General features: G+C 37.3%; 4 protein-coding genes and 1 long non-coding RNA gene across 17 annotated transcripts in view; 3 read left to right on the top strand and 2 right to left on the bottom strand.

Moving 5' to 3' along the window:
- LOC310740683 (homeobox protein PKNOX2-like) overlaps window positions 1-63920 on the top strand; it is a 75239-nt gene extending 11319 nt beyond the window's left edge. For 2 of the 5 annotated variants that reach the window (XM_083567637.1, XM_083567638.1), the window contains exons 2-12: window positions 5805-5885; window positions 38633-38741; window positions 41701-41837; window positions 54582-54753; window positions 55708-55887; window positions 56050-56179; window positions 56797-56894; window positions 60004-60123; window positions 60323-60399; window positions 60582-60760; window positions 62501-63920. In XM_083567637.1, the coding sequence (XP_083423763.1) occupies window positions 38655-38741; window positions 41701-41837; window positions 54582-54753; window positions 55708-55887; window positions 56050-56179; window positions 56797-56894; window positions 60004-60123; window positions 60323-60399; window positions 60582-60760; window positions 62501-62730 (1410 nt within the window). In that variant the 5' untranslated portion in view covers window positions 5805-5885; window positions 38633-38654 and the 3' untranslated portion in view covers window positions 62731-63920. Of the gene's footprint in view, window positions 1-1920; window positions 5238-5804; window positions 5886-38632; window positions 38742-41700; window positions 41838-54581; window positions 54754-55707; window positions 55888-56049; window positions 56180-56796; window positions 56895-60003; window positions 60124-60322; window positions 60400-60581; window positions 60761-62500 lie in introns of those variants that run through there. The other 3 variants (XM_083567639.1, XM_083567640.1, XM_083567641.1) reach the window with 2 other exon arrangements.
- Window positions 63921-68415: 4495 nt separating this feature from the next.
- Window positions 68416-72980, top strand: LOC310741019 (pannexin-3-like). Of its 2 annotated transcripts, XM_083568308.1 has the most exons (6): window positions 68416-68727; window positions 68912-69103; window positions 70754-70896; window positions 71099-71310; window positions 71473-72206; window positions 72525-72980. In XM_083568308.1, the coding sequence occupies exons 2-6, from the start codon at window positions 68920-68922 to the stop codon at window positions 72581-72583; spliced, it is 1332 nt and encodes a 443-aa protein (XP_083424434.1). In that variant the 5' UTR covers window positions 68416-68727; window positions 68912-68919; the 3' UTR covers window positions 72584-72980. The 2 variants fall into 2 exon arrangements, with proteins under 2 accessions (XP_083424434.1, XP_083424433.1); XM_083568307.1 differs by lacking the exon at window positions 72525-72980 and having other exon boundaries at window positions 71473-72338.
- Window positions 72981-129544: 56564 nt separating this feature from the next.
- On the top strand, window positions 129545-372351 carry opcml (opioid binding protein/cell adhesion molecule-like). 2 transcript variants are annotated; one of them, XM_083567659.1, is made up of 8 exons: window positions 129545-129800; window positions 231526-231601; window positions 292537-292772; window positions 327014-327139; window positions 364261-364395; window positions 364502-364622; window positions 368766-368917; window positions 370558-372351. In XM_083567659.1, the coding sequence occupies exons 1-8, from the start codon at window positions 129740-129742 to the stop codon at window positions 370653-370655; spliced, it is 1005 nt and encodes a 334-aa protein (XP_083423785.1). In that variant the 5' UTR covers window positions 129545-129739; the 3' UTR covers window positions 370656-372351. The 2 variants fall into 2 exon arrangements, with proteins under 2 accessions (XP_083423785.1, XP_083423784.1); XM_083567658.1 differs by lacking the exon at window positions 129545-129800 and having other exon boundaries at window positions 230938-231601.
- A 15300-nt stretch (window positions 372352-387651) lies between these two features.
- ntm (neurotrimin) overlaps window positions 387652-525000 on the bottom strand; it is a 409839-nt gene continuing 272490 nt past the window's right edge. For 2 of the 7 annotated variants that reach the window (XM_083567651.1, XM_083567650.1), the window contains 8 exons: window positions 453812-454044; window positions 425013-425138; window positions 402175-402309; window positions 401724-401844; window positions 398359-398510; window positions 395645-395680; window positions 391326-391382; window positions 387652-389214 (listed from right to left, as the gene is read on the bottom strand). In XM_083567651.1, coding sequence (XP_083423777.1) covers window positions 389114-389214; window positions 391326-391382; window positions 395645-395680; window positions 398359-398510; window positions 401724-401844; window positions 402175-402309; window positions 425013-425138; window positions 453812-454044 — 961 coding nt within the window. In that variant the 3' untranslated portion in view covers window positions 387652-389113. The remainder of the gene's footprint in view (window positions 389215-391325; window positions 391383-395644; window positions 395681-398358; window positions 398511-401723; window positions 401845-402174; window positions 402310-425012; window positions 425139-453811; window positions 454045-525000) is intronic. The other 5 variants (XM_083567652.1, XM_083567654.1, XM_083567653.1 and 2 more) reach the window with 5 other exon arrangements.
- Window positions 411995-415981, bottom strand: LOC310740704. The gene is made up of 2 exons (XR_014537709.1): window positions 413127-415981; window positions 411995-412950 (listed from the first exon to the last, which is right to left on the bottom strand). It is a non-coding gene; the product is annotated as an uncharacterized lncRNA (long non-coding RNA).

Below are 525000 nucleotides of genomic sequence, written 5' to 3'. Positions count from 1 at the left end.
GAATAATGGTTAATTAAAAGATTGCCATGCAGATGTTGTGTTTTTCTTATATCCTATGTTGAGAATATATATAGTGAATGTCAGTGGAATGGGGCTGGTGGTTGGAGAGGGTTTAGAAGAACCATCCTGCCTGATGACTGGTTTAAGATGGTCCATTTTTACATTGAGTTGAGATTTCATCATATGTATATGATGTGTGTATATATAGAAAATAATTACAAAACATTAAGGTAAGTATGTAAATGCAAACAAACCTTGAAATACCATTAAATATAGAAATGCATTTAAATTAAAAATCTTAAATAGAGAAGTTTAAAACAGTTAAACTGTAAATTTGAAGGAAAGCAGTCTTTGCACAGTTTTTATGTGTATTTGGCATGAGTTTGTGTGTTTATGTTATGTCACATACTGCCTTTCTGCACATACCTGCGCATACCATAGTTTTCACGATATGTGTATGCATACGTTTCTATGTGTATAATCTGTCAGATTTAGAGTGCGTGGGGGGAATAAGGGTGAACCTATTGAAAGCTCAGGAGGTCATTTCTCTCCTACATGGCTGCTCTCATTCCTTTAGTCCCAGGACAGGAAGCTGGGTAAGCAGCAGGGATTGGGGGGACTGGGCCAGGGCCAGAAAGCTCCTCTGCCTGGGGAAGTAAAAGAGCATATGAGCTCTCTGCTGGGGATTACATACACGAGAGAGATGGGCTTTACTGCTTCCTGTTTTAGTCACATTAGGTTTGGCACAAAGGAAGCGGACACCCCATCTCTTGTTTGTACTGGCCAAGAGATTAGTCTATGCTGTAACCTAGGAAATAGCAGCTAGAGTTTTACACATTTATCAGCTTCTGGCGATGCTGACAATGATAACTATTTCTCCAAATAATTTTGCAGGGCTAAAGCTAAGCACTATTAATAGCTAAGCTATTTAAGTGACATTTCATAGGAAGTCTTAAAAAAAAAATAAAAATTTAATTAATTTTTATTTATAAATGTATGTATTATTAACCAGGAGTGTTTTATATTTCAGATCCTTCAAATTATTCTTGATTACAGTTTTGAGAATAGCCTTTATTTGTCAAATATACATTACAGCACAGTAAAATTATTTCCCTTGCTTTTCCAGCTTGCTCGGAACCTGGGGTTAGCCACGATACAGTGCCCTGGAGCACAGAAGGTTAAGGGCCTTGGTCAAGGGCCCAAGAGTGGCAGCTTGGTGATACGATGGCTTGAACTTGCCGATCAGTAACCCATCGCCTTATCCACTGAGCTACCACTCCCAAGTTTTACAATCTTTGGCTTTGTCTCAACTAGCTTCAGAAATGAGCCATCACTTCTTGGCTAACTTTCAAATGAAAACAGTTAACTAAGTTCTATATAATAACATGCATATACTGCAATATGTTGTTCTTATATATAGGTGCTATACAGTATATAAAACTTTTGACAGTACCTGCTAATAGTTTGGAAACACCTATACTTTTATATTTTTCAAAAGACAGGTGCATGTTCCACTTTGCTTTATGCAACAACTTCTACTTTGACCTAACGAATATATCAATGTACAGATATGCTACAAAAAAATAAAATAATAATAATTTTTGGTGACAAGGTGAGGGAGGCGAGATTGAGATGGTTTGGACATGTGCAGAGGAGGGACATAAATTATATTGGTAGAAGAATGCTGAGGATGGAGCCACCAGGTAGGAGGAAAAGAGGAAGGCCAAGGAGGAGGTTCATGGATGTGGTGAGGGAAGACATGCAGGTAGTTGGTGTGAAAGAGGCAGATGTAGAGGACAGGGTGGTATGGAGACGGATGATCCGCTGTGGCGACCCCTAATGGGAGCAGCCGAAAGAAGAAGAAGAAGAAGTTTAACTTTATTTTCAATAAAACATCTATCTTAGCATGAATAACAGCTTTACACACTCTTTGCATCCAGACAGTTAGTTTCTCTAAACATTCACCTGAAATATTTAGTCATGCTTCTTGTAAACCGTCCTTTACTAGTTGTATATTCTATTCTGGAATTGTGATCCAGTTCATCCCAGGGTAGTTTAATAGGATTTAGGTGTAATGACTAAACAGACCATTTCATGATAACACTCCAACCAACTGTTTTCTTTCTAAATAACACTTGCAAAACTTGGATGTATAAATATATTGGGGTCGGTTTCTTGTTGTATGGCGAAGTTGGTCCGAATTAGCTGCATTCCAGATAAAATTGTATGACATTAATATATGGAATGGTAGCAATGTTGGTTGCTCTAACCAACCCAAACCATTAATCTTTCACTTCCATGTTTGCCTGTAGGTGTGATGCAATCTGCTAACACCTTCTCTACTTTTCTATATTTTAGATAAGTTATTCATTTAGTGAAATATGTCAAATTTGTATGCATCTGTAACTGATCTGTAATCAGAACTTTCTTACAGTCATTCACTGTTCAATTTTTGTTGTTACAATATTTAAGATTTTTAGACAGCAGTTTGAGTTTAAAGCCTTGTTGCTTTGTTTTGAGATAAATTTCAGCTGTAAAATACTTTTCTTAGTTCGGATTTGGGTTTCTAAGGTTGATATCACTGGACAAAACTATCAAGGATTTATGTAGCTATATCGAATAACAGAATAAAGCTTTGTCCGGAGAGAGTATACCGATAAAATACGGTTTGCTTGTACTGCTACAGGCACACTGTGTGTGTGTTTTGGTTTGTGTGCCTTGTGTTGTGTCTACTACAGCTGCATGTGTCAGCTGCCCTCCTGGTTTAATGCAAAGTTTAAGCTCTTCATGACGCCAAATCAGATCCCATTACACTAGTGGGAATACCTGCTATTGTGCTTGAAATCCCTCTCTAAATCCAAGAAATTCTGCCTTCCTTTCCTTAAATTGTCTGGCTTGTGCCTCACTTAACTCATGACCACAAGGGCTATTGGAACGGCGCTTATAGAGCATGTGTTTGATATTATATTCACTGCTAGCATCTAAGTATTGATATTATACATCAATAAATATAGTAATAACACTTTTTAATAGTTAGCATCGCAATAGTTTTAGACCCTATCCCACTTAATTTCCCTGTTAGATAGGGATGTTCTGTAATGCTTTAATTTAAGGTTCAGTAATTAACTATTAATGGGCAAGTCCTACATTGCTTACTAATTAAAGAATGCTTTAAAATTGCTTAATATATTATTCAACAGTAGGCAGTAAATTAATTAGAAAGAATTTTTAACTGCTTTTGATTTTTAACTCCAGTCTAGCTTTAGAAACATTCTTTTAGGACAGAAGAGAAAGCTTTGGTGCAGGCTTTGGATTTTTAGACCTGTGGTTCTAAGGTCAAAAAAGTAATTAATTAATGAGTAAATCATGTTTTTTTTTTGTTTTGTTTTTTTACAAAAATGTACATTGACAGTGTACATGTACATACAATGTTTATGAATCAATAATTATTTACTTTCTAATATTGAATTATTATTTGCTTTTAAACCACATTATTTGTATACATTAGTATTGGTTTAGCAAAGGGTAAATTTAAGCTAAAAATGAATGTGTTGATGAGGTTTAGCAATATTCACCACCTCACACACAAAAAATAAAATACAAATAAAAATATAGAATTGTGGGTGTGGCTTGCAGTGTTGGATTTGTGTAATGCTCTAATATGTATTACATAAATTAATAATGTCTCAGATTGGAAAGGAAAAATTTGTACATTAGCTGTTGTGGCTTTCTTTCCATCTTCACATGACACTAAATGTATTTATTGGCCCAGCAAATGATTTCCACCCTTTCCACCATTTCACTGTTACTGCTATACATAGATTTTCTGCGGAAAACTTTTTCACAAATCTGAAAGTGCAGTGGACATTTGGTTGGAATAACAGAGCAAAACGAGCCAAGCCTGGTTTAGATAACTAGCGTTTGCAGATGATTTAATAAATCATTTAAAACTGAGAAGCATTAAAAATGTTAGACACCTTTTCTAATCGTTGTTTGACAGATCTCCTCTGCTTTTTCCACCATTTTGATTTAGTTGTTGAGAATGGTGAACTTTTTTTAATAAATGGTTAGTAGACAGTTCTAGCACTTGCAGTGGTAAAAAAATTAGTGCAGAATGTGTGATTTCTTCGGAAGATGGTAGTGAAATGCTTATGTGTCTGTATGTTTTAACAATGGAAATCATTCAAGATGTAAGTCAGTGAGCAAAAATGCCTCTTCCAGACAGCCTGATCGGCAGTTCGGCAAAAATAAATCAGGCATTTCGATCTTCCCCTGGAGAATTATAAGGTGCCTTTTTATCGTGTATTTCTAATTACGTTATAACAATGCAACTGACTTTATTAGAACAGAGATGTTATGCACGTTATGAATCATTTCTGCCATTGTCATGGTAACAGGAAGCTGAAAACCTTGGCAACAGCTGTTGTTGTCACAGCCTTTGAACAGCTCGGGGCTATTGTTGGCAAAGCATTGTGGGAAATAACCATGTTCACTAGTCCATGGCTGAACTAGAGATTTTTTGGATTTGGTATCTCAGGCATTGTGTAACAACCAGCAACATGCACTGTGATAGAACGAGTTTGGCACTGAAAGGAAACATCATCCCGTTATTCCTTATATTCTTTTCTCTGATTGGAAACACTAGCAAAACAACAATGTTTCATTTCTGTAGGGAGTGAATCAGTGCAGAAAGACACAAAGGGAGTGGAGAGAGTTTTTGCACTCCTGAACTGCAGTGAAGATAGAGGAAAAATCCTGTGTTCCCTGGCTGTACTGGGAATATAGAAGAACTGAATAGTAGACTGAATAGTAGTCATCAGTGCAGTGAAATGATTAGAAAGGACAACCAGTAATCTTCTCACTCTGTGTCTTGGCCATCGAGTGGGCAAAATCTTGGTTTTCAACGAGCACTGGAGAATAAACATTCTGAGTCAAGCTTTCGCAGAGTCAAGGTTGGCACCTTGACCAGACTGGGCGTTTGCATATGTGTACATGTCTGTGCACATATGTGCATCTGACAACCATTCGGTGTGATACCCTGTATGTTTGCATATGCATATCTACTTAAACGTGTGTGTGTGTGTGTGTGTGTGTGTGTGTGTGTGTGTGTGTGTGTGTGTGTGTGTGAGGATGTATGTAAAGGGCCTGGTTGTTTGTGGAGGGGCCCAGGTCTCTGGCTGCCTGTGTGGGCAGATGTGTGTGACTGCTTCAGCAGGAATGCTAATGTTTCCTCCGAGGTTAGTGATTACCCCTCCTGCCCCCGGGGGGAGCTGCTGCTCACTCCTTACCTTAATTCTTTTTGACGTCAACAGGAAGTCAAGCAAGATCTCAGGGGGGAAATATAAAGGTGGACATAGGGCCGGTAGGCCACGCTGGCCATTTAAAGGCTCAGTGTCTCCAGGAGTCTGCAGGAGGAATTAGGCAGCGCTAAAATGTTTTCTTTGTAGTGCTGGAGGAAACCCGAGGAGGTTCCACTACAAACCTTCTAGAATCTGTGAAATAAGGGGGGATGGTGGTGTGTGGGTGGTGTACATGAAATTCCTCCATTCCAGCACCATCTCCATCTTTGTGATCCCCTTTGCCTCATACACACACATTCCCTATTGAACACTCATGCACACTTTTCCCATTATACATAAAATCTTCAGCTTTACATCATGTACTGTCAGATGCACTTTGAAAATTGAGAACTTTTTGCCCACATGGACCTAAAGATCATTTCACATTATTAAAAATGGTAATCAGTGCTGATGATTAATTCTGTTATTTGCTTCTTCTGCTCTCTGTCTCTCTTTTTTCTGCAGACTATCAGAAATTGGACTTGTGTTTATCAGCCAAAGCTGACTGGAAATTTTCGCTGCTCTAATGCTGAGGACAAAATAACTGTAAGTTTTTTCCTTTCTTTCACACCCTACATCTGGTCTATGAAAGACATTCAGTGCATAAAGATGATCTGTAAAGTGACACTTAGATCCATATTTAGTACAGAGTAGAATCGTTTGCACTGGAAGACTGACATCACAGTCAATAATTACCAGGACAGTTGATTGCCACAGACTTTCCGTTGACATGAGGTCACTGGATCACATCTAAAAAATAAATTTCTGATCCTGTCATCGTAATATCTCTCCTAGAGAATTTCGGTGCTATTCCTTGCTGTTTTAGTGGCAATTGGGCCTTGATAGATGATCAGCAAATTTCAGTTTGAGTGCTTGCTCTTCTTTTCCAATCACTCCAGCTGGGTTGCTTAAGCGTTTATTTCCTCACTTTAATGGCACTTTCGTACGAGGCGTTCTTATAGAATGCAAATTCGTTCAGAAACACAATTTGGTGTCTTTAATGGTTCGGCGGCTCAGGATGCAATTGCGTGTTTTGTGGATGAAAGGGGGCAAGGATGGAGGCGGTTGGAGGTTAGAGGGATAAGTGTGTATGTGCGTGTGTGTGTGTGTGTGTGTGTGTGTGTGTGTGTGTGTGTGTGTGTGTGTGTGTGTGAGACGGCAGAATGCAGCAAGGTTAACTCGCTGCTTTTTAGAGGGGGTAAAAGACAGGCAAGGCTCTTTAATTGAGTGTGAAAGCAGCTGGGTGTTCGGAGCCATTTCCCCCTCAACAGCAGAGAAGCGACTGTCTCAATATCCTCTCGGCTCTAATCGCTCTCGCAGTGCCACCCCTCCCTCCACCTCTCCTCAGTCTCCCCGATTCCTCTCTTTCCCCGAGCCCTGCGCCCTGCTGAGGATTGTTTTACGCTTAATTTTGTTAAACCTAACGAGATTTTGCTAATTAAATCTCCCCTTGCTGGAAATCTCTTGCTCCTGTCGGGAGAAGTGATTGTTTGTAGATCTTTTTAGACAAATAAACATTTTCATCATGAAGGCATGGGGAGAAGGAAACAGAGAGCTAGTTTCCATGTCACTCGCTTTAATAACATGCTGAGGCTTTAAACTGTTGTATTTGTCACTGCTGTTTCTATTCTTTAATACTTTTTGAAGGTTTTCCGTGACTTCTATGAAACGAAGTTTTATTTCTCGTTGTTGTCGTTGGATGTTACAGTATAAAAGAGAATAGTTTTAGAGTGCATAAGGAATGCATAAGGAATGGATGCATAAGGGATGGATGCATAAGGAATTTATGCATAAGGAATGGATGGATGGATGGATGGATGGATGGATGGATGGATGGATGGATGGATGGATGGATGGATGGGACATATAAAGCATGCAGAGAACAATATGTTTGTATGGAAATGTGGAGAGGTACATTGCATTCAAAATCTTTTTTTTTTCAGATTTCACGACTGCAGAAAGGGCAGTACTCATAATCACACACTCCGACTATCATAATATTTCTCACTGTCTGGTGTTTATAATGCTTTAATGCTTTATGATCACACTCTTGGTGTCACCCAAATGAGGATGGGTTCCTCTTTTGAGTGTGGTTCCTCTGAAGGTCTCTTCCTCATAGCATCTAAGGAAGTTTTCCTTGCCACAGTCACACTAGGCTTGCTCACTGGGAATAAATACACTATTATTTAAACTATATAAACTTTTGTTCTATAATTCTTAAATTCTGTGAAGCTGCTTTAAAACAATGTACATTGTGAAAAGCGCAAATAGAAATAAACTTGAATTGCTAGTTTTGCATGATAAACATCAAATTCTATCAGAATAATGCAACCAAGGTTTTGGAAAATTTGGACTGCTTTTATTCAGGTTTGTGGAGAACCGAGATAGCAATCACTTTCTGAAGAGACCATATTGTCATTTATATAGGTGTATATATATGTACGGGTGTAGTCGAGCTCCATGTGTGTCGTGTTGTGTGGGGAAGTGATGCAGGGTGGGTCCGCGCCATTAAGCCTGCCAAATAAGAGGCCTTAAAAAAGTATTGTTGACGGCAGGCACTGGGCTGCTATTATGGATGCCCCTTGAGACTCTCTTATTGTGGGACTCCACCTTCTGTTTTCCATTTGGACTTAGGGTAACTCGTGCCAAGCTGCTTTTCCTGCATCTTTCCTTTTTTTCTCTTTTTCTCAGACATACACATAAATAACCACTACTAATCCCTGCTCCCCAGTATTCACACACACACTCACACATGCACACACACACCTTGGCAGTACCCTGCCTGTTGGGCATTTTGCCGTCTCTTGTGAAAGGTGCCCTCTGATTCTGCCCTCTCTGATCAGGTTTCTGCCACCTGTTGCCTCGCACTGGGAGGGGTGAGGTGTCCAGTGAGATGCCCTGGCATCTGGCACTATTAGAGTATACACACAACACTGAATACCATTCGGGACCAGCTATTCAGCCCCATTGCTTTAAAAAGGTTTCTTTTGCATTGAGTTTTGCCAGTATTTCTTTCACACAGCAGAGAAGACGGCCGCTATATTCTGAGCCTGTGCGCCATATCCATTTCAATACTAATCAACTCTTTTAAAGAGAAATCAATGTATACTTTATGAAACGGTGTACTAATATGTTTTTTTTGGAAAGGTATATAGGTGTGCTCTCTGCACCGTTTTATTCATTGTTTCATTTTAACCTCAGCCAATACTATCCTCACCCTCATCACCATCATCATCATCATTATCATCATTATCATCATCATGCCTACCAGGTCCTCACCTTTATGTCTCTACCTCACCAGGCCCGATTAAAATTATGTTGATTTAGCTTCAGTGTCCCCGCAAGTCCCCCCCCCCACATCTCGATGGAAGCTTATTAGTTTTAATATTTTTTTTGGTATTATTTATTCCCATTTTCCCGGGGTCCCTGTCGGCATTTCCAATTACTCTCACCGTTCGGCTGTAATTGCCTCGGCGCTAATGGCCGCCAGACAATTGTGCTAAATGAGGTGAAGGCACGAGGCAGCGAGCTCGACTTCATTAAGAGCTAATGGGATTTTATTGGGGGGACTGAGGACCCGGCTCATCAGAAAGGAGAGGTGGAGGAAAAACAGAACAGATGGAGGAGAAGAAGCAGGGAGAGCTTGATAGGCTGCCTCTGCTGCTGCCACGGCCACCGCTGCTTTTTTACAGGCTGAAAAGGAAACAAATGTGCAGCCCCTGTTGTTAACACATGGGCAATAATGCACACACACACACACACACACACACACACACACACACACACACACACACACACACACCTAGAGAAGAATCTAATATATAATTATATATATATATATATATATATATATATATATATATATATATATATATATATATATATATAAATTCCATTCATTATTATTATTATTATTATTATTATCAGTTTCAGAATATTGAGATTTACATTTTAATCCATTGTGGATGTTATTAGGTTATTGAATGCTGAATATTGTCATATAAGTACTTCACATATAAAACATCCAACTATGATGCATATGTAGGGAATATTTATAGGACACTTTATGACTGTGTCTGACTAATGGACAATTGTGATCATGAGATCTGGAATCCAACAGATGTAAATTTTTCAACCATAGTTTAGGGCAAAGCAGTCATCAGCAGATTTTTCATAATCAAATAAATGCCCATTGAGAAGCAGTTGCAGGGAAACGTGATGAAATTTACTTGAGATTTAAAAAGGAAAAACCCATTCTTGTCTGGTTAAATGGTTATGGATTATCAGTAGGAAGAGAACAAATATAAAGTACAAGTGAGATAAAACTCAAGAGCTCAAATGAAATAGACCGAATCATCTCCGAGGCATTACAAGGAATTATGTTTGAATTTTATCAGGAAGAAAAATGTTTAACATATTCAGAATAATAAATGAATATAAACACATGGAAGGTATGAAGTGCCAAAGCAATGCTCAAGAAAAGGTTCAGGTTTTATGCAGGACTTGGCAGCCAAGCTAATGTGTACTCTATGTAATCACTAATCATAGCAGTGCAGCAGTGAATGTACTGGTGATTTCAGGACTGAAGTGCACTGGTACATGCAGCGAGTGAGAAATGACCAAATAACCAGAAGCAAAAGGGACTTGGGCTAATTATTTCTACTTCATTTAAATTCCGTTTCATTATGACAATTTAAGAAGGTTCAGTGGTCTTATGCATATGATAAACTATTCTGCACTTTTCACTTTAGCAGATATGCATGTAAAGGAAAAATTATACTGATCGCTCAGTGCACTGTCGGTACTAGAAGAATATTTCAGAGTTTATTCAATTAATCGAATCACATCTCTCTGTGAATCGAGGAGGAAGAAAAAGAGAGAACCACTAGTGAGCTTTACAACAGCTCTACAGACTTGTGAGGCAAATAACCTTACATGGGTGAGGGAGTAGCAGAGTGCCTATTTTAACTGCTGTTATTCTCAGTAAGAGCAGACTGATAATCTTATGAACGCTTCAGGTTTTAAAGGGTGCCATACTATATATTTCCACTGAGACAACCTCTGGATCAAGCATGATTGTGTTTGTATCTACTTGACGCTTTTACAATAAAGTAGATCGAGGGTTACCGCACCATGGCAGGACCTAAAGCTCTTTCCTCCCAACCAGAGCGAATGATCACCCTAGATCCTGGGTCATCAGCTGGAAGACTGTGGCCTGGATGTGGACTTAGCAAAGTATTTCCGCATATTGAACCAAGTGCCTGAGAAATACTGTAGAACAACTGATCAGGGTATGAAGAAAAAAATAGTCTTCAAAACATCAGGGCTTCTGTAGCAGATAATCTGCCAGTCATGGAGACAGGTCATAAAGAAAAATATGAGGTTTTCACAGATTATACCAACATTTATAGATTTCATTTATTTTATTCTCATTTATTGAAATTCAATAAAAAAAGAGTATTGCCCCATAAGCCTTTGCTTATTGTGTAAAAATTTTTTAAAAATAAACAAATTAACTTAATACATTTATTTCAAGTTCTAATTAGGAGAGCAAACCAATAACATGACAGAGAAATAGCACCAAATGATGGAACTATTTAACCCTGACCGCTCCCAGCTACCTCCAATCTAAAGATCAGTAAATGCACAACACGCTCAATGCTACCAGACACATGAAATAAAAGTAAGCCCCACTTACCCCCCCAATGAGTGTATTGAACAGTATAGAGAGCAAGCTGTTAAACTGCTTTCAGTCAGAGTTTCACCATATAATCATGTTACACCAGAGGTGAGGGGAAGGGAAATCTCCAGTAAGATTATATAAGCGACTTGGAGCTTTCATTTCAAACCTCAGTATGTGGCTTTAGTCCTGAGTGTGATTGTAAAAAGATCGCTCACTCTAGTGTCAGTGTACTGCATTTTTTAAAGGGTATTTTTTTGTAAAGATATGAGAAATGGATGAAAATGAGGAAAATATAATATAATATATATTTTGGAGTACCACAGGCTGTTTTTTCAATTTTTATATTGCTTTTCGTTGTAGGCTGCACGCGTGTTTTTTCGAGTATGTCTGTGTTGTCTGTGTATTAGCTCATCATTTAGTGAGTTTAGAGACCAACTAAGCTCAGAAGGGAACTTTAAGAATCTATTGGAAGCCCTAGTGGAGTGCCCTTAGCACTGTACTAGAGTGAATGAGCGAGTAAGTAAATGAGTTAGAGGAGGGGTATATTAGCAAGGGTATGGGAAAGTGAATGATTGCAAGTTAGAGTGTGTTGAAGAGGGATTTGTGATTGGTTTAAAGAGCCTGGCATTTGAGCCCAATTCCAGTCGTCACAGCAGTAATGCAACAAGTGTGAGTGTGTGAGTGTACACGGGGAATAGGGTGATGGCCCTGCCTGTATTTAGTGCTATCATATCTGCCTTAATTCTTTTGTACTGAAAACATATTGTGGGGTTTTTTTGTAGTCTGTTGTGAAATACCATTGATTCTATGGTATATATATATATATTATAGAACAGTAAAGTAGAACATATCTTTAAAAAATAAAATATTTATTGTAAAACACACACACACACACACACACACACACACACACACACACACACACACACACACACACGCACACACACACACTTACATACATTTCTGTATTACCAAAATTTAGTCTACCAAGTGTAAACTATAAAATTACTTATGCCAATTTAATTGATTACTCAATTTAATCAATATAATATGCATACATTTTATTTATTCTATTTTATTTTTATTAGATATTATAAAATATTGTTTTATATATAATTTAATTAAGCGTATATATACATATACCGTATATATTTATTGTTCCTGGTAAGTGGTCAGTATCTATCAAAAGTGGTCCAAGAAAAGAACTGGGGTGAACCAGTGACTGGGTTATTGATGCACGTTGGGAGGGTGGCTCAAGTGGTCTGATCTAATAAGACAGTAAATATATATTTTAATTTATACCCAACCCAAGGAAAATACCTCATTCTGATTGGCTGGTAAATTCAATTAAGGCTAGGTCTAATGTATATTTATCCCTAGACATTTTAGGCAAATTCAAACATAAATAATGCCTGGACTATATGTTTTCCTAAAAAAAAAAGTAAATGTAAATGTATGGTTTACGTACATATTGGTGATAAGGCAATATCTTAAAAGCGTGCAAAGATCTTTTAATATAAGCAAAATAAGACAGTGTTCACCAACTTCAATTCTAGTTGTTTATACTATTAACCAGAGTTTAAATAAAGCCTGTGATGTATCAGTGCATGAGTATGAGGATATACCTGAGTCATTTGATTTTGGTTCATTGAGCTATGAACCACAAGGTTTGCTCAGATTGGACTTTTGGACAGTGTAATCTGTGTGTGTGTGTGTGTGTGTGTGTGTGTGTGTGTGTGTGTGTGTGTGTGTGTGTGTGTGTGTGTGTGTGTGTGTGTGTGTGTGTGTGCATGTGTCTGAGCAGCTGTGCTGCAGCTGCCAGTATCTCCTGCTGAGGAAGAGAGCCATGGTCCTCCAGGGTCAGACCCTTGGTATGGCGGTCTCCGTGGCAACTGGCTTTAGGCCCGCACGGCACAAACAATCTTGCCCCTAAGAGTCAAACACTACAGTCTGATCTCAATAGAGTGGAATGTTACACTCACACACACACACACACACACACACACACACACACACACACACACACACACACACACACACACACACACACACACACACGCATGCATGCCCACACGCACACAGCAAACAGCATGCAAACAGCGTAGTATGGAAAGGGAATGGAGACAGTCCTAAATAAATGAGAGATGGGGATAGATGAGGGCAGAAGGAATATTGGAAATTTCAAGTAAGGCTTAGAAATGGTTGAGAGAGGGTGTATATTAAAATTGAAGTAAGAAGCAGTGCAGAGAAAAAGAAAGAAATAGGCAGACACCTAGAGTAAGAGAGAAACAGAAAGAAAGAAAGAAAGAAAGAAAGAAAGAAAGAAAGAAAGAAAGAAAGAAAGAAAGAAAGAAAGAAAGAAAGAAAGAAAAAAGAAAGAAAGAACGAAAGAAAGAAAGAAAGAAAGAGAAAACTTGTATATGGGCTCACAGACTCTTCAGGCAGTTCTGTCTGTCTGTTTTGCACCTCCTCTCTCTTCTCTCTCTCTCTCTCTCTCTCTCTCTCTCTCTCTCTCTCTCTCTCTCTCTCTCTCTCTCTCTCTCTCTCTCTCTCTCTCTCTCTCTCTCTCTCTCTCTCTCTCTCTTTTTCAGCACTTAGGCCTCTGGAGGCCGTCTTATCTCTCGGCTCCAGCCCAGACCCTCAGTGCTTTTGGCCCAAAGCGCTCAGTATGGGCCTCGGCTCTGCTCAACAGACACATCTGCTCAGTGTAAGCCTCTCTTAGTCCGCTTTCAAACTCATTTCTGCTCATGGGTTTTGACAATGAAACAAAATTTGCTTTTGTTTCACATTATGTTCCTTGTTAATCTTAAGTAGAAACAAATTTAACAATTATAAACTACTAGCCGAAAGTATGTAAGAAAGCATAATTCTTAAATTTTTTTAAGGTTTTAAAGTATTAAATTTTACTGCTGTCTAATATTAACCAAATATGTCCTCCCTAAATATTCCCATGGTTGACACTGCTCATTTTAATTTATTCTTTGTTTTAACAATCCCTTACATTATACCCGATTTGTTTACAGTCTCCTTGTTATATCTTTGTCAGGCAGGCAAGCCATTTGGTAAATCTTAGAATCAGGTGTATATGATGTGGGTAGATGTAAAAATCCAAATGCAAATATAAAGGGAAAATCAGTTGGAAAAACAAAAAGGTAACTTTTTTTTTTTTTTTTTACTTTTTTCCACTCTCCCTGAGTCTGTGCCTCAGGTTCCTGGTCTTGGCTGACAGGAGTGGAACCTGATGTGTTTTCTGCAGTTATAGCCCATCCGACATTTTGTGAATTCTTAGAATCTTCTCTGCACTACACAGTCCAAAAGAATGGTTATTGGAGTTAGCTTTCCTGTCAGCTCAAACCTGTTTAACCATTATCCACTGACCTCTCTCATCAACAAGGCATTTCCACCCACAGACCTGCTGCTCCCAGGATGTTTTTTGTTTTTCACACCATTCTGGTGTAAGTGTAGAGATCGCTCTGAACCGAAACCCCAGGAGATTAGCATTTTCTTAAATACTCAAACCAGCCCATCTGGCACCGACACAGTCACAGAGACCACGTACTTCCCATCTCCGTGTATGATGTGACCTTAATTGGAGCTGTTGGCATGTATCGGCAAAATGCTATGCACTATAGTGTTTGCCTCGTGATTTTATTATATTTATTTATGATTTTTTGCTTAGTTGATCTTCCATGGTGCATATAGTTTACACTACTTTGAACTATAGAGTTTTGTAAGTATGTAAGTCCTGTTTTGTAAGTATAGCTGAGATGGCCATTGTCATGTCGTGAAAGTGTTTATTTTCGTAATCGCACGTTATAGCTGAATTATGGATCTGCCTCCCACACTCCGTCTGGAGGGGCCTTTGCAGCCAGATGCCTCCTGCTTGCCTTGATACATCTTATATATACACTTGAGGTTTAACTTTTAAAAATTACATTACGCGAGGCACGTAGTGCTAACAGAAAAGTAAAAGTGATAACTTGTAAAGAGTTTTGTTTTGTTTACTAAATCACTCAAACAATAAAAAAATACTATGTGTTTTGTTTCATCCAATAAATTATGTACTACAACTATAAATAAAATCTGGAGATAATACAGCGAGAAGATACTACAGAGTAAACAGTCTGCTTTTTAATCTGCTGTGGCTAATATATGGGTTTCAACTTCTGATGTTCCATAAACCAAGTGATCTCCTGAGTTAGTTGTTGGTGTCCTAACTTTATTCGTAAAAAAATCGATTAGCAGAACAAAGTCAAGAACCCACAAACATGCCGTAAGAACAGTAAAGCTAGCCTATAACACCACGCGGGTTACATATATATAATTTTTTGTAGATGCCACTTCTGCTGAACTACTCACTACTGCTGGATAATTCTCTAGTGAGATATAAAGCTTCGCATCCAGGTCTCCAGGTGCTTGAGAAACTACCTGTACCATATTGAGTTGCATAGCATCATATGTTTTCCATTGCATCGTAATGAATGATTATATATATATATATATATATATATATATATATATATATATATATATATATATATATATATATATATAATTTGTTTCGCTGATTTTTTCGGTCTCTCGCAGATAGCACGATAGACCAATTGTTTGAAATAATAACATTTATTCATAAAAATATAATTATTAATTATAAAATTAGGTAAAATATTAATACAGTACAATACTATATACATAAGATAGCATTTTTGGGGTGGCGTCCATTTATCGTGGTTTCTCTGGGCAGTCATCAAATCTTAGTAGACCGGAACTGCCCAATTATATGATTAGGTTATTAAGTTGATAGGAAATTTAGTAAGATCTGCTGCTACATGTTTTTTCTGGAACATAATAGGAAGAATGCCAAAATGGAAAGCTGTTTTGTTTGACATCATTCTCATATTATGCTTTCTTCTTTTAAGGACCAGTCCTTTGGTCTGGAAAAACTCACTATCCTTTATTTATTAGGCACAAGTGCGGCATTGTGAACATTGTGAACTAGCTGTAACTGAGGGTATTGATGAGTTAATAATGGTTTCTAATGGCTTAACATTAAATGGGAGTTTTGTGTAAAATGCTCCTGAATGCTGTTATACTCGCATCACAGGAGCAATATTGACTGATTGCATTAGCTCTGGTTCTCATAGCTGCTGAGCTTGTGCTGGACCTTTTTGATGATGATGATCTGGAGGATGGAGATCTTGTTTCGATCTACTGAAGAGAGTTGGCAGATTGCCAGATGTGCTCCTGTTCCACAGTTAGCTGTTGTTTCATTGTGAGTTGCTCCTTATCTTCAGTCAAAAGAAGAATGCTCTTGGCACGATAATGTGCTGTTCATACAGTAACCGTGTTAGCCTAGCCCACTTATGTGTTGACTTTTTACTATTCTGCCCTCACATGACTGCTCCAGAAGTAAACATTTTGAAATAAAGTCCCAGGGTGTAACTTTTTCATTGGTTATTATTTTTTTTATAAAAAAAAAATAATAATAAAAATAAATGTACAGTACAGACCAAAAGTTTGGACACACCTTCTCATTCAAAGAGTTTTCTTTATTTTCATGACTATGAAAATTGTAGAGTCACACTGAAGGCATCAAGGGCTAATTGAAGGAGAGTGATGGGCTGCTGCGCCAGATGACCTGGCCTCCACAGTCGGACGTGAACCCAATCGAGATGGTTTAGGGGTGAGCTGGACCGCAGAGTGAAGGCAAAAGGGCCAACAAGTGCCAAGCATCTCTCGGGGAACTCCTTCAAGACTGTTGGAAGACCATTTCAGGTGACTACCTCTTGAAGCTCATCAAGAGAATGCCAAGAGTGTGCAAAGCATATATATATATATATAAAACTGAATTGGATGCAAATTGTTCACATATGCAAATATATTCCCTAATATATATATATATATATATATATATATATATATATATATATATATATATATATATATATATATATATATATATATATATATATATATATATATATGGTTAGGAGAAATAGCAAACTATAAATAAAATAAGATCTGTGCATGTTCTCAATGCAACTGCAGCAATCAGAATGGATTGGTAGCGCTTAGAAGAGTGCTATGGAGCACCTGAAGTGATTGGAAATGCACTTCTCAAGAAAATTGAGAATTTTTCAAAACTCTTAAATAATGACAACCACAAATTGAGAGAGTTAGGAGAAATCCTTCTTGAACTTGAACGTGCTAAAGCTGATGTGTGGCCTTGCTTATCTCGACACTCCACTTGGGGTTAACCCAATATTGAAGACATTGACCACAAGCCTCCAGGACAAATCAATAGTTCAGGGTCCAAATACAAGGAGGATTATAAGGTGGTATTCCCACAATTAGCTTTTTTAACCACAGTTCCTAAAAGGTCAAGCGAAAACAAGGAATATGAACACTAGCTTCTCATTCTCCATCTCTGCAAATCAAGCTTTAAGAGCTAAACCTAGCAAATCCAGCAGATAGACATCTGTAACTGTACATCAAACAGAGGTGTCATCTCGAACATTAGACCGGCAGTCCAAACAGTCATAGAAACTAACTGAAAGTCCAGATTGGAATAGTTCTATCCATTGCAAACCTCATCCTCTTAAAAAGTGTGGGACTTTTAGAGGTAGCTCACTAGAGCAGTGCAAATCACTTCAAAATCATATCTTCTTCAGATGCAGAGACTCTACTAAACATATTGCAAGGAATTCAAGGCACTATTCAAATGCTCTGAATATACCAGTCAAAGACATATTGAATACTCCGTATTCCAGATAAGCCTGCCAAGTAGAAAGAGCAAGCTGGGGAGCAGACTGAAATTCACCCACCTTGAGATATGTGGTGAGTTTGGCCATGTAAGATCATGTTCTAAGATTTGTCTGGTGACAGTTTATCCTGCTGGCAAAAGACAGTCAGGCTTATGCCGTTTTAGAAGTAACAGATCTTTAGCCAGGACAGGTTTTTTAAAAACTTTTCGAGAACAAACCCAGTTTGCCCCATAAACTATTAAAACGTGTTAGGGCAAATAAGATTTCTGGACAGAAAGCCATTAATGTTTAATTATATAATGTAAACATGGTGTACCCACACGATCTCTTATATAACGTTTTATGGCTACATGGCTACGCTTAAAATGTTCTAGATGGCTTAAGTAAAACCTTTTTAGACAAAGCAATTTATTCAGAAAATTTGTCTTGGAATATCACCATCTCTTATAAACCGATAGCCTCACATTCTTATTTATATACTCTTAAACGCTTCATATTCCAGTCCAACTCTCCAATGCTTACTCACACTTTCCAGAACAAAAACATTTACAGTAAGCCATGACAATTTCCTTTAAAAATCCGAAAGATAAAGATACAAATTATTTTATATTATATTATATTAAGATTTTATTTATCATGTTATTGCCATGGCATATGTAGAGAATAGACACACAGACCACTAATCCAGGGGGGTATTAGCAGTCCGCTGGATGATCCTGACACCACTACTTTTTGATGGACTTTCTAGTAAAAAAAATTTAAGGCATGTCAGAAGTCTTGCAACAAAATGACTTTAGTACTCTTGTAATCAGTCTTGTAAGATTAAAATAAAAATCACAGCCACTTAAATCACTGTATAGGCCGGATTAGCATCTATCACTGCTCATTCATCAGTGCTAAAATTGTTTATTGTGTCTCCTTAAGAGATGCAATCAACTGCACATTAGCAAAACCTAGGAAAGAGCACTATATTGAGGACCTTTAGATCATCAGGAATTGACAATTTCTCTTTTTTTGAGTGGCACCACACATTAACAACAATGGACATAGCATTAATAGTAGAACTGTTAGCGTTGATAGTTGTTAAAATGTCAGAACCGAAGCAAATCCATTTTATGCTTTTAACATCGACTAATTTGAATATGAACTAGTTTCACCTAGTACAACCTGTGCGGTTATTACTGGAGAGCAGAACAGATGTCCTCCTGCAGGTGATAAAGGACAAATGAAGCCTCATTAAAATACTGGGTAAGGAAAAAAAACCCCTGCATAATAGTAACAGTTATAGTTCTATGGCAGGACAAGTGCGATTATTTTATATGATGAATAGTGTTTTTTTAATGCATACCATAGATTATTGGTTATGAATGATATAAAACCTTGACAATATGAATATATATTAGATGTCATAATAATAATAATAATATTAATAATCATCCTAATCATCATCATCGTAGTAATAGTAGAAGTAGTTATACAACTTTATAACCGCATTAACTATGTAAATCTGCTTTGAAACAATGTTCATTGTTAAGTAAAAAATAATTGAATTGAATACAAAACGAGTTGGACATTTTGTTCTTGTAAATGGCAAGTTAAAGAACAAGATAATGATGTTAGGAGGGGAAAAAAATGTTGCTGTTCAAGGCGACAAATGTGAACTTTTAATATTATGCGCTTAGATATTACTTTATGGGGAGTCTTACTACATGTTGTGTTAAGAATGAAATTAATTAGCCGGTTAGTTACACTAATGACTACTGTGAACTTTTCACTTCAACTTAAGCACGAGTACAAAAGAACAAGTTTGCGTATCTCCAGAGTTTTACCATTTTTCCTTAATTGCCTTATTATTCGCTTAATTAAAAATGAACTTTCTTCCAGATAGACTTTCCTCGAGCACCTAATGCCTGAAAAGCAATTAGTGTTAAGCGAAAGTTGAAGGTCCAAACTACCAACACAAGTTTGTATATATGAAGTATGTTTGTTTTGTTATGCTGAATGCATGCATGTATTTCACTACACAACAATTTGGGGTGTGTGTGTGTGTGTGTGTGTGCACATGTGTGTGTGCACATGTGTGTGTGTGGGGGGGGTTGGTTTCCATGGCAACAGGCTTCCTGCAGAAAAGGTCAACGTTGGAGGCAGACAGGGAAAAGGCACAAGAGGATTATTGGGGATTTAACGTGGAATCAAATCATTTCCATTCTCTATTATAGGTGTTTCTGTCCTATCTGAATGATAACAAAGCGAGAGAAACAATGGCTATAACTTGCACAATTACGCTGCTCATGAAAAATGGCCCCCGTCTCCGCTATTTTATTATAATCGTTATTATTTCTCCGACTGCCTTTGAGGTGGAATTGAAAAGACGAGATTGGTGGACGTTTCGTCTTTGTGTGCAGTCCTGATACGCATGAGTTTGTCCCCTCAATCACTCTCTCTCTCTCTCTCTCTCTCTCTCTCTCTCTCTCTCTCTCTCTCTCTCTCTCTCTCTCTCTCTCTCTCTTTCCATCTCTCTTTTACTCTCCTTATGCCTTCCCCTCCTTTGCTCTCTTCTCTCTCTCTCTCTCTCTCTCTCTCTCTCTCTCTCTCTCTCTCTCTCTCTCTCTCTCTCTCTCTCTCTCTCTCTTTAATTAAGTCAGCCTCACTGGCATGGCTGCCAAAGATAATTGGAGTGGGTTTTGGATGCCATTTACTTGAAATGTCGCCTTTTCTCTCATCCCCCTGTCTCTAAAAGTCTTGTCTTTTCTCTGTCACATTTCCTCATTTCCCACCATCACTTTTCTGCTCATTTAGAAGGAAAGGATTAACCTGAAGCTACAGGTCTCTCGCTTGCTCATCACAGAAGTGCATGCAGGCACACACTTAGACAATGTTTATTAGCAGCTTTGTAAGTTCTCCAGTTGTCTTTCATAACTTAGAATGTTACTAAAATGTTATTTTTATGCATTGTGCAGCCCGTCTGGATAGCTGAGCTGAATCTGGGGCACAGATGGGGAGCTAGGCCCTGATGCATGATGTATCTTCCTGATCGGTTCAGATTGTGATACTGTGCGAGATTGTGATGGACATGCATACATAAGCTTAATATTTTACATTTTTACTGTCGATGCCAAGTTTTTTTATTTGCCAGGAGAATCATTTTACACATTTAAACATTAAACAAAGGCTACTAGTCTAGTCGCTGTCACGTAAGGCAATTAATGCACAATTCCAGAAGCGGATGCAAATCCTCAGGCAAACTCGGAAACGTAAAAGGTTGTGCGATTAGAAAACAATAACAAGGTAAAACTGTGGGGAAAAAAAGGAAACTGAAACAAGATCAGAAAACATCAGAAAAATTCTGGCTTGGAATAGTTACTGGAACTGGATGAGCTACTTTGCAAAAAAACTAAATAGAGACACGGTGCTCTTTAGTTATCACATGTACTGAGGGGTAAGGGCCTTGCTCAGGGGCCCTAAGACTGGCAGCCTGTTGATGCTGTGGCTTAAACCCAAGGCTTGAACCCGGGGCTTGAACTTGGGGCTACCACCTTTCCATACAAAATCTTTGTGCAATTGTAATTGTACAAATATTTATTTTGTCTTTGTCTGTCTGTACATCCTTAATTTATGTCTGGCTGTCTGGAGTTGTAGTTGAGACAGGGTCAGAGACATGATTAAAACAAACACAAGAGGTAGGTGACAAAAACAAAGACACGTGGCTCCATCAACCCTGAAGTGAATGCTAGTGCTGTGAGTGGGGGTTGTGCTACATGCTGCCACAAATAGAGTGGGATTATACTTTTGCTCCATTTCAAGTTACTTCTTAATTTCATCTGAAGACTTTCTTGACACAAAACGCTGATACTGGAGACTCCTTTCTATAAACTTGAAATAAATGTCTTGCTCACAAATGCTTTACTAGATTGATGATTATGTGTTTCACATGGTTGAAAATCGAGAAAAATAAATGAATAACATCTGGCCTATGTGAATGTCAAGAACACAAACATACTTTATATCTAAATTGATATACCCTTTATGGCCAAAAGTATGTGGACTATTGACACAACTCTCATATGTGAGCCTTATCCAAGTTGTTGCACCAGTAGTGTAGGATGGATTTCTATGCTGTACATTACCCTTTCACTTAAACAAAGAAAGCTAAAGGTATCCCAGCATGTTCTAGTGCACATAATGAGTTCCAGGAAGATATGGCCAGCATAGAGCTCTGATCTCAATTCTCCGAACACCTTTGGGATGAATCGGAATGTAGACTGCACCCCAGTGGAGGGCCAAACGTTAGTATTTGACCTCACCATTTCCCACAGCCACATTAAAGAACCAAGAACCAAGAATGATGACTAACTGATGACTAACTAACTAATATGTATTTAGTCAAAGAACTTGGGCTTGCCATTATTTGATGGCTTAAATTTTAAATAATCATAAATATATAACAAAAACTATCTCCATATAAACATATTGTTAGGCAAATAACCAGGTTAATAAACATAGTGATAAAAACACTTGCCATGCCTTAATATCTTGAAAGATCTGACTAGCTAATTACGAATTGCGGTAGATGATATATTATTTTAATGCTTATTGCATGTCTAACATTGTGGGTTTCATTTAATTGTACTTCCCAATGATGTCAGTAAATTATTTTTATGTTTTTGTTTAATGCTAAAGCTTAATTAAACTAGAAATTTCTTAGATATGCCTGTAAGCTAGCAACCAGACAGTCATACCGGTTTGCATAAACAGGTCAGCCTCCTATTGCTTTGTCTCAATTTCCTCCCTGATGAGTCAGTCATGCATTTGGAAGCTGCTGCTGTTCATGTTCTGTTTACAAGTCAAATGTGCTGCTCTTGATAAGTCTACAGAGAATTTCTATCCATTTCTTCTCACAGGGAAAGTCTGGTCAGCGGAGTCCCTGGCTAGATTTAAGCGACGGGTGAAGACCTTCCTCTTCCTGAAACACTTAAAATAACACTTTCCAAGTAAAAAAATAAATAAAAAAATAAACCGACAGAGTTGTAGGCTGATTTATCTTTAGTTGTAATCTAGCATACCAGTGCAGATTTATTCATTAATAGAGACTCACTTTTTGCAGAGAAGCACTTTTTATACATTGCTCTGGACAAGAGGGTCTGCTAAATGCCACACATGCAAATGGTTGTGTCCTAGCTAAAATTACCCCAAACTGCAAGTTCAGTGTGGCCATGTAACAATTCATTTCTAGATTTTGAAAACAAAAATAGATGAGTTTTGATACAGCAAAAACAAAGTGCTAACCAATGTAGTATCTATAAAGTATTAATGTATTTTAAATTTCAAATGTCAATTATATATAAACTATATACATAAAAGTTTTTGGACCCCTGATGATCCGATTTGTAGAATGTGCTACGATGTGCTTTTTGAACATTCCATTCCACATTTGATACCAATTTGCTCTTATAATACCCTCCACTCTTCTGTGAGGAAGTTTTATTAGCTTTTTATTAGTGTGCTTTTGGAGACCTGTGCTCATTCAGCCACAAGGGTGTTGGTAAAGTCAGGTATTGATGTAGGGTGAAGAGACCTGAGGTGCAGTCAGCGTTACAGTTCATACCAAAAGTGTTTAGTAGGGTTGAGGTCAGGGCTCAAAAGCAGGCCATTCAAGATTGTCATACAGGAACCAGTTTGGCTCTAGAAGTGTAAGTAAAGGGAAAATTGTATGCTACCATAAAGCATCCTATATATTTGTGTGCATCCAACTTTGTTATACCAGTTTGGATGAAGCCACATATGGCTTAAAAAGTCAGGTAACCTAATCCTTCTGTCCACATATTGTACAATGTATAGTAAATAGTGTATAGTAATAGGGGTGGAATTATCTAGATTACTAAAATATAATTTTGCCCTAATAATACTTCAGAATGCTATTTATCACTTGAACGGGTTTCGATTAGCATTTAATCATTTTAGATTAGCAAGTTTACTAGTGTACGAAAAATAATATCCATTTGTGCTGTGACCCTTTCAAATATCTGCTGTGACCTTTCCATTCAATACAGTGCAGTGAATGCTACAGCTAGGCATGAACTCTATCTGGTATGATTGAAGTAAGATAGTGTGATTTCTTTGTGAATTCCTGGTTGGACTATCATTCATACCAGTAGCTAGCATAAACTGGCTTGACAGCACATTAAATTGTATCTAACGGGAAATGTTTAATTGAATGATATTTCAATTTTTAATCATTTTTAGCATATTATGTAGCATTAGTTATACACGTGACCAGCAGGTTGATTGGCGATCCTTTCGAATAAAAAACTTTCACTCCAAATGAAAACATGTTGATGATGTTTATTTGCACAATAGAAACATTTTTAGAGTAGCATTAAAAAAAACAGAAGAATACTGCAACATCTTAACGCTTTAATCAACTCGCTATCAGAAATAGAGACTGCAGCTTATGTACTTAGAAGAGGTGTAGGGAAGATGGAAAGATAAGTAAGGAGCTGGCCCAGCCAGACAGTATGTCACCTCTGACGCTGATGTGTTCTGAGATCGTAATAAGCTTGTAATTAAATACAAATATTTTACTCATTAGCCATAATTTTACATACAAATATTTATTTGGTTTTTTTTCTGGGCTTACTGTTTGAAAATCCTGCTAAAAAAAGAATCCTGCTTGCTTTGACAAAAGTTCTCATCTTTGCCAACTTGAAAGTTATTTTCCAACTTCTTTAATGCATAAATTTCTAACTGTTGTGGTATTTTCTTAAAAGAATACTATAGCATTAGTAGCAGCAAAATCAGAAAAGGTTATATCCTGGCAATGAAGGGCTACCATTTTGACTAGCTTGGTCTGTGTTGTGGCAGATGGTAGCTGAGCTGAGTTCTCAGCAGGGAATTAATATGCAGTTGCAGCAATGATTAAGTTTTGGAGTATACTGTGTGTAGTAGTATTTGACTTCAGTCGTCAGGAGTAGTTGAGTGACCATATGTGTGTCTGTATAAAGGTCTGAGCGATACTGAGAGGAAGTAAAGCTTGTGTGTATGTGTGGGTGTGTTTGTGTGTGCGCGTGTATGTTGGTTCTGTTCTGGGAGTTAGCAAACGAGGCCCCTATCAATCACCCCGAGCTGCTGAAAGTTAGTGTGTGCAGCAAGGCCACCCAGCCAGGCCGCTTCAGCATAGGGATCTGATATCCCTTAGGCCTAATTGACTCCAGATGGCCCAGACAGAGCACTGTGCTGGACATGCCCTCGCTATACACACACTGAGAGAGAGAGAAAGAGAGAGAGAGAGAGAGAGAGAGAGAGAGAGAGAGAGAGAGAGAGATACAGAGAAAGAAAGACAGAAAGTGAAAAGGAAAGTCCAAAAAGAATGTCTGACTTTTTTTGTTAGAAGTGTTTGAAACTCCACAACCTTCAAAACAGCATTAGTGAATGTTTTTGTCATGTCTGTAAAACATATTTTATTGATCTGTAAAGGAATTGACACTTGTTTTAGAAAGGAGATGCAACTTTAGGTGGATAATTAGGTATTTGTGTACACATTGGTATGTTTCGTTTGCTTGAAAGTCTTCAGTCAGGTATGTATTACAGCAGTACTCTGAGTTTAAAAGAAGTCAGCTCATCCGTGAAGTTCCACTAGCAAATATTTACAAAGTAAGAAAATCATTTAAAACACATACACACACACACACACACACACACACACACACACACACACACACACACACACACACACACACACACACACACACACACACAACCACACGTAAATTCCGATCGGTGAAATATGAATCACAACTCTGTAGACAGAAAGGATCCCTCATTTTCAGCAAAATAAATATTCAGCAATGGTTTTAATCATTAAATTGGGCCGGGTGTTATTTAAAACATTAAAGATACCCCGAGGAATGTGTCTTTCTGCCCGAGGTCCACATGGAAGCTCTCAGGGTAATTTTAGATGTGAGGGAGCTAGTTGGCCAGACACAGTTGTTGATGCACCTGCAGGTTGGAGACTTGGCCCCGAGCCGAGGATGGACAGCGGGGCTTTCCATTCAAAACAGCCTCTCCAATTCCCAGTCCATATTCACACTTCCTTTCTCTGAGTCTCTCTCTTCCACCACCACACCCCCTCCCCTTCTTCTTCATTTTCTCATTCTCTGGAATCTCTCCTCCGTTTCCTCTTTTTTCTGTCTATCTCCATTGCGCCGTCTTTCCTTTTCCCCAGTGCATGCTTCCTTCTCTCCCTGTGGCATTGCACAGGAAATTTAATATTGGATTGTTTGGAGTTTTCAAGGATTCCTTTCACTGAAGCTTCGGGCTGTGCACAAAGACAAACATCAGCTGCAGGGGCCAAGAGCAGCAAACACAGTCTCATTATCTTGCCATGCTCATTTTTGCCTCTATGTTGGACTCTTTCTCTAATTGTTTGTTCCTCTTTTCCAGGTGATACCATTCTTCCTTAACTTGTTTTTTTTGTAAGCAGTCACACATGTTCAACACTTTTTATAGAATTTTGAGGGAAGCTCAAAAACCTCCATTTTGACATATTTATATATATATATATATATATATATATATATATATATATATATATATATATATATATATATATATATATATATATATATATATATATATATACTAGCTGAAAGTGCCCGTGCTTCGCTACGGAAGGCAGAACGGTAAGCAATATGGCAATAAGCAGTAAGCACTGAGCAGGACTGGATGATCAGAGATCAGAACGTAACGTCAACAAATAACGTACTGCCCCTTTGTAGTACCGATACAGGGCAAACTACTTTGAAAATAATTTTTATCGTGCATCTAACATGTAATAAGAAACAATGTACTAAGTTTCATGAGGATCCGTACTGTTATTTCGAAGAGTTTACAATGCGTGAGAAATCACGTTTTTTGCGAGTTAGCCGTGATCCAGGGCGAATTTTTCAAAACCCTTTCTTAGTGAGCACCTAAGACCCAAGAGGAAGGTATGTTCCAAATTTCATTGCAATCCGTTTAGTGGTTTTTGAGATTTCGTGATGAGTGAGTGAGTCAGTCAGTGGTATTTGAGCTTTATATATATATATATATATATATATATATATATATATATATATATATATATATATATATATATATATATACATACTGTATATAGTCGGAATGTTTACAATGACAGTCAAGTCAATATCAAATATTATAATAGAAAGTTGTGTCTTCCTTGTATAATCATTATACTTAAGCCTCTATATTTTTTACACCTGAATTTTTACCACACAGAAAACTAATTTAAGATTCAATAAATCCAATACTTCTCCATCACACTGGTGATCACCATATATGTTATGTAACCTTTAATTCTGGTCCACAAATCTAATTCGAAAACAAGTACCGATTGTAATATAACAGCACTTGTACATTTCACTGTTTGTACCACTCCACTTGTCTTTGTTTACTACATTATATAATTCTAGCAATAGTATGTTACCTTGTATTTCTGTCAAGTCAGTCTGTCCAGTCATCAATCCCACTATGGCTTGTTGTGGAACTTTTTTTTATATGGAAAGAGATTCTATTAAATATTTGTGTCAAAAACCACTTGATATTCATGTATTTTTCATAGAACTGTTGTCTAAACGGTATATCATGGTTACAATCATGCTGTTGTAATGACTGATGCTGTGCTGATATTCAATACAAAAGCACTCTCGCTTGTAGGATATTACTTAATTATTCTATTTTTTTTTTTCTATTAAAGCACACAGACAGTAGATAATGAACTCCTACATGGCATGAAAATTGTGGGTGGGAAGTGTACCATGGAGTGGGTAAATCTTTCTGCCTTGACTAATTAAGCATTCAAATTCTGCCTACAAGTTCACTTCTTGTATGTAACATAAATGGGACATAAACGCAAAATCTCAGCGTTCTTCGCCCCTTTTCTTGTCTAGTCAAATTATAATAGAGCAGCTAAAATGGAAAATAAGAGGTCATGTCAGTGCTCATTGACTTTTCAGGAAACTGAAAATGATGATGCATGTGGGCATGTAGGACCTAAAGGTTTTCACTGATCTGTAATTACCATGTTTGTTTTGTAATATCGGCAGAATATCTGACAGTTCACTCGGATCAATACATGTTGGTTAAAGTCTATCTGAGAAGGCCATCATATGTGTAAAATGATCCACAATGGATTTGATTATAGCCCCTCTAATGTCCCACATTAGCAAGTTTTACATGCAGCCTAATAAGCTTTTAATGACGGGAAGACATTCATGCATATACACAAGTGTAAACCATCTGATGTAAAATCCATATGTGAAATGCTTTGTCTGATTAAACAAGGTGTCCAATCAAAATAAATCCAAGGATAGCAATGGAAACTGTGTATTCGAAGACTTTTACAACCTTTTATACCGCATATACATTTGCAGATACAATTCAACTAAAAGTGACACTAAAAACAGTTCCTTTTAACCCATGTTGAAAATAATCCTGCTTACATTTCGATTTCACAACCCCAATGATCCCTGTGTCCACAGTCCTCAGATTACTGTCTCTTTGTATTTTTGTATCAGTGTGTTTCCTCTGGGTTCTCCCAGTTTCCTCCCACTTCTTCAAAACATGCCAGGAGGTAAATTTGGCTATGCTAAATTGACCCGGGGAGTGAATGAGTGTATGAATGTGTGTGCGTGTGTGTGCGCGCGTGTGTGTGTGCGTGTGTGTGTGTGTGTGTGTGTGTGTGTGTGTGTGTGTGTGTGTGTGTATGTGTGCTTGTGTCAAAGGTGTATTCCCATTGTTCTGGATCCATTTTAACCCTGACCCTGTCAGTTCAAGATCTAAATGAGATTAGGATACATAACCGATTGGGATAGGAATGCTTATTCTTACTATTTTGTAATAATAATAATAAAATAATATATATTTTGCTGATATTCATTTTAGTTAAATCTTGTTAAAACATAGTGAACAACATTGTGGTTGTAATGCATGTACGTTTGTGTAGTGTTTCGAGCAAAAAGAAAATATTTATTTTGGTAAAGTATAGCAATTGGTCATTGTTTTTACATAAACTGTAATGTTTAAATTTTTCATCTAGATTCCTTTTCCTCTTAGGACTAACCTGGTGCCTTAGAGCTCGTCGCACCAACTATAACACCTTAAACTGTCTCACGGCAATGCTTATTGACACGAGTATTTTTGCCTGTCTTTCTGAACTTGCATCGCTCTCTCTTGAACCCTGTTATACCCATAAGGTTCTATAAGGCATCTATAGTGCTTACCGCTTTCCCACATGTGCTCCATGGTTATTATCTGATCCTCTTTGCTGGTCCATGTGTAAACGCCTGATGTGGCGTTTTCGACATGTTCACTTCTAAAACCGAACACTAAACTCTTTATTATGAGTCTGCTGACAATCAGAGCGCTCAAAGTCTCTGTGTGATAATCTCTCTTCTCATTAGCCCCCTATTGCTTCTCTCTTTTTCTCTCTCGTGCAGTGTCTCTCTCCATCTCCATTCAAACAAACACATATACTTATAGATGCACACAAAGTTTTTAAGGGAGGAATCGGACAGTAATGCTTTGCATGAAGAGCACCCGTTTCGTAATTCTACTGTCACTACTGTGCCCTGCTGCCAAGGCCATGCTGCACGCATCTCATGTATTTTTCTCTCACTCTGTCCCTACCTACCTGTCCCACTTTCTTGTACCAGCCCTGATTGTCTTTCCTCCTCACACCCACAACCCCCACTCCTCTCTTTCTGCGGTTCAGACCCATGGTTTTCCGAAAGCAGACCTTCGGATATGGCCCATTTCCCAGCAAAGGCGCCATATTCCATTAACATCCAAGCAGTGGAAATTGATTGATGGCAAATTAAGTGGGTAGAAAATCTGTCGGAAAAGAGCTTCTGTTTCCATCAGTCAGTGAGTCACTAACCAAAAGCCATCTTCGGTGGCATGATGAGTTGGAGCGGGTTTACATTTTGTCGTTTTCGATATTGTGCTTGGTTTAACACAAACCACTTCTGTTGTCACCATTTAATGGTTGTCAAGCCAAAAATCTGGCTAAGTGACATGGAGCTGGCATGCTGGTGCTAAGATTAGGAGGTATCCATTAAAGAAAAAAAAAAAAAAGACCATGCCGATTAAGGCAGAGATAAAGCGACTGCCGTCCCCATACGGTATCTTGGCTCGACATGAGAGCACTGGGGAATGATTTGACAGCAAAACTCTTGAAGATTACCCTCCCTCTATGCGAGCTCTGGAGCTCCAATTTCAGCGGCATTCCAGCCCTCAATATTCCGATTTTTATCAGCTCAGAGAGGAAATGTGAGCGCTGTGTGTGTCAACCTTGGGACGCGCCACTTTCTAACTCGGAGACCCACACACATACTGCGCCACAGGACTGACATGGCAGGACAGACATAAAAGGCATTGTGTTTTAGGGAACAGCGAGTATTTAATAAGTATGTAACCTTGGCTTATTCGGCATTTTTGTGTTTAAGCAATTAAAATGAGCTCCTGTGAGGAGTAAAGCCATGTATTTGTTTACTTATTTTATTATACAGCCTTGTTTGATGTTGGATACTCCTAACTGTTGTCAGACCTCAAATATCATGTCCTATACCAGCTTTAATACCAAAGTATTAAATCCTCATATCTCATAGTATTAAAGTAGTAATCTTCATGTCTATATATCATCTGTATATTCTAGATTATTCTTTACCACACACACTTACTGTATTTTTGTACAGTTATACATACATTATACATATCACATATTGTAAATGTTATATACCACATTCTCTACACATATTGTTCCTTATGCACATTCTGCACTAATATACCTTTGTTCATATATGTTTATATTTACTTAGCAGCTCATGCATATATTTCATTATATATTACTGTACATATACAGTATCTATCTATCTATCTATCTATCTATCTATCTATCTATCTATCTATCTATCTATCTATCTATCTATCTATCTATCTATCTAATGAATATTGAATACAGTGCAATCATTTTGCTATTCACACAAATACACATTTGTATACTTACATGCAAGCTGCCACACAAATCAAATGTTTAGACTACATCTCATTTGAACTTTATTTGTGTCAGGCATTTTTATCTGCCTAATACACTGTTTATTTCGAAGTATTTCTTTCCAACTGATTCATACAGTATGTCTGAGAATGTTGCAGCTCACAGTGTTCCAGCTATTCCGCTGGATCCCAAAAATTGTTCCAGAAGGAAACTAGTGAATGAGAATAGAATCCGTGAATGAGGAAGAACCCCAACAATGGCAGCCAATGGGTCCTGAATGTTGCTGTGTGCCTCTTTCCTTCTAACAGGGTGCCAGGAAAGCTGTTTAAAAATAAATCAGAGGATATCCTGAATGCTCCCATTGCCTCATCAACAGCATTAAAAAAAAAGCCTGGATGAAACGACTTTATTGAACGCACCTCATTAATTTGCTCTATCCATTTGTACAATACACATTGTATGCTTTAAAGTTTTTACAAGAGAAATCTAATAGTAAACATGCAAATTCGTCTCTCTTTTTTTTTTTTACTTTCATCCTCGCAATGCTTGTGCATTCTATTGAGGAAATGCTAATTATAATAAAAGCTTTTAGCTATGCTAATGAGGTCATTTGCATGCGATCCATCAGGCTGGAGGGAATTACAGAATTTCACTACACGCAAAGTTTCGAAGGCACCCATTTTCGACGAAGACTTTAATCTAATTTTAAAAAGCAGGCCGCAGCACAATCATTTCCAGATCCGCTACATCCAAACAATCATTAGCATAAACACAAAGGAAACAGAAATTGGAGATAGATTGGATGGATCGTGCCACGATCTGCTCCGTGCTGTCTGGGTAGTTTACACCCGTGCATTGAACTTTTTGGAATGTCTTTTGAGTTGCAGATCACTGATGCTAGCAACTGTTTAGAAACAAGAAATATTTCATTTATAACAAATAGCTTGGTTTTTTTATGTTTCCGGCATGGCACGAGCGGCTGCATGCATCCATTATGCACATCTGTTTGGTGTATTTATGCTTTTTATGCTGTGTGCGGATTTTTTTTATGAGTATAGCAAATTTAATCCCTTACCTGCAACTCATACAGGTTAATGAGCAGTGCTGCGATTGTGTGTATGTGTGTGTGTGTGTGTGTGTGTGTGTGTGTGTGTGTGTGTGTGTGTGTGTGTGGCCTGGGGTCTGCGAGGCTTTTCTCTTCCCTCCTTTCTCTTTATTCTCTTTTTCCTCCCAACAATTCTCTCTTTTTTTTCCATTCCTGACTCAGCCCCCCTACGTCGCACCGTGCGTTCTACAAATGGGCCCACACTCTGGCCTCTAATGGAGCAGATACATTCAGACTGGCTGCTTTATTTATGCACTTTAGAGAATCCCTGATTCGAGACATTAAGATTCATGATATTTGGGCGTTTGCGACACACTCACTGTTTTAATATTATTCATTGCGTTCCCCCCCGCAGGATCTGCAGCTGGCCGACTTCTGAGCAGGTTACGCTAAAGGAGAGCCGGAAAAATAGCAATCGGACACACTTCTGGCTTAGCGGGCGCACGCCTTAAAGCTATGATCCTTGTATTTATCAGATTGTGTCTACTGCTCAGCTTCGAGGCAGATGATGAGTGAAGTATTTTTGTTGTTGTTGTAGTTGTCGTTAATAAACGTTGCAAACATTCGGCCGTTGTATAAGCCCGTGAGTATGTTCAGAACACGTTGATCTCTGTTGTTGCTATAATCTGTCCATCTGTGCTCAAGTACACAGATATAAAGCTCTTGACAGATGTGAAATTTGGCGCAGTGACAGAGAGACGGACTGCGCATGATAAACAGGCTCTATAAACACTAAAACCACTTCCTCCTGCACTCCAGGATTCCTGTGTAGCGAACTTCCCAAACTTACTTAAGATAAGTGTTTGCCTTTCATGCCTCAATAAATATGATAATATGAACAAGAGGGAGTGGGACCGAGATTATCATTCTTCCTGATACAGATGGATTCGGGTTTCTGCTGCTCTTCCTTTTTTTGCTAGAGGGAGCCCAAAGGCCCAGAGGAATTGAATATCTCTGCTAATCTAAGACCTAGCATCCTCATATCCACAGATTTATGTTTATTTGGATACAAATCCTTAATTGGCACCACAGGAGTTTGCTTCTTACTCTGAGCAAGGTCCTGATTTTCCTGTATGCATATGATCCTTGCCATCCTTCGAGATAATCAGTCCTCCTTATGCTGTGTTTGTTTCACATTCAGTCGAAAAAATATTTGCCTGTGTTAAGCAGTATATAATCTTTTTTTATATTCAGTATAGATTGAAGAGACAGGACAAGATGTTCAGCTGAGCCCCAGTAGTCATGGTCGTTTTTTTAAATTACGGTTTAATTAAGAAGCTGGGGGAAAAAAAAGCGAGCGGCAGACTGATACACACAGCCAGACATTGGTTCATTACTTTTGTCGATAGCTACTCTCCCCAAGTCGCTCATCTGAATGATCTTCAGTGATCAGACAGGGCTAATGATTGGCGCCGAAGGGTCAGGTGGCGCTACGTTATTGACCGGCAGCCATACAGTTTGGCTGGTCACTCTCCTTAAAGCATCTCATTCGGACACTTTTAGCGAGTCATCCCTATAAATGTCTCACCATGCCTCTTACCATGTAACAATTCCATAAAAATTCCACAATCTTTATCCTAATGAGTATCTCAGTGAAAGATAACTGAATTAGGGTTAATCACATTAAACTTTTAATTTATTTTGGGGTATATCATATAAATGATGGGAAGGTGGTAGCTCAGTGGTTAAGGCATTGAACTTTGGATCTGAAGGTTGTGAGTAAAAATCCCAGGAACCAAATAAGCTGCCATTCCAGGGGCCCTAAGCAAGGCCCTTAACCCCTTAGCTGCTCAGTTGTATGAATGAGAGAAATGTAAATCACTTTGGATAAGGGCATCCACAAAAAAATGGCATAACTGTAAACGTAAATCAAACAGAATCGAATTAAAGCAAAATGATTCAAACTGACAATCTAGAATCTAATCGAATTAAATCGATTGTTCTCAAATTGAATCCGTATCAAATCCTACCGATTATATTTCACCAGAACTAAATAAAAAAAAAAAAAGTAAAATACGAAAACAATAATCAAATCTCATTAAACTAAATTAGAGGGTTGTTCTCGATTGTGACTTTACAGGACCGTTGAACCGTGTAGCGTGAACAAATCATCCGAACATAGTTTCATACACAAGAAACTACGTTCAATGAGCTGTTACAGAACAGGGGGGAGTCATAAACATGAAGCAAGTGAGTCAGCCAGTTTTCCAGCGCTTTTAATGCCATTCACAACACTCTGATTAGGCACCCAATTTCCTCCCTTTGCTCCACATTCATGAGCTTTTGATGTTCCTCCATGCATAATTCTGCATTCCTTTTTCTTTATTTCCTCTTTTTTCACACACTGTTCTCTGGCAAAATGAACAGCGAGTGGATTTATGTAGCATGCATAAAGTGATCTAGAGGTTGTCCTGCAGCAATATTTCGTGCTTCCCTGCAGTATTGTGTTCTCACAATGTACTCGTGTGTTTGATATAGTGGCTTGCGGTGCCTCTGTGTGTGTATAGTGGTTTACAGGGAAGAGTCTCATGTGTACAGGGTTCTCACTGGACACATGTCTGTTTAGTCATGTCCCATGTCATAAGGGTAATAGCAGGGGTGAGTGATAGCTGCAGTGTGTCAGAGGAGAGGGTTGAGATGCTCTTATCGGTCAGTAAACTGAGATCAATAATGTGTGTGTCATGTCCAGGAGAGCTGTGACACATTTCGAAAAGGGCAAACTGCACAGCTTAATCAGGGCACACCCTTTACTCCGAGGGGGCATATTTTGGACCCAGGAGATCTCCTAACTCATTATTAAGTGCATGTGTATTTGTGTGTGTGTGTGTGTGTGTGTGTGTGTGTGTGTGTGTGTGTGTGTGTGTGTGTGTGTGTGTGTGTGTGAAAACACTGGTGGCTGTGTATTATTACAGAGCTGCGGTGTTAGGTAGTGCGTTACCTCAAGGGAGTGAGACTTGAGAGGCCTCCTAAAGTACGGCGCAATAATTGGAATAGCTTTATCTTTAGTCTCATCAATTAATGTGCAATTTTCCATTTAATTACCAACTCGCTCCCAAAATTTGCAATTAAAATGAGGAGAGATAACAGTGAAGATGCCTTTTGGCTGATAACACTTGGAATGAGAACACAGGCTTAGTGTGTAATCAGTATACAAATCACACATACACACAACATCCTCAATTTGTATGATTTGGATGAGGTTCATAAAATATGCAACGCTGAGCCAGAATCTAATTTGGGCTGGAAGATTCCACAAAGTCCTACATAAAACAGTTTGAGTACATACAGAGGTGCGGATAGTGATTGTCCCAACTGTGTGTGTGTGTGTGTGTGTGTGTGTGTGTGTGTGTGAGAGAGAGAGAGAGAGAGAGAGAGAGAGAGAGAGAGAGAGAGAGAGAGAGAGAGAGAGAAAGTATGAGAAAGACATCCATAAATAGCTAAAAGTTTGCATTGGATCGCTCTGTGCTTTTCCATGCATGGCGACCAGGATGAGAACAAACTGAAAGGCAGAAGGGAAGTAAGACTGCAAGAGAGAGAGAGAGAAAGGGATGGTCTTAATGCTGTTTCACTGTTGTTTAAGGAGAGACAGATTTGTCTGACAGATTTGCTGTGACTCACAGGTCTGCTTTCTTCAACATTTCCACTCCCTAGTGCACAACTTTTTTTTTTTTAAGATATGAATTATCTGGATCATGTACTTGCTCTGTTCTTTGACAGTAATTGAAGAGACAGACAGCCAAAGGCAGTTCCTGAGCTACAGAGTGCCAGTAAACCTGTCTCATGGGAGGGCCTTGCAAAAGCAAAACTGTATATAGGTCATAATTTATAGCTAACTGTATTGTCTTTTAAAGTAATTACAGATACCACGCACGGTAAAGAAGGTTGTGCTTTTCTATTTCATCTCATTTGTCAACTTTCCCACCGTCATCTTTCTGACAACAAGGTAAATAAACTCCAAATAATAATCCCCACTGCAACCATTCGGAAACACAAGAACATAGAGGAATATAAAGCTTTCAGTCTTTTATATATATCCTTGACTCTTCCAAGCCGCCTGTATAGGTGATCCTGTGAGTCTTGGGTCTTATTTAGCATAAACCACAAACCAACATGGCATTGCTTTTTTTAGATGTGGAAATCGCGCGCTCTAATTTATCTTGCGCACACAATTAGTCTCACAGTCCCACAAGGCCGTGTTTAGGCGCTGCATCACAAACTAGATGTGGATCCAAGTAGACTTTAAAACTAGGGGAACTCATTTTCTACGAGTAGGAAGTTATTGGTTTTGTAAATATACAAGGCCCGTGCATGGAAGGTGCAAACGTTTAAAGCTTTGGATGTGGTTATAGACCGTGTGTTTATTTGTACAACCCTAAACTCTATTTGATGACTGAACATTGACAGTTCCTGTTATACGGAAAAATCAATATGGCACATATATAGAGGTCTTTAAACGGAGTGGTCCATGTAATGTTTACATGACAAATTAACATAAATATATACAATTACACATCTATAAAAGAGATGTTTGTGGGATTTCTGATGTACGGACATGTAGAATTGGGTTAAGTAGTATGCAGGTAAAAACTTTATTTCATTTAAAGAAATATGAGCGTATTTACTAATTGCAGGTTGTTCAGAAGACAAAAAAGACCACATACAAAGCCAGAAGACTGCATTTATACCTACCTTATTTAATAAAACAATGTGATACATATTGATTTTGAATGGTACAAGTCTTTCATACAAGTTCATTTTAGCTCATGATTTCATTTCAATTCAGAGCCACTTTCATTACGTATTGCATCATTCATGACACGCATAATAAAATTGACAGCTTTATGCTAATATCAATACTAATTTAACATCAGGGAACTTGTTCTCCTGCTCACATGAGTGTGCATGTATAGATAGAGATTGAGGGCATACAGTATGAAGTGCTGCGGAAGTCTCTGAATGGGTGTATCATGTAGGGGGCAGGGGGTTCATATGGGGCACCGTGGGCCCAATTATCTACAACAGGGATGTTGCAGCAATGCACCATCCCCTGAGCCTGTCCTGCCACACCCTGCAGCAAATACTCTAACGACAACACAGCTAATGAGCTCCTGATTGTTTTTTTTGCTGCTATGTTTACCTGCAGAAAACACGCACTTTATTTAAGCTTTAAAATAGACCGCCTATTTTTCTTTCTGGATTAGCATGGTCACAGAAGAAATAGACGAGGCTCTGATGGTTTTTAAAGAGCTTAAATACTTTGCATTGTGTGTATTTTAGTAGCTACAATGCAAGCTATATTAATCAAAACCTTTTGCAGTAAAAACCCTATACCTGTAAACGTCATTCTAAACACTCACTCAATACGCTCATTTCATTATTATTTCTAGATATTTATTGGACTCATATAGCTTTCTATGAGTAAACCTTCCGTGAAAATTCTATTCGCAAGCCAATAGCTATAAGGATATAATAATAAACACGACTTACAGTGTAGTTGTGTGTATATTTGTGTGCGTTGTGATTTTCACAATGATTTCACCACCCACAGACCCACCCCCCAAGCTATGATCAACAGACTCATGGTGATCCCCAGACCCCACTTTGAGAGCCACTGATCTAAAGAGAATAACTTAATGCCAGCCAGTTGGCTTGTAATTAAACTCTGAAAAACAAAATATATGAACTCCAGGGCAGTGAGCCTTTCTCCTTTTTTGCAGCTGGAATAAAAATCAGTGCCTCAGTCAATGCAGATAATATCCAAGATTAGGCTCATTATTTAGTGTGCAATAATATTATGGGTATTTATTGAACTCACAGAGCCGTTTATTCTGGAATATTCCAATCATTCCAATATTTTGTGTGTAGGAATATAAAGAAAGGGTAGATAGATAGATAGATAGATAGATAGATAGATAGATAGATAGATAGATAGATAGATAGATAGATAGATAGATAGATAGATAGATAGATAGATAGATAGATAGATAGGCAGGCAGGCAGGCAGACAGACAGGCAGACAGGCAGGCAGGCAGGCAGGCAGGCAGAAGGGTGGATAGATAGATAGATAGATAGATAGATAGATAGATAGATAGATAGATAGATAGATAGATAGATAGATAGATAGATAGATAGATAGATAGATAGATAGATAGACAGACAGACAGACAGACAGACAGACAGACAGGCAGGCAGACAGACAGACAGACAGACAGACAGACAGACAGACAGACAGGCAGGCAGAAGGGTGGATGGATAGATAGATAGATAGATAGATAGATAGATAGATAGATAGATAGATAGATAGATAGATAGATAGATAGATAGATAGATAGATAGATAGATAGATAGATAGATAGATAGATAGATAGGCAGACAGACAGACAGACAGACAGGCAGACAGACAGACAGACAGATAGGTGGATTAAGAGAGAGAGAGTAAAGAGAGTAGGAGAGAGAGAGCTTTAAAAACACAGCTCTTTTATAAGTACAGCAGCACCTGGTGGTGACTCCTGAATACTTGGTTCATTGGACATGCTTAAGATAACTGACTTTATGCTTCACTGACTTTGAAATCCAGTTTCAGGTCCAGTAGTTTGCTAGCAGTTATTTGACCTTTTGTTGGAATGAAAACACTCACTTATTATTGTTTGTTGAGGTGATACTGATCTGATCTTGATTTGTCTCTTGCAGGGTCTCCATGTGAAGCTTTCCCATGATGCAACATGTGCCTCCAGCACCAGCACTGACAATGATGGCCACACAGAGCGTCGCTCCACCATCCTATCAAGAGAGTCAACAGGTCAGTCATTAAAAAATAAAAATTATAAAAAAATGTAATAATAATAATGTGAACATGAAAACAGCACTTGGGTTCTGGTGAAAGGGGGGCTAATATGTATGCATTATAAATTCTAATGTATCCGGTGTTGCTGTTTTGTTCAGTTATCAATCGCAAACAATAAGTACCACCGGCAGGTTTCACTGTTAGCAAATAATTAATATTTTCCTGTTCACAATTTTCTCGCTATGTTCAAAATAATTTTGAGCACAAAAATATACAATATAGACCTGCTGACATCCAACACTGCAGCCAAAGAACCAGAATGTAATGCAGCAGATATACGAGATGATGAGCACAGTGGTATGGATTGAGGATGGCAGTATAAAAATAAGCATAAAATGTCCAGAAGCTGATATGAGCAGCGTGTATAGATGATGAGGTGAGAGAGCTAAGCAGACTAAAGGACTTCTGTGCCACTGGTCACTTTAGCTGCAGAATTAGGTTTCCCCATAGTGCCATTAAACAATGTGCACTTTTTCTATAAAAAAAAGATTAAACCAAGAATTTACAAATTATTATATAAATCTTTAGCACAAATGAAGTACATATGTAGAATATAAATACTGATACAAAAGTAATTTGTTTTTAATTTTTCCCATTATGTTGATAATCCGCTTATATACATGTTACTTGAAAATGTTTGTTGCAACAAACACACATGACATGATCGATTTTTTTTTATTTTTATATTATCATAAATATATAATGTATATTATTTTTAAATCATTTTTATCATTTTTATTACTTTATGTTTATTTTTATTTATAATAATAAAAAAAGAAATGTGCAACTGGAAGCATCTGTCACCAAAACAAATTCCTTGTAAGCGCAAACCTACTTGGCAATAAATTCTGATATGATACTAATTTTACTTAAATTGGCAATATTAAGCTGCAATGTCAATTCTTAATACATATATCACAACATAACTGTGATAACACACCAACAACAGCCTGAAAGTTGACATAGGAGTTATACTGTAGGACTTTAAGATCAAAAGGGTCTTTATGAATTAGTTTCATTAAAACTTTTGTAGGCACATTTTAGAAAGGAATTAAGGAATTATAATAATTTCTTTTAATTAAAGGAATAAAATCATGCAGGTCTGAGAGCATTGACCTTATTTAAAGTGTTACCAAAAAAAATGTTTTTAATTTGGGAATACAATTTGAGAGTTAGTCATGCTTTCCTGGTTGGAGAGATGGCATACGTTACTCATTGTCAGGGTGACATTAGCCGAACATCTTCATCATGTGCCAGTCAAACAGTATATGCAGAAAAAGGCAGTTGGTGCTTTGCTTTAAGTATGTTCAAAGTAAAATATGAGCAGCAGTTTGAAAAGACACAGTGGCTCTCTTGGAAGGAGCACATGCCAATCCTGGTTGTGTGCTGTTGTGTGATTGGTCAGGGTCTAGTTTGTGTGTGGAAACTGGCAAATGACCCAATTGGGAGAAACGTCAGCATTAAAATACACCAGGGAAACTGATCTACTCCCAGTTGACTCAGGTCATTCTCACGTAGGCTATTAACCAGGCCAAGCTCATTTCAAATCTATAACGCTTTTTGTTAGACACAAATGAGAAGAAATTTAATCCTCCGTTTCGCTACATCACGTGTGTGTCAATCCCAAGTCCGGGAGGGCCACAGCCCTGCACAAATGAGTGCTTCTCTATTCAAACACACCGAATGCGGGCCCTGGGTAATTAGCTGATGAGCTAAATTGAGTGTGTTATATGAGGTAGAATGCTAGACTCTGTACAGCTGTGGCCCTCCAGGACGAAGAACTCGCATCATCTCCAGGTAAAGAGCCCGTCGCAGGGATGACCTTTCCTATATCAGGTCATCACCTACATCGATTCTAGCATGTGTAAAGAAAGAAAACTTCCTCGCCGCATAACAAAAACCCGACCCCCCCCCGTGCTCCTCTACCCTGTCTAACTAGTGCATCCCTACACCCCGAGGATTAGTGCTGGGGGAGATTGAAATGCAGCACTCTGATGGAGACATGCAAATGAGAGCTAGTTAAGTGTGAAGAAGCTAATTTATTTCCCATTTGAGGCTAGGATTAAGACTTCCAGCACCCAGGAAACCCCTCCCGTTCCGTTTCCATCAATCCACCCACCCACCAAAAGCCCATAAAAAAAAACCAGGAAGCACGCAAGAGGGGGAGCAGGAGGGGGGGGGTTGCATTCAGAACCTCATCAGGAGAGAGAGCAAGAGAAAGAGGGCAGGAAGGAAGTGAATGGAGTGAGTGGAGGACAAGAGCATCGTAAACAAGCAAAGTTACTCCCGATAAACAGATGTCTTTCTACAGTCGACAAAAGGTTTGACAACAGCCAAGTTCGGTACTGCAGATTTATGTGATGACTAAGACAAGGAAAAGTCTTTTTTAATGCAAAGTTTGACCTACATTAAAATTTAGGGGTCGAGTGGTGAAAATTACCTGCTATGATTTAATTAGACCATATGCCGCTGTCAACGATGTTATATTGTCCATACGGGACACAGCGGCAGAAACATTAGCGCTCTGAATAAGTGTGCACATTGAGAAACGTTTTATTCCAGTTTATGCCTTGAGCTTCTCAGAGACAGAGAGAGAGAGAGAGAAAGAAAGAAAAAGACAGAACATCTGTTTTCTTCCTTTCTTCTTAGAAATAATGACAAACCATATTACTATGCCCATATTCCCTTTTGTACTGGATAAAATGTCTTAATCCATTTGAAATAATCCACATTGATGCAAAAACTAATCTAATAAAAAGACAGCAACTGGCAGTGATCTAGTAAGAGCATGTGCAGTATTTATGCAATATTTAGAGCAAAGAGGGGTAATAAGCACATAGTTTGTTTTGTTATGAGTGTGGAAATGTAGCACTAGTTGCTGCCATGTTTAGAGTTGTTGTGTCTTTGACCTTAGATGACCGGCACTGCACAACAGAACTCCAAGGCCCAGCAGGTCCACATCTCGGCGTCGTCAGGCGCAGGGGCCGCCCCGCTCAGCGTGACCCTTGACCCCCAAGCACAGCTGGAATCAGACAAACGGGCTGTTTACAGGTAAGTTCAAACTCTTGGTGGTAATAGAAAGCTAAAATGCAATGTGCGATGAAAGCAGTTCTGCAGAACGTATATTTATATTCATTTTTCAATATTTATTTACTTTTCTTTTATTCAAAGTTGCTTAGTAAAGTTTAAAGCAGCAGTGAGCGTTTTTGCAGAACAATATGTTTTGCAAGTATGGAGGCATTCAAGTCAAACCGGGAATTTTACAGGTATGAAAATGTATGCTAGAGTAGCGGTACTACACGCAGTAGTAGCAAGTAAGTGGCTAGTGTGTCCTATTATTGATAGGCGGCGTACATGTCACGGGCCAGTTCAGAGACCATTATTCAGGATGGCAGATCTTTCTATGACGAATCTTTCCAGGCATTAGTTAAACTATAATACTATAATGGAATAAGTGTATAAATATAGCATGTTTGCATTTTGTTAGCAACAAAATGCTATGGGTAAGTGGTAGCTCAGTGGTTATGGTGTTGCACTTCTGAGCAGACGAGCCTGAGTTTCAATCCCACCATCACTTAGATTCCACAGCTGGATCCTTGAGGAAGGCTTTTAAAACTCAAATTTTCAGTTCTATAAATGAGATAATTGTAAGTTGCTCTGGATAAGGGTGTTGGCGAAAAACATGTAAATGAGATACAGTCTGTTAATTAACTTTATGCAATGTAGGTCTACCTCTTGAAAACCACATTAAATTAAACACTATGTATATACGTTGACTGATTTAAAGCAAATGCTCATATATGAAGCTTAGTGATTTATTTTCACTGCCCATTCTGTGTTGATCGGACACTTGCTGAACTCAAGTGTAATCAGACCCTCTCGACTTTCTGACTAGTCCCATGTTTTGCAATGTATTACATGTCACATGTTCCTATGTAGACACATAGTTCTTTTTCTTAATTTAAATAAAATGTAAACAGAAGACTCAAATGAAGAAACCAGCACCTTTGAAACAACTGCAGCTTTTACACTTCTAAATATGTTTGATTTTAAAAAAGTTGTGAAAAATGTCAAATGCAGTTAAAAACTGAGTTCATATTTTAATCATAAACCCATATTTTTTTTCAAAGTAGAACATAGAAATCATATCAAATGTAAATGTATTATTTAAAAACAGAAACTAATTTTAAATTTGATGCCTGCAACGTGTCTATTTTTTTTCTTAAAATTTTCTCAGTTTACACATTCTTTTGTGACTATAATATAGATTTATGAAATTCACAAATCATTGCATTCTGTTTTACATTTAATTTTACACAGCATCCCAAATTTTTTGAACTTGGGTTTGTATAATAGGAATGAAAATATACCACTAAACAACGAACACCTTTTTAAAATCTTCCTTTATTTCCTTAAATTGAGGACATTGTTTTTTTAATTATAGATTTTTTTTAAAGCCAATGATGGAATATTTATGCAAATGAATTAAGTATGGATTCCAATAAAAGAACATACAGTAAAAGATAAATCTTATTCATAAAAATTAGAAACCCATTAAGCATTTAGTTCTTAGCTTTATGAAATCTTCAGTTTTTTGTAGCTGTTTTCTTTCTTTATTTCAAATGAAAGGACTTCTTGTATTATAACAAATAACTGTAAGCACCTTTAAATCATAGTGTAAAAAAGTTGCAATTCTTGAAATTCTCATGCAAGCAATTAACGCAAAACAGCTTCCTGCAACTTAAAGCAATTGTATAGCAATGCAGATTCCTTGTGCCGACACAGTGTAAAGAAAAGCATGCTTGCATTAAACATGCTTTCTTACCTTATTCAAAGTCTAAATAATACAGGGCTCTGACTGTTTTAATAGTTAACGCTTCATTCGTAGCTCCACCCGGGTTCATTATAACACAGTGGTGTCTGGACGCAGGCATAACATCGTATCCCGCATGCACTATCCTCTGAATGTGTGTGTGTGAGGGCTGCAGAGTTGGCTGTGATTAGCAGTTTGTGGTAGCGCTGTAGGAGAGCCGCTAGGCCCTCAGGCAAGTGTGTGAAGGCCTGGGCAGGCCTGAGGCAGGATCTCTCAGCTTCTCTAGAGAAAGAGGGCTGCCTTTGATGTGAGCAGCCTGCCTGAGGCAGCCCTGAAGCATAAACTCGGCCTAGACACACACACACACACACACACACACACACACACACACACACACACACACACACACGCACAGACAACATGCACATACATGCACACACACACACACACACACACACACACACACACACACACACACACACACACACACACACTCTGTTCTTTGGTTCCTGTCTCTCCCGAAACTCACAGTCATGCAGACATATACACTTGTACATGTGTAGTCTTCTACTCTCTCCTGTCTATCATCAGTTTAGATGACGTCATTGTCATAAATGCTTTGAATGTCTTTGGCCAAAACAACAGCAACAAAACAACATTCATTTTCTACTTATTTTGATCCTACAGTTGTCGCGCCAAATATTAACACTCGCGTAAAAGGCCAGCCAGTTCCCCTCAAGCTATCTAGAGCAGTTTTGTTCTTTTTTTTTTTTTTTTTTTTTTTTTTTTTTACATCTAAAGCAAAGCATGTGCAACAAATAAATATTAACATTTATGACATTTGACAGATGCCCTTATCTAGAGCGACTGACAATTATCTCATATATACAACTTGAGTAGTTGAGGGTGGTGCTGGAAATTAAACGACTTTCCGTTTTGGACTTTCTGTCCAACACTTTAATCAAGAGCTAAAATAGAGCACAAAGTTCTCTTTTGCAATGTCTATATAAGTGTACATCTCTGTCTATAGCTATGGCCATAATTTGTTGGTAGTGACTACAAGGTCAATGTAAATACAGGCAGGAGAGTTTAAATTTCTCTACCGGGTTGCTAAGGTTGATCTGCATGACAGTGTGAGGCGCTCGAATATCCAAAAGAGCCTCAGATTAGAACCACTGTTTTGCTGATTTCAGAGGAACCAGTTTAGGGTAACCCCATAGCCAACCCCCCTTAGAGCTGTACTACTGATCAGAGCTCTCAGTGGAGGGAATATATTGTATTCCACAGTTGAACTGGGGACTAGACTGACCTTCTCTATGATCTATGATGAATAGGTCTGTTTCAGAATCTATGTTACTTAATAAAAATCGTAGAAGTCCACTACCAGGAATAAATAATCATCTTCATGCCTAAAATTGTTTGGTGATGCATCAAGAAGTAGTACATTACACAACTGGTTTGATACTGAGCTCTGGTTATTGAATGTATGGATTTTTAGGGGGACTTCCAGAACCCTCTATCAGTGCAATTTGGTTTTCTCTCCAAGCCCCCCTCAAAACCCCGAACCCCTCTACAAATAAAACTGAATTGAATTGAATTTAGGTCAAGAGCTAGCCACAGCAAGCATGGTAGCATATGTGGGTTCCCATGTGATTGTTTTGAATGCATAAGGAAATTATATTGTAATTCTAGTCATTAATCTCAAGTTTTGCAGTATTTGAGGAATAAAAGGAGAGAAATACTGAAATGAAATGAATGAAAGGATGAAATACTGTACGTAAAGCCATGTGGACCCAGACTTTTAGATTACTTTCAGAAGGATGCATGTGAAAAAAGGCAGATTGGTGCAAGGTTCAAACCTGTCTATAAACCTGTCTATATATTTGCTAAGACTTTGATTGTTACCCTAATATGTCAGGAATCTGGTGGCAGTGTAATTTATCTTGTCAGGTTGTTTACACTTCAGTGTAAACCCTCTAATTTTTCATAGGTCTAATTGCCAGCTTTGTGAGTATATGGCGCTGTTTACTGTTTGTGGGTGTGTAGTGGTGTTTCGACTCTTCTCCGAATAAAATCGCTTAATTATTAACAGTGGAATGGAAGTGTGATTCAGTAATTATCTTAACGAGTTTCCACGATCTTATTAAAACGTTGTGTTCAGATTTAAGACTTTGTCTCTGATTCGGGAAACAAAAGTGAAATATATAATAACAGCTCAGGCTAAGATTTGCTGAAATCAAGCCAAAAAAAAATAAAAATGAAGAAGAAGAATAGCATTGCGGTTTATTCAGAATACTACAGATATGCTGTAATATTCTGCTGGGTGTTATTTACAGTCCATCATCTTAATTTCTTTCTGTGCTGTTTTGCGCTCTGTGTTTTGGCAGCATGTTATGGATGTGTATATATAGCCACCTGCAGATGGCCCAGTGTTATTCTCTGCATGAAGTTTATATTCACTAATATTCACCACCTCTGGTACTGTTTCTCTCTCTCTCTCTCTCTCTCTCTCTCTCTCTCTCTCTCTCTCTCTCTCTCTCTCTCTCTCTCTCTCTCTCTCTCTTTCTCTCTCTCTCTCTCTCTCTCTCTCTCTCTCTCTCTCTCTCTGTCCTATTCTATTTCGGTACAGAGTGTATTTGCATTGAGAGATGATTCTGGGTCTCAGGGCCGTGCTGGTTCTCATCAAACCCCAGTGAATGTAAGGATTCATGAGGGAGAAAACCAAGTAGGGGACAGAGTAATAGAATAAGTAGAACAAGTAGGGGAGAGAGTGTGTGCATGTGAGAGAGAGAGAGAGAGAGAGAGAGAGAGAGAGAGAGAGAGAGAGAGAGAGAGAGAGAGAGAGAGAAAGAAAGAGAGACATTTGTAAAGCAAAGTCTAGAGTCCCAGCACTGGCAGGCATAGCAGCGTAGCGCTTTTAATTTGATAGCACAAGGGGAAGCGATGAAGCAGAAGCTCCCAGCTGTGGTAATGCACCATAAAGTCTGTTTACATTCACTGCTGGGAAGCTCCCGCCGCCATTCATCGAACCCAGCATCGAACGGTTTGTAGAACTGCAATGGTTTGCAGTTTGAGATGTGTGCATCATCGAAATGCCCAAATCACCCATTCCAGGTGGTTATGCCCATGTTGTAACGACCTCTGGACTTCACAATAGTGTCAGTCCGGCCTGATATACACTATATGGACAAAAGTATTGGGACACCTGAATTTCTCAACAAGTTGTGGTTCTTTCCCAAAGCTGAAGGCACACAACTGCATAGGGTGTCTTTGGATTGACATTTTTCCTTTACTTGAGCTAGGAGACCCAAACCTGTTCTAGCATGACAATGCACCTATGCACAAAGAAAACTCCATGAAGATATGCTTTGCATTGGTTGAAGTGGAAGATCTTCTGTTATAGAGCTCTGACCTCAACCCTATTGACACCTATGGGATGTTTAATAGAGTGACTTTACTAACACCCTTATGACTGAGGAACACAAATGTCTACAAGCACACTCTAAAATCTAGTGGAACATCTTCCCAGAAGAGTGGAGGAAATAATAAGAGCAAATTGGGAATAAATGTGGAATGCAATGTTTAAAAAGCAAATACCATACTTATGACCAGGTGTCTGCAAACCTTTAGCAATATAGTGTATCATTGTAACCTTTTTTGAAAGATTTAAATCATACATTAAGCTCAGGTGATTATATTAAAATTAATATTGCGGTCATATGGAATAGGGAGCGAGGAGACAAAACATGTCAAATGACTAGAGTTTTTTTAAACAGCTTTAACATAAGACAGTGTGGTATGTAACTGTTTTATTAATATGTTAAGTTGGTAAATAGCGTTTGGTTTGGTGCTCTAGGCGTAGGATTAAATGCTCTGCGATATGTGCAGCCTTTATAATTAACATTTTGCCGAGACCAGGAGAGATGCTCTAAGCGAGGCTGGTTGTCTTCTCCATGTGGGTGGCAACACTTTTCCGTGAATATGCGCTAGTTAAATTTTTCTTGTTCCAGGTTTATTTTGGGATTAGCCATATGTGATAAAAGCCTTAATTCAACCTTAACGCAACTTGGACAGTGCAGATCTTTATTACAAAGCCATGTTTGAAAGAGAAATGACATTGTTGATTTTTTTCGCACCGTATCTTCGATTTTCACACCTCTCCTTTTGCACATAATGACAAAAGTGTTGCACACTTTCCTTCGGTGGCACAGCCAGACATTAATATCAGAGCGAGTTGAGAAAATACACTAAATACAATCAATGTGTGATCCGTATAATTATATGGATAAGTGTGACATGCTTATGCATTTTGTGTGCCAGACAGTAGTAGGAGCTGCGATGGCATGCATTTGTTATTTTAATCTTGAAGGCACGACCAATTATAATCAAACAATTTCTTCGCATTAATAATGTCCCCATAAAGCACATGTAATCCAGGAAAATGCTAATAAAAGGGGCCAAATTAGATTTTATCATATAGAACTGGATCAACTCTTGACTTTCGTCCTGCTCCTGAGTGAATTATTCTCGTTATCTTCATTGTAACCAATACAACTGTGTTCCAACAAGCTAAGGGATGCATTCGTTTGACATTTTGGGAGGTTCAATATGTAATCGTAATGATTATTTCTTGACCTTTTCTGAACATCATTACAGCCCAATTACAGATCAGGACAATGCTGACATGTATATAATCAGCTTCCCTGATGTGTATTATGTTAACAGCTCGCTAATAAGCATTTGGAATTGTCATAAAATATTAGAGGGAGTTTAAACCTGAGAGCTTAGTCTCTTGCTTTCATTGCAGAATATGATATAAGAACCCAACAAGAACCTATTCAATTTGCATCAAGAAGAATTATTTTTACGCTGAGAGCAAAGTTACTTCATCAGCCTTTACAAAGTAAAAGGGAAATAAAGTATAATAAAGGCCCAGGTGTACAGTGGGGACTCCTCCATCACCCCCATCCCCACCACTCTTCTATCACCTCAAACCTACTCCTTTATTCTTGTGTTAAAACGTTTCTCTCCGGACCATCTATATACATCTCACTCACACACTCTCTCTCTCTCTCTCTCTCTCTCTCTCTCTCTCTCTCTCTCTCTCTCTCTCTCTCTCTCTCTCTCTCTCTCTCTCTCTCTCTCTCTCACTCATGCACTCCTTCTTACATGCTTGCTATATTTAATTCTTTATGTGTGTAAAGCAGCAATGAGACTTGACCAGGTATCAATATGGGCCATTACCCCCACCCCTAGAAAGCAAGTGAGAGGTAGAGAGGAAAGATAGAGAGTAAAGAAAAACAGAAGCCGAAAAGAAAACATGGCAGAAAGAAAAGTGTAGAACTCATTGAAATATAGCAGCAGGGGTCCTCATAAAACGTGAGGTGAACACTGTATGTGTGCCTCTAGTGCAAGCCTAGCTCCAGACATGTAGCCTGGGGGATGGAGTTTGCCTATGAAAATGTGTGTGTGTTTGTGCGTGAGTGAGGCGCAGTCTCAGCGTGGGAGCATCTCAGACCTGGTTTAATAAAGGCAGCAGCCAGTGGCTCGCCCTGATTAGGATGGCAAACACACCGGGTGTGCACACCCCCATTGCCCCACAGTCTGTGGGTGGCCCACCGTAGTAGCCAAACAAACATTTGCGAAAACACCAGCTTCTTTTTTAAGTTAAATTGTCTTCATGGTTTTCTTGTTCTTCTAAAGTTTTTTTTATTTCACTTAATTCCAAAGAAAGATCATTTAATAAAAACATAAAAAACTGAGCCTGCTAATATTATGTGTAGTGGTTATATTTACAAAACATACACTGTACATCAGGACATATTTGTAATATAACGACATCCAACCCCAGTTTTTAGGTTTGGACTGTGTGACGTCTTGTCTCCTTTTCTGTGTCCGAGTTTGAGTGATTCTGCTGACTCCTGCCACTGTAAATGGCACTTTTTATAGACATGGTAATGGTTCCCAAGGGGCAAGTACATCTCTAGCCCCCTGCACTGCAGATATGGCCCGTTTGGTGCTTTTTACCAGGAGCTTGAACACCTCATACACCGTTGCTCAACTTGAACTGCGGGGTTCTGGTTAGAGTATCTGCTTTTATTTGAACGTCTCTGTAATATGAAAGAATTGGACTATGAAATATGTTTCTGTAAGATTGGAAGCAAAGTTGGAAAGCTCAGTAACTCCATAGATGAGACTGTTTTGAGAATTGAGAATGGATTGTTTCACGGATTAAACCCTTTTATTTTAAAAATGTGTTTAAAAAAAAAGAAACGGTTGCCTAAATCTTACCCTGAAGTCATTTTAACATTAAGACAGTGTATATTAAATATTGAGTCAAATATTTAGGAAATTCTTTTAATTTGTTGTTACACTGGAGATCACTTAGAATTCTAGTTGCACTTATTAGGTTGTTATATTATTTAATGAGAATGCTTATTTTTTATTTATTTTTTAAATTTTATAAATGTTCTGAAAATGTGTTAAATAAATAGCATTAAATGGTTTTACGTCGTTGTTACATTTTTAACACTGGAGATCTGCTTAGCACTCAGAACTGTAGTTGCAGTTATTAAGATTTTATCCCATTTAATGAGAATGCTATTTTTATGTGTTCTGATTATTCCCGGCACTATTTAGGGCTCCCCATCTCCGATACCGTGATCCTTATTAATTCCTGAAAGTACAGGAAAAAATTTAGAGAAAGGTGAGAGAATAAACAAATTGAGAAAAAAAACAGCGACTCTAATCTGGGATCTACCAAAGCCATTCAAACCCTTTATACCTGATTCTTCTCAAAATGTCAGCTCTTAATTACACCATAATGAACAAAAATAAAAAAAGCATGTACTTGAAAAAAACAAAAAACAAATAAAACAAACAAAAAAAAATTCAGGTAAGAACTGGTTGTGCTATAAAAGAAGAAAGGCTCTCCAGGGGTTAAATTGAGTACGCCCTTTGGCTGTAGGCTGTGCCAGGGTTATGATCCAGAGCTGAGAGGGGATGAAGGGGGAGAGATAAACGCAGCCATGGCCTCCAGGGTGCACTGTGGCTGGGAAGAGGCGGGAGGAAGAGTGGATGGTGCGGTCGAGTAGAGCCATACAAGCCCAGGGGGAGCGCAGAATGTCTGTGTGCTCTGCGCGAGCCTGTTTAGTATTCACCTCACGCCGGCTGGAGGGAGCCGCATTAAATTGGGATCAGGCAGATTAGAGTCTAATATAGCGGGCTATTAAAGGCTGCAAATGAGAGCGGTGGGTTACAGCCGGAGCAGGATCTCCTCACCCAGCTGCAATGCCTCTGTAGACCAAGACTCATTGCACAAACACAACGTAGCTATGCACAAACATATATACACTTTTAAGCATGCACACACAGGCTTTGAAAGTGTTGTGTAAGCCTGGTTTTGCTAAAATCTGCTAAAAGTTTGTAACATGTGAGAATGGAACAAGATCTGAATCCCTTCCAATTGACAAACTTAGGCTTAAGATGTTGACAAGATCAAATTTTAATGAAACGATTCACAAAATGAGAATCACAAAATGATGGATCTTAACAAAACATACAACTCATGCATTGTTCACATTCTAGTGAGCTTTAACTGGACTAGTGTATGATACTACAAGTACTCAATATATTTTTGGAGTAAAATGATGGGAAATACCAATGTTGGACTAAAGTGAACTGAAATGCCAAGCAGGTTCGAGCTATTAAGCAAGCAAGTGTGTGTGAGGGGAAAGAGTTAAGAACTGGTTAATTAAATAATCATTTGGAGAAACAAGCTGCTAATTAGAAATGCACTTGCAGTAAATTTCATTACAATGGCACATTTGAGCAGGAAGACTAAAAAACCTAAAGCAGAAAGTCATTTGGTTTTGAAACGATAACATTTAAAACCTGACTTAATGCATAAAGCATGTTACTATTTTCATAAATTGTCAGGCTATCATTTAATTAACTGATTTCATGACACATTTCCTAGTGCACCTTCAAATAACTTAGAAAGATAAAAATGTTCTAACATTAATTCTAGTATGCTTGAGAGGAGTCTAAAAAAAAGAAAATGAATCTAAAAAAAATTGAGCCGTTATGACACATTGACATTTTACACTAGTGCCATTATTTGCAATGCGGCTTTTCAAACATTTAGGGGACGAAGATGAGACCGAGCCGCTCTAAAAAATAAGGGATCAGGAACGATCAATGCAAAACAGGTTACGTTGACAACAGTGCTGTAAACAGACCTGCACTTACAGTGATGTAATAGTGTTGCAATTTTGTTTAGAAAAACATAACCTCATAATTATCATTCGAAACTGGCTATTAAAATTATATACAAAGCAAAGTATCCCATTAAATATGGACGATACTTTATCGTTATCTAATGCTTTTCTTTTTTTTTTATAATTAATGACCATTTCTTTACTTTGTACAGTGAAATCTGGACAATAAAATATATACAGCTAATGTTACTCCCTCATTGTTTTTGTACATGTTCTATTTGTGTCCATATGCATTTTCTCTCCCTTGTTTGGTTTCCTTTCACTCACTGAACAGGTCAATAGGTGGATTGGCTATGCTAAATTTACCCAAGGTGTGAGTGAGTGTGTGAACGTGCATGTATATAGCATGCAATCTAGGGTGCCATACGCTAACTGAAGTAAACTAGAGCAAAAAAATTAAGGTAAGAAAAAAATAAGTAAGCATATGCTATAATCTGTTATGGGATCAAATATTATCACATCGATCATGACAGTTACTGATAATGGAGACATAACACTGATTTATTACTGGACATCAAGTATTGTTATGGAAATTTTATGAAAAATTATGAGCTCACATGACACCATTCGTGACAACTTTGTTAGCATTGTTTGGCAGAAAATATTCTTCTTCTTCTTCTTTCGGCTGCTCCCATTAGGTGTCGCCACAGCGGATCATCCGTTTCCATAACCCCCTGTCCTCTACATCTGCCTCTTTCACACCAACTACCTGCATGTCTTCCCTCACCACATCCATAAACCTCCTCCTTGGTCTTCCTCTTTTCCTCCTACCTGGTGGCTCCATCCACAGCATTCTTCTACCAATATAATTTATGTCCCTCCTCTGCACATGTCCAAACCATCTCAATTTTGCCTCCACTCAATATTGTTTCTTTATACAATATAAGTTTAATAAACCTAAACTTCTATTTAATACATTATATAGCCAAGCATAAAGTGCGGTCCAAAATATGAGACCATGGTAAAGATTAATCCGTATTTGAAACTAGTTATAAAGCAGTGGAAAGTGGTTGCTCAATGGATAAGGATTGGACTTCCATGCAGAAGGTCATGAGCTCAAATCCCAGCACCACCATGTTATCATTGTTAGACCCTTGAGCAAGAGCCATAACTTTCATTAGTTCAGTTGTATAAATTTGATAAAATAAAAGATCAAATAAAAAATGTTAACTTCTTTGTCAGACTTTTATCAGGTAATTAACTTATTTTTCCCTTAAATATAAACTAAGCTGTTTAAACCCTAGTGACAAATATAAAGCCATTACTGAAAAATGAGTGCTTGAACATGTCCAATACGCTCCCATGCGAATCAACATGACCTATGATTACTTCTCCTATGACTTTTTTTCTTGGGTAATGCAGGATCCTGCATCAATTTCACTGTACTTTAGTAAAACTATTTTGATACTTGCCAATTTTATCTAAAGTAATTAGTCTATCTGGGACTTGGGCCAAGTAAAAGCCTAGAGCTATAAAGGCAACTGTTACCAAAATGCACATATCAGTAAAACACACTAGCTGATTGTAGGTCATTGATCATGTTGGGCTGGTAAAATGAGTGAATACTGTATGTGAATTATATGTGCATGTCCATCATTAATTACGAAACAAAATGTTAGAGCAGCATGATGTGATGTGACATTACATTTCATCAATGTTTAATACACTAATGAATTAATTATTATCGCATGAATTTTTAACCTGACAATACATACACAAAGACATGTATATGTACTGCACTATTGAAGGAGGTTCTAGCCATTAAATCATTTAGAGTGCCTGTAAAAGGTTTAGAAGAAAGTTCTGTGAAGAGATGAATTTAAATTTGATGTTTTTGTCTGTAAGAGAAGAATTTATGTAAGATGGAGAGATGTTGACTCACACCAATAGTCAAACATGGTTTGGGGTTGTTTTGGAGCAGGGACGGTTGTAGACTTATTTTTGGGAGAAAGGAATACTGAACCAACATGGATACCATTCCATAACTATAATGCTATTATATATTTTTGGACTGCGTCTAATTGTAACCGATTTCACCATACAACAAGACAATTTAGAGATCAAACAGACAGCTGGAGTCTTATCTAACGTTGAATAGTCTGCCCAGTCCCTGCACCTGAATCCTATTGGACTACTCAGGGATAAACTGGATCACAGGGAATGAAATATCCAAGCTTTGGCAAGTTTTACAAGAGGCATGGCAAACTGCCAAATGCCAAAAGTGTGTAAAGCTGTAATTCATGCTAATTTTCAATGTAAAAAAAAAAAAAGTTTGTATGTTTGTTTGATAAGAGTACATCTTCATACAGTTACCTAGTTTGTTGCATAGAAATAAAAGGAACATGCATGTTTCTTTTCAAAATTCTAAGACTTAGTGTTTCCAAACATATGACAGGATATGCCAGCAACCACAACCACAACTACAACGCGCTTGTCAGTGCTTGTATATCTTGTTCCTGGCAAATATGCATAGTTGACACTTGCTAACATTTTAAATTGACATTTAAACTTGCTGGGTACAAGGAATGTTTTGACTCTGACCTGCCCTCTTGTGGATATATCAAATCGTGTGTACGTGTACAAAAGATCAGCCTTAGATTTTTGTTGTTTTTTAAAATCACCTCTTTGAAAAGTTACAGTTGGGCAGAATTTTTATTAACATATAATGCCATACCCTATTCTCTATCTTTTTGTTCCCCACAGACACCCATTATTCCCATTGCTGGCTTTGCTGTTTGAGAAGTGTGAGCAGGCTACACAGGGCTCAGAGTGCATCACCTCAGCCAGCTTCGATGTCGACATTGAGAACTTTGTGCACCAGCAGGAGCAGGAGCGCAAACCTTTCTTCAGCGAGGATCCTGAACTCGACAACCTGGTATCTATCTCAGTCCATACTTATCATCGGGCTTTCAGTTTCTATATACAACTGGAAACCACTGTGTATCTTTATCACAAGCTGTACAATCTGCTTCTTGTCATGCTTACAAGATTTTTATTGCAGCTTCAGCACCTCCTGCTGGTCGAGGCAATCAGGGTTATGACAGAAGTTTAAGCAATTTTAATTCAATATTCCTTTAAAGCCCTAAATCTCATTTTGTCTCTCCACCACCTCCTCTCTCCCATGCCTGACAGCTAGCAGTAATTAGAAATTAGGCAAATGAGAAAGTGGAGGAAAGGTCAATGTTCGTCATTACCAGGGCTCTCGGCCGACTAGTGAAGCTCAGTCAATTAACTCTGCATCTGTGTGCTTTACGACGGGCCGGTGGCACTGGGCCCCGTCCTCGCCACGCTTACACTGGGCAGAAGATGGCACGGAGCCCTGACAGAACGAGCTGCAGTAATTGACAGATTTATCTCTTCCTGGGCAAAGCGCTTTTTAGCCCATTTGGTTGTCCTTGAGTGCTGACTTTGAAGCCACACGATCTGTGGGAACAGGAAATTAGGCATGCACAATTTTTTTTTCCCCCCACATCCAAGTGGAAGAAAAGGAATGAGAAACAACTGTTAATCGAAACAGTTTTCTTTTCCCACAGAAGACTGCACATACTAGAGCAAAGTAGCCAAAGCCTTCTCGTGATTTCATTGTGTAATCAGATTTTCACGTGCCTTAGGCTCATTTGTTTGAACGCAATCATGAAACTATATTTTTTTTGCCAGAAAGAGAGCATTTAATGTTGGAATAACAGAGTGGCATCCACACTTGCAGCCATCAAACTTCTACATAAATTTGCAATTTTTTACTTTCCTGCATAGTGCTAAGTACCTTAACAGTGAATTATTATTAGACTTAATCTTGTTGTTACTCGAATCGAAATGAATTGCTTTTCAGATGGTTAAGGCGATCCAGGTGTTACGGATCCACCTGCTGGAGTTGGAGAAGGTGAACGAGCTCTGTAAAGACTTCTGCAACCGTTACATCACTTGCCTCAAGACTAAGATGCACAGCGACAATCTGCTACGCAATGACCTGGGTGGCCCATATTCACCATCACACACCAGCCTACAGCAGGTAACACACACAAACATGAGGTTTTACAAAACACAGAACGGTGCGTTCATTTCGTGTGTAGTGGATTCATTAACAACGATGTCCCTTAACACTGTCGCCTCAACCTTCTATCGGTTCACACTCCCTCTCTCTGTGCTTTGTTTGCCTTTTGTTCTTTTGTAGGATATGATGCAGACTTCCTCTTCCTCACTCTCATCTGTGTCGAGCTCAGTGAACTCTTCAGGCATCGCAGCCTGTTCTTTGCCTCAGAGCAATGTCAATATGACCAGCATCAACTCACAGGTGGTGTCAGGTGAGAGGGCACATGGAAAGACTGTCCATCTGTAAACAGGAGAATGGCAGACATGGCTAGAAAAGGAGAATCACACACACACACACTCACACACACACATATGCAAATATTCCATTGTAACTAAAGGAATCTGACTAATTGAGTCTTTCTCAGAGAGGAGTACACAATAATCCATGTAACATGCCCAATATGAATTCCAACTTAGGCATAAAGCTAGTTAGACATGTCTGCTGAATTCCATAAAGGACTCTTTTTAAACTCATATCATAGGTTTGCTGAGGTGATGATGATGATGATGATGATGATCAATAAACTGTCCCCTAAATCACCCTGTTTCTTCCTCCTGTGAAACACATTCCAGCCAAAGAAATATTTTTCCGGTGGTTTTTTATAGTTTTGTTCAGTTTCATTTATTTGTAAACAGATTGAGAATATACATTTTTGTACAGTATAAAAAAAATTCTATCTTCTGTATCACCTTAATTTTATTCATAATAAGCAAGGAGGAGACAACAGTGGCAAAGAATAAGAAGTGTGTTTGTGTGTGTGTGTGTGTGTGTGTGTGTGTGTGTGTGTGTGTGTGTGTGTGTGTGTGTGTGTGTGTATGCTTTCTGCAGGTGGCGCCCTGTATCAGCCGGTTGCCATGGTGACTTCTCAAGGGCAGGTGTTAACCCAGACTCTACAGCAGGGGACCATCCAGCTCCAGAACACACAGGTGAGAGGAGCACACACACACACACACACACACACACACACACACACACACACACACACACACACACATACACACACACACACACACACACACACACACACACACACACACACACACACACACACACACAGTTTACACATATGCACACACACTCACACACAGACACACACATGTATATACACGTCTTACACAGTCACTTCCATTGAGATGACTACAGATGTGAAAAATCAGAACTAGGTTGCACCAAAATTCCATGTTTCCAGACCGTAGTCTAATTCAGATGCTACTTCCACACACAGTTGTTTTCCCAAGAAGCTCTTATGTAAATGACAGTCTTGGGGTATTCGTGACCAGGTGAATTAATGTGTCATGCTTCTTGACATGATCTTGTTATAGTTTGTGGCCACTGCTACTTGATACAGTTAGTTACATGATAATAAAGCTACTTTGTCACGAGGAAGGTAGAGGCGCAAAAAAACAGATGTAATATAAATGCAATTTCGATATTCAGGCTAATCTCATTCAGTAAATAAACAAAGTTAACTAGGTAAAAGCAAAACTAGTAAGATACTCAAAATGCAGTGGCTCGCTATAGTATGGAATGTAAACATAGAGCATACCCTTTGCAGTGAAAGTGTTTTATGAGAGACCTTAAATGCAATTAAAGTGTGATTAAGCCTATGAGTAGGTGATCTGTAATGAGGGGAACGTGAATGCAGGTCTTGACTAGCTGTTGTAGTTCTCAGCCGCCACTGACATGACATAATACATGCCATTACCAAGTCTGTTCTTTTCTATTTATTAGAACAGCTATGAGCAATGCTATTTTGTTTTGTATCTACTTTAACTTAAACATATTTTGTCTGTACTGAAGACACCTAGCTTGCTTTGTTTTAAGCCCCTAGCTTGACATCCTTGTTTCCTACAGTAGCTTTCATGAATGTTGCCACTTGAACAAGTATCAAGACAAATGCTAGTTTGCAGTGGCAAGCCATCAGGGCCAGCAAATTCTTCTCAGACTTGCGATTTTCAAAATAGTTTTGTCCATGAATATGTATTCAGTTACTTACAATAGACTGTTCTCTTCATTTCATAGTGTTTCTTGGGCAGTTACATGTTGCACTTTATGTGGTGAGGACACATTTTCTGTGATTCTTGTTTGATGTAGCACCAGGGTTCAGGAGAAATGTTGTTTCATTTCACGGTGTACTGCGTCAGCTATATATAGTTAAAATGACAATAAAAGCTTCTTGACTTGACTTGAAAGAAATCTGCCTTAAGCAATTAGATTTTAGATTTCGAGTTGACAGCACTGTCTAGCTATCTAGCTATCTGGGCTGGGCTGGGTCTGGGCTACCGAATAATGTTGACATTTTCACATCCAACACTTAACATACAGGTAATTCCCGAGTTACGATGCAGATAGGTTACAGTGACACCATTGTAACTTAAAAGGTAAGATGGCATGCGAAAATATAAATATATATAAAAAACCATTTGTATCACTATCCTCATCGTTTTAACGAAAAATCCAACCATCGTCACTTGGGAACTCCCTGTATTTTTAAGAAACTGGGTGTTCCAATAGTGTTTGCTTGTATTTTCAAAAAGAAAAACGTGCTTTCATATTTTCATGAAAAAAAAAGTGTTGGAGAAAAGTTTCTAAAGATTTATTTTTTTTATGAAACAGCTAGCTATGCTCCAAGCTGCTGAGAAAAACTCAAACCTGCTGCTCAAACATTCTTAGCTAGATTAGCTAGTTGCATCACCGTTTGCAGCTAGCTACTCACATCAGCTGTGTGTTGCTGAAGTTCCAATGCACAAGATTTCATCAGTAATAGATCTCATTCTAAAACAGTTGGTTCTAGAGCCAGAGTGCTGTTGTGTGTTTGAGAGAGAGTGCTTAGAGCAAGTGAGACAAGTGAGAAAGATGTTCTCAGACAGTTGGAGTAAGTAGGCCACACAGTTTTCTCTACACATAGGCTGGGAAAAATGCTCAACCACTAACTACATTGCCAACAAGCTCTCAGTAATGATAGCCCTGCATGGAGCCTCCAATTAATTCACCCTGCTTCCTGGAGCACACACTCCCAGTGCTGAGGTGCGTGTGCATGCCTGTATGTGTGTGTATCTATATGTGGGGGAGGGAATGAAGTCACATGACACCCAGCTGCAAATATAATGTGGAGATTTTTTGTTTGGCTTGATTATTATTTATTTATTTTGGAAACAGCAGGAGGCTTTAGCTTTTTATAACTTTCTGTTGCAACGGTGGCAAAAAAATGAATTGTTCTTTACAAGTTTTTTTTTTTCTTCTCTCTTCTATTCATTTTTATTTGCTTGTTTATTAAAATGCAAGGCTGTGCTGGATTATGCATCCAAAACTGCTCTGAAATGATAATATTTCACCCTGGCTGAGGACAATATGTGGGGCATAATAATAATTTAATTCATTGCAAACCTTTGGCCTGGGTGAGTCTTTTGAACACACACACACACACACACACACACACACACACACACACACACACACACACACACACACACACACACACACACACACACACACACGTGCCATTCCTTCCTGTGCAGCCTGTACCTGATGCAGTCATGTTTTTTTGAGGTTCGATTTAAAGGAGAATTGTCAAGCCACTCTTTGTGATGAAAGGCCTCCATAAACGTTCACTCCTTCTACGCCTTTAATTTTAGGTATCATTACTCCGATTGCGTTGCTATGGTGACTAAGGGCATTTCTGCCCCTGCCAAAGGAACTGCAAGTGGCGACTCTTTGTTTCCGTGGCAACAACTATCCCTCCCTCCTTCTCTCTCCTGCTCCATCTCTTTTTCTTCCCTTTTTAAATTCTCTCTCTCGCTCTCTTTCTCTCTTTGTCTTTCTTTTACTGTATATCTCTTTCTCCCTCTTCCTTGCTCTCTGGTGCCCTTACCACCCCCCCCCCCACACCCCCTATTTCACTTGTTTCTCTTTTACTCATTTCTAACCCTGTCTCTCTCCTTCTCTCTCTCTCTCTCTCTCTCTCTCTCTCTCTCTCTCTCTCTCTCTCTCTCTCTCTCTCTCTCTCTCTCTCTCTCTCTGTGTCTTAAACCTCAGGTGAATCTGGACCTCGCTTCACTCTTGGACAGCGATGATAAGAAGTCAAAGAACAAGAGGGGTGTCCTTCCCAAACATGCCACGAACATCATGCGCTCCTGGCTCTTCCAGCATCTCATGGTGCGACGAGCAAATATTTCGCACTGTCTTCTCCTTTCACATGCAAATGATTTTATTTAGGAAGAATTGCAGCTTTAATAGAGTCATGAATTAAATGAGAAAACCTGAAGATCAGACAATGTAAAAAGTCGACTCTTCTGTTAAATAAACACATAATTGAGTGATAAAAACATTCATATTTGTTTTTTTGTTTTTTTAGCACCCGTATCCTACAGAAGACGAGAAAAGACAGATCGCCGCACAGACCAACCTCACCTTATTACAAGTAAACAACTGGTAAGATTCAAAGTAAAGGCAACTCAGCTCCGTTACCAACATCTGCTTCTATATAGCATTGTGTTTCGCTATGTTTTAGGATTGTGGATTCTTTGACAGTAATATGCAGCAATGTGGCACCATCTAGTGTCCATGTCAATGCAGTAATCCAAAATTCCCATCTCATATCTTTTCTGCTTAAGGTTTATCAACGCGCGCCGGCGTATCCTACAGCCCATGCTGGATGCCAGTAACCCTGATCCTGCTCCTAAAGCCAAGAAGATGAAGTCACAGCACAGACCTACGCAGCGTTTCTGGCCTGACTCCATCGTGGCTGGTGTGCTGCAGACACATGGCCCTCATTCTGCTAACAATTCAGACAGTTAGTGCTTCTGACACTGTACATGCAGCAGGCATAAAGCACAGATCCCATTAAAATGCTTTTAATTGATTTCTTTTGTTTATTTTTTGGTAACGAACAGATGGTTCTGTTCCTTATCATGAGGAAATCAATTGCTTGTTTGTTTAGTGGATCCAGCTCAGAAGCCCCAATGTGCACAATCATAAAATGGCTGCTTTTGTTTTCTTTAAGAACATTGGAAACGATAACGGATTTAGCATTAGTGTTCGAACATACTGTACATTCAACACAAATGGGTGAATTCATTTAACTGCGTTATAAGAAATGTTTTGTATGCCAGGTCTCTGCATAAACCTTACTCTAACCATTGAAATATATCAAATTGAGTTTTACAAATTGGCATTAGGGGAAGTTCAGGGGTAAAGTGAGGAACATTGTTCTGGTTTGTCAAGTTTGGGTTAGCCTGTGAAGAGTTTCACTGTCATAATTTTCGTATACATATACATATATACATATATATACCAATCAGGCAGAACTTTATAGCCACTGATCAGGCATAACATCATGACCACCTGCCTAATATTGTGTTGGTCCACTTTTGCTGCCAAACCATCAAACCACCAATCCATCAAACATTAACAGCATTAACTTCATCAGCAATTTCAGCTACACACGCTCATCTGTTGGATCAGACCCCATGGGCCAGCCTTTGCTTCCCACATGCATCTATGAGACTTAGCCACCCATGACCCTGTCGCTGGTTCACCACTGTTCCTTCCACTGTTCCTTCCACTGTTCCTTCTTTTGAACACTTTCAAAAGATAATTATGCCTGCAGACCAGGAACCCCACAAGAGCTGCAGTTTTAGAGATGCTCTCACCCAGTCATTGAGCCATCACAATTTGGCTCTTGTGAAACTCGCTCCAATCCTTTCACGTGCCCATTTTTCCTGCTTCTAACACACTACTTTAGTCTACTTTGAAGACAAAATGTTCACTTACTGCCTAATATTTCCCACCCTCTAACAGGTGTGATGATGAATAGATAATCAATGTTATTTACATCACCAGTTATAACGTTATAATGTCATAATGTAATGCCTGATCTATGAATGTTTTTTTGGGGTTTCCTTAGACCTTCAAAAAACGTGCTTGTACGTGGATTGGCAATGCTGTATTGTCCATAGCTGTGAATGCAGCTATCCAGGGTGTATTCTTGCCTATGCAGCTATCCAGGGTGTATTCCTGCCTATGCAGCTATCCAGGGTGTATTCCTGCCTCACACCCAATATTTGTGAATAGAAAATAGAAAGTAGATCCACCTTAACTTTGACCAGGAAAAGTAGTCACTGCATTTACATTCATAGCATTTGGCAGACTCCTTTATCTAAAGCAACTTACTCTCAACTAAGCAGGGGAAAGGTAAGGGCCTTTGCTCAAGGGCCCAGTAGTGGTAGCGTGGTGATGCTCAGATTGGAACTTGTGACCTACCGTACCAAAGTCCAATGCCTTAACCACTCCCATCTTCCAGGAGATTTACTGGACTTACTGTCCAGATGGACAGACTTACTGGAAAACGAATGAAAAGTTGTTGGAATAAAATGCAAATTTATATTCTACATCTTTATTCTTTATCTGTGTAGTATCTCATGCAAGCTCAGAGTAGGGTATATAGAGTAGCAATTTTTATTCCTGTGTGTCTCGAGGCTAGTATTGTAGGCATGCACTGATCCATCTGTTTGTGTATGTGTGTTTTTGTCAGGTTCCCTGGGCATGGACAGCCTGCAGCCTCTCTCCTCCGACTCGGCCACTCTGGCCATGCAGCAGGCCATGTTGGCAGGAGCTGAGGACTCTATGGACGGCACAGACGACGAAGAAGAGGAAGAAGAGGACGAAGAAGGGATGGAGGACGAGGAGGACGATGAAGAAGAAGAAAGGCACTTGTCTGTCAGGAGAGATTTGCGCCTTGATCACAGCGAGGGACTGGAGTAAAAAACAGATAATGGCATCAGGAAATGACATCACTGACCTGATTTTTAAAACATGCCCCAGAGGTTTCCATTGGACACTTCAAGGCTTTGGAGCATTGAATTAGACAAGAAGAAAAAAAAGAAAAAGAAAAAAAAAAGAGCTGTGAATTTTAATATTTACTGAATTTATTTGTACAATTTAGGAAAATGAATGAATGCACACACATTGACCATGCATTTAAATGTTATATACTGGGAGAGTAAATAGAAGTTTTAGTTATATTAACAAAATCCTCGGCATAATGTTAGTTTCATATGTCCATATACCTTATTTTTTCCCCACGCATCTCTTTTGTTTTCAGGTGAAACTCAGAGCATGTCTTTTTTACTCTTCATCGACAGGAAGCAATCATCCATATTTTGCAGGTGGTTTTATGGGCATGAGTTTTCAAATGATTATACTTTGCTAGCATCAATACTCAATACTGAGTTTAAAAAGAATTTTAAAAAAACTGAGAAAAAAGGAAAAAAAAATTGCAAAAGATTTGACAGCACAAAACACACACCTTAGACGTTGACGCATTTGCGCAGTTGCTCGATATTTATGTTTTAGGTTTTCGATCAACAACGTTGCACTTGGGAGAATTCTCATTTGCCTGGATGATGCAATTCTGAATGGCACTGAAGGCCAACTGCCTGGAACTTGCAGCCTATAAACTTTCCTACTCTCGACAAAGGCAAATACGGAGAGAGAGAAAACATGGCACATTAAGCATTCATTTATGGAGGAAAATAACCCAATGGGTCCTTCCAGCCCTCAAACTTCCTTGTGATGTTTACTGAAGAAATACTGCAGGAGGATGACAGTTTTAATGACAGCATTTCATCCACTGGAAACCCTTCTGCGTATGTTACTGCGAAGGACAAGGAGCTGTGAAGATATTCAGTTGGGGGTAAATCAGTCTCCAGAATAAAGCAGCTTTTTCAGATGTGATGTCTAGAGATGAGAGAATGCTGTTATTGAATGTTATTGAAGTTGGTCTTGTGAAGTATGTTTCTCATTATCTTTTTCCTTTTTTTTTGGTTGTTTATAAATGGTTCTTCCAGAGCAAGTAATGATAGGGGGAAATTTTTATTTTGTTTGTACACATTGTTGTCATGATCTATTGTGCTTCAATAGACCATTTTTGATAATTAAAAGAGATAATTTTAGTGGATGTGGTGTAGCATTGCCTTCTTGTGTATCTTGTGCATTCTTCTAACGGTTCATTAAGTAATGGGCTAGGAAAGCAAGCTATTTACGACGTACTGTACAGAGTGAATAGTGAAGAAGAATAACACAATTATTATTGCTAATTATGTTCCATGTCTTACCTTCACAAAAGGAAATACAATGAATCTGATTTTATGCTAAGATTTTCAAGGCATACACCTCATGAATGGTTTGCAGGATATTACGGGTCGTCACAACCATACTATTAAATACGTTTTAAATATTGAACATTTGCAGTTCAAGGTGCAAACTTAAGAGCAAAAAAAGGACAGTTTTGATTGATGCAGAATAATTGCAGGTGACATGATTTTAAGCTGAAAATGACTGCATTTGGAAATTTGTATATTGGTCTTAAATTCGGCAATTGGATCTTAGATCACTATATTACACCATTTACATTTATGTCATTTATTAGATGCCCTACGGTCCCAAGTCTGGCTGTGAAAGGAGGAGACCGGGCGTTGGGCTAGCAACCCAACCCCATAACAATAAACTGCTATGCAAATGGCAAGTAAGCCATCAGGCCTTTGCCACCCAATGCACCTCATGGCGCAGGAGACTTTTTTTCAGTGCAATTTACATTAATCTCATTTATAAAACTAAGCACTTAAGGGCTACAGGCTTTGCTCAAGAGTCCAGCAGTGGCAACATGGCAGACCTGTGATTTGAACAGCCGTCTGACCTAAAATCCAGCATCTTAACCACTCAGCTACCACTTTCCCACTTACAAGTGATTACAAGCTTACAAAAATATTTCCTCAATTAAGTCACTTTCTATTTTTCATTTTTCTAAGCAATTAAAATATACATATTGGACCATAGCAAATGCTTACATATAATGACACAAAATGTTATGAAAAGGCAATTTGACCACTGAAATTTAACCATAAATTAAGAAAAAGCTAAAGCAGGACACATTCTGTACTCAGGTAAGATCTATTCTCTGTTTTGTTGTCATTCAAAGGATTTTAAACAGCCTTTTGGGTTCACATGTGTGCTCACACTCACCTGCTCATCCTCTTTGATTTCTCTATAACGCTATAAAAAAATAAAAGAACCTCTTGAGAAGTCACTGATGAATCACATGTGTTTTTGCCTGAACAGGTAATAAGCAGAAATTATATATAAAAATGTTCTACAATAGTGTATAGAATGATATAGTCTAAATCGTATACAGTATAACAGTATATATATGTCATATTTAATGTATTATCATGTTTATAAAATATTATCATTATATAAAAATCTGCTCTAAAGTTTGTGGAAAGGTTCTTTTTTATTTCAATAATTCATTTAAGACAAATTTAGACCTGCGTCTAAGGAGGCAATGCTATTGGCACGATTCAGTTTTATTTGTATAGTTCTTTTAACAATGGACAGAGGTTAAAAACAACTTGACTCCCAATATAATTTAGAAGACTGAACTTTTTAACGTAATCTATAAGGTATACTTTATAAAGTATTATTTAGCTGTTCCTGGAATTGTAAATCATTTTTTTAACACACTCAAAATAATTATCAGCATAGTGCATTTCTTTATTTTAAAATGATGTTAGTAATCAGGTTAATTTCTTCTATAATTTGCTCTTAAACCTCAGGGATTACAGGCTATACTTTGCAAATCTGTTTTTAATTTCAGAACATATGGTGGCTCTAGTTGAGGGTGTTTAGGGTGGTTCATCACTTCCTGTTTGTAAGTGACATTTGATCTCTCACTGTTTTGGTTCCGAGTTGGATTTATTCAAGGTCAGAGCCTTTTACTTGGACAATAGGGATAAAACACTATACTTCCTGGAAGACAAAATTGGAAGCATGTTCTTCGTGTCCTGGTGTGGCTGAATGAAGGGAAAAAAACAGTACCAGGAAGAGACCACAATGGCACTACTATAACAATCTGGACAAAAAAAGCTTCTATTTCATATATTTAAAGTAAATATATTTATGTTGTGGACAATTTTAGTCAAAGTGCCTTTAGCATCCATTCATTACACAATTTGGGGACTTGACTATAATAAAGAAGGTGATGCAATGAGTACAGAAGGGTTATGATTCAGCATTGTAAAGAAAGAACTGATTTAACAATAACATGGGAAAAAAAAAAAAAAAATAAATAAAATATATATAGGGTTTTATATATATATATATATATATATATATATATATATATATATATATATATATATATATATATATATATATATATATATATATATATATATATATATATATATAGTGAGGAAAATAAGTATTTGAACACCCTGCTATTTTGCAAGTTCTCCCACTTAGAAATCATGGAGGGGTCTGAAATTGTCATCGTAGGTGCATGTCCACTGTGAGAGACATAATCTAAAAAAAAAATCCAGAAATCACAATATATGATTTTTAAACTATTTATTTGAATGATACAGCTGCAAATAAGTATTTGAACACCTGTCTATCAGCTAGAATTTTGACCCTTAAAGACCTGTTAGTCTGCCTTTAAAATGTCCACCTCCACTACATTTATTATCCTAAATTAGATGCACCTGTTTGAGGTCGTTAGCTGCATAAAGACACCTGTCCACCCCATACAATCAGTAAGAATCCAACTACTAACATGGCCAAGACCAAAGAGCTGTCCAAAGACACTAGAGACAAAATTGTACACCTCCACAAGGCTGGAAAGGGCTACGGGGAAATTGCCAAGCAGCTTGGTGAAAAAAGGTCCACTGTTGGAGCAATCATTAGAAAATGGAAGAAGCTAAACATGACTGTCAATCTCCCTCGGACTGGGGCTCCATGCAAGATCTCACCTCGTGGGGTCTCAATGATCTTAAGGAAGGTGAGAAATCAGCCCAGAACTACACGGGAGGAGCTGGTCAATGACCTGAAAAGAGCTGGGACCACCGTTTCCAAGGTTATTGTTGGTAATACACTAAGACGTCATAGTTTAAAATCATGCATGGCACGGAAGGTTCCCCTGCTTAAACCAGCACATGTCCAGGCACGTCTTAAGTTTGCCAATGACCATTTGGATGATCCAGAGGAGTCATGGGAGAAAGTCATGTGGTCAGATGAGACCAAAATAGAACTTTTGGTTCATAATTCCACTAAACGTGTTTGGAGCAAGAAGAATGATGAGTACCATCCCAAGAACACCATCCCTACTGTGAAGCATGGGGGTGGTAGCATCATGCTTTGGGGGTGTTTTAAACTCAGACCTAAACTCAATCGAGAATCTTTGGAGGGAGCTTAAACTCTGTGTTTCTCAGCGACAGGCCAGAAACCTGACTGATCTAGAGAAGATCTGTGTGGAGGAGTGGGCCAAAATCCCTCCTGCAGTGTGTGCAAACCTGGTGAAAAACTACAGGAAACGTTTGACCTCTGTAATTGCAAACAAAGGCTACTGTACCAAATATTAATATATATTAATATATATTAATATATGTTAATATATATATTGCCTGTCAAAATTAACGCATTAACGCAAATTATTTTTAATGCCACTAATTGTATTATATTATAAATGCAGCAAACATTTCTGTTTGACCATATTTATAAATAAATATAAAAAAATAAGTCTAAAATAATGAATGAATGAATGAATGAATGAAGTCTAAAATAGGTGAAAGGAAAACCTGCAACACAACACACATTTATTCATAATTCATATATATATATATATATATATATATATATATATATATATATATATATATATATATATATATATATATACATATATATATATATATATATATATATATATATATATATATATATATATATATATATATATATATATATATATATATATATATATATACAGTATATATACACACACATGCACACATTATATAGAATAATTATATGTAAAAGTGTTTGTTATTAAAATCACAGTTTACTTTATTAATATTTTTTAATGTGCTCTTTCTAATATCTTACTGTTACTGCTATAGTTATAACTGATTCCCTGGGATTTGGGGATGCTCATACAATCTAAGGCTATTAATGAACAATTTAAAGAAATGTCATCGTTTAACAAATGTCTAATCAGTGTGTAATGACTCAGTATGAAGCCCACATTGTTGCTTTTTGTCCTACAAGAGCTCAGTGTTATAGTACTTACTAACTAACAGGAATAACTGTGAGGTTCATTATTTTTTTATTATATAAAAAATAAATAAATAAATAAAACAAAAAAGAAAATACATGGCACACATTCAGTAGGAAAAAACAGACTGGCTGATGTTTTTACACGAATGTTCATGTGCTCTTGGATAACCAGCGCTTTTAAACTTTTATTCAAAGTCCATGGTGCAGCACTGAAATAACTCTCTTTGTGGCAGTTCTCCAGGTTTCTCATGCTAGTGCAGTGAAGCGGTAGGTCTACTTTGGAGGGGCACTGCATAAATAGTCAGGGCAATGACAGAGGCAGGAAAAGCCACAGGACTGGCCAAGTTTGAAGTGGAAGGGAGCCACCTGCTTGATGAGCACGTTAGGGATCTGCAGCCTGCGGGCACCACCCTTCCTTATTCTCTCCGTAATTGCTCTCCTGTTCTGTATCTCACTGCCATTCCATCAGGCTCCAGAGAGTTCTATAACCCCTTTAATTACCCCTTAACCCTTATCCTATACAGCCTCCCATTTTGCTCAGCCCTCTTCCACTATTTAAAGTCTTCGCCAGCATCTTGATCCTCCCCAGCCTCAGGACCACGTCAGCACTGCATGACATACCTAACATTCGTTGCAGGAGGAGAACTGAAGGTACTGTATTTTAAATCACTTTCATTTCTAATGCAGTATGGGTTAGAGAACTCAGTTAATGGAATAAAATGGAAGGCTGGGGTTCTAGGGTGGGCAAAAAAAACAACAAAATGTCAATTTGTTAAGTTGATTGAACCATACCCTGAAAGCTGACAAAGACTACATTGGGTCTTCTGCTCAACAGTTGCAGACATGTCAATTGCTAAGACGGCCGCGCATGCAATACTGTCTGATGCCCTGCTTCAGAACAGTAATATAGATGACCGCATTCGACACCTGAACCTGGAGCTGCCCTTAGACAAAGTCATCAAATTTGTATCTGTGGGACTTCCTTTAATGCTGGTGTCTGTGGCATTTGCTCGAGAGATTTCAGTCGGTGAGTAAAGGTTTTTTCTTTACTTTTTTTCTTATACTGTGCTCACAATCAGCAACAGCTATACTTTAGGTATAGCAAGAGTACAGTATAAAATGTCTGCAATAGATGGGGTCTTGTTTGATTCCCAGTTGGAATGAGATCTGGATCCACCACAACCCTGAACAGGATAAACTGTTTACTAAAAATACAAATAAAGGAACAACTGAACTAATGGTTAGAATTGAAGAATAGGAATTTGATTCCTCTTAACAACAATGTTGTCTAATGTGATCAATGTGTTTCCTGTGCTGACATCCACCTAAAGATGAATCTTGAGCTCCAAATAGTACAAATTCCATACCTATTTGACTAATATGGCTTAAGCTGCCTTGAAAGCCCACAGACCCATAAAACGAAGCTGATGCAAAAGTTAATTAAATGTCAACTTTGATTTCACGCACAGTATTGAAATTATTTTGACAAGGTGTGGACGGTAAATCGAGATATTCTAATAACTTTTTGCCCGTCGGCAATATTTTGTAGGAATGCTAGCCTGACAGGCATGTGGTTGTTTAAGGAGAAACATCGCTATATTGCCTGAGCTCCCTAGAAAGTCAATTGCTAAACGAAGCTGTCAGTTTCAGTGGAGGCAGCTGACGTTGCAATCAGTTCCTCTGGAGTTGGTCTGCAATCAGTTCACACAGATGTTAATTGGCACGAGGATGATTAAGAGAGACGTGAAGAGATGACAAGAGTCTGTAATTACAGTCAGCCTGCTCTTTCCCAGGTCTCTATTTCAGTCTAACTAGAGGATACGCTAATTAAAGAGACAGACGTGAGGCGCAAGTTAAGTTCTTTACAGTCGAATAAAATTCCGTCCCTCGTCGCATACGATATTTAAGCGTGTTTATATAGTACATCTATTCGAGTGTATTTTTTCCCTATGCTAAATGTTGACATTATAATCCAATTAATTTAATGTTCATGCACATCATTTACATCATTGATTTAAAAAAAATCTCTTCTGCTGCTTTTGCTCTTTTGCTGCAAATGCAGCGACATTTCTTGTAATTAAAAAAGTACCACCTTTCCCCCCAAAAAAAATTTGCTGTAAAAATGCATTAAACAGTGAATATATATCAATAATAAGGATAGCTGTGGTGAATGTTTGCACACTGGACATTGATTGTAATGTTCAGAGGGACAGGCTAGTGTTTAAATGTTCTATAAAAAGCATGTGTTTGGCTCTTCTCGGTGGTAGGGACCCACCCTTGTTGTCTGTTGGCCTGCTCCACCTCAGCTGAAATATTACAGTGTGTTTCTCTTGCTGCTGTGGTTTACACCAGATGTGCTCTGGGGAAGGAAAAAAAAGTAGTTATAGACCAGGCATGCCAGTCTGCTTCTGACGCCCAGTCTTTTTCTCATTTCAGCTGATGAAAGCATGAGCATAACACTGTGATTATAACTTGAACTAAAATGACTATAAAATAAGTTTTGGTTTGTTACATATCCACATAAAGTATAGTAAAATCCTTTTACTTGCGTATCCCAGCTTTAAGGATGTTAGGGACAGAGCAAAAGGTCAGTCAGTCAACCAGGGCTACACTTCAGTGTTGTTTAATCTTATACTTAGGTCTGGGTTTGTTGTAATGCTTTCTGATGCTTTTTAAGGTCCACAGGTTAGCTGTTTTCCTCCAAACAACTTCACGGTGAAGCAGGCTGCATACGTAGACATGTACTGCTGGGATTCATTGATGCACCATGAGTTTGACGCGGATGGAAACTCTGAAGAACGTTCCCTGTGGGTTCATAAGGTGTGGTTGTGTTCTACATACTGTACTGTAATGAAAACAGTGCCATAAATGCATTCATGATAAATAGCTTTCAGATGAAAACATGCTAAACTTCCTTTCTAAATACAATACAGTTAATACACTTTATGACGCAATAAATAAATGCTAATAAAGTGATGACCTTTTTGATTACCTTTGCTGATTGTGTCTCGGTGTGTCTCAGATGTTCCCCTACTCCCTGCTTATCATGGCGATGGCGATGTACCTTCCAGCTCTGATCTGGAAGTTTCTAGCTATGCCAACTCTGGGTTCTGACCTGCTCTTTATAATTGATGAGCTGGACAAGTCTTACAACCGCTCAGTGCGCTTGGCTCAGAGCATTGTAGAGCTTAAAGAGAATACTAACCCATATGAATTTCAAGCAGAGTTGCAGAGGTGAGAAAAAGAAAACTAATCAAGATCAGAGGTACTTTTGTGTCAATGTGTACTGTCCCTAGAGATAATCATATGCACAGTAATTGTAGTTTGATTAACTCTTTGATTTGATTATGAAATAAAAACATGAACAGACTGACTTTCTTGCCTTTCTGTTGTCAGAGCCAAGAGGAAGCGTTACTTTGAGTACCCCCTGCTGGAGAGATACATGCAATACAAGCATGGCTCCTACTTTCTGGTCAGCATGCTGTTCCTGCGTGGGTTCCTCTTACTTACCTTCATGTCAGCAGCCTGTCTCTACCTGGTCTACTTTCACCTCTCAGCTTTCCTGCAGGATGAGTTTAGCTGCTTGATGCGTACAGGAATCCTCCAAGATCAAGTCTGGGTTCCAACTCTGGTGCAGTGCAAGATCAGTGGCCTGATGGTCTTCCAGATCATCAGCATAGCTAACGGGGCTATCTATGTACTGCTGGGTCCTATTGTCCTTTTCAGCTTGCTGCGCCTCTTTTGTTGGGACACCAGCTTTCTCTCACTCTATGAGGTGCTTCCTGCTCTGGGGCTGATCAGTGGTCAGAAGCTTGGCTGCCCTTTGAACGACTTGAACGTGCTTCTTCTCTTCCTGCGTGTTAATGTAGCCCATCTGCGCTCGTACGGTCGACTTAAGGCCTTGTGTTCACTAGCGCCACCTCATTTACACAGGGGTAAGGGCATGCTGACAGAGGAGCAGATAGAGGAAGCTGCTGAAGAGGCTGAGGAGCTGGCGGAGGCAATACAGGAGGCCAGAGAGGAAAAAAAACACAATCTAGTGGACATCATGACTATGCTTGGAGCAGCCAGGGGGAATGTAGTAAATTGCCCTGAACAGCGCCCTCTGGTGGAGGAGAACATGACAATCGGTACAGTTAGTCTCATCTGTGTACTAAAGGGCATCCTGATAGTGGGCATAATCGTATATATTATATGGGATGTTCAGAAAATAATTAAGTGATCTCTCCTTCATTGCATTATTAATAAAAGGTCTAGAGATAATTGTGACAGGTTTGAAAGTGAACACTTACCATATAACATATGCAAAATTGGAGTTATCATTTATAGTTAGATAGATTTTTGTTGCTTTAAAATCTTATTACATATAAACATTCTAAAGGAGGCTTGAGAAGAAAACAGTTCATGGTAGGTTTGATCCCCCTAACAGCCCTCTCTGTCTTTTTCAGAACATAACCACCAGGGCTACCATGAACTGGAGGAATCTGTATCATGTTGTTTTGGGTAAGCCGTCCTCTGAACCATCGCTGTTAGCGAGGCAAACTGACCGTGGACTAACCAGACATCATCTAGACTAGAAATAGGACTAAACCAAATTGATTAAAAGAGCTTGTCCATTGGCAGTTCTTTTATCTGGATCAAGTGGGTTGGTTGTCCCTGTACAACAAAATGCTTCACGCATGTCCAGAAAGTCTTCAAAAAGCCTCCATTAGAATGAAATTCGTTTTTTTTTTTTTTTGTTTTATACTTTTATGTTTCTGTATATGGTATAAATCATTTTGTTGTGTTTGTATGTGTGTGTGTGATTGTGTGTGTGAGACATTTTGCAGTATTTTGTATGTGACTAAAACTATTACTCAAAAAAAATGAAAAAGTTCTACTGGTGGTTTGTAAATAAATTTTACCATTTTTTTTCCACTTTTTTTTAAACATCTAATCTATAAATAAACATGTTCAGTCTGGAATGGAAAGCATCAGCCTTCCTCAGTAACTGACAAATAATTTTGTTGAGCTCATTCATTACTCATAATTACAATCAATTTCAGGCATCTGCCAAGATGTCAAATTGACACAATTAGTCATGTTATTGAGACACAGACAGCCAGAAAAAGCCAGAGGGTGGGATTTTCAAACAAAACACATAATCTGATTTGCTCTTGTTTGAGGAAAACAACACATGTTTTAGTATCACATTGAAAAACATCAGATCTGATCATCAGCTGCAGATTTTTACATGGAGCATTTTGTTATTTTTGTTAAGTTAACCATGTGTATGAATATTTTTCCATGTATACACACACACACACACACACACACACACACACACACACACACACACACACACATATATATATATATATATATATATATATATATATATATATATATATATAAATACACATTTACACACACACACATGGAGATGGGAGATGGAAACTTATAAGACTGAACTAGAAGCATACATTCACTACCTACTTTATTAGGAACACCTGCACATTCATACAGTTATCTAATTAGCCAATCATGTGGCAGCAATGCAATGCATATACTACAGGAAGACTGGTTTATGCTACCAAGAAGTATATAGTAACTCAAATAATCTCTCTATTATCATTCAACTGGGTTAAAACCACTACAACATTAGTATACACAAAACATTAAATATTTGAGTTAATATATAGACATCATGTGAGTTCAGACCATTCATTCATTTTCTCCCGCTTATCCGTAATTCGGGGGCAGCAGTCTAAGCAGGCCCCCGCCTTCGACTGCTGCCCAATCCTCACAGCACCGTCCCTTACAGTCCCTCCTGCAGGTGGTGAGCCCAGGGGAAGGTGGCCCCACGTCACGGACCTTGATATTTCCCTCGTAAGGGACCCCCGGAGCATAGAGGGTTAAGGGCCTTGCTCAAGGGCCCAATAGTGGCAGCTTGGCGATACCGGGGCTTGAACCCCAGACCTTCCGATTGGCAACCCAGTGCCTTAACCGCTGGAGCCACCACTCCCCTGGTTCAGCCCAGTTTGATCATTTTCCTACATACCTCATCTACAAGGTGTTTTACCCTACAGACCCTCTACACACTGTTAGTGTTTCACACTATTCTGTATAAACTATATAGATTGTGGTGACTCAAAAATAAGTCAATGATCCCTGGCACAGTTATTGTCACACTTCCACTGATTCTACAGATAATGTGAACATTTACTAAAGACCAGCATGATACTGGGCATTGTGCTGCTGCCACATGATTAACTGCATGAATGTGTAGGTGTGCAAATGTTCCTAATAAAGTAGAAGGTGAGTGTGTATAGTATTTTAGATTTATTGAAACATGCACAAAGAATTCATAGCGCTAGCATTAGCCGCTAACCAGAAAGTGACTAGTGGTTAAAGCTAGCGCTATTGATTCTTCATCGTTTTATGTCCAACTTCAAGAATTTCTCTTAAAAGGAGAAAATTCGGATAATTCCACATATCAAGGTAGTTAATAAATGAGGGATGGAAGGAATGAGGATATTTGTTAAAGCATGCTGAAAATAAAGTATGCTAACCTAGAACAGTTAAGTAGATCAGTAAACAGATGTCAAACACACATTCTTACATACACATCTGTATTTTTCAAATAGGGTCTAACGAATGTAAAGTAAAAAAATAGATTTTTTTCTATTGATTTAATTTATTTTATTTAAGTTTAATTAGGGCCAATAATTTAATAATAATTTAATCAGTATAATAAAAAGTGCATTGCATTCATTTGATTTATTGTATTTTATTTTTTATAAAATATAATTTTATATATTATTGAACTAAGCTGGCATTTTATTCACAATTGTTTTAAAAATGTAAACAGTTTAAATGATAATTACATAATGTTTTATATTTAATTACAAATGTTACAAAAAATTACAATATATTTAAATTCAGATAATTACATATGTTATACAATTATATATATATATATATATACACACACACACACACACACACACACACACACACACACACACACACAGTATATATATTTATATATATATATATATATATATATATATATATATATATATATATATATATATATATATATTTATGTGTGTGTGTGTGTGTGTGTGTGTGTGTGTGTGTGTGTGTGTGTGTGTGTGTGTGTGTGTGTAATTCATTAACGTTTTCATGCAGCCTGGTAAGATTTTTTTAGCACACGGTTCACAATAGACATCCTGTTGAGAAACTGCAGTGTGACATTTTTAGAAAAGATCTGTTTCTTATGCAAGCAATTATATAACACATTTTTAACACATGACAGTTTCAAGACGTGGTGAAGACATAAGTGATGAAAGCATTTCAGAAGGTGGACAGGATATTTTCTCACAGAATTCTGAGTAAGTTCCACCTACTCTCCAAAACATCCTACTGTATATCATTTACACACAAAGTGTGACCTAACTGTCCTCTTTAAACACATATATTATACAGACAAAAGTATTGTTAAACTTATCTTTTTCAGCTCTATGCGGTTGTTCCCCAAACTGTTACCATTAAGCTGGAAGCACACAATTGTATAGGTTTTCTTTGGATCCAGTTGCATTACACTCTCACTTTATTTGAACTAGGACACCAAACTCTAGTAGGAGACATCAGTACATGACTTCACTAACACCCTTGTGAATCAGTAAGCACCACTCTTACAACCACACCTGGTGGAACATCTTCCCGGAAGAGAGAAATTTTACAGCAAATGGAGAATAAATGTGGATTTGGATGTTTAAAAAGCAGATACAAATCATAGTCAGGAGCTCACAATTTTTTTACAATATGGTGTATTTAAATAAACAGCCTGATTTGTGTGAATACACAATGTGATTTAAAATGATTCTATTTACATAGCTGGTCTTTTAGATGTCAGCTGCTATGGGTGGATAGAATTCTATATATAGCCACATTCTCTATATAGACAGAAGTAATAACTGCGAGACATGTTTTTTAGTAGTTACAGCAATGATAAGGAGGAAAAACCTCTTTAAAAAGTCCTCTTAATGCAGCCTTGTCCCATGTTTGGAGTCATACAGTTAATTTCCCACTTATTCTGCTATATTGCTGCCATTTCCATGTTCTGACTTCTGCCTCTTGTATTCCTCAAAGTACTTAGACCTCATCATTGTTCCATTTGCTGACTGATCATTTGGTTGATTTGGAAAATAAACACTTATTTTAAAGTAATAACATTTCAGTTGATTTCATTTAAAAGGTTAATATTTGCTATACCACAGCTCCTGGGTTTCCTCCTGGTTTTACACTTTCCTCCTACTTTCTAGGAACATGCAAAAAGGCACTTTGTCTATGCTAAGTTGCTCAACACTCTAAATGTGTCTGACTAGTACCCAGGGATAGACTGACAGTCAGGATTCCCATGATCTACAGCAACCCCGAATAGGATAAAGTGATTACTGGAGATGAAAAAATGAATTATGAAGTTACTTCAGGCCAAATTCTAGTCCCTCTTTCTCTCATGTACTCAACTCTACTACGTGTTAGTCTCTTCTCTTGAGGCATGAGAGAGTCTGTTCTCTCTACAAGCTCAGGCTTTCAGCACCTCAAGCAGTTTCTTGGTGTGTGTGTGTGTGTGTGTGTGTGTGTGTGTGTGTGTGTGTGTGTGTGTGTGTGTGTGTGTGTATGTGTGTGTGTGTGTGTGTGTGTGTGTGTGTGTGTGTGTGTGTGTGTGTGTGTGTGTGAGAGAGAGAGAGAGAGAGAGAGAGAGAGAGAGAGAGAGAGAGAGAGAGAGAGAGTGAGAGATGGCTGTTTGGATATCTGCTTCTTGCTTTCATTTCTTCCCCAGCTAATATTGTATTATAGGTTGTAAAGTGAATTTTGCTAATTCAACCAATGTTTAATATCTGAACTGCAAAGAAATAAAATAAAATAAAAACAATTCAAGTGCAATTTATTAAACACAGATAAATGAATCACATGACGTATACAAAAATAACAATATTGTATATTGTTTTACATTTTATTACTATAAATAATTGATTGGAAATTATAATTTATTGCTATTTTTTGTCAATATTACAGGACTAAAAGCAAAAAAATTTGTAAAACACAAATGTCTATGAAAAAAAAAAAAAAAATAAAAAAATAAAATATATATATATATATATATATATATATATATATATATATATATATATATATATATATATATATATATATATTCTTTTTTTATTTTTTATTTTCCCTGTAATCTTATAATGCAAGATATTGTAATTTTACTATTTATTTAATTTATTTTCCGGCTAAGATGCTACATTTTGTAGATCCACATGGGGTCAGTGTTGAGTTAAATTTAGGTTGATGGGTCCCACCAAAACACACTGTTAGGTTTCTGCACCTTGATAGAAAATGAATTCCCCCTATTTAGTTACATAAAATAATTATGCTCACACATGTTTGTCTGAATAAATATATGAATTTTAATTAGAGTGGACATAGGCCAGTGGAAGAGGGTTAATTCTGTGCTGGACAGGATGTATGGAAATACGCTGTGTAGATGAGCTCATTGCACTGAAAATAAAAGTAAATGATTGTCAAGAGTTAACTTGTGATTAATCGCAACTTACCACATATTTTTTACTGTTATAAATATACCTTAACTTAATACTTTTCAAGTTTTTAATACTCAAATCAACATGGGCATGGACAAACATGGATGCTTTATGAAAGTGGTGTCCATTCGTTTCCACAAAGTGTCAGTGTGGGTGCAGGTTTACATTCCAACCAATCAAAGGAACACCTGATAGTCATTGAACATGAAAATCATTAGATTTAAACAGGTAGAAATTGGTGTTGATTTTGCTTGGTTGGAATGAAAACATAGAAATACCAGGTTCTCTTTGTTTGCACGGAGCTATTTACTCTCACTAACCTGTTTACATTTTCACACGACAGAGCAGTTCACTTCTTCTAAACATGCAAAATGACATTCATTACATTTATTATTATTGAAACCACCCTTAACTTAGAGCATAAAGAACATGTTTCATAGACTGACATGTTTTTCAAAGAACTTCTTCATGTCTATAAAACACACACATAGATAAACTGAAGACTCCGATTACTTCTATTTATTTGAACTGAGCCAGTTGCTCAAACAGACAAGCTTGTTCACAATTTTAGATGGCAAGGCAGCTCAAAGAAATACTCTTGTAAATGTTTTAAAGTAATTAGTGTGTTTAAAATGACGTTAATCATGTTATGCTATGCTATGCTATGCTATGCTATGCTATGTTGTTCTATGTTTGCACACGGACGGTTTCAATTTCCGGATGTGTGCGTCATGGTTCTCGATTGGAGACTCTGTGCATCAGTAAAACAAATGTTTGCTGATAAAAAAATTATTTATCAGTGGATTTTTATATATATATCTGTGGATCTGTGGATCCGTAAAAAAAATAAATGTGTGTGGCATTGACTGTCTTAATTATTTATGTATTTATTAAAATAAATGAAGCAGAAATGTGCACTGCATTAATTGTGTGGTAATGAAAATAGTGGCATTAAAATGAAATTGCATTAATGTGCTAACTTTGACAGTCCTAAAATATAAACAAACACACACACACACACACACACACACACACACACACACACACACACACACACACACACACACACACACACACACACACATGTATATGTTAGGAATAGTAATATTCACTGAAACACAATGATGCATAGGCATAAAAGTTAACGATGTGATGCATCGTTTTATTTAAATTTTAAAAAATATTACTTGTGACCAATATTTTATGGGTAGACTGATTTCACCTCACTAAACTGTTTCTCAAAAGCGTTCTCTAAACAATGTGAATATGAAATATTACAACACGATGGAGACCAAGGCGTGTCCTGAAAGTCATGTAGAATATAGATTAACATGGCAGAGGTAGAGCTGCAGTTTTTTGCACTACAAAGGTTTGTGAAAGGGCCATGTGTTAGAAGTCAGAAGGCACTTAAGTAAATTTAGAATTTGCTTTCTGTCTGAACCAAAGACATAGAAGCGAATTATCTGTACCATATTGAACTTCTTGGCATCATATTTCTCTTCCACTGAATCACATTGTGTTGATTCAAATCGAAATCGGATCGCACTGCATCATAATGAGGTGAATCGTATCGCATCGGTAGCCCCTTCATATGTATGTTTAATGTATCGTATTGTTGGCTATGCTTTGAGATGCGAATCGCATCGGCCTCAGTTATGGAGATGCACATTCCTAATATATATAATAAATCTCTATTACCACTACGTGCTCCAGATGCACTGCAGCATGACTGACATATGTTCAGCTGTCAGTTCAATATGTACAAAATTTAATGTTTGATTATTTTTAAAAGTATATTGAAGAAAAAGTATATGAATGTTGATAGCCCATGTGATTCTATTTGTCACTGTTTCCCATTTTCATTCCAGCATGAGACAGTCCACTGCTCTCAAACCTCTCAAATATCTAATTGCAAACAACAGCACTTATGAAATGCTGGCTTCAACCAAGACTTGAAAGCTTCTTTAAGCTATTCAGCCCATTATCCAATTATTGGACTAACACATAATGCTTGCATTTAGAGAGTGTGCATGTGTGCGTTTGTGTGTGTCTGTGTGTGTGTGTGTGTGTGTGTGTTTGGCATGGCTGATTTTAGGCGCTCTTGCTTTTCTGTTTTCTCTAAGGCCACAGCAGGAGCTTGGGTCTGAGCAGAGTTGGAATGGGAAATGACTAACAGTTATGTTCTCTCATCCCTAATTTGTTTCTCTTTGTATCCAGTCTAGTCAAGTGTAAAGCTGAGGTCGAACATAGTAAGGGGTCTCTTAGTACTGTCCAATTTAGATTGATGCACGCTTGGAGTGCAAGAATGCAGAACAATGGGCTGGTGTGAAGATGGATGCGGTGCTTGTGAGGTGAATCTTGGATCCTGTTTGCTTTGGTTCAACATGGCTGTGGTAATGGGTCCCTAATCCTAGTGAGAGTGAGAGAGAGTGGGAGAGGGAAAGAGAGAGAGTGGGAGAGGGAAAGAGAAAAAGAGAGAGAGTGTGAGGGAGGAGAGAGAGAGATAGCTAGCAGTGGTCCTCGTCATGCTCCACCGCTTGGAGACTTTGATTACTGCTGCTAAATATTACAGCCCCAAACCAAAATGAAAGGTGAAAACTCCCTGCACTGTAGAGAGACCCAAATTACTGTGCTCTCGCTGGGTTTATGACAAGATCGATACTGCTGGCCTTGTGTTTTAGAGACCTCTATATGAAGACAGATGGGCAAATTAAAAAGCTGTGCCTTCCCCAAATCTATTCACCTGGAGCAGAACTTTAAGATTTAAGTAACACACAAAGGGTGCCCTCACTTCTACTAAAAAAAAAAAGTGTCCTCGCAATGTTAAGTGAAAGTAAAATGCTGGTTTGGGTCACTGCTAACACAAACAGGCTTTCTGAGTCTAAATGCATTAACTGGGTATAGTAGCTCCACAACTGTGTGTGTGTGTATGTGTGTGTGTGTGTGTGTCTGTGTTATCTAAAAGGTGTGATGTCGGCAGACGCTGACCTTGCAGTCCATCAACAAGAGCTAAAGTGAAAGGGAATGACAGCCTGTTTACAGCCACTCACAGGTTGAAGACACTCTGTGCTCATCCTCTGCTCTGCTCTGTCATGGCCACGTGCTTGTGTATGTTTCGATATGATAATATGCAGCCACCATGCATTCACTATGCTGTAATGTGACAAGTATAAAGCACCTTCACCTTTTTAGATTTCATGCATTATATCAGAATTTCAAGTAAATGACATTAGAAATTGTCTACAAAGGTCAAAGTGTAAAATTCTAGAAATATCATTCCTGCAACATTCTGAAGGTTTTTGCTGAAGTTACTGTCATTATGTGATTGTTACTGCCTATTATTAGAATTAATAATTCTATTATTATTGTTAATTATTTAGATTTGTATGGGAAGTGGTAGCTCAGTGGTTACTGACTGGAAGGGTGAGGTTCAAGCCCCAATATTTACATTTATTGCATTTTGGCAGACGCCCTTATCCAGAGCTACTCACATTTTTATCTCATTTATACAACTGAGTAGCAATGGGGTTAAGGTCCTTGCTCATGGGCCCAGGAGTGGCAGCTTGTTGTGGCTGGGACTTGAACTCATGACCTTCAGATCCAAAGTCCAATGCCTCAACCACTAAGCTACCACCCCCCAATATAAGGCTGCCACTCTTGGACCCTAGGGCAAGGCCCTTAACCCTCTGTGTTTCAGGTGCGCTGTAACATGACAGACATCTAAAAATGTTGCAGTAAGAGCCTTTATGAGCATTATGAAATTAAAAGGTTGAGAGAACTGAAAGGTGAAGCTAATCCATGTGGACATGAAAAGAACATGCACAAAAACAGCAATTTGAGTTCAGGGACTCTGACACTGTTACCTGCTTTACTGTCAATATGGAAAATGATTAAATGAAACTTCTATTAACATAGTTCTTAACATGGTGAGATTGAAAAAAAAGTTCTTCTACTATTATATTGGTATACAGAAGACCTAAGAGGCCATGGAAAATTTTTCCCTTTCTTGTTTTCTGGTGATCATGACTTAATTTTCTCGACATAACAGAAGTTTTTTTCTCAATATCACAACTTAATTTTTTTGTGATCTCGAGATAACAAATGTTGACTTAGTTTTCTTGTGATCTCAATGTAAACACCTTTTTTTTCACACAGTGATTTTAGACTTTTGTAATTCCAAGCTTACGAGAAACAACTTTTGTAATCGTGAGACGGTTGTCGTGATCATGGGAAAACAATTCTTATGTTGAGATCGCAAGAAAATTAGGTTGTGATAATGAGAAAACAAGAAATAAAATAGTATAATGAGTGGCCTCTTAGGACTTCTGTATTGTTCACTGTGAAAACTAATAATGATATAAATAAATAGGAAAAAAACTTTTGTTGCATCAATAAGGCATCAATAGAAGCAAGACATATTTTTTCCATAGTTCAATGGCCTTATTCTGTCCTCTTTCATATTTACAGTTCAATCTTCCTTTTCTGAAGAAGCAATGCATTAAGCAGAACATCTGTTGCTTTTTAATGACTGTGCTGCCCAGATGCACTATGCAATATGCATGCTGAGAGACTGAAAGTCAGCTTCATATGTCACAGTGGTTCCTGAACTGTGTGAGGGTGTGTGAGGGTGTCTTCTGCATACATTTGAGTTTGAGTGTCTTGGGGGGATCACAAGGATTAGAATTCGGGTTTGACATAACATTAATTAGCTTCATTAATAATGATGTCAGTGGAAGATCCTCACAACAAGACAAATGTGTGTGTTTTGTATTTTCTTCAGAAACATGCCACAGGCAGCCTCTGCCTCTACAGGCACAATGGCATTTAAAAGGGTACGTGTTGCAGAACCCCAGAGGCTTGCTGCGGTACAGCTGAGGACAGACTAGGAATAAAAACAGTCTGTGTTGGAGCACTGCAACACTCAGCAGCTTGCTCAACCCACTGTGGCTCCTTATGTCAACAGAACAAAACTAGACTTACTATACAGGCTCACGTCACTGTGTCATTTGCCATTGTGCTCGGGGCACGTTTCAGAACCACCGTGCTTAGTCAAGTCATGTCAACCTTTATTTATCGAGCACATTTAAAACAACTGAAGTTGACCCAAAGTGCTTTACCAATCAATCAAAACCCAAGTAGACTTTAAATACGGTATATAACAGTAAAAAATAATGACAGAGCTAAAGTATAAAAACGTCTGCAAGGAAGATTTAAAATGGTAATTGTAGTATTGATCTTACATATAAAGGAAGAGTGGTCCAGAGTTTAGGACCTACCACAGAAAACCACAATTGTGTCTTGGAGTTGTAGAGCAGGATTTTTAAATCAATCTTGATTTTCACAAAAAGCCATTATAGAGACACTAATATTGGAGTCAAGTGATCTTTTATTCTTGATCATGTTAAAAACCGGGCAGGCCCATTTTGTACCAAATGTAGGGGCAATAAGACAGTTTTAGCGGGAAAAAATATGATAATGAGTTAGTAAGTTAGTTAGTTTATAATGAGTTAGATTAATGAGGGAATCACATAAGCAGTTGATGATTTTTGGGAGGTGTTGGTAATCCTCTGAAGGGCTTTTCCAGCATTCTATACATTGATACAATACGTCAGAAGCGATTTAATTGGACCAGCGATAGTAAGGCAACAACAGATCCTCTTGTACGTTTTTTTCTTGAGAATCCTAAAGAAGTACTGTTGTGCCTTCTTTACCAACGCTGTAGTGTTTGTAGTCTAGGCGAGATCATGAGCAATATGTGTATCCTGATATTGTCATACCACCTGCTGAAACTCATCAAACCAACAATGATTGAATATCTCAGCTATACCTCTAAAAAATATAGCTCTAAAAATGTCTTGTGGGTAGAAAGCAAACCACTGAAGAGCAATGCACTCGAAATGGTTTAGTTATGTTTAGTACATAAAATTACACAAGCAAAAGAATAACAGTTTCAATTTCAGATACCGTACTTAGAATGCATCTGTGATGCTGATACATTTTCCTGGCCACAAGCTTTAGGATCATAACACTACAATCTGGCTCTTTGTATAATTTTGTATACATGTACCAGCTTCTAACAATAACCCTTTAAAGACCATAAAACAGTGTGTTTTAGATCTTTCGGCTTCTCCCGTTAGGGGTCGCCACAGCAGATCCTCCGCACGTTTGATTTGGCACGTTTTACGCTGGATGCCCTTCCTAACCCAACCCTCCTCAATTTATCCGGGCTTGGGACCGGCACTGAGAGTGGCTGGGGATGGTTCCCTGACCGGGGATCGAACCCGGCTCGCAGCGGTGAGAGCGCTGCATCTTAACCACTAGACCACCAGGGGACCTAAAACAGTGTGTTTTAAATAAATTGGATCAAAATTGTTTGCAGTAAGTAAAAAAAAAAAACATAAAAAATGTTGTTCTTGGTCATCCGCCAGATCTGTGCTGCTTTTCAGAAGATCATCAGTTCTACTTAGCACCACCAAGCTCCAACTTTTGCCGCAACTTGTGCTCCAACTTAAGCAAATGCCTTTAACCCTCCACATTTTTAATTGGGTATCAACTGCAAAGTAGTTAAGCAAAAATTATCAGTCAATGAATAAAGTGCAAACCTTCCCATCCTTTGATTGATTTTGTATTTCGTCAAGACTTTCTCCTACAGCAGTGATGCTAACCCAGCTAATCAAAGTATCATGAGTCAACACACGGTAATACAATTTGCTGAACAAACAATATGGGTTTTAAATTATCAGTGGCAGGCTACCATGGCCAGCAAGACCTGCTCTGACCTAAACTCTATCAGAATTATTGGCTTTTTAAATACATATATTTTTTTGTCAATGAATTTGTATTTTATTATTTCCATCAGTCTATTCTATACATTTCATAGCATTTATCCATGTTGCTTTAAGCTGTTGTTTTAACCAATTGGATTTTGAATTGGCCAAAGGTCAGCCAAAACAGTTCATTTAACAGTTATTAAGCTTTTTTATTTTTATTAATACTTTTTGTGTTTTCTTTTCTGTAGAATAGAAAAGTGCAATGCATGGAAAACCTGGGGTAATATTATGAGGTTAATATTGATGCTTCTAATAGAAATGATGTAACTGAGTGGTGCACCTGTGGCTGCAGTGAAAGGAGACTTGTTGACTTGCGTAATTAGGTTTCTTGCTTTAGTAATGGCATTCATTCTTACTGCCTGAGTGACCTGTCTGTGATGTGTCATATTTATGCTTTTTTTATAACCCTTACCTCATAATGATGGTGTTAAGAGGTGGAATGATTCAAGAAGGACACCATTGAAAGCCTAGGTGTAAAATATACCATCAGTGTAATATATACACATTATCAGGACAAACTGGGAAAAATATTTATTATGTCCCAGAACATTAGCAGTAATTTTGCTTACATCCTAAAGTTGGTGTCTGAAATCATTGTTTATATCTTGGCAAGGAAGTTGGTTTCCTATGATTTTCTTCTAAAACCCTACTTATGTTATCCACAACAAGCATGTGGCATAATCTGTTTACTTCCACTTTAAAAGTGCATAATGAGGACAGGGTTTTCTCAGTGCCTAAATAGGGCAGTTTCACATCATGTAGATTTTCATTTTGATGCTTGAACCTTTTCCGCAGTCAGAAAAGTCATATGATCTTAGATCTTATGTATATTATATAAACATTTGACTATATGCTAGTCAAATGCTAACCATTAAAGTTAATACATATATATAAAACAAATGCTTTCATCCAGAAAATTATTTTTCTTTATTTAATTGTCATGTGAAATACAGACAAAAATCCGACAAACTGTTTGTATGTTTAAGCTTTCTATTGGAACTGTCCTAAACTGTTGACTCACTTTCAATCTGGTTCTTCAAAAATATAATTTTGGGATGTGTGAGGAGCTGTAATCCTTGACTGCTCAAGCATAACAGAGTGGGTCAAGCGCCTGACACTTGTGTTAGATAAGGTCACCTTACAGCAACAGTCTCTGTGTGTTAACGAATGTTCAGCATGTTTAGATGTCTATGTCTTCTTGATTTGAATTGTTTTAAAATAAATGTCTGATGTAATTTAAGATATGTAAAAATACACCCATGGGCCACTTTAATAAGAATACAATCACTCCTTTTAATTAATGCACGTATCCAGTTAAAGCTAATCATAAGACATTAGTAAAATCTATAAATATCCCATATGTCTGTCTCCTCAGTTAATGCCAGAGGTGGTAGCTAAGAGGTTAAGGCTCTGGGTTACTGCCACTCTTGGGGCTCTTAACCCTCTGTGCTCTACGGGAGCTGTAACATGGCTGACCTTGTGCTCTGACCCAAGCTTCCTACTGTACTTCGCTGGGAGATACAAACAAATATAGGCTCAATAAAGTGTACAGTGGGAGCGAAAAAAAGTGTTCTAAAAAAATGTGTGGAAAATAAGGTGCCAAATAGACTGTTTTGGATATTTAAGAAACTTCTGACCATCTGAGATTTTCTCCCACAGCAGTCTCAAGAATTTAGTGAAACTATCGTGAAATGATGGTTTAAGCTGATAGAGATCTACAATAACTCAGATAATCACTCTTTGCCACTTTGGTTGAATGGAAAAGCAATTTAGAATACACAGCATGTCTGGCCTTTAGGCTAAATAGCAGAGGAACACAAAAGCGAATTGAAGCTCAACAAATCTAAACAGTGCAATAGTGGAAAAAGTCCAAGCAATCATTAAACATAGCATGGTGAAAAAGCTCTGATGTTTAACATGAACATTAAATGAAGCCAGCCATTAAAGTTGCACAAACCAGTGCACTCTTAATGGCAGTCCTAAGCCCGGATAAATGGGGAGGGCTGTGTTAGGAAGAGCATTTAGCGTAAAACATGTGCCAAATCAAACATGCGGATCACAAACCTGAATTTCATACCGGATCGGTCGAGGCCCGGGTTACCACAGCCACAAGTATTGTTAGCCAACAGGGTACGGGTGGAAATTGGGCTACTGTTGGCCAAACAGTTAGCAGGGAAAGGAGAATCGTAGAAGAGTGGAGATTAGGGTTGGTATTCTAATTGTTGGTACTACAGCAATTCTAATGGTATTCTAATTGTTGGTAAAGGAAGAGAGTTAGCTGAAATGATGGAGTGGAGAAATATGTTCTGTGTTCAGGGATTCTTACTTTCTTGGGCACATCAGTGTGTACAATTTGTGGTGTAGTTGTCTCTAAATAATGTCAAATAAGTTTGGGATAAATGATGGAATAATTTAACCAAAATAAAACAGAATAGGAGTTCAGTAACCTTGGAAACAGCCAAAGGCTTGTTGGAGGAAATATCAAGGTCCCATGCTGAAATCTGGAGTGATCACATAAAGAATGATAAAGCCAAAGAGTATATTCACAGAATGTGAGACCAGAGTTCTACTGATCGTGTGCGGTTTCAGGATCCGATCTATATTCTATTACACAGTTATTTAAATCCATAAAGGAACTAGGACTTTTGTTTCCAGATCAGTTTTGTATATTACCGAATGTAAACTAAACTACACCAGGTGTGTAAATGTATTTATTTGTAGTGATTTCATGAGCTTAAGAGAAGCACTAGGTGCTTTTTATTATTTTTTTTACAACATATGTGCAACCGATTTGAAAATGATGAAAATTCAAGAATGCAGTTAAGAAGTAACAGCTGATGTGAAAATTAGCTGTGTGTGAGTCAGGCATGAGCGAACAGCATTGATATACACTAAATAGATCTTTAAAAAAAAGCAATCAGAGCCTATTATGGCTGTCTTTAGAAATGACATTTACTTAGATGGATGAGCCTATTTGTTTGTACACACCAAACAAGGTTTGAAGAATGCTCAAGAATTTATATGCAAACATTCATGCATTAATCTACCTCAAATAATCAAAGGACATGTTGCCTCAAAAGATTTCCAGCCTGTCTTGGGAGGATTTATTGACGTAGCAAGAATAACCTAGGACAAGCTCCCGGATCAATTAATGTACTTTCCCATAGGTCAACATCACATTTAATACTTTTGGTTCGATTCAATTCTGCCTGTTCAACCAATCCAGATTGATTTTTTCAGTCGAGAAAACAGGTGCCAAAATAAGCAATAAAAAACTTCAACACCTTTTCTGCATTGTCCGTACACAGTGCTGCCTACTAGACATGACTCAGTATTCACATATCATCACATCACATCTTGATTACAATACACTTTCTTTAAAATCACATTTTGTTTGCCATTATATGATCTCTTTAGTTTTTCAAAATGTTCTTTTATATGAAATAAACCAATTAAATACACGGACAAGTCCATAGCGCATTATTGTAATATAATATTAATCTATTATATACTAATATTATGCATTTATAATAATACATTTAGTCTCCAACTTCATTTTTTGGAAGACTTTGTACTTGCATGTCAGTTAATAAATTCTGTTTCAGAGAGTCCTGATAAATATTACAAAGTCATTTGCTTTGACCAAGGGATAGAAATATAATAAATTTTTCATACGAGCAATTACCTCACGTAATAGGTTATTGTTTTATGGCTCCTTCCCAAAAGCATAGGCATTAATCTCAATCAATAGTTCATCAGCCCAACTAACACATATTATCTCTGGCTTTTGTAAGCGAATATGCTAATTTCTTTTCTATAACCCGAATAATTTCTGTGAGACCAATGTTGAATTGTGCCATTTGCAAATATTCATTAATATTCAAGCGTTGCTATGCTGACCATTTCTCACATTGCCCCCGATTAAACTAAATTAAATACATTTTCCACAAGCAAATTCTCTATAATGCAAGCTACCTGTGCTTATTATCCACATCCTTCACACTACCTGCTCCTCACTGACTGCAAATAATAATGAAAGTCACAAATACTAGTAAAAATAACTTGAATTTTCTCCTAGTCACCAGTGGGTTATTATGATCATTATTTAAAAGTAAGTCCTGTGCACAATTCTAAAACAAACTGCTCCAGATAAGCTGCAAGTTTTTCAAGAAACTTACCAGCTGATTTTCAAGCCTTTCACTTTTTCACATTACGTGTCGATTTACAACAAACCAATTAGATGTTTATTTTTTGTTTTTTGTTAAAGAATTTTACTTACGATTTGATTGTCTAAATATAAATCAGTCAAACTCTTACATACATTAAGTTGGCAGGCTTTTTAAATATTTTGGAATAGTCTATAATTCATGTAATTGACTTTTGGAATCTTTAGTTAAGCCACATGTCATATTTAGGGGTTGATTAGGAATGACTCTTTGGCTTATTTTTAGATACAGTGCCTCCACAAGCCTAGTTCATACTTAGGAGCAAAGTATTGAAGTTAGAACAAGCATCCTTGCAAACAATTGTATCTACTGTAATTATCTTGGTATTGCTTGAATTTGAACTCATAACCTTTCAGTCAGAATCCAATGTTTAATGACACCATCCAATCATGGTGTTGGTATTGTGATGAAGAAAGATTATCTAAAAACACCAAAGTATCAAAGCATCAACCATTTTTTGTCTTTTAAACAGGATAATAATTGGCATCTTTTCCACTAAAAGTGTAACAAAAACATAGTGAAACTATGTATTATTGTTTCTGACCATCACAGCATGCTGACCAAAGAACCCAAAGAAAAATCGACACAAATACAAGTATATTCATCAAAAAAGGGATTCTCTATGTTTGTATGTGGATATGAACATTCAGATACAAAATTATGGATTCTGGGTTGCATGATGAAGATGAAATCATCTTTGATATCTAAAATTATATATATATATATATAAGCAGGACAGGATTAGAGCAGATCGGATCCACACACCAATAACAGTTTCAGTAGCACTTTCTTGGAAGGAAACTGAACTAGCTTTGGCTTTTAACAACTAATTTATACGCATTGCTCAAAACTTTAATCTGAAATCAACGGTAGAAGGTTCATGACAGTAAAGAAAGTAGATGTTTTTGCAGTAAGACTTTGCAAAGATTTAATTTGTTATGATGATTTTAGTAGTCAGAAACCATTGGATCTCTACATCTTTGTTTTCTGTATCTTGCAAGTTGTTAGTTCCTCTGATTTGCATATTCATGAAGATATTTACTAATGTATATATCTGTCATCTTACTTGTTTGTCATCTTAAGTGTAATTTTTTTTCTCTACACAATACAGGAGATGAACTATTAAACCAGTGAATTAAATTTTTTTTTTATTTGTACAGCACTTTTAAAAATAGACTTTGTCCCAAAGCAGCTTTGCAGAGCTCCAGAAGATCAAATCCCCTATGAGCAAGCCGGAGGCGACAGTTGGAAGGAAAAATAACTGCCTGAGATGACACAAGAAGGAATCCATAAAAGGAAGCAGAAGAAGAGGTGGGATCTGACTTATCATCTTCTAAGTTAATACAGATTTGGATCTTCACTTTATTCAGAAAACTAGAGAAAGACATAGAATTAATACTTTATTAAACACGTCTCCAAGCTTTATCAGGGTGCTTCAATAAAGACAAACAACATGTGAGGAGGCTTAGTAACTTAGTGATTAAGGCTTTGGACTTTGGATCTAAAAGTAATGGGATCAAATCCTAACCACACCAAGCTGCAACTCCTGGGCCCTTGAGCAAGGCCCTTACCCCCATAACTGCTCAGTTGTGATTTAAGTAAATGTAATTTGCTCCGGATAAGGGTATCTGCCAAATGGCATAAATGTAATGAAATATGTAGAACGGAATCTTGAACAACAGCAATGAGTTATTCTTGCTTGTCTTCTTTGTATAGAGAAGATACTTCTACCTAGATAAAACTAAAACCTCTATTGTTTTAAAGTAAATCTTACAGCAAAGCTTCATAAAAAAAACTTTTTACTGCCAAATATTATTGTTTTTATTATTAGTGTAGAATTTAGAATTCCACACTGTGATATTGTAATAGTTTAGATATCAACAGTGTTTCACTGTAGCAGTTTAGAATCCAGAACTCTACATTGTTAAGTTGTAAATATTTGATTAAATGAAAACCTCTACACTGTTATAATTGTTATAATTATCTTATGCTATAATAGTTTAGAATTTAGAAACTTTACCTGCTACACTATAAAAGTTAAATTTATACACTCCATGGACAAAAGTTCGTGGACACCTGATGATGAGTTTCGCATTTGCTTGCTGAGCATCCCATTTCAAATTTAGACTCCATTTGCTGTTACACCACTAGATCTACTTAGATCAAAAGGTGCAGGCTATCTGTTGGTTCCTCCAATAATGAAGATTACAGCAGGGGGCAGATCTTTCTCTTATAAAGCCCCGCAGTTATGGAACAGCCTTCCTATCAGTGTTCGGGACTCAGACACAGTCTCAGTGTTCAAGTCGAGGTTGAAAACATATTTATTCAGTCAAGCCTTTAATCAGTAGATTTTTTCTCAGGTAAAGGCTCAGATCTGGAGGGAACATTGATATAGAGTGTTTGGTGAACTGGGATATTTGTACGCTGTCGTCCCCTCACATTCACGTGTTCACTCAGGTTTGTTGATGGTGGTGTGGTGGGCCGTCTCTTATCCCAGAGATCCCTCATGTCTGTGTTGCCTTCTGGTTCTCCCTTTTAGTTATGCTGCTATAGCGAGTCTTGCCGGAGTCCAAACTGCACAGTGACTTTAACTCTCATGCAACAATAGGTACACTTAATAATCCATATCCTTCTCTTCCTGTCACCCTCTTCTCTCTCTCTCTCTCTCTCTCTCTCTCTCTCTCTCTCTCTCTCTCTCTCTCTCTCTCTCTCTCTCGGTCGAGTTAAACATGCTCCTGAGGCTCCAGTGACCACTGTTCCTGCCCCTCTCCCCCCCGTGGATCTTCCCACTTCATCCAGGCCTGCCTGGATTGGACTGTAGTTGATGTCAACAGTCTCCTACACTGACTCAGAAATACACTTCGCTTTTGATCATCATCACTGCACCCCGCAACATTGTATACCCGCCACAAATGGACATTCGGTGTAACCCAGATGAGGATGGGTTCCCTCTTGAGTCTGGTTCCTCTCAAGGTTTCTTCCTTATGCCATCTCGGGGAGTTTTTCCTTGCCACAGTCGCCAGTCGCCACCGGCTTGCTCATCAGGGACAAACTTACTCATAAAGAACATATTCATTTTTAATCACTGCATTATCTGTGTAAAGCTGCTTTGAGACAATGTTCATTGTTAAAAGCGCTATACAAATAAAAATGAATTGAATTGAATTAAATAGATTTTGGAGTGTGCTTTTGGAGATTTGTTATTTAGCTGCAAGATCTTTAGTAAAGTCAGGGACTGATGTAGCGAGGTCTGGGGTGCAGTCAGCATTCCAAATGTGTTCAGTAAGATTTACATTTCAAATTCAAATTCAAATTGTATTTGTCATATACTCATTCATACAGATTTCAACATATAATGAAATGCTTTTTTGACTGTCCGACTGTGATGCTGTGCTAGTCCAGTCCAGAGATAGAGTGGCTAGGTCCAGAATTATTTTCACTAGTGTAGCATTTAGCAGATGCCCTCATCCAGAGCTACAAACAAAAGTGCTTTAAATCTCTATCAATGAATAAATCAACACTGATTCGCTAGATTGGAAACAGAGAAGAGTTTAGATGTTGAGATCAGAACTCTCTAGCAGTCCATATACATCCATATGAACTCAGTGAGGCTGATGATTGAACCCTCGTGGAGAATTTTGCTCTTACGAAATCCTCGCAACAGGTGACTGGCATTGTTGAGATTTAATCTCACAATCTCCGCATGGTGTAATGAACTTTAATGCACAATCACGTCTGTGGAACTGCGGCAGAATGTCAACAAAACATTTGATCTATTAATAGAGGTGACAAGCACAACACTAAAACTTCTCTTACTAATTATAAAGACAAAAAGCTGCAAGATTATTGTAGGCAGCAGCAGAAAGAGTCACAATTAAATTTGATTAAAATAATTGCTAGTTACAAAGAAATGATGCAAGCTGTAGAAATTGTGAGGGACTAACATACATTAATAATACACACTGAACACACTGAACACACCACAATAAATATGCTCCTTTTATCTTTTTATGATCCATGTGTGTGTGTGTGTGTGTGTGTGTGTGTGTGTGTGTGTGTGTATATATATATGTGTGTGTGTGTGTGTGTGTGTGTGTGTGTGTGTGTGTGAAACACTAACCTAGTATTATCCATGAACAATACACCAAGCTGATTGCAGAGAGAGTTTTCCAAGGCACGTTATCTACTGTGGGATATCACTGCACCGGAAAAAAAATAAATAAAATCTCAGCTTTGATTAGCTGTGCTTTTTTTTTCACTGTGAGTCTTCAGTGTTCACAACCACTTATATTTCTTTCCCTTTCACCATTATACACATAACACGTGGTTATTTAGGCCTGCTTTATTCAAAGTGACATTCAGTATAATCAGAGAGCACTTTAAGCTTCTTTTATTGTATACGTAATTAGTAGCTTAGGCACCGTTCTGTTAATAGATCTGCCAGACCTGAAAGGGTAAAAACCGCCCTAACTTTTTGTATCAGAATATTTAAATTGTGCAGCAAACTTTGTTTTAGTGTGCATGTACAAAGAAATTACCAGCAAGTAACTCATCCATATTTTCAGACATATAACATTTTGTAGAATTGGCTGTCACAGTCTTCCACAACATTCCAAAAGCGGAAAAAAAATCCTTCATATTCAATTATATTTTGTAAAAGAGCTGACTGATAAGCATGGCTGAAAAATTGATCCAAGTGTTTGGTTTTGAACAGGCTTTATTCAACTTGACTTAATTTATTCATGGTAGAATGCGTAAGGGGCGCCATAGACAGTGGCGCTATTATGATAGCTCCGCCGTGAAAGTGTGTAGCAATTCAGCGAGCTCATCTGCAGAAAATAAGAAGATAATGACGTTGACAATGCTCCAAAATTCGAGAGACTTATCGCCGCTTTCGGCGGAGAGGCACAACGCAAAGCCAAGTGCTAAACCGCCAGCTGTGTGCCACATCATGGCCAGGGTTGTTTAAGCGCAGTAGACTGCTTCACCAATTTCCGTTTAAAAATTTCCATTTTCCATACTGATTGTTTTCTGAGTGCACATTGTAAATACAGCAATATGTGGAAAACCTGTCCGTCTCTTTAATCCGTCTATTCCTTTGTAATCAAACACACTGATTCAATAAAGTCATACACAAATTTCTAGAGGAAATGAAGTTGCAAAGCAATTGGCTGTGCAAGAAGTATGTCAAGTTCGATCACATGTTCATAAAAGGGAACTATTCAAGACATTACTTTTGCATTCTGTCCGAAAGTATTAGCCTTCTCTCTATTATATTAGGTGTATTTATATTAGTACCAAATCTTCCTACATCCAGTTTGGCCAAGTGGTGTGGAAGTTGTTTTAAAGGCTTTATGCTACTGTATATTGATGTTTAAAATCTTTTAAAATGTTTAAAATTTTGATTAGTCAGAAGGTTTTAATAATTATCTATAAAATGACTTCTGACAGTAGAACTGACTGTAATTCACATTACAAGCTTTTATTACTGCGATAGTTCCAAAATGTTTATTGTTCTGTAGTCAACTCATTCACAGGAACTAGTTCCACGGAAAAATACATAATCAAAGATTATTGATTAGAACATAAAGAAAAAAAATCATGTTATCTAACAGGGGAAAACACGTAATCTCTAATATAGTAAAGTTTTCTGCAAGGAGACATTTATTTAATATTTATGAAAGATGTCTCAAGTGTCAGCACTTTCTAACTGTTCCATTCCAGGAACATCTTGAGGGCAAAAGACCTTTTCTGTAAACTGTCAAGAATTTTCTCCCAAGAGAAAGGCTAGTAAATAAACCCCTCGGTCAGAACGCAGGGTCAGCCAGGATACAGCACCACTGGAGCAGATAGGGTTAAAGGCCTTGCCCAAGAGCCTAACTGTGAACCCCCAACCTCAGTAATTCAGAGGAATTGTTTAGTAACTATTTAGTCACCATTGCCCCTTCTGCATATTCCAGACTGTCACAAAGCTGGGGTCAGAGCACAGGGTCAGCGATGGTATGGTATGATATAGTTCTTGATATTCTTTTTTTATGTAAGCATTGTGTAAGTAAGTTTTTATGTTTCTTAAGTTCCCCCTATGTCATTACAAAATGTAATATTGTAGAATTAAGTGCACTGCACTGTGCAACTATGCACTGATACACTGAACATGCTTTGAACTTTTACCTATTTGGTTTTATACTATGATACTCTAGAATTAAGAACTATGCACTTTGATGCTGTAATTGTTAAGAATACCAGCACCTTAATTGTTAAAAGTTTAAAATTTAGATCTCTATATTGGTAGATTTACTCATCAGAGTATTTTATACCAGAGTCTTCAGTACTCCACACCATTACACTGTAATAGTTTAAAACTTAGAAATCTGCACCATCACACTAATAGTTTAGAATAAAAAAAATCTGCACCATCACACTTTACTAGTTTAGAATTTTGAAATCTGTACCATCACATTGTAATAGTTCAGAAGTTGGAAATCTGCACAGTTTCATTTTAATAACAGACACCAAGATAAACACACTGAAAGAAAATGCTATCTACTCTCTTGCATATGCATGAACTTACATATGCTCATCATATGCTAGTGTTGGTGTTTGCTAGGGCAGCACAATATGCCAATTAAAAATGTAAGAATGTTCCGTGGCAAATATAAGACGTGACGTGCAATTAAGGCAAATAAGAAGTGTTATTCAAACTAATGGGAATGAGAAAAGAAGTTTCATTCTTCCCGCTCAAAAGCAGGTCCATTCAGTGCTCTATTTGGATTCATGGTCATTTAGGGCTAAAACATTATCAAGGTTAAAAAATGCAAACTCAAAACAATAAAGGGAACATTTGTCACCCAGTCTTTACAGATACAAAAAACAATCAGTAAACATATTTTACATCAATTTTATGTCACAGCTACAAAGCCAGGGATTTGAGGTGTCAAGTCGTGAGGTATCAAGGCTTGTGCAGCAGTGCACACTTTTTACGCATATTGCATCATCCAGAGTTATGGACCAAAGTTCCTTTTGAGTAATAGGCTTTGTAGTCACAAACTCAGGGCAATGTAAAGCAAAGCAATTTTTTCTGACTGACTGATTGCCTGACTGAATCTCGTTGTTCAGCCACGTGGAGTCGCAAAATGAACTACATATACCTCTGTTATAGATATTTGTTCACTGTAGTGATATTTATTAAGATAATTAAACCCTAGAACTTAACTTTAATACATTATTAAAACTAAAACTTTCTTTGGGCTTCTCCCATTAGGGGTCACCACAGCAGTTCATCAGTATTCGTGATGGTTAATTTGGCTTGTGCAACCCTAATGGGAATCGAATCCGGGCCGCGGCGGTGAGAGCACTGAATCCTAAACTAATCCTTTTTCGATTGACATTAAGGCAAATTTTTCTGTGTACACTGTAACTATTTACTTTCAAAGTAGTTCATTGCAATATTGGAATCAAATCAATTAATACACAAACACAGTACTTGATTAAATCTATACCACTGACCACACTAATTGCTGTGGTGATAAGGTAATTATTAATGTTAAAGTTATAGCTCATATAACTAACATACTGTAAGTGGACTTGATTGTTGTTAATGTTATTTGCTTTCTCCACTGTTGTTCCAAAATCTTCCTGCAACTGTTACCACAAATTTGCTTTAGGTGACATTAAACCTTTTGTTCACTCGGACTATGAGACCCAAACTTGTTCCAGAATGACAAGCCTCTGTGCACAAAGACAACTCCATGAAGATATGCTTTTCATGGTTTGGAGTGGAAGATCTCCTGCTATAGAGATCTGTCCCTATTGAACACCTTTGACACCCTTGTGTCTGGATGAGCACAAATCTCCACAAGCACACAACGGAATCTAGTGAAACATGTTCCCCAGAAGAGTGGAGGGAATTATAAGAGCAAATTTGGACTAAATGTGAAATGTGATGTTCATAAACCACATGCCATGTTTATGACCAGATTATGTTCCAAACGTTTGCCAATATAGAGTACTAACGTTCAACTTTTTTCGTGCACATAAAGAATAACTTTATATAAATAAATAAAAGGTGACAAAAATCCAAAATCCATTATGAATCTCCAAAAACAGACGTGATTGCTTAATTGAATGAAAATGTGGTAGACATTGAACTTGTGATTGAACGTTTGCGAGTTCAAATCCCAGAGACCCACCTTCTGGACCTGGTCCTTGAGCAAGCCCCTTAAGCCTCACCTGCTTACTTGTATAAAATAAGATAATTGTAAGTCACTATGCATAAAGTTGTCTGCCAAATGCTATAAATGTAAATAAAATGTTTTTGCCATAGGCTGCCCAAATGTGTTGCGAATTTCAAAAACACAGACTTGAATTTTTCGCCCTCAGTTAGCCATTTCTTGAAATACTTATTCATTGAAGGCTCCCAAATTATATACTAGAATATTCAAATTTAACCATAATTATGCAACATAGATTGGCCAAAAGTTTTGTCAATATGCACATATTCAGAGAAGGGTTACAGGGTCTGAGTGCAGCATTTAGATCATCTTCATGTATCTCACTACTTTAAGGTTGCTAGATTGTTTGTTGAATAGAAATAGCATATTTTCATATACTATAGATTTTAAAACAAATAGATTTTAAGCAAAAGAATTCCTGCAGGTATCAAAAAAACAGACTGAAAAATGCAATATTCTGTAGCATAGAACGTAAGCAAAAGTATTCAAATGAAAATAAATAAATACATAAATAATACTGATATAAATATCTGAGAAGTATGAGAAGTGGCAGGAATTAGAGTCTCACTGTGCTTCTGCATGAAAAGACAGAGTCGTAATGAGCAAAATTTGCAAATTTGGTTTAACGAAATGGGTTACGCCCTCAGTATTCATTAGCTTAGAAAATGACATCTGATTATTTTGCTTTGCATTCATACAGTTTAAGGTTGCCATGACACATCGTGGAATTCTAATGTGTGTGCAGGATGTAGGCGTTTTATTCAAACTTTGCCGATGGATAATCTGACTGAGCCTTTGCGCATCTGCTACACTGAAAGCTCACTTCCAAGTAATCAGTGTTTTTGAATTCATCTATAAACTTTGCTCCAATAAATAACTAATGTCTCCAATTAAGATGCTCACTCCTCTGAAGCCCCTTATGCTTAACTCATCTTTACATTTACATTTATGACAATTGGTAGACGCCTTTATTAAGGGGCTTTCTCAGGGTCTCAGGCGTGGCAACTTGGTGTGGCTGGGAATTAAACGCACATCCTTGATCTCTAGCAATTTAGCAGTGGCCGTGTTTTGAACATTATGATCTTATATTAAGTCAATCAATAGGGTTTTCTACTGCAATTATTTTATGTCACTTGTATACATTGGAATGAAATATCCTTTATAATGCCCTTTGTGCAACACAATGCACAAAAAATGCATACTATGCAAATACACAACATTGTGAGACCAGTTCAGTATGTGTAATTGCAAGAACTGTATCTGTAGCAACAACAATTATAGGATCCATAAAGTGTCTTATGCAGCTTTTTGGAAAATGCAGTGGTATTGAGTTCTACTGGTCCAGGTGAATGCTGACAGGGTGTTGATTAATCTGACCACCTCAGGGAAGAAACATTTCCAGAGTCTGCCAGATGTCAGGAGGGCAAAGAGTCCACAAGATCAGTGACGGGGTTGAGGGGTTAGAGGAGTCTTCCGCAGTGCTTGTGACTCAGCTATTGCAGCGGTTGCTATTCGATGGTCAGAAGAGAGACTCTGATGATCTTTTCAGCTGTTCTCACAATCTGCTATAGTGCCTTGTGGTAGAGAGGCTGTGCAGTTATTGTGCCACATGGTGAGACAGCTGGGCAGGATGCTCTCTATAGAAGATGCAGAAAGTGGTGAGAATCCATTCTCACCACTTTCTGCAAGGGTAAGGGTTTTTTGCCTCCCATCAGGCTCCACAGGACATTGAGGTGCGACTTGACCTTTCTGGCTAGGCATGGTCCTCCTAAAGTACACAATCATCTCTTTAGTTTTAACAATGTTAAGAAATAAATTGCTGTCTTTATGCTATTTTGAGATAGATAGTACACATAAAAGATATATTTATAATGTATTATATATATTATATATCACTGGTGGGCCATCAGGGCTAGCAAGGTCTAAACTCTAAAATCAGAATCACTGACTTACTTTTTAATATATTTTTGTCAATGAATATGTTTTAAATAATTATTTAATTATTATTACTATCATTATTATCCCCTGGTGGTCTAGTGGTTAAGATGCAGCGCTCTCACCGCTGCGACCCGGGTTCGATCCCCGGTCAGGGAACCATCCCCAGCCACTCTCAGTGCCGGTCCCAAGCCCGGATAAATTGGGGAGGGTTGCGTTAGGCAGGGCATCCAGCGTAAAAACATGTGCCAAATCAAACGTGCGGAGGATCCGCTGTGGCGACCCCTAACGGGAGAAGCCGAAAGAAAGTTTATTATTATTATAATTTAGTCTCTTTATTTCATTTCATTTCTCTCTTGTGTGCTGCTGCAAGAAGTGTCTGTGTACATTAGAGTTTCTATCCCATCAGGTTTCAGCCGTCAAATCACGTGTTGCCGGGGTCAAAGGTATCCCTGCTGTGAGCCCTTCCGAAATCAGCATTGCGGATTCCCTGGTAGCATAAAATTCATGAGAATTAAACTGTTGCTTTAACCAATCAGATTTCCAGTTGGTGCTATTGGGGCCATCTAGCAGGTATCCAATAACATCAGCAATTTCACATCCTTTGATTGGATGGTCAGAAAGCGCACTAGTCAGAGCTCACAAACCGCATCTGTAGCAAACTTCACAAGCTCAAATATATTGGTGTGGATTTAATAGCTGTTTTTGATTCCAGCAGCTGACAGAGGAGAAGAAATTTATTTGGTCGCAGATATACATTTAGGAAATTTTACAAGACAGATTTCTCTAGAAATGTTGGACATTTTGAGAGAAAGATCAGTCAAAACAGTTTAAAACAGTTGTAAAGCTTTTTTATAAACCATTTATACATTTGCATTTTCTTTCCTTTCGTCTTTGTACAAAAACACACAATTTGTCTTGATTTCAAAACCCCAGAAAAACTGTAATGCATGGAAAAAGTGCACAAAAATACACAGAAAACTTGGAGTCATTTATGTGGTTAATATTCTGCTTCTGCTAGAGATTATGTATGCAGGTGGTATAGCTGTGGCTGCAGTGAAAGGAGACTTGTTGAATTTTGTTAATTGCATTTCTTTCTTTAGTAATGGCATTCGTTCTCGCTGCATGAGAAATCTGTCTGTGATGCAGTGCTCTGTTATAGTGCATTTATCTATAATGTTGATGGTTTCTATAACCATGGCTTCATAATGATGGTATTAACAGGTGGATTGATTCAGGCAGGACCCCACTTAAGGCCTAGGTGTGAAATGTACAGGCCGACACTGATATTAATAATATATAATTTAAAACGCACATATGGAGAAAAGGTTTAACAAAACAGTCTTGTCACAGCTTAGTCTGTGCAGTGTACATTACTCACACTTCTCCATTATTCTGTTCGTAATGTGTGGCTTTTCATGCTGTCTTGTTCTTTTTTCAGTTTGATGAGAGCTGTTGGGAAATGTCCATTTGATCCATTTGTGCTGCTGAGAATAAGTGTTAAGCCAATTGTTTTGACAATGCACGTACATTGTCACAGAACTGATTTTTTTTGCTTTGCACTTCCAAATCAAATTGTGCTTTTGTGAATGTTTGGTTGAAACCATGTTAGTCTTAACCCATTATACTCTATCATGCAATTCCCACATGTTTAAATCAAACAATTACAGCATAACTGATGTTGTTCTTAATTAGATGAGCACTGTCCCACTGGGTTGATGTGATGAGAGCTTGCCAATAGAGTGCAAACTGAGTAAGCAGAAAATATAATTACGACAGTGTTACTGTGTTAGATAACTTCATCTGTCTCTGTGTCAGCGGACTGCTCTGTCCTGAGCCTGCAACTTATAAATACACAGCTGTAATCATTTTTAAAAGTACAAATGAAACTCTGAATTATGTTTGGAACAGGATTACAAACTCCCAGTTATGCTAATTATACCACCGATAGTCCGTTCCTTAGATTATTTTTTTTATAAATTTTTTGAAATTCAAAAGTTTGCAAAAATGATGTCATTAAATGGCACTCAAATATTACTTCAGATACTGGTAAAAAAAAACATCTTTTCCAGCCACAGCCTTGCAGATATCCTGCAGAGAAACTGAGGACCAGAGGACTCCAAAGAGGAGGAGATGGCCTCCACAATCTACATGCTAAGAGTCTGCTTGTCTGCAGAAAGACCCCTCTGATATGGTCCATAGCTGACTTTATCAGATAGAGAAAGAGAGAGAGCAACACTGAACTCCTACATTGCAAATACAATTGGTAACAAAGAACAAATACTTTGTACGTTTTAAGATGGAATATGAACTTAGGTGGAATACATGGACTGATTATGTGAGTAAGGAGCGTCAACAAAGAATGTCTTAAAGAAATTAGAATGCTTTTTATGTTTTACAGGGATTTTTTTGAAAGCATTATGACATGAATTGCTGATATGGAAAGGCTTCCTAGGTGGTAACAATAGCAAGTAAACAGGTTGAAATAAATTTTATACCCCAAGCAAATAAATTCTTAAATTCTTCTTCCTCTGGGTGGTATCAGACTGGTTATTTAAATTTTTATTTATCTGTGTTAAATTAAATATTTATTTATTTATTTATTTATTTTTAAACATGGCAGTTGTGAATTGTTAAATGTCTGTGTGAGTATGCTACAAACACATTTCGCCTGTGGGTATAATTTAATAAACTGAACTAAACTGAACTGCCTTTTTGCTCATCTCTTTTTTCTGATTCCTGTACTCCTTCTTAAGTATCATAAATGTGTTTATGATTTTCTCAATCATCCATTTATGAGCATCTCTTGCAGTATCTCCTTTGTCTTTCTTTTTTGAAATCTCTACTTTGGCTTGGATCATCATTGAAGAACATATCAACAGTTGAATAAATGCTTCCTCTGTAAACTATTGACAAAGAACTATTCCAGACAAATACATTTTTGTTAGTACCGTAGCCAGCAACCGTTATTATTGTTGTTCAGGAAACTGTTGTTGCACTATTTCCACCATGCTTGCATCACATCTACTTATGGAGTTCTTATGGCGTTTCTCTGTAATGCAAACACATAGAACAGATTAAGAATTTACATTTATATCAAATAAGAGTAAAAACGTATACTGAAATAATCACGTCAGTGGAAATGTGGTACTATATGCAGCTACAGGCAGAAACAACACAAAAACTAGGAGAACATGCACATATAATACACAGAGGCAGTAACTTGTACAGGTGATAAGTTTGTACCAATTAAGTCTATGCAGTCAATTTAAGCTGTGGGAACATTATTTTTACATCCAGCATTTACATCCTGTAACCAAATTAAGATAAACAACTCAAGCCAAATGACTTAAAGCAATTAAGAACTCTGACTAATCATAAATTACAGTTTTCACTGCCTGGGTTTTAAATGCATTAGAAAAATGCTAATTTTGCAACTTGTTACATTATAAATGCAAAACCTATGACAGATATAAGTACACTGAAATTAAGGCAATTTGTTTCACCAGAATGTCAGGTTTCTGCTGCTTTTTTTTTCTTCTTTTGGGTGACAGGAAGGGGGTGTCAGAAATCAGCATCTATGCTCAGCTTTATACTAAAAACCAGGTGATATTAGCATGAAAGACATTTAGGGGGTGAGACATTTGATATACTTTGAGCAGACAACAAGGAAGTACTGTACATTTAAAATTCAAATCTGTTCTTTGCTCTGTTCTAAAATACTGGTCATTTTAGGTTGATCAGTTAATAAGGTCAAATCCCCAAAGAACCATGAGAAAGATTGTATGTACTGCAGTTTGTATTGTTTCATAAACACTGTGTTACAGTCTCTATGATTATACCATTTCCCTTGTCTCGATGGTAACAATCAGCAATTATTATAATCATTACAACACTGAAGCAGCACTGGAGCAACAACTGCATGTTAATATATGCTTTATAAGGAACATACTGTAACATGGGAAAAAGACTGCTGTTATAAGAGAATAATCAATAATCATAATACATTTTATTAATAGTAATACATTGTGAGTTCAAATCCCAGCACAGCTATGATGCTATTGCTGGGACTTTGAGCAAGGCCTTTATTCAACTGCTTAGTGTATAAATTTGATGGCTGTTAGTCATATTGAATAAGGGCATCTGGCAAATGTTGCATAGAACATAATGTTATATAACATCTGCAAGACATCTTAGGTCCACTTAGTAACAGCTGCAGTATAGTCGTTGCCCCTAAGCCACTTTCCCCCCAAGCCAGAGGTGTAAAGATTACCTTAAAATAACCTTACCTCAAAACTTACTCTATTACATGTTCCATTGAAAAAAGGCAATCTAACATCGATGCTTAAGGCTTATACTGTACCTTTAGAATGACATATAGTTTGTCACGATTACACTTGTCCCTTTTAATTTAATCTATTTGCAAACATTTAACACCTGCACCAGAGAGCCATTGTGGATGCCAGCATCCCGGCGAGGATTAATTCAGCCAGTTTCAATGCGATTTGAGTAAAAGTCTTAAGAGTATCTGATCTTGACAATACTTGAGTATTTTACACATATTTATGGTACTCTCAAAGATGCACTAGTCCTCAACAAGACACACGTTAATGAAAGCTTTTATTTCCTAAAATACAAATCAAATTGTACACCTAACACTACAATACCCAAGATCAACACCACAGCTTCTTCAACATGCCAGAATGAAACAAAGATCAAACAAGTTTATAAAAAATATTTGTCGTATACAGCCATCCTTCAAAAAGGTATTTTCAATTAACAAATAAAATTACAGTATCATGTCACAAAGTAGAAAAACCATTAGTATTCAAAGGACAAATTAAATTAAAGTAAATATTGCCTCATCTGCAGAATAAAGAAGCCACGGCAGATAAAGCTGCATGCAAAATGTAATTAATATTGATCATTGTCAATTAAAATATAGTGAGCAAAAAGTAAAAGATATTGAATCATAAATGTAGTAGAGAGTAAAAGTTGCTTATACACTATATTGTCGGAAGTTTATAGACACATGGTCATAAATATGGTATGTGGATTTTTTGGAATCGCATTGCACATTTAGTCCCAATTTGCTCTTATAATTCTCTCCACATTATCGGGGACATTTGTGTTCATCAGCCACAAGGGTGTTAGTAAAGTCAGGTACTGATGTAGGTGAGGTGAGGAGGCCTGGGGTTCAGTCAGTGTTTCAATTCATCCCAAAGGTGTTCAACTGGGTTGAGGTCAGGTCTCTGTAGCACAGACCTGGGCAAACTACAGCCCGCGGGCCACATCCGGCCCGTTGTACGTCCCTGTCCGGCCCGCGTGAGGCCAATCATAAATTACAGGGATGCACCGAAAATTTTCGAAATTTGCCGAAATACCTAAATCACCGAAACAACACGGCAGAAACACAATTGTAATGACGCAATAGAAAAGCGCAGCCAGCACACGGTTATCTGGATAAGAGCAACATGTCTGCGGTGTGAGAAGAGCGATTTGCAAAACATGCAATGCCGAAATTTGAATAGGGGTGTATCTGCAAAGAGTTTCTCCAAGTCGGGATTAATTTATCACCTGAAATCCAAACATCCCGATTGCCATTCTAAATATGAGAAGAATGCGGCGCAGAAAAGTAAAGTCAATCCGAGCATGCGCATGAGTCTGTAGAGGATGTTTTTGAAAAGGCAGGAAAGTTTTCCAGTGATGGTGCCAAGGCAAAAGGCATAACACAAAAAATTATGGATTTCATTGCCTTTTGAATTCAATTTTCATTTCGGTGCATCCCTAAAATATTATCGTTGGTGTGGCCCTCTGACACAATTCAGGTTTCTCATGTGGCCCCTTGTAAAAATTAATTGCCCACCCCTGCTGTAGCAGGAGATCTTCCATATATGCAAATCATATCTTCATTGAGTTTTGTGTGAAGAAGACAATGTTATGCTGAAACACATTTGGGTCTCCTGGTTCAAGTGAAAGGAAAATTACATGCTACTGCATCCAAAGACTTTGCTATAATAGCTTTGCTATAAAAGATAGGAAAAGAATTATGGCTGGGAAAGTCAGGTGTCCTAGTACTTTTGTTCATATAGTGTATCTTTGATACACTATATGTGTTTCAAACATATAGTGTATCAAAGATACACTGTTTGAGAAAGCCACTGTTGGAGAAAAATAATTAACCCCTTATCTGCTTCGCTTTATAAAATGAGTTACATGACAGTTGCTCTGTATAAGATTTGAAATTTTTGTAATTCCCGAAATGTAATGATTCTTTTGTGTCTACATATTTAAAAATTGGTTATTAACATGATTCAAATATTCGGTTATCAGCATGTTACATTCATGTTACAGCATGTTACATTCATTTCTTTATTTATTTATCACATTATGTTAAGAGCACCATAAAATGCTCAGTGATTTAGTTGTTACTATATGAATGAGAACATCTTAGAACATATAACATTACATAAAACACTGCTCTCAAGTTGTCCTGTTCTTAATAAATAACCTTTTGACCAATCGGATTGCAGAACATACAGCAGCAGCGATATCCTGTAGTACTAAAAATATTTAAACATTAACAAATACTGTGAATATCTTGAGATTATATCTATTTAAGGCACTGTTGATGTCCCAAGTGACAGCCCAAGTGTAATTTGCTTACTCCACCCTAGAAACTTAAAAATTTTTTCTATTTATTTATTTATTTATTTATTTATTTATTTATTTATTTATTTATTTATTTATTTATTTATTTATTTATTTTTAATTTTTTTTGAGGATTAAATTAAAACCAATGCATTTATGCATCACTGTTCCTGTAGCTTTAGTTGCTAGGTCTTTACCAGCACAAATTTTCCTTTGGCATTACAGAATGTAGATTTGTGTTATATAGTAATGTATTTTTTTTAATTCATGCGCATTAATATTGCCTTGGAGTTACATATCTCTCGGCATTTCAGGTGATTATTATGGGCCTTCTATCAACATAGTACCTGTTTTAAGATTAAAAAAATGTATATTCAGTTTTTGATTTTCATCATTACTGAAAATGAGGCAGGTATGTTTTTGCTGGCAGTAAGGCATGTGTGTGTGTGTGTGTGTGTGTGTGTGTGTGTGTGTGTGTGTGTGTGTGTGTGTGTGTGTGTGTAAGAGAGTTAGAGAGAGAGAGAGAGAGAGAGAGAGAGAGAGAGAGAGAGAGAGAGAGAGAGAGAGAGAGAGAGAGAGAGAGAGAAAGAGAGAGAGAGAGAGAAAGAGAGAGCAAGAAAACATATGTGTATAAAAATGGTGCTTGAGTGGTGGGGCCGGAGAAATCTCAATGCTAGGGGAGCCACTACACAGCTATAATCAAGCACAATGAGAGAGATTGAGGGAAGAACAGAGATGGGGGGGGTTGATGACAGGGATTTTGTGTGTCTAAGTGTGTGCATGAGGGAGGTCGATGTCTAAAAGAAAGAGAGAAAAAAGATCGAGGTGGAGGAATGATTATGGGTTTTGGTGTGCGTGGGGGATGGAGGCTTCGAAGAGAAACATTTTGACCCCCCCACCCCCACTCTCCCTGATGGGAGGGACTCAAAGCTAAGGAGCTCTTCCTTTCCAAACTAGTGTCTGAAATGTAGTCTTTTTATTAGAATTCTTAATTTATTATTAATCATTGATGCTATTTTTATTACTGGCATGATATTGAACATGGTTCTTATTGCTTTATTTAAAATGAATGTGATATATTTAATTAGACTAATTGGTGTGATTTTGAATAAACAGTATTATCATGTGCGAGTCATCGTGCACACTGTTTGTTGACTTTTGGACTCTACTCACGTTTTTCTTTTCCAGAGATCTGAACTCACTGAAGCGCTTTGTCGTTCCTCATGCTGAGTAATTATGGTCTTTGTCCGAGAGCATAGTGATGTGGTCTGACAGCGAGGCTTCATGGGGGTCCCCAGGCTGACCCAAAACAACCTTCCACAGCTGGGCTTGACACTGTGATTTAATGAATTCTCATCCAACTGTGAACATATCCTCCCTAGTTCATCTCACACACTTCCTATTTTTAAAACCTGTATACATTCTCAAGCAATCTACACTAGGTATGATCATTCAATACAGCAAAGCATGTTAGGGTTTTTTTGTTATTTTCCTGATCTTTATTTCTCTCTCACTCTCACACCGGTCGCTGCTGGCTAAAATAAATGGGCCCAATCCCCATTGCTTGCTTCATTTTAGTTTGATGAGGTAAAATTGTTGTCTAGGGGATTAGCGGATCATTTTACTGAGTATCTTTTATCTTGACAAGAACCTAAAGGATTAGTGAAATGTGGCTATTTTCTCTTCTAAAATCATACTTATTTCGCACATTGAACCATCCTGAATTCCAAAAACATTAAATATGTAGACAAAGAGAACAAATGTTTTTGGAATTCATACCAAGATAAAGTGCATGCTGACAACCTTTACACATTTTCCATTTTGAGGAACTGCACATGTTATCGTCTGAGTACACTGCTATGAGTCATCACTCAAAATACTTAAAAAAAAAAAAAAAAAAAATAGTCTTCTTATTTTCCACCAGGATAAATACCACACGAGAATCTGACAAAGATGTCTGGATTGACTGACAGTTGTGCACAAGTGTTTTAAAATCTCTAATTTTAAATAAACCCTGCCTCCTTTTCTCATTTCACATTCTCAATCTTCCATTCTCAATACCACGTCTGGATTTCTAGCCTGAAATATGTGCCTTCCTTTATTTTCTTCAAGATTAATTAAGAGGATTGAGTTCATGACTGTATAACCTACACTAGCTAACACAGCTTTGATTAGACAACAGATAGCATTAGATTGAATATAGCTAACAGTTAACTATGTATATTTATTAGGGATGTTGAAACCATCATGCTGCACTTTTTGGAGAAAAAACAATGTTTCATTAAGATATTGTTTCTAAAGTAAGAATTAATTTAATGATATAATGGTGACATTTTACATAAACAATGGCTAATAATAGATTATTAAATAAATCTTCTTTTTTAATATGTGGTGGTTCAAGTGAGAAATTATTGTATAATTGTATATTTTTTGTTTTTTGGAAGATACTTTTAAAAGATAGTTATGTTATAATTGTCAGCAACAGCAAGGTTCCCAACATAGGTGAGACAGAGGAGTTTGTCCATTTTGGATTCTTGGTACCATGAAAACCACCTTTACAATTATTTTTACTAATAGACATTCAATAACAAAACTACAGAGAAATTACAGTTTAAAGTATTTTTTTATGTATATTTTGTTAAATAGTAGTGCTAAAATATGTACTTTTGGAAGTGGTACAGCAGATCTCTAAACACTATTAGAAAACTGCTGTTTGGACTTAAATGGAAGGTTATTCCACCACCAAGGTGCCAGATCAGACAAGAATCTTCAGCTGACTTGTACGCTAAGAGATGGTGGGATTGTTTGAGCAGTGGTAGAGGAGCCATCAGAGTATGGTGCAGTGCTTTTAAGATAAACATCGGCATTTTGTATCATTTTGTACCTGCAGGCACCTACAGGGAGCCATTGGAGGAACTGTAGCCATTTGGGAGAACTTACGAAGGTTAAAAATAAGATGTGAGGCTGCATTTTGAATCAGGTGCAGAAGTCAAATATCTATCAGAGATATGCAATGGTCTAGTCTAGAAATGAGACTGGGAAAGAACCTGAGTGGCTTGTTGTTTGGTAATTATATTAAGATGCTTCCTTGGCACATTGCTGTGGTATAAGTAGAGTAACACTTTTGAATAGCACTATTGAGGAAAAATATAATCCATGCCTTGGGGAGTGGTGGCTCCAGCGGTTAAGGCGCTGGGTTGCCGATCGGAAGGTCTGGGGTTCAAGCCCCGGTATCGCCAAGCTGCCACTCTTGGACCCTTGAGCAAGGCCCTTAACCCTCTATGCTCCGGGGGTCCCTTACGAGGGAAATATCAAGGTCCGTGACGTGGGGCCGCCTTCACGTGGGCTCACCACCTTCAGGAGGGACCGAAAGGGACGGTGCTGTGAGGATTAGGCAGCAGTCGAAGGCAGGGGCCTGCTTAGACTGCTGCCCCCGCGACCCGAATTACAGATAAGCGGGAGAAAATGAATGAATGATAATTCATGCCCATAATCCATGTGACCAAGCTTCATACAGTGAGGAAAATAAGTATTTGAACACCCTGCTATTTTGCAAGTTCTCCCACTTAGAAATCATGGAGGGGTCTGAAATTGTCATCGTATGTGCATGTCCACTGTGAGAGACATAATCTAAAAAGAAAAATCCAAAAATCACAATATATGATTTTTAAACTATTTATTTGTATGATACAGCTGCAAATAAGTATTTGAACACCTGTCTATCAGCTAGAATTCTGACCCTCAAAGACCTGTTAGTGCCTTTAAAATGTCCACCTCCACTACATTTATTATCCTAAATTAGATGCACCTGTTTAAGATCGTTAGCTGCATAAAGACACCTGTCCACCCCATACAATCAGTAAGAATCCAACTACTAACATGGCCAAGACCAAAGAGCTGTCCAAAGACACTAGAGACAAAATTGTACACCTCCACAAGGCTGGAAAGGGCTACGGGGAAATTGCCAAGCAGCTTGGTGAAAAAAGGTCCACTGTTGGAGCAATCATTAGAAAATGGAAGAAGCTAAACATGACTGTCAATCTCCCTCGGACTGGGGCTCCATGCAAGATCTCACCTGGTGGGGTCTCAATGATCCTAAGGAAGGTGAGAAATCAGCCCAGAACTACACGGGAGGAGCTGGTCAATGACCTGAAAAGAGCTGGGGCCACCGTTTCCAAGGTTACTGTTGGTAATACACTAAGACGTCATGGTTTAAAATCATGCATGGCACGGAAGGTTCCCCTGCTTATACCAGCACATGTCCAGGCACGTCTTAAGTTTGCCAATGACCATTTGGATGATCCAGAGGAGTCATGGGAGAAAGTCATGTGGTCAGATGAGACCAAAATAGAACTTTTGGGTCATAATTCCACTAAACGTGTTTGGAGGAAGAAGAATGATGAGTACCATCCCAAGAACACCATCCCTACTGTGAAGCATGGGGGTGGTAGCATCATGCTTTGGGGGTGTTTTTCTGCACATGGGACAGGGCGACTGCACTGTATTAAGGAGAGAATGACCGGGGCCATGTATTGCGAGATTTTGGGGAACAACCTCTTCCCTCAGTTAGAGCATTGAAGATGGGTCGAGGCTGGGTCTTCCAACATGACAATGACCCGAAGCACACAGCCAGGATAACCAAGGAGTGGCTCTGTAAGAAGCATATCAAGGTTCTGGCATGGCCTAGCCAGTCTCCAGACCTAAACCCAATAGAGAATCTTTGGAGGGAGCTCAAACTCCGTGTTTCTCAGCGACAGGCCAGAAACCTGACTGATCTAGAGAAGATCTGTGTGGAGGAGTGGGCCAAAATCCCTCCTGCAGTGTGTGCAAACCTGGTGAAAAACTACAGGAAACGTTTGACCTCTGTAATTGCAAACAAAGGCTACTGTACCAAATATTAACATTGACTTTCTCAGGTGTCCAAATACTTATTTGCAGCTGTATCATACAAATAAATAGTTAAAAAATCATACATTGTGATTTCTGGATTTTTTTTAGATTATGTCTCTCACAGTGGACATGCACCTATGATGACAATTTCAGACCCCTCAATGATTTCTAAGTGGGAGAACTTGCAAAATAGCAGTGTGTTCAAATACTTATTTTCCTCACTGTATATATACAACACATCACCTTAACACACATATCCAGGATAGGTGAGCAATTCCGATACTAAAGCATCTTTCCGGTTTGTTTAGTTTTTGTTATATTCATTTTACTTCAGTTTTTAAACACATTTTTACAAACATTTTGTGTATCACATTGTCTTTCATTGTTAAAAATATGAAATATTTATTTAGATATTTAGATATTCATCTAGATGCCCTACCTCTGGATGGAGTTTTCTTCAATTCGAGTAATCTCTTTTTTTTTGATGATTTCTTCATCATACTATCTCAAGGAGTTTTTCCCTGCCACTGGTTTGCTCGTTAGTATAAACCTATAGGTAGTTATGACCTTTTTATCTCTGTAAATCTTTTTCTGAATTCTTAAATTCCTTCTGACAGTTTTAAAATTTATAAAAAAACATTTGTTCTACTCAAATGCTTAATATTATGTACAGAACATTAAGTCCTCAATTAGTAAACAATGACTAAATGTATGAGCTGAATAAATGGAGTGAGTCAGTCATGGCTGCATGCTTCATCTCGCTCAATACTTTCCAGTGACGCATAAGGCATTGAACGTGTTTAATCAAAACCAATTTTCAACCATAAGTGGCTTATGAGTTGCTATCTGCAAAAGAAAAGAAACATGACTAATTATTTACCCAGCTGCTTATTTTTTGCTGAATTCCGTTAACTTTTGAGAGGACACACTGTGCACTTGGCAGCCTAATGGGGATAATATTTTTTGCACTTAATCACAGATGTAGTAGATGAAAATGCAGCTGAGGTGACAAATTTAGCTACTGAATTTAACACATGTAGTCAATGATGTGAGAATCATGTACTCATTGATGATTTAGCTCATCAAAATCATGCATCCTAAAAAATTAACTCAAGCTGATAAAACCAAATGCATATGCAGATGATTAAAAATAAGGTAACAATAGATATGGACACACCATGTCCAACCACAGTTTGTTCAATAAATTCAGCTGTTTGTTGATGTAAACAGGATTTAAATGTCCAGTAAAGCTTCGATTTTTTTCCCCTTTATTGTCTTTATCGAAAATATTCAAAATATTTTGGGTCAAGAAGTTGGAGGAGGAAACACGCTGAATTTCAACATCCTTTTTTGTTGTTTCTACACTTCATTTAAAATCTACATTACCCACTTAAGCCCACCTGGTCATAGGTGGGTAGCCAAAAACATATATTAGCTGTATAAGATTGTCTTGGATCAATAAAATCGTACTAACATTTGTACTAATAAATGACATAAAAAAATTGATTATGGTATTATTCATTTAAAGTAGTAAATAAAACATTTATGACAAGTAATTCACAACTTATGTTGCGTTTACAGTACATGTACAATTCCCCTTCATCCATCAAAACCATCAAAAGGAAAGAGTCAACCTAGCAATTTTTTGCTACTCGCGAGGGGGTCACAGGACATAACCCCCAAGTATTGAGGTTGCACTGTATGTATATATATATATATATATATACATACAGTACATATATAAAGGGGAGTTCAATTGACTGACAAGGTATCATCTCTTCCTTTGAACATTGTGTTAAAAACTCAAGGGCAGTATTGTGTTTCTGTCTGTATACAGCCTAAATATACATGCAGATAAAGGACGCATACACACACCAGTATTCCTTCAACGTGTACTTTTATTCATAGCCTGAATTTATTTTTTATTATTCTGAGGATGAGTCATGTTAGGAAATGTTGCACTGAAAATAATTACTTCTGCTTCACTCGCTGTGTAGCTCTTAGGGAAAGATTTCTGTCATGGCATCTGTAAATGTTCAGACATGATTGCGGTTTTCTAGTTAAGTGCTTTGGAATTTCTAGATATTAATATAGCTGTATATGTTCTCATTGTTGAGAGTCATGCTATAAAACTGACACTATATGAAGTTTACTGTACACGTGGCCATAATCAATAAGCTATGATCTGGCAAGAGCAGCTAAATAAACCTTTCAAATTAACTGGAAAAACCATTGTAGCAGGAGGATTCCTCTTTTACTGCCATCAACCCAGATGTTGTGGCAAACATTTTAACCAATACTTTTTTGCATGCAGCTATATCAGATATAACTTTATACCTACTTTAAATTAATATATCAGATCAATGACATTTATTCAGTTTCAATGGGAAATGAAAGGGTAAAATTTGAGCTTTAATCAGTCAGGTTTTTTTTTTAATGAAGAATGAAATCTTTTTTAGTCAATGTTTTTACAATAATCTTTAGCTAACTGTACATTACATGTTCCTTGGTGAAAGAAGCATTAATGTAGTGTGCAGTTTTTTTCTATTGTTCAGTGTCATGTCAAATAGCGCAAATTGCGAACATGGATGCCATTGAATACAACACCCAAACCCACTTACTGTATGTTCTCACCACTCACCAAATAACTGATTACACACATCTGGACTTCATTTAATGTCGTCCCAACACACCCCTAGATTAAAAAGACTCTCAGTTCTTATAATTATTGTGCATCTGCCAATTCCTCACCATTTGCCTTTCTGGTTTTAACCTAGTTCATGTTTGCTAATTTTGTGATTCTGCCTAGACAAGGTCATGTTGTTTGCTGATTTTCCTGACATTTGCCCGATTCATGTCATTGCTTTTAGATTACAATTCTGTCCTGAGTAAAACCATCAGGTGTCTACTCTTGCATTCTCATCTAATTCCCAACAGTATACAGTATATGTTTTGTACGTTTAAGTGTTTAGCTTTTTTACTTTACTTGATCAGAGCATGTAAAGTTTTGTGTATTTTTTATTTAATTTCATTTATTCAGGTGCTTAATTGTATTTTTATCGACTAAAGAGTTTCCCCACATTTTCCATCTCTGCAGTTAAGTAGCAATAATTAGCAACACCTGCTGACCTTGTTCACAGTAATAATTATGGTTACAATAGATTTTAAACATGCAAAATTTCTTCTGAGACCTGCAGCAAATGTCGTTGGTAACCAGACATCTGTTCCTTCATGCAGTGACACTGCAAACCAGGCAGTTTCTCTTTTGTCAGTGGGACACAACGTGTAGTGTGGCTGCACCTTAAATCTCAGCAAAGATTTGCATCCCTGGCAACCTTAAGGCTAATTCTAGAGCATAAGATTTTGGCATGTCCAACAGCACTGATGCTTTAAATCACAACATCAGAAGTATGTATGTAGTAAATATGCTCCATCTCACACTACTACCTGAAATAGCTTTTATATTTGCTTGTTTTTTTACTCTGTGTGATCTGTATACTACAGTGTACTACACCAATCATATCACCATGAATTGTGAAAGAAAAAGCTTAGGAGTTGTGTCAGCAATGTTGTTATTCTGGCTTTTAATATGTCTTTAGCTTGGGGAAGATGATGCACATGAGACTATTACCGCCAGTCAAAAAAGCACCGCCACAAACCAATGAACAGCTTTTAGAGAAGTCTGCTCTCCTCTTCTCTTCATTTTTTTGTTTCTGGTGGAACAAATCTTCTTTAAAAGAGCAAGTAGCAACTGTTTCCCTACCTGTAGTGGAGGAAAAGAGTGGCTGTGTTGTCCCCATAGAGAAATATCAAAGGGAATTGCTGCTCTACTGAATTATTAAACTCATCCTTTCTTCTGGTGGCCACTGCCTCATTATAAGTAAAAGTTTGAAAAGCTTGGTCAAATCGCCCTCTGTCTAGACTCCTGAGGGGGTGGGAAACTTCAAGGCAAGTATGTCAGAACTTTTAGAAGGCTTTGTAAGCGAGGATGTCCTCTTGTTCATTCTGAGATACCAGCACTGTAATGTCCAGTGATTTTATTGTCACTTAATGTGGAGTGTGCTACGTTGCAAAATGTTTCAAGACTAGCTGTTTTACTTCATTTATCTACATTTATAGACCTTCAAAAATCACCTTCGAAATAATTCCCCTGCATAGCAATAAAGCGCACCCAGTGTTCCTGACACTTCTGGAATGTGTCCTGGAAGTCTTTGAGCTGAATCTTCATTTTCAGGAAGAGGGCAAAGTCCCCAGGAGCTACATCCGCCAAGTAAGGTGGGTGCAAAAGTGAGATTGTGTGAATTGTTTTACGATGATCATCATGTACAAGTTTCTGAATGGTTTCGACATTTTCGGGGGTTTAGCTTGTTATAGGTCTTCCTGATTCCTCTTGTCGTCTTCCAGCGATGTTCTTCGGTTCTTGAAGTGCACATGCCATTCAAAACACCTCAAACGACTCATGGCAGCAGCGTCTCTGTGCCAGATTTGCCCTGTTTAATGCAGTATTTCACATTTGCTCTTTGTTCTAACTTGCTTGTACATGATGGAATTGCAGACATGGTAATGTCCATGTCCAGAATAGCACAAGTTAGCACCATTAGTTTTGAAACCTTTTAATCCACCTCATACATTTAGTTTTTATCTATCATCATCTATTTTAACAGTTGAGATCTTACCAAACTAGATGAAAGGAAAATTTGAGGAAGGCAGCATTAACTATTCCTGAAGGCTACTAGTATCATATGGTGTTTCACTATTTTATATTATAATCCTTATACATATTTTTGGGATAGAGTGCATTCTGGATGTATCCTCAGCTTGTTAAATTAGGAATTGTCTTTAAATAACTGTTTTCCTTTAAAGGAGAATAAATTCTGAATTTTTAATATGGCACTTTAAATGTAGCCCAGGGGCATCTTGTCTTTATCAATCTTGCTTAAGATAAATTAAAGATAACCTGTGTTAAATTCAGTTGCTAGACATACAGAAGACATTACAGCACAGTAAAATCCTTATTTCACTTATCCTAGCTTGTTAGGAAGCTAGCTTAGAGTACAGGGTCAGCCATGATAGGGCACCCCTGGAGCAATTAGAGGTAAGAACCTTGTTTAAGGGTCCAATAGTGGCAGCAGTGCTGAGCCTTGAACCCCAATCATAACCCAGAGCTTTAACTGTTGAGACACCAGTGCTTCTCGACAAATCGGCTGCTGAGTCAGGGAAAAAACCTAACTGCTGACAGTTGTGGGCCTTGAGGTAAAAAAAATTGCCAGTAGGCCGCTGAGGCAGAATTGTTGGGGCAGTTCTGGCACTTTTCTAAAGAACAGTCATGCTTATATTATTGTTAAGAATACATATATATATATATATATATATATATATATATATATATATATATATATATATATATATATATATATATATATATATATATACATTTATTTATTAGTAAAACCGTACTCAACCAAACATATTTTTAGTAATTGAAAATAATTTATCGGTGGAGTTTATTATTTTTTTTATATATGAGTTAAGAAAGGACATCATGTTGCGTTGAAGGTTTTAAAGCGATGCTGGCAGCACTCATGCATCTGTTTTTTGAAGCCAGCTTCTGCACCCGACGCACAACACGGGGACTCAACTTTTTTGATCGACCTTTGCGAGGCACAAATTTGTATGTTCCTGTCAAGCAGACAAAATCAAGAACATGATGAATAGGACATGTGGCTTTGCATGGTTAAGCGACATACAGCTGTTATTACTTAAGGTGTCCTCACTTTTGTAGCCAGCAATTTTGACAATAATGGTTGTACGTTATCTTCAGAGGACAGTAAATCTATACTTCTACACAATCTGCATATTTACTGCTTTAAAATATATCCAAGTTTCATTTCTATAGTATTCTCCCTTGTACTCACTTTTGTGAGACACTGTGTATATATACATACATTTAATTCATGCATACACTCATGCAGATAAAAGTCAAGGGCTTTACTTAATAGCACCTCAGACATCGGAATAGGCATATGGCATAAAGTGGTGCCATAAAAGGCTGTTCTGTTGATAAAAGAGGTCAGAGGAAAATGGCTAGATTGCTGTCACGTGATAGGAAGGTCACACAGTCACTCACTCAAATAACCACTATTTAGAACCTAGGCGAGCAGTAAAGCGTCTCAGAACACACACAACATATAGACCCTAGAGGCTACAACAGCAGAAGATCACATCTGTTCCCACATCTGGCCACCAAGAACAGGAATCTAAACCCACAGGGGCCATACAATTAGGACAGTTGAAGATTATACGAACACAATCTAGTCTTTTTTTCCAATGTACCAGTGCATTTAAAGAAAATGTAAAGAATCTGTCATGCATGGTCAAAAATATGTGGACATAATTTTAGATGCCTAATGTACAGTATCTTCAGAATACTATTGTAACAGGCTAAACTAATTGAAACATAAAAGAGATAACACTTAGCTGCATTCCAATGGCACACATCTGCAGCGCCCACGTTTTCCACAGCACATACCACCCCATTTATTTGCAGACCATAATATATGATGCAAATATTATTATGCACAACGCAAATACACTGCAAACACTATTTAACTAAAGAGAAACATTCTTACAAGAAAGGAAAATCCATTATTAATGTGTAATTTACAAGCATCCCAGCAGTGCCAAGAACCTGAGACACTGTTGCATGTTCATGAGCCACTTTCCGGCTCAGAAGTCACGTAATGAGAAATCTGACTTAATGCTGCATCTGCTTTAGCTGGAGGTGAACCAGTAGAGATAAAAAAAAACGGTCTTTTCTGGATAAAGTTCAACCAGAAATATACAAACTTAGGTTATTAGTACTCTATGTATGAATACACTGAGTTTGCATACTTGTAGAATACTCTATTAAAATCAGTATCCATAGCATGGTCGTAATACATATACACTTAACTTAAAATGAGTGGCACACACCATTATTTGTATTATATACCCAGTGGGCATCAAGTGAAACTGACAGAGCAACTGATCAGAGTGCATGTGCACTTTGAATGTCTTTTCTTTCTTCTGCATAATACATGTTCATGTTTGGTGTTAGATTCCCAGTGTGAAATCTGTAATAAAATATTTGCCTGCCTTGTTTTAATGAAATTCTCATATCTGGATGTGTGTGAATTAACACAAGTTTCTAGCAGGGCGGCAGGAAAACACCAATAACAAAATCACCGTGTAGCATCTGTGAGGGATGAAATGATTTGGCACAATGAAATCTAATCTTTGTACCAAATTATATTTCTCACAATTGCATTTGAGTGTAAGGAGAAATATTTAACTTTAATATATAAAGTCTAGTACATTCAACAAGTACTTACAAAATGGAGTCAGATTGTTAGTTGCTCTTAATAGATTGTACGTATTGAGACAATACACATATATTTCAAAGTTCTGTACTAGGTAGATAGATAAATCTGTGCAGTGAATGTGATATTTGACCTGGATTTATTTTGTGTCTGGCACAAACTAATGCACATGACAGGCAGGTGTATACAATAAGACAAGCAAACAACATGCTCGAATTTGTTTCACATAAACATTAAGGCTGGCACTGGCTCGAAAATCTATACACTTATCGCTCATCCAGAAACCACCCCCCAGACAGTGCTTACCTGACAAGACTTATGTGCCAAGTACAATACACCCCCAGATACTAAAGCGGATATACACATCCATGAGTAACCTATGGGGCAGCCAGCCATCTAGCATGCAGCCAAGCTGGTGAGTAATAAATTCTGATAGCCCACATTTCTTACAGTATATGCAGTCTGAATTTATTCTGCAGGTGACACAATGATAAAATGCAGAGCCTATGCCAGCGATGTCACTTCTTCCTCCTCTCAATGTTAATCAGAAATGTTATTGATGTTTTAGCTCACTATTTGCTCAAGCTTTTTTAGTGTACCTTAACCTTGATGTATATCGAGCAAATTGCAAAAGTGCTTTCAGGTCTCTTTCAATAAATACATTCATTAGGATCACAGACTAACGATACCATCAGTCTTAAACTCTGTTGACAGTGTATATCAACGTTATACAATGTACACTGATCAGACATAAATATGGTCCCTGGACACCTGCCTAATATTATGTTGTTCGCCCATTCTGATGCCAAAACAGTCCTGATCCGTCGAGCATTAACAGCATTACGTTCTTCAGCTACAATAGCTTGTCTGTTGGATCGTGCATCAATGAGCCTCGGCCGCTTATGACCCTGCTGCTGGTTCACCATTGTGCCTTTCTTTGACCACTTTTGATAGATACTGACAACTGCAGACCGGGAACCCTACAAGAGCTGAAGGTTTGGAGATGCTCTGACCCAGTCGTCCAGCTATCACAATTTGGCCCATGTCACACTCACTCTAATCCTTAGGCTTGCTCATTTTTCCTGCTTCTAACACATTGACTTTGAGGACAAAATGTTCACTTGCAAAATGTTCTGTATTGATTTATAATCACACTCTTGATATCACCCAAATGTGGATGGGTTCCCCTTTTGAGTCTGGTTCCCTTGAAGGTTTCTTCCTCATAACATCTAAGGAAGTTTTTCCTTGCCACAGTCACCATAGCTGCTCATCAGGGATAAATACACATCATTTACCTTAACTGTTAAATTCTGTAAAGCTGCTTTGAGACAATGTCTGTTGTGAAAAGCGCTAGAAATAAACTTGACTTGACTTGCTGCCTATATCCCACCCACTAACATGTGCCATGATAATCAAAGACAATAATTCACTTCAGCTGTAATAATGTCATAATGTTATGCCAGATCAGTGTATACAAACTTAATTCTTTTAGTGTTATTGAAGAATTAATTAATCTTTTAAATTCAAGTGATCAGTAAAATATGCGAATAACAATAATTATGCACTCTCACTGGATTAATCACATTCCACACTTTTCCTCTGATCAAGGGAACCCCCAACTCACATAAAAAATAGTCAGACCTTCAAAATGCTAAATGCCATTACATTACTTCTGATGTTCTGCATCAACATCCAGACTTTATACCTCCCTTTAATTAATTTCTAGTTGGTGCTTTCTTGATTAATGTGCACTTTTTTTGTATTCTACAACATGAAAACCCTCATGGCCTCCAAGCACTCAGTGAGATAGATGTTCTTCCTGGTTTTTGAGAAGGCCATAAATTACAGCAGTGGTCATATAAACCATCAAAGGATAATCTTGGATTCTTTGTACAAGATTACCATCATTGCACCAGGAGAAAGATAAGCTTCTGTTTTGGAAGAGAAGCAATTCCACTGTTCACCACCAGAGATCAGTAATGACAGAATTCTGATTTGTTACCAAGGTTACCCCTGATCACTCACACCTGTTTGCAATTAAGCCCATTATAATCCCTGCATGGGTTTTTTCAGCGGTGTTTTGCTCTTTAATAAACCTGTCACTTGGATCCACCTCTGTAATATCCCTCTAATTGTCCCATTGGGAAATGCAGAAAAAGAACAAAAAGAAAAGAATTTAGTACGAGAATTTAGTTTAGGGTTAAGAAGATGTGTGACGATTCCATGATTTTGGTAGCATCTGCAATCCACTGCTATTAAAGTTAGTATGCATGCAAACTAAAAAAAATACAGAAAAGACAAACTAAAAAGAAAAGAAAAAAACGTGTCATTTTTAACCGACTATATGTGCATGTGTCAGCTAAATAACTAAAAACATTAAAACAACCTCCAGTACTTATTATTGCTGAATTAATGTGTAAATCCATGCTTCAAACACCCCTTTCCATGATTTGCCTAGTATCAGTTATGAAAGTGTGCATTTTAATGTCTCATTTACCGAATACAATCACCAATATTATGTATGGTAAGATTCGCCGATTTGCTGCTCATTCGATGCATCAGCATAAAAATTAACAATGTGATGCATTGTTTAAAAAAAGTGTGCATCAGATACAAGTTAGCATTTGTATCGCAATGTATCATTTTTGATCAGATTTGCATCAGTAAAAAATGATGTATAATTATTAGTAGATGTACAAATTTTATTATTTAGAAAATGACCAATAATTTGTGATCGATAATTTATATGTAGATTAATTTCGCCCTCCCTAAACTGTTTTTGAAGAGTGTTCTTTCAGCACCACTGCAGCTTCGTGAAAATGATGTATCACAACACTACAGAGACCAAGGTGTGTCCTGAGAGTCACATAGAATTTACCGTAGATTAACATGGCAGAGGTAAAGTTTTCTGGAGACAGAACCGGAAAAGAACATCTGGTTTTATTGAATATTTATCTTTTTTTTTCACTACAAGGGCCTGGTGTTAGAAGTCACTTAAATTAATTGATGCTTTGCTGTCTGTCTGAATCAAAGAAACTATCTGTACCATAAGGAATTGCATGTTTTTCCATTGCATTGTATTTCATTGAATTGCATGATATTCAATAAAATGAAATTCAAAACGCATTGCATTGTAATAGGGGCATTGAGATGCAAATCACATTCCTAAAAATATCTCACAAAAGTGAGTACACCCCTCACATTTCCGCAACCCTTATAGTTAAAGACTGGAGGTATTATAACACCTGACTCCAGTAAGCTTTTTTAATTTCAATACCAAACTTTTTTCACTAACACTATTAGGTTTTTCTGAAACCAGAGGGTCATACAGAGGGAACAGGCCTCGTAATGGTCAATTAAAAGTTGAGTCATCGTCCTGTGTGTCAGGTGCAGAAGCTGGATTCTAAAAACAGATGCAAAAGTGCTGACAGCATTGCTTTAGAGGTTGCAGACGCAAAAGGTCTGCTTGTCAGTGCTCAGACCATATGCCACACACTGCAACAAGTCAGTTTGCAGGCCATCGTCCCAGAAGAAAGCCTCTTCTGAATCTGGCTCACAAGAAAACCCGCAAACAGTAACTACCATTCTAAGAGCATTAATTACTGGAACCATGTCCTGTGGCCCAATGAGACTAGGATATAATTGTTTGGCTTAGATGGTGTTGGTAGCATGGTGGTGGTGGCATCATGGTTTGGGGCTGCATAAGTGCTGGTACCACCTTCCCTCAGGGTAACCAAGATTAGACTTTCCAAGTTTGCTTTTTTATGAAATAAAATAAATCATCAGGGTTTTTTTTTGTTGTTGTTTGTTTTATTTGTTTTAAAGTTGTAATCTAGCGTACCAGTGAAGATTTATTTATTGATAGAGACTCAAAGCACTTTTTTGTACGTCGCTCTGGACAAGGGAACAAATGTAAATGTCAATGTAAATGCTGCTGGTATTGGGAAGCTGCAGATCAATGAGGGAAATATGGATTCCAACCTGTACTGTGACATGCTGAAGCAGAACATGATGCCCTCCCTTCAGAAACTCATGGCAGTTTTCCAGCATAATAATGACCCAAATACACCACCCATGATAAAAACTGCCTTGATGAGGAAGCTGAGGATGAAGGTAATGGAATAGGCAAGTTTTTTTCAGACCTGAACCTTATTGAGTACCTGTGGGGCATCCTCATGCAGAAGGTGGAGAAGCACCATGTGTCTAACATCCAGCAGCTCCGTGATGTCATTTTAGAGAAATGGAAGAGGATCCCAGCAACAATCTGTGCAGCTCTGGTGAATTCCGTGGAGAATTAAGGCAGAGCAAGATAACAATGGTGCTTACACAAAATATTGACACTTTGGACACAGTTTTGACTTTTTAGAGGACAATAAATCTGTACTGCCATACAAGCTGCACATTGATTACTCTAAAGTATATCCAATTTTCATTTCTATAGTTTTTTTCCCTTATACACATAATGAACATGTAATAAAATGGTTGCTGAAATGTGAGGGGTGTACTCAGTGTTGAGATACTGTATTGTACTATAGATGTACTACCCTGGAGCACAAGGTCATGGACAAGGAGAGTCTAAACATTGACATCATATGTGCACCAGTCTGCTGAGTAAGTTACATTATTCAGTCTTTCGTATATCATGTACAGCAGTATATACAAAAATCTGCTCATCTATTTTATTATGATGATTATCTGCTGTCAAGGTGGGCTCATGGTCTAGTGTAGATTTGCACTGGGTGGGAGGTGTATGGGGATTAGCTAGAGGTTTCAAGGCTAATGTGGCAAACCTGAGTCATGTTGTCTCATATATATATATATAGATGTACCATTTTTTCATAGAAGATCACAATATGCTCTCACATATGATCCACTTTGAACCACAAAATAAAAAAATAAAATAAAAAAACTTCGAACCACATAATAAAAACAGTAAAATAATTTGAAGACGCTGAGAAAAAAAAGCTACACTAACCTGCTTTAGCCAGTTTCTCAGAGGGAAAGACAAAATTAGCTGTGAAAACAACAAATCACATTACATCATAGGAGGGAAGTTTTGAAAGCAAAAAAAACAAGATTTATTATCCCTGGGAAAACAATAATTCCTTTAACATGCCTCCTTATTCTGCCAAGTCATTGCCTTCATAATTACATGCTCCATCTGCTTCTCTCTCTTCTTTCTCTCTCACTCTGTCCAAATTAATTTAGGCCACTTTCAGTAATGTCTAGACAGTTGTAATCTAGCTCCCCTAACAAGTGGGGTGATTCTTGGGAAAGAATGTTAAAGACGCATTTTCAGTTCATTTTGTGATCTGATTTTGACTTTGCTCTGTTCTTCTAAGTTTAAGTTTTCAAATAACTTTATTATACGTTGCCCTTGTGTCTTCTATGAGGAATAGCAGGGAAATAAGAGGGGATTGGTTTTGAATTTGCTCACGTAAAGGCATAAAAAAATTTTTATTCCATGCAACCCTGTAAAAATGTTCCTGATCGAACCCTAAAATTGCCCACTGCAGCTCTCTCTTTCTCTCTCTCTCTCTCTCTCTCTCTCTCTCTCTCTCTCTCTCTCTCTCTGTACCTCTCTCATATTGTGTACGTGTGTTGCGAACAGGTTTTCAAATGTTCCTGTAGAATCTAACTTTTGACTGAACAAGTCTATAGAACCCTTCAATCTATGTTTGTGTCTGTAATTCATATTCAACGACCTTGTATGCACTTTAAGCTACTGAAGAATCTGTAGCGCAATGCAGTGATGTGAATGGGGTTTTGTCAGAGCACACTTGAAGGTGGCATGTCTCTTTAGAATAGTTCAGACATTCAGTGGCTCACTACCTCTCTCTGTGTCTCTTTCTCCCTCTTTCTCCTTGCTGTCCTTCATTTTTTTCTTAATAAAGCCAAATCAGGTTAGTTTGGTGCCATTTGGACTACTGCTAGTGCACAGAACTAATAACTAAACCAAGAAGAACTTGCCCAACACCCAATAGTGTTCACACAAAAACGACACCCAGCGTTACCGATTGAGTGCTTGTGGTTGTGTAACATCATGCATCTTTGTTCCAGTTCCTAAAACCACAGAGAATATATGAGGTGTTTTAACACTAGTTTTAACACACCACAAAACAGTAGCACAAGGCTGCATGCACAGTCACAGGGTGCACTGACCATTATAAGTTTATTCCATAAACATCGGGAGTTGTGCAACTGTGCTACTCTGACCACGTGTGTACTCTGCCACTAGCTCTCCTCAAACATGAGTTTCTCACCAGAAACAACATGATCTCACTTCCACACCCATGTTACTTGCCAGATTTGGCTCCTGCAGACTTTGCGATCTTCCCAAAGATGAAGATCTAGCTTAAAGTTTTCTGTTTTGACACTATTGCGAAGATCCAGCACGAATAGCAGAAGGTGCTTTATACACTTCGAAAAAACTTACAGGACACATTCTAGAAGTGGCAGGAACACTAGGAGCACTGTTTTCCTGAGCAAGGGAACTATTTTGAAGGTGTCATCTTCTTCATCTTCTTTCGACTTCACCCATTAGGGGTTGCCAAAGTGAATGATCCGTCTCCATACCCCCCTGTCCTCTACATTTCGAACAAACTACCTGCATGTCTTCCCTCACCACACTTTTTCTTTTGCTTCTTCCTGGCTGCTCAATCCTCAGCATTCTTCCCCATGATATAACCCGTGCCCCTCCTCTGCACATGTCCAAACCATCTCAATCGCGCCTCCCTCACCTTGTCTCCAAAATATCCTACATGCGTAGTAATCTAATAAACTATATTCTAACCATCCTCTGTCCATCCTCGTCACTCCCAATGAAAATCTTAACATCTTTAACTCTGCTACCTCCAGCTCCACCTCCTGTCTTTTACTTAATGCCACTGTCTCTTAACCATACAACATAGCAGGTCTCACCTCCATCCTATAAACTTTCCCTTTCACTCTTGCAGATACTCTTCTATCACAAATCACTCCTGCTATCACTGTTCTCCACCCACTCCATTCTGCCTGCACTCTTTTCTTTACTTCTCTAACACACTCTCCATTACTTTGCACTGTTGACCCCAGGTACCTAAACTCCTCCACCTTCTCCACCTCTTCTCGCTGCAACCGCACCACTCCACTGTCACACACATGTACTCTGTCTAACTCCTACTGACTTTCATTCCCCTTCTCTCCAGCGTGTACCTCCACCTCTCCAGGCTCTTCTCAACCTGCTCCCTACTCTCACCACAAATCACAGAAGGTGATAGTGTGTAAACATAGACAAATAAAGTACGTTCATGTAAACAGAGCTAGTCTTAAATCTTTTTGATACCACCTTGAACCTACAAACAATCAACTATCTTTAGTAGTAGTTCTCCTTGGTCAGCCTACCAACACTAAACCCAGGTCCAAGGTCAGAATCGATTGACCCTGAATGGCCATGTGATAAATGTCATAGAAATAAGCCATAAGACCTACTTTGCTAGTCATGTAGACAGTGTACATCAACCTTAAAACTGTAGTTAAACATGCTAAAGTAAAACACACATTTATTTAGAATCATGGCATCGGTCATGATGTTACACATATGTCTTCCTCCATGACAGGTTTATGATGTGGTAAGCCCACAAGGTCCAAATGAAGTGGTGCCTTGTATGAATTTACTACTTCACATATACTAGTGAATCATTTGCCTTTCTAAGCATTTCATGATTTTCAGTCCTTGTGTATGTTTTTTTATATTTTTCAGGACAAAACTCTTTTGAAAAATAGGAACAATAATTTGATCACAAAGACTATTGCAGCAACTCATTGCACCACCAATGAGAACAGCTGCAGCCTTGCAGTCCCAAGCCCTATTTGTCCCTGATTTCACAGGTGTAATTTGTCCCAGGGTCATTGCAGTGCTGCTAGAGTGTGTGAAAAGAAAAAAGAACACACACACACACACACACACAAAAAAAACAAAAAAACAAGTGCACCATTGCTCATGAAAATTTTGTTTTCGACAGGAGCACACTGCGGATTAGATTGCTGTCCCAGTACAATCATTTTAAGTTCTGAAATTCTTCTAATAGCTTCAACATTGCTTGTTACTAAAAGCAACTGATTATGACTAAGTGATCAATTAATGACTAATTCACTAATCAAATACTCTATGGATTATTTAATGATTTGATACAGTTTACTCCAAGACAGTAAAAGCTGCAGTGTCTGTGTAATTGTTTTGAATAGATCATTTGGAGAATAGATGGCAAATGATTTAAAAACCAAAGCTCGTCCCAAAGAGTAAGCATTTCCCTCAGCCTACAGCTTAATTTCTTGGAGCTTCCAGTTCTTTGAAAGGCAAGTCAGCCCACGATTTCATTATGATATGGCAAAGATAAATTAATCACAGGCTTAATTATGTGCCATCAATATTCCAATCCTATTGAGCAGTTTTGTACATTAGTATTAATCATGCAGCAGCTTCTCTAAAGTCCTAAGAATATGTCCTTGCCGTATATTAGTTTCATGAATATCAATCATGTTTCTGAGCTAGACTACAGATGCTGTGTCCCAAAAGTACTGATTATGACATTACCAGTTTCCTAAGCCCATTTCTTTGAACTTTGAAGACTCATTTACGTTTTTGCTAAATCCACAACTTGATAGATGGATAGATGGATAGATAGATGGATGGATAGATGGATAGATAGATTGACTTTTTGACTTTTAGTCCCTGCTTGCTGTTATAATAACCTCCACTCTTCTGGGAAGATCTTTCACTAGATTATGGAAGGTGCTTGTGAAGATTTGTGCTCATTCAGTCACAGGGCATTAGTAAAGGCAGGTGCTGATATAAGGTGAGGCGTAAGGAGGCCTAGGGTGCAACCAGCATTCCAATTCATACCAAAGGTGTTTAAGAGCTCTACTGCAGTCCACTTAAGATCTTTCACTCCTACTCGTGTAAATCAGATCTTCATGAAGCTTGCTGTGTGGACAGGGGCATTTTCATGCTGGAACAGGTTTGGGTTTTCCTAGATCAAGTTAAAAGTATATTTTATGCTACCACATCCAAAGACATTTAACTTCCACCTGTAAGTTTATGGAACAGTTTGGGAAAAAAAAAAAAACATACTTTTTGTATATATAGCGTAGATCAAAAAATGTTTAGCTGCATATAGTAGTCCATGGCACCTAATCTAAACCACACATTTGCAGTTTCTGTAGTGGTCTGAAAATAAATTTCCAGATGAACCAAATAAGGTGTTATAGAAAGAGCAGAAAATCCACAATGCATGGGGTTTACACCACAAGACATAGATGTATTATTGTGGGTTAGGATCTCTGGTGAAAATTTCATAGAATCATTTATTTCTAATCCCAAAGTTCTATTTAGTTGCAAAGCATATTTAAGTTCTCCTTTTTTGGAATGAAATTATATTGCTGGCCATTAAAGGCCCTTAGCACTGAGTAATCCAGCAATTTAAACAATCCCTGACTCAAGTATTACCCCTGAGAGAACAGACCATTTTTTCAGGAAAGTATCTATTTCCTACCTGGCAAAAAAAAGAAAAAGAAAAAGAAAAAGAGGAGCATGTTAAAAATGGAATAAATCAAGTCCAAGGTTGTTCAAAAAGTCACCTGTTAAGTGAGGATTTGGACATTAGCTGGTAACCTGAATGTTGAAAAGTCCAGACTCCTACAAATCATCTAATTTAACAAAATGAATATATGTTTAAATATTTTTTTTTTTTTTTACTGATGTATTCAGTACTGAGGCATGACTCCTTCTTCATGAACAATTTACAGACTCAATCATCAAGCAGTAAGCATCCTCCTTTTTGGTTAATATAGCTTTATCATGTTTCCTATGTATCAACAAAATCTTCACAAATAAAGTAATTCTCTTCCTAAGTTCCTAAGATAACAATTTTCCTAACACACAAATAGTTTCGTGTGTGAAATCAAATGTCTTCTGACATTTTCAGTATCATAATATTTTCATATTACATTCTGGGATAAAATGGTTTTATGTTAAGAACTCTTTTGTTCCCCAGGAAAAGGTTCAAAACATCTCCTATAACAACAATTCCTATAACAGAGGGATCTTTCCAAAAAAGTTAAACCACTACATAAAGCTAAACACTTTTTTTTTCTTCCATTTTTTTTAACCACCAATAGAAGCTTAAAGAACCTCTTCACAAAGGCATCATGACATGTTCTTGTGCCATAATTTATAATTACATTACTGGGGTCAGCAAAAATAATAATGCCACACCTGTGTTGAATTTATACTTTCCTTTATTTTTATACTTTCTTTATTACCACGGATGTCTCAAAAAAGTGATATACAATATCAATATCATGATCGATTATAAGTATTGCACCTGGCCTGTAAGCATAAGCCTCAAAAATGCCAGTGTAAAATACTTGGCTACAACATTTACATTCAATGTTATCATGTTTCCTAGTTCATAGCTTATTTGTCTTCAAATACTTGATTGTTTTAATTTAGGTAAGCATTCCTAACCGTTTAAGCAAACAAACAAACAAGCAGACAAATAAATAATTAGATGAATAAATTTAGATTCCATCATGCCCAAACTAAATTTACTTCTTCCAGAGGTCTCCGATGCGATCTACAACGCCCATGGTGTCCGGCTGTTATCAGGGGAAAAAAACACACAAGAACACCATGTGGCATAAAACGTTTTTTTTTCAGTTTAATGCAGGAAACAAAAAAATTTTTTATTTATATTATTATTATTATTTATACATCGAACAAAACCTTAGTTAAACTTACTCCTTCTTTGGTAATTAAGACACTGAAAACTAGAGATGTGTTAGCCCAGACAGGATGTCACGTATACTTCTAACTCACATCATATCAATCCTAGAGTCTTTTCACAAACACCATGGGAATGTGTGTTAGAGAAACAGGTGTAAGGTCCTCGTAAAATTGACAAACAAACAAATTAATCAATAATAATAACCACATTCCTCAACATATAGTAAACGAGACATGTACTGGGGGAAAACGACGAATGTTCACGTTTCCTTAGCCTGAAAGACGTGCTTGAGAAATTCTGCGTCACATTCTGAGTCACAAGGTCACCTTGCAGCTTTGTGGCTCACAATGATGCCCGTCACAACAATGTGACAGCAATGTCCTGGCAAGCATCCAGTCTATTTACCAACACCTGAATGGACCTAGGCTTGTGTGTGGAGGTTTACACACACACACACACACACACACACACACACACACACACACACACACACACACACACACACACACACACACACACAACATTATGGGGACATATTTCATTTCCTGTGTGTGTGTGTGTGTGTGTGTGTGTGTGTGTGTGTGTGTGTGTGTGTGTGTGTGTGTGTGTGTGTAAACCTCCACACACAAGCCCAGTTCCATTCAGGTGTTGTGTGTGGAGGTATACACACACACACACACACACACACACACACACACACACACACACACACACACACACACTACATTACTGGGACATATTTCTTGTGTGTGTGTATGTGTGTGTGTGTGTGTGTGTGTGTGTGTGTGTGTGTGTGTGTGTGTGTGTGTGTGTGTACATACAAATAGCATGCTTTATTGAGCTTGTGGTCAGTTGTTTTATTGCCCTGGCTGCTATAGATTCATCTCCTGGCATGGTACCTGTAAATGACAGCCATTTCAGCCAATGAGAACTAACAGAGGGCGGGGCTTGGGCTCGCTCCTCTCCCGTGGAAATAATCAATGGGCACTCAGTCACCGCGCTGCCGCAAGTTGCGCTGGATTTCAAATCGGGCTCCACTCTTTCCCCAATGCGCTCCTCACAAACACGCGCCAGTTGTGTAGTGATCGCACTGTAAGAGCGTCGGGAGCAATCGGAGCTTCTGAGTGCAAGAAGAAAAGCAAGAAGATCAGAAGCATCACCGTCAGGGACAGTTTAGAGAATGTTCACCCCGGTGGGCTGCGTGCTTGCGGCGTGGCTGCTCGCGCTCGTCGTGTATCCAGGTAACGGGCAACGCCGTGAACGCGTGTGACTGCGTCCTCTTTATAGAGTTCATGTAACAGCTGCATGATGCTCAACTTGCTGACTGCTGAACTGCAACTTCTAAAAGATCAATGCAAAGATACAGACACTAAGATAACTACCACTTTTACTAATACTTCTACTAGTACAAGTACTGCTACTATTACAACTTATACAATAATTATTACTGCTGCTACTATTACTATTACTACTATTACTGCTATTATTACTAATACTGCTGCTACTACTACAAGTACTGATACTGCTAGTACTATTTCTTTTACAATTACTATCACTGCTTCTATTACTACTTTTACCATTACTGCTATAATGACTACATTTGCTGTTACTGCTACAAATATAACTACTATTGCTACTATTACTTCTACAATTACCATAATTTTAACCACTACAATTACTACTATTACTATCACTGCTGCTGCTACTACTATCACTGTACATCTAGTCCTGCTATTGTTACTAATGCTACTTATTGCTAGTGCGTACTGCTATAAATACTGCCACTACTGTAACTACTACTACCATTGCTAGTATAATTTCTATTATTAATACTACAACAACTACCAGAATCAGTTTTACTGCTGCAACTACTGTTATTTTTACTGCTGTTATTACTATTACTAGTCCTGCTGCTATTACTACTATTACCTCTACAATAACTATTACTGTTACTATTACAGTGGCTACTACTGCTACTGACAACTACTATCTATTACTATTACTACTGCTGCTACTATTGCTGCATTTAACCAATACTTCTGCTTCTCCTTTTGCTGCTACTACTATTACTACTGTACTACTAGTGATGCTATTACTTCTACGAGTACATTTACTGCTAATATTGCTGTGGCAACATTTAGAACTGATGACCACTTTTACTTTTTAATGCTGCTGCTACTATTGCTGTTACTGTCACTACTATTACTGCTGCTATTACTACTACAAATTCTACTATTACACTGCTGCTGCTGCTGCTATAAATGCTATATTAACATTAGTAATACTACTATTATTATTATTGCTGTTACTCTACTATTACTGCTATGAAACTTATACTGCTACTGTTACTACTATTGCAATCACTAACTATTACTATCACTGCTGCTACTAAAATTGCAATTACTACAACTACTATTCCTTCAACTATTATATACAGCTAATTATAATGATTACTGCTGATTCTACTACTATTAATACTGTTATTGTTACTACAAGTACCATTGCTGCTGCTATTACTGTGGCTACATTTACTACTGATAACTACTATTACTTTCACTGCTGCTATTACCATTGCTATTAATGCCACTACTATTGGGGCTTCTATTACTTCTACACCTACTACTTCTATTACTACAACAGCTGATGCTACAACTGCTAACTAATATTCATTCATTCATTCATTTTCTCCCGCTTATCCGTAATTTGGGTCGCTTACGGTCCCTCCTGCAGGTGGTGAGCCCACGGGAAGTGCTAACTAATAATGCTACTATTACTAGGCCTACTATTTCTGTAACACTATTATTACTACTTTTAAAACTAATACTGCTACTGTTCTACTAATATTATAACTATCACTTCTACAACTAATACTATTACTTTCACTGCTTCTGCTGCTATTATTAATACTGCCACTACTATTACAACTAATACTGCTGCTATTATTAATGCTACTATTGCAGTTACTTTACTATTACTGCACCTAAAACTAATACTCTTACTACTAGTATTGCAACTACTAACTATTCCTTTTAGTACTGCTACTAGGATTGCTATTACAACTACAATTATTCCTGCTACTATTATTCTACTTTTACTACAACTACTACTATTACAACTAATACTGCTGCTATTATTAGTGCTACTAATACTGCTACTCTTTTATCACTGCTTTTATAACTAATACTGCTGGTTCTACTCTTAGTTCTTCTATTACTTCTACAGTTACTAATATTGCTATTACTATGGCTATGACTACTGGCGACTAAGATCTGTTACTTTTACTGCTACTACTGTGTTTACTTGTACTACTACAACTATTATTTTTTATTTGTACATTACTGTACTTAAGTAAATTTTTTTGGTACTGTATATGTACTTCACTATTTATTTTTTAGTGAACTCATTACATTTTTTACACAGATGTCTGTACTGTCTGCGTCTTACATTTCCAGACCAGGATGGTTACTTTAGTTTTATTATCTTTGGTGACATGATCAATATTTTTTTCTTCTCAATGCTTGCAATTTTCAGGCCAATTTATTGCTTGTCATTGCATAGGGATTTCAACCTGCCACTGGTGTATCATTTCCTGGCTCACACCTAGGCTAGCCAATGACGCTAACAACAAGCAAGGCGGAAGGCAACAAGTAGTATGGCTTATGTTTTTGAGACCGAAGGATTTGGACATTCCTGATCACCATCATCTTTTCTCTGCTTGTGTTCTTATGGTGGTTGTTAAGCCTGGGAATGTTTATTAGGTAACAGCATTTGAAACTATTTTGTATTAATGTACTAATATGATGTAAGGTCCAGGTTCCAGTGTGACCAAATGTACAGCATCTATAGGTACTTGTCAGAGCCCATACTTCTTAACTTGTGTGAAATAGTGTTGTCAATACTTCAACTTTAAAACTTTTAGTCTTGTTGAACAAGTATTTATACTTCTACTTGAGGAAAGGAGGTGTGTCCTTTTGCTATCTCTGGCTATTATACCGAATACTGTTGCTTCTACTGGTACTACTATTACTACTACTAGTCCTACTATTACTGCTGCTGTTGACTACTAACTATTACTTTCACTTCTGCTACTACCATTGCATTTACTGCTACTACTATTGCTGCTAATACTGTATTACATCTACTATTGGCTGCTGCTGATATTATTACTGCTGCTATTAGTATTACAATCAGTATCGCTACTTTTACTAGTGCTACTATTACTGCTGTTCTACTATTACTGCAATTATAACTAATACTGCTGCTACTACAAGTAGTGCTACCGTTACTTCTTCTATTGCTACAATAGCTATTACTGCTGCTAGTACTATGGCTACTACTACAGACTACTACTAACTACTATTGCTATTTGCTAGTACTAGTGGTGCACCTACTATTACTTTTACTATTACCACTACAACTACTATTTCTGTGACTGTCGCTGCTGCTCCTACTAACGTTATTACTGCTGCTACAACTATTACAACTATTACTTCAACTCTATTATTACTTCTATTATAACTAATACTGCTGATACAACTATTGCTTCTACTATTACCACTACAACTACTACTTCTGTGACTGTCGCTCCTGCTGCTACTACTGTTATTACTGATGCTAGAACTAGTGCTGCTATTACTGCTAATCGATTATTATAGGACTATTACAAGTACCTCTACTGTTAATAGCACTGCTATTACTATGACTGTTGCTAATTCTGCTTGTATTACAGCTGACTCTACTATTACAACTGTTACCTCTTTTAATATTGCTACTATTACTGCTACTCTACTATTACTGTTATTATGTAATGAATACTTCCGTTAGAAATACTGTTAATATGGCTCCTACAAGTACTTTTACTAATTTTTAAGACTATTGCTGCTACTTCTACAGCTGCTACTACAATTGCTCTATATGTTACTACTAGTTATTAGTTGCTATTAGTATTATTAGTACCACCACTGCTACTACTACTACTACTACTACTACTTGACTTGAACTCTAGTAGTAGAAGTGCTAGAGTTCAAGTGAAGTCAAGAAGCTTTTATTGTCATTTTAACCTTATATTTTATAGCTGTTGCAGTACACAGTAAAATTAGACAACATTTCCCAATTTACATTTGTGGCATTTAGGAGACGCCCTTATCCAGAGCGACGTATCAAAGTGCCTTGAATCTCTAGCAATAAATAAATCTACACTGGTACGCATGATTACAAACTTAATATAAATATACCTCTTGAATTCTACAAAGCCAGAACCCTGGTGCTACAGAAAACAACATCGAGCTACATAACAGAACACAGAGCTAAGGATTCAAATAAGTTGTCCTATCCACATAAAGTGCATTGAGCAACCTACAGTAGTGCAAACAGTTAAAGACAAAATACAGTGCAAACAGACAATACAATACAGTGCAGGACAGACTTCAGACTTCTATTAGTAGTAAACCTTTTGCTAATACTGTTACAATTTCTACTTCTTTTACTATTACTGCTACCACTATTACGATTGCTACAATTACTAAAATCGCCCCTGGTGATGTAAATCTTTTTGTTGAGAAACTACTGATCTCTGTATTTACTCTTCATGGTCTGGGTTGTAGCCTTTACAATTACTTCAGGCACTTTTTATATACATTCTTAAGAAAAGCGTACTACTCTGCACTCATCTTTTCTTGTGATATGTGGTATCCTTCATTCACCATTAGTGTGCATAGTGAGTACCTTTTAAAGCTTTACTCCAAAAAGTAATTATGGAAGATTATATAGCTTACAAAATACATAAGACAAGGGTGCCACCCTAGTGGCAACGGAAAGGTACAGTTTCGAGTGTACTGAGGAATGTGAAATTTGCTGATGTGTGTAGACAAGAGCAGCTGCTGAGAATGCAGCAGAGGAGGTGAGGGGACGGCTGATCACTTATTCATGTCTGGGTTAATCTGGAGTGTCAGGAAATTAACCCAGAAAAGACGCAAAAGCTGGGGCTTTAACCAAATGAGAGATGTACACTGTAGCAAAAAAATGCCATTTGTATCTTGTGCATTTGCAGAATGTCGTTTTTTAATTATTTTTTTTTTGAGTGCTCTTAATTAATAAACAATTAAACTTAATTTGTGTTCTAGGAATAACTAATAGGTTTAATATTATCTCTTGTTAGCCTCTTCATGGTTTCTGCTCAGTTCTGCTTAGATTTGTACCCTTGTTCCACAATTTAGGTTTTGTTTTTTGCAACTTTGTGTATTTTGTCTTTTGTTTGTTTTGTTTGCACACTTGTGTCCACATCACTCTTAATTACATGACAGATAATATGGATGCAGTGAAAAATCTGTTTAGACTCCATACATGAGCAAGAGTAGCAGCTCAGTGAGAGCCAAAAGCAGCTTAACATGCTTGATGGACTCTTGAACCGGCTCCTGCCATGGCAGGACATCGAGCAGCACCTCAAGGAGGTATATGGGAAAGAGGCTCAGATCCTGGCTGGCATATGAACCCACTTACTTTGCAAATCATGCTGTCCCTCTGCTTTGTGCATTTCTAATCCTGCTGAGGATGTTGCCCTGCTGCCCATCTCTAAGAACGTCACTCAGCTTCCCTGTCCTTCTAAGGACGTCACCATGCCAAATTGCTCTGAGAACACTGCTTAGCATTTCTATCCTGTTTAGGATTTCACCATGCCACCCTGCTCCAAAGAGAATGTTGCTTAGCCTTCCTGTTCTGCTGAGGAGGCCACCATGCCACCATTCCTTCCTGCTCTGAGGATGTGGCTCAGCATTCCTTTCCTGCTGAGGATGTCACTATTTCTCCTAACAAAGCTGAGGGCACCTTGTCATGATCAACTCTTTGTATGCTATCTATGTTTTAGATGTCACTATACTTCCTGGCTTCACCTCACACCTTTCAATGTCTCATGCTCGCCTGAGGACATCAGTCCGACATCTTGCTCAGCTATGAACGATGCTGTGCCATTTTGCTCTACTTAGGACACTCTACCTCCTTGTTTTGCTGTGACATCCCTCTCCTCTTTTGCCTTGTTGAAAACATCAATCTATGCTCTCGACTCATAGAGAGTCTTGCTCTTCATCTGGCTTCACAAATGTTGTTCCCCCATGGCCTTCCGGAAAGTGTGGCTCCCCCTTATAGTTTTCATTCCCTCCTGAGCTTAATGGCAGCCTACAGAGCAGGAGATAGCGGTGCTGGCTGCCCAGGAGATGCACCAACCCCTCCTGCCCACTGCCCAACTTCCAACTCCTAGAAGGAACTTTTGCGCTTTGGGAGCCGTGCATCAGAGGGGGAGGGTCTGTCAGAAATATATGCACAAACTAAATTTCCCATAAGCCAATGCACCTTATGAAACCATGTCAAATGTGCACCTCAGACACATTCATGATGTGTAGTTTAGCAATTCATTTGTATATACGCTCACAGTTTGCTGCAAACCTTGTCTCTTGTTTGTCTCTCCATGGTTTTATTATTGGTCAGTTTTATAACCTTTTTCCAAATTTCAGGCCTTGCTCATGGTTTCTGTACATTTTGTCTTTATTTCCATTGTATTTGTTCCCATTCATTCACTTGACACAACTAATAATAAAAAATATTAAAGTGCAGCATTTATGCAGATTCACTAATAGCGTGCATTTTATACAAATTATTCCAATTGAGACCAGTCTTGTTAAACCCATAAATAAATAAATAAATATTTATTTTCTAACACACACACTTGGTTAAATATGAATCCAGTAAAGGTAAAAATTCCCTCTTTAAACTTTCACTTGAGAAAAAAGTACAAATGGATTTGCCTTAAATATCCAGAGTACTATGATTTAATATGGTCATAATGACCTATTATCATTTTTGTCACAAGATTCTTGCTTAATCCATTCAGTTTATGTGAAAAGACTCTAATGTTACATTTAGCACAATCTATTAATAGAATTATTTATTCAAACACTGATTGATATCTATTAAAATTGTCATAACCCCAAAACCTTCTTTTCAGGTCAGGAGTTTCTTCCTTCATTTACAGTATTATTCTCAAAATGTTCTGCTTGCTGTTGAACTGCAGCTGAACTGTTTGTTTGTGCTAAATAGATGCCACTAAACGGCACTTAAAACAAGTGGCTTGCTGCGTGCTTGACCAGTTACGTTTTTATCCACTCGGAAATAAAAAGGAACGACTGATTTCGCAAAATGTAGTTAAGTAAAAAGTCTAATATTTGACTTTGAAATGTAGTGCGGTTAAAGTAAAAATCTCCCCGAATGGAATAACAGTGGAATCACGATACTCGCGACCTTGACACTCACGACCTCGACAGTTCACGACTTTCTATTTGTAACCGAATTAGAACCCGCGAACTCGCGAAAAATAGTTCACGAGAAGCCGCGAGTGGCTTGAAAGTGCAGATTCTCGAAAAATGCTACTAAAGTAGAGAAACTAATTACATTTAATTCATTACTGTCCACAACTGCAATTTTATAGGATGTTGTTGGAAATGGTAGCATAAAATTTCCCTCGAAGAGCCCTTCTACATTTCTATTCTACATTTCCAGCCCGTCTACATTTCTATTTAGTTTTAAAAGAACAGGACAGTCCATCAATAGATCTGTCTGTCAAATGTTTGCTCAAGCCTGAAAATGTCCTGCTAATAAAATGTTAAGGTTTCCTCTTGGATGTGTTGGGTTAATTGAAAACAATTACGTAAATTACGTAATTCTGTGGTAAACATGTGGCACTATTTAACAAGTGTGATCTTAATAATTGCTGTAATAATTTACTTTGTTGGAAGTATAATCTGTCTAAGATCGTACATTACTTTGAGCATTTTGGACAGGATGATTCTTTTTTAAGGAATGAATGAATCAATACATCACTTCCTCATATACCTTGTATTCATCATTTCATGTTATTGATTGCTGTTACAGGTTTTAGGGGTGATGCTGCTGAGTGTGCAGTGCCATCAGATTCACACATCTGTGCCATTAACTGTAAATGTACTTTGTGATTTATTGTGGTTGATGGATTTAAGCTTCCAGATCAGTGCTTTGCTCCTTCAGCTTTTCTTGACATAAGGAGTCTGGTACAGATAAAGCATTGCATAATTGAGTCATTGGGAAGTGTGTAAATGTGAAGCATCAAATGCAGTCAGCAGTTAGCATAATAAGACACATAAACAGCTTTTTCTAGAGTACATATTGGATTCAATGGTATGTTAAGGCCAGGATTAAAAGGTTAAATGGATCGAACTTGTTATTTCTTTAGGAGTTGAAAGATTGTGTAATATTTCTTCACAGCATCTAAAACTGTCCAACTTTTCTTATTCCCCCGTTAACTGATTCATTAATCAAACTGATGGCTAAAAGACCTGTTAGCCCAATTGCAGGTTTCTGTTCAGTGATTTGAACAGTTTACACTATGGTGAACAGCCTCCTTTTTAATTCATTATGGTAAAATGTATCTCGCATTTAGAAAATGCATTTAATGGGGCTAATTTTCTCTCTCTCTCTCTCTCTCTCTCTCTCTCTCTCTCTCTCTCTCTCTCTCTCTCTCTCTATATATATATATATATATATATATATATATATATATATATATATATATATATATATATATATATATATACACACTGTATATAAGTTGGCATTTGTATCTTGATGCATCGTTTTTTAACATATTTACATCTGTAGATAGAAAGATAGATAGATAGATAGATAGATAGATAGATAGATAGATAGATAGATAGATAGACAGACAGACAGACAGACAGACAGACAGACAGACAGACAGACAGACAGACCATGGAACCCGGTTATGACGCCGGCCTGGGGGACGCAAAAAGCGGCAAGATAACCGATGATCGAGATAAACGAAAACCAATATGGCGGCAATATATTAACGAAATGCTTGAAATTTCACATGATGTACATGATGTACATGATGTGCGTTAATAAATGAGAGTGTGCATGCACATGTTTTTGGAGGTTTTTTACACAACAGCGTTGCCGCGATTTGTTTGATTGGTCATGCGGATCGAGATAACCTGTAATGCGGATAAGGAGGTGGAAGCCGAAGAAAACGCAAACAAAGTTTATTGAGAATACTCAGGAGATAATCCACCAATACTTGTAGTAAAGCAGTAATATCCAGTGGTGCGCTCCGGGAGCGCGGTCCACGAAGTTCTGTGAAAGCAGAGACAGTTTGTGTAGAGAATCCACGGATCCGCGCTATGGAAAGCGCAGCGCTGGGCAGCAACGGATAAACGGGGTGCAGACAGCGTGAACATGGAAAACAGCAGGATCGGGGTAATCCGGGGTGCCGTTGAGAGAATGCAGAGTTCGAGAAGAAGGGTACGTAGCGGGATACGTATACTCGATTACACAGACCGACATGAACCAACACATACGATCATGCACAAACAACAACGGACCGCGAGTGTGTGGAGGTGAGGGGCTTAAATAGAAGATGGGATGAGTGAGTGAATGAGAGTCAGGTGTGTGTGATCAGCATGAATGGCACGAGCTCCGTGTGGATGGGGCACGCACGGGAGAAGAAATGAGAATGCATGCCGAAGGGGCGTGGCAGGGGGATTCCTGACATAACCGACGTTAAGTGGCAAATTTGCCCCCCCTTGTGCTCGAGATATTAGGGTTCGGCGACATAACCGATATTATGATTGATTTCTTCTGTTTCTCAAGTTTGTTCCCTTAGCACAACTGCTGCTACGAGAATATGACTTAGCACAACACTACAGAGACAGAGGAATGTCCTGTGATACCTGTGATATATATATATATATATATATATATATATATATATATATATATATATATATATATATATATATATATACATACATACATACATACATACAGGTAGTCTTCTACTTACGATGGAGATACGGTACGATGACCCCATCGTAAGTCAGAAATATCAAACGTCGAAGATGGTGCTATAACTGTGACAGCCTGATTTATAATTTTCATTTTCTGCTCCAAACTAATGGCTTTCCTCTTCTTTTTTTCACTACCAGCAGGAGACTGGTGCCAAGTATGAAAGTGAAAAACATTTTAGTAAAAAACATGCTTTTATCACTAAAATTGCAGTTTGAAACCGCTTGAAACCGGAAAAAAGACAACTTTACTGCCTCGACCGCTAGCGAGAGTGGGGCATCTCACAGAGGAGAGATACGCTCATCTCAGCTGCACGTCCGATGTATCAAACATCGTACGCTGCTGCCTGTGCCTGTTTCATGAAATTTTGTCTATTTTTACAATTTTGTTGTACCGCTCTTTTCATTGTAAGATCAAACAAAACGTAAGTCGAACCATCGTAACTCGGGGACCATCTATGTATATATACCTATTCAGCAATTTCTGCTAAAAATAGCTGTTCTGTGATGTTGGACAAGATGGGCCAGCCTTTGTTCCCCACATGGATCATTAAGCCTTGTGCAGCCATGACCCTGTCACTGGTAAGTACTAACAAATGCATACCTGGGACACTCCCACATTTTATACATTTTCTGACCCAGTCGTCTAGTCTAGTTTTAATCTTGTTTTTTCAGCATCTGATACATTAACTTCAAAAACTGACTGTTTACTTGCTGCCTAAAATATACCACCTTTTGGCAGGTGCCACTGTAAGGAATGAGTCAGTGCTTTTCACATCTGTCAATGGTTTTTCTGTTGTGGCTGATCAGTATAGTACAGTATATGTTCAGAAATAAAATTGCAATCGTATTTTCTGTTGAATCAGTACTATGATTCCCAAAAGTACAGCAGCACAAAAATCATCTGTAACTGATAGAGTGGATTTTATGTGAAAAAACTAATGCAGCATCAACTTTTCCTGCCATGTTGATTTAACAAGAATGGAGTGAAATATTTGGGCTTACATTCTCCTTGGATGTTTGCATGCTTTATGTGCCTTTACTCCCCAATGACTTTGTGCCACTAGCCTGTCCAATAAAATAATCATATTATTTTGACCTTGCCAGAGGTGCTGAGTGTGCCCTGACATACTCATCGCCAGTTCTCTCGCCCGTTCCCGCTTTCAATTTGACATGTGCGTGTATGTTTTAAGGAGCAGATCCGGGTTTGCGGCAAACCAGTCAGCTCAGCAAAAATGCTGCTCCGCTGCTCTGAGAAGTGACAGAAAAATGAAAGCAAATAGCAATGTACTGTCTCCATATTTACTATAGTTAGATAAGCATTTGCTCATTCACCCTGGCCAGGCTGAAGGCCAAAGGGGAGGAGGAGGGGTGCCAGAAAGACTGAGATGCAGATGCCAGGTCCATATGCCGTCATGATGGTTTGTGCCCTTGAAGAGCTGCATGTTTTGTTGAGCAGGGTCATTTGGTACCAAGGCTGTAGACCAGTGAGCCGAAGGTCTCGTCATCAGGCAGAAATTTCCTATGAATTATGGGGTCATTAGCATAGCCTTTGAATTATTTGCGCATAGTCAGTTTGTTTCAAATGGTGCAGGATCATCTGTGAAGCTGAATTTTTGGGTAAAAAATGACTGCTCACAAAAAAACCTAATAATATTAAATAGTAGATACAAATAAAAAGTCAAGATAATTAATAGTACTTAGTTGTATAAACATTTTAATTTAAAGAAAAGGTTAGTCCTTTATAATGATGTTCACTAATTATTAGAAATGTATCCAAAGGCAAACCTGTTCTTCTGATTGAACAGATGTGCACTGTCTTCTAAATGGAGATATGAACAGGAGGTGAATATTTTTTAGCAAGCTTAGAAAAGTTCATGGGAGATCTTGTTAAGACTAGGGGTGTAATTCATGACTGGGATCCTACAGGGTGCAACAAAAAAGTCACACAAGTGAGCAATCAGAGCCGGCAAGTGGGCAAAATGTATTGACTGCATCCTGTTCAGAGTCATGGTGGTTTCAAATAAGCTACAAGCTGGGTTATGTTTTTGTAGAAATAAAACCAGGTTAATTAGTTAGCAAATATTGTAGGTAGGTACAACCAAAAACTAAAAAAAAAGAACACCTGCAGTTATGTAAATATAACTGTTAGAGCGAATTTACACACTGAAAATGATTCCATTCTTTCAGGTTTGTATTTTTAGTTGACAAAATGCAATACATATTCAGCTGATGTTACTGCATTACGATGTGCTTGTATTTATTAACCATATGTAAGGGTACTGGTAATATTGATAGTGTTTCCTGGTGATCTCATTAACTTTTTAATTAGTACTGTGATTTGCAGCATTAATTTATATACAGTATATAAAAGCACAAAGCTTAGCACAAACATTTTACTATTTGAGTAACTTGGTAGAGTTTCAAATAAAAGGCCAGCAAGACATCCTATACAATTGTGTAACTCCAACAAATATTTTGTAATAATTTGACTGGAAAAGTCAGGTGCCCCAATGATTTTGTCCATATAGTGAATATAATAGATATTTTAAATAAAAATACAATGTACATTGCTAATGATTTTTATTAACAATCAAGTTATGGTTTTGATTAATAATGAGTTGATCACACAACAACTTAATAATCTCTTACACTCATAAATTGGTAACAACACAGAAAAATCTAATATTTAACCTGAGGAAATGTTCAATCTTAAAGATAAATATATGGTCATTTTGAATTTGATGGTCACAACATGTCTTGAAAAAACAGGCCAACAAAAAACTAAAAAGAAACAGCTGGAGGAAAAAAAATTCAGCTAATTAGGTTAAATGGCAATAGATCAGTAATATAATTAGTTATAAAAAGAATATTTTAGAAAGGCAGATTCTCTCAGAAGTAAAGATTAGCAAAAGTTCACCAATCTGTGAAAAAAACTACTACACAATTGTGGAACAATTTCAGATTAATGTTGTTAAAGATGATGCCTAATCATCTACGGTACATCATTAAGAGTTTTCATCTCACTTCTTTCTACACCCTGTATTTCTACAGGACCCATTTTTTCCAATAAAGCAAATATGTTTAAAGTAATATAATAAATAAAGAATCAAAGCAAAATCTTAAACATATAGTGAAGCATACTATACTCTTCATATACATTTTTTACATACTAGTTCTTTTAAGCTATTAATAAATAAACTTTAAAGTCAGTATTTGTTATAATCTAATTAATATAATCTGCATAAGCAGTGTACACACAGGGGAGTTCATGAGGCAATTATGTTCACATTGTCATATGTCCCATTAATGCCTTATAGAAATGCAGGAAATGGGATTATATTTCTCATTTATTTTCTTGCCGAAATAACCAGATGTTGGATATCCATGAGGTATGTTTATCTCATTTTAGTTCCTTGAAAGCATTTTCTAATTTACAAAATACTGTATGTCACTTGGATGACAAGTCAATTCAACAATCCTTTAAAAATCCAGTTAATGACTGTCTCCCTCCACCCATAATGCAATCATGTCTCCAAACAATAAAGGGTCTTAAAAGAATATAAGAACTCCTATTTTCCTCCTATTTTCTGTGCTTTGGAGACAAAACATAACACGATCTGTTATGAGAAGGAGAAAGAGAGGTCAGATCAAGCACAGTCAGCGAGCCCAGCTGAGCCTTTATTTTTTCAGCTGTCATTTTGCATTTATGCTCTGTGACTCCCAGGCCTTCAGTCACAGCTTTGGCACAGAAGATCACTGTGATTTTATTTATTTTTTAAGGACGGGGCATTCTATACAATGCATGCAGTGTCCTTTTAATAGAGGTTCCAGTGGGCAGTTTCATGAGAAATGAGGTGCCACTTTGTTAGGCTTGGTTTAGTTTTTAACAATCAGTGAATAACAGTGGATGCCACAGACTGCAGTATTATTATGAAAATCCAACGAATCCTGTGATATCTCTGGCATTTCAGTTACATTTAAGGCATTTGGCAAACACACTTATTCAGACTTATCTCATTTATACAACTGAGCAGTTCAGGGCTAAGGGCCTTGCCCAAAGGGCCTGGCAATGGCAGCTTGGTGGTGCTGGGATTTGAACCCACGACCTTCCAATCAGACGTCCAACACTTTAACCACTGAGCTACCACTTACTTGCAGGATTAAAAATAAAATAGGCAGCATTTGTCCATTCTGTGAAAACCTGGCACTCATAGTACAGATAAGAAAGAAATAAAAAGGAGGCATGCTGTTATAGGGCAATAATCAATGATGAGATTATAATGATCATGTTGTCAACTTGTAATTAATTGTTTTCCCAGCATGTTCTGAAGTGTTTCTTTTCTTTTATACCAAATTTGTTATTGTTATTAATGTATCATGTTTTTAAACATTATAACTGCTACATATGTGGTACAACTTAGTTCCTGTTATCATTAAGCTTAACCCTATTAACAATATCTTTATATAAATGTATATATATATATATGCTGACCACTGAAGACCGGGAGCCCCACACAAGACCTGCAGTTTTAGAGATGATCTGACGCAGTCGTCTAGCAAACACAATTTGTCAAATCCTTCCTTTTTTTCAACTTTTAGGACAAAAAGTTAGTTCACTGCCAAATATATCCCACCCACTAACAGGTGCCGTTATTAAGAGAAAATTAGATTCATTAAATTGCTATAACATTATGGCTGTATATATATTATTGTTGTTATGTATATACAGAGTACAAGCTTTCAGCAATAATTTCAGTATATCTTCAATACTGTAGAAATTAAATTTGGATATATATTTTAGAGTAGTCAATGTGCAGCTTGTATAGCAGTACAAATTTACTGTACTCGAAAATAACAACATACGGCTATTATTGTCAAAATAAACAACAAAAATGACAAAAAGTCATAACGGCTGAACGTCGTTTAACAATGCAAAGCCACATGTCCAATTCATCATGTTAATGTTTTTGTCTGCTGTCAGCACCAAAATCTGTTGCTTTGAGAACAGTTCTCTTATATTGACCACTGGATGTTCAACATGGCACCTCATGGCAAAGACTTTCTGAGGATTTGAGAATTAGATTTGTTGCTCACAAAGATGACCTGGCTTTAAAAAGTTCGGTAACCCTCTAAAACTGAGTTACAGTACAGTGGCCAGGGTCATACAGAGGTTTTCCAGGACTGGTTCCACTCAAAACAGGCCTTGCAAGGGTCGATCAAAGAAGTTGAGTCCTCATGCTGTTCATCAGGTGCAAAAGCAGAAGGTCCGCTTGTCAGTGCTCAGACCATATGCAGCACACTGCAACAAGGGAGCCTCTTCTGAAGCTGGGTCACAAAAAGCTTGCAAACGGTTTGCTGAATACAATCATTTTCTGATAAAACTAAGATAAACTTGTTCGGCTCAGATGGTGTCCAGCATGTGTGGCGACACCCTGGTGAGGAGTACCAAGAAAATTGTGTCTTGTCTCTGTGGTGGTAGCATCATGGTCTGGGCCTGCATGAGTGCTGCTGGTAGAACATGATGAACCCTTCCTTTAGAAAATTGGCTAAATGGCAGTTTTACAAAACGAAAACGACCCAAAACACACCGCCAAGATAAAAACTGACTTGCTGAGGGTAAAGGTGATGGAGATTGAGTGGCCAAGTATGTCTGCAGACCTGAACCCTATTGAGCACCTGTGGGGCATCCTTAAGTGGAAGGTAGAGAAGCGCCACGTGTTTAAAATCCAGCAGAAGAGGATCCCACCAACAACCTGTGCAGCTAATGGGAATTTCACGCCCAGGAGGATTAAGGCAGTGCTGGATAACACTGGTGCTCACACTAAATATTAATCCTTGACTATCCTACTTTGGACAAATTTTTTACATTCACTTAGGGTGTACTCACTTTTTCGCCAGTTATTTAGACAATAATGGCTGTATGTTGAATAATTTTCAGAGGACAGTAAATCTATACTGCTATACAAGCTGCACGTTGACTAATATATATCAAAGTTATTATGTATTGAGTAGGCTTCATTTTTTAGATGTACTAACATATACAGTACCTTCCACAGTGATCCACAAATCACTGAAAACCATGGCACGCTGGCAACAGCATGCATACAGTTTTAAAAAGAGTTTTATATTATCTTCTAGTACTAAGCAAAGTAGCCAGCAGCACATTGATTTGTGCTTACACTCCTTTAGTGTTTTGAATGATAGCAGACAGCCCGGTGTTGGTGATGAGATAATCAAAGAGTGGGCTGTGCTTGTCAGGGTGTTCAGCATGCTGTGTCGAAGCCGTGGAAGCCTCTCCATCTCAGACGGATGCTATTTCAGCTCCAAATTGGAGCATGAATGGCGGTGATTTTCTTCACAAACTACTCAATCTGCACATCCATCTTACTTTCTAAATGTCCACTCAGAAAAGAATGTGTTTCCCATCTGCTAGATTAGGGCTGTCCAGACACTCACAGCTCTCCGAGTGGTTTTGACATGCAGCATGAGTTCACAGAGAAAACAAATGCATGTCTGCCTCGTGCTTCTTATGGCACATTTTAAATCGTGTGCTGCTGAATTAATCAGACTTTGAGTTACTGTATCTGAAATATTGCAAATTCATTTTAATATTCATTCTATTTGGTAAATATGAAGACAGCATGTGAAGGGGGAAAGTGTTTAACTTCTTCCTCAAAACATTTATTGATTTATTAATAAGAGCACAGGCAGTGTGAGGAGGTGGGACTGTGTTTTTTTTTACTTTGTTCCCTATGTATACATATTTACATTTACATTTATGGTATTTGGCAGACGCCCTTATCCAGATCCTAATTAGGCCAAGTGCTTCAAGTACAGGTAGTCAGTGCGTTATGATGGTTCGACAATCTTACAATGATGATAGTGATACGACAAAATTGTAAAAATATTGACTTTTTCATGTTGCATTTTAATTTATGTTGCCTTAATTGTCTTACTCTTGCCAGCAGTTGTCAGAGTTCAGTTGTCTTGGTGTTAAAGCACAGATGTTTCTGTGTTTTTGGCGTGTCAAAGCCCAATTTTATCTATTGTCTCTCTTATCGGTTTAATACAGAGCGTGTCCGCCTCCATTTGCGAACCAGCGCTCGTGCATGCGCCAGTTGCCACATACTGTACATATATACTGTCTAGTTTATACAGTATAGCACTGTAAATTGTAAATTAAATTATTAACAAAATACAGTATATGTATATTTTTCCTGTTCTTGGTTGACGTAGTCTGCTTCAAGGTACAGAATGTTGGCATATGATTGACTCTTTTCTGTTCACCTCAGGTGTAAAAAAAGGTGATTATTTGACTTACTGATCATTTCCTAAAATGCTCAGACTAGTCTGTCAGGCACTAACAAGAAAGCCACAATCAAAGTCACTGAGATCCATTTTTCCCCCCATTTTGATGTATAATGTGAACATTTCCAGAAACTCTTGACTGATAAATTTCGGCATTGCACTGCTGCAACATGACTGGCTGGTTGATTAAAAGTACACATTCTCCTGAGCAATGTGAATAGATTTTAACAAATATCCCTAACCAGCTGAACAATCCAAGTGTAAATGCAGTAGCAGGTGAAACCAGGAGATAAAACGCAGTTTTTTATTTCTTGTCATTGCGTGGCTTTTTCAACCACTGCTTTATCATTTCCTGGCTTTTACGCACCACAGACGTAGATTAGCCTACAAAGCTAACAACAAGTAAGGCAGGAGGCAACAAGACGAATGGCTAACGTGGATGAGACAGAGAGAGTCAGTGAACTAAACATGACTGAGAGAGAGTTCAATTGTATGGATGTTCAGTCTGGATACATTTATTAGGTAACACAGTTTGAATATGATGTGAGGTCCAGTTACCAGCGTGACACTAAAACAGGTAGTAGTAATGGTTACTTTTTACTTAAGTACATGTCAGAGCTTAAACCTCTTTACTTTAACTTAATTAAAAAAGTGTAGTCAGTACTAAAATATTAGTAAAGATAGGGCTATTGAGTGAAAAAGTGTTTACAGCTGCTAGAAATGATGATACGAACAAACCATTTTGTGAACATTGCATGGCAGCAAATTTATCTCTTAAACAGTTAAAAATCAGGATGTTTTGTGCAAGAATAACAAATAACTTTGCAATTGTTTATTGCCACAGCCTTATATTGCCTTTAACAACTCCTTATTGTGTGTTATGCCTTACATAAGTGTTAAAATATCAATATTTCTAATCTGATTTTGTAGTTGATTTAGGATTTAATTTTGTTTATGAACTTATTTGATCAAAAAAAAAAAGATTTAGAGTGTTTAAAGTTGAAATACAGCAATGTTTTAGTTATCACAGTTTAGTTTTTGTTTGAATTCGATTTTTTCAAATTTTGTCAATGTTAGTTTAGGGGAGACCTGGATTAGCTGGGGCCACTACCACTGTTGGGCCAACTATTATTTGTACCAGTCCACCCTAATATACTGGCCCTGATTTGTATAGTTGATGCATCGCTGCTTATGTCCTATGTCATAACCATGACTGTTTCCTTGACGACCTGCTGTGTAGGAGACATTACCTGCACCACAACTGTCGGCACTGTCAGGACATGAATGATTGATTATGTTGGGCAATGTTGTCCTGGAGAGAGGGACCATCTTTAATCCAGGTGCTCAGAAGAAGCAGGCTAAACCTCTGGAGGAAAGTAGGGGGTGAAAGGGCTCGTGAAGACCCACGCATTTGCGTACGCTGTCTTTCGCATTTCGTTTAAAAGGAAAAGACGGATGGCATGAAGGTTTTATGAGTGTAGGCTATTTCAAAGACATAGCACAGTATGATGGTGCTTAAATCCCAGGGCCTTATCAGGTTCAAATAGAAACGGTGGAAAATCAGTGTATTAACCACTTCAGTTTCATTGAGCCGTAGGCAAGTCCAGACCCCGTGTGTTTCACTCCTACAACAACATACATATATATCAGTTTCACTATAGCTATTGGATATTACACTTAAACCACTTTCTGAGGAAACCATTCTTTTTAGAGCATCACTGCATCTCCGCTTTTTGTTTTGTCTTCCATAAAACTACAGATGTTATACAAGATAAAATATGTCACTTTCTCAGGGTGTGCTGGGCTTTTTTTTCTGTCAACAGAGCTGCCAGTTTAATTTATAGAGAAAAAAGGATTCTCTTCTTGCCTGGTGCTTGAGCTGCACGTTGGTGTATAAATCCGTTTTTGTCTACTATTTATTTTAAGAAGATTTCGCTTGAAAGATGTTACTAGGCTTTTGGTTTTGATAGAATGCACAATAGTCAGTCAGAAGGTGTTATTTGGAAGCGTGACAACTGCAGCCCTTTCATATCGGCTCTGTTGGAGCAAGACAGTGAGCAGGAGTGGCAGGAGAAATTTAGGCTGGTTTATTTAGTGATGCAGAGGTCTGTCTGCAAATGAAATACAGGGATCAAATCACACATATGAACTTCTCTGTACGCCAGGAAATACACCTTTATAATCACTGGCTTATGCAGCAAAGGTGAATGGCTGACTAATAAGCTCACATTAAGGAAATAACTTCATTGAAATACAAAGGGGATTGACTGTCGTGACATCCATATATACAGTAAAGCAAAATGCATTGCCTCTTTTTTCAGTACATCATATAAAATGAGAGTTAACTACTATCCTGCAGTGTATGCAAATGGACAAGAACTAGTGCAACATAGTGCACAGGATATTATGGGCGAACTAGACAGCACACATTAAATACAATAAACAGCCTGACCAACTCTGGAAAAAAGAAATCTATAGACGTTAAAGACTTTACAGCAGTGAATATTTATAGCATCTGTCAAATTCAAGGAATTGAGAATAGATCAGTTGCACAGGGCAATTTCATTCAGGCTCAGCATTAGTTTTGGCTTCTAGTTGCTTGTAATGCATCATTTCCTGCACTATTCACTCGAAATTGCACCTTGTACTCAAACTTTACCTGCATCCGTATGAATACAGTTATAATACAATTGAAAGATTATTATTGAAGTGACAGTTTGGAAACACTTTTTTTTTAATGAAAAGTAATAAAATTATAACCTATTATGAAATAAGGACAAAAGACTAGTTTGAGTATTTCAGATACAAGAGGATGAGAGCGAGTTATTATCCATCACAAGAGCCATTAAGTGCTAGTGCAGATATGAATATTGATGGTGACATCCAGAGATACTTTGTAAAAAAAAAGAAAAAAGTATTAATGCTGATAATGAAAAGACATAATAGTTAATGTGATAAAGTTGGCATTGAAAATGTAATGCTAATTTATTTAACATTATTTTTAGAAGTACAATATGATGTAAATAAGTGGTGTTGAACATTATCTAGAATTTGACTTGCTCAAGCTCAAATTTGCAAAATGTAAGTTTTTCTTTAAGAGCCTCCTATAAAAAATAAGTCTTGTTTTAGGTTTGCATAGTGAAACATTTTTCTGAGGTAAAGTCCTCAAAATCCACATTGTAGTTCAGTGACATGTATACTGAAACGAACAGATAGGCATAACACTAATTACATTGTGCTACATAAGAAAGAGAAAGGAATTGGCTTGATTACTTTGGATGCAGTAATCATGTAGCATGGTGGCAATGGTAGCAAAGTGGTTAAGAAGTCGGACTTCTGACCTTAAGGTTGTTGATTCAAATACCAATACTGCCAGACTGTTCCTGGGATGTTCTTCCATGAGCAAGGCTGAGTAAAGGCATCTGCCAAATTTTGGCAATTTAAATGCTAAACTGAAATTACTGATTGGTCTATAGTGTACATTCAATTGGCTGGATGAAACACTGTATGTGTAATAGTTTGTAATACTTTAAAGGTTCATGTAAACTTTAAGAGAAAAAGTAAGGTTTATTTTGTTGGTGGTGTCTTGGTGGTAAATATTTCACAGTATTTTGCACATTTCTTCAAAAAGAAAGCATTCATCAAAAATCCAGGGCTAATTTATGTTTCGATGCAAACAAGCTTCATTTTATTTGCGCATAAATTCATTTTACATGCAAATAAATACCATTTATCCTGCTGTTGGCAAACACACAAACAACAAACACAGATTTTTTTTTTTTTTACATTGACGCAAAGTGGAGTAAACGGTGTGTAAGGCAACCACAGACAGCTTTATTCTGTGTATTATTTAACTTTGTGTGACACAGACATGACATATTTACAAGATATTGGAGCTGCAACACAAAGCCTGTGTAGTGCAGATGTATTTAGAAAGGGGAAAATGAGACAGCAAGGCGACAGGCAAAGATTCGGCGGCACTCCAGTGATGACGTTCACAGATTCAAGTGCAGAATAATCTGTTGTGTATCGCACCCTTTTAGTGCTTCAACACAAATCCTCTACTACATTTTTATAGCACAGCAGTGAGTTATATAGCGTTAGGTGTTTCTGTGCTGTCGGTGTGGCGGACTACAACTGGTTAGATAAGAAAGCTTCAAGCAGGTCAGGTCTTTAAATCTCACTGACGATATATAGTCCAAAATGAAAGGCTTTAATCAGTGTCAGTGCATTGTAATGGTCTTAGGGGCAGAGGACTGTGCTTTCAGATTCCTTGGTAGGAATTTCCAGGATATTAAAATGTAATTATAAATGTTTAAAAAAATACAATGTGTCGTGCCTAAGGAAAAAAATTTTTCATAAATTAAAGTATGAAAGAAACAAGCATTTCGGAACATGCAAAATTATAATTCTAATGTTTTATTCTAATATCAGTAATAGTCTCTGGATGAATGCTTTTTTAACTTAAAAGTGCACTGGGTAATATTAGAACCTTTTCTTAAAATTAAGTCTCTACATGTTAAGTAGTTTACTATTAAAACCAGATTCCACATCCAAACCCACCCCTACTCGATTATAACCCGTGTTTATGATGCTTTCCCTTTATGAAGCATTTCAGCTATTTACTGTAACATGCTTGTGCACAGACCTATGGGTTAAACCATTATTCTTGTAACATTATTTTATAACTACATTATTATTTTGTAACTACTAAAGTTTTAACATAAACAAATGGCAATTTACTAATTTATAAGAGGAATCTTAAGAGTATATTGTGCCTGTGAAAGTTTTGGAAACACCTTTTATGGTTTTTGAAGACAGACATTTTCCATTTGTTTCTATACAATAATTTAGATCATTTAATAGTATAAAGATTTACTCTGATTAAACAAATGTACAGATTTTACACTTTATTTATCATCGATGATCGCCTTTGCTTTTACTTTGATCAGAAATGTACTCAAACTAAAATAGCTCTGTGTTTGTCAGTGATTGGCAACTTACACATACGTGTCCAACACTTGAGAAGGAGGCTGTCAGGTCTGCTATACACACAAGATGCAAGAATTTCTCGCTATACAGTTACATTACGTTACGTTAAAAAGTGTTTGTTTTTTTTGCAATGTGATCACAAGAAAAAGTCATGATAATGAGAAAACAACATATGTTATGTTGAGATCATGAGAAAATTTAAAACCTTTGTTATGGTGAGAAAATAATGTCGAGATCAAGACAAAACAACTTGTTATTTCAAGATCACAAGAAAATAAAGTTGTGATCACCATAAAACAAGAAAGAAAAAAATATTTTAATGCATGGCTTCTTAAGGCTTCTGAAGCTATCTGCAAAAATCCATACCGATAGTTTTTCCGGGTTGCATTATACAGTACGAAAACAGCCTCTGGAGGTGAATCACTGATGCCACAGGCTGTTTATTTACTGTCAGTTTTTTTATTTATTTTGAAGGTAACTGTTTTTATTTTCATCAATATTTATTAATATTATTTCATTTTGCACATTTTCATGATTTAGTGCTGATTTCTTTATATATATATATATATATATATATATATATATATATATATATATATATATATATATATATATATATATATATTTATTTTTGTAATGATGATCGGTAATATTTTACATGGTGTTTTTTTATTTTATTTTTATTTTTTATTTGGGGTTGATTAATCAGTTATTGGCAAGCAGGATTCAACCTAGCTATCGGTAATGGTAAAATTTAGTCGACCTCTGTCTTTTTTATTACTATATTGATGCATGTATTATGATGCAACATAAACATTGTTATTGGGATTTCAGTTTTTCTTAACAGCGTTTCAAATAAATGCAAATACATAATTTTTTTTGTACAGAGAAAGATTTGTCTGGAAGTCATAGCAGTTTTTTGCATTGTTATGATGAACCCCATGTGTATCAGTGCATTGTGTATTCTGCATTTGTGACCCAGCTTGAGTGTGACAGCTGTTGGCTGATTTTAAACTTGGCACAATTAAGGAAAATATTATTCATATTCAATTCTCACTGAGAAGCTTAGTCCAGTAAACGAGATACAAAGGTCATACAGGAGCTCACAGTTTGTTTTGATTGACCTTGTTTGCATTCAGGTGGAGAAAGAAAGTGACAGAACTATAGAGAGATATATGGTATATAGAAAAATACAATGTCAGGTAGAGAGGCATAAGAGCTTTAGGTCAAGTCATTTTAATCTTGAAATGATGAGTTATCTTCAGCTAAATAACCAAGACCATGATTTCAGAGACACATTACATTGTCTATAAACATTATAGCAAGACAAGCTAGAATAGCTAATGTGTAAAGAAGAGAACTGAGGGAAAAAAACAGGATTTAGTTTTAAGTTAGTGACTAATATAAAGAAACAAATCCAAATAATAACTAACAATAAAAATGACAATAATTGTAGCAATAAGTACAAATAATGATAATGAGAGCTATTGTTGTTTTTGCTGGTGGTGTTATACTTTATATAGTATTCTCCCTAAAAACAGTACATAAAGCCATATATAACGACACACATACTAAAAAAGGAAGTGCTGTAGGCACAGGATGGAGCTCAGCACCGTGTCTAGAGTCCTCAATGCCAACATCAATTACATCTTCAAATTAAACAGCGAGACAGAGAGCATGCAAATACATCCGCCTGCCAAACCACCCACCGCATGACTGAATTCAAAAATATGGACCCACACACACACAGACAGACGCACACATTTTCGAACACACACATGGAACCAGATGGAGCAGAGGGTCAGTTAATTCATCCTGTGTGGGATGAGTGTAGAGCATGTGCCCCCCTGATTTATCGCGTGTAGGTTGATCTTGAGTCCATCTTGAATTTCTTTTACACACTTCGCTGTCTGTAGGCATGGCCATGTTTGAGTGGGACAAAAGGCAACAAGTTGTCATTGTAGGAGGAAAAATATTAAAATTTTTCTGTAGACAATCTTGTTATTTTGCCATAAATAATACAAGGATAAGTCACTTCAATGAAAATTGAATATAGTATCAAAAGTAAATGTAACTATATAAAAAAGGAATATGGATCAAAAGGTTCACATGTACTTTTTGACCACCTCCACATTTAGTTCCCATTTGCTGTTATATTTACCTCCACTCTTCTTTTAAGATATTTCACAAGATTTTGGAGTGTATTTGTGGAGATTTCTGCTCATTCGGTCACGAGGGTGTTAGTAAAGTCGGGTACTGATGTGGGGTGAGGAGGCCTAGTGTGCCTTCATTCCAGTTCATCCCAGAAGTGTTCAATAGGCCTGAAGTCAAAGCTCTATAGCAGGCCACTCAAGATTTCCCACGCCAAACACAGGTAAACTATCTTTTCATGATGCTGGCTTTTTGTCTAACTGGAACAGGTTTAGCTGTCCTGGTTCAAGTGAAGAAAAAATTAAATTCTACTGCATCCATAGACATCCTATACAATTGTGAGCCTCCAACTTTGTTGTAACAGTTTGGGAAAGAACGTTAGAGGATAAAACTGTTTATATTTGAGTTCTGTTGACCATTTACAGCAATAATGTAAAAAGTGGTCAGATTTAACTGTGGAACATACATTTTTATTATTGCATGTTTAATAGTATCATTGAGCTGTTATAAATATCAAAATGGCAAAATTAACAATTGTTTTTGAGTAGCTTGTTAGATATTAAAGGTGGTTTATACTTGTCACATGCACAGTGTCGGCCATGATACAATGATCCTGGAGCACAGATGGTTAAGGGCTTTGCTCAAGGGTCCAAGTGTGGCAGCTTGACAATACAGGCGCTAGAACCTTCGACCTTCTGATTATTAACCCATTGCCTTAATCATATTACTTTAAAATCAAATACATGTAACATATAACAAATATGATTTTTTTCCCATATGTTGGTTATTAGAAACTAAAATAATACTAAAACTGAATACAACACAAGCTTTCTTCTCACAAGATAAAAATGAAATTGAAATGAATAACCATATGCACCATTACTGAATTAAAAAATAAAACTGTAACAGCCTTGATCCACTTATTGAACCCGTTAATTTGTCGAAACACAGAAGATACACTGCATGTATGGCATTATCTTTCCTTGTAAATTTTGCTATTTCCAAAGAATTTCACTATTCTTGCTATAATGTTTACTTGGCAAACATCACATGGGCTTCTTAAATTACAGTGATCTCCAATGGGCAAACATATTGTTTTATAAAAAAGCCCCATAACAAGCATGAAGGTGTATCTTTATGCTGGTGAATGTTAGGAAAGAGCAGATGGGTATTATTAGGTAATAGGAAACAGAGCAAAGGTGCTGTTTCTCTCAACAGCCTGCTGACAGCAGGTGGTCTCTAACTGCAAAAGCACACAAGCTCTTTCTATTCTGAGATTTGCAACTCTAAATCTTTCTATTTTCCAAAGCACAGAACTCTAAGACATACCACAGCATACAATGCAGGAGTACAAAGCACATGTCTTATTGGTTTAAGTTATTAATTTCTTATCACTTTAATGACTGTCTTTTAATCTTTAATGTGCCAAACATGACTAGGCAAATAGTTATACTATTACAAATTATTAATATTTCCTGTTATTGTCACCTCTGACCTGTTTGTTTTACATTTGACTCCCAATTAAGCTTTACTTAGATGGGTGTGTTCATTTTTCTGCAGTGATTACTGTTTAGCAGGGGCTCTGCTATTTGCCGTACTGCAAAAAGTCACTAATGAAATTAGGAACCCACGATTTTCATCATAGTGCAAGCATAAATAAATAAATAAGGTGTAAATAAGGATTACTGTGGTGTGTATGTCAGGTATTTTCATGCCCATTGGTGCAGAAAGTGTTGCAGCACAGATGTAAAAAGTAGTGAGGGTAGATTGAGTACATCAGCAAGAGGTGTGGTCAGCACAGCAATATGGTTATAAAAATATAATTCATTTTCTTTATTCTAGCACACGTTATTCAGCCTCTAGTTTTTATATTCAAACTGCACATACGAAGAAAACAATGTTTAAGTCTAGGTTAGATTCTTTATCTCTCTGAGCATCTGCACAGGTGTACCACCTTGGTAGATTGTGGCACAAACGTGTATGCAATGTCACATTTTTTTAATGACATACAATTATGATGTAATGGCCTGAGTTTACTGTATTGCGGTAAAAATATCCACCTGGTATCAAAAAAGATCAAGTCGCAAGTCAGAGTTGAATTCTAGACCAAAGAAATGCTCACAAGCACCATTTTGACAGAGAATGTATTGTGAGAAAGATGTTCCATATAAGCAGTTGCAGAGAAATGATGAAATAGAAGAGAGCATAGCAGTCCTTCCTTTTTGAAAATGAATGGAGTTATATAATTCGAATCAAAGTACAATCATTGGCTTGCGATCTACACCAAGGTACATTATATGGACCAAATTTTGTGGACGCCTGAACGTGATTTTTATTAACATCTCATTCCACATTTGGTCAATTTTTGCTGTTATAATCTTTCGATTTTGAAGTGTGGCCTGGGGTGTAGTCAGCATTCCAATTCATCCCAGAGGTGTTCAATAAGGATACAGTAAGAGCTTTGTAGCAGGCAACTTAAAACTTCCACCTCAACAGATGTAAAGAGCTTTATGCATAGGGACATTCTCATGCTGGAACAGGTTTGGGTCACTTAGTTCAATGAATGTTAGTGAATGTAACATTTTATGCTACAGCATCCAAATACATACTTTGAATATTCACAGGCATAAGCATAGCATCATGACCACCTGTTTATTATTGTGTTAATCCTCTATGTATGTTATGCCTGGTCAGTGTATAATTATGTAACTATAACATTGGGGTAACAGTTTGGGGAAAAACCACATAGTGTATGACTGAAAATGTCAGGTGTCTCAATACTCTTGTCCATATAGTGTACATTATACATTAGAGATTGGTCCTGCTAATAACATATTCATATAGCATATGAATATTCATTAAAGTGGTAGAGGGTGTGTGGCATTTGAAATTTGACAGAACACTAAAACCACCACTGAAACAATAGTTATTCAAACACCATTAGCACCAGTTAATGGCTGCTCTTATTTTACCATATTTACCATTTCTTTTTCAGCAGCTTTCTTGTTTAATCTGAAAATTAAATCATATTGAAACTTGACTTGAACTAAAATATACAAAGAATGCAATTTTATACCCAGGTATTATGAGCTACAATTTAACATAGAAGCTATGATTTACTGAGATCCCTAATTTGTGTGTGCTATTAAATAATAAACCCCCCAGACAGCTGCAACAGGGCAAACACATTTCTGAGTAGCGTTTGTGTTCATGTCGAGTTTTCCTTGCTTTCGTTTCTTTTGCTTAGATTTGTCCAGTTAGTTATTTAAGATTTTGCTTCCTTTCCTGATTTTTGTTTGCTTTAAATTGTTTTTATCATTAATAGTTTCTGCACTTCCTGAATTCAACTAGCTGGACTTTTAACAAAATGCTTGGCCTTGATAAAGATGCATTGGAATTGGGGGTGGTAAGGCAGGAGTTGGCACAGGTCCTTCTCCTCAGGCAGCACCAGCAGCTTAAAAACTTGGCTGGCAATTGCAATAACATCATTGCACTGCTGTGCCTGAAAAAAAAAATATTGTGAGGAAGGGGCATGAACCCAAGTGCCTCCCTTCCTCCCTTACCTAACGATAAAGACGCTCTGTCTCTCAACTTGGTGAGGAAGTCACTTTGACTCCCAGTTTAGCTGAAGACGTCACTCTGCCTGCTTGGTCACTGTGGACTTCTCACTGCTTTCTCTCTGGCAACAGTTTTCGACAGAGGACACTCTTCATTCCATTAACATTTCTGCCTTTGTTGTCTACCTTAGTTACACTTTTGTGCACATGATTTTTGTGGTGCCTTAATTACTTACCCAATTTAAGTTCTTCCTTTACACTACATAACTGCCAAGCAGTACATATGTTGTGAGGTTTTTGTAATGTAGTTGCCTTGTTCTAGTTTTTCCTTCTCCTGTGTTTTATTTATTTATTTATTTTTATTTTATTTTTTTATCAGTTTTACCATAAAAGCACCTGCATTTTTGGTTTTATAAGTTGTACTGGGATCTGTTTGCCTGGATACCACTCTGTAATTTAATAAAAATGTTTATGAGGTGGTATCAAAAAGGTTTGAGACTAATGGTGCTAACCGGTGCTACAGCACGTTAAAACAAAGAGCAAGAGTTGTAGAACATCACTAAAAGATAACGAGAGATCATAAAGACCTTCAACGAGCTCAACCTCCAAAAGTGTCGAAACCATTTGGCAACTTGTGCATGATGATCATTGGACAACAATCCACATGATCTCACCTTTGCATCCACCCTATTCACCAGTTTTGGCTCCTGCGGACTTTTACACTTTTACCTGAAGATGAGGATCTAGTCCAAAAGTCGCTGTTTTGACACCATTGTGGAGATCCAGCGCAATTTGCAGAAGGTGCTTGACTTCTTCATCTTTTGGCTGCTCACATTAGGGGTCACCACAGTGGACCAACTGTCTCCATACCCCCCTGTCCTCTACATCTGCCTCTTTTAAACTACCTGCATGTCTTCCCTCACCACATCCATAAACCTCCTCCTTGGCCTTTCCCTTTTCCTCCTGCCTGACAGCATTCTTCTTTCTATATACCCTATTTCCCTCCTCTGCACATGTCCAAACCATCTCAATTGCTTCTTCCTCACCTTTCCCCAAGTCCTACATGCTCTATTCCTCTAAGAAACTCATTTCTAATCCTGTCCATCCTTGTCACTCCCAATGACAATCTCACCATCTTTAGCTCTGCTTCATCCAGCTTCACCTCCTGTCTTTTAGTCAATGCCACGTCTCTAAACTATACAGCATAGCAGGTCTCACCACAGTCCTATAAACTTCTTGCAGATACCCTTCTATCACAAATCACTCTAATCCTCCTACTCCACCCTGCCTGCACTCTTTTCTTAACTTCTTTAACACACTCTTCATTACTGTGCACTGTTGACCCCAGGTACCTGAACTCATCCACCTTCACCACATCTTCTCCCTGCAACCGCACCACTCCACTGCCCTCCCTCTCATTCACACACATGTACTCTGACTTTCATTTCCCCTCTTTTCAGCATGTAATTCCAGCTCTCTAGGCTCTTCTCAACCTGATCACTACTCTCACCACAAAACACAATATCATCCACAAACATCATATTCCATGAAGACTCCTGTCTGACCTCGTCCGTCAACCTGTCCATCACCACTGCAAACAGGAAAGGGCTCAGAGCCGATCCTTAATGCAGTCCATCCTCCACCTTGAACCAGTCTTTCATTCCTACTGCACACTTCACTGCTGTCACACTGTCCTCATACATATCCTGCACCACCCTCACATACTTCTCTGCCACAATTGACTTCCTCACACAATAGCACAATTCCTCGCTCGGCACCCTGTTTTACGCTTTCTCTAGATCCACAAACACACAATGCAACTTCTTCTGACCTTCTCTATACTTCTCTATCATCATTCTCAAAGCAAATAATGTGTCTGTATTGCTCTTCTCTCAGCCTAGCTTACACTACTCTTTCCCATAACGTCATGGTGTGACTGATCAACTTTATTCCCCAGTAGTTACTGCAGATCTGCACATCTCTCTTGTTCTTAAAAATTGGTACCAGCACATTCCATCTCTATTTCTCAGGCATCCTCTCACCTTCCAGAATCTTGTTAAAAAAATTCTACTGCTATCATTGCTAAACATCTGCATGCTTCTACTGGTATGTCTGCTCTCACTTTCTTCTTACTGATCCTATCCACTTCCTGCTTCACCAACTCCACATCATCCAACCTTCTCTCTTTCTCTCATTGTCTTTATTCATAAGCTGCTGAAAATACTCCCTCCACCTTCTCAACACACTCTCCTCACTAGTCAATACATTTGTATCTGCATCTGTTTATTGCTCTAACTTGCAGCAAATCCCTCCCAGCTTGGTCTCTCTCTGCCTGGCCAATCAGTACAAATACTTTTCTCCTTCTATAGTGCCCAATTTAACACACAGCTCCTCATATGCCTTTTCCTTTGTTTTTGCCACATCTCTCTTCACTTGCTGCTGCATCTCCTTGTACTCCTGACTACTTTTCTCATCATACTTTTCTCTTCCTGTACTTCCTCATTCCACTACCACGTCTCATTATCTTCCTTTCTCTTTTCAGATGTCACACCAAGTATCTTTCTATTTGTCTCCCTTATCACTTCTGCAGTAGTTGCCCAATCATCCAGCACCTCTTCACCACCACAAACCCCTGTCTGACCTCTTCCCTGAATCTCACACACTGAATCTCTTTTTCCTTAAGTTACCATCATCTTATCCTTTTTTCAGTCCACACTCTCCTCATATTCTTCACCTCCAAAGCCATCCTACAGACCACCATCTGATGCTGTCTAGCTACACTGTCCCCTGCCAACACCTTACAGTCTCCAATCTCCTTCAGGTTGCATCTACTACATAGAATTCAGTCCACCTGTGTGCATCTTCCTCCATTTTTACAAGTATGTTACAAGTATGTTAACAAAAACTTATCACCATCTGCCCTTCCACATTCCTCTCCTTAAGGCCATTTCTACCCATCACCTCTCATCACCTCTGTTCCCTTCACCTACATGGCCACTGAAATCTGCCCCAATAACCAATCCAAAAAAAATGCCCACTCTAACCTCCACTCTCCTACAGAGACAGCATGGAAAGGAGCAGTGTAAATGTCTTTCTCCTCTCCTTCTCCACCTTTGGCCAAACAGTAGCCCAATTTCCACCTGCACTCTGTTGGCTAACAATATCTGTGTTGGTCGTTGGTAACCCGGACCTTGACTGATCCAGTATGGAATTCTTGTTTGTGATCCGCATTTTTTGATTTGGCACGTGTTACGCTGGATGCCCTTCCTAACACAACTCTTCCTATTTATCCGGGCTTGGGACCAGCACCAAGAGTGCACTGGCTTGTGCAACCATTATGGCTGGGTTTATGTGCTTGAGACACTTTAAAAAGAAAAATTCCAAGACACATTTCAAAAGTGGCAGGAACGCTGGTAGTGCTGTATTGTGATAATTTACTTTCTTGGAAACAGAGCTAGTCTCGAAACTTGATACCACCTCGTTCACAGATATGCCGTAAATTGTATATTTATTAGTGCTAGAAAATATATATTTTTAATCCATCAAAAAAATTTACTGATACTTTATCTGTTGATGGTTTGGCATAGCATGGGTAAAGATTGATGTTAGATCCTCAACAACTGTTTATCTGGTCTTACCAATTCTTAGAACAAGGAAGACATGCTTCAAGACTCCTGGCACCTTTGTGGTGGAAAGAACTTTCACTTGATGCTCAAACAGACATACCTCTTCTGGCAGTTCTTATATTAGTGATTCTCCTTAGAGAAACTTTAACTATTTCCTCTCCCAACTGAGTTTTAAGAATTTTTGACTAATGTGTCCCAATTAACCAGTTTTAGAATTTAGTTATTGAAGGAGACTTCCGATAATTTTTGTGAATTGCTCTGGATAAGGGCATCTGACAATTGCCAGATGTTGTAAATGTGTGAATTTTTATCCTCATATGCAAATACTTAAAAAAAAAAAAGAATTCCACCTATTTGCAATTCACAAATTACTGTTTAGGAACGTTTTCTGAATATATTCCTTCAAGGATGCTTCATTAACCTTACATCTGTATGAATCTATCACTTATGATTTTCTTTTATTACTTTCTACTTTACCAGTTGATTGCTCAACATGGTCCATGTCTGGTGAAACAATTTGTAGAAATATCAGTTTGTTTCAGGTCCTGTTTTTGTGACCTCAAGCACAAATAGAATAGTTTTATGTATATTTATGGGCAAATAGTTTATGCCAATGTATGATAATGTATCATTGTTTGGAGTTTGTAAAGTTTAGAAGTAAAGTTAGCTGAATAATAATGAAAGGAAGTAAGGGGTTTAGTTTGTTTTTCTATATTTCTGTAGGCATGATTGCTGTGAATGGTTATAATTTACAAGATCGACTAAATCGAGTACTTTTCTTGCCTAAACTGTTTTTAGTCTCTGGTGTATGTTTTTATCTAAAATACTAACACTATCCTGCCAACTTTTTTGCCAGAAACTTTGTGAGAATAAAATGCACAGGTCACAGTTTTGGGTAAAATATAATATGAAGCAAAAAAAAAAGCAGGTGTTTTCTTTTTTTCCTCTGCACTATATTTTATTCATCTAGCCCCCAGGCTAAGCACAGGACCATGGTCCAGTACACACAGCATGCAGAAAATTGACAGCATAACCCATTTCCCTTCAAACTAAGCAGTCATGAGTTACACAATACATGGGTCTCAATATAACCTGCATACTACTGTGCTAAATATTTGCTAAATAAAGCATTTGCTTTATATATATTCTGGAAGTTAACACAAAATTGACAGAAAAGGCTGTATTTTCCCCCTTTTTTTTTTTTTGTGAATGTGCAAATTAGACACCCATAGACCAACAGTTTGCCTTCCCCTTTTGGCCTCACAGTAGGCTCTAATTTAGCTCCAAATCACATTTCTGTCATGAGTTAAACACTTACCTAATCTTTCCTGTTAGATTTGAGCTTCTTTTTATGTCTTGAAGCAAATTTTTTACCTGATCTTCCACATCTATATTTATCTATGCTTCCATATATCTATTTTTTCCATAATATAATTAATGCCTATATTTATATTATACTCTGTTTGTTGAATGTCAATACACTTTGTGGAGAGAAAAACTATTGGGACACCTGACTTTTCCAGCCACATGTGGTTCATCCCCAGATTATTACAGCAATGTTCAAGGCACTTGATTGTAAATAATGTGTTTGGATGTGGTAGCATTACATTTTCCCTCCACTTAAATTAGCAGACCCAAACCTATGACAATGTCTCTGTGTACAAAACATCATAAACAGTATAGATTATATTGGTTGCCTCCTATACAGTTCTGACCTCAACACTACTGAACACCTTTGGGATAAATTGAAATGCTGCATACTCGCTGTCTCGATGCGTCATTTATTCTATTTAACTAACATTTCCCAACAGACCAACAGGTAACACAGAAGACGCTACAAAATGAAACATGAAGGAATGGAGAAAAAACAGCGGGGGCAGAGGAGAAGATTCAGACCAAAAGTTTCCAAAGTTTGGGTTCCTGTCAAACAAAAACATAAAGAAAACACTGTACAGTGCGTTTATCTTTTTTTAAAAGTACTTTCAAATTGAATTGTGTATATCTTTTTGAATTTTTCATTTATATATTTGCATATTCATTTTGATGTAATTTGGCAATTAAATGCAGTAAATGGGTTTAGTTTTCACAGATTGCAATTTCAGCAATTTAATATACATTTTTCTAAAAAGGAAACAAAATACTTGCTCATTTTGAGAGACCTGTCTTATTTGCTCATGTATATTTAGTATTGCTCTTTGTTGAAGAAAAAGTACTTATTTGATTACTCGATTAATTAATGGACCAATCGGTAGAATACACGATTACTAAAATAATAGATAGCTGCAGCTCTATTCCATGCCCTACATCAGTACCTGACTTCACTAATGCCCTTATGGCTAAATGAGCAAAAATCTTAACAAGCACCCTCAAAATATCTACTGGAACATCTTTCCAGAAAAGTGGAGGTTATTCTAACAGCACACGGGGACTAAAGATGGAAAAGATGATAAAAAAGCACATACAAATCGTATGGTTGGGCGTCCAAATACTGTATGTAAGATCAAAAATAACATCCAAGCAACTTCAAATGTTTGAAAAAAACTTTTTTAGTTCATCTTTTTATATTTAACAAGCTCAGTAATTTAAGGTTATGAATATTTACTCTGACCAAGCAAATATATAAATGTACAGGTTTTAAATGTTATTTTAATTGAAAAGATATTCTCCCTGTGCATGAATAGCAGCTTTATACACTCTTGGCATCCGGACAATTTAGTTGAAATATTTTGCCACGCCTCTTGTAAATAATACCCGTGCTCTGGATGTTTTGATAAGAAATCAAAATTTGTTTTTAGTCCTTGTAGAATAAGTGTGATCAGAAGGTTTCATTTACACTGTTAGCTAGCAAGCTCCGTAACTAGCTAGGTTGTTTATGTGTCTTTGGATTACAAATTTAAGCATTACAGTGCATCACAGTGCTTTATGGTTAGAAAATTTGCCTCACATTTTTAGGGTTGGTGGTTAGAATCCTGCCATATGCCTTTTGTCTATGTAGTTTGCATACCCTTCCCATACATTGAGGGTTTACTACCCAATTCCAGAGATATGCACTGTAGGCTGATTAGCATTGTGTCCAGTAATAGGTTGGCCACTTTAGGGTGATTTCTGCCTTGTTTTTTCCTTATGTGTGGGATAAGCTGTGTTAAAGGTAGTTAGATAGATGGATTATAATATCTAATGATACAATTAACCCATGATTTGATTCTTCAAAACATTGGCAAGACACATTTTTGACAAAAAAATTTTTTAACAGTGAGGTAGCTGTGCTATATCAGAAATAGCCAGTTAATTAATTGCATTGTTTGAATTTTTTGGCTATTGATCTGTTCTTGGAGGTACTAGATTTAAGAACAGAATCTATTTTTCTCTTTTTTCCCCTGACAATTTCACACCAAATAGTAGCCTTTAGCATAAATCGAATGTGTGATAGCCTCCTGAACTATGATTGAAATCTTATCATTTTTTTATGACATCTTGTCCCACCAAACTCTATTGTCATGAGGAGCTCCTATGGATGATTAATGTAGATTACGATTTTATGAGACAACTGTAGATCATTTTAAAATGAATATCAATGAAAATGGGTTTAATATGAGTTATATAAAGTTTTGTTCGTGGACATTTTGAAAGAAAGATCTTGTTTATGTCAGAAAAACAATTTTTTCTAAGCAGATTATTATTAGCGGTATTGTATTACTTTATGATGTTTCTACTATTGTAATGGTAGGTGAGTCGAGACAAAGGCAAATGTAGTGAGTTTTTTTTTTTTTTTTTTCACAACAAACCGGCAGACAGTGCTGAGTCAACATCCAAAATCTCAAACCAAAGTTGTGCAGTTCAGATGAGGTGCAAAAAACACAGACAAGGCAAATCCAACGATTAAAAACCAGGAACAAACAGAGATCAGAACAAGAAACTGCAAACAGTAAAGTCAGTAGTGTAAAACTTCTCAGAGGACAGGTACAACTGAGGCTTCTACAGTATATATACTGCAAGTAATAATTAGTAAGCGGGCGTAGACAACTAAATATAGTGAATGTAAATATGGCAGAGTCTGTTACTGCTAAGTGTCATCTCTGGCAACCATGTTTGCATGCTGCAGTGAGGTCTGGGAAAGAGAGTTTTTGGAAGCTGTCTGGTCTGACAAGTACTGTATACATAAAATACAGGGTTGCTAACACCTGCAAAACGTTTGTATATCTACTGAGAAAACAGTGAAACATGGGAAAAAATTTGACACTGTCAAAATTTAAAACAAGTTCAAGTTTATTTCTATAGCGCTTTACACAATGGACATGGTCTCAAAGCAGCTATACAGAACTTAAGAATTAAAGTAAATGATGTGTATTTATTATCTGATGAGCAGCCCTTTTCTTGACTGTGGCAAGGAAAAACTCTCTAGATGAATGAGGATTAAACCTTGAGAGGAACCAGACTCAAAAGGGGAACCCGTCCTCATTTAAGTGATATCAAGAGTGTGATTATAAATTTTAAAACAATACAAAACACTGGAGAGTGAGAACTACCATAAATACCATGTGTGTGTTTATGAGCAATGTCCTTTCTACAGTCTTATACAGTCAGATTTAATACAGTCAGATGTAGATCTTTTTTAATGTACATCTTGTTTTAATGATATACACAATATCACAATATATTGTAAAATATAATGATGTTTTACATGTGTATCGTGACAAAAATGATCTGTATTGTATCTGATTTGTACTTTGATATTGCTTTGCCCAAGCAATGCCTGAAAAACACATTTTTCCATCATGTCACAAACACATAAGAACTCAAGACTTTTTAAAACAGATTTATTTTTTGCAAGCTTTTTTATTTTATTTCATTTTGTCCGAGTAGATCGAGCATTTAGAAAGCAGTTAATTGGGCTATTCTTGGAAGCCATGGTTTCCTTGGTGAGTAAAGGCTGAATAAAAGAAGGCTGTAATTTAGTTAAACTCATAAGTCCCTCAATTCTTTGAATTATGTATGGCTTGATTGCACTTTTAGGTGTTACTAATGACCTCCAACAATCTGCATTTCCTTGTGTTGGAGCCAGCATACTTAAAATAATGATGCTTTTCTTGACCTTATTAAAGGAGGTCTCAATTCCATTTATTCAGACAGAGTATGAGTACATGGTCTTAAAGTATTTGTTAGCAGTATACAGTACTTATTTTATTTTTTATTTTTTATTTTAAAAGTTTGTTGCAGCTGTATGCTGATGACAGTGATGCTCTCGTGCTGAGTTTTATGTATAAGACAAGCCACATATAGATTGACTATATAGATTTATAGCTAAACACACTAGCTTTGAGTGTCAAATCACGTACTTAGGCACAATTTTTCACTTGCGTAACACTGACACTGACACTGATTCTTCTTAGATAGTTAGATAGGTTAGATAATTCTTCTCATATACAGTAGCCTTTAAACCAGGGGTATTCTTCCTTTGGTACACCATGAATCAGTTTTTTTTTTTTATATTCTTATGGACTGGTGTGTGTGTGTGTGTGTGTGTGTGTGTGTGTGTGTGTGTGTGTGTGTGTGTGTGTGTGTGTGGTGGGATGTTAAAGGGCAAAACACATAATAAATAATACAGTGTCAAGAAACTCCTTGCGATCCCAGTAGCAACCTCTCCCTATACTGGGTCATGACTCGGTGGTTAGGGACCTCTGTTTTAAAATGACTGTTAGGCCTATTTTGTGTACTTCCTTTTGAGTTTTCAAGATTATAAATATAAATATACACTTTTAAATATAAGCTCTAAACAATATCACAACTGCGGTGGAAAGTTTTAAAGAGAAACAGTATCTGTAATCTCTGGTGCTGAGGGTTTACTCTAAAACCAGTTTCAGATTATTCAGAGACCAAAGAGGTTAAACATTTAAACATATGATTTTTGCAAACAATCAAACAAGTCAAACTGCAGCTATAATCTAACGAACACAAGCCACAATAATGACGTTTGAAATACATTCCTTCATGATTAGCATTAGCAATTATGGGTACATTGTATAATTTCAGGCTCATATAGGAACTTGGTGATTTGTCACTAAATCAAATCCAAGCTCTTTTCTATTGTGTTTCCCAATCACTTGAACAGCCAAACATTGCATAATCTGGCCTCCTAAAGTGCATAGACATACAAATGGGTGGTTTTGCAGCTGCCCATACAGTTAGCAATCAGCCGCAGAATATGGAGGCTCGTAGCAATCAGCGGTAATTGGTGCATCTTTCAAGGAACAGACATTTTCTAAACATATAATCCCGATTTTACATTTCATTTACATTCCTCAGATGGATAAGTTGTAACCTTTGATAATTCCGGACAGGATCCGAACTGATCAGTTTGGAAGCAAAGAATGGGCAGCTGTGTTTGTATGGGTGTGTGCTCTGCGTTATTAAATACTTTCTTCTTCTTTTTTTTTTTTTATTGCATTGATGAAGATTGACTTCTTTGTTAATTGGGACACAGAAAAAGTGTTGAGTGTGGAATGTATTAAAACAAATTCTGTACAGTCATCCTCTTAATTACTTGGTCAGTGAACCAGTGAAAAGGAAATCCCAAAAACATTTTGAGTAAACCAGCACACTTTGGCAACTGCAGTAATTACTCTGTTTTGGTAACTGTCACAGTTCTGAATAGATTTTGGCTTGTGTTTGAATTGCACTGTTTAATACCCTTTGTGTAGGAGTGTGCCAGGAAGCCAGACTGCTCAAGCTCAGGCTCTATTGATTTTCTGCCATCTCCTATATTCACACTGATTAATAAGCAACTCATCAAACTTGCCATCATGGTGCTGATGGGCTCAATGGTAATGGCATGCGCCGAATAAACCGATACGTATTTAAATTACAATTGGACAGTTATTACATTAACTAGCCGTACTTTCCTGATGGATTTATATGCCATGGCTGAACAGCAGTGGAAAAAAAAAGACTTAAGATTATCAATCAGAACAAAGCATAGCTTTATACAGGACACAGGGAAGGTCAGTATGGGCTGCAGAAACTCAAGATACCATTACTTTGATTAATCCTAAACCCAGATGTTTGCCGATGATAACATCGAGGTGCTTCTTTTTGTTGGGAGATATTGTCAAGAAAGAGACACAGTGAAATGATCACGATCGAGACTTTTAGCTTTAATGCAAGTAAATTGGAATGCAACTTCGATACTCGGATTAAGCACCAGACCTCATCAATTTGGCCACATGAATATTGCTACATCTGATCATTAATTTGCTTATCAGTTGAGTGTCTGATTACTTTTAAGCCTGCACTTTTGCAGGTATTTTGGTAATAAAAATGGATTTAATGCAAAAAAAATTTTTTAAACCACTTGTATTCAAACGGTAAATCTACACGTCTATCACGATCCTGATTGCTTCAATTTAAATCCAATTTGGCAGTGTGCAGACAAAAAAGACAAAACTGAGAGACTGACTGAATATTTAAATATTGGTCTTATTATGTAAATATGTTCTCAAATATTTTGATTATTTATTAATTTTATAGATAAAGCTTACTTTAGGTTCCCTGGTGGTCTAGTTGTTAGGATGCGGCGCTCTCACCGCTGCGGCCAGGGTTCGATCCCCGGTGAGGGCACCAACCCCAGCCATTACGGTTGCACAAGCCTTAGTGCCGGTCTCTAGCCCGAATAAATGGGGAGGGTTGCGTTAGGACGGACATCAAACATGCAGATGGTCCGCTGTGGCGACCCCTAATGGGAGAAGCTGAAAGAAAGTATAGATAGAGCTTACTTAAAATTTCTGAATGTATCAATTATTTATAGGACAATTTGAAAAGTTATTGAGGTTTGGAATAAAACAATTCAAGTTACCTTTTAAATAATATAATAACCATAATATAATGACTTTATATTATTTAACAGCCGGCACTTTAATTGCAATTTCAGAAAGAAAACTTAGAAAATAACACAATGAAGTGAGAGAAAGGGGCTTGACATTGAACTCAAGATAGAATAAAGATAAAATAAAAAAGATTTAACGAAATAAAGTAAAATGTCACAAAGTCTCTTGTATCCTGTAGCTGTAAATATATTTCTCAACCGTGAATGGTGTAAAGGGTTTTTTTTTTTTTCTTTTGTAAATTTTTCTTTTTCTACCCGGGTAGTGTGTACAGAGTGTGTGAGATCGTAGCTTAGCTGTTGTATCCCGTAAATCCACAGGGGGGTGTAAGTTCACTCCACATGTGTAGGTCAATAGGCTCTGGCTCGCCAATCAAAAGTAGATCACGATGCAGAATCAGACTCCAAATATAAAACCCAATCAGACTTCTCATGAAGAAACACGGTAATCAACCGGAAAAATCAGATCTTTTCAGCAAAACTGGAATGCATTTCCAACCTCATGGTGCATATCCAGCTAGCTTCTTCAGCTGAACTAAAAGCAACCAGTTCACTCATTACACTAAAGTCAACAGCCCTCTAATGGTGCGGAAACAGTACTGCACCAATTACATGAGTCTCTTTGGTAACGTACAGATCAAAGGGGTCTCACAAAGTTAATTTACACAAGAAGGTAATGTTCAATTTAAAGGGGTTACATAATGACCACTTTATACCACACCATACTGCACACGGACACTTTAAGGACAATCACGTTAGTCACTTTAATTTTTACTGTCATACGCATCTATGTATATACACATATTTTCACATATATCTTTGTGTTTTATATAGTTTATACTTTTTATTTATCTACCTTCTTTTTTATCTTGGTTTTTATTTTTCCTCATTCCATTCCCATTATATTCCATTCCCTTTTATACTTGAAATGCCGGACAGATGTAACAAGCACTGCATGTCGTACTCTGTATGAATGTGTATGTGACAAATAAACTTTGATTTGATTATAATATGACAACTTTTAAAATGCTGGCCTACATTTACAGCTGACACCCTTATCCAGAGCGATTCACAGTTATCTCATTTATACAACTGAGCAATTAAGGGTTAATGACCTTAATCAAGGGCCCAGCAATGGAAACTTGGTGGTGCTGGAACTCAAAAACATGACATCCCGATCCAACCTTCCAACACTTGAGCTACTAATGCCAATAAGACTGTGTGTACATAAATGAATAAATAAATAAATAAATACATACATACATACATACATACATACATACATACATACATACATACATACATACATACATACATACATACATACATACATACATACATACATACATACATACATACATACATATGTAAATAATCACACCCTGGCTATGATTTAAAGACCTCTCTGGATCCTTGGACTCCACTTTGAGAACTCTTAGAAAAGTTACCTTTACTAATTACATGTAATAATGTATTCATTTGACTGAAAATGTGCACGAAAAACAATCTTCTTTTGAGCAATACGAGCGCTTTGATGTTCAATGCCAAGTTGTCTTATCAGAGTTGTAGTACTCTGTGAAGTTTATTATTTATAATCTGTTTATTTCTTTTATCTAGCATGTTTTTTTGTTTAGTTCTGTTTTTTGGGACCATCACATCCTATCCCATCCCATCCCATCCCATCCCATCCCATCCCATCAGAAGTCATGTTTGAGCTATTAAAGCTATAGTGTAATAAAACTCAATATATGCTCATATTTTATTTACAAATGTTTACTAAAACTGTCTTTGTTGTAAAGCCCAGGCTTCAGTTCACAGGTTCCTCCCTTATCAGCAGGATGGCTTATATTCATTTTAGTTTTAATTAGGGCAAGATTTTGCTATTTATTATTGCCTAGTTTAATAAGATGGGGAACAGACATAGTCTCAGTCGCAACAGGGTATGTGGCGTCTGAAGGCATCTAGCAGATGGCAGAATTAATGCGTCATTCTTTATTAATTCGATCTACAATTGCTCTTTTGATTCCTGATTCCGTTGCCGGATCTATCCAGATAGGAGGACACTCATTAAACTGCTCCAGGGATCATTTGTTCCATTTTACGTGTTTGTTTGCTAATTTGTTTGTTTGTTAATGTGTTCATTTGTTAATTCACCGTTCTTTCATTCATTCATGCGTTTGTTCAGAGCTACAAATGAATCGTTATTAAGAACATCTTACAGAATCTTCTGAGCATGTATGCACTTATAACTCTATATTATAAAACTACATCAAGAATTAAACATTGCTTTGTAACAAAAGAAGAAAACAAGCCTTCCAGATGCACACATACAAAATAGTACACTACAGTCACGGAACAAAACAAGCTAATCACGCTTATACAGGTGATTGTGTCCTTGAGAAACCAGATGTTCTGACTATTCATGAGCTATCCTGGTAAGATGTGGTGCATAAACCAAATGCTGGAAATACCGTATACACTAGGTGCTTAAACTACTACTTGGAAAAGGGGTGTGGCTTTCGAGAGTTTTTCACTTCAGAGTGTTCCAAGGGAGAAACAAAAGTTGTCTGTTCTTGATCCTAGAAAAATAAAAAATCCACCACTGATCATTGTCGGGGTTTTCAGTCACTTGTCACGCAGTGCCTTGTCTTCTGTAATACGTGATTAAAGGCAGGACAAGTGTGTACACTCAGTGTGTAGCAAACCAATAATTCTTTCCATAATCTCCAGCATAGGTCAAACCAGAAGCAAGTAAGGATAATCCGTGACATGAGTCACAAGCAGGAAATACTGAAGCAGAAATCATGACTGCAGGAATACAATTCGACAATACCTGAGTGAGGCTCGAACACAACAGGTTATATTAAGATAAAAATAAAACCTAAACCAAATTTGAAAAAAAGGAGACAAAACTAATTTGGGTAGAAGCAAAACAAAAGGTTTTGGGATTTTAGAAAGCTGGGCAAAAGGCATAAATACACTTTGGATAGGATTTCAGTCCATTGCAGGGGATTGTTGCAGAGGACATTTACGTGCTAGGGGCAAATTAGTGTAGTCAGTCCACCTACCAGCTTGTCTTTGTGAAATGCGAGATCACAACACTACCCACTGCACCACTTCATTTCATTACCTCCACATTATTGTTAATGTTTTATGCTCCTGATATGCATAAATGGCACAACTTAATTGTGCTTATAAGTGAATAAAAACTCATGTAGCAGTGTGATCGCTTCCAGGACATAGTTTTGGCAACTCTCAAGACAGGTCCAAACCACATTTACCTTTCTGTGTTGTACTTAAGTCGCCATTCATCACTGAAAACTCACTCAAGTCATTATTGCAGGGGATATTGCACTGTTAATCATATCTACATTTATTAAAATGAGACAGATAGTCAATTATGAGCTGCACACCGAAGATCCTGTTATCTAATTTGTGTTCTCAAAAGAAAGCGAGAAAGTGAGGGAAGCTGTTTTAAGGGCTTGGTCCATAAGGATCGTCACGCTCCAAGATGAGGATCACCTTTTAATTTGGGATTTGCATTCACAGAGATATTGTCTTTCTGTCCCTGTGCTACACTGACATCTTCTGGCTTTAACTTGCTGTCAGCACATGGATTATTATCGTGTGGGTTGATAAGAAACTTGTATGTTTTACATTTTTCTTTAAATGATAGATTGGGTTCATGAAATTGTAATTACTTGTTAATCTGTAGTAGCTAAGTGAATGTTTGCTTGGCCTAATTAGATCATGTGTAGCCAGCATGCCTCAACTGGTATTAAAACAGTAATTAAGCATGTATAATACAATTGTCCTTGACCTTAACTGTTGCTGCTGTTGCTGTAAAAAAAAGTGATTACAGGTATGTGTGTGTGTTTGAGAGCAAAAGAGAGACTCCTTATCAGATTTCCTTCAAAGTCCATTGCATTTGTTCTCTTTCAAGGTGACTATACACATACGGTATTTAAGGCTTTTCCCCTTAAAGTCCTGATTTTCCCATTAGGATATCACCACTAGGTTATAAAAAGATTGCAATTAAATGTGTAACGATATTTTTTAGACACGCTCTGATAGGAAATTACCTGCATTCTTCGTCCTTAAATGAATCTTTCAGGGAATAGACTTGTTTTGCCTTCAAGGTCCAGACAAAACTTGCAAGATCAACCAGGACAGAGTGTTCTTTTTTTATCATTTACTCGTTGGACGTGAACAGCCCGTGAAATAGGTGTGATATATAAATATAATATTGACCATTTAAAAAAAAAATTGCAAAGGACATTTTATAATTATGCGAACGGATGCTCTAGATTAGGATTGAAAACGTGATATGTCAGTTCCCAGTAAAGAATAAAATGAAAATATTATTTAGGTGCTGGTCTACACAGAGCAAGGGAAGATCTATAATATTCATTTAACTGCATGAACTGCCGTCTTCACTCTACTAGATGATCTCTCTCTCACTCTCAAACACACACACACACACACACACACACACACACAGTTTATTGTATTTATGGGAAGAATAACCCCAGCCCACATCGTATTCCTTTAGGAACTGCCTCCATGTGTTCCCTCCCTATGCCTCTCTGTGCTCACCAAGCTCAAGGCTAAACTTCTACCACCTCTGCAATTATGTTCCAAGGACTTTGATGCTTAGGATCTTTTTCTGTTCTCGGTGTTGGTCTGATGTTGCTGGTTTTATTCCCAGCAGCTCTCACCTCAGGCCTGTACTTTCACTGACTGTCTTGTGCCAGCCGCTGAAAGACGGGCTCAATTGTTCGAAACAGCCTCCCACAAGCCCTGTTTCAGTTCTTTACTGCACAATTTCGAAAAGAAAGAAAGACATATCTGTATGGTTTGTTCAAATCTTTCCCAGGTATCCGTTTGGTTGTCTATTTTTGTACAACGATGTAGGATTTTGTACTTTCACCTTGTGGAGTTGTAGTGTTTGTGTGAAGCAGAAAAATACACAGTTTGATTAGGTTTCATGTTCCTCAATAGGATTTTCGTAGCACCAGCGTTTTTATGATTGCACTTGATCCGTAAAACGACACCCCGTGTGTCACTGATGCAGCTTAAACGCTTTTTTAACGTTCTTTTTTTTTATATATATATATATTTGTTGTTGTTTGCTTCTTTCATTTTTTTTTCACAGATGTGAGTTTTAACGGCTGTCTTTTCCTGAGTTAAAACTCTAGTGCTTCCTGTATTGGCCCGAGATCCACTTTATTTACCGCCTCCTGAACAGAGCAATTCATTCTCCCTGCTGAGCGCAGTGCAGCAGCTGCAGTGGCCTGTCTGGTCCACCGTTTTGATTTCTGTTTCCCATTTCCAGTTTATCACAGATTGATAAGGTCACCCCACGCTGTCACCTGCTCTAACAAACTCCATTTACCTTCTGCTGCAATGTTATTAACAATATGAGATGTTGTCCAGCAGACAGTGCACCCACCGAGGGAGAGACATCATTTTACGGCGGCTTCCTGTGTGCGTGTCACTATCTTATCCTCTTTTCTTTCGGGAAATTGTCGATTTTGGATCCCCCCCAGGAAACTTGTAATGTGTCTTATTTCTCACCGAGGTTAGGTTCATAACAGGCATTTGTTTCTAGCTGAAGTGTAATAACCTGGTAAAATAAATAAATAAAAGCAGGAGGGCTTTTTTTTTCAATCAGAAAACACCTCATGTAGACATTGTCATTAGAATGCAATCCAGTTGATTTTAAGTATTGTTTCTTCTTATTACATTCATTAAAATAGGTATTGTTTGTATTTAAAATACGTTCAAAATGACCATGCATGACAGTTTATACAAAAATGTAATTTTATTTATATTGTATATACTGAGGCACAATTTTAGATCTGGGTGTACAAAAAAATAATTAGGGGGCCAATTCCCTGACTTACACAGCTTTAGACAAGCCGCTGAAATTAATGAATGCTGGCAACAGTTCAATTAAAAATCATTAGCAATTATTCTATGGCTATAAATAAAACATCTTGAAGTGGTTGCTCGTTTTCATGGAGGCTAGTTGTGCTTTTGTATCTTATTTATAATTTATATTTCAGGAATCATATGCTCTGATCAGATAAGACAAGTTTTGAATCTGTGCAGATCTGATGCACATGGTTCCGTGGGTAGTCATCTTTAAATACTCTGTACTTCATGATGAACTTTCTTTCTTCCTTCAATTCACGCCGTCGGTTAAAAAAGCTAGCTAATAAGCAGTGAATACCGGCTAACCAGCTAATACCCATTAGCTAATTAAAGACAGGAGCTTAAATAAATTGAAAAAATTAAAAGATGTTTCTTAAAATTAAAAGATGTTTCTTGTAACTTTTTTCTGGCTCAGCATAAACACTTTTGATTAATTAAGCTGAGACAAAGGTTCTGCTACAGAGGCAGAACTAGTTCATGTTTACAAAATAGATAGCATGTCAAAGTAACATGTTTGATACACTAAAATAGGGTTTAGTTTGTGGGATTGATTAATGTATCCTGCTAAATATTTAAATGTGTTCTGAATTGTAGTCTACGAACATTAATGTTTACAGTATCTGGCAGACGCATTATCCATTTCAGTCAAAAACCTGAGCAGCTGATCTCTGAGCTCTGCGGCGCTTCGATACGAACTTATAAAATCTATCACCTTATCCACTGAACTACCCTCAATACATTCTCTCTCTCTCTCTCTCTCTCTCTCTCTCTCTCTCTCTCTCTCTCTCTCTCTCTCTCTCTCTCTGAAGGAGAGTGTATTTAAGGTTGATTAGAGATGGTAACTTTAATGGAGGTAGACTTTTGACATTGAACTTTGAAACTGAATATTGTAAATATAAAAATCCAAGCCACACCATGCTGACACTCCTGGGCCCTTGAGCAAGGCTCCTAACCCCATAGCGGCTCAGTTGTTAAATGAGATAAAAAGTCGCTCTGGGTAAATGGCAAAAACGTAAATGTAAATGAGTAAACCAGTGTTACAGCAGTAGTGGTACAGTGGAAAATGCTTTGGGCTACTGGTTGAAAGGTTAAATGTTTAAATCCCATCACTCTCACTGCTCTGTCTGTGCATGGTCCAGTTAATGTTTGAAAAGTAGATAGCATGTACTGTAAAATGTGTTATTTTTGCATGCCATCTACTTTTCTAACATGAACTATCATGAACTACTGCAGTTGCATGAACTGAAATAGGTTCTAGGGTATGGGATTGATTTCTGTATCCTGCTAAATATTTCAATGTGTTCTGAATTGTAGTCCATCAACATTTTCATTTACAGTATCTGGCAGACGCCCTTCGAATTACAATAATCTTATTTAGAATGAGGGTTAAGGGCCTTGCTCAAGGGGCCCAAATAGCTTGGTGGAGCATGGAAATGAAAAATATAAAATTCAACATCTTATCCACTGAGCTCCACTGAGGGCAGTCTCTCTCTGATGGATGGCTACTGGTTAAAAGGTTAGGCGTTCACATCCCACCACCAAGCCGGGTCCTAAATCAAGGTCCTTGACTCCCTATAATGTAGCTCTGTCTTTGTCATAAGTTTCTTTGAATAAAGAGATATTATCCAGATGAATATCTCATCATTTAGGTTTTAATTTAATCTATGGCTGTATAGTATGAACATTTACACACTGTGCTTGTGAAGCCTCGCAGTATAGCAGTATATTTACACTATGCATTTATTTTTTTTTCCAGCTTTGAAGTGACCTTTAATTCGGCTTTGTTTTCTTATGGCTCACTTCAACACCTTTACACAGAAAGTGGTACATTTTATCCATGAAACTTCTTCTACTTCTTCTTTCGACTGCTAGCGTTAGGGGTCGCCACAGCGGCGCCACAGTCGCTTCTTTTAAAACAACTACCTGCATGTCTTCCCTCACCACATCCATAAACCTCCTTCTTGGCTTTCCTCTTTTTCTTCTTCCTGGGGGCTCCATCTTCAGCATACCCCATGTCCCTCCTCTGCACAAAATGTCCTACATGCGCATTCCCTCTAATAATCTCGTTTGTAATCCTGTCCATCCTCGTCACTCCCAGTGAAATATTTTATCTGTGAAACTGATCAGAATTATTCTGATATCATGAGCAATTTGTATAGATTCAGGAGAACAAGATGGTTAGAAGTTACCTGGTTATTTGTGATCATATTTGTAACCCTTTTTCCACACTTTGTATAATTTTAAATTAGGTGTTAATTTATATATATCATTATATTATAGTGTTGTTTGAATTGTTATAGATTTTCAAGAGGAAAAATTGTACTGAATCCCGATTAACCACAAGAAAATAAAATAAAAGGTTTATTTGCAAACTGTATAATCACTATTCAAAAATGCTAATTTTGCTAAAACTATTAGCAGACCATCTATTATGAATAGCAAGGTCAATCAAAGCCTTACCTTTTGTCAAATCAATGTATTTTAAGTTGCCTTTTGGCTGTTTGTACACAAGGCCACATTGTGAATCGAGCCGTGGATAGACAAACAGCGCCCTGCTCTATTTAAAGGCACAGAGCTATATCATTAAACCGCAATGTAATTACACAGATCGCTTATTAAAGATCTCACCGCAGCACCCTCACTATGCACAATTTGAGTCGAACTTATCCGAGCGCAAATATTGTTTAACAGGGTGTTAAAACATTGCAGTCCACAGGGAACCATTATAGCCCGAAGTCTCGGACCCGGCTCGACCAGCTGTGGGCTAATTCTATGTAAATCACAAACTGTGAGATTGCCATCATGCTCCACTAACTGAGCGAGTGAGGCCATTTGAATTTCATACCCGTCATTTGCAGCCTTTCATCTGACCATGATAGCGATGTGAATTGGCTAACTGTCAGAAGTGGAGCCAAGGATGCTCTTGCTACCTAATTTAGTGTGCATAATGCATTTCATAACTGACATTATTGGTGTTGCAGGGCTACACCTGTGGCAGCTCCGGCGAATTATGAGACCGTGGACTTGATCTTTGCGCGCAGGTGCAAAGGTGGAGTGAACATTTTGGTTTGCTGCTGGGGAAAACCCATCTGTGATAAGTTCTTCCTCACAATCTGCACTAATAATAAATTCCTCACCAGGTTTAGGTTTTTGGCCTTTTGGAACCTGGTGTGAAAGGGACAAGGACAAGCAGCAGGCTTAATCAGGTTAATAATGAAGACACCTTTCATTGGTGCAGAAGCTGGGCTGGGGTTCCATAAAAGAAACTAGACTAAACATTACAATGATTATTAAATGACTTGTTCATTGGATGATTAAAATTAAGTACCATCTAGAATCGAGTGCAGGCTGATAATAGGGCGACACGGTTGGCATGACAAATGTCACTTCTGCTATTTAACCCTAAGTGGTGCTGTGAGAAACTTCTCAATTTTTAGTCATGGAAAAATTTTCCTCTGTTTCAGAAGGGTCAAAATGCAAAAGTAAAGAGAGGCAGGTCAAGAGATGCACCCATCATGTCTAGTTCCTACTGTACAAGCCTGTGGGGGCAGTGTTCTCATCAGGGGTTTGCTTTGGTTGGTCAGGTCTAGGTTCAGCAACGTTATGTGTTAAAAAAAAAAAGAGGTCGGCTGACTCTCTGAATATACTGACTGACCCGTTTTTTTCCATCAGTGGTCTTTTCTATTGCAATGCCAGGATTTATCGGGCCCATTTTGTAAAAAAAAAAAAAAAAAGTGGTTCAGGGAGCATGAGACATCTTTTTACACACATGAATTTGCCACCACAGAGTCCAGACCTTAACCCTATTGAGAATCTTTGGGATGTGCTGGAGAAGCAGCAGGCTGACTCTCCCATTATCAGTACAAAACCATGGCGAGTTATTAATGCAACTCTGGACGGAAATAACTGTCGTGACTTTGCATAAGCTTAGCAAAATAATGACATTGAGAATGTGTGCTGTAATCAAAGAAAAAGGTGGTAAAGCAAAGTGTTTTTTTTTTTTTTGGTCAGGCAGTGAATATGAAGAACACAAATATATATTTTTTTGAATACAAAATAATTCTTTGCATTTTTTTTCCCATTCTTTTTTTTTTTCTTTTTTTTTTTAGTTTAATTAACATTGTAAGCGTGCCTTTCCATCTGTCTGCAAGCTAGTTTAACAACTGTGAGGTAGGCGTACTTATATATTGAATTGGTTGTTGATTAAAATCTGTATGGCCATGCCAAGATGGAAAGAACTAGAGCAGGCAAGATATTGATGTATAATATCGATAAATTACATTTGAGTGGTTTAAATAATTGGAAATTATTTAAAAATTGTGCATATATAAAAAAGAGACACTTTTTTTTGTCTTTACAGGGATGAATGTTTTTACTATTGTTTTTTGCAGTTTTTTATCTGAGTAATATCTCTTAATATGCATTGCGTATCGTTGTAATTTTATGCTGTAATAAAAAAAAAGAACAGAAAAAAAAGTATTTTTCCCTTAAAATTAGCATAAAAGAGATCAGTCGAGCGAAGTGACGGCAATGAGGCTAGTGTTTAAATGCTATGGGTGACCTTTACCTCGGCTGATAGGTCAGAGACTGATGTGAATAAAGCAGATAATCAAATTGAGAATCAATTTCTCTTGCACATGTATATTTCTTTTAAATTGATTAATGAGGTTGTCTGTGTGTACAAAGATTTGGGTATAAATAAGATATACTGTATTTGTATTTTTGTACTTTAAGAAGTAGCCAGTAGTCCGATAATAAAAATGGTTGACCTTTATCTTGTGGCTGAGTTACATGGTAGAGAAGTAAACATAGTTCTATTCAGGAAGACTTTTTCAGAATTATATAGCAGAAAATGTCACATATAAAAAGTGTTACTCTTATGTAACACATTGCAGCCAGTGCAGTTTTGCACACGAGCCACTGGGGGGCAAAACAGCACCATCAAGCCATTTTCCAAGTCATATCAAATGACCTATTTTTCCCTGTGCAAAGACACTGACTGGTGCTTCTTTAAAATACATTGTCTATTTGTACTGCTTTACCATTTGCAGACATTGCTATGTGTCTACAGGTCAAAACATACTTTCAAATCCTGCTTCGCTGTGAGTGCTCCAAGCTGAAGGAAGAAGCCGGCTTTTCATTTATACCATAAGAAAATGAAGCTTCTTATAGCATCATGCGCTATTTCTGACCTCGAAATCAGTCGCAGGTAGAGCGGCTATTAAAAACGAAGAACGTCACTTGATCTATTGTAATACCCTCTGGGTTATTCTTAGAAACAGTTTGCGTATGCTTAAGTGGATTTAAACTGCAGCTCGAAGGGGGCGTTATAAATAACCATCACAAGTGCCTCATCATCTACACTAAAGAAGCAAAGAAGTAATTAGCATTTGCGTTCACCAGGACAAAAACTGTGAATAGGAACTGTGATGAAGGCCAGTTGTATTTATTTATGTTGGAGCGAGGATATTTATTTATTAGTTTATTAGAGATGCATTAATTCCCAAAGGCGTGACCGATGTCCCTGCAGACTTAGCAGGTCTGTGGCCTCGGAGCTAATTGTTTGTGTCCTAAATCAGATCTTGGTGGAATGTAGAGCACCTTGGAAAGGGGAAACGTTGAAATGGATTTAACGAAGACAGGGGAGCTGGGGTAAATCTTCAGAGACAGCTGGCCCAAAGAGAGAGAGAGAGAGAGAGAGAGAGAGAGAGGGGGAGAGAGAATTGTGAGGATGTGAGCATTAACTGGGGCGAGCTCATACCACCTCGCTGTAGAAGGATTAGGCTGAGGAAATGGAGGCAGCTGCGAAAAACGGGGGAAATTAGCTGAAGGTCTGGAAAGGAGATAGAGCTAAGGTCAGATGGTGACGGGACTGCTTCGGGTGTGCCCGAGGGGAGTGCAGGTCGAGCACGACACATCTGATTGAAGGTTACTCGATATGCCGTGATCTCTTTTCATAATTTGGAAAAAAGAAAAAAAAAATTTTTTTTTTTTTTTTGACATTGTCCTTCCGGATGCAGAGAGGTCTCTTTTGAATTATCAATCTCGGAGCATCTTACAAAATATATAAACTTTATTGCCAAAAGTTTGCAAACACCTTGGCATAAGTATAGAATGTGTTTTTTGAGCATCGCATTCCACATTAAGTCCCAATTTGCCCTTATAATTCCCTCCACTCTTCTGGAAGGATGTTCCACTAGATTTTGGAGTGTGCTTATGGATATTTGTTTCATCAGCCACAAGGGTGTTAGTAAAGTCAGGTACAGATGTAGGTGAGGCACGGAAGCCTGGGGTGCGTTTAATGTCCCAATCCATCCCTAAGGTGTTCAATGGGGATGAGATCAGAGCTCTATAGCAGACCACTCAAGATCTTAATCCCTGAACCATGTAAACCATATCTTCAAGGAGCTTAACATTGTGCCCAGGGGCATTGCCATGCTGGAACAGGTGTCCCAATACTTTTGTCTAATAGTGTAGACACCCATAGTAGAAAAAATATTAAGTGCAATAAAGAACTGAAAATTAACTCTTTCTTATAGAAAGAGATATTGTAGATAGATTTATTTATTTTTAAGCTACAGTATATTATTAAGATTATATTCTATGGATCGTCCACCATACAAGTAATTGTGCATGGAGTGTTACTGCTAGAATGAGCACATTAAAATGAATCTGTGATACGATTTACAGCAGGAATGACGGATCAATTCTGAAGTTCAAGAAAACCCTGCTATAGCTGATACAATCTGCACTCAGACATTTGGTAGGGGTTAAAGGACATGTTTATTCTGGCAGAGTTTTAAAGGAAGATGCCAGAATTGAATGCAATGTACAGTATATTTACCAGTTAATCCAGATGGATGCTACATGCCCTTCTCGTCGTATAAGTTTACAGCGAGCACCCAAAGTTCCAGCTAACATAATTCGGAAAGAGCCCTTGAGAGTAAGACATTCTCGATCACCAGCCTTTCTGCTGAAGCACACTGAGCTTAGGGGACTTTTCAAGGCCTCAGCCTACTTCTCCTGTGCAAAGAGAGAGGGAAAAAGAGGGGAGAAAATAGATAAATTAGACATCGCATGGTGCATTGCTACAGCTTTTGAAATTTTTTTGCTGTGATTCTGGCTTTGATTTGATAAAAAGGATTTTTTTTTTCTATTCAAAAGGGTGATTTATGCTTCATTGCACTGAACTGTGGGTCGTTTTGATTCTATTAAGGCTTTTGATAGTTTGATATTTCACAGTAAAGTATTTATCATATTTAAGTCCAACATTCAAAAGAAATGCACTCACACTCGTACGATTGCAGTGTCTGAACTCAACAATAGTGGCTTTAAAAGAATTTTACAACAAAATGAGACAAATGAAAAAAATAAAATAAAAGAGAAAAAAAAAAGTTATGATTATTTACACATTACTGTTTATCAAAAATGTCTGGAGAAAAAAAAAAAAAAAAAGGCTTCACAATTGGTACAAATGTCCAATCAATCCACAAAGATACATTTTTTTGAATGTTAGAAATGCAGTCGAATTTCTTTTGTTTCTTTCATTAGTCTCTTTAAAGCCAGTCCTTATTAAACCCCATTATTACTGCAATAATGCAATAATTATAATCAAATCCTTCGTAGATAGATGCTCATTAGGTCTAATTTATTCAGTAAGACTAAAGCTTTAAAACACATGAACAGCAGTCATTTTTTGTTGTTTTTTGCAATAATACTTGTAGCTTTTCCAGTCCAACTTGCACTACACAGGATTCCTGTGAGGAACTGGAAACAGACGTGTGAACCTTTTCTATTTATGTGAATTGCCAGAATAACAAATGTACTGTATCAAGTAATTGTCAATGATATGATAATATTCTTGATTCTTTACTAGACAAGATGCATTCTATTAAATATCCGTTTAAACTCCTTAAACTTTCCAAAAAACAGTGGCAAATTAACATGCATTTTCTATTCATCACAAAAATGCCATAACATTTATTAGGGCAAAAAACAATTCTTTTTGATTTATTGATGAATCTCATGTTACACATTTTATCTAGTTATAGATTAGGTGACATCTATTATGTAAGCCCTTTTGAATGAACTATTATTATAGAAACAATACCATTAGAACATGTGCATTAATAGCACTTACTAGGCTTGTATTGTCATGTGCTTTTGGCCATGTCCACACTAATACATTTTTATTTAAAATCTCTTTTTTTTTCGGACTTCCATCCGAACTGAGACGCCATTTTCAGATTTTTGGAAATGTGAAAACTGCAAAAATGCAGGCTTTTGAAAACGATGACCCATTTTTACTCATTGCCGCAACGTTTCGAAGAGACGGAAAGTAAATAAACAGCACGCGGAAATAACGCAGTTTGAAGCGTTTTGCTCATGCGCAGTACAGGGACATGAGCGTTATCAGACATTTCTGTGTAATTGAGCAACTTTTTGGAAATGATTGCAAAGAAAAGTGTGTACTCAGAGCGTTTTTCAATCTTCTCCCGATTACTATAGACGTAACCTTTGTTTTTGATTCATGTCCTGTCTCCACCTTGTCCCATTACTGGTTCTTGGGCACATGTAAATGCCTTAATTCATAATGTCTTCATTTGTCAGAGATTATCTTCTTGTGGGCCCCTGACTTGATCATGCGTTGATGTGGCCCCCAAAGTCAATTCCCCTACCAAACCTGCCCAGACAGGGCAGCCTTTTCATCCATGATCCAGTGAGGGGCCTATGAGAAAATATGATCTCTGACAGTCAGAGTTTTGAGAAGTCAACAGCACTGTGGTATAATCGACTACAATTGCTTTGTTGCCTGTTATCTACGGTGAACTGTCTAAAATATAGGTTAGTCTGCAATCTAATCTTGAGATGATGACACAGTTTAAAGAGGAACTTGGACAGAGAAGGTTAACAGGAAGGCTTTAAGAAAATGTATATCTATAACAGGTTGTAGTTTGCGCTGAGAAGATTAGCATCCAGGGCATCCTAAAAGCAGTGTGACAGCACTGGAATAATAAACAGTGAGCACAGAAACTGTGACTATGAGCGCTTCCACTTGGGGGTGTTTCACTATGAAGTAGACGTATTCTTTTTGTATTTCAGCCAATTGTCTTTAGGAAAACGTGTCTAATATGCGGTCTGCTATAAATACTGAGGATCTGGAAGAAGTTTGAAAGTGGAATATGTCCGATGTGTGAGAGCAGTGCAAGAATGGAATCGAGAAGAAGTAATTTGCATGAGGCTTGTAAGAAAAACTACAAATTAATAACTTTAATATATAAGTGTGAAGTAACAGTAGCAGCAATAAGAACAAAAAGAAGAAGAAAAAGAGCTCTACCCAGTTCAATATTACTTTTTCAAATAAACATGACCTGGAACTCAGTCAGAGTTACACAAAAAACATGACTCCAATTTGCATGTTTCTGTCACAGTGGCGGTGCAGTGTTGTGTTTTTATGTAGAAATATTCCAATGCTCACCAAGTAAGAAAAGATGTCACAGCTGTCTGAATCAATATAGACTGTTGTATTAAAATAATTTAAGTACATTTACCAAATGCCCTTTTGTACATCTCTGCAGCATTGTTGTTGAGTGTTTTATGTATCAAAAGTCTCTCTACATTCACTACATGCCAGAAAAGTTTTTGGGCACCTGACTATCACATTTATATGTGCTTTCTGAAAATCTGACTTTTAATTCGATCCCCTTGTGCGGTTATTATGACCTTCAGTCTTTGAGAAAAACTTTCCACTAGATTTTGGGACATGGCTGTGGGGATTTATGTTTATTCAGCCCATATGAGCATTAACAAGGTCGGATGTTAGACAAGGAGCCCTGGGGTGAAGTGAGTGTTCCAGTTTGTCCCAAAGTGCTCAGTGGTGTGGAGGTCAGGAATCAGTGCAGGCCACATTTTTTCTCAAATTCCAACCTTGTCTTTATCGCTCTTGGTTTGTGCACAGGGGCGCTGTCTTCCTGAACATACCCCGTACTTCTAGTTATGTGAAATGTTATGCTAAAACAACATGAAGACTACAGACAATTTCATACAATTGTGTGCACAAAATTGTGGAAAGGAGCCACATATGGGTGTGATGGCCAGGTGCCCACAAACTGCACATAAGAAAGAAAGGAAGGATGGATGGATGGATGGATGGATGGATGGATGGATGGATGGATGAATGGATGGAGCATCGATATCTCTTCTTCTTGTTTCGGCTGCTCCCATTAGGTGTCGCCACAGTGGATCATCCGTCTCCATACTACTCTGTCCTCTACATCTGCCTCTTTCAAACCAACTACCTGCATGTCTTCCCTCACCACATCCATAAACCTCCTCTTTGGTCTTCCTCTTTTCCTCCTTCCTGGTGGCTCCATCCTCAGCATTCTCCTATCGATATACCCCATGTCCCTCCTTTGCACATGTCCAAACAATCTCAATCGCGCCTCCCTCACCTTGTCTCCAAAATGTCCTACATGCGCTCTAATAAACTCGTTTGTAATCCTGTCCATCTTCGTCACTCCCAATGCGAATCTCAACACCTTCAGCTCTGCTACCTCCAGCTCCACCCCCTGTCTTTTAGTCAACGCCACTGTCTCGATGGAACGTCGGTGTCTACTAAATAAAATTCATAGAAATTTTCCAGGGAGGTTCTTTCATGACATTTTATTTTCAGCTAGAGCTAATTTTTACATTTGTATTTGTATGAGATTATTGAGAAGCCCCTGGAATGAATTATATAGCCACAATATATGTCACTACTCATATTCATTACTCATTACAATGTATACACTCTGTGTTTACATAGAAGTCTGTACCAAGCTATTTGCTTTAGTGATTGTCTCTCTGTTTTTTATATTGGTTCTGGTTCTATCATCTTGACCTCTCCTGCACTAGGCTATGATGCGTCTGGTTTATTGACACTGGCTTTTCATTATGTATTAATTTTGTCACTTCAAGAAAAGCTTAAAATACCTAATTATATGATTATATACTGTATATTATATTATAATTATTTGTAATATTATATTCGCATATACTGTAGGTGCAATTTTATCTTTTAATATAATGGTCAAAATTAGCTAAATAAATATGCTATTTGAAGGAAGTGCTTGGTTGTTTTTTCATTTAACTTACCTCATCCTTATTTTGCAGAGATGGCAAAAATATACATCCTTCACTCATGTAGAAGGTTTTAATTAGTTTTAAAAGAAGTATAGACTCTGACATGTGCTGTCTCTGTTCTCAGTCATGTTTACAATGCTACTTGTTGCTTTATGCCTTGCTTGTTGTTAGCTTTATTTGCTAGCCTAAACAGCCCTGTGGTGTGTGATAGAAAGGAAATCCACCACTGGTAGGCTAAAAAAGCTGCACAACGAAAGAAATAGGTTGATGGGCTTTAAAAAATAGCAAGCATTGAGAACTAAAAATATTGATCTTATCACCAAATACTTTGAAACTAAAGTAACGAGCCTGGTTTGAAAAAGTAATAAAGTACAGATATTTGTGTAAAAAAAATTTAATGAGTGAAAGTAAAAAGTTGTCCAAATATCAAATAGTAAAGTAAAGTACTGATACCAGAAAAATCTACTTAAGTACAGTAACAAAGTATTTTTACTTCGTACTATGTAGTCTACTTATTAGACTCTTACAAAACTAAATCGGAAAAGTTATCCTGATAGTATAATGCAAATCATGATTATAAAATCACTTGATGTACGTATTTTCCGGACTATAAGCCGCTACTTTTTTTTCCCCACACTTCAAACCCCGTAGCTTAAACAACGAAGCGGCTAATTTATGGATTTTTCCTGGGTTTTTCCCAGTTTCACAAACTTCAAGCAAAAAAACTGAGCGCCAAAACATTAGACCAATGAAATTGCAAACGGGTTCAGGTGAACCAATGAAACTCTTTATATTAAATCAGATGCGCTTCCACTGAATCGGGCCGCACCACATCATAAATATGGATGAGGTTCCTCTGACGTTTGACCTGCCGCTCACTCTGACTGTCTACAGAAAAGGAGAATCATTAATTACGCTGAAAACATTTTTCTTGGCAACAGCGTTACAGGTTAGTCAAAAAAACGTAGAAATGAGCATCAGAAAATAATTAGGACATATTCCTCGGTCTTGCATACATGCAGTAAAACCGGAAAATGCGGCGGCAGGCTATTCCCAAAATGCTGCTCTGCTCTTGAAGGAGCCACAACATATTTCACCCGTTACAACGTGTAGCAGGCACTGTCTTTTATTGAAGCCTGTGTAAAGTTCATTAGTTTCAGTGTAGGCATTACACTGCGGCTTATAGACAGGTGCGGCTAATTTATGTTCAAAATAAAAATCTTTGTCAAATTCAGTGGGTGGGGCTTATATTTGGGTGCGCTTAATAGTCCAGAAATAACGGTAATTGTTTTTGTCCAATTGACAAAAGTAAGAAAAAACTAAATAAAAAAAAACACGGACAAACCTTGTTTGCTTCTCTTATATTTATTGTACTGTGACCACACATTAGTAAATACTTCTTGGGTTGCACAGGCATAGGCATAGACTGTGTCTTTCATCGAGCTGAAAGCAGTACAGGCCTGTAGCTTGTGATACTGTCAGTAATACCAGAAGCAATCTTTACAGATCTGCATTTGCTAGTTGTCCAATTACCCGCAGCTTGAGCTGCATCGACTTTAGTTTTTTTTTTTTTTTTTATGCAATTATGCAGCCAAAGCGTCGCACTGCTCCTTGTTTCGCCTGGATGGATGGCATTGTCTCCTCCCACTATGAGTGATTTGTTTATTTATTCTTAGCAACAGATGTAAATAATAACAACCTCCTGTGCTGTTCAGGTGCACCACATTGAGCTCGACATGACAGAGCATACCAAATTAAGATATGCACTACAACTTGTGTACAGACAGATAAGAGGTAAATAATCACAGCTCCACAAACCCCTGCATCCCAAGAAAAAAATAAAAATTCTCTGGCATCAGCACAGAAATAACGCTATTGTAAGATGGTATTGTGTATCGTTCTGGAAGCAGAGCCGGAGCTTGTGCTGACTCGAGAAAATGATTTGGAACCGTTGAACTATTATTATGGGGCAGGTCCCCGGAGACTCGCTGACATTTACAGGGTTCGGGACGTTCACTTGCCTTTGCGGTTAACTGTAGCAGAAATTAGGATGTTTTCATAAAAACCGTCATCATTTAACGTTGCTGACTGTGACTCATTTCTGCCAAACTGCCCAGTTAACCCTGATAATCACCAACATTTCGGTGATATTAATGCTTTTTTTTCAAGCTGGGTTTTTGGTTAAAGGTCAGCATTTTTTTAATGACTCTCGTTATTTGTTAAGCAATCAGCAAACGCTAAATTACAGCCGGTTTTCCAGTCATGGTCGCGTAGCACTGCACTGTGTGTTTTAGCGGTTTCTTTGCTTGGAGCTGTTCGAACTCAAACCAGACTGATGCATTGAGTCTCTGGACTGGCTACAATGAGAAAACATTCATTTCCAGTTCCAGGAATTTCAATTATATAAGCTTTACTTGATTTTTATTTTTGAACAAACTTTATGGCCAATACAATATCCTGGCATATTTGAAGGTATATACCAATCCTGTTTAATTGAAAGTTTACGAGTAGGTTTTCTAGGTTCTATGAACCCAGACAAAACTCACAAATAGACAAGACAATTCATTACTTTTTTTATTTGAAACATTTATACTTGGGGTTTAAAACTTGTCATGACAATTGGACTCAATGAGAAGAAACAAGTTTTACATACATTACCTGGACAAAAAAATTTGTGGACACCTGGGCACAAGATTTGTACGTCTATTTTTAGCATCCAATTTACTTTTCTCCAATCTTCTGGGAAGATATTCCACTAGATTGTACAGTGTGCTTGTGGAGATGTGTGCCCATTTAGCCACAAGGGTGTTAGTAAAATCAGATAAAGATGTTAGGTAAAGATGCTTGGAGTGCAATCACCGTTCCAATTCATCTCAGAGATATTCAGTAGGGTTGAAGTCAGAGCTCTACAGCAGGCCTCTCAAGATCCCTCACTCTAAACCATGTAAACCATATATTCATGGAACTTGCTTGTGCACACGCATTGTCATGGTTTGGGTCAGATTTGGGTAATCAAGTTCAAATAAAGGGAAAATTAATGCTTTGGCATCCAAAGACATCCTACGTCCGTTGGGTAACAGTTTGAGATCAACCACATACAGTATAACTGGAAAAGTCAAGTGTCTAATTAGTCTATATAGTGTAATTTAATAGGGCTATAATTTTAGACTTTCACAAAAACAATATGACCAAACTAGTATCGACCAGTTCCACAGAAAAAAAGCACACATGCTATTTATTTGGAGCAAATGACGGCAGTGTTTTTGCACCAGCCTACGATGCATCACAACGTTTCAGCTTTCGCTTGAATGCCCTGTATGCCACTGTAGTTAAACCACGCTTAAATTTCCATTTTACGCATGAACTGGGCTTCGGTCAATATGCTTAGAAAATGTGTAAAATTATTTATTACATATTGATTTTATTTAGATCGTGTAGTAGTGAAGGGAGCGAGGTTAAATGAGTTTGCGGATCGCAGCATAAAAGCGTTTGGGTAAAAGTTGGACATGTTGATATATTGTATACTTCGATTTGTTGCATTAAAGTTGCTGCAAATAAACTGAATGTAGAATTTGTTCTGTGGGGTGCATTCTCACCTCATCTAGTATTCGCAGGATAGAAATGATACTGATTAGTGAATAATAAACGAACAGAGTGTAAAAAATCGTCAAAGTATTATTTAGTAACAGTTGATTGTCAGCAATAAGACACAACAGGGTTCACATTTTTATTAAAGTTATAATAAATAATACGATGGGGTGATGTTGTTAGCAGCCCAAATTCAATTATTGTCATTTAACCACATCTGGAGGGGTCTGAAGTGTTTATTATATATCACAGAAATTTGCCAACAATGGCAGTGCTTAATTTACTTTATGAACTACCCATCTTGGACCATTTTTTGGTTCCATAGAGACCCTTTGGTTTGATGATTCACAATATTTTATCTTTTGTTGCCACAATAGACTTTCCACTCCAAAGATGCCTCATCCACATAATGGATATTTATTATTGCAATAATTATAAGTACATTTGACTGATCACTGTAGTTTGTTTTTTAAGTGTCCGTGTTCAAAAATAGCTTTCATATAGAGAAAATAGCAGTGTTGCCTCGGGACTTGTTTATAGCCAGCTGGAGAGCCTGGCATAACATGATCCAGTATTTGGGACATTACAGTGATTAAAAGGAAATATAGGGTCGGTCAGATTTGAGAGAATATATTATGCATAGTTACATTAAAATATTCTCATTAATTCGTGATTTTTGCTTAAGCTAAACATACTTTGATTTGAATAAAATTGTAATTACTATAGTGTGTCGAGAGCATGATCAATTCATATAGTATTAACATAAACCAATTACATCGTGAAAACCCATGAGGATGGTGGCATTAATACAAACTATAACTATAGTATTACATTATAATAATATTATTTGTTGCAGAAATCCAGTGATCCTGGTTTTGATCCTCAGCTCAGCTGAGAGTGCAGAGTTACACCAATAATAATATCTTCTTTTTCTTTCGGCTTCTTCAATTCGGGGTAGTCACAGCGGATCATCCGTCTCCATACCCCCCTGTCCTCTACATCTGCCTCTTTCAAACCAACTACCTGCATGTCTTCCCTTATCACATCTATAAACCTCCTCCTTGGCCTTCCTCTTTTCCTCTTTCCTGCCGGCTTTATCCTCAGCATTTTCCTACCGATATACTCCATGTCTCCAAAACTCATTTCTAATCCTGTCCATCCTGGTCACTCCAACAAAACCTCAACATCTTCAGCTCTGCCACCTCCAACTCCACCTCCTGTCTTTTACTCAATGCCACTGTCCCCAATCCATACATCACAGGTTTTACCACAGTCCTCTAAACTTTCCCTTTCACTCTTGCAGATGCCCTTCTATCACAAATCACTCCTATCACTCTTCTCTACCCACTCCACCCTGCCTGCACTCTTTTCTTCACTACTCTAACACCCTCTCTATTACTTTGCACTGTTGATCCCAGGTACTTAAACTCCTCCACCTTCTCCACCTCTTCTCCCTGCAACCACACCACTCCACTGCCCTCCCTCTGATTCACACACATGAACTCTGTTTTACGCCTACTGACTTTCATTCCTCTTCTCTCCAGCGCATACCTTCACCTCTCCAGGCTCTTCTCAACCTGCTCACTACTCCCACCACAAATACTCCTCCAAATACAGACTCCTGTCTGACCTCGTCTGTCAACCTGTCCATCACCACTGCAAACAGGAAAGGGCTCAGAGCCGAGCCTTGATGCAATCCAACCTCCACCTTAAACCAGTCTGACGTTCCTACTGCACACTTCACTGCTGTCACACTGTCCTCATACATGTCCTGCACCACCCTCACATACTTCTCTGACACACCTGACTTCCTCATACAATTCCACAACTCCTCTCTCGGCACCCTGTCGTACGCTTTCTCTAAATCCACAAACACACAATGCAACTCCTTCTGACGTTCTCTATACTTCTCTATCAACATTCTTAAAGCAAATAATGCATCTGTGGTGCTCTTCCTCGGCATGAAACCATACTGTTGCTCAGAGATGGTCACCTCTTCTCTCATCCTGGCTTCCATTTCTCTTTTCCATAACTTCATGGTGTGACTGATCAACTTTATTCCCCTGTAGTTACTGCAGGTCTTCACATCTTCCTTATTCTTAAAGATCGGTACCAGCACATTCCTTCTCCATTCCTCAGGCATCCTCTCACCTTCCACCAATAATAATATAATGCATAACATGAAATATATAAGTCTAATATTTGAATTGCTGTTTTTTTGTCCAAAAATGCATCTCTTTTAAGCCATTAAAGGAGTCTCTGGCTGCAAAACCTGTGAGAACCCCTTATCCAGCACCACTCTAAAAAACTATTTCAAGCCACTTTGTTTTTAATAATGCAGCAAGCATAGATTTTGGCAAGGGTAAGGAGAGAAGGCTTTCAAAACATCATTTTGGCTGAAAGGGAGACTAATTAGTGAAAACATTAATGAAAGGGTGCTTTAAAATTAGGGACAGATATTCTCAGTAAACGACTTTTCTTTTATAAAATCATGCGATTTTAACATGAAGCTAATTAGCATTAAGGAATGGTATAGTCCAGCTTTAGGTTGCAACCACCACCAGCAGACCTAATCTTATAAATGCGCTTCTTATCTTGTACTGGCATCGTGTTATATGTTTCTCTGGTTTTACCTGTGTCTCTCTCTCTCTCTCTCTCTCTCTCTCTCTCTCTCTCTCTCTCTCTCTCTTTCTCTCTCTCTCTTACCTTATCTTAACTTCCTCTTTCAAAATCCACTTCCCTCTACATCTCACATCACTCTGACTTTATTCTCCTGAACTGATAAATTCAAGGTTTATTTGAGTGTAGTGACTTTTTCATTTCAACATTACTATATAATAGGATTAATATAATACAACATAAATAATATTTGTATGCAGTATTTTTATGAAATATTTCTTGGATATGTGATTGTATATATATATAAAAAGCTGGAATTCCTATTTTAAATGACTCATCTTAATAAGCCGGATGTTCATTAAATGGATAGATCATTTAAAAAAGATCACTTATGTATGAAAGTGATATACAGTCATCACCCTTTGAAACGACAAGGCCAGTGTTTTTGCAAAACATTGAAGACAGATAAAAAATGCACAACAGATCAGAATTTCAACTTCCATTTCCAATGATCAAAATGTGTTAAAGCGCTTAGAACATTCCTATAAAACAGACTACCCGATTTTCGCTAGGTAAGCCAACACGATGCGGTTGTTACGAGCTAAGGATATGTCGCTGACAGAAGTAGCTGTGTGATATGGCGGATGGCATTTCTCTGTCATCCCTACTTGGCTGGAAAGAGAGATGCTGTCTAGCGAATCAGTCCTGCTGAGACACCCGGCTCCAAGATGTTTTCTACATGGTTAAACCTCCCATAGGAGATGCTAACTTGGCTTAACTCTTGGAACAACTTTTCATTTTTTCCGCACTGCTGAAGAAAATAGGATGTTGAAAGGCTCATGCTGTAGTTTCTAATTTCTTGTGTGAATAACAAGAGTAACTTGAGGAATGGGAATTTTGGCACTAATGAGGAAGCGAACTCCCAAAAGAATGTAATGAAGTCAAAGTCTCGTTAACAGCTTTGACACTTTGCTTGGCGTCCATATTTAGTCTTGTTCCACATTGACAGTTAATCCGGATGTGCAAAGGCTTGCATGTGCTTGCATGTGCTAATATAATATAAATATAATAATTATATAAATGAATGAATGAATTAATGATGGAAAAAAAAACGACAATTTTTTCTTAGAATATCGTCAAGGATCAAATGTATGTAAATAAAATTGTCGCTTTAAATTGTCAGGATGCTGATTCATTACAGTCAGCCTCAAATGCTGAAAAACCTTTCATCACTCTGTCTCTCGGTCTCTTACGTCTTCCTCTATTTCTCTGCTTCTCTTTCATTTATATGTCAGCACACATCTGACACTCTCTTCAGTAAAATATGACACACTCTCGAGTAAAATATAGGCGAAGGTTTAGAGTCTAGTATACAGTATGCAATAAAACTGACATTCACTTCATTCATGCAGAGCCAGAAGAGTGTTTTGGGGTTGCAGACATTTAAAATAGCCGTGCCTCCAAAGCATTTTGGAACTCAGCAGACTAAAATCAATTTAAATGTTGTAAAAGGAGAAACATTTTTTTCCCAAACTCTCCATTTTGTAAACGTACAGCTAGACCTTTTGTCGGTGGCTGTGGTCCCTTTTTATTCATGTGGTTCTGACCTTGTTTCCTAGTGTTTAATTATTAGAGTACCACTGGCTTCATTTAAAACTCAGCTGGACAGGATGAGTAAAGTCTCAGTGGGGGCATGGAGCAAGGCCACAGGCATACAAAGCCAATCATCTTCTCTTGACACAACATTTGCCATCTGAATATGCAGCATGTAAAATTTATTAACAAGTGATTCGATAAGATAGCATGTAAACACTATTATATTTTTAAATAACCTGAGAATAAAGGTAACGTGCCGGTATTGGTGGTGGTGGTGGATAATTAATGTCATATGCTAGACGTTAATTATTCGATAAAGATTCATAATTAACTATAACAGCTTTTTAGTGCTTTATTTAATGCTCTCCTGTTCCTATAGGTTTTATTTAACAATGCTTCTTATAACATGCAATCTACTTGATTATTACATTTAACAGTTGGCGTATGAAACATGTCACGAGATAACACTCAGAAATGAATGAGGTCTGTATTACAGTGCACACACTTATTTACTTCAGGGAAATAGAGGCGGATAAGACAGTTGAGCTCAGTTACAATAGCAAGACTGTCTGATAGATTCCGAATACTACATTGGAATAAGGTTAAAAAATTTTCTCCCGCTTATCCGTAATTCGGGTCGCGGGGGCAGCAGTCTAAGCCGACATACCCCGCCTCCGACTGCTGCCCAACCCTCAAAGCACCGTCCCTTACGGTCCCTCCTGCAGGTGGTGAGCCCACGGGAAAGCGGCCCCACGTCACTCCCACGTCACGGACCTTGATATTTCCCTCGTAAGGGACCCCGTTAAAAAAAAAAAAAAATAAATAAATAAATATATATATATATATATATATATATATATATATATATATATATATATATATATATATATATATATATATATATATATATATATTCGAAAAAATCAACATTCTTTATACAAGCTATTAAAAAATATTAGTAACATTAAGACTAAACAATATTGAAGGTAACAGCTAGGGTATGAATATCAGAACATTATATACAGCACTAATAGGATCCTAGATGCAAAATATCTGATCAATGGGCAACTTCTATCTACATCTGATGCTGTTCAATTCATGATTCTGATTAGTTTTAGTGTGCTTTTGCCCACTGTCGCTGCGGATCCCTTTTCTTGCCTGGCAGGAGTGCCACCTGATAAGCTCCATTGCTTTTATGACCCCAGTGTGCTACAGCATGTTGTGTATTCCGAGATGCTTTTCATCAAAGTCTTAAAATGTTGATTATTTGAGTCACTGTAGCCTTCCTGTCAGCTCAAAGCAGTTTTATTTACAAATTAAATCACAATCATCAAAGCTTTTGATGCGAATGTTCATAAAATACAGTCAAGGATCAAATAAATGTAAATAAAATTGTCTCTTTAAATTTTCTGATTTATTACAGTCAACCTCAAATTCTGGAAAACCTTTCATCATTTTGCCCTTTTTATTCTCTCTGTATTTCTTTTCTACTCTTTCATTTCGTTTTACCTTTTTAATAAAACTGGTGTGAGCTGCCAGGTTATAGCAACTTAAATATCTATTCTTTACTACAACTGATAAAAATCATCTCAGAGCACACAACCTGTCATACACGTTCGATTAGGGAGAATTTATGGAAGGTTTCTATAACTATCCATCCGCATGTTTGATTTAGCATGTTTTTTTTTTACGCTGGATGCCCTTCCTAATGCAACCCTCCCCATTTATCCGGGCTTGGGACCGGCACTGAGGCTTGTGCAACCCTAATGGCTGGGGTTGGTTCCCTGACCGTGGATTGAACCCGGCCCGCAGCGGTGAGAGCGCCGCATCCTAACCACTAGACCACCAGGGAACCTCGCCATCTTAATCTATATTTTATGTAAATCTTAGGACATGCCTCGGTCTCCGTAATTCTTGGTGTTAAATAAACACCAATGTAAATATATATATATATATATATATATATATATATATATATATATATATATATATATATATATATATATATATATATATATAAGTTGTGGTGAATGTGGTTATGCATGTGCAAGTGAGAGCCATGGCCACCTAATAAAGCATAGCAAGTAAGGAACCCTTTATATTGGTGAATAATGAGCTCTGGTTATTTAATGCTCTCCACTGAATAAATATTGGGTACATGGCTGTTTGAGTTGGCTGAACTCTGGCTGTCCTGAAGATCCCACAGTGGAGACAGATTGTGATTTAGAGCTCCCTACACTAGCTTCCAGTTTGAAGTCCTTTCCTTACATCACTGTAATGAATGTGGTGTGCTGTTTTACACAGTGCCACTGCTATCCTTTCTGACATCTGTTAAAGCATACTATCAGTGGAAGTATGTCTCTAATGGAGAAAGGAGAAAAGGACACCTCCTGCGTCCTTTTAGCTTAATGGACTGCCCAAACAAATGAGCTGTTTCAGCAGTTTGGATGAGGGCGTCTGGTGTTAATGTCTTCAAGTGCAACATCAATTTAATCTCTTTTAAATGTTGGTTTAAAGCGTGCGTTTTAAAAGGCGATGAGATGAGGAAACACACGTTCCTTCCTGAGCGTTTATTAAGGGATACAGTGTTTCTGCCACACGGTATGAGTGTTGTCTCAGCGATGCCGCCTCAGCTGTCCACGTTGCCCTTTGTTATTGTCAAGCAATTAGAGTCTGTAAAAAGCACAGCTGTAAAAAATAAAATAAAAAATAAATAAATACAATGCTCAGCTCGGCTCTCGGGAGAGGAAGAGAGGAGGCAGATGATCTCAGCGAGACACTGTCTGTGACATAATAAGTGAGGAGCGTGACTTATCTGGAATGGCTGCCTGTGTTACTGATGAGAAGGCCGCTGTGATGTGCCAGTTTCACCGCCATAAAAAAGTCTTAACGCACAGTCAGAGGCATGTACAGCTTGGCCTCAACAAACAACAAACTATTATAGAGGAAGGGAAATGCAGTGAGAAGAGGGGGGATGGAGGAGAAGTAGAAAGAGAAAGACTGGAAGAACCTCTGTGTCTGGTGAACATTGAGTCACCGCTTGGCTCAAAATTTGCTGTCGCTAAATAAGCTGCACATTTAGTGTAAATAAGAAAACATGCGCAACCGCTAGCTGTGTACCGTACGTTTCATATTAGACTTGACATGATTCCTATGATATTTTCATACTGATACCAAAGAATGTTCATGCACGCCGAGTAAATTCTGTTTGAGTGACGATAAAAAAGAAAGAAAGAAAAAAAATATAACTACTGCTGTCATTCTAGGCATGTTAGTCACCGCGAGATTAAAGCCGCCTGATTTTTTTGAAAGCCTTTTTCTTCTTCGCCTGTCGAAACAACAGAGTGAATCCCGACGACCTTGAGCTGTTTTTATCAGACTGCAGCGTATCGCCATCTTGAGAGCAAGGCTTCCAGAGAGAGAGACAGGGACGTCTGATCTGAGGTCAGAACGGAATACGTAGTAAACATATTGAGTGACAGATCACATCAATAGACGGGCCACTCCCACAGCTCATAGGGAACCTTCAGTTCTGCAAATAGCAGGAGCTGTCAGGGTAAAGACATGGAATGGGTTTAGAGAAGAGGGAGGAAGGGGGAACAAAATAAAAGCAAGAAAGCCTGACTCATTCTTTTTAGCATTGCATAATATCTTTGTTTGCTGTTGAACTCCCAACAGTGTGTCTCTCAGTAATTAATCTAGAGCACCAAAGAACTGACCAAGTCGCAATGTGATATAACAGAAGTCGATAAGGACAGACTTGACAAAATGTGTTTTATTTCACAATAGATCTAACAGTAACAGTTATTTTCAGGGACCGAACTTAAAAAAAAACCATCATTTACCATAAGCATTCCCTGTATTAAAGAAATCTCGCATGGCCATGGTTAATCCTCTGCTAGATCACCTCAGCCTCCTTTGATATGGCTGCAGAGAATGAAGATTAATCATAGCTGCCATTTGAAATTGGACACAGGTGGCATAGACGTGTGTGTGTGTGTGTGTGTGTGTGTGTGGTGTGGGTGTGTGTTTGAGAGAGAGAGAGAGAGAGAGAGAGGAAGTAAGGGAAGGTGGGAGAAGAGAGGGAAAGATAATTAGCTTCATTCTAATTTACCTTCCATATGGACTATGTTATTTACATTATTTCTTCCCAAGTCATCTGCACATGAAAAATCGATTTTGATGAAAGCATATAGGAGATTTTTTTTCTTTCAGTTTTGAATTAACGTACCCTTTATATCTAAATCAATCTTTATATAATATACATTTCTTTAATCCACACTAGTGGATTAAATCATATTAATACACTATTAATTACTAATTTTGTGAACACCTGACCATGTGCTTTTTGAACATCATATTTCACATTTAGTCCCAATTTGCTGTTATGAGAACCTCCACGCTTCTGGGAAGATATTCCACAACATTTTGGAGTGTGCTTCTGGAGATGTGTCCTAGTTCACCATAAGGGCTTTAGTAATGTCTCCTAACTCACATTTAATGCACACATCCATAGACATCCCTATACAATTGTGTTTCTCCAGCTTTCTGATAACATTTTAGGCAGTGGTGGATGAAGCACTGGGTAAAATATTACTCCAGTTAATCATCAGAATCAAAATCAGAATACTTTATAGATCCCATAGAGAAATTATTTAAAAGTTCTCCCTTTAAACTTTCACTGTAGTAAAAGTACAAAAGTATTTGCTTTTAAATGTACCTAAGTAGCCAATGATTTATCATGCCTATAATGTCCTATAATCGTTTATTTGTCAACAGACTCTTGCTTAAAGGAAGACATGCAGGTAGTTGGTGGTTTGAAAGAGCAGATGTAGAGGACAGAGTAGTATGGAGACAGTTGATCTGCTGTGGCGACCCCTAATGGCCAAAAGAAGAAGAACAAGATTTTTGCTTAATTAACTCAGTTTATGTGAAAAGATTAATGTTACTTTTAGCATACCCATCTATTATTAGAATTATATTAATGAGTCAAACACTGATTGGTATCTATTACAATTATCATGAGCCCCAAACCTTCTTTTCAACTACGCAAAATAAGAGGTGTTGTGGCAAGTTAAAGACAGGGGTTTCGTCCATCATTTATTACTCTTCGAATGTACCGCTTGCTGTTCAACTGATGCTGAACTAATTGTGCTAAGTAGATACCACCAAGCTGCATTTAAGCAAGTTAAAAACAGAGCGCACGCTATACCCTGATTGGTGGTTTGCTGCGTGTTTCACCGGTATATCTTTTTTCCACTCGTAAATAAAAAGGAACGACTGATTTCGCAAAATGTAGCTGAGTAAAAAGGACGATATTTGAAATGAAAGTGAAATGTAGTAAAGTTAAAGAAAAATTCTCCCCCAAATGAAAATACTTCAATAAAATACAGATACGCAAAAAAAACCAAAAACTTAAGTACAGTAATAAAATACATTTACTGAATTACTCTCCACCTACTGACGCTGGGGAAGTACCACATATACAGTAGATGGAAGTATCAGTTGTCTTTTGTACATATATTGTATTTCTCACTATTATGATATAGAGCACATTATTACATCAGATACCAAATGAATATTTCAATGCATTCGGGTGGCTAAAAGCAGCACTGATAATGTAATGCTCAATCATTCTGTACCATGTTGTTGTATAAGTTTACACTTTCTTAAAATGTTCTCAAACAATGTGAGAATATCCAGAGGCAAAGTCCATTGCACAACAACGTCAAGCCTTGCCAGCTAAACTTATTCATAATTCACACATGCATAATAGCACCAGTCAGGCACTCTATGTGCATGAGCCCCAGAATGTGGACAGGAAAAATACATGGAATTGGGACACTAGGCAATATAGCAAGCACTGAAACATCATTAGTACAATACACCAAGAATGTACCCGACCAGCAAAAACAAAATAACGCTAATGATGTCACTAGTTTCAGTCTTGGATATACCACACATTTCTTATATGTTGTTTAAACGCTGAATTTTAAAAGCTAAGGCTATGCACGTAGCCAAAGCCATTCCATCAGAGCTACAATGTGGCATAATGAGCTTTTTCAGGGCAAGTTGTTGCAAAGTGAATTACGTCCTTATAAAAGAATAATACTAGATATTTTTTTGTAATATTTGGTATAATTTGTGTTTTATATAAAGCTGAAAGTGGTGAATAAACATGGTAGGTTATTTGCAAAATCAGCAAGAAGCTTATAAAACAAGCAAGTAATAATTTTACTAAATAGTACAAATTATAATCAGAATGAATAAAACATTTATAAAAAAAACAACACGTGGATTCAATTAAGCCGTAGGCGACATAACTGAAGTACTAGGCATTTCTTTGCCTGCCTGCATCAATAAAAGATTTGATCTGCTAAAAAGAAGTCAGGTTGGTAGGCTTTATATTTGAGTAAAGTTATGTTTTTAAGAGTTTACATGTTTTATTAATGATTTATGAAATACAAATGAGTATATAATAAATAATTTATATTGAATACCTTAAAAATTGAAGAACTTTCATCAGATATTAAACTGAATTCAAGAAGTTTTGTTCTAACCAGGTATCATTAATTTTATACTCATGTGAGGGGTCTCCAGTGCCAGCAGGTTCATTATATTATGGTCATGGACCTGGTGAGGGAAAAGTTGCTTATATTTATTTAAAAAAATTCCTATTTTTATTCGGTAGGTACCTCGGTTTTTAAGTCGGTTTTATTTAGTTTCGGTGGGAAGAAATGCTAAATATTTTTTTATTAACGCAATTTATTATTTATAACATTTGTGATCAACATTTGAACATTTTACATTTTTTATTATAATTTTAAATAAAATGCTTACTTGGTTAAATAATATATGAAATAATATTTTATTAAATAGAATAAATCAAATTAATGCAATGCACTTTTTGTTATATTGATTAAATTGAGTTATTCAAATTGGCACAAATGACATTGATTACATACATTTTAATCAATGGAAATCTTTTTTTTAATTGTTTACATTTGTTAGACCCCATTTGGGTAAATCAGATGTGTGTGTATGTGTGTGTGTGTGTGTGTGTTCAGCCCTTCCATCCTTCATTTATTCACTTCTTCGGTTGATTTATTCTGGATTATCTCCTTTTTAGTGAAAGTCTTAAAGCTGGACATAAACCACTTCCTGGTTAGCGGCTAACGCTAGTGCTATGGATTTCTTTAGCGTTTTCCTTTTCAAGTTTCCTTTTTTATACCCCTGGCATTGTTGTGTATCTTTTTAAATTTAATAACCATTTGAAAAAGCACTGAAAGTGTGAGGCGGAGACTAAACAAAATGGCAGTTAATACATTCCTGAGGGAATTCAGATTTTAACTTTGTTCCGCACGTAAAAAGGATTCCATTAAACAATGCCCTGTACCAAAACATTTTATTAGGAAAACGTATACTTTTACAACCCCTAAAATCTAGTCCAGATTTGCCGTTATAATAACCTCCACTCTTTCAGGAACAGTTTTTGGGAACGAGAAGTGGTTGTGTGAGATTTGGGCTCATGCAGCAACCAGGGTCATGTAGGGTGAGGAGGCCTGGGGTGCAGTCAGCATTCCAATTCATCCCAAAAGTGTTAAATACTGTAGGGTTGAGGGCTGAGCTCTATAGCAGGCAACTCAAGATCTTCAACTCCAAAATCTTATGTCAAACATATCCTCATGGAGCTATCTTTGTGCACACTTGCATGCTTTAACAGGTTTTGGTTTCCCAGTACAAGTGAATTGAGAATCTAATGCTGCCACTTCGAAAAAACATCCTATACAATTGTGTGCCCCCAAAAAATGGGGAGATCCACATATGACTAAAATAATAAGGTGTCCTGATAATTTTGTCCATGTAGTATATACAGTATGTCCCAAAGCTTATAATATCAATAGAATTGGTTCTGAGTCTTAATGATTCTTGAAGCGTTGTAAATCTATTGCATCTATAGTAATTTTTCTTATTATACATTTTTCTTATTATATTATAAATCTTGTTTTGAGAAATATTTTTTTGCAGAACAAATGTTCCATTATTGATGAATTGCATGCAGTACTTGTTTGTGGTTTTAATGCACTTTTGGACCCTATTTAAATGGTAGAATGTCACAGATATAGCTTGTCTAAATGTGAAATGTTGTGTCTCTACATATCTGTACACAGGCTGATTTTACACTTCATACACTATTTCTGAAATATCTGAAAACACTAAATATCTCTATCACATTTAGTTTTATATAATCATAATAATAATTTAGATATGTCTGTTTCCTTGACTGTTTTTTTTTTTTTTTTTCGTTTGTTTGTTTGGCTTTTTTTTTTTTTTTTTTTCTCAGTGTAGCCGAGGGCCTCCTCTCTTCCAGCTCAATGAGTAGACATGTCACTTTGACGGGTGTTATTTATGGAGATGGCACTGCTGGACTTGCTTGTGGTCTCCAGCGATCCAGCCAGCTGTGAGCCACACTGGTGCAATTCCAAAGGTCTCTAGTGAATTTATTCAGAGATTATTCAGGCATGTTAATTATTACACACTTTTTGGATCAAAAAAGGCTCATTTTACACTCGCTCATAGCGGAATGATAATACAAATTCTGTTTTTTTTGTCAAGCAATTTGTTAAAGGAATATGAGAACCATGTGATAGAAAATTTGAAAGGTGAAAAAAACAACAACAACGGTGACATCAGTTCCTGCCACATCACCTTCATCATATGCCTGGATAAACATTTGTACACATCAGTACTGTAGCTTTCTTCAGAATTACTGTTCATATTATTTCTAATTAGGTATTTCCAGCTCCATAGCAGTAGATTCAACACATAGCCTGGCTCAACCTATTGCTATGTACAGTAGTGAACTGTCCCTGGGGAGGCTGGGTTGGGGTTAAATGCTGGTGTCAGGTTTGTCCAGCCAAGCCAATCAGTCTGGGGGCTATGAATCCCTGAAGCAGTGTCTAGCCCTGAGGAAGGCATTGCTTTGAAGGACAGGGTATTAAAAAATTGCCTTCATACACTGAAGGGTGCTTAGCAATCACTATCACGTTCTGGTACTCCAACATTTTGTTGCTATGATGTTAATGGCTATCTGGCAAGTCTTCAAATAAATCTGTGTACTCTTTAAACAATGCAGTGAATAGATACACTGTGCGCTATTTAACTTGCAAAATAATCTGACCGCAGTTCTCTGGTTGTGAATGAGAATAGCGATGACGAATACACTTTAAAAATGATCGGTTAGGGACAGCACTAAGGGACTACTAACATGTCAATTAAGCCTTTCATTTATTCATGCACTGTACATCTTGACAATGATTTGAGAAACATTATAAAGCATATTGTAAACATTTAAAATCATCATTGAGTACTTAAAGTAAAAAAAAAGTTTGCAATAATTTGGCTTTCATAATTTAAATGATTCCTCACTATTCAGTAAGTAGTTCCTACCCACTGATTTGATGGGCCAAGCAGCTTTCCAAGAGTTCCTGTTTATTCTATTAGCAGACTGGAACATTTCCCTGTGCATTGCTCTATTTCTTTAGGTTCACCAAAGGTGAAATTCTGCATCCTAGTTTCTTTTTACTACAGAAGTGTTCGATACATCATCAGCAGAAATAGTAAACAATTAGTTTCTTGCTTTTTTTTTGTTTTATTTATGAGAGGACAGAAAGGACAAAAGTAACAAAAGGCAATAAAAGGAATATCACAATTATTTGATTAATACAGAATATTATATTTGTATAGAAATGAGTGATAATATTTAGTATCAAGACTTGCTTGTGCAGTATTAACTTTTAACGTACTATTAATCAATTATTAACAGTCTTTAATTTATTCGGGTTTAATTACACAAACACACACAGACACATTATTGCAGTTTGAACGTGTCACAATGTGAAAAAAATGAGTGAAAATATCAAAAAGTATATTATGATAATCTATTTAAAAATAGTTTTAAAATCCAAAAATGACAAGAACACACACTGTAGCACTGATAATATTATATTACCCTTTTCTATATGATAGATAGATAGATAGATAGATAGATAGATAGATAGATAGATAGATAGATAGATAGATAGATAGATAGATAGATAGATAGATAGATAGATGTGTGTGTGTGTGTGTGTGTGTGTGTGTGTGTGTGTTTGTGTGTGTGTGTGTGTGTGTGTATGTATGTATGTATGTATGTATGTATGTATGTATGTATGTATATCTAAAATTATAGTGTTATAATGATTTATGACTATAGGCTTTGACCATAAATTTCAAGGAATACATTTGGCCAGGTCATTAATGCCACTGTGGTGACAGAGCTGTGTTTATTCTGTTATCTAATCTTAAATGAAAGTGAATACGGTTTGTCATTTCACATATTACATCATCACCATATTCCATCAAATAGATGACTCAGAAGTCCGCTGAGATATTAAGTCAAGTGTAATGATGTTCTAGCTCAGGACGTGTCATTATAACATCCTAATAGCAACTAAAATTTCTTGATGTCAAAATATTGACATTTTATTATAATTTTGTGTGGTTTTACTCAATTAATAATGAGCCTGGTTCTTCTACTAATGCCAAGATTTACTAGCATTGATTCCAGTAGCTAATTTAGTTCCTAAAGAGAATTTAAGTGAAGTTATTTAAAACTTATTTTGCTTCTGATAGATCAAACGACATTATGTGTCTAAAGGTTTGTGGGCACCTATTTGTCCTTTCTGAGCATCTAATTTGAGATATTGTGCCCCTTTACTCTTATAAAACTTCTACTCTTCTGGGAAGGCTTTCCACTAGATTTTGGAGCATTGTTATAGGAATTTTTTGGCAATTCAGCCATAATTCAGCATTAATGAGGTCAGGCACTAATGTCGAATAAGGAGGCCGGGAGCTCAGTGTTTGAATTCATCCCAAAAGTGTTCACTGGGGTTAAGGTCAGGGTTCTGTGAGTTGAGTTCTTCCACTCCGACTTTGGCAAAGCATGTCTTTATAGACCATGACTTTTTTCAGTAATGAGAAATGCATATACATTTAACATTTTAATATTTACTAGTAACACATTACCTGAACTTGCAAATGTCATTACTGTCATCTCAAGAACATGTTTTAATTGCAGTCCCGTATGCACCTTGCATCTACACCTGGAATCAACATATCATCCATTCACAAGATTGGACTTGCTGCTCAGTAAAAATTTGTCCAATATAAATGAAAATGGGGAAAAGGGCGCATCTGTATATGCAAATACCTGCTAGTAATTGTGTCTCTAATTATTGGCACACTTTAATTAAATAATTCTAATTACATCGCCCACAGTGTTGGTTATATAAGGAGCATAATTGTACCATAGGGTAGATTTAAAATTACAATTTTGAACATGTCTTGAAGATACAGTATTAATGAGTATTTATGGAGTTTTCTTTTCTAAATGTGCGGTTTATATACTGTATTATATTGATCTGGAACTGGCAGTGTTTAGTAGAAGCACCTAAATCTTTCCCACTTGGGAAGAATGATTAATGGATACAGATGCACATATTGTACTCAAATGGCTTTCTCGACTGAGGGATGGTAGTGGACTGAGTTGCGTGAGTATGATCTATTGCTGTTAGTTATAACGCTGTCTTTGTAAAGGCTACAGTTAAGCGACTTTGGAAGTAAGAGTGATTTGTGTCCGGTATGTTAGGGAAGAGAAATGATGGTAAAAGCAACTCAAGCTGTCTGATCAATAATGTATTTTTGCTCAACTCTAAAAACAACATCACTCATTCCGCATCACAGCGCTAACCTATATATCCAATACTGTATGAAAGGTTAAGGCAGGTGTGAAGAAACGGAAGAATGCTTTCAAAAATATCAAAATAGAAAAAGATTCAATCGATTATTTTTAGCTATTTAAAAAATGCAAAGTAAGTGAACAAAGGAAACATTTTATTCAGATCAGTATTTGGTGTGACCACAATTTGACTTTAAATTTTTACACTTGCACACTTTGTACATGTGCATAAAGTCAGGGATTTTGTAGGATCATAAATAAATGAACACTAACTTTTAAAATTTTTTTTTACCTTACAGCATTTTTTTCACACATGCCTAAAATTCATGTACAGTACACAGTGTGTGTGTGTGTGTGTGTGTGTGTGTGTGTGTGTGTGTGTGTGTGTGTGTGTGTGTGTGTGTGTGTAATCTTCAGGAGACCAAACTGAACTTATGCTATGTTTTTACACAGACGGTTTTACTTGCTGGATGTGTGCATCATGGCTGTATTTGGTCCTTGATTTGAGACTTTGCACATCAGTAAAATAAATGTTTAGTGATTAAAAATGATTCTTCGCTGGAGTCGAAAAAATTGTTTGCTTAATATCTGAGTAAAGAAACTCGTGAATAAATGTGTGTTAATTTTGCCTCTTTTAAATTTTTGTATGTATATTTTTTCGAAAAAGGTCTAACAGAAAAGCATTATGCATTAATAGTGCGTTAATAAAATGTGTGCCATTAAATTGATTTTGCATGCATTCTTGTGGACAGCTCTAATATATATATTAGAGCTGGGGGGAGAAAACTTCTCTAAATATTGGACTTTCATTTTCTCAGAGCAGACGCCGAATAGGTGACCTACTTTTAAATACCAGCATCAATACACAAGCTTAGAACAAAAGTTAGAAATCCTTTCTTTCTAAGATCAGTGATTATTCTCCGTCAGTTTTTTTTGTGTGTAAGGGATCTTCTTCCTCTTTGTATGCATGCATGAGGTGCATGAGTGTATAACATTGCATGTTTCTTATAAAACACAAAGCTTGTGTGTTCTGTATTGTTAAAGGAATAATTCTTAGGATGAGGATTCAGCTAAAATCAGGGAAGGAATCTTAGCCATGACTAATTTAAGACCAAAGCCAGCAAACACTCAGAAGTAATCCTCCAATCTTCTCCTGCAGTCCACAACTGTTGATGAAAGTCAATGAAGATCAAGGGAGTCTGTCAAGTGCTTTCCAATTTGTTAGACCTCATATAAATGAAAGTCACCCTTCAAAGCAATATTGCATTGTTGAACTCAAAGTTCCTTCTCAACAGGTCAGTCACCATGCTACTAATTTCCACTGAACAACAGCACTGTGTAATTTTTTTCTTTTCACTTATTTCCAATAGGTGGAAATTACTATGATTAAAGAAGACATTTTTCATGCTTTCTGCCTTTAACATGGTCTTTTATCCTGCATTTTCTTCCTTTCATTCTTCCTTCCTTGATTTTTTGACATTAAATTAGCTATGCAATTATTCACACATTTTATAAAATGAGAAAAATCTAATATAGTAAACAGATTTAGACCTTCAACATACAGTATATTAGTGTTTTATTGTTTTATCTCATTGTTGAGTTCAGTTTTATAATTTAATCCATTGAATTCTTTGAGTTCAACAATGCAATATTGCTTTGAAGGGTGACTTTCATTTATATTAGGTCTGACAAATTGGATGGTTTATCATGTTGGACTTCTAAAGGTTTTACATAAAAAATCCCAGCACCAGCAATCTGACACTCCTGGGCCCTTAAGCAAGGCCCTCAACTTGTAAATGCTTAGTTGTTTAAATGAGATAAGTATAAGTCACTCTGGATAAAGGGGTCTGCAAAAAGCAATGAATGTAAATGTAAGGTTCTGCATTTTTTACTTCTTTGGTATAAAAACATGACGGGAGGCATTGGGCCTCTGAAAGCTAAAAGAAACTAAGTGTTGCTTGAGATTATAATGCAGAGCAATCAAATATAGACAGTATTGAAAAGAATGTGTGACCTTCTACTGAATAACACATGACCTCCTAATCAATATCCTCTTCAGCAAATGCTTAAAAAAAGGATTTTTTTTCTTGTGACTCTCCAGGAAAGAATATCATATTTAAACCACTTCCTGTCGAACAAAGTTTGCCAATATCAGCACTATTGCCATTATTTTTTAATAAAGAAAAAGAGGTTTGCATTATTTGGATAAATTCAAAAGTATTAGATTTTAAACACAACATTCACACTGTTGGTTATTAAAATTTAGGCTGTTAGAGTAGAAGACCTCTTTCGATTAATTTCCACATTGAGCTACTAGCTGTCAGTGGAAAAAATATGATGTTGTGGTACTGTGCCATCAGCTGCACATTATCAAATGTGGTACTTTTATAGTTTGCTTTATTAGCACATTTTAATTGTCCCTGTTTGCTAGCATTTGACACGGACCTTATTATTGTGGGTTGTGACACGGAACTACAAAGACCAACTCGTGATAGCCTGTCACGTTAGCGGTGTGGGATGAGGGCCTCTTGTGTTTGGTCATGTGATTGCATATATAAGTCGCATTTTTATAGCACTTTTTGTCTAGTGTCTTGTGTTATTGTTAAAAGGGACATAACACACACTCATTTTAATCCTGAGTACCTATAGAGTAGTATTGCATCCTTATATATATCTGAAGAGTCTTTAGTTTTATCAAATTTATAAAAGAAATATACAGCTTTATGCTTCTCTCTGAAAACAGCCGAGTTCCTGGAGGCGTGCTGTGGGTGGAGCTAATGTGCAGATAGCGATCAACTGCAAGTGGTGAGATCGCTTTAAAAAATAGGACTAATAAACCTTTATAGTCTTAAATGAACTTTGGCTAACAATCAGATCAAAACGCACAAATTCTTGGATCCTGAGTCTGAAATTGAACATCAAGAACTACAGTAACAATGATGACTACTGCAGAATGTGTCTATATGGGTATATGGTGAGAACTGAACAAGGTTCTTATTCCCTTACATCCAAAAACACACTTCTTTGCAGATGTTCTTCTTGAGCAAGTCCTGTGCATCGCTGCCACCATGGACAATTCAGTCTGGTTGCTCATTTTTGTTACGTACTATGTTCACTTAATGTCTTTTACACACCGCAGTGTGCAATATATAGCAGGTTTACTGGCGGCACTATTTTGTGTTTTGTGTATTTGTCTTACACTGTCTTGTGTTGTCTTGTACTGTCCTGTATTGTCTTGCACTGTCTTGTGTTGTCTTTGCACTGTTTGCACCAGGTTGCACACGATGCACTTTATGTGGCGAGGACACTTACTAGCTCTTAGCCCTGTGTTTTCTGTGATTGTTGTTGTATGTAGCACCAAAGTTCAGGAGGAACGTTGTTTAATTTCACTGTGTAATGCGCCAGCTATATATGGTGGAAAATGACAATTAAAGTTTCTTGACTTGACTTGTGTGTGCACGCTCTTTTGGGAAAAGTGCCCATACAACAAATTCCGCCCTTCATTATGTCATGTCACCCATATAGAGTTTATTTGGGACAGTTATACTTCGCCATACATCCAAATAAATTTTTTTAAAACTTTGCCCATGTTTAGCATGAGCAACTCTTTCTTTCTTTCGGCTTCTCCCATTAGAGGTCGCCACAGCGGATCATTTGGTTTTTACGCTGGATGCCCTTCCTAACACAGTCCTTCCTATTTATTCGGGCTTGGGACCGGTACTAAGAGTGGCTGGGGCCGCAGCAGTGAGAGCACCTCATCCTAACCACTAGACCACCAGGGACCCTCTAGCATGAGCAACTCTAACAGTGTAAATTACTCAGAATGCATAAAATATCCTTAGAACTCCCATTTAATTGTCGTCCCCAAACTATGTTCATGTGTATTTCGTGCTGGTCTCCTCTGCATTAATCTCCAACCAACATTCCTTGACAGTCATCTATGGCAAAAAAAAAAGAAAAAAAAGGAGAAAATGTGAACGATTATAAAAAAAAATTCAGATTGTTCAGATTTTTTTGCTTCTGGTTGTCCCTTTAAATCACTTATTATTCTCTTTACACTCTTGAATTCTCTCGTTGCATTCTTTATTGAATCTACTTTAAAAATTACTGAATTGCGACGTAATTACAGGCATGAAAAGTAAATACTGTCTGGTTCAGAAGCATTTTAACATTAGTACAATTTGGAGGAATTTGATAATAAATCTGTATACTATATCAGACCACAATGCATTTTGACAAAAGCAACAACTTTTGGCATTAATTGAAAGACTTTAACAAAAATATTGCTTTAAAAATATCTTTTTAATAATATTTTTAGAGATTTTACCAGTTACGTAGTCCATAAAATTATAATTATAAGGGTTATTTGTAATATTTGGATAGGCATTGGTCAATGATAACAGCCTAAAGTCTGAAGCCCATGGGTACAGGCTAAAAGACAAAAATTGTCACTGTTTACTACAAGACAAAAATGGAGTTATAACTTATTTAAAACTTTTTTTTTTTTTTTTTACTTTTTTAAATTTTTTTCATGTTTAAAAATAAATGCATTTATTTGTCATCACAAAAACTACTAAATGATAACAGATTATCATCTGATTTATTTTTGTTGTGAGATTTTGAGCTGAAAGAACCCATGACAGCTGACTAGTGAATAACGGGGATTTTCGCTGTATTTTTATCTTAAAAATCATCTAGCTTTAAAAAATCTTTTGAACATAAAACATTTTTTTATCCAGAAAAAATGATCAACACCTTCATAAATGATATATGGTGATGAATAACATTTTGCCGTAATGCCTAACAATAACAAATTGTTATTAAATTGTTATAAATTGTCAGCAATTTGGAATGTGGAACATTTGATTGCGTATTGTTTTGGCCTTAATACACAATCAATAATCGTTCAAAATTAATTTTGATATCCACAAGAATTAACTAAACTTTAGTACTATAAATATTTTAGGTTTTTTTTCGAACTCCTCACTGCCAAAAATGCCACTGCATTTGTCTATGCTTTCAAGTTCAGAAACTATTAAAATATTAAGTTGCCTTTTTTGGTATTTCTATGGACTTAATATTAACTTGTGCATATTAACAGTTGTCTCTTGCATTGAATGCTTATTGGTTAAAAGGAATTTTTGCATTATTCTATTTATATGACAAGAAAACTTCATTCATAGCAATCATCTAGTAAGAAGTAGGCATTATTTTAAGTAACAAAATTCTTGGATTTGTTCAGAATTTCTGAAATGTAGTATGTTTTGAAAGAAAATCAAACTTCTTTAAAGTTTTTACAAATGTTTATGTATATATATTTTTTAGGAACCCAGAAGCCTTGTTAGAAAGACAAGAGTCTTCACCCTCAATCTGATTACCTGTGTCCTTCATCGTTCCTGATTTAGATGCTCCTGCCAAAGCCATATACAACCTATTCACGTATTGGCCACAGCATTTAATGCATAGCTTAAAGCTTTTCCATTAGTCTTAATTCCTTTGCACATATAACACTCCAGTCTGTAATCTAGAAAGATAAAAAAAAAATGGCACAATCGATGGGAAGCATTGTTCATGGGGACACTGCTGTATAATGACAGGAGAGACTTTGTTGTAAGAAATGTATTTATTTATTTATTTATTTATTTTTACTAGAACTAAAGCAGTTGTGTAATTGTACTTTTTTTGTGCATTTAAAGACTTTTTAAGACATTTTAAGTTGTAATAATAAGAATGGTTGTTTTAGGGGTTCTCAGAAACTATAAAGATCTTTTTCCTGAAGCAAAAAATAACAATTTACAAAGTTTAAATGTTTATTAGACCAAATAATACTGGCCTAAAAAAAAATCAATCAGCCATAACATTAAACCCACTGACAAGTGAAGTGAATAACATTATCTTGTTAAAATGTCACCTGTCACTGTGTCGGATATATTAGGCAGCAATCAAATAGTCAGGCAGGAAAAATGGGCAAGCATACAGATCTGAGTGACTTTGACCAGGGCCATCTTTGGCTGGGTGACAGGTGATGCATTCGGCTAAATGACAGGGCCATCGGTGTCGACAGGCTCATCAGAACTCGTCCATGGAGAAATGAAAAAAGGACGCCTGGTGTGAAGAATTATACTTAACACAATGTAAATAACTGGGTGTGTGTGAGTCTCTTACCTGGGTAAGAAATTGCACTAGGATGCACTATGCAAAGAAAGCAAGCCAGGGGGAGAGGTAGTTTGAGAAAACATTGGGCCATGCATTTCAGGTACATGTTACTTTGACACATGCAACCTACCCGAACATGGTTGCAGACCAAGTACACACCTTTGTTACAATGGTATTCTCTAATGGAGCAGGATAATGACCCCTGCCATTGTTTGTGGAACAATGAAGGAGTTAAGCAGTTTTCTTCATGGGCTACATGTGACTACCACAATTTCAATTTACAAATCATGTGCTAGTAACAGTTTAGGATAACGTATTGCTTTACACCGCACACTAGCAATATGTTTACTAATAGAATTGAAACAATCTGCACATATCCCTCTAATCGACCCAATCGATCTCTCATTTCAGGCAGTGGGACAGTGGGACAGCAAAGCCAGGACATGGGGCAGCTCTCTGCTTGGTGCACAATGCCAAGTGTGGTTAGTAAATTCTGCCTTACTGGGAATTTGTAAATCAATTTTGTGAAATCTGTCCTGTGAGCCAGGGATACTGTTAGACCTGCTGTTTAAAGGCTCAGATAAGAAGACTGCACATTTAAGTTTCACAAAACAGCAGTAAATAAATAGACTTTAGGTTCCTGTAAACGGTATAAGTAAGTAGGATGACCTCAGGTACCTTGCAGGCACCTGAACACTTTCCATTCACTCAATGAAGTCACTCCTGTTGATCTCTATTTCATAAAAGACCCACAACATGCAGCAATGGAGGGCAGGAGTTGGCAGTAGGATGATATACAGTTTAAAACATCACTCATTGGGCACTGGCTACATCATATGACAGCATTACAAGCTCATGTTCTGATATCAGCCCTCAGTGTTGTCAGGGTTCAGAGGCTTATTAAATTTGGACCACAACCAGGCACTCTGAACCAAGATGTTAATTCCCTGTTACATGTAAGAAGAAGTCAAACCCCACACAAAGGAACAAAGGTTTCAAATAAATATACTTTCACACTCTTAGAAAGGATTGTCTGATTTTAGATTTGATTATGTTTAAACACAAGACCTAATATACAGAGTCCTATTGGAAGCAGTGCCCCAAGACAGAAAGAGGTACCACCTTACTGGTGGGATGGCAGTGTACTGTACTGGCACAGGAGCACAGGTAGTGTCTTAATTTTACCTCAGAACATATCAACCAGGTAGAGCTGTGAGCTATCTATCTAAAAAATAGTTTTTTTTTCTGGTTCTGAGACATGCGCTAGTTCCCTCAAACATCATGACAGCCAAAGAGTCCAACAATAGGTGATGTGATACCCTTTTTGACTTGCACAGAAACTCAGGTGGGCTCATCTGGGGTTGGCCTTGTCCGGAGCAACTCACTTACCCGGGAGAGTGGCATCTGCACACTAATGTTGTATCCCAGATTTAAGAGAACCACACAAAGATGCTAAATCAGCTTACAATTTCTACTAGTAGAGACAAACCAGAATTGTGGAATAGGATGCACTTGGCCAGGACTGACCTAGCCCTGACACCTACTCTGTACCTTTCTGCCTACAACGCACATGTTTCTATAGTCCACAGAATAAAGTAACTAAGCCAGTGTTCTGTGTTGGGTTCTGAGTTGGTCAGCAAGACATTGCTGCAAGTGTGTGGAACATATTGTTCCTCATCCAAACTGATCTGCTATCAAAAAATTAATAGATCTCGGAGGTACCTGTGAGCTTTCCTCCTTGGAATGACGGACATACTATGCACATACTGAACATTACACCCTAACAATTTGGGCAAAACATCTGAACGCAAGAGCCATTTGTAAGTTTGAAATGTAGATATATAAATTTGCTCTTTACAATTTTCAGTGGCATTTAACACTGGTTATTACTGGAGTTGTAATACTATATAATTTGTTGAGGAAAGCTGCCGCTTAATTGCCCAAATGAATTAAAAGTTACAGGCAGGGAAATAACTGGGTTTAAAAAGAACATTTACATTTCAATTTTCTTTCACATTTACTGTCTAGAACACTTTTTTTTATCTTGTGCAACTTACTTAGTTCTACAAAGATAAGTTAACAGGTCATCAGCATATACCATTTTGGATTAAATAACTCCTCTTCTTGCACTGTCTGGCTGCTGGAATGAAAAATTGCCAAAGGCTTAATAGCAGTAGTGAAGTAGAGGGCTCAAAGAACAACCCTGTCAAGTGTCACAGTTCGGATAAAATTATGTTAAGAAAAGATCCAACAAATATTCATTTTATAAAAGAAAAGTGATAAATGCAAACCTTTGTCTGGAAAATATGGCTTTAGTACTTATGGGGAATGACTGAAAATAACCATATCATTGTAATTCATTTAATTCAATCTTGACAATTTTGTCAATGAAATCTATCAAACTTTAAAGAGAAAAAATTGTTCTTGAGTGTCTAAGGTGCACATGCTCCAAAATATGGAAATGATGGGGATTCTTGTGGTGCAAAACACTCAATAATTCGAATTTTGCTTTTGGATGACATTTCTTAATTAAATCCGATGCTCAGATCAGTTGACAAAAGTTGTATTCATTGGGTCATCTGGAATTTTGTGCTTCTTCAGCATTTGCAAATCTAATCTGTTCATTCAGTCCCTCACAAACAATACTATAACAAATTGTCCACAGTACATAGGGCTAAAAGGTAAAATATAGTGCCAAATATCAATTGTATAATAAAACTATTCTTAAGAAAAGTAGTTGTAATATTGAAAACAAACATCAACCATATTTCATGAATTTTGTAAACAGGCTGGTTATTCATATACTCCTAAAATGTGGCTAAATGCTTACTGTCCCAGATCACCATCCCAATCTGTCTAAGTGACTGGATTACAATGTACATTTGTCATTCAGACCAAGTGTTAAACACTTGTGTGCCAGTTACCTATGTTTAATTTTAATACTTACTTTAAACTCAGCTAGCTACATCAGTGTAGGCCTACTTAACAACATCAAACAACCAGTAGAAGATACTATGTTTTACATCCAAGCATTTAAAGCAATAATCTCATGATGTCCAATTTACATAAATACTCATACTATACTACAGTACTGCATACTTTACTACAATACTACACCAAGACTCATAAAGTCCATGTATTCAATTCAATCGATTGGCCTAAAACTCAACATTCTAATTACCTTTTGTAAATAAAAATGAAAATGCATTGAGTAGTCTCTTCCACAGCTTATGCCTAGCTTTGATTCAAATGAGCGCAAAAGTCGACTTGGTCCCTGCTGAGACCATTGAATGGTATTCATAAAGGGAGGTAAAGTAGGCAGTCCTCATGCTAGACAGTATTTCTTCATTTTGGAGCATCTTTGATCCTTCGAAGATTTTGTACATCAATAAAGATAGTCTTTAAATGAGAACACATGCTTTGAGGCACCCAAGTGTAGTTGGGGTTTTTCAAATAAAAGTAAAAAATTAAGTAAGGCTGTGGTCAGTATGACTTCCCCATTCCATTCTGAGCCAGAAATGAGGAAATCCATTTATTAATTTCACTTTATACGAAGTATAATTGCATTAAGTAGTAAAAAAGATTGAAATCTGTTGAAGCTACTGTAAAGCTGGGATTTCACTATGAGATTCCAGCTGTTGTTTACAGTTTTTACTTGTTTCACTGTACAATATAACTCCAATAAATATTCTGTAAAACACTGAATGGTAACGTGATTTGCCAGATAAATTAAACAATAAAGATAGCTATTATATTCTGGCATACTAGGTGAACACAAACAAGTTTGGAGCTGTTCAAATGGAAAGCATAAAAATAGTTTCACATTGCCATAACAGATTATAAACTTTATGAGCAGACTGTCTTTATGGCAATTAACTATCTACACACCTGGAAGCTATAATTAATACTCTTTTTCTTTCCTTGTTGCATTCTGTTTTGATATAAATGTGGTGAGATTTTATAGAGACATTCTGTCTCCTGCAACAGTTCAACAAACTGCTATTCTTCAAAATCTTTTGCTTAAGTTTTATCATCGTCATACAGTTTGTAGCTGTTCTCAAGTTGTGTGTAATCATATGCCATATTTCTACTTTAGAAGAGTGTCATAGCAGCTGATTTTTTTAACACTGAAATTGCTATTACCTAGGTCGCACCTGCACTTAATCAGGCATCAGTGAACATACAGGGTCATATAAATCTCAAAACCACCAATCTGAACTCACAAGTGCATTATTTATGATGTACAATCGTGCCTGCAACAGCGAAGTCAGGCCGAATATTGTACAACGTAAACCAGGCTTAACTGAGATGCCTGCTTATTAAGTCGTTTTTAATTGAAATTTCCTTTGGGCAACATTTAAAGTCAACACACTATCTTGTAAATACAAGTGCTTCAAATTAGCTATAAAGAAAAAAGAAAAAAAGGAAGAATTGTGTTCATAATTATGCGGTGGACTGTATCCAATTAGTGTCTATAGCAACATGGTCTGAGGCTTTTTTTTTCTTGCTCATTTACCTATAAATATAAGAACTAGATTAACCATGTTTCTAATTTGTCTGTCAATGGTGCACATTTAATTAAGCCATAAAGTTGTCAATGAAACAATTAATAGTCCCATGCATTAGACTAAAGTCATAGTCTAATTACAGAATGTGCACTGGTATATGTTAGATCCCTAGAAATATTATTTTGCCATCATCATTTATGTTTTAGGTGAATTATGTGCTAAAGTACAGTGGGTAAAGTACAGATCAAATAATTATTAGATTCCCTGCTGATTTTGTTAGTTTACCCCCTTAAAAGAAATGAGCAGTGTAGGATTTTTATGTGACAGAATACTTGTTTCAAATACTTGTTTCACTCAATCAAATAAAATGAATTTATAACCTTTCTTTAAAGCTTTTAAATTCATTTGTATTTGATTGAGTGAAACAAGTATTTGATCCCCTACCAACCAGCAAGAATTCTGACTCCCACACACCCAAATTAGTCCTCAAGAGCTCCATATATTAACTCGTGATGTATATAAAAAACACCTGTCACAGAATCAAACTCTTCCATTTAAACCTCACCACCACCATAGGCAAGACCAAAGAGCTGTCAAAGAATGTCAGAGACAAGATTGTAGACCTACACAAGGCTGGAATGGGCAACAAGACTATCAGATTGATGCCTTGGCCATATGTTTTTGGTCATTGTCATACTGAAAGATCCATCCACAACCCATCTTCAATGTTTTGTCTAAGGCCAGAAGGTTCTCATTCAAGATTCTACAGTGCATGGCCATGTTCATGTGGTGAAGTCTTCCTATACCCTTAGCAGAGAAACAGCCCCAAAGCAGAATGTGTGTTCTCAGGGTTATATTCTGCATTTCTCTGCCTCCAAACATGGCGGGTCGAATTAATGCCAAAGAGCAAATCACATTCTCCCAAGCGTTCTCTGAATCATTTAGGTGTCCACTGGCAAACTTCAGATGGGCCTGTTCACATGCATCCTTGAGCAGAAGGACCTCAGTGAGTTACCAATGTTTTTTCTTGGTGACTGTGGTCCCAGCTCCCTTGAGATCATTAATTAACAAGCTCCTCCTGTGTAATTCTGGACTGATCCCTTACCCTTCTCAGAATTGTCCTTACCCCATGAGGTGAGATTATGCATGGAGCTCCAGAGCGAGGGCGATTGACTTATCTTATATTTCTTCCATTTTCCAATTATCGCGGCAGCAGTTGTCTCTTTCTCACCAAGCTTTTTGCTGATGGTCTTGTAGCCCATTCAAGCCTTGTGCAGGTCTACAATCTTGTCTCTGACATCCTTTGACAGCTCTTTGGTCTTGCCCATGGTGGTGGAGAGGTTTGAATGGAAGAGAATAATTCTGGGATGGGTGTCTTTTATACAAATCATTGTGAGTTGATATTAAAAGTTCTATTTTAAAAGTACAGGACTAATTTGGGTGTGTGGGAGTCAAAATTCTTGCGGGTTGGTAGGGGATCAAATAATTATTTCACTCGATCAAATACAAATTAATTTATAATCTTTTTTTTAATCTTTTTTTTTCTTTTTTTTTTTTTATTCTTTTTATATTGTTTCTTTCTCTGTTAAAACAAACCTACTATAAAAATCCTAGACTGTTAATTTCTTTGTGAGGGGATCAAATAATTATTTCCCTCACTGCATGTATTTTTACTGCATTTTTCACACTTTCGCAACTCATAAAAGCACCTTTTGTAAGTAGCGGAACTAGCCAGTTGAATATAAGATGAAAGAAAAGAATGCATACATCCCTCTGGTATAAGGAGAAAGAGTCCTGTATGCCAAGCTGACTCAGTGGCGGTAATGAATGAGCAGGCCCTGAATGGCTCACTGTATTATATTTATCGCCGTATGCAGTTCATTTGCTTCAGGGTCAAGACTCAAATTAATTCCTGACTGAACTCAGGAGATGGGAGCATGGTGCAGGAGGATGGTATTTATGAACAATAGTAGCATGTGCTTTGACTGGATGGATGGAGAATGTTGTGACTCCAGGTCACCAGATTACTCTCTAATTTTCTGCCTTTTGTTCACTTAATGATAATGAACTACACCAGCGAAAGTTCTCCACCGCCGCGAGTGTGTGAAAAAGTATTGAACAGAGTTGTTATTGCACACTTTATTACATTTTATGACCTCAGTATTATAAGGTCCTGGCTGGCATTTTGCTGGCAATAATACACGTTTAATGTGGTGTGCAACGTCTGTTGTGTTGTGGTTTTTAAAATGTATTGCTGTAATATCTGAGAATAAATGTTTTATCTCCAAACTCACAGACTTAGTATTTTATCTTTTCATACTAAGTATTCTATCTGCTAGTCAGTCATCCAAGATTAATATGGAACATGCATGGCCATGGTGAAATAATATCCAAATTCTATTTGCATGGTGAAAGAAGAGATTCATGAGCCAAGGTTATTTTTTGCATTGTAAGCTGGAAGCAAGGTAACTTCCAGCTATAAATCGGTGCTTAAAACAGGATTGCTTTACAGTATTAATTTATCCTATGCTGTGCAAACTTTCTGAAGTTAAGAAGTTTTCAATGCAGCAGAAAGCTAATACTGTGTCCAACACAAGAACACATTGCATGTACAGGCTTTTACTGTAACTGTGAGTGAAGTTCTGCTAAGAGACATGATTTTTTTAATATTATTATCTAGAGCATTTTTCCTTAATATGACATTATGGTAAATGTTTTATGTTGTTTAGCAACAGCTTTTCATGGTGAACACAGGATGTTTTGCATTTTACACTGGGAAAATTACATTTAAAGCATATGTATTTTCAATGTGATTTTGGCAAATTAATATTTATTGAACAATGGGATTTTGTTTATTAGTCATACAATGTGATATTAAAGAAAAGGAAGAGATACAAATAGTAATAATAATAATAATAATAATAATAATAATAATAATAATAATAATAATAATAATAATAAGAGAGGAAGAAGAAGTGGAAGAAAAAGATGAAAGAGCAGTAGTAGAAGAAAAATGTGGTCATTCTTTAAAATTCACTTTCTACATTTTTTTTTTTATTTTTTTTTTTAATCATTTTTGTTAAGTAAACTTGGATAAGTTTAGGTCAACTTTATAGAGATAGAAATTGAGATTTCAGAAATAAGTTTGTCCATATTCAACTTAAAACAAACAAAAAAGTCCTATGTCCTATACTATAATTGGGATCTTTACACTTATAGCAATAAGATACACACTTCAAAATATAGATATTTGTAAATACTAGAATGTCTTTTTTTCCGGCACAGGATTATTTAAGAATTAAGCATCAAACTAAATTTTTACGTAAAAAAACAAAACAAAAAAAAAACAGGACTGCGAAAGACATTTCAGAGAAATGTCCTTCACTACCTTTGTACTCAACATCCCCTGTGTACACAAAAATTATTATTTGCATATGTAGGATATCATTGCTTTTTTAATAAGTGGAGCAGATAATTATGGAGTTGTCTATTTCTTTAGTCATATTGAACATGTTTTTTAATAGGTATTTGCAATGGATATTAAGGTATAGGACCCCAGTGAGTACACTTCATTTTAATTCTCTATATGGAATCTTATGCAAATATCCTCATGGCCATGAAGATATACAATATTATTCCTATTATTATTTCTTGTTGTTATAATATTCTAGGAAACTAAGCAAAGTGTATTTCCAAGGACTCAGGACTCAACATTTGTTTAGTTGCAGCTGTTATATAAAGAGGATTTTTGCAGTTCACTGCGAGGTTAGGTGGTCTCCATGGGAAGACTAGTGTTTGTACATTAAAGTAGTTGTGTTCTGTATGCCTTAAAGATTACCCTGAATAGGGGCTTTGGAGTAAAAAAAAAAAATACAAAATAAAAAAACGATTTCTAAAACATTTCTAATAAACTGTAACCTATAGATTTATAGTTTCAAAAAAGCCTGAGGCTATTACTTAAAGCTCATGCCCACCTTCTAATAGGTGCAACATCTGCTGGAAACAAAGGTACTGCATATGATGCTGTCTACCAGCTTGCTGTGCGAAAAGAAAAAAAATATTAATGCTTTTTGATTTATTAATGTAGGCATTCTGAAATACACTGCAGTGCATACAGTAGAAACAGTAGGGACCATAAGATAGTACAAATGAGCTATTTCATATCAATCTATCATCCTGTACAGAGAGCTATTGCAAGGTCAAAAGATTTTTCATAAAAAGAAAAACAATGACTATTATTTTGCTCAGTATTCCAAGGATAGCTTCTGGACTACAGAAGTGGCTAAAGAAAATAAACAATTGAATGAATGAATGAATGAATGAATGAATGAATGAATGAATGAATGAATAAATGAATGAATGAATGAATGAATGAATGAATGAATGAATGAATGAATGAATGAAGGACTTTCTTACATAGTTTATTTAGATATATGAAGACAGTTCAATAAAATGCTGTTAAATGTGCTGAATGATAGCCGAAGCAAAACAGAACAAACCAGCGTAAATGCAATATTTGAATATTTGTTTAAATTACTGATTGGCTGGAGATGGTGAACCATAGCACTTTGTCTGACAAAGTGTGATTTATGATCATAACCTTTACACACTACTGGTTATTATGCATTTTAAGAGTTTAGAGTGTAACAGAAATTCTACATGTTTTGAACTGACATTTTCACTGAATGGTTTAGAAAATACTTCATGCGCTGGCATCCCAACTAGCTGCTAAGCAACTAATATTACCAATAAGAGATGTTACTGTATGTAACACAGAGATGTCAAAAGTACACACATCCTTCACCCAAGTAGAAATACAAACACTCATTCAATATAAAGTAAAGAATTATGGGCTCTGACATGTACTTAAGTAAAAAGTAGTCATTACTACTACCTGTTTTAGTGCCACGCTGATAACTGGACCGCACATCATATTAATATCTTGAAACAAAATAATTGAACAATTTTGTTACCTAATGAATGTATTCAGGCTGAACAACCACCATATAAAACACAAGCAGAGCAAAGATGATGATGATCAGGAATGTCTCTGTTCTCAATCATGTTTACATCACTGAATTCCTCTGTCTCATCCATGTTAGCCATATCTCTTGTTGCCTTCTGCCTTGCTTGCTGTTAGCTTCGTGAACTAGCCTACATCTGTTTTCACACCAGTGGAAGATTGAAAAAGACGAGCAGTGACAATAGGTTGATAGACTACTGAAAATGTCGCTCAATAATAAGAAAAAATATTGATCATGTCACCAAATGGATTAAAACTCAAGTAACAAGCCTGGTTGGAAAATGTAAAAAGTAGAAAGTACAGAAATTTTTTTTAAAAATTTAATGAGTAAAAGTTAAAAGTTAAAAGTACTGATACCACGAAAATCTACAGTAACTAAGTATTAATACTTTCCATAATATTAGAACTCTCCCTTAACACTTATTGCCTGTTAGCTCACTATATTAATCACAAGGTCATGAGCACATAATGTGAAGCCTTGTTGATTTGTTCTGTTTATGGGCCAAGGTGTTATAGTTTGCTTTGTCTGCTTGTCTATGTTTATTATGCCTTGACCTTTGCCTGGCATCTGACTAAATGAGCTTTTGGTAATGTTCACTCTGATTTATATGCAAGCTCATAGTGCTCTATTTTTGTGGTATGATTGTGGTTTATTTATTAGCTTATCTTAAAATGACCCCTGAGACTTCCATGCTACATTAATCAGAATATTAGTGTCAATTATTTCACAAATCAGTTTTGGTTCTAAATGTCCAAAATCGGTATAAAACATAGACTCATCAATGGTGTCTTGTTCAACCTGGGTTTTTAAAAAAGTTATTATACTGTAAAGGTCAGTGTACATGGTAGAGAGCATGTGAGGCATTCTTTTCTATTTCAAAAAGAGAGTTCAGCAATCGGATACTAAATAAATAAAAATTAGATTAGTGCATAGCAATTCTGATCCTAATTTGTTGAGCTATGTTGTATTTTTGTTATTCCTGTAAGAAATTAGAGTCTTCCATGGCAACATCTCAAGAGGAAATTGCTAGGATAATTCAAACTGTTTTTAATACAAGGAAAAATTCACTGATTTCTAATGTATGTGATAGTAGTCAGGTTTTGCAGTTGGTAAACAATAAAAAAAAAAATATTTCCTAGCTCGACATTTTTAGTACTAAGAATCCATAGTAGAGGTGAAAGCAAATACTGGACTTGAATATCGAGTCCTAGGCAAGAATTTCAAATAATTACTTTTCAAGCAGGAAATGACAGAGCTGGATAGTTTACAGGACTACAGGATAGTCTACAGGAACAATTCATGCTAATTATAAGGATTAAGATATAATTTGTTCAGTGTAGATTTTTTTGTAGTGATGACAGTCTTTGTGTTGTAATCATTTTGATTAACTCTGCTTTCTTTAATTCTTTGATAAAGACTAGGTCTGGTGAGCATGTTTCTCTGGTTTAGGAGTCATTGCATTGGCTCTCTGTTAGGTTTCTGATTTATTTTTTTATTTTTATGCCGACCTATAAGGTCCCACAAATTTTAACATTTGTCTACACTCCGAGGCGTGATCTTGGCTTCTCTGATTCTTGTCTTTTAGTTGTTCGTGCAACCTGTGGTCCTGAGCCATTATATATATTGTTGATAATTACAGTCGGAATCAATCCTCAAAGTTCTTGAATTGCTCAGCAGCTTCATGGATGTTTAGGCTGCAGATGTGAAACCATCCCCAGCTGAACAGAGTGGTCTCCAGTTGAGAAGAGGGGTGACAGGAAGAGAGAAAATAAAGATAAAGATAAAGATTAAGATTGTTAAGCATTTAAATTGCTTAAATGTTTAAGGACACTATACAGTGTGATCAGGGTGTAGGTTTCATAGAAAAAAAAGATCTAAGACCTAAGGAAGACTTAATGACAAAATTCTTGACCTAATTATTGTGTTTTCAGTCTAGTCCTAGTCTAGTCCTGAACACTAATTGGAAGGATGATCCAAAACCGTAAGTTTTGTAAGAAAAAGCTCTGCCCCCTGCTGTAGTCTTCATTAATTTAGGCATTAACAAATAGCCTACACATTTTGATCTAAATTGGTGTGGGGGATCATAATTTATCAAAGGTTAGCTAAAATATTGTGGTGTAAGACCATTAGGTGCTTTATACCTCAGTAGTAGTATTTTATAAGCAATGCGAAATTCAGTGGGGAGCCAGTGTAGACTGATTAAAACAGGGATGATGTGGCCATATTTCCTGCATTTTGGCTTATTTATGCACTTACTAGAACATCCAGACTGTAAAGCATTACAATAGTCTAATCTTCAATGTAGCAAAAGCATGAACTAGTTTTTCTGAATTGTTTAATGACATCATATTTCCTACAATTTGTGCACAACTTTATGCACTAGCCTTGTCTTTATATCTAATTCTTATATTTAGTTTTTTGTTTTGTCTGGGTACAGGGCTCCCAGACTCACTGTTCTGACACCTACATGGTGGAACAATCTTCCACTTGATGTCCGAACAGCTGACTCTCTAGCAATCTTTAAACAAAGACGGACCTCTTGAACAGACCTCTTCGAGAGGCTCTTACATTAGCACTCCTAAAAAAAAAATTATATTAAAATAAAATAAATAAATTATAAAATTTTCTCTCGCAACAGATTTTTAGACTGATAATATTTTTAGAGTGTTTTTTTTTTAACCTGCATTAGAATGTATTCATTGATGGAGACTTCAAAGCACTTTGTAAGTCGTTCTGGATGAGGCCATCTCCCAAATGGTGTAAATGTATTGTATTGGGTTTGATTGTTTCTTTACGTTTGCAGTGCACACTTGTTGTTCTAACTAGCCAATTTTCGGAAGTGCTTAATCCATGACGCTTAATAAATATTATTTACTTTATGCTAGTGTGCCTGTCACATATGGATCGTTAAACCATTCTTATTGGTTGAAAAGAAGACATGAAGGTTGTCTTTAGGGCAACACACCTGGGACAGCAGTAACAGCAGGAGAGCAGAATAACAGTCTTGTGTTGCACATTTTTCTCAGGTTCAAAAATGTATTCTGGTAAAAAAAAAAAAAAAAAGAGAGACTGCATAGTCAGTTGCTATGAAAGGTATTTAAAAATCCCTTCATTTTCTTCCATCTTATTGGAAATGTGCATGCGAACATGACAGGTTCAAAGCTATAGGTAGTTGAAGTTAGAGCAAGTGGTAGAATTAGCAGTCCTAGCTTTTTAGCCATCTCAATGGCAACTAATGAATTCATTCTGGTTAATTAGAATCCATTTTATGATTTGAATGAATCAGTTGTTCAAAGACTAATGGTACCATGTGTCCCTACCCTGCAGTGTTACTGGTTTAAAAAGGTCATGAGGAAATTTGTTTTATGCATATTTTTAGAGACATGGTGCACATCGACAAAACTGTTATACCTTCCATAAGTCTAGCTTGCACCAGAGCTTATCCTACATGAAGTATTTAGATAAAATCCTTTCTAAAGAGTCATAAAAATTGCATAAATCTCTCATTATTAATTCACTATGAATAATCTTAATAGATTTTATTAAGCTTGACATGTTGCAGATGAATTCTGCACTTGTGGCCATCAATTTCTCTAAATTTCCCAAAAGCCTCATACTGAGGTTGAGCTGGCAGCTACTTTATCAACATGGTCACTTTCAGATTGCTGTGCATAACCACACTGAATGATAATTGACATTTCCTACAGTACATCGCATATATCTCCCACTACCTCACAACCCTTCCAAAATATCCATAATTTCAGCTCGGAAACTGGTCAAAATGAATCATATTTTTGGGCAATGACAGTCCATAAGCATAGTCTGAAATGTATTTGTGTTCAAGTGAGGGCCCTGTCAAAATAACACACTCTAGCGGGAAAGCTAAGACTCAATTACTGCCGATTTGGACAGTGAAAATTCCAAATGATGGCCTAGTTTTCTTTTTTCAAATCGCATCCGACCCTAAGGTTAAATATGGATTAGGGTTTGTGTATATATCAAGTATCATACAATTACATATTAAATGAATATATAACAAGTGCAGATCACATTTAGACCACAGCTGTCACAGATGGCTAAATTGCTCCACTTCTTTCATTTAAATATTTAGGGCAGTCCCTAATATGTCTGCATTCCACTGGCAAATTTAATGCAATCCCAGAGACTAGATTTTTGAGTTTGTGGGAAACCATGCAAATCTGTCTAATTAATGGATAAATGCTAGTCATTTAGGTGTGTGTGTAATTAAGGTGTGACATGCATGAAAGCACTAAATAAGCAATGAAAAAAAAAAGAAATGAAAGAAGGAATATATTGGAACACTATATGGAACACTATATATATTGAATCTATATGGAACACTATATTGGAACCAAATTCCTTGTGTGTGCAATCACACTTGGCCAATAAACCTGATTCTGATTGTGAATTGATAAATATGAGAAATTGGTCAATGTCATATTTCTATTAATAAAGGCTACAACACTGCACATTCTATTGTTTTCTTTTGGCTAATAGGTCTGACTGAATCAATAATTAACCAATGTGTTTAAGCAGGGAAACTGCTAGATTATTCATAGTTATGTTCATTCAGAAGTGGAGCTCAGGAATCCTGGTATAGATGGCTACGTCAGTGCTCCTGCATAATTGTCTCCCCTGCAATTACAAAAATAGCCTGCAGCATCATATCCAAGCAGAAATTTTGCATTCAGCTTGTGGAGCCTGGTGGGTGATGAGTGAAAGCCTCTGTTTTCTTCACTTAGCTCAATTTGAGTGTTTTTTTTTTCTTTGCACACAGCAATTTCTTTGTCTCACAATGGTCATATCAAGCTCAGTAGCTGTGTGTACACAAATTATTTTTTCCCTGTGGCATTAAAAATCTGTTCTGTGTTGATTTTCACCTGAGCCAGTCTGCAACCTGCATTCTCTCTCTCTTACACACACACACACACACACACACACACACACACACACACACACACACACACACACATCATGAGGATGAGACCAAATGATTGAACTGTAACATATCTATAAGGAAGACTTGAATCAAGATGGTAAAATAGGGTTTTGTGCTACACATGTCCGTTCCTGACCTTGGGAAAAACTGAAAAAGCAAAGTAATCTCAAAGGATATTAGAAAGCTTGCTGAATGATAAATAGATTCTGTACCTACTTGCTTTTTTTGTTGCTGGTGTAATTATGAAGGCTTTTTTTTTCTGCATTTAATTTTGCTTAGTGTGTCCCCAACAAGGGAATTTACAACATTAATTAACCGAATGCAACTCCGGCTTGCTTAGGTCAGCCAAAGTATAAGGAGAAGTCACAGAATTAGTCCCAGCATCATTGGACCATTTGGAAGATCTGTATATATTTTAATTAAGTCTTATCACACACAATTTCCTCTCTAGGCCCGTTCGTTGTTGTAAAAAGAGGGATGACCTGTGGAAAATTAAGAGATAACCTGGTTAATCCAACTGAAGGCATTTTATTCTAATATCATTCACAGTCATGCTTTTAATGCAAGTCTGCTTTGTAACTTTAATGAACACATTATATGAATATGCAGTAAGAAATAAGCTAATGACATGCTGATATTCACTATTACAGTCAAGCTGCAGAGAAGCAGATTACGTTATTGTTTCAGTTTTAATAGTTTTAAAAGGATAAAGTCTTCCAAATTTTAAAGAATATAAAAACTTAAGCAATGGATTTACTAGAAGAAATAAATGATAGCTTACAGGCAAACTGTTAGATTGATAGAAATGTATTAATACTATTTACAAACATCGGGTAAAGATCAGGGAGCAGATGCAAGTGCCGATAACATATAATGGAGTACAAAAGTAAAAAAACAAGAAAGATTAAACATACAATAACCATGAAAGACAAATGTGAGATAGTGGGTTCTGTGAAGGCTGAAGCAATATACACAATCAGATGTAGCTCAGGCATAAAGAATGGCATACACTAGCATATTTGCAATATTTAACACTATACTCTGTTGAATTTACTCATTAATCTTAAACTCGCATGCATAGAAACTGGCACATGTACAATGTGCTTCATTTGTCATCTGGATGTGAACAAATGTATCTGTAATTCATTCACTCCAGCATTTACACAAGAAATTTAAAGGGGATGCAGTAAAAATCTTCATTTTTCTATAAGTTTTAGGAAAATGTAAAGATAATTAGACTCACTTATACAGTTTGTAGCCTATTAGTCCAAATTTACCTAAGTGGTAATAAGATACTGAAAATGTCTATATAGATTATGCTGTCACATTTAAATAGCATATTCGTTTCAGTTACACATTCAAATTTAATACAAATATGGAACTCAATTTGTCATTTTACAATTTTACACGTTTAAAAGAAAGATCAAACCGAGAAACTAAAACAAAAAATAGACGTCAGGCCTCGTATGTATATAGACATATATATATATATATATACACACACAGTACACCACTCACATTTCGGCAACCAATTTAGTACTGTAGATCTTCTCAAGGGACAACACTAAAGAAATAAAACTTGAATATAGTTTAGATTAGTCAATGTGCATCTTGTATAGCAGTACAGATTTACTGTCCTCTGAAAATAACTCAACATACAGCCATTATTGTCCAAATAACTGGCAACAAAAGTGAGTACACCCTACACCCTACACCCTAGTGAACATGTCAAAACTGTGTCCAAAGTGTCAGTATTTTGTGTGAGCACCATTGTTATCTTGCACTGCCTTAATCCTTCTGGCCATTGAATTCACCAGAGCTGCACAGTTTAATGCTGGGATCCTTGTCCACGCCTCCATAACGACATCTTAGAGCTGCTGTATGTATGACACATAATGCTTTTCCTCCTTCTACTTGAGGATGCCCCACAGGTGCTCAATAGGGTTCAGGTCTGGAGACAATCACCGTCATCGTCAACTTCCTCAGTGTTCCTCGGTGTGTTTGCCGTTGTTATTATAATGGAAAACTGCCGTTTGGCCCAGTTTCTGGTTAGAGGGCATCATGTTTTGCTTCAGAATGTAACAGTACATTTTGAAATGCATTTTTCCCTTAATGAACCGCAGCTCCCCAGTACCAGCAGCACTCATGCAGCCCCAGACCATAATGCTACCACCACCATGCTTGACTGTAGGCAAAACACAATCTTTTCACAAGGGTGCCCCCAAACATGCTGGACACCATCTGAGCCAAACAAGTTAATTTTAGCAGACCACAGGACATAGTTCCAGTAATTCATGCTCTTGGACAGGCTGTCTTCAGCAAAATGTTTTTCTTGTGAGCCGGGTTCAGAAGAGACTTCCTTTCTGGTACAACGGCCATACAAACCGACTTGTGGAAGTGTGCTGCATTTGGTCTGAGTACTGACAAGGGGGCCTTCCACTTCTGCAACCTCTAGCAATACATTTCTAGCAATGTTTTTCGAAGCCAGCTTCTGCACTTGATGCACAGCACGAGGACTCAGCTTCTTTAATTGACCATTACAAGGCTTGTTCCGAATTGGAACCAGTCTGGGAAAACCTCTGTATGACCCTGGCCACTGTACTGTAACTGAGTTTGAGGGTGTTACCGATCTTCTTATAGCCGACGCCATGTTTGTGGATAGCAACAATTTTAATTCTCAAATCTTCACTGTTCTTTGCCATGAGGTGCCATGTTGAACATCCAGTGGTCAGCATGAGAGAATTGTACTCAAAGCATCAAATCAAACAGCTCTAATACAAGATACACAAATTTGAGAAAAGGATGAATATGATGAATAGGACATGTGGCTTTTCATGGTTATATGACGTTCAGCTGTTATCAATTAGGGTTTACTCACTTTTGTTGCCAGCACATTTAACAAAAATAGCTGTATATAAAGTTATTTTAAGAGGACATAAATCTATACTGCTATACAAGCTGCACATTGACTACTCTAAAATATATCCAAGTTTCATTTCTTTAGTATTGTCCCTTGAGAAGATATACTAAAATGGTTGCTAAACTGTGAGGGGTGTACTCACTTTTGTGAGAATTTATACACACACAGTATTCAGCTTTTCTACAGAATTGTCCAGAGTGTTTTTTTAATTGAAAAAAGAAAAAATTAAAGGCTCTAGAAGAAGCATAAAGAGTTTAGCTAAGTTTTTATGGAACATAGGACATGTTTAATTCACACCATATATCAGTCATAACATTAAAACAGCCTGATTAATATGTTCTAAATGCCACTACAACAGCCTGAAGCATGGATCCTACAAGATCTCAGAAGTGGTTTTGTGGTATTTGGCAGCAGTCCTGTAAGTTGCAAACTTCTTTGTCTAGCACATACACCAAATGCTTGATCCCATTAAGATCTGGAGCATTTGGGGGCCAAGTTAACATCTGGAACTATTTATCATGATTCTTAGACCAATTTAGAACTATTTAAAGTGTTACAGGATGTATTATCCTGTTGAAAGAAACCACTGCCATTTACTTGCTCAGCAACAATGCTTTAGTAGGTGGTGTATGCCAAAGTAACGTTTAGATTGATGCAAAAAACCCTGTGTTTCCCAGTCCATCATACTGCCTCCACCAGTTTGCCCTGTTCCCAGAGTACATACTGGTGCCATTTAATCTCCAGATAAATGACCTTCACATGATGTAAAAGAAAACGTCAATAATCAGATCAGGCCATCTTTTTCTTTTGTTCCATGGTCCAGTTCTGATGCTTATATGCCCAGTGTTGGCACCTATAGTAGTGTAATGGGTGGGCACTCTGATTGGTCTGCAGCGACACAGTCACTTACACAGCAAGCCAGAAGTTATCGTAGGTGGCATACAGATTTTGGGCACTATACAGGAATTCTTCTCTGACAGGCTAGCATTTGCTCAATAAATAGACAGATAGACACACAGATCAATACGACTTGGTTGACCATGAGCCTGTCACTAGTTCATTGGCTGCCATTCATCTTTTAGGCAATAACCATTACATACTGGAAAAAACTCCTAGACCTGCTGTTTTTTGCTTTGACCCAATTGTCTAGTCATCACATTTCAGCCCTTGTGCAAGTCACTCAGATCCTTTATTTCTCCCGCTTCCCACACATCAACTTCTAGAACAGAGTGTTGCCTCAATGTTTCCCACCTATTGACAGATGCCATTATTTTGCTATTAACTTAATCTCTTGGTTTGAATGTCACAGTGGACACCATATATGCTCATTTCTTTTATAAACCAATATTACACCTGTCCTCGAGCCCCTCAACCGAATTTAACTAGAGGACCATGATGTGTGACAGATTTATCCCTGTGAGTCCTAGGAGAACACTTTTGAGCTGCGGTTACATAAGACTTTATGAATGATCTATTATCTATTAACTGTGGTCTGCTGGGCTCATAAAAAGAGCCATAAACCATTCAAAGACATGAGCAGAATACATTCACCATAGGCAACATAACCCTGGAAGATGCTTTATGGTCCCTTTTTTCCCTCTTGCTTATGGCTAGGAATGTAAAAAAAAAGCGCATTTAGTGTTGTGGTGGCGTGCTTTTAGCGTGGGTTTCGATCGCAGCAGATTTCCTTCTCTGCACGATAGAGAGGGGAAAAAAGAAAGAAAAAAAAAGGGAAAAGGGAGGGAAAAAAAATTGCGCGCACTCTCTCGTTTCCCAGCGTGCGCTCACTCGGAGCTCCAGTTCCACTCCAGTCCAGATCTACGAGCTGCAGCTGATGTTGTAGCTATCATTCTCTATCTCTATCCTTCCCCCCCCCCTCTATCTCTCTCTGTCTTTCTGACCTAACCACTGGAAGAACATCTGCGCGCTTTCTCTGTTCTTCTCAGGAGAATCAGGCTGCGTTGTAGCTTTAGACTCTTAAAGATGCGCTTTGCAGTTTGATCCACGGGGGGATTTGTCGGTGCCCCGCTCGCATCAGGCGCGCTTGCTGAAGCTCTGCGTCATTTCTTCATCTCCTTCATATCGTAGAGGAAAAACGCGTCGGAAGTTTTCCAGGAATATCCAAGAGGACATTTTGTTCGGTTTTGGGAATAAAAAAAAAAACGCTGGAAATTTGAAGCAGATCTCATTGGACACATCTGATTATTTTTTTTACCGTTTAGTGTTTGGGGAAGTTTTGTACTTGGGGGGAAGAAAAAAAGCACAAACACAAAAAAAAGCATGGGCTTGTGTGCTTATGTAGTTGTGCCCTGGAGATGCCTGGCAGTGCTGGCTCTGAGACTGCTCTTCCTTGTGCCTGCAGGAGTGCCAGCGCGCAGTGGAGATTCTTATTTAAAGGACAACATCACGGTGAGACAGGGGGACAGCGCCGTCTTAAAGTAAGTGCTCCCTTCTCTTCCTTTCTTCCTTCCTTCTTTTTGCGTGTCTGCCGCGGACACCGCGCGCGGACCAACCGGAGACGTGAGGTGGGCGCGCGCGCGCTTTCGCTTTCATCCCTCTGTTGAAAAGGCGAGTCGGTGTTTTGCAAAAAATCAATCGACTCATTATTTATTCAGTGTGTTCGCAACTGTTATTTATAATGCATTTTTTTTAAAGCTATAAATGTGTGCTGTTTGTTATTTGTTTGTTTGTTTGTTTTGGGGTTTATTTGGTGTTGGAATGTGTTTATGCTGTTGAGACGCGTGTGATTGCATAAGAAGTCTATATGCAATGCACTAGTGTCTACACACACACACACACACACACACACACACACACACACACACACACACACACACACACACACACATCCTTAGGTTTTATCTCTATCCCACTCCCCCACCCTTTCTTTCTCCTTTTGTCCACCCACCTTTCTATATATATATATATATATATATATATATATATATATATATATATATATAGATATAGATATAGATATAGATACACACACACACACACACACACACACACACACACACACACACACACACAATCTCACTTTCTCCCTCTTACTCTCCCCATCACTTGCATTCTTACACAAACAGACTCTCTCATCACCCCTCCCACCCACCCACACTGTCACTTGCACTCTTCCTCTTTCATTCACACTTACACATGCACTCGCACATACGCACATACACACACACACTTTTTCAGAGCTTCCATTGATCTAATTTTTTTTTTTTATTATTATTGCTATTTAATCTCAGTATCCACTGAAAAGTGATTTTATTATAACTTTAAAGAACAGTTAAAAAAATTAGGCCCGACTAAGGCACACACACACACTTACACATACACACATACACACACACACACACACACACACACACACACACACACACACACACACACACACACGCACACACATACACACACTGACATTCCCACTCGGTCACTCTGTATCAGCTGACTTTGAGTTAAATGCTCTCAGTCCTTTGTTGATGGAGAGGATCCTCCTTGCTGTCTTTGTTCATCTGAACTTTCCTATGTCTTTTATATCATCTTGAAGTGTGGTATTGCCCAGAGCATGGTGCCAGCCACAGCGGTGCTCTGTCTCAGCTGAAACAGAGCGTGGCCTGTGGTCCTTTCTAACCACAGCAACACACACACACACACACACACACACACACACACACACACACACACACACACACTGCATTGAGTTAATTTAGTTTAGAGCGAAGCACTCGAATTCAAAAGGGCAACGGTTTTAGAATTTGTAAATAAATCAATAAATGACTTCAATTCTACTACCACTACTTTTTAAATGTGGATTTTAGATCACTTTGCAGTTCTTAGTTGTGCTTCTTTGAATGTAGAATTTCATTTTCCAATTTCTGGCCATAATCTAGCAGACATTTTTCTTCCTTGAGTGATAGAGAATGAATGACCTTTATAGGCCCACTGCAGTGAATTCTCGAATCAGAAGCTGCTGATTAATTTTCTATAACAGTGCGACTTTCAAGGCACTTCCAGCTGTAACACAAATGATTTACTGCTTATATCACTGTGCTTGTTTGAACAAGTTGTTGTTTCTATAGTAACGGCTCATTCATAAGGACTTGGCAGACACTTGGATGAAGGCAGACACTCCCCAAGGCTAATTATAAGTAAACAACCAGAAAAAAAAAATCCATAATCTATAATAATATCATATAATCCTTTTGTAAGATGAAGTTTCCTGTAAAGGGTTCCAGCACAAAAGGGTCTTGGAGAGAGGACTTCATGATTTCCAGTTTCTCGTGAACGTGACAAGCTGCGGTTATTTATTTTCTTAACATCTCGAGAGAGATAAACCGAGAAACCGGAGAGGGAATGATTGTTTACACTGCTGTAATGTAGGTGAGAACAGGAACTAATTTGTTTTACAGATGTTCCATAGTATTTATGGTTTTCGTATATGGAATGATGTAATGCTGTGGTATAAGAGGAAAAAAAATCGACTTGTTTGTTGATTAAATAAATTATCAGCTTGGGTGATGTAACCACATCATTAGTGGTTCTTGCATAGTTATTTATATGAGAAACAAAAAGGCCTTTATTAATACAATGTACCATTTTGTGCAAGTGGTTGTCACCTCTGATACAGCACCAAAGACAGACAGTAGCGTATTCTTCCTCTCTTTTTTTTTTAGCATTAATGATTAATGAATTGAGCTATGTGTGAGGGTCTTAACAGAGCTTGCAGTGTTTACACTAAACATTTGTACAACTGTAATAACTCTCATTTTATGTACCATTAAAAGGGACTCATAAGTAGGAAGAAAATGTTGTGTAACATTGAAGTCCAGATTTAATCAATTGCCCTTTTATTCCATCATCTATTAATGTATATTATTTATGTACAATACTGTCAGCTGTTTGTTTTTAGAAGAGGATCTTATTAAAAAAAGTATATGTGCAGGATTTGTTTGTGGACATCCTTACTCACTATTAAGAGTGCGCATTTAAGACCGATGACACTGATCAGAAAGAGGTTAGCTGTGTAACGGATGCAGGAAGTGGAGGTACCGAGGAAGATACGTCACTTACTCTATTTACAGTCATATATTGTTTGTGTTTCTCAGCATGTAGCTGGTTGTGGGTAGACTTGGTTTTTTTTCTTTAAGGCACATGGATTTTTTTTTATAGTGCTGTTATGTAACTGTTGCTTTTTGCACTTTCTGCATCAGTAGTTTCCGTATAGCTGAAAGTGTGTTCTCACCATTAAAATTGCAGGTGAAATATTTAAATTTTCATAAAGATTTTGCATATTTATAGCTAGATCTTTTGATATTGGTTTTGGTATCTGATTTGGTAACCAAATGGGTGCTATTTCTGTCCCCAGGACTTTGTATGTATTAATATGCACAAAACTTAACTCTAAAATAAATGTTATTATTAAACAAAGTTATTTAACAAATATTTAAAAAAATTATAAAATCTACATAAAACACTGAAACAAAACAGCATTTGTTACTTGTGCCCTGTCTTTAACACTGCACTATACCATAAAATATGATTTAATAATATGATGAAAAATGAAAAATATGATTTGTTGTGTAAATCCATATTTAATCTATACTTTAAATACAATTATTTCATAATAATTCTATAATCGTTTAAATAAAATACACATTTTAGTCATGTCTCCAGGTTTCCACTCAGTCCTGTTACCGCAACACATCCCCCTTTTTTAAAAGCTGGGAAATTTCCATAACACACTTTTTCAACAGGAAGTTGCATCATTCAGGTCTTGTAAAGGCCATGGGAAAACCGAAAGTAAGTGCTCTCATTTTCTTTTCTGTATATTTGATGATATTGTAACTATGACTGAGAAGGTGAATCCAAACATACTCTCCTGTTATCTAAAATATTTCTTAGATGCATTTGTTCATTTAAAAAAATACAAATTTTTGCTAATTTCATGCAAAAAATTCTATGCTGTTACTTTCAGTCCTGTTACTCTTTATGTGGCATAACAGTAACAGGAGTGAGTAACATCCAGTGGTGTACTGATTTACTAGCATGAATATGAGTTAAAATAAAATTATTCACTTGTTTTTTTAACAATTAAAGAAGTAAAGTTGTGAGACATTTTAAGGCATAGTATACCCAAAAATCTGCCATTTTTCTCTTCACCTCCACCAGGTTGGTAAAAACGGTATTACTTTTTTTCTTCGTGGAATACGGAATATTTCGAGTAATGTTGGTAACCTGTCAGGATCTCCTGGGCACAAGGCATACACTTCCGGGTTCGAAGCGCGTGCTTCCGGATTGGCAGCCATCTTGCAGTTTTTCCAGTGCCACCCTGTATTTAAGGACACCTGAGACTTTTACTCTTGGCCAGATTATCTCACTAGCTCCCTAAGTCCCTGAGTGTACTCTTGTCAGCCTGCCTGTTCTAGATCCGGATCCTCTTCCTGACCCTGACCCCTGCTCTGCCTCTGTTTCTGGTTTGTATTCTGGATTTGGTTTTGGTTTTTGCTGGATTTGGTTTTAGCTTTTGCTCTGCCGTATATCGCTCTGTTTGCCGGCCCTTGGCTTTGGACCATTTTGGATGGACCAGTTTTGTCTCAGCCAGAATTGCCTAGTTTGCCTGTGTTCTGACCCTGAACTGTTTATTGGACTGTGTTTTTGCCTTTGTCTCATCGTTCTGTCTGTCGACTATTTTGGAACTGTGTTTTCTTTGCTAGACTTTAATAAAAAAACGTTATTATACACCTGCTCGCATCCTGCATTTGGGTCCAGTCTCCTCCTGGTCACTCACCATTGAAAGAAAAGAAAAGAAAAGAAAAGCAAATAATTTTTAAAATAATATCAGGGGGAAAAAAAAAAAAGTACAAGTTGCATCGCTTTGCTCTAAATTTACTTGGATTTCCAAAGAAAAGATGGAAAAATAAGAATATGAAGATGAACTACAACTACCAACGGAAGGGGAAGTGCAGGGTTGCAGATTTTGTGATAAGCAGAGTGAAAGCTTATTACTCAAGGGATGATGTGAGTCGCATCACAACTCGGAACAGGCAAACCCTCACTCAGAAGAAGATCAAAAAGCAAAAACGATTCCTTTGGGATACCATGAAAAACATTTCGCCTGAAATTTCTCTCTCTTACTCTCTCTTCTGTATGCTAATATCTTTTTGGTTTGTTTAAGCACTTTCAATCTGGAAGACCTTATAAAAGAGATTACATGTGACACAGAAAATATAAAGTGCATGTATGGAGTATGTTTTAAATATAAAGACTTTTCTTGCCCAAAGTCTAGAATGTACATTGCAGAGAGTAAAGTGTCATATATCCAGTGGATACTTGTGGATAAGGAGCACAAGAATGCTTTTAAAACAGATTTAAAAGACAATTTTTTTATATTAAGTATCAGTACACCCACAGAGCACTAAGACTAAACTTAAAGCACATAAACGCTTAATTGTTGACTTTTCAGAAAATTACATTTGCAACTACAGACATTCAGACAGTTCACTTTGGGACATCACACTGTACACAGGTGTGCTTTATAAACATTTAAGCCCCTGCCCAATGCCTTTCTGCACAGTGTCACCATCAAGAAAGAAAAACCCACCAGCACTCTGGCAGCACTTGTCACCAGTGCTTGATTATGTGAAGAGAACACATGCAGAGGTCTCCACGATCCATTTTTACAGTGATTGCTCTTGCACTCAGTATACACAGCGATGGAATCTTTTCTTATTTTGCAATGAGCTGTGAAGACGAGGATTCTATGTTGGGATATGGAACTTCTTTGAGGCAAGCCATGGGAAGGGTGCCCCAGATGCAGTGGGAAGGGCCTTGAAGAGGAGGGCTGAAAGTCTATTCAGCTAAGGGACAGACATTCCTTAAGCTGCATCACAGTTTACTGTGTTGCATAAGACAGATACAGCAGTCAAGTTGTTTTTTTGTTAGCGAGGAAGCAGTTGAGAGAACCGATATGGAGATGCCAGATGATGTGCCACCAGTTTTATTCTTTATGAGGGTCCATCAGGCAGTGACCCTAACCCCTGGAGAATTGACCCACAGGGATACAAGTGAAACACATGTTGAGGTCTGTTGTATGCAAAAGATTGGAGTCAACAGGTTTTTCTGGCCAGCCCTTTGGTACTTGTTTGAGGACATGGTGTGTTTCATCCCACCCCCAAGGCCAGTGACAGGGTGGCACATGGAAATAGAAAAAAACAATCTGGGCCAAAGTAGAGGAGCCTTTTTAGGAATGGACAGGAAAGGTTCTGTTCATGAATTTAGTCTAGTATTTCTAATTAATCTGAAATTGATCTTAGATGTGTCAGATCTGAAAAGCAGAGATCTGAAAACTTCATATCTTAAAGTTCTTCTATGTTGAAAAAAAAAAACTCATTCTATGCTTCAGAGGAAGGATCAAGACACCCACCCTCTCTCTCTCTCTCTCTCTCTCTCTCTCTCTCTCCACCTCCCTCCGAATGTGTCTATTTTATATATATATATATATTATTGCTCTACCCATTGCCTGTTCTCAATTTTAAAATGTTTTTATCCGCCACTACATCACATTGATAATAGTGTGTACTAATACATTAATTCACATATAATATTTTAATTATAAAGTGAGTATACCTGTCACATTTGAGTGTGACATTGTACTGTCACATTGAGAACCATTTGAGTATGTCTTCTTAACGGACAATACTATAGAAATGAAACTTGGACCAACATCAGCTGCATGGACACAAGTACAGTACAGACCAAAAGTTTGGACACACCTTCTCATTTATAGAGTTTTCTTTATTTTCATGACTATGAAAATTGTAGATTCACACTGAAGGCATCAAAACTATGAATTAACACGTGAAATTATATATGGAATTATATACATAACAAAAAAGTGTGAACCAACTGAAAAATGTCATATTCTAGGTTCTTCAAAGTAGCCACCTTTTGATTTGATTACTGCTTTGCACACTCTTGGCATTCTCTTGATGAGCTTCAAGAGGTAGTCACCTGAAATGGTCTTCCAACAGTCTTGAAGGAGTTCCCCGAGAGATGCTTGGCACTTGTTGGCCCTTTTGCCTTCACTCTGTGGTCCAGCTCACCCCTAAACCATCTCGATTGGGTTCAGGTCCGGTGACTGTGGAGGCCAGGTCATCTGGCGCAGCACCCAATCACTCTCCTTCTTGGTCAAATAGCCCTTGATGCCTTCAGTGTGACTCTACAATTTTCATGGTCATGAAAATAAAGAAAACTCTTTTAATGAGAAGGTGTGTCCAAACTTTTGGTCAGTATTGTACATGTAATGCATATGAAACACACTCTGGTTTATGCATACGTTGACAGTGAGAAAATAAAATAAAATTTAGCAAGTTAACTAAGAGAAAAAAGTACAATCTGGCAAAAAAAAAAATAAATGGAACATGAAAACATATACAATTTACTTGCTTTTTTTTTCTGAAAATAAAAATCCGGTTATGGAAGTGTGCTTTTTGAAGCTGCTTTAAGGCTGCCTTAAGGCTATAAACTAAACCATTTTCCAGCTTTCTAGGCATTTATACAAAGTCTATATTTCTCACTTCTTTCTCTACATTATTATTTATTAAAGAGTTAAGAAATCAGATTGAATTAATACTTAATTTACTTAATGCATCATGACCTCCAATAAACAAACAAACAAACATGCAATGACATCCAGGCATTTTCTAATAACCTGTTTGCTCCATATCCAACTCGGAGCTTCCTGGATCTTCTTGCACACAGACGCACCTAATATTAAATGAATAGAAAGAATGTTGAGTCTAATAAAGAGACATATCTGCACATTTTGATTCAGAGTTACAGGATACCTACACTATAGTGTTAGATTTCCACAAAGTTATTACTCTGCTTACTATACGTGCTACAAGTACTAAAAGATATTTATTATTCAAGCCTTTAAGCAAAGCATTTTGACATTTTGATGCATTCTGTCTCTGTGTATTCGTATTGCGTTTTCTTTCATTGATTCCTTTTTTCTTACAACACTGGTCCCAATAAATTTCACTGTGCCAAGCAGCTTATTTAGATTTATTCAGCTTCAAAGGGCAACAAAAATAATTGCAAGAGGAATTCCTTCACACCTCTTCAACTGCAATGTGATATTATAGTATTAATTGACTAAAGCAAAAGAAAGTGTAGACGTTTGTAGATGAATCTAACATACACCGTGTTGGTTCTCGAAGAAATGTTGATACCCAAAGTGGGAAGCGCAAATCTGTATAAAATGTCATTGAATGCTGTGATGTTACATTTTTCTTTCGCTGGAACTTAAAGGCTCAAACTTTAGGCATGATAATACCCCTGTGCACAAAGTATGCTCTGTTAAGAAATGCCCCTCATTGACATCAACCCTGCTGAACACCTTTGGGATGAACTGGAACACTAAGCGCATGCCAGGTTACCCCACCTGAATTCTCTAATGCTCTTGTGGCAGAATGATCACAAATCCTCAAAGCCACATTACAAAATATTATGGAAAGCCTTTCCAGAATAGTAAAGGTTATTATAACAGCCAAGTTGAGCAGAGTGGAGTGAATCGGAAATAGGATGTTCACCAAGCACATATGGGTGTGATGGCAAGTCTACAGACGTTAGGTAGAAACATTGAGTAACAAGATTTTGAAATATTTTCTGACTAACAAAGTAAATTTAACGATATTTAGACATAATTGTAATATTCAATTATATGTTACATTATTTTGGTTATTTGCGCCTAAATTGTCATTTAGATGGCATTCCAACCTACAGAACTTTATCATGCTTACTACAATTATAATAACACTTAACCCTGGATTTAATAACACTTAACCCTGGAATAGAGCCTGCTTTCTTTACTGCCTTTCTCAAAATTAGTCAACACACAACGACGAACTGTAAATGTATTAGTCAGCATGCAATAATCTTTCTTTCTTTCGGCTTCTCCCAGCCACATCGGATCATCCGTATGTTTGATTTGGCACATGTTTTTATGCTGGATGCCCTTCTTAATGCAACCCTCCCTATTTATCCAGGCTTGGGACCGGCACTAAGAGTGGCTGGGGTCATGTCCATGCAATAATAATAATGATAATAATAATAATAATAATAATAATAATAATAATAATAATAATAATAATAATAATAATAATATCGATAATGATAATAATAATAATAATAATAATAATAATAATACCAATGGAAATAATAATAATAATGATAATAATAATCATCATCATCATCATCATCATCATGATATATTTGCTTTCTATGGAGAATTTTTCTTCAAACCAAATGGCAAAAGTTCATAAAGAAAACAACGTTGGCAAATTCTGTTCTCTGCCTATTCGATTACGCCGCCGAACACGGCCTGCTAGCTTGCTCAGAAGGCTGCGGCCGCTGCTAGTGTCATGCAGTTGAACAAATTCCAGTAGATCAGCCCTTGACGACAGCAATAAATGCAATGGCTTTATCCCACAACATGCCAAAACAATGTTGTTGTTTAAAATGATTCGGAATACAATATTTATAATCATGTCTGACAGTGCCAGTATGAAATTAACATTTAAATGCATTTAAATATTTAAAATAATTAAAATACAGTTAATGAAATACATTCGACAGCTGTATAGTGATGTATTGCTTTCAGTTGATTACTGCAGTACTTTAATTTACATCTCACTTTCTTGTTGTTATTAAATGAACATCTTTTGGTCTGGTCTAAACAGACTGGAACAGGGCGGAAGTAACTTCCCGAATGTTCACCTGAATGAAAATCGTTTCTTGAAACCAACTGAAAAACTATATTTATTCTTAATTCTTAATAATATTCATTACTGTAGTTCAAAACATATCCAGTAGACGGCATTGATGTATTAACAGTGTATTACGAAGGAAAATACAAAAATGAGCTATAGTCACCTGAGCATGTTCAATAACACTTCTTATTTTTTCAAAGAATATTTTGTATTATTATTATTGCACAAACAGAAAGATATTTCCTATTATTGCTCAAACAGAAAAAGTTAATAACATTTTGATCATGATGGTGTGTTCTGTTTCGGGAAACTTTCAGATAACCTACAATGCCAGAGACATAACCGTTCCAGTAGCAGTGCAACGAAGAGAGAAGTTTTAATAATGCAATACTACAAATATTTGATGTTAAAATATTGCTTTGTATTAGACTGATTGATAGGAATAGGTTTTGAAAAACTTATATTTGAATTTGCTTATGATCAGTAGAAAAATAAATTTGATTCAGGGCATATGAGTCAAAATGGAAACACAGAATGCCCTATACTGTATACTGTAGGATGGAGGACACATTATTTTATCGCCTGTGTGGTGCACTTATATATGAACTGAGAAAGGAACTATGAGTCTTTTGAATATGAAAAAAAAGCAAACTGAACACCAACAAATGCTCTAGTATCAAAATTACTCAGGCCAGACCTAATTACACAGAGTCAGGAGCAGAAAAAGCTTCTGGTTGTAGCAAAATTGTAATATTAAGCAGTTTCTGCATGCTCATTTTTTATTGTGCTATGCTTCCCACGATGGCAGAAGAATATAAATAAACTAGATTCAAAGGGAAACCAGAGGAGGTGGATGCAGTTGATTTTATTGCCATCCAGTGTGACTGGTGCTTAAGTAAAAAGGCACTCAGTTCAAATTTTCATTATGCTGTTTTCAACATCGTGACACAGCGGGTAGCATTATGGCGGTAGCATTGCCTACTTCATAGTTGCAGTAAAAGCTTGAGCATGCGCATTACTGTCAGTGTAGGTTTTCTTTGGATGTTCATGCTCGTGTTCATGTGAGATTTGTCTGGGTTCGATCTTCATAGGTGTAAATGAATGTGTGATTGTGTATTTGTGCTTGGTGAATTGTGATAGACCGCCTTTCTATCTTGTTCTAATCTAGCATTTCCTGTGCTCCGGAAACACTGTGTACCTGATAATTGTACAAAAAAATATGATAAAGATGAATGAATGAATGGGAATTTTCAGTTCTTTCTTTAGGCTTAATGTATACATTTATTGGAAATATAAACTGAAGTTAAGCTCATATGGCAGCTTGCCATATGTCCTTGTTTTAGATTTTTTTTAAACAGGAAAGCTTTTTTTAGTTGTGTGACCTTTAAGGAACATTATTTAAGTATTTGTTTGAACCTTGCAGTCATATTATAGCCTTACATTAAATTTTCTTTAGGCTTCTCCCGTTAGGGGTCGCCACAGCGGATCCTCCGCATGTTTGATTTGGCTTGTTTTTACGCAACCCCCCCTATTTATCCGGGCTTGGGACCGGCACTGAGAGTGGCTGGGATTGGTTCCCTGACCGGGGATCAACCCCGGGCCGCAGCGGTGAGAGTGCCGCGTCCTAACTACTAGACCACCATATTATAGCCTTACATTAATAAAGCAAAATATCATGGACAACCAAGGCACTGGCTTGCTTTTTTACACAATGATATATCAGACAACATTGATATATCAGAAAACATGATATTTCCCTACTAATTGATTCAGTATATAAATTCCTGACATTCCTGACCAGCTTTTCTTCTTACAAATATTTTTCTGGCCAATGTGAAAGGCTCGTACTTCTACGGCAGTTGATACACTCTTGGTCTTAGCCGAAAGGCAGAGAAGCGATCGTCACTTGTTATGAGACGAGGTAATGACTTTAATATAAGTGTACATTATTCAGAGCACTTTGTTATAATCACTAGTGGAAGAGACATCCTAGCTGTATTTACATTGTCTTCACTGTCTCTTAACAGTAATGAAGTGAAAGAAGATTAAAAAGGAGAATCAAATTCCACACACACACACACACACACACACACACACACACACACACACACACACACACACACACACACACACACACCCAGCACTGTACAGTATGTGCTTCACCAAAACCAGGCCACCTTGCAATAACAGTCACTTCAGCGCCACTCAATCTTAGACACTGTAATGAAATCAGCACAATTGCAATTCTTGACATTTGACTTTGAAATTTTAAATCGCCGCACTGCTTTAGGTTTAGTACGGGCACAGGCACTTAAGTGACTCTTGGAATCTCATTTCTTTTTCCGTTTTTCCACTCGAAGTCCTCCCTCGTGTGAATTAGATGTGTCATACCATCTGTCAGCCCAGAGTGTTGCTCTTTGCACCTCTCGAGTGGACCTTAATTCTCTCTGTGACAGGGTCCATATGACAGTGTGCTTCCTTTTTTTTTTTTTCCCCTCAAAGTGCTACCTGACTCGAGCAGATGTATTTTTTTTATATTTATCCAAAACTGCAGAGCCACCTGTCTCTATGCCGGATGCCAGGGTCCATCTGCTGGGTTTTTGAATTCTTTAAAAACTACCTGTCACCTTGAATATTTGAAGTGCAGCCCATGTTAATAGATATATTCCCATAACAAAGGACAGGTCCTTCTATGTCAAAACACTGGCGCTCAAGACTGTCACAGATCATTTATATATATATATATTTTCCAAATAAATATTTTCAAAGAATATACGCGAGCAGATTCGGGTTAAATTGAAGGATGAGGTAAGAGATGCAGAGACAACTTGGACTCCTGGGATTTCTCATTTCTCAAATTATCAGTCACTAGCAATTGCGGATGTACTCCTGCCCTGCGTAATGTCACATGAGTGAACGGAAGGATATGACTTATATCTATAAATACTCATTAGATACCAACATTTCTATCAGCTAATGCAAGCATCCATCAGCCTTCATTAATTTCATAACCATGGCTCAGATTTGGAGTGTTTCAGTAGTGCCTGAGGAAAAGGTCAGAGAAATAAAAACCCTAGAAGTTGATGAAACCCTAATTTTAGCATTTAAAATGGAAGAGATTGAGAGGCCTCTTAGCTGGTGAATGGAAGTTATTACCATAGGGGTTGTCTGTTTGTTCTGTGGGTGATTGTGTCACAAATTTGACAAGAAGATTTTTGGGCAGCTTTAGAAAAGGTTTAGAGCTAAAAAGCAGTGCTACAGTGTTAAATTTAGTTCAGTGATCCATGTAATGCTTCAGAATTCACATAAAAATTTCATGCTGCAGAATCTATAACCTCTGTAACTTCCAATAATTTTGATGACTTTTTTTTTTCTGTTTGTATTTTTTTTCTACCCAACTATTTATATTTGATCCCACTTCTTTTACAGAGGATAACAACACTGGATCTATTCCAAGGCCAAAAAAAGCTCATAGAGCCAGGGCTGCATGCACAACATTTTGATCTACATTGTGTTCCCTGTGATTTTTACTCTGACCTCTAAGCTTGCACAGTTTGGATCTTTCTTTTCGCAAAAGATTTATTTGGTAATTTGCATTTTCCATCTACTGTATATTTGGTAGAGAAATACTGGTTTTGGGCTACAATATCAAGGTACTAGTTGAATAATGTTCTCACTAGACACTTGACCACCTGCTGCAAAACATCTTGCAAAGCATTATTAATCTTTTGTCATATTTCACAGTAGGTATGAATGCAGTCTCTATCAGAAATATTCTTATTTTTACAAATAAAAAATTTAAGTTGAGGTTTGTTAGATGAAATCAGTGGATGTTCAGCTTGCCACAGTACAATATTAGAATATTTTAAACAAGGATTGGCTAATTTGATCTTTTTTTCTTTTCCTGCTTACAAATTTAGATTTTTAAAGATCGCCAAAATAAAAATTTCCACCATCTCAGGTTTACAGAGAGTAGGGAAGGACAGAATCATGTCAGCTGTGCAGCCAGAAACGTTTCCTGCAGCAACTAAAATGCAAGCTGGATTTTTGGGTGATTCTGCATTAATGGTCAGTTAATACTAAAAACAAAAAGATAATAAAATAAAAAAATACACAAAAAAAAAAAATAAAAAATTATATATATATATATATATATATATATATATATATATATATATATATATATATATATATATATATATATATATATATAATTATTATTATTATAATATTATTATCTTTTTTTTCTCTTATAAAAAAAGCTGTGCAATATCAATCCAAAGAATGTTTCTGCACACTGACTGGCTCAGGACAGACTAAAACTTCATTATTTACTCTCTAATTGCCATTGTAATTAGCCTTATTCATTTAAAGCAGAATATTTGACAATTGATTGTAGGTCTGAATAATCTATTTAGGCTAACTGGTGGTAATTATATTCTGTCTAATGTTGATCAAACATGCTTTAAAGGATTATAATTCAAATTAATGACCTTCGAACATTTTCCATTTACCATGACAGGTAACGAGGACACCCTGTGCATGTGGACAGTTATATGAAAAACTCAGCTGCCTTTTTGCATATTTATGAGTGATAAATCAAATTGTTGGAGCACAACATACGTAAAGTTCAGCATACCTGTCTGGTATTTTAATTCATTCTCATATAATCAGGGTACATGTCTATAAGTATTGTGAAATTGCAATATTATTTACAGCTGATGTTACATTTCACAGGCCTGTACACTGTCAGTCTGATTGAAATAATAGAGTATTACATGTAATGGGCCAGTGTAATTTGTGTAAGTAACTCTAAATCATAGTGGTCAGGTGATGAAATGATATCTGAACATATAGGATTTGAACATGAGCCAACACTTAGAGCAGTAAGTGGAATTGCAGCGCCATTAGCTTTCTCACAAAAAAGGAATCGAATATAAACTAAATATCCTTCTTGCATTAATATTATAGGCCACTTTTTACTGCATTACTTATTAAGCAACCTATGAATTTGACCCACTTAACTCTTAATGCTTGCCTGTGCTGTTGCAGCCCTAATTTTCTGCTCATGACTAAACCCTCATAGGTCATATCTGCATAAAACTGTTATTTACCAATTGTATGAAGTTTCAGCATTTCAGTTAAAAACCTATTTAATGCTATGGTGAGACTTTAAAATTATATTACAACAAGAGATTTCTTTGATAAAAGTATGGAAACGTTAAAATGTCTCATTAGCAGTTTTAAACCTCAACGATTAATGAGACATGAGATGAATGTTAAAGGTCTATGTTAAAACTATGTTAATATTACAGTTATGACATTATTTGAGAGTAAAGATGTTAAATAAAAATTTTATATATATATATATATATATATATATATATATATATATATATATATATATATATATATATATATATAATGCACACAATGGCAGTAGGATGTAGAATGGTAGGATGGGTTGTGTAGAAGCAAGTGGCATTAGACTTTAGAGGGGGTACTGCCTGGTCGCGGCTTTTAGAGGTCAGGCTAGCCTGCCGATGTGCCTAGCAGGAGAGTTTCTGTCATGGTGCAAGGGGAGTGCTTTGAGAGCAGTGTTATCCCCATTATTGCTGTTGTTTGTAATAAGAGCAAAACATCACTGTGTTAGTTGTGGGACAGCAGCTTCTTGCCATGCTACTACCACAGTGTTCCTTTATGCGCTGTCCTTTTTCTCTGAGAGTGTGAGGAGCTTTTGCAATCATTATTAACCACCAGTCAGGTATCATTTGTTCACTTAAGACCTTTTCCCTGTGCTTGCTAGCTTTCCATACCAGGAGTGCTGAACTGCACCCTGTCAAATCAGCACTGAACTGGCAGTTGTGCTAGCTGTCCTCCCAGCTCCTAGCCTACTGTCGCTATTGTTTGGTCCCATAAACCTTTGTAAGTCTCCAGCTGCATTGTTGTGGTTGACCCCTGAATGGTGCTGAACCTGGAACAAGAAGTTCTGTAACTAGAGAAACTAACAGGATATATAAGCATTTGTTTCTCTGACTTGAGCCATCCACTGAAACTGGCTGTGATCTGTGACCAGAGTAAAGTCTTTGCCTGCAAGGTAGTACTAGAGTCCCTTAACAGCACTTTTGATGGCCAGGGCTTCTCGTTTCACAGTGGCATACCTCCATTCAGCAGATGTCAGTTTCTGACTGGCATCCAGCATGAGGTGATTCACTCACTCATAGGTTTGGAAAAATACTGCACCAAGCTCTGTTTTGCATTTCTTATTGTAGATGAAGAAAGAAAGATGTTAAGGTTTTCGTTGGGAGTGACGAGGATTGACAAGATTAGAAATGAGTTTATTAGAAGGACAGCCCATGTAGAATGTTTTAGTGACAAGGTGAGGTGATGGTTTGGACATGTGCAGAGGAGGGACATGTGCAGAGGAGGGACAAGAGTTATATTGGTAGGAGAATGCTGAGGATGGAGCCACCAGGAAAGAGAAAAAGAGGAAGGCCAAGGAGGAGGTTCATGGATGTGGTGAGGGAAGTCATGCAGTTAGTTGTTGTGATAGAGGCACATGTAGAGGACAGGGTGGTATGGAGACGGATGATCTGCTGTGGCTACCACTAATGGGAGCAGCCGAAAGAAGAAGAAGAAGATTGTAGATGAAGAAAGGTTTATAAACACTGGTGCATTGGAGGGCACTTGTTTCAAGGTCAGCTCATGCTTTGCTGCCTTGGTCTAGCGTATCTAAGTCTGGTTTACCATTGTTTGTGAGGTCTGAGACATGAAAAGTTAGAGAGTAGAAGTTAAGGATGAATCAGCAATAATACCCAGCTAACCCTAATAGACATGTAGGGTTCTCTTTGAGTGATCTTCTTCTCCTGTGATTTTAACAGGCCTCAGCTGTGCTTCAGTCAGCCCCAGGTGACATTTTTGGAGGTAACCAAAGGTCTTCTAAATATGCGGCCCATGTGTTTGAGTGTATCAACCTACCATCCATTCAGGCATCTAGAAAACTGCCCATGTGGGTTGAGGTCAATATGAGTGAGCCACTGGAACAATGCTGGCATTGTGTGAATGCCAGAAGAACCCGGTCCTGCCAGTGGCCACTGGAGGTGCTGATGCAGTCTTGGGCCCAGCCTCTGGTGATAGAGCCACCTGGAATATCTGCTGGGATGCCACAAAAGACTAAAAGAGAATAAACCAGCTCAATCCACTTCTTCTACTAGGTGGAACTCACAGGGTTGCACTGGTCGATTTTACATCTGTTGTTGCTTTGCCCATTCGTCATCCATGTGCTGTTTCACAAGGGGTGCCACCTGGTCAATTCTCCCCTGCCTCCCTGGATATTTTCAGTGACTGACTGGAAGGGATATGGTTATTTGTTCCTTGCTTCCAGGGCACACTTCAGTGCATCATCTATTTCTTTGAGATTTCTGGGGGACTGCATGCCGACTGTTGCTTGTAATAAGAAAAGTAAAAACAGCCAGTGTTAGTTGGGAGACAGAGCCTGCTTGCCTGCTTGCTGCCACTGTGCCCTTTTATCCTCTCTCCTCTTCTTTGAGAGGGTGAGGAGCTGATGCAGTCATTATTAGCCACCTCTTTCATGTGCTTGCTGGCTTACCACAACAGGAGTGCTGAACTGGTGCTGTTCGTTCAGCACCATGCCAGCAAAGGCTGGGAGCAAGAATATACACTTGAATAAGAAACGTTTACATTGTGAAATAAGTTCAACCAAATTTAAAATGACATTACTGAGATGTAGAGTTTTAACACTACAGCAACAAGCTATGGGTTTGAAAGTTTAATATCGTTTAGATTGTTGAAAATCTCCCAAAGGTGTTGTTAAAATGGCGAAGATGCCAGCCTACATTACAGATAGCACTAGTCTTGTCTTTGTTAAACAGTCGTTAAGCAGATTTCTGCAGTTAGAGCTCTCCTTCACATGTGTTGAGCTTATACTCCATGAGAAGTAGCTGCAGCAGATGGCTTGATGTGTTTTGGGGAAAAATAGCTTTGCCTAGTGTGTTCTCTAATGGCATAAGAGTTTCAAACTTTACCAGGAATAATGCACTAGTACAAGTTTATCACTCAAAATGACACCAAAAGGACAGCATTGGAATGTCTGTGGCTGTCTGGAACAGTCAAATCGAATGAAATTAGAATGAAATTACAAAAATTAGAATGAACGCCAGGCTAATAAACAAATGATTAGTAAGTGACACAAGGCTTAACAGGGCAGCACTGAAGTGAGAATTTGAAAAGAAACAGTAGCCACATTTACATGAATCCGATCATGTATCTAATCCGATATGGTGTTTACATGGAGCATTTTTTTATTCGCATTGGACTTTTAAACCGATTACAATGCTCCATAAAAACGCACCTAACGTAAGAATGTTGTTATCAGCATGAAGGTGGTTGCAAAAAAAATTAAATAAAATGGTGTTCCACTAGAAATCGGGTGATTTGGAATAGAGATAGGTGCTTGACTGGTGATCTGATGTAATCATGTGATACTGGGGATTATGGAAGCTTTAAGAGTTATGGGGATACTCATCATGGTATTGGTATAAACAAGAAAAGAAATGTGCTGAAATGGGATTTCTACTTTGTTTGGATTTACAAAAACATTTTGGATTAAATGAGACTTTGAATTTCGTAGACAGGAAAAAGTCAGACGTAAAAGCAGACGCCATGCTATAGTGAAAACTGGGCTGTTGTGCTGTATAAATCTGGGATTTTCTTTTTTTGTGACCTAGTATTATTAGTATTTTCCTTGATTCTAATAGGCAATGCTGTTTGTGTCCACTCTTCTGTGTACATGCCTGCAGATGTGCTGCTGTGATTTATCTATTCCCTGAAGAAAAGCCATTTCAGTCCTGCCAAAGCAAATGAAGGGTGGCAGACTTTAGCCAAGCCAAAAGCCATGAGTTCTGCCCGAAAGAGCAAGGCATTTTAAAGAGAGCGCATTTTCTCTGTGTTCTTTTTTCCCTTTACCCCTCACTCTGTGCTGAAAACACAACATTATCATTGTGTCATTTTTCTCCCACCGTGTGTGAAAAGCTGTCATGTTTTTAGGATTTGACTACGAGGCCATAAAGGACATCAATGTGGCATTGTGAAGCCCTCAGCTGTGGTGACAGCTACACACACACACACACACACACACACACACACACACACACACACACACACACACACCCTCTCTCTCTATTTCTCTCTCTCTCTCAAACAGAATTTCACAGCTGAAAAATTATGATTTTATTGGTTCCCCATTAGGTCTTTGAACTCCATAATGGATACTGAGTTTCAGATTATGAATCTGTCAGTGCTTCAACTTTTAATTGAGACAGATGATCCACTAAATCGGCATATGAGTTTGAAACAAAGTTCTGGTCCTCAGTTGGCAGTTCACATTAATGCAGCCATGAGTCAACAATTCTAGAATCTTGTGCAAGAAAAATTGTGATGGCAAGCATGGACAAGCAATTCATTCACTCTTAATCAAGCTGCTCTTGACATGAATATTAATAATTAATAATAATAATGTAATCTCAATTTTAGACAAAGCATTAGTATGTATTAAAGAAATGAATTACTCATAATGTGACTCACTTGACCTCTATGTTTTTGTTCTTCATGTGTGCAGTTGTAAGTGTTAATGTGTTGCTTTGTCCTTATGTGTTGATTGAATACGTATTGTTGTGGGATTTAATATTATGTAATGTAGAGTTATGTACCATTTTCCTCTGCAGTTGTTAAGTCACTTTGCTGAAGATTAATAATTGCTTTGTTAACAATTATTTAACTAACTTGTGCTACAAACTTGTATAATGCATAAATCATTTGCACTTTGGCTGAGCGAATGTCTGCTCATTAATGCGAGTTATCTTTCATCCCTTGGTATACAGCTTGGAGTTATGTGTTTATCCTGTATGCATTTTATGCTTCGGAAAGGTCACTAATTGCAGAACACTATGACTAAATTTCAGCATACTGAAAATGATCTTTTAAACACAAAAATGATTAAACTTGATGAAATTATAAAAGTTGGAGATTTTTCTTCTCAATTTAGTCATTGCCAATTACTGCACACTGTTCTCATATATTGCAGAAGTAGGACAAGTGAGGGCTAACACATGCTTCCAAACATACTTTGAGGAGACATTAACCGCCATCTGCTGTGCTCTTACGGAAGCCTATGATTCGTTTCTGTTGCTATAATGAACAAGGGAGAGAGTAAAGTCTTCATCCACAGAGCAGGCTCAATCAATTTCTGAATGGCTAGGGGCAGGGCTGGCCAACCAGTCAAGAGACCAAGAGCCACATTTTTTACTTTGTTACCGCAAAGAGCCAAATCATACACATGGGCACACCCGAACATCCCCCATCCCTTCCTCTCACACTAGATTTCAACAACTTCACTGAGGCATTTTTTTTTTAATGAACTCCCTTCATTGATTGGCTTTTTAGCTTGTTTAATGTTCCAAACCAGTTAAAACTGTATCTGCTTTTCTGCCTGACTTTTCAAAGTGACCAACTTGTGTTTGTAAAGTTCAGTCCCTTTTGGAAATTCCTGGTCGATGTTAGCATGGAGTGAGCTGAAGTGGCGCTGAAGATTTGAAGCTTTGAAATGCGCTATTGACGTCTGGCATAAGGCAGAATGACTTGTCATTACGTTCAACAAAAAAATATAAACTCTCCCACTCTGTTAAAAACGTCCTGTGTTCATCTTCATATTTTCGTTTTGCTGTGCATTTTTTCCTGCCATTTTGAGAACGAACTTGACACAAATTGTTTACTTAAAATTTAAGTAAACAATTTGCATATCGCAATTTGTGTTTGTGTTTTTTTTTTACGTGCGTGTTCGCTTCGCTTGAGTTCATTACTGTATTTTCGTCAAATGCGAATGTGCGTGAGATGAAAATACCACAAAGTTTTCTAGTAGGGGCAAAATCATTTAAGTTCTAAAAATACCATATTGAACTCAAGCAAAGCGAACACGCACATTTAAAAAAAAAAAACACAAACACAAACTTCGATATGAACGTAAGAGCCGCATGAAACCAGGCAAAGAGCCGCATGTGGCTCGAGAGCCGCTAGGGCATCATCCAACTTTGAACATTTGATCTTTACACAATAGCGCAAACTTTTTTTTTTTATTGCACCACGTGGGAGTTCCTGAGAAGAGCTGAAAGTTGACCACTGAAGAACATTATTGATTAGTCTGAAGGTCTTACTCAGAGCACTGGTTTACCTCCTGACCCGATCCAGACTGCTGGGTTTTTAACGAACTCACACCATCAGGGAGCATGAAATGGGAAATTCTGGTCCCATTTTTGAGCTTCACTGAAGTCTTTGCCTTTTCAACCTAATCTTACACTAGCAGACAAAATGGAAGGAATTTTAACATGGCTTTTTTTTTTTTTTTTTTTTTTTTTTTTTGCATTTCGTGTGAATAAAAATATTCTGATGAAATAAAAACAGAACTGACCCGAACTGACATCTAACCTTGAATGTCCGGACCTTTTCATATTTTTTGTGGCACATCTGCACATCAGTTTGCAATAAAGAGAGATTATTAAATTAGTTTGTGTTATTTTCTATTCAGTTTGCAATCTGGTCAGGATGGAGAGTGCATTTGTCTGTGAATATAACACTGATGATGATGATCATGATGATGATAATGACGGAAACTCATAAAACTCCATAAAATATTGATCACATTTATTAGAATAATATACTCGTTACACAAGTAGTCTTTGTATTCAGTTATATATTACATTCAGGCAACAGCAGCTTTAAGATAAAAAAAATTAAATAAAAAAAAAAAAACAAATACATCTTTAAATCTTGTTCATTTCAGCAACATCAAATTTGATCCAGGAACAACCATGAAAAATAAATAATTCAGCAAATTCAGCCAATAGTATCCATTTCAAGTTTTTTTTTAACTAATGAAGATGTGACTGAAGATGTCTTAATGTTGGTAGAGATCTACAAGTGTGAATCAAAAAAAAAAAAAAGTGTTTTTGTTGTAGTTTATTTACTTTTTTTCACGGTTTATAAAAAGTAGCTGTAACAAATTTGTAGCTTTTACCCCTAGACGTCATTGAGCGAAAAATGAAATCATTAGCCGGACTCAAATACTGCACTCTTGGCGAAAAACGTGCCAAATGTTCTCTGTGTTATTGTGGAGGGCACAATATGATACACTTAATCACCAGAGACATTATCAGGAGAGGCTAATGACTATGACTACATAAAGTCGCCCTCTCAGGAATTCTGACCTGCCCAGAACCTCTCAAGTATTTTCTTGTTTTCCATATTGTGTATATAAACATAATTGTCTCATCTTTTTTTTAGTTAATTGCACCTTTGGGCAACATGCAACACAAGCATTTTGGAAACTATCACTTGCCTGGTGGGCTAGCTAATGAATTTATGATTTGTTTACCCCTGTAGTAGACTTAATATACTTAATACCTAAATTTACAACAAAGTGGGACTTGTTGACCCATTAGTGGAAAAGCAAACATTCCCAAATCACATTCTTGAATATGTTTTCGAATGCAAATTCTAACACGAATGTTATTCTATTATCTGAATTGGAATTTAGAGTCTTGTAACTTTACAACATACCAAGCATGATGTAGTCATATGTATTGACTATTTCTCACCAATGATTCATTCTAAGATGCACATCTAGCTATAAATCACATTTATATCTATTCACAAGCAGTAAAGTCTACTTTTAAGGTCTATGCAAGAATTTAAGGAATCGTACAGACCTTTGGATCAAAAGTCTGGATTTAAAAGCTTCATTTATAAATTAAGTGTTGTAACAAAAATGTTCAATTGTGTGATGACCGCTGACATCTCAGCAGTCAGCCTCACATTTTCCTACTTGGTTTGCTTAAAAAAGCACCTTAAACTTGCACAGTTGCCACAATTTACTATGCAGCTCCACGGCACGAATTGTTCAGATTATAATTTTTTTCATTATAAAGTATAAAATGACATTTCATAGCCACCTGGTTACCTTTGTCATTGGATATGTGCAAAAAATACAAGAGCCTTTTTTAATTAGCGTATCATTATGCAATGATAATGCTAGGCACTCAGTGTTAGATAAGTTTCTAGAGTTGGAAACCAGCGCCTTTATTATAAGTAGAAAATTAGCCAATGAATTAATCTCTAAATGAGATGGCATGCCATGGGAAGGTGCCCTCGGTGGAGCCACAGCTTTGGTTGCCACCGATAGCAGGGATAATTGATAGTCTAAAGGGCTCTGATCATGCCCTCGGAATAAAATTATTTATTTTACAGAAAGCCGTGAAAGAGAATCTATCGTGCTGAGGTCAGGAGGGTCAATGTTGTTGTTCTCCTCAGAGTGCATTGCTCTCATTTGTCTGCCTGAGGGGGGGACACATTTGTCCTGCAAATAATGGAATGCTTCTGGACCGTGTCGGAACATCTGATAAAATTAGCTCTGGAGCAAGGGCACACGAGACCACCTTCATAAAGCTCCGGCAGGCGTTCTTCTGAAGATCTACTTTCAAACACAAACTCAATGTTCAGCTGTGTGTGTCAGGGATATAAGGATGGTTAAATGCCACAGCTTGTAATCAAGTAGTTAAAGCGATCATGGCAGTGCAGTTGTGTGTAAGATGGACTTTGAATAGAATGACCTTTAGCATTAGTTGTTCATTCAGGCCAAAGAGCAGAGAAGGAACCGAGGACACTGAAAAGCTTGTACATTGCTTATAAAATATAAAGATAAGGTTTTGATAACGATTTGAACTTTCAGGCAGCCCTCAAAGGCCCTGCGTAATAAGTGACTTTTTCAGATAAAAACCCTAATACCAATAGGAACCAGTGGGAATATGGAGGAAGCTTTGTTTTTAAGCTCTACTGCAAATATGAAAAAAAAACATTTTAGTATATTTTCTCAAGAAACATTACTTAAGAAATTAAACGGATATAATTTAGAGTTTATTTCCATTTCCATTTATTGAGTGGACGCCGTTATCCAGAGCGACATACAAAAGTGCGTTGAGTCTCTATTGATTAATAAATCACTACAAAACACTAAACACAAGTTCGCTAGATTACAAACTTAAGATACCATCAGCCTACAATTCAGAGGATTTTTTTTTTAATGACAAAGCAAACTGGGAAAAGTGTTAGTTTAAGATATTCACTCGTTGCTTAAAGATAGTCAGTGACGTCTAGGGGAAGTTTATTACACCACCTCGGTGCCAAAACAGAGCCTTAAAGTATACTTACCTCTCACCCTTAGAGAAGGTGGGACCAGTCGAGTAGTGCTAGAAGATCTCAGGCAGCACAGTGCAGTGCGAGGAGTGATGAGGTTTCTGTGGTAAGAAGGTGCTGGTCCATTTTTGGCTTTGTAGGCAAGCATACATGTTTTGAATCTGATGTGTGCACTGACCAGAAGCCAGTGAAGGGAGCCCAGCAGTAGGTTGGTGTGGTTAGAACTTGGGCAGGTTGAACATAAGTCACTTAGCTGCGTTTTGGGTCATTTGCAGTAGACTAATAGCATTCAGAGGCCGACCCGCCAGCAGAAAGTTGCAGTAGTCCAGTCTCGAGATGACAAAAGACTAAACAAGCACCTGAGCAGCCTGTGTGGAAAGGTATGGTCAAATCATTGTGGTGTTGTAGAGAAGGAAACGACAAGAACGAGTCACACTAGCAACATGAGAGGAAAAGGACAGTTGATTGTCCATGGTTACCTCAAGGTTGCGAGCAGTGACTGAGAGGGAGATCAGAGAATTTATCTTGAAAAGTTATCCTGAGATCCTGACCTGGAGATATAGTATTGAATGTGCGGCTTGTATAGCAATTCAGATTTACTGTCCTTTAAAAATTACTCAACATACAGCCATTATTGTCAAAATAACTGCCAACAAAAGGAGGACACCCTAAGTGATAACAGCTGTACGTGGTGTTAACATGCAAAGACACATGTCCTATTCATCATGTTCATGTTTTTGTCTGATTGACAGGCCCATACAAATGTGTTTATCCTTTATTAGAGCAGTTAAAATGTGGTGCCTTGAGTACAATTCTCTTATACTGACCACAGGATGTTCAACATGGTACCCTTATGGCAAAGAACTCTCTGAGGATTTGAGAATTAGATTTGTTGCTATCCCCTGTCTGACCCTTTTCCCTGAATCTTACACTGCAGTCAGTCTCCCTTCTTTTTTCATTCCTCTCCTCCTCTTCTTCTTCACCTCAAAAGCCATCCTACAGACCACCATCCGATGCTGTTTACCTACTCTATCCCCTGCCAACACCTTACAGTCTCCAATCTCTGTCAGGTTGGACCTCCCGCATAGAAAATAGTCCACCTGTGTGCACATTCCTCCACTCATATACATCATCCTATGCTCCTCCTTCTTCTTAAAATATGTATTTACCTCTGCCATTTCCATCTTTTTAGCAAAATCTACCACCACCTGCCCTTTCACATTCCTCTCCTTAAAACAATACCTACCATCACCTCCTCATCACCTCTGTTCCCTTCACCTACATGCCCACTAAAATCTGCCCCAATCAGCAATCTTTCATTCCAACGTACACCATCTACAACTTCATCCAACTCACTCCAGAATTTTTCCTTCTCCTCCATCTCACAACCCACTTGTGGAGCATGAGCACTGATGACATTTATCATCACCCCTTCAAACTCCAGCTTCACGTTCATCACCATATCAGAAACTCTCTTCACCTCCACTACACTCTTACTGTACTCTACCTTCAGAATCACCCCTACACCATTTCTCTTTCCATCCACACCATTATAGAACAGTTTAAACCCCCTCCAATGTTCCTGGCCTTACTTCCTTTCCACTTGGTCTGCTGAACACACATCATATATACCTTTCTCCTCTCCATTATATCAGCTATCTCTCTTCCTTTACCCGTCATAGTACCAACATTTAAAGTACCAACCTTAACCTCTACTCTCCTACACTTCTCCTCTTCCTGCTGTCTCTGGAGACGTCTTCCGCCTCTCCTTCTCCTCCTTCGGCCAACAGTAGTCCAAAAGTAGTCCAATCTGTTGCCTTACAGTACCTGTGGTGGTCGGTGGTAACCCAGGCCTCGACCGATCCAGTATGAATTTCTGATTTGTGATCCACATATTTGATTCGGCACATGTTTTAGACTGGATGCCCTTCACAACGCAACCCTGCTCATTTATCCGAGCTTGGGACCGGCACTAAGAGTGCACTGGCTTGTGCAACCCTAATGGCTGGGATAGATGTACCAATGCATATTAAATAGCTTTTTTATGGCCAAAAGCAAGGATGGGTGGGTTATTGGAAGGATGGATGGAAATATAAGTTAATGCATGAATTTGTACAAATTATGTATGAAATTTAGTGGATAAAAGATGGTATGACAGGAAATTGAATGGTAGATTTATGTATGGATGGATTTATGTATGTATGTATAGTTGGATAGAGAGGTGGGAAAAACTTTCAGTGGTCTTTTCCATTAGGCTGTAATGCAGGGAGCCATTTTATTTATTTACTGGATTGTTGCATTCAAGTGATTTCAAGCTCTGCCCAACATAAATAAGTCTTTGGTGCATGCTCATGGAGACTTTTTTATCAAGATGTTGACAGGATGCAAGCTCTTTCTCATCTCCTGCTGAAATTGCTGTTCCAGAAGAAGCTGATTCCAAAAGGCTTGGGGCTACTGCAGTGCTCCATCCACAGATCTACAGATAGCTGCTTACAGATTTGTAAAATTGCTCTTTCTTTCTATTCAAGCAGCACCACAGCACACGTGTAGAATCGTATGAAGGAATTGTGCATTGCTGAAATCTTGTATTGCCAGAAATAGTAATACTAACTGAACAGACGTTTCTGGTTATTTTCTATTATTCCTATTGGTTGGAAAGTTTATATCTAAGAGGTCACTGATCATAGTGGGCATTACTTGAAAGTGCAATATATCAAAACCCGTGAGTGACAGGTAAATTATCTACCGCCTTTTTCTTTTGGTTTCATGACTTTTTTGAAACATTTCAAAGCAGAATTCTTATATTATCAGCCTTTATGGATGTAACAGTGTTAAAAAGTCAACATTATTCTCAAGCTGAAGAATGTGCAAAAGCTCTAATAGATATTAATGCATTTTTATTGAAATGGATTGTCTTACAGTTTTTTGTCTTAAAGTAATTTGTCATTTATTTCTTCTGAGTGACCACTTTATGCTGGTTAGGGTTCAATTTAATCTGCATATGTAATTTAAAAACCTGTCATTCTTAACTATGATGAATCAATTATATAATGCTTTCTATTAATGTGAAGTCAGTTTTGATTAAAAAAAAAGGTGTTAGGAATCAGATCAGGAAAATACAGGAAAAAGTGTGCATACTCGACGTGTAGATTTTCAGCTGTAATTTAATGTATTTTACAAGAATTGCATTCATAATTGTTTGGGAATTACACAGCGAATCTCTTTTCACAGGCTTTGCTATCTGGCAACAAGACTTAAGCAGCAGATCCTTTAAGTCCTGTAAGTTGTGAGGTCAGGCCTCCATGAATCAGACTTGTCCAGCACATCCCACAGATGCTTGATTGGATTGAGATCTGGGGAATTTGAAGGCAGAGTCAACATCTTGAACTCTTTGCCATGTTCCTCAAACCATTTCTGAACAATTTTTGCAGTGTGGCAGGACACATTATCCTGCTGAAAGAGGCCACAGCCACTAGGGAATACCACTGTTATGAATGGGTGTACTTTGTCTGCAACAATGTGTAGGTAGGTGATACTTGTCAATGCAAAATCCACATGAATGACAGGAGAAAAGATGACTGTTATATACTGGAGATAAAAATGTAATAGTAAAACAAAATCTAACTTTTTCTAACCGTTATAATACACACTGGTATAGTTATTATTATTATTATTATTATTATTATTATTATTATTATTATTATTATTAATGATAATATCAAATAAACAAACAAATTGACTTGAATTTACACTCAATCAAATTTATCAGTGCAGAAAAATATAAAGAATCATTCTAATTTATCATTTGCTTTAACTGTTATAATCTTTAAAGTGTAGTTGGTGCTCTTCATTATAATAATAACTAATAATAAAGCAATATATTTTCTTATTATATTTGCTGCATCCATTTCAAGTTCTTATTAATTATTGCTAAACAACAGTTAAATGTTAGGGACGTATGCCACAATACCCCTATAAGCTTGTATAAAAAGTGTATTGTGACATAAATCTTTATATTAAAATAAAATTGAAAATAGAAAATCATTTAGTTAATATTTTGCTTATATAATTGCCCCTTTTGTAAGAAAATGTACTTAACCGTATTTTTCGGACTACTTTTTTCCCACGTTTTAAACCCCGCGTCTTAAACAATGAAGCGGCTAATTTGTGGATTTCACTTGGGTTTTTCCCGGCTTCACAAACTTCAAGCCAAAAAACTGAGACACAACATTAGACCAATGAAAATTTTTCTTGGCAACAGCGTTACGGGTTAGTCAAAGAAACTTAGAACTAAACATCAGAAAATAATAAGGACATATTCCTCGGTCTTGCACACATGCAGTAATACCGGAAAAATGCGGCGGCAGCCTATTCCCAAAATGCCGCTTTGCTCTTAAAGGAGCCACAACATATTTCACCCGTTACACCGTGTAACAGACACTGTCTTTCGTTGAAGCCTGTGTAAAGTTCATTAGTTTCAGTGTAGACACTGCGGCTTATAGACAGGTGCGGCTTATTTATGTTCAAAATAAAAATCTTTGTCAAATTCAGTGGGTGCGGCTTATATATGGGTGCGCTTAATAGTCAGGAAATTACGGTACGAGAATGAATATGTCCTGTATAATATAATTGTGTAATGGTTTATTGTTACTTACAGACATGGACATTTCGTTAAATTGATGGAGACCAAGCTTATTTTTCCATTAAAAAAAAATGTATTCAAATTTTTTAAAAAGTTTGCAGAATGTTTTTATGCTTGTTTTTTGATGTGAAGTGACTCTCTTGCTGGTGCAATTTCAGGTCTGTCAGTATGTTTATATTTGATTTTACTCTCAGATTTGGGTTGGTTCTTGCATCGCAGCATGAGGGGCATCGCTGTTCCACCAAATCCATCATTACTGTGCACTGAAGCTTGGCCTTGACAGATATTGACAGTATAAGAAAATAAGTATGTAGCAGAAGTCAGCCCTGGTGCACCTTTGGGGTATGTAAAAAACACTGACATCATGCTGTTAGAACTATTCATATATATTTATAATGCAGTCTCCAGAAAGCATTTAGCTCTAAATCGAGTTGGTATTGATTAATTTATTTGTGCCTGCCTGGAGAATCTCCTTTTTATTCCTTTTTTTCATGTGTTATGCAGCCTGCAATGTATTAACAATTGGAAAGGCATAAATGCAGAGAACGCAAAGCCGTAAGCGTGTACAGTGCCATTCAGTTTCGTTTTTTTTTTATGTTTTGCGGATGATGCTGTAGGGCTGCATGGTAAATTGCATCGCCTTTGAGCAGGTTTAAGCTGCTTTCTTCAGGTGAATCGAAGGGGAAGCGGTGGTACCTGTAGGTAACGATTGGAACTCCTATCACAGTTATGCTAGTAGAAATACTGTCTGACTGCCTTTTTAAAAATTTTTATCATCAACTGCATTTTACGTCATCATGTTTGACTAATTTTTATTTTTGAACATATAGTTTTATGCTTTTAGCTGTTAGCAATGTATGATTACCATTCAAAAAACAAGGCAAAACAGAAAAAACAAACATGCATGCACAAGATTAAAAAATAGATATTTTTATAAAACACTTTCATGAATTGCTCGTTCAAAATAAGCTACTTTTTCAGCATTTGTAGATCTTTTGGTGCATTTGACCATTTGTGGTGCATTTGACCATGCACCGATTCTGCTAAATTTTAGGACGCCAAACTATCCTGATTTAATTGTTTCTTTGGTGATTGGAATATTTAAAAAAAAAAACATTGTACGTACATAATAACATCTTAAGATTGTCTGATACTTGAGTAAAGACCATCTTGCATGTTCATTCATTCATTTATTTTCTCCCGCTTATCCGTAATTTGGGTCGCGGGGGCAGCAGTCCAAGCAGACCCCCGCCTTCGACTGCTGCCCAATCCTCACAGCACCGTCCCTTACGGTCCCTCCTGGAGGTGGTGAGCCCACGGGAAGGCGGCCCCATGTCACTCCGACGTCACGGACCTTGATATTTCCCTCGTAAGAGACCCCCGGAGCATAGAGGGTTAAGGGCCTTGCTCAAGGGCCCAAGAGTGGCAGCTTGGCGATACCGGGGCTTGAACCAAAGACCTTCCGATCGGCAACCCAGCGCCTTAAACGCTGGAGCCACCACTCCCCCCATCTTGCATGTAATGATAATAATTTGTGAATTTTCCCCACAACCTGGCATTTCTCTATAACATGGCAGCTACCTGCAGTGAAGCAAGCATCACATTTTTTTCTAGCTGGTGCTCATAATGCATCACAAGGCAGTTGAACATGCTGAAAATACAGCACTGTTTGTCCCCTCATGCATACAGAAAAAAAAATGTGTACTCTCTTTTACATTTATGTCAGTAAATATGTTTTTTTTTATGGCTTTTAATTTGTTATTTTAGGTGCCAGTAATGAAACATTTTATTGTATGCCAGCACAGGTTGTACTTTCTTTCGGCTTCTCCTGTTAGGGGTCGCCACAGTGGATCCTCCGCATGTTTGATTTGGCACATGTTTTTACGCTGGATGCCCTTCCTAACACAACCCTCCCCGATTTATCCGGGCTTGGGACCGGCACTGAAAGTGGCTGGGGTTGGTTCCATGACCGGAGATCGAACCCGGGCCGTAGCGGTGAGAGCGCTGCATCCTAACCACTAGACCACCAGGGAACTAGCACAGGCTGTACTAATATACAATAAACAATCTGAAGGTCAAATTCAAAACATGTAGTCAGAACACATGCGAACATTGAATGCAGGGCAGAGATTGGATGTAACGAAGTACAAATACTTTTCTTTACTTTCATTCATTACTTTGTTTTACACAAATATCTGTACTTTCTACTTCTTACATTTTCAAACCAGGCTTGTTACTTCGGTTTTAATCTATTTGGTAACATTTTTTCCTTTTCACTTTGCACCGTTTTCAGCCCATCAACCTATTTCTTGTCATTGAGTGGCTTTTTCAATCTACCACTGGTGTATCATTTCCTGACTCTCACACACAACAGACGTAGGCTAGCCTATGAAGCTAACAATTAGCAAGGCAGAAGGCAACAGGAAGTATGTGGTAAACGTGGATGAGACAGAGGGAGTCTGTCTCATGTGAACATGACAGGATGTAGACATTCCTGATCATCATCACCATTTTCTCTGCTTGTGTTCAATATGGTGGTTGTTCAGCCTGGATCTTTTCATTAGAAAATAAAATTGTAATTCTTTCATATCATTATATTAATATGATTTGAGGTGCAGTTACCAGCATAAAACGGGTAGTAGTAATTTCTACTTTTTATTTTAAATACATATCAGTCTTAGTCTCATAAGTATCTCTACTTCTACTTGAATGAAGGTTTTTCACCTCTGATGCATTAAACTGCAATCAGACTAAACAGTGAAGAAGCAAATGTGCTCGGAAACAGAAACAGTTAAAACAAGAAAGGCAATCAGAAAAAAAGCTTTGACTTATTGCTAGTGTAGTGTTAGGAGATAGATTTCACACTGAATGAATAAATAAAAACCTATTTAAAGTCAGCATGTGATTAGAAACAGACGTTGTGACTTATACTGCATTTGAAGTGAGTGTTTGGAATGATGTTAGAATGATGATTTTTTCAGCATAATGCAAAGTTTGGAAAACACTCAAATGCCTTAAAGATCATTTTCTTCAAGTTAAAAAGACCTTACAGGAAGTTAGGAATTAGAATAATTCCTGGTTTCATGTGAATTTAATACAAATTTAAAGACATAAAAATATTAAAACATAACTTAGTGATTCTGATTGGTGTAGGCCAGCAGAGAATGCCTTGCTGGCCCTGACGGCCCACCACTCCATGAAGCACATGATTGTGAAATTTACTTTTAACCAGAATTACTCATCAGCTACCATTATGTGAAGATTTAGATGAAAAACATGATCCACAGATATGGCACAGAACAATTTCTAGCATGTGGCTGATTTGTTAATGGAGGGTGGAGCCAAAAAAGCATTAAGGATCACAAACCTATGCATAATTCATCTATTGAATATTGTCTGTTGAGTTGAGTGAAAAAGAGGATGACAGAAGCGAGCCGAGAGAGAGAGAAAGAGAGAGAGAGAGAGAGACCCATGGAGCTATGTCTGTGTGCATTAAATCGCTGAAATGCAAAATGAAAGTCAATGACAAAATGAAGACGATTTTCTTGGTTGTGAAACTTGCCTCAAACAATTTCCAACAGCTCTCCACAGAAACATACCTCAAACAAATTATATTGAATTATTTTGCAAATAAGTTTGAAGTTGAAAGGGCCCACAGATCTTAATGTGCATTTGGCTTGACTAATCGAAAAGAAATAAATGATCAGTTGAAACAATGGAAAGGGTTATTACTCAAAAAGGAGCCTGGCAAAAGATGTTGGTAGTCAATTATGTGAAGAATGTGGTGCAAGTATAAAGAAAAAAAATGTGAAGGTTAAAAAAATAAAACCTACCGGTAGACAAAGGATGGAAAGAAAACACAAAACAATATTCCTCGGAAGTAAAAAATGCACAACCATTCAAATCAAAGACGAATGGGCTGAAACAGAAGACGATGTTTATGACAGAAGTGAAAGGAATCGGCTGAATGAAATGGGATTTATATATAGCAAAATGAAATCCAGCATTAACACCTACAGCAAGCTAAAGAGCAGCAATCATGTGGCGTGTGGATGATTAGATGAAAGTGATATTCTGTGATGAATCACGAATCTGCATCAGTCAAGCCAAGATGATTCACGAACTTTTGTCTGGTGCCATTCTAATGAAACATATAAAGATGACTGCCTGATGAAAACAATCAAGGGGGTGATTGACCCCCCCCCCCCACCCCCCCACCCCCCGAGCCCCTTCACACTCATTTATGATACTGGGTTGAATGTGAAATAAGGGGAGATGTTAATCATGACCTCAACAGTCAATGCACAGGTGTACATTAAACTTTTTGGTCACTTTTTCCATTCCAAGGAATAGAAAACAGGTTTGATGATGATGAACTTTTCAAGATCATAATGCTGCATTGTGCCACAGAGCACAGTGTTAATGGTTTTCTTCAGGAAAGGCATATCAACTCAATCACACAGCCAGGAAATAATCCAGATCTCAACCCCAGTGAAAATGTATGGTGCAAATAAAATTTTAAAAATTGGTCCTTGATAAGGTTCCATCCTGCAAAGTTTTAATCTTTTAACCGCTATTCGAGAACATTGAACCAGTTTGATGAAGAAAATTGTTTTTCAGTAGTGAACAATAATGATCTCCATACAGTAACTTAAAGAATTCAGGCCTTCGTAACAGTGCAGCAAAATACTATTTGAGTGTTTTTGTTGCTCAATTCATAATTTGTTGCTTCTACCTGGTCTGGAAATAATACACCATTAAATAAATGAGTTATACTTTTATTTGTTTGAGGTATGTCTCACAGTAACAGAATGCTATTCAGCTATTAAACACAAAGTATTTTGTTTTCATATCTTTGATTTGTCTATTTTTCTTTAAGAGAAATGCTTTCAAATTGGTGTCTGTGGTAATCACATGAATGCAATAAACGTGAATAGAGATGTAAAGATTCATCACATCAACATGGCTTCTCACTTTATCAGAAATAATCATATTAACATTTCTTGTTTTATCAGTTTTCTCTTGAAGAATGAATGTACAGGCAGTTATTTAACCTAAAACACTGACAAATTGTACTTCGAAGAAAAAAATACACTAAGACATGGTCCATTTTTACCACTTTGTTGAACCTGCTGTGGTCAAACATGGTGTAAATATTTTACAGGCACCTGTTCATCTGATTTTGCAAACCAGTTTCATATTTCGTAATTGGTATTCTGCAGCGTTTGTCAGCATTGCAGGTTGTAGGATGTGTTCATCAAGTTAAGAATGCTGTGTTTTTGCTTTCCAAGTTTATATGGGAAAATCTTTGTGGTTTTAGTCATTTCAATTAGAATATTTTGAAAATCAATTTAAAATATGAATTCAAATGAATGGCTAAAATCTCTCCTTACTAAAATGTTATTTATACGATGCAGTCTGTCTGCTATGCAGAGAATAAAATTACATCAGAAATCAATTCCGTTACTTATTTACAACTGTTGTAGCCTTGGAAGTGATTATATGTGAATATTTTAGTTTTATTTTGTGATGAAAATATACGATTGCAAGACGCTTTAAAATGGAGGCAAGAGACAGAGCAGAAACTCAAATCGGGCACTTGTTTGACACATAGAAAATGGTTTATATTTTATTTAAAGTGGTGTTTCATCTCTGATGTGGGTGAAATAGAGCTATTTCTCTCTGAAATTTATAGTCAACTCCTGAATTATTGATGCATTCCATAACGATCAAATATTCCATTTTAAAATCTATTTTATATTAAAACATCTTTAAACAGCACTAATCTATTTCTCAGAAAGCTAAAGATTTTCTTAATCTTAAAATAAGCTCTTTTACTGCATGGTTTTTCTTCTTGCATAAACAGATATATAGACCACAATTTCGGTCCTGTGTTCTGGGTGAATTACTGATATTTTTCTCCACACCATCAATTATAGCAAATGCAGCACAATTCTGCTTTATTATATATTTTCAAGAAAATTGAAAAGACAGTCTGCTGTATATGAATGAATTAGACTGCCATTAAGAGAAATTGAGAGGCAAAATTCAATTAGATTTTTTCCCATTGTAATCATTTTTAGTATTGCAGAATCCAGTTTTTCAATGTGGACTGTCCAGAAAAAACAGATGAATCGTTTGGTTTTTATTTGTGCCAACTTTCTCACATCTGTCTTGGGATACTTTTGGCCTTTTCCGCATTTATGAACACTCAATCTGTACAACTAAATATTATTCTACCAAAATTCATCCAAATAAACCCATTAATGGATTTATAATTAAGAAGAACACAATTACAATGTTACACATCAAAATAATTAGGAGACTAAGCACTCATAGCACTATAGTAAACATATTGTTTCAACATTTGGACTTTTTAGCTGTAACACATGGAAGCTGTTACGATTAAATGTGCCTTTGTTTGCACAATTTCAAAAAGTATAAGCACGGACAACAATAAATTTGACAGCGTGTATGGCTGTTTGTGTTCATTGTAAAAAGTATTGATTACTTCTTTTAGCACAAGATGCATGTTTTCTAAAAGATTCATATTAAATATGCAGGCTATTTTGCTAAAAATATATTTTAATCTTAATAAATTAATAAAAAAAGAAAGCAAGTAAAATATATTGAATATAGCCAAATTAATCTTGTATTTCCCAATATAAATTTACTATAATCCAAATACAGTAATCCCAGAAAATTTTACTGCAAAAATTATAAAATTAACTCTTAACAATACTATCTATATACCACAAAATCCAACGATACCAGGAATAATCCGTAAAAACCTTCTTTCTGGAGTCGCTGTTTGCCCGTCCTAACGCAACCCTCCCCGTTTATCCGGGCTTGGGACCTGCACTAAGAGTGGCTGGGGTTGATTCCCTGACCGGGGATCGAATCCGGGCCGCAGCGGTGAGAGTGCCGCATCCTAACCACTAGACCACCAGGAGACCTACGAAAAATCTGCAAAACAAAATTTAAAATGTTCCATGTAAAAACCCGCATTATAGTAAAACTGCGAAAGTTTATCACGATGTTTAAGGGATTACTGTGCAGTATATGATTATTGAACCTATTTCTAGAAATACTAGATGAATGTATAAACTATATATATATAGCATTTGGCGTGCTTTAAAATCTCCGACAAGAACATTCTAATGCTTGCTCATTAGGACTAACTCACTCTATTACAACTCTGTTGGAAGTGAAATTAGTTAGACATATCATGTCTTTCTTCTTACCTGGGAGATGGTGGGCCCAGTCAAGCAGTTGTTGAGGATCAGAGGATGCATGCTGGTGTGCGGGGTGGGATAATTGCTGAGCGATAGGGGGTTGTTGGTCTGTTTTTGGCTTAGGAGGTGTGCATCAGTGTTTTTTATCTGATGTGGGCAGCTACAGGGCACCAGTAGAGGAAGTGCAGCAGTGGGGTCATGTGAGAGAACCCAGGGAGGATGAAAACAAGTCGTGCGGCTGCATTCTAAATGTTTTGCAGTGTGTCCTCCTGAAGGGCTTGGAGAAAAATCTAAAATTGATACTTGACCCTAATTTATGTCTATTTGCTATTATGAATTACCCTTACAAAAGCTTTATAGGTAAAGTAGAATTAGACCTTACTATCCGGTATATATTTTCGAATAGTTGTTAATACTTATACTGAAATCAGTGGCATCATGGCTCTGTTTATATTGACAGTGTGTGTATGCAAAAAGTGGTCATTGACATGCATTGAGGTTGCAAAGCTCGTTCTAATGCTAGCTATCTGATTTCAAATATGCATTAGCTAATTATCTTGGTATTAAGCAGTGGTGGGGGGTCAGGGTCAGCAAAGCCTTCTCTGCTGGCCTAAACACTATTAGAAGCACTGACCTACATTTACAACCTAAATTCTAATATTTGTTGCATGAAATTGTATTAATTTATTCCCAACAGTTTATTCTCTTCATTTCGTAGTGTTTCTCTTGGCTGCACCAAATGCACGACCCGCCGCTGGTATTAAGTACTTTTGCAGTGGAGAGTGGGCTTTGTTTTTCATTCAAGCAACAAAAAAGTGCATTTGTACAACTGTAAATAAAGTCTTTCACTGACTTCATTGTGTCAGAGTGCCTTTGTGTCAATGACAGATTGCTGATTGTCAAGAACAACATGCTGAATAAGTGCTGATAGTTTCACTCACTAAAAATGAGCTCATCTCTTTTTATTATCCCTTTGCGATATGTGTGTTGCTGTATGTCTATTATACTGTATGATCTATTCATCTGTTCATTAGCTTGACAGTACACACTAGGTTTCTATCACACAGTATCATTTGTTGGCATCTGAGCATTGTTATTAAATTGAGTAATAAGAATGGTATTAACAACAGTCTCAGTATCAATGCATCCCTTATAGCATTCTGAATATATTGAGTAGAAATATGATTGCATTACCTGCGTTCGGTGAACTCAGGAAACATTGCAATGTAAAATTAGTTAAATAAAATTAAAAAAAAACAGCAACGAATAGAACAAATCCAACTCTTCGACAGACAATCAAACAAGGTGTGAAAATAGGCTTAGTATATTACACAGATGATTCACATGTCAGGTTAATATGATTAACCTTTAATAAGAAATAGTGTTTTTTTGGATAGTGTTTGTCGAACATTGAAGGAGTTTTGGAAGCAGTCAAACTCTTAACACCTCTAGTGGAACTAGAAGAAAACAATAGCAATGCAGCTGTATACCCCTGAATTTTAATCACGTTCACACTGCTCTTCGCTGCAGTAATCGCACTCAAACTTAGGTGCAGCTTGTGCCCTGAACATTGCCCTGTTCAGGTCTTTGTTTCTGATTGCAAAGCGAGAAACTGAATAGCAGTTGGCCAGAAAGCACAGAAAAAAGCCACCCCGGTTGCAAAACTGCTCTTACATTTAAAGCTCAACTGGCTCTCTAATTGAGCACATGACAGTCTACCAGAAATAATACACTAACATGTGAGACTGCGGGAGAGTGCGTGTGTTGAGAGAGAGAGAGAGAGAGAGAGAGAGAGAGAGAGAGAAAGAGAGAGAGAGAGAAGAGAGAGAGAGAGAGAGAGAGAGAGAGAGAGAGAGAGAGAGAGAGAGAGAGAGAATGAGAGAAAACATGGAGAATGGAGTGTTCAGGAAGAAAAAACAAAAAGAAAAACCACTCAGGTTGGAAATTACATAGCTGTCAGTATAGAAATTGTTGGTTGTAGCGTTTTTGCTTTTGACACCGTAACCCTTTCACTCAGGAATTTTAAAGGACAGAAATCCTGCAACTTTACAAACAGGAAATGTTTGCATTTGACATTCTATATGCTGCGACTAATTTCAAGGTGAGGAAGATATAGACGACGGTGAAGTTTGCACTGTCGGTTTCCCCTCCACCTACAGCAACGGCACGTTAGAAAGCCAGAGAATGCTGGGTTAGCACGCTAATTTGTTCAAAGGTGAAAACAATTTTCCTTTCACTGAGCCTTGACAAGTCCTGAACCTTGATTAATTGGCATGCATGTAAAAGGAAAATGTAACAGTCTTAAGGTATTTCATAAAAACTGTGACCTTGGGGTACACCGGGCGATCAAGCTTTCTTTGTTCTTACAGAGGAGTAATTAGGAACGCTTCTGAAAGCAAAGGGGAGGTGATTTTTATCAGGTTTTCCCCAGTGGCGTTAACAACAAAGCCTAAAGTAATGCAAAGTCATGGAGTGTAACTAATATGAAATTTTGCGTACAGTACTAAGGGAGACTTGCAATGAGGGTTCCTGTGATGGATTTTACTGACACAGAAATAGGCTTGTGTGATAAAACACAGCACCGTCCCCCCTAGCACTTACCAATTGCCAATTCTGTTTCGAATTGCTAATTCTTCATATGTGATACCTTAAGTTTTTTAATTCCTCCGGTTTTAAATTTAAGTTTTAGCTTTCATCCCCAGGTCACATTGTCTGTAATGTACTGTGATATACCATATTTTGCTGTTTAGCATAATTGGTTAAGGAACCAGGTAACGGATTTAAGTCAATATTTTCTTCTTTCAACTGCATTCAATTTGTCTTGTCTTGCATCACTTTTTGTAGCCCAGGGGTTTCATTTTCATTTAGAGAACTAATTAAGACATGCTGAATCATCCCCCCTTCCTTGGTTTTGTCTTAGGTAGATAAAAATAGGATTTGCTCAAACTATTAGCTGAACTTGATCTTATCACGGTTAGACTACCTGAACTTTCACTTTCCTTTTGCTATCCTTTTTTTTTTCTTTTTTCTTTTTATATTCTTGTTTTTTATAAATAAGTCTAAAAATGAACTCTATACTTGCACAGAATATCTATAATACTAATAAATACATATAATGCTTTGTTTATGTAGTAATCCACTAGACCAGGGGTACTCAGCTGAAATCTGAGAAAGGAATAAACAAGATTAGCATATGACTGAATGGCATCAGCAGACACCTTTTAAAGCTTTACCATTATAGATTAGTCATGGTTATAAATAAGACACATGCATGTGCAAGTTAATTAATTTTATATACTGGCACACCTCGTTGCTACTTGTTGCTAGTGCTGTAGACTCGGGAAGAGATGAGGCTTGAAAAGAAGAATAAATGCATACTTCTCTATTAGCTTGTCATTAAATATTATTTCAATTCATTTTAGATGAGTCACGTTCCTGAGTAGACCAGAAAGGGTAAATCTGTAATTTCTGTGAAAACTCTGCCTTTTCAGTAAGATGCCTTTGGCTAAATCATTTGCATAAATGTGTGTGATTGAATTACAGCCAAAAACTTTGGATAGGTTTTGCGGCAGTTTTTTTGAGTACATGGCTCGATTTGCTGAAAAATACTTTGCTGGGTTCTCATCTAGATTGCAGTTTGCTGGTTAACAGTCCTATTGCCAGCTTTAAATGCTTCTTTGTAGGTTTTCTTTTCGATTAGAGCTATAACATTGTCATTTATGGTTTCTGGCTTTTATCCAGAGCAACTTACAACAGAGCAGTTAAAGGGTTAAGGGCCTTACTTTTTCTTCTTCTTTTGGCTGCTCCCATTAGGGGTCGCCACAGCGGATCATCCGTACCCATTATACTCCGTCCTCTACATCTGCCTCTTTTACACCAACTACCTGCATGTTTTCCCTCACCACATCCATAAACCTCCTCCTTCCTGGCAGCTTCATCTTCAGCATTCTCCCATGTCCCTTCTCTGCACATGTCCCAACCATCTCAATCTCGCCTCCCTCACCTTGTCTCCAAAACTTCCTACATGCGCTGTCCCTCTAATAAACTCATTTTTAATCCTGCCTATCCTCGTCACTCCCAACAAAAACCTCAACATCTTCAGCTCTGCTACCTCCAGCTCCACCTCCTGTCTTTTACTCAATGCCACTGTTTCTAATCCATACAACATCGCAGGTCTCACCACAGTCCTATAAACTTTCCCTTTCACTCTTGCAGATACCCTTCTATCACAAATCACTCCTGCTATCACTCTTCTCCACCCACTCCACCCTGCCTGCACTCTTTTCTTCACTTCTCTAACACACTCTCCATTACTTTGCACTGTTGACCCCAGGTCCCTGAACTCCTCCACCTTCTCCACCTCTTCTCCCAGCAACCGCACCACTCCACTGCCCTCTCTCACATTCAAACACTCTGTCTACCGACATTTGTTCTTTTTCTTTATTGAGGTTGCAAATTGCACTCCCAGCAGTGGAAGCTTGATGGTTCTAAGATTTGAACTCAAGACCTTCAGAAGTTCATCATCTTAACCACTGAGCTACCACTTTCCGTAAAATAAATATTAGGATCGCTTTTCCTGACTTGAACCTTTTGTGACTACGGGCAGTCTGTGTAAAATCTAATGAATTCAAAGTCATAAGACCGGCATTTGATTTCTCCTGGCTTTATCTAGCTCATGTATATTATTCTGCCCATAGCACTTTGATTACATTAGCCTATAAGGAGTTTGTTCTATCTTTCTTACATTGCCAACTTATGCATGCACCCAGGGGGTGGGACAGACCCTGCATAAATGATTGATGACCATACGTTTACTGTATATCAGGGTGTACATTAAACGTTGCTGAATGGGTAGAAATGTGACATTTCTTCCTGCTAATGATATATAATATGACTGAAGTACCATGCCGAGAAAAGGCTGTACTCAGCCAGTGGCTGTACTCTGCAATTTTGTACTTTACTTCAATCAAACAAATATTCCACATACTTTTAAAATGATGTAGCATTTATTATCAATCACACTCTTGGGCAATAATTGCACATGATCGGGGTTGGAGGGAGTTCGGAATCAAACCAATTCACTTATTACTGAATTTTACTTTATAGCACTTTCCAGATTGATCTGTATCTAATGGTGATTTGTATGACCATATATTGTTGATATTAACTTGTTATTAAATTTTTGAATATGTACTTATATTGCGGTACTTTGTGGAAATGTGAATTTGGTAAGGCCCTTAACCCTTTAACAGCTCTGTTGTAAATAATTTTATAGACAACAACTCAAGTGTTATATTTTTATATTGAACATGTTCTTGTGTCCTGTTTTTGCTTTAATGGCAGATTTACACTCGAGCTGGCTTGGATTTCACAAGTTTGTGCAAAAATGAAGATAATTTCTTTTGATAAAATCCATCTGAGCTTCATCTCAACATATGCTTCCACAGAAGAAATGAGACATGAGGGAAATCTGCCCTTTTGTACGAACCAGTTAACATGGTCAAAAGCACACATGTGCTTGCATTTAAATAGGGGCTTAGAAAGAGTGGAAAATATTGGATATTATATACCGAATATTGAAAATAAAGATATAGAACATTTATTTATTTTTTTGTATTAAAATGATAAAAGAAAATATTCAAAAAGTCATTTTGAAAAACCTAGATTTACAATGTAGCTTTTGGAGCCAACTATATTTCTAATATATATCTAACTATATAACTTTTATACCTTTGGCACTTAATGCACAAGAGCCTAGATTAATAAATACAAATAATTAAATATTTATTAAACCATCTTTTTTATTTAAAATGGTTATAGGATTAAACTTTGCAGGAAGGAGTTATTTAGCTCGATATATTAACTTGACATCACTCTAATACAATCAACTTTAGTGTTATCTATAATCTGTTATTGCACTTGGAGCACTATTATAAAAAATAATAAATTATACATGTTTGCTCTTTGAAAACTGGGGCCTGGACTGCATACCAGCAAAATAAAGTAACTTCGGAAGAGAGTGTTATCTTCCTCTACAATTCTCACTTGAAATTGAACAGTGCAAGTTGTGGATTGAAACATGTGCAGGACAAATTTAATACCTTCTACAGTTCGAACTATTTAATAGACTTTGCTCTTATAGGATACCATAAATGAGCTTTGCCACTAGTAGCTAAGCACAAGGTGGAATGGCTGTGCAGTTAAAGGTAGAGTGTCTCACTGGATCTGAGATGTATAATTAAAAAAAAAAATTACCATTGACTCCTGTTTGTCCAAATTGCTTTCGGTTGTAATTGGTATGAGATTCTATTGCAGAGAAGAGCCTGAGGTAACCGAGCTAAGATAGAACAAGAACGTTTGGGCAGTTTCCTCTTAGCATTGGCATTTTCTTCATTTTGAAATTACTTTTTCAGGCAAGACTTGGAGCAAGAAATCTTTGAAGAGTTTAAAAGTTGCTTCTTTCAGTCTGCTTTGTTTATGATCCATAAATAGAAGAGTTTATCTTTGATATATTTAACAGACGGTTATGTTTGATGCTTTGTTTTACATTTGAAATGAAGAAAAGCTTCCACAAGAGTTACTTCAGTTCATTCCAGTTCTAGCAAATAAAGCTCTTTCATCTATAATGCATTTCTGCTTGCAGAACTGCTGCCCACTTTATGCAGAGATCACATTTTCTTTCTCCAATCGGTTCGATGATAACAGTGAACATGAATTGACCTGTATTTGAATGGTTTTTGCATTGCTCTAATAACACATGACTGGTTGATTGGAAAATGGAATGAGTGAGCAGGTGTGCAGGACGCTCCCAATAAAATACACAGCGACTCGCAAACATGACCACGATAGACAGAGTCGATCTTTCCCACATAGCAGATTAATAAGGTTAAAAAAAAAAAGTAAAGATTACAATTTTTTTCCCTCCTGGGCATATCAGAGGAAGTTGTAAACAGCCTGTTGGTATAATAATTTACATTTTCAACATTTGGCAGACCCTCATTTAGCAGCGACCTACATTTATTTAATTCATACAAATGAGCAGCGATGGGTTTAAGGGCCTTGCTCAGGGGCCCAGAAGTCATGCCATTTAGATAAATCTTCTCTAAACTTGATTTGTTTATTAGAATAGTAGTATATTTACAGTCATGCTCAACCTCAGTCTCTAAATATCCAAGTGCTTTATTATAATTTGAATCATCACTGAAATGTGTTCAGTATTCTTTTTCGCAGTTTAGTTTTTCCTTTTTTTTTTTTTTTAAGTAATCGTTAAATCAACAGCTTCAATTCAAGTGTCCTTCTGTTTTTAACTTTATAATTGGGTCAGTCCTGCTGCGACTGCTCTTGGAAGACTACTTGATTTTGATTTTACAAAAAAAAAAAAAAACCACTGAAGCACTCACGCTAAGAGAAGCAGCCTCAATGAATCAATGCGCACTCTACTAACCTGACCCTTCAATGGTAAACATCTTGACTAATGACTTGCTCTCTAAATACACAGTGACTCTTCAGTGGCTCTGAAGTAACAGCAATATATAATTTTGTTCCTTCACTACAATTTCCCCTCACCGTTTAGAATCACTTGTTTCTCTTGCTAATATCTTTAGCGGATTTGGACCGTTAATTTGACCGTTGTGCTTCATTCATGCGTCTACATAAGATCTGACCCTGCATCATGGTCATATTTCTAAAGAGCTGAAACCTATACTGCCTCACAAAATATTTGTGTTGTGTTGATTAAAAAATTAGCTGTTTGGGGTTTATTCCGAGGGATACATAAAGTAGCTAATGTGCTGCTTGTTATTTACTTCCTTGCCTTTCACACCATTGTCTGCATGCGCAATAAAAACCAAAACAAAAACATGCCTAGGTATAAACTTGTATGTTTTATACAGAAAGCATTTAGTCTTTACGTAGATTAAAGCACATGACTTATACTGCTGTCAGCATGTGTGTGTGTCTATAATGAAATTCTTTACTGTTGTCCTCATTTACATATCCTGTTTAATTCTTTACGCTAGTCGTTCACAATGCGCAAAGTTACACTGACGTGTTTCAGCTCAGTGAGTCTTCTTCTGCTGCAGCTGTTTGTTGGATGAGAGTTAGAAATGACAGAATGAAGGAATGAAGATTAATCAGGCCTTGTGACAGCCCACATACAGAGGAGAAGACACACACACACACACACACACACACACACACACACACACACACACACACACACACACACACAGAGCTCAGAAAATAGTCCGTGAGCCCATACTCCCACAGCCTATTGCAACATTTATGACACTGTTCACATACTGCATAGCGTTCTTTTGCTACACAATTCCTGTGAAAGACAAGTTTCGAGGCTAGGTCATAAGGCATCAATAAAAAAAAATGTGTTGTCCTGTTTTTCTCCAGGTTGGTTGCCTACAATGTGCCGAAACTGACTTAAAAATTTAAGGAATAAAACACGATGAGGCATGAGGAAAAAATTAATGAGGAAAAGAACAATGCAAACCTATCAATAAGCTAGTTTGGTGTAAAGCTGAGAGCCATATCACAAGGAACTTACTCATTTTTTCAATAGAAGCGAATGTATACTAGAATAGAATGTATACTACAGCAATTTGACACAAATATAAGTTGAAAAAATTAGTTCCCTCACCAGCATCTGTTTTTTTTTTTATTTATAAGACAAAAAGAAGCATCTTGTCACCTTAGTAAAAAGCTGCAAAGTCAAAATTCTTTGTTCAAAAACACACGCCAGACTCCTTTCATTAATAATGAATAAACTTCTCCTTACAGAAAGCTTCATCACATCAACAATTCTGGGGTTTTTCTCTGTTTAATAACAACACATTGTTTAATTAATTTGCTGCGTCGGACCCATGCTGTTACAGGAACAACACCTTCTACCCAATCTGGTGTGAGAATTCAGTGCCACTGGTACAAATATGTCAGAAATAATTATCTCTAATGTAATATATAATAAATCTGAGCTCTCAGATAAATCTGAGCTCAAACCTAATGTTATCTCAAGGGAAAACCTTATACATTTTCTTTTTTTTTTTACCTCCGACCCTGTTTTCTCATCTCCTCCTCACATCTCTTACCAGAAAAGTAGATTCTGCTGCTATCTGTGCATGATTTACAACACTGCAGGTAGATAAACAAAAAGTAATTGTATGATTATAGGCTTAAAGTGTGTGCAAGAGATTTCTGTAACTGTTATATCATCTTTTATCCTTTTATCATTGAAGGGATTTGCAGCTATTCATTTGGCGATGAAGCACATCGTTTTCTGTCCTGACCATTTTTTACAGATGAAACACTCTTTTTACATGTTTACATTTTACACAAAAATGGCAGCCTTAGAGAAGAATGACTTGCTGTTTACTTCAATCGGAAGACATGTACAACTGCTTATTCATTTGTCCACCTGACCCCCCCACCACCATGCTTCATGCTTTGTCAAAACCAATTCAATAAATGCTCACTCTATCACAGTTTCTCTCAAAATATGAAGTATTTAAAAAAAAAAAGAAAAAAAAAAAGGATTGGGACACCTCACTTTTTTAGCTACATGAGGATCCTCCCCAATTTGCTACCACAAAGTTAGGGGGCATACAATTGTACAGGATGTGTTTAAAAATCATAGAATTTTTCCTTCACTCGATCAAGAAGACTCAATCCTGCATTATTCAGCATTACAATGTGCCTGTGCACAAAGTAATAGTTTATCATCTTGCGTGGCCTGCTATAGAGCTCCGCCCTCAACCCTACCCTTCAGATGAATTAAAACACATACTGCACCCCAGGCATCTTAATACTATATCAGTACCTGACTTTACTAATGCCCTTGTGGCAGAATAAGCACAAAATCTCCACAAGCACACTCCTAATTCTAGTAAAACATCAGAAAAGTGGATGTTTCAATAACAGCGAATTGGGACTAAATGGGGACTCACTATAGCAGCAAATGGGGAAATACTAGAGTGGCTCTGTGGTGCTGATCGGAAGGTCATGGGTTAGAAACCCCGTTATAGACATGCTGCCACTCTTGGGGCAATGAGCAAGGCCCTTAAACCTCTATGCTCCAGGGGTGTTGTATCATGACTGACCCTGCAATCTGACCCCAGCTTTTCAGCATTACTGAGTTTTGCGAATAAATTTATAAATGTATTTGAAAGTACATGTGACAAGTATAAAGCACCACCTAAATGTAGTTGTGTTCAAAAAGCACATGAGAATCATATGGTCAGGTGTCCACAAAAAAATTATTAAATTTTTGTCTCAAAAACAAAATAATTATTCAATTTTTTTATACCTCTTTGTTTTAAAACATCTTGGAATGAACCCAGGTGTATAGCTATTCATAGTTTATTTTTGGACTTCCTGGGCTCATAAAGCAAACCCAACTTCTTCTCTGATGTTAAATGCGAATATGAATTGACCTGCATGAATGATTTGATGCATTGCTCTGCCGACGCACGATTGTCTGATTGCATAATTACACGAATGAGCAAGAGTAAAGTTTATGGAAACTGTATGTAATTATACCACTTACATAATGTCAGAACTGCAGTAAATGATATAGACTGGAACCCTAGCTGTCTAAAATAAATGTATTGTATTGATCTGTATAAAAGATAATTCTTATATAGATAAGAAAGCTCAGTAACTAACATACATAATATTAGATACTTGACAGCGCAGTTGCAAGGTAACTTTATTATTCTAGTCACAGCAGCAGCTTAATACAGTGTGCAATCATCATCCATGACTTGGCTTTGTTTGCTAGCTTGGGGATGTGAGACAAAATATGTAGCAAGTGTCCTAGATTATGCAGCTAAACTATACTCATATTAAACTTTTCATCACTGTAATTGCTGAACATTTATTTAGGTTTAGTTTGCTTATCAAAACTTTATGACAATAATATTTTTTTTACAGAGTCACACATGTGCGGATTTATTTCCCTACACTCATGATGCCGTCTTCAATTAAGTAACCTTAGAGAACCGGCTGCCATTTATTGCATATTAAATAGGGCATTTGTTTTTATTCTAAGAGCTCAGCCACTGTCCAAAAATATCACCTTCCTAGACAGCTTGCTGCTGTATGATGGGTTTTGGGAACTTTTGTATAAGCTAATATCCTGACATGCTTTTTAAGGTGTAGTAACATCTGGCTAGTACATGATTACGATTGTCATGCTGGCAAAATTTGGATCTCAATATCTCGATTAGTTAAGGCATTGTGGTGCCAACATGTTCGTTAAATTAAGCTTGAATGTGCTTTGTGGTGAACAGCAACAAAGCTACTTGCTAAATTCTTGTACACTGAATGCACCATGACTAACAAACACACATAAGCTTCCTTAATTTAAATCTCTATTTATGTATATGAGAGCAAAGCCATTTATGGTTTTAGTTTTTTTCCTGCATGGACAAGGGAAGCTAAAATGCATCGGAGAAAGATGGTACGCTGCTGTGCCTAAAATACAAAATAGGCTAAAAGACTAAAATATGTTACAGGACAAGACGCACTTTATTTGGGGGGATTTTAATGTCTCAGGCACAGTGTTTTCCAGACACTGAAATGATCCAACTGGAAAGCCGTCATGATTGTTGGACTACATGAGTGATTTCACTGTGATACTCTCATCCGTCGCCCCAAGCTTACTTGCTGCTCCAGCCACTTTGCACTTTTTTATTCATCTGAATCAAATTAGCATGTGGACAATGATTATAATGTCAGATAAAATTATTCAGATAAAATTGATCCGCATTCTATTACATTCTACTTCTGCTTTAATGTAACAGCTTGATCCTTTGAAAGCATTTTTTGTCACAAAATCCTTCAAAACGCTGCTCCTGTTTTGTGAAAGACTGATTTTGCCATTTTATTCATCTGTTTTTAATTTGGCCTTTGATTGTTGTACCTGTTTATACGCTCCTTTCTTGTTGTTTCCTTGCAACATCTTGTTCACTGTTTTTTTTCTGTTTCTTATCTGCATGTTTTTAAATTTTCTCCTTTTTCATTCATTCATTCATTTTCTTCCGCTTATCTGTAATTCGGGTCGCGGGGGCAGCAGTCTAAGCAGGCCCCCGCCTTCGACTGCTGCCCAATCCTCACAGCACCGTCCCTTATGGTCCCTCCTGCAGGTGGTGAGCCCACGGGAAGGCGGCCCCACGTCACTCCGACGTCACGGACCTTGATATTTCCCCTTGTAAGGGACCCCCGGAGCATAGAGGGTTAAGGGCCTTGCTCCTTTTTCATGATTATGGATTATCCTTTTGTAACATTGGTTCCTGGTGCTCTGACCGCTGCTACTGGATCTACTTTGATTACTATTTCAATAGTAATCAAAATGGGTATTTCAGTAGCATCTAAACCAAGTAGCGAACAATAGTAGAGCCCTTAAAAAACCCTTCTCAAATTAACATGTTAATGTTTCATATTTGTTTGTTTGTTATTTGCTTATTAATTATTTGTCATATTCGTCTTAATTTAATTAAATATAAATCAAATTCTTAGCAGGCTTTCCTTGACTGAGGAATGTTGTACACTATATAGTTAATATTGAATATGTAACTATTACACTTGTGTTTAAATGATTTGGAGATGGTGGATTATAAACCAATAGTAACAAATGAAACACTGCTCTGAATAGTGTTTATAATAATATTATAAACACTCATTATAGCCTTATTATTGCCAGACACAGTAACAGTTTCTTTTCTCAGGCCATCACACTCATTAACAACTGACCTTAATTATATGCAATGCTTCATAACTATAAGTACTGCATTATCAGTCAGTCATCACATCATACCCATATGTTAAACACATTATTGCTGCTGTATATTGTACAAAGGTTTTAAAGTAGCCTCTTTATCTTACTGCTATTTGCACTACCATGCCCTCTCACACTTGTACATTACTGATCTGTCATTTACTCTGTATATTGTGTTCTATTCAATACTTGTATTGTCTGTATTGTGTCGTATTGTCTGTATTGTATTGTATTGTCTTGTATTGTCCGAGATAAATGTATAGTGTTATTTATGTCTGTACTTTTGAGAGTCACCAACAGCTGGAACCAAATTCCTTGTGTGGAATTTTCCACACTCAGTCAATAAACCTGATTTTGATTCTCTTTACCATTATGCAAGAGAAATATTGAGCTTGTGTGTGTGCATATATATATATATATATATATATATATATATATATATATATATATATATATATATATATATATATATATATATTAGTAGAGGGCTTTAACCTCTTAGCCTTCAGCACAGATTTTGGGACACACAGCTGAAATGCCCTACCTAACTTTAAATGGTAACAGTTCCTGATAAAAGTGGGCGCATACACAATTTAAATATCTTTAAAAAGAAGACACTTTGATCTTTACTGTCTATGGCTCAAAAAGATAATAAGTTATAGATGATGAACTACTGTAAAAAAAAAAAAGTCCTGAATAAAATTTTTTTTTCTTCATATATAAATACATGAAATCAGTCCTGGAGCAATCCAGAAAAGTAATAAGAGATATGATATATCTTTATTCGTCCCACAGTGGGGACATTTCTTCAACCCTTAATGAGTTAAAAGCCACATGTCTCATGAGTTTATATTTTAAATTGAATGAAGATATGATTAAAAATTAGACTTCTTATGTTCATGTAGACCGGAATCATCATATCGAGCATAAAAAAAACCCACCATCAACTGTTGATAGCATTTAAAGGAAAAAAAAAGTTAATTTTGAATATGATGGCTTCAGTATACTGTTTATTGTAAAGCAGTGTATGTATATATAGTTGATGTTGAAATGCATTTGAATAATAGACCTCTGCAGTAATTAAAATTAAGTGCAAGTGTTGATTAAGTCTGACAGCTCCAGTTTATAATGTTTATTTTTCATTAGAGATATGCCAGTGGTAATGTAGTTTAGAAGAAAATCATTGAAAACAAATTGATTATGCTTTTCCACCCCAGATTTTCAGCCAAAACAAATAAATAAATACAATTTTATTTATAAGGTACTGTAACTTATCTCTGAAATCAATATCTTTATGTGTAAAAATATTGATTTCAGAGATAAGTTACAGTTACAGTACAAAGCAGTGTTATTCCTCTTACTCATTCTATTACCTATGTTTTAAGATCATTGTTATGTTCAAAATCTCTTTTTGATAGTCACTTCACATGGACAATCTCTAGCCAGATGGAGTGCAGCAACCCTTTCATCTGCATTAGAAATCCCACACCATTTAGCTTTCTCTTTTTTGATAAGAAAGAATGTTCCGAACCATCCTTTCCTTAAGTGCACTTCACCGATGCTGTGTGACAGTAAGAAAATAAAAAAAAAACCATGCATGCTTTTTGATCATGTCTAGTGTGAAAGGGTTACAATTTCCATCAAGTTGTTTGTGAAATAAGTATGTGGTACAATACGTGTAGGAAAAAGCATGTAGTGTAAATAAGGCGCCTAGCATGTGCCGCCCTCGTACTCATTCCCAAAAACATCAGAAGGACTTTTTTAGCTTGTAAGAAAATAATTGTTGTACTGTGATTCCCACTCTAACATTTAATAATATTGCACTGCATTTGGGAAGCTCAGCTGTCCTGAACCGGCTATCATTTGCTTCTTGAATAAAGGACAGTGGAGTTTTTCTTTCTATCAGTACGCTATTAATGCACCAGCAAGTTAATGAGACCGTGTTGCAGAGGTGAGAGGCTAATATGCTACTCCACTTTAAGGCTCTTAGCAGCTGCATGGCTGATAGTTTAAAATGATGTGACAAGCTTCACACGCTGGAGAGTGTGTAGGGGTTCAAGCAGTGTCATTTAACAGCTGCCTTCTTATGGTTTGGAAAAAAAAGAGGCAAAAACCACCATTTCCAAGAAAGAAAGTCAAATTCTTTTTTTGCCTGTTTAATACCACTTAATGTTAATTGAAATTGCTCGCTAGCATTCAAATCAAATTTTGCAATTTCAATTAGCTGCAAGGAGTAGACACAATTGGATTTTGTCATTATTAGGATTTGGACTAGACTGTACTGCATACAACAACTTGCCAAGAAAAGTATCTTTACGTGATAGCTACAGTACCAGCAGCGACAAGGGGTCCAATCACCGAGGTTTGTAGTGGTACGAATGATTTGGCCTTTTAATTTTCTACAATGATTCACATACTAATAAAGATTTGACACAATTACGATTTAACTTTAACTTTGTCTATTGGACAATTTATTGAACCTGTCAAAATTTGATGTCCTATCAGGACTTGGATTTTTTTTTTCTTTTATCCTGCTGTCCCTATATTTTCCCCATGTTGTTTTTTACCCCAGTGCTTCTTAGGTCATCACTATCCCCTGTGTGGCAGTTTGTTGCTTGGTGTTTAACATCATGTGGTTTTGTGATTTGTAACCAACCCTGTCCTGAGTTACCCCTGTGTAGGTTTTTGCATTTTTTATTGTGTAGCTGTTTATTTTTTCTAGCAAAGTCGTTTGATTCACTGAACATTGAACAATAATAAAGGACATCAGGAAGTGTTCTTTAGTTATAGAGAGCATGGAGAACACATTGCACATTGACACCATCAGTGGTACTATAGCTATCGGCAATCAGAACATTTGTTTATTCACACCAAATTTTGTTTATATTGCAGTCATGCTAAAACTACCTGAGATGGTATTTATGTTTTGTCAGGTTTGAGACTCACACAGGGTCATTTTGCTGAAACTTGCATACAAGGTAGCTTTAGAATATACATTATACAGAATACAGTATACAATATACAGTATACTATCCATTTAATTACAAATCAGGTAATTTTTTCACTGTAAATGGTAGAAAATGCTAGTCTGCCTCATTGTGCATGCATTAGCATTGTTAATGCTATTCAGGAGTTGAGGGTAGAAGTTTGTGTAACCAAAAACATGGGTAAAGGGCAAAAGAGAAAACAAACAACCATTACTCAGACCTAATTCGAAACTGGCAAACTTCTCATTTGTGTTGATTTAACTTCACTCATGTTTGTCAGGTGACCCCGCCCACTTTTCAGCGATAATGGAAATGTTTTGTGTTAATGTTGCATAGTTTTGTAAGCATGTCGTTCTTATTTTCCATTTTTATTTTTTTCAATTAACTACCAAATTGCCTTTGCTGGATAATAATTGCATGCTGAATATTGGAGGGATACAACAGCATAAGAAACCTGCTGTTCCTACCTGCTGATTGGAAGTAAACTTGCTACTGGCACATAATTTTAGGAAGATAGGAGGGCACCAATTCTGCCAACTTGAGAGTCAGTGCCAAGATCTTTTCTCCAGGCATTTATGTCCTGTGGTTAGGTACGATTCAGTCATGATTGCCTCCCCAGAAAAAGAATGATAGCAATGTTACTGCCAAACATATGTCAATGTTGCTATATTTTTTGTAATACGTGTATGATATTGACATAAATCCCTCTTGCCTTATACATTCATCACTTACATTACACTCTGCCCACAAAACATGTATTTTCTAAACAACCATTCAGTAAGCATAATTGGATGTGTATTTAAACAGCACTGTCGCATGATTTATTATTTCCTAGTCCTTCAGGGTCTTTTTCATTGAAACTATAGGCTCCATTTATGGCTTTATGCTCCCTCAGCTGGCCTTTAGCAGCCGCTTTGCCTTGGTTGTACTGTGTTTAAGTGCTGCTGTGTTCTCTTGCACGCTTTCATTGGCTGACCCTGCCTCAAGGCATGTTTGTCTTCTTTCGGTTATTACTCAATACTGTAATAGTGATCCTCTCCCGAACTTCATACAGAGTCTTTTAAAATAATCTTTATCCAACACACAAGAGATTTTGTAAAGTCTAGTGCATGTCCTTCAGGGCTTTTTTTTTTCTTTTAATACCCCTTCAAAACAGAGCACTTGGAGAACATTTAGTGCATCAGGACGTTGAAAGCAAAGTTTGCAGCAGCACTATTTCTAACTTTTTCCCGGAGTGTTTATCTGATGAAATTAAGTTAGACTTTGAAATGTGTTAGTCGTTGGACTACAGTAACACAATGTCAGCATTATTTTATGTTTATTTCTGCTGCTTCTGGCAAGAATATTTTCATGGTACATCACAACCTGAAAATCCTTTGAGCATTTGTATGTAGAAATATTGTTGAGTGAATGGATGCATTTCGATGCTTTGACAGACCATCTCCCCTCTGTGTTATTGACTGACAGGCAGAAAAGATGTCTCTCATTCTGGTGAAGACCAATCATCCACATGACTAGTTAGGCATCGGTGTGGGCTGCGGCCCTCAGACACATTCTTTGAGGGCTGACACAAATAGAATGTTAGAGCATTCAGCTTGAACGCTGTGACAAAAAGTGACAATCACAAGCAGGGCTTCAAAACCCCTTTGTTATTTCAAAGCAAAAATGCCTTCCATCCATTTTTTTCTTTTTTTCAATTTATTAAATTAGTAGCATATACTGTATATATTAGAATGAATTCATGCTAAATGCTAGTTTGTAAAAGTTCCTAATCTTCATCACATTTTCATATTTTTATTAAGCAGCCAAACCCGAAAGATATGCAAATCAATATGTCTCCAATTGGTTTTTAATTAAAGCAGAAATTAGAAGTGGCAACTCAAATTCCCGCTGACGTGATCTGTTGCCTCAGATGTAATGGTCTTTAACAATCTGCTTGTTGTTAATCTCCCCTTCCAGACCACACGGGCATCTGCTGAGAATGATCTGCAATCATTAAAAGCCCAGACGGAGTATATACAAATTAGGCGCTCAATAGGAATATAGTGGCAGGTGTTGTGGAAGAAAGTTCAGCTCGATATGGATCATTCATCAGGTTGTCTTTATTGTTTTGTAAGCTAAAAAAAACTTGGAATAAAATCTCTGGTGGCATTACTGAGGATTCTCTAGGATAGTGAACAATGTAATATCATTCATTCATTCATTCATTTTCTCCTGCTTATCCGTAATTCGGGTCGCGGGGGCAGCAGTCTAAGCAGGCCCCCGCCTTCGACTGCTGCCCAATCCTCACAGCACCGTCCCTTACGGTCCCTCCTGCAGGTGGTGAGCCCACGGGAAGGCGGCCCCACGTCACTCCGACGTCACGGACCTTGACATTTCCCTCGTAAGGGACCCCCGGAGCATAGAGGGTTAAGGGCCTTGCTCAAGGGCCCAAGAGTGGCAGCTTGGCGATACCGGGGCTTGAACCCCAGACCTTCTGATCGGCAACCCAGCGCCTTAAACGCTGGAGCCACCACTCCCCACAATGTAATATATAAAATTAAAATAAAATAAAATATATGACATACACTATATATATGGACACAAGGCCATAAGATTCATATATGCTTTTTGAACATAACATTTCCACATTTAGTTCTCATCTGCAGTTATAATAACCTCCTTGTGTTTGTAGGGGTTTGTTTTCAGCTATTCCAATTCACCCCAAAGATTTTCAGCACAGTTGAGATCAGAGCTCTATAGAAGGACACTCAAGATCTTCCACTCCAAACCATGCATATCTTCATGAAGCTGGATTTGTCCTGCTGGAACAGGTTTGGGTCTCCTAGAAGTAGATGCCGAGTGTTTAAAGGCCCTGGCATGGAGAAGCTGATGCTGGATCTATGATGATCACAAATTGTTCTGTATTGTTGAAAGATTTATGACCAAACTTTTGATGTCACCCATATGAGGATGGGTTCCCCTTTGAGTCTGGTTCCTCTCAAGGTTTCTTCCTCATATCATCTAAGGGAGTTTTTCCTTGCCACTGTCGCCACGGCTGCTCATCAGGGACAAACGCACACCATTCACCTTCACTGTTGTTTTCTGTAAAGCTGCTTTGAGACAATGTCTGTTGTGAAAAGCGCTATACAAATAAACTTGACTTGACTTGACTTGACTAGTTTAAGTAAAGGGGAAATTAAATGCTACCGCATTAAACTACATCCTATACAAGTGTGTGCTGCCAACTTGTGTGGTAATAGTTTGGGGAAGAACCATATTGTATATGGCTGGGAAAGTCAGATGTTTCAATACTTTTGTCCATATTATGTATGTTGGGAGAGAAAGGAAATGGAGAGGATTTTCAGTAAACCTTGAATACATTTTATGTAATGGCCATAAGGCTACAGTATGTGAGACATCTTGAAATGTCAGTTAGTCCAAAAATAAAACCTCTGTTCAGACATCAGTCGTAAGTTACTAGGCTGAGCACTGACGCAGGACCATTTGACGATTTTAAAGTAAATACATTTCTTTGAACAAGACACCTATTCACTGCTTTTATCATAAAAACAACCACCTGAAGTTTAAGTACAACAATGCAAGGAGAAATATTATGATTTACTTTAATCACAGCTGACAGACATGTCCCCATTGTGAGCTTTTCATTGTAGAAGACTCCGTCCCTCTATAATAAACTGCATTTTAAAGTGCAGAAATGTTACTTGAAACAGATTGCTTTATGTCTTTGGGACAATTGTGAGCAAAAATATCTATACTGTTTATAGGACAGAAGAAAAATTAATATCTTTAGGCAATGACAGTATGGGGAGAGGATGGGGTCAGAGATGAGATGTGCAGAGAAAATGTTAGTGATGGTGACAGTCAGGAAAGCAGCTGCCAATTCTAAACATCAACAACACTGACAGCAAATTCATCAGGCTGGTATTTAGATGGAGGAGTATGTCTACCATTTTGTTTATCTGGTCTGATAACCATCCAGAGATCCTATCTTCTTGTACTCACAGAATAATAGTTGGGCCTTATTTATATTGTATTATGCAAACAGTATTAGCAATTTTCTTGACAGAATTGTGAGAAATAGGTCAATAGGTTTGTACGTAATTATTTAAATCAGTATGTTTGAAATATAAAGTCTGTCAGTCATCCAGCTAGCAAACAAATTAATTAATAAACATATCCACCTTTGGACCACTTTTGATAGATACCAACCACTGTACACTGAGAAAACCCTTAAGACTTGTCATTTTGTAAATGTTCTTCGACAGACATCTAGCATCACACGGTGGCCCTTCAAAGTCAAAGTCACACGGATCCTAATGCTTGCCCATTTTTCCTGTTTCTAACACGTCAACTTCGAGAACAGATTGTTCCCTAATATATTTCACCTATTAAAGGTGCACATTTAATGAGATAATCAATGTTATTCATTTCACAAGTCAGTGGTTTTATTGTTATGGCTGATCTGTGTGTGTGTGTGTGTGTGTGTGTGTGTGTGTGTGTGTGTGTGTGTGTGTGTGTGTGTGTGTGTGTGTGTGTTTGTAAGTGTCGCATTCCATATCTCTTACTGACCTCTGCATGATGTGGCTCTCAAGGCAAGCCACAGATCCCAGCACTATGGCACCCACATTGCCATGTGCATTTTGTTGTAGTTCATGTCTTGTTTCTCTCCATATCGTGTCATTGGTTGTCTCCCAAATGTGTCATGGAGTTATTTGTTAGCATGTTGTGCGGTTATAAATTAGCTAGCACACTAGATGTGAGAACTCTTATGTTCAGTCCATATAGCTGCGTATGATATAATGCTTGTGAACTAATAAATGAATAATGCTAATACAAAGGCAAATAAATGTTGTATTTGAATATTATTTCGTAAAAAAGTTTATAATGCAGCACATTGTGACAGTTTGAACCATCAACACTAAGGTAGGGGCGAGGGGGTAAAATGGTAGTGCAGTATTTAGGTTTTAAAAGTATTATGGGTAAAATGGTTTGTATTTGGCCAATATACGGTTTTTGGCATATATTAAAAATCAAATTTACATTAATTTGCACTACTCTGTTTCTCATTACCTGCTTCATCTTGACTGTAATGGAGTCTGCGTCCTCACCTGCTAGGAATCTCTAACTCGCCTGCCAATCGCCTTGTCAGTTAGACTCCTGAAACTGTTACTTAATCTGCAGAACGAAGAATTGCCTTTCTAAAATCATACAGCGCTTGGCAGCCATGAAGAAATCTAGGGAAAAACATTTTATATACTATGTTTCGCAGCATGTAATCATCACTCAAGAGCGAGAGTGAAAAAGCTGGAAGTAAGAGTACTAATTTATTGGTCATTTTTGGTGTTTTGAGAAGGATGATTTGTGTATGCCATCATATAACATTGAACAAGATTATTAGAAATATGAGTTTCTTGAAACTTGTGTTTGATACACAACTTCAGTTAGGTAATACATGATCGTATATTCCAGTGCACTGTACTCATTATTGGTATGGGTTGATCATTGTCATGTGCTCCATTAGAGACACAAAACGGGTAAAAAACAATGTGAAGGCATGAAAAATAAGAGCTTCTATGACTGTACCACAAAATTCAGATAACCTGACACCTCAAAACACAGTTTGCCAGCTTTTTTCCAAGTTTAATTTACCAAACTTACCCTAAAAGCAGTATTTGGAATGGGGAATGTTATACTACTGTAGGCCTGTCACCTCTTCTACCTCCCTTCTTTCTTTTTCTCTTCTCCTTCACCTAAAACCAACCCAAAAATGGATTCCTAAGTAAAACTCTATATTCTACTTTTTAATATCTTCTTCAGCCGAATATCGTACAGTCGGTTGTCTTATTGTGTACAGAAGTGAGCCAGTGAGTGAGACTTTGGGCCAACTTGAATTGACTTTTTCTTTGTGTCAGAAATGATATTTGGGCACACCAATATACCTAAATGCCACACCCAGATATCACATCACACTTTCCCTTCTATGTGACTCCACATGTAATATAACACCTACCAACTAGGGAGGGTAAAAACTCATTCTTCTAGACATGTAAACCCACACTTAGAGGAAAGAAGTGTCCGTCCTATTCCACATACATGAGCTCTGTGCTTGTGTAACTGTGATTGACAGGTGCGAGAATGAATGCTGCCACTTCTTTCCAGAGAGCACAATCAATTTTGTCCTGAAACTCTGAAGCCCCCTAACCCATGCATCACATATATGTGGGAAACACTGTTACGTACAGTATATGATGATGTCAGGGTGACATATGTACTGTATTTCCAACAATATGGAGAAATTTTATAATATACAGTATTAAATGCTTTGTAAATATTGTCAAAATTAATCTGGTTCATATAGTCACTCTATGAAAATGGTCTTATTGACATAATGTATAGTTATTTATAATATGCTAGCTATATTTTTTAATAAATGTACTGTTTTAGGAGATCATGATCAGCATTAGTACAGCGTAGAACAAGCTTTTTTTTTTCTTGTGCAGATTTTTTTTCACTTTTGTGGTTATGTTAAAGAAACTGACTTTTTTTAAGAACTGTCTGCACATAAAGACAGTTTAGAGTGTACTGGTAATCCATCTACATTTTTATGGGATGTACTTGAGCAGTGGGGATTTTTCTTTATATTAACGATCCTACACTAGGGTGCCTGACAATCCATTAGCGTAGACTGCATAGTAGCAGTGTGACAGAGCCATTAGTCTAGTGAATGAGTCTTGATCTCATCTTGTCAGTGCTCGATAATGGAGACACTGCCTTCAAGGAAACTGCTGTTACTTTTCGATATCATTGGCTTAGATTGACCCCCCCCACCACCACCACTTTTTCTGCTTTAAATACTTTTGTAGAAGAGCCACATTTGAAGAACACTAGGATGGTGAGATAGAACTTATCTTGATGAAATTTCTTCTATTACAGTATGACCTTGATTAATTTTTTTTCAGGATCATGAAAATAAAAAAAAGGCAATCCTTCTTCCTGGCTATAGAAGCTAAGCTAGACTGGTGCAGGTGGGTTAAAGCCTGTTAGAAGAAGCACTAGAATTACAGGCAGCAGGTGGTAGAATTACGTATCATCATGGGACACATTAAGACATGCCTGGATGAACAGCCTTGATTTGATGAAGGAGGACTCTGCATACTAAATTAATGACCTAATAAATCTGGGGAATGTCCTTTCTAGTTAGCATGATTTAGTGCGCTTAGAAGAAAAACAGATTTCGAAGGTCTCTTTCATTCGCACAGATTAGCACTCTCTGGATGAGCTCATCCCTTTGAAGAATATCCTGAAAAAGCATCTATTTCACATGATATATTGTTGCCCTGGAAATTCACAGACCATCTTTCCAAAGAGCTTTCGAGATTTTTTTTTTTTTCAGGAGTGGAGGATGTTGGTAATAAACGCTATTAGATAATCCGCTTAATGCTTTTGACCTTGTTGTGGATTTGTCCTTGAGAGGGAAAATAAAGCATGCCTGAGGGGTATTATAGGCATGCTCGTGTAAATGACCTGGCAGCGTTTGGATGGAAATCTTTGCAGCATATTGTAAGCATCATTGAGGTTTGCAGCACATTGCAAGTGTCACCAGCTACCTGGCCAAGTCGCACTGGCCTGCTACCTTGTGCATCTTCTGCTTTTTCCTGATAAGCAAGGACAGTGCTGAGCTCGGAGGAGGCTTCTCTCCTATGAGCTTAGCAGAGACAGGACTATTTCAGGGTTTCCCTAAGGTGGAGGGGGTGGCGTGGACAGCTTCCGTGCTAAAGTTGCAGCATTATGGAGGCTGGTTTCTGGGTCTGTTCTATTGCTTCACGCTAAACTATTGATAGTGCAGTTTCCCTTACGTTCATGCTTCGAAATCTGCTGGCATCTGGATGATTCCTGGCAAAAAAAAAAATACGTTTTAGGAGATGTGCTATCGTTTAACAGGATTATTTTGTATCAGATTATTTTTTTTTTTTTTTTTTTTGTGAAACTAATCAATTTAGTTGCCTCTTCCTGTCATTGTGAACAGTGAATAAGGGAAAATGTATCTCTGGATGTCAGCAGATTCTGCAATGTTATTTTTTGCTCTTCTCCATCCACATAATAGACTTACACAGCATACCAAACATTTCTGACATAACAAACCTGTTTTTTTTAATAGCTATTTATAGCTATAGTGCAGATGGTTGTAATGTGTAATGCTGCTCCAAATTTGCCATGTAATATACATCCTCTGCAATGTCTTTTTGTTGTTGTTTGTTTTTGTCATTAATAATAATAATAATAATAATAATAATAATAATGTTTGCATAGTGTGTTTTTCATATTAACAAATACATAACCCCAAAATAAATAAAAGACATTTAACATGGAAAACATTATTATTATTATTATTATTATTATTATTATTATTATTATTATTATTATTATTATATTGATTATAATTATTATTATTAATAATATTGTTATTATTATTATTATTATTATTATTATTATTATTAGTATTAATATATTTAAATGGAAATGCATCACAATCAAATTTTTTTTACAAAAAAATGCAAAATATTAGGCTTTAAATGGTCTCAACAACAAATAATTGCTCAGAAATATAGCAATAATTACACAAATGACACTCCTGAGGCATACCATTTACTCACGCAGTGAACTGTTTGGGAGGAGAAGCAAAAAAAAAACCAAACAAACAAGGAAATTCACTTGTCTTCTTCTTATACAAAAATAAACAAATAGAAAATCTTAATACTGAATGACATGTTTGATGTGAATTTCAGCACATTCCTGGGTTCGTAAAATTCATTTTCTCATTAAAAGTTTAAAGATGATTGAAATGGAATGAAACAAAATACACTTTGTTGTTAAAAACTCTTTGTTAAAAAGTTCACCCATAAGGCAGAAACATTAAAAATCAAAAGAAAAACATTATCCCATACAAAATACCTTGATTAGTTTAATTTCCTGGCTAATAAATTGCTGTTAAGACACTTACTGACTAATGGCAGTTATAGGGAGCTTAAAATGTCTTTAAAATCTGCAACTCAACATACACCAGCTAGTCATCATGCTATAAAGTGAGTGTATTTGAATCATATTTGGTATGTATCTATTTCTGCGAGCAAAACAAATATAAACAGAACACTTGGCCATATTGTGTCTAAAATGCCAGTTACTTCATATTCATTTCTTACTTATAAGGTCAAAAAGCATTAGTGCACTCACAAACATAAGGTTATACTGAATATCAGTATGACTGTGACTACCAGCCTCCAGCTTCCAGTCTATTCCAGATTGTGCTGTGCCCTATTGCTTTATCATACACTAATGCATATTCTAAACAAGCTCTTTATATTTGCTCATAAATAGGCAAAAGTTTTTTGTTTATACTGCACTGCATGTCACTTATTCTTTAGAGATTAATTCTCTCAGTTGAAATCCAATTGCAGTATTTCACTACTGATTTTACTCTTTTCAACTCTTTTGATGATCCTAGAATACGCAAGAATGCTGCCTTTGTTTAATGCTGGGAGAAAAGAAGTATTTTATAAATAATAAAACAAGATTTTTTTTTTTTTTGCTTTACCAAATGCTGGGGAAATGTTACTAAAATTCCAAAAAAGGCAACTTTTCCAATGTTTAATAAAACAATCCAACTTTTTTTTGTGTTTCAACAGATGCAGTGTGGACAGCAAGGTATCAAGGGTAGCCTGGCTGAACCGCACAACCATTCTCTTCACGGGGAGTGAGAAATGGTCTCTGGACCCGCGTGTGGTCCTGCTGAATAACACAGCAGTGACCGAGTACAGTATAAAGATCCTGGACGTGAACTTGCATGATGAAGGGCCGTATGTATGCTCCATCCTCACAAACAAGAAACCCGAGTCCACCAAAGTCCATCTCATTGTCCAAGGTAAACTGCTTTTCGAATTACTGATAATATGGGTGGATTTGGAGATTTGTAAAGTGGTGCAGTTGTGTTTTATATATATATATATATATATAAAACCCCACAGCAGAAAAATCATCTTTGACAGCCTCTGTTTTCATCATTCACTGTTGGGATTACAAAAATGGTATCAAAACTAGCAGGAGATTGTTTTTGGTTCGCTTGACATTTCAGCAAGCTGGTTAAAGGTGAAGAACAACTTCGATTCTCCTTCCGCAGACTGATATAATTAAACGAATCTCTCCAGACGTGACTCCCCGTGATGAAATTGGAATTTAATCTGGGTTTAATTTCAAATCGTTGATAGATATTGATTTAGGACACACAGCAGAGGGAGGGAGCGACGGAGAGCAAAGCAAGTGAGAAAGCGCCCGAGCACTGGCCATCACTCAGACTCGACACTCTCTAAAATCAGCTGTCAAAATGCAGACTTTTGTCATCATTTACACTGCAATTTCCCTCACGTTTGCTTTTCAAAATCAATTAACATCGCATGAATCTGGATTTTTCTTGGAACAGGAAGTGATCATTTTCAGTAAAAAATAGCACCCTTTTTAAATCTTTTTTTTTTTTTTTTTTTTTTTAGCAGTTAGAGATTAAGTGGAAAAGCAGGATTTTTAATGTTTTTTTTTTTGTTTGTTTTTTTTGTATTAAACACCTTATCTACTGTTCATTAACTTTTGGCGCTTAGTCCTGACACTAATTACTCCTCATGCAAAACAACAAAACAAATAAATAGGATAAGGCAATTTATTTTAAGAGATTAGATATACCAAGTGTTAATTAGTATTTAAGCGCCTAATAAAATGTCCTGTAGTTTTGCAAAAAAAAAAAAAAAAGCTTAGTTTACAACGTAATCACTTGTGATTTCCTCTTATCACATTATTAAATTGCATAAATGCAGCGGAGCCGTTTAATGAAAGGCTTATAGCATTGCTCCTATAAGTACTGTATATAGCAGTGTTCTTACAAAATCAGCTACAAACCAGAAATAAAACAAAAACGATAAATAAAAGGAATGAAAATGAATGTGATGTATATAAGAATTTAAATGAATAATAAATAACCAGAAAAAGAGATAAATAAAAGACACATTGTCCTGAATGTTTTGTGTAATACATATTTGATTTGTTTTGTGGATATTAAATATATTTAGCTAATGAGTTTTTTTTATAATTGAGTGCCTATCCTGCTGCTAGTGCATTACATTTTAACTTTTCTTTGCTTGAAATGTAAATGTATCCATACATGCTCTCACAAAGAACATCGCTATGCAGCACATCTCTTTCCTCCATGAGATATATATTTCCGTGCTATGTTCTGGATTGTGTTTTGAACAGCTGTGGTCATGTATTCGCTCTTCACTAATTATACAATCCCAAAGCCCCAACCCCCAGACATAACACATTTCTGCTGAAAACATTCCCAGTTGACACACACCCAGCCCACCTACTGTTAGCACACGGTATTGACTGAAGGGTATCATGGCATTGCATTACAAATAGGAAAATTATACTCCATATTAGAACAAAGCCATACACTGGAAAAATACACGATATAAATCTACCAACAAGAGCCTCTCCTATAAAACATGTTAGAAATGATAGAAACTCGAATATTTGGTCTTGCTTCATAAGACCACATTATGTTATACCATCTGATCTTTTTTGAGCTATTAGTGAGGCAATTTGAGCAAAATAAAAATAAAAAAACTTAGCAAATTAGGATAAGAAAAGAGGAGAGAAACTCTACTTGCACTGGGACTGGGGATTAGTACATCACATGATCTTTAGCATTGAGCTTCTCTTTCTGCCTTTCGATCCTGTTTTTAGCTGTCCCATTTACATCCTAGTGTCAACTACATGAGGGTGTGGATTTTTTTTTAAGCTATAAAAGTTTTAGCCTTAAGCAGTTAATGCAGAAATGTTGCCAATTTGTATAATATTACCTCGTGCACAGAGCCAGATCAGTTTACTAATGCTGTTAGTTGGCATGATAACTACCTAGCATGGTAATTAGCAAGCTTGTGAATAAGCTTACAGCTGTACAATATATTATCCATTTCCTTAGAGCAAACCATATGCTAATTTTCATAGATTATATTGCACATATTGCAATATTGCAATATTATCTATACTACCTAACTTGCTTCCATTTATAAACAGATCTTTAATGGTTACAAACGGTTAAAAATACAAAAATTAAGAAATAATGGTATTGCACGTTTTATACTTATCAAGATATGTAGGTAATAGATGAGCTTTTTGTTCATATTTATTTTAAGTCTGCTGTTATTTTAAAACTTGCAGAGGTCTTTTAACAACCATAGCTTGTGCAGATAAATTTGGAATGGCCCTTAAGATAAGAAAATGGCAAGTTAAAGAAAGAAGAACTTTTACTGGAATGCAGCCAGCATGGCTTACGGTGCATGGAGAAGCTACAGGCTAAATCCCGTTTTGTAACGTTCTAAAGGCATTTTAAAATCCAGAAGGGGCTTAATGCAGACATTTTTAGGTTTAAGGACAGTCTACATTTGCAAATATTATATGATCAAATAATATTTTAGAGCTCTAATTATATAGTATTTGTCAGATCACAGCCTGTTGTGAATTCTAGATCCCTACAATTATTACAAAGACAGTGTGGTAGCCGCAAACTGCAACTCCCAAACTACACACACACACACACACACACACACACACACACACACACACACACACACACTCACTCACTCACTCACTCACTCACTCACTCACTCACTCACTCACTCACTCACTTATGTAGCAAAGGTATGCTCAGTCTTAAACACACAAACAAACACACACACACACACACACACACACACACACACACACACACACACACACACACATACACACACACAAAGAAGAGACAAACTGTCTGTGAAGTTACCTTCTCTGTGACCCGCTTCATTGACTTACTGAGCCTTATAGAGTAGTTTATGATTGATATCATGTTGCTGGCTTGTTTTTTTTTTTTTTTTTTTGTTTGGTTCTGTTTTTGGTCTTCTTTTGACTTTTGGATTATGTTTGCACATCGCATAACTTCTGTCTGGTCTGGCTATGTTTTTGGTTGTACATCTCCTCGTGTGAGTTTCATGACAGTATTGATTAATCTCAGAAAGAGCTATTATTTTTTTTAAATCAGTGACCTGCTTGAACTGAAATGTAAAATCTGCTTGAAATTAAATATTTAGATTCAAGAAAAATGTCTAAATCCTGTGTCTTTATACGGGCAAAAATAGTTAGATATCAGTAGTAGATATCAGTAGTAGATATCAGTAGAAACTTGCCTGTCCATTTCTTCCATTTGGCAGAGGAAAAACCTGTTGTCCCCTGCCAAATAATATAATAATTAACATATTTACTTCAGGAGCATTCTTTAACTGTGTAACCTTGCCTTATACATCTTTAAAAAAGACCATGTTGTATTGAGCAAGTGGAATAAACATAGCAATAAATGCAGTAAGTCTGTCTAAAGATGTCTAAAACATTATTTAGTGTTTCTGTTACAACTTTATCAAGCTTTTGGAAAGGTTCTTTTTCCAAATGATTCAGTTTGTGATCAGTTGAGGTTGTCACAATTTCTGTGTTCAGTATCCTGTACAATTACACAATCACCAAAACAGAGGAAAGTGTTCACACACTCTAATGAGGAAAAATGTTTTCAAATGAAATTTTAAGGATCAGATTTTACTTAGTGATTATTTTCCTCAAAGAAGTTTGAGCGATGAGGCTTGTGTTTAAATAACATGAGTACTTTTTTTTACCTTAGGTTGATGGGATTTAGGCTGTTTTTTGGATGAAGCTGATGGGCAGTGAGAGAACCAACTTCCTATTTTAAACGTGTAATTCTTGTAGAAGTAGGAGTGATGTTATTTAATTGAATTGGGCTTAAATTTTGATTCATTTTTATATTTAATATTTAGATAGAGAGTGGAGGGTTTTTTTCCTGACTAGCGTAACTTAGGGATTGGGCAGTAATGCAGTAAGAGATGGCAAAAAACAAACAAACAAAAAAATAAACGAAAGAATTACGTTACAAATGGAGTGTGTAATCTATTTGTTTTTCGCAAGCATCCAAATATACCAAAAAAGCAAAGTTCTGTCATAGCAGTGGCTGCTGTAGTTGTCATTAGCTGCCAACATTTGGTGCGTATGGTTATTGGAAGTAAAATATTGCAGACAGCCAAGAGGCTGAAAAGATGGGAGGGAAGGCCAAGGTTACAGATTGGAAATCTTGAATATTGAAAATATTGGAAGAGCTGTATTGGCTAAGCCCTGTGTTTTAAGAGCTATAAATAGAAAAAAAAAGCAAGAAAAAAGGGAGGAGTTGGCATTTATTGGTGTGCACATTAGCTTGCATGTTAGGATGTGGAATAAAGCAGGCTTTATTTGGAAGTTTCTCCTGGGATCATTCTCTGGAGAGAGATTGGTTTTGCCCAGCGTTCTGCACAGAAGCCAGCATTGTCCAGGTGGTGAGTGGAACTGGACAAAATTTTTTATATATTTATTTATTGCCAGCTGTGTGGAGCAGGTTTAAAGATTAAAGCAGACAGAAGCTGGTGATGAATAGAGTGAGCACTGAGCACCAAAAGACATTGTAATGAGAACATATGCATGTTTCTCCCTCAAGGTATTTCACATGAATGAACAGAAACGCAGATGAGATAAGGGAGCCACATCGTAACTTGAGTGATGTTTAAGCTAAGTGTGGAACAGAAGTAACGCCATGGAGTCTGTGTAACTCTATATATGCAAGTTTTGGCATATTCTGGCATCTGATTAATGACTGTAAAGTCCATGTCATTTTATTAAGTGAAGTGCTTGGTTATTTAAAAATTATATTGATAAGGATATTATGCATGCACTGCATACATATTGGAAACTAATTCATAATCATATACAAAGATACAGCTACTTAATTTTTTTGCACAGACCTAATTTGAGCAATTGGCTCGGGTGTTTTGTAGATTTCTCTCCAAGCTATTTGCTTTTCTTGGCCCCTTATCATTGTGTCCTGTGGGTAGGATCGTGTTTTCTTATTCCACCCCCCCACCCCCCCACCCCCCGCTCCCTAAACCAAACACTTCTAGATCATGTCTTGGATTAGCACTACATCTATTTTTGTGGTGGATGATGGTGGTTGGATAGGCTTGTAAAAGGGTAAAAAGTACTCATCGTCTTCCATGCTATTGATCTGCTCCATTGATCAGCAGTAATACAAGGAGAGATGTACAATGTGTTAGAGAAGGGCGCAATCTAAAACCTACCGTTTTTTGACCCGGGTTTTCTCAAAAGCACACGAATATTCAAACGAAAAGCTGTCATCTAGAGAAGACAAATAAAGGTTATTGCGGATTTGAATCAAGAAAACTTTTTTTTTGAGCTTCTTAGACCTTTCAAAGATGATAGATTGTGAGCATAATGATTGCTGTCAATTTTATGAGCTTTTAAAGTTTATATTTAATTATTAGCTCACTACTTCCTTTCAACACCTACACACAACATATAAATATAACAGTTTCATATATTTTTTGGGGAAAAACCAAACACAAAAGAAGGACAGACTAGTGATTCATCAGAAGCAATGGCTATTGGCAGCTAATTATGCTTTTATTTCAGAGTTCCAGTGCTTGAAAAACTACATACCACATACACATGATGTAAACCCCAAATGCAGCCTATTTTTATTAGTAAAAATTGCAATATTACCTGAGAGATTTTTCACTAAAAGCTCTGCCTGTTTTCAATAATAGCGTTTCCTCTGCCCATTTCACCTGGTATTCATTGCACTTTTACATGGAATATTCAAAAGAAAAATCCTCCTTTAAAAGCCATTAATATGTTTATATTGTTCTTTTTTTGATGTGCTTAGCAGTTATGTTGAAAAGTGATTGCAGAGCCTTCACTTGACTAGTTCATGATCTATTATTATGAGTGCAGAAAAGATTATAGTGGATCTGCATAAAAGTTGAAGATTTGAAAGCTGATCTGTTTGCATCTGTTTTTCCTTAATCACGGTTGCTTAAATGTCAAATATGAGCTATGTGTAATGAGGTATTGATGTATTTAACTTCATTTATATTTGCTTGCTAATGCTTGATTTAACAGAGGCATCATTCAAGGCTCATCCCTCGAATTCCCCTGAAGAGTGAAATGATGCATTGAACATCATCTGGATAACGCATTTCTTGTTTTTATTTTCTCTTTTAGGGCATATAGACTTGAGGATATATGTTCCGTGGGCAGTTTATTAGATATTTATACCTTGTTTCTATATCAATTAGCCATTTGATTAGGACAGATCTACCATATGTCACAGCCCATCTGTTACAGCAAACTTTTCACCTCCTTTTTTGTTGTCCAGCTGCATAAAGAGAGAGCTATAGGACCACCACTGTACATGTTATTTTGAAAAGGGTTTATTTTTAGCATAGCAATGGGTAACATACAGTATACTACACTGACAAATGTTTGTGGAAACCTGACTATAAGATTAGTATGTGCTTTTTTTGAGCAGCTCATTCCACATTTAGTCCCTATTTGCAGTTATAATAAACTCCATTCTTCTGGGAAGATGTTCCACAACATTTTAGAGTGTGTTTAAAGGAGATTTGTGTTCAGTCAGGTGCTGATGTAGGGTGAAGAACACTAAAGTGCAGAGGTCCAATTTATTCCAAAAGCTTTAAATAGGGTCAAACTCTATGGCCAGCCTCTCAAGATCTTCCACTCCAAGCCATGTAAACCATATGTTCACTGAGCTCACTTTGCATGTCGGGGTATTGTCCTAGCGGATCAGGTTTGAGTCTCTTAGTTCAAGGGAAGAGAATCATTAAAATGTAATGATACCAAACACATTCTATACCACTGCCTGCCTCCAGCTTTTTGCTTTTTCCAGCATTTGTGGTAACAGAAGAATCATATGGTTGGATGTCCCAAAACTTTTGTCCAAAAAGTGTAGGGATTGTTCGGCTAGTTGTTGACAAGTAAAGCAACAAAGTAAAGACTTTTCCTAAATGAAATCCAAAACTTATTGAGGGCATTGTTATTTTCTGACTGAATTATTAGTGCAGCATAAAGGCATCATATTACCCACTCAATTCATCATCAGTGCTTTCATAGGGTTCAAGGTTAAGATGAAAAAGTAAAGACGTGTGCAACGTATTCAATATTAATATCATATTCCATTATTTATGTACATTCGCCGTATTTAAATGCAATCGTCTAGACAAGCTGACTGCTCGGTTTAAAGCGCTGATTCTGAAACAGAGTGCACACAGCTTTGTGTCATCTCCTAATAGCATAATGTTACAGGCATTATCTACAGCAGTGTCCGGATAATTTTACCACCGTGTGCATCCAAAAATAAGTCTGGATCAGCCTCTTTGAGCTGCCATGCACCACTGATCTGATTCTAAAGTATCTGAGGGGGATTGGATAGTAACCTGCAACCCATGGCTCTAAAAGTGCTCTTTTACAAACCACTGGTCACAGCAGGGTGTAAGAATGTTATTACACTTTTGTTAAGAATTGAAGAAAAATAATATTAACTGCAAGAATATTCCAAAATGAGAAGGTATGGTCATGTCACTGGGGACCACAAATTCCTAATCCCAGCAAACACCACAGTTTGCAAACATAGCTGCAAAAAAAGACTATCCTCCCAAGACTTCACCCTGAGTCATATGTTCATAGCCACCCAGTCACTAATTGAACACACCTGGACTCAGTTATATGTGTGTGTGCAGAGGTGCAAAAATGGGGTATGCAGGATATGCAGTGAATAGAGGCGCCACATAGTGTTGGGTCGTTCACGAATAGGCTGCTGCTATCGAATATTGTAGTAATAGAGTATTCTAATGATTATTCCATCGATTATTCAAATAATCGGATATGTACTTTTTATTTATTTAAGAGCAATAGTAAATAAGAGAGAGAAAATAAAACAGGTCTTTTAAAATGAACAATGATTTGTTTTTCTTTTCAGACAAATTTACATTTCTATTGCTGAAATTTCTGACAACTGAAAACGAAACCCATTTAATAGCCATATTACATCAAAATGCAAATATAGTTGCGTCCAAAAAGTCAATCTGCAGTGGCCACCTAGAGTAATTTATGGGAAACCATTTTTTTTAATGAAACGCAATTATTCTCACTCATGCATTTAATTATGAAATCTCGCACAGTATCGCGATGTGGTTTTCTTGTCTACGGAAAGCAGCTTGAAATTTCCCACGTACTAAATCCGTGTATTCATCGCCAGACTACCCTCTCTACGCGACCGCTGCAAAGGGAATTTTTAAACACACTGTATATAAATAAAAATATTAAAATCAATTTTAAATGACTTTACAAATAGTAGCCGCACTGTACGGTGTTTTTGTTATGTTTTAGTTTGAAATGATCCCAAACTTTGGAAACTTTCTGGTGTTTTTTTTGGCATGAATCTTCCTCAGTGTTTTCTCCCCATTCCTACATTTTTTCACCATGTATTTACCTTTCCAGAGTTTAGGTGGTGGGGCGTCGGTAATAACGGTCCGTAGGAAACACAATGCTCCGTGTTTAGTTAAATGGGCTAAACTAAGCATTTTGGTAATCAAATTACTCAAGGAATCATTACAGCCCCAGTTCATTTTGAACGAGTCTTTAATGTGTCTCAGGAGAATGAGTAGTCTTAAAGAGTGTTTTTTTTCTACTAGAAAAAAGTAGTAGATTTTCTACTAGACGTGCGTGAGCAAAGCATCGCAAAATCTCTGTACAGTTGGTTATATAGAGGAAACAGAATTGAGCAGTTTACTTCTTGACTGTATTAGTCCGAGTCGTTCACTCTTTTATCGCTTCACTCCCATATACGCTATGCAGTGCATTATACAGGAAACAGAATTGAGTGATTTATCTCATGAGTCATAGTTATACACATGCTATGAAGGTTTAAAGGAACGAAATTAAGTAAATGGTTTAAAAATAGATTTGTTTATTTTGATGAATGAACCAAGTCATTAAAACGATACGATTTTCCCATTATGCAAATTGCAAATTGCAAATATGCAATTGTATGTGTGTGTGTGTGTGTGTGTGTGTGTGTGTGTGTGTGTGTGTGTGTGTGTGTGTGTGTGTGTGTATATCGCTCATTTCCATCAATCAATCTTTGAACTCCTGTTGTAGAGCCTTTATATCCTGTCGATACTGACCTACTTCAGATCTCCTTTTAGATCTTGCCTAGCCCTGATTGTTCATCCTCTGACCCTTTCCTGATCTGATCTTGCTCACATTTTGGATTGGTCTGCCAGGTTATCATTAGGTTATCCAACACTTTATAAAAAAGTGGATTCAAAACTGGCTATTGAAGCTAAATAAACAAATATTTTCCCATTGTAGTCTGCAGCTGACTGTGCAATTGGCTTAATCGACTCTAAATGTTGTCGCAAAACCATTTAACCTGCTTTTTTTTTTTTTTACCATCTGCCGTTTTATTTTCCCACTGCCCCAGATAGTCAACAGCTCCACAAAGCTATGATTGGTATATCCGGTGCAGCTCTGTTTCTGGAATCTTCACACACAATAAAACTGATTGGTTGAAAAGCTACAGCTTATAACTATAGGCCTATCAGGTGGATCTCAAGCACTCTGATGTACATGTTAGTGTCAATAGGAAGGAATCACCAAACAAATCTGGTCAGTGTTTTCTCTGTAGTGATCAGTTTTCACATACAGTATATTGCCAAAAGTTTGTGGACACCTAGTCATAAGTATGTTTTTTGCTTTTTGAGCATCGCATTACACATTTAATCCTAATTTGCACTTATAATTCCTTCCACTCTTCTGGGAAGATGTTCCACTAGATTTTGGAGTGTGCTTGTGGACATTTGTGTTGTGTTCTAATTCATCCTGAAGGTTTTCAGTAGGGTTGAGATCAGAGCTTAATCTATTATTAAGATCCTCCTCTTCAAACCTCATGCTGGAACAGGTTTGGGTTTCAAAGTTCATGTGATCGCAAACTTTTATCATGCCTCATCCAAAGACGACCTATAGAATTGTGAGCCTCCAGGTTTGTGGTAACAGTTTGGAGAATATGGCAGGAGTCTCATGCTTTAGGTATCTCGATACTTTGGCAATATAGTGTATAAAAGAGTTGTATACATCTGACAAACTTCATAGCATCACTACCTACAGTAAAATGTACATTGGTGTGGTATCTTCATGATACTAAGAAGATGTGTCCACTGGAACCTATATGACAGACTGATTTCCTCCCTGTTTAGACACATTTAAGACATTTTAGACAAATGCACAACATTGCGACATATTTCAGCACTGAACACTGCCTTGCAAAGCTAGCGGGCTTCTACTGTAGGCCCAGAGACATTTTTCTCAGCTGTGAGATAAAAATGATCAGTCAACGTCTAATATCCCATCAGATATCTTGTAACACTGACATTTGCATGATGAATGCTGCACCGTCAGTGGGGTGGGTGGTGGTGGGGCTAAAATAGTTTTGCCTAGTCTTAGTTATCCGACATCAAACTTCCTGTGCATGGCTCAACTTCTCTCTCATGAATCCTTTCAGTTTCTCGTTTGCTTTTATTTTGTTTGTTTTGCTTTTCACCTCTTTTCGAGTTTCTCCAGCATCTATCTTGGCTTACCCCAATTCACAAACACATTTGCAGATAAAAAAAAAAAAAAAAAAAGATTCTTCTGTTCTAGCTTCTACTTGGGACCTTTTGTGAAAGGTACACCACACTTTGTACTTTTTCCTTAGAATAATATTACATTCATGCCTCTTGGATATTGCATTCGTTTGCAAATTCTTGCAAATTTTTTTCTAAGCTACTGTATATTTATTGCATCTTGTTCCATTGCCTGGCTTTTTTATGAAAAAAAAAATGTCTTCTCTTATTCAACTATATATACACACCTGATATATGGGTGATCCCAGAGCATTAAACATACTGTTCAGGGTTATGACTCAAATTTCTTTCTTTCTTTTAGCTTCTCCCATTAGGGTTCGCCACAGCGGATCATCCGTATTCATGATCCGCAAGTTTGATTTGGCACATGTTTTTACGCTGGATGCCCTTCCTAACGCAACCCTCCCCATTTATCCGGGCTTGGGATCGGCACTAAGAGTGCACTGGCTTGTGCAACCCTAATGGCTGGGGTTGGTTCATATTTATATACATTTTTTTTGTTTTTTTTGTTTTTGTTTTTGGAAATAGATGAACTCTAACTGGCCTCAGCTGCACTATAACACCCAGGTGAAGCATACACACATATGCACACACATGCACACACAGGCCAACGTTCTCTGCACTGCCATCCACTGTTCTGTCAGCTTTTTGGTCTAACAAGCTTTCACCAATCACCATCCTGCTGTGACAATGCCCTCTCAAAAACAAACCTTCTCTCCAAGCACCTGCTACGCATGTCAGTGATTTAGAGGGAAGCAAATGCCAGTTGTCAGAAGGCAGCAGTAAGAATTGTTTTGCCTGGATACTGCAAGGACGTAAATACGTTCCATTGGGAACACGAGCGTCTGGATGTTATTCAGCATCGGGAAACCAGAGTATTATAATTGATGCAAAGTTAAAGTGCCTGTACTTTAAAACTAGGACAGATTGCATGGTGTTTTGTGTGTTATACGCTTTGGGTGGCCCCTTAATAGTATAGACAGGTGACAGGAAGAAACTTTGCATTAACTCTCGAGAGAACAGTGGCTGTGGCGAGACAAGCTGTTTTTTTGTTGTAGCTGTTTGTTGTATAGAAAAAAAAAGCAATGAAAAAGATATAGAAGAGTCCCCGATTGTCTTTCAAACGAAGTTTAGATTTGATGCTGATTTTACTGTCACGGGAAGATAAAAATAACAGCCGAAGCTTGACTAGTGTGACACATTTTCTGTCAGATTCAACTTGAAATGCTGATTTGTCACTGCAATTTATGGGAAAAGCCTATGACGTGCTTTTTGAGAATCACATTCCACATTTAGTCCCAACTTGCTCTTATACTGTAATTCCCTCCACTCTTAGGTGGTTAGCCAATGGTGTTAGTAAAGTCAGGTACTGATGTAGGTGAGGTCAGGAGGCCTGGAGTGCAGTCAGCGTTCCAATTCATCCCAGTTGATTTCATGTTAACCATATCTTCATGGAGTTTGCTTTGTGCACAGGGGACTTGTCATGCTAGAACAGGTTGGGTCTTCTAGTTCAAGTGAAGGGAAAACTTCATGCTACTGCATTCAAAGACACCCTTTGCAAGTGTGTGCCTTCAGCTTTTCGATAGAAAAAAAAAACAACACATGTCTGGGAAAGGTTTTTTTTTATATATTTATAGCATACATGTCTACTGTTTTTTTTTTCATTCTTTCCCCTAAAGATGAACAATGGTAAAAGAAAGTAATATTGCCATGCTATCAGGAGGACTCATAAGAAGATATTTCATTGGAGGATCTTTAAAAAGTTTGGGGTAGAGTTTAAGTTTGGGTTTCAGCCAGTTAAATGTCTCCTCAGTCCATATACAGTGAATGTGCTGGGTTTTAAAGTGAGGCAGGTGAGAGCAAAGCGAAGCAGAAAGAAGAGACATCATCGCAGGCTGAAAGAAGTTGATCAGAGCTAAGTGACGTAGGAGATCAGTGCAGGTGTCGGTCCCTGTGCATGTAGGGTGTTGGAGGTGATGATAACACACCATATGTTTCACTGATTCCACCTCTCAGTGCGCACAGTCAGGGTACAAATGATTGGGTAAATCTAGCTTAGTAAAAGCAGAGCAAAGAAAAATTGCATGCATGGTTTCCAGCTATATCTATTTCGCTAATTAAAGTTTTATTCCTTAGTGATGCCCAAGGACATTGACTCATTTGTAAATGACTAGACATTAAAAGTAATTATTTATTAATATTTTTTCTTTTATATTTTATACATGTATATTGAATCATCCAGTTCACAACATGTTTTACTAATATAATAATAATAATAAAAAAAAATATATATATTATATAATATATATATATATATATATATATTTTTTTTTTTAAGGAACTAATTTTGGTTTGAGTGTAAAAGTTTTTGTTATTAATTTAAGCTGGCAGTGATTTCAGAGTTCTGATTTTGAGTAGATCTTCACTAAAACAATGTATTGAAGCTAAACTACTGCTACTTATATGACGATCATTTTAGTCAAATAATGCATTCTTGTTAGAGTCCCCTGGTGGTCTAGCGATTAGGATGGGGCGCTCTCACCACTGTTGACCGGGCATCGAACCCGGGCCACAGTGGTGAGAGCGCCGCATCCTAATCCGGTCCCAAGCCCGGATAAATGGGGAGGGTTGCGTTAGGAAGGGCATCCAGCGTAAAAACATGTGCCAAATCAAACATGCGGCTGATCCGCTGTGGCGACCCCTGATGGGAGAAGCCGAAAGAAAGTTTAATGCATTCTTGTTAGTACTGATGTAAAACAAAGAAAAGCCATCCTGTGTAGTGTAAAACCAGGGCTCTCAAATTTTTTGGGGTCAGAAACTCACAATAATGTATTATTTGTTTATTACAGCACAACAATGGACCTTTTTATTCCTGAACATTTCACATTTCACTCATTTTCATTTTGGCCTATCATTTCAGTTTTGCTATACATAGAAGACATTTGGGTTTCAAAACCCGTAATGAACATGTCGATTTTTTTAATGCAATTGAGTTAAACAGCTTTTCATCATGCAATAACAAACCTTGCATTGTTTGCAATAATATTATATAAAAATCACAACAGGTGTAGGTCAGGGGTGTTCCGTTAGTCTGATTGGTTTTGCTTGTGAACACTGCATTTTTTTAAGGGATGAACCAACTTGAAGGCCGGAGAGATTGAGCAAAAGGAAGTAATTTTAAAAAGAAAGAAAATCGGTCAGCGCCATTGCACAATTGTTAGGTGTAACCAATTCACCAATTTGGGATGTCCTGAAAAAAAAAAAAGAATCATCAGATATACTAACAACCAGACATGGAAAGTCAACCAAGGAAAACAACAGCAGTTGACATTCTCATTCTCACAGTCAGTGATCTCAAGGCAATTTCCACAGGGAATGGTAGAAAGTATCACAATCCACCAAGATGCAAGATGCAAACCACTCAGAAACAGACCACAAAAGTTCTGGAACCAAGATTAACTTCTTCCAAAGTGATTCAAAATATGGAGGAAAAAAAAGGATCCGGAAATAATCCCAAACATACACGTTCATCAGTCATGCAGGTGGAAGTAGTGTCAAGGCTTAGGATTGCATGGCTGCTTCTGGAGAGGGCTCACTGATCTCACTAATCTTTATTGATGTATATGATGTATCTTCTGACAGTAGCAGCAGAATGAATTCAGAAGTCAGAACACTGTCTGCCAATTTACAGAGAAATGCATGCAATAATTTTTGGAAGGAACTCGATGCAAATGAACCTAAAACACAATGCACGTGCATTTCATTTCCTAAACAAACAACAGCTGACAGAAGCTATGGTGCAATGCTGGAAATGCATCACAGAAGAAGAATGCAAGAGTTTGGTGATATCAGTGGCTTACCAGCTTGATGCAGTTACAGGGTATGCAACCAATTACTTGTTGTTGTGTAATTTACTTATTTAAGACAAAGAAAACAACATGCAGGAATCATGCCATGTTTTAAGCATGTTCTAAGACCGGTGAGTAAGTGAATAACATCATGGCACTTGTGGGTGGGATACATTAGGCAGCAAGTGAACATTTTGTCCTCAAAGTTGATATGTTAGAAGCAGGAAAAATGGGCAAGTGTAAAGATTTCTGCAAATTTGACAAGGGACTGGGTCAGAGCATCTGCAAAACTGCAGCTCTTATGGGCTGTTCCCCTGTCTGCAGTGGTCAGTATCTATCTAAAGTTATCTAAGGAAGGAAGTGGTGAACCGGCGACAGGGTCATGGGTGGCAAAGGTTAATTGATGCACGTGGGGAGCAAAGGCTGGTCCGTGTGGTCTGATCCAACAGATGAGATCCTGTAGCTCAAATTGCTGAAGAAGTTACTGCTCTTAATGCTCAACAGGTCAGGACTGTTTTGGCAGCAAAAGGGGGACCAACACAATATTAGGCAGGTGGTCATATGTTATGCCTGATTGGTGTATTTAGCAACTGTAAGTTGAAGTTCTGATCTGATCTGCTGATATACAACTGAGCACAACTGTGAACATAAATTCATCTATTCATGAACTTCAGAGGATCCGTGTATAATGAAATAATGAGATTTTGTGTATCTAATTCTAAAATTGTTTATGACCAGAATGTCCTTTGGGTTATCCGCCATGATGTGTCAAAGTGCAAGAGCCGTTCAATTCAATTAGACCCCACTACAGACAGCCAGGTTTATTCTCTCCCCTCTGCTCAAGTGAAATGATGTGTCTTTGTTTTAGATTAGTGCTGAAACCCTCTCCTCCTTAGGGGAATATATCCGACGGCCTCTCAACTAGCTGCACATTTGTGTAATAAGCTTCAATTCTCGTTTATTGGATTGAGAAGCTGCCTTTTTCCTCATTTTAAACAGCAGTAATGAGCCGTTGGAAGGATTCAGCTGTGTTATGAGAATGTAAATGGGAAAAGAGTCCTCAGCAATTTGCCCGTGCAACACATTAGTGGCAGCTAGTTCAGCACAGGCAGTGTGGAGTCCATTTTTCACTGACAGAGTTCTTTGGGTATCCTGCCGGCTTTGCCAATTCCTTTAACCCCCCACCACTGCTTCCACCCCCCTTGCATTTCAGCATAATAGATCTAAGATTGGAGGCTAAAAGAAAAAAAAAGTCAGCATATGCGAGGATAGAAATGTGCGGAACATTTGATTTCAGTCAAACACATCCAAGAGGTCAAGAATGTTTTGACACCAAGATTTTGTCAGTGTGGTCATGTGTAAATTTAAGCCCTTGTTTCAGATTAATGTTTATTATTGAAGTATCCATAAGTTTAGTCTTCTTGACATGACACTTGCTTTAAAGCAGAAATCAGGTAGCTATTCTGAAACCATCATAGCCTATTTATAGATAGTAATAATCATTAACTTTGCCAGATAGAGTAGATAACATGAGCTAATTGTGAAAATATGTTAGCTTTATTTACAGTGGGTCAAATATGTATTTGATACCCTGCCGAAGTTTTCCCACTTACAAAAAACAGAAATATCTGTAATTCTCAACTGTGAGAGACAGAATCTATAAAAACTTCCAGAAAATCCCATTGTATGATTTTTTTAATTAATCAATTTCCATTTTAGTGCATGAAGTATTTGATCACCTACCAACCAGCAAGAATTCTGTTTCTTACAGTTTAGGTGTACCTAAGATGAAAATTATAGATTTCTTTGTTCCTTGTAAGTGGGAAAACTTGAAAAATCGGCAGTGTATCAAATACTTATTTGTCCCACTTTATAAGCATTAATGATCTTAAATGCTAATCCTAGCCATCTTACATATGCTATCATGACAGGACTTTTGAGATGATTGAAGATTTGTTAGCCTCATGTATCAATGCTCAAAAATTCATGCATCTTGAATTAAAAACTATTTGAAGGACATTGAGTCTGCTTTTTTAAATGGGATTAAATGAGTACTAGAGAGTTGTATGGGAATTGGGACGTTGTAATTTGGGTTTATTTAAATAAAGGTAACAGGGGTGAGCTTCATATTATTCTAGCAAGAATGTTAATAAATGAACTTTAGCACTACAGTAAGTTGAAACAATAAGAATGTTAACAGTAAAACAGCTTATTTTACACCAGAAATTGTAAATGCTCCCATTTTAATCAGTGTGATCTTTTAAAAATTTATTTAAATGATTGTTAAATAATTTATTTAATGGGAAAAGTCTGCATGTAAATGGGCAGTGCTGGAGCACACTGATAAATATGGGAAGAGTGTAAAGGTATTTTGAAATGGGACAGTAAGCGATTGGGTACTATGTGATATGCCTGGAAATGGTGCTGGGGCACTGGGGATAAAGTTTGGATTGTGTTGAAGTACTAAATTGGGACTGGAATGGTTTAGATGGGGTTTGTGCCACTCTGGGTTGGGATACTAGAAAATACAGGTGAGAATGATGTTGAGGTTATTAGAGGGATGAATTTTAGACTGTGTTTGGGCACCAAAGTGGGATTAAAATGGTTTTGGAATGCTGTGTGGTTGAGAATGTTGTTGGAGCACTAGGAGATTTGGGTAGGAATCGTGTAGGAGCATTAGGGGTGGAGTGAAGAGGCAGGTGAATGACTTTGCAGCACTAGTGGAGGGAGAACTAATGCATGGGTTATGGATAGTGACAGGGGTTTGAAAAGCATTGGAGCACTAGTGGATGGCGTGGGGATGGTGATGGAAGAGTGAAAAGCATTGGAGCACTAGTCTATGGCGTGGGGAGGGTGATGGAGGAGTGAAAAGCATTGGATCAATAGAGGATAGTGTGAGAAGCATTGGAGCACTAGTGGATGGTGTGACGATCATGATGAAGATGTGAAAAGCATTGGAGCACTAGCGGATAGTGTGGGGATGCTGATGGAGGTGTGAGAAGCATTGGAGCACTAGTGGATGGCGTGGAGATGATGATGCAGATGTGAAAAGCATTGGAGCACTAGCGGATAGTGTGAGAAGCTTTGGAGCACTAGTGGATGGCATGAAGATGGTGATGGAGGGTAAATAATTGTGAAGCACTAAAGTACAAGATGGGGATATTGTTATGGCACATTATGATGGAGAATGGATGGAGACAGGCTAGGAATCGGGGCTGATTCTCAACCGTTGGGCAGTTTTGTAATCTATACTACATATATTTCATTAATAGACTTTTTAGAATTTAGTTTATGTCAGTCATCTTTAGCATACAACTAGATAAACAAGTAGTTTGTGAAAGAGAGCAGGGAAAAAGCAAGCTGTGTGAAAACAAATTGCCATGAAACACAAATAAGTAATATGAGGTTGTACTGTCTTAATTATTCCACCACACCATATATCTTGTCTTGACTCAGTTAGCAGCATTATGCCAGCCGAGACTCGGCAACATCCCGTTATGTTCTACACTGTTCTTCAGCTTAAACACATTTTCAATTGGTTAAATCCTTTCCTCTTTTAGACAGTCTGTTCATATGTTCTGTTCAACTAAATTTAATTTGATTAAATTTACAATATCAGAATCAGAAAGAGCTTTATTGCCAAGTATGTTGGCACTCACAAGGAATTTGTTTTGGTGACAGAAGCTTCCAGTTGCACATTTTCTAATAAATAAAAAAAATGTAAAAATAAAAAAAGTTATTGCACATTTCTTGTAATGAAAATCAATAAAGTATTATTTAATAAAATAAGTACAGATTTAGATTAGTAAAAGTGGTATTGCACGTATGTTTTATTTTATTGCACACTGGGGAGTGAAATATATACAGGTGCATCTCAATAAATTTAAATGTCATGGTAAAGTTAAATCGATTTTAGCAATTTTAATCAAATTGTGAAACTCGTGTATTAAATAAATTCAATGCACACCTTCAGTCTCTGTGCATTGAATTTATTTAATACACGAGTTTCACAATTTGATTAAAATCCATGACAAAAACCATGACATTTTAAGTTTAAGTCTTTGGTTCTTTTAATTATGATGATTTTGGCTAACATTTAACAAAAACCCACAAATTCACTCTCTCAACAAATTAGAATACTTCAAAATCAAAAAAAAAAATAATTTTGTGAATTGTTGGCCTTCTGGAAAGTATGTTCATTTACTGTACGTCTATTTAATACTTGGTAGGGGTTCCTTTTGCTTTAATTACTGCACCAATTCGACGTGGCATGGAGGTGATCTGTGGCACTGCTGAGGTGGTATGGAAGCCTATTTGACAGTGGCCTTCAGCTCATCAGCATTTTTTGGTCTCTCGTTTCTTATTTTCCTTTTGACAATACTCCATAGATTTTCAGGTCTGGTAAGTTTGCTGGCCAGTCAAGCACACCTTCACCATAGTCACTTAACCAACCTTTGGTGCTTTTGGGGGCCATGTGGACAGGTGCCAAATCCTGCTGGCAAATAAAATCAGCATCTTTACAAAGCTGGTCAGCAGAAGGAAGCATGAAGTGCTCTAAAACTCTTGGTAAACGAGTGCAGTTTTGGTTTTTAAAAAACACAGTGGACCAACACCAGCAGATGACATTGCACCCCAAATCATCACAGACCTTGGAAGCTTAACACTACACTTCAAGCAACTTGGGCTATGAGCTTCTCCACCCTTTTTTCAGACTCTAGGACCTTGGTTTCCAAATTAAATATCTGAAAGGAGGACTTTGGACCACTGGGCAACAGTCAAGTTCTTCTTCTCCTAAGCCCAGGTAAGACGCCTCTGACATTGTCTGTGGTTCGGGAGTGGCTTAACAAGAGGAATGCAACAACTGTAGCCGAATTCCTTGACACATTTGTGTGTGGTGGCTCTTGATACCTTGACCCCAGCCTCAGTCAATTTCTTGTGAAGTTTACCCAAATACTTGAATCGATTTTGCTTGACAGGCCTCTAAAGGCTGTGGTTTTTTTTGGTTGGTTGTGCATCTTTTTCTTTCACATTTTTTACTTCCACTCAACTTTCTGTTAACATGCTTGGATACAGCACACTGTGAACAGCGAGCTTTTTGGCAATGAAAGTTTGTGGCTTACCCTACTTGTGAAGAGTGTCAATGATTTTTTTCTGGACAAACGTCAGTTCAGCAGTCTATCCATGATTGTGTAGCCTAGTGAACCAAACCAAGAGACTATTTTGAAGGCTCAGGAAACCTTTGCAGGTGTTTTGAGTTGATTAGCTGATTGGCATGTCACCATTTTCTAATTTGTTGAGAAAGTGAATTGGTGGGTTTTTGTTAAACATGAGCCAAAATTATCACAATTACAAGAACCAAAGACTTAAACTACTTCAGTCTGTGTGCACTGAATTTATTTAATAGAGTTTTACAATTTGAGTTAAATTACTGAAATAAATAAACTTTTCCATGACATTCTAATTTATTGAGATGCACCTGTATATATATATATATATATATATATATATATATATATATATATATATATATATATATATATATATATATAAAATATATTTATATATGTGTATATGTATGTATGTATATATACACTATATTGCCAAAAGTATTGGGTCACCAGGTCATATGTATGGTATATGATTTTTTAGCATTGCATTGCACATTTAGTTCTAATTTGCTCTTTACTCTTCTGGGAATCTGTTTCACTACATTTTGGAGTGTGCTGATGGATATTTGTGTTGTGTTTATCAGCCACAAGGGTATTATGAAAGGCAGGTACTGATGTAGGTGAGGAGATCTGGAGTGCAGTCAGCGTTCCAATTCATCCCAAAGGTGTTCAGTTGGGATGAGATCAGAGCTCTATAGCAGGCCACTCAAGATCTTCCTTTCCAAAGCATGTAAACCAGATCTTCAAGAAGCTCACTTTGTGCACAGTGGCATTGCCATGCTGAAACAGGTTTGGGTTTCCAAGTTCAAGTGAATGCAAAATTTTATTACAGAGCATCTAAAGACGTCCTGTAGAAATGAGTGTCTCCAGCTTTGTGGTACCAGTTTGGAAAAGAACCACATAAAGGTCAGGTGACCCAATTCTTTTGGCGATATAGTCTATATATACTACTACTAATAAATATAATATGTATATATTCTATAAAACATATACTACTGCAATCTAGAATTTGGTCCTCATGTGAAGAAGGTGACAAAGACAAGTTGATCATAATTAAGGAGAGATAATAAAGGTGTCATGGAGACAGATCACAGATAATGATATTTCCACACAAAACTTTAATCAGGGTAAAGTAGCCAGAGTAGCTCCTTCCACTGGTTCAATTACAGGTTTGTAGTAACATTACAAAGAGTGAACTGGCAATTAAAGCCCAAAATGTTTAATCTGTTTAACATGTTTAATTTATGTCCATTGGGCTGTTAGGAAAGCAGTTTAATTCAATCAAACAAGCAAAGACACTTTGTCACATAGTATAATAATATTAGATTGAACTCAAATCCGATATTTGGTCAGCCATCGTCCAGTACGGCTTTCACACAAAGAGACTGTGCTGTTTCAGAGAATCACAAGATTCTCTTATGTCTGACACTTGTTCTGTTCTAAAGAATCAATTACCAGTTATCTTTATGCCGTCAAATGAAACATGAAAACCTTTTTTTTTTTTTTTTTTGCGAATGTACAGCAATATTCACATTAATCCCATCCTTATACATTCTTATCATTCCTACAGGCATTGTGAATATTGCATAGAGATCATTTATGGCCTAGAAAAAGTCAGGTCATGCAACATGAAATTGTTATTGTCATTGTGATGCCCTAACTGAATGACAGCTTTTCTTTGCTGACAGGCGTAAGAATTGCCGTCATCTCAGTCTCCATATTCTAATTCAATAACTGACAGATTTCTTTTTTTTTTTTTTTTTTTTTTTTTTGAGCCATGGATTCTCCAGAGTGATAATATTTTTTTTATATGATAGATATGAGAAGAATGCCCTGTGTAATAGTTTATAAATCAGTGAAGAAACTGTATGCCCAAATAATTCATATATATATATATATATATATATATATATATATATATATATATATATATATACACACACACACACACACACACACACACACACACACACACACACACACACACACACACACACACACTATTTTTATATGTAAACTAGATATATAAATATATATATATATATATATATATATATATATATATATATATATATATATACTATTTTATAAATGTTCCGCAATATCCTTTAAGAATGCCTTTTGACAAAATAAGAATAAATCAAAATATTTGTTATAGCTGGATTGAGAAATGGGGATAAATTTGAACAGAAAACATGGGAGGCACATCAGATTCAACGGCATATTATTAACGGATTCAAAATGACTTGTCAAAAAAGTCTTGTTGACCAACTGAGAAGTCGAGATCCACAAACAGCCACTGATAAAGAGACACTCAATGTGGTGATTGGCATACAGTGCAGTGTGTAAGAAGAATTTTTGGGACCCCCTATAGTGCAGTGATGTTTGTCTCCCTCATACGGATTCTGTTGTGCATAAGACACATTGAGTTTTTAATCTTCCGCTGATGGTTGCACCACGTGCAAAAATAGAAAGACTGCTGAGTGCAAAATTTGTCAGACAACAATAAAGATCAATAAATTCTTGCATTACAGAAGTAAGGCAACATTCATGGCTACCCGCTACGGCAATGCCGATGAACACTTTCTCATCTGAAAGAGAACCGAAGAAAAGTGGAATATCCACTAGAGCTGTCAGAATGATTCTTGTGTGTTTGAATACAATGAAATAAAAGCCTTAAAAATGTGTTAAATTCTTTTTATACTCCTGTCTCCATATACACTCTGAATTAGTGTAAAATGGATACCTTTTATATAGCAATTTAATGTATTTTATATCAATAATATGAAAAAATACTGAAGGGTATATGAGACCAAAATTGCAATCTGTCACCTTCAAATTATAGAACTATAAAGACATATTCCTAATTTTCACTTCTAGATAATTATATACATGTATATTTCTACTGTACTTGCACATTCTTTTCTGCAGTTTACACTGTCTATAGCCTTTATTTTTATTTGCTGCACATATATTTACATATTTATCTGCATTTGTAAAGTTGCACAGTGATTCTATTTGCACTTTTTTTGGTAGATGCTGAACTGCTTCTCTTTACAGGAAGCAATAAAGCAATACTTATATAGAGTATCTCACAAAAGTGAGTCTACCTTCCATTTGAGCAACCATGGTAGAAGATCCTCTCAAGGGACAAAACTATAGCAATCAAACTTGAATACCGCAATTTCCGGACTATAAAGCTCACCCATATATAAGCCGCACCCACTGAATTTTACAAATATTTTTATTTTTAACATAAATAAGCCGCACCTGTCTATAAGCCGAACTTTACACGAAAGACAGGTTACACACGGTGTAACGGGTGAAATATGTTGTGCTTCCTTTAGTAGCATAGCGGTATTTTGGGAGTAGCATGCCAGATCACTTCACACTGACTCGACGCGTTACAACGGCTTGTATCTAAACAGTAGCCGACCAAGAAAGTCATTGTTCACTGTCTTCCTCCTTCCTTTCACAACTATTTCTCAGGGGAGTTTATCTTTTGGCATCGGCGTTCGTTTAAAAATCACCCATTGGAAATTTTTTCTCCCGAAGCCGTGCAGCTCAGAACACAGGTGAGGTGCGTTTTTTCGTTTCTGTTCGGACATTTTATTGTTTTTACAGTTTTTTGGCTTGAAGTTTGTGAAACCGGGAAAAATTCATAAATTAGCCGCTTCGTTGTTTAAATACGGTTTAAATACGGTATATTCTAGTCAATGTGAAGCTAATTTAGCAGTGTAGATTATAGATATTGTTTCTTCAGAAAATAACTCATACATCCATTATTGTCTAAATACCTGCCAAACAAAATTGAGTACATCCTAAATGAACATGTCAAAACTGTGTCTAAAGTGTCAATATTTTTGTGAGCACCATTGTTATCCAGCACTGCCTTGGAATTGGAATGGAATTCACCAGAGCTGCACAGGTTGTTGCTGGGATCCTCTTCCACTCCATAATGACATAACAGAGCTGCTGAATGTTAGACTTTTGTAATTTTTTTAGAATTGTGCCTTGATAACATTTAATAAAATGTTTGCTGAAATGTGAGGAGTGTACTCACTTTTGTGAGATACTGTACATATCAGTTCAAGGGTGACAAGGAGTGAGTGATTAGTGATATTTTTCACAGTCATGTGGCTAAAGGGAAACGTAGGCCTGGTCCACAATTCTGACAAAATCAAATCGGGTGCACTTTAAATGAATAGGAATTTACTACCCCTGTCCAGATGTCCATTAGGAAGAGGATCATTCTCAGCATAGCAGCGACACAGAGTTGGTAATGTGTGGTTCTGTTACGAATGCATCAGCTGCAGCATATAATTATTATCAGGCAGTGTTACCTTTATTTATATTATTGCATCCACTAAATGATTCAAATTATTATCAATAATTTTTTATATTTAAAAAGTTATATTTAAATACAGTAACACAAATCAATACAATCAACAATCAAAAAAGTGCACAAATCTAAATATATACACAGACACACACAAACACACATACATCAGTAAGACACACGTAGTGTCTTACTGATGGTAGCCTGCTCTCTGTTGGTCCCAGCTCTCTGCAGATCATTCACTAGGTCCCCCCGTGTGATTCTGGGATTTTTTTGTAGGTGACACAATACTTGTAGAGTCACACTGAAGGCATCAAAACTATGAATTAACACATGTGGAATTATATACATAACAAAAAAGTGAACTGAAAATATGACATATTGTAGGTTCTTCAAAGTAGGCATCAAGAGAATGCCAAGAGTGTGCAAAGCAGTAATCTAAGCAAAAGGTGGCTACTTTGAAGAACCTACAATATGACATATTTTCAGTTGTTTCACACTTTTTTGTTATGTATATAATTCCACATGTGTTAATTCATAGTTTTGATGCCTTCAGTGTGACTCTACAATTTTCATAGTCATGAAAATAAAGAAAACTCTTTGAATGAGTAATATATATATAATATATAATATACCCCTTACTCTTACCAAATGTACACACACACAAGGTCTGTATACATTGGGTTCATTTGTTTGTTTTGTTCTTTTGCAATAAAAAAAATGTGAATTGCGATGCATTTATTTTTCTTTTTCTGATTATACATATTGAATGCAGAAGAAGGAGGAAACAGCTTTTTATTATTTTGAGCACGTAAATGACTTTTGTTTTGTTTGTTTAATCCCACAAAGAGTAGTAATCAGAATATCATAACACCCACATTGATTAATGCTATAAAATGCACAATAGAGAAATGTCCAGACTGGAGCCATTTGCACAAATGATATATAATATGATACAAACCAGAGCAACATACTAAGAAATTGCAGACAATGTACTAGAACATGGTTTGGGGTGGGGTTAAGCAGGATGGACTATATTGGGTGGGGTTGTTCTGCAATAAACATCCAAATATTCAGTGTGATAAATAATATAGTAGGAATAAGACTTGGTCAGACTCACATTTCCATTCACTATCTTGTTGCTTTTGAAAAAATGTAGTGATCTATAATGAATTGGATTATGGCCTGATGATTGATCAGTTATTTTAATTTTACATTCTTAGAAGAAAAAATATGTTGTTTGCTTAAAATAATTTTTAACTTTCAAAACAACAAAATTAAAAGAGACACAACTTACATGGACCAGACACACACACACACACACACACACACACACACACACACACACACACAATAGGGGCAGGGGAAAAAACAGACAAGGAAATAGTGCATGGCATTTTTCTATTATTATTATTATTATTATTATTATTATTATTATTATTATTATTATTATTGCTTCACACTGTAAAAGGTTAATATGGAGCCAATTATAGGATTGCTATTCTGATTTCTTTCTTTCTTTTTTTTTTTTTTTTTAAAGAATAACACTTTTAGGGAAAAAGAAAATTTTAACAGCATTTTGCACACGGACATGTCAATGTGGCTCCATTCAGATTTAATGGCCTCCCACAGATAATAGATCTGCTGTTAAAAAGCTGCCTTAGGCATATTAACATGAAGTGAGTATTTGAACGTTTCAACACTTTTGTGCTACAAAGTACCTTGACCCATGTCTTTGACAAGATTTTGTGTGCTCTAAGTTTTTTTTTTTTTTTTTTTAACCAGTGAAAAGTAATTTCTTGTTCCCTTTCTTTGAGGTGTCAGTGATTCTTACTTCCGAATGCTGCACAGTGTGCTGACACTTTCACAAAAATCTCAGTGAACACTTTGAACCCAATAGAAAATTTGCCCCTCCAAGAGATGTGTTAATCTTAGCCCAAAGGCATGTAGGTTTCCTCTACCTGTGACTTAGCCAGCTGTTTAAAATCACAGACATAATCTATTTACAGGTATACATCAATTGTTACGCTTAACGTATAGTAGAACAACTGAAGTGATACTAGACACATTTTCCTATAAAGTAATGCTTGCTAGTGAGCTCAGCGCTTTGCAAAAATCCTTGAGGTGCCATTTCAAGGTGTACCATTGTGGAGAAATCCCTTCATTTGTCCACCAGGGAGAAAGCTCTCAATTACAAATTGTCAAAGTCTGCTTTTAAGCTATCCTCCAACTGCCAGTTCCTAATACGTGTGATGACATGCAGTTGATTTGGCTTGCAGCTTTCACAACAATGAATCAGCAAATTACTTTCTTAGGGTTGGAACAGCAACAAGATACATAACATTTATGTATGTTAAATTTACCCTGGCAATTACAGTGCATTCGTGTCCTTCAAATGACCAGTGGTGCATGAATTGCAAAAAAATTTTGCTTGCTTTTGAATGTACTTAATTCTTCTTCTTTCGACTGCTCCCATTAGGGGTCGCCAGAGCGGATCATCTGTCTCCATACCCCCCTGTGCTCTTCATCTGCCTCTTTCAACCAAACTACCCGCATATCTTCCCTCACCACATCCATAAAACTTTTCCTTGGTCTTCCTCTTTTCCTCCTTCCTGGTGGCTCCATCCTCAGCATTCTTCTACCGATGTACCCCATGTCCCTCCTCTGCACATGTCCAAACCATCTCACTTGCACCTCCCTCACCTTGTCTCCAAAACTTCCTACATGCCATGTTCCTCTAATAAATGTATTTCTAATCCTGTCCATTCTCGTCACTTCCAAAGAAAATCTCAGCATCTTCAGCTCTGCTACCTCCAGCTCCGCCTCCTGTCTTTTACTCAATGCCACTGTCTCTAAACCATACAACATCGCAGGTCTCTCTTGCAGATACCCTTCTATCACAAATCACTCCTGCTATCACTCTTCTCCACCCACTCCACCCTGCCTGCACTCTTTTCTTCACTTCTCTAACATTTTGCACCTAATTATTATCTTCTTGTTTTCCTTTTCTTCTCTTCTTTATATTCTCCATCTGACTGATGTTCGTGTTTAGAGACCTAGAGTTAATAAAAAATACAAATATATATATATATATATATATATATATATATATATATATATATATATATATATATATATATATATATATATATATGTTAACAGCTCTCCAACTTATGAATATTAATTAGTGGGTGGGTCTCATAAAAAATGAGTGGGTGGGTCTTTTAAAAATTTTCACTTTTTTGTAATCTAAAATCAATACTAACGTCAAATATTTTACCTCCTTCTTTTTTCTTCTTCTTCTTCTTCTTCTTCTTCTTCTTCTTCTTCTTCTTCTTCTTCTTCTTCTTCTTCTATTCCTTGAATTAAAAGGCGGTGGGAATAGCATTAACTTTTTAGGTAGTGAAACAAAAATGAAAACGATAACAAGAAGAAACGGGAACAGCCGTTTTCTGGATTTGGGTGATGCACTAAGCTGTTTGTGCCTATTTTCAGGCATAATCAGGCCAAATTCTGTGTAAAAAAAAAAACCTTGTGTGTTATGTATGAATACAGACATAAATGCTTAAACAATCTATTTAAGCACCGTGCCTGATACGCACAGAAATTGCCTTATCCTATATATAAATATGCAAATGAGGGAGGGGGCAAAAAGGGTGAATTTGTATAGGAAAAAAACTTTTTTTTTTACACTGTAGACACTGGGTTTACTGTGTAGAAACAAAACAGGGATACTTTTAAATTGCTTTAAATAAACTGTTTGTTCATTATTATTATTATTATTATTATTATTATTATTATTACTCCAATTTGATGCTACAATATAATACAAAAAAAGAAATACTACTACTACTACTAATGATAATAATAATAATAATTTTATTCATACAAAACATGTATTAATGTAAGACCAATTTAGACCTACAGTAAATGAATGACTTAAAAAAAAAGGGGGAAACTAGGCTATGTCTGTATATATTTTATTTTAAATGAGATGTTTAGATTACACAGATCTGGCAATCTTTGTCTTATTCCGAGGACACCAAAATTTTTTTTTTTTTTAATCAAACAAAGCACGCCAAGACATGACCATTTGACTTTTCCAGCAAAAAAAGGTCCACAGTTTTAATTGTAAAATAATTGATTCAGCATGTTTTATATTCCCAGGAGATATTTAATATTACATAAAAAGGGCAGCCTTCCCAAAAATGTCATTAAAATGTCACAATTAAATGTTTACCTATAAATGTGTCTGTATTGTTCTTTACTCTTAACTTAAATATTTGAGTTGACCAGAATATAAAATATCTGCCTACAGTATTGTGCTGTTCATTCAGTTAATGTGGACTATTTTCTATGGACAGTTCAGCCTGTGTAAAATTGTTCAAAGATGCCTGTAGATGCTGCATTCATGCTGTTATAAAAAAATGTGAAGAATCGGGAGAGGTGGAGAACAAAGAAAGGACTGGAAGGCCAAAAAAATGTACAGAATCGATAAGAAGTTGCACAAAGTTTCTTCTTTTAAAGGCCGGAAGAAGTCGAACAAGGACCTGGCTCAGCATCTGGCAGCTTCTTTGAGATGCCAAGTTTACACTCAAAAAAGTTTAATCAGGAACGGTCTTTGTAGATGGGTAGCAGCCAAGAAACCACGGTTTCTAAAAGGAAACTCTCAAAAAGATTGGAATAAAGATAAGTGGAAAAAAATATTATAGAGTGATGAATCTAAGTTTGAAATATTTGGGTCGACTCATCACCAATATGTGAGCAGGAGAGCTGGAGAGAAATGGGAGTGCTTGAGGCCTTCAGTGAAACATGGTGGAGGGTCTGTCCTGGTTTGGGGCTGCATTTCTGCCAGTGTTGTTAGCGATATTGTCTGAATTGATTTGTTCATGAATGTGGGAATGTACAGACAGGTTTTAAATCATCATGCTATTTCTTCTGGAAAGCAGGATAGCAGCATGGTAACGATTCTAAGCACACTGCTAACGCAGTGAAATCATATTTGGAAAGAAAAACAGCTAATAAAACACGGACAGTCTGGGACTAGCCTCCAGGTCTAAATATTATAGTGGCAGTATATAATATAACAATAAACAAAACAACTTAAATCTAACAAAGAAATTTAGGAAGTGCTAAAAGATAATATCCCTGATATAATATTCTTGAAGTTTACTTCAGAAAACTACAGGACTTTTTTTTATTATTTGTATACATATTTCCGGTCTTTTCTGTTTGTATCTTAAAAAAGAGAAAGACAACATGAATATGACTTTTAACAATAAGGCTGGTGATGGCCCTTTGCACACTACTGCATGGTATATTACTTTATTTTATTTTGAGCAAATATTGTAGCTTTATTGAACTGTTACATTTAGAAGTAGAGTGGTCCCCTGGAACGGGGGAACCCCCACGCGAGTTCAGAAAATCCGCAAATTTTGGACGCACCCCCACAGCCCCTATGGTCCTTCAATTGATTTTTCTAATTAATCACTTTATAAACATAATAGTGTACAGTATTTGACCAAATGCATAGTTTAAAATGTTATTCCTAATAGTCCTGAACATTCGAGGACTAAGAGACAACCAAGATCAATACTATTCTGATCAATACTGTCAACAGCTCTCTAGGTACACAAAAAAAAAATTAAGGTTTTCTTTTAATTTGTTTCATTTTTTTCCTTGGTTTCATCTAGGTCATGGGTTACAATTGTGGCGAATAAATCATGGAATCATTTTGTATGAAAAAAAGTACATCAGTGTTATATACTTTTTCTAAAACCCCCAGCAGCCATCACTGAATCTGTCAGCAGATCAGATGTACAAATATTTTCCACACTGTTTACTTTTTACAAAGTAAATACAAAACTGTATTTGAAGGTTATTACGCATTACAAATGGAAGTGCATTATTTTTTTTCCATGTCCTATCATGCATACACCTGGCCCAGAGCTTTCTAACTGCGACTGTTTGTGTGTGTGTGTGTGTGTGTTTGTGTGACACAGATTTAGCAGTTTTACTCTGAAATATTTACTTTTGCAACAAACCTAGATAGCAGACCCCAGCGTGATAGTGTGCCAGCTAAATGATATCTTTCCAGGTTCCTAGCTGCCCGGTTGGCTCACACTGAAAAGGAGAAGATGGGGGCGACAGGCAAGCTGTCATCATTGCGTTTGCAGTCTAAGTTATGTAAACAGTATTCCCGGTACAGCTATTGCATCACGTCAATCATGCGGTTGAAAAAGAAAGAAAAAGTAGGCTCATTTCTCTGCTGGACTCAGGAGCATGAAGATGATATATTTCTGTGATACATATTTTTACACTTGTGTTGAAATGTTTTACATTCACAAAAAGTGCAAATTGTAGTTGTTATTATGATTAATATTATTATTAATATTATGTGTATTAATTAACCCAGCCATTAGGGGGGCACAAGCCAGTGTACTCTTAGTGCCGGTCCCAAGCCCGGGTAAATGGGGAGGGTTGCGTTAGGAAGGGCATCCAGCGTAAAACATGTGCCAAATCAAATATGCGGATCACAAATGAGAATTTCATACCGGATCGGTCGAGGCCCGGGTTAACAACGACCGCCACAGGTATCGTTAGCCGACAGGGTACCGGTGGAAATTGGGCTACTGTTGGCCGAAGGAGGAGAAGGAGAGGAGGAAGGCATCTACAGAGACGGCAGGAAAAGGAGCAGTGTAGGAGAGTAGAGGTTCGGGTTGGTACTTTAAATGTTGGTACTATGACGGGTAAAGGGAGAGAGATAGCTGATATGATGGAGAGGAGAAAGGTAGATGTGTTGTGTGTTCAGGAGACCAAGTGGAACGGGAGTAAGGCCAGGAACATTGGAGGTGGGTTTAAACTGTTTTATCATGGTGTGGATGGGAAGAGAAATGGTGTAGGGGTGATTCTGAAGGAAGCGTACAGTAAGAGTGTAGTGGAGGTGAAGAGAGTTTCTGATAAGGTGATGATCGTGAAGGTGGAAGTTGAAGGGATGATGATAAATGTCATCAGTGCCTATGCTCCACAAGTTGGCTGTGAGATGGAGGAGAAAGAAAGATTCTGGAGTGAATTAGATGAAGTGGTAGATGGTGTACCTAGGAAAGAACGATTGGTGATTGGGGCAGACTTTAATGGGCATGTAGGTGAAGGGAACAGAGGTGATGAGGAGGTGATGGGTAGGTATGGTTTTAAGGAGAGGAATGTGGAAGGGCAGATGGTGGTAGATTTTGCTAAAAGGATGGAAATGGCAGTGGTGAACACGTATTTTAAGAAGAAGGAGGATCATAGGGTGACGTATAAGAGTGGAGGAAGGTGCACACAGGTGGATTATCTTCTGTGTAGGAGATGCAACCTGAAGGAGATTGGAGACTGTAAGGTGTTGGCGGGGGACAGTGTAGCTAGACAGCATCGGATGGTGGTCTGTAGGATGGTTTTGGAGGCGAAGAAGAAGAGGAGGAAAATAAGGTTTGAAAGAAGAATAAGATGGTGGAAACTGAAGGAGGAAGAGTGTAGTGTGAGGTTCAGGGAAGAGGTCAGACAGGGGCTCGGTGGTGGTGAAGAGGTGCCGGATGATTGGGCAACTACTGCAGGAGTGATGAGGGAGGCAGCTAGAAAAGTACTTGGTGTAACATCTGGAAATAGAAAGCAAGACAAGGAGACGTGGTGGTGGAATGAGGAAGTGCAGGAGAGCATTAGGGGAAAGAGAGTGGCAAAACAGAAGTGGGATCGACAGAGTGATGAGAAAAGTAGGCAGGAGTACAAGGAGATGCGGCAGCAGGTTAAAAGGGATGTGGCGAAAGCCAAGGAAAAGGCATATGAGGAACTGTATAAGAGGTTGGACACTAAGGAAGGAGAAAAGGATTTATACCGATTGGCCAAGCAGAGGGACCGAGCTGGGAAGGATGTACTGCAAGTTAGAGCAATAAAGGATGGAGAGGGAAATGTGTTGACTAGTGAGGAGAGTGTGTTGAGAAGATGGAGGGAGTATTTTGAGCAGCTGATGAATGAGGAAAATCAGAGAGAGAGAAGGTTGGAGGATGTGGAGTTGGTGAAGCAGGATGTAGATAGGATTAGTAAGGAGGAAGTGAGAGCAGCGATTAAGAGGATGAAGAATGGAAAGTCGGTTGGACCAGATGACATACCGGTAGAAGCGTGGAGATGTTTAGGAGAGATGGCAGTGGAGTTTTTAACCAGATTGTTTAACAGGATTCTGGAAGGGGAGAGGATGCCTGAGGAATGGAGAAGGAGTGTGCTGGTACCGATCTTTAAGCATAAGGGAGATGTGCAGACCTGCAGTAACTACAGGGGGATTAAGTTGATCAGTCACACCATGAAGTTATGGGAAAGAGTAGTGGAAGCCAGGTTGAGAGAAGAGGTGACCATCTGTGAGCAACAGTATGGTTTCATGCCGAGGAAGAGCACCACAGATGCCTTATTTGCTTTAAGGATGTTGATGGAGAAGTATAGAGAAGAACAGAAGTAGCTGCATTGTGTATTTGTGGATTTAGAGAAAGCGTACGACAGGGTGCCGAGAGAGGAGTTGTGGTATTGTATGAGGAAGTCAGGTGTGTCAGAGAAGTATGTGAGGGTGGTGCAGGACATGTATGAGGACAGTGTGACGGCAGTAAAGTGTGCAGTAGGTATGACAGACTGGTTCAGGGTGAAGGTTGGACTGCATCAAGGATCGGCCCTGAGCCCTTTCCTGTTTGCAGTGGTAATGGACAGGTTGACGGACGATGTCAGACAGGAGTCTCCCTGGACTATGATGTTTGCAGATGATATTGTGATTTGTGGTGAGAGTAGAGAGCAGGTTGAGAAGAGCCTGGAGAGGTGGAGATATGCGCTGGAGAGAAGGGGAATGAAAGTCAGTAGGAGTAAGACAGAGTACATGTGTGTGAATGAGAGGGAGGGCAGTGGAGTGATGCGGTTGCAGGGAGAAGAGGTGGAGAAGGTGGAGGAGTTCAGGTACCTGGGGTCAACAGTGCAAAGTAATGGAGAGTGTGTTAGGGAAGTAAAGAAAAGAGTGCAGGCAGGGTGGAGTGGGTGGAGAAGAGTGACAGGAGTGATTTGTGATAGAAGAGTATCTGCAAGAATGAAAGGAAAAGTTTATAGGACTGTGGTGAGACCTGCGATGTTGTATGGATTAGAGACAGTGGCATTGAGTAAAAGACAGGAGGTGGAGCTGGAGGTAGCAGAGCTGAAGATGTTGAGGTTTTCGTTGGGAGTGACGAGGATGGACAAGATTAGAAATGAGTTTATTAGAGGGACAGCACATGTAGGATGTTTTGGTGACAAGGCGAGGGAGGCGAGATTGAGATGGTTTGGACATGTGCAGAGAAGGGACATGAATTATATTGGTAGAAAAATGCTGAAGATGGAGCCACCAGGTAGGAGGAAAAGAGGAAGGCCAAGGAGGAGGTTCATGGATGTGGTGGGGGAAGACATGCAGGTAGTTGGTGTAAAAGAGGCAGATATAGAGGACAGGGTGGTATGGAGACGGATGATCCGCTGTGGCGACCCCTAATGGGAGCAGCCGAAAGAAGAAGAAGAAGAAGATTATGTGTATTAATTATTATTATTCATCCCAAATTAAACAGTACGATGATGTAATTCTGCTTCTAACTTTCAGTGCCATCTTGTGATATCAGTAGTAAATCAGACAAGCAGCACCACTGATGCAGTAGAAATCCTCGCTTGTTAAATGGGAGACGTCTGTCCCTGGGGTTAGTCCTAGAATTCACTACCTCCAGAGCGGTAGAACTTTTTGGACGGTAGTTTATGTGTTCCATCACTCTGGCTTTTAAGTACACTGGGTTCTGCCTCTGTGCAGAACGGATTTTAAGAACGCATCCCACAGGACTTGCTCAGTGTGCATATTGCTCATGTGGACTCAAACTGTCTTTGCTCCCTGTATTACCAGAAAAGAATGAAGCTAATTGTGAGATTTTGCACGCATGAAATGATGAAACACCGAATTATTTTTGTGGGCCAACATTGCAGGATTCCAAAGTGGTTAGGTTTCTATAAAATAGAAATCACTGAATTTTGAATCGAAGGGCTTTTAATTAATGTATTACTTGATAAAAGCATTCGTTTTCATTAAAACTTTCTTTACTTTCTTTTATGTGTTTCAGTTCCGGCAAGGATTGTGAACATCTCGACAGACATAACGGTAAACGAGGGCAGTAACGTCAGTCTCATGTGTCTGGCGATTGGACGGCCTGAACCCAGCATTATATGGAAATATCGTTCTGCTCGAGGTAAGAATTCCCCTTTCATTTTTACCAGATAACTGTTTATTTTCTCACTTTGCTCTTTTTCTGTACTCAGTCTGATTGTTTCAAAAATCACGAACTGCAGCAAAACGTAGACGTTGACTTGCAAACAGCAGTTATTGAACGTGCACTTCATGCTGAATTATTAATGAGACATTGACTCTTTGGCATAGCCATTAAGGCATGCGCCAGGTTTGGTAGAAATGAGACTTCATGCTACTCTGAAATATATAGGATTTTAAAAATCTAGGGTTTTGTTTGCTTTGCTGCAGGCACGTGCTAATTTAATTTGCAAGAAATGTCTTCTGTGACTATGGGACATCTATTGAAAGCCCAAAGTGCAGTCATGTTCTTGCCAACTTTATTTTATGAAACAGATCCAGCTTCACTATTTAGGGCAATTGAAAATAGATGATTTACTGACTTTAATTGAAATGGACACAAATCAGCTAAAATGGTCTACAGAAAAAAAATATAAAAAAACCCTAGAAAACCCCTGAAAAGCCAATATTCTACACTTTTATGTTTTTTTTTTCTTTCTCTTTTTCCCTCCAGGACCAGTCAATATCAGCATTCTGACACTCTAGCAAACTATTCACTTTCCTACTCCCTGATCCAATAATAAACCTTTTTACGCTAATTTCACATTGGCCACTTGCCCTAGGAGCCAATTATTGTTCTTATCAATACTTTTCCATTTCCATTTCCCATAAAAGCCTAAGCAGCTTTTAAGCTGGCCTGAGCATATTCAGTCCGGTTTTTTGTTGCCATTAAGACAAGAAGTCATTTAAAGTCTTTGCATCACTACAGAGATAATGTGTTGATGTCTTAAATATGGGGGTGGAGTAAAAAGCATTGTTGTAATGAAAGAGAATGAGAGAGAATAAGAGAGAGCGGGAGCGCTCTTTTAATCACTAATTTCATTATCATAATCCTGCAGAGTAATTACAGAGAACTTAATAGAGGTGCATGAAATATAAGAAACCAAAGAACATATTCAGGCTGCTTTCCTGCATCAGTTATACGGTAGATAATAAATCAACTAGTTACGCAAGCATCCCCGAATGTTAAATATAAATAAAGTTATGAAAAGTATTTGAATGTTGCACCTTGGTGTCTTGTCCTCTCCAGCAAACCCACCATTATCACAGCTTATCATTTTCATATCGACTTTATTAAACTCCCGGGCAAACCCGTGCCACTTTTAATTTACCCATTATTACCAAAAGGACATGCGCCAGCAACACAAGCAGCCAAGGCTGAGCTTTTTTGAATCACTCCTGTGCAAAAAAGCAATATACACACTGCGCACGTGTCTGCACACTCGCTGTCCTTTAATGTCAGGGGCTGAGCGGAGACGACCGTTATCTGGCCTGACATTTCTCTCAGCGTCTTAATGTAAGAAATGAGATGTGAGGGATGTGTTTGTGCCCGGTGAAGACTCGGCTGCCGTATGAACTTGAAGGCTCTTCTCGAATGACATTTATCAGGTGTTGCCTACCCTTACAGCCCCTATCTTTCTTTGTTTCACTTCTTACCATTTACTTCTTCGAATCAAGGAAGACCTTGTCGATAAATTGCGGCGGAATTCTGTAGTCTGAAGCGGAAAAGAGTTGTTCATCTGTCACAATGAATGACAAATGAAAGTGCAGAGAAGTAGCAGTGTTGGTGGTTGAGAGTCTGGGAAACGTCACGACCAAACTCAAGGGGTCCACACTGTGACCAGGGGTCAGGACAGTGATGTATGGGTGTGATATTAGATGGCGGAAACGGATATGTATCAAAATCAAAATCTATCTAAAAATGACAAATTGAATCAAACGATAAAGAATGACTTTTTTTTTTTGCTTTGATGAATGCACTACGGTGTATCAAAGCCATAATTACGTAGAATAAGGTGGAGCATTAACTAATACACACACACACACACACACACACACACACACACACACACACACACACACACACACACACACAAACACACATTAAGACAAGATTAATTTTTTTATTTTTATTTTCCATGTGTTACCTCTGAATACCAAAACACAAAAGGTGTAACTTTTGAGAAAACACTACATGCGCAGTTCTCTCCTATTGTGTAAATCGTCCTTTCACTAGACAACGTGTACTTAACCTATTTATTTGTCCTCCAAACTATACTCCACGTAGGCTTTTTCGGTCATGGCTCGTGGTGTGTTATGTGATGCATCAGTGTGAAAAATATCATCACCAAAAAGAGATCACATCTTGTAATCTGCTGTTGTAACAGTCTCTAATTGGCTCTGTGACTCTACTGTCTGGACTAGAAAGTAATCAGCCTCATCTTCATACAGTATTGTGTTGATGTTACTGTTGTGCCATCAAGTAAAAAGCAGAAAAATGTTCAATTTAATCATCATATCATATGCTTTTGATGGAAGACTTTCAGTATGGCGATTTATTGGCATCATATCCAGGGTTGGATTCACAACCCCAATTTCCAATGATTACACCGTGACCTTGAGCAGAAGAAAGTATCTGCTTAATGTATATAAGTGAGAGAGTATTTGATAAATATCTGTCCCACCCGGGAATTATCTGGAATCATCAGGTTGGAATGCACCCTCTGCTATTCAAAATGGTTCGGCCTTCACTGTAGGTTATTTCACTACAGTCTCAGTAAAATGTCACGCTCTGAGGAACCTGGGGGCTAAAAAAGAACAAAAAAAGCATTGCAATTCACTCAATCCAAATGCCCTTTGCAGCCTTCTGATGTTGTACACATTTTTAAGATTGTGTGCTCGGTCTTGTTATTGTAGGAGGTTCAGGTCCACTAAATTGCTTGTTGCAGCAATTGATAGACAGTCAAATGGCACTGTAGTGGGACGCAGCAGTCAGGTAGCAGCTCTGTCAGGCTATTTTTCACCCAGAAAGCTTTGTGTGTCATTTGCAGAGGCAGAGCTGTCAATGAGGACAATGCTACCTGCTACTGGCTTCTGAAAGATGATAAACTGTGTATGTGTGTGTGAGAGTGCATGTGTCTGCATGTCTTCTCACAAACACTACCACACTGTATAGTGCATGCGTACTGATAATCGAATTAGACAGGTCTGTAGTCTTTGAGAAACGCGACGAAAATCTCTGTTTTCAATTGACCAGCTGTCGCCGTTTGCGCGTCTCTTCTTTATGCCGAGCATATGGCACGAGGCTGGATCCGTCCCCTGCAGTTGACATTGCACCATTTGGCACTTTAGAAAACTGGAGCATTTTTCCTCATGCTCAATTTATGAAGCAGCTACTGGCTGCTTCCACCTGTTTAAAAGGCTTTAGATCTGAAGACCTGCATAAACCCGCACTCAATCTCCCACCCGGAACACTCAACACTTTTTGAGAACTCTTAATACTCTAATGCTGAGTGCAGATCCGAGCCGGAAATAATCAGCAGTGTCCCAGTTTTTCAGCCTTTCTCCAAGGAAAAAAGATTCGTGGAAAAGTCCACTCTGAAACACTATATATATATATATATACACACACACACACACACACACACACACACACACACACACACACACACACACACACTGTATATATACATATATATTTTTATTTGAATAGACTGAAGGAAAGAACCATTTCATAATTCTTTTTACATCGAGATTAGGAGTAATTCCAGTTGACATAAGTTTAACTGCATGATGGCCAAAAAAAAAAAAAAAAAGACCCAGAATGCTGCTGAAATATGTTGTAAGAAAAAAGAGGTAAAAAAAGAATTCAAATCTTGGACACCACTGAAGAGTATTAATTATAAAGATCGATCTGCAAGTCATTCAAGGTGGATTTCCTTTGCTTCACTTTCTTTTGTTCCTTTATTTCATTCAGGTGAGATAAAACTGTCCTTTGAATGACATTTATTTTTTTTATCCTAGCAAAATATCTTAAAAATATCTTATACACCCCCCCCCCCCCCTCCCCACCCCGAGCCATTTAAACGAAACAATTTCATGGTATTTAATATTGCAATGACCTCGCAATAATGCTTCTTTATTTCTTTGTTTTAGAAACACATTAGAGCGAGCTGATTTAGTGCAATACCTTAACAGCCTGGGAGGCTACAAGAGCCGGAAAGTTTTAATAGGATTAAGATATATCAATTTCAAAGCACAGTGAATGAAACGCTCTTTGAAAGAGCCATTTATGATATTGCACACTGCTGGAAGCGTATGATATGTGTGTTTGTTTTTTGGGATGAGATCTATGTGTTTATTGCTTTAGGACCTTGCAGAAATCACAGCAGTGCTTGTTAGGGGATCTAATCCTAATAAATGTTTGTTTGTTTTGATTTTATGATTTTTTTTCAAGAAAGTGCTTGACTAATACCACCATTTTGTTTTTTGAGTTATACCTCGTAGGTATGATTTGTGTAGCAGTATAAATGAGGAATGGGTAGATATTTGTTAATGTTTTCAAATAGTCTTTCTAAATGATCATTAATTGCTCGTGTTGACCCTTAGCACTTGTTGGATGTGACCGGTTTGATTTAGTTTTTTTTTCCCCGCAATAAATAAATAAATAAAATAATGCAGACATGTCTCAGGAACAGATTATTTTTTAGCCTGTAGTTAACTAGCCTGTCTGGAATGTTCAGGCTGAAACAGCACAGTTCAGAGTTTTTAATGAGAGCAATGCAAACAAATCCAAATCGTACGTTCAGGGTCAAAATCAGGCTAAGGTCAGGCAATCAACAAACAGGGCAAACAGGGTGTAACAGGGCCAATGGGAAACATTCAAATAGACAAATAATACAGGCCAACAAACACAGAATAACAAGGTTGGGTAAAGTCAGATGTGCAGAACTAACCGTTTATTTTACAACATACTTGGAATCATTTTTTGGATGTGGTATAATAAAAATATAAAATTTTGCATTCACTTGAACTTGGAAACCCAAATCTGTTTTATCATGGCAATGCCCCTGTGCACAAAGTGAGCTCCTTGAAGATCTGGTTTACATGCTTTGGAAAGAAGGATCATGAGTGGCCTGCTATAGAGCTCTGATCTCATCCCTACTGAACACCTTTGGGATGAATTGCAACACTGACTGCACCCCAGGTCTCCTCACCTCACCTACATCAGTACCTGCCTTTACTAACACACTCTAAAATGTAGTGGAACATCTTCCCAGATGAGTGGAGGGAAAAATATAAGCAATATAAAACTAATTGTGGAAGGCAATGCTTAAAACGCACATACCATACATAAGACCTGGTGTCCACAAACATTTGGAAATATAGTCTATTTCTGTATATGTATATATATACACACACACATACACTATATTGCCAAAAGTATTGGGTCACCTATTCATAAGTATGGTATGTGATTTTTGAGCATTGCATACCACATTTACTCTTAATTTGCTCTTATTATTTCCTCCACTCTTCTGGGAAGATGTTCCACTAGATTTTGGAATGTGCTTATGAATACTTTTGTTCATCAGCCATAAGGGTATTATGAAAGGCAGGTACTGATGTAGGTGAGGAGACCTGGGGTGCAGTCAGCGTTTCAATTCAACCCAAAGGTGTTCAGTAGAAATGAGATCAGAGCTCTAAAGCAGGCCACTCAAGATCTCCTATATGAAGCATGTAAACCAGATCTTCAAGGAGATAACATTGTGCACAGGGGTAGTGCCCGTGCTGGAACAGGTTTGGATTTCCAAGTTCAAGTGAATGCAAAATTTTATTACAGAGCATCTAAAGCCGTTCTATAGAAATGAGTGCCTCCAGTTTTGTGGTAACAGTTTGGAAAAGAACCACATACAGCAGGGAAGGTCAGGTGACCCAATACTTTTGGAAATATAATATATATTGCAATCTAGAAACTTCAATCTACCCCATAATATACTGTTAATTTCAAGTCGAATGTACCATTTCTTTGTTAACAGGTATCAATCATGTATAAAAATAAGAAAAAAAAAGCAGTGCCTCAGTGACCATGTCAGATAATCCATTAAGAAAAAAGGATGGGTTTGTGCAGGGGTTAGACTGTGGTCTCAGCCATGCTTCCTGATATCCACACAATGATAGCGAGAAAAATAAGAAGGGCGGCAGCGAAGAAATAGAGGTCAAAGGGAGAGATTAACTTACACGCTATGCCAGTGTTCTTCAGTGCGGTGTCAGGCTTGAGTCCTTCTCCTCCGAGGGGCCGACATGTACTCGAGCGTCCTGCCTGATGCAGTTTTGTTCTCAGACATCATAAATCACTGGCAAAACGCTTGCAAATCAGGCGCAACTCCGATATCATTAGCAACAGAATAGCAGAGAGGCTGCAGCAGAGGGTTTGTAGTAGAGTTGTGGCGCTGCGGTTAAACCTCATTTTGCCTGACATGATTAGCTCTCGGAGGGCTTTTCTCTTTGGCAGCCCCCCATGATGCTGGTAGAAAAGGCTTCAGCCTGGAGCTGCTTGACACACCACTTCAAGAGACTTCATTACAACTTAATAATGTGTCATCGAGAGCTACTCCTCCACGTCCGGCTCTGACTAATCCTTAAACGGACCTAATTCATCATCCTCTTGTAATATGAATTTAAAATTAATCACCGCAGCTTTTCACTTTATTCTTTACACAGATCTCGCTGACGATAATAACAAAAGTAACATGCGCTGGATTTCCTCCTGCAGTATGTACAATGTGTTTGGGCATCTTACCTTTCATTCCTAAATGTGCAATTCGCTTTATTGTAACAAGACGAAAGCTCTTTTTCGAACCACTTCATGCATTTCAGACCTCTTCTAATGTCATTTGTACATTTTCCCCTCAGTTGTCTGGCATCATTATAAGAGGAAATAAAACGCAGCTCCTTAGTACAGAGTACAACTGAATGGATGCTTATGATTCAGCCTCTGCAGTTCTCTGAGGGCTCTGTTACCAGCATTTACATGGCGAAGAAATGCTGCCATATTCTTTGTCCTTTTTCATATTCATATTTTTTTATGCTCCTTGACTTTATACTTCTTGTTGTAATAGTGGTGTGTTGTGAGAGCTGCTTTGTTGTACCTGAACTATGGTTTTGTTCATAACAAAAATATATCTTGTCCTCTATATTTGTTGCACTCTTTAAAAAAAAAAATCAGATATCACAGTAATATTAATCATGAATAATTTATCGGGCTTTTGGGACGAGTGTGTAAAAATCCATGGTTTGCGGATTTGTGAAAGGTGATTCAACTGAAGACGCCGCTTTCGACTAGGGCTGAAATACAGCACAGACGTGGAAACATCTGTGGTTATCACTGGCCTCGTTAATAATGCAGATGCTCTCTGCGGAGCTGCGGCCTGCAGCGAGCTTCTGACTGTTGATTCTCCAAGTTTACGTCTGTATACATGAAGAAATTTGATGTAAGAGGCTACTGCGACTTTATAAAACTGGAATTCCCTTTTCTGTCTATGATAAATATTCTATCTTCGTCCATATTGCAGCCTGCCATAAGTACAGCCTGTCACTTTTATGAAAGTCAGCCTTGAACGACGCCTGGAGTTAAAGAAGTGTATTATAGATTCAAATATTGTGGGATTGCCATGATATTATATCTTAATATTTGACTACATTTTATCATTTAATATACAAATATCTGTAAGAGTTCATAAACAGATCGCGGGTTAGCTTGTGGGTTAGGAACATCTTTACACTTTTGTCGATCGAGTATACTTTTTTCTTTTCACTGCAATTAAAAGTTTTCTATCGTTTGACCGACATAGAAATAGAATATGTTGATGTGAATATGTTTATTAATCTCTCTCAGTAAGCTTCATTCAATATTTGACCACTTGCTCCAGCCCTCAAGAGAGTTAAAACCACCCACTCTTAAGACTTTTTTAGTTTCAATGCACATCCCACAGCTCCCCCATGCATTAAAAATTATTTTAAACATTTTCTGATTTCAGTATTAATCCCGTTAGCTTGCTATTTCAATACAAACCTACTCTTCTTCTTCTTCTCTTGGCTGCTCCCGTTTGGGGTCGCCACAGCCGATCATCCGTCTCTATATCACTCTGTCCTCTCCATCTGCCTTTTTTAAATTACCATCTGCATGTCTTTCCTCATCACATCCATTATCCTCCTCCTTGGCCTTCCTCTTTTCCTGCTGCCTGGTGGCTCCATTATCAGCATTCTCCTACCGATATACCCCATGTCCCTCCTCTGCACATGTCCAAACCATCTCAATCGTTCCTCTCTCACCTCTCCAACATAATCTCATTTCTAATCCTGTCCATCCTCGTCACTCCTAATGAAAATCGCAGCATCTCCACCTTCTGTCTTTTCGTCAAGAATACATTCCTATTCGAGATGCATATTAACAACACCATATGTATTTTTAGAACATGTACAATAGCACTCCATAAGTGGTGTGGCATACTATCAGCCATTTAGTAGTATGGAACTGGGTGATGAAATGTGTAACCAACCATTCAATTCCTCTCATTTTATTGTCCTCCAGGTTTTATGGTGCTGTTTATGTAGCTTATTAGGTAGAGCAGGAATCTGCACACTATGATTCTGTTTTTTTTTTTTTTTTTACTTTAACCACTGATAAAATATTGCATGCACAAAGTTGAACAAGAAATGTATTGAATCATGGTGTGGGGTGTATTTTATTTGCAAGAAAAAATATTTAAAGAATAAAATAAAGCATACCCATTTTAGTTTTATGAGCTTGAAATATCTCTTGCTTGTTATTCGTTTTTTTTATAAATTTTTTATTCATATTAATATTCGTAGGCATACACTATGTAGTCAAACGTTTGTCGACACCTGACCATAAAAATGGTGTGTCCATTTTGAAAATCCCATTTCACATTTAGTCTGCTTTTTCTGTTATAATACCCTCCACTCCTTTGGGAAGATGTTCCACTAGATTTTGGAGATTTCGTGCTTGTGGAGATTTGTGCTCATTCAGCCGCAAGGGTGTTAGTAAAGTCAGGTACTGATGTAGAGTGAGGAAGCCTGGGGTGCAGTCAGCCTTCCAAGTCATCCCAAAGCTGTTCAGTAAAGTTGAGATCAGAGCTCTATAGCAGGCTATCTAAGATCTTTCTCTCCAACCCATGGAAATGATATATATTCATATTTGGTATTTTTTGGGTCTCCTAGTTTAGGTGTGAAGAAAAAATTTTATGCCACCACATCTAAAGACACCTGTGTTCCTCCAGCTTGGTTGTACCAGTTTAAGAATAGACCACATATGGCTGGAAACATCAGGTGTCCTGAAAGTTTTATCCGTATAATGTGTTTGCTTATTAATTTGTAGCTACATATTTGGTATCCAATGGAGAGACTGGTTTTCTCATTATTTCAACTTTATAACAGTCTTGTTTGTTTAACAGCTTGAAAATGGATTGTGCAATATTGAGCATGATGCATCCACCTCAAACTTCAGTAGATGCTAAAAAATCAAGCTACGTTCAATAAACAATGAACACATCATAAACAATAAATCCAACACACAGGAAAAAACAGGAAGAAAGAGAGAAAGAAAGACATCCTTCATAAAAGAAACGTAGAAAAAACAACAAAACAACAACTCCGTGACGTCGGAGTGACGTGGGGCCGCCTTTCCGTGGGCTCACCACCTGCAGGAGGGACCGTAAGGGACGGTGCTTTGAGGATTGGGCAGCAGTCGAAGGCGGGGGCCTGCTTAGACTTCTGCCCCCGCGACCCGAATTACGGATAAGCGGGAGAAAATGAATGAATGAATGAACATGCAGTAGGTGATATTTTTGAGCTTAAGCGCATGGGAATGCTTTACTGCATGCTAATTTCCCATAATCTGGTGCGAAAACTTAATGAGCAGATGTGCAGTGTCGAAGGTTACTTATAGAAGAATACACTAGAGAATAAATCCAGGAAATCAGTGTATTACATGATAATAGCCTTAAAAGTAAGCCTTGTCCTAATAATACCTACTAGTCGTTTTCTAGAATTCCTCTCTTGGCCTTGCTTCTCTGAATAAGGCTTTATAATGTTTCTGCTTAAGACCTAAATTCATGATTGAAACCATTCACTGTAGGAAATGAAATGCATATACTTGGTGAGTTTATGTGGGTGAACATGGGTTTGCAGTGGTTTTCATAAATATATAGTATTCAGAATATTAAAAAAAAGCACAGAATTGGATGGAAAAGTTCTTAAACCTTGCAAATCAAATCTTTTGGGCCATGATTAAAGTAGCATCAATATTTACAGGTACACAAGGTTTTTCTGAAGTGGCCATCACTGAACATAACACCTTAACAATGATGGAACTATAATGAATGTGTCACACAGATGAGGACAGGTTCCCTTTTGGGTCTTCTATTTACATTTACAGCATTTGGCAAACACCCCTTATACAGAGCAACCTACATTTATGTTGTTCATATAACTGAGCAGCTGTGTGGTTAAGGGCCTTGCACAGGGGCCCAGGGGTGGCAGAACCACAACAGTGCCTGAACCACTAAGCTACCAGCTCCCCGGTTACTCGCATGGTTTCTTATGACAAACGTATAGGCATTAAATGTAAACATTTACACTCTTAACCTTTAATCGGTCCTTGGGGTCTATATGACCCCAATCGACTTTTCCTTGATTAAAAAAAAGGGTTCCCTTCATCTGAGTGGAATAATATTTTGTGACTTTTCCTACATAATCTATCTATACACACACAAAAAAACTGGGCTTGATTCGGTTGTTCTGAAGGTATGTAAAAACATTTTTTATACTTCTGGTCTTCGGGGTCAATATGACCCCACATTGAAATGAATGGGAAATGTGAAAAAAACTCAATATTTTTTCTTCATTTGTCAAAAAAAAAATCTATAAATCCAGCATAAATGAGATATTTAGATCATCATTTAAGTGATTTTTTCATAAAAAATTAATATTTCATATGCAAGCTTATGGTGTAGTTGAGGAATTGTGTGGTAAATAGGTACAAAAGTACTTCATATCTCCCAAAACACAGCATTAATGAATAGATGAGAAGTAAACAAAAAAATATATATATTATTTGTATAATTAAAAATGTATATTTTTTGTATAATTTCTCTATCAATTGTTGGGGTCATATAGACCCCAAAGACCAGATTTGTAAACAGGAAACGAAGACCTTATGAGGGTTAATCTCTGTAAAGCTGCTTTGGGACAATGTTGAATTGAACATTGATATGAATTAAACTGAACTGAACTGAATTGAACTGGAATTTAAGTTTCACTTATTCACTGATGGGCTACACACATATCTAAGTCTATTCATAGACATGTATCTATTCGGATTATGCATATTAACCAGTTGGAGTTTTAAAAGCCATAAGATAGTAAATTGTGGTACTTAATCTTGAATACTCATAAATAAATAGTGCCATATTTCTGTATTTAGTGCCATATTATTTGTGTATTTCATATTAGCCCCAAATTCATTCATTTCACACGTTTTAGGTTGATTTATCACAGAAAACATACATTTCAGTGTCACTTACTGGTTTTTACATCAAACAGTCCTTCACTCAAGCCGATATCGTGCAAGGAACATGCGCTTTAAACCACATAAGTGAGACATGCAGTTTCAGTACAAGTGTCTCACTATGCATAAGTAACTCAACTCTGATTGCATATGCAGTCCTTTTTTCATCACGTAAATGATTTATAGGAAATGACATGCATTTCATGCATTTTTTGGCACATCCCTTGCAAAGGAAACTGCATGCAACATTCACGGTCCGGTTTGTTCGAAGCTGCTCTGAGCAATCTAGAAGGTCCTGTGCATCAGTGCTGCCCTTTGAGCCACACTCTGCTTGTTTTAATTAGACACAGAGGCAGTAAAGCTGATTATTGATTGCTTTTTTTTTTTCCTGAAAGGTCACAGATCTAAGCGAGAGTACGTGAGGAACAGGTTGGTGGATCGCAGATTAAATGATGACGTTAAATGGAGTGTGTGTGGACGAGGGGAGGGTTCTGGCTGATCAATGTGCTGCTACTGGACCCTTCATTAAAGGGCCAAGAAGGTGGAAATAAATTACTGAGCAGCGCAAAGCAGCGGTGACACAAGACTCTGAAAGGATGCAGTCAGTTTGGGCTCAGACATCATTTATCACTAGGAGTCTCATGGACACAAACACATACACACACACACACAAAACCAGCTCCAGAGTCCACCTCTCTACCTGAATCTCTCTTCCTTTCTTTCTCTCTCTTCCCTCCCATGTTTCCGCCCTCATTTGTTTGGGTGTCTGCTAAATATCCACTCAGACACATTGCCCCAAGAGGGATAAGCAGTTTGATTACAATAGTACCAGAAGTTTTTTATTGTCTCAGAGTTCAGCTGTTTCACCTATTTCACCGTGACCTCTACTGAACACCTCCACTATAATTGCATGCTTATTTTTGTCATTTTTACTTTATTTGTTTTTTTGTTTTTTACTTTTGTTACATCTTTTGGGATAATTAGGACGTTGTATAAGAACGCATGTTCACATTTTTTTCCCTGTAACTTTTTTTTTTTCTCTGCTGAGGATGCAGGTTTTTTATCACCCATACATCAAATTAAAGTGTCCCCATTCTGTCAGCAACTCAGCCAGGAGAGAGAAAAGGAGTTTCTTAGCTGCAAAAAAAGTGTATTTCTCCCTTTTCTCCCTATCTCTCTAGTTCTTTTTCTACAAATGGAATGCAGGTCAAATACAAGTGTGTAACCAAGCAGATTAATTCTTTAAGGTAAAGGAACATGAAAGAACAGAGTAGACATATTTGACTTAGTTTTTTCTTTCTTTGGTGTGTGTGTGTGTGTGTGTGTGTGTGTGTGTGTGTGTGTGTGTGTGTGTGTGCGTGTGTGTGTGTGTGTGTGTGCGTGTGTGTGCACGCACAATGTTTTGCCTGTGTTAAACTCGGATAACGTTTAATACCAGATTCTTTTAATGTGCTCTCTCTCTCTCTCTCTCTCTCTCTCTCTCTCTCTCTCTCTCTCTCTCTCTCTCTCTCTCTCTCTCTCTCTCTCTCTCTCTCTCTGTCTATCTGTCTCTCTCTCTTTCCTTGTGACCGTCTTTATGGGTAATTAGCGTATCCACACCCTTCGGCTTGGAATACTCTTAGTTTCCTTTAAGCAGTTTAGCACCACATTTCTACCCACCAGGTAAAACTGGTGTAGCAAATTGGCTTAAAGCGAAATCATTTCGATTACATTTGTCTCCGCCGAATGCCTATGCTGCTTTTTCCCAGCCTTTTGTTCTCGCCAAGAAGATAATGCAGTGTCGTTTTACGCACCGCAGTGCTCAAATGAGAAGTGTCTCCGCAAAAGGCAAACAATGTTCCTGTAAGAAAATACGATTTAAGCATTAGCGGCCGCTTAGTTTTCTGTAACTCAATAAAAGTCCTTTTTTTTTTTCCCCTCTCTTTCATTACCAACACATTCAGCGCTAATGCGCAGGCTTGGCAGTTTCACTTAGAGATGAAACAGCATTTTTTTTCCCCCTCAATCTGCTTATGTGAGCTGTTCATTTATAAGCTGAATCGTGAAGTGTTTGTGTTTTTTGGGGGGTATTTTCTTTTTGTCAGGGCACAATGTTAGTGAGTTGCCAGGTTCTAATCTTTTATGAGGGCTTCCAGTGACCCCATCAGTGTAGCGCACTGACCTGTGTTGTACTGGAGAGCCGCTTCTTGCCGATCTGTCACACTAACACCGGGGATCAATGGTGGCGTGTCAGGACAGAGTAGCTAATCCTCATAGTTTTACTCACAAGTCTGCACCTCTGTCACTGCTTCAAATGCCAAATACTACACGTTTTATCTTGATTAATCACCACATGCGTGAGAGATATGACAATCAGTGGTGGACAGTAACAAATGTAATTTGTTATTATTCTTAAGTAACTTTTTCACGTCTCTCTACTTTACTGAAGTATTTCCATTTGGGGAGATGTTTACTTTAATTTTCCATTTTAAAGTCAAATATCGTACTTTATAGTGGATTATCTGGAAAAGTCAGCAGCAAGCCACCAATCACTGTACTTGTTTTGATTGTCGCTTGGTGGTATCTACTTGGCATGAACATTCAGTTAAGTGTTATTTTAACAGCAACCAGTACATTTTGAGAGGAATAAACCTGTGGCCTTATTTACATGGTGTTTTGAAGAAGGTTTTAGGCTCATGATAATTTAATTAGATATCAGTGTTTGACTTATTAATATCATTCTATTATTCGATTGTTGTGCTCAGATTAACATTAGAGTCTTTTCAAATGAACAGTTAGTAAGCTAAGGTTTTGTGACAAAAATGATAATAGGAACATTATAGCCATAATAAATCATAGTTCTCAGGATACTTACAGTTAGTACATTTGAAGGCAAATACTTTCTCAATTGACAGTTTAAAAGAAGCACTTTTACTATTGTTGGAGTAATATTTTACAGGGTGTAGCTCTACTATTTAACTCAAGTACCTGGGTTGTGTTCTTTGTCCACCACTGATGACAATTAATACTTATATTAAGAAGAAGAAGAAACAAAATGAAGAAACTGGTCACAGCAGTGCATTTGACAGCAGGAATCTTCTTCTTCTTCTTCTTTCGGCTGCTCCCATTAGGGGTCGCCACAGCGGATCATCCGTCTCCATACCACCCTGTCCTCTACATCTGCCTCTTTTACACCAACTACCTGCATGTCTTCCCTCACCACATCCATGAACCTCCTCCTTGGCCTTCCTCTTTTCCTCCTACCTGGTGGCTCCATCTTCAGCATTTTTTTACCAATATAATTCATGTCCCTTCTCTGCACATGTCCAAACCATCTCAATCTCGCCTCCCTCACCTTGTCACCAAAACATCCTACATGTGCTGTCCCTCTAATAAATAAGAACAATAATTTCTAAAATGAAATTTTATGTATTAAAAAAAAAAAAGTTACATAAAAAATTACTTTACTTTCACTACTAACAACATTACTGCATACAAAATGTATAAAAAAAAACAACAATTGCAACGTGAGTCAGTATTTGCACATGTTGAAATACTGAATATTTGTTATTTATTTATTTGTTTGTACTTGAAATGGTGTGCTGTTTTTTGCTGTCTGGATTTCAGCCACTTTCAAGCAAATTCATCACATTTCCTTGAGGTGCCAATCTTGCCTTTGCGTGTATTTTTCAAGGAACTGTTTTTGCAAATCCAGCAGTTCCATATCATGAGGTCATTGTAGGTTGAGCTACATTAGCTAAGGCAGCATTGTAAGGGTTGTGAATCAATAGGCCAATCAGCTGCATGAAAACCAGGTTACAATATAACACTGGAAACAGTCAGAGCCTCGCTGATATATGAGCATTAAAATGGGCAAGAGTAGCTTCATTTAAAAAAGCGAAAAAACAAACAAACAACGTTTTAACTAATGTTGCTTAAAGCAGTCGATCCCAACAGATCAACACATTATACACTTTGTACTACAGAAGTCCAGACAAACGATTGTTAATTAGATGTCCTGCATCATCCTATATTTCATCATGGAAAAACACTGATGGTAGTCGCACTTTTTTTGCTCACAGTAGAATTATATGGCTGCACTAAGTGCTTATTTCAGCTATGTATTTTTTTTATTTCCAAACATAAATGTGGAGCGAAGGAGAGTTGGTGAAAAGTCTAAAAAATGATGGACAGAAGGCACACAAAAACACAAATAAACATACTTTTTTTTTTTTTTCGCCATATAATATACTTGGTCAGAATATCTTTTAACCAATTATTGTTTATCATGTGATACGCATTTTCAGATCATTTACAAACAGCACTTTTTTACATACTGTAGGAGGCAATTTGGCATAACTAATTCTTCGTAGCTGCATGTTCTTTACTCCATTCATACAATACCCTGGGCTCAAGATCAAACCTGAGACCTGAAACACTACCCGCTGCACCACCTTGTATGAGGTATATTGATATTAATATTGATATGTAGTTATGCAGATGATTTCATATCATTATTGATATCAATGTAAGGATCCCTCCAACATGGGCAATGCATTACAATGATTGGCTAAATTAATTTCGAGGACCCCGGGTCAAGGATGATAAATACGCTCGTAGGCTGTGCATAATGATCCAAAGCTCACCATTCTTATGGCAAGGACTTGCCTATTCATCTCAGAAAATTGGAGCCGGTTCCTCTCTCCGCTGAGGAGGCTTGGTTGTTTGTTTTCAGACTCTTTTTAAATGACAAACCATTACATACTCATTTTCACTTGTGTGCTCTTGTAGGTCCCTTCTGAATTCAAGTAGCTGGTATTGAATGCGATTTAGCTCTTGAAGCCCAGAGGTTGCAACACATTGCTAGTGTTTATTCCATTATATCATTACGGCCGGTGCCACCGAAGGACCACGGGTTCCGGGTTCACGTCTATGTGTTTGATTTCCTAAGGGTTTTGATGCTGTTTATGATTTTATTATGAAGTGATGTTGGCATCGAGAAAAGAGACTATGGCAGCGTAATAAAGTCTCAGCTACCTAAAGCCTGTGACAGATGATTGGGCTTCCTGTCTCTTTTTGATGCTCGCTATGTCAGTTGTTCTCTCTATATATATCCTTTTATGTGTCTTTTGAAGCTCTCTCCTCTCTCCTTGTTTTTTCTCTTTCTTTATGGTTTTTATGACCAACTAAACACCTACAGAGTGAAAAGAATCTTTTTTTAATAAATGACTTTTATATATCCCATCATTCTAGCAGAACGCCTGTCAGAAAGAAAAGAGACAATGTAAACTTGAACTTGCTCTTCTTCTTTGCCAATAACCTCTAATTATTTATCCATTAGCTCTATCACCAAACATTACCTCACATGTCAGGTAGAAACGGAAAACACTTAAAAGCATTAATTTGCTCTTTAATTTCCTGTTGTCTACCAGCTGCGTTATATTCTTTCTGCCCCAACAACAAGAATTAAACCCAGAGCCAAAAGCTTCACTCCGGCTTTATTCATACTGTATTTTCTCTAGTCTCATACCATGCAGTTAAAAAAAAATAAACAGCAGTCATTCTACATTGCTGTCTTCTTAAGTGGAGGCCATGGAGATAATGACACACCTCCACTGCTCTGCCTTGCAAGAGATATAGAAAATGAGAGATCTTTTTCTTTTCATACAGTATGTTATTCCTGTAAATTCCTATCAAGGCTTGGCTTGAAATCTATTAAGAATTACTGAAGCTAGTTTGAATCTCACCTAGAATTTTTATGTGCAAGAGTGTGTCAGGAATAGAGACAGATGTAATTGAAGAAAAACATGTTTTTGCAGTTAAAACAAAGTGAAATATAAAGACTGGGAAACATGCACATGAAGCAACTGGGATAAAAACAACAATCACATGGCACCATAGAGACACATCGACTAAAGACCGCCAGGGCTATGACAAGGCTACAATACCTGAAATAAATACTTGGTGAGCATATGATACACACATGGGTGCTGTAAACAGTGGCATATTACTGTGTGTTATTTCATTGTGGTAAAAAAGGTAAAAAATAAATAAATAAATGGCCATTAAACTCTTTCTTTAATTGAAGTTAAATCATGACCTTAGTGTCTGATTTGCTGTTGCCAATAGTAGAAACTATATAGGAGGAAGTTCACTTTAGAGAGAACCAGACAATAAAAGTTAGTGTTTGTCAACGATTTAGTAAACTGGAAGACACCCTGTTTGTGTTGCTACTTTTCTTTTTAATGACTTGTGGGAAAACTGTTGTTTCAGTTCTTAAGGAAATGTAGCCTGTGCTATATATTGTGTCCATTAGGACCATTAGAATGAACACTCCAAAGAGAAATTGCACACAAGTGGGATTATTTAAGATTTTATCAAATGATGCCAAGAGTAGCACAAAACAACATAGGCTTTTGAATAATTCCTAGTGATAACGATTTACAGAGATATAAAGTCAGTATTAGACATTACAGCATTAAGGGAATTGACTGATTTTTTTTTTTTAACTCATTACGGTTATTATTTTTAAAAAGTTTTTATTTCTATTGTGCGTTCAACAATAGGTAAAGCATCGTTACAGAAATTTGGCTGTAGATTTAGCTCTTTAATGAGCTACCCATGGGAGACTAAGATGAGATGAATAAATCACCTTAAGATGAACCAGAATCTAAATGGGGCCCTGTGCATTAATAGAGAGAAAAAGGCAAACAGTCATAAAGCATTTCCTGGGAGCACAGGTTTAATTGTTCTTTGGTAGAAAAAAACATATAAAAGGTCAGATATAAACTGTTGGGTTTTTTTTATTTTTATTTTTACAACTACAAGTATGCAGGGTACACATGTGACATTATCTATAAGACACAATTCACAATGCAGAAAGCTCCAGAAAAAAGAATAGAAAGAAAAGGCCATTTTTAATGGGTTTAGTGTGTAGAAGTGTTTTAGGACTTGGCACCATTATTACATTAGACAGCATGAGTGCACATAAAGCTCAAGAGAGAGGGAAAAGATTATCAAGCATGCTAATGCTTAAAAAGTGACTTAAAAGAGTGCATATTGTGATTCAACAATCAGCGGTGGGAAGTAACGAAGTACAAATACTTTATTAGTGTACTTAAGTAGGTTTTTAACTACTTAAACTTTTTACTTTTACTCATTAAATTTTTACACAAGTATCTGTACTTTCTACTTCTTACATTTCCAAACCAGACACTTTAGTTTTCATCTATTTGATGACATCAACATTTTTCTTCTCATTGCCTGCGGTTTTTAGCCCATCAACCTATTTCCTGGCATTGTGAGGCTTTTTCAACCACTGGTGTATCATTTCCTGGCTCTCACACACCACAGGGGTAGGCTAGTTTCCGAAGCTAACAATTAGCAAGGCAGAAGGCAACAAGAAGTATGGGGGTACTGTGGATGAGACAGACGGAGTCACTGAAGTAAACATCACTGAGAACAGAGACATTCTTGATCACCTGATTATCATCTTTTCTCTGCTTGTGTTCTATATGGTGGATGTTCAGCCTGAATACATTCATTGAGTAAAAAAAATGTTTATTTTGATTCATTTTGTATCAATATATTATTAGGGCTGTGAAAACGAACGCGTTAACTCATTAACGCAAATTAATATTAAACGACACTAATTTTATTAACGCATTTGTTTAACACAATGATTAATGCAGCGCACATTTCTGTTTGACCATATTAAAAAAGAATATATAAACTCCACCGAAAAGTAATTTTTAATCAGTAAACATTTGTTTTACTGATGCACCAAGTCTCGAATCAGCACCAAAATACGCCATGATGCACACTTTTTTCTTTTTTTATCATTACAAAACAAACTTAATCGTACAGTTAAGCACAATGCATCATTTAAATATGTAAAGGGTCTACTTTTATTTATATACACTCATATTAACCACAAATGCTATTTCAAAATACTTTTAAATAAACCAAATCACATCACATATTCTCTGATTATGTAATCTGTATGAACGTTAGAAAACTCGAAGTTTCTCCGGTATCACCACTTAAACCATCTATGTGAAAACATAGCAAAAGTTCCATTTGGTGTCCTGATAATTTACATAATTTAAAACACCATAATAAAATAAAATATTTACAAGAATATTTTGTCTTCATGCTCTATGCTGAGTCTGGTTTCACATACTTTCGCATAAAGCATCCATATTTGTTCATGGCAATGTTGATTAGAGTATCAAAAATCTGAAACATATTAATTTGAGGTACATTTAAAACAGATAAAAAGGTGTGATTAAGTTGCGATTAATATTTTAATAATATTAATTATTAATGTGAGGTCCAGTTACCAGCGTGACACTATAATAAGTAAGAGTAATGGCTACCTTTTAATTAAGTACATGTCAGAGTTTAAACTTCTTTATTTTAACTTGAGCATTTTAAAACATGAGTATCTGTACTTCTACTTATGTGTACTTTTGCCACCTCTTAACAATAAGTGCAGATTCCAATAGGTCTAACTATGGCTGTGCCACTAGTCAATACTTTACTTTATAACACTATTGTAGTGTTATCATTTATGCAAGCATTGGTAATATGTTCAAACTCACTGGTCCTAGTCAGTGAGGTTGTTAATGTGTCTAATGTTCTTTACAAGAGCAATAAATTGCAATCATCCAAACAAAAGGTTATACAAGCACTTATCCTATACCAGCATATTTCTTAGTTTAGCAATGTTTCTAAGGTTGGAAAAATAGCTGCTCTAATAATATAATTTACAAGAGCTTAAGATGACAAACTAGCATCAATGGAAATGCCTGCAAGTGGTACTACATGATGGGAAAACTTTCTTCTAACTGCATGTGGCCTTAGAAGAAGTACTTCTGTAAGAAATAAGTATGTGAAAGTGACTCAGCATTCAGTGTCTAATGTCATTTGCATCTTCCTTAGCTTTATTAAGCTGTCATCTGCCATCTGGTTTGGCTGAAACATGCAGCCCTTTTTCACCAAAATAGCACTGGAAGCTATGAATAAGTGTACACAGGGGATCATTATATAAAAAGAAAACAAAAAACAATGGCCCTAGAACACATACTTGGGGAACCCCACACTTTACTTTTGTAATTGAGAAGTCGTCATTAAAGTTGTTACAGTGGAAACCAATGACTTGGGCTTTTACATTGTCTAATGTTACATTTATCCTCATTCATTGTATTATTACATTGATGTATTTTGTCACGCTCAAAATAAATAATTGCAATCAGTATTAATAATATAAATCAAAATTAATCAATGTTGGTTTACATAAATCGACCACCTTATAAGTACCTACACATTGGCTCAGATACATATACAGCATGTTTTGTTGACACTGGTTTGACAATTTCCTGAATTATGTGTGTATTTACAATATCTGAGTGGAAGTCCACTGAGCTTTTAATATACAGCATCCCATTAAGGAACATTTTATTAATTTTGTTAATGAGACAGGTCAGAAGTATGGCTATACTGGCATCTCATTCATACAACTTTGCATGCATGGGGTTAAGGGCCTTGCTAAGGGGCCCATGAGTGGCAGATTGGTGTGGCTGTGATTTGAACACACGACCTTCTGATCCAAATTTCAATGCCTTAGCCACTAATCTCCCACCTTGCCAAAAATTTCATAAAACACCATACTAGGTCTTACTCCTGTCATCCAATTGAAGGAATCTAAGACTAAAAAGCTCACTAATACAAGGCAGCTTAAGATTTGAAGATAAGCTGATTTTGTGGTAATAAGAGTTTTTTCTGAGGTAAAAGGGCCCTCTTTTCACACAGTCTAATTGATTACTATTTCAGTCTGATGCAGTCTGGTTTCTAACATTCCACTTGCTGGCAGGTGCTAGCTGTTACTCCGTTATTAGTATGCAATGTTATGTAGTGCAGTGAAAAACCAGTGACTGCAAGCACACATTTATTTGTTCTAGTTCTGAGGGGTCAGAACAAATCAAAAGCAATAAATACGGAAGCTGTTCTGGGTACAGAAGCCGACTTGAGGCAATGTGCACAAATAATGACTAAGAAACATTTTTAAATCAATTGAGGAAGTGATGGTATACTAGACCTGTTTTCTTTTTCTGTAGTGTCAGTAATAAATAAAATGCTGTGTCCTCTTTAGTTTGGGACTTTTTTATATAATCCGAATGATGTCCACTAAACCTAATAAACACTGCTTTCAGAAGATTAAATAAAAATTATATATATTATGAAAGAGAGAGAGAGAGAGAGAGAGAGAGAGAGAGAGAGAGAGAGAGAGAGAGAGAAAGAGAGAGATTTTAAAAGAGTATTAAAATATGTAAATATCACTTAGGCAATTATAAATGTGTGATTTATTCTCCTTACCTGTTTAGATGTGTGCATGTACAACAAATTCATGTGGTATGTCCATAAAACAGCACAGAATGTCGTTCACATGACTGATTTCTACATCTGAGCAACATTTATATTTAATCTGCCCTTTCTAGTAAAAGTGTTTTACTTAAAAGGGTAAAACAGTAACTAACCTTGCCTAAGGGGTTCATATACACTGGCTGATTTAATTCTATTCAGGTGTTTCTCAGTCTTTTGGTCTCTTTTTCTCGTTCTCCATTGTACATAGTGCTGTAATGCCAATTCCTTCTTAACACCCAACAGAAGAGTAATCAGCTAATCAGCACTTCCTCCCCCTGCCTGAGGCATTGCTGGGCCCTAATTGAAAGACAGTAAAAAAATGAAATCTCTGTTTTAATTAGAATGTGGATTGACTACATCTCAGTTAATGAAGGGGTTCATATACACTGGCTGATGTTATTAATCATAGTGTGATTTGAGAAGTAAAATGAATCTATACGAAAAAAAAAGACACAATGTTGCAGAGACGTAACACTTTATTGTTATTAAGTTATTCCTTGAAACATTATTTCCAACCTGCAACATGCCTCATTCCAGCATTTTATTTTTTCTTAGCAATACTTTACAATGGACCAGATGTCTAAGTTACTTTCCTTATGTATTCCTAATATAAAAAAAATGTAATCATGACTTAACAAGACAGAGCTGACAATAAAAATCCAATTTGTAGAATACCATGGTTGTATAAATGCTATATTTGGAAACTAATTCAGTGCTCTTGGATTAAAGTTCAAGTACAGCCATTTTAATGATCTGACTGTTGCTATATATCCTTTCATCATCTTAAAAAAAGGCTATTATTAACAGATTTTTTACTCAGTTATAAATAGGCATGCTAAGAAAAATACTGAGAATAATAATGGAAATTCAGAACCACAAATAAACAGCAAAACCATAAAGAAAACACAGACAATGAGTCAGGGGATGAAAATTTGTTTTTGTTTTTTGTGAAGTTCTCACAAAATGCAGTTGGCACACACAATTTACTAGCAATTTACTCGCTACTCAGTTTCTTAGCTTTGTAGTCAATTTTTTTTTAAATTTTTATTTCATTCTAACATTTTCAAATCAGTTTTCAACGTATTTTAAAAGCAGAAGGGTCCCTCAGCATAAACTGAATGTTTTGTTGTAGTTTAGACATATAGTTATGTTGATATTCAATTCAAATAATTTTTATTTGTAAAGCGCTTTTAACAATGCACATTGTCTTATGTGGTGATAAACAGTAAATAATATGGTTTTTATAAGTGTAAGTTTGTCCATGATGAGCAAGCCTGTGGCGATTGTGTCTAGGAAAAACTCCCATAAGAAAGAAACCTTGAGAGGAGCCAGACACAAGAGGGAACATCACTAAAACACCATCCAGAGGCAGACAGACAGACAGACAGACAGACAGACAGACAGACAGACAGAGAGAGAGAGAGAGAGAGAGAGAGAGAGAGAGAGAGAGAGAGAGAGAGAGAGAGAGAGAGAAGGATTTGGATTATTATGTATCTTTTTGCGGTATGAAAGTTAAGGACAGTGTCCAATTGGGGACTCTGGCAAGACTTATTATGGCAGTTTAACTAAAAGGGAGAACCAGAAAGTAACAGAGACATGAGGGATCTCTGGGATAAGAGACGACCCACCACACCACTGTCAACAAATGAGTGAAAGTGTGAGAGTAAGGGGACGACAGCATACAAATATCCAAGTTCACCGAACACTCTATATCCATGATCCCTTCAGATCTGCTCCTTTACCTAGGAAAAATCTACTGAAAAAAGACTTGACTAAATAAATATGTTTTCAGCCTTGACTTGAGACTGTTTCTGAGTCCTGAACACTAGTTGGAAGGCTGTTCTATAACTGTGGGGCTTTTTAAAAGAACGATTTGCCCTCTGCTGTAGTCATTATTTGAGGTATCAACAAATAGCCTGCACCTTTTGATCTCAATAGGCATGGATGATTATATTGGTACAGTCATTACTCCATACTCTATAAGGGAAAGTTTGGTGTTCCACAAGGATCGGTCTTAAGCCCACAGCTTTTCTCTATATATATGCTGCCTCTGGGTAAAATTGTACATAAACATGGTATTTGCTTCCATTGCTATGTTGATGATACACAGTTGTATATTTCAGTAAAGCCAGATGAAAGAGATCAGCTTAAAGATTTTGAGAAGTGTGTAAAGGACATTAGACAGTGGATGAGTGATAACATTCTTCTGCTCAACTCAGATAAGACAGAAGTACTTTTAACTAGGACCACATGCAGCTGAAAGTAAACTTCGTAGCATCTCTGAATGGTGTTTCTGTCTCAGTGTGTACAGCAGTCGGACCTTGGACCTTGATGTGATTATTGACCCTAGTCTTTCCTTTGAGGCTCATGTGAATAATATTACCAAGCTCGCCTTCTTTCACTTTATAAATATGATGTCATTACAGGATGCAGAAACACTAGTTAATGCTTTTGTTACATCTAGATTAGACTACTGTAATGGTTTACTGTCTGGCTGTTCAAGTAAGTGCATAAATTAAATTCAGTTAGTTCCTAATTAAATCTTACATTGATTATTAAATACTGACGTTTAAAGCACTTAACGGTCTCGCGCTGCAGAATCCCACCATTTACATTAACAAACTGACACTCCTTCTCCACTTGATCACCGCTGGCACATACCCCCAATGCCCGACTTAGGTGAGGAAACTGCCCTGCCTAAGCTGACTCCCCAACGTGAGAGGCAGGAGCTGGTGGAAAGTGCTTCCAGACTCCGAATAGCGGGTCGGTTGGGAAGGTCGGTGGAGAAGGAGAAGAGGAATGAGAGAGAGAGAGAGAGAGAGAGAGAAGCTGCATATCCCCGGGTACACTGACATCGAGGCTTTCCTGGAGAGGTGTGGCAGATGATGGAGTGCCTATTTTCACCGCCGGTCCCATCTTGCCACACAGGATGCAGGTGACGTCTGCGGCGGCTGCAGCACTCCTCCTTGACCTGCTCTCTTCCAGCACAGGGTTTCGGCACCACTGTAACACACTCACTGGTTCCACGTTGGAAAAGAGAGATCCAGACAAAAATTCACCAAGCAGAGCTTGCTTTTATTCACTTTTATTTCCCCCCCAGCGCTTTCCTTTCCAGACTCACACTGGGGCTCACCCATACACTTAACGTCCACCAGCGCCTACTCGCGGATCGGCTCGCATTTCTTTGGCATCCTCCCATCTCACTCACGGATTGGCATGCTTTCTCTTTTTAGCTCCCGCCAGAGTTTTTCACGGACCGGCACGCCTTTTCATAGCGACCGTCCAGCATGTCTTTCTCCGGTGCCCACCCGCGCTCAGTCGCCGTTCGACGAATCTTCCGCCCCATCTCTGCTTGGTGGCTTTCTCTTCCAGGCTGGTGTCTATCTCCTCTTTATTGTCATTGCAGGACTGAAACAGAAAACACTGATTAGTCTCATCAGCTTTAGGTGTTTCTTACCCTTCGTTCAGGCTCCGCCTACGCACCGCTGAAACAATATGTTTTCTGTTGTCTTGTTGCGTTACATGAGTGTCTACTAGCCTCAGAATGCTGCAGAACATTTTAGACAAAATCACATTGCAGCAATTTCCTGCAATTTTTTGCTTTTATAATGCGCACTGACAATTCTGCTGTTTGAGTTGGACCTTGACATTGACATGTTTATAATGGCTTGTTTTGCTTTGTTTTGACATGTACAGAACATAGTCCTCAAGGACTTTTTTACTTGTTGCTTAACATTTCAAGGCTGATTAACGAAGCAAAACTGCATGCTTCCACATAGATTTCAGGCTTTCATGTAGCTTATTGATATCTTTTTTTTTTTTTTATATATATATTCACTGTTTTTCTGTAATTCCTTTGATCTGCTTTTTAAATGAAAGTTCCAGTCTATGAAATCTGCAAGTCCATTTCAAAAGTGGTTTCTATTTACTCCTGGAATGATCAGATCCTTTGGGGGTTTTACGAAAATTACAGGTTCCTAAATTATAAAGGAAACCCTGTGGATCTTTGATGCCAAATAGAATCTTAAACAATTTGTCCAGGGGGACTGATTTAACATCTTTAAAAAAAAATTTTCCTGCAAGGATCAGTCAACTGAGCTATAACGAAAAATCAACTTGATTATAATTTTTAAAATTCAGTGTAGGTCTGATCTCGAAAAAAATTGTTTTTTAATGAAGTAATATGGGAATGTATTTGACATTTACAAACATGGGAGGTAACTATATAACCAGAGGGAACACTGATTTTCCATTTGAGTAACAGTAGAGTGACAGCAAGGAGTGAAGGAAAGAGTGTGAAAAGAAGAAATAGCAAGTGTGGAAAAGAGAGAGAAAGAAAAAGAGAGTGATTTTCTCGATAAGTCTTCATGATCTGGGTAACCATGGTGACCCGTTGCTTAGTGAAGTATGGTTGGGTGATTCAGGCTCACAGCTTGAGAGATGACAGCAAGACACAAACCATAATTCTGCTCAAACAGGGTCCAATAATTCCCTCTTAGAGTGGACTTGATGGGAAAAATAAAGGATCGCTTGTTTGATTTCAGTCTTGTGTTCATTCATTATTCATTCACATAATTTATTCATACATTAATCCGAGCCCACGGCCAAGACATGAGGCTCGTGTTCAGTATTTGACCCGGAGCACCAGAATCACTAGCCCTAAATGCGCTATGAAGAAGCTCTTTCCAACCTTCAGCAAACCTGAGGGTCATTCTCACTTTCTTCTGCTCATGTTAAAATGTCAGCCCTTCTAACCTTTGTGTAGTGCAATTCAGATTGGCATCAAGGCCACATAAAACACATAGTGACTTTTCCACTCTGGCTCACAACAAAACAGCTCTGAAAGGAAAGAAATGTCAGTTGCTTGGGTTTGTTTCTTCATGTTGCTTATTTTATCTCTATGTTGAAAGAGTTTTGGTGTGGTCATGAACTTTAACAGCATGCTTCAATTATGAAAGAACCTCACATACTTTCCAATAGACTCCGGCCAAGATTTCGTTGACAAGATTTCACAGTTTTACTTCGATTTCGAGAAGAATTTTAACAAAATATATACAAAAAAAGATTCAGACATAATCAGTAAAAGTAGAGCTCCAAATTGAACTAAAATGCCTACTGTCAATGGCCACTGCTGTTTTTAAAATCTGCTTTCAAAAGAGCTCCTTTTTTAATGTGGCCATGTAACAATGTACATAACGATGTCTGTTGTGTTCTTTATGCTCTCGATTTAAGATCTATGGGTTTTGTTGATTTGGACCGCTGGTGTTCAAAACTTACCACCTCATTACATGCATAATTAATGGAATGAATGTTTATGATGCATTGCATGACAATGTATCATTAATCCCCTCATATATACAACCGATTTTAGTCCTCATTTTCTCCCCAGTTTGGGCTTACCAGTTACCACCCACTAGCAAACTAACACAACAAAACTTCTAACCAGGGATCTTTACATATTTAAATTAAACAACATGACAATTCACCTGTTTTTGATCTGCTTCTCATGCTGCATTTCAAGAAAACATTTAAAGGAAAAACACTATATGTCCTGTTCTGCGTATACTGTATGAGCTCATCGAAGCCAATGATTGGCTAGTGTCATAGTGATTGACAGGAGAGAGTAAGTAATTCCATTCCTTCTGTCCTAAGAGCAGAGCCAGTTTTGTTCTCTTGACTCCCAGGCATACAGGTAGCATTTCTACAGCATTTCTTGGATTCAAAATTCCAATCTTTTTATTATAAGGTGAATACTTTCCTGGTGCACATTTCCTACACACATTCTAAAAACTCAAATGTTTCAAACATATATTTGCATACCTGCCACCCCCCGAAACATGTTGTCTAGCTATGTCTCCAGACCCATTATTAGAAAGATCATTTGTGCCTGTAATTGTTTCAGCCAGTGATTTACTATCTGAAGCTATCACTATTTGAGTGCCTATTATGAGGGTAGCCCATGCAAAGATGATTGCACATCGCAATTAGATGTGTTGACAAACATTAATAATGGTCAGTGCCTGATTATCAACTCATTAGCTGAGCTCAATCTCATTATACATGTAATATCATCTCTTGGTGTGTTTATTGGTTTACTGGGGAGCCCTGAACCCCACTGGGGACATATAAAGGCCTAAATGAAGGCTGGTGTTTATGAATTTATTAGAGTGGGCAAAATCCAGAGCAATGCTTCCTACCTCTCTTTGCCTGGCCTAGCTTCCCTTTTCAACAACCCATTTCAATGCTTATAAAAATTGACCCACTTTATCATATTTTCTGGGCATATTCTGAGGAAAATTATTTGAACCCATTTTCCATTGCTTGTAACTATCTGTTTAGTAGACTTTGAAGACTCTGTGATTCTTTTGGCTGTAGGGAAATCTCTTGAGTATTTGTTTGAGGTGGCCTTCTCCTTTTTTTTTTTTTTTTTCTCTGTCTCTGTCAGTGGAAAATGCATCCAGCTATATGCTTTCCAAAGCAATGGTTAGTCAAACATGCTTATATACAGCTCTAAATAATCAGGAAAAGGGAGAATACTATTGATGACGATAACTACACCACAATTGCAGATATCCCAGTTACAATATCACACACGCATATTATTTGTGTCATTTTAAACCAACACTTTCAGTCAAGAAATGTACTGGATCAAGGGTTAAAGGATTTCTGCTGCATATGCGTGGCAGAGGCAACAGGAATTCTCGGTACTTAATTGATTCACATTACACTTGTGGTACTACATGCATTTCCAGTTAGCATGACTGTAGCTACATAATAAATCATATTATTTCAAAAGCTTCCTGAAGTTTCTCTGCAGTAGTTACAAGAGACTTACATTAATACCTTGTTCTAATACATTACTGTTTCTATAGCAACTGGGCATTCTCAAGGACTTGCATGGCAGTCCATACAATCTAAGCTTTAATAGTAAACAGATAAAAAAAATGTTCCATTGTTTGTGAGGAAATCTTCTTATAGTGGAAGAGTTATTTTTTGCCTGTTTACTTAGAAAGGATTGGTGAAAAAAAACATAGGCTGGAGAAGGAGCAACTGTCTAAAAGCCTGTTCTCTTGTTTGTTTTTTTTGTTTTTTCTGGATAATGTGCTTTTAGATGAACATCTGAGCCACAAGAGGAAGGGTCAAGAAATTAGTAGCCAATGCACATAAACAAGCAGAATTCTTATTCGGGTTATTTGTTTTTATCCAAATTTTCTTTAAACAAAAAAAAAACAAAAACAAAAAAAAGTCGAAAAACCAAAAATATTTTATTGTCAAATGTGCAAAATCTCTGAATTTCCCATTTAAAAAAAAAATTGATTTAATATTTAAAATAATTTAATATGTTTACCTTAAATGCACCTAATGGTGATTACTTTCGTTTCTTTCCTGCCAGCACTGGAATGAATCGTCTCCGAACACATCCCAGCTTAAAAACATGCCCACCACGGACCACATATTTAGCACAGCAGTCCACCATCAAGTTCTAATTACACTCAAGCAATTCAGATACAGTATTTTAACAAAGATATGCAAAATTACTGTGAGTCTACATAAAATATTAAGCCCTGTATGTTGGTCCTTAACTGTTTTTTGGTCCTTGGCTTGTTTTTTGGCTTCTTGCCTATGTTATAGTGTGCTGAACAAATGACATTCAGCAGACATATTGCAGAAAATGACTCAGTTATAACCTCAGTAATAGGCATTTATTTTGTCATCTAAATTTACTTTAATGGGGAGTGTGTGAAGATGAGGAGAAATATAATCTTTCTCTAAAAAAGTGTTGTCATCTTGAGGAGTATATGTGGGTGTGTGTGTCGGCGTAGGTGTGATTATTATTTTCGGTCGCTCAAGATCATTTATGTCATAGCAGAATATGCTTCCATGCCAATCTTATATTTGACAATATGTTTAAAATTAGGAGCTGAAAAGGGTGGAAGTGGTGTACAGTGTGTTTAATTGAAAAAATCTACTACACTGGTTCAATCGGTATGTATCCTATTTTTAACAGTGGACTGTTATCTGTCTCTCTATTTGTATTTTTGGTTGTCTTTCTCTATTTTATTCAGTTATTTGTTTATGCTGTGGTCTGTCAGTATACTTACTGTATGTTCTCATGATCTGCTCCCCTGTTCCTGCCTCATAATGATTGTGGCATTATTAACTGCGGATGAACATAACTGCCGTAAGCCTTATGTTTTCGTTTTCTATCTGCCTATCATCAAAATGAAAACACAAGGCTATGGGATAATCCTGGCTAACATGACCATCGGTGTTGTGATTGAGATTGAATTGATAATGCCTTTCAAATGGGTCGATATAAAAAGCCTGGTAATGCGCAAGAGAATTGATGCAAATGACTGAAACACCTCGTCATAGCATCTGTTTCCAATGACAAATGGTGCTCATTGTCCACTTGGGGTTATTTAACTTAACGTTTCTTATTGCATTTTCTCTGAAGTGAGTGATAAACAGCCAAATCAAGTCTCCAAGACATTTTTTATGCCAGTTGTTGAAGTGATTCAAAGGTTGTCCTGGCAACTGAGTCTTTTACTTTCAGCCACAGCTACAAAGCACAATAGTGCTTGTCAAAGCATCAAATAGAAATCTTTACTTAAATGTTTACTGTCATCATATCAAAGCACTGTGTGAGACATGATTCAACAAAGGACTTGTCACTGAGTAGTTTTAAGTAAAAAAAAAAAAAAATAATAATAATCAAAATGCATCAGCTATTCCGCTTCCTGGAAAAAAAAAAAAATCAAGATTTGTATGTTGTGGATGCAACTCTAAAAGAATTGAACATCTTTCCCTCCATGACGTGACCTGCACCTCACTGAGGATGAGTTTTATTTAGCGAAGACAACATATACAAACGTGATATAGAAAGTGAAAATCTACATTAGAGTCCTAGTTGAACATCAGCCAGAACGATACTCACCACAGGGTGATGTTTTTAGGTCACAGTCTTCAGGCAATGATTTGCAATCCAGTGCACTTACTTATGATGCATTTTAATTTAGTACCAGATGGCTCACTTAATATAGATGTAAACACACTTTGGAATTTAAGCTGACATTCACATTGCACTTGAATCCCATAGCCATTGTCTTAATTCCAGTCCACTGTGTTAGAGAACAAATATTGGCACTGTTTAGTTACTTAAGTTCTGCACCTTATAGGAGTGTAAACAGTTCAGTGGTCTCTGTATAGTGCTTTTAGCAAACAGACATTTTTCCAACACTAAAATCAGGTTATTAGCTTTTGCTCTCATCGCATCGCACATAGTCGGACATAGTTATTTTCCAAGCATTTTGCAGTCGAAATGTAACATCGTTAATGGTGTGCTTTATTTTGGTCATAACCATGTTGTAAACACATCATTTGAAGAAAAAAACTGATAAAAAGGAAGTAAATAAAATATACGAGCAAGTCAGTACAACAACCCAGTCAAAATAAATGTGCACATTTAATTAGGTTAGCCAGAGCAGTTTGAGATTATGGATTTTGTTAGGCCATAATGACATTAACAACCATATAAACTCAAACAAAAGTCAAGAAGCGACCGCACTTGAATAATGCTGTAATAACACTATCTATAGTTTTTTTCTAAGCAGTACTGAAATCCTGTTGAGAATCGGCAACTTACAATCAATCAGCATCTACAGGATTCTAGCAGATAGCAGTGGTTTTAGACTTATTTCAACTGTGTTCAGTGTTTCCTGTCAAAGTGTGTCAGCTGCACACTGAAGGGACAACATTATTTACCAGGGTTGCCAGGTTTCAGCAAAGTTTCTTTTCCAATTACATCTCAAAATCCACACAAATGATTTCTTGTTTGTTTTTTATACTGTATATGCAACTAGTACACAATGCTTTACATTCATGTCTGATGAACAGACATGATCATCCTTCTCACCAAATGTTTCTACTATATATCTCGCAATAGAGATGGTTCTGTGTATTATAGGCATTATCTGCATTTAGACACTAGCTTTATATGCTGAAATTCACAAGTTTTTTTGACACTCCTGTCATTTACTGTCCTGTTTGATTTATCGGGGGTTGACTGTATGAGTTTGTGTGAATGATAGAATTTATTTATCAGGAACTACCTATAAGAGAAAAGGTTAGAGTTTGAATCCCAGCACCACCAAGCTGCATTTGCTGGGCCCCTATCCTACTGCACAAATGCATAAAAATTTGATAATTGTAATTTTTGTTCTGGAAAAGGGTCTCTGCCAAATGCTATAAATGTTAATGTAAATGTATTATTTCTAGAGCCACAGGACATTGTCTTCCAAAAGCCAATGCTCTTAAACATGTTATGTAATCATTGTGTACCTGGTTGACGCTTACTAGTAATTCGCACTTATAAAACCTCACCTTTCTTATCACTTTTTACCTCAAGTTTGATCAAGTTTGAGTTACTGGATGTTACATTAATAAGGGTTTGTTATCCATGGACTTTCCTGGATGTGGCCAGTTTCTCTCTATCAGCTAAATGTTTAGTTTGTTTATGTTTCATATTATTTTGTATTAGCTTTTTACTAAGCATATTTTTTGCACTGTATTTAAATTACATGACACTATCCATTCCAGAATGGCTTCAAGTAGACCCAGTAGAGAAAGCTAAAACCATTTACTTTCCAAAGAGCCCTTAATGAACCCTGTAAGAGTGAGTGTCTATGGTAATTAATATACAGTAAGTGTGTTTGCTTAGAATGATGTTAGTCCAGTTCGTTTACTGGCAATAAAGGTAAATGTCCATGTATAATATGCTGCACGCTGCATAAAACTGGGCCTGTGAAATCTTCGGTTAATCACACAGTCGTATTCCTCTCCCCTCTATTTCACGTCAGGCCGAAATTACAGAAATGAGTAATTTGGTCAGATAAGCATAATTACCCTGCTATATCACACCATCCCCAAAGCCATGGTATTATGAGAGAAGAAATAACAACTTTAAAATGAGTGTGAGAGAGAGAATTTATTGGTGATTTAATGAGAGATTTTTAATGTAAAAAGGTTGCTGTCTGTTGATATTTGCTCTGCCTGGGGAGAGGTTATAGAGTTGCAAGAGATTTAAAAGTTCTGTCTCTTCTAAGTACTATACCATTAAGAAACAGCTTGATTATATTATTGTATTGTCCATTCAGTAGGTTTGATGGCGTGTTTATACTGAATAGCACTAATCTCACATTGCATTGTGTCTATAAGAGAATAAAATTACATGTGCTAATTGGATTCAGATGAGCGAGACACGTCGCCTCAAGCTGCAAGAACACGAATAAATAAAAGGTTTTATACCCTGAGCATGTGGACAGGACAGGCTCAAAGGGTGAAAGTCAGTCAATTTTCTTTTGGTAGTCCTATTTTTTCTTAATTTTTCTTGTTAAAAACTAAAGTAGAGCATATATCATGGACATACATTTCTAATGGAAGTCCTTCAAAATCAGTCGAATCTTTGTCCATGTCCTTACTATAGCTGGCTTGGCATCAAAACAGTGTTTTTTATATATTTTTTTTTGCTTAGGCATATTTTTTACCTGAGTTAAACCATTTCTGTAATATTTTCTTTTCTTGCAGTCATAATGCCACTAAAAACTATTCCCTTCTGAGTCTGTATAAAGGTAAAAGAGCTGTCATTTCATAATAAACATAGACAAGGATTTCTTCCCAAAGGGTGTTTTTTATCAGATCTGACAAGCCCAAGAATGCACGTATCCAAAATTGGTTGCTTGACTGAATCCCAAAACAAGTTCCAGTTGCATTAGCATTAGTATATCACATTAGGAAAAGAAAATCATCTTAATTTATGTGGTAAATATGGTGTATGCTCTATGTATTTAAATGCATTTAAAATGAGTTCATATGAGTTAAAGAATGTTCAAATATAATGAGGTTTCCTTGAAAGTCTATTCTGATTTTGCTCATTAGACGGTTGAAGTCTATTATTGTTAGCAATTAATGATAACGATATAAAGCTGTGTTACCCTAAATAAGTTAATTAGTTGCAGATGGGGATTGAGGAAGGTAGTAATATTGATCTGGCGAGTGCACGTTTTATTTTAGTCTCATAAACAAAGATTGACAAAAAGACAGGAGGCGGAGCTTAAGGTTGAGTCGAAGATGCTATGATTTTCATTAGGAGTGATGAGGATAGACAAGATTAAAAATGAATTTATTAGATGGACCATGCAGGTAGGGTGTTTTGGAGACGAGGTGAGACAGACTCGATTGAGATGGTTTGGTCATGTGCAGAGGAGGGCTTGATCCGATCTATCTATCTATCTATCTATCTATCTATCTATCTATCTATCTATCTGTCTGTCTGTCTGTCTGTCTGTCTGTCTGTCTGTCTGTCTGTCTGTCTGTCTGTCTGTCTGTCTAGTCTAGTCTAGTCTAGTCTAGTCTGTTTGTTTGCCCTAACCCTAGACCGACAGACAGACAGACAGACAGACAGACAGACAGACAGACAGACAGACAGACAGACAGACAGACAGATAGACAGATAGACGGATAAATAGATAAATAGACAGACAGATAGATAGATAGATAGATAGATAGATAGATAGATAGATAGATAGATAGATAGATAGATAGATAGATAGATAGATAGATAGATAGATAGATAGATAGATAGACTTTACTAACAGTAAAGTATGGTGGTGGGAGCATCTTGCTATAGGGCTGCTTCACACAAGCTGGGACTTGGACTCTAGTCAATATAGAGGGAAACAATAATGCACACTTTCAAAAAACACTTCACCATGATATATATCGAGAGAAGAATGCTGAGGATGGAGCCACCAAGCAGGAGGAAAAGAGGAAGTCCAAGGAGGAGGTTTATGGATATGGTGAGGGAAGAAATGCAGGTGATTGATTTGGAAGAGGCAGATCGAGAGGACAGGATGGTATGGAGACAGATGTTCTGTTGTGGTGAACCCTAACAGGAGCAGCCAGAAGAAGAAGAAGATCTCATAACCCGAGATATAAATCTATCAAATAGTTGAAGAGCATATTTAATATAGGAGTTGACATGGGATAGGTAGAGTAGAACATTATTTGTAAGTAATGAGATGTGATGCTTGTTGCCATGCACAATTAAAATCTTAAGGCCCTCATGTTAGTGTTGACCATAAATAAATCCATTCATCTTGTCAGAGGCTTGATTAGCATCTAGTGAAGGAATTTGGCAGTCAAATATTGAAATAATCTGCAGCTTTTTCAACATATACAAGCTTCTGAAACATGCAAGTTATCAGCGTCTGTACGGAACATTTCATAAAACCAGACTGGTTGTAACAAAAAAACTCACTTTGTAATTATTAAATACTGGGAGAAAAAACTTCAGCCATATAGTTTTAGACAATTATATAGACTAGAAATCAGACCAAAATCACTGTACTGCAATAGGAAGTTCTTTTTTTAGCTTGATGATGAAGACGTGTTTCTAGAGTTCCTAGAATTGAGCCTGGCCTAGTAACATGGCTGCTAAAAGCTACAACACTTCAGAAATTCAGGCACTTTCATATTCACCTTCACTTGATTGCACATGCCTAGACATTATCAAACTCACAGACACTAAGGACTCCGAGTTCACATGCACTTTGTGGCTTATATGCTCTGTATTGATTTCACCAAGCCTTTGTTTATTGATTGCTATCCTGGATTTGATCTTGTTTCTGGTTTCCTCATCTTGTTCTTGTCTGTCCTTGTCTGCAGTGCTTGTTAATCACCTGACCTTTGCCTGCACCTTGACCTTGCCTTTTAAATTTAGTTATTTTCTTATTGCCTGGATTATTTAAAAAAATCAGTCAACCTGCACTTGTGTACTCATCCGTGTTTGACTCATAATATGCAAAAAAACAACAAACAGACACAAAGAATAGTGTATAAATTATTAATTCATTCACTGTAAAACAGCCACTATGAGCAACTTGGTCACAACCTTAACATAATTTCAGTCAGTTAGGTGCTTTATTAATATTTATTCATTTCCTCAGCAGTGTCAGTAGCTACTTTTCCTATTTTGTCACTCATGATATTGAATTTTTGCAATCAGAGAAAACTTTTAAATGCAAATGGCCTGTTTTACTGCAGTAGGAAATTCTTATTCAGTCTTCAGTGCAGATTTTTTTCGTTTATTTATGTAGTGTTCAGTATTATTTTTTGTGTCAGTTGTTATAGAGCGACAAAGTACAGATGGTCCCTGAGTTACGATGGTTCGACTTATGATTTTTTTATCGTTACAATGACGATTGCGATATGACGAAATTGTAAAACGTTTTTGCCTATGTTGCCTTGCGTGGCAGGCAAACGTAGCAGCAGAAACGTAGCAGCAAATGCTCCGCCCTCCAGTGGTCATCCACGCGTCCACCGGCCCGTGCACAAACACTGTATAGTTTATTTCAAGGGTTTTCCCACGTTTTTCAGGGCAAGATGGTAAAGACATCGCGCAGGGACCTTCTGAAACAAAATATGTATACACATAGACAGATATTAATAGAAACCATGAAATAAATAGAATCATATTATGCTAGTTATATTATGTTAAGACAATTAGAACTATGTTTTTGTTGAACATGTACATTGTCTGTATATTTTCATATATTTTTAAATCTTTCAAAAAGATTTATGAATCATACAAATATTTACAATTTACACACAATTGTCAATGTCTTTTAGTTTAACAGATTTGCAGTACTGGCACTTTTCCCTTTACTATCAGGTGGACTATTATATATTTACATAAATTTCAGCTTTAATTTTAATAAACCTTAACATTTAATGTTCCTGTAAGGTGGACAATTATACATTTACATGAACATCAGCTTTAAGTTTAAGTTTTTTAATCAAATATTTTATTATATATGATGTTTTTATCCATGTTTTCTTTTTCTTTTTTTTTTAACAAAATATTATTTGTGATTCAGCATTAGTTAGTGGACTGCCTGCAGTACCACCATGGGGGTCGAGGTCCCCTGGTTGACCCATGGTTTATAAATTACAGTGCTGTGAATTGCTTTGTTTTTTGTTTTTTAACAAATTACATTATCCCACCCCATACTGATCACCATTCTATAAGACTCCTGGGTAGTCTAGACCATGTATCGACTCGATGATATATTCAAGTTACGATGGGATCATCAGAACGCATCTCCATCGTAAGTTGGGGACTACCTGTACTGCATATAATAATGACTAGATTGTTTGGATTTGTATCCCAGGTCGTAGATTCGTCAGCGAGGGCGAGTATGTTGAGATGACTGCGATCACCAAAGAACAGTCCGGATCATACGAGTGCATCTCTTCGAATGACATCTCACCTGCGGATGTCAGGACGGTACAAGTCACAGTAAACTGTAAGACTGCTGTCAGTCCCAATCGAACAAAATAAATGCCTGTATTTTCAATAACACTGACACAGTCGTTTATGATCATCATTAGTCTAGTGCATTCGTCCCACAGATCCCCCGGTCATCTCACAAGCCCGCAGCACAGGGACTGCTGTTGGCCAGAGAGGAGTGCTGCAGTGTGAAGCGTCAGCTGTTCCTCTTGCTGACTTTCAGTGGTACAAAGAAGAACGGCGGTACGTTTTTTCTTCACTTTTTTCATGACAGTTCTGCAACACAGTGTTCCTTACACTCCACAATTAACAGCGAACAAGAACACACCGAATCATAGGTTCAAGCAGCACCTTTGGGGATTTGTTGGTGTTCCAGAACAAGGCCATAGAGATTTGATTTTAAGCTTTAGGGAATTGACTTGAGCACTTGTTTTATTCTGGTTGTATCAGTACTGTAACAGACTTACTTTCAGTTGCACTAAATGAATGCAAACATGAATGTAAAGAGAAAGTAGGCTTTGTAATGTGACACTAAGGAAGATTGGTGAGATAATAGCTGGCCTGGAACATAGAAGGCCTGAAAATGATGTTCGAAATGCTGTGAAACATGAGCACTTATTAAAATCCTATTCAAAGTTTAGGCATGGCTCATTCATGCAATTATTAAATCAGCCAATCATCTGGCAGAGAGGATAGAGGAGAATGAACATGAAAACATTGACCATAAAAATGAAATCCAGACTGGTTTTAGATGACAGAAAGTTTATGGTAACTAAATTACCACTTTTCACAAACATTGTGAGCAGAAAAGCTTCTCAGAATGCACCACATTCGAAATCTTGAAGCCTTCAATAGCAGACAAAAGACAAAGCATGCCAGCCAGAAACAGAAATCTAAAGCTACACTGGGCAAAGACTCGTGGAAAACCTGATCTACAAAAATTGCAAAAAGAATAGGTGACATTTTTACAATATTAATGTAACCATGAACTTGATCTGTATCTGCATAAGTTTCTGCATTGCCCTGCTGCCACATGATTGGCACATGATTAATTGCATGGACGATATATACATGTACAATGTCTGTGTGTGCACAGCACATAAGGATAGTTTTTCTTTGGCTGTGTTTTAAAATGAAGAAGAATAGGAATGTAAGTGTGGAGCAATCGAAATAAAAGAGTGACGCATTTCGCTCGTGTTAAACAAGATCCATCTCAGTATCTAGTTGTGTAAAATGTTTCAAAAAGCAATGTTTTTTTTTTTTAGAGGAATAAATGCATATAAAACTAGTTTTAATGGAGGGTTGGAGTCCAATCTTACTCAATTAAATGCAGGTAGATGTTTATTCCGCTACAGTGGGCAATTATGTATTATTTGATACCTGAGGCAGGTCAAAAAATTGAAATCTAATGGAATCACCTTGTAACTGCTGTTATTCATTTGAAATTGAAATTTAGAGATGTGTGGGTGAATTGTATGGGGGGCTAATTCACAATGAAGCTATTTCAAGACATCCAAATGCAATATGTAGGATGGCAATGCCTTGTAAATGAAAGCAGGGAACTAGCAAGGGAAAATATATTACACAATATGCACTGATTAAAATATAGTGCCTGTAAGAAATTTGGAAACACAACGTTTTATGGTTTTTGAGAGATACATGCATGTTTCCTTTGTTTACAGTGAACGAGTATATAAGTGTACAGATGTTGAACTTTCTTTTCATTGAGAAATCCTTCCTTAGCATGAGTAACAGCTTCGCACACTTTTGAAATCCAGCCAGTTAGTTTCTTCAAACGTTCAGCTGAAATGTTTTGTTATGCCTCTGGTAACGCATTCCAAGCATTAGGTGCTTGTATACTTCCTTCAGACCTTGCGATTCAATTCATCCCAGAGCATTTCAATTGGATTTAAATTCAGTGACTAGGCAGGCCATTCCATGATAAATAACATCAATTTGACTCTGTTAGCTCTCTGAATAATGCTTACAGAGCCTGGGCGTAGGCTCTGGGTCATTGTCTCGTTCTACGTCTTGTAGTAACTGCAGTCCAGATGGAATTGTATGACATTGAAGCATGAAATGTAGCCATAGTGGTTCAGTATTCCTTTTATCATTTAACCTACAGTTAACCTACATGTATGTAATGAGTTAGCGCGTTCTCCAAATGTGACTTCTGACAGTCACTTTATAATAATAATCTATTAGACTGTGCATTTTTTATACTCAAACATATACAAGTATAAAATATTCTACAGAATGTAAATTATTTATTACAGGTATATTACATACCATAATTTCCGGACTATTAAGCGCACCCAAAAGAAGCCACACCCTCTGAATTTCACAAAGATTTTTATTTTGAACATAAATAAGCCGCACCTGTCTATAAGCCGCAGACAGCCGTCTACACTAAAACTAATGAACTTTACACAAGCTTTAACGAAAGACAGTGTCTGTTACACGGCTTGTATCTAAACAGTAGCCTACCAAGAAAGTCATTGTTTACTGTCTTCCTCCTTCCTTTCACAACTATTTCTCGCGGGAGTTTTTATTTTGGCATCGTCTCGCGTTTAAAAATCACTATCGGTGAAGCTTTTCTCCCGACGCCGTGCAGCTCAGAACACAGGTGAAGTGCGTTTTTTCATGCCCGGTTGTTTTCAGCGTGACGAATGATCAACCTTTTCTGTTGACAGTCCGAGTGAGCGGCAGGTTAAACATCAGAGGAACCTCATCCATATTTATGATGTGGTGCGGCCCGATTCAGTGGGAGCGCACCCGATTTAATATAAAGAGTTTCATTGGTTCATCTGAACCCGTTCGGCAATTTAATTGGTCTAATGTTATGGCGCACAGTTTTATGGCCTGAAGCTTGTGAAACCGGGAAAAACTCGTCGCTTCATTGTTTAAGCCGCGGTGTTAAAAGCGTGGGGGAAAAAGTAGCGGCTTATAGTCCGGAAAATACGGTAAATTCACTAGCGGTTATTGCAGCTTTAAAAAAATTGTGGTTTGATGTAATTGGAAAAGGCAGATATGAGTATAGTGTTTGAAGATAAGTACTGGGACACCTGACTTATGCAATATGTGGTTCTTCCCCCTAAATATTACAGCAAAGCTAGAGGCTTTGTATTTGGATGTGGTAGCCTTCAATTTTTTCTTCACTTAAACTAAGAGACTCAAACCTATTCCAGCGTGACAATGCACAAAGAGAGTTTCCTGAAGATACAAGGTGGTATCAAAAGGTTTCGAGACTAATGGTGATAATTTGAGCATGTGCATTACCACGTCAGCGATTTTATCATGGACAGCAAATTAAAACAAAGAGCAAACGTGAAATTCTGTATAAAATGGCAAATCTGGCACAGAGACGTTTGACATGGCATACGTTTGACAAACGGGTATGCGGCAAAGAGTCGTTCGAGGTGTTTTGAGCGGAAGAACATCACTGCAAGATGATGAGAAATCGGAAAGATTAAAATGTGAAACCATTCAGCAACTTGTGCATGATGATCGTCGGAGAACAGTCCATATGATCTCGTTTCCGCACCCACCCTACTTCCACACTCTACACCCTACCCACCTCATGTGGTGTTTTTCCCCTTTACTCGAAGAAAGAAGATCCAGTTCGAAGGTTGCCCTAACCGTGACACCGTTGCAGAGATCCAGCACAAATCTCTGAAGGTGCTTTAAAACATTTTGAAAAGAAGGCTTCCAGGACGAATTCCAGAAGTGGCGAGAACGATGGGAGCGCTGTATTGCTGTGCAAGGGGACTATTTTGAAGGTGATAGTGTGTAAACATTGAGAAATAAAGTACTTTCTTGTAAACAGAGCTAGTCGCAAAACTTTTTGATACCACCTCATATGGTTTACATGGATTGGAGTGAAGATCTTGAGTTGCCTGCTTTATAGGGATGAATTTAAATGCTACCTATACCCCAGGCATCCTCACATTTTATCAGTACCTGACTTAACTAACACCATCGTGGCTGAATGTGCACAAATTTCCACAAGCACACTCCAAAATCCAGTGGAACATCTTCCCAGGAGAGTGGAGATTATTGTAATAGCAAATGGGGACTTAATGTGGAATGCGATGTGTTCGAGATGAATCTTATGCACAGGTGTCCACAGATTTTTGTCCATATAGTGCATTTGTATTATAGTTTGTACCTAACCATTCAAAAGTCCAAAACTTTGACCTGTGAGACCTGGTCCAAGTGAGAGCTCATTATGAACAGTGTACTGACTGACCTGACAAAAAAAAAATTAATCTAAAAATGTAATCACCAGTTAGCTCGAAATGCTGTACCAGTTTCAAACCCAAGGTAATACTTGTTTTTCGGTTCATTAGAGAATTTGCACTCTCAACCTGACCTTGTATATTGCAGCCTTTTCAACGGACTCAACGGGGTCAAAATCGAAAACAAAGGTAAACAGTCCATGTTGATATTTTTCAACGTCTCTGAAGAGGACTATGGAAACTACACGTGTGTGGCCATGAACACGTTGGGAATCACAAATGCAAGCATAATCCTGTACGGTAAGAAAACCAGTTTAGTGATACAGATTTATGTAGCTCTAGTCATTGCTTGGTTTCACTAAGGCAAAGTGTACTAGCATGTAAACCACATGTTTGTACTGACTTCATTCAATCTAATCTCATCTCATGTTTCAAATGTGTAAGAAAGAAATTTCTACTTCTAAGCATCTAATTTGTGCCTCCTCATTAATTTGTAATTAATTAATTCAATATTCAGGATACCCTTTAGCTGACATTTATTTAGTCATTTTCGTGATGTTAAAGCAAATAATCTGGCCTTATCATGTTTGATACTTTTAAGCGTTTTATATGTTGGTGTGAAACTCTACATATTCCTTAGAAAGTAATTAACAGGTTGCCAAATAAGGCTGATAAAATCCTCTATAAGTGTCATTAAAACTTTTTTTTAACTTGAAAACAGTTGTTTGTTTACATAAAAATAGTTGTGATGTGTTTCTTGATTATTGTGCTAGTTTGTTGGGTAATTATGTGTTTTCCTCATTCCTGTGAGAGGATGTATACAGTTGTTTGTTATTGCTTGTGTGCTTATAATGGTGTTTAATCAGATAAAAAAAAAAAAAGAAAGATTTTAAATATGTATATAGGATTTGAGTCAAGAATTCTGAAGTTGCTTTCATTTACATCAGAGACTCTGCTTGTGTTATTAGCCTAGGAGAAGACAAGCACAAATGGTGCTGCCACAGTGTTAGCATGAAAGTTAAGCTTTGAAAGCTAAGCTGTTTCGAGTGCACAAATTCAGAGCGCTAGAGAGACTAACAGACTAAACCTCTGCTGGTGAAGCCAGGACTAAAATCCTACTCACTTTATTTTTAGGAAGTGGTCAAACAGCATTGTGGGTAATGTAGTAATAGCAGTGAAGACCTTTAAAAAATAGAGCAACAGATACATATGAAAATCTATATTGTAACACAGGTTGAAACTGGATTGGTAAATTATTTTAAGTCGATTTCTTTAGTTCTAATGTTACATTTGGTTTATTATATGTAGACTCAATATGACGTTTTTATTATGTTTCCTTCATGAACTATTATATTGTTTTAATGGGAACTTCCACATGTGAAGTTCCAATGTTAATAAAAATTTATATTAAAGCCAAAGAAAACAATATTGCGTATCATTTGAAAGGAAAGAGTGTCAGAGTAAATGGTAGAGGTGGAAGTTATTTGGTTAAGGCATTGGCTTGAGTCTGAAGGTCATCAGCTACACCAAGCTCCCACTCTTGGGCCCCTGAGCAAGGCCCTTAACCCCATAGCTGCTCAGTTGTATAAATTAGATAATTGTTCTGTAAGTCTCTCTGGATAAGGGCAACTGCCAAATGCCATAAATGTAAATCTTGATGTAAGCTCAGAAAAAAATGCTGTTGTGACATCTTAGGTTCGAACTAACAAGTCAAGGCAGGAAATATATATATTTTTCGATTAAATAATGGATGTTTTTAAGTTGATTTATAGGTCATTCATTACTGTTTCAGACACACACACACACACACACACACACACACACACACACACACACACACACACGCACACACAGACACACAAACACACCTGAGTGAGAGCACTTGAGTCATATAGGAATGGTGTAAGTGCTCAATATGTGCTCTTTTTCTCTCTCCACAGGGCCAGGAGCAATACATGATGTGAACAGTGCTGCACTTTCTCCATCCAGCTCCGTCTGCCCATTGCTCACACTCATTCTCTTTTATCTCAAGTTTTGATGCTAGAGACTGCATCAAACAACAACTGCATCAGCTCCTCTCGGCATAACACAAAGACAGACTCAAAGTCCCTAAATCGTTAGCAACAAACCATTATTATTATTATTATTATTATTATTATTATTATTATTATTATTATTATTATTATTTGGTTTGACCTTTTATGTTGTTGTTGTTTTTCCCTCCAGGGGTCGGGCTAGAAAATAGATTTGGACTATGAGTCTGTCCCATGAGAGCATGAGACTGCAAAGGATAGGGTTCTGTGAGTAGCTGGTGAATATAGTGGGCTATTCATTATTATAATAATAATTTTTTTTTTTTCGTCAAAGAAAAGCAAAAAAGTCACTTGATTGTTTAAAAAAAAAAAATACATGGATGGTTTTGCTCGGTATTGAAATGTGTGAGTCGAGATGTCTGTGCCATGTCAGCTTTCCTTGTAAAAGAATTATGGAGTTCTTGCAATGAATTCTTCTTTTTAAAATAATTGACAAAAGTGCAAAAAATCATGTGATATTTGATTTACCTGTACCTGTACAGATGTATACAGTGGAATACTTACAGTTTATTTGAATATGAGTGAGGTCAGTCTGTGCGTAAAATATAGCTCATTTTTTTCTGGAGAAAAAAAACAAAACAAAAAAAAAATACAAATACAGTCTGGTGTGTATAATAATGTTCACCCGTCACTGAAATGATGTTCTGATTTTGTAAAGAAGGACTGCTGCATTACCACACACACAGACAGTAGGTCAGTAGGTTAGTCTCCTTACCTGGTCTTTTTAGAACCTTATTTTAGACACTCTTTACAGTATTATGTACACATGTAGGTTTAGGCAGTAGGCAGCACACTGGATTTGCAACGTTCGATGCAAGATTCGTGCACATTTAGAGTAACACACTTACAAATGGTATCTACATGTGGATACGAGGCCCTGAAAACCGCATGTGTGATCAGACGAAAACGTAGAATTATTCATGTACTTTTCCTGAAGTTCCTGTATAATTTCAGAGTCTCCTGTTAAATGGTGACCATAAGGTTATAAATAGGGATGCACCGATACCATCTTTTTTTCCATCACAGACATTTGTGTTTTGGTGCTCGTCAACCCTGATACACTGATAATGAAACCAAAATGTGTATCATGCATATTCTTAAGCAATTACGGACCTTACGGAAGATTTTATTTCGCTCATGTTGCGTGCTGCCATCTGCTGCTAGCTATGAACGCCTATAGATATACAGTAGGTTTTAAAGATTTTTTATATAGTTCTAAGGATGCTGTAGTTCCGCCTCGAAGTCTGCTACGCTTTGATTTTGCCATTAATCGTGAAACACGTCCTGTCATTTAGTGTCGTCTGTATACGCTCGGCTTCGTGCCTTGCGTAGTGGTATCGAATTGCATCGAATGTTGGTATCAAGACAACGAGCTCCAAGCACACTACTGGACTGAGAAAAAGTACCGGTATTGGTATGGATGCACCCCTAGTTATAACATGAACGACTCAGAGGTGAGGCAAACTCTTCATTAATTAAAAAAAAACTGATGTTTTATTTCATTGTTTGTTTACAATCTGTTGAGGTATCTTACCAGTGTTCTCTCTCAGGTTTTAAGGGATGACTTTAATTTTTGTGTGCCTGTGAATGTCTATGCTTAAATCCTTATGGCAAAGGATATTAAAAATAAGGCCAACACCATTATTCGTTATGGTTATTATGCATGATCTATTTGTGTCTCTTCTTTCTTTTTATTTTATTTTAAGTGCATCAAATACATTTTATTTCCAAGCACACACAGACATCAATGCAAAATATGCACACTGAATTTGAATATAGTCATTATGTACAGGAGAGATACAGTACAGTACAACCCGATGTCCAAAACCCAAAGCCCACCCATCCGCAACCCATAATCCCCCTGTGTGTCTCTCTCAGTGCTTATATGTAACCTTGATAAGCTTGCCACTTTCTCTGTCACACCTCTGCACCTGTTACTCTCTCTCTAAAAGCAGAGCTGGAATACAGTCAACACCTTAATGAGGAGATTTGGATGCTTCCCAAGGAGAAACAGTTATCAGCCCATAACATTACACAAGCTAGCCGCACGCTCACAAACACGCACACATACACACACACACATGCCTTGCACCCCATTTTGGTAGAAGCTACGGAATGCAATCATGTACGGGAAGGTTTTGCAAGAACAAAAAAACACCATCAACTACTCCACAATGCAACACACACACACACACACACACACACACACCTACATAATCTTCAAACATGATTCCCCCCCCTTTTTTTTAACATTTTGTTATTATAGACCTAAGATTAGGCACATGTAATGTATTGGATGTGCTGGGGGAAAAAAAAATAAAGAAAAAAGAATCAGCTGGACGCTTCTCGAAAATTCTTTGGATTTCTTCAAATGAAACAGTAAGAAATGCTACAACAACTAACTTCACCTTTAGCACACAATAAGGTCATACAATTTCTTGCGTGCAACATTTTTTTCCCACTCCACTCTTGTGACCTGCATTCTGTTGGAATTATGCTGTGGAGCTCACGATTGGAAGGGTACATACAGTACATTGGGACACATTCCTTCAACATCGCTTAAATATTTAATAAAGCAGGAGTCTAGAATTTGTGAAAGGTTACTGTCAAACTGCATAAGGTTGCAGAACAGTAGTATTATTAGTAGACTGTGCAAACCTGTAAATAGACTAATGGAATAAATCTTTGTAATTTATTACTTAAGCAGAACAACAGCAATGCATTGCTAATCAGATGGTTTAGTATATAAGACCTCACTTGTAATGTGTATGTATATATATATATATATATATATATATATATATATATATATATATATATATATATATATATATATATACACACACACACACACACACACACACACACACACACACACACACACACACACACACACACACACTACCTGCCTAATATTGTGTTGGTCCCCCTTTTGCTTCCAAAACAGTCCTGACCCATTGAGCATTAACAGCATTAACACCAATTTAATGCTCTGACCCAATTATATAGCCACCACACTTTGGCCCTTGTCAAATTTGATCAAATCCTTACGCTTGTCCATTTTTCCTGCTTCTAACACATCAAATTTGAGGACAAAATGTTCACTTGCTGCCTAATAAATCCCACCCACTAGCAGGTGCCATGATGAAGAGATAATCAGCGTTATTTATTTACCAGTCAAATGTAATGTGTGTGTGTGTATAGATAGATAGATAGATAGATAGATAGATAGATAGATAGATAGATAGATAGATAGATAGATAGATAGATAGATAGATAGATAGATAGATAGATAGATAGAGTGTCCACATTGAGTCCTTGTTTACTGTTATAATAGACAGATGTTCCACTGGATTTTGAAGTGAGCTTGTGAAGATTGTGCGTGTTCAGCCACAAGGGCTTTAGAAAAGTCATGTACTGATGTAGGGTGAGGTGAGGAGGCCTGGGGCGCAGTCAGCATTCTAATTTATCCCAGGGTGTTTAGTAGGTGTTGAGGTCAGAGCTCTAAAGTCCACTAAAGATCTTCCACTCCAACCAATGTAAACCATATCTTCATGGAGCCGGCTTTTTTCTTCTAGTTCAAGTGAAAGGAGAATTTCAATTAAATTATGTGCCTCCAATTTTGGCCAGATTCAGGTGTTCCAATACTTACAGTTAATCATCTATCTATCTATCTATCTATCTATCTATCTATCTATCTATCTATCTATCTATCTATCTATCTATCTATCTATCTATCTATCTATCTATCTGTCTGTCTGTCTGTCTGTCTGTCTGTCTGTCTGTCTGTCTGTCTGTCTGTCTGTCTGTCTGTCTGTCTGTCTGTACTTATAACATCTGACCAAACTGTATTAAAACTAGGGATTCCAGTTGTTCAAAAACATTTGGCTGACAGTGTACAGTGCTGTAAGATGTTTTTATCAAAGAATTCACCTGTCATCTTACCTTCTGAAATGTGCATTTTTCTTTATTATAGACGAACAATAAATGTGATATTTTTCAGCTAGATGAGTGCTGGTCCATCTGCACTGAAATAGTTATGAACTACAATAACCTATAACATTTTAGTGCATGTATTTTATCCTAATGATGTTACAATTTTTGCTTTGACCAATCAGAAGTGTTCAGGTTTCTTGAACAGCAGCACAGATAGTGGCGGGGGGCCACAAGACAAATTTGCAGGTTTGTAATAATGCACTCGTTCTAATGCATTACTGTTACTTTAGTAACAGATCATTTCCCAAGTGTATTACAGACACTCACATAATTGGATCGTAACTGTGAAAAAGGGGAGTTGCATTTAAAAGCGTTATATTCAGAAAAGGGGCTCCATAAATTTTGTTGGTTAAGGGTCTAAAAACACCTTTTCTGAGAAATGGACACTCTGTTGTAGCATTCCACAGCCAGTAAAACCATTAAAGTTTCCCCCAGATGAAGAAATAAATAGCCATGAAATTTTGCAGATTTTATTTGATTTCTCCTTAATATTGTATAACTTATACTGTATGTCAGCTAAAGGGATGATTTCTCACATCACTTATTTCTCAATTTGGATTTTTTTATTCCATACATAAAAGTCTTTCATAAATTCACCAGCATTGACCTATAATTATATTGTACAACGTATATGTGTTATAAAATCCCATTATAGTTAATTAGTGTATATTGTACTGGAAAATTTTTAGGCAACCCATTTATTTTTATATACAAATTTAGTCTTAGATGTTTTATTTATGACTTCTGCATTACTAAGCAAATATAAACAGTTCAATCATTACTTTTAATTCATTACATTAAATGTTTGATGTTACTGGAAAATAACAATAACAACTTACAGCAATATCACTCAGTTGTTGGTTATTGTGAGGGTCATACTGATTTTATACAATAAGTACAAGTATATACGTAAAAATAAAAAAAATAAAAATAAATTAACATTTCTGACACAATGCCGTCTAGATATTTGGCTCTGACAAAATAAAATTGTTCCCAAAAATACCACAGCTGGATTGTGGTGGATGTTGCCGTGATAGAGAATTTGCTTGATAGTTTTTGATAGTATCAGTTTCTGATATGAAATATAGCAGTGGTTTTATGTTATATTAAATATCAGCACTTTTGGAAATTTTAGGACACTTTTGGCACCTGTCCAATCAAGTTACTGGAACAGAATGTGTATGTATATATATATATATATATATATATATATATATATATATATATATATATATATATATACAGTTCTTTTTCAACATATATGCACAGTTAATAGTTCGGTTTGACAAGAATTCAAAAAAAGCTTATATACTGTTTGTAGTCTTTAAAAGCCAGATTTCACCTTATGCTCATCATTTCACTGAATGACTCACTCAAGCATTTCTGTTCACAGTGTACACCTTTGAAAAGATCCTACTTGCAAGTCAGTGTGTTTGTAGTGCTATAGGATCTTTCAGAGAGTGAGTGCAAATATGGCAACAAATGTCAAGATAAATGTTTAGATTGTGTTTTCCCAGCGTGCAGTGCTGTCGTTAATGAAGTGTACAAATGCTGCTAATGCTGTCTGATGTCATCTATCAAATGGAATTACTGTTACTTGGTTTCAGATCTTGCACAAAGCATAATGACTGTACATTATACAGTCAGTGTGTGCCAGATTGCAGTAAAGCTGCCAAAGAGGATGAACTATTCAGCTATGTGTTTAGATTGACTTGTGCTCGGTTCTGAGTGCTGCCAAAGGAATAAATCGCATGTAAATGTAACTTGTTCATAAATATCATTTCAAGGGGCTCAAACATCCTAAATCTCTGCAACTGGCGAGTTTTCTGTTGTTGTTTTTTTTTTGTGGGTTTCACAAAGGATCTCTTTAGGAATTCAGCATCACTTATCCAGAGCTTAATTCTGAAATGAGATATGTTTCTAAGGACTTTCTAGAAGGCAGGCTCTATGGTCACATTTATATAATGATAAAGAGTACTTATTTTATCTGATAAAACACAATGTGAAATGCTGATTAAATAGGAAGGTTGTTGATAGTGACCCTAAAATGTTTTAATTCTCTTATTGAATAACAGTTTGCCATTACCGTTTTTTTTTCCAAATCATTATACAATAAAATTATAGAAATATTATGATAAAATGTAAAGCTGTGAAAAGTCCACAAAACAAAAAAAAAGTTTTGAGACTAATAGTGCTAACTGGTGCTATTCTGACCACTTCTGTGATTTCATCATGGACAGCAAGTTAAAACTGCATGAAACTGGGTAAATATACAACAGAGATGTGCGTCACTGGAAGACGACGAGAAATCAGGAAACCATTCGGCAACTTGCGTATGATGATCCTCAGAGAACAAGCCACATTATCTCACTTCCGCACCCACCCTACTAGCCAGAATCGGCTCCTGCAGACTTCGCCTTCCTTCCGAAGATGAAGATCCAGCTCCAAGGTCGCGGTTTTGACACCATTGCGGAGATCCAGAGTGGATCGCAGAAGGTGCTTGAGACGCTTTGAAAAGAAGACATCGTATATTCCTGTGCTAGGGGACTATTTTGAAGTTGATAGTGTGTAATCGTAGATAAATAAAGTAGTTTCTTGTAAACAGAGCTTGTCTCTAAGTGTTTTGTTACCACCTTGTATAAACAGTCATTCCTTCACCAGATTCTTCTTTCTCTTTAAGTTTGGCATTTTACTGAGAAATGCAAGCGGAAAAATTGTGTTACAGCTTTACCTTGGACTGTTTAGAAGCACTGACACAGAAGACGTATTCCAAATGCTAAGTGTCTGAAGTTACATATATATCAATCTAGTGGTAGCTCATCGATAAAGCTAGTGGGATCTTTACCAATCAAAGTAGCTCAGTGGTTAAGGCGATGGGGCTACTGATCGGGTCATGGGTACAATCCCCATTGTTGCCAAGCTGCCAATCTTGTGTCCTTGAACAACAACCACTGTGCTCCAGGGGGCGGGACCTTGAACTCTAACCCCAGCTTCCTAACATTGCTGAGAATATGGGAAGAAAGAAATTTCACTGTGCTGTAATGTACATATGACAAGTAAAAAAGCCCACCTCCTTAATATACAAATCCTTCTGTAGTCACTGTAAAAAAAGATCCAGCATGTTCAATGAAACCTGTGATGCACCTTCCATGCAGCTAAACTAGTCGGAGCCTTACTAACAAAAATGAACCAGCACCTTCTAAACAATACGAAACAATTCAACAAATAAATTAAATAATTATGAATAAAAGATGTTGGCTCTTTTTCACTAATACATGATTCCAACCGATATCAAGCTACTGCGATGTACTCGACCTCCAGTCCCTCTGTGTCTTTTAAAAATGTATTTTCGATTTCTTTTCCCGGCTTCTCTCTGACCTGCGGAAACTGTAGAGCATCGAGGGGAAACTGAACGATTCTCACACAGCTTCGGTGCATTTTTTTATTGGAGAATACATTTTGTATTTGTTTTGTGTAATCAAGTTTGATTTTTATTACATAAAAAGATTTGTTTTATAAATAGAACTTTTGAGAAATTAGTGACGTTTTGGAAATTATTTTATTAGTTGTAATGTTTCTTTACAGTTGGCAGACACAGAAAACATTTTCTTTTATATGTTCTTTAGATTGGCAGTCTGGCCAGAACTGCAAAGGTGCCACAGCCAAGAAATGTCAAGTCAGGTTAATTTGCTCTGTCAATATGCTTATTTATTCATGTTGTTTTGCTGTGTGAAGGAGTGACAGCTCAGCGGGAGTTCCAGAGGGGAGATCCTGTGAACTCCGATAAAGAACTCCACCAGGAGCATGGAAATGAGCAGAAATCACCACCAGTTGTTCAATTTGTTTGTTGTTCTTTTTGCAAATTTCTAAGACAAAAGGCTGAGCACTCCCTCGTTTCTCCTTTTTGTGTTAGCAATAAACACTAGGGGTGGAGGCTGAAGACACATAGCTGTCACATCATTTATTATTATATGATTTATTAGATTTATATCCCCCCCTGGGTCTCTTTTTGCATGTGAATATTTACCAGCAGCTTTTCAGTGATTATCCTTCTCCTACTTCTCCCTAGCAGATTTTAAAGTTACAAACATTTATTCTTTTGCTTTTGGTTTCACTTGGCAATGATGGTGTACTGAGTGTAGATTAGTAATAATACAAATACAGAATGCAACATAAAAAATGTCAACTTTAAAAAATATATTTTGAATACCTTTTGAATTATTTAAATATCTAAAAAAAAAAAAAAAAAAAATATATATATATAAACATAGATGTATGCAGTACACAAACTTTAAATGTTATATATATATATATATACAGTACAGACCAAAAGTTTGGACACACCTGCTCATTCAAAGAGTTTTCTTTATTTTCATGACTATGAAAATTGTAGAGTCACACTGAAGGCATCAAAACTGTGAATTAACACATGTGGAATTATATACATAACAAAAAAGTGAACTGAAAATATGTCATATTGTAGGTTCTTCAAAGTAGGCATCAAGAGAATGTCAAGAGTGTGCACAGCAGTAATCTAAGCAAAAGGTGGCTACTTTGAAGAACCTACAATATGACATATTTTCAGTTGTTTCACACTTTTTTGTTATGTATATAATTCCACATGTGTTAATTCATAGTTTTGATGCCTTCAGTGTGACTCTACAATTTTCATAGTCATGAAAATAAAGAAAATCTTTGTTTGAAGTTTGAAGGTGTGTCCAAACTTTTGGTCTGTACTGTGTATATATATATATATATATATAATTTTTCCATTTTAATATTTATAAATTTTTGTGTACTGCATACAATTTTTTTCCCCAGAAAATATTCAAAGAATAGTTTTTTAAGTTTTTATGTTGCATTATATATTGTACATGCAGTACACCATAATTGGCAAGTGTGTGTGTGTGTGTGTGTGTGTGTGTGTGTGTGTGTGTGTGTGTGTGTGTGTGTGTGTGTGTGATTATGTGCATGTTCGGTGTGCTCACTGGAACACTTTTATTCTCTAATATGCAAAGGAGTAAGTAAAAATACACCTATACCAACTTTTCTCTTTTCAGAGAACTCCCGTTCTTCCACCCTCACTGAACTCAAAACTCTGCAATATTTTGATGTGTGCCTTTTAACTGAACAAGAGAACGCACAGTGATTGTAATTCGAATGTCTCCTCTAAAACAGCTCCAGACGTTTGTCTGTGTCAAACAATCAGCCAAACCGGAAAGAAGGCTGTGTTTAAAGCCACTTTATCTGAGAGAAACTGAGGTCTTTAATTAGTAAGACAGCCACCTCCTTCCTTTTCTCAGATGGCTTTGTGTTTGTTTCTGAAAGGAAATCACAGCTTGGTGGAGCCTCACTACTTAACTCGTGTACTATTTATTCCCACAAGCCCTGTCTGTTAATGCTGTTCATGTGTGTTCTGTAGTGAAGAGCTCTGTGGTTCTGTGATATTGACACTCCATTGAACGTTTTGTTTTTAGTTAATTGTAGGTGATGTCGTTTTCTGCAACCTAAAAAAATCTTCAGAATATACCTGCAGTGAATTTATCATCTATTTCTTAAATGTTTTTATTTATTTAATGAAAGCATAGTCACCCTATTGATATTCTACCTTCCACTTCTTCTACTTCTTCTTTTTTCCTCCTTCTTTTTCTTTTTCTTCTTCTTCTTCTTCTTCTTCTTCTTCTTCTTCTTCTTCTTCTTCTTCTTCTTCTTCAGGCATTCATGGCAGCCTACAGATCTGTCTGGTAAAACTGATTGGAAAACTGATTGGGAAATTTAAGGCAAGTCTTGCCAATGCTCCAGTACCACCACTGGGTCAAAAGTGGTCCAAATAGGGAGCTATATTTATGGTCATAACCTTTACATTTTCTTCTAAATCCTTTGCTAAAAGCATGAAAATGGCAGTGGTGAAAATTTATTTTTAAAAGAAACAGAAGCATAGGGTGACGTACATTATAAGAGTGGAGGAAGGTGCACACAGGGGGACTATGTTCTATGTGGGAAATGCAACCTGAAGGAGATTGAAGACTGTAACTTGTAGTAACCTTGTAGTACAAGGGATTGCACAGCAGGTGAAGAGGGATGTGGCAAAAGCCAAGGAAAAGGCATATGAGGAGAGGTTGGACACTAAGGAAGGAGAAAAGGATTTATACTGATTGGCCAGGCAGAGGGACCGAGCTGGGAAGGATGTGCTGCAAGTTAGAGCAATAAAGGATGCAGATGGAAATGTGTTGATTAGTGAGGAGAGTGTGTTGAGAAGATGGAGGAAGTATTTTTAACAGCTGATGAATAAGGAAAATGAGAGAGAGAAGGGAGTGACGAGGATGGACAGGATTAGAAATGAGTATATTAGGGGGACAGCGCATGTAGGACATTTTGGGGACAAAGTGAGAGAGGCGAGATTGAGATGGTTTGGACATGTGAAGAGGAGGGACATGGGGTATATTGGTAGAAGGATGCTGAGAATGGAGCCACCAGGAAGAAGGAAAAGAGGAAGACCAAAAAGGGGTTTATGGATGTGGTGAGAGAAGACATGCAGGTAGTTGGGTTGAAAGAGGCAGATGTAGAGGACAGGGGGTATGGAGACGGATGATCTGCTGTAGCGACCCCTAATGGGAGCAGCCGAAAGAAAAAGAAGAAGAACCTTTGATGCATATGTCCAAAAAAGTACAAAAGCCAGGTTCCTTGGGTCAAGTTGAGATAAATGGATATAAAAAATAATGTCTATGATTATATACGATTTCTGACCATTTTTGATTTTGGTTTTAAATAAATAAATAAATAAATAAAATTCTCGTGTTGTTCCTCAGTATTTCTGCTTTTCTGCGATGCATATTATGATGTTATAATGTACTGTTAACGTGCAGCTCATTGAGTCTGGTTGCTTGGCTCTGGTTGATTGTCTCTCAAAAGTGATGCTTATATACATCTATGAGCTTCTTTGAAACATTTGTATCAAGTGTATCATCAGTATATAATACATGGACTCAAACCACTAATCAAACAAACTAGCAAAAAAAAGTTTTATATATGAAATATCAAAAATGACATTAGGAAAACAAGTATTATAACATGTTCGAAGAGGAAATCCATTCCCCTTACAGAATCAGCACTAACCACGCACAGACATCTATTTTTTATTAAGATGGATCTTCATAATACCAATGTAACATTACGCTAGATTTACATTCACATATTCCCATATCCAGAGTCCTAAAATGGTTTTATTTTATGAAACTGAGGTTCAAGGACTTTGCTTTAGGGCCCAACTGTAGCAGATTGGTTTTGCTAATTTGCACGCCGGACCTCCTGATCATAAGAGTAAGACTTTTCCCACCAAGTTACCACGTCCAGAAATTTACCAGATTTACCATAAGATTCCAATGATTATCGAATAAAATAAAGCGTTACCTAAATTGTCTGCCATATATATCTGTTTATCATCCATGCACAATAAGCTATTATATTACCTGAATATTGGGCTGGAAAAAAAACAGTAAGTAGCTGATTGGCTCAATAAGAAATATACAGTAGTATATATTATTATATAGTAAAAAACGTTCTTTCGGCTTCTCCTATTAGTAGTCGCCACAGTGGATCATCCACATGTTTGATTTGGCACATGTTTTTACTCTGGATGCCCTTCCTAACTCAACCCTCCCCATTTATCCGGGCTTGGGACCGGCACTAAGAGTGGCTGGGGTTGGTTCCCTGACCGGGGATCGAACCTGGGCCGCATCGGTGAGAGCGCCGCATCCTAACCACTAGACCACAATGGCCCCCTGAATATTATTATATAGTTTATATACTATATATCGTTTATGCCTCAAGAGCTCTCTACTCACTCAGCACCCTCTTAGTAAATTGGTAATAAAAAAAAAACTATCAATGTATGAATATTTGACACATTAGTAGACATGTTTACTATCAGTTGTTTATACTATATGTAGTAGGGATTCCACTGAAAATGTATGATATACAAAAAGACAGACAGACAAGGGGGATAATTTTACAGAAATAAAAAAATTGACTAAAAGGCTCTATTTGGTGTCATTTTTACCAACTCCGTTCAATTCTATTTTATTTGTATAACACTTTAAACAATTCTCTATAGGTTTAACACAAATGAGCAAACCAGTGGCGACACTGGCGAGGAAAAACTCGCCATGGTGTGAGGAAGAAACCTTAAGAAAAAACAGAACTGAATTATTTGGGTGACACCAAATGTCCATTCGTTATAATTCCATCATAATTGTAGTAATTAAATGTATTTCAGACGTCAAAAATGTTCATGGCAACTGTAGCCTTAAGCCTTCGCAACAAACTGTTTGTATGAAGGACAGTTCAAATCCATCTCTCCAGCTCACTCTTGCTCTCCTGTGTCCTGTGAGGATCGTCAACCGTAAAATAACCCCCAATAAAACATCATCCAACTAAGATTTCACTATAGCCACATTTCTTAACTACATCACGCCCCCACCAACCACCCGCCTCACACACTGCTACAACCCGAATTAGTGGAAAAGCTCATTTCATGTCATTTTTTGGGGGGGTGCCATTGTTTCTGGATGATTACATACATTTTACAATAATGTCAGACAATGACAAGAGTTTAAATTTTTTTTTAAAGTTACATAATTGAACATTTAACCCTTCGTCTTGAAATGAGGAAGGCCTTAAAGTTTGGTCAGCGAATATATTTGAATTTACCAAAAATAAGAAACGTTTTAAAATGAAAAAAGTGAAACACTGACTTTCATTGTGTCAAGTGTCAAGTGTCAGTGTGTGATTTGCCTCAAATAAGCAAGATTATTACATACGTTAGAACAGCATGTTGGTTAATGATTAAAATGATTCAAATAAAAATGGTTTAAAATATAAATAAAAGCTCAATCTTCCTCTTATACTTTTTTTTTATATGGAATTTTGTAGTTGTTCAGTAATATTCCAAATCGATTATTCATTTATTCCACCAGGAGAAATGTACCTAGTTTGTGTAACTTATTATTATCTTTCTTCACAGAATGAAATCGTTATGATAGATGCTTATGCAGTGGTGGACAGTAATGAAAAAAATGTACAGGTAGTCTTCTACTTACGATGGAGATACGTTACAACTACCCCACTGTAAGTCAAAAATATCGTAAGTCGAAAATGGTACTATGACTGTGACAGTCTTTTCAGCTTCATCCTGATTTATAATTTTACTTTTCCGCTCTAAACTGATGGCTTTCCTCTTCTTTAGTTCACTACCAGCAAGAGACATACTTGGGCACTTTCAAGACATGCTTTTATCACTAAAATTGCTGTTTGAAACCGTTTGAAACAGAAAAGAAATACTCACTAACCCTGAGACAACTTTACTGTGTCAACCGTTAGCAAGAGTTGGACATCCCACAGGGGAGAGATACGCTCATCCCAACTGCACGTCCAATGTATCATACATCATACACTGCTGCCTGTGCCTGGTGCGTGAAATGTAAAATATTTGTACAATTTTGTCGTATCGCTCTCATCATCGTAAGAGCCACCGTAACTCGGGGACCATCTGTAATTCGTTGAAGTACTTAAGTAGCTTTATTGTGTATCAGTACTTTACTGAAGTATTTCCATTTGGGAAGATTTTTGTTTTAACTTCACTACATTTTAAAGTCAAATATTGTGCTTTTTACTCAACTTCATTTTACCAAATCAGTCGTTCCTTTTTTTTTTATGTTTCGAACTTGTTTCGATTGCAGCTTAGTGTTATTTAACACGTCAGTTCAACAGCAAGCAGAACTTTTTGAAAGTTAGAAAGCAATAAGTGAATGTTTAAATAGAACACTTACTTTAACTGGGGTAATATTTTACCTAGTTTATCTCTACTTTAACATAAGTACATAGTTTGGGTACGCCATCCACCACTGTGCTTACATTTACCAAGAACAGTATGGCCTTCCACAATGTTTTTGTTCATCATGTACTGTAGATGTCAGGATCTCCCAGACACACTGACACACTGTGCGCACTTCCGGTTTCGCGGCACGCACTTCCGGTTCGGCGGCCATCTTGCCGTATTTCCCGCGCCTCCCGGTATTTAAGGACAACCAAGACATTAGCTCTGGGCCAGATTATTTTACCGGCTTCCTTGCTCCTGAGATTACTCTTGCCACCCTGCCTGCCCTGGTTTCTGATCCTGTTCTCCTCTGCCTAGTTACCTGGTTTAGATTCTGGACTGTTTCTTGTTTTATGTTTTGCTCTGCCCTGTATCTGTTAGCTGGTTTATGGATTTTGCACTATTTTAGTTTTTGGTTTTGTCTTCCCTGTATTGTCCTTTTTGCCTGTGCCTTGACCCTGGACAGTTTTTTGTTTTTGCCTTTGCCCCTTTGCACCACTTTTGACCTGTTTTCACCTTACTCCTGTGGCATCCTGCATTTGGGTCCAACTACCCGCACTCTGACACTAGAAGCCACAAATAGATTAGATTAGATTAGATTAGATTCAACTTTGTCATTACACATGTACAAGTACAAGGCAACAAAATGCAGATTGTTGTTTATAAATTGATTTTATATCTTATCTTCGTTTGGAATCGTATAATGTGTTTTTTTTCTCTTTTTTTTTTCTCTTTTTTTTTTTTTTTTTTTAAAAGTGTGTGCCCTCTATAGATCATTGGGGCAAGTTCTAAAGGTGTGGCAAGGTGAGGCTGAGGCAGGGCTGTGGTACTTGCAAATACCATCGTTGATTGTAACACAAGACTGTTATACACAAGACTCTGTAATACTAACAGGCCAAGTTTAATTATTGAAACAATTAGTTTATTTTCTTTTCATTTATTTAGTTCAAAATAAACATCATGAGTTTACGTTCTTCTCTTCTCATGTTTCTTTTATGCTTCAATGATGCAATATCGCCGGTATACTCAACCTGTGCTTGTTAATATTATGAACAGCAGCTACGCTAATTCCTCCCCACTGCTTTTCTTTCTCTACCCATCCTGAAGCATCCCGAGGTTGTGCAAGCTCCGCATGAAGATTATGGACCTTCAAAGAATTCTGACCCTGCAAACACCCCAAACCATCTAAATACGTACCAGCGCCATTTGAATTCCACTTTATGTAGAGTTTGGCATTGGACCTCTTTGAATATTTAAAGGCTCTGGTATGGAGGAGTTGGTGTTGGATCTATGATGAGCTCAGCCTTTGAGCTATTTTATGAGTTTCTCAGTAGCTCCTGGTTCCACAACATCAACTGACTGTATAAGACTGTAGTAAGGACATTGCTCATAATCACACACACTCATGTTAGTTCTCACTCTCCAGTGTTTTGTATTATTTTAAGATTTATAATCACACTCTTGATGTCACCCAAATGAGGATGGTCTGATTTCTTCCTCATAACATCTAAGATAGTTTTTCCTTGCCACAGTTGCCCCAGGCTCCTAATCATGGATAAATACACATCATTCACTTTTATTCTTAAGTTCTGTAAAGCCGCTATGAGACAATGTCTATTGTGAAAAGCGCTAAAGAAATAAACTTAAACTGAAACTCAATAGTGGTGATTGAAGTACAGTTAGAAATATACGAGTTTCACCACTACATGTATTAATATGTAACTTCATGGTTTCAAATTCGTCATGGAGGTCTAGATATGCATTCTGTAAATATCTGAGTACTGTGACTTATTCTGTGACTTATATTCCCAGGCCAGTATTGGAGAGACTGAACAAGAACGAGTGAGATGAGGAGGAGTCGTGTGTTCGGTATGTTTCCTAAAAGTGGACTTAAATGCTCATTTTGGTGCATTTTTTAATCTACTCTGAAAGAAAGGGAAATAAATACTAATAAAAACAATCCATGTAGACCATAAAAAAGCATGTTCTGTTTAGATACAACATTTTATTGTTGTAAGTCTTAAATATGAACACACAATATCCATAAAGAAAAACATGAAGCAACAATTACTTTACATTACAGGGAGTTTAATTCGATTTGGTCCTCTCCAAGGAATCATGTAGGAGAGAAGCGATACATTTTTTGGGGGGGTTGGTGCCATTTTTAAAACAAATTTGCACCAATTCACTCATCCATGGTAAGGTTTTGGACTCTGGCCATGCACAGACGAGCATATCTCCCGTTTAGAAGAAAATGTGTTTTAGTAACAGGTTCGTTTCTTCCAAATGCCGCAGTTCAGATCACCCAGATTACAAAGTTCAGACCCAGATTACAAAGTTCACTTTCTAAACACACATCACAAACAGTCCAAAACAATGGGTGCAATTTTAAGTGGGGAAAAAAATGGTTTCTGTGCTTTCATGATGCAATTGACTTAATAGAAAACTCTGTTGCACCTACTCTTTATTTAGGCCAAAATCTGATAAAAAAAAAAAAATAATAAGAATAATCTGGTAACCACATCCAAAATTCTGCCATTAGGCAGTGCACAAATGTCCCACACCTTTACATTTTTTTATAATTTGTGCTTAAAATCCACTATTATAATAATAAAATGATTTTTTCTTACATTTCTGGTTTAACCCACGTGTCCAGTCTTATTTGCTGGCCATATTTTAAAACATGTGATTTATGTATATTTATTATCACCAGCTCCAGTTACTTATTGAAGTCTTCCTGTAATTTAAATCCGGACATGCACATTGACTCGTAGTGCTTCGAAATAAATCAATCAAATGACAATGTGAGTTTCACTTTGACTTTGAGGTACTTTGACTGGGGATATACAGCAAATATTCAGGCGAAAAATACAACAAAAAAAAAAAAGACAGTGCGATGAAACCAATTAAAACTGTATAAATGCTTAAGCAGAACACACACCTGCTCCACAATGATACCATTTTGAAGCTCAGTTATTGAAGGTAAGATGATGATAAACAGGTTTACTTTATCCTGCCCAGTACAACATGAAAAGCACACTACTTATTATCAGATCTTACAATTCTTACAGTTTTCTTTTTTAACTATTCTTTTTTTTTTTTTTTTTTTTTAGAAGTTATTCTAATGCAAAAAATTTAAAATAAAATGCAATGCATATTTCAGAAATAAATTATATGACTAAAACCAGAGCAGCAACATAAAATAGAAAAAGTCTGTTGCATTGTATTAAACTGGTTCACAACTTTAGTAAAAACAGGTGCATATTTTCCCTTTGTACAAATAATATGCATATAGAGAACTTAGTGATGATGAGTTATGTAGGGATGGGATATATATATATATATATATATATATATATATATATATATATATATATATATATATATAATTATTGAAAAATAGAACGTGCATTATTGCACAACATACTGCAAGGACACACACACACACACACACACACACACACACACACACACACACACACACACTAAAAAAAAAAAAAAAAATCAATATTTGTTCCAGATGCTGCGTTATAGTAATACTAATGCTTTTGTTTCAACTTAACTTCAAACCAAGTGAAAAATGATAAGAACTGATATGCAGACATGTTAGCTGATAGCTCTTTGGGCTTTCACGGTCGGTGGAATGGAAATGTCTGCTATATGGAATGGTTTTATCCCGACCCCTTGGATGCAACCCGGCTCATTCAAAAAAGCAATGAGGGATTGAAGTTTAAATCTATTGCTGCTTGGCTATATTAGGAAAGCAAAAAAAAAAATTTAGAATTTGTGTACAGCATATTATATTAATTGACATGAAATTATTCCAAGCATTAATTTCTCTTCCTTTAGACTAAATAAAGCATTAGTAATGAATTTCTTAATAGTTCTGCAGAATTCCCACTTTGCCTTTCCATTTTAAAATCAAAGTTACACCAAATGCCAAATTTATTTTCTTTATGTATATTCATTTGTAAAATAAACCTTATAAATATTACCACAAAAAAACAATAGGGAGTAGCTGATGTGCCCTGTCACCTCCAAATCTCTGAAAAACTATATTACAAAAAAAGTTAAAAATAATTGTACAGTGATTTTCTTCTTTTTGAGGCTGATGACAAAAAGAAAAAAAGAAAATATATATATGCCTTTTGCATGGACTAATATTATTTTTCTATTAAGTGTGATGTTAACTATTTAGAAGAGGAAATCATTGGTTAAATAGAATTACAGTTACAGAAAAAAAATGTATATGCAAAATACATTAGACAAGCCTCACCTCAACAGGCCTGTTTATATATATTTGTATAAATTATGATATTTTCAGTTGGGCAAAAAAAAAAAAAAAAAAAAATTAAGTAAAAAATATAGATAGGATTTATTAAATGCTAATATAAAGTAAAATGGAATGATTATTTTATTAAAAAGAAGTATTGGGATATAGCATGCCCGGTCTCTGCTCTCATCGGTGGCTGCAGGGGTTGATATGAGTGACAAGAGAGATGGGACCAATTCCAGCCGAAATCCTCTTCACCATCAAAACTTGAGCAGCAGCTGCAGGGCGGCGATGAGGAAGAGGCAGATGGGTTTGTACGCCTCTGCTGTGCCACTGTTACCGTCTTGAACTGCACCGGGACCTAAAGAGTATCAGAGCGTATGAATTATGATTAAACATACAAAGATATGCACATAATGAACAAAAAGAATTTCGGGCACAAAGTGGTCAAAGTATAAAATGAATGTCATGTCCATAGTGAAATTGAATTGGCTATCATGGGTCCTAAGCTGATCCAGCTGGCAGCTGAAAGGCTATGAGGTTGTCTCAAATCTGAGCATTTATGCTAATGTGTCATGGCTCCCTTTTTCTTTATATTGGACAATAGTTTGCTGTTAATACAGAACTGTCAAATCTGTATGCATTTTAGGCATGCCTTCAGGATTGGTGAATTTAGTCCAAAACTTCATGTCAAGTTCAATGTCATTATTGTTTAAGGGAAAGTTACATGTATTCAGAAATGAATAGAGAATCAGTAGTTCATACCTCTCAGGTTACCAGAATTTCGAGTTACGAGTTACGAGTTAAAGCATTTATATTGGGTTAAAAAAATGTCAGCTAAATAGGGTAATAGTGTTGTTGTTTTGGTTGGTTGTTTGCTGCCAAATGTAGTATAATATAATATTCAAAGCAAACAACAAAGACTTAAATGATGTGTATATGTATACAAGATGATAAACATCTAATTTAAAACTCTTTAGAAAGACCAAATCACTGATGCTTGAATTGAGAAATTGTAAACTCAGCAACTTAGAAAATAGCACTGGATCAAGCACATCGTTTTATTTAGCGTTTTTATTTTACAGAAAGTAGTTAACATGCTGAAAACCTTCCAATCCAAAGTCCAACATCTTATTCACTGAGCTACCATTTCTATTTCTTATGATTGAAACTTCTTTGATTTATGATGCCAACAATTTTTCTTTTGAAGGTGAAAACATATGCAATCAACTTGTTCTTAAATATATATTTATACAAATATATATATATATATATATATATATATATATATATATATATATATATATATATATATATATATATATATATATATATTTACTAATATACATATATAAATTATATATTTATATTTATATAAATATATAATTTTATATACATACAGTACAGACCAAAAGTTTGGACACACCTTCTCATTCAAAGAGTTTTCTTTATTTTCATGACTATGAAAATTGTAGAGTCACACTGAAGGCATCAAGGGCTATTTGACCAAGAAGGAGAGTGATGGGGTGCTGCGCCAGATGACCTGGCCTCCACAGTCACCGGACCTGAACCCAATCGAGATGGTTTAGGGGTGAGCTGGACCGCAGATTGAAGGCAAAAGGGCCAACAAGTGCCAAGCATCTCTCGGGGAACTCCTTCAAGACTGTTGGAAGACCATTTCAGGTGACTACCTCTTGAAGCTCATCAAGAGAATGCCAAGAGTGTGCAAAGCAGTAATCAAAGCAAAAGGTGGCTACTTTGAAGAACCTACAATATGACATTTTTCAGTTGTTTCCCACTTTTTTGTTATGTATATAATTCCCTATATAATTCCACATGTGTTAATTCATAGTTTTGATGCCTTCAGTGTGAATCTACAATTTTCAAAGAAAACTCTTTGAATGAGAAGGTGTGTCCAAACTTTTGGTCTGTACTGTATATATTTGTATATATACCCACAGTGCGTTAATAGGTTATATACTCTGAAACTGAAATTTTCCACAAACTAAATTTGTGTATTTATCGCCGTCTTTAAAAAACATGCTCCACTACCTACTCGGTTTATATTATAAACTGAATAATCACGAATAATCATGCATCCTTTTCTTTTTACAGCATACATTAGATTTGGTATAGATTTTGGCTGTAAATGTTAATTTTCCATGTGGGAGTCTCTTATATCTCTAATTTATGGGTAGTTCTCCATGTCTGAAGTTGGTTCGGACATGCCAGTGTACACAACATCTTAAATAAAACAATTCACAAAAAAGCACTGGCTTTAGAACACAGCTTTTTTTTTTTTCATTCTCTCTTTCAGCATGAGTGAATTTCACCTTTATTTCATTCGCTACTTTACATTGTATTGAATTATTTTCTACAATTAGTAAACTGTTAATGATCGATGTCAGTAAATCAATTTCTAATGGTTAATAGATTAGGGAATTAGGTCTGGTAGTTCTGTCCATTACAAACCTTCCCGCAACTGATTGCGTTCAGTGGATGTTTGCTCTAAAACAGATGTAGTCATTTCTAAAAAGAGAGATCATATGAAACAAGGCACTTGTTTCCAAAAAAAAAAACAAAAAAAAAACATGTGGGCAGCAGCATTTAAAAAGCAAGAAAGCCAAAGGCAGCTCAATAAGCATAGGCAACACGTAGGGAAATAAAAAAAAAGCAAACTATATATATTCCCCTCAGTGCTATTAGCAATGCTGTTATTATTGTCGCCTTTATTGACTTTGTTTTCCTGAGTCTACCCCTTGTTATTGCGTCAATAAGCAAAATCAGCACTTTTATTCACCTTTGTAAAGCACATTCATGCTAGGTTATAGGAATATAATTGTGCACGTTAAATATATTGTAAGAGTGTAATAAGGAGTGGTTACTGTATGTATCATTGGGCATTGTGCTGCAATGAGTCTCTTTTTAAATCTGACTGAAATTAAAAACTGAATGTCCATGCACAGTGTGCACTTCTGTCTATATACTATAAAAGATTCCCTGGTAATTGGGACAGATATAGTACATTTCTAAAAACAGATATGAAAATGCATATATAAAATACTATATCCATTGTGTATAATCAAAAGTGGCAGCTTATCCAAGAAACTCCGTATAGTTATTCTTCTTGTTCCCAAACATGGGGCTGTAATAGGCACTCAATTGCTCATTGAGACAGGTATCACTCTGCCCCAAATTTATTTATCCAATTTGTGAAATGTGAAAACCAAGATCTTGTTTTATCAACAGAATAAATATAAAAAATGTAAGTGCAGTGCAGACAGTGTTTCTCTAATGTAAGAGATACTGAAAAAGAAGGGAAATGGGATTGTGGATGATGTAGTAGGTATTGCTGCTCATCATAAGAAATGCATATGCCCTTGTTTCTCATGCTGAGGCAAAAGGGAAAAAAAAAAAAAAAACGTGTCTTGCTGTTCCAACAGCTGACTCTTTGGTGAAGTTTGAGGTCTGTATGTTTTTGCGAATATAGTTGGTCTGGATAAACCTGGTTACTTTGTTTGATGATATGAGCTCTATTGTGTGTGATGTGAGACAAAAATGCTGTATCAAACTCAGTTAAATAAAAGTATGCCTCAAATTGGGCAAAATCCCCTACCGGATTGTAAACTAGTAGCATTACAAGCTTACTGAAAAAAATCATTAAATAGTAGCCAATATCATTGCTTTCATGGTTGTCATTTACTGTGATGTTATTTGTATATTAATTTGTTCCATCCATCCATCCATCCATCCATCCATCCATCCATCCATCCATCCATCCATCCATCCATCTATATATATATATACATGCTCTGAATATACACTGGAATATTGTGAATATAATATAATATAATGGGAAAAAAAATATATATATATATATAAATATATAAAAAGTTTGTTTATATATAATTATAATTTTTTTTCCCTTTATATTATATTCACAATATTCCAGTGTATATTCAGAGCATTTTTCTAATGGCATAAATCAGCATGAACAAATATCCCAATACAAATAAATAAACCAAAAATAAGAGTTAAATACAATTTCCCAGAATAGAACTAAACTTAATCCCCCCCCCCCTTTTTTTTTTTATACAGCAACTTCAGTTTTAATCCACTTAGAAAAGATCCTGAAAATGGGGAGTAAACGGGGACAAATAAATGTTATTGCAAAGTGAAACATCGCTTAAAGCACCCAGCTCAGACTAGATTAGTTGTTGCTCTTGCCGCTCTATTTGCCTAGAAAGACCACTTAGAGGTCAGAGTATTTCTGGAATGGTTGCAGTGCTGATGTGGAGCTGAGCCCTAATTCTGATCTTTCGAAAAGAAAAACGGGGCTCAGGACTAATGAAGAACCTTGCTGTTTGGAGCTCACATAGCAATCATTAGTGCATCTGCTTTCCTCTGGCCAGAGCTGCTTGGCTGCTCCTGTCCTCGTGGCTTGCACTTTCATTAACATGCTGTACAGCCCATACCCTTTACCCGTGCACAGTGTGGGTCAGCTGTAATTGCAGTTCGCGGTAAACACGCTAATCAAGGAGCGTGATGCTGACGAGGCTGACGATGGGGGCTTTCCTGTATTTGCTGTTTTGGGTTTATAATTACAGAAGGGCTTAACGAGACAGTGCTGCTGGCTGAAGAAAAGAGAGATGGTCTGTGTCTAGCCTCGCAAATGGCAGGGAAAAGCAAGACGGCTATTAATCTGTTCGCGTTTCAATCAGCCTTCTGTGAACCAGCGTTCAGAGCTGATTATTGGAAAGTAACGACTGTTAAAACAAGGAAACGTCTGAGTGAGAAATAAAAGAGAAGCTTCTGTCTGTATGCCATTAAACACAAGAGCTGCGTTTGAAGTGTACTTTTGATTGGACAAGGAGAAACAAAAAACAAACCAAGCAATTAGAATTTTGTTAGTAGCAAATCAGAAAATTGTGGCAGATGGCAAACGCTATCGTCTGACTCACACTATACGATGAACACATGAACCACATTTGTGATGTCACTTCAATTTTATCTATGCAAAGTGTACCGATTTCACTTAAAAATTTTCATCATGTTATTATTAATTCAGTATGTTGGGGCATTATTAATATTATTATTATTATTATTATTATTATTATTATTATTGATTAATATAATCATAAATTCATCTATTTAGACATGTTTAGTTGAAAATTTTTTCTTTCTTTCATTCCAGATGGACATGTGTTTCAGTTTTTTTTTTTTATTATTATTATTATTATTATTATTATTTATTTTTTTAATTATTATTATTATTATTATTGACCTTTTTTTTCCTGCTTTCTTTTTATTCACTTGTTCCAAGGACTAAACAATTCTGAAAATTCTGAAACGATGGAAGCATTTTAAGAGTCTTTAAAATGTGTATACGTAGATGGCATCAGTTTGTTTATGTATTATCTTCACTGCAGGCATGTTTGAAAAAAACCTAAAAAAAATAAAAAACACGACTGAAATCCTGCTGGCTGACTAAAATGGCTAATACTATAAAAGCTATGGTCAGTATAAAGCCTCACTTTCATATGCCACATGATTGATAGTGATTGTAGTGTTCAATAAATCATTTCATTTAAAATAGCAAAAAATAAATAAATGTGGTGAGAAACGGCAGCAACACGTCACCTTGCGTCGTGTTACATGGGGGAAAAATAACTGAAATTTGCTTCACCCTCACAAATGGTTTGTGCAACAAGACTTTATTACAGATGTCATCCTGAGACCCGAAATGAATCCCGCCCAAACCCCAGGAGAGGGGGGGAAGGGGAAAGAGAGTTCAGACAAGTGTCTCATTTCTGTCTGAACAAATGTTATACTGTAGTATCATATGGACTGCCAATGAAACTTTGCGCTTTGATGGTTTTCTGAGAATGCCTTCTAATTTCCTGTGAATTTGCTGTAGCTCTCGAGTTTCTTATTTAAAAAAAAAAAAAAAAAAACAGCGATCCAATTATAGTGCCACGGCAGATTATACTCAATCTTGCAGTTGGATAATTAGAATAATACCAGTTTCCCGAAATCAAATTCAAAGTAATTAATGACTCTCTTGAGAAGACAATGCCATCATTCCCACTCAAAAGTGTTTTCAATTTAGGTCAGATGTTCTGCATATTGTCTTGACACCACAGATTACGGCTGGAAAGCACAATGAGCATTTCAGAAAAAAATAATTTCGTAGCAGGGGAATAAGACAGAACAAAATGTTTTATACTTTGCAGATGAGTACTTACACACACAGCAGACGGAGGCATGCATAGCCACAATGAAGCCATAGCATGGTGCATGAAGGTTAGACAGGAGAACAGAAAGACAGAAAGAAGAAAGAAAACACATTAAAGCAACAAAGAATGGAGAAAGCATCCAAACATCTCACTGTGGTTTACTGAAGACGGACTGAGGCATGAGGAAACCCCCCGCCCCCACCCGCCCCCACCCGCCAGGCAGCAATTCCGCCTGTCACTCGGAATGTCGCATTTATTATTGACATTGCGAATTGGATTTTTAAGCTAATATACCTCTTTAATGGGAATGGCTAATCACTACTTCATGACCTGACAATCACATTCTGTCGAAAATTATATTAGCTTTTTCATGTTTGGAACATTTGTTGCAGCAATCTGGCAGATTAACTTGAGCGTCACCTCAGCTACATCACCGTTTCATCACCATGTGGCAGACCGAAGCATTCATTATTTGCTTATTTGTTTAGAAAGCATGCAGGAACAGGCCCGGCAGAGGCATTGAGGTGAAAGGACATGCTTATGCGGAGTACTAACCTTGCAAGAGCGTCGAGCTAGTGGGCTCAATTACTTCTACATCAGCAAAAACAAACAAACGGAAAATAGCAATATAAGAGGCAAAGGCTATAGATCAAGCCATAATAAACATCAGTATTTCCCAGAACCTATGCAATAATTGGTAACACATTTTATTCCACTTGACATTGGCTCACATTGAGCTCGATTTTGTCCATTCTAATGTTGACATAACCCCTGATTCATTTTTTGTTTTGCCTGTTTTTGTAATATTTTTCTGGCTGATTATGTTATTATATATTGGTAAATCATTTGATGGTGCCAGTGTGAAACTGTGGAACATCAAAACTAATTAAGGAAACAGAGTAAATCTAAACAGCCCTATCATCACATGATTCTCCTGAGACGTAAATAATACATATGCAACAAATCTACGTTCTCCATGGGGGAACATCTAAACTTGAAAATGATACGCCATTTTACACAATTCGCACAAATTGTGTGACATTTTGACTGTTAAGAATCCCTTTAATTGGAACACCTGTACCCCTGTTCATTCATGCAATTATCCAATCAGTCAATCCAATGTGGCAGCAATGGAGTGCATAAGATCATGCAGCTACAGATGAAGAAATTTTAGTTAATCTAGTCATCAATTGAGTGAACAGGGGAAAAAATGTGATTTCACTGACATTGACTTTGGCATGGATCCCGATGCCAGATGGGCTGGTTTGAGAATTTTAGAAACTGCTGCTCTCTTAGGATGTAGTATAACAGCCTTTCTGTGTAACAGATTTTACACAAAATGGTACAAAAACCATTAAAAAACATCCAGTGAGCATCAGTTCAGCAGGTGGAAATGTCTTGTTGAAGCAGAATGGCTAATCTGGTTTAAAATGGCAAGAAGGATATGGTAACTCAGATAACTACTATTTACAACCACAATTAGCATCTCAGAATGCTCAACCCATTAAACCTTGATGCTCATAGACTAGGCTCGGCAAAAATAGATACACAAAATTACAGTGGGCATATAACTATCCAAACAAGACAGCTACTAATTGGAAAGAACAAGATTGTTTTTTGTTTTTCATCTGGATTACAATCTTGTAGTTTTGCTTTTGAGGTGCTGAGATCGGCAGATTCCATCCTGTCTGATGTCAAAAACCCTGCCATCTTCCAATGTAACTGGGTTTTCCCCAGTTAATGTATAGATTAACTAAAGGCCTTGACCTACATTTATATATATATATATATATATATATATATATATATATATATATATATATATATATATATATATATATATATATATATATATATATATATATATATATATATATCTGCTGCCACAAGTAGGATTGGGGTACAAGTGTTCCTAATAAAATGAGTGCATTTTTAAAAATATATATATTTTACATTGATATTACTTTATATCTTCTCTCAAAACTTTTATTATTGCTTTTATTTTTACTTCTACTATGTCTAATACTATCACCATTAATAATAAAAAAACAAATAAAATAAAAAACAATAATAAGCACTGAGGTCCAGAGATATGTTTATCACCAAATCTACCATTTCAGTTTAATTAATGATTTTAATTTGACTTAAAATGGTAATAACAAGCCATTATGGCAAATGGCATACACTGACACCGTTCCTTTAAATGAAACTAGGTATCAGAAATCCTATTTCAGCCCAGTGTTCCTGTGCGCAAAAAACAAACTTGTTAATGTTGGTGAGGATGAATATTGCCTGCACAGGGCCCAGAACATTAAGCCCCAATGAACACAACAATGAACCTTCTCACCCTACATTAGTGCTTGGCTTTGCTGTTGTTGGTCAATGTTTAATTATACTGTGTTTCCCCCGAAAAAATAAGCCCTACTATGATTTTTCAAGGTGCTCCTAATTTTAGCGCCATATGTCTGTTGCAACACATGATGATGTATTGAATTATAAAATATTTATATTAATATAATAATAATAATAATAATAATAATAATAATAATAATAATAATTAGAGTAATGTTATATTAATATAATACCGGTAATATAAATTATAATTACCATAAGTATTTGTAAATACCCAAGCGGGAGCCTTTGTATGAGAGGACCGATCAGGGTACAGGTAAAGTGTATATAAGAAAGTTATCAAATAATAAAGTGTATGATATACAGATTTTTGTACCATACATAAAGAAATGTACCGGCAGATTGTTGTGCATAAAAATATAAGACCTTCCCTCAAAATAAGCCCTTTTTTCAGTCTTTTGAAGCAAAATTTTTATATAATCTATTATTATATATTATTTTCGGGGAAACACGGTAACAGGAAAGGGGGACTAATTGTAAAATGGGATGTTGAAAAGGACACATAGGTGTCCTTTTCTCAATTGAACTACAATAATAAAACTGTAAGTCAACGGAATGGTGTCACCTGACTCAAGTGTTATGTCAACTTGATATCAAAATTGAAGTCTTTATGTCAGCATTAGGAATAAACCTGTATACATGGTTATATACAGTGGGTCTGTTCTCATAAAGGGTTCATATACTGTATCCTTATGACCCCCTAAGTGTTACCAAATGATTTGAGCTAATTGTTGCATGTCTACATTCATCAAACCTTGCTATAACATCATAAAAGAAGGAAAACAATAGTATCAGTTAATGCTATTAATATACTTTTTGTCAATAAAACATACACCCACAAGTAGAACTCGACTCACCGTATAAAACGATGCTTGTGTTTGCGCTCCCGAGTTTGTTGATGGCGACGCACGTGTAGTTTCCATAATCTGCCTCGGACACGTTGTGAAAAGTCAGCTTCGACATGGATCCCATATTCTCAATCTCGATGCCGTCAAAGCCATTGAAGATCCTGAAAGACAAGGCAGCGAACTGAGAGAGCTGGATCAGCCCTGCATGATTTACACCACATCAGAGCTGCTTTTGAAGAGCAGGGTGACATTTGTGACAGCGTCCACATTCCGTGGACACAGATGGCAGCTGGCCCGTTACACATTTAAAAAAATAATAAAAAATGTAATGTGCAGAAGCCAGAAGACATTAACATCAGCAGCATCCGCTAATCACACGCAGCTCTTCGGTTTTCTCTTTTGCTCACTACAAAGGTGGGTTCGAGCGAGCAGGAGATGCGTCGCACTTGAATGTGCTTCAGAGGGAATACAAAGCCTTTTATACTATTTGAATAAATATAAAATAAAGAAGACGAATCAGGGAAAATACAAAGCTTTTAACCTGTAATATCTGAAACAATCAAAATGGCAACATAAAATTTGGAGTCTGTAGAGAAAGCTGTCAAATCTACTGAGGTGGAAACCTCCATGTACTTCGTACCACCTCGGTCAGAGCTAAAAGGGCTGCCTTTGAAAGAGCATGCGCTCATTTCCTTTTTAAAGCACACATTTTTTGCTTTCTTTATCCTCCACATTGAAGAACGTGGACTATGTTGCGGTATGTAATATATCCTGCCTATACTGCAATTGGTGTATAATAACCCAATTCATTACAAGTGTAATTAGAGCTTCTTCTATATATATTTTTTAAGATAAATACAAATCTTGCTGTAGCTACATCTCTGAGATGGTCTCCAGCCCTAACTAGGGTATAGCACTTACTGAAGCTGAAGAAACGGGCAAACTAATGTGAAGAAAAGCATGCGTTTCCTCCAGTGTTCCATATCTGTGTCTCACAAATTAAGATTATTTCAAGCCCTTTACTATGAAAACAAATAACCTTATGCTAATTGATATCATTTATTTTAATATCTGGCCACAGTTTGACAGGGTTTGTACTTAATTAGGAAGATTCTAAACCAAATTGAAAACAGTTAATCCAATTTAGCAACCCGGTTTCTACATAAATACCTCCTCTAAAGATGTGCAATGCTTTTTACCGATCTTAACCTGCTGCTTTTACAGCAATAAAACACATTAGCAGGGGAAAACCCTCTAGATTTTGATTCCGAGCTCAAAAAGTTTTTGTGTTTGTGTTTTTTCTTACTTATAATCTTATACTCCAATACTCATGTTAGTTCTCACTCTCCAGTGTTCTGTATTGTGAAAGATTTATAATCACACTCTTGATGTCACCCAAATGAGGATGGGTTCCCCTTTTGAGTCTGCTTCCTCTCAAGGTTTCTTCCTCATAACATCTAAGGGAGTTTTTCCTTGCCACAGTCGCCACGGCTGCTCATCAGGAATAAATGCACACCATTTACCTTGACTGTTGATTTCTGTAAAGCTGCTTTGAGACAATGTCTGTTGTGAAAAGTGCTATAGAAATAAACTTGACTTGACTTGACTTATTTCATATAATCGACTGGCATTCAGAGCCTATTCTATAAATGACCCTGGCCAGGATAAGCTGCTAATGAAGATGAACGAATAAACAAACTAACAAATAAAGGAAGAAAGGAAGGTGATTCTAGATTAATTCATGTAAAAAACTGAGCTGCTAGTATACCTGCTGTTTGGGTATACATAGTGGTGGGTGGTCAGGGCCAGCAAAGCCTTCTCTGCTGGCCTAAACACTATCAGAAGCTGCATGAATGACATACATTTACAACCTGAATTCTAATATTTGTTCCATGAAATTGTTTTAATGTATTCCAACAGTCTATTTTCTTTATCTCGTAGCATTTTCCTTTGGCTGCACTGCTTCCAGTACGTGTATGTGGATGTTAGACTTTTTGTCCAATCAGATTTCAGCCTCTATGTGCTGCCATGTCAATCTAATCAGCCCAGGGCCTTCAAAGTCAGTACTGCTGGCCTTTTAACCATTGTCTCCTTAGGAAATAGCTCTGTTTCTTTAACCAAGCAGATGTCATATTCGCCTCACAGGGTCAGCTATCTGGCCCAGAATAGCGTCAGCATTTTTCCGTCCTCTGATTGGTTGGTCAGAGGGAAACTGTTCGACTGGCAAAACATGTCTGTAGCGCTCTGCACGCATTAATACATCTGAGTTAGACTTTTTTTATGCCTACGGAGGAAGACAAAAAAAGTGATTTGATCTCGGACATACCTAAAAATCAATTTTCCAGAAAAGCTAAACATCGTGAGGAGGTCGGCCAACCCTGAAGCTAGCTAGCTTGTCTCAGCCAAGGAAAGGGTTTGTTTACCACTTTCAGACCAGTGAATATGAGCTGTACCACTGGCTAACAGCCTCTAAGGAGCGCTGCAAATTATGAGTATGCATCTCTGGTGAGTAGGTTGTATTTTATTTAAATGTTTTTGTCATGTTATTAGACAAATATTGAACTGAATTTGAATTCTGAACTGCTACAGATGATGTAGGTGCACATTTGCAGTTGTAGTGTAGCGGTTTGGAGCTTGCTTTAGTAAAATGGTATTCCCCCTCCATACACAAAATGCCTCTTTCTCTGTAATGCGTTTTTGTATTGTACTGATGGTTTTTATAATTGTGACGTAATAGTGGTGGTATTAAGAGGTGGATTAAGTAGGGTAAGTCCCCACTGAAGGCGTGAAGGTACCAAATGCCATATACATTATGTCAATGACAAAAAAAGGTTTCTATAGACAGAGCAACACTCTCATGGTGTGCAATGATTTTATTTCTTTCTTCATTAACCCAAACATCTAACACACAAATATCAACTGATTATAACTTTTTATACGCTAAATTCCAATGCACAGGACGACTAAAATAGTAAGCTGATATTCAATAATGCTGCCATACAGTATAGCTTTTCTGTTTATATATTTCTCTGTACATAAACAGGAGCAGGACATGAGGAATAATTAATACAGTGGTAAACAGTACTTGATTATATCCTGTTTAATATGCTTTACACATTTCTCCAAACAATTGACTGAATACCCCTGCATTACTTCTTCTTCTTTCATTATATGCTGTTATAGGTGTATCCCTAATTCCTATATGTTCTTCACAATAGAATACTAGTACAAATAAGGGCTCTACTATATTTACTGTGTCCATATATAAGACCATAACTGCTTATTGAGGGCTTTCACAATGATTGCACACTATAAGAAACTTGTAATGATCTTAACAGCACTGGAAAGATGAAGCAAAGCATTTTGTCATTTACCTTCTGTCATCTTGAAACCACTCGAAATCTGCCTCTGGGACAGCATCTGCCTCGCATCTCAAGACCCCACTGTGACCCAGAGTCACGCCCACATCTCTGCCTTCAAACACAGTGGGAGGAACTACACACACACACACACACACACACACACACACACACACACACACACACAGAAAGCTGCATGTGAAGAAATCATTAGATATATCAGATTTTTCTATGATTTTTTTCGTGGAATCTTTGATAAATAATTTATTAGTGGATGTCTCATGAAGTCAGACCCTTTATTTAAGTGCCTACTGTATGTCAATTATTCTAAATATAGACAAGATTTATGAAGACACGGCTCATACATCTTCATCTTCATACTCGTGGGTCCTTCTAATGAAAAATATGTGTTGAAGTGCGTGTGTGTGTGTGTGTAACAATGAGGTGAACGTCATGTAGCACTCACAGTTGACCACCACATTCACTGTCTTTCTGTCTATGGCGATGTCGTTGGCTGCTGTGCACTCGTACAATCCTGCCTTGTTTCTGCTGATGGAGGGGATCTCAAAATACTCGTCTACTGAATCGAAGTCATCGTTTGCTTTACAAGACATGGGAAAAAGAAAACATAGATGGATCAGTCAGTCTCACAGGATCTGTAGCCTCTTGCCAAAGCCTTGAAAATGCATAATGATGATAATAATAATAATAATAATAATAATAATAATAATAATAATAATAATAATAATAATAATAATAATAATAATAATCAATCAAACAATCATTCAAACAATACATTAAAGCACAGGACTGGATTTCAGACATAGTATTTAATACTTCATGCATTAAATCTCATTATACTCCCATGCATGCTGCATTAGATCTAACAATAGGTGACTAATACATAGACTGTTTAAGGTCAGCCGGAACTCAAATTTCTTCACGATTGCATGGATTTGCACAGTAGAGCGAGAATATCTTAAATTCACGTTTGTGATGGCTCATCTATTTTTAAACATTGTGCATTTAAACACAACATGCAGATATGGACTCAAAGCAGCACGCGTTTCTATCTTTGTCAGACGGCTAGAAGCAGCACAACGCTGACTTATACACAAAACATTATGAAATCCCCGGTGCTATGTCTGACAACAGCCTGCTAGATTCAATGTGCTACAATGTGAAAGACAGCGTCTCGCACCCGGGAGAGACTCAGCTGATGACAAGTGTCAGAAAAGCAGCATCTCAAACAGAACAGTCGCAGCACCTACAGAACAAGCACTGTTTGTACGCAACCATCATTTCACCGCTATAATATATCGAGAGGGCACCTGCAAAAGAGCAATTTATTTAGAAATGCTGCGCGCCTGCCCATTCAGCAGTTATCCAATTAGACAAGCATGCAAGAGCAGTGTATGAACTAACTTACAGGTCATAAACTTTAGGTAATTGAACAAAACACTGAACGAAAATGCGACCTCAGTGACACTGACCGCTGCATGGTTATTGTTGACAGATGAGTTACTTTGGGAATTTCAGATACTGTTCAGATATTGTTCTGCTGTGACTTATGGTCTCCTGGGATTTTTATGCACAACAGCCTCTACATTCTACCCAGAGTGCCGAGAACACGAATAACCAAAAGAAAACAATATGCAGTGAGTGTCTATTCTGTATGCTGAAATGCTTGTTGGGGACGATGTCTGCATTGCTACAATACTTCAAGTAACCACTCTTTACATCCACATGAGCAGAAAAACATTTTAGAAACATTTGTCAATTACTGATCAGAAAACATGTCTATTTTTGATAGCAGCAGGACACACACACACACACACACACACACAAACACACACACACACACACACACACACACACACACGCACACACACACATCGGCTTCCACTACTGTCAACCAAGAACAGGAATCTGTGTCTTCATTGGGCACGAGATCAATAAGACTGTAGGGTTGAATATTGGAAAAATGTCCCTTGGTCTTTTTCCAGTCTTTAGCAGTTCAGTTTTTAGTGAGCTCAGTGTAACCTCAGATCCCAAAGTCGATGAGATCAAATAAATGAGCAGGTGTACACGTGTTCCTAATAAATTATTGTTTAGTATGTTTTCTGCACCTTTGGTCTAGCGCAACTTGTTTTGCATTGCCCTTTCTCCTTGGCATGCACAAAAGTCCACCATCCAATGCCTGCCTTATCACCTGAAGTATTGGATTGCTTTTAATATGCTGTCTGCGTTGTTTGTGCCTCAATGAACCTCTGCACATGGATCCTAACTCCCCAGACTTCATCAAATATCATTGTGGGATGTGCAATTGCAATGTGCAATTGTGCAATGTGTCATTTCGCTCAGACATCTGCTTAGAAAACATCGTCAGCAATTTCAACAAATCTTCATGACCATAGAGTAGCACCACTGCACTTATAACCATATAGTACTAGTGAAGGCACCCACGAAGAAAGTATAAATAAAGCCTGTATAATCCTGACAGGGATGTCCAGCAGCTCTCTATGTATAGTGTGAAGGTTTCAATGAACAGTGCTTCCTTCTTTAAACTAACCATTCCCAAGATGTCCACAAAATACCCCTAATTATACTCTGCTTACCAAAAGAGCACTTGCTTGCACTGAGATCATTTTGGTCTAGGCATTCTGAGAAGTATTCGATCATCCGGTCTCGGAACCCGACTATGCACTCAGTTTCTGCACCCTCAACTTATATCCAAGATGAGGAATTTTATTGAGAGCTGAATGATCCTCTTCAATTTGAGCTCACCTACAAGAATAACTCAAATTGTCTGTTCTGCTGAGTGCCAGGTATCTCCTGCCCAGCCTCAAACCATGACTACCCAAGTTGAATGAAAATCAGAGTGTGATAAAATGTAAGGCAATGCTAAGTTGTCCATCTGGGAAAAGCAGTACTAAAGGAAAGAGGGAATCTGCATGCACTATTAATAGTGCAATATCCCCTACTCAAATAATGTCTCTTCCATTACACACTTTTAAAAAAAACAAAAGGTGTGATCTATTAAAACACTTAAATAATTTCTTGTTGAATCCTGTTCTGCTGGTAAATTTCTTGAATAAAGAAACAACACAACAGTTAAGCATCTTCTTTTATTGTAATAAAAAAAGGGAAAAAAAAGCCTCACGCATGGAGAGAAAGTCCGTTGAGAAAATAAATCAGATCACCATACTCTTCTATCCTGCATACACGAATCGTATTTCTTATCTCTAGATGCACTCATGTCAACATTGTGCTGGTTATACCCTGGACAGCTTATAATAATCCATCCATATCCTAGATGTATGGAAAACAAACACACTCCATGGGACTTGGGCTGTTAAATCTCTTGCAGCTCCATAGCACATCTTGCCATTCAAACTGAAACTCCTGAAACAGAAAACAGTGTACAGATCCTTGCTTTTTACCTTGATCCCAATGGTAAAGCCAAAGTATCTGAACTACACCCACCACGCTACTGACCTACCACTGATCCCAGAAACATGTGCCATGGAGGAATACATAAAGGAGGCATTGGATTGTATTTGTTCTGGTACATTCCCAGAAGCAACATGCTTCTTTTTTATGAAGTCATAGAATGGGGTCATTGTGAAATTGCTAAACTCAGAGATTGGTCTTTTTTCCAGGCTTACAGTGTACAATATGTGTTAGGTTAACAGCGCCTTACTATTCCCCACACTAAGAGTTAACAGGAAGGGCCACATATGTCTGTCTGCAACATACAGTGCAGACTCTATAAACAGCTATAGCTAATTCAAATCTGGTTATTAGCAAGATATCTGGTTCTAAATTCATTAGACCTTTGAAAATCTTTATAAACCCAGTATCTTATCACGTCAAATTGCCACCAATGTACAAAATACCCCCCCAGTAAGGTCATATTTGTCGATGCCAGACTCTATCATAAAAGATATGCAAATGAAACAAAAACAACCTAATAAACAAGGAAGAAATGTCAGTCTTTTCCTTTTAAAAAATCATTGATTAGACTTTTAAAATAGAATTAGCAGAAAACAGGAGGCGATCCAGTTTGCTCTGATTCATTGTAAATATGGATCAATATCTCAAAATATTGCCTCCAAAGTGTTCTTGTTGCTTTGTTCACATTTCCTTAAATTAATGTTTTTTTTTTAAGTACATAAAAAAAAAAAAACCTAACCTAACCCAAAAATTTTACTAAACCAAATACATATTTATTTTCCAATGTATTCTCTGAGATGCACAGATCACATGATAAGATGGTTTGGTTATTGTTCACAACACACATCTGCTTACAAACGTCTTTGTGAATTGCAAAGAGAAATACATATAATAACCTTTCTCAGTGTTTGGGTGATAAAAACAGATGTCCTGAACCCCCCCCCCCCCCCTTTTCCTTTTGCCACTGTGTCTCCTTATCGTTCTGATGAGGCACAGTTGGCGATATCTTCTTCGGCAAGAATTTCAAGTTATCTTGCCACGTAAGCCGTCAGTGACCCAACCAAATCTTCACATTGCAAAAGTCTAAATCAACAGCCTGAAGTGCAGGATTTAGTTTCTGCATTTGCTAAACAACACGATTCAACAAGTTACACAGAAATTGTTTGGTTGAACAGCTTGACTTCACAAGTAGGTATATATTATGTTTAAGATTTTTCAATGTGGTTGCAGAATCCTAGTGTAATTTTACATCGACATGTACATTAGCCTGTTATTATTAGTTTTCATTTAGCTATATTGACCCTCCCCAGTCAAAACTAAGGGTGTCTGCAGTGCACAGTATCACCATAATCAAAAGGTTAATGCATGCTTGCAAGCCATTATAACTGTGAGACATATTCAATTACCCACTGTGAGGTCCTGGAGCTCAGGCTTGAGTTACTCATGGGGAGAAGTGACTTGTGTAATACCACCTGCAGTACCTATTTTGATGTCCATTCTATCTCTGAAATGCTGCAATATTCACATCTTTGTTCCTACACAACCCCAAGCACATTTTAGCCCAGCATGCCCACATCTGTTCATCAATTTTAGACCAGCATGCTGGTTCTGAGGTATAGGAAAAGGCCTGTGTTGATGGCTCTTATCCTCTCCCTATTTCGGGTAGCAGAGTGGATGCAGGGCTAAGTCAGACAGTTTTTGAGGATCTGGCAAATCATAGCATAGTTTTGAGTGAATCTGCACCTATCCGTTTGCTGCCATGTGCTGCTATCCAGTCAAACTTTACCACTTTCATCATTTGCACGATCTGAATGTGAAACACACAAACTCACAACTATTTGTATCCCACCAGCATGTGACTGTTACCCTAATTTAATGACACATAGATTAAAGATGCACTAAAAAACAACAAACAACAAACACCCTATTATTATTTACAGTATATTAAAACTTTTTTGGAAAGGTATAGAAGATAATAAGTCCAGAAGATTATCATTATTACTATTTTAAAAATAGGTACTTTTTAATAACGGAATGTACCAGGATGTCCTACATTTATATCCATTTGAGGTCACATGGAATATTGCTGAGTGTTAGTTTCTTTGATCAGCAATTTTAAATAAGTAAGGAAATATTTATTCGCTCCTTTTCTTTAAAATGTAATGTGGCGAAACAAAAACTTTCCAATGGAGGGAAAAATTCAAATGACAAAGTTCTGGCATTGGAGACTTCACAACTCCTTACAGAACATATGACAACATATGAGTTATCCCAAATTCTTAACAATAATAACATATTATTAGCAGCAAATGATCCGACTATGATTCTATATAGAGTCCACTAAAGGAGTATGTGAATGACCTGATTATATATAAATGATAATGTATTATATAATGTTATGAAAACATATACAGTACAGACCAAAAGTTTGGACACACCTTCTCATTCAAAGAGTTTTCTTTATTTTCATGACTATGAAAATTGTAGATTCACACTGAAGGCATCAAAACTATGAATTAACACATGTGGAATTATATATGGAATTATATACATAACAAAAAAGTGGGAAACAACTGAAAAATGTCATATTCTAGGTTCTACAAAGTAGCCACCTTTTGCTTTGATTACTGCTTTGCACACTCTTGGCATTCTCTTGATGAGCTTCAAGAGGTAGTCACCTGAAATGGTCTTCCAACAGTCTTGAAGGAGTTCCCTGATAGATGCTTGGCACTTGTTGGCCCTTTTGCCTTCACTCTGCGGTCCAGCTCACCCCTAAACCATCTCGATTGGGTTCAGGTCGGTGACTGTGAAGGCCAGGTCATCTGGCGCAGCACCCAATCACTCTCCTTCTTGGTCAAATAGCCCTTCGATGCCTTCAGTGTGACTCTACAATTTTCATAGTCATGAAAATAAAGAAAACTTTATGAATGAGAAGGCGTGTCCAAACTTTTGGTCTGTACTGTATATATATATATATATATATATATATATATATATATATATATATATATATATATATATATATATATATATATATATATATATATATATTGCCACCATAAATAAATGATGGAACTTATCATGATAAACAGAATGTAAAATCAATCAGCCATAAAAATGCATAAATGCTCTAGATTTATCTAATGCAAGGTAAAATACTATCTGAGGCAAGTAACTTTAAAGAGTCCTTGTCCTTTAATCAGGTTTCCTACATTCATTGTATAACTTAGATCACACTGTTTAATAATCCAAATGAAACTAGAACATGTCCAACATTCTTTTCACCAACCAATGGCAGTGTGTAAAATTTAATAAAAAAAATAGAAAACATCAAAACTTGTAAGCAATAAAAAGATTTGAGAGATTGCAAATATGATCTCTCATACTCATGTCAGGAGTCTGGCAGTAGCATTTTGACCAGATAAGAGAGCGATATAGTAATCCTTTCTGGGTGCAACAAAAAAGCATATAAAAGTTCCTTACTGTCAGCAGAGGAAAAATGTCAAGAGCCTCAAAAATATTACAGAGGTGACACTATGTTATGTTGCAGGCTTTTCAGGCTTGGGTCTTAAAACTTGGATCATTGTCACAGTTGACTTCTTGTATTCCTAAACCGAAATCTGGTCTTCAGAGACAAGATGCCTAAATATTAAGAAACCTTTTTTTACTTTGTGAAAAATGGCAAGAAAATGTCTGTAATAGAAAAAGAGATCTTTCAAAACATACAGTACAAGTATGTCAAGACTTTGGACAGCTATGTTCTATTCAGTGCCACATCACAACTCTGTCAAAGGTACCATGTATGGCTAATTGAAGCAAAATAAAGAGTTTAAAATCAGGGGTGTTAATAGAATTTGATTTGTGGATGCCTTAATTAATGAATCACAACCTACTGCATTATGGGTGAGCCTGGCTAACTTCCTGTATGCATTTTTTAATTACTATTCATATGACCTGTTATATGTCTAGTTTTTCTCAATTTTCTTATTTTATTCATGCACACCATTTAAGGTTGGCACTGATTCAAAAGTTTGTTTGCAGATTAATAATGTTAGTTCTCACTCTCCAGTGTTCTGTATTGTTTAAAGATTTATAATCACACTCTTGATGTCACCCAAATGAGGATGGGTTCCACTTTTGAGTCTGGTTCCTCTCAAGTTTTCTTCCTCATAAGATCTAAGGGAGTTTTTTCTTACCACAGTCGCCATGGCTGCTCATCAGGGATAAATACACATCGTTCACCTTAACTGTTAAATTCTGTAAAGCTGATTTGAGACAATGTTGTGAAAAGCGAAATAGAAATAAACTTGACTTGCCTGACTTAATAATCTATCTATCTATCTATCTATCTATCTATCTATCTATCTATCTATCTATCTATCTATCTATCTATCTATCTATCTATCTATCTATCTATCTATCTATCTATCTATCTATCTATCTATCTATCTATCTAAAGCACATATCACTGTTTGTGCGTACAGCGTTGCAATAAATTAAGGGATCTTTCATTGAGAATGTATCACAGACATCCAATATGCTGTCAAACACAAGATAAATATGGGGCATTGGCAGCAGGTGCATCAGAGAGTCTCTTCAATCACACAGGAGTGATTGTTGAAACGAGACTATTTATTTCCATTTTAAGTACTTCATGGTTGCCATCCAGGATCATATCAAAGAGCGAGACTTACAGGTGTGACAATTCATGATTCGGATTGAGCGAAGCACTACAATGCAGCATTAAAATGCTTTATATTCTATCTTTTTGCCAGGCCAGGGTTTTTTTTAGTTTTTTTTATATTGTCTGAAAATTTCAGATTGAGTGTCCTGGGATACATCACAGCAGTGCATACCAAAAAAACAAAACAAAACAAAACAAACAAATAGGCAAAAGCTGAAAAGGAAAAACCAGGTTAGATTCTGAGTGCACACAGCCAAACATCAGCGTTTACAAAAGCAAGCTCACACTGATGTGATGTCTACAGTCAGCGGATGATTGGATCAAGTTCAAATCAATACTGATTCCATGCTCCTTCAGGCAAAGAAAAGACTGTAAAACCCAAAGTCAAGAAGAATGAAACACAGTGTGGTGTTTATTATTACAGCCATATTAGGCATTATGAGCACTGTTAAACATAGAATGAAGAAGATGTTAAAGCGATCTGGCTCTTCTATCCTAGTTGAGGCAAACGCTGACATCTTTATTTCTTGGCAGTAACATTGCAGTCAGTGACAGCAATGAAAATGATAAACGTTTTTCCATTTCTCAGAGGACTACACTGTACAATAGGGATGTAACAAAATGCCACTATCTCTATTTGCATCTGAATTTCTTTCTCGACTTGAACATTCAAAGCTGCATCTTTATTTTAATTTGTACCTAAAGTGGGCGTGGTCAATCCAGAAAGATCAGACAGTTTGAATGATTGTGAATTATACCACCGTATAGTTAAAAATCACTGGAAAATAATGCAACACAAAAAAAGTCATTTTTTTTAATTTTCCAAATAACCACAAAAATAAAATTGCTAAAAGCAGATGTCAAGTCGGACAATCGTTCTATTGTTTATGTAACGTGAGTACATAAGTAAGTAATTAAGTTTTTAGGATAAATTCATGCAGCTGCCAGTCATAATAGAGTTGTATAAGCTGCATGTCATAATACCAGCAATATTGGTATTTATAATATTGGTTTGGACTGCTATTTTTCCTTCAAAAACTGCAGTTCGTATTGACTCTAGAGACAGTGGCATTGAGTAAAAGACAAGAGGTGGAGCTGGAGGTAGCAGAGCTGAAGATGTTGAGGTTTGTGTTAAGAGTGACGAGGATAGACAGGATTAAAAATGAGTTGATTAGAGGGACAGCGCATAGAGGACGTTTTGGAGAATGCTGAGGATGGAGCCACCAAGAAGGAGGAAAAGAGGAAAACCAAGGAGGAGGTTTATGGATGTGGTGAGGGAAGACATGCAGGTGGTTGGGTTGAAAGAGGCAGATGTAGAGGACTGGGGGTTATGGAGATGGAGGATCCGCTGGTGGGACCCCTAATGGAAGAAGCCGAAAGAAGATTTTGTATTGACTCTGATTATCTTTGTGTAATATTTAACATTTCTAAGTAATTTCAATGTTTTAAATATGCAAACAAAAACAAAAAAAACATTTTCTGCATCTAACACATCAACTTTGCTACCTAACATATCCCGCCCACTAACAGGTGCCATGATGAGATGCCACATGCTCTGCATTACTAGTGACTTGATTGTTACTTAACTTGGGAAAAATCATCCCTTGTCTTATGCTAAACCTTTTGGGCTAGTACGACTTTTGTGCATTTTTTATTTCCATTTTTTTGAAATGTAAAACAAGTGAGAATCTTGCTAAAACCCGGGAAATCTGGCCGTGAGCTTCATACTCAGCACCTTTCAAGCTCAGCATGAAAGTGAAAACCTTGCACTTGTGCAACAACTTTTTCAGTCCCTGTGCACCTGGTTTCAAGTTTTTTGCCAAATCTTGCAAAAGTTACCGCTCAAATATGCTTTCTGAAAATATCAATCAATAGCCCTATTCATGCTCTCAATAATTAAGGGTGTTTTGCTGTTACGCCTCCTCTGTGATAAAAACTCTTGCATCCCGGCAGCTATAAAGTACCAGCATGAATGAATTTCTACCGCTTTCTCAATTTCCTTTTTTTGAATCCCACATGGCAATACGATAACACAATGATACTATTACTATTTACAATTATGATATTGAAGCACTCACACATATCAAAAGGGTAGCTGTCGCTATTATTGCCAGTGTATACAATCTGCAAGATCATCCAATTTATGTTTTGTTTTTTTATTTAACCTGGAGTCAGATTCCAAAGCTTGTTGTTATTGAGATTTCTCTTTTCACTTTCCTTGTAAATGTATATTTGGTTTGTGCCACAAAACCTCATAGTATACAAGTCGACATGACAGCATAGCAGTCTAGCAAAATATTCACAGACATATAAAGCATGCCAAATTCAGAACTTGTGATTTTATGTTTTATTTTCTTTGCATATTTCCTTTATTCCCCCTAGAATCGGCCCAGTGGGATTCCAAAGCTGTGAATCAAACTGAAACCAGCTTGTAGATATGCGTACAAATTTCTGCATTGTAGGTAATTTTTGTATTTTTTTTTATCATTCATGTATTTGTCTATCCATTTCATTATTCTTAGTATTTTTTCATTATCATTATAATTATTATTATTTACTCATTCATTCATTTAAATATCATTCATCTCTGCAGGGTGGTCATGAAAAATCTTAATTTGAACCTTCTACCTTTTTTTTTTTCTTTCTCCCAAACAAGCAAAACAGTCTAAAATATTAATTGAAGGTACAGCTTTTGATCTGAGGCTTCCCTGCTGTATTTAGAATGTAACCTTCCAGCAGATCCCTTAACATCTCTGACACATACACACCCACACATATACACACTAACTAACACATCCAAAGATGGTCCAAAGTGATGCATGAGAGATGAGATGGATGCTGAATAACTGCAGTCGAGGAGTGTCATGTTACAGAGGACTGACCAACCACTCAGGATAGATAGAGGGAAAAAAGAGACATGTATGGGTTTCCTGAACTCATTGGGCCTCATTAATCAAGCGGGATACAAATGGTTTTGTTAGCAAATTGTTTCTGTGAGCATTTATACAATAATTTAGATTTTGTTAAAAATGTTCATACAGTATATATGATTAATGCTTTTGAGTGCATATAAATTTACATATAAGCACAAGGGACAAATAACTAATGAAACATCAAAAACATGATTTCAATGAAATGATTAGCAGGAGTTACTTCACTTTCATATATGGATCATACCTTGAATCTTAAATGAGTTTTTAATTAATATTTACTGCATGTAACAGATACCTATTCCAGGGAAACTCTAAGAAGTGTTTCGCATTCTCTATCAGTAGAACCTATTCATGCTTTTTCACTAGCCCCCCTGCTTTTTCCTTTATATACGTTACCTCTGGTCAAAATGTTTAATGGTATTAGCTTCTTTTGTTATGTACAGTTGTACAATAATAATAATAAAAAAAGTGCACAACTGTCACAGTGTCACGTTAATATCAGCATATGGACACACAATGCAGAACAACTAGTTCATGCTAGTTCATGTTAGTTTTGTTAAAAACAGGTCGGACTATTACAATGCCTTGCTCTCTTGATGTTCATGTGCATGCAATTAAGCTCCAAATACAATGCAGCAGCAAGAATCTTCACTAGAACCAGAAGATGACAAATCCACCCTTTCCTATTTACTGTCCACTGGCTCACAATCAAATCTAGTATTAATTATAAAATACTACTACTGATGGATAACGCACTGAATGGTCTCCTTTAGCAGTACCATAGGAAACTTTGGGTCTGTTATGATCCACCACAACTACTTTAATTAAGAGGTGCAGGCTGTTTGTTGGTACCTCAAAAAGTGAATATAGCACTGGCAGAGGTTTTCCTACAGTTATGAAAGAACTTTCCCATTAGTTTTTGAGACTCATTTAGGAGCAGCTACACATGCTCATATCCCTTTCCTATTTCTAGACCTGCCTCATTCGTCCTGACATAATTCTCTAGATGGAGTTCTCTACAACTGGAGACCACTCGCTGGTGCTGAGAATGACGATCAATAGGGTCAGTGTGGAGGGTTAAACTCAAGAACCATGAAGATGGATTTGGGCCGTAGTTTATATAAAGGGTTTGCTACAAAGGCTTAGGGCTGCAATTGCATGAACATTTTATAACTATAACGATAACTATAATGAATTGTCACCCAGATGAGAATGGGTTTTCTTTGGGGTCTGGATCCTCTCAGGTTTTTGTTTTTCTCATACCACCTCAGTGAATTTTTTATTGCCACTGTCACCACTGCCTTGCTCATTTAATTTTATAAAGCTGCTGTGGAGCTAAAAAAAAAAAGCTAAAAGAGCTATACAATTAAAATGAAATTAAATTGAACCAATAAAAGTAATTGTTTAAATATAACAAAAGCAATGCCACCATATGCCAGTGTAATGTGCCTGGTGTGCATAAAAACCCATTAACATCAATAGACATTAGAACAAAATTAATAGTGGTTAATAAGTGAGAAATTAGAATACCTACTGCTTTCAATTTTGTTTCATCGCCTCATATTATTCATTAATAATAAATGACCTTAAACCAAGCAACCTTATTGTTTTTAATGATTTGCAAATGTGTGGATGTTTTATAATATATAGAGAACTGCACTACATTTTAACTGAACATTTCTGCATATTCGCATGCATATTTCGATGAAATGGATTACCAAGCATGATTACAGTACAGCTGATTTATATCTACAGATTTATTTTAAAATTTTAATGTTTAAAACCTCTCAAATCTTGCAAAAAAAACACCACAATGATGACTAAGCAGGTGTAAAGTGCACCATGCACTAAATCTTTCAGTAATGCAGCTCAACTACCATAGTGCTTTCGACTACAACAGACACACTCTTACTCTTTTTTCCCCTCTTTAGGATTCCATTACTGTTTTTCAATTGCCTTTTTTCGTCATTAATACTAAAAGACGGATTCAATTTTGCGTGCAATTAAAATAAATTCGTGACTTGATCTTGACAATATAATCTATGTATGAAATTGCTGTAACTCATCAGCAATTGTATGATTTGAAGCTGATCGATAGGGGTTCACATTAGAGAGCCTTGTCATGCATAGATTTGCACAAGCTCAGCAGCTCTCATAGGATATGCATACCACATTTCTAGTGTAAATGTTCCTGCAATTTATTTACATATGAATAAGTTCATCTGGAACCAGCGTGATAATTGATGTGACAATGTGACAACGAGGTATTAAAAAGCCTTAACATAGAGTATGTGGATATTCACGAACTGGATCACTTCTAATCTGACGTGTGCACTTTGATTCGAAAGCATACAAAAAAAAAATAGACAAATTCTCAGTTATACGGAAAAAAAAAGTCAGACTTTAACATTAGCGCTATTGCTTATTTTAAAATCAAAGCAGTAAAGATGCGACTGTGTGCTTGCGTTGCTGTTTATGATGCATATGCATATATAGGAATCATGCAAATGAGTTAATTTTGGACTGTGCTTCAGTAAATGGTTCACTTAACGCACTGATTTGCAAACACAGAAGATTCAACCATATGCGCAAATAAATTGGACATATGTCATGTGACAAATCAAGCAGACCAATGTTTGCATTTAATGTTTAATTAACTAAAGAATTTGAAAACAAAAATGTGTATTAAGTGCCAGGCATACCGATTATAGCGTTCAGCAAATAGATGAGGACGTTTTCAAGGTTTTCCATTTAGTATGCAAAATGAAAGAAATTGACCACTGATCCTACAATAGAGGGATTCTATAGAGGAAAAAAATACCGCAGATGAAATCAATAGAGATCAGAGTTTGTTCATTATCTGATAAAAAAAAAAAAAAGCAAAAAATGTGTAAAACTGCATGTAAAGATTGTATTTGGCAACGCTAGAGCATTAAACATTAAAGGTGGAAATGAAATAATAACATTAAAAACCAGTGGTCTTTCTCCTTTCTCGAATTCATTGCTATATTTTAGCCTTACTGAATAGACATGGAGACATTTCCAACATAATATTAAATCCCAGCTGAAAAAAATAGACTTACAGCAATAGAAACCTATTTAATCATTAAATTTGCAATTATTTTAAAGGTTATAATGGTTATAATGGTAATTGCATTGCGTTTAATGAAAGTTGTACTGGTAATGGTTTGTCATCTTTTGATGACTGTTTTGTCTACGGAATACCACTATGGACCAATAAAACATCTGCAACTTGTAGATCACATGATTGTATCTTCTGGACAACAACAGGGACCATTAGAACATCATTAGCCATACAGATTCATACAGTTTCTTTGTTTTGATGATAATTATTATGTAAAATTACTGTACACCTCAACAATGATGGACCTGTAATGAATAGACATTCGGCCCCAACCAGATGAGGATGGGTTAGGGTTAGAATTTGGGTTTAGGGTTTGAGTTTGGTTCCTCTCAGCATTTCTTTCTCACACCATCAGCTTGCTCATTAGGGATAAACTCTTTTATACAACTTAATAACGTCTTCATCTCTGTAAGCTACTTTAAGACAATGTAAATTGTTAAAAGTGCTATACAAAAAAAAATCTTAATTTAATTGAATAATATTTTATTAAAATGTAATTGTATTGTATTTAACTGTATTTAATTTCATTAAATTTTATTTTATTGAATTTTATCAAATTTAATCTTATTTAATTTATAGAAACCATTGGTATTAGCATCTGATCATGTGAAGACAAATTCGGTCATCCATTGGGTTTAAAAAACGTGCTTGGTTTAGTGACCTGTACAGCCTCTGGATCTCAAAACCAATCAGGTATCTCTAGGATGAGGTGAAAAGAGCTGTTTGAGTTACAATTTCCGTTTGGTACAACATGCAGCCATCATGTGGTGGAATCCAAACAGCTGACAAAGCCAAGCTCAAAGCCATTGTATTCGCAACATACCACTACAATAGTGCACCTAATGAACTAGCTAGAAATGCCTATTTTGATACTCATTAAATTAAGGCTAGAGTCATACGCTTCCACCTCATTAGCCATGATTGCTTATCAACGCCAATGTGCTGGGCTTTAACAACTGTCCAAATCCTTACAGAATGCACTTTGTATACTTTCTGAGATAAGCTTGTTTCTTTAGACACAGCTTTCTCACATTTTGTTGCGCACAATCTGTCTTTTTATTGCTTGACATTTCAACTAACAACTACATTCGTTTCTATCACAACACTTTAGAAATCTTGTGTCTGAAGCTACATAGAAATTGTTGATTGATTTGAACAGCAGCTCTGACATCAGTGTCAACAATAAGCAAAATCGCTCATTCTAAAATAATACTACTTTTACAGTAACTAATCTACAGGGATTTAAAAAAAGAAGATGGTCTAATAATTTAAGATGAATAATAATAGACATATTAATAGTTGCTATGGTAAAACTTTCTTTAAGAAAAAAAAAAACTTTGCAGCGTGTACATTTTATGCAACAGTCAGAGTACAATGCTGCATATTCTTACTTCTTTTAAGTGGGAGAAATGCAACAGACACTAGCTAGTTTTTAAGACTTAGGTATCCTCATCCTTATAGGATTTCCTCACCTCTTATTTGATTTTATACATGCTCTAAATCGAGACCCTGTTTTTGTGCATTTATTAAATTTTTTTTCATTTTAACATTGGAGAATGCTTTCGAAAAATCACAAAAATGAGACCTATTCCAATAAACATATTTATCTGGAATGATTTGTGAATGGACACCTGCTGGAAGCTTAGTCCTCTTACTTCCATCACACTGGGCACCTTCTGAGTTCAGTCATGCCCAAATAAAAGCTAGAAACTTGTGCTTATATTGCCAATATTTAATACACAATTTATGGATAAACGTTTGTGGACACCTGAGGATAAGATCCATATGTGCCTTCTGAACACTCCATTTCACATTTAATCCACATTTATTGTTATAATAAACTTAATTCTTCTGGGAAGATGATTGGTGAGTGTGGCAATTTGTGCTCATTCAGCAACAAGGGTGTTAGTAAGGTCAGGTATTGATGGAGGTGAGGTGAGGGAGGCTGTGGTGCAGTAAAGTTCCAATTCATCCCAAAGGTTTTCAGTAGGTTTGAGGTCAGAGCTCTATAGCAAGCTACTAAAGCTTTTTATTCCAACCCATGTAAAGCATAATGTCATGATGCTGGCTCTGTGCACAGGTACATTGTCATGCTGGAACAGGTTTGGGTCTCCTAGTTCAAGTGTAGGGAAACTTCTTCCAAATCCAAAGGCATTTTATACAATTTTGTTACTTCAACTTGTGGTAACAGTTTGGGGAAGAAGCACACAAGGCTGGAAAAGTCAGATGTCCTAATGCTTTTATCTATATAGTGTGCAATACTGAAACCTATTTGTGATAAATACATAGATACATCACTTTAAGGTTTCTTCTGTCCTGTTCAGTTTAAATATCAGGCGCCTTTTCCCACCAAGCAACAGCAGGTCAAGATTCAAAATGTGTAGAAAAAAGATTTTAAAAAGGATTCGATCGAAAATGTTCTGTAATTACAGCACTGTTTACTGCACGTTACAGCAGATTCACCTAAAAGTCCACAGCTGAGTTTTAACGATTGGTGCTGCCGGCAAACATGTTCTTAGTTCACATCTGATAATATTATTATGCCTTCCCATATTATCCTTAAACCTTCCGTGCTTCCTTTTCCTGTCTTTTTAACAACTCCGTTTGTTTTTCTAGGTTCTGGACGATTAAATCTTTAATCTCATTTTCTGTTTATTTGGATTTTTTTTTTTTACGGCGAAATCGAAAGCAGGGCAAAATCAATATCTCACAAGCCTGCAATCAAGTGCATTCAATGTAACTATAAACAGATAAATAAAAGTTCAACGTGTCATTTTTTAAATAGATATTAACTGTACAGCGATTGACAAATATGCTCTGGTATAAGAGGAATAACACACTTCAGGATTTCCACGTGTTTTTCATTAACAGCACCTTCCTGTCTTGGTTTGTTCCTTATGTATATAATCGCATATATACGTGTGCGATCTTCTGCTCCCTTAAGCTGTGGATCTATCATAAGGCAGGGTGTTGTTGCAATGAGTCACGACTGTCCAACACGCAGCCAAGGCCGCTGTGTCATCAATCGCCTCCACCCTGTGGATATATATGTATTTCACACATTATTATTTTTGTCACCCCCACCCCAAAAAATATTAACGTGAGGAAGAAAAGACATATAACACAAGTGGAAGTCGGTACAGCAAGCCCTGGGCATCAGAGAAGAGAAACGAGAGAGAGAGAGAGAGAGAGAGAGAGAGAGAGAGAGAGAGAGAGAGAGAGAGAGAGAGAGTTCAATAGACCAGAAGACCAGAGCTGTACTAGTAGATTACAGCATTCCTGCTACAGGGATCATTTGGCCTCTGAAATTAGCTGCTAAACTTGCAAACACGGCGACTGCGCCGAAGTCATTACACCCATACAGCCATAGACTAGATTAACACAATCAGGACTTCATATAAAAGAAAAAAAAAGAAAACTACAGTGCTTTGCCTTCATCTAAATGAACCCAAACTCTTATGCTAACTAATGTAAAAGTCTTATGCAAACCAATTAAACACAGCTAATAACAAATGGCTAACACTTTCTAATTTAGCATTATTGGTATTGACCTTGTTCTATTTCCGTCAGCAATGCAATATTATAAAATGATAAAACAACATGTATAACCCTCCTGTCTTCATGCGCCATTTGTCGGTTTGTATTAACAGAAAAATAGGAAGCTGTAAACAGTTATGATTATTTGTTTTGATCAGATGATGCACAGCAAGCACCCAAAAAATAAAAATCCTTGGCTCTAAATGCTTCACATGTTGCATAAGAACTGGCACTGTACAGAATACTTCATATGTTGTTATTGAAAAGCGAATGAACAATTCAATGCCATGGCGGTTTGCAGCACAGACAAAAAAAAAAAAAAAAGACTCTTTTATTACGAATATTATTGTTAAAATCAGGTATAAAGTCCTTACAACCTGTATGTGTCAAATGAAGCTTCAAATGAAAAACCCATGCACAATTGAACACAATGACAAATGCTGACTACACTGAAGGAAAATGTGCAGAAGAATAAATCAAATGGCTTGACTTGGTTGTACACTTAAAAAAAATTAATAAATAAAAAAAGATTACGAAAAATAGCAGTTTTGGGTTATTCGCTAGAAAGTAAGTAAACCGGATCAGATAAATGAACACCCTTACCCAGAGCACGAAAAGACCGATCCTGCTTATCGTGCAAAGTCTTATTTCAACCGTGCTCTTTATCCGAATGCTTATTGCATTGCACTATGTGAAAGAAACCCGCTTTCTGGAACATAGAGGAATATTGTCTTTCGTATCTCTTGAGCTACAACATAAATCACTGCCTGTGAAAAGCACACGAGGTTCCTCCAAAGATCATAGGCTTTATTCTTTGCTGTAATATTACACCCCCCCCAAAAAAATAAATAAAGGGATGCTATTACACTAAGCTTTTGTTGTTCTGATTTCCTTCCAAATTAAACAATTTGTTTTGCCATTAACTGTCTGAGCAGTCTGACACTGTGGCACCCAATTATACCTGGCGTTCCTGTAGGGCATCATCGTAATATGGTGATATGCAAAAGATGTAGGCTATTGAATCACTGGTAATCAGAAACAAAAATCTCATCCTCCAGCAACGGGAATGTTCTTGGGTTCACTTTGCTCCCGAGATTCAGCTTTCGATAAGCTTCTAGCGCTCAACAAGGACCTCGCTTGGAAATCAGGAGCGTGTCAGTAGGAATGCCGAGCTGCAGATGCAGTGTGGGAGTTAGTGCTAGACGTCTTATTGCGAGGGATTGTTAAGAGAAGTGTCTGTCACTGAGGCCATGGTGCTTGTATGTGTGATGATTCAGAGCTTTAAGCCCGAGTCTTCCTACAGGGCTACGTGTGACTGGCAGCAATATTACACATCAATAATGACCCAGTCCCTCTCATAACTAGCTAGCCCCCCAGCCCCCACCCCCTTTGGACCACGAATTTCTCCTGCTGCTCAAAGGTCACACATGACCTAGTTGTTTCTCTGACTAATGATGTCTTCACCTGAGACTTCAGGTAGACAATTTCCTCGAGGCAAAGTCAGGATTGTGCCGTATTCTTTTCCTTTTTAAAATAATGGATTTGAGGCAGTTGACGCTGCATGGTACATTATAGGTGTTTATCACTAAACACTTATATTTTAATACAATTATCCATAACTCGGCCCTGGACTTACTTTTCTAGCTCCATGGATTTAATAGCGTCATGGTATTATATCTTATTTTGCAATGTTTTAATGATTTGTAATCCCACTCTTGGTTTCACCCAAATAAGAATGGGTTCCCCTTTTAAATTTGGTTCCTCCCAAGGTTTCTTCCTCTTACCATCTAAGGGTTTTTTCCTTGCCACAGTTGCCCCAGGCTTGATCATCTGGGATAATAACATATAAATATAAGTAAATTCTATAATTCTTACATTCTATAAAGCTGCTTTGAGGCTATTTCCTTTGAGAAAAGAGCTATAGAAATAAACTTGAATTGAAATGAATTTTGAATATTGATATTAGCATCTTTCACAGCAATGGGGTGAATATTTTTTCGAATTTAACCATTTTTATTTGTAAATACAATCTATATATACAGTGGGTACGGAAAGTATTCAGACCCCCTTAAATTTTTCACTCTTTGTTATATTGCAGCCATTTGCTAAAATAATTTAGGTTCATTCTTCTTCCTCATGAATGTACACACAGCACCCCATATTGACGGAAAAACACAGAATTGTTGACATTGTTGCAGATTTATTAAAAAAGAAATACTGAAATATCACATGGTCCTTCAGTATTCTGAATACTTTCCGTACCCACTGTACATTTATATAATTTACTATGAGGTATTTTAGATTGGTTCAGGTTATAACACGTCAAGGTTAAAGAGGGTTGGAAACTTATGCACTAAATAATATCAACAACAGCAGAGAAAGTTTTTCAAATGCTTCAATTTAAAAATAAGTATTTTAGTGTAAAAATAAGGTTTTAGTGAAAATAAATGGAGTTTAAGTCTTGAGAATGATTCGTATTGAAATTGGCATGCTTGACACCCAGATCTGAGACTGCAGTGTATCACACTTTATTTCATGTGCACTCACCTGTACTTGCTTCTGGTCTCATCATGATTTTTACATTTCAATATACTGATCTGCTATCACAGTAAAACCACCTGTTTATTTTTGTGTCGTTCCACCAAAACAGCTCAAACCCATCAGGGCACGGACTCCACAAGGTCTCTGAAGGTTTGTTGTAGTATAGGGAACTATATTAGCAGCAGATTCTTTACATTTACATTTATAGCGTTTAGCAGAGGCCCTTATCCAGAGCAAGTCACACCAGTGGCAGTTTGGTAGAGCTGGGATTTGTACTTGAGACCTTCTTATAACTTTAGAGGCCGAATCAACACCTTAAACTCCACGTCTTGATTCAAGTTTTCCCAGCAGAACATTTCCCATAGAATCATGCTGCTTCCACTGTCAATGCCTTCTTCCATTATACATCCTTGTGCCATCTCTTAGCAGCACATGCACCCGGCTGTCCACATAATGTAAAAATTTCATTGCTCAATTGTCCAGATCTGATGCTCACCTGTCAATTTTAGGTGCTTTCAGCGGTGGACAGGGTCAGCACAGGCGCTCTGACCAGACTACTGCAGCACAACCCCATAAGCCGAAAGTGGTTTTGTGTTTTCTGACACCTTTCTCTCATAGCCAGCATTAACTTTGTGAGCAATTCTGTGCAGCTGTACAGTAGTTCTTCTGTAGGATCCGAGTATTCTGGCTAACCATTGCTCCCCATGCACATCAGTGACCCTTGTACTACTTTTGGTAGACCTGCTGTTATGGAGATGCTCTCATCCTGTCATCTAGCAATCACTCTTTGTAGGCCCTTATTAAAGTCACTCGGATATTTACACATTTCCTTTTTTCCTGTTTCCAACTACAGCTTTGTATCGACAAGAATCCGGTGAGACAATACGTATCACGATGCACAAGTTCAGCCAACTCTAACTTTAGGTTTGTGTATATACAGTAGCACTTTTCATTAAACCACAAAATAATCTGCATTTGATTATAAGTGCAACCACAAACAGGGCATGTTTGTTCCTGATGTTTTTAATGGCATTTGAACATATTCCCGCCTAAAAAACAAACCGCACCCAAACAAAACATATTGCCGTCGACGCAAGGTTTTTAAGCAGTGCCCCTTGGAAACAGGTGAAAAGAAATGCTAACATTAGTGGTGTGCCCTTATGCTAGTTCATGGATAAGAAGACTGCTAGACTTTATTGCCAAATGTTTGCGGACACCTGGTTAGGTTCCCTGGTGGTCTAGTGGTTAGGATGCAGCGCTCTCACCGCTGCGGCCCGGGTTCGATCCCCGGTCAGGGAGCCGACCCCAGCCATTAGGGTTGCACAAGCCTTAGTGCCGGTCCCAAGCCCGGATAAATGGGGAGGGTTGCATTAGGAAGGGCATCCAGCGTAAAAACAAGTGCCAAATCAAACATGCGGATGATCCTCTGTGGCGACCCCTAATGGGAGAAGCCAAAAGAAAGGTTTTTTTTGCAGACACCTGGTCATAAATATGGCATGTGCTTTATGAGCATCACATTTCACAATTTGCTATTATTATTCCTACGACTTTTCTGGGATTTTGGAGTGTGCTTGTGGAGATTTGTGCTCATTCAGACACAAAGGTGTTAGCAAAGTCAGGTACTGATGTAGGTGAGGTGAGGAGGCCTGAGTTGCAGTCAGTGTCCCAATTAATCACAAATGTGTTCAATAGGGTTGAAGTCAGAGATTTATTTATATTTTTACTCCAACCCATGTAAATCATATTTCGAAGAAGTTTGCTTTGTGCACAGGGACATTGTCATGCTGGAACAGGGTTGGGTCTACTAGTTCTAATGAAGGGAAAATGTCATGCTACTGCATCGAAAAACACCCTATACAATTGTGTGCCTTCAGCTTTTGTGGAGAAAGAAAAACACCGGGCCGGGAAAGTCGGGTGTCCCAATAATTTTGACATATAGTGTATTTAGAGGTCGGGATATAAACTCAAAACGAAACGACTGCGATTAACTTGTGTGGGTTTTTTCTTAATATCAATTTTGAGTTTTTGAGAATCGTTACAGTATCGGCGAACAAAATATCGTGATACTCGCGTGTATCGATATTTTCTTACTCCCAACACAGCTTCACATTGAGAATTAGCTTATTTGCTGCCTAATCTATCCTTGATAAGTTCCACTCCAACAAGATAATTGATGGTTTCAATGCTACGTCTGCTACATTATCCAGCTGTATGTTTGTTTGCAGATAAACCGAATGCTTTCATTTGGGTATTCTTCACCTTTAACCATGTACGTCATAGACATGATGTTTCCTTTCTCTGCTTTAACTGTGACAGTTGATCTTTATTAATTAATGCTGTAAAAAGTGGTGCCAGACACCTGTACTGTATTATAATAGAGCCATCAAAGCTCTTAAAAAACATAGCAGTCACATCGATGTCATATTAACATTTCAATTACCGGATTCTTGTACTGACACAAAGGCAGAGAGACGTGGGCTATTACACAATAGAAGCGCATGAATCATTAAACATTCAAATGTATCCCCCCCCCCCCCTTGATAATGTGAAGCCATGCAGGGTGCAGCAGAGGAACAGACAGGCTCGAACGATGTTGATTTCTCTACGGCCCACACCGATAGGCAAACGTACCACCCAGTTTGAATTGAGATGTCTACACACGCCCATGCGTGCATCTTATCTCGTGGAAACGGTACACTTTGAGCGTGACGTGTAATTTGGAATATTTGTAAGACCCTAATAAGGGATGCAATATCACAGATATTTGAGGAGACGTGAGAAGAAGGTACAAAGCTTGTTCCTGATAAGCGATGAATTGAAACGTTAGATTATGGAAATGCAAAAAAGATGGCAGGAACACCTGTTCTCGCACAGCACACATTCAATTTGCTCACACAGCCAGTTTGACCTATTGTGCACCGGAACCTCAGCTGGAACCGAGTTGCAATTTTCAGCGAATATAAATATCTAGTGCATGACATGAAAAAAACAAAAGCGGACTCTCTTACCTTTATGGGACAACATTTTCCAGTTGATTGCAGGCTCTGGCTTGCCGTTCGCCAGACACATCAGCGTAACGTTGAAGCCTTCGTTCACTACCATAGTTTTTGAGAAGTTGAAAATCTTCGGAGGGACTGAAAAGGAAAGAGAAAATGCAGATATTTATTTTTTCAATCAGAAACCAGGAGGAAACTCAAGAGCAACACACAATAAAAAAAAACAAAAAAAAACACCAACTTTTTCATACATGAATGTTTTCCGAGCAAGAAAACATTCTCCAATTTTCCAATGTAGTCTCCTCTTCTCTAAGTGGATACTACATGACTTTTAAATCACACAATCGCTGTACTGCATATACTACACAGCTTTCATCAATTGTAATGTGTTGTTTTGTGGACAAATATAGCAGTGTACACATTACACAGAACTGTTCACCTTGAACAATTACAGATTAAATCCCAAATCTTAAATCCCACTTTGTCGTGAAAATACTGTAATAATGAGAACTGCCTATCATGTGACTCTCTCTAGCAACTCACTTTGGTGATAAATGATAAAAAAATAAATAAAAAATAGAGTTGATGACATTATAACATTATGACTGGTGAAGTGAATAACACTGATTAACTCTTCATCATGGCACTTGGTAGTGGCTGTAATTTATTATAAAGCAAGTAAACATTATTATTATTAATATTGCGCTCACAGCTGATGTGTTTGAAGCAGGAAAAATGGGCAAGAGTATGAATTTGAGAAAGTTCGACAAGGGCTAAATTGTGATGGCTAGACGACTGGGTCAGAACATCTCCAAAACTGCAGCTCTTGTGGAGTGTTCTTGTGGAGTGTTCTCTGCAGGGGTCAGTATCTATCAAACAGGGTCATGAAAGGCCAAGGTTCATCAATGCATGTTCAATCCAACAAACGAGCTGCTGTACTGTAGCTCAAATTGCAGGGTCAGGACTGTTTTACCAGCAAAAGGGGGACCAACACAATATTAGGCAGGTGGTCATAATGTAATGCCTGGGCGGTGTATATTTGTTGTTTCTATGACATGCCAGATATTTGTTATAAAAGCAGTCTTCTCATGCTCCCATTGTTCCCATACACAAACAGGTGAATGATAACACTGGATTAAGGATTTCATCTGTGAGTTTCTTTTTTGTGTTCTTTGTTATAAACATGCCAAATTAATCACGAATATCAGGCATGCTTGAAAATACAGTACCACCTGAACCAACACATAATCTTAAACTGTGTTGTTAAATCGTTTAACCCCCAAAAAAAAACATTCACATGGTAGGTGGACATGCAATATGCCTTAAAACTGTTTGTGGTGGAGGATAGGTTGAGGGCCTTGGGGTCTTGCAGATTTAACAAATTAACCTGAAACAGAGATGGGAATGTAATTTGGAAACAAACCTTGATAAAAAAATTGCATTTCTCACTCTTCATGTATACAATTCCACACCTGAGTGAAACCAAGACCCTTGTTTCAACTCATCTCCTGTTTTGCTTGCCAAAGCATAGCTGAGAAACGGCTGGCTGAATAACCCAAATACGCTGGAAACTAAAACAGAGATATAGCACACAGAAACTGCCCCTTTACACAACCCTTTTAAGTTCTTGGCTTAAAGACAAGCAAAAAAAAAAAAAAAGCACAGGCAGGACTGGGAGCACCGTGCTGCAATATTCTTCAAGCCTGCCCCAAGGTGCCAAATATGAATTAAATATTTGTTTGAGATAAATGTTTAAGGTTCTTGTTTTCCTCAAAAAAAAATATAAAAAATAAAATAAAATGAAAATATTGCTAACTTATTTGTATTCCCCCTGCACCCCAGAGACATTAGGTAGAGTACATTCCATGACAAAGTGCACCATTGCTGTGTTTTAACCATGAGGAAATAGTGCTATAGTGAGTGGCAAATAAAGGTGCAGTGTTGAAATTAAAATAAAGCTGTTCCAGGCTCTCATGCATACTTACAAGCACTCAGAGGCATGTGTGGGTGTAAATATTTAAAAAGACCAGAGATCACGGTAGTCTTTTCAGGCTAGTAGGAGTGTCAATGAGAATTATGGAAAACTTCACCTCTCGGGGTGGTTTCGAAGGACCTTTTGTTTTTGAAAGCTCAACAAGCATAGGGTCATTTTTATACAGTGTATATACAGTATATCTATCTATCTATCTATCTATCTATCTATCTATCTATCTATCTATCTATCTATCTATCTATCTATCTATCTATCTATCTATCTATCTATCTATCTATAAACCCAAATTCTTTTTACACCCAAATTTTAACAATTGAATTTTACATATAAAGCAGGCACCAATGCAGTACAGTACCGATGCAATACGATACGATTCCCCCCTTTTACATTACATTGTGATCCGATTTTGATTTGATTCATCACAATGCAATTCAAAGCAATATGATGCAATGGAAAAAACATGATACTATGCAATACTATGGTACAGATAGTTAACTTTTATTTCAACAGGCCTTTGTAGAGCAAAAAAAACCCAAAGATTAAATAAAACCAGATGTTCTTTTCCTGTTTGGTTTCCAGGAAGATGCAGCTCTACCTCTGCCATGTTAATCTATATTGTATGTGACTCTCAGGATACGCCTCGGTCTCCGCGTTGTTAAACGTCAGATTCACGTAGCAGCAGTGGTGCTGAGAGAAGGCGCTAGAGAATCTGTTTAACGAGGAGAAATCAATCTACATATAAAATATTGGTCACTTTTTAAATAATAAATATTAGGGCTGTCAATCGATAAAAACATTTTATCGCGATTAATTGCATGATTGTCATTAGTTAACTCTTAATTAATCGCAACTTAATCACACATACGTTTTGGGTTTTTAAAACTCTAATAAACATGGGCATGGACAAGTATAGATGCATTATGCAAATGTATGTTTTATTATTAGCGAAACCGTATTCAACATAGAGCATGAAAACAAAATATTGTTGTAAATGTTTTAAAGTAATTATGGTGTTTCAAATTCTATAAATCATCAGGACACCAAATGAAACTTTTGCTACATTTCCACACGGACTGTTTTAATTGCCGGATGTGTACGTCATGGCGGATTTTGGTGCTTGATTTGAGACTTGGAGCATCAGTAAAACAAATGTTTAGTGATTAAAATGTAATTTTTCAGTGGGAATAATTCCCACTGAATTGAGTAAAGAAAGGACGTCGTGAATAAATGTGTTGTGCGTTTAGGGTTTTCGCCCCTTTTATATTTCTTTTTTTACTTTTTTTTTTTTTTATAAAAAATGTAGAACAAATAATAAAATTCGTGTTTTTTATATTATTATATTTATTATTATTATTATTACAATTTTTTTTAATAACTGATTTAGTATGAAACAGCTGTATATACATATGTAGCTCTTTTATTCTGTATCAGTTAATTCCGAGCAAACAGTATTTCAGCTGGTCGATTCATCGAACGCCTTTGCACCTCAGAAATGATGTAAAAACCACTGCTGTGGCATTCACGGACGATGCTTGAGTGCAATGAAAGGTACATTTAGACCACCACTTGAGAGCAATAACGTGAAGCATGTGCTCTCTATTCGCTGTATAGCACGGTTCCTGTACATGCAGGGGGGAACCAAGTGATGTGGTGACTTTATCTGTTTTAAACGCTTGCCTGGGGCACTTATGGTTTAAGTGGGACAACAATTAATATATCATCACGTGACAGTACTACATAATAAATTTCAGTAGGACGAATAATGTATGCATTTCCAGCTAGCCACTATGTATAAACTAACGACTAAAGAACAGTTGATTTTTTTTGTTGAATGCCAGTTAAAGTGCATTTCAATCTCTAACTGTTTTATTTTATTGTTTATTCCTTTACACCTTTTTTAGTGGCTTTCAAAAAAGCATGTAATGATTGAAATGATTGCCTCTCATAATGTCAAGCATTGGTATGAGAGCTGGATGAGAGTGCAATATGTGTTTATTTAAAAAAATAAAAAATAAAAAAAATAAAAAAACACAAGCAGTTGAGAAGACAAGGACAAATCCAAAATGATCCTCAAATCCAAGTGATCTCCAAACACAACTTGAACAGGCTTTGCGTCAAACAGCATGAATAACTTTAACACAAAGCAAAAGCTTTGGCTCACTGTATTTATATGTTTCTATGTAAAATTTGGGTCCTCTGAGTTTGCGCATTAAAAACACTTATGTGCGAATAGGAAAGATATACTGTAAGGGTCATGTGACTGGTCAGGTGGCATAGTTTGTAGGGGAAACTATGTGTCACGTCTCTAATAGAAAATACCATCTATCTACTGTAAAAGAGTGACAGGTTTCAACCAGATTTGATTGTCTAGGCTTAATATCAGACTCATACATGGTTATTCATTAGCAATACATTGAGACCATATAAAGAAATGAAAAAAAAAATTAAGAAAATTATTACTTCACTTCTTCTTCAAAAATGTCATTCCAGTCACCTTCAGTAACCACTCCTACAGCGCTTCTCTTTTTCCACATTTTATATTACCGCCTTATTCCAAAATGGATTAAATAAATTTTTTTTCTCAAAATTCTACCAACAGTACCCCATAATGACAATGTGAAAGAAGTTTGTTTAAAACCTTTGTAAATTTATTAAAAATAAAAAACTAAATAAAAATCGCCTACATGAGTATTCACGGTCTTTGCCATGACACTGAAAATTGAGCTCAGGTGCATCCTGTTTCCACTGATCATCCTTGAGATGTTTCTACAACTTGATAGGAGTCCACCTGTGGTAAATTCAGTTGATTAGACATGATTTGGAATGGCACACACCTGTCTATATAAGTTCCCACAATTAACAGTACATGTCAGAGTACCAGACAGGCCAGAGAGGAAGTCTAAGGAATTGTCTGCAGACCTCCGAGACAGGATTGTATCGAGGCAGAGATCTGAGGAAGGGTATAGACACATTTCTGCAGCATTGAAGGGCACAGTGGCCTCCATCATAAGTAAATAGAAGAATGTTCACAACCACCAGGACTCTTCCTAGAGTGGGCTACCTGGTCAAACCTGATCACCCTGAAAGAGCGACAGTGTTTCTCTTTGGAGAGAGGAGAACCTTCCAGAAGAACAAGAATCTCAACAGCACTTCACCAATCAGGCCTGTATAGTAGTGTAGTCAGACGGAAACCACTCCTCAGTCAAAGGCACATGACAGCCCACCTGGAGTTAAGGCACCTGAAGGGCTCTCAGACCATGAGAAACAATACTCTCTTATCTGATAAGCAATGATTGAACTCATTGGCCTGAATGCCAAGTGTCATGTCTGGAGGAAACCAGGCTCATCACCTGGCCAATACCATTCTTACAGTAAAGCATGGTGGTGGAAGCATCATGCTGTGGGGATGATTTTCAGCGAGAGGAACTGGGAGACTGTGCCAGGATCAAGGAAAAGATGAGTGCAGCAATGTACAGAGACATCCTTTATGAAAAACCTCTCCAGAGCTCCCTGTACCCAAGAATGGGGCAACAATGGGGCAACACTGTGATTGTCCTTGAGTGGCCCAACCAGAGTCAAGACTTGGAAATTGGAAAATGGCTGTGCACGGACGAGCTTAAGAAGTTCTGCAAAGAAGAACTGCCAAAAAATAGCTTGTAGCTATTGAAGCTTGTAGCATCTTACTCAAAAAGACTTAAGGCTGTAATTGGTTCCAAAGGACCTTTAACTTGAGCAAAGGCTGTGAATACTTATGTACATGTGATTTTTTGTTATTTTTTTAAATTTGCAAAGATTCCAAACAAACTTTTTTCCCGCTGTCATTCTGGGTGTAGAATGTCGAGGAAAATAATACATTTAATGCATTTTGGAATAAGTCTGTAACACAACAAAATATGGAAAAAGTGAGGTGCTGTGACTACGGTGGTGGAGGAATAGATCTGAAGCCTAATCATGATGACACTAGGCAAAAATATTCACCCCGTTCAGACGTTCATGTCTATGTTTCGACCTGCATGCAAACAAGCACAGTGTTTTATAACACTTTTCAAAAACGCTCTTCCAAATGGATCAAAATTCTTTTTTTTGCATTGTAATATAGACTGAAAAAAATAGATATATTTATAAACTGCTTTTTTCCCCCCAAAAGAAACAGTCACCTATTCAACCCAAAACAAACAGGATGACGAACATTTCAAGTGACAGAATGTTATAAATGATAAGCCAAAGCTGCTCGTGTTTTACTGCATCCGCAATAAAGAAATGTATGCATTTTCAACAGGTTTGGTGTGGACAAGCAATTTTTGATACACATTTCCTGTGTAAAACACAAATGCAGTTTTCAGATTGATTTGGAATAACATAGACGTAGCCTAGAAGTGATTTTTGGAGTCAAAACAATTGCATTACCAGTTTGTTCAGTTCCCTATTAAACGTGTGTAGAAAACTGTTAACGGACAATCCCATTGTGAATGTGCTCGTAAAGGACTGAAGCTCCAACTGTATACTGAAGAAACCATCAACCAACTCCCACAGTAGAAAATAAGATATGAAATGTGGAAAGTTGAGTCAGATTCTCTTATGTTGAATATTAATTGTGGGAGTGCTTTAGGCTGTAAATATTTATCGCCGATGTAAAAAAAGGGGAAAAACACGTTCTTTGATAATTATGTCAACATGGAACAGCATCTGGTTTGCTTATGAGGATGAAACTTGCAATTCAGAGTAGCTCAGCTGGTAAATGTGACAGGAAGAAGACCTTATTTTGGATGCAATAAAAATAAAGAGTAATGGAAATGTCACAAACACTACTCGCTGCTATTGAGTGCAGATGTTATTATGACATATGTATTATGTTGAGGGGGCTGATTTGCATTTCAAAGCTGGAATCTTAACAAAGGTTGCCATCGCTGTCTGGGTGTGTATTCACACGGAGTAATACAACGTTTTTTTTTAGACGCTCTGAGGCTTTATAGGGACTATAACTATTAATAATGCATCTAACGGCGATTTAATTCCACTTAACCACCGGAAATGACAAAGTACTTGTGAAGAGTGTGTGTGACAGTGGCGCTTTGCTACTGTTCAAAATGTTGTTGTAGTGTGCATACTTATCGATTCCGTTCTAGGACAGCAAACAACAAAATTCCTCATTTTGGCTCAAGTTCGCACAAATTAGACAATAAGTCTGCTTTGAAACAAAATGTCGGTCCTAGGATGGCTGTCCATGACAATAAATAGCACCTAATACCACCAAAAATATAGCCATAAATCTTTCGATGCTCGCTGTCCTCAAACACAGCCTGAAGCCCCACCTCTTTACTTACATTTATCCAAAGCAACGATTATTTAATTTGAGCATTATACGCTTAAGGGCCCAGGAGCAGCAGTATGGTGCTACTAAGATCTAAACTCATGACCTACAGTATAGATCAGAAGTCCAATGTCTTAACCACAGTTTGCTTCTTGTTCTATTTCTTTCGGCTGCTCCCATTAGGGGTCGCCACAGCGAATCATCCATCTCCATAGTACTCTGTCCTCTACATCTGCCTCTTTTAAACCAACTACCTGCATGTCTTCCCTCACCACATCCATGAACCTCCTCCTTGGTCTTCCTCTTTTCCTCCTTCCTGGTGGCTCCATTCTCAGCATTCTCCTGCCGATATACCCCATGTCCCTCCTATGCACATGTCCAAACCATCTCAATCTCGCCTCCCTCACCTTTTCTCCAAAAACGTCCTACATGTGCTGTCCCTCTAATAAACTCGTTTCTATCCTGTCCATCGTCGTCACTCCCAACGAAAACCTCAACATCTTCAGCTCTGCTACCTCCAGCTCCACCTCCTGTCTTTAACTCAATGCCACTGTCTTTAAAACATCGCAGGTCTCACTACAGTCTTATAAACTTTCCCTTTCACTCTTGCAGATACTCTTCTATCACAAATCACTCCTGCTATCACTCTTCTCCACCCACTCCACCCTGCCTGCACTCTTTTCTTCACTTCTCTAACACACTTCACATTGCTTTGCACTGTTGATCCCAGGTACTTAAACTCCTTCACCTTCACCACCCCTTCTCCCTGCAACCACACCACTCCACTGCCCTCCCTCTCATTCACACACATGTACTCTGTCTTACTCCTACTGACTTTCATTTCCCTTCTCTACAGCGTGTACCTCCACCTCTCCAGTCTCTTCTCAACCTGCTCCCTACTCTCACCGCAAATCACAATATCCCACAAATCACCAGTTTACTTATGTACCGAAATAAGTTGGAAAAAAAAGCATGATGACAAAATAAAATTAGCTGTTGACCTTTTTCTATTCTTAAAAGAGAAAGATTTTAGCGCTCTATTAGAGACAATACTACCTTTCTAAAATTCATAGATTTGTGTACACATTAGAGTACATACAGTGCTGTTCGACAAAATGTATACTCCTCCTAACTAACTTGAGTAATGACAAAAAAATAATAAAATGCTATTTGTCATATAAAAGCCAATTTGTATTATGGCACCTAGTGGTCAAAAATGGGAAAATGCAACAATTGCTAGTAGAGGCCCATTAAGGTAAGAATCACCCTGCCCAATTCTCAGCAGTGAATACAGGTAACTGTTTGGTTTAGTAACTTTACAAATACTCTTTACAAATACTCTTTGCTTTGTGGCAAATAATCAGATAATGATACATTAGAGTCACAATAAAATAAAGCAAAATTAAACCTGACTCTCAACATTGTATTCACTAGATAGTAGCCTACAGCACAAGCCAAGCACCTTACCCTCTCAAATGAATTAATTTGAAGGCTGTGTCCCGAAATCTATGGTCACAAGCCTCTGCTGAGTACCATTTATCTAATAGTTATGCAAAACTCAAGTTTTTTTATTCTAAGGTTTAAGAGCAGCTACTTAATCTTTCTGAAACATTCTTCAATGCCCACTTACCCTAAAGCACAGCACTATTAAGATTTCGTCTAATGCAGGCAGTGGAAGTGATATCTCCTCTACCATATGGTGGGCAAAATGCCTTTGGGATTATGAAATACAAACTCACCTTGTAAATCACATTGACTTTCTCACAACAAGACATTTCCAAAAATATATTTTCTGCAGCACAAAAACAGGACCCGGTGTGTAAACAAATGCATAAACTAGCAGCTATAGAATGCTCCAAGAAAACAGCTGATGAGGAGTAAAACTGTACTGCTGAGGTGTATGGCAGCTTTACGGGAATACCAAGTGTTTGGACCTCAGTCTTTATTGGTTCTGTGGCAAAGAAGTCTTGATGTATCAGGGTGAGGTGTTGTTTCAAATAGCAACCCAAAACTACAGCCAATAAAGTGCTTATTGTGAGCAACTCTCTCTTTTATTGCACAGTCAGTCACAGAGTCAACAAAAAGACGTGTGTGTGTGTGTGTGTGTGTGTGTGTGTGTGTGTGTGTGTGTGTGTGTGTGTGTGCGTGTGTGTGTGCGTGTGTTTGCGTGTGTTTGCGTGTGTGCGTTTAAGTACGGTAAACCGTGCTAAATTGGAATTTGAACACGGCAGTTTCATCCTTTCACTTCTGATGATGTTTTTTATCTCTTCAAACTAAGCATAAGCCAATGGGGGGACTCCTGCTGAATTTAAATCATTTCCCACAGCTGTTACTGGGAAATGAAAATAAATCACTTTTCACAGATTTACTTAAATCTAAAAAAGAAAAAAAGGCACTGCCTTATGACAGCCCATGGTGTTTCCATGTTATTAAGTTGGGACCTGAGATGCAGCATAGTGATGTTCAGAAAAACCTTGTTATGGGAATAGAGGGCAGGTTGACAAATTTGGGCAGTTTTATCTCCATATGCAAAAGATTAAAGCCACATTTTAATTTTTAATAATGATTACAAAAAAAGTTGTTATTTAAACACTTCAGTCATATGTGCAAAAATAAATGTAGTTATCTAATTTATCCTTGGGGAAAAAAAATATACATTCAATGCAGATTGATAAACAATGCATTGCTACAAAGCCTACTTGAGTGCATATTAACTAGAGACAATTTGGCCAGCTTGATATTTATCCATTTATAGAGTATAACTAGCACGCTCGCTTGTCAAATCTTTATTAGAACAATACTTCTTTGCACTTTATTTGTTTGTCTGTTTAGGTTTTTCACATAAAACCACTTAATTCTTGACCCTCATGGATGCCTCCATTTCTAAACCCCTTTGACTTCAGCTTTCTGCACATTATAACCATGCATAAATATCCAGGCTTTCTCTCCAATTTTATATGGACACCTGCCAATTTCTCCCCAGCAACCTGTCTGACGGCAAACATGCGCGTCCTCTAAAAGCCAGCAAACTGCATCTTTTCGAACTACTGCTCCTGTTGCATCACAGGTCAGTGTACAGCACTCAGAGGAAAGCTCCCCTGGCTCTCAGTCATTGACAGACTATCAATCTTTAAAAAAAAAGTTCAGAGCAATTGCACAGTAATATTCTGCTTTTCTACCAGTCTACTGCTTTCAAGACAAAAATCAAAACACATGAACATATTAAAATGATTATCAAATGATAATGTTTTTTATAATAAAATTATTAAAAATATTGTACATCTATTTTTTACTTATTTCGTATTTTCTTTTAAATGGTATAAATACTGTATATATTGTGTAGGTCCCCCTTTGCTGCCAAAACAGTAGCTACAGTAGTTTTGGAGATCAATTACATATATTTATGGCATTTGGCAGACGCCCTCATCCAGAGCGACTTACAAGTGAGACGGGGAGGGTGAAGGGCTTTGCTCAAAAGCCCAGCAGTGGAAGCTCAGTAGTGGTGGGATTTGAACATGCGACTTTCAATTCAAAGTCCAAAGCCTTACCACTGAGCTACCACCTCCCCACCAGATGCTCTGACCCAGTCGTCTAGCCATCACTATTTGGCCCTTGTCAAACTCGCTCAAATCCTTCCGCTTGCCCATTTTTCCTGCTTCTAACATGTCAACTTTGAGGAGAAAATGTTTCACTAACAGGTGCCATTAAAAAGAGTTAATCAATGTTATTATTCACTTCACCTGTCATAATGTTATGATGTCATAAAAGTGTATAATGGGTATGTGTAACACTGTGTGCCAATACCCGATCTTGCAAGTCATACATTTCCTGTTTAGCTATTTTGATTAAAGATCTTGTTTTGCTACCTTGTTTTTTATTTTTAAAGTTTTGAATATGCCTAATTTGCTGATCACCTGACAATTACCCAGTTCTACTGCCTAACAATTTGTATATTTCTATCAGTCTTTCAAAAAGAAAAACCTTACTCCACTTCCATCCATCTCAGCCTACTGTCCCTGACACTGTCATTATCGTTACAGTCCACAAACTGTAATAACAGTGCACATTTTTTTATATTATTAATTTGCCGCTAATTTCAACTTTAACATTCACCTGAATTGATTAAGTTGTTTGACTGGAATAAAATGCAATAGAATAGGAATGGAATTAATGGACTGTACATTTTTTTTTTTTTTTTTTTTACCAAAGTCCTTATATGGATTGGACTAGTTTTATATGGGGAGGTGCTAATGTATTTCTGGGATTTTTGCTCTGCACTGCACTTTTTTTATAGAACGCGCACACACACACACACACACACACACACACACACACACACACACACAGAATTCCATTATATTCTGTCAGTAAAAGAGTTTGTGATTTGTCATCCTTACAATGGCATTTTAAGCTGTGTTTCATTCTATTGACACCATACAAAATCCAAGTATTGCCCAATATAAAAAAAGACCAAAAAAATATATAGACAATGAATAAAAGGACTTGTCAGAGAAGTGATATTTCCATAGTTGTTCAAGTTGATTTCCCAACACAAATACAATACAGCCTACACTGTTTTGGGACAGCTGAGATATTCAGCCATATGTGATTTTCTCTGAACTGTTACCACAAAGTTGGAGACACACAATTATATAGGAGGTCTTTGGATGTGGTAGCCTTCTATTTTCCCTTCACTTGAACTTGGAGACCCAAACCTGTCCCAGCTCAACAATGGTCCTGTCTTGATCTTGAATGGCCTGTTTTGGAGCTCTGACCTCAACCCTATTGAACACCTTTAAGATGAATTGGAATGATCACCGCAATCAAAGCCTCCTCACGTCACATCGTTACCCGACTTTATTAACACCCTTGTGGCTGCAAATCTCCACTTCAAAATGCACATCTACCCAAAAGAGTCGAGGATATTCTAGCATCAAATAGGGACTACATTTGGAATGGGATGTTCAAAAAGCACATCGAAATTTTATGGTCAGGTGTCCAGAAACATTTGTCCAGTTGTGCAGTCACAAGCCTCATACCAAGCAATTATAATTAGGGTCAAACTAATTAGTTTAGTCAGTATTAATTATATGCAGTATGCACGTGCACATAATGAAGACCCTCCGATCTGCAGAAAGTTACTTAACAGACGTGTACAGAAATATTATCTTTTTCATTTAATATTCGAGGTATTTGATTATTATTGGACATTTTCCAAATTGTAGGTTATTACAAAAGCAGATTATTGCCAAATAGTTTCTTTGCGGTTATTAGACTACTTCAATAACACGAACACTGATATTACACTTCGAAACTTGAGATGAAATGATATTTACTTCAATAAAATAATAGTATATGTTTATTCTTAATAAAAGTATAAACTGGCCCAACCCACTCCCACCACACAGTTAATCTCAGCAGTTCGTTGCTATACCCAGCTAACAACACTTTTTCCTTCATTCCTGCACACACAAACACACGCACACGCATCCACTTCCTTACATATATATATCTCCATGCAATCCCTTTGCTACTATGCATACTTTTAAAGTAAAGGACTGAGGAGCTCTGAGCTCTCTTCAGTGGAGTGAGCGATTTCTGTTTGAGCTGTGAAAGGCAGCAGACTTCAAAATCTACACCTGTGCGCTCAATCTCTCAAACAGGACTCTCCAGTGAACAGTCCCGCCTAGGCTTTGGTAAATGAGTGGAAAAATAAATTGAGAGAATGGAAATAGAAAAGTCAGAAAGACAGAGACAAAGCTGGATTGATAGCATTCATAGTCATACAACGGTGTCATTTCTCAATTGGGCTACGGTGGAAGTGTTTGGTTTACAGAGACTAGCATGAAAACAATTAGCACAAGGCAAATTTACTATAAATGCTTAATTTGGCTACATTTGGCTCTCTTGGCTCTGATAAGGTGTCAGAGCTGTTTTGTGTACATTCTGCTTCCTCAAGTCCGATTTCACTTGTCAGATTCTTTTCAGATTTTCTATCTAACTGATTGGGAGTGTAAGAGCAGCAAAATCAGTACACCGAGATGTAGACCACGTTCTTTGCAAAACAAAGATTCTGGGTGGTTGTATGAATCACTATTACTGAACAGACAGAGTAAAGTGTAACCCTGTTGCACAAAGCTGCACCTTTTTCTAATTAGGCAACAAGGACCCAGTCACTCTCTTCTCAGCAGACTATTAGTTTCAAATTTGAGGTGATACCATGGGATGATACCTGGATTCGATGTGCTATTATACTGGTGACAGCACGGAAAGAGTGCAAGCGTTCCAACAACAAGTGTGTTTTCACATTTTCTAACTGTGTCACATTGTGAAATACAGCCGTCAATCAAGTAGCTGCTTCCATCTGAGCCCCGACATGGAATTAAATAAAAGCCAGGGGGGTGAAACATAGTTTTTGATAAGTAAATCTGAAAGAATTATATGATTGTCATTATGGAAATATAACAATAGAATGTGTGGACTATTTATACAGTCCTTTCAGATTGGAACAGCTCCCACCTACAGTAAAAATCAGCTGTATAGCTACCATTTTGTCTTTAAAGAGACAACCCTTGAAATAAAAATAGTGTCTAATAATCCCATCCAATCCTGTGGTATAACATGAATGAGTTTGCAAGAAAAATGACATGGTTCTTATGGGTACTCAACAGGAGAATGCTACGCTGCTAGAGTGATTGATGAAAGGCTTTTCAAGATTAGACATTAATCAATAATTCATTGATTACAATAGCTTTCTGAGTAATTACACTTAATAATTAGCGTCACTTAAAAGCAGGAAACGAAAGCGAACCGGCGTCGCATCCATTTCCCAGCACTACAAAAGTCGCTTTGCGGCTTTGACCCTAATTCTGTCTGTGTGTTGCTGTGATCTGTAACCCAATTAAAACAAACACAAACACAAGTCTATAATATCTGATGCAGCTGCAGCAATATAGTTTTCATGCAGGAAATGTCAGATGATTTTACATGCAAATGATGACCTCTTTCATGAGTTAATTATCATACACAAGCTTTAATCAGGGCACGAGTATTTATTTCATCTACATTCTGACTCGCTCACTCTTTTCTGCCTTCTTCAAAGAAGGGAAAAAAGGAAGGGGGGGGGGGGGGGGAGAGCAAGAAAAGAATTCGACAAAGACGTTATAGAAAGCATCCTGAAGCAGCTGCACGAGGAAGAGGGGGCTGAAGGTTTTATGGCAGATATCCCATAATCTGTGGTAAGGGAGGATAAAAACTCTCCCTGCCACGGTTTGGACAGTAATCCTGCCCCGTAGGTGACATATTCAAAAGTTAAAGACAAAAATAGCCCCTAACAGCCTCCAAAGGGCCGGTTCAGAATAACTGATCTGAAGCTTTTTGGCAGTGATCTTTATAAAGAAATAAAACAAAGCATGCAGAATTGTAGGTAGTATAAAGACATTTCAGGACTTTCATTCGCTTTTTTGACAGTAATAAAGCGGTGTATAAAAATGCAATTTTACTAGGAACTAAACGTCTCCAAATCCAACATGCTTTACTATGAAAATATTCTTCTTTTAATACCAGTACATTTTTCTCCTTTGCTTCAGTAAAACTTCAAGCACTTCCCTGCTGCAAAATGCGTCTAGAGTGTTTCTAATCACGAGTTTCAATAAATCAGAGCTTTTACCATGATCTGAAGGAACATGCAGGCTTTACTACGGCAACAAAAGTGAAAAGGTCAAATATGAAATAAATCTACAAGATGGTTACAGCCTCCATGGTTACTGCCTCTCTAAGTGAAGCATAGCCAGGGGGTCCACTTTTTTTTATTGGTGGAAAAAATAATAACATTATCAGGGTTAGTATATTATTGAGCTCCAATAATTATAAAGCTGGTCATTTAAAGTGGAAAAAAAAAATTTCTCGGTGATTGAGATGTTGGACTTCTGATGCAAAGGTCATGAGTTCAGCGCAACTAAGTTGCCACTGCTGGGCACTCGATCAAGTCCCTTAACCGCACAACTGTATAAATAATACTTGTCATGAAATGATAAAGATTGCAGAATAAAGTTGTAGACTACAAAGTTTTTGAGTATTAATAAGCAAACAAATTCAAATCAAACTATCGTAAACATGAAACATGCCTAAAGCAGTCGATTAGCATTAACTGGCTGAAACAGGAATGAGAACATGAAACAAAAAACAGATCAAATTCCTGAAAAAAACTAAACACAGACCAAAGGCTGAACAAAGTAAACTGGATGTATTACTTCACTGAGTGAAGTAATGAATGAAAGTCCTTTTAAACAGCTCTAATATGTGTGATGGGAGTTTGAATAGCATTATGATACCGACAGATGAAGTGAATAACACTGATTATCTCTTCATCATGGCACCTGTTAGTAAAACATTTTGTCCTCGAAGTTGACGTATTAGAAGGAGGAAAAATTGGCAAGCGTAAGGAGTATGATAAGGGCCGAATTGTGATGGCTAGACGACTGGGTCAGAGGATCTTTAAAACTTCTTGTGGAGTGTTTCTGGTCTGGTCAGTATCTATCAATAGTGGTCCAAGGTGAAATGGCAGCAGGGTCATGGGTGGCCGTGGCTCACTGTTGCACGTCGGGAGCAAGGTTGGTCTGTGTGGTCCGATCCAACAGACGAGCTCCAGTAGCTCAAACTGCTGAAGAAGTCAATGGTTAATGGTTAAAGCTTCCGATGTTTCAATTAAATTAACAACAGTATGTAAAGACTTTACTAACATTGTTTTGTTCCCCACATAAGCCCCATCTTGTATGTTCAGGTATTGATCCATGTGCATAGATATTTTTACATTATGCTTGCTGATTTATTGTTTTCCTATAGTGTGGCACTGATGGCTCAACACTGATCAGAAGGTCAAGGGTTCAAGCCCCAACACTGGCAAACTGCCACAGTTGGGTCCTTGAGCAAGACCTTTATCCCTCTCCGCTCCAGGGGCACTACATCTTGCCTGACCCTGTGCCCTGACTCTAACTTCCTAACAAGCTGGGATATGTGAAGAATTGAATCTGAATGGGCTGTAATGTATATGTGGTAAACAAAAGCTTCTCCTATTCTAGAATAGGAATTGCTTTTCCACCCACATGGGTGAGCCTGAAACAGCAGGTGATCTTTTATCTACACGTAGCCAAGAATTAAAAGTTCAACACTTCGAACGAACTCAAAAAGCAACTTTATACCAAAACTGTTTTAACAATCTTATTGAAATCTAAACGGGTTTAAAAACCTGATTATTAAGAATGACAAGTCTTTACATCTGTGTGTCTCAAAAGTGTTGATCCTTCTGCACCAAAGAGATGTGTCTGTGGTGCAGACTGCAATTCTAAGGTAGTTGCTATGGTTACAATATATTTCATTACAATCTAGGTAACATTAGAGTTTTAGAGCACTGCGCATGTATGCAGGCACTAACCACACAGCCCATGGAGCAGCAGGCAGGCTCTGTAGGCAGTGATTATACTGACGCTCATTAACCTCAGATTCAAAATAATTTTAATCCAAATCACATTTTTGTCGCATTTGCGCCATGCTCCTGATCAACCCGCGGTCTGCGCAATTAAGCACAATGGCTCGGCTCCTCATGAGGTCATGATGGAAGTTAATGAAGTTTCTACACATACATGAGACCTTAAAATCGCTATTTGAAACTATTGCAAAGTGTATGTGTGTGTGTGTGTGTGTATATATATATATATATATATATATATATATATATATATATATATATATATATATACAGTATATGGGCGATGAAGAAACAAGGTAGTTGTAAAAATGATTTCTCAAAATATTTTTAAGTCACAATGTACAGACCACCACACAAACATATAGAAGAGGAACATTTCAGATGAATCGACCTAAAAAAATAACAAAATAACTGCAAAAAGGCCAGACTGCCAACAATATTTGCATTTCACACGTACACAAATCAAATGAAATCGGCTAAATTGCCTGCATGTGCACGCTCTAATTACAGCGCAACATTGTTGCACCAAATAACAATTTTTTTTTTTTCGATTAATTACATATAATTATTTCATTAATGAATTAAATTAGAACAGAATATGCCGTTACCGACTCTCCCAGACATTCTATGAGAAATCAGACACTGAAAATGCCATGGTCCTCGTTTCATAACACAACTGCATTAAATTTTCGACTATTCGGGGTAGCTCCTATGCATGTGCATGTCTTCTTCTACTTCTTCTTTCGGCTGCTCCCATTAGGGGTCACCACACCGTCTCCATACCTCCAGTCCTCTACATCTGCCTCTTTCAAACTAACCACCTGCACATCTTCCATCACCACATCCATAAACCTCCTTCTTGGCCTTCCTCTTTTCCTCCTGCTTGGCGGCTCCATCCTCAGCATTCTCCTACTGATATACCGCATGTCCCTCCTCTGTACAACCATCTCAATCGCTCCTCTCTCACAGTGTCTCCAAAATGTCTTACCTGCTTGGTCTGTCTCTAAACCATACAACATTGCAGGGTCTCAACACTGTCTTATAAACTTTCCCTTTCACTCTTTTATCACAAATCACTCCTGCTATCACTCTTCTCCACCCACTCCACCCTGCCTGCATTCTTTTCTTCACTTCTCTAACACACTTTGCACTGTTGATCCCAGGTACCTGAACTCCTCCACCTTCTCCACCTCTTCTCCCTGCAACCGCACCACTCCACTGCCCTCCCTCTCATTCACACACATGTACTCTGTCTTACTCCTACTGACTTTGATGCATGTGTGTATTTAAAAAAAAAAAAAACAGAGCCTGAGGATGCCATAGAAGTCAGGAGGCTTGAGGCAATTCCAGCTTTTCACTCATACATGCAGATAACCAAATGTGGGGGAAAAGAAAAAACCTGGATGAAGATTATGACACTCTGGATATGTTCAGCTATGACCTTGTTCTGCATCACCGAGTGCCGAGTGCAGTATATGGCCCAAGTTATCAGGTATATAGATTTAAGACTTGAAACTTTCCATGGGAAATAATGGGAATTAGTGGGAATTAATGTGAATAAACTAGGAATTAACAAAATTGCAGGTAAGCCTATAACAGGTAACTGAAATGTACATGAAAAAAATATTGCAGAATAATTACTCCGATATTACATAAATGTATGTTTAAAACTTCCTTGTGCTTTGTGTGAGCTGATGTGCAACAAAATTATACAATTAAATTAAAGTCAAAATAAAAAAATTTTCATTCTGTATTAGTTTGCATGATTATGCAGAGAAGGGGAATGAAAGTCAGTAGGAGTAAGACAGAGTACATGTGTGTGAATGAGAGGGAGGGCAGTGGAGTGATGTGTTTGCAGGGAGAAGAGGTGGAGAAGGTGGAGGAGTTCAGGTACCTGGGGTCAACAGTGCAAAGTAATGGAGAGTGTGTTAGAGAAGTGTAGAAAAGAGTGCAGGAAGGGTGGAGTGGGTGGAGAAGAGTGATAGCAGGAGTGATTTGTGATAGAAGATTATCTGCGAGAGTGAAAGGGAAAGTTTATAGCACTGTGGTGAGACCTGCAATGTTGTATGGGTTAGAGACAATGGCATTGAGTTAAAGACAGGAGGTGGAGCTGGAGGTAGCAGAGCTGAAGATGTTGAGATTTTCGTTGGGAGTGACGACGATGGACAGGGTTAGAAATAAGTTTATTAGAGGGACAGAGGATGTTTTGGAGACAAGGTGAGAGAGGTGAGATTGAGATGGTTTGGACATGTGCAGAGGAGGGACATAAAGTACATCGGTAGGAGAATGTTGAGGATGGAGCCACTAGGAAGGAAAAAAGTAGGTAGTTGGTTTGAAAGAGGCAGATGTAGAGGACAGGGGGGTATGGAGACGAATGATCTGCTGTGGCGACCCCTAATGGGAGCAGCTGAAAGAAGAAGGAGACGTTTGCATGATTATCATCTTATGACAAAACAAAATGTTTATATTTATGTTTGCACATAATACAGTTTATATACATATATACTTAATACTTATATACTATACCTTTTTTTTTTGACAAATTTCAAATTAATTCCCATACATTTACATAAATTCCCCAAAAATCCCAATAAATCCTGGTAAATTTTCAAGGATTGGAATATTTCCAGGTTGCCATTTCCATAGAAAAGTTTTTAGAAATGTTTTGACCCTAAACAATTTCAACACTATTGCAAACCCTAACCACTTATAAACACGCAGGTTTGTCACCTAAAAAACACCACTCTCAGCCCTTATACCCATATACTAATATTCTATGTAAAAAAAAAAAAAAAAAAAGATTAAATAAAGCCTTAATATGGACTCTGAAAACACTAGAAAGGAGCTGGATGAGTAATGGGTCCTCATAAAAATCTTAGTCATTTGTGTACTTAAGCTCTTGTAGAGAATATTAGATATTCAAAATACTATTACAGACTTACACGCTTCTAAACATCCAATACAGGTGCTATGCTTTCAATGGCATATTTCACATACTGCTTAAATACACCTCGGGTTCATGCTGGGAATCGCGGAATACACAGGGTAATGTGCAAAACCAGGAACAAGAATTGTGAAATATTGGAGCATGTTAGCACTTAGTGGTTCCCAGCGAATGCTACTGGGGGTTCAATTTTGCTAAAAAAAAAAAAAAAGGGGGGGGGGGTGGAGGACACAGGTGGTGCAGGGCCCAGTGTTTAATCCTGAGTTTGGTGTTACTGAAGTAGTTTGCATGTTTATTTCTAGTTTTAAATTTATTTTGCATAACTCCTAAAAGCAGGCGTATGGGTGTAATGGTTATAAAATATTGCCCTTGGTGTGATTGAGTGCATGATAATCAAAGGAAAGGATTTATCCTGATCATTAAAAAAAAAAGATCAAGATAAAGCTAAAGATGAATGAATAAACATTTTCACATACTGATCAAGGATACTGCTACACCCTAGATAGAAGCTCATTTCCATCACATTTACGGCATTTAGAATTCACCGTAATTCAAAACAGCGTACAAAAGCGCTCTTGGCCTGTATTAGTGGTCATCAGTGATGGACAGTATCAAAGTGAATGGAATTCATTACTGTACTTAAGCAGCTTTATTATGTATCTGTACTTTACTGAAGTATTTCCATTCGGGGAGACTTTTATTTTAAGTTCACTAAGTTTAGAATATCGTACTTTTTATTGAAATACATTTTGCGAAATTAGTCATTGATTTTTATTTATGAGTTGATAAAAACCTCCAATCAGAGTAAAGCGCACGCTCTGTTTTTACCTCGTTTTGCTTGCCGCTTGCCGCATCCCCCATTTATTGCGGTGGTTCCAAAACACTGGGATAAACGGATGCCACCCCAAAAAAGCTATTTTTAAATACAGTACTGTATTGTATTAACATTTACTTCATTTTATAGTTAATAATTCTATTTTTTATGAATACATTTCATTATTTCAACATAAAACTCCATAAAAACAATTCCCTATAAGTTTTTTGGTCTATCGTGCTATCCGCTAGAGACCAGGAAATTCAGCCAAACTAATTAGTTCTTCTTCTTCTTCTTCTTCTTCTTTTGGCTGCTCCCATTAGGGGTCGCCACAGCGGATCATCCGTCTCCATACCACCCTGTCCTCTATATCTGCCTCTTTTACACCAACTACCTGCATGTCTTCCCTCACCACATCCATGAACCTCCTCCTTGGCCTTCCTCTTTTCCTCCTACCTGGTGGCTCCATCTTCAGCATTTTTCTACCAATATAATTCATGTCCCTTCTCTGCACATGTCCAAACCATCTCAATCTCGCCTCCCTCACCTTGTCACCAAAACATCCTACATGTGCTGTCCCTCTAATAAACTCATTTCTAATCTTGTCCATCCTCGTCACTCCCAACGAAAACCTTAACATCTTCAGCTCTGCTACCTCCAGCTCCACCTCCTGTCTTTTACTCAATGCCACTGTCTCTAATCCATACAACATCGCAGGTCTCACCACAGTCCTATAAACTTTCCCTTTCATTCTTGCAGATACTCTTCTATCACAAATCACTCCTGTCACTCTTCTCCACCCACTCCACCCTGCCTGCACTCTTTTCTTTACTTCCCTAACACACTCTCCATTACTTTGCACTGTTGACCCCAGGTACCTGAACTCCTCCACCTTCTCCACCTCTTCTCCCTGCAACTGCATCACTCCACTGCCCTCCCTCTCATTCACACACATGTACTCTGTCTTACTCCTACTGACTTTCATTCCCCTTCTCTCCAGCGCATATCTCCACCTCTCCAGGCTCTTCTCAACCTGCTCTCTACTCTCACCACAAATCACAATATCATCTGCAAACATCATAGTCCAGGGAGACTCCTGTCTGACCTCGTCCGTCAACCTGTCCATCACCACTGCAAACAGGAAAGGGCTCAGGGCCGATCCTTGATGCAGTCCAACCTTCACCCTGAACCAGTCTGTCGTACCTACTGCACACTTTACTGCCGTCACACTGTCCTCATACATGTCCTGCACCACCCTCACATACTTCTCTGACACACCTGACTTACTCATACAATACCACAACTCCTCTCTCGGCACCCTATCGTACGCTTTCTCTAAATCCACAAATACACAATGCAGCTCCTTCTGTCCTTCTCTATACTTCTCCATCAACATCCTCAAAGCAAATAAGGCATCTGTGGTGCTCTTCCTCGGCATGAAACCATACTGTTGCTCACAGATGGTCACCTCTTCTCTCAGCCTGGCTTCCACTACTCTTTCCCATAACTTCATGGTGTGACTGATCAACTTAATTCCCCTGTAGTTACTGCAGGTCTGCACATCTCCCTTATGCTTAAAGATCGGAACCAGCACACTCCTTCTCCATTCCTCAGGCATCCTCTCCCCTTCCAGAATCCTGTTAAACAATCTGGTTAAAAACTCCACTGCCATCTCTCCTAAACATCTCCAGGCTTCTACCGGTATGTCATCTGGTCCAACCGACTTTCCATTCTTCATCCTCTTAATCGCTGCTCTCACTTCCTCCTTACTAATCCTATCTACATCCTGCTTCACCAACTCCACCTCCTCCAACCTTCTCTCTCTCTGATTTTCCTCATTCATCAGCTGCTCAAAATACTCCCTCCATCTTCTCAACACACTCTCCTCACTAGTCAACACATTTCCCTCTCCATCCTTTATTGCTCTAACTTGCAGTACATCCTTCCCAGCTCGGTCCCTCTGCTTGGCCAATCGGTATAAATCCTTTTCTCCTTCCTTAGTGTCCAACCTCTTATACAGTTCCTCATATGCCTTTTCCTTGGCTTTCGCCACATCCCTTTTAACCTGCTGCCGCATCTCCTTGTACTCCTGCCTACTTTTCTCATCACTCTGTCGATCCCACTTCTGTTTTGCCAATCTCTTTCCCCTAATGCTCTCCTGCACTTCCTCATTCCACCACCACGTCTCCTTGTCTTGCTTTCTATTTCCAGATGTCACACCAAGTACTTTTCTAGCTGCCTCCCTCATCACTCCTGCAGTAGTTGCACAATCATCCGGCACCTCTTCACCACCACCAAGCCCCTGTCTGACCTCTTCCCTGAACCTCACACTACACTCTTCCTCCTTCAGTTTCCACCATCTTATTCTTCTTTCAAACCTTACTTTCCTCCTCTTCTTCTTCGCCTCCAAAACCATCCTACAGACCACCATCCGATGCTGTCTAGCTACACTGTCCCCCGCCAACACCTTACAGTCTCCAATCTCCTTCAGGTTGCATCTCCTACACAGAAGATAATCCACCTGTGTACACCTTCCTCCACTCTTATACGTCACCCTATGATCCTCCTTCTTCTTAAAATACGTGTTCACCACTGCCATTTCCATTCTTTTAGCAAAATCTACCACCATCTGCCCTTCCACATTCCTCTCCTTAAAACCATACCTACCCATCACCTCCTCATCACCTCTGTTCCCTTCACCTACATGCCCATTAAAGTCTGCCCCAATCACCAATCGTTCTTTTCTAGGTACACCATCTACCACTTCATCTAATTCACTCCAGAATCTTTCTTTCTCCTCCATCTCACAGCCAACTTGTGGAGCATAGGCACTGATGACATTTATCATCATCCCTTCAACTTCCACCTTCACGATCATCACCCTATCAGAAACTCTCTTCACCTCCACTACACTCTTACTGTACTCTTCCTTCAGAATCACCCCTACACCATTTCTCTTCCCATCCACACCATGATAAAACAGTTTAAACCCACCTCCAATGTTCCTGGCCTTACTCCCTTTCCACTTGGTCTCCTGAACAAACAACACATCTACCTTTCTCCTCTCCATCATATCAGCTATCTCTCTCCCTTTACCCGTCATAGTTCCAACATTTAAAGTACCAACCCGAATCTCTACTCTCCTACACTGCTCCTTTTCCTGCCGTCTCTGTAGACACCTTCCTCCTCTCCTTCTCCTCCTTCGGCCAACAGTAGCCCAATTTCCACCGGTACCCTGTCGGCTAACGATATGCAATTCCGCAATAAACCGGGGGCGCAAACATACAGTTCAGCGTCAGTTCAACAGCAAGCAGAATATTTTGAAAGCAATAAATGATGGAGGAAATTTCTGACTCGAACTCGCCACAACCTCCGTGGCCTTAATTCTGCTATATTTTTAAAGAAGGTTTTATGACAATTGTAATAAATATCAATCAGTGTTTGACTCATTAATATCATTTTATTTATAGATCATTGTGCAAAGAGTAACAGGGTCTTTTCACAAAAACTAAGTTGATTAAGCAGAGTCTTGTGACCAAAATGATAATAGGAACATTATAGCCATAATAAATCATAGAACTTTGGATAGTTATGTACATTTGAAGGCAAATACTTTTGTACTTTTACTCAAGTGAATGTTTAAAGGGAACACTTTTACTTTTAGTGGAATAATATTTGATTTTTATAGTGTATCTCCACTGTCACGGCGTTCACGTTTGATTGTAGGCCGTGCCGCCTTTCAACCATCAACTATTGCATTCTCAGTTGCGTAGTGTACAGTCTACACTCGACAATTTCTGCCAAAATCATCACAAATACCTTCACACAAATCTGAGTATGTTACACAAATGCCCGTATTTGAAGTATTAATCCGCATCCTGTGATCTTAAAAAATAATCTGATGTAAGCCAACCCTATTATTGCAATCTTTAACAACCAAGTGATGATCTGATGCAACAGAAAGCATATTTATCAGCTTAAAAAAAAAGGCATTCTGAGCCCAGAGGCGGTGAAGGCACACAGCCGCCCGGAGTGTAATCACCCCAGGGCGATGAAGATGTTGAGGATGAGGAAGAGGAATAGAAGAACTGACAGCTTCACTCTCATGCTGTCTAAATCCTTAATAAACTTCATCGGCCCATCTGTATCGACCAGGCATGCGGTCTAAACGCTTACTGGATTTATTTGCCACAAGCCATATGCATGGAAAAAAAAAATCTACATAAATAATATCAAATTGCTTTCCGAAGTCACAGTGTTGGCTGAAGCTTGGATGCACGGTCTTCAGCGTAAACTGTCATTCACAAAGACGTCTCGGTGTTTGCATAATCTGTCCTCATATGGGCCATTACTAACTAGTTTCTCACTCTAAATGAGAAGTAAACATTTGGGGCTCTTTACATATGGAGAGCAAATTGGATTTCTATTGAAATGTGTTGTTTACTTTGCAAATGATGGAAAGTCTCTCTCCCTTTCTTATGCTCTCTCTCTCTCTCTCTCTCTCTCTCTCTCTCTCTCTCTCTCTCTCTCTCTCTCTTTCTCTCTCTCCCTCTCTCTCTTTTTCATCTAGCACACTCTCTCACCAGCTGCTCATGTCCCAATCTGTCAAATGACAGCTAAAGCGCTTCCATAGCAGTGTGAGTAGTCTTTCAGAGAATGCGTGCCGTGTGTGTTTGCGTTCTGGAGTTGTGCATCAGCTGACCTTAACACTTATACGTCCCTCAACTCTCTCGATCACACCACAATCCTGGCACCACGTTGCCAAGGTAACAGGGCAGATCGTTTTTTTAGATCTGGATTGTTCAAGAGCAGCAGTCATTGCAAAGTAAACCTCTTCGGATTCTTTCCTCTTGATGGCTTATTAACCCTAATAATTTCAGTGTTAAACGTAAATTGGCCAGAATAGCACAAATACAACTTACAGAAACACAACGGAACACAAAATACAAGTGAAGAGAAAAGAAGAAGCATCAAAAATTGCATCGGTGAGTCTCCTGAGTGTCGCCGTAATGTTTTCAATCCAAGTCATGCACAGCAAAATTTCAAGACGAGAATGGAGTAAAGAAGGTCAGGAAGGGAGAAATGGTGAACTTTTGCTTTAAGACTCGCTACAAAGAGCTTACATCTGCTCACATGTGCCGCTCGTTGGTCTTTGATCTGGTTCTGGTCTAATTGCTGTGGTCTAAAGCGCTCTGTTCCACTCGTGTGTGAGAGAGAGACAGAGCTAATCGAGTCCTCAGAGCGCAGCCAATCCGGTTCCCACCCCTGCCCAGGATCATTCGCAGTTATAAAGCGTATTTCGAGAACCTATCGGTTGGAGTGCAGATTTGTATGCAAAGAAATGTTCCTAGCAAAGAACGCGTCCTGGGAGAGGAGGAGGAGTCTGTCAGGTGGTGACCGGTGATAGACATAATAATTAAAATACCTCTCAAAATGTAAATACATTTTTTTTGAAGTAAAACCGGTTGCATTGCGACCCTCTGGGTTTTAGGAAGATGAGCACGAGACGTGGCGAGTTTGCTTTAATGCCAGCTGTGGGACCTAGACAAGGGTGCCAATACATTTGCAAGGTTTGCATGTTCAAATACATGAACATTACATTCAAAAGCTACAGTAAACACGCAGTGTTTTGGGATCTCATTCTCGAGAAAAGTTAAATCAATTATCAGGAGCATGAAAAGTGCAGGTGAATAAATAAATAGGATTTAATAGGAACTAACAAAGGGTACTAGTAAAAAAACTTTAAGTACTTGCCTTTAAAGGCATAAAGGCAAGTCTGTGACTGTTGTGTCTGACCAATCAATGCTCTGTATTTTTGGGTGTATCTACTGTGCCACCAGGTAGAAAAATAAAATCATTATGGGATACTTTCCAACCTGCCAAGCAGACGCCTGTAGTAAACACAATATACTGTACATACACTATATAGACAAAATGTGGACACCTGACAATACAATTCTTATGTGTTTCTTGAGCATCTTATTCCACATTTACTCCCCATTTGCTGTTATAATAAACTTCACTGTGCTGGAAAGATGTTCAACTAGATTTTGGAGTGTGCTTCTGGAGATTTGTGCTCATTGAGCTCTAACAGGGGTAATCAAGTCAGATACTGATGTAGGTGAGGTAAGGAAGCCTGAGATGTATTCAACTTTCCAATTCAAGTAAGAGCTGTACAGCAGACCACTCAAGATCCTTTACAACAACCTCACTTTAGATGGATCTCAAATGTTAAGCTATTTTATGAGTTGCTCAGTGGTTCCACAACCTCAAACGACTGTATAAGACTGTAGAAAGAACATTTTATTTATAATCTTACATTCCGGTGCTCATGTTAGATTTCACTCTCCAGTGTTCTGTATTGCTTTAAATATTTATAATCACACTCTTGATATCATACACATGAGAATGGGTTCCTATTTTGAGTCTGGTTCCTCTCAAGGTTTCTTCCCCATAACATTTTTTCTTGCCACAGTCGCCATGCTGCTCATCAGGGATAAATAACCATTGCTCACCTTAACTCTTAATTCTGTTTAACTCTCAAATTCTGTAAAGCTGCTTTAAAACAACGTCCGTTGTGAAAAGCGCTTTAGAAATAAACTTGACTTGACTTGACTTGCCTTGACTTGACTTGACTTTGGACATGCTGGAACAAGTTTAAGTTTTCTAGTACGAGTGAGTGGAAAATTGAATGCAACAGCGTCCAAAGACATCCCGTACAATTGTGTATCTTCAATGTTGTGGTAATAGTTTGGGAAAGAATCACATACGGCTGTTAAACATACAGGTTTTACAATATATTTATCCAGATAGTGGACTTTATTAAGCAAAAGAAAGGCTACTAAAGTAACATAAGTACTGTGATTCTGTAAGTGTTTATCTAAAAATTGTGACTGAAAGCTTGGTATAATGTACAATGTGAATATGCTGTGCAAAGGAATGATTAACATCCCGAGTAGAATCTTACAAGAGTCCATCACATTACTCACAGCATGCAATTAAAATTATACATTTGTTTTAAAAAAAAAACCTTTTTGGTATTTTCTATTCATTTTTTTTTCAGACTACTTTCACCCTACACATTACATTTACAGCATTTGGCAGTTGCCTTTATCCAGAGTGATTACAATTTAACACATTTGTACAACATGGGGTTAGGGGCCTTGCTCAGGGGCCCAGGAGCGGCAGCTTGGTGTGGCTGGGATTTGAGCTTACGACTTTCAGGTCCAATGTCCAATGCCTTATCTACTAAGCTAAAATTGTATGATGTACAACCAGAGTTAAGCGAAACCGTGGTAACTGAAATGGATGTAATTCAAATTTAAAGATTAGAAAACATCATAGCTTATATAGCTGCATCATATATAAGGTGTATTTATGACTAAGAAGTAATAAAACGATGATGAACGAAAATGTTATTCAACAAATAAAAAAATATAATTCTTGATATTCTGAAGCTTTCTGTAAGTAGACATTTAGCATTTATAGAAGGAGACTGCAATGTCAGTGCTTTGTAAAGATTGAGATGTTTTGCTTATGTTCTTGCCAAAGTTGATGTAGATGGATGTACATTGTGCAGAAAGGATAATATAATTATGTCATATTCAGAAACACTGTATCGCTAAAGATGGTTAAAAAGTATGCTATGTCTTTCTAAATAAAAGTAAAAAATATTCACTGAAAAATTGCTGAGATTTGGGAGATATAAAACACTTCTCCGACCTCATCAGAATAACTACTGTCTTACTTTCACAATGCATTTTTCTTATAAAGCATGCCCTATTGTAGTTTCCTCTTACCAATGACATAGGAGCAATATCTAGAACACACACCAGAAAATGAATAATCTCAATAATCGGTTCAACTCAAAGACTGAATATAAGCGGCATATGGTGAAGTGCTCTGGGATGCTGTGCTTCTGATTCTGAAATTTCCACTGTACCTGAATGCTGTGCTGTCACGTCTCAGTGCACCAGCCTACTGCAATGACACTGTCATCAATCACATTAACATAAGAGCCACTGAGTAGAGAAAAAAATGGAATCTCCAAGGTTTTGTGCCTATCAGCAGTAATTGCATAATTATCCACTTCATTAAAAACGTAATATCATACCTAGAGTTCAAGGTGTTTGTAACAGATACTGAAGAATGCTCGTAACAAAGGGCCTTTGGTGTAAAAACACTGCATAACTCTGAACAAACCTCAGGCATAGAAGCTCTACAGTGAACAAGCATACATATTCTAGTGGAACATGTGCTCACCCTGTACAATGATATGGACAGACGTGGTTCTGGGCTTGCTGCTGGTCTGAACAGCGCACACGTAAAGTCCTTCGTCGCTCACGTCTATGTTGTCGATCTTGATGGAGAACTCGTCGCGGTTAAGGGTGACCAGGCTGACCCGGGGATCCACGGACCATTTATCCTCACCAGCATATAGTATACTGGACCTGTTCAGCCAGGCCGTGTGTGTCACAACATCGCCTTGAGAACAACTGTAAGAGAGATACAGGTAATCACAATGTTAGATAGTTTCGGTATAAATAAAATGCATGAATATAAAAGATTAAACTCATTAAACAAGCAGTGCACATGTAATGGCACTCTGTTTAACCTCAGTATTGCAACCTGCTATTAAAAGGGAACAGTCTACACAAAACAGTATAACATTATATGGAAAAAACATAGTCTAGTAACAGTATTGGGATGTCTAACATTTTAAATCACATACTGGACTTAGAGGCACACAATTGTATATGATGTCTTTGGAGGCTTAAGCATTAATATTTGAATTAGAAGACTTAAACCTGTTCCAGCCTAACAATGCTTCTGTGCACAAAGTGAGCTCCATTAAGATATTGGTTTCTATGAGTGGGAGTGAAAGATCTTGAGTGGCTCACTATAGAGCTCTGACCTCAACCCTGCTGAAAACTTTCCTGATGAATTGGAACACTGACTGCACCCCAGGCAACGTAACACCCTTGTGTCTAAATGAGCACAAATGTCCACAGTGGAACATCTTCCTAGAAGGGTTAAGGTTATTACAACAGCAATCATATATATATATATATATATATATATATATATATATATATATATATATATATATATATATATATATATATATATACAGTGGAACCCACTTATCTCGACCTCGGTTAACTCGACAACCCTATTAAGTCGACGTTTTTGAAGTGAAACCAAATTCTGAAGTGAAGCCAAATTCTTGCTATGTCTAAGCATTTTTTAATCGGTTATGTCGACTTTTTTATGTCGCCGAACCCTAATATCTCGAGCACAAGGGGGGGGGAATTTGCCATTTAACGTCAGTTATCTCGATCGACGCTGTGCAGCCGCAGAAGAACTCGCGAAAGTGGCGGAAAAATCAAACAGGTGTTGTATTGTATACTGGTGAATCTCTGCTGTTAGTTAATGCACATATGACTTTTGTTGTTAAATGTTGTGCGATAAATGGGAGGCGAAAGCTGCGCTTGGTAGGAGCGCGGCGCGGAACGTGGGATGAGCAGCAAAAGCATAGAATGAACAACGCAGCCGTTGAGAGAGTGCCAGTGGGAAGGCACGTTTCGGGATACGCACGAGCGATAACAACGACCGCCGTGAACCAACATATACCAACAATAACAGACAGTGAGAGTGTGGAAGTTTAAATAGGAGCTGGTGATGATGCTAAACGAGCACCATATGTGCGCGATTGAAGCCGGGAGCTTCAGAGAAAGCAGCGGAGGAAGCACCTGCCACGACGAAGGGGGCGCCGTAGGGGGCGCCGAAGGGGGCGCGGCAGGTGGATTTCTGACAGTTAACAAACATGTATGTACATTTTTATAGCATGCCTTCATCAAACAAATCGCAGCAACGCTGTTGTGTAAAAAAACCTCCAAAAACACGTGCATGCACATTCTCATTTATTAACGCACATCATGTACATAAAGAAATTTCAAGCACGTTAATATATTGCCACCATATTGATTTTCGTTTATCTCGATCATCGGTTATCTCGATGCTTTTTGGCAACCCCCTAGGACATCGACATAACCGGGTTCCACTGTATATACAGTGAGGAAAATAAGTATTTGAACACCCTGCTATTTTGCAAGTTCTCCCACTTAGAAATCATGGAGGGGTCTGAAATTGTAGGTGCATGTCCACTGTGAGAGACATAATCTTTAAAAAAAATCCAGAAATCACAATGTATGATTTTTTAACTATTTATTTGTATGATACAGCTGCAAATAAGTATTTGAACACCTGAGAAAGTCAATGTTAATATTTGGTACAGGTGCCTTTGTTTGCAATTACAGAGGTCAAACGTTTCCTGTAGTTTTTCACCAGGTTTGCACACACTGCAGGAGGGATTTTGGCCCACTCCTCCACACAGATCTTCTCTAGATCAGTCAGGTTTCTAGCCTGTCGCTGAGAAACACGAAGTTTGAGCTCCCTCCAAAGATTCTCTATTGGGTTTAGGTCTGGAGACTGGCTAGGCCACGAGAGAACCTTGATATGCTTCTTACAGAGCCACTCCTTGGTTATCCTGGCTGTGTGCTTTGGGTCATTGTCATGTTGGAAGACCCAGCCTCGACCCATCTTCAATGCTCTAACTGAGGGAAGGAGGTTGTTCCCCAAAATCCCGCAATACATGGCCCCGGTCATCCTCTCCTTAATACAGTGCAGTCACCCTGTCCCATGTGCAGAAAAACACCCCCAAAGCATGATGCTACCACCCCCATGCTTCACAGTAGGGATGGTGTTCTTGGGATGGTACTCATCATTCTTCTTCCTCCAAACACGTTTAGTGGAATTATGACCCAAAAGTTCTATTTTGGTCTCATCTGACCACATGACTTTCTCCCATGACTCCTCTGGATCATCCAAATGGTCATTGGCAAACTTAAGACGTGCCTGGACATGTGCTGGTTTAAGCAGGGGAACCTTCCGTGCCATGCATGATTTCAAACCATGACGTCTTAGTGTATTACCAACAGTAACCTTGGAAACGGTGGTCCCAGCTCTTTTCAGGTCATTGACCAGCTCCTCCCGTGTAGTTCTGGGCTGATTTCTCACCTTCCTTAGGATCATTGAGACCCCACGAGGTGAGATCTTGCATGGAGCCCCAGTCCGAGTTGACAGTCATGTTTAGCTTCTTCCATTTTCTAATGATTGCTTCAACAGTGGACCTTTTTTCAACAAGCTGCTTGGCAATTTCCCCGTAGCCCTTTCCAGCCTTGTGGAGGTGTACAATTTTGTCTCTAGTGTCTTTGGACAGCTCTTTGGTCTTGGCCATGTTAGTAGTTAGATTCTTACTGATTGTATGGGGTGGACAGGTGTCTTTATGCAGCTAACGACCTCAAACAGGTGCATCTAATTTAGGATAATAAATGTAGTGGAGGTGGACATTTTAAAGGCAGACTAACAGGTCTTTAAGGGTCAAAATTCTAGCTGATAGACAGGTGTTCAAATACTTATTTGCAGCTGTATCATACAAATAAATAGTTTAAAAATCATATATTGTGATTTCTGGATTTTTTTTTTAGATTATGTCTCTCACAGTGGACATGCACCTATGATGACAATTTCCATGATTTCTAAGTGGAAGAACTTGCAAAATAGCAGGGTGTTTAAATACTTATTTTCCTCACTGTATATATGACCTATGAGAAGGTTACAAATGTAGAAAAGAAATGTACCAGTCAATTACAATTACAAATACCTTGCTTAAATAGTAAAAGTAAAATCTTTTCATATTTCAACTTGAGTAAAAGTAAAAATGAAAAGTATTAAAAGCAATAATTAAAAGAATTATGGAATTCAGTGCTCCACCTTCCCTGTGCACATCCCAAATCTTTGACGAGAGATTTTTCTAGAATTATAGGCATACAGTGAGACCCTTACTGCAGGCACACTCTCAAAAGAAGTGTCGGGCTATGGGTGTGGTCTCCCGACCGGTTATTATTTAACGCAATACATATTTACATATACTCTTCAAAGTACGGAGGAACGACATGTTTTGCTGAAATTTAGTGGAGTAAAAAGTAAAATATGATGCATTAATCCAAGAGGAAGTAAACGTAGTAGTCAGGAAGCAGAAGAAATTAAATAATAAAACCACAAATAAAACTCAAAACTGTCCTCCAATTCACACATGAAAAGTGTGCATAAAAATGAACACGTTTTAATTGTAAATCCTTTTATTATGTTGTTTTTGACTATATTGTGAATACACTTTCTACATAGTCTAAATTTAAGTAATCAGGGCTTAAACTATACGTTTACAGCCAGACTGTGTAACAATGTCTTCTCACAAGCTATCAGACTCCACTATAAGAAACTGGACTGATACACACACACACACACACACACACACACACACACACACACACACACACACACACACACACACACACACACACACACACACACACACACACACACACTCAAACACCTTCATGGTAATTTTTTTTTTGTCAAATGACTGCTGCTAAATTCATGAGCTGGATCTTCATCTTCAGGAAGAGCCGAAGTCCGCAGCAGCCAAATCTGGTAAGAAGGGTGGGTGCGGAAGTGAGATCATGCTCTAACTTGCTGTCCAATGATGAAACGGCAGAGGTGCTACGGTTAGGGTTTGGGTTTAACCCTGGTCAGAATAGCACCAGTTAGCACCATTAGTTTTGAAACTTTTTTAATACCACCTCATATACAGTATGGTTGAAATGACAATAAAAGCCACTTGACTCAGCTTGACATGAATACTGTCACGAACCGCTGTACTTGAGGAAATACAATCGCCCAGAGAACAGATGTACCAGAGAATCGAGAACGGCATGATTTATCTGCTTGAAGAGTTTGTGAGTCACCTCATTATGCAGAAACTACACCTGTGTACCCTGGGCTGGATATGCGCACTCCTGGGAAGTCCCTTAAGTCTGTCTAGTATTCAACAGACAAATTCTAATATGGCTGCTAAGTAAAGCGTATGTTCATTGTAACGCTACTTCAAACAGAACAAGTTAGCTCATTAAGTCATGAATCCAACCCTGTAGTCCCTGGGTCTCTCTTAGGTTTATCAGAGCTATTATTTTTATGGAGAAAGCACTGATATCAATAAAGACAAAATTGGGCATTTAATAAAAGCTCTTTCATAGCCATTCCCCATTGGGTCTCATTCAGCCAGATTTAGCTCGTACTTCCTTTTCCAGCATACTGTTGAGACGAGATTCGATTGGATTGCTGTAATACAAGACGGAACCATTTAACAACGTGGACAGCCGAGCATACAGTACAAAGATCGGCGTCTGAGCCACTCTGTCTTATTATTAAATGCGACGACGTCAACAGAGCGGTTGCGGAGAAACCCCGGAATGATATTCACCCTTCTCCTGCAGCTATATTTTTTATTACAGACAATGCACTCACTGCATATTATGGATACAGCAGTTAGGTGATATCTCTGAGAATGAGATGCTAATTACTTACAGGCTCATGCTAAATGAGAATAGGCTGTGTCTAATTACAGCTATTCCTAACAGTTAACAGCACAGCCCAAAGCAGATCCTCCTGCTAAATGATAGAGCTATTAAAATCAAAAGCAATCATGCATTTAATTGATTACTTGCCTGATTAGCCATTCAATAGAAGGCAGGGACCACTTTCCATTGTGTTTGTGTGCGTTATGTGAGAGAGAGAGAGAGAGTGTGTGTGTGTGTGTGTGTGTGTGTGTGTGTGTGTGTGTGTGTGTGTGTGTGTGTGTGTGTGTGTGTGTGTGTTTATCTTACCAAGGATCGCAGCCTTGTATTTGAAAATGCCGTCCGTTTATATATATATTTTTTTATAACACACACTTTATTCTCATTAAGGTGCATTATCTCTAGGACAAACCATAAATCATCATACTACATGGTGGTTCAGTGATAAGTGGAGCGCCGAAATGCTTCAGTTTCCGCAGGGACACAGATGAGAGAAGTGTGTCTCATTGTGGCTGTGCTTGGCAGGCAGAGGCGCCCGGTGATAGTCAAGGGCGTCTGTTATCACAGGAGACGAGATTGCAGCAGCACTCACACAAGAGATGAGGGGGGGGGGGGGGGGATAGAAGAGAAGAAAGAAAGAAGAATTGAGATCATCTGAAAGATCAGATGTTTCCCCACCATACTTTCTTTCTAATACACTGCAGTTCATGCTCCCTGGAAATATTAAACGTAATCTCCACTGTTTGGACATCAAGCAATTTCCACCCCTGCTTAGAAATGCATTGGCAAATCGAGCATTCATCGTGTCTCCTCGGCCGATATAACAAACGCCTCCCTTGGTAGATGTAAGCAGAGAGACGTTGTCAGCACAAGGATTTGCTCCTTGTAATAACTAAACAAAAGCAGACGAGCTGCGGCAAGGTTGTGGCGAGGGACGAGGAGCACTCCGAGGCAATGAGAGTCGACTAAAACGATAAAAAATTCAAAGGGGAGAACAACTGTTGCGTCTGCTGTTTGACAAAAACGCAGGATGAAATGCGCTTGCAGGAATCAAAGGGCAATTCATGAGCTCATTTTTCATGTAGACACAGATAATATGTAAATAATAGATCAGCCCGTTTTGCTCGTTGCGCTTTGTTTAATGTGCAACAAAACATGGCTAATATAGGTACATCACTTTGTGGGTGAAGTGTGTGTGTGTGTGTGTGTGTGTGTGTGTGTGTGTGTGTGTGTGTGTGTGTGTGTGTGTGTGTGTGTGTGTGTATGTGTGTGTGTGTGTGGGAATGTGCAAGGAGAAGAATTATGCTCAATGCCATCAAGCCTTTAGAAATAATACACTGCTGAGTATACATTGAGCTTTTATGAAATTATGTTCTGATCATTGTACAGTATTAGTGTCTCATCGGCTCAACAATCATATGTGTCTTCTCGGAATTCATTTATTAGAGGTATTTTAAACCTCCAAAAGACACTAAATTTCAGCTGCAGGCTTTAGAATGGTGCACAAAACAAAACACACCCTTAGGATACATCTACACTGATCCGGAAAATCTGTGTTTCCGTCTAAAAAATGACCTGTGTCCACACTACTGTTTCCAGTCATTTCCCAAAAATGTATCATACACATTGAAACGTCTGATAACGCTATGTATCGTTACTGCGCGATGCGAAAACAACGTTAGACTGTTTCGAGCTGACAGGAAGGCAGTGGTAACTCAAATAATCACATGTTACAACAGTGGTGATCAGAAAATCTCAAAATGCGCAGCACTTGAAACAGATGCGCTACAGTAGCAGAAGACCGCATAAGGGTCCAACCACTCTGGTCAGGATCATAGTGGATTCGTCCCAGAAAAACAGAAGAAAGATGGACAAACAAAACTTTGGATAGTAACGGTGGTCGAAGTACACAATCCATAAAGTTGAGTTAAAGTAGAGCTACACTCTGTAAAATATGACTCCAGTAATAGTAAAAGTGTTTCTTTAAACTTTCACTTGATTATAAGTACAAAAGTATTTGCTCACAAATGTACTTAAGTATCCAGAGTACTATGATTTATTATGGCTATTATGTTTCTATTATCATTTTTCTCACAAGACTCTTGTTTAATCAACTCAGTATATGTGAAAAGACTCTAATGTTACTCTCAGAACACTGATAATAGAATGATATTAATTATACAAACACTGATTGATATCTACTAAAATTATCATAAGCCGAAAACCTTCTTTTCAACTACTTACTGTAATAAGGACAAATAAGGCCACGGATGTTGTGGCAAGTTAAAGTCAGGAGTTTCCTCCATAATTTATTTCTCTCAAAATGTTCTGCTTGCTGTTGATTTTATGCTAAACTGTACATTCCTGTTAAGTAGATACCAGCAAAGTGGCAATCAAAACAAGTTCAAAAGAGAGCATTCGCTCTAACCTGATTAGTGGCTTTCTGTGTGCTTGACCAGTTATATTTCTTATTAACTACTTCCACTTCTTCTTCTTCTTTCAGCTGCTCCCTTTAGGGGGCGCTACAGCAGATCATCCGTCTCCATACCCCCCTGTCATCTACATCTGCCTCTTTTAAACCAACTACCTACATGTATTCCCTCACCACATCCATAAACCTCCTCCTTGGCCTTCCTCTTTTCCTCTTTCCTGGTGCCTCCATCCTCAGCATTCTCCTATCGACATACCCCATGTCCCTTCTCTGCACATGTCCAAACTATTAAGTTTTTATCCAATGATAAATAAAAAAAGAACAACTGATTTTGCAACATGTAGGGAAAAAAAGTAAGATATGTGAATTAGAAATGTAGTGAATTTAAAGTTCCAAATAGAAACGCAAATAAGCCACATTAACAAAGTGCTGGTTAATGGCTGTAGAAGAAAACTGAAGAACCTTGATGAAACCAACAGGAACCCAAAAGAAGGATCAAATTCAATGGAAGATTCTGCAGCTATGAGTCAGCAAAAAACGCACAAATGGTTCTATGGTGTTAAATATACATGAAGATCCCTTGAACATCCCCCACTCCCACCCTTTTGAGAGTAGCAGACAAAATGGAGTGATTAGCACCGATTTTCTCTGTTAATATGTTTAGTATCTGTGCTGTTTCTAATGATGTGGCTCTAAACTACATTCTGATGAGATCATTAAACACAACTATCTTATCGCAGACTTCCAAATCAGATATCGAATGCCCTCATCAATACAGGGCGTTAAAGCTTTTATAAAATAAAAAAGATGAACGCAGTAGTTATGGCAGACATTACACGTTTTTCTTCCTGCATTTCTCTTTTTTCCATTTTCTAATTTTCCTTTAATGGTGCTAATGTTAGAATCATAGCTTATAGCCTCTCATAGGAAATGACTGGTCTCATATCATCTGCTAATGTGGACAATATTGTCATATGACGGAAATAAAAATTGGCCCGTATGATATTTTAAGATTGAGGATCTTTTTTGTTTATTATTCCCGAAGTGGGCTTTGAATGTGTGCGCATTGCTTTACATGATAATCAAAATAATATGAAGTCATTGTCTGCTCTAAGCACTTATACGAACCAAAAGCATTACCTGACGTGGCGCGGAAAGAATTCCAGCACTTTACATTTGGACAAACGTGGCAAATCAGCATAACCCAATAAATACATATATAATGAAATAATTCTGTCTTATAGTCCCTTATCAGAGCCAACCAGACAGCAAGCCAATTTAATTCAAATGAAGTGTCTCCCCTTTCATCGTGTTGGGAAGCATCTGAAATGCACAGAGCTGAAAAACTAAGCATCCTGTATAAACAGCCTCAGCCCATTTTCTGCCATGACAGTGTAATGTTCATGCATTATGAAAATATATTGCGGCGTTTCGCATCACGGGGACGCGCGACTACTGGCTTGGGCTAGAGGAGTTAATTTTTAATGCAGTGTCATCAGTGGCTGGTTCAAAGAAGGTTTAACAATTTCTTTTTCGAAAGGAGGGAGGGTCGTTTCTGTGACAGATTGAGATTAAATTTGCATGCGCATGAATGATGAAGAAAGCGCTCACTTCAAACACAATGCATGGCGTTCGGGAAAAACGGCGCCTATTTTTAAACGGGTTTTATAATACGATAAACATGTAATATTTTTCAAGGCGGCAGACTGCTGGCTTCTTTTAAAGCGCCGGGGAAACATCTGTGATGCTTTTATGAACGTCTTACTGTCACACAGGCCTGGCGTTCAAAAAAGATTTAAGCCATTACAATGAGTCAGTAGACCCAAAAATGTCTGGCAAAATCCGGTGGAAATGTAGAAATGCATCAAAGTATGCTTTAAGAAATAAATATCTGTGAACACAATCCTTGCCTTGGTTGTGACATGACCAAGAGACACCGTTCACGATTAATCCGTCCTGGATCGGAGAATTGATTCGGCATCAAAGAGCCGCAGAGAAATAAATAGATGTAATATATAACTCCCAGCAGAACCTCCACACAGCATGAGTGACAAAGCAAATGTAGCCATGAGAGCACAACTTACAGTCTACTGTGGAACAAAAAACAAGCAAGTAAAGCAAGAATGATAAACAAACAAACAAACGGTCGAAAGAAAGAAAGAAAGAAAGAAAGAAAGAAAGAAAGAAAGAAAGAAAGAAAGAAAGAAAGAAAGAAAGAAAGAAAGAACGAACCAGGAGTATGGAAGGAAGGAAACAGGGAGGGATGGTGAAAGGAAGGAAGGAAGGAAGGAAGGAAGGAAGGAAGGAAGGAAGGAAGGAAGGAAGGAAGGAAACAGGGAGGGAGGTTAAAAATAATGCAGAAAGGAAGGAGGACTAAAGCAAGAAAGAAAGAAAACAGGGAGGGGGCTAAAAAGATGGAACAAAGAAAGGAAGAACCGAAGGAAGGAAGTGCGAGAGGAAGGAAGGATTAAAGCAAGAATAAAGTAAGAAAGAACAAAGGAAGGAAGGAAGGAAGAAAGGAAGGAAGGAAGGAAGGAAGGAAGGAAGGAAGGAAGGAAGGAAGGAAGGAAGGAAGGAAGGAAGGAAGGAAGAACTAAAAAAAAAAAGAAAAATGGAAGAGTGTAATGAAGAAGAGAAGGAAGCATCTAAAGCATGCAAAAAAAGAAAGAAAGAAAGAAAGAAAGAAAGAAAGAAAGAAAGAAAGAAAGAAAGAAAGAAAGAAAGAAAGAAAGAAAGAAAGAAAGAAAGAAAGAAAGAAAGAAAGAAAGAAAGAAAGAAAGAAAGAGAACTGCTGAATTTTAGACCCCTGTTGGTTCTAATGCATTTATACACCAATTATTAAATAGTAATTTATGAACGTGATGTTTCAGGTTGGAGAGAAAAATCAGGACAGAGTTAAAATGTTGCAGAAACCAGGGTAGAATGAACCCATTTGCACAATACAAACAAAATCACATTGAATTCGTCCAGAGTAAAAAGTGTTTATTGTATAATTGATCTGTTCCAGTCTGATTTTCTCACCGAAACCTAACCATTTTCCCAACAGGCCTTAACTCTGCCAGAGAACACAAACAGTTATGACCTTCGATGTCCGCTATAGCCGGGGGTTTTTGAACAGAGATAGACAGCAGGAAAATAATATATATTTTTTTTTTCTGCTGGATCACTGGCAAAAAAAACCTTTCCAACTGCAAATCATAACTGAGACCAAAAGTTTACCTTCATAGAATTGAACGATATTTAATCACAACTCCATACATTTTACTTTACCAGACATTTCCTTAGGCAAGTGTTTATAGGACGGTGGTGAGACCTGCGATGTTGTGTGGTTTAGAGACAGTGGCAAGACAGGAGGTAAAACTGGAGGTAGAAGAGATGAAGATGCTGAGGTTTTCATTTGGAGTGACGACGATGGACAGGATTAGAACCGAGATTATTAGAGGGACAGCACATGTAGGACATTTTTGGAGACAAGGTGAGGGAGGCGAGATTGAGATGGTTCGGACATCTGCAGAGGAGGGACGCTGGGTATATCGGTAGGAGAATGCTGAGTATGGAGCCACCAGGAGGGAGGAAAAGAGGAAGACCAAGGAGGAGGTTTATGGATGTGGTGAAGGAAGACATGCAGGTAGTTGGTGTGAAAGAGGCAGATGTAAAGGACAGAGGGGTATGGAGATGGATGATCCGCTGTGGCGACCCCTAATGGGAGCAGCCAAAGGAAAGAGAAGAAGATTTTCTTTGGCAGGTCAATAATATGCCTGTGGCTTTAAAAGATCTACTTTTTCGAGCAACTTCTAAGAACTTTGGTTTGAAAACCAACAAAGAAACCAATAAAGAATCTGGACGCATTACCAAGAACTTACCAAGCAGACATTACCAAGAAGAACCAAGAACAAAGAACTTAAAAAAATCCAATGGATCAAAACCTTCTCCTTAACCAGTGTAGAACTTTTAGAAATTGATGTAATGATTTTTAATACATTCTAAATAATAGAAATGTATCTGTAGCTCTACAAAAAAAGGAACTAGTAAAGAATCTGAAGGCATCAGGGACTAAATGTTTACATCCTACATTAATAGAATCCGAAATCACCATTATGTGAAATCCTGATGTGCAATGCAGAAGTCCTCGTTCTAGAATTGCCATTAAAGTCCAGACTGAAATCCAAAGTTGATCGATATGGCCGAAGAATATGTGTGGCAGCATCATGCAATCTTTTGTTGGAAAAGGAACCAGTGCACTTGGCATCATCAGGAAGAAGGATGAAGCAACAGCAGACAGAAATAACTGCAGCAAAAAAAAAATTTGAATTGTGTAGAACATCTGTGGACTGGACAGAAGTGCATATCTGAGAAAAGTGTCCTACAATCGTGACTGAGATACAGCAGTCCTGTCATGAGGTACTGTATGAGTAAAAAGCTGCCCCTGAATGTGTCATTCAAGTTCAAGCAATTGTACTGCAATGCCACCAGAAGAAAAACAAAGCTTTTGACCGAATAAAAATCATATAAAAAAATACCCAGGAAATGCATGTTAACATGAATAATGAGTCTGAACATGTACACAATATTTTGATTAAATTCAGTGTTTTTTTTTATTTTTACCATAAGCTTCCTATAAGCAACATAAGTGATTATGTGTAAAAAACATAATTAACCATTATTTTATTTTTCATTCTAACATGGGGACCACCAAAGAAGTGACGGACCAATGATTAAGGAGGATTATATGGATCAAAATATTGGGTCACCAAACTTTTCCAAACATATGTTGTTCGTTGCCAAACTGTAACTACAAAGTTGCACCGGAGACCCAAACCTGTTCCAGCATGACAGTGCCCCTGTGCACAAAGCCAGCTCTATTAACATTTGTTTTCCATGGGCTGAGTGGCCTCCGATAGAGCTCTGACCTCAGCTCTATTGAACACCTGTGGGATGAATTGGAACATAGTCTGCATTGGAACATAGTGGAACATAGAGACCCCAGGTCTCCTCACCTCCCCCTCAATACATCAGTTCCTGACTTTACTAATGTCCTTATAGCACATGCCACAAGCACACTCCAAATTCTAGTGGAACATCTTCCCAGAAGATTGCAAGTTATTATAACAGCAAATAGTGATAGATAAAGAATAGGATGCTTAAAAAACACATAGGAATCTGATCAGGAAGTCACAAACTTTTGTCTGTAGTGTATTTTCTTTCGGCTTCTCCCATTAGGGGGCGTTTGATTTGGCGCATGTTTTTACGCTGGATGCCCTTCCTAATGCAACCCTCCCCATTTATCCGGGCTTGGGACCGGCACTAAGAGTGGCTGGGGTTGGTTCCCTGACCGGGGATAGGACCTGGGCCGCAGCGGTGAGAGCGCCGCATCCTAACCACTAGTGGACCTTCTGTAGTGTACATATATATTTGTTATAATTTAGTGTATATATATTTATATAACTTATATATAGTTTATACTTTTATATTTTTATTTTTTCTTTATTTATATTTACATGTCTTCAGTATTGGACAGTCGTAAAAAGCATTTCACTACATGACATGAAAGTGTATGTGACAAATAAAATTTGAATTTGAATTAAAAGTATTGTAAATGCTTTTATACTTGAAAGGTGCTTTTATACTTGTCACATGTACTTTACAATAGAGTGAAAGTCTTTCTTTGCATAGCCCAGCCATGTAACAGCACCTCTGGGGAACAGAGGGTTAAGGGCCTCGCTCAAGGGCCCGAAAAGTAGCAGCTTAGCAATATTCTGGCTTGAACCCCGACCTTTCGATCAGTACCCCAGAGCCTTCTTTAAAGAATTATGCAGTCAAAGAACGACTACCGTAATTTCCGGACTATAAAGCGCACCCATATATAAGCCGCACCCACTGAATTTTACAAATATTTTTATATGTTGCGCTTCCTTTAGGAGCAGAGCGCTAGTTTAGGAAAAGCCCGGCACAGCATTTTTCCGGTATTACTGCGTGTGTTCAATACGAGGATTATGTGTTTATTATTTTCTGATGCTGATTTCTAAGTTTCTTTGACTAACCCGTAACGCTGTTGCCAAGAAAAATAAAAAAGCACGAGTTTTGGAAACCTGTCTGTGCTTATATGATTTCTGTTGCAACTGGAGTTAGCGAGCTTTCCCATGACCCAGACTTAACACGTTACAACGGCTTGTATCTAAACAGTAGCCGACCAAGTAAGTCATTGTTCACTGTCTTTCTCCTTCCTTTCACAACTATTTCTCTCAGGGGTTTATCTTTTGGCATCGTCATGCGTTTACAAAAAAAGTTTTTTCTCACGATGCCGTGCAGCTCAGAACACAGGTGAGATGCGTTTTTTCGTTTCCGTTCAGGAATTTCATTGGTCTAATGGTATGTCACTCAGTTTTTTGGCTTGAAGTTTGTAAAACCGGGAAAAATTCAGGAAAAATCCATAAATAAGCCGCTTCGTTGTTTACGCTGCGGGGTTCTAAACGTGGGGGAAAAGCAGCGGCTTATAGTCCGAAAAATACGGTATATAATATAGTTTACGAATTACTATAAAGTGCAATGACTAATTATTTACATTTAAATGCTACTTAAAATTTCTTTATGGCTTTTTGATTATAATTCTGCAGCTAATTCTTAGCAGGACGCCTTATTTCATCATCAGAAGCAATGCTTTTACTGCCTAAAGCACTTAATGACATTTTATTAGCATGCATTTATTTATAGCATTCATCACTGCTGTGTGGGTGTGAACATGAAGTTATTACTTCTAAAAAAATAAATAAAAAAAACATATCCATGGCACAGGAGGTGCCCTGTCTGCTACTTCAATTTTGAGACGCACTACCAATGCAACCCTGTTGTTAAACGAATACTCATGCTAACATTAAGCCGAACAGTATACCAGCCAGTGCACAGCTTTCACGTCAATCGGAATGGCGGAAATAAGAACAATAGATCGAGTGGCTGCTGTTGTTAAACATCTAAATGAGACTTTCATGCTGAGCGTTTTTAATATCCAGCTGTACCCTGAAACATGACAGATCAAATTTCATACTTTTAATAAAATAAAAAGAGATTCTGATGATTCTTTATATCAAATGCATCAAATGCAACCTTCAAGAAAAAAAAAAAAACATGACAAGATGTCCTACAGTTGCTTTAGTAAAAAAATAGAAAGCAGTAGAATCAGTGTTGTGGGCTGACACATACACTACATGGACAAAAGAATATGGACACCTGACTTTTTCCACCCATATGTGGTTCTTCCCCAAACTGTTACCACAAAGTTGGAGGTACAAATTGTGTAGGATGAATTTTGTATTTAAAATGGGGATCTACAAAAAATGTACAATCGGGTGTCCACAAACTTTTGTCTACAAAGTGTATTTGAAAAATACTTGTCTTTATTCATTTTTCAGAGAGAAGCAAGTGAGCAAAAGGCGGGAATTGTTTTCCAGTAACACATCCTTCCTGTTTTATTCTGCCAACAAGTACCATTCTTATAAACTATCATCATTGAGCAACATTGCATACCTTTAAACCATGTACAGTTACATTAAATAGCTAGTCCATGTTACACAGACAACTTTTCAAAACCAGAACATATATAGACAACAGTGTTAGTCTGCGCATGGAACAGCATGTGGTGAAGACGTTTCTTGTAATTGAAAGGCGTACAACCAGCGGTGTAACCAGCACACTACAGCCAAGAAATACTCAGCTGCAGTAAGACATTTGAATGGTGTATTCGTTTCAAAGATGGTCGTACGTCCATCACTAACCCTCTCGGTCGTGATGTTTCCAAGTCCACAGCAGTCATTCTTGTGAACATTCAGAGCATGAAACACCTGATACTGGATAATCTACACGTAACCTGTCATGAAATTGCAAAACAAACGGTGAACACAATCATTCACCATGCTGTCCTAGGATGGTTTAGGTGTACTGACAAATCTTTCTATGCGGAATCTCGCGAGGCATTAGTTAAACGCTGGGAGAAGTGTACAAAAGTAGCAGGGGAGAATGTCCAAATATAAACGCAGTTTCCACTCCTTGAAATTTGTCCCTTTATTTTATAAACCCTAAAGTCCTGGTTTGACTCGAATGGCCCTTATAAATGTATATGTATAAACATATACACACATTATTTATATATACTGTAGATAGATAGATAGATAGATAGATAGATAGATAGATAGATAGATAGATAGATAGATAGATAGATAGATAGATAGATAGATAGATAGATAGATAGATAGATAGATAGATAGATAGATAGATAGATAGATAGATAGATAGATAGATAGAGACATTGCTTATCTTGGTCGTAAGATGTAGCCCAGGGTACCTGGTGACTAATCTGGCTCTCAGAGAAGTCATGTGTTTGTGTGTTTGTTTGTTTTTCCTTCCCCAGGCTCTCAGAGACAGGATGGAACACTTGTTAAGGGAATTGGAGTCTTCTCTACAGTTGTCTCCAATGGACAAAAAAACAATTGACATTGTCAGGAGTCCCCGCTATCTTTTCCTTCTATATTTGTACCCTTCCAAGCACACACACACACACACACACACACACACACACACACACACACACACACACACACACACACACACACACACACACACGTACACACATACACAAGCACCCTGCCCACTTTGCTCACTTTGTTTATTCCACCACACTCTCATACTGATGAAAGGAAGTTGAAAGCGTAGAATCTCTGGTATTGGTTGGAAAATCACTGTGTGTGTATGAATGTGTGCATGTGTGTGTGTGTGTGTGTGTGTCTGTGGCATAGTAAATGGCACTGAGTAGAGTGGAAGCCTAAGTTGATGTGAATGAACCATGTTATCCTTGAGGCAGCCTCTCCAACACAAGGGCAAGTCACCAGAGCCCTCACTCCTAGCATGCCAATATAAATAATTCACACACACATGCACACACTCACACACTCACACACACTCACACACACACACACACACACACAGGTATAGCACGATGAACAAGTAAACACATCTGTGGAAAAAAACTAACACAAGTGCCTATGTTTGCCTATGAAACATTCACACATTTGCCCCCCACACTGAACAAAACATTGCCATTCACTGGTATAAAATGGGTTTGAAAGGATAGTTCACCCACAAAAAAAAATTAATTGATATTTTTTACAACAACAAAAAAAAAAAAACCCAAAAGAACCCTTTATTGACAGTGCTGAAGTAAAATTTTCAGCTCTGTGAAGTTTTCCATGCAAACCATATAAATATAAAGAACCAATCAGAGTTTAAGGCCCTGATGATCATAATAGTGATTGGAAGATCAGTTCTTTTAGTTACATGATTCTTTGAATCTTGTTCATCAAAATGAACAAATATTTTTTTTAGGTCATGTTGTTTTTTTTGATCAGAATGAAAATAAAGTGTTACATTTTTAATAAGCAGAATCCCCAATACCTCTACATACACACACTTTGACTATAGTAACAATAATGAAAATGTGACTTAATTCTATTTCCTGCAGAATTTAGATTTTGCAATCCTTTGCTCACTCTTTGTCTTTTTTTACAATTACTATTAATAAACTTTTAATTGCAACGTTCAGAGAGGCAAATTATACTAAAACATCCAGTAAACCCCCCCCCCCCCCCCCCCCACACACACACACACACACACACACACACACACTTTTATATGGTACATACATTTCAAATGCTTTTCTACTCAATAGGAAAAAAAGCCCTCTAACAGCCATTAGCAAATATTAATTAAATCAATTTAAGAAATAAATGAATGCCCCCAAACTCATATTGGACATGTTATTATATTATCCAGGACCAAGTCTCTTCCATTCCACGCTCCGGCGTGACATGTCTGGACACATGTTTTTACCTCGGCAAACTCGTAATTGTGTTGTAATTGCATCTACAAAAAAGCATGACAGTCACCTTGGTCTGCGTTTGGACTTAAAGAAAGAGGTGGGTGAGGGATTGCGGGAATTAGAAACAGATAGAAAATACTATCTAGCAATTAATGAACAATTAGGTAATCGTTTGGATTCACTCAGGCCGATATGAAGTGTGACAGTGATCATCTGCAGCGGCTTCACCCTGGTCCGGGGTCAGTCGGGCCTCCTGGCGCAGCGTAGCGCCAAGAGGATTATGGCGTCGCTTAAAATTACATCGCCTTTTTTTAGAGGGCTGTCGCACCGATGAAGGTGCCCCTCGCAAATAAAACCCATTAGGATTCAAAGTCATTGAGGAATCCTTGAGTGAGGTGAAGTCGCTCACAAAAGTGCATACTGTAGCTCATTAGGAAATCTTTATTTTTCTTTATTATTATTATTATTATTATCATTATTATTATTATTATTATTATTATAGTCATTTTCATAGATTTTTGGCATAGATAACGTTTTTTTTGGCAGTCCAACAGTCACTTATATGAACCTCAATATGAACGAAAATATGAATTTGATCATGAAGAGAGTGTAGACTTTCAACTTTAATTCGATTCAAAGTGGACAACTGGACAACAGGATGATTAGCTGTAATAAGGCTATGGCTGTGAATGGTATTTTCTCATTGTTTTTCCCGTATAAGCAATTAATTGGTATAAAGCTTTGAAAAAATTTGCCTTTCTGATTTAAATCTCTCTTTTTTTGCTTGCATATTTGTCTCATTTAAATGATTTAGATCATTAAGCAATTTTACTATTTTAATATTATATCCTGAGTAAATAAAAATGTCATTTTCGAATGTTGATTTTAAAAATGAACTCAGAATTTCATAAAAAGAACATATCAACAGCCAAACATGGTGGTGGTAGTGTGATGGTCTGAGGCTGCATTATGCTATAAATTCTGTGCTCTACCAGAAAATCCTGAGGGAAAATGTCTGGCCATTAGTTCATGACCTCAAGCTCAAGTGCACCTGGTTATGCAACAGGACAATGATTCAAAATACCACTAGAAAGTCCACCTTCTAATGGCTCCAAAAAACTAAATGAGGGTTTTGTGGTGGCCCAATAAAAAAGTCTGGACTGAAATCCAATTGATGATGTGGCATGACCTAAAACAAGTTGTTCATGCTAGAAAATCCTCCAATGTGGCTGAATTAAAACAATTCTGCAAAGAAGAGTGGGCCAAAGTTCCTCCACAGTGATGTGAAAAAGTAATGTGTTGAAAGAAGATTTATTTCCCTGTAAAAGAAAAAAAAAACATACCGAAGTAGTGAGATCAAAAACGCTCTTCAGGAGGTAGGCATAGCTGTGTCATAGTGAACAATCAAGAGAAGACTTCAACAGAGTATTACAGAGGGCTTTTCATACATTCTGACACTTCAAAAACACCCAAGGTCCTGCCACAGCCTTCCCTAAACCCTGAATAACATTCACACTAGACCTCGAAATTAGAAGGATATGAAAACATTCTGTATGGTGGAATGGTATTCGATCCCTTGCCATGTATTCTCCAACTTCATCAGATATTATAGGTGAAGACTCAAGAAGACTCAAAGATAGTGTTTAAAAATGCCAGGAAAGGATATTTTACAAATCTTATTTCTTAATCTACATTCAAAATGCATTCATAGCATATAATTAAAGCATATAGAGCATAGCATCCGATGTGTGAACATGAGTTCATAATGAGCGCGGGAAACGACAGTAATGGCGCTTATGAAAGAAATGGCAGTTATGGAGAGATGGTTTTGTTTGTTTTGTACATTGCACATTTTTATATTTCACACACATGCACACACACACACACACACACACCATGTGGATTATTTATGATGTGTAATATGTAGACAAAAAAGTTTGCTAACACCTTGTTTTGGTTAAAAAAAAACAAAAAAAGAAAATCTATTACTTTTACAACTAAATGCACTCGGTGCTTCATAGAAAATAAATCCATTAAAAAGTGAGGAAATACATCTGAATGCATTTGGTCCATTGAACAAAGTATCATGACTAGTTTCTAAAAAACTGAGTAGTACTACATATAACAGCCATAGAAATCTCACAGATCTCAACTCTATTGGATCTAATGCATACCAGTGTCTCTCTGTGTGTGTGTGTGTGTGTGTGTGTGTGTGTGTGTGTGTGGGCGAGGGACAAGAGATGTCAGCCTGTGGTCTCACCCAACTACATTATCAGCTGCATTCCTGTGTAAAATGAATGATCCATGAGCCCCCTTTTCCAGCACCTCTCAGAGATGACACACTTGAATTGGCTGCAGTGGGAGGTCCATGCTCATAGAAGCACTTAGCTAAGTTCATAGTGGCCAAGGTTAACCATGGCTGCAGTTAGAGGTGAAACAAAACAGCCGAATTCTCAGAAAGATCCGTTTTTTTTATAGCTTATCTGCTGTATATCTGCTGTATTTTATTTTACTGTATATGCTCTGTGATTCACAAACACACACTAATCAGAATTAGCAGTGCAAATGTCAATCATGCTTTGAAATCTTCACTCCTACTCCATAGGGTATAAATGTTTTATCGTTTTTCTAAATTTGCCAGGGTTACACATCGACTTCGGTCATTACCGCTAATAAAAGTTTCTGCAGTTTTTGTCCACATTTTTTTGCAACATTTGTACACACTCACTGATTCAGTGTGTATTAATGCACATTTCTTTCATTCGTTCCTTCTCATCATGTCCTGCACTTTATTGCTTTGTGTATTATTGTGCTGCACTATATAGACACCTCCTATCTATCTATCTATCTATCTATCTATCTATCTATCTATCTATCTATCTATCTATCTATCTATCTATCTATCTATCTATCTATCTATCTATCTATCTATCTATATATATATATATATATCTATACTCGCTGAACATGATGCCAATCCATCGAAAGGCACCATGCATGCTTTTATTCTATGTTTTGTTTGATGAGCTGAGAGGAAACCAGAGAACCTCACAGACATAAAGGAGAACATGTAACCTGAGCTTGAGATTGAGCCAGGGCTCCAGAAGCTGCAAGGCAGCAATGACACCCACTGAACCATCATGCCATACTTATGTGTTAACTATGTCGATGAGATATGCATGTTCTAGCTGGTTGAGAAACCGTTACATGAAATTTGAATATATGTATAAATGATCTGTTTATGCACAATTTGCTTGGCTGTTTTATTGGGCATATCTGGCACATATTTCATTCAAAAGAAGCACACTGGATGTTTCTAATCCACTGTAGCAAACTACTTTGTGTAGTAATGACCGCCATTGATACTAATTCAAATAGGATTGAATCCTATATGCAGCAAGAAGCTGGAAAAAAAAGGTAAAATAGAAACTCAGGTTTATATACAGATTAGAACATATGCAGATTCATTTTAACAGTAGATATTGTCACAAAGCAGCTTTACAGAAATCCATAGTTTTAGGATATGCATTTTGAATTGATACATTTATTCATATCAATGTATCCCTGATGATAACATGCCAGAGGCAACTTGGCATGATACATATGTTTGTCGTATGATACAAGGAAAAAGCCTTCAGAGAAACCAGACTCAGAATGGAGACTTATCTAAGCAACCCCCGGATTGTGCATGCATAAATAATTAATTCTATAACAAAGTATTATTTGGTTAAAAAGAAATTCAACTGTGTAACCAGGAAATTCATTACTAATTTAACATGAAGGATATTTGTTGGATGGAGACTTTTGTTTGGATGGAGTAGTAGTCATAAGACATGGTAGCTATACTAAGAAATCAACTGCAGAAAGAATCCATTTTCATGGTTTCTAAGTGGCACCAGTAATCACATGTACATTCAAGCTGTCCATGTGGAGCTCTCTTAAATGTTTGTGTGTTTATTCTCCTGATTTTCCCTCTTTTTCCACTTAAGTTTGCTCATGGTCAATTCCCAATGGAGAATATGCTAACAAATGCCTCCTCCAAGATACATGGTGCCAACCAGCTGAGGAAATGAAAAATTGACTTTGGTCTCTGTGATTGGCCAATGTTTGGTTTATCTTAAATTCGGGGCTATGAGGACTTCTGTTTTCCTACACCTCTCAGGAGCCCCACTAACCATTTTGTTACTGCGGGCATATGAATATGAGCAATAACCTGATTTTACAACAGCATAAGTAATCATAATTATAGTACTTATATGCGTAAGCAAAAGAAATGATGTAAAGCATTGTAAAAAACAATGAAATTAAATGTTTCCACTAAGGGAAATTTTCTGTAATGAGATGTAGACAATTTTAAACTAAACAAAGACAGTATTTAATGTGAGAACTCTTTGCATTTAAAAGGAAAACAAAACCTGCATCATTAGGCTCAGGTACACTTTGGGCAAATTTATATGGAAATGAGCTGGCAGGTTTTATTGAACACTTTGTAGGATCTGCCACTGTTGTTCTGCAGTCTCTGGCGGTCTTACTTCTTTATGTTTTTGCAGATAAAAGAAAAAGGCATTAACAATAGCTCTTGGATGGGATCAGGAACTGAATCGTGATTTTAGCTTAATTTAAACTTGATTTAAATAAATCTTTCTTTAGGCTGAAGAAAAGTTTGCTGGCAGAACATAACTTACCTGTAGAAAGAGTACAATTGAATTGAGATTAGCTAAAATCAAGCGTCTTAAACGGTATATTTGAAAAAAAAAAACAACAACTCTAAAACGAAATATATAACAATCAATAAAGTGCATCCTTCATTCATTCATTCATTTTCTCCCGCTTATCCGTAATTCGGGTCGCGGGGGCAGCAGTCTAAGCAGACCCCCGCCTCCGACTGCTGCCCAATCCTCACAGCACCGTCCCTTACGGTCCCTCCTGCAGGTGGTGAGCCCACGGGAAGGCGGCCCCACGTCACTCCGACGTCACGGACCTTGATATTTCCCCCGTAAGGGACCCCCGGAGCATAGAGGGTTAAGGGCCTTGCTCAAGGGCCCAAGAGTGGCAGCTTGGCGATACCGGGGCTTGAACCCCAGACCTTCCGTTTGCCAACCCAGCGCCTTAACCGCTGGAGCCACCAAAAAGTGCATCCATAATAGTTAAATGCTCTTGTGTAACTTCACCTGCAAACTTTAGCCTCTGCCCACTTTACATATTCATTGATTTTCCAAATCTTGGCATACTGACTCTACCACAGGCCCTGACAGGCTCAGGGTCACATAGAGTATTAAAATCTAAGCGAAACTCAGCAAATCACAACAGTTAGAACACTTATTTCTGCAAGGAACAACAAGAAGAATGCTAAGGGTGAAAGGGTAGAGAGCAAACCATATAAAAACACAATTGCACTCAATCGGAAAAAGGACAAACTGAGCCAGAGGAGGGGATAAGCTGGACCATGTGGTAAGCAAGAGTCCAAATCCTTCTTTTACATAACTGTAACCCAAGCGTGTTCACTAGGAAGGATAAGATTTGCTGATTCTCAGTGGTGCATCGGCATCGATTTGAAAAAAGTTGCTTTTTAATACGTATCTTTAATGCATCGAAATCGCATCGGCCGCACTTATATAGATGCGCTTCCCTAATGTCCACTGTAAATGTATCGTATTTTGGCAATGGTGTCCATGCCAGAGAATAGGGAATGGGGTGTCAAAAAAAGGATCTCTCTTTATTAGACATTCTGTGATTTATCCAGCAATCTATCTATGCACCGCACGTCACATCATCTGCGTAGTAAAAGCGACTGTTTTTCCCTACATTACTCTGGACCCAGGGCTGAGAACCATTAAAGCACTCTATTAATGGCTTGCTGGTGTTTTAATTTGTGTAATGGTGCAAGGATACAAAAATAAAGAAGCTGGCTTACTCATAGAGCTCTTTTTTTCTTTTTTTTGCAGGAGGACTTCAATTAATATGCAATTTTGGACTTCCTGTAGGAGGCATGAAACAATGGATGCTAAACAGTGGGTGGATATAATGGTAACACATTCATTTGCATGTCTTGTGCAATTTAAGCGAAGCTCAAAGGGTTTGATGGCACGGTTATTACTTGGGCTTTTTTACACGTCGGGTACGTAGGTGTAATCTGATGCGCAAATGCTAGATATGTGCTGTTACTGCAAATGGGGGTACAGAATGTGTGAAATAGCATCCTCAAGCGACCCGTGGCTTTTCCAAATGTCTGAGGCAAATAAACAACTTTAGTCATCAGCGCTCTCCAGACAGTGTTCATGTTAACTAGCAAATAAAAAAAAAGGCAGAAAGAGCAGCACATGGACAACTAGGTACATCAGCAGGATCGCAGTGTGCACACTTCTAATTACAAAGATGTGAAAGAAATGTGGAAAAAAAATGCCTGAATGCTGACTAGTGGTGTGCTTTGGGTCCGATCGGCCCCTTAGAGAGAAGCCTCACTGCTTCTCCATGCAAAGATGGTAAACATGCAGAACACATGCTTCAATTTGATTTGAGTTTTTTTACTATCTTTATTAGCTCACTGATAACTCACTATTTAGCTCAACATTTGGCTCCCTAGTAACATTTATTCTTGCTGGAAATGTCACGAGTATGCATGTTTAGTAGAGCCTGTCAGAATAAATAGCACTCGAAGATGATGTCACATGTCTCGCATTAATCCGGAAAATGCGAAAAAAAGACATTTCACTGATCACTGATAAATGAATGAACGATTCATTGAGCCAGGGTTTACTGTTGTATTTACCAAAGCTGATCTTCACCTACATCTATTACTACTCTGCCTAATAACATGATTGACCAAGACTGCCCTTGGTAAACTTTATAAATCACATCAGACCTCTGTAACCTGCCTGTGAGTCACTGCTCTCAAGGTCAGTGTGCTGTAGAAATGTATTGTCCTTTTCATTCTGAAGACTGTCCTGTTCTCTGTGTTTGTGCCATAGAAAATAAACTGAATCAGATCTATATTTTCACTGAGTCTATTCTTCAGAAAGAATACATAACATGTTTTAAATACATATACCAACATGAGACATTTCGTTTTTCTTTTTTAAGTTTTGGCCAGAAAGGTTCGAAGGTTGGGACTTGAGGTTCAGACCAGCATGCTGGACCAGGATGCTGTGGGATGCAGCAATAAAATCATGTGGCTTTCATTAAAAAACGGACGCAGAATGACCAGGTCCATCGTCAGAATTATGCAAAAGAATTCAGATCCCTGAGAAGTTTTATCCCACTTTTATCCCTGTTTGTTTTGTCTTTGTTTAATCCCCCAAAAAAGTGCTATCATTTCAATAAAGGCTGTTGGTATTTTAAGATGATGGTATCTAAAGTTTGTAATCTAGAAAACCAGTGTTGATTTAATCACTGATTGACACTCAAAGCACTTCGTTCTGGATAAGGGCGTCTGCAAAATGGCGTAAACGTAAACCCCGTGTTATTGAATTACAAAAGCTGCATTGAAATTTCATTCTGTTCGGTTGCACTCAAAATCAATTATTGCATAGTGGCATTGTTTTTGCTGGGAAATATTTTTGTATAGCAAAAAAGAAAACAGAAGTGATTCGCTTGTATAAGTATTTAACTCTAGTATTGTAAAATCTGCCAGATTACACAAATGAAATAATTAGTTTTAATGAGGATACAATTACTATACCATTGTCATCTACCTGTGCATCATTCAAGTGGCTCTGGATCAAATGCTCTGGATAAAACTCCATTGTTGAATGTTTAGTGGTTAGGCTGTGAATTCGAAAGAAAATTAAGACCAAAGAGCATTCCATACAAGATGGGGGCAAACTAAAAAAAATAAAAAATAATCCATACATTAAGGAAAGTGTACAAAACTAATATCCAAATGTTTGTATATCCCAGTGAACACAGTTGGATCAATAAGCACAGGGGCACAATGAAAGTTCTGATCTCAATCAACTTCTAAAATATTGCAGTCCACAAGGCATCACCCAACCAACCTGAACATCTTGGATCAAATTTGCTGGGAAGAAGTGACCACTGTCACTATGTGCAGAAGTAGTAAATATTGTATGAACCCCCAAAGACTTTATAATATATATATATGTGTGGGGTGAAAACATCTGCAAGATATTTCTGTTGTTTTTTTCCCCAACAGATTCTAACAAAAACACCTTACAAAAATTGATTTTAAGTTCGAGTTTTTATCAAATTAAAATATCGAACAGAATCAAATCGGGCTCAACCTGTTCCCATCAAGCAGAGTATAAGGGAAAAGATCATACAGGCACTCGAGTAAAGCTTCTTTAAGAAGTATTTTTATCCAGCCAACACACAGTGGTGTTTGCACAACACCTCTTAATCCTACAGCTTCCAGTCCCACAGGCCCCCTGAATATATTCCTGTCTAATGCTGCTTTTGATTATGTTCAGCTGATAAAAGGAATGATTTACTCCAGCTCAGTGACCAAAGCGCTGCTAAAATAAACGCCGATCCTCATCACGGGGACACATTCAGCTAAGAAAAAAGTCAAGAAAGAACAAACGCTCAATGACAAGCACTTGCTGACATTCAACTGGCAGCAGGTGAAGGTAGATGAATCGTAGTTTCTCTCATTTCACACATGCCTCCTTTCTGTCCCTTTTCTGAAAACAGACATGTGCCGGGGTAAACTCGAGCGCAAAGAGACATGGGTGCATTCAAGAGCAAAAAGCATGAAGGCAATCCCGCAAGGGTAAATGCAGCCAGCTGCAGAATGATAATCTAAAAAAAAAAGCGGGGCGGCTCGAGATGCCGCCTTTGTCTCCCTCCTTGAATAAATCATTCTCTCCGTCTCTCCGTTTGTCAGGGTGACTGTCGGGTACCACCATGATGGAGAGAGTTCTAGCAGTGTTCAACAGACTTGAGGGATGAGTGACAGAAGCGAGGCAAGCTTAAAAACAGAACGGCTCGTGGTTTCAGAATGCAAATCCAAACTTCCAACATCAGCTGTAGTGGGATAACAGTTCACACTTCAGCAAGCTTCTGACAAAATAATCCAAAGTAGAGACCAAATCCCACGCAGATTCTTTTTACACACACACAAACACACACACACACACACACACACACACACACACACACACACACACACACACACACATATATATCAAGTCAAATATAAGTAAAAAAGCCAAATATAAGTCAAATTTAAAACTCAAACTAATACAGTAATAAGGATATTGATGCAAAAAATATTTTGTTCTGTCAGCATTCCAATAATAATATTGTATTAAATATTTAATATTGCGTTAATTACAATGATGTTGAGTTCTCAAGAGTGTTTGGTCAAAATATGTTGATTAATTTACCATAATAGCAGCTCTGATAACACTTGTATCGTCTCTGGAAAGTTGTCCCTCGCTTCACCATACAGTATAAAGAACTTGAATATAACACAACAAAACAAATAAAATAAATAAAATAAAAATTCTAATGTATACTCTATGAAAGTACTAGGACATCTGACTTTTCTTTTACTCATATGAGGTTCCTCTTCAAACCGTTACCACAAAGTTGGAGATACACAATTGTATTTTATGTCTTTGGCTGTGGTAGCCTTAAATAATTATTTTACTTGAACAAGAAAACCCAAACCTGTTGATTTGAAAGTACTTATTTGACCAGTTTAGGCCACCGAAACACCACACACCTTTTTTGCAAAGCCAGCTTAGTGTTCGATTTGAGACAAACACTATTGTATTGTATTGAATGCGTGTTGATGTGCAGAGCATGCAGGGAAATGTAGAATATGTTTTTAGACATATATATATACACAGTTTATGGATTTAAAAAGTCGATGCCCAACTTTTATAAATAAATAAAAAGTCTGGTCTTTCTGATGTGAAAAAAAGATTTTTTGCCAATTTTTTTAATTTTTTTTTTTTACATCCAACTATAAAACACTTTTATTTAGAAATGGGGGAAAAATATTAACAGTTGAGTTGCAGAAATGTGCACACCATTTTAGAACAATATTGTGGCATAAACCAATCACATTCAAACTCATGTTCAAAAGTCATTTCTATGCACCTGTCACCACCGAAGCAATTCTGATTGACCCTTAAGATGGATCACCTTCTTGATTTTATGCAGCTGCTAATTAGCTTACAAAGCATGTATAAGATCTCACTGCCTAACGTTATTGATCGGAAAAAGGGTGCAGATGCACCATTGGAACAGTGTGAAGACCATCATCGTGGTGAAAATCGGGCACCACAGGGGCATATATGTTTGTTGAAAATACAAGATCATGGTGCAGCATGGTGGTGGCAGCACCACGCAATGGTGCTTCTTCTCTTCAGCTGGGATTAAGGCTCTACTCAAGATGAAGAATAATTACATAATAATGAATAATTACAGCTTAGATTTCAAGATCATAATTCAAGAATTTCAAGACCAACATTGTGGACTGATCCAGTCAGAATTATGATCTCAATCCAGTCAAAATGTTTTTTTAAATGACAACGTGTGCTGTAGATAGTGTTTAATAGATGTGGAGTTTTTCTTTCTTTCTTTCTTTCTTTCTTTCTTTCTTTCTTTCTTTCTTTCTTTCTTTCTTTCTTTCTTTCTTTCTTTCTTTCTTTTCTTTTTTAAAGTAGAAGACAAATTGCTAATTAAAATATGACAGTTAGCAAAGTTTGAAGGGTGTGCACACATGCAAATATACTGTACCTTTCTCTTTCAAATGTGTGAATTTGTTTTTCACTTTTTGTTGAATTTGTTGGCTGCAATATTTTATTTAAAATTCAGATGAATTTGTCATAATTTATCATTGAAATAAGATAAATAAAATGTATATCATTTAGTAATATAATATTCAATATAATATAACAATATAATATTATAATAGTAATATAATAATTAATAAAGTTAAATTAGATGCTCTTAGGATTTGGGTGGTAGTTATGGAGCATATACAGTATGTATGTATATACATATATACTGTATATATAGATACTGTGTATATATATATATATATATATATATATATATATATATATATATATATATATATATATATATATATATACACACAAGAAAAAAAAATAAAATAAAATTCAAAAAAAAAAAAAAAAACCTGAAATGTTATTGAAATGTATTTTCCTCTTCTGTCCCATGAGCAATCTTACTGCCCACTCCTGCCTGCATGAAAGCAGAGTCTCCAGAAGTGCACCAGGAATTTTTTTATTTGATTTTTTTTGTCGAAATTCACACCTCTAACTTGCGCATCAACATTTCGCTGCTCTCTCCATTTAAACACTGCCAGAGGCAGCTTTTCTTTTTCAGATATTTTTCCCCCATTTCATGTCAACACACTCAAATAGTGATTTCATTATTAGTGAGCGTAATCCTGCTGCTCAAACACTGTAGTTCAGAGAGTATTTAAACACACACACACATCACTGTAAACACGAGGTCGATTGTCAGAGTTTGTCTGCATGATGTATTCATATTTTAATAACATTTCTCTGTCAGAGCTATTGATTTTGACTTTTCCTAACTACAGTTTGCAATCTATAATATTTAATCAGTGCCAAAATCACCACTAAAGTTAAGTGTTGCTTATTGGTTAAGGCTCTGGGTTATTGATTAGAAGGTTTGGGGTTTCAACCTCCAGAATTGCCAAGGATCTACTGATGGGCCCTAGAGCAAGTCTTTGTGCATCTCCACAATGGGTCTCAATGGGTTTAAAAATATCTCTTTTTAGAATTAAACCTAAAGTCAGTAAAAACACTACATATATATATATATATATATATATATATATATATATATATATATATATATATATATATATATATATATATAAAATTGTTCATAGCAATTAATCATTAGTCAAAAGGGTAAAAATTTCAAGATTCAAGATTCAAGAATGCATTGTGTTTACACAATCTTGTGTTTACACAACAGTCTGTTACACAATTAATTCCCCCATCAGCCTATAAAATAAAATCTAAGGAAAATAAGAAAAATATTTTTAAAAATATTATTTGGAATATCTAATATTATTACTATTATTATTGTTATTTTTTTTATATATATATATTTTATTTTATTTTTTAAATACTACTACTACTACTACTACTACTACTACTACTAATAATAATAATAATAATACAACCGCCATAATAATAATAATAATAATAATAATAATAATAATAATAATAATAATAATAATAATATCTATATCAATAATACATTTATAATAATAATAATAATAATAATAATAATAATAATAATAATAATAATAATAATAATATCTATATCAATAATACATTTATAATAATAATAATAATAATAATAATAATAGATATGATATCGATATAGATATGTATATGCAATATATACTATTTTTTATTCATTACAATGCATATACTTCAACAAGTTCTATTCAATCATTTTTAGTTGCACATATGTACGATTTCACATATGTCTCCCTGTTTCTTCCATATCAATTTTTATTTTTTCTCTTAAATTTTTATACTGCACCTCAGCACACTTGGCAATAAAACTCACTCTGATTCTAATATTCTTATTAACAGTAGTGACAAATGAGTAACAGAAAAAAAAACCTCAGTGTATATAAATTGTTATTTCTATTTTTGAATATATTTCATTATTTTCCATAGCTATGTGGCATAAACAATTCCTGGAAACCGGTGCAAACAATAGCAGCAAAGTTGTGCATTTGAGCTCTTTTACTTTTTTCCCACATCCGCTTTCATGTTGTTCTTGTGTTCAGGTAGACTCTTCAATCCATTTCATTAAACCACTTCATTTGCATTCCATTTGTTATGATGGCAACCTAAGTGTGGCATCTTAATGACTGAGAGAAAACCAGTGCAGTCAGCACAAATAGTTGTGTTCAAGCAAACCGTGTAGTACTTGTGATAGGCCAAGTGCACAACAGGAATGCTGATTATCTCAGTAACTCAGCACTTGCTGGCCACTGTATGCCAACCCGTGCATGATAGTTATGCAGAATACAGGCTACTTTGCTGAACTGTGTATAATATACACCCCATTATTTCTTGCATGCAACCAGCAGGATAAGGGGCTCCTAATGTGTGTTAGTTTAGTTACTGCAAGTTCATTCATACTGCCTATTCCCTCCATTCATGGCATCTAATTTAATGGTCGCTAGTGCCCTATGGAAGAGACAAATCCAAATATCTGATGACATGACATAACAGTTTGGTCTGAAAAACCCTCATATATCCTTACTTCCTGTGTTTTGACTGCCAAAATACACTGACCACCCCATTAGGAAAAAAGAAATCCAATATGGTAGAAATTATTACCATGGCTTTTTGTTAAACTTGGGTAATCAATAAATCAGAGGAGAGTAGAATTGCACTTCTACAAGATTGCTTTAAAAAGTATTTACACCACAGCACTGCTTAATTAACACTTGATTCGGATTGCTGGGCAGATATTCTAAAGTGTGCAATTATTTTTTAGTTAAAGCAAGGGTAAACAAAATAATAGAAAAGTTCGTCTACTCCAGGGCAGCACACAGATCTAACAAACCAAATTCCAGAGATTTGTGATTTTCCAGAAATAATTTTTAATATTTATGGAACGTATTACATTTTCTTCATTTTGCACTCTCAGCACTAATACTACTGTCCAGTTGGAGCATGCCAAAGTTTGCAACTGCTATTGACTCCCATGTGGTAGTATACAGCTATTATTAATATTATTATTATTATCATTATTATTATTAGAGATGTCTGATAATGTATTTTTACTAATACAGTTAGCTAGGTTGGATCGTACTTGCCGATAACCGCTCAATCAACCAAATGTTTTTAAAATGGAATTAAAATAAGAATACTAAAAAATAAAGTAATAAGTACTGTATAACACAACCCGGAAAAACTATCGGTTTGGATTTATACAGATAGCCGATAGTCCCAGCAATTGGCCGACCTCCAATTATTATTATTATTATTATTATTATTATTATTATTATTATTATTATTATTATTATTATTATTATTATTATTATTACTTTTATAGAAAAAATTAATAATACCAAAGCCCAGACATGCATAAGTGAAATCCTAATCTTCCTTCAACATACTCACTATCAATGCCTTTAAAAATAACACAATAAATAAGATTTATAATGTCTAAAGTCTAAAAACCTTTATGTACAGTGTTAAACGAAAACAAAATCTTGTTATTATCAATGCAAAAGGCCATTAATAGAACGGTTTACCATTAGTATTTTTTTAACTAGCAGCAAGGATCTCTTTAAAAAGAAATAAACAAATAAATAAATAAACTTGGCCTGTTTTGTGGTTGTCAATCTGTCAACAAATCTCAGTCAAGAACGCCTCACTTATGAAATTAATCAAATAATCCTACAGATTTGCACTTCACACAGTTTTAATTATTTCAAGCATACACTGCAGCTTCAAAAGAAACGAGGGAGGTATCTTAATCAAAGGACAGTTGGATGCTGAATTTTTACCATATGGTCTTTCTGCATAATAAATTGAACAATAAAGTAAAATCATTACTTTCAGAGTCTAACTGATTGTGCTGGCAGCCACAGCCCAATTACCGTCTGTTTGTGATTGAAATGGTGTAGGAGGGCTGAGAAAACAAACGGCTCAACAAATGCACAGCCAAGGCTTCTTGTCCTTCTGTTCCATTATCAACACTGATCTATGTCTGTTCCTTCATTTTCACTCTATTTGTCTTTTTTTTTATGTCTAAACCCTGACAGGTAGCGTGTGCTTCATGAACAGGACTCTTCGAATGCCTGAAAAATCGATTCGCAAACTCCACAGCAATATTAACAAACAATGCATCTAACAAACAGGGAAAGTAATAAAATCCCTTTAGCATCATTACTTCAAAATCTTGCTTTCTGGAAACTACGGATTTATTTTTAGTCCCTGATTCATCTGAATACCTTCTTGTACATTCACACCAATGTTGAGACGCTCAACAACTAAACCATGTAACCGTATGCAAATCACTGGCCATACACGGATCTTTATATTTCCTGTCACTGCATACACATGTTGGACCTTATGTGCACCTTGGGGCTGTTTGCAGCAGCCTGGGACTAGTGTCCAACCCCCCATCCCTTCATAAAAGGGTCTCCTTCTGTGCTTTTGCAAGTCCCGCAGCCCTCTGTCTATTGACTTGCAGGTGAACGGAACACAGTTGTCGACTACTGAACTTCACCACACTGCTGTGCTCCCTCGACGCCTCCTCTCCGCCTACAGGCACGCCCGGCACCTACCGTGACCTGACATTTCACAAGGCGCATCTCCTCTTTATGGGCAATACTTAGAGGCGTGTAGTCAATAAAGTCTGTGTTGCAGCTCACGGGTCATTAACATGTGCCTTGGCTTTTTATGCAACATCACCCCTCCTAGTTTCAGGATGCTAAGGTCATCTCAGAACAATGGTCTGCTTTAAAATGGGTCTATTCACTTATGACATTGGGGTAGAAGTTAACTGGGTGATTCTTGCGGCTAAATGTGGTCCTACAAAATAGCACATAACACCCAGGGTCAACGTCCCATGCAATTAGGATCAGACCTAAGCGGCAACTCAGGGGAGAATAATAATAATAATTCACATTATGACCCTGCTGGAGGTGTAGTCGGGTACAGGTAGTCCCAGACCTGCAGTTGCAATGCAGTACAATGACACCATGATAACTTGGAAATAATGTAATTCAAGACATGGCCTAGCCAACCCCAGGAGTCTTAAAGAATGGTGATCAGTATGGTGTGGTATAGTCTAATTTGTTAATAATTTAGCAAATTACAGCACATAGTTCAGCAAACAGAGCAATTTGAAGTACCATAATGTATAAAGTTTACAGAATATGTATATGTGGCAGGGACTAAGCAGACGAGTGCTGGTTCCTGAGTGGATGGCGGAGCCGGACGCGCTCTGTTTTTGTATCTGGTGATACCGGTTAAAAGAAGAGAGACAAGAGCTGAAAATGGGCTTTAAAACACCAAAAACATGGAAAGAAATACAAGCTATAACACCAAGACAACTGACCTCTATCGACCACTGGCGAGAATAAGGCATCCCACAAGTTGGTTGCTGGCAGCGTCCCAACGTATCGAAAAAAATAAATAAATAAAGTGAAAATGTACATTTTTTTTTTTTTTTTTCTGTATCGCAATTGACATCAGAAGATTGAGAAAAGATCTGAATATCATAAGTCGAACCAGCCGGGGACTACCTGTATATATCCCGGTGGTTCTCATCTCCCAGGTTAGCTAGTACAGCTACAAAAATCTGTCAAAAATCAATCTGGGGAGATTTTTTTTTTTTTTTTATATTATTATTCTGACCTTTTCACTTTTTTTCACAAAGACTTTCACTGAGAGGGAAAAAAAAAATGTTGGAAAATAAAACCGTCAAAATCCAGAATATGAATGCTATTTTGTCTGCTTGCATTGCAGGAGCTGTCAGCTTAATCACCTCGACACATGACCACAGATTTTACATGCCTTACATGGTGCGCATCAGATGTCTGAAGGCTACAAATACAGTGGCGGTATGATTTATCCCATCTGTTAGTCACGTTTTCAGTGATTTCAATGATGAATTTAAAGTGGACACCCACTCAGTAAATATGCTCCCCTTGCTTTTCAACAAATAGGGAATACGGTTTTTGACGGATTCTGAGAAGGTTCTTCTTTAACGTTCTTTCGGCTTCACCCATTAGGGGTTGCCACAGCGGATCATCCGCATGTATGATTTGGCACATGTTTTAGACAGTCAGAATGCTCCTATACATGGGCAGAAAACAAAAATAATGAGTAACCGAAAAAGATTTTTTTTTCACCAAAAAGGAACGGCAAATTTCCGAGTGGGACCTCGAGTCATAAACCGATACTAAAACAGCCCTCACAGAAAATCCTGATTGCTGAAACCCAAACTGTCTGGTTGAAACAGCAATGTTTTTTTGCAGTGTTAATGCTCAGGAGTGGCACCTAGTGGGAACGCCACTTTTCGTCAGGTATGGTGCAGCTTCTTAGTGTAAGAAGTGTTCATTATCTTTCTGGATTTTCCATCAATAATAGTAAATAATCCAGTTTTTAATTATTCTGTCAAATAGTTCACTGAACACACTACGTGCACACTAAATGTACAAAGTGTGCCATTGAGACTCAGCTTATTAACCTGTAAAGGACAATGGACCTTCAAACATTGACACAAATTCCAGAGATTCATTTAGCCCTGTTTTTATACACTGTGTATTACAATCCTTTTTTTCATATTTAATATACGTTCATCTACAAAGCTAAAAGTCTCACTTTAATTTTAAAATTTTGATCCTTTTTTTTCGGGGATACCACCTGATTTTGCCTCACAGTCTTTGCCAGGAACTGTAAAAAAACGGTTTCAAATGTTTCACACTACCTTGACTGTGAACTTCGGTACATGAGCTTGCTATCTGTTTAGTGAATGGCAAACCTCTCGACTCAAAAAGTACAAGGCAAAAGAAAAGCAAGACTTGGGTGGAGTTAAGCAATATCAAATGCAACAATGACGGAATCAGATTTTGTTTAAACAACTGATAAAACACCAGATGTTAGAAAAACACACAGCGTCACCTGGTACTTGAATAGGAACTCCGGTGTCCCTACACAATTATGCAACTGTCCATTCAGCCAATCATGTGACAGATACCATGCAAGTGAAGAGCTTCAGTTAATGTTCATGCCATGTACCAAAATGGTGGGGTGGGGGAATGGGGCATGTGTAGGGTTGCAAAAGGGTGGAAAATTCAATATTTTGTGGAAAAACGTTCCATGTTAACTTCATCTGGGCAATTTTGGAAATATTCCACATTGGAAACCAGAAATGTAAGTTTCCGAATAAAAAATGTATGGGAATTTACGGGAATTTATATTTATATTAATCATATACCAAACTGTATCATATACAAATGCAAATATAAACATTTAGGTTGGTCATAAGCTGTCATGAATGCAAACTAATACAGATTTAAAAAATTACATTTTTTGACTTGAGAAATTGTGAATCATATGTAACAAAACGGTGTGATAGAAGAGTTTCTGCAAGAGTGAAAGGGAAAGTTTATAGGACTGTGGTGAGACCTGTGATATTGTATGGTTTAGAGACAGTGGCATTGAGTTAAAGACAGGAGGTGGAGCTGGAGGTAGCAGAGCTGAAGATGTTGAGATTTTCGTTGGGAGTGACGACGATGGACAGGATTAGAAACGAGATTATTAGAGGGACAGCACATGTAGGATGTTTTGGAGACAAGGTGAGGGAGGCGAGATTGAGACATCTGCAGAGGAGGGACATGGGGTATATCAGTAGGAGAATGCTGAGGATGGAGCCACCAGGAAGGAGGAAAAGAGGAAGACCAAGGAGGAGGTTTATGGATGTGGTAAGGGGAAGACATGCAGGTAGTTCGGTTAAATGAGGCAGATGTACAGGACAGGGGGGGTATGGAGATGTATGATCCGCTGTGGCGACCCCTAATGGGAGCAGCCGAAAGAAGAAGAGGAAGATATTGTCAGAAACTGCTAATATCCTGGATTTTCCATACACAAGAGTTTGAACATGGTGTGAAAAACAGAAAACATTCAGTATGAAATACCTGGTTGTTAAAAGAGTTTAAAGCACAATGGGCAGACTAGTCCAAGCTTAACATAAATGCTACATATGGTAACTCAAGCACTCATTACAACCAGGGTATGCGGGAAAGCATCTCTGAAAATGCCATATATCAAGCTTTGAGGTATTTCGGCTGCAAGATAAAAGACAGTGTGGAAATATTTGCTTTGAATCGGTTCATTTAGTGTGACTCTTGACATTAGACGCATGCTATGTTTTTTTATGGTGAGGAGCCAATATTCCGCAAAATAACCATTGCTTTTCTAGAACACTACATTATATAAAAACCTCTTGTACAATAACCAAGACAATAAAAGCCTCTTTTTTTACAGCTATGCTTCAGGTATCATTTTTTTGCCCATATGTGTGATATTTGGTGTGTGTGTTTGTGTGTGGGGGTGGGTGTGTGGCCTAGAACGTCATAAGGAGCAGAAAAAGTAAACTAATTGCAACACCTCTGAGACCTTTGGTGCATTTTTCACCTCCAGTTTTCCCTCTTTTGAAGATTCACTGCACCCATCTTTTTTGTTTTGTAAATCACTAGCTGCGTTATATGATATTGTACTCTATTTGGACGTCTCCCTCAAAAACCACATCAACTACGGTGCCTTTTTTCTTGCTTTATGCACATATGGTGCTAATGATTTTTTTTTCTTTTTTTAAGTGTAATTTCTTTCTGACATTTTACAGAAAAGAACTTCATCCCAAAGTCCATACAGTGCTTGGTATGCCCTCTGTTGGTGGTTTGGCAGATTTCTGTTCATCATTTCCAAATGCTTCAGGCAAAATATTAAATACTTCTTCATTTTGGTGCAATTCATCTTATTAAGGAGGCCTTCGTTTATTGTGTATTTCTGAAGCAGGAGAAAGTTTTACACAATGAATGAATATCAGGTATCTTGGGATTGCAGCCAGTGCTTTTAGCGATCGCTCATCTTGATGGAATTTATTGCTTGCACGGACAAGGTTAAAGTCAGGTATTGAAATTTAGTTAATTCTTTTTTAAAACCAAATATCTTCCTGGCCTAAAAGTAAACTGATTAAAATTATCGAATTTTATCAAAATGCAAACTGGGTTGAAAATATGAAGATACAACACAACTGCAGGTAAGCGGACTGCTTTATTGATTAAAAATTAATAAAGGCAGATTTATGACTCCAAGGAGAGGCAAAGACGCAAAACCCTGAACAGATGTTTTGTGGTTTTACTTTCTTTTTTTTTTTTATTGTCCCACAGAAAATGAATAGCACTAGATCATCGGACTTTATATAATTTCCATATTTTTATCTTTAGGGATCTGTCAGATAAGGGGTATGTGGCATGACTATTGTGATGTTTAAACACCCACGGAAAACAGCAGGGAAAACAAAGATCAGACTACTGTACCTTGTAGGATTCCAAAAAACATCTGTGCTGAAGCGTGTTTAATGAGAAATGCTACTTTAAAGGTCAGCTCCCCCGCCACAATGCTCTGACGAACCACATTACCAGCTATGCCCTGTTCCACTTTTGCATTTACCATGTTCTTACTTATTTTTATTTAAGTTTGATATCTCTCTAAACTGATTTATGCACATACCGCAAAGGTGTCTCCTTACTGTTTATCAACTCTAATACATGAAAATAGAAGCCATTATTTTTTCCCTAACCTTGTACACTTAAAAAAGAAATGAAAGAGGATTGTGGGTGCAGCAGTGGGTAGACTTCAGGCTGCGTGTCATTTGCTGAACTTTATAAAACAGTTCACATGGGGCCTATTTTAAGCTCTTCCCATTCTCATTCATTTTTAGACCTGAAACTACACAGAAATACTCGATTCCTGCGCCTTTTTTTTTTTTACCCCCTCGTATCATCAATTCCTGAAACAAAATGAGTCGCATTTCAAAATATGTCTCGCTCTGTGTTTACGCTGTGTTTGAGCTTGTTTGTCCCCGGAGTCCCCGTCGTGAGACTGCCAAATGATAAACACGTAAACAAACAGCACAACCAATCGGCCCGACTGATTTCACACAGGAGAACCGTGTCAGCCAATGCTAATGCTACTCTAATACTTCCACAAAGCATAATTCTCTGCTAATACGCTTGAAATTATGAAAAGCCAGACCCCATTGGGAAATAAATGTATATTCAGAACAGTGGGAAGTGACTGTGTCTCTGAAACAAGCATTGCAAATCAAAAGAAGAGCTGTTTAAAAACAGGGCATCAACAGTGACGAGAAAAGGAAGTGAAATAATAAAGTACCCTGCTCTTAATAATTGGCATCAATAGAAGCTAAAGCACAATACAATGTTTAAAGGATTAACTGTGGATATTGGTTTTAAAAAAAATGGATGCCTGGTGCTGGAACTGTAATTGTCAGAGTGCATGCTTTGTTTATAGTGTCAGAAGAAAGGTCTAGAGTTAAGGTCAAGCCTGGTTTTTAAGATGCACTTGACAGCTTTACCTCATCACACGATATCCTCATATCTATAAATCATCTGTATATACATTGTGTATAACTTATGTGCAGTTGTACATTTATTGTACATTACATATTCCATATTGTAAATCTATCTATCTATCTATCTATCTATCTATCTATCTATCTATCTATCTATCTATCTATCTATCTATCTATCTATCTATCTATCTATCTATCTATCACATCCCCCTTACACCTATCAATGGAAAGAGTTGTGGAATGTATATAGTATTTGGTCTAAAACACACCGATTTGATTTCATGTTCAATCACACTCATCCCAAATACAGGTCTCGACCAAAATAAATAAGCCCTTATACACTTCTCAAGAGTGACACAGACAAGCATTTACCAAAAAAAAAACAAAAAAAAACCAACATTGTCAGTTGGAGCGACATCAACCAATCATGTGTGTTTGCAGAAGAGTGCTTTCTCTCCTAGCAGTTCCAAGAGATGAGGTACTGGTTTTACATGAACTTTACATAACTCTTGTGTGTGACCTGGGAAATGGGTAGATGCAAAACATTCAAAATGTTATAATATCAAAACCATCTGCTTGATATTGTGTGGGTCCCCATTGGCAAGTCAAGTAAAGTTGTGCTTTAATATCTGGCACTAAAGCCTTAGCAACAAATCCTCTGAATCCTGTAAGTTGTGAGCTGGGGTCTTCATAGGTTAGACTTGTTGGTCCAGCACATCCCACAGATTCTAAAAATATTGTAATTTTGACAGTTTGAGGGCCAATCAATAGATTCTTTTGGCATTAGGCAGAGACCCTTATCCAGAGCAGCTTAAAATGATCCTATTCATGCAACTCAGTTGATGGTTAAAGTTAAATCTCTTGGTCAAGGGCCCAGAAGTGACAAATTGGTGGTGCTGAGTTTTAAACCCATGACTGATCAGAAGTCGAACATCTTAAGTGCTGAGATCCTCATCATCCACGGATGCCTGTGACTTCTGTTGCCTGTTTGCCGGTGGTCTTTTGGACCACTTTTGGCAGGTAATAACCACTACAGTACATTCTGAAAACACCCAACAAGAGCTGCTGTTTTGGAGATGCTCTGATCACTTTAGCTACACCAATTTTTTCACACTTGCCCTTTTTCCTAGTTTCAAAACATCAATTTTGACCACTGACTGTGTGAACAACGGACTGCCTAAATGTATGCTCCCCCTTGAAAGCTTCAATAGTGACAAGATAATCAATGTCGTGTTCCTTCTTCCTTCTCTTCATGGGATTTTATCATTATGGCTGATATATATATATATATATATATATATATATATATATATATATATATATATATATATATATATATATATATATGCACCAACTTGTAAAAACATAGTTTTCACACCTTAACAGTTTTTGATTTAATTTTAATATCATATTCAGTGCAGTCTAACCTTGTAAAGTAGCTTCAGAGATTATTTTATTATGCTTCTGCAAATATCATCCATGCAATTATTCCACCTCTGCATAATGTCTACTTTCCCCTGCACTGAGGCTGCCAATGAGATCAGTAGTAATTGAGGAAAAGAGGAATGAGAAGAAGAACTTTGCGTATGTGTGTCAAATCTTTAAACTTAAACAAAGTTTAACAGATGACTAATCATAAAAAAATGAAGTTTAATATAATGAAGTACCCTGAGAACCCGAAAAAGCATTACGAGCTGATGTAATTTTCAATGTAATCTTCAATACATTAGTCTTTTCTAAATGATACACACTCCCCTCCCATTTCCATGAATTAGTTGTTTCCTTGACACTGCTTTAAGGTGACTCATCCTTGAAAAAAAAGAAAAGGAAGAAAAAAAGAAAAAGTCCACCCCCCATAGCCACTGAATAAAAGATGCCCTTTTCTTCCTGAAATTAGAAAAGCACTAGTATACCTCCTGCAACTCTGACAGGAAATTTACCACAATACATCAGAGCAAGTCAACAAACACTACTGGGCCTTTATCACAGCGACGTGTGCATAAAGAACACGGTCAGTGAATTTAATCAACAATATAATTATACAGAATGACGCATTTCTGAAACACCCATTCGTTATTACTTTCAATATTCATGTCCTTTCAGTGCTTATTAAGTACAGGTCAGATGCTTGTACTTGTAATGTCATTTCATTAGTTATTCACCGAGCTATGTAGCATAATATCTAGTTAGTTTGGTGATACGGTTGTCGAAAATTTACTGTGTGATTTTTAACAAAGGGCCTAATTTATGAAGGATTCAAATTTTTTTTCTTTTTTGTAAGCCAAACGCAACAACAGAAATTCCGGGAAGAGTCAGAAGTTTACATAGTGATTATTTTTTTTATGTAGATACTGTATATCAATACGAAAAACTCCAGCTCTTTATATATTGTTAAGGGAATCAGGACAATCCTGTGTGGCAGATTAGGAAGTGTGTGTTAGACACCAACCAGCTCAAAATCACAACAATAAACACTGGCTTTCTGTCTGTACAAAGTGAAAAGTACCAAATGATGAAGAAACAAATCGTTACTGTTGTTTACTTTAACCTTTTCATTCGTTTATTAACCCCCCCCCTTTAATCGAAATCAATCAATAAAATTGTATTCATTCTTGCCATCCATCCATCCCTCCCTCCCTCCCTTCCTTCCTTCCTTCCTCCTTCCTTCCTTCCTTCCATCCATCCATCCATTCCTTCCTTCCTTCCTTCCTTCCTTCCTTCCTTCCTTCCTTCCTTCCTTCCATCCCTCCATCCCTCCCTTCCTTCCTTCCTTCCTTCCTTCCTTCTTTCCTTCCTTCCTTCCTTTCTTCCATCCATCCATTCCTTCCTTCCTTCCTTCCTTCCTTCCTTCCTTCCTTCCTTCCTTCCTTCCTTCCAATCATCCCTCCCTCCCTCCCTCCTTTCCTTCCTTCTAGCCATCCATCCATCCCTCCCTCCCTCCCTCCCTTCCTCCCTTCCTTCCTTCCTTCCTTCCTTGCTTTCTTTTATCTATCGATCCATCCATCCATCCATTCCTTCCTTCCTTCCTTCCTTCCTTCCTTCCTTCCTTCCTTCCTTCTTCCTTCCTTCCTTCCTTCCTTCCTTCCTTCCTTCCTCGGAGCCCGTCTCTGATCAGAGGATCTGATTTGCAGGATTCACTTTTGTCTAGTTACCAACTTAATACTATAAAAATTCAAACTTCAAACTAGTAAACAGTCAATCCAACTGTTAAAAGAGCTCTTTAAGTAGGCATTTCTCAAACCACAATAGCATAAGTCAGCATTAGCATGCAAGTGCCAAAAACAATATATATTACACATAAATATGTAAATTAGGCAAAGATGACAGTAAGCGAGACTTCCGATAAAGAAAGAGAAATCGATGGAATATGTAAATAAGTGAGACAATAAAAACCGGGGAGGAACCTCTGAGAAATTTGTAAATCCTAAAAGTACAAAAAGAGAGGGTTTTTTTATTCGTTTTTGGTTTGACTGCAATTAAGATTTTTACTTTTCTTATCCACAGCTATAATCTTTCTTTATTTGTTTACTAATTTGTTATTTGTAATTAAAATTTTCAAAGTATTACGTTGGTGACTACACTCAAGTGAATCCTGAAAATGCGTCCGCACAGAGACGGGTTCCGAGTTCCCACAGAAGGAAAGAAGGAAGGAAAAGAAAGAATAGCAGCTCAAAATTAAAGTGGAAATAGATTAAGGGGGGATTAAGTTAAAGTAAATAAGAGCTGATTTTGATCAAGATAATAAGTCAAGAACACTTTGGTTATTCACCGAGCTGTTTAGCATAATATCTAGTTAGTTTGGTGATACGGTTGTGGAAAATGTACTGTGAAATATATAACAAAGTGCCTATTTTTTGTAAGCCAAACTCAACAACAGACATTCTGGCAAAAGTTTACGTATTCCTTATTTTTAAATAGATTTAGAGATGCCAAGTATTTAGTATGCCATTACAGCTCTCCATACTGTATATTGTTAAGGGAATTAAAAAAATCCTGTGTGACAGACGAGGAAGTGTGTGTTAGACACCAACCAGCTCAAATGCACAACATAAAATGGCTTTCTGTCTGCGCAAAGTAAAAAGTACCAAATGATAAAGAACTAATGAAATGATATTACAAGTACAAGTTCTCGTCCACAGCTATAAGATTTCTTTTATTGTTTACTAATTTGTTATTTAAAATGAGAATTTTCATAGTATTAAGTTTTTCATTACCTAGACTAAGATGAATCCTTTGAATGTGTCCGCTCAGAGACGGGATCTGTACTCCGAACCCTTCCTACCTCCCTTCCAAAGATCAGTGTAGTGTGGTGGTGCTCTGTTACAGCTCTTGAGTCTGCACAAAGTGGCGCATTCTGTTGGCTAATAAAGAAGTGTGGCCAGGTGCAGCAAGTTTCGGCTGATTACCTGCATGTAGACGGCACATAACAAACCAGCCGGGTCTTCATTTAAACCCATATAAGTGACCAAAGATTTACCAGTGAAGGCACTCAACCATATACAGTACAATAAACAAGTAAACGAAACAACATTCCTCCAGGACCAAGTTTGCTACATCAGGCAACATGAATGCAACTGATGAGGATATTTAGAAATTAGGGCAGCTGATGGACAATAAACAGTGGTTTCTGAGAATGAGGGGGCTTTAGTTTTTCCCGTGTGTTCCCGCGTGAGCTCTAGTCGGACAGGGGAGCTCTTCGCGGGAAACAGAAATCCGATTGGCTATTCAGCTTAGCGAATGAGCACACGAAAGAAATGGAACTGATTGATGCAAACAACAACGAAGTAATAAGGGAATACACAGATGTATCTTATCAAGATCTTGTCAATCTTGCAACTTGCCTTTGCAACTTAGCAGACATGATTGTAAAAAGTTACACTGTTGTGATGATCGCGGCAGGTGTTCTAACTCTTCCGGATTCCCTGTTTGGATGCTGAATTTAGACCACTGCCACCTGCTGGTATGGCAGAGTTATGTTTCTTCATGCAAGTGCTGAATGTAAACGCAAGCGTTGGTGTGTCAGATGCACCTGTTTTATAATCGGCCTAATGTGCAGCACAATTGGTCAACGGCGAGTAATTAAAAACAAAATAAAATGGTCCAAAGGTCGACCTTTTACGCTGAACTACACATTGAAATAAAAAATGACAAATTAGCAGTGAAAACAGTGAAAAGTCTTTTCCATGACTTGCCATGTTTTTCGTAATGTATGGATTTCTTTCACTTATATATATACATTTTTTTATATAATTTTACATTATGTTTCAGCAAATTTGAGTTAAAACAAATTTAAACAGTACATGTCTAGAAATTTGCAGTAATTTACAACAAATACACAATTTGAGGCTTACATTAGTGAGTCTCCTTATCATATGTCAGTCCACACAGACACGTGCTGTTTTTTGATATAAATCATTTGATCTAACATTATTTTAATGAATACCACATTAACACATTTCTTGTGGAAATTATTTTGTTCACATCCAGCCTTGATAAATCAGACGCATTGTTCTCCGTGCCTTATTTCATTATATTCCAAAAAAGGCCACGTTAAACTCCCTTTGGGTCCAAATTTGCATTCTCTCACACAAGAGCCTTTTGTTTTACCATTTGTTTTCATATTCTGTCTTTTGCAGAATCATTTGTAATAGCTACTGAATTATATGGATGATTTAAATAACTAGAAAAGGCAGAACTTACTATAAATCTATAAACGGTTTAACTCCTGTACATCAGGCGTTCCTATTTGGTTGTCTGCCACAGGAATACGAGCTCAAGGTCTTTCTCATTCAATCAATGGTATCAGCAAGCAGCAAACCTCAGTGTGTTGGATAATGTGTGAGCAGGAAGGATTTTCAGGTTAGATTACATTTAACATCAGTAGGAGCAGTTTTCAGCTGCTGATACTGTAATTTCTTTTTCCATGCGTGCTCACATGAGGATTACAGAACTTAAGTGCATGTAATATACCGCAAATTCTGAATATGTTATGTCTTCACGGTGTACGGAGGAGGCGACAGGGTTTGATCCTGTGCCCACTTGCATGCCTCCAGCTCAACTGGCACTTTATCAAGGACAAAAGTCAAGCAGCCCGTCTGATGTTGTGGAAGAGAGGGAAGGGGGGGAGTGCTGCTGGAGCTAGCAGGAACATGCAGCACACAACTATCTATTCAGAGTAAGAGACTGTAATCGCAGCCAGAGACTTTTAAGTGCTTCGTATTTGTTTTATAATGACAGGCACAACAGCTCCTAAGCCAATCTATGCACTGGAGCATACCAAATCAGTCGTAGGGGGGACAAGCATCCTGGATAAACACTAAAGCGTTCCTACCAAATCAATCAATACGTGTGTGTGTGTGTGTGTGTGTGTGTGTGTGTGTGTGTGTGTGTGTGTGTGTGTGTTCGAAGGTGATATGATCTGAACACTGTGTTTCAAAGATTAAAAATAGCCATGGCTTTAAAATTCAAACCTGAGCTTCTGCAAGCCACACAACAGTAGAGATACCGACCTGGTAACGTCATTATTCAGAAAACTAGCACCAAATAATATGCGCGGCTGAAGGACCTATTGATCACGTACTGTATGAGGAAATATCGGTGATTAATAAACAGAGAAACGGTTCATCGTGATGAGATCTTGCCTGGATATTAATTGGATTTATGGATTAATGGAAGCCACAGAGCATCGTGATTCAGTAAATGTGATCTATCTCATGCCTCTCATGGAAGGTGAACGAAGATTGACGCTTCCTCCATCGCATTTTGAGATTGGATCCTCGTCCAGTTGTGACCCAGCCAAAACATGACTAATACCACAGATCTGGCTCTTAACGTGGCTTAGGTAATGTTAATTGGATTATCATTCTATAAATAGGTCATCCTTACACTTCATGACTCACTGATTAGTCCTGCACACATGCCCACGCTCTTTCCCCAAACACATAAACCAACAGTGGCTGTGACCTTCACACGTGTGTTAATGATGGTCTTATCACACTGTGTCACGCTAGCACCGTGATTACAACACGGCATTCAAACATGGCCCTGCACAAACAACACAGACAACCACAAACTCGTAGTGCATCCAAATTCAGCTAAATAGTATCCAAAGTAAATACACAAAAGTGTTGGTATGGTTCTTCCTCAAACTGTCACCACAAAGTTTGGAGCCACACAACTGAACCAGGAGCCCCAAACCTGTTCCAGCATATCAATGGGTTGAAGTGAAAGATCTTGGGTGGACTACTATAGAACTTTGACCTCAACCCTATGTAGCCCAGGCCTGCTCACTGTACATCAGTACCTGCCTTTACTAACACCCTAGTGGTGGAATGAGCACTAATTTCCACAAGTATACTCCAAAATCTAACGAAACATCTTCTCAGAAGAGTGGAGGTTAATATAACCTCAAACGGGGACTTCATGTGGAAATGGATGTTTATAATGCACATGGTGTCCGCAAACTTCTGTCAATATAGTGTATGCTGAAATTAGTATCCCGAGGGTCTACTTTTTTTAGTACTAAAAGTTTGAGTTGAGTTTTGTTGTAGTTTTGTTTTTGTGTGTGTATTTGTAGAATTTAAACAGGCCAAATTATAAATGCATTAAACCAATTTCCAGTTATTTTCAGTCCTCTCAAGAATGTCCTGTTCTACTGCAGCTCATTTTAAGCATTTTAAGCATTATTTTTAAAAAATTTTTGAAAGCCTAATGATCCATTAGCAGAATAAAAAGAAACCTGTAAGCTTGAAATATGTAACCAGACATGTGGTTTATTGTGATCATATTATAAGAAATACAAAATGAGTCTTTCTGAAACCTATATACACTACACAAACGTGTCAGCTTTACGTGCCTGTATATTTCAACCTTTAGCACAACCTTCACTGGGTTTTACTGATGCAGCTCCATGATTATGGAACATCTTACCCTTTTTTGAAAGCAATTCCCCGTGGAAGACATGTTTGATTCCAGTTTTAAAATGCATTCATTCTCCCAGGCGTCTGAATTTAGATTTTTTTCCAAGTCTTCTGTTTGGTCCTGTCTTATGTGGTTTTGTCTCTTTCTTCTGCTTTACTTCATTTATTTATTTATATTTGATCTCTATCGTGTATGCCATGAATTTGTCGGCGGGTGGAACTTTATTACCAATCCAGCTCCAAAAAAAGTATTGCAGAGGTCAAATGATCATATGAATGGAACAATATATGCAAAAACGATAAAGCAAAACTAACAGAAACGGTGCAAAAGGGTCAAAATCTGGATGAACAAACATTGAAAGAGAAGAAATTCTTTCATAAACTGAGTGTTTATTAGGTAACAGGAAGGAGGCGAGTCCGATCTAGATCTTATTAATTGTACTATTAATGATTTGACATTACATAGTTACTGAACATGTATTAGGGGTGTTGATATTAATGGTTGAATTAATTAATTAATTTATTTATTCAATAATTGAAATTAAATGTGGATGATTCGGTTATAGCCAATGTCATTCATCGCGTACATGGTGGTTGTGCTAGTTCAAAATGGGGCATGGAGGCGGAACACTAAAGCGAAAGACAACAAATTTACCCAGGATGTTAAAATCCTAGGTAGGGGGAAATTCTGTTTTTTATAAACAAACTGGTAAGCACGAACTGGACAAGACACATGCTGTGTGTGAAAGCCTGCCACACACAAATAAAAGATTTATTGAATACCACTAACTTTAGCCATTTTCACCCTGAGATGCTGATGCCTGCCAGTGTCAAGACGGACTTCGCTCAGCCAATATACACCAATCAGACATTATGACAGATTATGATTATCTCTTCATCATGGCACCTGTTAGTGGTTCGAATATACAGTGGGTACGGAAAGTATTCAGACCCCTTTAAATTTTTCACTCTTTGTTATATTGCAGCCATTTGCTAAAATCATTTAAGTTCATTTCTTTTCCTCATGAATGTACACATAGCACCCCATACTGACAGAAAAACACAGAATTGTTGACCTTTTTGCAGATTTATTAAAAAAGAAAAACTGAAATATCACATGGTCCTAAGTATTCAGACCCTTTGCTGTGACACTCATATATTTAACTCAGGTGCTTTCCATTTCTTCTGATCATCCTTAAGATGGTTCTACACCTTCATTTGAGTCCAGAAATTTTTGATTATACTGATTGGACTTGATTAGGAAAGCCACACACCTGTTTATATAAGACCTTACAGATCACAATGCATGTCAGAGCAAATGAGAATCATTAAGGTCAAAGGAACTGCCTGAAGAGCTCAGAGACAGAATTGTGGCAAGGCACAGATCTGGCCAAGGTTCCAAAAAAATTTTTGCTGCACTTAAGGTTCCTAAGAGCACAGTGGCCTCCATAATCCTCAAATGGAAGACGTTTGGGACGACCAGAACCATTCCTAGAGCTGGCCGACCGGCCAAACTGAGCTATCGGGGGAGAAGAGCCTTGGTGAGAGAGGTAAAGAAGAACCCAAAGATCACTGTGGCTGAGCTCCAGAGATGCAGTCGGGAGATGGGAGGAAGTTGTAGAAAGTCAACCATCACTGCAGCCCTTCACCAGTGGGGCTTTATAGCAGAGTGGCCCGACGGAAGCCTCTCCTCAGTGCAGGACACATGAAAACCCGCATGGAGTTCTCCAAGAAGGTGAGAAATAAGATTCTCTGGTCTGATGAGACCAAGATAGAACTTTTTGGCCTTAATTCTAAGCGGTATGTGTGGAGAAAACCAGGCACTGCTCATCACCTGTCCAGTACAGTCTCAACAATGAAGCATGGTGGTGGCAGCATCATGCTGTGGGGGTGTTTTTCAGCTGCAGGGACAGGACGACTGGTTGCAATCAAGGGAAAGATGAATGCGGCCAAGCACAGGTATATCCTGGACGAAAACCTTCTCCAGAGTGCTTTGGACCTCAGACTGGGCTGAAGGTTTACCTTCCAACAAGACAATGACCCTAAGCACACAGCTAAAATAACGATGGAGTGGCTTCACAACAACTCTGTGACTGTTCTTGAATGGCCCAGCCAGAGCAATGACTTAAACCCAATTGAGCATCCCTGGAGAGACCTAAAAATAGCTGTCCACCAACGTTTACCGTCCAACCTGACAGAACTGGAGAGGATCTGCAAGGAGGAATGGCAGAGGTTTCCTGAATCCAGGTGTGAAAAACTTGTTGCATCCTTCCCAAAAAGACTCCTGGCTGTATTAGATCAAAAGGGGGCTTCTACTAAATACTGAGCAAAGGGTCTGAATACTTAGGACCATGTGATATTTTAGTTTTTCTTTTTTAATAAATCTGCAACAGTGTCAACAATTCTGTGTTTTTCTGTCAATATAGGGTGCTGTGTGTACATTCATGAGGAAAAGAAATGAACCTAAATGATTTTAGCAAATAGCTGCAAGATAAAAAAGAGTGAAAAATTTAAGGGGGTCTGAATACTTTCCGTACCCACTGTATTAGGCAGCAAAGGTACGTTTAGTCCTCAAAGTTGATGTGTTAGAAGCAGGAAAAATGGGCAAGCGTAAGGATTTGAGAGCGTTTGAAAAGGGCAAAATTGTGATGGCTAGAAGACTGGGTCAAATCTCCAAAACTGCAGCTCTTGTGGGATGTTTCCAGTCTGCAGTGGTCAGTATCTTTTCAAATTGGTCCAAGGCAGGAACAGCGATGAACCGGCGACAGGGTCATCGTCGGCCAAGACTCATTGATGCATGTGGGGAGTGAACGTAATCCCATGTGGTCTGATCCAACAGATTAGCTCCAGTAGCTAAAATTGGTGAAGAACTTGATGCTGCTCATGCACCTGCGGTGTTCTACAGTTTGCTACATTCAGGAAGTGTACTTTAATTTTGAGCAGACAAAAAAAAAGGCAGTGCATACGGTATATCTGACAGCTTAAGTTCATTCATGAAAATGCAGTCTCGTGCAATAATATTAAAAATGAAAAATGCAACAACATTTTTGATATCGAATCATGAAACCAGTGAAGATTTAAACCCTCTAACGTGTTTTATAATACTGGATTGTGCTGTGTGCCTAAGAGTGCATGACTTTCTCTCAATCGAAGTAAAAGGCAACATGGTGGAATCGCTTTATGAGAAATAACTCAAAAGTCAATTATCAACATAAGAAAATGCCTGATTTCCATAATCATTATTATTCTTATCATGGTATAGCCCAGTCTAAGTCTAATGACCCATTTCAAAATCATCAGTCACATAAAAGTGAGAAATGTGCAATGCCGACAACACACACTTCTCATGAATTTCTTATTACATGAGCAATACTGGGTGAAGAATGGATCGCATTTTAATCATGAAATATGTAAGGCCTTGGGAGTGCCTTTACACACTCACTCCGGTCCACTTTCCTGACTCTTCACCTTGCTCCTCTTCTTCATACCGATTTTCATTACGCAGTTTTTCAGACTCAGATTAAAGTCCTTGACAAACACATTCACTCGGCAGAATCCCTGCTGGCGGTGTAGCATAGAGCAAGACAAAACTTAATCTGTGTCTGGGAAACTGGCCCAAAATAACAAAAGCTTCTCTGCACCAGAACTTCAGTACAGTAACACAGACTGGTCCTTCATCTTGTATGATGTATTGCATTGAGTTTTGCACAAGTGGCATCATAGCAGATTAAACAGCATTCGTTTTTCTGCCACAGAGCCGTGTAGAAGCTAAAGTGAGATTTATAGTGCTGTTTGGAAAAAAGAAAAAAGAAATAAATAAAATAACGCGTTGCTTGAGCTGCTACTCAGACTAATGTTCATTAATGCTAAAACCTGGAGAGACTATTTAGCACAATAAGTGCAAACATTATTTCTCTACAAGTGCTTAACATGTTGCAATAAAAACACAAGGCTGAAATGGTTTCGGCTTCAATAATCCGGATAACCGTGTGCTCATTTTGGGGTTTTCCTGAATTCAATTTCAAAGCAATGACACTAACCAGTCAGATTGTAAAAAAAAAAAAAAAGTTTCATCTGAAGAAGCAAAGATACAAACGCACCCTTGCTGCCATTTATATGATATTGAATAAATATTTATTAATTAAAATCAGTTTGATACATTTAATTAATAAATTAATGAAGTAATTTAATATTAATATTTAACTGATTTAATATTACTATCATAATAATATCATTAGACAATGAGCTGGACTTAAAGACAATTCAATTTACTGAAACTATACTGCAAGACATCAAATGAACAAAAGAATACCAGGACTAATGATGCATTTTGGGTTGATACACGGTGAAGCATTGTGTCGATAAATATTGTCTCAAGAACTTCAGTGAAAGAGAGCTTAGTGAGGAGGAAACAGCTCTAATCTAAACAGCGACGGTCCGCAAACAGCTTCTCTTAGTCTCTACCAGGACTCGACCTTAAAACGAACATAAATTGATTTTAAAACCAACTAAAAAATGGAGGAAAATCACACAATACCCTCCTGATAATTAAACTATTTGAAAGAGAAGAATTCAGACGGATGTGGGAAGAATTTGTTAGGATCTTCCATGCTCGTGGCTCTCACTTACACTTACTTAGGCATTTTTTTAACACCACACATTATTTTAAACATAAAAAAGAGCAGGATGGCCATTCCAGTGTGTGTTTATACAATGAGAGACATTAAACCAAATGTCAATTGTCTCATCTGCTATGTATAATGTGTGCTTTAGAGTACATTAGAAACATGACTGTAGCAATACAAGTAGCAATACAAATGTGATCTTTCTGCATAAAAGTCCTTGCATTCAAAGGTCTCGATAAGCAAAAAAAAAGTATTTGAATGGGAAACACAGTTCGCCCTTAATGGTCATTAGCATCGAGTTCACGGTTATAAATACACCACGTTCCTAAATCTCTCTGCTACTGCTTTTGATTAGTGCCACAGACTCTGTTTTATACATAAATACAAAAGATAAATGCATACTTCTCTGTTTAATTGTCTCTGTTACACATTCTCTGTTTGTCTTCCCATCGCTAATCAAACTAGGGTGGCTGAATGGAAAAAAAAGAAGAAAATATCAAAAAGTATTCTCTTTTTTTTTTTTTGCATAATTGCATAAATTCTCAAAACTGAGACCAATTAAGGATCATAAAAAAGAATCTGTGATGTTTAAAAGAAAACCTCAGCTTTTGAATGCTAGTCGTTTTATTCGTATGTTCATTTTTAGCATCTTTGTAGCTGTAATTTGTAGCATCTTTGTATGCTTCGTTTCGTATTTTGTGAGTAATGGTGTCCGAGTTTCAGGATAGTGTGACTTCACGCTTGAATCGAATGAGTTACAAACTGCCAACAACTAGAAGTGAGTGAGGGAACATATAGAGGCTGACTTTGGTTAGCATTGATTTGGTCTTGTGTAGCAGCCCAGTCTCACGCCATTTCGTGATATAGTCATCAAATGTAATCTGTTGATTTGTGTTTATAGACACGAATTTCCCACTTATTTCGTTTCACTGAGGACGGCTTACTCTGTATTGTATTTCAATAGGAACTATTTTTGGTGCCTCAGACGAAGTTTTCTTTCTGCTCCCTGGATACCACAGATGCTGGATTGTTTTTTCCTGTTCGTTATAGATTTTTTTAATCTTCAAACACTATTACTCAACACTTAAGCAGGAGATTTTATGCTAGTTTTTACGGCTTTATATTTGGTAACCTACTCGCTATTATAAACCATCGTCAGTGGTTCCTTCCAGTCGAAATACAGTAAATATATTATACCGGTTTATCAAGTAAACACATTTATTACAGTTTAACCCTAACAGTATATTTACTGCCATATTCTCTGATAAAAATGGGGGAAAAAATATCAGCATTACCCATGATCCTTTGCCTCTGTTGCTATGGTGACAGGGGCAATCGGAGGCAGTCGTGCTAAATCACACGAAAAGTGGGAAATTCGTGTCTATAAACACAATCAATAGATTAAAGTTAAATGGCGTGAGAATGTGTGGGGTGTAGAGGAACCCTTTGACGTCCTGTTCTGTCTGCTAACTTTTTGGAGAGAAATTCCTGGTAACTTTCCAAGAAAACGTTAAGACTCTGTTCTTGATCTGATCTTTTATATTTTATTAGTTAAATATGATGCTACATTTTGAAGAGAGAATGAGAATAACATTAATAGAGATGTATTTTTAATGAGCCTTCAACCAGCTGTAGTTTAGGGTACAGGTGGGCACGGATACCAAAACCTTTAACAAGTGCACTGATTAGAGAGGCTTGTGTTGTTCGAAAAATTGTTCTTTATCACTTCTTATTAGTTAACTGTAACTTAATTGGCCAAAAAAAATAGCCATTAGGTATAAATAGGGCATCGGCATTTGCCGGAGAAAAACCTGTATCGGTCGACCTTTAGTCTGGCGTACTCAGCACTAGAGAGTGTCTAAGATGTTAGGTTAATAAAGATCCTTCTCGTCATGCGCGCTCCGGTTTACCGTAAAACAAAAATAATATAATATATGAGTAAATATATTATATAACGATAAGGTGGTAATTAAAATATCTAAATATATTTAAGTATATATAAATATACTTTTCATTATATAATACATTTTCTCATATCTTCTGTTCTTTTTTTTTTTTTTTTTTTTTTTTTTTTTTTTTTTTTATATATTTTATCCCTATAGACCTTTTACTTAATGCACGATTTCTGAGCGGCCGATCGGGTTTTCATTTCACTGCAAGTTGTATTCTGCATATAAAAATCTTCAAATCTTGGGAGTGGATTTTCCGTTCTTATAAACTGATGTCATTAGTAACACACTACAATATAAACACACATTCTGACACATTGATTTGTCCTTTTATGATAAATATTATATTATGATGGTGTTGGATTTGTGATGATCGCAATTTTTTTTTTTTTTTTTATGAGTTGCTCAGTAGCTCCTAGTTTTATAACCACAATGACTTTATAAGACTGTAGAAAGAGCATTACTTATAATCTTACATTACAGTGCTCATGTTAGTGTTAGTGTTCCAGTGTTCTGTATTGTTTAAAGATTTATGATCACACTCTTGATGTCACCCAAATGAGGATGAGGTTCCCCTTTTGAGTTTGCTTCCTCTCAAGGTTTCTTCCTCATGACATCTAAGGAAGATTTTCCTTGCCATGGCTTCTCATCATGGATAAATACACAACCTTCACCTTAACTGTTAAATTCTGTAAAGCTGCTTTGAGACAATGTCTGTTTGAAAAGCGCTATAGAAATAAACTTGACTTGATAAATAGACTTATTCGAACAGCATAAACTTTCTTTCGGCTTCTCCCGTTAGGGGTCGCCACAGCGGATCATCCGCATGTTTGATTTGGCACATGTTTTTAAGCTGGATGCCCTTCCTAATGCAACACTCCCCATTACCCGGGCTTGGGGCCGGCACTAAGAGTGGTTGGTTCCCTGACCGGGGCTCGAACCCGGGCCGCAGCAGTGAGAGCGCCACATCCTAACCACTAGACCACCAGGGGACACTTTTTCGAACAGCATGTTATATTGTCCATTTTTTGCGATCTAAAAGTTGGATCGTATTTTACGTTTTAGCGTGTGGCATTGCTAAACTCATAAAGATGTGTAATGTGTAAAGACTGACAAATCTAGTACCGTTTTTTTTAAACATTTGTTTTTGGTATTCTTTATTTAGATCCCACTATAAATACTTTCGATCTCACAATTAGATTATACCACATAGGGAGCTACACCAAATGTATGCAGGTACCAAAGTTTGAATCTCTTCTTTTCTGTAGACTCAACAGGTGAGCAATGGCAGCATTGAAAGCTCTCTCATAGTGCTCTTGTTAATTTAAAAAAAAGGCCTGTCATACCTTCGCCCTCTCACTCCCGCAGGTCCCCCCCCCGGTTATCTTTTTTCTTCCGGCCTCGAGAACGCCTGTGATGTGAAAATAGACGGTTGATTCGAAGTTGTCTGAACTCACATTCCTGTTTCCAAGAGACCTAAAAGTGTGTTCCAATTTGTTCAGACAAAGCTACAGGGGTCCATTTAATCCTGATGGGGGGGCTTTTGTAGACACAGCTGCTTCCATATCAGAGAAAAAGTATGAGAAAGGGAATGAGCGACAAAAATGAAGGACAAAATGATAGTGTTCCTGTCTTTTAAGAAGTGAGGGAGAGAAAGAACAGCAGCGGCCTCTGGGAAAAAGGGGGGAGGGGGTATGTTGGTTGTCGCAAAAATCTGTCAGAATCCACATTTAAAAGCAAGAGCTTGGAAAAGAGGCTGACAATGAACTCGGACATGAAGCCATGATGCTAGGATTCTGATTTCCCAAGCCACTGTGATGTTCGGGAGCTGAGGTCTTACATCTTCCCATCATAGCTAAATTTATTAAAAATATCTGGCGTCATATAATGACATAGATGCTTCAATGGGGACTAAAGAAATTTGTGTCCAGATGCTGTTGAATGTGCTCATCTGGAAATTCAGATCACATTTTTCATTCAGAGTAAACAGCCGAAATGTAAAAAAATAAATAAATAACAATAAATAAAAAGACAGACAGCAGAATTGCAGAAGTAGTGTATCCATATGAGATTTATGTTCCAAATAGTGTCCTACTTCTGCACAAACTAAACCCAGGAGGATAGCAACATCTGTGTCAGAGCTCGTCTTTCTGGAGCTCCTGACAACTGAAGCTTGCTGACAATTTAGGACTTTATGAGTCTCTCAGCCATCTTGACATTTGGAGGGAGGGGGGGTGTTGGAGTGTATGCGCTAAGATTTATTTGTGCTAATCCAACAATCGATGCATATATGGGCGGCAGGGATTTAACAAGTAGCAGGCAGGGCAAATTATGGAATAATCCATAATCATAGTGAAAGCATGAAAAAACAAGGACAAAATGCCATGTATACAACTCACTAAGATAGATAGATAGATAGATAGATAGATAGATAGATAGATAGATAGATAGATAGATAGATAGATAGATAGATAGATAGATAGATAGATAGATAGATAGATAGATAGATAGATAGATAGATAGATAGATAGATAGAAGCAATTGTGCAAACTGACAAGTACAGATAAATATGTAAGTATACATTATATATATATATATATATATATATATATATATATATATATATATATATATATATATATATATATATATACACACACACACACACACACAAAGGGTAAGGCGGTGAAAGAAATTGCAAAATCTGAGCACACTAAGTATATACACACATATATGTGAACTATTAGTGCAGATCTATGTAAGGCACACTATGTGTAGAGAATGAATATTCATAACTGTTGTATGAGAATGAGAATATTGTATTCATACCTAGAATACAGCACATGCAATACGTCACAACAATACTAAAGTCATTGTCTATGCAGAAAAGTGAAAACTGGTGCAATAAAAACGAGCAAGAATCCTCTCGCAGGGGCAAATCTAGATCGTTCTGGTGGTGGAGAGAATATTGGTGTGCAAACTGACGTTGATGCAGACATTGTCCTCTTTATGGTGCTCTCATCAATAGTAGGATTACCTTCAGCGATCCAAATAAGGATTTACCAAGAAGCGATGTCAGGGGTATTTTCAACTACATAAAAGCTCCACCTATATAAACATCCTTGTATAGAAAGCTTAATATAAGTGAAAATAGAAAAACTATTGCTGAACACAGTTCGCTCTTAATGGTTAATCATTAGCGTTGAGTTCATGGTTATAAATCTGACACGTTCATTTGAAGCAGTTGCGTTTTGTTGTTTTCTAACACGCCCTGCTACTGCTTTTGATTAGTGCCACAGACTCTGTTTTAAACATGAAGCGAAAGATAAATGCAAACTTCTCTGTTTTAATTGTCTCCGATGAAATTTTCTATTTGTCTTCCCTTCAGTTATCAAACAAAAGTGGGAAAAAAGGAATCTATGAAAAAAAAAACATTCTTCATTTTTTCATTCGTTTCACCATTTACATAAATGCATGAGACCGGGAACCAATGAGGAGCTGTTGAGCTAAGTCATATGTCATGGAACCTGTGAGATGTATCAGAGCATCAGATACATACACTGATCACGCATAACATTATGACATTAGAACATTATGAGCGGTGAAGTGGATGACACTGTTTATCTCTTCATCATGGTACCTGCTAGTGGGTGGGATATATTAGGCTGCAAGTAAACATTTTGTCCTCGAAGGAAAAATGGGATTTGAGTGAGTTTGCCAAGGGCCAAATTGTAATGGCTGGGTAACATCTTCAGAGCATCTTCAAAACTGTCGGTCTTGTGGGATGTTCCTGGTCTGGAGTGGTCAGTATCTATCAAAGTGGTCCAAGGAAGGAACAGTAGTGGACTGTTGACAGGGTCATGGGTGTTCAAAGCTCATTAATGCATGTGGGGAGCGAAGGCTGGTTCGTGTGGTCCGATCCAACAGATGAGCTTCTGTAGCTCAACTTGCTAAGTTGATGCTGTTAATGCTCGATGGGTCTGAACTGTTTTGGCAGCAAAAGAGGGACCAACACAATATAAGGCAGGTGATTATAATGTTATGCTGATCGGTGTAAGTACAATGCAAGTACAATATTTCGCCAAATAGATGTGTACACCTGATCAAGAAAAGGGGGAAGGGGTAACTCTGTGATTAAGATGCTGGACTTCTGATCAGAAAGTCGTGACTTCAAATCCCACCACCACTTACCTGCCAATGCTGGGCCTTTGAGCAAGGCCTTTAACCCTCAACCACTCAGTTGACACTCTGGATAAGGGGGTCTGCAAAATGCCATAAATGCAAATGTAAATTTGAAGACTGCTAAAGATTTAGTTGTTTGGTTTTTTGTTCCATTTTTGTTCCATCAACTGATGGGACTGGTTGAGGATCGGTGTAGTGCAAGCCAAGATAAGAGCTACGAGGTAAATTGGAGCAAGTCCATTCTTTTTTCTTTGTACACTTGCATCTGTGTTTTAAATCTGATTTTATATTGTGGATTCTGCCTAATTTGTTCTCCTTCAGCCACAAGAGCAATACAGAGGTCAAGCATTGATTCTGGGCAAGGAGGTCTGAAATTCCAGTTCATCCCAAAGGTGTTCATTGGGGTTGAGGTCAGAACTGTATCCAGGACACTCGCATTTTTTAACTCCAACCTTGGTAAACCATGGTCTTCATGGACCGCATTTTATGTACAGGAGTGTTGTTTGGTTTTGTCTCCTTAGATCCAGTTTAGGGAAATCTATAAACTACAGCATGCAGAGACATTCTATACAGGAATAAAGTGTTGTTCAGATCTCCACATGCTTTTATTTAGAGACAAGCAAGTACACAAGTGCAAAAAGATAAAAAAAGAAAGAAAATAAGTAAGCATGTAAATACTGTATGTGAGTACGTAAGTAAGTAAGTAAGTAAGTAAGTAAGCATGTCTGGTATGGTAATTAAGCAAGTATGTAAGTATGTATTGAAGCACAAGCTTCAATAAACAAACATGCAAGTATGTAAGTATTTATTAAACCAGTAAGTTATTTGGTTGCTTGCTTTTCTGATTATATGATTACAAGCGTGAAACTGGTTCATATCTCTTTCATATTTAAGGCTTTTATTTATTCCATGGGGTTCTAAACTTTTCAAAGTACAAATGACTTTTCTTATCCTTAAGCTTACTCGCTTCAGTGCTGCCATGGCAACTACTTGCAATGCTCCCCAAGATGTTATTAATGTTAAATCATTGCTCTTGAAATGTTTCACCACTAAAAAAAAGCAGAAATATATAAAGAACATACTCTAAATTAGGTGTAATGTTTATACTTCAGTATATATGTTCCTTATATATATAAACATGAGCTCATTACACTCCATGCCTATGAAATTCACAGATATAAAAATGTGCAAATATGTTTGTTTTTGTTTTTTTCCTTTTCTGAAGGAGGCTGTCATTCTCTGAACAAATGCATTTACGCCTGAGTACATATCAGTACATAAGGAGTTAAGCGCTTACAGTGCTTGGGGAAGTGAAGTGGTGTATATAAATAGCTATGAGAATCTGTAATGGATGGCAGCATTAAAAAAAAAAAACCTACTGGTTTAACTGACATGTCCAAAGAAGTTATGCCTGAGCCAAGGTTCAGGATACAATATGTATACTGCTGGGTAGAGTTAAAAAAAATCTACAGAAAGAAGAAATATATAACTGAGGCTTTTAGTGTAGGTATATGTGCAGAATATTTATTTCATAGTGAGTTGGCTGATCACACAAAACCTATAAACCCTTCCTATCCATCTGTCCATTCATCCATCCATCCAGCCATCCATCTACCGATTCATCCGCCAATCAAACTTGGCAATACTGATATTTCCAATCAGTATCACAAAACTGTAAGTAGTACATTTTCAACAGACTACTATTGTACACAAGACATTCAATTCAATCCATTACATAAATGCCATTAAAGTGGCAAATCAGGACAAACCAGGACTACAATTAGACCAATGAAATGAGAAGTTGTGTGTCTGTACCTGAACCCTTATTCAATATTTATATAAAAAATATAGAATCCTGTATATAGAGCACTGTATAGGGCAGCAGTGAGAGAGACAATGGAGCGACTTCAAACAGACTAGTAGCACTCGAAGAACATCAGCTAAAGTTATAGTTCCTTGAAATATTCTTCCCCACAAATTTATTTCGAAGTGAAAACAATTACTATACATTAGAGTGCGAACTGATTAATGGTGTTCGTTCATTCATCCTTAGTAAACGCCTGGTCAGTGTCACAATGTTTTAATAATAATATAATGTAATATGATTGTTAGGAAATGTTAGTTTCTATATTGGGAAATGCAACCAACTCGGTTCATTAGAAAATGCTGTAAGCGGATATAATATCTGTGCAAGTGGGTATAAAAAATAGCCTCTATGCATGTCTCTAGTTGAGACCAATTATGAACTGTCAGAATTTCTAGACCATGATGACAATGCTTGCATTTCTAACTCAGTGCTCGCATTTCTACCTCTGGGTTGTTGGGACTTTCAGTATTTTGCATTGTATCTTGGGCCAGATACAGATATTTAAAGCAGTAATTAGATACAGCTAAATATACTGAAAACGGAAACTGAAATCCTCCCATATGCGTAATGGTATTATGGAATTATTAACTCTTCAGAAAACAACATTGTGATCTGAGCATTTAGTTAGAACCATTAAATAGCTAAAAGCATCTTCTATATAATAAACATGATGGGTTTCATGCATGTTTTCTATAGGCCAAAATGGTTTGTCTACATTTCTTATAATTGGCTATTAATTGTCCTCTGGGGCAGTAGGGTTACTGTTGTCCAGTGGCCTGCAAGAATCCCTAGATCCTAATGCCCCTCTTCAACTTACTACAATTCTAAATGTGATTTAGGAAAAGCTAATAAGGTCTAACTACTGTCTGATTGCCTCACGTCAGACAAATCACCAGCACACTCCCTGTGTTAACAATGGAAGTCTTCCCCAGAGAAATCAACAACTCCTTGTGTAAATTACTTCCCATTCAGCAACTACTGGCATCAGGCAGGACTATAAATAGCCGAGTCTGGAAAGTCCACTCAATCTATGCAATAACCACGTGCCCGCGCTGATGGCCCACATCTCCGGTTAACATTGATTATCCTGCAGCAATAGAGGGTAAGGAGTGAACAGCAGGGTGTTGAATAGGCCTATTTGCTTGACAAATGTTTGCTGCCTGGTTAATGAAGTAATAAAGCTACAGTACCTCCAGTCATCCCAATCAGTGTGTCTATTAACTACCCATGGCCCCCTGGTCAGGGCGAGATGTTTAATGCCATACATATTTAGTTCATTGTACAGTCTGCAACTGTAAGTCAGATACACTGTGAGCTTATGCATGTCTGTGTGAAAGAAGCACAGTGTGTGTCTATCCTTGTGGCACAAGTAATCAACTAAAAGCTTGTTATGTGGCCACTATTCGAAATTCCCCAACTAATTTTCCAATCCAACAAATTCATGGTCACTATGGACTCCAATCTTTTCTCATGGAGGTTCTTTTGCATCATTTTTAGCTGCACTAGAAGTACCAGGCTGCACAAACACACACACACATTTATTACATTTAATGTTTATTTATTAAAATTTTGCTCCCATTGTCCAAACTGGGACTTTGGGATTTATTAAGATCCAAATTAGCAAGTGCTAATTTATGTGCACATTTTACTTAATTGCATGTTCAGTTACAGTAGTGCCCATGCCAAAAGTAAGTTTTATTGAATGCCTGCATGAATGGCCGGCACTGGGGTGCAGTGGGTCGTGTCGACACTCGAATATCTGTCAGTGGCTTGAATCCTTGAGCTAAAGAAACGCTACATTGCTAATAATGCACATGCTTTATGTGTGTCAAAGTGAGTAAATATTTGTTGGTTACTAATGCATTCGAGAGCATGCTCGGTCAATTTGAACCCATTGAGTTGTCCAAATTAGCATAATGGCTATAATGACATAAAATGGCAGACAATTTATTACAAAACAGTTAATATACTTTTTTTTAAATTGGACAATGTGTTTTCAGTGTTTCTCACTTTACAACATAGACGACTCTCACACATTAGAAGAGGTTTTTGTCTTTTATTAACATGCTCTTTCAATTCCCTTAAAGTTTATTTGTATAGTGCTTTTGAAGCAGATCCTGTGTGAACGAGCCGAGATGGATTCAATCGTGGTAAAAGAAAACGGTTTGTTAAATAAACAGGCAGACAAATTCAGATCTCATTTAAATTTCAAAACGTAATCAGAAAACTGCTTAACAACATAAACTGGGCTAGACGAGAACGAGAAATCAGCGCGAGAGCAAAGCCGTGACGGCGAGAAACAAAAAACATGGTATATGACACAAACGAACACAAAGGGGTGTATAAACGCTCCCCACTTTAGGAACATTTACTTTAGGAACTTTTGCGGATACGAACAAACCTGTGTTTAAAGTGAAATTTGTTCTGAGTCTACATGATGGGCACTGGACTCAGGCCAATGAATTTATTTAAGTGATTTTTTTTTTTTTGTTTTTTTATTAATTTGTATTCTTTTTTATTACTTAATACAAAATATTGTCTACATTATTTCGAATATTTCTATTTGTTTTAGTATATTTTATTATTTATTTGATAGTTTTTATAGCTCTTACATCAGGAGATCTGCGTAGTCAATGACGAACACAGTAACAAATAGCTGCATAAACTTGAGAAAATGCAGAAGTGTGCTAGCACTGTTACAATGGACATGGATACAAAGCAGCTTAAGAGAAATGCATATATACAGCCAGACAGACAGCCAGACAGACAGCCAGACAGCCAGACAGCCAGCCAGCCAGACAGGCAGGCAGGCAGGCAGGCAGGCAGGCAGACAGACAGACAGACAGACAGACAGACAGACAGACAGACAGACAGACAGACAGACAGACAGACAGACAGACAGACAGACAGACAGACAGATAGATAGATAGATAGATAGATAGATAGATAGATAGATAGATAGATAGATAGATAGCAGTCTCAGTAAAGTTAAAATACAGTCTGTTTTAAAATACAATGCAAATTTTAAATGTATGCTCTGTTTATAAGGTGTCATTGAAAACATTTTTATGGTCAAAGACATCTCTCAGCACAACCATGCTCTGTTTACTCTCTACTATCTGGCTAATGCTACAGAAATCTTTGCTGTTGCACCAGCAGACTCAAAAAGAGTTTCATCCATTGGTGGGCGGTCAGGGCCAGGAAAGCATTCTCTGCTGGCCTAAACACTATCACAAGCACTGACCTACATTTACGACCTAAATTCTGATATTTGTTCCATGAAATTGTATTCATTTATTCCCAACCATTTATTCTCTTCATATCGTAGCGATTTTCTTGGCTGCACTGCTTCCAGTACATGTATGTGGATAGTAGAATCATACACTACACTGCACATACCATACTATATAATGTATATAACCATTCTGCCATGATATACACCACATTTTAATAAGCTGTTTTATAAATTCTATGTGATATCTGTATTAAAAGACATCTATTAAATGCTATATTTTTATATACAAGAAAAAAAGATGAAACGTTCTTTCACCTGTCCTTGGATCATGCTAATTTGCACACTGTGTACATCACACCATGAGAGCTAAATTAATCTATATGCATAGACTGCCCTATATTTCACACCTTTCGGTAGAAAGGTCTCAAATTTATTAAAGCTAACATACCAAAGGCACGTTTTTCTCATTTGACAGACGTAGTCCTTTTGAGACCTTGTCATTAAATGTGTCAAGTTTGCACATGAATGCACAAAGAAAGCTTTAATAAATCAGGGTTCTTAGTTCATTTCTTACGGATAGAAGCAGTCCATTACTAACATATGCCAAAAATAATTAGTTTTCTCCTGAAAACCCGATGACACGGACACAATGCTGGCAGCAGATGTTACAATATTACACAGAGAGTCTGGGTTGTTTATAAAATGCAGTTTAATTGCAAACGTATTTGGTTATTAATTACCAAAAAAAAGAAACATTCTGACTTTGTTACTTTTAAATTGTCATCTTTTGGGATAAAATTTCCACTTATTATAAACACATTTGACTATTTTTGAATAAAACTTTTCCCAGCCATTGATTTGCTTTCATACGTAACATACTGTATAATTAAAATTTTAGGCAACGATGAGCAACTGATATATAAATATTGAATATATTATTCAATAAATATTCAATAAATCATAAAAAATTTGATTTATTTTTGTAACTCAATACAAAAAGTGAAACTTGTATATTATATAGATTCATTACACCCAGACTGATATATTTTAAGTGTTTATTTATTTTAATTTTAGATGATTTTAGCTTACATTAACAAAAACCCACCAATTCAATCTAAAAAAAATTAGAATACTTCATGAGACCAATAAAAAAAAAGCTTTTTAGTGAATTGTTGGCCTTCTGGAAAGTATGTTCATTTACTGTATATGAGCTCTAGGTATACATTTACTGTTTAACTGCCTCAATTCGACGTGGCATGAAGGTGATCAGTCTGTGGCACTGCTGAGGTGGTATGGAAGACCAGGTTTCTTTGACAGTGGCCTTCAGCTCATCAGCATTTTTTGGTCTCGTCTCTACTTATTCTCTTTACAATACTCCATAGATCCTCTATGGGGTTCAGGTCTGGTGAGTTTGCTGGCCAGTCAAACACACCTTTACTATAGTCATTCAACCAACTTTTGGTACTTTGGGCAGTGTGGGCAGGTGCCAAATCCTGCTGGAAAATGAAATCAGCATCTCCATAAAGCTGGTCAGCAGAGGGAAGCATGAAGTGCTCTAAAACTTCCTGGTGGACGGCTGTGCTGATCTTGGACTTGATAAAACACAGTGGACCAAAACCAGCAGATGACATGACACCGCAAACCACCAGTGACTGCAAACTTTAAACTGGACCTCAAGCAGCTTGGATTCTGTGCCTCTCCTTTTTTTTTTTTTTTTTTCCAGACTATGGGACCTTGATTTCTAAATGAAATGCAAAATTTTCCTTCCTTTCATCTGAAAAGACGACTTTGGCCCACTGAGCAACAGTCCAGTCCTTTTTGTCCTTTGCCGAGGTAAGACACCTCTGACATTGTCTCTGGTTCAGGAGTGGCTTGACACAGGGAATGCGTCAGTTGAATGGGCTTTGTTTCACCTTTTTCTACCACATTTTGTCCTTCCATTTAACTTTCCATTAATGTGCCTGCATACAGCACTCTGTGAACAGCAGCTTCTTTAGCGATAACCTTTTGTGTCTAAACCTCCATGTGCAGGGTGTCAATGATCGTCTTCTGGACAACTGTCAAGTCAGCAGTCTTCCCCCATTATTGTGTAGCCTGAACCAGACTGAGACACCATTTAAAGGTTCAGAAAACCTTTGCAGGTGTTTGGATTTAATGAGCTGATTAGAGTGTGACACCACGAGTCTCTAATAATATCACTTTTTCACAATATTTAAATTTTCTGAGATACTTTTTCGCTTTTCATTATCAGTAAGCCATAATTATCAAAATTAAAAGAAATAAACACTTAAAATATATCAGTCTGTGTGTGATAAATTATTAGTATATATTAATATATATATATATATATATATATATATATATATATATATATATATATATATATATATATATATATATATATATGTCTGCAACAGAGTCTCACTCTGGTGACTTCAAATGCATTTAAATACAAAACATCCATTGTACCTAAAAGTATGTGTAATGCTGCCAAAACATCAGAATCTGGGAGATTATTCAGATCAAGAATAGAATGCTAATTAGGGGTGGGCAATATGGCAAAGAAATTGCTTAAAAATTATTAAAATGTGATATTGTTAGTATTGGGAATGTAAACACAATCTCTCAGCTATTTGCTGGAATAATGTTTTCCCTAACAGACACATGGAAAAAAAACCTCACTAAAAACCAAGAGTAGGCATTTCCTTATCTTATGTTTCCTTCTTGTTCAATCTGACACAGCCTAAAGATTCGACATTGGAAATATTGGAGCAGGTGAATTCTACACACAAACTGACAGACACAAAACAAAATCAGTTGTTTGTGAAATATGCAAAGACATGCTAAGGAAAGATGAATCAGTTTAAGCACCTGAGAAATCTCCCCGAAGCGTTCGCTAAAAATCCAGAAAACAAAAGGAGTGTGCAGGATGTGTAACAGCACTGCAGCCAGAAACATCGCTAGAGTAAACAAATGCGTTTCAGAAAGGCGCGTATAAGAAAAAATTCAGACCCCATTGATGACATGACATTTACTTACCCAGGATAACCTTCAAACCAGTCGATACCAAGGGTTTTAAGTAGGCGTTAAAAAAAGTTAATCCTTCTTAAACCTTTTCAACGAGTTTTAAAACCGTTCTTCGGCTTTGCACAGAGACAAGTGCAATATAAAACACAATAATGTAACACAAATCACTTAATTCAATATGAAAAACAGTCTACAAAAACCTTTTTAAATGACTTTCAAATGTAGTATTAAATCCTGAACATCCTGTTCCACATTTTGTTCCTATTTGCTGTAAGCTCCATTTTTCTGGGAAGATGGTCCACTAGTCTTTGGAATTTGCTTGTGGAGATTTGTGCTTATTCAGCCACAAGGGTGTTAGTAAAGTCAGGTACTGATTTAGATGGTCCAAAGTTGTTCAGTAGAGTTAATGTCCAGAGCTCAATTGGAGGCCACTCAAGATCTTCCACTCCAACCGATGTAAACGATATGTTCATAGAGCTTTCTTTGTATACAGGGGTATACTATATATATATATATATATATATATATATATATATACAGTACAGTTTGGACACACCTGCTCATTCAAAGAGTTTTCTTTATTTTCATGACTATGAAAATTGTAGAGTCACACTGAAGGCATCAAAAATATGAATTAACACATGTGGAATTATATACATAACAAAAAAGTGTGAAACAACTGAAAATATGTCATATTGTAGGTTCTTCAAAGTAGCCACCTTTTGCTTAGATTACTGCTTTGCACACTCTTGGCATTCTCTTGATGCCTACTTTGAAGAACCTACAATATGTCATATTTTCAGTTCACTTTTTTGTTATGTATATAATTCCACCAATAACAAGACATGGGTGGAGACACGATATGAATGAAAACAAAACATCTGTGACAGAAAAAACATTAAAACAAACAAGAACACATGGCTACATTTTTTAGCATTTAGCATTGCAAGGCAGCACGCGTTTTGAGGCGACTAGCGCTATGGGCGGGCACGTGCTAATTTGTGCCAATCTCTGAAAATCTCTGAGGGTAATCTCTGAAAACTTATAGACTTATTAATATATATTTGCTTAAAAATATATACTAACATATACTACGATATATACTTATCGTAAATTATTCGAAATTGGAAAATCTTAACTCAAAACACTCAGGATGAATGAATAAACACAACCGTGTGTGTCTATGTGTGGGGGGCAGCACAGCAGCTATTCAAGCACTGATGAGACACACACACACACACACACACACACACACACACACACACACACACACACACACAATCTAAAACCTAGCCAAAAAATGCTGAGTGAATAAATGTGCATAAGACCAGCTCGGGTACATCGAGACACACATTCGGTCTTTAGTGTATGCAGGTGATAAAACACACCTCGAAGTCATTTAAAATTGATTCACACTCAGTGGGCAAACCTGAGCAGTTTTTTTTTTTTTTTTACTGAAAGTGGGGCAAATCTGTTTCTGTTTCACTGGAAAACTTTTCTAACAAACAAATGATTTTCTTTTGCGAATCTGAAGTAAAAAAAAGCATAATATTAAATGTTTTCTCTTGTGTGCACTTACTCTTGATCAAACAGATCTGCCATCTGGTGGCCCACCAAGCACCTCTGAACACACACACATATACACACACTGCAGTGCTCTGCAAACACAATGATCACTGGCACAATCAACTCACAGTGATCACTGTGTTTGCAGAACTGTGTGTGTGTGTGTGTGTGTGTGTGTGTGTGTGTGTGTGTGTGTGTGTGTGTGTGTGTGTGTGTGTGTGTGTGTGTGTGTGTGTAAGTAGGCAACACCTACAACCTGTATTCTCTAATTCTTCATTTAGTCTCTAAACGTCAGTAATAGTTCTTAAAGATATACAAAAGCATTGGGTAAACTGACTTTTCCAGCAATATGTGGATCTTCCAGCAAACTGTTAGCACAAATTTGGAGGCATTTTATACAGGATGTCTTTGGATGCTGTAGCATTAAATATCAAATGTTCCCTTGACTTGAATTATGAAACCAAGACCTGTTCCAGCATGACACTGTCCCTGAGCACAAAGCAGGCTAAAGGAAGATATGGTTTACATGGATTGGAGTAGAATATCTTGACTGGCCAGCTGAAGAGCTCTGACATCATCCCTATTGAACACCTAAGAGATGAATTGGAAAACCTGACTGTACCCCAGGCCTCCTCAAACTACATCAGTACCAGACTTTACTAACACCCTTGTGGCACAAATCAATGAGCACAAATCAACTTAAGCAACTGTAAAATCTAGTGGAACATCTTCACAAAAGAGTGGAGGTTATAATAAAAGCAAATGTTCAAGATGCACCTCCACATCCAAGTTTTTTAATTACCTGCTTTCTGCCGATACAAAACTGTGCATGTGCATTATTGTTAATTACAAAGACAATTGTTTGTATTTCAGGTAACTGGCAACCAATCTATCAACTAACTGACTGGATTGACAGTTTGTACAAATGCATTGGTATATGTATAAACTAAAGGGATGGCCTTTGTCACTAGGACATTGTGCTCGAGAGCCTCGTGTCCTGTCAGGATTAAATGTGGCCAAGGCCTACTTTAATTAGATGAGGTTATCTGACTGTCTAACATCTTAATCAGTTATTGAGGCAGAAAAATACACAGGATCGGGGATCCAGTCCATCACAGAGTACCCACCCCACCTATCATTATATTTTTATGAGGAAACCATAGATCCGCTAACTACTATGCTATGCTATGCTCTGCTCTTTATTCACAACTTTGACACAAAAAGGTTTAACATTTTGGTAGTAATATTCAAAACAGTTAATTTGCTAAATCTTAAATAAAAAAATATAAAAACTTTCTTTCGGCTTCTCCTATTAGGGGTCGCCACAGCGGTTTCTCCGAATCACAAGCACTGATCCCAAACTTCAAGATTCTGAAGCTTGTGGAAAGAAAAGTTTAGAAAATCAGAAGCTTCATGGACTCAGACTGATAGAGCATAGAGGTTAATAGTGAAAAATGAGGTGTGTTTCTCTGAAGGAGGTCTGTGTATAGACAATAGATTGCCTTTATTGTTTTAACTGTCTAGTCCCCTGATGTGAAAACACATCATCAGACAAGCAGCTTGTCAATATTTTCCTGTCCCAACAATAAGCTCTGCCAGACTTTTCAATTATGCATGCTATAAGAGAATTATTCCGCACTTGATGAGTGCACTCTCGACGAAAAGCCCTTACCACTGCTGAGCCTCAACAGGGGCAAGATTACTTAAAAGCCTGGTGTGATGGTGTGAATATAGGGCATTTGCTGAACACAATGCAGTCTAGTCTCATCGTTGAATATAATCAGTGTTGGAGACTGCTTTTTTATTGCTAACTATTTACAATAACAGTCCTTAAAAGTTCATTCATTCATTTAATACCTAAATTAAAACTTACCTGAAAATATTACCTGATGATGAGTATATATGTTTATATATATATATATATATATATATATATATATATATATATATATATATATATATATATATATATATATATATATATATATATATATACTATTATTTCTATACATGTACTAATTAATATATACATCAAACAGGCACAACTTTATGACCATCTGCCTAATTTTGTGTTGGTCCCCCTTTTGCTGCCAAAACATTTGTGACCTGTCGAGCAATAACAGCTTGAACTTCTTCAGCAATTTGATTTACAGGAGCTCGTCTGTTGGATCAGACCACACGGACCAGCCTTTGCTCCCAACGTGCATTAATGAGCCTTGCCCACCCATGACCCTGTCACCAGTGTTACTTCCTTGTACCACTTTTAATAGATACTGACCACTGCAGACCAGGAACAGCCCACAAGAGCTGCAGTTGTGGAGATGCTCTGACCCAGTCTTCTAGACATCACAATTTTTTTTGTGCTGTCCAGTGACATCAGTGAATTCTTATTTTTGTGGATCATATTTAATATACACTATATGGACACAAGTTTGTGTATCCCTGACAATGAGATTGGTAACACCCGGTTCCTCATTTGGTACCCATTTGCTGTTCTAAAAACCCCCACTCTTCTAGGATCTTCTTGGTTATTCCACTAGATTTTGGAGTGTGCTTGTGGAGATTTGTGTTCAGTCAGCAAATTCAGGTACTGATGTAGGTGAGGTGAGGAGGCCTGGGGTGCAGTCAGTGTTCCAATTCATCCCAAAGATGTTCAACAGGGTCGAGGTCAGAAATATATAGCAGGCCACTGAAGATATTTTTCTCCAAACCATGTAAACCAAATCTTAATAGAGCTGGCTTTGTGAACTGGGGCATTGTTATGCTAGGATAGGTTTGGGTCTCCTCGTTCAAGTGAAGGGAAGTTTATGCTACCGCATACAAAGACACCTTATACAACCGTGTTCCTCCAACACTTGGGTAACGGTTTGGGGAAAAGTCAGTTATCCCAAAACTTTGCTCCATATTGTGTAGTTTACCCTGATATTTAAACTCAACTAACAAGCATGTGTTTAAGGAAGTCCTTATTTACACATGAATTCTTAAAACTTACATTATAGTTAAGGTTAGGTCTGCACTAATCATTAGTTTATTCAAATGTACAGGTATTAATGTATGTTTATTCATGTACTATTATAATAAATTGATAGCTTTCGTTTTAAAAGGACAAGTAGACATTTGGAAGAACGGAGTAAGAACAGAAGCTTTGAGGATTTGGATTTGGACTGTAGTTAATGTCAACAGTCTGCTACACTATCACAGGACTACAGTTTGCATCTGCTCACCATCACTTCACACCTCAACTTCGTTTAGCTGTAATAAATGGGCATTCGGTGCTACCCAGATGAGGATGGGTTTCCTCTTGAGTCTGGTTTCTTTTAAAGTTTCCTCCTTACGCCGTCTCGGAGAGTTTTCCCTTGCCGTGGCCGCCACCGACTCGCTCGTCAGGGACAAACTTACATTTATAAAGATCAATCTTATTCATTCTTTATCACCGCATTATCTGTGTAAAGCTGCTTTGAGACAATGATCATTGTTAAAAGCGCTATACAAACAAAAATGAATCGAATTAAAAAGTAAAATGTGCTTGCTGAATGATACTGAATTGCTTTCTTTATTTATAAAGACGGAAGATGATTTGACTCTGACTCATATTACGACTTCACAGTTTGGTGTAATATAAACATGCCTTTGAAAAGCGAAGATCTCTAAGTGCCTTCGTGCACAAACGCTAGCCCCTCTGTCTTTCTCACTAATAAGTCTCTGTGTCAATTACATGGTTCGGAAGCGGGCAGCTGGACGGATCCGGAGAGATCATTTGGCGTTTGTGCGTATGCTATTAGCCTGTGACACTGTGGCCATGACAAGCAGCTGTCCCTAATACTCACCGGATCCCATAAGCCATTACAATTTCCTCTGCTAGCACAAATAAATCAAGTTTCTATTCGGGCAATGGAGATTCATTTAGAAACATGCAGATCCAGATCGAGCCAGTGTGCATGCATCAGCTGGTTAGCCGGATTGTCGTCACACTCACGTTGCTGTCTGCCTCTGAAACTGCGCTGGTGGCTATAAAGTCATTAGATGTTAGTGGGTACAAATAGCTGATGCATATTCATCAGTTTGCTGTCAAGTAATCTACTTAGCTGATAACATGTGATGATGGTAAGAGAGAAAGGATGACACACACACACAGAGAAAGAATGAGAGAGAGAGAACAAGACAGAGAGAGAGAGAGAGAGAGAGAGAGA

Source organism: Silurus aristotelis (genome assembly GCF_946808225.1).
Source record: "Silurus aristotelis genome assembly, chromosome: 18".
Lineage (NCBI taxonomy): Eukaryota > Metazoa > Chordata > Actinopteri > Siluriformes > Siluridae > Silurus > Silurus aristotelis.
The sequence above is the reverse complement of the archived record's forward strand: the minus strand, read 5'-3'. Positions and strand labels throughout refer to the sequence as shown.

Excerpts from the sequence above, each read along its gene's own strand:
- LOC310741019 (XM_083568307.1), top strand. The coding sequence starts at position 68,920 with ATGTCAATTGCTAAGACGGCCGCGCATGCAATACTGTCTGATGCCCTG. Across the intron at positions 69,104-70,753 it reads TGCTCGAGAGATTTCAGTCG|GTCCACAGGTTAGCTGTTTT; the intron begins GTGAGTAAAGGT and ends ATGCTTTTTAAG. Across the intron at positions 71,311-71,472 it reads TTTCAAGCAGAGTTGCAGAG|AGCCAAGAGGAAGCGTTACT; the intron begins GTGAGAAAAAGA and ends TTCTGTTGTCAG.
- opcml (XM_083567658.1), top strand. The coding sequence starts at position 231,444 with ATGGGCTTGTGTGCTTATGTAGTTGTGCCCTGGAGATGCCTGGCAGTG. Across the intron at positions 231,602-292,536 it reads GGGGACAGCGCCGTCTTAAA|ATGCAGTGTGGACAGCAAGG; the intron begins GTAAGTGCTCCC and ends GTGTTTCAACAG. Across the intron at positions 364,623-368,765 it reads TGGTACAAAGAAGAACGGCG|CCTTTTCAACGGACTCAACG; the intron begins GTACGTTTTTTC and ends TGTATATTGCAG.